The sequence below is a fragment of the Tursiops truncatus genome, chromosome 4 (assembly GCF_011762595.2).
Source record: "Tursiops truncatus isolate mTurTru1 chromosome 4, mTurTru1.mat.Y, whole genome shotgun sequence".
Lineage (NCBI taxonomy): Eukaryota > Metazoa > Chordata > Mammalia > Artiodactyla > Delphinidae > Tursiops > Tursiops truncatus.
In genome coordinates this window covers 88,824,861-89,401,576 of record NC_047037.1, presented here as the reverse complement: position 1 = coordinate 89,401,576, position 576,716 = coordinate 88,824,861, and the positions used below count along the sequence as shown (strand labels likewise).

The 576,716-nt window shown below is 39.9% G+C and overlaps 4 protein-coding genes, 1 long non-coding RNA gene and 1 pseudogene across 16 annotated transcripts; 2 read left to right on the top strand and 4 right to left on the bottom strand.

Moving 5' to 3' along the window:
- Positions 1–24,667: 24,667 nt before the first annotated feature.
- CD47 (CD47 molecule) lies at positions 24,668–79,142 on the bottom strand. 3 transcript variants are annotated; one of them, XM_019922533.3, is made up of 11 exons: positions 78,934–79,142; positions 65,966–66,313; positions 55,560–55,649; positions 38,275–38,382; positions 36,992–37,084; positions 35,862–35,954; positions 34,420–34,512; positions 28,836–28,867; positions 27,442–27,466; positions 26,784–26,816; positions 24,668–24,898 (listed from the first exon to the last, which is right to left on the bottom strand). In XM_019922533.3, exons 1-11 carry the CDS (start codon positions 78,977–78,979, stop codon positions 24,894–24,896), a joined length of 966 nt encoding a protein of 321 aa, XP_019778092.1. In that variant the 5' UTR covers positions 78,980–79,142; the 3' UTR covers positions 24,668–24,893. The 3 variants fall into 3 exon arrangements, with proteins under 3 accessions (XP_019778092.1, XP_033711748.1, XP_073660363.1); XM_033855857.2 differs by lacking the exon at positions 78,934–79,142 and adding an exon at positions 67,241–67,262; XM_073804262.1 differs by lacking the exon at positions 26,784–26,816.
- On the top strand, positions 58,901–61,918 carry LOC109547843 (mitochondrial intermembrane space import and assembly protein 40 pseudogene; annotated as a pseudogene).
- Positions 79,143–122,158: 43,016 nt separating the features above from the next.
- Positions 122,159–142,307, bottom strand: LOC117312172 (uncharacterized). Of its 2 annotated transcripts, none has more exons than XR_004526421.2 (3): positions 142,132–142,307; positions 141,964–142,033; positions 122,159–134,922 (listed from the first exon to the last, which is right to left on the bottom strand). It is a non-coding gene; the product is annotated as an uncharacterized lncRNA (long non-coding RNA). The 2 variants fall into 2 exon arrangements; XR_004526422.2 differs by having other exon boundaries at positions 141,991–142,033.
- An 11,577-nt stretch (positions 142,308–153,884) lies between these two features.
- On the bottom strand, positions 153,885–214,436 carry IFT57 (intraflagellar transport 57). The gene is made up of 11 exons (XM_004320564.4): positions 214,105–214,436; positions 211,392–211,554; positions 210,442–210,560; positions 206,513–206,603; positions 198,476–198,544; positions 180,019–180,141; positions 159,910–159,981; positions 158,989–159,120; positions 157,440–157,502; positions 155,564–155,630; positions 153,885–154,285 (listed from the first exon to the last, which is right to left on the bottom strand). Exons 1-11 carry the CDS (start codon positions 214,308–214,310, stop codon positions 154,107–154,109), a joined length of 1,284 nt encoding a protein of 427 aa, XP_004320612.1. The 5' UTR covers positions 214,311–214,436; the 3' UTR covers positions 153,885–154,106.
- A 172-nt stretch (positions 214,437–214,608) lies between these two features.
- HHLA2 (HHLA2 member of B7 family) lies at positions 214,609–375,090 on the top strand. 9 transcript variants are annotated; one of them, XM_073804260.1, is made up of 10 exons: positions 214,611–214,809; positions 239,341–239,407; positions 355,674–355,831; positions 356,771–356,856; positions 358,454–358,804; positions 359,807–360,073; positions 367,624–367,941; positions 370,497–370,625; positions 373,197–373,255; positions 374,043–375,090. In XM_073804260.1, the coding sequence occupies exons 5-10, from the start codon at positions 358,489–358,491 to the stop codon at positions 374,088–374,090; spliced, it is 1,137 nt and encodes a 378-aa protein (XP_073660361.1). In that variant the 5' UTR covers positions 214,611–214,809; positions 239,341–239,407; positions 355,674–355,831; positions 356,771–356,856; positions 358,454–358,488; the 3' UTR covers positions 374,091–375,090. The 9 variants fall into 9 exon arrangements, 5 of the variants coding, with proteins under 5 accessions (XP_073660358.1, XP_073660361.1, XP_073660359.1 ...); XR_012331534.1 differs by lacking the exons at positions 355,674–355,831; positions 356,771–356,856 and adding an exon at positions 371,226–371,367 and having other exon boundaries at positions 214,610–214,809; positions 372,913–373,255; XM_073804258.1 differs by lacking the exon at positions 355,674–355,831.
- Positions 375,091–379,506: 4,416 nt separating this feature from the next.
- On the bottom strand, positions 379,507–552,015 carry MYH15 (myosin heavy chain 15). The gene is given in 51 exon segments (XM_073804646.1): positions 379,507–379,792; positions 391,338–391,442; positions 393,220–393,302; positions 393,305–393,386; positions 395,824–395,949; positions 399,676–399,702; positions 399,705–399,881; positions 400,114–400,252; positions 400,254–400,292; positions 406,181–406,292; positions 409,119–409,247; positions 411,417–411,521; positions 411,524–411,765; positions 415,289–415,485; positions 417,851–417,969; positions 428,553–428,648; positions 428,651–428,678; positions 442,095–442,399; positions 442,402–442,483; positions 446,263–446,353; positions 457,644–457,789; positions 459,443–459,546; positions 459,549–459,618; positions 461,004–461,156; positions 461,159–461,250; positions 467,636–467,898; positions 471,745–471,881; positions 473,697–473,820; positions 474,725–474,844; positions 478,400–478,430; positions 478,433–478,481; positions 479,315–479,382; positions 482,369–482,501; positions 483,574–483,753; positions 490,781–490,951; positions 491,562–491,609; positions 499,314–499,477; positions 510,141–510,242; positions 525,234–525,372; positions 526,603–526,658; positions 526,661–526,705; positions 536,476–536,571; positions 536,649–536,712; positions 539,773–539,865; positions 541,903–541,982; positions 542,848–542,870; positions 543,261–543,288; positions 543,929–544,076; positions 545,537–545,680; positions 547,870–547,976; positions 551,817–552,015. Coding segments are annotated over 51 exon segments (5,913 nt in total). The 3' UTR covers positions 379,507–379,540.
- Positions 552,016–576,716: the final 24,701 nt, after the last annotated feature.

Below are 576,716 nucleotides of genomic sequence, written 5' to 3'. Positions count from 1 at the left end.
TTTACATAAAGTTACCAAATTGAGATGTCAGAACGAGTTCTTAGAACTTCTGGGAGCTCTCATGGATGGGAAATAGCTTAAAAAAATCAGCAATACTGGAAATTTTAGCCCCACTAAACTGAAGCAAAATTCATATCCAAGAGGCAGAACCCTGAGCACCTGAGCAGTTGTCTTCCTTTGTAAACTAATCTGAGTGCAAACAAAGCACTTCATTTGAAGGTCAAGAGTTTCTTTTGCCCTTTATTTAAAGAAACCACATTCTTGTGAAATGGCACTAAATTATAAGCACCCAATCCATTTAGGAGACTAGTAATTTTCTAGGCTTCAAATTGTCCATTTATGGAAAACACCTTCTGTTAGTCTGTTTGAAAATACTCTCCTTAGAGATTACAACGTTCACACCACCCTTTGACTGCTAGTAGATTTCAATTGCCTAATGTGCATTTCTGCTTAGCTATCTTGTAGGCAACTCAATATCAACAAGTCCCAAATTGAATTATGATCTGGTAACTCCTTTTCCATTCTTAACATCTGTGAGTGACACCTCTGTACTAGAAATCTGAGATGCAGTCTCTTATTCAAATACAAACTCCTGCATTTCTTACCTAAATGTCTCCTGAATTTGCCTCCCAATCCCCTCCCCAACTCTTTCTCCTCCTGCCATCCCTCCCTCCCCTGCTGGCTCAGGTCTTCATCTTTTTCACACCTTCACGGTACTTGAACTGTGGCCTCCTAATTTTTCTCAGGACTTTACTTCTGTCTTTCTGAATCTTACACTCCCATTACACCACAGCCATCCGTCTGCAATTCCGAATTTTGTCACTTCCTTGTCTAAACCCCTTCAGTGGTATCCTACTATCACCAGCAGTTTTGCTCAAGATGGTGGGGCTCTTTTGCAAGTTTGGGAGGGACAAGAAGGTCTTCATTGTGCTGGACTATCCATTCACACCGCAAGACATTAAGCATCCCTGTATGCAGGCTACTAAATGCTAATAGAAAATCTCGTTGTGATGAGGAGTATTATCAAACTCAGGTTCAGTTGCTTGAGTCTTGAAAGCCAGTACTTGAGAGACAAATGCTGGTAGGAATGGAAAGGCGCTTTATTCAGAAGGCCAGCTACCTGGGGGGATGGCGGACTTGCGTCCCAAAAGCAACTCTGAAGATTCTGCTCCTCCACGAGTTTTTAAAGGGAGGATCATTTGGGGAGGTGGTAAGAGTCTTCATTATCTTCCACTGTGTGCAGACTTCCTTCTGATTTGTTGGTGATGAGGTAACAGGGTGGTGTTCCAGGAATCTTGTGCTCAGCCTGGAGTTACCATCCTCCACCTGGGTGGGGGGGGGGTCTTAGTTCCTGCAGAAGAACTCAGAGACATTCTGTTATCTATATATCCCTTGAGGAGGAACCAGGACCCTATCCCAGGGCTGCACTATTGTTTCTTGACTGTTCCTCCTTAGTGTCTGCATTCTCTCCCTTCTCTAATAAGCAAATGTTTGCATCTGCCCTTTGGGACTCAGGGAAGGTCAAGGAGGCTGAATGAAGCCTATTTCTTACATCCAAGAGATGGGGGACACAGAGAGGATCTGTACCCGGGAGGGGCCCACAGAGTCCTGCTCCATTTCAGGGGGAGCAGAATACACCACCACAAAATATGCCATTTTGGCGTATTGATTAATTGAATTAAATTTACTTAGGAAACAGCCAGTGTAGGAAAGACACTCTGACCCTCTTTTGTCCGTCTGGAAGCAGGAAATAAATCTCCCATGTGAAAGATACTCTCCCTGCACCAGGAGGAAGAAAGTTATCTTTATCACCAGAGATAGGAAATATAGGGCAGAGACGGCTATATAAACAAAACTTGTTAATTCTTTACTAATTTACTACCCCAAACTCAAACCCCTTTGTCTGATCAATTCTTCACAAATTTATTGTTTCTTTATATAAAAGATATAAAAGCTGCCTGCTTTGGTCCCTTCGTTGAGTCTCATATTTTTATGAGCTCCTGTATATACACATGCAATTAAATTTGTTTTTCCTCCTGTTAATCTGTCTTACATCAATTTAATTATCTGGCCAGCCAGAGAACCTAGAAGGGAAGAGTTTTCCTCCTCTACAGTGACAACCAAGAAATGTACACACACATTCTCAGACATGCACTGGTACAGTCCCAGCTGCCAATCACCTCTAAGAGAAAAGTCCATACTTCTTACTATGGTCTGCAAAGCCCTCAGAGACCTGACCCCTACCTAGACCTCCAACCTCCTTACTGCACACTTGGTTCTCTGTTAACAGTAACTGCTGTGCTCTGCCACCTGCGTGACAGCTCTTCTAGTTCCTCACTCAGCTAACTCCTCATTCTTCAAGGCTCACTTCAGGGTCTCCTCCTTCCAGAAGGCTTCCTTGAATACCTTCCTTTACCTTGTTTCTGTTTGCCTCTTGCCTCCATCCCCATTCCAGCACTGACCGGACAAGAGCTTCTCCTCTGGGTGCACCCTGCACCCTGGGAATACTCTCCCAACATCTGTCCTATCAAGTTACCTGGACCTGTTAATGCTTGACTGCTCCAACATTTTTGTGGACAGTGCAGAAGAGACAGATGTGCTTCCCAGGTCCTTCTTCAAGGAAGAACTTGTTGTCTGTATTAGCTCCCTAAAGCTACTGAAACAAATTCTCAGGAACTGTTTGGCTTAAAGCAATAGAAATGTATTCTCTCACAGTTCTGCAGGCCAGAAGTCCGAAATCAAGGTTCTCCCTCTGAGGGCTCTAGGGGGCATCTGTCCATGCCTCTTCCAGCTGCTGGTGCTCCAGGCTTTTGTCTACATAACTCAAATCTGTGCTTCTGACTTCACATGGCCTTCTCATCTCTGGCTTGTCTGCTCTTCTGTGCCTTATGTGGACACTTGTTATTGGATTTAGGGCCTACCTGCATAATCTAGAATGATTTCATATCATGATCCTTAACTTAATTACATCTGCAAAGGCCCTTTTTTTCCGAAAAAGGTCATAACCATGGGTTTAGGAGGTGGACATCCTTTCTTTGGGGGACCATTATTCAACCCATTGTACTGTCCAGCTGTGAGGAGTGTGCTCAGCAAATAGTCTCCAGCCGTCAGCTCCTCCAGGGGCTGGAGGGTCAGCTTGTAACCTTGTTAGACCAGGTTACCTGATGGATGAAAGTTAGGATGGGTCACTGGAGTTAGGCCACCTTGTCACATGGCAATGATTGGAAAATACCCACAGCGAAATTCTTTCCCCTGTCCTTTCATCTCCTTATACCCCCCATGACCCACTTTCCCTGGGTTTCTGTCAACACGAGTATTTATTGAGAACCTTTTAAACCCGTCAGGGAGTGAGATGTTGAGGCTGCGACAGAAGAAACCTAATAGATTCCCTTGTCTTCCTGGAGCCAGCCTGCCTGGTCGGGAAGATGGGAAGCAGTGAGAACACAGGCAGGCTGATGACTAAGCACCATGGTGAACTGTAAGGAAAAGTGATGGCTTCAGAAAGGGATCCGGGTCAGGCTCTGTCCGCCTCAATTTCCTGAGCTGCAAAGTGGGGCTGTACTCTGAAGTCCAAGTCCTTTCAACACTCCATCTGCTTCGGTGAGTCTCCTTATGTGGGGTGAAATAATTAAGGGATGTTTTATGAAAGCCTTGGGACTTAAGTTGGGCTGCGAAGAATAGACAGGGTCAAACGGGAGAAAGAGAAGGGGAGACAGTCCAGCCTGAACAGGAGGCAGGAGGGCCCTGGGCATGTAGAGGGAGAGGGGTAGGATTTGCCTGTTCTTTGGGGGAGGAGAAATGGCTTAGGAATAATGAAGAGGGTCACGGATGAGGCATGAAGCAGCAGGAGATAAGGGTGGATAAAACAGGGCAGAGGTGTGAGGCCTCCGAGACCTGTCTGCTGACAGTGTGGAGTCATAGAGCCTTTAGAGGAGTTTCAGAAAAGGGAAGAGTTGAGATTATAAAAGTGGTATTGGGACTTCCCTGGCGGTCCAGTGGTTAAGACTCCAAGCTTCCACTGCAGGGGTCGCAGGTTCGATCCCTGGTCGGGGAACTAAGATCCCGTGTGCCGTGTTGGCGCGTCCAAAAAAAAAGTGGCATTTGTTTTGAAGAAAAGTGTTTGAGACACAGTATGGGTATGAAAAGGTGAGAGACCAGAAACTGCAAGGCAGCTCAAGATGCCTTTGCAGTTGCCCAAGGTGGGGGACACGATGGGACTTGGAACTCAGAGAGCAGTATTATGAGAAACCCACGTAAGTTGTTGCTTTATCAATTGGTGTGAACTTTAATGAGAGAGAAATCTTAACTCCAAAGTTAAGATTCTGGGAAACACCCAGAAATAAGAACACTTGGAAGTCGTGGAGATTAAAAAGACTGCGAGCTTGCTCTGGGACCGTTGAGTTGTGGTAATGTCAGGACATTCAAATAGAAATGTCTGGCTGTTTGTTAGAGACGCCTCATTGCTGCCCTGTCACTGCGGCAGAATTGTCCTGTCACATTCCATCCTAATGGGCTGTCTCTCCACTGCTCCTGGGAAGACAGCCTCCTGTTAGCTCGACAAAGGCATTCTCTGCCTTATCTGGAATGTGACTTTTCCCTTAATTTATAATATCTTCTCTTGAATCTTTTGGTGTGTTAACATCCGTTTCCCACTCTCTCGTGGTTCAAAAAGAGGCGTGAGGGGTCATCAGGACAGCATCCATTTATTTATTTTACAATAAATATTTACTGAGTACCTACTTTGTGCCAGGACCTGTGCTAGGCACTGGGCGTCTAAGAGTGAGTAAAACACCCCTGGTTCCCTTCGTGGTGGGAAAGATGCAGAACAAGGGTGAAGAGTACAAGAAAGGAAAGGGCAGGATTCTTAGAACAAAGAACAGGGAGGTCTGAAGATCCCTGAGGGGTTACAGAAGGCTTTAAAAGAAGCAGCATTTAAGTGAAGCCTTAAAGGATGCTGGGGAGCGACTCAGGGCAGCGCTGCAGGGCTGCCCAGCTCCAAGGGCACCTTGCACGATGTGCTCCGTGTGAATGGAGATGCGCAAGCACGTGGCCGAGAGTGAGGGTCAGGGTATATGGTCGGGGTGGGGGTGGGGATGGAGCAGGGGGCGGTGAGGGACCCCGATCTGGTCAGCGTTTAGATACTGACACATCCTAAAGAAACTCATGAGGCATTAATAAATATAAACCAGCAGAGCTGTTTGCTAATTTTCATGAGAAATTAGAGTATACATTTGTCACGCAGACCAGGGATTGACAGCTTTGAGGTGCTGACTCACGCTAACTAAATTCCCAAGACATTAATATATGCAAGCCCGCACGCCGGTTTGTTCATTTTCTATGAGAAGCAGAGTGAATCTGTCAAGATTGACAGTTCGTCTTCTCCCTGCGTGGAGGCCCCCTGGGAAGCCCAATTACCCCAGGGTTTCATGGCAAGCCTGGAATCAGAGGAGAGAGCAGTTAGTTACACGACCTGAGGGCTTCAGGACCTTGGGCTCTGTGTCTGTTGTGTCCATCTCTTGTCGGGGACAGGCTCAGTGGCTTTGTCAGGGGAAAGAGGAGAGGTGAGTGCTTGGTCCATCCTGACCTCCTTGGCCTCTCTGCTCCAAAGCTTGTTAACCTTCCCAAGTCTCAGTCTTCCTTTAAATGTGTGAACGTTAACTGTAGCTTGGGCTTAACCCACTTACTGCAGCCCTTTATGCAATCAGCCGTGCTGTTGATGTTAGTCATTCACTCCAGGAGCACTCCCAGGGCTCATGTCCTCAGTGTCACTTTTCTGCTGTCCTTAGCCCATGTGTACAAGCTAATTTGGTCCCTTGGGTCATCGTAGTAATAGCTACATGAACGGTGTTAGGGCAACTGAATCAAATCAACCTTTAACCAGGTAACAAGCAAGATCAGCCTTGGGAGATAATTTAAGCTAAGATTAGAACTCACACCTCCTGACTTCTTCTCTACCCTCTCCCTGGTGCCTGGTGCAGGCCTAGCTAAACACTGCCCTGCCCCTGGGGCAGCCTGGGCCTGGCCTCCACCGGCTTTTTCTCAGTCTTCATCCTTCGTGTGAAAGGCAGAATAAGGGCCCCCCAAGGATGCCCACATCCTAATCTCTGGAACCTGTGAACCAAGGGACTGACATGGTTAAGAATCTCGAGATGGGGAGATGGTTGTGGATCATCTGAACCCAATGTAGCCACAAGGGTTCTTACAAGAAAAACAGGGAAGCAGGAAAGTGAGAGAAAGAGCTGCAATGACAGAAGCAAGAGGTCAGAGAAAGAGAGAGATTGGAAGAGGCTACTCTGTTGGCTTAGAAGGGATGAAGTAGACACAAGCCAAGGCATGTGGCAGCCTCTAGAAGCCGGAGAAGGCCAGGCAGTGGCTTGCGCCCTAGTGCATGTAGAAGAAACACAGCCCGGCTGACATCTTGATTTTAGGATTTCTGAAATATAGAACTCTTAGATAATAAGTCTGTGTGCTATCACACCACTAGGTTCGTGGTAATTTGTCATAGCCGCGATAAGAAACTGAAACACTCAGCTTCTCCAGGACCTTCCTGATCACATCCGCCCTCCTGTCTAGAGCCCCATCACTCCGGAGAGCCTGCTGGTGGGAGACAAGTCACCCAGTGCTGGTGCAGGGCAAGGGTTACGCTTCTCAAAGATAGTGCTGCGTTCAAAGCTCCAGCTCTTTGCTGCCCACGCGTAAGTGTTGCTTCCGTGCCCTGGGCCCAAAATACAGTTGCACTGTCACTGTGTGCTGTGACACAGCCCTCCTAGGGCTCTGATGAAGGTGCCGCCTTCCTTTGAAGCTAGTTGTTTAGATCAGCTCTACGGGAGCCCCAAGCAAGATGAGAAACAGGTCCAAGGTTCTCATCATGATGCAAGTTTCGTATCAAAAATTCAGTCAACCGACTGGAACAGGAAATAATTAATCAGGACATTACAGAGCAGTTAAGTACAATTAATTCATACAAAAGAATGTGAGTGTGCAGTTTTAGCTGCCAGAGTGATTTTATTTTCCTGCAAATTTAGTTCAAGATAAACAAACATCAGAGTAATCTTTTCAGGTTTTTCATGACTCATGGGTTATTTCCTCCTTTCAGTTACCAAAAATATTATTAAACCCATACACCAACACCTCTAAGTTGATCATATTCTGAAAAAAACAGCTCCATGCTCCTGGTAAATGGGAAATTAACGCTGACACAGAAATCACTTTCCACACGTGTGCGCGCGCGTGTGCGCGCGCTCACGTTTGCGTGTTAGGAGGTGGTGCTGAATAAAATCTAGAGGGAAGTTTGATTTCTGCCCAAATATCTTAAAATCTAAGCAGAAATGCATAAAACATTTATGTTGTGAAAATACTGTCTAAGAAAGTGACTTCATCTCAAGGGTAAAGTTACTGATACTGTGTGGGTTTTCCTTTCCTCTTATCCTTTTTATCCCCTTAGCACTGGGAGCTCTTATAAGGAAAGAGGTGAAACATGTAAGGCAATATGTGTTGGTTGGAGCAACAAACAGCACTTCTGGTCTTCAGGCCAGTCCTTTTATCATAGCTAGGACATTCAAAAAGACAGGCCTGTAAGCAGGGCTTTATGTAGAGGTGGAAGAATTCATCATGCAGAAAGGTTGGAGGGAATATTTTCTCCCTTTTTGGCTTCAGAGAGCACAGTGAGCCCTGTTGAGCTAGAAAAATAGAGGTGGGTTCACGTGATGGATGATGACTGTTCGGAAGTGCAGATCCGTCACAGCCACAATTAGAGAGGCAGGGCTTCCAGCTGGCTCTCAGGGCGGCTGGACTTTGCTCTTCCTGATAGATTTACTCCCCAGATTAACCTGATCACAAATTACAGCCAAAGGGCTGTCTGGTCACCTAAGGTGGAACTAGTAATGTCCTATTATGTGAAAATATAAACAGGCTCCAATTTCTGACCTCATTCACAGTGTAATGATACTCCTATCTCTGAAGACTCTTAATTCATGCATTTGGAATCTGTCCACCTTCCAAGAACTTTACTCTGATGTCTTTGATTTCCACCTTTACTGTAGAGGATTTTTTTTTTTAATTATTTATTTATTTATTTTTGGCTGCGTTGAGTCTTCATTGCTATGTGTGGACCTTCTCTAGTTGTGGTGAGTGGGGCTGCTTTTTGTTTTGGTGTGCAGGCTTCTCATTGCGGTGGCTTCTCTTGTTGCGAAGCACAGGCTCTAGGTGCGTGGGCTTCAGTAGTTGTGGCATGTGGGCTCAGTAGTTGTGGCTCATGGGCTTAGATGCTCCGTGGCATGTGGGATCTTCCCAGACCAGGGCTTGAACCTGTGTCCCTTGCATTGGCAGGCGGATTCTTAACTACTACACCACCAGTGAAGTCCCAGAGATGGTTTTTTTTTTTTTTTTTTTAGGTATGCGGGCCTCTCACTGTTGTGGCCTCTCCCGTTGTGGAGCACAGGCTCCGGACGCGCAGGCTCAGCGGCCATGGCTCATGGGCCCAGCCGCTCCGCGGCATGTGGGATCTTCCCGGACCGGGGCACGAACCCATGTCCCCTGCATCGGCAGGCGGACTCTCAACCACTGTGCCATCAGGGAAGCCCCATCGTTGTTTTTTAAAAGGATAGTCTTGGTCGTTTACAAATATATACAGACACATTTACTGATGAAATGCCCTGGCATCTGAGATTTGCTTCAAAATGATCTGGGGCGGGGAGGGAGTGGAGGAGGAAACAAGATCGACCTGAGTTGAAAATACTGACACTGGGTGATGAGAGTTCACTGCAATACAGTCTATACTTTGGTATATGTCTGAAATTTTTTCAAAAAAAAAAATCAATGCCTATTTTATTGAGGTATTTGTCCTTTTAACAAACATATTGAAATCATACTGCTCACTACGTTTTGGGGATATAGAAACAAATTAATGTTGTCCGGGCTAGACTTCTTATCATCACTTCACATTTCCTGTTTCTAAGGTGACATTGATTTTAAGACACACAGTTGTTTTCATTGCACCTTTGATGTCTCCTGACTTAAGGTCAAAGCCTACTTGGGGTAGGGGAGGAGAAATGACAGCCATATTAAATTGCACATTGATTTTCAGATGCCCTGATTTCAGACTATCCAAATGACATATCTTAGAATCAAGGAAGGATGGGGATTCTTATTTTCTTTTGGTTCTATAGTCAATATTTGGTTGTACAACCTGAAGGTTTCCCAGGAGAAAATATTATTGTGTTCGGTGTAAATGTGGTTTTGGTCCTTTATATACTTTTTTATCCCCAGTGTGTCAGAATCCAGCCAGCAAGTTGAAATAGGTTAATCTGGTCTTATCAGACGTGTCTCAGTCATCTGGAAGAAGATATTGACACAAGAAGTAACTATGGGTATACTCTTTAGAAACGTGTGTTTGCATCTGGTTTAAAACACTTCCAAGGATTCAAGGTGAATTCAGCAGTCTGAGACCTAAAATGTTTCTGCAGCACCGCCTTCCCGGGCACAGCTGCAGAAAACAGAACCGGGGCTTTGAGCCAGAAGGAACTGGGTTGAATCCTGGTTGTATCAGTTACCAACTGAGTGACCTTGGATGTGTTTCTTACCCTCTCTGAGCCTCACATGCCTCAGGAATAAAATATGTCTGAAGAAACTACTGCTGAGTGTTCTGAGATTTCCACAGAATAACAACATACAGAAAAGCACCTACTGCAGTATTAGAACAGAGAAACTCAAGCTCTTAGCACTGTCCTGGAGCCCAGGTCAGGCTCCTACATACTCTGGATGGAAGATTTTAGCCCAGCCTTCTGACTAGTATCCACAGTTAACTGGTCATCCTGCAAAGCAATCATTTGGTGGATTCACTGCCAAAGAATTGAATTTGGGAGATATTTTAGTCAGCTCGGGCTGCCATAACAAAACACCACACACTGGGTGGCTTACATAACAAACATCTATTTCTCACAGTTCTGGATACCCTGGGAAGTCCAAGGTCAGGGTGCCACCAGATTCCCCAGATTTGATGTCTAGTCACAGCCCGCTTCCTGGCTTGCTGAGGCCCTCACCTTCCTCTTTTTATGAGGGCACTAATCCCATCATGAGGGTCCCACCCTCATTACCTCATCTAACCCTAGTCACCTCCCAAAGGCCCACCTCCAAATGCCATTACAGTGGGATCAAGGTTTCAACATACAAATTTTGGGGAGACGCGTTCAGGACAGAGGCGGTGAATCGGCTCCTTCCACCCTGACTTGACACTTCAGACACAGAAGCTTCAGAACTTTCTCCAGATCTGATCCGTGGTCAGCAGGCAAGCTCCTCTGTGGCTCGTGTGGCCTTACCCAGGGTTGCTGGAGAAACTGTATTGTCTGGGTACCTAGCACAGAGTAGGCGCTCACCCGACGGGGATTGAGCGGGTGATTGTAACTGAAGAGAGGCCACCCGGGAATCCACAGCTGGGGCTGTAATTTTGCCCTGTCAACGCCAATGCTGCCGGGTTGCTCTTTTGCTAGGGTGTTTATATACCCTCCATGCGTCATGACAGTACTGATCTTGCTTCTGGTCTCAGTTCCATTTCAGAGCTGGGAAGAGCGTTTACCCACTTCCCAATGCTCTCCTGGCTGGGATCCAGGCAGCACTGAGCAGCCCTATGTAGAAAACTGAGAGAGCTTGTGGCCCGTCCTTGTCCATGCCTGCAGAAGGCTCCAGCACCTGGCTCTTCGCCATCAGTATCAGGCGGCGGTGGCTGGCAGGGACCATCCCACGGGCAGCAGGTCCACAGCGTGCAGACACCAGCTGGCTCCTCTCCCGGCACCGCCCCATCTGCTAGATGAGGGTGGCACCAGGAGAGGCTGGGAGAAGCTGGCCGGCTCACAACCTTACAATATGTGTGCGCCCATGTTGAATTTGAGCTGGGAGAACAAGGAAGGGTTGTGCTGGAAGGGCACCTCGCCGTCCCCAGGGAAAGAGCAAGGAAAGGTTCCCTTCCCAGCCCCCTTTCTAGACCAGCTGACACTGGGATTCTGTCCTTGGGGTATGTAACTTACCTACCTGAGCCTGAATTTCCTCATCTGGGTCAAAGACAGAGAAAATCATAATAGAAAGCCATGTTGTCAATACCAAGCAAACGAAATAAAAGTTAATTTCCCAAATTCCTACCTGCCCAAAGCCTGATGGATGAGATCTGTTGTTTGCTGCAGATGAGGAATCAAGGGCTAAAGATAATGAGACTCCTGCCAAGGTTAGGTGCCAAGCCCACCCCACCTTGACCTTGCGTACCTCTGGAGGAGGAAGGGCTGCACCAAAGTTGCAGACTATCTGCAGATTCCTATCCCCCAAGTTTTCCAGGGAGAGGACAGGAGGTCAAATGGCTTTGAGAGTCAGGCAGGTATCGTAAATGGATGGAGCATGCTGGGGGTTTGCATAGTAAACATTAACCACAACCCTCACGTCCACAATGATGCTTTCTCTACTTGCTGGTAAAACAAGTGGTCCTCCGGATATGTGTTTTGTTTTCTCATTTTTCGTGGATACATGATCACAGAAAAATTATTTCACAACTCCAAGCACCATACTAAACTACAGGCTCAAGTTGCACCTGCGGAAGGAGCTGTGGAAACTCGGGAAACTGTGCAACAACAGCCCCTCACTGGGGGGTGGGCATGGGGACCAGTATGGCCAGATCTTCTACTGTGTTTATTAACAAATGCTGGAAATCCAGATTTTTAAAAAATGTAGAACCTCCTGGTTTTGCTGTTTTGTTTTTTCTCCTTTTCTTTTAATAGTGCAAATGTGGTTTAAAACTTTGTGTACACCAAATAAAACCTACCTGCCTGTGGCCCATTTGTATCCCACCTTCTGCCTAGTACTTGAATCTTGAAGTGTTCTTGCTAAATTATTCCAAATTTAACATTCCACGTGTCCTTCCAAGAAGCTGGGACGTTGGGAGGCTCTGGAATCCTCAGTGACCAGGGGAGCTATGTCTTTGACCTTGACTTGGGCCTTGTGTCCTTAGGGGATGCCAGGAGGCTGGTGCAGGCTGGATAGTGGTACAATCTCCTTTACTCAGCAGAATTTCTTTCCTGGGGTCTTTCTATCACCCCGAGGTGCTGGCCTCTTCTGTGGGCCACCTCCTGACCTCTCCTGGGGTGATATTAAAGAAGAAACACTGTCCAGCTGTCCTCACTGACTTTCTTGGAGAGATGACAGACCAGTAGCGCTAGGGTGAGCCCTTCGGGCATCGAGGTCAAGCCCCTCACTTTACACATAAAGAAGCAGAGATGCAGAAATCTCCCGCCACCTCCCTGGGGTCCACATCTCATGCATGACAGACAGCCAAGGGATGAGATCCTAGGCCTCCTGTCTCAATGCCCAGCACTGTTTACTGTCGCGCACTGCCCCTGCCCGCACTGGGTACACTCACCCCTCCAGACCTTCTTTGGAGGTTATTGGGCATTGGCGCTGCATAAATGGTGAACTTCAGAGCTGAGGCTGGGAAAAGTGGGGAAGGCCAGAGGGAAACTGAGGAGGGGGAAAATTTGGAGGAGGGGGAAAATTTCTCTCCTGAAAGTGAGCAGAATTCACCTGAGATCCATCCAAAAAAGGATTCTTGCTTATTTTGTCGCCAGGGTCTGTGGGCACCCATGCCCGTGGAGCCTGTTAGGTCCTGAAAGGCAAATTCGACCTGCAGGCAGCCCTGGCAGAGGTGTTTCACCCACTGGTCTCACTAGCTCACAGAGCTGCTCCCCCAGGCCCACAAGGGAGGCGAGCTCGGGCTCTGTGAAGACTCGGGCTCCACACCTCCCAAGGCCTCTCGCTCCATCCCCCCCGCTCAGAGGGCTCCACTTGCTTGCGATTCAAATCCACACACTTCTCACTCAGCCGAAGGATTTGCTTCCCCTGATGGAATGTATCCTGGGAGGGAAAGAGTGACTTGAAGATTGCTGGTCCTGTGATTTCTAACCTGTGATCTGCTATTTCATCCTAAATGATGCATTCTTTTAAAAAAATCAAGAGCTTCAACTTTCTTTCCAACAACAACCTATTAAAAAATTTGTTACGAAATGGGGAAATGTGTGAATTTAGTTTTTTTTTTCCTTTTCCTGCTTATGATGGGGGTGGGGGAAGTAACATTATTAAACTCCTAGTTATATGACACTAGACACTTACATACCTCGTCTCATGTAGTTCTCAAAATATTTCTTGAAGGTGTGATATCTATTTTAAAAACTTTTTTTCCTATGTTACAAATGAGGGGATCAAGGGTCAGAGAAAGTGAGAAACTTTCTAAATATATAGCCCACCCTGGAGGGACTGTCTGTGTAATCCCGGCGACTTTCTTAGGCTTTTGCACAGTGCCTGGCTTGATAAATAGTTGCCGATAATGTTATTTCCCAGGGTGGAAGCCAGTGAGTGATGGCATTCATGAAAGATGAAAAAAGACCTTGTGAGATGAAGAAGAAAAGGAAGAGATTTGCATAATAAATAGTGAAATAAGAAATGACTTTGATTTATACCACAGCATCTTTCTTACAAGGGTTTTGAGGTATTTGACAGTTATCTCACTTGCCTTTTCACCAGTCCTGGCGATATTCCTGTCAAGTGAGGGGACATGAAGCACCGAATGATTTAGAAAGGGTCACACACGCAGCCCGAGGGCCAGACTCGGTTACGTCCTCCTCCGCGCGCACGCCGACAGGCCCCACTGGAATCTTCAGGGCACTCCCTCTTCAGGCACCTCTGGGGAAAGGACCTTCTGCCCCTACCCCAACCCCATCACCTAGGAGCAGACAGTCACTAAACTCAGCAAAGAGGAGTAACTTAAATTCACCTTGGGTTCTTAGCAGGTGGAGAGAAAAAACTTAGAAGAATATGGAGAAGTGTTTAGACAACGCAGATGGGGACAACCTCCCAAATCTGTCTTCTTCCCCAAATCTGATCTTTAATGCTTACTGTGATACCTAGAACATTCCAGGAAATTGAGTTGAATTGAAGCAGAACCTCAAGTAAATACTTTGCTGACCATTTCTGTGTTGCTTTTATTACTAGAAAAAAGAACATACCAATAATTTTAACTATAGTACAGGCTTTGCTTATATTAGTTTGATATAGTATCATTTCATCAGAATCACAAAACGAAGGTTATAGAGGAAGTAGCTTTACAGTCACAATACTTAGGAGATTTCTGTACCCAAACTGGAAATCTAGAGACCTGTAAACTGGAAGCTGAGGGGAGTTCACATGAGACTCCTAAGTACACGCTTGTTACTACCTGTCTCAAAAGCTTGTCTGAGACACAGAAGTCTTAATTAAATGCAGATGAAAAGGTATCCTGAGTTGATTTTCTCATTTAACATTAGACTTTCTTGATTTAAGCAGCTCAGTAAGAAATGAGACATAATTGAGTCTTGCTTTTAATTAAACATATAGATATATTTATTTATTTACTAGTTCCACTAAGATATTGCTTAATTTTCATTAATGCTGTTGATTTTTTCTTTCTTTCCATAGAGCAATACTCTTGATAATCTTGCTTGGATGCAGTTAATTGTTCTGTGTTTATCTTCCTGGTTTCACCATTAATTCCAGTGTAGAACCAATTATTTTTATATTTTTCACTGCTCAGAACATCCTTCCGACTGAACACTCATCAATAATGTCATGACTCACAGTATACTGTAATTCTGGGTGGAAGGAATTGAGGAATTGGTTTGGAAGAAGAAATGAGAGGGAGGTGTCTATAAAAGATTCTTCATTGGGAAGCACGGAATGGAAATGTTCCTAATGAAGGACACAAGTGCCCCCTTTCTGATATAATTATGGTTCTGTGATTGGCTTTCTGCATTCCTTTTTGTTCCCTCAGAGACAGATGACAGACTAAGAAAAGACTCCTGCATAGTTATTGCATCTCTAAACCCCCAACAAACATAAACAGCAACATACCTTAATGGACTGTGACATATTGATTCACTACACACCTCTGGCCAAGAGTCAGGGGTTGAAACATGACATATGAGGATAGTTCAGATTCCCTCTCTGTGGAAAGTATATAATAGTCTAAGCGTCCAAGGCTTAATAGAAAACTAATCCTTCAAATGAATCGGGGGCCTTTAATCAAGCGCTCTCTGAAGCAGGTTCTGCACTCCACTCAAAGGACTTCAGCCAAGCAGCCCCACTTGGCTTCTGATTCCCCCTTGAACTGGGCATCACCCGTGGCCGTATGAGTAGGTGGAGAAGGAATAAATAGAAGCCACTTCCAATTCACAGCACATCTCCAGCTGCCTGTTTTGCTTTCTATAGACACCCAGGAGCACTGGTGGAGCAGAGGCTCTAATCATTTTAGAGAAGAGAGTGAGCTGATTACATATAACCTAAGCCTGATCAAAACTTCCCACTGAAATACTTGCATTGGTGAAAGAATATTTACCAGGACTCAGTATTTTCAACATCAACTTTCACTCCTGTGTACTTGGATTTAGTCTCTGCTAGTTATTAGCCTAAAGGCTCTACATTCTCCATCAAATTCTATCTACAGTGATTAGAGGGCCCGCTCTTAACACGTTTTTAGAGCCTCGAGCATCAGCCCCTGACATGAATGAGTAAATGGGTGACTTGAGTATTGCTGGCAGGAGAAGCGGGTTCCAAAGACTCCATGTGCTATGAGGACAAGCTCCTGTCTTCCATTCCAGGAAAGGGCAAGTCCACTCATCCGTTGCCTTTCTCTAATGTCACCTCCTGCCCTCTTGTTTCACTGAGGGAACCAGAAGGTGTCCTAACAGAACGCTGTGCTTGGAGGAATCAGGTCTGCAGTGTAGCAGCAATTGTATTAGTTTATATACCAATTCAGTTTATGTTTGATTTGCTTTTTTGGTAATAACCCAACATAGGTAAATCCAAATTCCAGCATATGTTATGTTCATCTCTAGACTATCATGCTAAGTTTTTTTTCCTTCTGGGCAAAAGTTTAATAAGAAGAGGAAAAAGAGAAATAGTTGACCGTTCCTGAGTGCTTATCTTGGGCCAGGTACTGTGCTAAATACTTCACACGCATTATCTTTCGTCAGCTTCATTTGTAAAACAAAGACACAGAGGCCCAGAGAAGTTAAGTTACTTGCACAGGGTCACACAGCTGGGGAAGCGCAGGGCGTGGGCCCTCTGACTCTGTGCGTGTTGCCGCTCCTCTAAGTTCCTGCTTGGGGAGCCGGCTGCAAGGTTTACCAGGTCCTCAGAAGAGATGAAATCTAGAAGCATAGGCAGCATTTCTACTCCATAGAAAAAGGAACTATTGTCAGAAAACACTGAAACCTCTGTGGCCTTCTCTCCAGGGTAAGAATAAATTTGCTGAACTATCCTTTAAGGCACTAATGACTAGGCCGCTGAACACCACCAGCTATTATTATTTTCCAGGCTGACACTTGGCCGGTTCTTTCTCTTCTTTACTTTCAGGCTAATAATTAGATCTAAATCCCTGACAGGACTCTAACCGTCACCCCAGGGGGTTCTAGATTTCTTTACTATTGCTTGCAAAGATATCATTAAAAAAAAAAAGCCCTTTGAAACTATAAGTTACACTCAGCCACAGCTTTAAAAAAAAAAATCTATTATCTATTTGAGTCTTTTGAAGAACACATGCTGCTGTCTCTCTCCTCATCTTGAGAGATAAAACCTTATTTTTATCACCAATTTGAAGACTAAAGATCCCCAGGAGGACCAGAGAAGGTAGCCTCGTAAAATGTTGTTCCCATCGGCACCTGTGTCATTGCCAGGTTCACTTGGACAGCATCCAGGCTCTTAGAATGTTATTGACTTGGGTATTTTTGTTTTTGTTTTTAATATAAATTTGTTTTCTACATATAGTGAAAATTATGGTGGTGGCTTTGCTTCTCAGGGGAAAAATATAAAACTGGGCTTTATATGAATAAATTTATCTCTTGGCCTCCGCGTGAAGTCGCTTTGAGCAAGCGGTTTAGAGGCAAGGTGTTGCTGTCTATACCCACTGGTTGCCCTGCTCTCCTCCACTCCCACGCCTATCTGTGACAGGCGCTCAAGTGGTTGTGATCCTGGAAAGCAGCTTTTCTCTGTGTAAGCATACCTGACCCAAATGGGGCACTTCAAATCCTTTGAGGGGCTAGAGGAGTCACATAAATAAGTAACTGGCTCAGGTGGGGATCGCTGGTCTCATTAATGTCTGTTAAAGAAATTGAGTGGCCTCTCAGGGGACCCAGTCGCTCAGGAAAAATCTGTTCCGAGACCTTCCTATCACTTTATATTATGACTCTTTGGAGAATCCCAGTTCCTTTGAGGAGGGAGGCAAAGAGTTGACTGGTCTCTACTAAGTCTAGTCTATTCACACAGTAAAGAAAATGATTCTAGCCAGAAGGCCCCAAAATGATATTTGGTAACTATTCCAGCCAAACATTTTAGCCAAATATTTTCCGGGAGACTGTATCGAATACTTTTTCAGAGATATAAAATTAATACGAGAGCATTTAATTTTACTAAACTTGAGCTTCTGAAAAAGTTGTTTTGTATAATTTCGAGCACAATTATTTTAAGGCAATTACTAAATGCCCCACAATCCGTCCATCAGCTTAAAGCTTAAAGAAAGATTCTATAATTTTCTAACAACTTTCTTTGAATGGGAGTGAGAACTGATACTTGTTGATGCTTTCAAATATATTCCTGCATAGGACCCAGGGAAATATTTTCTGTTCCACTTAGTAATAGTTGTCACCAGAATCACTCCCCGTTTATAGCTAGGCATATAGCTAAAGATATGAGGAGACATGGGTTCTATTGAATTCAGGCTAAAGTTTTAAAAATCCAACGTATATGCCTACCAATTCAACTCTGAGAATTGAACAACTGGTAACATTGCAATAAAGAAAGGTTTCTTGGGGTAACCAAATATATGCATCCTCTGACTTACAAGGAGACTTACAAACATTACATTAAAAAAATATCTGGTTGAGCTGGGGGTGTAAACTCCCCAGAAGGCGAGCAGCATCCCTAGAATAAGCTACCTGGGAGGTGCAGTTGGAGGTGTTCCAGCCCAGGGCTCGCGCCTGAGGCGGTGCGGCAGCTATTCCTACAACTGCTGGGAAAGAGGCGTAGCAGTGGGGAAAGCAAAGGTTCCAGTACTTTCCACTTGCCCTCAACATGAGAGCACGAGAGAAAAATTTCCCCACAGAATCTACACAATGATTGGTATGTACACAAAAGTTCACTTCACCCATAATGCAGCCTAACCACAGTACCCCGCCCCCCCCAACAAACAATGCTTTTAATAAAAATGACTCAGAAAGTCTTTATGGACTGACCTGAAGAATTAATTACCATTTATTTTTAAAATGAATAAGTAGAGCGCTTCCATGGAAGATAAAATCCATGTTTTAAACAAATGTGCTTAAACTTTGCAAACAATCCATTTGTTTAGAATGGAAGTCCACCAGATATTATGTTGTCAGTTTAACCTTGAGGAATTTTTCAGGCAATACAAAGAAAATCAGGAAGCATATGATAGTTGTCTTTTTTGGAAGGCAGGTCTATGATTAAATAAGAGTATTTTTTTTTAAATAAATTTATTTATTTTTGGCTGTGTTGGGTCTTTGTTGCTGCGTGCGGGCTTTCTTTAGTTGCGGTGAGGGGGGCTACGCTTTGTTGCAGTGCGTGGGCTTCTCATTCCGGTGGTTTCTCTTGTTGCGGAGCACGGGCTCTAGGGGGTGTGGGTTTCAGTAGTGGTGGCGCACAGGCTCCGTAGTTGTGGCTCGCGGGCTGTAGAGTGCAGGCTCAGGAGTTGTGGCGCACGGGCTTAGTTGCTCCGCGGCATGTGGGATCTTCCTGGACCAGGGCTCGAACACTTGTCCCCTGCACTGGCAGGAAGATTCTTTTTTCTTTTTTTTTTTTCTTTTTTTTTTGCGGTACGCGGGCCTCTCACTCTTGTGGCCTCTCCCGTTGCGGAGCACAGGCTCCGGACGCGCAGGCTCAGCGGCCATGGCTCACGGGCCCAGCCGCTCCACGGCATGTAGGATCCTCCCGGACTGGGGCACGAACCCGTGTCCCCTGCATCGGCAGGCAGACTCTCAACCACTGCGCCACCAGGGAAGCCCAGGAAGATTCTTAACCACTGCATCACCAGGGAAGTCCCAATAAGAGTATTTTAAGAGGAGGCTCCCAGCACCTGGTACTATGCCATGGTGTTACAACATCGGTAAGAGAACAGCAGCTGCAGGTTTGTAAATCTGCCAAACTCACCTGCTATCTGACCTCCAGATTGACATCAGATGGCGGTTTTCAGAACTATAAATCATTTTCTTTTCAAATTGGACTCTTTACCAAGCATTCCTCATCATCCAAATTGGGAAAAGATACCTGGTCTTCCACAAGTGACTATTAACAGAGCTGAAAAGCTGCCGTCTTACAGCCAAATGACTAAATCAATAAATGACTGCTGAATAAGTGGAGTTCTAGTGATTAAATCCATGATCACTTCTATGCAGTCTGCAGTGCTATCTTCGGCATTAAATAATCAATCCAATTATCCATAACTTAGGGTTAAATACACTTCATTTCCCTCTGATCTGATGGATGGGTACTTGAGCATGAAGCTTAAATACTCAAACTAAACACTGGGGGTATAGTTCTGGCACAGTCTCACTTCTAACCCCAAACACTGTAAATTGTGCTGAAATCTCTGAGCTACTGGTGAAATCGTGTCCTACGTGGATGGTGTTACCATAATCAATTATTTTCTAAAGCTGTCAAACTTGAGCCCTTGAGCTGGAAAGGTTGCTGCGTAAAAATGAAATCCATTTGCATCTGGAAGCCTACACCTCCGTGGGAGCTCGAATCAGGTTGAGTGCAGTTCTGTGCTACACAGAACAGCTTTCCGTGCAGGAGGCAGGATAGTAAATGCTTTCTGAACTTCATTAGTTACTCCTGCTGAGAGTGAAAAAAAGTCCGCATAAATGCATAAAAATTGAATTGCCTACGAGGTAAGGAATGAGGCGGTCCTTTGCCGCCAAATATTATTTTCCGTTCAAATGGTTTACGATCACACATACAATGCAGAATCCGAGTACATACCTGCAAGGAAGGTGCCTAAAACCTAACGCCGTCTCGATCCGGCTACAATCCCGAGTTTGCTTCAGTTAACTCCCACTCTGTCCCCCAACCCCGCCCCAGATGGAACCCACAACTCCATTCCAGGCCAGACAGACATGTGGCTCAGGCTGGCCCAGTCGGGGTGTCAGAGATGCTCAGCCTCAGTGGCTGAGCGAGAGGTGCATGGCCCAGGCAGAGAACCGAGCTGCAATCTGGGGTGGATGGGACTATTCAGAAAGGGGAGGCACTCTTTTTTTCTCCCCTCTACCCTCCCTGAACTCAGGAGAAGGTGGGTCTGGGATTGAGGTCAGTCATTCTGCCATCACACGCAATCTCTGAAGGAAGGCAACAGGGAGGAGAGAGAATAAAGCTGAAAGCTGGAGCGACGCTGATCCTGAGGACGCTGCTTGGAGACCCACTAGCCAGCTGTACGTCTACATTTTCAGTTATATTAGCCAATAAATCCCACTTTTCTTCGATTTAGGTTTACTTTCATTTGTAATCAAAATAGTCCTAACTGGTAACCAATTAAAGTGGAGAACCATTTCAATGTACATTTCAGTCTTGAAGAGGCTTATCTCATTCTACAGATAAGGAGGCACACTGAGAGGCAGGTAAGTGCCTTGCTGAGGTCCTCTGCTAGTCAGTAGTACAGCCGGGACTAGAAAAGTGATGTTTTCACTCTACCAGGGGGAAAATTAATGCATTGGACTTGCTTAGAAGTTTTAATTAAAACTTTGCTCTGATCAAAAGTTTACTTATTGGATATTGTTATACTTCCAAAAAGAATTTATAAATTAATATTTTAAGTCATCCTTTGCATTGTTACCTAGGATATGGACTCGAAAATACATTGATAAACTAAATTTCTCAGTAATGTGCCTGTGGTCTGCTGAAGCAGCGATAGAAAGAAGCCCAACGAAAATAGCTTAAAATGTTTTATTAAGTATATATAATATTACAGGGTAATATTTACAAAGTTATGTTTTTTAAATAAAAAAGTATCTTGGCAAAGATTGCAGATATTCAAAGCTTCAAACAGTGATAAATTGATTTAATACATATAAAAAAAACCTTTAACGGTAACACAGCTGTAAAACAACTTTGGTCTTTAAATCACTGCAAAAAATGGCTGACAAATAGCACACCTTTCATTGCTATGGGAGAAAGCCCCCAAGAGAGGATCTTGCACATAGCAACGCTGGAGTTTTCTTTAGAATGGTTAATGGATATTTCTATGGTGTGGGATCTAATTCTCAGCAATGGCTTTTTGTAAATAATGCTCCGTTTAATAGAAACAAAAATGCTTCCCTCTCTCACCAACGCTGACAACAACACTTTTAAGATTCCACGGATGTTGCCTTACAGAGAAGTTTATTACGAATGCTCTCTTTTTTTTCAAAAGGCTAAATTTATGGAAAAGCTGGTCTTAAATGTTAAGAGCTGTCGAAAGCCAAAGACAGGAAAACTTCCTGTTCGCTGCGCATCTCTTAAAAGTTACCTGGATTCTCCTTATTAGCCACAGAAAATGACTTAACAAAGGACCCCAGTGGGTGATGGCAGTCAGTGATTTTGAAAATATGACACATGTAAAACTAATGTTTTTAAACAAATGCTCCATCAAACGACACACAATAAAAAGATAAAGGGTTGCCCAACAATCATTTCTCTAGTTTCCACCAACGGGTAAATAAAGGGGTATGCCATTCCACGCATACACCACAGATGTCGTTTTTGAATACCCATGTTAGGACAAGAGAAATCTAGGTGATATAGAGCTTAATTCGTATTAATGAGAAGGAGGAATAAACTCACCACTTTTTAAGCTTTATTATAACTCAAACCACAATTTGGTTGGTCACTTACTAAACTGACTACAGCATCTTGAAAAGAGCAATACTCCCAACTATGGGATAGCCCCATTATTTTCATTCTGACATTCTCAGAAATTTTAACAGATTGGACCTGGGGTTTCCAGGTGAAAAAAAGCATCACCTTTGAAGGTTTTCAGAGCATATGAAATTTGTCTAAAAAGAAAACTCGCTAGCTCACCCTCTTACAAACACGGGGAAGTCTAAATACAGCCTGCTCTCAGTCATCAAACTTATGGAATGAGCGTCTAATATATGTAAAACACTGCAGGAAGAGAAAGGAAGGAAAAAAAAAAAGCCTCTTGCTATGTACGGAGGAATTTTTTAATTGAACAAGAGGCAAGACAAAACCCCAACAAAGTTAGGCAGAGACACGTGAAGTACTAGGAAAGGTAAGTAAGAGATGAAAGAGGCAGCTGGGCAGATAGGCACAGATCGCAAAGGAGAGCCAGTCAGGGAGGAAGGGAGGGAGGATGTTTTGAAGGAGAAAGAAATTTGATTTGGCCGAAAAGGTTGGAAAGGTTTGTTGCCAAAATGACAAATGGTGTCACGCTGAGAACATACAGTAAATGAAACTGGATGGAAGAGTCGATGGAAAAATTGGGATCACTAAGTGAAAAAGCAGATTATGGGGGGAACAGATGTATGATGTTCAAAACATTGTTAGCAACTTTAATGTGGTGTGACAGAAAACTTCCTGCCATTATAAGTCTAATTTAAAGAGAATGAACTGGCCCAACGATGCCCAAGTAAGAGGGTTCCTGCTGCTGTGGGTCCCTTTTCCAGAGAAGCTGACGAGGAACAGCAAGGGTGGACTTCATCTGGCGTTTCTCCTGCTACCTCTGTGTGTTGTCTAGGGCAGTGAATGCCTCAAAAGACAGGCAGTGTTAAAGAGAACACGAAGGATGGATAAGTTCCAAGACTGAACCCCAAATCAATGAGAGCTGACTACATATTAAAGGTTCAACTTTGGTTCATAAAAAAGTTTACTATAAAGATTTCAGACCTGACTTTTTCTTAATAGAGAATAGGAATTTGGATCTTTTTCAAGTCCAACTGCTTTTGCCCTCCTTTCATCAAAATTGATTTCTAAAGGAACAAACAATATTAGTGAAATATAAATATTTTCAGAAGGAGAAAGAGCAGAGGGAGCCACCAAATTTGTATAAAGGAATACAGCTCCCTCTACGTATGAGAATATTTTGGACAGGAACACAATTAGGGAAGAACTTTTTTTTTTTCTTTAAGAAGAGCTGTCTTCATAGTGTGTTCACTTTTCTGAGGCATCAGCAGGTTATAAATTTTGGTTTGCCACGGGCAAACCACTTGGTCCCAACGTAAAATATGACAAGGAATTTGGCATAAAAGAGGCACGTGGGAACATTCAGTGGACTAAGAAATAACTATTGATAATGCAAATACAAATATGAATGTCTTATTACACAAACAGGAAGAATAACTAGTATTTTTAGAGGGCATTGGTGAGCAGTCAAAAAGCTTGGCAAATTACCTAGAATTTTTAAAAGTTTTAAGTGATCAAATATTCACATCAAATATAAGTCCACCCAATAAAGATCTTTGTTTTTAAATGTTTTCACTAAAAGCATGAAATTAACATTTGCTCTCCTGTAGGTACCCCACTGTTGTCCATACAGAAGATACATGTGCCTATCTTATACATGAGCGCATACACACACACACCCACAAGGGAAGAAAATCTAATAATCTAAAAGTACTCCAGGCGATCACAACTGTCAGAATGTTAATTTTCTTCTAATGGGGGTAGGAAACGTGGGTTTTGTTTTACTTTTCAATCTTAGAGTAAGGTGAATATGAGGCAGGACTACAGGAGGAAGATGAGGGGTGTTTATCATGCAACACAGATACAACAGTAATAAAATCACCCGTTCAGGGTTGGCCTGTTGGCCTGACGGTGACACACATTATGTTGCCATGCAGAAGACTCATAGTTCAAATCTCAATCTTGGTTTTTCATGCCCCAGATCAGAAAAGAAGCGAAGAAACACTGTAGATTGTGCCTTCAAATCCGAGGAAGGGAATACGTATGTTACAACCATCGCTATTTCTGCTGAAAAGTGTGAACATAGTTCTCTGAGAATAAGTCTGGCTCCTTTCTGCAGTGATGCTACCGTGTCACTGGACCATGTTCAAAGAGGAGAAAAAGTGCTACATCTCATACAGCAGCAGAAGCAAATAACAGAAGGACAAGACAGGATGTAAAGGGTTGTGTGAAGAAAAGAAGAAAACATCCATCAGTAAAATTACCCTCAGTCTGGAAAGGGTCTGGTACACTGTATGTTGAAGGAACAATGTGTGAGTGGCAACCCCCAAGAATGAAGACCATGATCCCCATCAGTATCACATCCCACGGATGTTCCCAACTGAATTCCTGTCTGTGCTTAATGTTATTCCCTTGACCTGGAAGTGGCAGACACATTATTCAGCTAACACCATAATTGCCACAGTGGCTGTGAACCTGAGTTTTCTAAGGCTTGACGGAAGCCACAGTTTTCATAGATAGCTCTGGGTAACCAGGTTAGTGTCAGGAAATTTTCACCTTGAACCAATTTAAACTGGTGACCTACAGTCAAGAGGCCCCAGGATCTGAAAGGCATCATTCTTGTAAGTTGCCCACTCTACTTTGCCCCTAATTGAATAAAAATAACAACAGAAAACTGGATATCAATTGGGCACACAACACAGATCATAATTCTTTTATTAACTAAATTAAAAATGCTTTGAATAAAAACTTAACTGTAACAATCATTGAAAGGTCAATTATTTACTTTTTCCCATAGATGGAAACCAGTTACTTTTCTTGTTTTCTTCTCCAAAACAATGAATCAAGGCCACGGTGCTTAAACACAAGTGTACTTCTTTCACGTCGTACTACTCTCCAAATCAGAGTCCATCACTTTACTTCAATTACTCTGGAAAATTGAAAAATGAACATATAATTGCTATGATGTCTATTTTCTATGCCTTAACAAGTTGCTGTATTTTAAAATTTGAAAATCGTTTCAGATATATGGTATCTAAAAATCTTAGCTTTGCAAAGGTCACAGACATAAACCAGGCAAATCATTAGCCTTTTTAGTTGCAGTAAGTAAAAGGCCAATGTCAAATGGAAATAAAAACCAACAAAATCTGATAATCTCCGTTTGCTGGGTTGGTGGAGAAGCCAAGAGACATTGATTCTTCCAAAGCAAAAGATATTTATCCTAGAACAATATTCTATCACTTTCACTTTAGATCGACACCATTCACTTAAGGTAAGAGAATTAAAAATGTGATTAGGTATAAGTGAGAGAGGAAATGGAACTGTGGTCCCAAGAGGGTACCTGGAACCTCACTCACCAACAAGGCAGTTACACTATGGGCATTGTGCACTGTCAGTAGGAAGAGCCCACCACAGACATTTGGAAAAAACCCACAAATTCTGAACAGCTAAAAATTAACAAAATTAAGGGAATTTCAAAGGTCATTATAGATTTCATGCGCTATGGACACACAAAAACTGCAGTCTAACTTCTGATACAATGGTGCAAAAAAAGTCACATCTTAAAGGAAATTAACAAAGGAAGAGGCACTCAAGGTTCTCCTACTGGTTTTCTGAAAATGAAGACGTGTTTAGTTTTTTCATACAACCACAGAGGAATAACACCACAGTAGAAAAGGAAGAAAAAACAACGAAATTAAAAAATAAAACACCAGAATGCAAACACGGACAAACCATGCCACACTTTCAGGTACCAGTTCTTTCTTAAATGCCATTTAATGTATTCCTGCTAATCATGTTTTTTTTAGGAGGGCAGTGGTTAGCAGAGCATGCATTTTTTGTAATAAAGGCTGTGACACAAAGTTACAAAAGTGGGATCATTCTGTGACTGCTTACTGAACACAGTCTAAGCATTGTTTTAAACTTAGTCCACTAGACACAGTCAGCGTGTTTTTAATCTTACGCAAAAATTAATTACACTCAGGGGAATATAGCCTCTTGAGATAAATGCTGCATTTTGCTGTAGAGGTGAGCAGGCAGGTCACAGACTTTAAACAGTGAAATACCAAGCAGCCTATTCACATGATCAAGGAATGACTGTAAATAGCAAAGGTATGAAGAAAGTTTTGATAAAATGAAAACATAGTTTTTAAAATGTTAACAGAACTAAAGTATCAGAACATGTTAAGGTAAAATCAAAATGAACGCTTACAGCACTCAATATCTCAGACTTACTTATCTTTAAGAACTAATAAATATAGGTCTTTGAAAGTCAATAAAAATTAGAAGTTATTAGCCCAGAGTCCCCCCTCCCAAGAGCTGAAGTGACTAAACACTTCTCTCTCTCTTTTTAAATCCTTTCCCAGAAGGTTAGAACCCAGTTCCTGTTTGGAAAAGCAGAGATATTAAGTCTCCATGGGTTAAATGCGACAAAATCACACAAGCACAAAAGAAACCCTGTCAAGATGATAAAGATTTGTGCCAGATTATCTAGGTGTCGTATAAAAACATTTTAAAGTTACAGTCACCAGACATTGCATCTGAAAAATACCTTTTTAAAAAAAGAAGTAATTCCTCTTTGTTGTGAGCAATGAGACTGGTGAGTCTGATTAGTGACACCCTACAGCTTTTATATTACTAGTTTTGCAACTTTTAACAGAGTAGATTGAAGTTTTAGAAACCAAGAAATGTAGGCCTTTATGATTTGACAGTGTCCCTTTTATTTAAAAAAAGCCATACTTTCAGGAATCAATTTTATTTCTTTTCAATGTCCATATTTTAACCCACCTATAATTGTGGGTGCATTTTATACTTACCATCATTCATCATTCCTTTTGATTCTTTAAATGCTAAGAATTAGTAACAAGCCAAGCAGTTAGTAAGATTCCTCAATTAGAAATCATTTCTAGACAAACAAATATGCAGTAATATCATGCCAACTATTCCACAGCTATAAAGCCAAATTAATTTTAAGGTTATTATTTGATTACAAAAGACTTTCTGTGGATCATACCCACAGGCTCCACAAAGGGACACAAAGTTGGGAATACAGATCTAGATTTAGGGAGAAAGAAAGTGAGATGTTTTGGTCTCACTCCAAGATGACAACCTGTGTCTTCCTGAAATTTATAATTAGAAATTGAAATTAACTGAGATTCTTCTCTACCGGGGGTGTTACATTTCATCTTGGCCAATTAAAAAGGCAACAGTCCCCTCACCCAGATATCACCTGGCTAGCACAAGCAACTACTGGAGAGACACAGAACAGTGCATTTTTCTCAGAGGTGAAAATGTTACGAAAGCAATACTCTTAATTCTTGATGAATAATCAAGAAAAGAGAGGTTAAGGCAATAAAAAAACCTAGATTCTTCCCAAGGCATAGACAGCATTCTAACTACTTTGGGGACCAATTCAAATTATTATGAACTGGTAATGGATCAAGAAGAATTTATAAATTTGTAATAACCACATACCATTAAGGGGTTCCTCTACAGCTTTCTGGAAAATATTTAAAATATATTTACATAAAATAGAATTTATTTCATGTCCTTTTCTACTAAAATTTATATATGCTAACATTTAAACTATAAACAGTGAATATATATAGTCAAAAACCAAAGTAAAGCAATAAAAGTTAGTTAGAAAAGCAAAGCTTGCCAAGTCTAGCTATTAGTTTTATAATAACTGAATTATTCTCTTAATATTCTTTTTTTATGCAGAATTTCCCACCCCACCCTGCCTCTCTCAGTTCAAGAAGTCCTAACGGAGAAGCACAGATACAGATAGCAACATAATAAATAATACAATTAAGCCAGAGATGAGAACAAAACAATCATTTTCAAGTCGCGCAAATTGAACTCGGTAACAGGGAAAGCAAAAGTGTTATGATTTAAGGGTCTAATGGCTGGATTACGTCTAACAGAGGCACTTTTAAAACTTCGGGCTGTTTGTGACCAGTGTAGCTACGGCACCAATGTTTTTAGAGTGAACACCTGGGGTAAGGTGCAACCCCACTTCCCTCGCCTCTCGAGCACGTCTGTTGAGGCTTATCAGCTTTAGGGGTATATGTAATCTCCACTTCCTGCCACAGACAGGAGTCTTGCTTTTGGCGTTCCAGACAGAGCTATTATTAATCCTTTATAGGAAGAGGAGTACAATACAGTCCTTTCAAGATCTTATTTCCATAAAGTAGCTCTTGTGCTTGTCACCAGGATGAGTCTCTATCTACAAAGGTTTTTTTCACCCCCCCCTCATTAATCCCTCTCAGTGTATCTCCTAAATTTGCTCCTTTTCTTGGAATTTTCTCAGGTAGCTTATTAAGGTAGCCAAGATAGAGTAAAAACTACAGTACAGTTTGCAGGAAGAAAAATGCTTATAAAATGGGGGAAGGAGGGAAATGAATCAATTCAGAACAGCTATTTTTCGGCCATATTTCCATTTACTTTATAGATTATCATTTTTAATGAAATCAACTTAATATAAACTTCTCTCCCTCATTTTTAAGCCTGAAATATCATTCTGTATATGCACATCAAATGGATCCAACAGGTGAGGCAATATATTGGAATCGGCTTCCTTCCGCAGATAACGACCATTATTCTTACACATAAACTTTTCAGTTCTGGGTGTGAGAAGACAGCACAATCTTAAGGAATCATTTATTCTATCCCATTGCCAGTAAATGACCAAACAGAAGTTTTAAAATAGATTGGATCTATCCATGCAAAGGTCATGAAATGACTTCAGTGTTCTCTTAGTTTTATGTCACACCAAACAGAGAGCAATGGGGTTCAACATCTCAATCACCATTCCTCAGACTAAACCATCAAGTGACCATACCCAATTCATTGAAGAAATTTTAACTTACCCTAGGAGGTTGTATAGTCTTGTGATTGGAAGCTGATGAAATTAAAAAATAAGAAAATGAATTTAATAAATGAAAGAAATTGAGGCTACATTATGTTTAATTTTAAGATAAAATGTTTACGGCTAAAACTAAAGGTGCCAGAAACTCCACTGAAAGATTTCTGGCTTTGACAGACTATGAAAAAATACAGAACACTCTTAATTATATACGACAGAATAAAATGATGCAAATAGTCCACCCCGATCAAATAATAAACACACACACTCTCTCATTTTGCATGCCATATCTCCCCCCAAATCAGCCACTTGTTACACTTTGTGGTGGAAAAACTTTAGCATTGACTCAGCCCCTCTGTAGGCTCTACACCCCTGCCTACTTGACCCAGCTGGAATGTGGAAAGAATAGGGCAATGACCACTCCATCGCCCACGCTTAGCTCACTGCTCTCGTTCCCTGTAGCCCAGTCTTCTTTTTTTCTTCTTCCATCTTTCCAGTTTTCAAAGCTCCACCTAGCTAACAAACTAAAGAAAATATCAGATCCCTCTGAGTGTAGAGAATTATTCTAGGCAGCCAGTTTTAGCTACAATCAAGCCCTTCTCTGTATCCCTTCTTAGATTTTCAAGTTACCCTTCGCTGCTGCTCAATGGATTGGTTAATGAAGATGAAGGAATACAGGGCATGAAGAAAGTGACAAAAGGGAAAAGAACCGCTCTAGTTGCATAGGGAAGAAAAGAGAACTTCCTTACAAAAACCAAGTGAGAAGGTCCCGGAGCAGCTAAAACCAGTCCTAAATACAGAATCAGAGTCCTACAGATATAAGCATCAAGGGGCAACATCCTGCGAGTGACTCTGTAGGAAGGTGATGCTACTGGATAGTCAGTTCCACTGGTCTATGGATTGGACGATGGCACTGGATTTACTTATGAGCAGACTGAGGCAGGCCCCCAGAACTGCTCTGGTTTTCTGTGCGAATTATGTCCTACCACTCCTCCATGTCCGCTCTACCAAGCTTCTAAAACTGATGGGAAATGCGGGTGACACCTGACCCAAGCCAATTTATAGAGGAGTCAGAAGCAGGTAAGGCTCCCTCCAACGGGGGGAATGGCAACGGACTGGCCTGAAAAGTTTCTCTCTCCCATTGGAACCTGGAGAGGAGACACAGAAAGAAGACTAGAAAGGTGGTGAAGGGAAAGAAAGGTGAAAAGGAGACAGAAAGTAAGCAAAGAGAAGCACAAAGCTTAGAGACAAAGGTAAGAAAATATACCAGTGAGAAGACATGAATAGGATCAAAAAAATAAAAACATTAAGGAGAGGATGAGCTAGCTGGCTAGCAGGTAAAGAACCAAAGAGAGAGGAACTAAGTAACTACACTGGCAGGAGGGCATCCGCTAACTCTTGTTACTGAGAGGGCAAATGATGACTCAGTCTTTAGAGATGGACTGGATTCTTCCAATTCCTAAACTACTTACTGTACTCTGTGAGGCCCAGTTATAGATCTGCTCTCATGAGATTCCCATCTCTGTTAGTGTCATGTGTGGCTTGAAAGTAAATCTCCTTTACTGGAGGCACCTAGGGAGTGGTTTGGTGCTTGCAACCAAACAAGAAGGAAACCTCTTTTCAAAGTACTATGGAGTGAAATGCGTTGGGAATATGGGTAAATCACATATAGCAACCTCCCAAATAAACCAAGCAGAATTACACAACTTTATTAGGGACAATCATGATAGTTACATGTATATACAACTTACTTTAACTAAACCATGTCCTGTGTCTATGTTCTATCAAGGAAAAGAGCTCTGAACAGCTATGTAAATTTCTGATTGGCAATGTGAAGGGTCAGAGGTAAGATTTTAGAGCTATATTTTCGAGCTCATAAATTATTTATCAGAATTAGTATTAAGAACCGCCAAGCAGCTCCTTTAATAACCCTAATAATGTGTAAAGAAGAGTTTCTGAGTTCTGATTCTCAGGTCCAAGGAACATCACATTTGGCTAGCCCATTCTGAAACAAAGATATCTATAAAGAACAGGGATTCAAAGGGCACCAGTCAGCTGTGATCCCTCAAATATTATAAAACCAAACAGTGTAGAAGTGAATTTTGCTTGAGTTAATCCTCTCCAATAGGCATATGACCTATGTGACTAAAGAATGATTGTGATTTATCTGCTGCTACCATGGGCCTAAGGCATTGACAGCCATGTATATATATATATTTAAATCACAAGCCTTAAGCATTCCATATGAGCTCACTTGCAATGCTTCGTCTGGATTTGTTCTTCTCTCCCAGAAACACTTGACTCATGCTATAAATATATTTCCAGGTTTTGAATTTTCAGGGACAACTTTTTCTATTGATTCCAGATTCACCTCTCCTCTACAATGGGGAAGAAATTATCACTGAGTTTTATATACCTATTTCATGTCATTCTAAAATATCTGAGATGTGGTAAATACAGTTTCTGACTGCTAGTATGTTGATTCATATCAAAACATGACTATATTCCCTTATACTTAACTAGATAGCAATGGCTTAGGAAAATTAAAAAGTATTGACCCTTACGAAGAATGGACATAGGCATCCTACATAGGTAACACACCCAACTTCAATGAGTTTAGTTAGTTCTTTGTAATCTTCTATATTTTCTCACATTCTTATTGTTCTCAGCCCTTGATTTGATTTTATGAAATTTAAATGTTTCAGTAAACAAACAAACAAAAAACCCTAACACAGTTTAAAAAGAACAACAGAGAAAATTAAACTTAAAATCCTACTGTTTAAAGTAATAATTAAGGCTACAAATTTAAACTGGGAAATAATGAAAATGATAAAAGTTAAATCTCTCATAGGGACAGAAACTTACTCCAAGATAGCTTGGATTTTTTTTAAAAACACTATCTGAGGATTTTATTACATTTAAATCAAGACACACTCTTTAGACTTTTCCAAAATAGAGCCTTTGCAACAAGTAAAAGTTACATTGGAAGCATTTACAATTTTTACTTCCTGATACAAATGCTCAAATTTGCAACCTTAATGTTATATACACTCAGATTTACACGTTCAGATTATATATGAAAAACACATCAACTTTTCTAGTCTACCACGGTATCTAAAGAGCTACTTTCCTGTACCTTTTCTCTTCTTGCCCTTTAACTGACCGAAGGTATTCCTCTGAACTCTGGTATCAGACAAGTTGATTGGAATAGTTAATTTAGAATAGGCTCAAAATGTAAATAAAACTGGACTAAATTCTTAACTTACATATGGTATATTTATATGTCAAACCATCATAAAGAAAAAATAATCTGGGGAACTTTCCAGGATTTCAGTTTCACTTTGAATTTGATGTGAGAATAATACGGTTGTAATTATATTATACTGGTTTCACAGGCTTCTTAGGGATGTAGCAGTGGAGAAGGGGGGAGAGCAAGGTCAAGGGGGTAACAGCTAGACAATGCCTATTTCCACTGAGTCAGCATCTCCAGACCTGCTGGTCTTCGTGAGACATGGAAGGCATGTGGGAGCATGGGAATAAAAGGGAGCGTGATCCAGATAAGGAGGGAAGAAAAAGAACAAAGAGCTGACCATCAGTCAAAGACACCTCATACTACATCACGCTATATGGACACTGCAGGTCACATACTGTTCTCAAGTATTCATAGGGAGCAACATCAGCAGCAGTGTCATCTTCAAGAACCAGACAAATGGTGATTAGAAGACTCAACGAAAATAGAATCTGTATCAGCATTCATAATGTGATACTCACAATGCCTACAAATGAATGCCATTCTGCTTTAGAAGTCTTAATTGTGCTTTATGGCTTGAACTAAGAAAATTTCATTGAGGAGACAACTCTGATTTATGAACACATAAACTAAAGGTAAGTAAATTTTAGTTAAGTAGTTTACTTGTTTATCTAATAAGCATTAATTAAAGGGGTACAAAAATATACAAAATAATTGAACTCAGTGATTAGTCAGCAAAAGCTGAGGTTCATAAATAAAGGTAAAATTTCTTTGAAAGTACTATACAAGTCATGTGGGGAATTCTTTGACTGTAACAATTCAAAGTTTATGTTAATTTTTAGAAACATATAAGGTTTACCTAAAGCAAAGCAGAAAGACTGACTTTTTACCTCCATTAATTTGTAACTTTTGATTATTTTGACAAATGTTTAAGAGTTTGCTTTACTTCATAAATAAAAACCAGAAATCTTTTATTTAAGGGAGATTAATATAACCAGATTGTAGGAAATATCTTTAGCTTAAGTAAGACATAACACTAGTTTTAGGTACTTAATATTAAAGGCATCTATCTCCATAAACATATTAAAAATAAGAATTTACACAGAGATCTGTTATTTGAAAATTGGAAGACTAAATACAAAGTTTAGAAACAATAAGCTAAGTCCACACTTACAACTGATTTTAAGAGTAGTAAAAGCCTAAAATTTAAAACTCAATGTTCTGATTATACTGGTTTTAACTAAAAATATTTTAAAGTCAAATGTCAGAGGACACTGCTCTTTAATTAACAAAAGTGACAGATTTTGAATTTCAATTCTGTCTACTAGGGGAGTCAAGGTCTGTAAATAGTCTGCAAGAAGAGCAACAAGACAAATAGGTCTCTGTGAAAGGACTCTACATAGAAACAACGGGCGAATTAAAAATCTTTTCTATTAATTAAAATGAACCCTCGGGGCTTCCCTGGTGGCGCAGTGGTTAAGAATCTGCCTGCCAATGCAGGGGACACGGGCTCAAGCCCTGGCCCGGGAAGATCCCACATGTAGCAACTAAGCCCATGCGCTACAACTACAGAGCCTGCACTCTAGACCCCGCAAGCCACAACTACTGAGCCTGCGTGCCACAACTACTGAAGCCTGTGCACCTAAAGCCAGTGTTCGGCAACCAGAGAAGCCACGACAATGAGAAGCCCGAGCACTGCAATGGAGAATAGGCTCTGGGGCTTCCCTGGTGACACAGTGGTTGAGAGTCCACCTGCCGATGCAGGGGACACGGGTTTGTGCCCCGGTCTGGGAAGATCCCACATGCCGTGGAGCAGCTGGGCCCGTGAGCCGTGGCTGCTGAGCCTGCGTGTCCAGAGCCTGTGCTCTGCAACGGGAGAGGCCACAACAGTGAGAGGCCCACGTACCGCAAAAAAAAAAAAAAAAAAAAAAATCGTAGGCCCTGCTCACCGCAACTAGAGAAAGCCCACACACAGCAACAAAGACCCAACACAGCCAAAATAAAAACCAAAACAAAACTAACAAATAAATAAATTAATTAAAAAAAAAGAATCCTCAACAATCTCTCCTTTTATTTAGTATAAAAAAGTTTATACATTCTAAAACATACAGCTGTTTTCTTTTTAACTAGTTAATAATCTAAACTTTTCATTAGTTCATATGATTTCTACCCTCTTTTATCGCCCCCCAAATAATTCCAAATTTATTTTAAAAATACAGCAGCATTCACTGTATTTTCTCATTTTTGGAGTTACCAATGCATTTCTTTGGTCCTAAACAGTAAGAATTAACCAAAAGCATTTTCCTGGCATAGGCTAATAACAATAAGGTTGACTTACCAACACATTTCATATAAACTAATCCAAGTAATTCTGCTAGAGCTAAAATACCCAAACCTGAAATCAGAAGAGGACCATGTACTGGGGTACACTCTGAAAAAACAAATGAAATTCTATATTAGAAATTCACATGAAATAATTGAACTTTTAAAAAAGAACTAGCAATAACAGTAATAATATTCAGTTTTAAGGAGATTCTTTTTCTAATTATCAAGAAACAAAAATTATCTACATATGTTCATCACTATTAAGTCAGTCAGTGAAATGACTCCCAATTACTAAAAGAAAAAAGCCTTTGTCTGTATAATATGTACCTTATCACACCAAGACTAATGGAAAATAGTGTGTAAAGCTAAGGCTCCAACCAACTGGATGGAGCCTGGTTATTTTAAAAGCTCTCCCACAAATACAGGCATAGCAGTTTGACTGCTGGAACAATCAGCCCACAAGCCATATACAGCCAATATTCTTATGGCAATGTGGAAAGCACTGTTCTCAGTGGGGTGAAAACGAGAGTTCTAAAAGAAAGCTCACAGCACCAAATGGCTGGCAAGGATGTGGAGCGACAGGAATTTTCATCCACTGCTGGTGGTAATGCAAAATGGTACAGCCACCTTGGAAGACACTTTGGCAATTTGTTAAAAAACTAAATATATTCTTAACGTACAACCCAGCAAATGCGCTCCTTGGTATTGACCCAAATGGAGTTGACACTTTTGTCCACACAAAAAAATGCACATGGATGTCTAGAGCAACTTATTCTTAATTGCCCCGAACCAGAAGCAACCAAGCTGTCCCTCAATAGGTGAATGGATAAACAAACTGTGGTACATACATACAATGGAATGTTATTCAGTGCTAAAAAGAAAAGAACTATCAAGACACAAAAAGACACGGTTACTAAGTAAAAGAAGCCAATCTGAAAAGGCAAAATATCGTATGATTCCAACTATAAGACATTCTGGAAAACGCAAAACTATGAAGACAGTAAAAAGAACAGTGGTTGCTAGGGGTTTAGGGGGAGGGAGGATGAATAGGCAGAGCACAGAGGATTTTTAGGGCAGTGAAACTTTATTGTATGATATTATATCTATGACTGTGATCCACGCCATTATACATTTATCAAAATCGTAGCATGTACAACACTAAGAATGAACCCTAATGTAAACTATGGATTCTGGGTGGTAATATGTCAATGCTGGTTCAACAACTGTAACACATTTACCACTCTGCTGGGGGATAGCGGAGGAGGCCGTTATGTGGGGTATATGGGAACTCTCTGTACTTTCTACTCAATTTTGCTGTGAGCCTAAAACTGCTCTAAAAAATAAAGTCTATATATTAAAAAAAAAAAAAAAAGAAAGAAAAAGAAACAGAAAGAAGAACTCTAAGAGAAATCCCTGGCAAGACAAAGTGAGACTAGAGAAGGATGAGACTTTTACCTGAGACACAGAGGCTGAATCCAACCACAGAGAGCACGTGGCCCAGTACTTGAAGGATCAATATGGCAATGGTGAAGAAGGACATCCCCACAGCTGGAGAGAGGAAAAGTGGGTTGAGAGTGTTTAAAAAGCAATCACTCCTACTTGTATTCTGTGCAATCGAGAATAATATCCCATGACCAAAGACTGCCTCTGGAGTTCCTCGTCAGATGGTAGATTCTTTTCCAGTGATCTAAACCTTGCCTTTCCATACAAGCGGTCAGCTCCAGATACACACATTCAGCAATCTTTCATTTTCACAGTGAGCTGAGGTGGACTGGCAGTTTTTACCCCGAATCTTAAAACAGTGCTGCTTTTACCACCCTTGTGCATTTTACCACGTGAATGGCTATTATGCCTGCCTTTGCCACATGCACACAGAATTGCGCTGGTGGAGAGAACCGTTACACAAACACGCCACTGTAAGCATCCGAACCTCTATCCGTGTGCCTAGATCTGTGATTTTATAGCAAATCAATACCCCTCCAGTGTACAGCAAGCCAGAGATAGGCTCTAAGGCTGAGAGTTAAACATGTAAACAGAAAAAAATAGACTCTAATGATGTAAAAAATACATTAATGATTTACTCCCAAAATGCAGTGAAAATGACATCAATTATCGTTGGATATCTACATCATTTTTTAAAACTACAATGTAAAGATTTGCCAGTAACAAAAAAAAAAATAAATCTATTATTTGTTATTTATAATCCTGTTTTGTAGAATTTTAAACAGAGAGGCTTAGCAAAAGAAGAGAAAGGGCATGTTTAATATCTACTTATAGCTTCAAAAAACTGAAATAAATATATGAAGATAATCATTAAGAAATTATGTAGCATAATTTTAAAAACCACTGATATCAAGTGTATATGAAAATCATTTTTTACAAGATAACTGAATGCCTTGAAAACCGAAGTTAACCTTAAAATTAATCCATATGGGGAAAATATCGCTAAGAATAGCCTGGGAAATCTTTTAATAAACCAACTTCTATTGAGTTGTTAAAAAAAATCATACAAGAATATTTTAACCAAAACTGCTGCTTTATAAAATGAAAAAGGTGGGCAAAATCATGCTATAACAAATACTCACCTATCATAAACACACAGTACTGAAGTAATATTAATATTGCTGTAGGAATTACAATTAAACCAAGTCCACAAGCATTCTTTGTTGAATATTCACCTGTTAAAAATTAAAAATACTAATTAATATTTTCCTACGTACTTCCTATTCTTATGGGATGTTAAAGTATTTAATTTATTAAATGTATTAATTTCAATACTACTCTTATAAACTACAAAAGGTTTAAAAATATATATTTCCCCAAAAACTTCACATAAAATAAATGACTTTTTTTTGATTATTCAAGACCAAACTTAAGACATTTAAATGTCAGCATATAAGTCTCAACACGTCAAACCTTGAATTGGCTCTACCCGCTTCTTACCTACCTTACATAATTCCAGTGAGAAACTCTGGAATCTCTTACCATTCCCTTCATTTGCTATATTCAACCTGTCCCAAATTCAAAGCAGTTGTTCTTTCAAGTTGTCTTTTGATTCATATCCTTCCTCCCCATGTCTTTACTAACTCCAGTTGCAAACAGAGGTGCCAAATTTATGTTCCTAAACATTACACCTATACTGTATTCTGCTCAAAAAACAACAAAGGCTTTCTACAGTTTACACTTGTGAGTCCCAGCCTGTCTCTGCTGTTCTTTCCATGTGCTGCAGACCCTTATTTCCCACTCACACTGCCATCCTTCACAGGCAACTGCAATTTCAGATAGATCTGCTTCCCACATTTGTTCCCACTTCCAGGTATTGGCCAATGAAGTGTGCCTCTGGAGTGCGTTGAATGGTGGCCCTAAAGATATGTCCACCTTCAAATCCCCCGAATCTGTGACTATTAACTTATATAGTAAAAGATATGATTAAGCTAAGGATCTGAAAGAAGGAGCTTACCCCGGATTATCCAGGTGGGTCCTGAATCCAATGACAGGTATTTTTGTAACAGAGAGACAGAGGGAAATTAAGTGGAGACATGGAGCGGAGGAGGAGACAATGTGACCACGGAGGAAAGCAGAGTTATGCTGCCACAAGCCAAGGAGCTGCACAGATTGCCAGATACACCAGAAGGTAGAAGAGGCAAGGAATGGATTCTCCCCTAGAGTGTCCGAGGGTGTATGGCCCCGATAACATCTTTATTTTCAGATTTATGGCCTCCAGAACTGTGAGAGAATTTCTATTGTTTTAGAATACCCAGTTTGTGATAATTTGTTACAGCAGCCCTAGGAAACTAATATGCACCTCCCCAGAAATGCCCTCAACCTTATCAATCTTGCTTTCCCTCATAATAACTTTACATCTTACCTGGGATGAAAAGAATGGCTCCAACAATGACAACGATAGTGAGCACTAGTCCAGTAACTAATAGAAAAATGGTTTTCTCCTTCGTATAACTGGATTTATATTTAAGCGCTTAAAAAAAAACACAAAGAATTACATGAACTCAATCACAAGAAGTAAAGCCATTTCTGTAACTTACAAGGTGCAAAGATTAAACTGATAACTTACTACAATCGAATAACCTTTGAGGAACAAGTCCTTCACATCATGTCAAGCCATGTCAAATCTTTTTCACAATATGTCAGTGGCTAAATGGTGTCATGGCAGTATAAATATGGATGCTGAATTTATAGGTGACACTTTATTGCCCTAGAATGAAGTTATATATATCAGGCTTTTTTTTTTTTTTTTTTTTTTCGGCACGTGGGCCTCTCAGTGCTGTGGCCTCTCCCATTGTGGAGCACAGGCTCCAGACCCACAGGCTTAGCGGCCATGGCTCACGGGCCCAGCCGCTCCGCGGCATGTGGGATCTTCCCGGACCGGGGCACAAACCCGTGTCCCCTGCATCGGCAGGCGGTCTCTCAACCACTGCGCCACCAGGGAAGCCCTATCAGCCTTTCTTAATCGTGGCATTATTAATATTTTGGGTCAGATAAGTTGTTGTTGTTAGGGACTGCTCTGTGCATTACAGAATGTTTAGTACCATCCCTGGCCTCTGCACACTACATGCCAGTAACAGCCTCCAAGCTGCGTCAATCAAAAATATCTCCCAACATTGTCAAATGTCCCCTGAGAAGCAGACTGCCTCAGGTTTACAACTAATATACACATTGCTGATGAGAAATAACTGGCTAATTAGTAATAGCAGCAAAAACAGAACTTTCTTCCACCTTACATAAAATTAGTAAAGCATCTGGAAATCTAGACATTTTGTTTTGAAAAAGTAGAGTAAACATTGGACAGATCACACCTTCTTGAAATCCTGAGGTGGGGGGAAATGCTTTAATTGTTCAAGTAAAACAATTTCATAAAAATAAACTACAAATAGGCCTTAACATATGTGTTACGCTTTTGTCAAGTATCCAGCTTCCCTAAAAGAATAATGTAATGCATAAGCCTAAAAGTGTTACATTTTTATCCTATATTCACCTTTTGGGTTTTGTTTTGGTTAATATTAACACTAATTTTTCACCAAGAAAGTTGTTAAAAGCAACCTAAAAGCAGACTGAGTAGCAGAGAGAAATAGAGTGCATGATGAAATTCTGCTGTTTCCTCTACACACGGTACTCTCCATGCCATTCATCAATGGGCGATGGTCCTGAGGGGGAAATTTTAAATAATTTTATGTTTAGCATTTAATTTGCATCCACTAAAATGACAAACAGATCAATTATAGTAAAAACAACAAATAAACTCCTAAATGACCATGACAAAATCTATGTTTAAGGTATTATAACCTAGGGTTAGATTATAACCTGTGGTTAAGGTATTTAAAGTATAATACAGGCATTTGAATTTAAAATCTCTACTCATACTTTAGATTGTAACCTCAACTTCTTCCTCTTTAGAGGGAGATGGAGGGCCAATCAGTAATCAGTCCTGAAGGTAAGTGAAATCCACATTAATCAGAAAAGAGTGAGAAACAATACAGCAAGCTCCCCAAACTTTCATTTGATCCATCCAGCCTCGAAATTTATGTGACTATGACTCAGTCATGTCCCTGCCTTCATACAGGGCAAAGATTTGGGGCTTCCCTACTTTCTAGGGTCAAACACTGGCTAGGATGAAATTCAGTGTAGAGGTCACAAAAGGCACAGACACAGAAAAAGAAACTTTCTCTAGACATGTGTCCATTCTAATCCCATGTTTCCATTTTAATCCCATGTATACTATTATTTAAAGAGAGTCTGAAAGTTCTGCAAAAGGGTTATAAAATAGAAACTGTTTCAAATGTACTTCACAATCAAACATTCATAAGAGACTCTTCTAGGTTTAATTCAGTACATAAAAGAGCTACAAAGATCAAGCAACAACAATTCACCTTAGAGTCCAGTATAAATTCACACAAAAAGTGACTTACACCATGCTTAAGAAAAATAAGAGTTTGAACCTCATATAAAATTCAATCTCTTCAGGCTTACAAGAGCCGTAGGAGAAAAATAATATCAACAATACAAACAAAAATAAAATGCCACAAAATGCTATTATTGACAGGGTTGCTATCATAGAATGGTCTTTTCAAAACCTTTTGGAGGTAGCTTTCATTCCTGTTGATTGGTTCAACTACTAATTTTCAAGGCTACCTAACCTCTTCCTCAAAATTAAGCAGCAATTTCTAACAAACATACTAGTGGGGTCTACTTAAGTAACCACAGGCAATGAAAGGTTATCTTCATGTTTTCTTTTGCAAACCTTTAAAAAGGGTTTCTTTTCACTCATTTTCTTTGCTTACAATGGCCACATTTTAGCAGGTCCCATAGCAAGTTTGGAGAAAGTATCTTGTTGCTAGGTTCAGATGTCATGTTTCCAGCTAGCTAAATGGTCAGGAATCTGATATAGATGCCACAGAACCCACTAATCTTAAGGATTTTTTTTGTGTGTGTGATCTGTTCTTGTCCTTTAATAAGTGGATTTGTTCTTATTTATCAAACCTATCAAAACTTTAAATGTAATAATGAAAATAAATTTAAGTAATTCCCCGAACATTTAGCATTAAGATAACTTAATGTGTTCTTAACTGCAGGCTCTTATCAAACTTCCTGGTATGATTTTCTGGCAAAAATCCCCATGCTTTCAACGATAGACCTTAGCTAAAAGTACTGAAATAAATGCACAAAATAAAATAGGGGAAATACAGTATTTACATTTTTTAAAGACTTTTTTTTAAGCGCAGTTTCAGGTTTACAACAAAATTGAGAGGGAGGTACAGAGAATTACCATATACTCCCTTCCCCCACATATGCATAGCCTTCCTAATTATCAACTTCACTCACAAGAATGATACTTTTTTTTTTTTTTTTTTTTTAACTAAGGATGAACCTGCATTGACCCATCATAATCACCCAAAGTCCATAGTTTACATTAGGGTTCACTCTTGGTGCTGTACATTCTATGGGTTTGGACAAATTTATAATGCCATATATCCAATATTGTATATTATACAGAGTATCTTCACTGCCTAAAAATCCTTTGTGCTCTGCCTGTGCATCTCTCCTCCCCACCACCCACTCCTAGCAACCACTGACCTTTTTTTTTTTTTTAACATCTTTATTGGAGTATAATTGCTTTACAATGGTGTGTTAGTTTCTGCTTTATAACAAAGTGAATCAGTTATACATATACATATGTTCCCATATCTCTTCCCTCTCGCGTCTCCCTCCCACCCTCCCTATCCCACCCCTCTAGGTGGTCACAAAGCACCGAGCTGATCTCCCTGGGCTATGCGGCTGCTTCCCACTAGCTATCTATTTTACATTTGGTAGTGTATATATGTCCATGCCACTCTCTCACTTTGTCACAGCTTACCCTTCCCGCTCCCCGTATCCTCAAGTCCATTCTCTAGTAGGTCTGTGTCTTTAATTGTCTGCATAGTTTTGCCTTTTCCATAATGCTTTATAGATGGAATCATATAGCATGTAGCCTTTTCAGATTGGCTTCTTTTACTTAGGAATATGTATTTAAGGTTCCTCCATGTCTTTTCATGATTGACAGCTCATTTGTTTTCAGTGATGAATAATATTCCATTGTCGGGATGTACCACCCAGTGTATCCATTATCCTCTTGAAGAATATCTTGGTTGCTTCCAAGTTCTGGCAATGATGAAGAAAGCAGCTATAAACATCCATGTGTAGGTTTCTGTGTGGACTTAAGTTTTCAACTCCATTTGGGTAAATACCCAAAGGAGCACGATTACTGGATCATATGGAAAGAGTACATTTAGTTTTACATGAAACCACCAAACTGTCTTACAAAGAGGCTGTACCATTTTGCACTCCCGCCAGCAATGTATGAGAGTTCCTGTTGCTCCACATTCTGACCAACATTGGGTATGGTTGGTACTTAAATTTTTAACAGATACTTATAAACTTAGTGCTGCCTGACACGGGAATACCAAATATATGGGGAGACAATGTCAAGTTTTTTCAACAGATTAGGAATTCTAAAAGTTTCCCTTTTATACCGTCTATAAAGTAATTAAATCTAGCCAGCTTCTTCTCAGAGATGAGATAGGTTGTTCATTTGCTTGCTCTATAAAAACTTACTGTGTGCCCACCATGTACTGGGCCCTTTTATTAGCCCAAGTCATATCAACCAAATTGAGGTAGGAGTAGAGGTTACTTTACTCAGTAACAGTTGATCGAGCACCTACTATGTGACAATCACTATTCTAAGTGCTGACAGTGAACAAAGACAAGTGCTTCTGCCTCAGTGCTCCTGACATTCTAATATGGGAATGAGTGTGTGTGTTGGTGGGGAATGTGTCATGGGAAGTGTTACTCCCAGATCTTCTCCTCCAGTTAAATAAAAGGTGTGGGTCTACCCTAGCCTAAGAAAGCCCTATTATGTATTTAATCTTTCAGATTCATGCGAACAGAGAAATGACATGTCCCTCTAGCCACCTGAAGAAACGTGCTAATACTATGAATAGATACTCCATTAAGGTTTTCTTGTCTCCTTGTCACTGACATAAAGCACATACGAGACAGAATGCAGGCTGTGGCAGAAGAAGTCTAGTGAAATTACCAGGCTCAACTTGGAGATCAAATAAAACTATCATCTTAGTTTTAATGACACCCCAAAGATGGTATTCAATAAGCCCACATAGACCCACACAGGCTGAAGTCCACCTAACAAAACCCTAAAATCCATGAACTCAATGCCTGTTATAATGCATGACATTTAAATGATCCCTTACTAAGTGATTAGTGAGTTAGTGGCAAACAGGAAGGTTAAACAGTGAGGTAAAATGTACATCAAATAAGGAAAAAATCGGGGCTTCCCTGGTGGCGCAGTGGTTGAGAGTCCGCCTGCCGATGCAGGGGAGACGGGTTCGTGCCCCGGTCCGGGAGGATCCCACATGCCGCAGAGCGGCTGGGCCGGTGAGCCATGGCCGCTGACCCTGCACGTCTGGAGCCTGTGCTCCGCAACGGAAGAGGCCACAACAGTGAGAGGCCCGCCTACCACAAAAAAAAAAAAAAAAAAAAAAAAAAAAAAAGGAAAAAATCATAAAGGGAGACACGTTTGATTTTATTATTACAGTGCTATCTTCTGATAACTCTCGGAAAGTAATTTTAGAATGTTCCTGGTTTCTGTTGAGCTGCACATCAATATTGTCTCCAATGCAGGATAAAGCACATCTCATAAGTTTTAAAATAAAATTACAATTTCAAATTTTTTATTAAATTAAATTAAAATTACAATTTTAAAAATATTTAACGCACATTAAAAAAACAGTGAAGGCTTTGTGAAACTGGTGCTGGATAAAAATGAATATTAATGCCAATAATAAACTGATTACTTGCCAGAAGGAGAGTAAAATAATTTTATAATGGACTCCATACACTATCCAACTTGTTTCGATGAAATAATTTTGTCAAAATGAAGACTGACTAGATATCACATTCCCAGTCTACAGGACCCGGCAATAAAAGAGCCCAATCTTTATGAAGCCTGGGCTTTGAAGTAATTTGAATATAAAAGATAAAAGAAGATGATGTCTAACACACTAACTTCCTTTCCTTGGTTCCAAACATTCCTGGTCTTGTGGATGGTGCCACACCTTCAGAATATATGCAGGAAATTGGGACGTTTGAATTGGGAAAGGGTCAAAGGAATAGCAACTGTATTTCTACAAAAGAGTATACTGCTAAGCTATAGTTTTGTTCAGTTCCTTCCACAATAAAATCAGTGTATAAAAACACGATTTAATAACAGAATTTGATAATTATGTGGACAGGACCAAGGGAAAGCAATGGGAGTCCAAGATTATTTAATAGAATTCTTTGCAATAATATCTATCATGATGATACTTTACCTTTGTGGACAGAAATTTCCTGGTGCTGTTAGTATACGTCTTTACTTCGGTCGGAATGATTTTTCTAATCTACAAAGAAATTCTGTTCCATTACTTCTTTTAAATGTGTTTTCATGGCCTAATCACGTTCAATATTAAGCTACTCCTCAAGATTGCACTCAAGGACTTAGTAGGATCTCAAGGCTGTTGTGATGGAGAATTTTTTTCCTTGAATTTTCCAACAATGATTTCTATAGAGACCCCTAACCAATTTCTGTAGAGACCCTTGAGCAGTAACCAAAATCCTTGTGGAAGGAATAATCTTGAGCAGGGACTAGAAAGTTAGAAAACGAAATGAAAGATGCCTAGAATGCACAAATTTGAAATAAATTACAGCTGTCCTCTCTTTGCCCGGTTCTGACATGCATGAATTTCAGTTACCATCATTTAGTTAAATAACACAAGTCCCCCCAAAACAGAGTTCACAATATATTAACTGAGTAATTGCATAAAGTGTAAACTTCTCTGATATCTCTTCAATTCACAAATCACTGCATAAATAACAGATATGCATCATGATCAGTGACCACTCATGTTACGCTTTTCAAAGACTGCTGGTGACTGGTCACTGCACATCTGTTATTCAATTCACGCACAGACAGCAAAGCATATGTTGTGTTACCTCCTGTCTCCCAGTCATAAGCCACTGCAACATTTTACAATGGACAATCAAAAGAGGAAACAGGGCAATAAAGGTGAGGGAGCAAAGAAACGAGATGTGATAATGCTGGAAGCGAAATTCGAATAGAAGGTAACTGCGGTTACAGAATAGCTGACTGTGGAATGTCAACACTACTGCCGTTCAAGAGAGTCTAGATACGCAGCCAGAAGAACTTAGTAAAAGTGAACTTATTGGCATACATGAGGACAATGAGGCGGCTGTGACAAAGAATGAAGATGTCCCAGAGGACGTGACTCTGGCAGAAAAACTTCACATGAAAGGAATTCTTTGCGATGGATAGTTCATGACATTGAAAGTGATGGAAGCTGATTCGATCTTAGAAAGAAGTATGACAATTCACCAAGGCATAGACAAGATGCTTGCTCTGTATTCAGTTATATGAGAAGAGGAGGCAAGCATTTTTCAAACTACCCTTGATAAAATTCTTCAATTCTCAATGTTTTTTATGTTTTAATTTATCATGTACTAAATATTAGTTTTACTATTTTCTTCATTTCCTAATACATTTATCACTGACAGTAAGAGAGGTTTTAACGTTTTGACAAAAAGTTTAAAGGTCACGGAACTATAGTAAACTTTGGCATTTATTATTAGATTGTTCTGCAGAGTTTCAGCTTATATGGTCATATTTATAGTCCCGCAGTTCTGTGTAAAGCAGGGATTCACTGAATAATACAACAGTTCTAAAGAAGAAAAAATAAGAATAGATACTCCTATCTCAAAGAATTTCAACATGTTATCCAGTTATTTTTTTTAACATCTTTATTGGAGTATAATTGCTTTACAATGTTGTGTTAGTTTCTGCTTTATAATGAAGTGAATCAGCTATATGTATACATATATCCCCATATCCCCTCCCTCTTGCGTCTCCCTCCCACCCTCCCTATCCCACCCCTCTAGGTGGTCTCAAAGCACCGAGCTGATCTCCCTGTGCTATACAGCTGCTTCCCACTAGCTATCTGTCTTATATTTGGTAGTGTATATATGTCCATGCCACTCTCTCACTTCGTCCCAGCTTCCCCTTCCCCTTCCCCGATGTTATCCAGTTCTTGATATGAAGTTGAACCTTAATCCTATAAAAACTACAGGTCTCGATGGGCAGCAATTGAAATCATTCATCAAACATCTAAATGGTAGAAAATACCTGTTATATTGTCAAAGAGTAAGGAAGGACAACCCTGAAAATCAGCCAGAAACATAATTGTCAGTGCAGTGGAAAACTGAGTTGGTACAGTTTTCAGAACAAAAACAAAATACCTGAAATGCAATACTATTAAGAAAATTGTTACTTTGGTTAAGGCTCAGTGTTTGATTCGAGGATTCTCTGAGCTGTGTGCTAAGCGTAAGATTCTGCTTAAAAGCTTGTAAGTTAAAGCTAAAGGCAAAGGTATTTAGGAACATTTTCCCATGAGAGACCTTTGTCTTCAAAATGTGGTCTAAGGCTCACCACGTTTGGGACCCCTTGGCTTGGCTTCCAGAGTTCAGAAGTCTTCTCAAGGCTTCTTTCTCAGCAGGATCGATGGCATCCTGAGATACAGTTCAAGATACAGTTCTGGTATAAAGAAACTCTTTCTCCTCAAAGTGAAAGCATAATCTGCTGTCATAACTGGATGTTTAGCTGACACAGGGTTTAGGTTTTATCTTGGATCACCAAAAAGAATGACACTCTGAGCTAGAAAAACCAGAGAGAAACCCCCTGAGGTCAAGTACAGAAAAAGTTAAAAGGAACTAGAAACTTAGAAAGTCATGGGTCTGAGTTACTATTAATACTTTAGAGCATGTAAAGACTTGATTCAAATCTTTTTTTTTTCTTTTTGCGGTACGCGGGCCTCTCACTGTTGTGGCCTCTCCCGTTGCGGAGCACAGGCTCTGGACGCGCAGGCTCAGCGGCCATGGCTCACGGGCCCAGCCGCTCCGCGGCATGTGGGATCCGACCGGGTCACGAACCCGTGTCCCCTGCATCGGCAGGCGGACTCTCAACCACTGCGCCACCAGGGAAGCCCCAAGTCTTTTTCTTGATATAAAAAATGCAAAACCAAGCAGCAAGTGGGGAAAAAGGGGGCTTTCCTGTTGGTGGAATCCCCAGGCCATAAACAGGAGGCCTCCTACAAAGCGTACCAAGGGAGAAGTAGATTTAGATTCATATCTATCCTGAAGATGTGACAGAAGGCACAGAGCAGTGCTACAAAGCCAGGGGCAATTTACATTTCACTTCTACATCTCTAGCATACCGCCCAGTGCCTAGTAATCAGTAGGTACCCTGTCAAAAGACATTTATTGAATAAATAAAGTGGGTCCACATTCTACTCTATAAATAACAGTTTCTTTTACTCAGTGTGTATATCCAGATATAGGTTCACCCTTCTTGGGAAAAGAAAACAAAAACACATTCCAAATAATTTCAAGACAGGGAGGCACTATAATGTAGTGGTAAATAGCACTGTTTCAAATCCCAGTACTACCAAGAAACAGTTGGGTGATGGTGGGCAAATTGCCTAACCAATCTGTGCCTCTGTCTCTTGTCTATAAAATGGGAATGATAACAACAGTATCTATCCCCACAGAGTTCCTGAAAGAAGTAAATGTGATTTCAGATGTAGAGTACTTTGCACAGTGCTTATCACACAAAGCAAGAGCTCTACAAATATTTAGGTACTATTATCAAAAACACCTTTAAATGTGAGCGCAGGCTGGGTGAATCAAGTATATAGGTACCTCCTACACACACACACACACACACACACACACACACACACACACACTACATTTACTTGTTCTAAGATGAGCCTAATTAAAAAATTGCCACTATGTGGACATATATACACTACCAAATGTAAAATAGATAGCTAGTGGGAAGCAGCGGCACAGCACAGGGAGATTAGCTCGGTGCTTTGTGACCACCTAGAGGGGTGGGATAGGGAGGGTGGGAGGGAGACGCAAGAGGGAGGGGATAAAGGGATATATGTTTAGGTATAGCTGATTCAGTTTGTTATACAGCAGAAACTATCACACCATTGTAAAGCAATTATACTCCAATAAAGATGTTAAAAAATTATTTACAAAAAAAAATTGCCACTAAAATATTTTTTTAGGTTTATGATCACATTCCTTAAAATATGATCAATAGAAGGGAGTTCCCTGCTGGTCCAGTGTTTAGGACTCCGTGCTTCCACTGCAGGGGGCACGGGTTTGATCCCAGGTCAGGGAACCAAGATCCCACAAGGCATGGCCCCCCCAAAAAATATGACCAATAGAATACATATAAAAAAGAACATTTACCCTAACACAAAAATGAAAATTAAGATGATGTTTTTTAACCATTGAATTACCAAAGATTTTAGAATTATAATGATGTCAAGCTTGTGAGGTAAAAGACAGGTATTCTCACCTGCAGTAGTAATTGATACAATGGTGCTGGAAAACATGTTGGCAACATGTATCATGAGGCTTAAAATACCATCTCTGCCATTTCTAGTGTTACATACCTTTAGTATGTACTAAAGGTATGTAACACTAGATACTTTCATAGTATCAAGAAAATTTGGAAATACCCTTAATATCCATCAAGATGAGAGTTAAGTAAATTATAGTACATCCATAAAAGTAGAGCACAGGCAACTACAAAAAGATTTCTGAAAACACGGGAGGCAAATCAGCATTTACAAGTATGTAAGCTATATGAGTCCATTTATGGTTTTTCCTTTTTCAAGAAAGAAGACAGAAAGGGAAGGAGAAATTCACTAGAATACCTCAATAGTTTATTTCCAGGCTGTGAGACTCCAGATGATTTTTGTTTTTTCTCTAGACTTCCTATGTTGTATAAGGTATCCTAAAGTGATATGTATTACTTTTTTTTAAGTCAGAAAAACAATGGTAAAGCTTATTTTGTAAGAATACGGCTGATAGTGAATACACTCCCGGTTCAGTCCACTAAAAATAATATGTTACTAATGGTAATGTCACGATCAGCACAGTTCAATCAATCCAAATGCAACAAATCACACTTCAGCGAAATGATTTCATGATCTTAGAAAAAGGCTATTGCCTGTTTAAATCATATGACATAGGCCTTAAGGCCTGAGTCTGCCAATAGGCATAAAGGCTTTCCCTAACATCAGTGGACAAGGTCTTCGTGCTATACCAGTCTTTTTCTTGATATAAAAGACTTACTGAAATTCTAAGAAAATTTCCACAAGAATTTTAGACACTGTTTTGAAAGTAAGAGTTGTGAAATATCTTGACAGTTTTCTCCCTTAGCCCTTTCTCCCTCTTTTTTGCCCTTTTATACAAAAGTTGAGAACAGATTTGAAATCACAAAGCATTTCCAGAGTGCCATACATTGAAAAGAATCCTTAGAATACATAATCAGTCATTTCCCTTCCATTTTTATGTATCACTTTAGATACACATGACTTAAACTTCTGAGTAAAATTCATGAAATATATAATAGGTCAATCCACTACAATATTTTACTAGCTTTCATTTTATAAGGGTTGCACTAGTGAATAAAATAAATAAATGAAATCAGCCATTAATTACTCCTTGCCTTATATAAATGTTTACCAGCCTTCAATGACTATTTCAGTGTGCTATAGGGAGATGAGAAATAAATCTTACATTTTAAAAGTTTTGGGACTTCCCTGGTACCATGGTTAAGAATCTGCCTGCCAATGCATGGGACACGGGTTTAAGCCCTGGTCTGGGAAGATCCCACATGCCGTGGAGCAACTAACCCATGCGCCACAACTACTGAGCCTGCGCTTTAGAGCCCGTGAGCCACAACTACTGAGCCCATGTGCCACAACTACTGAAGCCTGTGCACCTAGAGCCCATGCTCCACAACAAGAGAAGCCACCGCAATGAGAAGCCTGCGCACCACAACGAAGAGTAGCCCCCACTCACTGCAACTAGAGAAAGCCCGCACGCAGCAACGAAGACCCAACACAGCCAATAAACAAACAAATAAATAAATAAATAAATGAAGTTTAAAAGTTTAGACTACTAAAAGTAGTCCAGTTTCATGCTTTTCCACATACCTGTCCAGTTTTACCAACACCATTTATTGAAGAGAGACTGTCTTTCCCCCACTGTATAGTCTTGGCTCCTTTATTGTAAATTAGTTGACCATAAGTGTGTGGGTTTCTTTCTGGGCTCTCTATTCTGTTCCATTGATCTTTGTGTCTGTTTTTGTGCCAGTAACATACAGTTTTGATTACTAAAGCTTTGTGGTATAGTTTGAAATCAAAGAGAGTGATAACCTGCAGCTTTGTTTTTCTTTCTTTCTTTTTTTTTTTTTTTGTGTTCTTCTTTCTTAAGATTGTTTATACAGGGTCTTTTGTGTTTCCATGAAAATTTTAAGATTATGTGTTCCAGTTCTTTAAAAAATGCCACTGGTATTTTGATAGGGATTCATTAAATCTGTAGATTGCTTTGGGTAGTATGGACAATTTAACGATATTAATTCTTTCAATCTATGAGCACAGAATATATTTCCATTTGTCTGTGTTGTCTTCAATTTCTTTCATCAGTGTCTTATAGTTTTCAGATTATAGGTCTTTCACCTCCTTGGTTAAATTTATTTTTTTTGATGCAATTGTAAATGGGATTGCTTTCTTAATTTCTCTTTCTGATAGTTCATTCTTAATATATAGATATACAACAGATTTCTGTATATTGATTTTGTATGCTACCACTTACTGAATTCATTTACCAGTTCTAACATTTTTTCCATGGAGTCTTTAGGCTTTTCTATATGTAGCATCATGTTATACATAAATATGACAGTTTTACTTTTGCCTTTCCAATTTGGATGCCTTTTACCTCTTTTCTTGTCTGATTGCTGTGACTAGGACTTCCTATACAATGTTGAATAAAAGTGGTGAGAGTGGGCATCCTGTCTTGTTTCTAACCTTAGAGGAAAAGCTTTCAGTTTTTCTCCATTGAATATGATGTTAGCTGTGGGTTTGTTATACGTGGTTTTATTATCTTGGGTACACCTACTTTCTTGAGTGTTTATCATAAATGGATGTTGGATTTTGTCAACTGCTCTTTCTGCATCAATTGAGGTAATCAAATGATATTTTTCTTTTGTCTTGCTAATGTGACGTATCATGTTAAATTAATTTGTGGATATTGAAACATCCTTGCGTTCCTGGGATAAATCCCACGTGATTGTGGCCTATGATCCTTTTAATGTACTGCTGAATTCATTTTGCTAGTATTTTGTCAAGGATTTTTGCATCTATGTTCATCGGGGATATTGTCCTGTATTTTTTTTTTTTTTTCTAGTGTCTTTGACGGGTTTTAGTATCAGGGTAAATCTGGCCTCACAGAACAAATTTGAGGGTATTCCTTCTTCTATTTTTTTGGAATAGCTTGAGAAGGATAGGTAATAACTCTTCTTTAAATGTTTAGTAGATTCACCTGTGAAACTATCTGCTCCCAGACTTTTGTCTGTTCAGAGTTTTTTGATTACTAATTCAATTTCACTTCCAGTAATTGGACTGCTCAGATTTTCTATCTCTTCCTGATTCAGTCTTGGAAGATTGTGTGTTTTTAAGAATTTATGTATCTCTTCTAGGTTGTCTAATTTGCTGGTGTATAACTGTTAGTAATAATCTCTTATGATCCTTTGTATTTTTGAGGTGTCAATTGTAACTTCTCTTTCATTTCTTATTCCATTTACTTGGGCCCTTTCTCTTTTTTTCTTGATGAGTATGGCTTAAAGGTTCATAAAATTTTATCTTTTCAAAAAGCCAGCTCTTAGTTTCACTGATCTTTTTTTACTGTTTTTTTTTAAAGTCTTTTTTTTCATTTAGTTTTGCTCTGATCCTTACTATTTCCTTCTTTCTACTACTTTCGGGCTTTGTTGGTTCCTCTTTTCTAGTTCCTTTAGGTATAAGGTTCTATTGTTTATTTGAGATTTTTCTTATTTCTTGATGTAGGCCTGTATCACCATAAACTCCCCTCTTAGAACTGCTTTTGCTGCAATGCAAAGATTTTGGATCATTGTGTTTCCATTTTCATTTGTCCCAGGTATTTTTTAATTTCCTCTTTGATTTCTTCAGTGACCCAATGGTTGTTTAGTAGCATGTTGTTTAGCCTCCACTTGTTTGTGTTTTTTCCATTTTTCTTCTTGTAACTGATTTCTAGTTTCATACTGTTGTGATAGGAAAAGATGCTTGATATGATTTCAATCTTTTTAAATTTACTGAGACTGGTTTTGTGGCTTAGCATGTGATCTATCTTGGAGAGTATTTCACGTGCACTTGAAAAGAGTGTGTATTCTGTTGGTTTTGAATGGAATGTTCTATAAATGTCTATTAATTCTATCAAGTCTGATGTGTCATTTAAGGCCAATATTTTCTTATTAATTTTCTGTGTAGATGATCTATCCACTGACGTAAGTGGAGTATCAAAGTCCCCAGCTATTGTATTATTGTCAATTTTCCTATACTACTTGCTTTATATATTTAGGTGCTCCTTTGTTGAGTGCATAAATACTTATGAATGTTATATCCTCTTCTTGGATTGATCCCTTTATCCTTATGTAACACCTTTTTTTTTTTTTTTTGTCTTCTCTTAAAGTCTTTGTTTTAAAGTCTATTTTCCTTGATATGAGAACTGCTACCTCAGCTTTCTTTTTGTTTCCATTTGTAAGGAACATATTTTTCCATCCTTTCACTTTCAGTGCATGTATGTCTTTAGGTTTGAAGTGAATCTTTTGTAGGCAGCATATATAGAAGGGTCTTGTTCTTGTGTCCATTCAGCCATCCCGTGTCTTTTGATTGGAGCATTTAGTCCATTTACATTGAAAGTGGTTATTGATAGGTATGCACTTTTATTGTCATTTTGTTAATTGTTTTCTGGTTGCTTTTGTAGTTCTTGTCTGTTCCTTTCATCTTTTAGTCTCTTCCCTCATGGTCTGATGATTTTCTTTAGCTTTGTGTTTCAGTTCCTTCCCCTTTACTTTTTGTGTAGCTATTATAGGTTTTTGGTTTGTGGTTACCATGAGGTTTATATACATGAACCTATATACACAGCAGATTGCTTTAACCTGATAGTCACTTAAGTTCAAACACATTCTGAAAACTATGTTTTTACTCCCCCCAACCCTGTTGTATGTTTTTGATGTCATACTTACATCTTTCTATTTTGTATACACAAATAACATTTACTGTAGTTATACTTGATTTTACAACTTTTGTCATTTAACATTCACTTTTTAAGTGACAATCCACTGCCTTTACTATATATTTGCCTTAGCAGTGAGAGTTTTCCTTTCATATACTTTCTTATCTCCAGATATGACCTTGTCTTCTCCACTTAAAGAAGACCCTTTAACATTTATTGTAAGGCTGGTTTATGAACCAGCTTGTAAGGTGGTGATGAACTCTTAGTTTTTGCTTGTCTGGGAAATTCTTTCTCTCTCCTTCATTTATGAATGACAATGTTGCCAGGTAGAATATTTTTGGTGGTAAGATTTTTCCTTTCAGCATTTTAAATACAGCATGTCATTCCCTTCTGGCCTGTAAAATTCCTGCTGAAAAATTGGCTGATAACGTTATGGGAATTCCCACGATTGTGACTAGTGTTGCTTTTCTTTTGCTGCCTTTAAAACTCTCTTATCTTTAAGTTATGTCATTTTAATCGTGATATGTCTTGGTGTGGATCTCTTTGAGTTCATCTTTCTTGGGACTCTCTATGCTTCCTGGAACTGAATATCTCTTTCATCCCCCAGATTAGGGAAGTTTTAGCCATTATTTCTTCAAATATATTTTCTGCCCCTTTCTCTCTCTCTCCTGCTTCTGGGACCCCTATAATGTGAATGTTAGTATACTTGATGTTGTCTCAAAAGTCCCTCAAACTATCCTCATTTTAAAAATTCTTTTTTTCTTTTTTTCTGTTCAGTTTGAGTGATTTATAGTACTCTGTATTCTAGATCACTGATCTGTCCTTCTGTATCATCTAATCTACTGTTGATCCCCTCTAATGTATTTTTCACTTCAGTTATTGTATTCTTCAGTTCTGATGGATTCTTTTTTCTATTTTCTAACTCTTTGTTGAAGTTCTCACTGTGTTCATCCACTCTTCTCCAGAGTTCAGTAAGCATCTTTATGATCATTACCTTAAACTCTTTATCAGGTAGATTGCTTATCTCTGTTTCATTTAGCTCTTTTTCTGAGAGTTTTTCTTGTTCTTTCATTTGAAACATATTCCTCTGTCTCTCATACTGCCTAATTCTCTGTTTATTTCTATGTATTAGGTAGGTCCATTACATCTCCCAATCTTAGAAAAGTGGCCTTATGTAGATGTCCTATGGGGCCCAGCAGCAAGCTTCCCTATGGCTACCAGAGCCAGATGCTCCAGGAGTGTCCCCTATGTGGACTCTTTGTGCCCTTTTATTGTGTGTGAGGCCAACTCCTGTGGGCACACTGGTGGGCATGATAGGCTCCCCAGCACTGTTGGCTGTGCAACCTGTCAGCATGCAAATGCTACAAGTTGCATGATTGCTGGTAGGCTGTGCCGGTCCCCAGAGCTAATATGCTAGAGGGAGGATTCCAATATGGTGCCCTCCAGTGAAGGTGTTGGAGTGGTAGAACGAGATCACAAAAATGGCTGCCGCCAGCATCTCACTTCCGGGGGGAATTCCAGCTGCCTCCTGTCTCTCAGTGAGGCTCTCCAAGATAAGCAAGTGGGTCTGACTCAGACACCTGTCAAACTGCTGTCTCTGTGCTGGGACTTGGAGCAAGTAAGTTTCTGTGCACACCTTTAAGAGCAAAGTCTTGGTATCCTACAGCTCTCTGGCTCTCCCAAACATAAGTTCCACAGGTATTCAGTCAGACATTTTGGGCACTTGTATTCATGGTTTAGGACCCCCAGGATGGGGAGGTGGATGTGGAGCTTGACCCCTCAGTCCTCGGGGAGGATTTCCATTGTTGTGATTTTCCTCCTACTTAAGGACCCTTAAGTGTGGGTCCTGACAAGACCACACCTCTGCCCCTCCTACTCATCTTGTTGTGGTTTCTTCTTTATATCTTTAATTGTAGAGTACCTTCTCTGTTAGTCTTTAGGTCGTTCTCAGAGACAGTTACTCTGTAAATAGTTGTAACTTTGGTGTGCCGTGGGAGCAGGTAAGCTCAGGGGCTTCCTACTCCGCCATCTTGATCGCTCCTTCTACGTCATCCTATCTTGTCAACACCAATGTAGGCTGTAACCATCTCTTTACCAAAGAAAATAATGTATGTGTAAATGCTCTATAAATATTAAAACCAGTTGAGTCAAAGGTATTGTTATTATCAGGATTCCCGATGTTCATTCTTAAGAAGCTAAGGAAAAAAAAACCTTCTTAGGAATTAAAAGTGAACTGAAGCAAAGTATGAGGAACAATATAGACTTCAAGGAGAATATTAATATTGACTGTATATTCTTATTTACCATGTTATCATGCTTGCTAATACAATTTGGTTAAATAAAATATTTCACCAGCATTGTCTGCCAGAAATAACAATTTAACCAGTATAACATAAATGAAAAATAGAAGTAAGTACTTACTCACAACACCAAACTGTCCCCAGAATAGAAGTATAGCCAAAATTGGGAAAATAACAGTGAGGATATTTTCATTTGGAGAAAACCATGAAACTGGGAAAAGAGAAAACAAAAATCACAATTAACATTTACTATAATCACTGTAGCTCCTGCCCATGAATAGTAAACAATATATTTTATTGTGGAGATGGAAAATAAAAACAATTAATTGAAACTTTGGTCTTAGGGCTTCCCTGGTGGCGCAGTGGTTCAGAGTCTGCCTGCCGATGCAGGAGACAGGGGTTCGTGCCCCGGTCCGGGAGGATCCCACATGCCGCGGAGCGGCTGGGCCCGTAAGCCATGGCCGCTGAGGCTGCATGTCCGGAGCCTGTGCTCCGCAACGGGAGAGGCCACAACAGTGAGAGGCCCGCGTAACACCAAAAGAAAAAACCAAAAAAAAAAACCAAAAAAGAAAAACCAAAAAAAAACCTTTGGTCTTAAAATAATTAAGTAACAAATTATATATATAATTTAACTTATACAGCAAATTTTACTTATGAAACAAGAAACTAGTTCTTTAAGTGCTTTTCACCACATTTTCCCTAACCTATGACTTCTGGAAGGAGGTAATATGGTACAGGAGCTTAGAACAAGGTTCTGTAGCTATAGCGCCTGGTTTGAAATCCAACCCTAACTTACAATCTATGTGATCTTGGACAAAGTCTTAACACCTCTCTGTTCTTCAGTGTCCTCATTGTTACACTGGGATAACTGGACTGTTGTGATTGTTAACGAAGTTAATACATGAAAAGGGCCTAAAACAAATCTTGGCACTTACCAAGTACTCAGTAAACATTAACTTCAATTATTATTATGTGCTCCTACAGTGAACACCTGTATGTGTAACATGCCAAGAATTTACCTTAAACCAACAATGAAGTCTTTCTGTAAAGACTTACTCAGGGTATCAAAGTGTGGAAGTTGTACAACTGGGTACCTTCACCTTACTCTGACTAAAACCAAGACGGATGTGAGCCCTGGCTTTTCTCAAACTTACTCTGGAATAGAAGACGTATTTATGAATAATTAGGCTTCAAATGATTGTTTAGATATAAAGTAACATGAGGGGCTTTAGGTATTAAGTGGTTTACAAGTTACCTAGAGAATGATAATATGAAATGATTTGTTCTATATAAAGGAAATTGTGATTTTAAGTCTTCAGAAAGATTTGTTGAGAACTTTTGAAAAATTAAGTTTAATTGCATCTTATCAACTCTTAAGACGATAATTTTACCTGTGAAATTTCTTTTCTAACAATAAAGCCAAGTAAATGCACTGAAAGCATTTCAAAGTTTGCCTGTGAAGAGGGAATGCGCTGTGCACATTTTCAAATCTTCCACTGCTCTGCCTCTGTATCAGCATGCAAGAAGACTTGTGGGATTTCATACAGTAATACTAGCCATGCGTTTCTTGTGTTAGCTTATAATGTTAAGCTCTGGTAAATGTTCACAACAATCCACAGAATATAATATTATGAATTCTATCTCACAGATATTGACTTTCCATAATCTAGCATTTTGCACTACACATAGTAGAGACTCAATTGGTTTGTTGCTGAAGGTTCCGATAGTCAAAAAATAGTGAGTGAATGAAAGAGAGTTTTTTGGGGTTGGGGGGTGGATGCTCTCATGGTTGCAGATCTCTACCAAGAGACAGATGTCTTCAGATACTCTGAATTCATATCTTAATTTCCAACTGAATTACTGAGCATCTTCCTATACCAAAGAAAACCCATTTCAATTCAGTCTAAAATCCTACCAGGAAAAACCTTCATGAATCATCTTTAGTTTTTCGTATCTAATGCCCAGAGGATTTGGTAAAAGCTCAATGATCTAACGACTATTCTTAACCTATTTTTCTCTACGTGCTTTATTATTTTTTTTGAGTTGTATACATTAACTCCTCAAATCCTCACAACTATTACATGCCTCCTATCATTGAGGAAACTGAGGCCTAGAGGATTAAGGGTCTTAAGTATCTTAAATCTTCATGTCCCAAACTGACTCCTGAAACTCCTCCCCCTACTCCTTCAGCAAACCTACCCTCTCAGTTTTCCCCATTTCAGTAGTGGTGACCCCATTTCTCCAGTTGCTCAAGCTAAAAACCTTGGGGTCATCCTTGACTCCTTGACTTCTCTCACATCTCACTTCTGGCCTGACACTAAATCCTGTGGTTGCTACCTTCAAGATACAGCCAGAATCTGATCTCATGTTCAACATGGGCTGACAATGAAATGTTCTTTCTTCACTGGCCTCCCTCCTTACACAACAGAACAATCTTCAACAGTCTTAGCATATATTAATAGAAATCTACCAGTGAAAATAAGAACTGTGTTTGACCTGGTCTGACCACTCATTTTTCACTTACTACACAAACATTTATTAAAAGCCCACCGTGGGTAGCGTACTCTTCTAGGTACCTGAGATCTAGCAGTGAATAAGCCAGGTGGGGCTACCGGCTTGAGGAGGGGGAGGGGCTGAAGAACAGACTCTCGTGGGTAGTAAGGCCTCATGGGGAGAGGAACTGGCTCTGAGCCTTGGACTGGAAAGAGCCTGCCATGTGAGGACTGGGGAGAAGATATGCCAAGGAACAGCAAGTTGGAGCAACTGAATGATGGCCAGTGTAACTAGAATTTAATGATACAAGATAAGATGGAACGAGATTGCTGGGATTAAGAACTCTCTAATTACCTGTTACCTCTCTCTAATTTGTTAAGGTGGGGAAAGTCTTCTCAGCTTGTTAAGAAAGTTTGGATTTTATTCTATAAGCAATGAAAAGTGATCGGAAACCTTCAAGTAGGGAAGAAATGTGACCTGATTTATTTAAAATCTTCTTTGGCAGCCTTGAAGGGAATGGATTATAGAGAAGCAGGACCTACCAGAAAGTTAATGCAGCCATCAGGTAGTAGCAGGAAGGTAGGACACGGCCCACAAATGCAGTCCTGAGCTCAGTTTTACTCATCAAATTTAAAGACATAATAGGGAATCGTCCCAAAGGAAAATGACTAGAATAGGGATGCTGAAACCATGAGCAATGGCTGAAGGAACTGGGGATTTTTACCTTAGAGAAGAATAAACTTGGAAGAGAAATACCATACCTCCTAGTGAGTGAGAAATTGCAGGGTTGCAAGTTTTAGCTTGACTTCAGGAAGAACTGGAACTGCCTGATAATAGACTAAAATCCTCTGGGCAGTAAAAGTCTCTTCCTGTCATGCGCTTAGGTAAATATTTGACTGGGAGGGGGCGGGTCCGCGCGGGCCTCCAAGCCGCCCGCCCCTCAGCAGAGAGGCCGCAGCAGAGAGGTCACAGCGAGAGGTCGCAGCGAGAGGCCGCCCCCCAATGCTTCAATCGCCGGGGGTCGGAGTGCCGGGCTGCACCGTGGCCTACTGCTGGCAGGAAGGGAAGGATCGAATCATATTTGTGACCAAAGAAGACCATGAAACTCCAAGCAACGTGGAGCTGGCGTTCGACGACCCCAATGATCCGTACGAGGAGCACGGACTGATCCTGCCCCACGGAGACCTCAGCTGGAACTGCCCGTGCCTTGGGGGCATGGCCAGCGGGGCGTGTGGGGAACAGTTCAAGGCGGCCTTTTCCTGCTTCCACTGCAGCACAGAGGATGTCAAGGGGTCGGACTGTGTAGTCCAGTTCCGGGCCATGCAGGAGTGCATGCAGAAGTACCCGGACCTCTATCCCCAGGAGGAGGAGAAGGAGAAGCCAGCGGATCGATTAGAGTAAATGGCTGCCTCTGAGGCCATCACAACAAAAAAGAGGAGGGGTCCAGCTGATGAAGGCCCCGGGGCGCGCTGGGCTCCAGACTCCTTCAGAGAGGACGAACCTCTCCAAGAAAGTGTCTCTCCCTCTGTTGTTCTGTGCACTGTACTCTACAAAATAACGTACTGTGCTGATCAGGGGTCTTGGCCCCTTGACATATACACTGAAAAATGGGTTGTGAGTATGTGTCTCTCACATAACCTATCAGCGAATGTAGCTGCCACTTGTGAATTCTCTTCTCATATTGTCCTGAATTTTGCCTCTTTGAAATAACGTGCTGAATAATCTCAGCAACCCAAACTCATTATCTGGGAGTGTCTCTTGTGAGTGAGCACATTTATTGTGATTCCTCGTATCCCTTTTAGTAGATTTTATACCTAGTTGGAAAGCGAAAGAGAAACATCTTCCTTTAAAGATGCTGGAGCGGGGCCATTCCTTGTAGAAGAGGCAGGATGATCAGCCCTTGAGTGTTTGACCAAGCGCTATGCTTCATTTCTGATATATTTTGGTTTCCAGTTTGCATTGAGCTCCAGGTTTTCTACATTTGGAAAACAGAGCTTTGTACCCTCTGAGTGACTCCCTTTGTAAGTGAAGAGAAAGGCTGTTTATTTCTGTTCTTGTTATTCCCAAAGTCCTGGTTTGGGGTCTGTGTTCACATTGGCTCTGTCTCGGCCTGTTCAGAGACAATGTTCTTGAGAGGTGGGAACCTAATCATTGCCAAAGTAGCACCCGAGAGACGAAACGGTGTCAATTAAAAGGAAAGCATGATTTTTACCTGAAAGAAAAATTTTTTTGAATGACCGACTACCTGGGGTGTGATAGAAGTAATTCAGGAATTACATGGGCAGATAGACTAGATGACTAATAGCTGACTCTATACCTCTATGCAGAAATAATAATAGCTATTTCAAAGACAGAGGGTGGGATTATAGAACAAAAAATATTATTGTCTAAGTGATTTTTAACTGGAGCTTATCAGAATTACCTGGAGTTTATCCAAATGCCACATACTCTCCCCTTTCAGCTTCTACCCCAATAACTGTGTGTGTGTGTGTGGGGGGGGGCAGGCGTGGGGTGACCCACGAGTCTCTCAATTTAAAATCACTGCTGCATCTCCCTGCTGTAATTTGTCTTCTCTCACTGACATGAACATGTTACCTCTCTCTAATTTGTTACGGTGGGAAAAGTTTGAGGATCACTGAATTGGATCTTTGAGTAGCAAATGAGATGCTAGGGAAAAACCCAATGTTTTATATAAAACTATGTATATGCCCATTAAGCTACTGATTTGTTAGAGTAATTAGTACTGTCAGACGACTAACTCTTTGTCTCCCGAGGGGAGAGGGAGACAAGATACTTCTCTAAGGTCCCTTTCAGTTCTGAGTTTCTATGGCACTAAGAAAATAAATTAAGCTTAAAATGGACTAAGAACAATATTAGATATTTTTCCAGTCCAGGATTAAGAAAGACGATCCAAAGTCAGCCAAACTCTTACTCCACCCAAGCTACGTCTGACAACTATGCCCATTATTCTCCAATTCCTGGTCAGGTAGAGTGGCTCGCAGGAAAATAAACTTACTAGTGGAAAGGCAATGAAATGATACTAAGAGGATGTGGTCTGTGGATAAGTGCTTACATTTTGCTTCCAAGTTTAAACATTATAAAAACCTAGGACCTCATTTCTCTTATCATTGTATACAAAATGGAATGACCTGAAAGAGCCAAGGAATCACTCTCATCCATTAAGCGTACCTCTCCTTCAAATATATACAAGCTATACCTCCATGCACAGAGAACACGTTTCCACAGAGAATGATCACGATAAAATTTCTGACACTAAAATTCAAGCCAAATTTTTACTTGACGCTTCAGGACTGTGATGGGTTTTTTTTTTTTTTTTTTTTTTTTTATGTACTGACTTGGCTAGGGTATAGTCCCCAGTTATTTAATCAAAGCCAGAATTCTAAGGTAGCCCCCAAACACCCTGCCCCCTGAAAGCAGCCTTTTTAAATTCCCTCCCCTGGAGGGAGGGATGGGACTGTGAATATGATGGATTTCATTCCCGTGATTATATTGTTTCATATGGCAAAGAGATTTTGCTAAATGTAATTAAGGCCCCCAATCAGTTGACTTTGAAAGAGTGATTATTCTTGAGGGAGAGGGGGCAGACCAAATAAGAACTTAAAAGGGTTTGGGATTGTTCTAGCAAAAGAAATTCAACATGTTCGAGAGGGATTCCACAAGAGGAGGATTCTCCTTAGCTGGCTTTAAATATGGAAGAGGCTGTGTGGCAAGGAATGGGAGCAACCTCTAGGAGCTAAGAGAAGCCCCCATCAGACATCCAGCAGAGAAACAGGGACCTCAGTCCTACAGTCACATGGAATTGAATTCTGCCAAAACCATGTGTGCTTGGAACAAGACCCAGAGCTCCTGATGAGAACACAGCCTGCTAATATCTTGATTTTAGCCTCGTAAGATTGGAGAACCCAGTCATACCATGACCAGAATTGTGATCTACAAAGTGGTGAGCTAATAAATGGGTGCTGTTTAAAGCTGCTACATTTGTGGTTGTTTGTACATGCACTTGAAAACTAACACGAGGATCTCAAAATGCCTTCATGTCAACATTATGAACATAACGTATCTCATGATGATGGTAATGGAAATGGCAACTTTGCTAAACTTGAACAGACCTTTTAAAACAAAACCCTAATAGCTTACTCAGAAAAAAGTAAAATTTTAAGCCTCCAAGTTTTTGTATCATTAATACTATAAGTATAAATATTAATAACACATTTTATAACTATTATTATTTACATTTAGTAATCTTGTTGTTTACAAGGTGTTTCCACAGAAACTATATACAGGGGTGGTAAACATACTGGTTTTAAAGACAGACAGATCTAGGTTAAAATCCTGGCTATGACTCTGGTCTTGAACAACTACCCTAAATCTCTCATGCTTCCTCATCTGTTAAATGGTAAGACCTATACCTACCTCCTAGAGTTCTTGAGTTCAGGACACAATATACATAAACTGTCTGGCACATATACATAAACTATCTGTACCCTAATAAATGTAAGATTATTTTACTGTTCTTTTGTACTATCACTTCCTTGAAAGTAGGGATTATGTCTTCATCATCAATGAATCCATAGTGCCTAACATAGCACCTGACACATAGTAGGTGCTCAATAAATCTTTGTTAAGTAAGCAAGATATCTTGAACAAGCCTGTGATGGAAATGGTATTCCCATCTTACAGATAAAAAACAGAGGACCAGACAGGTTGAGTTTTTTTATCCAGATTTTCTTAAACTAGAAAGTGGTAATGTATTGAAAAGCTTTCTAAATTCCAGTCCTGTGCTCTGTCCATGGTACTATACTATATGTAGGCACCAGAGGTATATAAAATCTCATCGAGAGGTATACTTATCTCATAGGTAGTATTTCTAAAATACTGTGCTCCAAAAAAAGGGCACAAAGAATGGCCACTCTTAATTCACATTCTACTAAGTGGAATTCTCTATTACACAATTTCTATTCCTCACTTATGCCTACATTTGTGAAAAAGTACCACATTGTAAAAATGGTTTCTATTGCCTAAATCCCCAAAGTCCCCATGATGGGTAAGTCTCATTATCATAATACATTTGTATTCCACTACAAGAGCCCTGCTCCAATTAACTTTTTGTGCAGAGAGGTTTTTTTTTTTTTTTCCCAGTAAAAAATGGGTACAAAATAATGACATGACAACAGGAGATGCTGGCAAGGATGTGAAGAAACTAGATCACTCATATGTTGCTGATGGGAATGTAAAATGGTACAACCACTCTGCAAAACAGTTTGGCAGTTTCCTTCACTTTGTTATACAGCAGACACTAACACACCATTGTAAAGCAATTATACTCCAATGGAGATGTTAAAACAAACAAACAAACAACTAAGCATACACTTGCATACAGCTGAGTAATTGTACTTCTGGGCATTTGTTCAGCGGAATGAAGATTATGTGCACCTAAAAACCACTATATGGTAGTTCACAGCAACTCCATTTATAACAGCCAAAAACTGGAAACACCCAAAATGTCCTACGATAGGTGAACAGTTAAACAAGCTGTGATATACCCATACCATGGGATACTACTCAGCCAAAAAAGAGAGAGAAAGAGAACAAACTATTGATACAGGCACAACTTGGATAGATCTCAAGGGTACTGTGCTGAGTGTAAAAAGCCAATCTCAAAAGATTACATACTATATGATTCCATTTACATTACACTGTTGAAATGACCAAAGTATAGACATGGAGAACAAACTAGTGCTTGTCAGGTTAGCATGAGGGAGAGCTTTGTGCAAATGAAATAGCTTTATATGATTATGGTGGTAGTTACATAAATATACATATCATAAAATGACAAAGAATATACGTACATTGTACCATTGTCAACTTCCAAGTTTTGATTTTCTTTTTTTTTTTTTTTTTGCGGTACGCGGGCCTCTCACTGCTGTGGCCTCTCCCGCCGCGGAGCACAGGCTCTGGACGCACAGGCTCAGCAGCCATGGCTCATGGGCCTAGCCGCTCCGCAGTATGTGGAATCTTCCCGGACCAGGGCACGAACCCGTGTCCCCTCCATCGTCAGGCGGAGTCTTAACCACTGTGCCACCAGGGAAGCCCCAGGTTTTGATATTTTAGTATCATTATATAAGAGGTAACCAACCACTGGGGTAACTGAGTGAAGAGTACCCAGCACCCCTAAGCACCGCTCTGTTCTATCTTTGCAACTTCCTGTGAATCTATAAGTATTTCAAAAATAAAAATGAATGCAAAGCCAAATGTCTGAGACCTCTGGTAGAATTTTCTACGTTCTCTACAGTGAAACAGTACTTCCTCATTTGAATGGTCCCAGAGTAAACACAGTTCATATTTTTATAGGGTACTTTGAAAACAAAGAAAGATGAAACAATCACACACAAAATTATAAACTTTCTCTTCATCTCAGATGTTGGTATTACTTTCTCATCCATCTTCATTCCATCTTCTGGCCTTTCAAGTCTCATATCTTGAGTTTACCGCTCAGCGACCTACACTACACTAAAAAATTACTGGTCCCTATGCCTTGTTTTTTCATTCCAATGAAGCTGTACATTCCTTCAGAAATTTCAACTAGATATTAGGTTATCCAACTCCAGATTAGACTCCTGATGAAAGGTATACTCTAAAATAAAGAAAAAAAGCTCTTCAGCCCAAATTAATATCAAATTAATAAAAGTTACAGTGTAAGAGAGATTTCTGAGCAGAAAAGCTTTCCAGATTCTGCTAGCCTACTCTAAGCCATCTCCTGCCCTCCCTCTCACAACACCCCAGGCCAGCTTCAGCAACCTGATACCTTCCTTCATAAAACAAACACCCCCAAAACACAATTTACATCTGCAAAGCACTTTGGTTCACAAAGCACTTGTACACAAGGGATCTCATCTGGTGCTCATTAGACTGTAGAATACATAAAAGCAAGTATCTATTTTCATCCCCATTTTAGAGATGAGGTAACTTGACTTGGCAAAGTAACTTCTCCATACCATAAAGGTGAACAGTTAAGTTGCAGAATAGGGGATATAACTCAGATCTGTTGATTCCTAATCCTAAGCAATGTCAAAATATTCTATCAACCTAAACTCCCCATTCCCAACGTGGTAACAGATATTTAGTAACAGTAAATGCGAGAAGAACAGAGGCAAACAGTGGATCCAACTGAACTGATCTGATCCCATTGAAAGCAGAGGTTCTTAAAGTATGATCTAATCCTGAGATCGGTAATATGTCTAGTGATTCTAAATACAGCTTTCAAAATAGGAGGTTGAAATGTACTTCTATGTGGTTGAAGAACTCAGCTGGCACAGCAAAGAATAGAAACAAAGGAGACTTTAAATTTACTCCAGGTAACTACTGCTTTATGCAACTCACCAACTCAAGTTTGTGAAGAAAGGGCAGAATAACGGTGCTATAATTTAAATAATTATAAATAAATAAATTAAGTTGGATCCCTAGCTCTCCCACATCTTGGCCAAGGGAAAAAATAACAAAGCAAGGCTAAGCACAGGAAACCTCAAGGAATCATCTATGATAACCTGATTTTTAATATTCTGATTCTCCTCCTAATCTGTTCTTTCCAGAGGAAGCATGGCTGGGACTTGTCAACCATTGATCAAAGTGTAAGGTTAAAAAAAAGGCAAAATAATTGGAAAAAGCCTTGAAAATTAATCACATGAAAGAAAGTACTTTTGATGGCAGCAAACAGAAATGCAGAGGAGATGACCCCCCGGACTGCTCACCGCAATATAACAGTCCTCAGACAAAAAGTTTGAGAACCACACAATGTACAAATTAACCAACAACAAAGGAGATTTACTGTGAAAAGCAGAAGAGCATATAAGATAAAACTCGTGATCTTAAAGCTGCTAAACATTCCATCAACATTTATTATTAATAGTCTGCTTTTTGATTCAAACGAGTTGGTGGCCCCATGTTACCCCCCCCTTTCTAACAGGATCATGTTGCTTCAGGAGAAATAAAGGGGAAACTTTATAGAAGTCTTACCAACACGATATTTTAGTTCTACGATTGTTTCGCCTTCTCTGCTTAATTCTGTTACTTCACAAGTGTAGTTTCCTAAGACGGCTTCACGTTTATCCATCGTCAAAGAGGCAATGCCTTTTAGTAATTCTGATGGTGAGATTTTTGCACTAGTAAAGATATCGCTGGAATTGGACTTTTGCTGAACTCCATCAAAGATGAAAATGTCTTTTCCTTTAAATTTCCAACTGACATACAATTCAGCGATGCTCTTCGCCTCTATGTTATTAACAAAACATGGGATGACAACAGTTTGATTGCAAACGGTGTATTCTACAGATTTGGTTGTATTGAATATTAGCTGAGCTGAACCTGGAAAAGAGAAATAAAATGGTTTCATTTCATTACAGAATTCTATACTATGAGATTTTACGTATGTTACAAATCCTTAAGATAAAGAGAAATACTTCTATTGTTCACTTAAGCAAGCAAGCAGCTATAGAGAAGAGAAGATGGGCAAGGTTAAAAAAAGAAACAAATTATTTTAATATTCACATGCACAGCTGATAGACAATACTGTACACTTCTTGCTTATTCATTCCCAGTAAAACAAAATATACATTCTCACACATCTTGGGAATAAATTCAGCAACTGTGTTAGAACATGCAGGTGTAGTATCTGGCTTTGGAAGCTTTGAAGTAATCATTACTGTCTTCTGATATATGTAGAAAAATACTATCCTTACTATGAGAAAATTTTAAACAGAAAATAAAACCAAATATTATATTCAGTCTTAACTTCTATACATTCCTCCAAATAGAACTTGCTAAACTGATATGAAGTTTATCTCTATCCCTATGTTGCATTTCCGAAAATGGTGTCAGGCTCTACTGTACTTAAATATAAAAAGTAAATCACATGAGTCACATCACATCTTTCCACTAGGATGGAAAGTCTTAGAATGCTAAGGAGAAAAAAAACATTCTCTATGGCTATTTTCCCATTGCAAAATACAGACAGCAACAGACATTTTGTATGCAAGTATTATAAAAGATTATACACAATTGAATGGTATTTTCCCACTCCCACATTTCACTGAAACTAAGGAACAACTTCCAAATGTATATTACAGGTATCCCTTCCTTCTAGAAACCAAAAACCACCCAAAATAAAGCTAAGATGCAAGTTGAAACCAAGAGGAGATACTGCTAATAAGTAGCATATATTCCATCAACTCTTTTCAATAGGATAAACTACTGGTTGTTGCCTTATAAAAGAGGGATTGAGAAATGCATCACCTTTCATCTAGAATGTGTAAAAATGTGGAGAAATTGTAGTTGTCTTCCATATTCTTCAGCCATTTATCAACTCTTTCATCTAAGTAGTTCCTTGGTGTTTCTCTCAAAAAAAGCACTAACAAATATAAATAAAACCTCAAGTTTAATCATTCATCCATAAGATTTTTTCCTTCATCGGGGCATAGGATGGTATTACTCTAGGAACATAATTACTATTCAATAAATGCCCACTGAATTGAATGCTAGGATGCAGAGTGGAATATGAACTGAACAATGTTCAAGAAGCCTGAGAACAAATCCCATCTCTGTCAATTTTCAGTATGCGACCTTAAGCAATTCACTTAACTTCTCTATGCCTTGGTTTACTCTCTGTAAGTAAGAGGATCAAAAAGGGCTTCCCTGGTGGCACAGTAGTTGAGAGTCCGCCTGCCGATGCAGGGGACGCGGGTTCGTGCCCTGGTCCGGGAGGATCCCACATGCCGCGGAGCGGAGCGGCTGGGCCCGTGGGCCATGGCCGCTGAGCCTGCGCGTCCGGAGCCTGTGCTCCACAACAGTGAGAGGCCCGCGTACCGCAAAAACAAACAAACAAACAAACAAAAACGAACACTGGGCTGCTTCACAGAATTGTGGTCAGCAACACAGGAGAAAATATATTGGCAAGTGCTCTCTAAACAATACTGTGCTATAAATATGTAGGATGATACTATAAAAACTAAGCACTATACAGCATTTTAATGTAATGTTCCAGACCTTCTCTGACTGGCAGGTCTAAATTGTTACATTTCTGGGAATCTGCAGTCTGAATCAATCCCGTGGGCCTCCATAGCTCACCTCTCCCTAGTTCTTTATATTTCTAGCCACCCAAATATCAGGAAGCCCCAGGCAAAACCTGGACTTCCAACTGCATTCTTCAAAACCTTGGAGTTGTAAATTATTTCCCCTGAGAAATAAGCATTAGTGGGAGACTACAGTGTACAAGGAGAGAAGAAAAGTGGCTATGATGTTGGAATTAGAAAGGAAAGAAAGTGTCAGAAAATATGGTCAACGATTTTGAAATGGACAAAAAGATTACCGGGAGTCCTTTCAGCGGAGTGCTGGGCACTGTCTGAGAGATGCGAGTGCTGGGCACTGTCTGAGAGATGCTTTTGGAATATCTGATTCTATAGGGGCCTGTGCATTTTGCTAAGACTGGGCTGCTTTTACAACTTTGTAAGTTGTAGAAAACTGATGGTAATGCGAATGATTCAGATCCATAGAGATACAAATAAACTTTGTTCTGCCATTGATTTCCACCTGGTGGAAGAGAGGAATTTAAACAATTACATTTTAGGGGCTTCCCTGGAGGTCTAGTGCTTAAGACTCAGTGCTTCCACTTCAGGGGGCACGGGTTTGATCCCTGGTTGGAGAACTAAGATGCTGCATGCCTTGCAGCGTGGCCAAAAATTTAAAAAAAAATTTTTTTTTAAATTACATTTTACTGTGCTGAGGACACTGACCAATTTTGCATTTGCTCACAAATTCATTTCACCATTCCTAATTTCCCATATGTACATGTGTCTATTCTTCGAATTCTCTTTTAAAACCAAGATGGTTGTACCGTCTTGCTGGTTTGCTTATTAATGTGAAATAAAAACTTTGACACATGTTCATTTTATATTTGTTTGAGTCAAGATTTTACCTTCTAAAAATTATCCTTTAATTAAAGAGGTACAAGTGAAGAGCTAAGTTATCCCAGCGATCTTTTTTAGAAGTGGTAAGACCGCTTCTAAGTAAGTAAGAAGCAGTCAGCAAGCACTCCACGATTTCATAACTTATGTTTAGAAAACGAATTTTCGAAAGAATACAGAAAGCACTGATTACACTGTTATTTGTTGTCATATTAATGCAAATATTTTTATAGCTGAAGCAATTTAAGTAGAATAAATGCTGTCAATAAACTTCAAAGTGAAATTGACCTGGATAAACTATAATTTGAATAATCCTTGCACTAATAATTAATAAATATAGTCCAAAAATGTTGCTCCATCAGCTGTTAACTACAACTTCATCCTCTATAAACATTTGTTAAAAAGCTATTAAGCAGTAAAATTATCTGATTTGGTTTTTCTCTATTTTGCCTACTGCCTTTTGATGAAACAGCAGAGTGAAGAAATGATCTAAAATAGAGCAAATAAAGGATCATATAGATAATTATCATGAATAAGTAAGTTCTGAATAATCAAGAAATGCCTACAGCAGTCTAAATCAGATAGAAATTGATAAGTATAACCATCAGCCATGCTAGAGTTACAGATAAATTAACAAATGAAATGAGAAAATTAACTTATATCAAATGCCAAAAATATTGGACCTTACAACCTCTGTGAATACAGACCACCAACTCAAACCATCTCATAACACAGTCCTCAAAACAGCTGCTATACACTTTCAGAAAAGGCTTAATACATGATACTCACAGTACACAGGTCTAGGTCAGAAATGCTAACATGCAGCAAATGTTTATTGAGAATCACCTGATCTGAAACACTGTGACAGGATGTGGGGATACATTAATGGAAAAAAATGTATGAATTATCTTTAAGAAGCTTAGAATTCTCACTTGGGGGACTGACACATACTTTTTATAACCCAAGGTCATAAGGGCTGTCCTTCCTGAATGAAGTGCTATGGATGGGCAGGAAAGTAATCAGTCTTACGGATTTCAAGGAAAATATTTGTTGGGTCTTCCCTGGTGGCACAGTGGTTAACAATCTGCCTGCCAATGCAGGGGACACGGGTTTGAGCCCTGGTCGGGGAGGATCCCACATGCCGCGGAGCAACTAAGCCCATGTGCCACAACTACAGAATCTGTGCTCTAGGGCCCTTGAGCCACAACTACTGAGCCTGTGTGCCACAGCTACTGAAGCCCATGTGCCTAGAGCCCGTGCTCCACAACAAGAGAAGCCACCACAATGAGAAGCCCGCTCATTGCAACAAAAAGTAGCCCCCGCTCACCACAACTAGAGAAAGCCCACGCACAGCAGCGAAGACCCAACACAGCCAAAAATAAAATAAAATAAATAAATTTATTAAAAAAATAAAAGAAAATGTTTGCTGCTACTAGGGGAACAACAGAAGATTGCCATAGACCCTGACCATTTAGGCCTTCAATCTTTTATCGTTTCACATGTTCCACATAAAAGTTCTCTCCCGTGTAACAACCCTGAAATCACTCTCCTTTTGGAATAGGTTATCTTATACTCTCTGAAGGAGCCCTCTCTTCCTATTTCAAGTTGAGTCCTCCAGATAAGAAACCAGAAGCTTCCAATACTTCCACCTATAAATTTTCCTGCTACCCCAACTATCCACACCTCTCTTCCCCTCATTTCCTCCTCTTCAGAAATGAACCCTGTCACCTGAGAGCTAGTTTACATTTCTGCCCCACGCTCATCAATCTCCTCGAGAACTTTCCCTCGTTGACTATCATCCTCCGACATCCCTCAAGTTCATTTACAGTAGGTTTAAAAAAACTTTTGTAAATGCTTGAATATTAGCCAACTGAAAAACAAAATCCCTTGTACTTGTCTCTGTTTCCTAGCATCCTAGAAAGATAACCTACATGCATTTCTTCACCTCTTATTCACTTCTTAAATCTCTGCCACCTGGCCTCCACCCTGGCCTTTTTCACTACAACAGCTCTTGCCAAAGTCACCAATCATCCCCTGTGAAAACGGAATGCACATGGTTCACTCTCTATCTTGACTTCTCTACAGTTCTTGAGCCAGTGGGCAGCTCCTTTCTTGCTCTTGTCTCTTGGCTTCTACGTCTCTGGATTTCCTCCTAGAGCCTTCACCACCTCGTGGCAGCATTTTTTCTTTATTGAAATCTATTCCTTGACTCACAATAAATATTAGGTTCCTAAGGACTTCCTGTCCAACGCTGCCCCCCACCCCTCCCCGCCCCAGTATTCCCCCTCACTCCAGGTTTTAACTACCCACTCATTTTATTTAACTAGGCCTCACCTTTCTCCTTAACTGTAGACCTTGGAAAGCCAACTGGCTGCTATGTGTTTCCACTTGGATGCACTACAGTTACTTCAGAGTCAACATGTCCAAAAATCTATTTACCCTCTGCCTATCTTCATTCCAAGTCCTCACTTCCCTAAAGTGTTTTCTATTATCCACCAGTCAACCAGACCTGGACCTACGAATCACGCTGGATTCTGGCCTCTCCTTAGCCATGGAGAGTTCTTGTTAGGCTCAGCCTATTTAACAGTTCCTAAATCCAATGTCTGTTGTATGAATTAATTAGACATTCATCATTTCTGCCTTGAACTATTGCCATACCCTCCTAACTAGCTCCCTGCCTTCAGCCTCAATGTTTCCCCATCCCAGCCATGTATTTTCCACAGTTCCCGAAATAACTGTTCCAAATGCAAATATACACTCTTTTGCCTAATATACTTTAAAGCACCCGCCGCCCCCCGACTTTCAGGCTAAATTCTAAGGGTATTAGCATGGAATACAAACTAGGTCCTTCAAGATCCTGTCCAGCTCCACTTCCTGTACTCCCTCATTTCCAAACTAAGCTCCAATCATAATGACCTTGCAATTCCATGGATATGCAAATGCACTCTCTTCTCCATGCCTTTCCCCCCACACACAAGCTGTTCCCCAGCCTAAGGAGGCCTGTACCTTTCACTGGGTGTTCAGGTAAGAGCACAGACTTTGGAGTCAGACCTTGGATGGTGACTTAGCACTTTCTAAGTGTATAACCTTAGGCAAGTTACTTAATTTCTGTATCTCAGTTTCCTCATCTATAAAACGTGAATATTGATAGTGTATACCTCATAGAGATTTTGTTAAGATTTAATCAGATAAAGAACATGGAGTTCTCATTTCAGTGCCTTTCACGTACACAGCAAATGTTCAATAAATGGCAGCTACAGTTCACTAACTTTGGCTCTTCCTGAAAGCACGGTTGAGATGTTCAATCCTGTCCCCTTCGTTGCTACTACTCAACTGTATTCATCCCTTCTTATTGCTCCCACTGCCCCCTCTTCAAGTGCTGTCACTGCATTTACTATCAAATCTTGTAACTACTGTTTTATTTTACTGATCCCTCCTTTAGGATCAAAAGATAGTAATGCAAGAACCATGTCTTCATTTGGTATCCTATGGATCTAACCCAGGGTCCAGCAAGTAGGACTTAATACATTTCTTCTGAATGTAAAAATTTAAAGTATGAATCCCAAGAAAGGAAAATCTAAACATCATATCAGGGAAGATTCACTCTTGTTCCATATTTCAGAAGAATCCTCCACTGTTTCTTACTTCTATAGACCTGATTACAGTATCGTGAAGCTACATATTTTAATGAAAAATCTAAATCAAGTCAGTTGCAGATTGGATGGAACAGTTCCTTTAAAATTACTTGTAGTGTCTAAGAATGCTCTTCCTACCAGGTGGTGTTTAAACTGGGTCTGGAAGGAGAAGTAGGAATGTTATAGAAAAGTAAGAGCTTTCTAGGCAGAGTACACAATGAGTACAGAGGAATGAAGAAAGAGAATAACCACAGGCTGGTGATTATTCAGGTGAGCTCTAGGAAAGGGGGCTGGAAAAGATGGTTAGGAAGTATTGTAAAGGCTTCCTTGAATGTCATGCTGAGGAGTGTGGAGTTGAAAACACAAGCAGTAGCAAACCACTCAGACTTATTTACATTAAAAAACAATAATACAGCAGTATGAAGGGTGAATTGCGGCAGGAAAGGAGATGGGAAAGAAGATACATTAAGAGATCACTGCAGGAATCCAGGCAAATGACAACTGAAAAGAAGGCAAAAAATTACAGTAAAAAAACAAAAAAGGAAAATCGACATAAGTCAGATGTGGGAGGTAAAGGAGAAGAAGAAAGAAGAATTGTAAAGTTGTTAACTAAAAAACAAACAACCGAATACAAAAATGGGCAGAAGACCTAAATAGACATTTCTCCAAAGAAGATATACAGACTGCCAACAAACACATGAAAGGATGCTCAACATCACTAATCATTACAGAAATGCAAACCAATACTACAACGAGGTATCACCTCACACCAGTCAGAATGGCCATCATCAAAAAATCTACAAACAATAAATGCTGGAGAGGGTGTGGAGAAAAGGGAACCCTCTTGCACTGTTGGTGGGAACGTAAATTGATACAGCCACTATGGAGAACTGTATGGAGGTTCCTTAAAAAACTAAAAAAAATACCATATGACCCAGCAATCCCACTACTGGGCATATATCCTGAGAAAACCATAATTCAAAAAGAGTCATGTACCACAGTGTTCATTGCAGCTCTATTTACAATAGCCAGGACATGGAAGCAACCTAAGTGTCCACTGACAGATGAATGGATACAGAAGATGTGGCACATATATACAATGGAATATTACTCAGCCATAAAAAGAAACGAAACTGAGTTATTTGTAGTGAGATGGATGGACCTACAGTCTGTCATACAGAGTGAAGTAAGTCAGAGAGGAAAAAACAAATACTGTAGGCTAACACATATATATGGAATCTAAAAAAAAAAAAATGGTTCTGAAGAACCTAGGGGCAGGACAGGAATAAAGACGCAGACGTAGAGAATGGACTTGAGGACACAGGAAGGGGGACGGGTAAGCTGGGACAAAGTGAGAGAGTGGCATGCACATATATACACTACCAAACGTAAGGTAGATAGTGGGTGGGAAGCAGCCACATAGCACAGGGAGATCAGCTCCGTGCTTTGTGACCACCTAGAGGGGTGTGATAGGGAGGGTGGGAGGGAGACACAAGAGGGAGGGGATATGGGGATTATGTATATGTACAGCTGATTCACTTTGTTATACAGCAGAAACTAACACACCATTGTAAAGCAATTATACTCCAATATAGTTGTTAAAAAAATTAAAAAGTAAAATAAAATAAAAATAAAGTTGCTAGCTAAAATATCAATAGTATGCATAACTAGTTAGATTGTGGATTAACTATAGAGAAAAGAGATTTAGGGGTGAATGTTCTTTCAATATTTAATAGGCTGAGTATTAAAGGTACCTGTGGTGCAATGAAATGGAGATGTCCAGTAGATCCCAGGATATATCAATTTGGATTTAAGAAGAAAAGTCTGAGCTACAAAGACTTGGGAAATACCAAGAATATAGGTGGTAATTGAAACTGTGAGCATAAACAGGATCACCCAGAGAGTCCTTGCAAAGCAAACAGAGCAGGTACCAGAGAATAAAGTGTTGGCGAATACCAATATTTATGGAGCAAATAGTTAAAGAGGAGCAAACCAACGATGTGGGAAAAAGAAGTGATAGAAGTAGGTGAGGCAGCAAAGAATGCCACTGCAGACACCAAGGGTCTTAATATGGACAAAACAGATGTCAAGCAGGATGAGTAAAAACAGCCTCTAGAGAGTTAAAAATTCACCATTAGCTTCTTTACCTGCAGCAATGTCAGCAGACTAGGGACTCGGCAGTATAAGAAAGCAGAGAAAGAAGGCAGTAATGGAAAGAGCGTGGAGCCTGGGACAAGGCCAAGGTTTTTTTGGTTGTTCTTCTTGTTTGTTTTTAATATGGGGTGAAACTTGAGCATGTCTGCTAGCTAAGACAAAGGAATCAATGAAGAAGGAAAGATCTAAGGTTCAAAGCTTAAGGATCAAGGTGATTAGGCAGGTCTCCGAGATGGTGGAAGTGAAAGAGCTGTAGACAGGGGATCCTTTCCTTGGAAAGTGAATAGGAACACTTCTGACACTGGGTGAAGGAGGAGAATGAGACGAACGTTGCCTAAGATATTATGGACAAGTTTAGTAATGGTGGGCGGGAAGTTGAGAGAGTCCACACCACACATCACTATTTTTTGCAGTAGAGTAGGAAGTTAATTATTTGCTTGGAATGGATGTTCAGGATTGGGGTAAGAAGCCCCAGCAGTCACTAAGGTGAATGAAGCAAAGCTTGTTGAGTAAAGACGCCTGCAAGAAATGAATCCTACTAATATTTGCCATCAGGCTTGGTCTCTGGTAGGAAGAACTGGAGTCTCAAACTGAACTGGGTTAGAATTAGAGTCAAAAGGAGGATTTAGTCAGATCTCTCCTCAACAGAAACTAAATAAAGTCTGGGGTAAAATGGAGGTGTCCACACCTGTTTAGTTCTAACTCAAACTAATCTCCCACTCGATTTCAAAGTGGCCTCATAGGAACAGAAATGGTCAACCTAGAATTATAAGGCCCGGGGCAGTTTAAAGTCAGTAACATCCAGAATTACAGCCTGATCAAGCACTTAAAATATATTAAGTATTACTGCAGTATAAAAACAAAAAATCCCTTCTCTTCATAAACTACACTTTAAGTTATTAAGAGGCATACAGTCCGAAATTTGTCTGTATGTCCAAGAGGGCCTTGCAAAATGCTTAGAGCATAACGTGGGCTCACACTTGCTTGAAACAGGAAAAGCAATTTTGATAGACCCTGCACTTGCCAAATCCCTTGCCTTGCTTTTTAACCTATAAGTATGACATGTATTCAAATATGCACTTATTCTCCTAATCTAAATCTTAAACCCTGGGATTGACCAGATTCTGAGTCTTATACAACTGCTCCATGGAGATGGAATAAAATATTCAGAGCAGGGTGTAACTTCTAATTCCTGTTGCAACTCCATGTAACCACAAAGAGGGAAAATTCAGGTTCTACTGTCTTAGTCTAGGTATATCAGAATCAAATTTCCTGGGTGCTCTATATTTTTTTTACTTTATTACTACAATGAGTTTAGCAAAATTGATCCTACACTATCATTCTTGTTCTTTTATCATAGAAGAAATATCGGCACTAGTACATAAAGTGAAAGTTGCTTTATCACAACCCAAGAGTGCACTATATTATGCTGAGGCACAAGATATAAAAATATAGAAATTTTTCTCTTGTATAAAAAGAGAAAAAAATTTTCTCTTGTATAAAAAGGTATGACAGCAAAAACCTAAAAGATGGGTAAAATGGTTATATGAAAATTACATCACGAAAAGAACATAAATGTATAGTAGCTAGAGTTGAATTAACATCAAGGAATGCAAACTTAGTTTTAATAATGCATTTTGGATTTAGAATGTTTATCAATTTTGGGAAAACCACCTATTTTTCCTCTTTAGAACCTGGCCTTTCAAATTTCCATTAACAATTCAGTGGCAAAGATAAAACATCTGCCAAAATACAGATGACAGCATGAGCAAATGTCCTAATGGTAGGCATTTAGTGTAATGCTTTAGCATACTGCCTCTAGACTGCTGGGCGGACCCGGAAATAAGTACTTTTAAATAGGCATTTACTTCCTCAAAATGGCAAATTGTGGTTAAAAGTAATATATTCTTGAGGAGAGAAGAAAACATTTTTGTTTAAGCAAGCCAAATGACTACTAGACTTATGCAATAAAAATGTTTTTTTAATCATGTGTACCTTTGATTTTAAAAACTCACTTTGAACAAAGAAAAATCATTCAACCACTGATAAGACAGTTCACATCACTGTCCTTATGTGAGTAGCGTTTTATTTACCAGTTAGTGAATACCACTGAAACTGCTGATGTGCTTTTAAACAATGTATAATTGGACATATGGGGGAGGGGGGAGGAAAGGAGAATAGTAACTCATTCTACATCTTGTAAACCAATAAAGGAGGTTGTATTTTTCCTGTAATTAGAAGGAATGGGCATTTTAGACAATTTCCTTTACTACAAAGATCAATGGAAACTGTAGTGGTTACCAGGAAGTAGCATTTGATTAACAATCATTTATAAATGAAAATGAAAGTAAATCAAACCTGAGTACAAATAAACATACAAATCCATGACTTCCTTACTCATTTTAGAATCTAATTTCAGTCTCCCAAATACTTTGGTTTATAACTACTTGTGTTCTGAGACTGTTAACATCTCTTCATACATGTTCTTTTAAAACTACATATTAAACACACATGCATAAAAATCCATTGTATCCTATGACAAACACTATCCCTTCCTGTTTTATATTCATCAAATGCATAATGCCTCTGTTTTGTTTTTTTTTCAGGTTATTATTAACTAAGTACAATGAAATACCATAAATTCTGAATTCTAAGACTCTGTAGGGACTTGAGCACACTACTATTGTATGTAAATGAGTGCTAATTATATGTGATCATACCTATTACTAAAAGAGGCCTAACCATTTCTATCCCCAAAAGTACCAATCTAGCGCTTTTTTCTAATCTACTTGAAAATAGGACCCCGTTTTTAAAACAGTACATGATTTACACTTTTTACGCTTCAAACTAGCTTTGAGACCAACGGTCTGAATTAGTAATATTTTATTACAAATTCATAATCGGGTTCAATATAAGGCTTTCTGATCATACAACAGGTTTCTGATAGCAGTATTATTTGAGCTATAATGATAGTAATGGGCAGTAAGCCGTTAAGAATGATAACAGAAAACACTACCTTACCTAATATCAACCCTTCAGGTAACAGAGATTGATTATTAGCAGCTCCAACATTCCAGGCGGCCTCAGAGTGAGGAAAGAGAGCTAAGCCGGGACTTAAGGGCATTTTGGAAATAGCTTGAAGTCACAAGCCTTTATGAATGGCACAGTGAGGCGAATAACCCGTTTAAAATGTAATTAACTTAGCATTCTAGAATAAAATGTAACAACTGCTTGTTACTGTTACTCCAACTCAATTCTGAATTTTACAAAAAGTTCACAAGAGGCTCTATAATGTGAAGTGTGACAGGCACTGTACAGCCACGAAAATTCCCATTCCTTCCTCAGTTGTTATAGACGAAGCACACGTTTTAAAAAAGAGAAATGGATTCCAAAAGCTTGGGGGGCCAAAACGCCTTTGGCGTCGAAAGACACTAAATCTCACTCTGCCGCAAATATGCTTTGACTAGAGGTTACTGTCTTCATACTTCAAGCGAAATCTGGATTACTTTTAAAATGGTTCCCCTAAAAAAAGTAGGAAAACTTGAACGTGCAATTCGGACTGTATTAAAGTGGTTGATGGGGCGTGGGAGTAGCGAGAAAGAGTTTCCATCCAGGAAGCTTATATCTAGGGTATTAAAAAAAAAAAAAAGGCAGCCAGAAGAATCTTCTGATTAAACGCTGGGCTGGAAATGAAACTTAACTGTGTCCTTTACGTCCCCTTAACTCCTATGTTCAGGTGGGAGGACAAACAGGAGAAATCCCTTCTTTCAGACTTCGCCAAAATGCGCACTTGCATCGCATGAGGCTCGGGCCCTCCCACTCTCCCTCCTTCAACCCCAAATGCGTTTAAAGCACTGAGGAGGGTGCGAAAGAGGGGGGACCCTAACAGCTGCCAACCCCTCTCCTCTGATCGCGCCCTTTCTCTCTACAGCTAATTTTTGCGCGAGGTGCACGGTTTGGAGTCTTCCTCAGTGTGTGCATCTGGAGGTGGAGAACAGGGGAAGATAAGCCCCGCTCTCACCCAGGGGAAGAGGAAGAGGAGGCAAAGGAAGCAAAGAAGGGGGAGCAGATTACCCGCGGGGCCCTCCCACGTCCGCACCCCGGGCGTGCAGGGCCCGCGTGCCCCGCGCCCTGGCCACCCTCTCCAGGGAGCCGCCGGGCCAGAGGGGGCGCAGCCCACACACCCGCGGGGGCGGCGAGACACTAGCCGCAGAGCCAAGAGCGAGTGACCACTCACCGCAGCGCGCCGAGCCCAGCAGCAGCAACACCACCAGGGGCCACATCTCCGCCCCCGCCGCGGGGTCGCCGCCGCCGCAGGTGTCTGGAGCAGGCGCCGCCGCCGTTACAGAGAGGACCAACCGCCGCCTCCCGTCACAGTCAGGACCGGGCGCCCAGGCGGCTTGGCCGCGCGCAGGCGCGCTCCCGCCGCCCCACACCCGCTCCCCCTCCCGCGCGGGCCGCGCACGCGCGCTCGGCCTCGCCCCCGCCCCGCCGCGACTGCTGTTAACGCGTCGCCCTCACGACTCGCGGCCTCCAGTTCCCACTCCCGCCAGCTCCCCAGCGGTGGCGCGCGGCGGGCTTCCCGGTCACGCCCTGCCGCCCCAGTCCCCCGCCCTCCTGTCAGTGTCCCCGAGACTGAGCGCGTATTCCCACGGTCACCGGGGCCTCATTACCCCTGTCCCTGTCTGCTGTTCCCTTTTTGCCTCCCGCACCGCCGTGGGCCCCACTGTCCTCCCTCCACTCGTCCTCTCCTGCTTTCACTCCCATCCTCACGCTTCAGGAACTACCGCCCCAGGCGCTGCTCAGCCGGACCGCGGAGTCCCGGCCCCTCTCGAGCCCAGGATCACTCGCCTCTCCCGGGGTCCGACGTTCTCCTGCGCGCTTGGACCTTGACGCCTCCACGCCTCTCACTTCTGCCCGTTTCCCCCGAAGCTCCGCCGCCTGCCGCAGGAGCTCACACCGCGTGGGGGCGTCCCTACGCTTCCCCCAGCGGGCAGCGAGCCGGGGGGCACCGCTCCGAGGGCAGACAGGTGGCGGGCGCCTGTCTGCAGGGAACTTCCCCTCGCCCGTCGTGGGCGCTCCTCGGTTCACCTGCCCCCAGCTGCTTTTGTTTTCCTAGCGGCTCTCGGGTTCTCAGCTCTTTTTCTCGCCTTGTTCTATAGTGTGTTCAACCTTTGAACGGGATTACTCAAACAAGTTCCGCTCGCGGTGGTAAACACTTTGAGATGTGGTTAATTCTGGAACCCTAGGGGCGATCAGGCATGGTCACAAACGTTAGCAGAAGTATCCAAGATGTCCCTTCCTGCACAGTCACTGGGCCTGGTTAGTGATCTCGCCCTGTGCACTCCTCTGCTCAGTTTGGGTTTAGCTTGCTTGAAAAATGGGTTCAAAGTGTGGCTCCAAGCCACAGTATGGACAAGCCCTTTGAATAGCTCACCGAATCACACAGGCCACATCATTCATGCTAAAGCAAAAGCCCTTTTAGAACTACCTTTAACATTTACCCTAAACGATGAAAACTCTTGTCAAAAAGTCATGCTCTGGTGACTACTCTGATGGCGTGCATATCCTGTCCGCTCCCTTGGTTGTTTTTCTCTTACGCCGTGCAAAGCAAAGCAATTCCCCACCGCAATATTCCACTCCTCCAAATCCTCTACCCATGGCACTTCCTCCATTGCATCCCCATAGTAATAACATCCAGGAAATAAAATTACCACTCTGACCCTCTGTAGCAGTGTACTGTATAATATACTGTGTAACTCTTCCCTATGATTATTTTTTGTGTAGACCTTTTCCCCGCAGCGTTATCAATTCTTTAAAATCAGAGAGAGTATTTTAAGTATTCCCTTCTCCATGACTTTCTGTTGAACTGGGAAGACAGAAGGGGTTTTAAACAACTTGTTGATGTGACTTGAGGCAAGTGTTGCTCCAGTGAAATTTGATAGTTTTTTAATGATTAAAGAAAAAAAAGGAAGAGAGAGAGAGAGAGAGAAAGAAGAAAGAAAGAAAGAAAGAAAGAAAGAAAGAAAGAAAGAAAGAAAGAAAGAAAGAAAGAAAGAAAAAAAGAATTGCCTGGCAGATATCTTATTAAAACAATGGTTAATAATTATGGTAGTAATGATTTAAATGGCAGCCTTGACACCCTGAGGCTACCAAAGAGACTGATGGATTCTCCTCCCATTGCTGCTTATGTGGATACAAAAGAATCATCCATCAGACTTTGAGCATTCGGGACATTGTGTATCACAGAGCAGCTGGTTGGCTAAATAAGGTTGTCTGCTGTCCCTGAGATCAACCAACCCCCCTAAAGCTGAAGAGTGACTGGGAAGGACTGTCCCCAGCTTTCAGAGGTACAGATCAGTGATTCTCTATTTTATCCTGGGAGCTGCTGAGGCTATGTGCTTAATGTAGCTTTGTGCAGAAAATGGAATAGGCTTAAGTCAGGTAAAGGAGAGGCCACCTGGGTGACCACCTCTGCTCTTAGGAATCTAGCTGGTATAGGTTTTTTTTTTTTTTTTTTTTTTTTTTGCGGTACGTGGGCCTCTTACTCTTGTGGCCTCTCCCGTTGCGGAGCACAGCCTCCGGACATGCAGGCTTAGCGGCCATGGCTCACGGGCCCAGCTGCTCCGTGGCACGTGGGATCATCCCGGACCAGGGCACGAACCCGTGTCCCCTGCATCAGCAGGCGGACTCTCAACCACTGCGCCACCAGGGAAGCCCTGGGATAGGTTTTGATGGTGGGGCAGGAGGAGGCCTGTTCCAGGAGAGACAATCCAAAGCAACCTACGTGGGTTTGATGATCTTCTCTCTGGGATAACCTTGGGCTCCTTTCTCTAGTATCTAACCACCTCACATTTGTGTTTCCCTTGTAACATTTGCAAGCATTTTTATTTGGATTTTGATCTCATCTTATCTTTATGTGACAGGTTTTCTTGGATGGAAGACAAGGGAGTAGTGCATAGAATGTTTGGAACAGAGGTAATACACATTAGGTATATTACCTAAATTAATCTTCATACCAGCCTTAGAATGGGTATTATGATCTTCACTTTAGTGATGACAAAGGGAAAGAGGGACGATGAGCACATTGCCTATTCTGTGTGACACTTATCTCTCATTTGCATCTAACTCCCTTGCCCTCTTCTTCCTACATTTTCTTTTCACTCTGTAATGTCAAAGATGTTATAGTTTCCCCTTTGTAGATGAATAAACTTACAACCCCCAAATAATTGCTACCCTTTACCATTATCAACACCCTTATAGGTGAGGAAAGTGAAGCTTGCTCACAAGCTCAGGGAGGGGATGGTGGTTGGTCTGACTCCAAGGCCAATGAAAATGTTCACAAGCTTCCCTTCTGAATTCATGGTCATCTTCCGTTTCTTTCACTTTCTATCTTAACAGTACATCTACTTTTATCTTCCTCCCCAAACCTACATGCTACCACATAGCTCATATTGATATGATATTGTCTAAAAATTTATATTGATACAGTTGTATCCTTACTGTAATTTTTCATTCAACTAGACCTTTTTTTGGGCCCCATGTTGGAGTGCCATGCAGTGCCATGCATTGTCCCCGATACTCCTGAGAGCTAGCTCAGGGCTGTACCTGCCTAGCTGTGCAAGGCCTGTGCCTTGTGCAGAGCCAGATGAACCTTTCTACATAAGTGGACCCATGTCAAAGGATCCCACAGTAGACCAAAGCCCAGGATAAGCCCAGTGTAAGTTAAGTCCCCCTTTTCTGTATTTTTAGTCATGTTTGGTGCATATGAGTTACCTTATCATACTGAAAGTACCTGTTTGCGTTGCTGTCTTCAAGTTCAATAGCGACTCCTTCCTAGACTGTAAACCCAATGAGGGGAGAGACCACGTGAGTCCTATTCATTGCTAGTCCCATTGCCTGGCATATCATAGGTAATCAACAAGTGGTTGTTAAAAGGGTGAATGAAAGAATTATAAATAACCTCTCAAGGCCAGGAACTCCATCTTCTATGATTGTCTGGCAAATTATCCATCGTAAGGGGATGTTCCATTCTGAAATTCTGTGAACCGAACTACTGAGCTAACCCTGGTGCTTATCTGGTGTACCAGAGGTTTTTATCACCACTAAGTTCCAATTTTTTGGTTTATCAATCATCAAGCTTGTTGCAGTACATGATGAGTATTATCTCTCTTCTTAGCATCTCTGAATATGATTTTTTCTTTTTGGGTTCATTTTTTGTAATGAAGATTCTTGTATTTTTAACACTTCGGGCCAGTGTGATACTAGCTAACTTCTGTGCCCTGGTCAGGCACTTTACACTCGTAACATTGGACTTTTCCATGCCGAGACCTTTCTACTTTCAGGCTTCTGTGCTTCAGTCATGCTGTTCCCTCTGCTTCACATGTCCTTCCCCACATTTTCTTCTTCTCTCTCCAACCCAAAGAATTCAAGCTCATCCTTCAAGGCCAAGATCAAATTTTACCTCCTGCAAGAAGCCTTTCTCAACCCTACTTTTCCTTTTTCGCATAACTCTCCACCATTTTTCAGGTCTAATGACCTCTTCCATTATATTATACTTTGTTCATGCTGCTAATAAAATGTGTCAATATATATTTCTTTCTACATACCTGTCTCCTCTTCTATCATGTTAGCTAGAAAAAAAGTGAAATGTTTCTGAGTATATTTGTATCTCCAGGGTCTGGCACAGTGCCTGGTTGAGATCTAAGGCTGTGTGTGTGTTAAATCAATCAAGAGAAATCAGTGTGCTATGTAGTATACAGAAACACTTTAGCCTAGGTTTGAGTTACAGCCACGTACTACCAGTTAACCTTGGACAAGTTATGTAACCTTTGTGAGCCCTAGTTTCCTTTCCTCATTTTAAAAGCTAGATGATAGAATGATAAAAATAATAGAAATTAACCCTTCAAATTGCCTTGAGAATTTAGTGTTAATACTTTTACAGTTACACAGAGCTGTGCCTGGTGCACAGTAATCGCACAGTCAATATCAGCTCTTTTTATTACAATCTTCTTACAGTGAGATGGGTCTCCTAGATGGGCAGTGAAGAGTATTTCAGAAAGATCACCAATTACTGATCTGGAGCCCTGCAAAATTACTGTGGGTTGGTGAACTATCTATAATTTTGATTTAAGCTAGAGGCACATGTCTGTGCCCAGTGGGTAGGCCTTAATCCTCTTGCTCTTCTGCACCCCGTGTTCGTGATTGAATGCTGAGGGACCCACATCTCTGTTGCCTGGCTCAGGGCCCAGTGTCCTAGGATGTTATTTCAACTTGACCCAGTTATTAAAGCATAGGAGTCCCAGTCATTAAATAAAGCCGTGTAGCAATGAGGGTCTGTATTCTCCGGGCAAGGACTGGGGTTGGTTGGTTAGGCAGCTGGAAGATATCGACGTATGACTGGGGAGATGGACTTGGCTTAGGGAAATGGAAGGAAGGCTCCAGCAGCAGGAAATGACCTTCTTCCTCGCCCATGTTTCAATCAGGGGCAAATACTCGAAATAGAAACTGCTTCTCAGTAGGAGGATGGTAAGTAGGACTGAAGGTTTCTGGTAAGAGATATCCTACCAGAGAGATGACAACCTGATCTGGTGTGAATTTCCTTGTGGATGTCAGATGTGCACAGGCTTGTTTTGCCCGGGTCCGGGAGAAGCACAGCGTGTCCTGCTCCTGCTGCGGCTGCTGCTAGCCGCTACCCCTGTGGGGGGCCCGTACTCAGGACAGCGGGAAAGCACTAGAGAAAGGCAGCTTCTACTTTAGGTTGTAAAATGGCCAAAGGCTTATTTCTTTAAGAGCACATAACATTTGGGGTCCTGGAAAGGCCCCTTGTATCTTGCCTAACTCTCCTCTCTGAGGGCAGGTAACATACATATAGCAGGTCACACTATGTACCGAGACCTCACCATGCTAGTGTGTCATTTTCTGTGGCCGCCAGAACTAATTATCACAAATTTAGGGACTTAAAATAACACCCATTTATTATCTCACAGTTCTGTAAGTCAGAAGTCCAGTGGGCTCAGCTGGCTTCTCTGCTTCTGGTCTCACAAGGCCAAAATCAAGGTGTTGACTGGGCTCCTTTCCCTTCTGGAGGTTCTAGGGGAGAATTCATTTCCAGGATCATTCAGGTGATTGGCAGAATTCAGTAGCTATAGGACTGAGGTCCACATTTCTCTGCTGGCTGCCATCTAGGGGTGCCCCTTAGCACCTAGAGGCCTCTTTTGGGTCATTGTGTATAGTTGCATGTCATCTCAAAACATGTCAGAGCTAGCAGTGGTACACAAAACCCTTTTTTTGTTGTCATATTTCTTCTGTCTCCCCTTATTCTGCCACATTTCTATGACTGACTCCTCTGCCTTCCTCTTCTACTTTTAAGTGCTCAAGTGATTAGATTGGGTCCCTCAGGTAATCCAGGATAATCTCCCTATTTTAAGGTCTGTAACCTTAATCACATCCACAAAGTCTCTTTTGCCATGTAAAGTAACATTCCCAGACTCCCAGCTATTAGGGCCTTGGAAATCTTTGGGAGGCATTATTCTGCCTACCACAGTTGGGTTCTTTTATATTTATGTCCCTCAATCCTCATCACAGCCCAATAAGGGAAGCCTCATTATACCCATTGTGCATGTGTAGAAACTGAGGTTCAGAGAGGCTTATATCACAGGTAAGAGATAGTGGAGCTGCAGTTTGAATCTTGCTTCAGAGCTCACACTCCTTCCTCCGCTAGAGGGAAGGAATAGTGCAAGCAAAGCAATTGCATGATCGGTTGCTCTCGCTGCGGTTCCCACTATTGTTTCACTAGTGTTGTTTCTCAACTTAGTGCGGTAGTCACCACTGTGTCCACCAAACTTCCAGTTCTCTTCCTAGGTCCCAGGTAAGTGTATCCACTAGGCATCAGCAGAAAACAGGTGGTGCGCTCAAATGAAGTGATTTAGAAGAGATAGATTAAGGTGGTGGTCCCCACCCCACTGGCCGTGGACTGGTATTGGTCCGGCTGGTTAGGAACGGGGCCGCACAACAGGAGGTGAGTGGTGGGCGAGCGAGCGAAGCTTCATCTGCTGCTCCCCATTGCCCCCCATCTCTCGCATTACGGCCTGAACCATCCCCCGCAACCCCATCTGTGGAAAAATTGTCTTCCACAAAACTGATCCCTGGTGCCAAAAAGGTTGGGGACCCCTGGATTAAGGGACTGTTTGCAAGGATGTGGGTGGGGTTAAAGGAAACAGACAAGGGCTGTTAGCTAACAATAGCTATTGCTCCCAGGTCCCTAGGTCTGGAGGTGCAAGAGGAGGAAGTGGTCACCAGAAAGGGAAAGGAGAAACTGAAGGAGGGCTTCCAGGCAAGAGCTGTGGCCTTCAATAGAGGAACACAGCCACCACCAGCCTGCTGGAGAGGAAGGTGTCAAAGTCAGCCTTCACTCCCTCCCACCCTCTGAATTCCTGCTGTGGGCAATTCTCAGCTAGAAGCCAGGGGGGAAAATCTCTGCTTAGGCAGTTCTTGAAGTTCAGCTTTCCAGGCTCAGGAGAGTATGGAAGGGTGGAGAGTTGACCTGAGGGAGAATATCCAGCACACCAGGACTATCCCTCCCTATCCCCTTGAAACTGGGTAAGACTGACTTTGCCCAGTGTATTAGTTTTCTAGGGCTGCCCTGACAAATTACCATAAACGAGGGGGCTTAAAACAAGAAACGTTTATTCTAGAAGTCTTAAGTCAAGGTGTCAGCAGAGCCCTGCTCCCTCTGATGGCTCTAGAGAAGAATCGTTTCTTGCCTCTTCCTAGCTTCTGGTAGATGCAGACAGTCCTTGGAATTCCTTGGTGTGAGCCGCAACACTTCACTCTCTGCCTCCATCCCCACATGGCCTTCTGCTCTTTCCATATGTCCTCTCTTCTTACAAGGGCACCAATCATTAGGTTAGGTGTCCAACCTAAATTTAGTATGATATCATCTCCAGATCCTTAACGATCAATAAATACATCAGCAAAGGCCTTATTTCCAAATAACGTCACATTCTGAGGTACCAGGAGCGGACGTGAATTTGGAGGGGAGACTATTCAACTCACTGTAGCCAGTAAAGTGTGTTAGCTCTGGGCATGGGATTTGCTGCTCTCTCTTCCCTTCCCCAATAACAATTAGCAGTGCTCCAGACAGCGGTTGCTCCCTCAGCCTGGGTCCTGGAGTGAAGATGGAGCAAAGCGGAGCCCTAGCTGATCTACAAGGGAAACGCAACAAGAATAGAAATAAGTGTGTCATCTCTCCTGAAGGGATAGCATCTGAAGTATTTAATGACCACAGTCCAGCCCTTCAGAGATATTTCCAGCAGCTAATGCAGCTCCCCATTTCCTTCCTTACATACAAAAACACCCTTGAATACTGGCGTTAACCAAAACCACTCTGTAGGCTCACTGTTCCTCTTAGCTCCAACTCCACTGGCAACATTTTACTGCTTATCATTCCTCTTTGGGGCCAAGGTGTAGGAAGAAATGGATTTTAAAGACAGCCTTTTATATCCTTAGATGGGCAAGTTTTCTAGAAAAAAAAGAATGAAGGCTAGAGCACATGGGTGTTCTTTGAAATTAGCTGCAGAGAAACTGTGTACATTTCAGGCTGAGAGTCTCGTCTCCAGTTTCAGAAGAATTCCCCACCTGCAGCAGCTGGGAATGTCTGCTAAGGAACCTTTGTTCTCCGCCAAAACCAGGGCTCCCTATGTGTGCTCCTCCCCCCGTCCCCTACTATGGCCACAGCACAAAATTACTCAAGACACTGTGCCTCATGAGGTTTGCTTATTGATGCTACATGAGTTCCCTGGGTACATCTGTCAACTTACTTTTCTCTAATACTGGTCTAATTACTATGGGTGTGGGCCAGAGACTCAAACTATCATCAGATGGGCTTTAAAAGTGAAGTGGATAAACTAGGATCAAACTGCCAGACAAGACAGATGTACATATTTGGAATCATGAGAAGGGTTTCCTGATTCCATGTGCCTTTCACCTCACTTATCTGTCTGTCTTGAATGGCAGCCTGGACTTGAAGTCTCCCACACACCAACTGCCACTGCTGCTGCAGCTGCAACTTCTACTCACTTTCTCCCAATCATAGGTCCCATGAACCCCAATAGTAGGAGGAAAAGAAAAAGTTATTGCAACACTGTGCTTAGAGGGATGGTTCTCTAAACATGGTATCTGGTTCAACAGCATCCGTAGCACCTGGGAACTTGAACCTTACCCCAGAAACTCTGGAGTGGGACCTAGCAATCTGTGTTTTAGGGAGTCTTCCAGGTGATTCTGGTGTATACCAAAGCTTGAGAGCCACCAGCTTAGGGTTTGATCTCAGAAGTCAGGTGGCCTGCCTAGGAGGTCATCCATCTTGGTAAAAATATCATCAGCTCCTCTGTCCCCTTTGATTTGCTGGGAAAGACCCACATGTAGTACAGTGGAGAATCCTTGGAACCCCGGTTATCTCCTGGCCCTCTGGACATTTTGTATTTGCCGTAGGTCACAAGTTCTACCCAGGCTGTGGTGGTGACCTGGAGACAGAATCATGACGGCCACAAGAGAAGCATCTCACATGGGAGCAGGGCTTCTCTGACGTCTCATGGTGAAGGAGTACATATCCCACCTCGTTCTGAGAGAAACAGATGTGTGCTTTAAAGAGGCTTGAGGATCTCTTCAGTTCTATATTTAGTGAGTTTAGCAATAGTTTAAGAGACTGGTTTTATTGTAGTTTACAAACGGCTTTCTTGTGTGTCCATCAAAGTACTTAGGACCTGAAATCTGTGCTAATCTCTTGAGTTTCCACTACGAGATGCCATTTTGATAAAATGTAGAAATCTTCCATATGGTTATGTAATTGTGCTTCTTTGTCTAGAGAATGAAGTAAGTGAAACCGGGGGATCCCCTGGAGAAAGGACAGATCAGTACCCATTTCACCAGATGACAAATTCAGAGGCACCCACAAGGCAGCATGTAAAGTAGGGGAGAAACGAGTCGTACTCTATCATAATTTAAAAGAAAATGATGTGTTCATTTTAAACAGTCACAGGGGCTAGACCACCTGGAGTTGGCTCTGGTAAACTAAGGTAAAGGGCTCGTCTTAACCTGCTCTATCGCTGGGAGGTACGTGGCATACTTGTCAGGGGGAATGCATGAGCGCTCCTTCCTCTGGAGATGAGAGAAGGGCTCCAGATTGACGAATCAGTCAGATTTGCTAATGGATATATTCCTCTCCTTCAGTTGTTCAGATGATTCTCTTAATTTTGTCAGCAGTACTGGATTGCCTAAGAAGGTCCACTGGTTTGCTCGCACGGCACAAAATCTGGTGAACTAGGAATTTTATATTTTGCCCTTTTTTGGCGAAAAGGTTGCATTTCTCAAGCTCTTCCTCTTTTCCACTCTCAGAACCCTCACTGTGTTTTGGAGCATGGTAAATATGGTCCCAGAACCCTCACTGTGTTTTGGAACACGGTAAATACGGTCCCAGAGGCCAACTGAACATGCTTGTGACTTGTGCTCCAATAGTCACCTCCCCTTTCCCTGTCTCCTCTCTTTGGGGGGCTACGTCTATGCCTATCCAGCTTCCTTTCCTTCCCCAAGAAGTGGCTTTGTGCCAGTGGAACTGGAAGCTAGATGAAAAGCTATCAAAGCACTAAGGGAAGGAATCCATGGTAATGTATGTAAGTGTGTGTATATATCACAAGTGACAGGCTCATTTCCATGCAAGTTGAGATATTCTCAGTGCCTCTAATTGATGCCCTGCATATCTGTGCGCACACACACTCTGATGGGGATATACATGGCTGGATTCACCCCGTAGAGGCAAAGTGGACAGCTGCCCACGGGCTGGGATTTGATTTTGCTCTAGGATCCTCTCGGTGACTACCCCCGCTGGCCCAGGCCCTTTGCCTGTTGGGAATTCCCACATCACTGGCCTCTTTGGATTCAGGCACTGAAAGTTGTTTAAATGCAAATTATTTTCTGGGTGGTAGAGACATTATTATTCATTAATATTTGGGTTTTAATGATTTTATCAGCTTAGAAGAGAACGGGCCAGAGTCTTTTGGTAATAGAAACCAGAGAGATATGTTTTAATAACGATAGGTGGAAAAGAAAGAGTGAGATAGGAAATACTATAGAAGCTATAGCCATAGGCTCAAGGAATAGCACAAGGACACTAGTTACACGGTAAGGAGTAAGATGGAAATAGGAAAGTGGGAAATAAGGTGGCTCCTTGAGTCCACAGATCATTTCTGCCAGGAGCTCCTAGAAATTTTTCCTAGGCAGGAGTGGTTGTAGAAACCCTTGCTGAGACAATGCTAAATTTCACATTTGCTTTGGCATCACTATTTCCAAGGATTTATTTAGTTATTTAAAGGTATTTATTGAACACCTAGTACATACCTAGGCACTGTGGGTGTATCAGAACAACAGACCAGACAGAACCCAATCCTCAAGGAGCTTGCCTTTTAGTGTGGGCTGCAGGGGGTGGGCAGAGACAGCAAACACAGTACGTAAGGGAAGTGTGGTAAGTTAAATGTGATAGAGGCTCTGGAGAAGAAGAAACCAATGAGAGGGGCTGGGGAGGGAGTGCCATTTTAAATGAGGTGGTCAGAGAAGGCTCACTAGAAGCTGACATTTGAGTAAAAAGTGAGTAGGGAGTAAGGAAGCCACACAGATGTCCACGAAGAGATCATTTCCAACAGAGGGGAGAGTAAATGCAAGGTCCTGCATCAGGAGTCCGACTGACTTGTTTGAAGAAGAGCAGGGGTGTTGGAGGTAGGGGGATCTGTGGGTAGGGCAGTGGACAGTGTGGTCAGACGAGACTGAGCACAGGGGAGAATAGTTGGGGATAAGGTCAGAAGACCGTGGGGAGTCCAGTTAACTGGACTTAACAGCACCTTATAAGACTTAACTTTTACTCTGAGTGAGAGAGTTTTGGGGGGCAGTGTCATTAGCCAACCTTCAATTTAATAGGCTATTGCTGGGGTCGGCCAGAGTTGGCAAACATTCTTAGTAGGTCACGAGGTCTCTGTTGCCACTCCTTGACCATGCTATCATAGCACAAGGTAGACTAATGGGTGTGGCTGTGTTTCAACAAAACTTTATTAACAAGAACGAGGGGCAAGCCAGATTTGGCCTGTGCTGACCCTAGAGTTGTTGCAGTAACCCACCGGAGAGATGAAGGAGGTTTGGGCCAGGGTTGTAGCAGTGAAGTTGGATCAGATTCTGGCTACATTTTGAAGGTAGAGCCCACAGGACTTGCTGTCAGACCAGACGTGGGGTGTGAGAGAAACCAAGGAAACCGAGGAGAGAAGCCAAGGGTGACTCCAAGGTTTTTGGCTTGAGCAAATGGGGTCACCACTACGGAAATAAATGGAGAAAACCTAGTGGGGAGGTTCAGTGTGGGATTGAGGGAAGGGTATCAGGAGTCAGTTTGGGAAATGAAAATGTAAGACGCATTTAGGATAAAGGAATTGGATCATATGTTCCCTTACTCTCCATCCAGCCCTAATATTCTATCATTCCACAACTGTGAGAGAATGAACATCTACCCTAGTGGCTTCTGCGGTAATTGTGCTCTTCAGGGAGACATTCCACGCTGCATTACTCCATCTTTCCCAAATGCAATTGGTGATTATGCAAGCTAGAGATCAGTTGCTGGAAGGGAGGAACACTGAACGGGAGGCAAATGCCAGCTGAAGCTACCGGGGGGGACTTGGAAGAGTGGCAGGAATGGTGTACGTGCCCGTGCAAATTCCTGTGTATCTTAGTTTCCTGGAGGTTATTCATACTGGAGGGTTGTCAGCCCACCAGGCTAAGAATGTTCAGTTTGTTTTCAGAGAAAAAGCAAAGCATCTTCTTCGACTTCACCTCTGCTCCACTCTCAAAACGGCCGCGCTTCAGACACACTCACCCTCTGCATAGATACCCCAGAGCTGGGCGCAGGTCCTGACGGCCCATGGGGACCCGCGGGACACAGACAGGGTCTTTGCCATCAGTTCTGCAGGCAATTTCCTCCCTCTTCTTTCTCATCTCTCCTCCCTGGGAGATATGTCTTCTGTCTGCCCAAATTCTTTCCACCCCAGGAGTGGCTCAGTGCCAGTGGGGTTGTTTACTGTGTGGGGAGCTGGCAAACCACTTTGGGAGTGAGCTGATAGTAATAGATTTAAAATACGAGCATTTATCAGAGCAGCAGATGGAGGCAGCAGAGTGGAGCTCCTAGAACGGAGGGCAGGGAGTGTTTCATTCAAGTGTAAAGTGCGCGCCATCTAGACTCAGCTGGCACCAGCTCACGAAACCAGTGAAGAGAAGGAGGAAAACAAAAAAGGCCACCTTTGTGCTAGGTTCCGGAGGTCACAGCATTCCCTCACCGCTCGTCCTCGGGGTCGCAAAGACTGCATTCACTGCAGCATGGGAAGGAAAACCCTTCTTGGTTGTTTTCCTTAACATATTTTACTTCCCTAAAATATACTAATTTTAATAAAAATTCCGAAGCTCAGAACAAATGGAAATATAGACCATTTCATTTATGTATGTGTGCGTTAGTTCGTTCGACAAACACTTATTACCTGCCTAGACATGCCAGGAGCTGTGGCATACTCTGGGACAGAGAGCCAGGCAGATGTATACGTTGTTGTTGTAATTCCTAACTATTACAACTGTCAGAAGTATTTTCGTTTTAATTTTTTACCACCATCTCCACAAAACACCCTAAAACTACATACATTCAAGACCTATTCTATTTACTGTTGGAACTAAAGGAGTATATTTTTTAGTGCTACATTTCCTTAGGGCCCAAGTACTATACTCAACAGGTTAGTGGGGAAAAAAACCCCATGATATTAATTTCAAATCACCTGTTTGAGAAGCGTATTATTATTTTTCTTACGTCTTTATTGGAGTATAATTGCTTTACAATGGGGTGTTAGTTTCTGCTTCATAACAAAGTGAATCAGTTATACATATACATATGTTCCCATATCTCTTCCCTCTTGCGTCTCTCTCCCTCCCACTCTCCCTATCCCACCCCTCTAGGTGGTCACAAAGCACTGAGCTGATCTCCCTGTGCTATGCGGCTGCTTCCCACTAGCTATCTATTTTACGTTTGGTAGTGGATGTATGTCCATGCCACTCTCTCGCTTTGTCACAGTTTACCCTTCCCCCTCCCCATATCCTTAAGTCCATTCTCTAGTAGGTCTGTGTCTTTATTCCTGTCTTACCCCTAGGTTCTCCATGACTTTATTTTTTTCTTAAATTCCATATATATGTGTTAGCATACAGCATTTGTCTTTCTCTTTCTGACTTACTTCACTCTGTATGACAGACTCTAGGTCTATCCACCTCATTACAAATAGCTCAATTTCGTTTCTTTTTATGGCTGAGTAATATTCCATTGTATATATGTGCCACATCTTTATCCATTCATCCGATGATGGACACTTAGATTGTTTCCATCTCCTGGCTATTGTAAATAGAGCTGCAATGAACATTTTGGTACATGACTGTTTTTGAATTATGGTTTTCTCAGGGTATATGCCCAGTAGTGGGATTGCTGGGTCATATGGTAGTTCTATTTGTAGTTTTTTAAGGAACCTCCATACAGTTCTCCATAGTGGCTGTACCAATTCACATTCCCACCAGCAGTGCAAGAGTGTTCCCTTTTCTCCACACCCTCTCCAGCATTTACTGTCTCTAGATTTTTTGATGATGGCCATTCTGACTGGTGTGAGATGATATCTCACTGTAGTTTTGACTTGCATTTCTCTAATGATTAATGATGTTGAGCATACTTTCATGTGTTTGTTGGCAGTCTGTATATCTTCTTTGAAGAAATGTCTATTTAGGTCTTCTGTCCTTTTTTGGATTGGGTTGTTTGTTTTTTTGTTATTGAGCTGCATGAGCTGCTTGTAAATTTTGGAGATTAATCCTTTGTCAGTTGCTTCATATGCAAATATTTTCTCCCATTCTGAGAGTTGTCTTTTTGTCTTGTTTATGGTTTCCTTTGCTGTGCAAAGCTTTAAGCTTCATTGGGTCCCATTTGTTTATTTTTGTTTTTATTTCTATTTCTCTAGGAGGTGGGTCAAAAAGGATCTTGCTCTGATTTATGTCATAGAGTGTTCTGCCTATGGTTTCCTCTAAGAGTTTGATAGTTTCTGGCCTTACATTTAGATCTTTAATCCATTTTGAGCTTATTTTTGTGCATGGTGTTAGGGAGTGTTCTAATCTCATACTTTTACATGCACCTGTCCAGTTTTCCCAGCACCACTTATTGAAGAGGCTGTCCTTTCTCCACTGTACATTCCTGCCTCCTTTATCAAAGATAAGGTGACCATATGTGCATGGGTTTATCTCTGGGTTTTCTATTGTGTTCCATTGATCTAGCTTTCTGTTTTTGTGCCAGTACCATACTGTCTTGATTACTGTAGCTTTGTAGTATAGTCTGAAGTCAGGGAGCCTGATTCCTCCAGCTCTGTTTTTCGTTCTTAACATTGCTTTGGCTATTTGGGGTCTTTTGTGTTTCCATACAAATTGTGAAATTTTTTGTTCTAGTTCTGTGAAAAATGCCAGTGGTAGTTTGATAGGGATTGCATTGAATCTGTAGATTGCTTTGGGTAGTAGAGTCATTTTCACAATGTTGATTCTTCCAATCCAAGAACATGGTATAACTCTCCATCTATTTGTATCATCTTTAATTTCTTTCATCAGTGTCTTATAATTTTCTGAATACAGGTCTTTTGTATCCTTAGGTAGATTTAGTCCTAGATATTTCATTCTTTTTGTTGCAATGGTAAATGGGAGTGTTTTCTTAATTTCAATACAATCTTACCTTAAGAAACAGGAAACATCTCAAATAAACAACAGGCCCAGTCGCTCCGCAGCATGTGGGATCCTCCTGGACCAGGGCACAAAACTGTGTCCCCTGCATCGGCAGGCGGACTCTCAACGACTGCGCCGCCAGGGAAGCCCTTGTTGGAAGATTTTTAATCACAGTTTCAATTTCAGTGCTTGTGATTGGTCTGTTCATATTTTCTATTTCTTCCTGATTCAGTCTTGGCAGGTTGTGCATTTCTAAGAATTTGTCCATTTCTTCCAGGTTGTCCATTTTATTGGCATAGAGTTGCTCGTAGTAATCTCTCATGATCTTTTGTATTTCTGCAGTTTCACTTGTTACTTCTCCTTTTTCATTTCTGATTCTATTGATTTGAGTCTTCTCCCTTTTTCCTTGATGAGTCTGGCTAATGGTTTATCAGTTTTGTTTATCTTCTCAAACAACCAGCTTTTAGTTTTATTGATCTTTTCTATCGTTTCCTTCATTTCCTTTTCATTTATTTCTGATCTGATTTTTATGATTTCTTTCCTTCTGCTAACTTTGGGGGTTTTTTTGTTCTTCTTTCTCTAATTGCTTTAGTTGCAAAGTTAGGTTGTTTATTCGAGATGTTTCTTGTTTCTTAAGGTAGGATTGTATTGCTATAAACTTCCCTCTTAGAACTGCTTTTGCTGCATCCCATAGGTTTTGGATCATCGTGTCTCCATTGTCATTTGTTTCTAGGTATTTTCTGATTTCCTCTTTGATTTATTCAGTGATCACTTCGTTATTAAGTAGTGTATTGTTTAGCCTCCATGTGTTTGTATTTTTTACACATCTTTTCCTGTAATTGATATCTAATCTCATAGCATTGTGGTCAGAAAAGATACTTGATACAATTTCAAATCTCATAGCATTGTGGTCGGAAAAGATACTTGATACAATTTCAATTTTCTTAAATTTACCAAGGCTTCATTTGTGGCCCAAGATATGATCTATCCTGGAGAATGTTCCATGAGCACTTGAGAAAAATGTGTATTCTGTTGTTTTTGGATGGAATGTCCTATAAATATCAATTAAGTCCATCTTGTTTAATTTCAAGCTTGTGTTTCCTTATTTATTTTCATTTTGGATGATCTGTCCATTAGTGAAAGTGGGGTGTTAAAGTCCCCTACTATGAATGTGTTACTGTCAATTTCCCCTTATATGGCTGTTAGTATTTGCCTTATATACTGAGGTGCTCCTATGTTGGGTGCATAAATATTTACAATTGTTATATCTTCTTCTTGGATCGATCCCTTCATCATTATGTAGTGTCCTTCTTTGTCTCTTCTAATAGTCTTTATTTTAAAGTCTATTTTGTCTGATATGAGAATTGCTACTCCAGCATTCTTTTGGTTCCATCTGCATGAAATATCTTTTTCCAACCCCTTACTTTCAGTATGTATGTGTCTCTAGGTCTGAAGTGGGTCTCTTGTAGACAGCATATATATGGGTCTTGTTTTTGCACCCATTCAGCCAATCTGTGTCTTTTGGTGGGAGCATTTAGTCCATTCACATTTATGGTAATTATCAATATGTATGTTCCTATTCCCATTTTCTTAATTGTTTTGTGTTCGTTATTGTAGGTCTTTTCTTTCTCTTCTGTTTCTTGCCTAGAGAAGTTCCTTTAGCATTTGTTGTAAAGCTGGTTTGGTGGTGTTGAACTCTCTCAGCTTTTGCTTGTCTGTAAAGGTTTTAATTTCTCCATCAAATCTGAATGAGATCCTTGCTGGGTAGAGTAATCTTGGTTGCAGGTTTTTCTCCTTCATCACTTTAAATATGTCCTGCCAGTCCCTTCTGGCTTGCAGAGTTTCTGCTGAAAGATCAGATGTTAACCTTATGGGGATTCCCTTGTGTGTTATTTGTCCCTTGCTGCTTTTAATATGTTTTCTTTGTGTTTAATTTTTGACAATTTGATTAATATGTGTCTTGGCATGTTTCTCCTTGGATTTATCCTGTATGGGACTCTCTGTGCTTCCTGGACTTGATTAACTATTTCCTTTCTCATATTAGGGAAGTTTTCAACTATAATCTCTTCAAATATTTTCTCAGTCCCTTTCTTTTCCTCTTCTTCTTCTGGAACCCCTATAATTTGAATGTTGCTGTGTTTAATGTTGTCCCAGAGGTCTCTGAGACTGTCCTCATTTCTTTTCATTCTTTTTTCTTTATTCTGCTCTGCAGTAGTTATTTCCACTATTTTATCTTCCAGGTCACTTATCCGTTCTTCTGCCTCAGTTTTTCTGGTATTGATCCCATCTGGAGCATTTTTAATTTCATTTATTGTGTTGTTCATCATTGCTTGTCTCATCTTTAGCTCTTCTAGGTCCTTGTTAAATGTTTCTTGCACTTTGTCTATTCTATTTCCAAGATTTTGGATCATCTTTACTATCATTATTCTGAATTCTTTTTCAGGTAGACTGCCTATTTCCTCTTCATTTGTTAGGTCTCGTGGGTTTTTATCTTGCTCCTTCATCTGCTGTGTGTTTTTCTGTCTTCTCATTTTGCTTATCTTACTGTGTTTGGGGTCTCCTTTTTGCAGGCTGCACGGTCATAGTTTCCATTGTTTTTGGTGTCTGTCCCCAGTGGCTTAAGTTGGTTTAGTGGGTTGTGTAGGCTTCCTGGTGGAGGCGACTAGTGCCTGTGTTCTGGTGGATGAGGCTGGATCTTGTCTTTCTGGTGGGCAGGTTCACATCTGGTGGTGTGTTTTGGGGTGTCTGTGGACTTATCATGATTTTAGGCAGCCTCTCTGCTAATGGGTGGGGTTGTGTTCCTGACTTGCTAGTTGTTTGGCATAGGGTGTCCAGCACTGTAGCTTGCTGGTCGTTGAGTGAAGCTGGGTGCTGGTGTTGAGATGGAGATCTCTGGGAGATTTTCGCCGTTTGATATTATGTGGAGCTGGGAGGTCTGTTGTGGACCAGTGTCCTGAAGTTGGGTCTCCCACCTCAGAGGCACAGCACTGACTCCTGGCTGCAACACTAAGAGCCTTTCATCCACATGGCTCAGAATAAAAGGGAGAAAAATAAGAGAGAAAGAAAGAAAGAAAAAAAGGAAGAAAGGAAGGGGGGAGGGAGGGAGGGAGGAAGGAAGGAAAGAAAGAAAGAAAATAAAATAAACTAATATAAAATAAAATAAAATTATTAAAATAAAAAATAATTATTAAGAAAAAAATGGATGGGTAGAACCCTGGATAAATGGTGGAAGGAAAGCTATACAGACAAAATCTCACACAGAAGCATACACGTACACACTCACAAAAAGAGGAAAAGGGGGAAAAATCATAAATCTTGCTCTCAAAGTCCACCTCCTCAATTTGGGATGATTCGTTGTCTATTCATGTATTCCATAGATGCAGGGCACATCAAGTTGATTGTGGAGCTTTAATGCGCTGCTTCTGAGGCTGTTGGGAGGGATTTCCCTTTCTCTTCTTTGTTCTCACAGCTCCTGGGGCTGAGCTTTGGATTTGGCCCCGCCTCTGCGTGTAGGTCGCTGGAGGGCGTCTGTTCTTCGCTCAGACAGGACGGGGTTAAAGGAGCAGCTGCTTCAGGGACTCTGGCTCACTCAGGCCAGGGGGAGGGAGGGGTACGGAGTGCGGGGCGAGCCTGCGGCGGCAGAGGCCTGCGTGACGTTGCACCAGCCTGAGGCCCGCCGTGCGTTCTCCTGGGGAAGTTGTCCCTGGGTCCCGGGACCCTGGCAGTGGCGGACTGCACAAGCTCCCCGGAAGGGAGTTGTGGATAGTGACCTGTGCTCGCACACAGGCTTCTTGGTGGAAGCAGCAGCAGCCTTAGCGTCTCATGCCCGTCTCTTGGGTCCGCGTTGTTAGCCGCGGCTCGCGCCCATCTCTGGAGCTCCTTTGAGCAGCGCTCTTAATCCCCTCTCCTCGCGCACCAGGAAACAAAGAGGGAAGAAAAAGTCTCTTGCCTCTTCGGCAGGTCCAGACTTTCCTGGACTCCCTCCCGGCTAGTCGTGGTGCACTAACCCCCTGCAGGCTTTGTTCATGCTGCCAACCCCAGTCCTCTCCCTGCGCTCCGACTGAAGCCCGAGCCTCAGTTCCCAGCCCCGCCCGCCCCAGCGGTTGAGCAGACAAGCCTCTTGGGCTGGTGAGTGCCGGTCGGCCCTGGTCCTCTGTGCAGGAATCTCCCCGCTTTGCCCTCCGCACCCCTGTTGCTGTGCTCTCCTCCTGGCTCCGAAGCTTTCCCACTCCACCACCCACTGTCTCCGCCCACGAAAGGGCTTCCTAGTGTGTGGAAACCTTTCCTCCTTCACAGCTCCCTCCCACTGGTGCAGGTACCGTCCCTATCCTTTTGTCTCTGTTTATTCTTTTTTCTTTTGCCCTACCCAGGTACGTGGGGACTTTCTTGCCTTTTGGGAGGTCTGAGGTCTTCTGCCAGCATTCAGTAGGTGTTCTGTAGGAGTTGTTCCACCTGTAGATGTATTTCTGGTTATCTGTGGGGAGGAAGGTGATCTCCACGTCTTACTCTTCCACCATCTTCCCCTCGTCTCCGAGAAGTGTATTATTTTTATCATGTCAGGGTAAAGTCGATAAATTAGAAAACACTCAGTTGTTGTCTAATCTCCAATCTACATTCTCTTAGAGTTGTTCTTTTTATTTATTTATTTATTTTTGTTTGTTTTAAAGTCATTTATTCATCAACCTTTGTTGAACATTTATTCAGTTTCAGATTGTGTGATTTCTTGGGCAGGTATGAAGGTGACTGATAGACATTCCTGCCCTGCACACCTGCCCTCCTGCACTACAAGTGCTTGGACCAGAACTATATTCAGGAGAGCTAAGGACCACAGAAGGAAAGAGCCAGGGAGCACCAGGGTTGGAGAGGGGGACTGTGGTGAGGATGATCGAGGCTTGAAGGAAGGTCTAGACTGGATTAAGCTGACCAGCCGTTCTCAGCAGGACAGGTATTGCTCCTTCCAGCAGTTTGAGAATCTTAGGGGGTGTTACTGGTGGTCACTGATGGGAGGCATTTAGTGGATGAAGGCCAGAGATTCTAGATGTCCTGCTATACATGGTTTGGTCCTATATTGCAAAGAACAATCCTGCAGCCAACGTGATGTTTGAGTGTCCTGCCAGACATTTATCTGGGTGAAAATTTAGTTATAATTATCTGAGCCTAAAATCCAACTCATGTCATATATAAACACAAAGTACACTTTGCACGGTTTTAATAAAAATTGCATTTCCAGGAATATGACTCTCTATGAGTCAAAGATTGCATTCTGTTCTTTTTGGAATTTTGTCAAGAGTCAATCACCATCCTGAAAAGTCACATCACTGACTGTCTCATTGATCATCGTATTTGTTTTGCCGATACAATACACCTGAATTGGTCCATTTGTATCTCTCAATCCCCAGTGGTTCTAGGCAAACATTTGTTATGTCTTTGAGTGTAGTTGTGCCCAAGCATTTACATACAGAAACACATATTTTATTCTGTACTACTTGCATTTTTTTCCTATTATAGTTAAAGTATTATTTTGGATTTTTTAAAATTATGAGTTATATGTTACCCATGACATTTGTTGCAAGATAGTAAAAAGCAGGTTACTTTTAAAAAATATATTAAAAACGGGTTCTAAGGTGAGAACCAGTGAGATGGGCAAAGTAGGTGGAAAAAGCATTCTAGGCAGTACTCTAAAATGTGAATAAGAATTGCCTGGAGATTTTGTTAAAATGTGGATTCTGATTCAGTAATAAGCCCCTGGGTGATGCTGATGCTGCTGGTCCATGGACCACACTCTGAGTAGCAAAGGAGAGGAGATTGCAGGTGTGAAGGTATGAAGTCTTGGAAGAGTTTTACCAGGAACTTGGTATAATCAGAGCACAAAATGCGAAGGGTTGTATGGTGGGAGATAACTTAAAGAAGGAGGCAGGGTCAGAGCAGGGAGGACCATGGCCACCCTATTTTGACTTCCTTTTGTAGACAGTAATGTGCCCTGAAAGGATTTTAAGCAGAAATGTGTAATGTTACATCTCTGCCACCATGTGGGACGGCCCTTCTGGATGTAGGAAGTCCAATGAGAAGGCTTTTGCAATTAAGTCTCGCGAGAACATAGAAATAATAAGGACCTGACCTGAGGAAGCCACAGCAGAAGTGGAAGGAAGAACACAAGCTTGATGATTTGGAGACAGATTTACTAGGACTTGGTGATTGACTGAATGTGGGTGGTAAAGGACAGGAAGGATGAAGAATGACTTGCAATCTTCTAGCATGAGCTCTAGTTGTATGATGATGCTATTATTGACCAGCACTGGGAGCAGGGGAGGGCATACAAGCTTGGGGGCAATGTTTAAGGAAATTGATTTTCAGATAAATGAATTCCCAGCGCCTATATCCTATCAAAAACTAGAAAGATGTCCGGTTGGGCTTTGATGTGAGGACTTTTATTGAGCATATTGTGGAGAAAAAGAACCCTGTACACGGTGGGAATGTAAATTTGTGCAACCACTATGGAAATTAAGGTTTGGAGTTTCCTCAAAAAATTAAAAATAGGGCTTCCCTGGTGGCCCAGTGGTTGAGAGTCCGCCTGCCGATGCAGGGGACATGGGTTCGTGCCCCGGTCCGGGAAGATTCCACATGCCGCGGAGCGGCTGGGCCCGTGAGCCATGGCCACTGAGCCTGCGCGTCCGGCGCCTGTGCTCCGCAACGGGAGAGGCCACGACAGTGAGAGGCCCGCGTACCGCCAAAAAATAAATAAATAAATATATTAAAAATAAAATATTATATGATCCAGCAATCCCACTTCTGGGTATATCCTCAAAGGAATTAAGATCAGGGTCTCAGAGAGATCCTGCACTCCCACGTTCATTGCAGCATTATTCACAATAGCCAAGGGATGGGTACAACTTAAATGTCCATCAACAGATGAAAAGATAAAGAAAATGTGGTATATACACACAATGGAATATTTTTCAGCCTTTAAAAAGAAGAGAATCCTGCCATTTGTGACAATGTGGATGAACCAGGAGGACATTATGCTAAGTGAAATAAGCCAGACACAGAAGGACAAATGATGCATGATACCATTTATATGAGGAATCTAAAAAAGTCAAACTGGTAGAGCAGAGAGTAAAATGGTGGTTGCTGGTGCTGAGGGAAGACAGAAATGGGGAGGTGTCGTCTAAGGGTACAAAGTTTCAGTTATACAAGATAAACAAGTCCTAGAGATCCACTGTACAACAAAATGCTTACAGTTTACAATACTGTATTATATACTTAAAAATTTGCTAACATGGTAGCTGTTACATGTTATTACAAAAAATTAAAAATAATAAGCGAGAGGGCAGGAGGAAACTTTTAGAGGTGATGAATATATCTATGGCATAGATTGTGGTGATGGTTTCATGGATATATACGTATCTCCAACTCATAAAGTGGTATACACAAACTACCTACAGCTTTTTGTATATCAATCAAACCTCAATCAAGGACTTCCCTGGTGGTGCAGTGGTTAAGAATCTGCCTGCTAATGCAGGGGACGGACACAGTTGGAGCCCTGGTCCGGGAAGATCCCACATGCTGCGGAGCGACTAAGCCCGTATGCCACAACTACTGAGCCCGTGTGCCACAAGTACTGAAGCCCGCACGCCTAGAGCCTGTGCTCCGCAACAAGAGAAGCCCCTGCTCGCCGCAACTAGAGAAAGCCAGTGCGCAGCAGAGAAGACCAGCGCAGCCAAAAATAAATAAATTAAATAAAAAGATTATTATAATAATAATTAAAAAAAAACCCTCAATCAAGTGGTTTTTAAAGAAGTGTATTGTATTTCACTCTAATGGGCATCAAACATACGGGTGTTCTTTTGCCATACTCTAGTGGATTTCTGAAGGAGTGGGGGAGGAACATGTACGATTCCTACAAGCTCCATGGTTGTCCAGGACAGGTGTTAGGATGAGAAGAAAAGGGGCAGTACTAACACACTTATTTTATTATGAAAGTGGATGAAGTATAATCATCTGGTAGGTGTCAGAGAGCAGAAGACACAGGTGGAATGAATTCCTGCTTCCCAGGGTCGATCTCTGTCTCTGTCTTCGTGTCTCTCTCTCTCTCTCTCTCTCTGTGTGTGTGTCTCAACACACACGCATGCACACACACACACACACACATGCACACACCAAAGTTCTGTCTTTGTGCTGTCGCCAGTTTACAGACATTGGCATGGCAGGGAATTTGAGGTGGTCCTGTATGGTCATGGGCCTGGTATCCCCCTTCTTGTGTTTAATTGTACCAAACTCCACAAACGCCATGAGCAACTAGTCTTCTTTGAGTGCTCAGGACCAGTCCTTGCCCGTAATCTTAAATTGCCTTATCTCATTTGATTTTCACAATGACTCTAAGAATAAATTTTGTAAACGATGAAACAAGCTCACAGAGGTCAGGTAATTTGCCTAAGGTCACGCAGAGAGAAGAAATTACAAATCTAGCTTTGATCCCATTTCCTTTCTTACTCAAGCTGTGATTCATTTCCTCTAACCTCTCCCAGTTACACTGAAATAATCGCTGTTCCTCTAACACCCCATGTTGCTTTACACCTCTGCACACACTGCGTACTTCTGCTTGGAATCCTCCTCTCTGATATTCAGCTGTCAAAGTCCTACCTAGGGCCCCTCATGTCTGCGGAGATTCTTCTGAGCCTCCTGCCTTGATGCCCTGTACACATTCCCCTCTTGCACGCATCACGCTTCACTGTAATGATGTGTTTACACATCCCTCCCTGTCTCCAGGCTGTGAGCTTCTGGAGGCAGGGCCAGTCTTAGTGTTCTTGCCTCACTGTGTCCGGCAGATATTACTGTCCAGTAAGGGCTTTTGAACTAAACTGGTGTGTACAGTCCCTGGTGGGTTCTCAGTAAATGTCACTGGACATAATAGTGCCTGGGAAGAACAAACCAGTTTCTAGAGAATGTAAACACTAGTAATGGGAAAAAAAAAGTGGCTTGGAAAATCATAATCTTTGAACGCATTATTTATGTATGAAACTTTTAACGATTGTCTTTCTCTCCTGTAATCCTTCACCATTAATATTAGGCTTACTTATTAAGTTTAGTTTATTGGGAGTCAATGTTTAATTTAAAAATGTAATTCTTATTAGGGTTTTAATAAATAACATGTAATAACTGCCAATGATATTTTAGCATATAAAACACTTAATTTTTAACATAATTAATTTTTAAAGAAAAGGTAATAGAAAAATTACTCTGCATGCAACTCTACCCCTTGACCAAGTTTTAGGTCTATCTTATCTTTGATTCTCTTTGTGTTTCTCATTCCACAGCTTTCTCTCCTTTTTTCTTCCTATTATTTCTTCAGTAAGGTTTACGTGAAAGAAGATGGACTTTCTTCAGGGCTACTGTAACGTGGGGAAAACAACACTGACTAAAGAAAGACAACAAAATATAGTTACTTTTAATATATAGGAAGATATAAAAATGTCTACAAATAAACATTTTTGGGTTTAAACTTTAAAATTCCATTTTTCTATAGGCTGTGGTTAATTTTATTATAAATTAACAAGTATTTAAAACATCTGCAGTGCTGCCTGTCCTGGCTTTTGTGATTCAGAAGAGGTTCTGGGGTTTTGGCTCACACACACACACACACACACACACACACACACACATTAATATATCTCTAAAAGCATTTGATTAACAGATACACACAACTATATATAAAATAGATAACCAACAAGGACCTACTTTATAACACAGGGAACTATATTCAATATCTTCTAATAACCTATAATAGAAAACAATCTGAAAAAGAATATATATATGTGTGTGTGTGTGTGTGTGTGTGTCTGTATGTGTGTGTATATATATATATATATATACACACACACACACACACATATATATATATATATATATATATATATAACTGAATCACTTTGCTGTACACCTGAAACCTTGTAAATCAACTATACTTCAATAAAATAAATAAGTAAATAAAACAAAAACCAAACCAAACCAAACCCAGATGCAAACTAATATCCTTAGCAAGACAGCTCAATTAGTAAATTGTAAACTTTCACTGTCAACTCTAAAAAAATAGAAAAATATTCCCTAAAAGCATCTGTTAGAACCTTCAGGGAACAGTCACTCAGATAACCACAAGTAGTGTTAGTTTATCATACAACCATGTTTCTCAAACTGAGGTCACCACACCTCCGAGGATTACATGAGTTATTGGCCAGGAGTTTATGGAAAGCAACTGAAAAAAATTGTGGCACATCTCCTTAAGTTGTTAATTTAAATTAATGGATTAAACATTATTTTTATATAAAAACCAGTACAGATCTCTTGAGGAGAATGCAAATTTCTCATGAAATTTTAAAGATAAAAATAACGAGAGACTGCAAAGAAATGTTGAACTTGTGATAAGCTGCTTGGGCTGTGTCCCAGACTGCTAGTAGTACACAGGATTTTCTTTTCTTTAGTTAAGTGGAAAGGTCAGAGAAGTATTGTATAGGATTTACATAGAAACAAGGACAATAGCAAGAACTGCTCAACAAAATGTTGGAAATTGGAATGTTGTTCAAAGAACAGAGCAAGCTAAAAAAAAAAAAAAAATTCCAGGATGGCTGTAGAAAATGAATTATCTTGACATCACTTCAGCAGGTGAATGCTTCATCCTCTGCCCTTAAGATAACTCCATCTAGGGTCTATATGACTGCTTTGACAGTTCTTACTGCCACCAGCCAACCATGCTCTCCATTCCTTTATATATCTTTTGCTTTCTTCTTTCTTATTGCATTTGCCTTCTAATAATTTTAGTATATCCAGTAGTCTTTCATATCCTTTCCAGCCGACTCTCTTTCTGGGTATCTTTTCTTCTGCTCCATCTTTCAAATGCTCAAACCAATTTGCGTATTACACGTAAAACTCTCCAAAGAGGGAAAGTAATTCCTTTATTTAATCACCATTATCCCTATTTTGACATAGATTTTGTGCCAAGCTGCCTCATAGAGCACCAGCCAGCCTACATGTTGTTTGCCCTTGAGTTCAGTTCCCACTTCTGGGGAGGTTGGCTGTTGTTGTGTCAGAGGAGTACCACAGCTTAAGGATTAAAATCACATCAGTTGAAGGATTCACCTGGGTCAGGTTTCCTCTGCAGGAGACTGTGGAAGTGTGTCATGGACACTCTCACTCTTGCCTTCTCCAAAACAGCCCCTCTAAAAGATGTCAGAAATGGATTCCTTTAGAATGAGGCACAGCTGATATAAGAAGATAAAGATCTAAAGCCCTTTCATTGACACCAGAAATCTGGATAAAATTATATAGAAATTTAAAGAACAAAAACTTTGTTTGAAAGGATCACATAGGTAATGCAGGTATTCTTTCTTATTTATTTTTCTTTCTGTTACTTTTTTTTTTGTATCTCAGTTACAGAACATTGAGTTGACCATACTCAGTTCCCAGCCCACCATCACTATTGGTCCAAGCAAGGCCTCCCTTTGTTGATTGAGTGATTAATTGGAATCCTCTCCACAATGTCTCTGACAGACATTTTAAACTACTTCTGGAACTCACTATCTCTAAAGGGAACGGATAATACCATATATAGAGCCCTCCAACTCTTAGATAATTCTTTCTTACATTATACCAAAAATAACTTTCCTATAAGTTTGCCCCAATGTTCCCAGGTTTTTCCTGTAGAACCATACAAAAAAAATCAATTCTTTCCTCAGCTGATAGCCTTTCAACCCTACAAAGTCAGCTATCATGAAGAAGTAAATTTTCCCTTTTCTATGTGAAACATATTCTGTTTCTTAATTGAGTCTTCATATGATGTGGGTTTAAGACAGTTTACTACCTAGTCACCTTCCCTTGGACAAACTCTAGTTTGACAATGACTTTTTAAAAAATAGGTATTTAAATATTTTGAAATTGATGTGCTCTGCCAGTGCAAAATATGATGAGTGCAACCCTCCCCCCTTCCTTAATTTCAGTTTCTATTAATGTATCCTAAAATTTGTATTCATTTTTTAAAAATAATACCATATTTTTGACTCTCATTGAACTTTAAATCTTTTTCAAGTGAACTGCTGTCAATCCAGAGCTTTTCTACCTTGTATTTAAGTAGTTGATTCTTTGAACTCAGATGCAGAACTTAACATTTAACCCTATTAAATTGTATATCGTTAATTGCATTCCACCTTTCTCCTTTGTCAAGGTCTTTTTCAAGTTTGATTCTTTAAAATGGTTTATCCATTTTTCCTCCCACTTTCAGTCATCTATTAATTTGATAGACAAAATTTATGTTGGAATTCACCTAACTTACTGATTAATATGTTTAGGGTTTTAGGAAAGAGGGCAGAGAACTTTAGAGTGGCTCTCAAATATTAATGTACAAAAGAATTATCTGGGACATTTGTTAAACATGCAGATGACCAAGTCTCATTTATGGAAATTTTGATTCAGTAAGTGTGGGATGGGACTTCACATGTGCATTTCTAACAAGCACCACATGTGATTCTGATGCTTTGGGTCCTAGGCTACACTTTAGAAACATATTTAGAAATTTCTTTAAGCCGGAGTTAACAGTAATGTGTTCATTCATTCTAATAGGGTGGTTGTCTACCACAGTGCTGAACACATGGTTAATACTGAATGAATGAGTGAAGGGATGAAGGAATGAAGAATGGGAAGGAAAGCTTAGCTGATAACCCAGTTTATATTTTTCCATGTTAATCATGATACCAATATGATTGACTTTTTCAAATACTTTGTTGCAATTAAATTGTATCTTTGATATTCCCCACTGGGAAAGGTGTATTTTGCATGACTTATTCTTCATAACATATGTAGTCTCCTAATGGTTGTGTCCTTTCTAAGTGCTCACACATCATGCATTTAATTCCTCTAAAATTTCATTGAGAATTAAAGGGTGTTTTATATTAAAACCCAGAGATCTCCCTCTACTAATTCCTGCTTGACTTATAAGAAATTAGGGTGTTTTTAGTGTTTGACTTATTCGTTCCCCTTCAGGCCATGTTGTTCATCTTTTGTTTTAACATCTTTGCAGATATTGGGTTGGCCAAAAAGTTAGGTGTTACAGAAAAACCCGAACGAACTTTTTGGCCAACTCAACAAATAAGAACCCAAGTGCCAGACACTTCAGCATGGAGCGATTTCTTACTTTTCCCCTGAATTTATAGTTTTGAAAACTATCAAAGTCCACAGAAAGACTCAAAGACTAATACAATGTTCTTTACCTAGATCAACAGTTGCTAGCATTTTGCCACATTGGTTTTTTTGTATCTAGTTATAGCTAGATTTCTTTCCCCTGAACCAACTGGTCACCATGTTTCTTTAGTCTCTTTTAGTCTAGAACAATTCCTCTACCCTGTTTTCTGCATTTTTGGGGAGGACATCTGAATTATCTAAGTATGCTTCTTGTTTGTGTTTGTTTGTTTAGTATTTTAAGTGTTGGCTTTCAAATCACATAGTTTTATGTATTCAAAAAATAAAATTAAAGAGTATTTTTTTTTAAAGCTAACTTTAAAATTTGTTCCTAAAGGGGGATTGGAGTTGCATATCACAGAATTCAACACAAATTTTAAGGAATCAGATCCTGAGTACAGGAGAGAGGGACAGAAAGCTGGGTGGAAGCATCCTAGACCCTGTGAAATTTAAGAAAACTTCAGCAAAGCCATTGGGATTTCTCCAGACTAAATCAGCCATCAGATGAGGAAGAGACCTGCCTTGGCATCCTGATGGATTTCAGATCCCAGCCCTGGGTCTGTGGGAGGAGACCTGAGAGGTGACACAAGGCTGCCACACCAGGGTCATGCCCTCTTCTTGGGGTGGTCCTCATTTGATCGATTGCAGGGCTCTCAAGGCGAACTGCCCTCTCACCCCAACTCAGGACAGATCTGGAGGGTCCCCACCGAGGCTCTGTCAAGATTTCATCACAGTTCAATGTCTCACTCTGCTCAGTCCTGCTTCCTTCCTTTAGCTACACCAGCTGAGGATTTTAAGAGCATTCTCTAATAAACCCCATGCTCGCCCATCTCCAAGCACGGCTCCAAGCTCTTATTAGCTATGAATGTATGTAATCCTCAAACACTATGAGGTAGGTGCTATTAGCATCCCTATTTTATATGTGAGAACACTGAGGCACGGAGAGTGGCTAACTGATCACCCAAAGGTACAAAGGCATGACTCACACACAGGCAACTGACAGCCCTGCCACTCCCTGAGCTCTCCTCTGTGACAAGAGATGGCTGTTGGCACACACAGTATCCTAGTTCTATCATATTTTCGAGATGCTTCCTAAACAAAGATGTAGAAAAACTTCCTGTAGATTTAGCAAGGGAGGGGATTTGTCCTGATCATGTAAGAAAGGCAGGTAAAGGCAGCCTAACCAGACTGCCTTCCAGAGGGCTTTAGCCCTAACTATTGTTCTTCCAGAGGGCTTTAGCCCTAACTGGGAGTACACTTCACCCTCTGAGCTGACTCCCTGGAGCTCAGTTTTCCTCTGGTGACATGATACACCTGCCACTCCCACTCTTGCCAAAGGAAAGAATGTGCACAGCACAAAAAAAATGAAAAGAGAGATAAATAGGCTTCTCTTCCCAGAGACAAGAGGTAGTTAACCTGACCTATTTGGGTAAGCATTCAGAGCTTGTATAATGTAGCTTAACCAGCCTATTTAGCATTTATGCAATCTGCTCTGCTTTCAACAAGCTCTTTAAGATGTGACTTATTTAAAAATCTTCATAAATAATGCAAGGTCAAAATAGCCACTTCTATCTATAGGAAGACTCAAGGAATTATCAAGACTACTTTTGCAGTTCACAGTTGGGAAATCTTTCCACTCCAGTGATTTTTTTTAAGCCAAAAATAGGATGACCAACTGTCCTGCTTTTGCCTGGGCTGAGAGGGTTCCCAGGATGTGATATATTTTCTTTGCTGAAACATGTGAGTTGATCACACTACAATAGACACTTTATGACCCAACACCATTATGCTACAGGAAATGCCTGTTTCTCTATTGCAGATACTTTCTATTATCTCAAAAATATTATATTTTATTATTAAACTAGAAAATTTAGAAACCATGGAAGGAAATAAAAGAGAAACTAAAAACCACACAAGTCCATAATGCAGAGATCACTATTTAAACCTTTTGGCACATTCCATGCATTTTTCTGTGTGTGTGTGTGTGTGTGTGTGTGTGTACGTATATTTTACAAATCTAAATTGTGCAGTACAAATAATTCTGTGTCCTGATTTTCACTTAGCATGAGCATTCTACCATAACAGTAAATATTTTTTGAAAAGATCATTGCTAATTGTTGTATAATTTCCACTGAGGATGTGCTATACTTTATTTAACAATTCTCCTATTGTTCAGCATTTAGGCTAAATTTTTTTCTGTTAAAGGTAATGTTGCATTGAACATCTTTGGTTTTCTAATGATTTCTCTTGCAAAGGTTTCCAGGACCGAACTGGGTGAAAAGTTATGGGCTTAGTTAATGCTACTGAATCCTATCTCCAAAATGCTTCCAGAAAAGGTTGTACATCAGCAGTGTTTACACCTGCCCCACTCAACTCCTGCCAGCACTGAGAATTTTTTCAACCTTCATCAATGTTACAGGTTAAAAAAAAGTTACTCTAAACAATCTACATTTCTTTGTTTGTTAATAAAGCTTAAACCTCTTTCATATCTTTCTCATTTGAACTTTTCTGTAAATTGTTTGTTCATATAGTTTCTCAGATTTTGTATTTCATATCTTGCTTCTCAGTTTATATGAATTCCTTACAGTCTAACTATAATAACTCTTTTTATGTCATATTTGTTTCAAATACTTTTCCTGAGTAAATGTTAGATAGACGTTTTTTAAATACCCTTAAAACTTCCCTGGTGGCACAGTGGTTAAGAATGAGCTTGCCAATGCAGGGGACAGGGGTTTGAGCCCTGGTCTGGGAAGATCCCACATGCCGCGGAGCAACTAAGCCTGTGGGTCACAGCTGCTGAAGCCCGCGTGCCTAGAGCCCGTGCTCCGCAGCAAGAGAAGCCACCGCAATGAGAAGCCCATGCACCGCAACGAAAAGTAGCCCCCCACCTCGTCGCAACTAGAGAAAGCCCAGGCGCAACAATGAAGACCCAGTGCAGCCAAAAATAAATAAATAAATTTATTTTTAAAAATACCCTTAAAACCTTAGATGTTAATGACAGTGTATCAAATTCTGCACACATGCATGGACACACATACAACACTTGGGAGAGGTCTACGCTTTCCTTTAAAAGTCTATTTTTTTTAACTCAGCTCATCAGACTTCAATTATTTTGTAATATTTGAAAAGAATATGTGTAATATATATGTAGTTTTGAAGAAAAATGGTAAAACAAAATCACATGAATTAACCACCCAACCTAAGAACTAAAACATACTAACTACTCAGTGTTCCTCCCTGTGATGGCTAATTTTGTGTGTCAACTTGACTGTGCCCTGGGGTGGCCCAGATTAAACATTATACCCGAGTATGTCTGTGAAGGTGTTTCTAGATGAGATAGCATTTGAATTGGTGGACTTAGTAGATTGCCCTCTTCTGTGTGGGTGGGAATTATCCAATCTGTTTAGGGCCTGAATAAAACAAAAAAGTGGAGGAAGGAAAAATGTGTCCCCTTTGCTTCCTGCCTGCCTGTGGAGCTGGGACATGGGTCTTCTCCTCCCCTTGGACTGGGATTTCCCCCATCGGCTCCCCTGGTTCTCAGGCCTTTGGACTGGAACTACACCACTGACTTTCCTGGGTCTCCAGCTGGCAGATGGCAGATGGCAGATCACAGGACTTCCCAGCTTCCATCATATCATGAGCCAATTCCTTATAATAAATCTCTTCCTATACGTATATGATTGGTTCTGTTTCTCTGGAGAATCCTGACTAATACGCTCCGCAATCTCAGATTCCTGTCTTTCCCAAGATGTAGCTACCACCTGCTTTTGCCTTTATCATCCCCTTGTTTTTTTTTGAAAAAACCGTTTGATCCTGTATATGTTTGTACCTCTAACCATATGTTTAGTTTTCATATTTTTGAGCTTTACAAAAATAGATTCATCTTTTAACTTATCTTCTCAGTCTCGCTTTTTTCCCCCATTAAGTACTATATATAAGATTTATCCATCTTTTATGCGAGTATATGATTCATTCATCTTCACCCCTGGACAATATTTCATTTCATGAATTATATATATTATACATATACCTCTACATACAGATATATACACAGTAATCGAACGGCCGGGCTGAAGTGTATGTTCATATTCAATTTTATAAGCTATTGCTAAATTGTTTTCCTGTGTGGTTGTACTAATTACATTCCCAACTGCAGAGTATAAGATTCTTGTTGCTTGACTTTCTTGCCAATACTTTGATATTTTCAAGTATTGAAATCTGGTAGCCATTTTTTACTCAGGAGATTTGCACTCACTTTTTAGGCTTATTTGTCCAAGTTCTTAAAGTCTGAAAACTAGTTCTCAAAACAAATCCAACCTCTTTGGATTTGGGCTTCTAGTGTCTCCTTGAGGTCAGTCACCTTGGCATGGTGGCTTTACAGGAAAACCCTTAACAAGCTGTTCATAATGTGTCTTGCTGGATCTAATGTTCAACCCTTCGGAAAAGAGGCTACATCAGTTCGGACAAGTGAACAGCAGATGGAGATAGGGATTGGGAAGACTGGCTCTCACTTTGTTCTGCCCCTGCAAGTTTGCAGGGCAGGCATATAAGTCACGTCACCTCTCAGCATCCTATCTGCTCACTAGGCAAAATGCAGCTGACCTTCCTCCCTGCCCTGCAGTGAGGATGAAATCCTGTTGTGGAGCACTTTGAAATCTTTGGATGAAAAGCCCGACAGAAGCGCCAAGTGTGATTGTTACCCGTGCCAGCAACACTAGAAGACCGCATAAAAATAGGAAGCAAAGAAAATTTCATTTTACAAAAGCGTCAGGGAGAAAATTGGCTGGTCAGAATGTCAGTCCCTGTTTTTGGTTCACATAGACATTGGCTTTTATAAAATTAGAAAAAAAAAATTAATGTACACATGTTTGTCTTTGCCAGGCAGAAACCCTTTGATCGTCGCCATCCCTGTGACATCAGGTGAGTCACTGATGCAGAAGGGAGATTAATACATTAGGAGACTCTGTGAAATCACTTCTTCGTAGTTACCCCCCAAATCTCACCTTTCATTACAAGGCACTAAAGCCATAAAGTCTGAGGGGATGTTTTTTATATATATATATATATCCTTCAGCTGAAATGGAGACCTGGCCTCTGCTCAGATGTTCTCAGACGCTCTCAGACCCCTATCCTGCACTTCACATGAGAACATGAGAGATAACAGATTTAAATTCTCATAGGGGACCTTTGTAACAAACTTTGATATATTAGGAACCCCCAAATAAAGTGAATCATGCCAGTTAATGCGCAGGTTCATTCTAAAAATGACTTAGGCATAATTTTAGTAGCTTAGACCCATCTTTGGTATAATGCTGCAAGAGACTTGTGATGAGCTGTAATCACGTTACTTATGAATCGGATGGGCTGTGGAGACAGTTCCCAACCACAGAAACAACAATTTCAGACCCTGATCTTGCCACCTATTATGACACTCAGAGAATTTAGAATAGGAGCTTTTGATTCTTCTGCCACTTCTTTATTACCCAAGGTTTTTATGTTGGAATTTTAAAAAGTCAACCCCCTAAAGGGTGGTTTGGTTGCTGCACCCCACTGAGAAGCTGAGAAGTAAAAGGTCAGAAGGTGTAGCCATGGGTGTAAAGGGGGATGTGAGTGACATGAGTCCACCCACAGCAACTGTTCCATGAAGTTATGAATCATTGTGTTCAGCTCCAAATTTCCACTCAGGAAGGCAAAACTACTGAGCCTATGGAAATGTTTTGTTCAGAATTTCTCAGAGAGAGGGTCCTCACAGTGTTTCGTGGAATAATTTCTATTCTAAATGGCATAATTAAATTATTTCCCTAGAATTGGCAAGATGTGACTTTGGTAGAAACACTTTCAATTAGGAAATACCCCTTACAAAAAAAAATGTTCCCTGTAGCACCCAGTCACCTGGCAATCTCTATTTATTCTATTCAATAACACATTGAGAAGGGTCATTCGCACTGGATTTTCAATTGCTTACCTGAAGAAATTAGTTGAAAAGTGGAAATCCAACCTGCTCATAGTTTCTTTATCTGCCCACACCTAATAATTGGTTTGACTGATTTTTCTTTTTAAATTGACAGATTATTTTTGCCTCTGTGAATTACAATGTTACAAGGGTCTTCCTTTAAAATATTTTTTTTTTGGATGTTAGAACTGTTCATAGTCAGGGTAAAATTCCATTCCCATCTTCATCATTCTTGTTTGTATAATATGAATTTTTAACAATGGCGGACAGTGGATAATTCCACATCCTGGAAGTATCACGCTGATTAAGACAGTGGAGCACCATAGGGAAATGATGGCATGTTAAGGGAAAAAGAATATGAAATTGTATCTGTACCATGATTTCAAATACACACGTTGTGTATATATGAGCATGGACTGAAAAAGGAATATGGACAGAGGAAAAAGGCGGTTGATTAAGATGGTGGGATTATGAAAGTTCCCCCCAGTTGTTTTTAGTTCTCCATTGGCACTCTTACAATATCGCATGTGTAGTAAGTACAGTTATAAAAGCATTCAGTTGGGTGCAGGAGAAGATACAGCAGGAACCTAGTAAAGTGTAAGCTGCAGTTCCCCTCACTTACCTGGGCCCAGTGAGAACCTGAGTTGCTGGGCTCTGAAGAGTGTTCCAGGTGGAGAGAAGAGCCGCGTGACAATCAGAAGAATTTCTATGTCAGCATTTCTGGTAAACTGCCTGAAAAGATCTCAGAAGAAAGGGACTTGATCCTCCAGTGCTCCTGAAATTTGTCATTATCTATTTTCTCATTCAAAGTAAATATTCACTTCCATGCCTAATTTTGTATTTGTAAATCTGCATCATTGTTTTTCCTTAACGAGGGCTCTTGTAATTGTATAAGCTTCATGCTTCACAAACCCTTAAGGTGCCTTTGATTAGCTGGGTCCTCAGAACATTAACTGAGGACTGCCAAGTGTGAAGTCTGCCACCAGAGTCCATCCCTGACTTTTCCTAAGTACTGTTTAGAAAGCGCTGTTGTGTTTGGGTCACCACACTTCTGATTCCACTCTGTCTCCTCCTAAGCTGATTTCGGTTCTTATTAATGGGAAAAGCAGCTTGGAAATACCAGCTTAGAATCTCAGAGTAGGAAGGGCCCTACCTGAGAGTCAACTTCAGCCACTGCTCTGCCGCTCCATTCTCCTCTTCAAGGCATATTCCAGCCTGAGCTTCAACCCCGTGCCAGAGGCAACGCACTGCTAAGGCTTTTTTCTCATCTTGTGTCAAACCTTGTGGCTGCTGGTATGGCTCTGTTCTCATGGGTTCAGTAGAACAAGTCCAGCCTTTCAGATGACAATGGCAGAGAGCAGGGAAAAGGAAATAACTCAGTTCTTCCTCAACTTCCCTACTAGGCTCACTGGGAAGGGTTTTAATACAGTGTTGACTTAATCTTCACAGTAAGTCTCTGAGTTAGGTATTATTATTATTACCTAGCGTTATTAGATTTAGTAAATAAGATAGCGAATGCCAGTTAAATACAAATTTCAGATAAAAGCAAGTAATTTTTCATGTAAGTATGCCCCTTCCCCCAAAATGTGAAGTGAACTTGTCCTTGGAGAACAGCTACCAAAACGCCATACATTTTACTGGCAACCGAATTATTATGCCCCTTTTGTAGTGGAGGAAACTGAAGTTCAGAGTCCGGCAAGAAGCAGAGGTGGAATCCAAGCCCAGGTCTTTGGTTTTAAAGCTGTTTTTTTCCCTTTCATCATATGATACAATTATGCAAAATCTCCCTCTGACCCACTCCAAGCAAAACGTGGAATTAGTTCTAGAGAAGAACTACCAAAGCTATTAAAACAAATAAGCAAACGTGAAACAAAAAAAATAACAAACCAAAAATCAAACATATTTTCAGCTAAGAGAAGACAACCCCCAGGAATCTACTGCTCCATTTATTTAACATCGTGGGCAGAATTCCTGGTGAGAAACCAGCAAGAGCTGTAGCTTGAAGTGAACGCTGGCAGCGTGGAGTGAACAACACTGGGAGGTGTGAGGTGACCCTGAGAAACAGAAGAGAACTGTGGGCTGGAAGCTCCTTCCACACAAAGCTGTTTCCAAGGTCTCTGGAAAGCACCCTCCTTTGTCATGGCAGAGATGGGAAAGGGGAGGTTGGGCCCCTGCTGCACGCCTTTCCACCTGGGTGTCACTGGAAACTGATGTCCTAATCATATTTCCCTGTCACCTCTCAGCACTGATTTACTTTCTCTTCCCATTCTCCATGCAGCAGAACTAATTGGCTGCCTAATTGCCAAAACTAATTGCTGTGACATTCATTGTTCATCTGCTCTCTTCTCTGGCTTGAGCTCAGGCAGGTGGCTTACGCAAAGGCAAGGATGGAATTATTTCTGGGTTGCTTTGGGGACAGGGTGCTTCAGAGCAATGTCCCAGCAATTGCTTCTGTCATGTAGGTGGACCAAGGAACCAGCTTCCTTGCTGCAGAGAGGACGATGTTTGTTGGCAGAGGTTCACCTTCTTCTGGCTTGAGATGGTGTTACTCTGACAGATTTTGAGTCCATTAAATCATACTTCTCAGGGAGTCCTTTTCTCCCATTTAGAGATTAGAATTAGATTTGTTGATTAAAAAATTCAGAGAGATGAGCCTGCTTTTCTCTGGCCACACAGTTAGTTAGAGGCAGAGCTGAATCTGGTGCTGGGACTTCCCAATTCCCACAATGATCTCTACCGCACCTCAACTATTAAAGATGCACTCGGGGTTTCCCTGGCACAGTGGTTGAGAGTCCGCCTGCCGGTGCAGGGGACACGGGTTCATGCCCCGGTCTGGGAGGATCCCACATGCCGCGGAGCGGCTGGGCCAGTGAGCCAGGGCCGCTGGGCCTGCGTGTCCGGAGCCTGTGCTCCACAACAGGAGAGGCCACAACAGTGAGAGGCCCGCGTAACACACACACACACACACACACACAAAAATAAAAATAAATAAATAAATAAAGATGCACTCAATTTTTCTTTTACATTTGTTTATACATTTTTATTAAAACACTGTCAAGTAGTTTCCTCATTGGTAGCTGTTAATATTTATAACTGTTTAATAATAATATTTATTTATAAATATTATTTATAAATAAATATAATATTTATTTATTATTTATAAATAATAATACTTGTAACTGTTAATATTTATTGAGCTGTTATGAATATTAAGCCCTTTCCATGCATTATCTCATTTAATCCTCAAAAACAGCAGCATGAGCAGGTGCTATCAGCATCCTTATCTAACAAATGGGGAAACTGAGGCAGAGGAAGGTTACTAACCTGCTTGGGTTTGATGCCAGAGCCCATCCTCTGGCCAACACAAGGTCATGTGCAGGATCCTGATGACAGCTTCTAGATTCTGATAGATGGAAGAACTTCTGAAGATGGATTGAAGGTTGGAGTTGGAGCAGTTTGAAATTAATCAACAAAATTATGCAAATTAGTATTAAAATTTATTGTTAAGCCAGGAGTCATGACATCCTCTTTCCTCCATATTGTTGAGATAAACACAAATGGACCACAACCTGGTTTGGGATGAACTTGAGGAGATCAGGAGGAATTCCTGAGACTTATCGGACAGTGGAAAAGACAGTGTGTCGAGAATCAGAGGCCTGAGGTTGGGTTCAGTATCTGCCTCTAGCTAGCTGTGTGGTCCTGGGAAGACCTGGTTGCCTCAGTTTCTTCTTTTGTGAAATGAAGGGATTAGACTCCATAGTCTAGGAGACCAAGGCTGCTGCCATTCTACGCATCTCGGATAGCATGTCCAAGATGGAAGCACACAATAGCAGAGGCCTGTAATAACTTTCAAGACAGCTCTCCAGTGGCTGGAAATAAAAGTCTTATTGTTTGGTTCTTGATCTTTTGCCCCCTCGGTGACAGGAAGAATAATAAAAGCAATAACACTATTGTGTGAAATAAGAGTTTTCTCATCCAGAAGTGAACTACAACACATACAATAGCAAACTATTTGGAAGCTGAGAAAATAATTATATAATTGATTGAACAGCGTAGGAAAAACGAATTAGGATAAGGGAAAAGGACTAAGAGTTTAAAAAAGTTTTAGAATTTTGTTTGCTAAAAAGTGTGCATTGTCATGGCCGCTGAGCCTGCGCGTCCGGAGCCTGTGCTCCGCAACAGGAGAGGCCACAGCAGTGAGAGGCCCGCGTACTGCAAAAAAAAAAAAAAGTGTGCATTGTAAGGTGACTAACATATAGAAAGAAAGAACTATTTCAGAGAATTTTTAAAAGGAAAGCCTAAGCACAATTAGAAAAACACGAGGAAGGAAAAAAGAGAAATTTAGTTTTATCTGAGGAAAACAAAAGTTGTGTTCATGAAAAACAAAGATTTTGAAACAAAGACTTCTGTCTTCAGTTGCCTTTTTTAGAATTCTTCTGGGTAATTTTACGAGGCCCTTGTGCTCTTGCAACAGCTAAATGCCTATTTGAGGGAAAGGTAGTAAGGCATGAATTTAAAAATTAATTTTCACGGTATAGATTTTACAGTAGAATGCTCCTTAGCAGGATGTACCATGGAAACCTGGTAGAAAGACCCCTGGAGAACAGGGCAGAATTCAAGTTCCCAATCTGCTTCTTCCTGCTGTGTGACCTTGGGCAAGTCCCATCCTCTCTCAGGGCTTCAGTGCCCTCCTGTCTGCATGAAGTCATTGGATTGAATGCCTCCAAGGCCCTATTCTGCATGTTTGCATTTCTCATCATAGAACATGGTTAAAGAACCATTTTGTAGTCCTTGGTCTATAGGCTACAGACATTAGGATAAAACCCAGAAAGTCTATTTTTAAAATTCGGAGTGTTGGGTCTGGTGAAACATTCATATTTCGGACCAGGAAATTCTGCTGATAGAATGATTCTAGAGCAGTCTGCCTTGTTCGCAGGCCAAAGAGGAAGTGAACACAGGCTCTTCTTTTTCCTGTTTCCTTCTTTCCTCAGGCGAGTGCGCACACTTTTGTGGGGAGCCACAGCAGCAAACCATTCAAGAAAGCACTTGAGCAATTCAGTGTGGCCGTAACTACAGCTCCTCCCAGAGGACCTCGCTGAGCCACTTGGGGTTAGGGACGCCGTGTGCCCTGCATGGCCATGGGGAGCCAAGTTAGAGCTTCAGCTGCAGCCTGGGAGTGACAGGCAAGAGGCTGCCTTGCGGTGGGGTGGGTGGTGGCAGAGCCACCTATCAAATGGAAACACCTGCCACAGAGGGTTCTCTGAAGCCTGAGAAATAAATGTCCAGGGCTGTGGCCTCCACCATTATTCTGGTTAGAATGCACCTATTGGATCACAGTGCCATGAAGGAAACCAAGAAAACCGCTACTGTGAGCACTGGCCTGCAGAGATAATGAGCCATTGAAATAATTCTGAGATGGCAGCCAGAGGGGCTGGGATGGAGGAGAAGTCAGGGAGTGGGAATGGGGAGATAAGGGGGGCCAGACACAGTAGCCTAGGGGCTGGTTTCACTTCAGATACGTGACCTAAGATCTGCGTGTGTGTGTGTGTGTGTGTGTGTGTGTGTGTGTGTGTGTGTGTGTGCATGCGCGGGGGGGTGGGCTGTCACTGGAGGGGGAAGCATGGGGAAAGGGACTGAAAAGAGAGCTGTAAAACCATGACAGGATAATAAGCATCTGAAATATTTAATTACTACAAAGTGTTCTGCGGCTTTATCTACAGCCAAAGTTTCTGTACCGCAGGTTGTACCTTGCAGACGTTTGTGAGATCAATTTGGTCATGCAGGGGTTCTTAACCTGGGTCCACGGACACAGTCCCCTCTCCCCCAGAGGCACAAGCATAAGACTGTATTTCAGTATAATTGATTTCCTTTGTAATCCTGTGAGTTTTGTTTTATGCATTAAAAAACATTAGCCCAAGAAGGGATCCATGAGCTTCACCACACTGAGTAGAAATGGCACAAAAAAAAAAAGGTTAAAATCCCAAGATCAAGACCAGTATTTTAAAAAAGTTATTATGATAGACTAGATTAAAATGAAAAAGAACAATTTGAGCTCTGTATGTGATAAGGGTGAGTATTATTTTGTGAAACTTTTGTTTCAGATACATAAATAGGTGTGTGTACACATACACATATGTATATATATGTGTGCATGTGTGTGTTTATACGTATACATATTTATTTATAACAGTAGAGTATGGTCCAAAAAATTGGTAGCCACCAATCTATTGGCTTCTAGATATTAGGGTAAAAACTTAAAAATCCCATTTAAAAATGATGGCTGCAGAATGTGGTAAAATATTTATATTTTGGATGCAGACATTTGACATTGGACATCCATCCCCTTGGTGGTTGGTCACCAGCTGGCCCTGACCACGGCTTGTAAGGCACGGCTACATCTCTTTCTGCCTTGTTGAGGCCTGAGTTAATCTGAAATGATGAAACCTCTCAGAGACACATGTTGATTCCTGTGGCTACCAGGCACCAAGAAGTGTTAGAAACAGAGGTATTATATTATTTCCTGAGAAGTGTGTCTTCCTGTTATTTCTGCCAGGAAGTTTGTTCTTTCCTGCCAAAACACCAAAGCCATCTGAAGACACAGAGAGAGCGGCTCCCACTGAGGGTGACAGCAAAAAAGGAAATGTGAAAGTGAAGACAGAGAAATAGGGGGCAGAGAGGTGAGCTGTGGCAAATGTTCAGGAGAAGGTGGGGTAGGGTCATCAAGGAGAGAAAGGCAAAGAGAAAAACAGCAAGTGTATAAGGCAAGGAGTGGGCCAGCTGACCCACAGCACAGTAAAAAGCTATCGCTCTAGTCTGTTAGCCCCCTGCAGGATTCACAGCATCAAGGATGGTGAAACTAAAAGAAGGAAAAGGCAGTTCAGCAGGAAAGATCAACAAAGACAAATCCTGGGACTAGACCAAACTGGGATTACACTTGAACCAAGCCAGAGATATGGCCTCCCCTGTTAGTGAGCTAATGCTAACTTACTAGTATTTTAAAAATGAAACTCATATTTACTTGGTTAGCGTAGAAAATGTAAGCTTCAGCAGAGCAGGTGGACTTTGTCTACCTCATTTCCTAGATCAGCACTAGTGTCCTGGTAAAGGCACAATCAATATTTGTAAAGGAATGTTAATTGATCAGCCGGTAGTTGCTATTTAAGATTACTTGGAATAATAATAATAGTAATGACTAAAATGTATGCAGTGCTTAATAGTTTAGAAATCAATTTCATGGATATTATTTCATTCAATCCTCACACAGTCCCATCAGTTATCACCACTAGCAACCTCATTTTAAAGATAAGGACACTAGTTTAATGCCATTCGATGGTAAGTGTCTGGGATTTTAATCCATACTCTCCGATGTCAAAGCCAATACAGCACTTTGCCTCTTTTGGAATGTTGTACACTTGATGTAAAAGCCTTGTAAATGTAAGTAGCTATGCCCGTAGTAGGTATGTGTATAAGTTTGGGTCCTCCAGGAAGCTGACACTCTGATGGAGTGTGGCAGGAGGAAGAGGAAGTACCACATGCGAAAGATAAAGAAGGAGGGAGTGGGATGGGGCAGGGATGCAGATCTTGCATCCCTCCTTGTGAGAGAAGAGGTGGAAGGAAGCAGACTCAAGCTGAGAGTGCCTCAGACCATGTTACAGATCTGATGAAGTCTTAACCAACATGAGGGGCATCCCTGAGCAAAGATTACCTGTAGTGGAGCCCCACGTTAGATAGAAATGGCCAGGCTCTGACCCCTCACCTCGCTCATCAATGTCTGGGTCTGCCCAGGAAGCATGTGTCCTTGGCTTGAAGGTTGAGGTGGATTCTGCAGGCACTGCAGCTGGATGTTATCAGCTAACTGCTCTTCTTATAGCTGAGTGACAAGTTCTTTCTCAAGGGGAGAGGCAAGCGGTGCACCCCCATGGTCAGTACAGCAAATATTGAATGTTAGTTAAGATATGACATTTTCTTTACAAATACAGTTTAGGTACGCTAGCTGGATATTGTTTTACGTAGAATACTTTGACTTTCTAGTTAGTAAACTATGGCCTGCGTAAGGACTAAACGTCTCAGTTTGAAAATACTAAATTCCTGCCTACAGGGTTAAGAGAAGAAAAGGGGTTACACTAGGTTGAGCAATTAAAATCTGATACACTGGGTCAGGTCAACTGTTACAAAAATAGGGTGCTGCCACTCCATTTTTCACATTCATGGGGCCTTGGCCTATTGATCACAACACTCTTCCTCATGAGTTGTGTTGTCTGCCTCAAAATTATCCTCAGCATAGTGATCCAGACAGCCACTGACAATTTATCAATGTTGGCATCTGAGATGAAACCAATTTATCAACCCAGCACTAGGTAATAGGGACAAATATGGGTCTTTGAGCAGGTGTGTGTGCACAAATGTGTGTGTGTGGGTGCTAGGGAGAGCAAAGAGTTGAGGGAGATGTAACGAAAATGAACACTTGAACCTGTTTATTAGTTAGGGACTTAAGTTTCAAATACTTTTTAAAAAACATTTTTATTGAAGTATAATGAATTTACAATGTTGTGTTAGTTTAAAAACACGTTTAAAACTTTTTAAAAAGTCTGAACCCAGAATACTTTGTCCCCCCCAGAAGCAACGTTATAAATAAGAATTATACACAAAAGTAAGCACCTAAATTCCTACTTTCCCATACATAAGTGTTAATAGAGATGCTTTTGGATCCTAACAAAAAACTCAACACTCATTGACCTTATCGAATAGGGGTTTTCTTTTTCTCCCATAGTAAGAAATTTGTACATAGGCAACAGCCAGCATGAGTTCAGGGTTTTCACAATGCATCCCTGTGTTTCTGTTGCTGCTTTCCTCATAGTTACAGAATGGTTGTTTTTGTTCCAGATGTTGCTTTCAATGCCAGAAGAATTTGGAAGTGGGGTTGCCCTGGAAAGAATGAGGAAAGAACGAGCTCTCTATGAAACCTCCCCTAGAAGACTTCCATTTACATCTCATGGGCCAGACAGGATCACTGACTGTCTCTAGCTTCAAGAAAAATGGGGAAAGCACATGTTTTGCTTTTCAGCCTCGATAGTGGGAGGTGGAAAGAGACAAGGGATTGGGAGCAGCTCATAAACAGCTAACCAGCTGTGAATGACACACCTAGAGGATAGTAACAATTGAATTCTACCGGTTAAAGTGACTTTCAGACATTCTTGAGCACAGGTGGAAAAGACTGTTTACTATTCTACTCATTTCCACTTTCCAAATGAAGGCCATGTACAAGTACATTTGTTGGATGAGGGTGGATTCTACATATATGTGCGTTAGCAAAATAAATGCTTATTTTGCTCTTCAAAGAACCTATGGCTTAAAATCAAGTCATTAGGTAATTTTGAGCCCAAATATTATGGATACATCATTATTCACTGTAGGATTAACCCAACAACTCACTGCAAACTAAAACAAGAATTCTAAAATTAAAGTAACAATGAATTGTAATTAAAGGTAACAGTAACTTCAACAGAAGTTGAAGTCTCCCGCCCATCATGATAACAGCACTAAAAATGTAGAGCATATTTACTCAAAATTACAGAAGTTCCAAACTATCTCCATGCCTTTAAGGAGGTCACATGCCAAAGATGACAATCCTTTGGTGCTATTCAATCTTCTTAGTAGAATGTAGAATTAAGTCCTTGGTAAACGCTAATAGTGTGTTATTTTAGATCACAATACCATATTTTAGTAATCCTTAGCAACATACTTTGTTGGTTATTAGAAAGAAACTCTCATTATATGTAAAAAAGAAAATCTAAGGCATTGTATGTCATGTATGTCGTTTACTTCCAAGAACTGGAGGAAGGAAATTTTGGGGATTCGTTTTTGGTCCAGTTTTGGATAATACATTGAACGCTATTTTAAAGAATCATGATGCAGTAGAAGACAGAACTGGTTTGAAGTCAGCTCCAGGATTTGAATTTTCATTCCACCTCTGACTACTTGGGCAATTCTCTTAACCTCTCTAAAGCCCACTTTCCTCATCAGTAGACCAGCTACGAATACAGAAACTCTACCAACAATCAAGTTGCAAGTGAATCCATTTGTCGGAAAGTCCAAAGTGACTAAACTTGCAGTCCCAAGTGCATTTCCAGAAATAGGAGCATGAATCAGTTCTGTAAACTTTTAACTAAGGCCAGCAGTCTTATTCATACATGTGCTATGTCGTGAACGCCTAGATGAGACAATAGAGCTTGGCACACACAAAATATTGAATAAATATTTTTTGAATGATTGAATGATCTATTTTCTCCACATCATCCTTGTTTGTGTCTACTGGAAGTCTATGCAGGCAGATAACTGCTCTCCTTGGGAATCTACCAGGGTCCTGAGCTGTCCCTTAGCAGCTAGTCACCATCTTACCACCTCCCCACTTGGGTGGATGTAAGGCAGATTGGAAGAGACTTTCTCTTTGGCTAGAGACAGGAGTTTCAGGAGTAGGGCCCCATCAGCTAATCCTTAAACTTCTCCAATGCCTAGAATTAACCCAAGGCTCCTACCCACCCCGTGTCTAGCCACACACTCAAATAGTGTTCCACTGTGTCCCTCTTCCCTTCTCTGGACGACATTGTCCATTGCAACAAGCACAGCATCTTTATATGTTACATGATTTGCTCTTTGTCCTTCAGAATCATTTCTACTCTTGAAAAATACATTCTATATTAACATGAAACATTTCTACTTTTCTCACCACTTTAAAAATTTAAAAATCTCTTCTGTTTCCATGGTGATTGTATATCTTGCAAAGACTTTTAACACTCAGTGCTCTTGGACTTACTGGACCCGATGTGGTTAATAATGTTCGGGAAAAGTGTCTTAAACACAAACACAGCAAGATGCACTGATGGTAAGTAATGCAGTTTTAGAGTCCAAAAGGCAGCAGCCCACATTCCAACATCAACTGCTGGTACCATGCAGTGTGTTCTCACAGGAGAGTTCTGTTTTTATCTGTGCACATCCATAGGTTGAAAGTCGGCAAGCAGAAGAGTGACTGTAACTAATCTACTTTCTTCACAGTTTTGTTGTTGGAATAAAGTGAAGTGAAACTGTGAAATGTTATTCGGAGCTTTGTTATCATTTCCATGAAACATGCCCCATTTTTGCACTTCCATGGTGGGACACCAGGGCCAGATCTTTGTCCCACAGCAAAAGTGGGAACTCCAAGCTCAATCCCTCTTTATTTCAAACATATGAGCATGTGTTCAGTCATCTTCAATTCTCTTTTTTATTTTCTTTTTCTTTCTCTTTCTTCTCTGTCTGTCTCTTTTACCTTCTTTTGTCTTTATGATATTTCAAGTTAAAGAACATTGTTGATGCTGTTACAGATCAATATATATGGACGAGTGGACCAATAAAGAAGTTAGTATATAAAGTGGCTAAAACCCAGTAAAAATATCTAGCTTCTACATGTCTATTTCAATCTGAGGGTGGTACATGTTTTATTTACACACACACATACACACACATGCAGTCTCACTTAATTCTCCTAACAGCACAACTCTATAATAATGTTATGCCCAATTTTTGGATGAATAAACAAATTAGATAAGTTGCTTAATACACACACACACACACACCACACACACACACACACACACACACACACCCCACTATCAGGAGAGGTAAGGTTCCGGGTTTGCAGAGTTTTCATCCCCTACAGCAGGAAGGGGAATAGAGACAAAATTCCTATTTGCAGATAACTTGCAAACTCTCTTCATTTTCACAAGGAAAGAGTTCCTATTATTTACTTAATGGAAGAAGGCAAATCATTTGATAAATGTTTTGAATTGGACTAAAAAAGGACACAGATTGAGATTAGGGTGAAGGATTTTTATTACATCCCAGAGCACCAATATAAATTATGTTGCAGTTATGTTTAACTGAAAGTTTTTCTAAATAATAAAGAGGAGACTCACTGGCATTTCTGAAATGCTATAGGAATGAGGAAGTGGAGATGCCAGCTCATGTTCATGTAATGTAATCAAATAATGAACGACCAATTTTTATGTTAAGTTATAGAATCACACAGTTATAAACAATTTACCTAGAAGGAGGGGGTCATAGAGATAACCTATAGGAAAACAAGATGCATTTTTCCAGCCAAACTTGTCTTGGATCACAACTACCTTAGACATATTGTTAGATTTTATAAAGATATTTTTCCTCTCACACTTCACTTTCACTATCTAGAAGCCAAGCTGAGGCATTTTCCTTGATGAGGGGGATTTGTAAGGACTAGCTCAAGAGTGGAGTGGGCTTTAGGCAAAGCTAAATGCAGGGGAAATTATTGCTGTAGCTGCACCTAGTTTCAGTGTCTTGAGCCCAAGCCCTATCCCCTCCCAAGCATCTCGAATTCCTGCAGACACAAAATCCACCACAGAAGCGGCTCCCTGCTCTTTTTACCAGTGCCCTGGGCTTAATTTTTCTTCGCCACCGTCCAAAATTTAACAGTTCAAATATTTATTTCTTCAGGGCCTCAGTTTGTGAACATTAATTGGTACTAATACCCATAGTTCTTATGATGTAAAAGTAGTTTTCTTCCGAGTACATAGTTTGCATTTTAACAAAGGTAAAAACAAATGCCTTAGTTCAAAAGACTGGCATCATAGGGTTGTTAAAATTTAACTTCCTCCAGGAAGTATCCCCTGTCTCCCTCCATCCCCACAGGTTAAAATGTTATAGAAAGGCTCCCAAGCAAAGGGTACTTTTCCTGCCATGGCACTGAGCACCAATTACTGTGATCACTGTTTAACTGGCCCCCTTCTGGACCCACTGTGAGTTCTGTGTACGTTGCAGCCTCATATATATTCATATACGTATACTGCTCTATGAGTTCCCACCACCTAGTTCTGTGATGAAATACTTGGAGGACCTCAATAAATACTTGTGGACTGAAGAATGAATGAAGTGCTGAGGATTTCAGAAGCTATAGAAGAGTGAGGGGAGAGGAGGGCAGCATTTTCGAGGCCAGATGGTTTTTGTTTGTGCTTCCTACTTAGTTATTTTATGAGGCTAGAAGGCCCTGCTGACCAACCTCAGAAAACGGCACTTGAAGATAACAGACACAGATTTCAATATCACTTTATGTGCTTTTCGAAACCCACTCAGCATTGGATGTAAATGGTTAGTTAAGGGGTGCAGTCTTAATCTGTTACAGCCAGAGGTACCGTTCATATACAGAAATTATACAGAAAAAGTCATGGCATCCACGTCTTACTCAATGAGGGAATTCATTGTTCAGCTTGAAACCAACATGAAAATTACTCCCTCCACCAACAGGAGCAGAGAATGAGAAGAAAAACGAAAGTAAAATCTCCCCAGTATGACCTAGAATACAGCAGACCCTCCTTATCTGCTGTTTTGCTTGCTGAAATTTCAATTATCCACAGTCAACCTTGGTCAGAAAAGATTAAATGGAAAATTACAGAAATAAACATTTCATAAGTTTTAAGTTGCACGCTGTTCTGAGTAGCATGATGAAATCTCGCTCTGTCCCTCCCGGGACGTGAATCATCCCTTTGTCCAGTGTATTCCGCCAGGTAGTCACCTAGGTTATCAGATAACTATTGCAGTATCACGTTGCTTATTGTCAAGTAACCCTTATTTTACTTAATAATGGCCCCAAAGTAGTGATGCTGGCAATTCAGATACGCCAAAGAGAAGCCATAAAGTGCTATCCAAATTTAATGTAGAGGTGAAAGTTCTCAACTTAATAAGAAAAAAAAAACATCATGTGCTGTGTTTGCTAAGATCTATGGTAAGAATGAATCTTCTCTTTGTAAAATTGGAAGAGGGAAAAAGAAATTCACATTCACCACATTAAGTGATAAGTGCTTAGTTAAGATGGAAAGGGTATTAAATCTGTAAAATAAGGTATTTTGAGAGAGAGAGACCGTATTCACCTAACTTTTAGTACAGTATATCATTATCATTATTCTATTTTATTATGAGTTGTTGTTAATCTCTTATTGTGTCTAATTTATAAATTAAACTTTATCATAGGTATCTATGTATAGGAAAAAAAACTTAATATACATAGAGTTTGGTACTATCTGTGGTTTCAGGCATCCACTGGGAGGTCGTGAAACATATCTCCTGCAGAAAAGGGCAGGGGGCTCCTCTGGCCGGATAAAAAAGAGAAAAAAGCTTTGAGGGAAACAAAAATAAAAAGAGGAGTATTTCAATGATATCCCAAGTAAATAGTGGCTAGCATTCTGATTCAGTCTCTGGAGAGTATGAGACCTTCCTTAGCAATACAGTGATAAGAGCTCTTCTCAAAGTAAAGCAAACGTGGAGCAAGTGAATGAGAAAATATTGAGAACAGGGGCCAGCTAGACTGCAGCTTCTCAGAGCAGGCGGGGAAGGCTTGGCTGAAAAAGGAGGAAAGGAAAGTTTATCCTAGACCAGAGACTACTCTATTTGTCTTGCCCGTGGGAGTCTTCTTCAGTTCTCAGTGAGGAGGAATTGTGAGTTATATCAGAACTCCACTGTACGGAACATACAGTTTTTTAGTACAGCTATGGCTAAGTCAACTGCATGTAGCTCTCAGTAATATGGCATTTCAGTCATTTTCAATTCTTCTTCTTCTTTTTCCTTTCTCTCTCTCTCTCTGTCTCTTTCACTTCCCTTTGCAGTTACGATATTTCAAGCTAAAGAACCTCTTTGATGCTATGATAGATAAGTATATGTGGACCAGGTGGACCAATAAAGAAGTTAATATAAAAAGCAGCCAAAGCACAGTAAAAGCATCTAACTTCTACATGTTTAACATCTAACAAAACACGTGACATGTTCTGTTTATATACACACACACACAATCTCATTTAATTCCCCCAACAGCACTACTCTATAATAATTTTATGCCTATTTAAAAAAATTTTATTGAAGTATAGTTGATGTACAATATTATACATTACAGGAGTACAGTATAGTGAGTCACAATTTTTAAAAGTTATATTGCATTTATAGTTATAAGATACTGGCTGTATTCCTCATGTTGTACAATATATTCTTATAGCTTATTTTATACCTAATAGCTTGTACCTCTTAATCTCCTACTCCTATGTTGCCCCTCTCCTGTTCCCTCTCCCCACTGGTAACCACTAGTTTGTTCTCTGTATCTGTGGGTCGGCCTCTTTTTATTGTTATATTCACTAGTTGTATTTTTTAGAATCTATTCCATTTGGAATCTAAAAAATGCCTATGTTAAGATGAATAAACAAATCAGGTAAGTTAAGTAGCTAGGTCAATAACTAGAATGTGGAGCATGAATTCAAAGCCAGATTGTCTGGCTCCAAAGCCTTTATTCTTTTCCCTGCCTATCTTGGGAGATAACATGTACAAAGTAGGACCAAATGAGTGTTGCAATTACTGCTTAGCTTAGATAAAGATGTAATATCCTCCTTCATAGGGAATACATTTCCCTAGCCTTGAAGACGAAATTGCTTTAAAGCTACAAGATACAACTGAAGATTCAGAAGCTATCCATGCACAAGTTTTTAAACACAGCATCTTCATGGTTTCCTCCTTCCTTTAGCCTGGGTCAGTGGACAAAATGGCCATGTTCCTGGCGTAGAGATCTCATCCATTGTAGATGTTCCTGAATAGGTGCCTGAGGCTCCAAGGCTTAGGGGAGTCCCTCCAGGGTCCTGCACACCTTCCACAGGGCACCCAGATGAGTGGCATGCCCTGGCACCGGTTCAGGAGCTACCACTTCTACTCCCTATTTAACTTACAGTATGACCTAGTACAGGATCAGAATGTTGATATACTTTAATTTGCTCATATGCCAAATTGCAGTGTTTATATTTGCAACTCTGAAAGTTGATGGGGAGAATAAATAGAATTGGAATTCATAAATATGAACGCCATGAGGTACTTTGAGCTTCACTAAAAGGGGAGATACACAAGACATTACACTGAGAAATTGTTTAGGAGCAGCAAATGGAGAGAAGCAACATTTTGTTTTAAAAAAAAGCCCCACATCACAACCCTTTCATTATGTGCAGCACATAATTTAACAGGTGTGTGATTTATTCATTTATTCACAGACTCATGGACAAACCATTCCATCACAGCACTATTGTCTGTGAAGCAAAACACATTTACAACAAACTGTACCAGCTTCTTCAGAGACACTGAATTAGCTGATCTCCAGAAATCCTTTGCTGCCAGTTGAAAAGAGGGTTAATAATCACCAAAATGGTGAACATGAATAATTAAACTTGACCTCAATAAACTCTTTTCCATCCTGTGATTTCTGGGTCATCAATAACCAGTGCTTGATATGAAAGGAAAAAGTATTTTGGTGTATTATTTCCACTGGAGAAATAATGAAAAATAACAGTTTCTCTACATGCTTCGGAATGGTCAATGACCCTGGTAGGAAATGTTCTATAGCCCTGCCCTTCCCACCTTCCTCAGTTCTTCTCTTGGAGGAAGATGGTCTTCTGATTGGTGAGACTAGGGAAAGTGTCCCACCTACTCGCCACATTTCCTTACTGGGCAAAGTTAAGTGTTGATAGGTCACTGTTCTTTTTCTCCTGGTTTCTTAGACCCAAGTGCTCCTAGGAGCTGCACGTGCCTATCTCAAGTCTCCAAGAGGTTAGCTTGTCACTGATGGGTCCAGCTAAGTGATTTGTTCTTGCTTCTCCACTTGCAGGTGGGTAATAAGTCATGGTCCAGTGGATCCCCAGGTATAGACACTGAACAGAGAACTAGGAGGTCCGGGCTGAACTTCCGCGCAGGTTAACAAAGCGCCCTGTGTTTTCTGGCCCTATCAGAAAACTGATCCTCTGCTTGGACGTCACAGTGTTACCCTATCCGGCTTTACTGCTGGTAAAGCTGATGCTGTGCTCTGGTTCTCCAGTTGCTCCTTTTGCCAAGTTCTTAACTGCGTGGAATTGGAAGGTGAGGATTGGATGAGTGATTTTTACCCTGCCCCCCAAACTCCAATAGAACGGGAGCATCCCTGAAGAGAGGCAGGGCAGCAAGGAGATGGGAGGGGAGGATATCGTGGAGGAATGGGTGTGCCTGTGGGTGTGTGTGGAGAGATAGCTACTTTTCACTTTCTGCCTGCCTTTAATACATTACAGTGTCCTAATATAAAAAACTAAAAAGCTATGTTCAAAACTGATCCCGGGGACTAGGATGCTGCTGGCACAGTGAGGAACATGCAATCGATAAGTAAACAGACCATGTCAGCCTGAAGAACTTTCAGAACAACATTTCTACTCCGGAAAAAATAAATAAATAAATAAAAGTAGATTGAGTCTATTTAAATATTCCCCAAGATCTCTGTTAAATTTCAGGTAATAATGTTTCTTCCTTTGAACCTCATTGCATGTTTGCCTTTGACTGAAAATAGCCTGAGCTAGACACCATTTGATATTCACCCTGTGACTATTTTAGTATTGGGGCTGGACCAAAAGAAATTCATGCTCACTGAAATGATTTTCACTTACTGAAACGAATTCACTTTTTTCTTCCTTCAGCAATTCATCAATCTAATGGGAGAAACAGAAGCTATCATAATAATGAGAATAGACTTCTAGGAGCAGCAGCCAATATCAATACTTTAATAATGCAAATTCGATTGCTATATATTTGGCTTCAATTTTTAATTAAGTTTTTTGCCATTGCAGGATCCTCTCTCTCTCCACACACACACACACACACAAACTTTATATATATATATTTTATAGCACAGGTATCACATTTGACCAGATCCTATTATCTCTGGACAACATTAATAATGACATGGAGGATATCACTATTATCATCATCTTGATAAACATTTTTGGAACGTTTTGAATGTGGCTGTGAACTGCGTTTTGGATAAAGTAAATACCTCCTGTACGATATATCCCAAAACAATAACAGTAATTGAAAATTATAGAGAATGTTTTTTAAAGTAACATATTAACATCATATATAAGTATCAGAATTTCATAATGTGTCATGGCTTAACTTATATAACACAGGACACTCTTAAACTAGAAGGGCTACCAAATTCTATTATTTCATTGTTTATGTATAGAACAATTTTAATTATTTTTAGGGGTAAGTGGTTCTGAGCAGCAGGCATCTATCTACCTAAGAATGGTATGAAATCCTGTGGCTTCTCCCATCTTGTCCCTCTATCTTCAGTAAGATGCTCTGGGCATCCCATAGTTAGCAGGCAGTTCCCAGTCTCTCGCTCCTTCATTTCTGACCTGTTCCTGGGCTATTTCCAGCCTGTTCCTGACTCTGCTTTATTGTCCCCTACTCTCTATCTCCTTTTATTCCTTGAACCAGGCCTTTGATTTTGGGTTCCCTTCAAGGACTCTTGCCTCCCTTTCTATCTGCTTGAAAAGGGATAACCCACCCCAGCAGACTCCAGATACAGCTGCTGACCTAGTTTCTCTGGTGGGTGGATTTGGACAGCACAGATTCAGACTGTAATGCGGTTGTTCTTCATCCTTCTGTATCCAGTCATTAAACATTGGATTTCCACAAGGCTTAGCCCTGGGTGGAAGAAGGAAAGTCTACACTGGTTTATAAAATAGTTACTAGATTCTGAGAACCATGCTAAGAGTTTTAAATTCCTCATGCCGTTTCATATTCCCAACAGTGTTATAAGGTAGGAAATATTATTGTCTCTGTTTTATAGATAGGAAAATTTGGTTTAGAGTATTTGCGCCATTTCCTCACGGGTGCACAGTTAGGAGGAAACCGAGCTGGTTTGCAAATCCAGGCAGTTTTACTCCAGGACCCCTGCCCTCAATCACCACTCTGTATTGCATGGGTTACATGGAATCTCTAAGTGATCTCATCCACACTTACGAGTGCAATTACCATCAAAGCATGATGACTCCTGAACTTCAGGTCCCTCCTCCAGATCTCCATTCGGATGTCTCAGAAACACTTCAAGCTAAGCATATCCAAAAGTTAACATAATTATTTTCCCCTCCAAACCCAGTCCTCTTAAGTGTTCCCTCCATCAGGGAAGGACAGAGTCCTCCATTTAGTGGTACGAGCTAGACACCTAGGCATAATTCCTGACTCATCCCTCTCCTCTCCTTTAATCCTGTATCAAATCCATTATTAAGTCCTGTCACTGATACCTCCGAAATGTGTCTCAAAGCAGTCTTCTTCTCCCCATCTCCACTGCCACCCGCTTTGCCCAAGCCACGGTTATCATTCATCTGACCTGGTTCCATAGACCCCTGAGTGGTGTTCTCACTTCCAACCTTGGCCCTCTTCGTCTGTTCTTGACACTGCAGTATAAGAGGACTTTTTAAAATGCAAACTGACCATATCATCCCCTGCTTCACATGGTTCTCGTTGTTCTTAGATAAAGAACTGTCTGCTTAGCTGGACCAGCAAGACCCTGCAAAGTCTGACCTCTGCCTGTAGCTCCAGCCTCATGAGAATCTCCTTCTCTCTGTTCTCTGTACTCAGGACCACTTGCTTGCTTTCATGTGGACATCTTCAACCCACTGCAGAGGAAAAATGCTGTTTCCTCTGTCTGAAATGCTCTTCCCACCAAGTCTGATTAACTTGCTCATTCTTCAGTTCTTAGACCACATGTCACTTCTGCAGGGACACCTTCTTGCCGCACCACCCCCGACCTTCCCAGACTAGGACAGGTACTCCTGTAATATATCTTTATAATACCCTGAACCTCACTGTCGTTAACACTTAGCTCTGTTTGCAATAATGCTTTTTTTAATGTGATTATTTACTAAACCACTCTCTTCCCTGTGGGAATATAAACTCTCTAAGGGCAGAGACCAAGTCAGTTTTTGCTGAACATTGTATCCCCTGCAGGCATTGATAAATATTCATTGAACGAATCCAAGTCGACTTTTAAAACACAACAGAATTCATTTTAAATACAACAGATTAAATGGCAAGAACTAAATTTCTGTTGAGTGATAGGGAATATATTAAATTTTAAGGTAGTTAAAATTTTTTGACTCAAAACTCTCTTCTGTTGTAAGCCTCTTACCACACTCTGAATTGTATAATCCTTTTAATTTTCTTACTGACATATGACAAAAGGGTATGATCTAATCTTTTCCATCCTTGGGTCTTGAAACTTGGCCTCACTGCAGTGTGTGGCAGCCACAGGGTGCTTTGGGATACTGGCTTGGCTGCCCCCTTTCCACCACACTCACTACACTTCCCTGCATCTTCAACCATTTGGGCTTCCCAGCTACCCTGCCTTCAACTCAGAGCCTGTTGCTGGCCCTTGGTTGGGGTGATTCTTAGGCTCTATTTTTTGCTCCATCCTTGGATTTTGTGTCCCTACAGCTTCAGCAGAAGTGGGGAGTGCAGGGCTGGGGATGGAAGGAAGAGAGGATGGCATTGGGAATACTGATGGTTGGGCTCATTCCAGAGGCATGGCAGGAGGGAAATTTGTGAAGGTCTGACCTAGAATCCAAACAGTCTAGAAGAAAGAACAGGGAGTGTTGAGAATTGCATGAAAAGATGAGATACTAATAGGATTCAATATTTTCAGTGTGCTTTGGGGAAATGATTAAGTGCCAGGTCTTCTAACTCTGAATCTCTGAGACTGGCCCAGAAATCTGCACTTTAATATGCAGCCCAGGTAATTTTGATGCATGTGGTCCCTGTACTGCACTTTCAAACAACAGTGGCATAGAGTCACCTTTTATTCAGAGCACTGTTAACACTTATTCTCAAAAAAAAAAAAAAAAAAAAAGCCCATATTCTTAGCTCTACTGACTTGCTTGGAACAAGATATATATATTCCACCAATGGGCTGATCCTCTGGTCCCTTCTATTAAATATATCAACGGCTATTATTGTGTTTTTATGCTAAGAAGCATAGAGGAGCAGTTACCTGTTTTTCTTTGTGAATCCCAGGAACATCTGTTGCTTAACACCTGGCGTTCTCTGTGACAGGTGTATGCTCGAGATAGCAATGGTAAAAAATCAGATGATGTTGGCTCAGATCACGATTTGCAGCCTGTCACTCCTGCCAAATGGGTCAGTTGAGGTGGAAACCACAATTTGAGCAGATGTGTATTAATAAGTTAGGGAAGTGTGACAATTTAAAGGCAAGAGGACGAGAAGACGGGCTGTCTTGTGAAGTGGGAGAGGCAGTTTTCAACTGTCCAGGAAGATCATTTTCTTTCTTCGTCTTTATAAGTTCTCATTCCCTCCTTACTCGTCCCCCAAAGCTTTAGGTACTTCCAAAGCCTATGAAGGAGATAGAAGTTGGAACATTGTTTGAACAAAAGAAAGCAGTTGTGTCGAGTGGAGACCTCAGCTGGATACTGTTAGATTGTCTGGTTCAAACCTTCCACTACGTAGACAAGGAAATGGAGGCCTGGGGACATTATGCGATTGAGCCCAAGGATGGGCTACTTTATCTTTTATTCTGTCTGGAACCCAAAGCACAGCTAAAGTCCAGGTGTCAGATGTAGTTTATTATTCTTCCCACATTATCACAACATGGTAACTCAAAGAGTTCTAGGCAAGGGAAATGGTCAATGATGTTCTCTCCACTACAGTGGAGATTGTATGACTGCAAGCACCTTGCCTGTCTTGTTCTTCACTGTAACCTCAGCGTTTAAAACAGTGCCAAGCACATTGTGAGTAATTGGTACGTCTCAAGAAGCCCTGTTAGCTTCTACTTCAGTGTTTCTGGGAACCTTGAGCTGCCTATAAGAAGTCTGGCTACTCTGATGGAGATACCAGGTGGATAGACCATGTGCCAAACCAGAACCTGGGAGTGAGACCTTATTTGGAAATAGGGTCGCTGCAAATGGAATCAAGTTAAAATGAGGTCATATGGATTAGAGGGAACCTAAAGCCCGTGGCTGGTATGTTCATAAGAAGGCCATGTAAATACACAGATACACAAGGGGAAAAGGCCATGTGATGACAGAGGCAGAGATTTTAGTGATGCAACTGCAAGTCAAGGAACCTCAAGGACTGACAGCAACTGCCAGAAGCTAGAAATGAAGAAGGAGTCTTCCCCAGAGCCTGCAGAAGGAGCGTGGCCCTGCTGACACCTTGATTTTGGACTTTTAGCCACCAGAACTGTGAGACAATACATGTCTGGTTTTGTTTGTTTCTTTTGTTTTTGTTTTTGTTTTTGCATTACATGGGCCTCTCACTGCTGTGGCCTCTCCCGCTGTGGAGCACAGGCTCCGGACGCGCAGGCTCAGCGGCCATGGCTCACGGGCCCAGCCGCTCCGCGGCATGTGGGATCTTCCCGGACCGGGGCACGAACCCGTGTCCCCTGCATCGGCAGGCGGACTCTCAACCACTGTGCCACCAGGGAAGCCCACATATCTGTTGTTTTAAGCCACCAGTTTGTGGTACTTTTTTTTTTTTACAGCAGCCCTAGGAAACAAATATAAGAGAAGCAGCCTTGGAACTGCATGGAGAGGGAATGAAGACCAGCTATACAGCATTCTGGTTGGTTCTTCAGGTGACTCTAGGCCCAGCTGTCATCTGACCACAACCACACGAGAGACCCCAGGTGTGACAAGCAGAACTGTCAAGGGGCCTCGGACACATGAGGATCCACGGCATGGGGCGTCTTGGACATTCCAGCCCAGATGACTGCAGCCCCAGCTGTCATCACCTGCGATAGAAGAACCACGCACCAGAGACAGTCCACCCACTGAATTGTGAGAGAGAATAAAGCAGTTGTTTTAACCACTACATTTTGGGATGGTTTTACTACACAGCGAGAGATAACCAAAATATTTGGATTCCTCAGAAGCAGCCTCTGAGATAAGGAAGTGATTTATTAGGAGGTACTCCCAGGAATACTAGGAGTGAATGGGGAAGTGGGACAGCAAAGGGAAGACAACCAAGCCAGGATGTGGCATCAAAGTCCCACGGAGGGTAAGTTTGACCTAATCTTGTCAGGAGCACTGGAGACAGTGAAAGTCCTAACTCAGCATTGACCCCATCAGGGTCAAAAACACTGGTGTAGCTAAACTCCTTCACCCTTCAGTCATTGGTTAAGAGCTGGCCCAGGGACAGATAAACTCTCAGACACTTCTCGCTCTTTGGGAGGGGTGGGGAGGAGGTTAGGGGAGGTTAGCAGCCTGAGGGCAGCTCTTCAGCAAGGAGACACAGGTGCCAGGAGTGAAGATGCTCACAGAAGCAGGGGATGTAAATTAGAAAAGGGAGGGTAAGCCGTTCATCCCAGTTTGCCAGGGACTGGATTTAAAATGGAAAGCCCCACATCTTGGGAACCTGCTCAGTTCCAGGCAAGTCAAACAATTAGTTGGTCACCCTAGAAAGGGATCCCAGGGGACATGGGCAGAGCCTGACAGCATCTGCTATAGCGGATGCGTGAATATCTCTAAACTGGAGAGAGTGGGGCTCACAGGACTCGTCAGAGGCACCTCTGTAAGAGTCCAGGGATGTTGGACTTCAACCAGCAGTCAAGGACCCTCTTAATGATAAGAGCCTGTGACCTATGACAGGTATAAATGATTTCAAACTGTTTCAAACACTGCAGAAGGGCCGAGGATGACCAGAGTGGGGAACTGTCTTTTAGTTTGGCAATTAGAGGCATGGGTGAAAGAAGAGGGGCAGACACACAATGGTACAGCATGAAACTCAACAATGGGTAGACAGCGCAGCGTCCTCCATGGACGAGGGTGTAAAGGGAACAAGAAACCTGGGAGTTAGAGGAATGACGGGGGACAGGAAGAGATGAATTCAGTGCTAGGATGTTTTTAAAAATGTCTGTGTTGCATAATGATCATTTTTGGATGTTTTCTCAGGGAAAAGAGCTCATGGATGAAAATGAAGGTAAAAGGTAGTCAGGGGAGGGGTGAGACTGGTGGCTGATGGTTCCAGTAGGGGGAAGAAATGAAGCCCCAGTCACTTCAATTACAAGCCGAGAAGCTGATTTATGTAATGAACAGAATGGAAATAAGGATTTTATTAGCAGGAATGAGAACTCTTCAGTGAGAAAAAGCAAAGAGAATGGGGAGATTTCATTAAGGCTTATAGATTAATGAATGGTCTGAGGACAGTACACATAAATATGTTCATTTAATCTCAGCATATTAGATGAAAGGTGTTTGTTTTTCAACCAAGAAAGAAATGCTTATAGGATAAACAAAAGGAATGCTATTTTATTTAATTCAACAAGGAAATATATGGAAGAATCCCTGCTCACAGGGTGTAATATGTAGGCTAAATTGATAAAGAGGTTCAAGACAGGTTTGGATAAATTACTGAGTGCAAATCCATATCAGATTAATAAAGAAAGATGTTTAAGATTTTCTTGTTTATTTTTTCATATGTATTTCATTTGATTTGAATATTTAGTAAATGTAAAAGGCCATACAGTGAAAACTTGCTCTCTTAACCCCTGTTCTACATCTCCCCAGTCCCTGCCTCTCCCAACAAGTAATCACTATTATGGATTTTCTTTTATCTTTTAAAATACTTTTTAAAGTGCGTATACAGGCAGATAAGAATAAATTCCTTGAAGGCAAAGAGTTTAATCTGTTTTGTTTGCAGTCATATCCTCAGAGTATAGAAGAGTTCCTGGGACATCGAAGATGTTCAATAAATATATATTAAATGATCAAATATATTTACCCCCACAATTGTTAAACGAATAGCAGCATCCTATACATACTTGCTTCTTTGCATATTGCTTTGTGTATTTGAAAATACGTCCTTGAGATATTTCCTTATTTGTACATAAAGGCCTTCATCCTTTATTTTTTTTATTTTATTTTTTTTTGCGGTACACGGGCCTCTCACCGCTGTGGCCTCTCCCGTCGTGGAGCAAAGCCTCCGGACGCGCAGGCTCAGCGGGCATGGCTCACGGGCCCAGCCGCTCCGCGGCATGTGGGATTTTCCCAGACCGGGGCACGAACCCGCGTCCCCTGCATCGGCAGGCGGACTCTCAACCACTGCGCCAACCAGGGAAGCCCCCGTCCTTTTTTTTAGAGCTGAGTTATAGTCCATTGTATGGATGTGCCATAATTTATTCAGCCAATCTCACTAATGACCACCTAGTTAGTTCCCAAGTTCTTGTTTTTACAAATGTCAGTGCAATGAATAATCTTGTGTGATTCTTGTATTTGTAGGATAAGTTTTCAGATGTGCAACACCAGTTTTTAAGAAGTCATGTCTTCCCTTAAATGTCTCAGATAGTGGTGACAGAATTCTTGATCAAATGGACCACTGACCTGCCCTGCATGACATTTCTTATGTGTTTTTCAGTGGTCATTGCTAACGCCAGGTGTCTTTGGCCTACCTAAAAAAAAACCAGAGAGATTTGCAGGATGAGAAATAGTAGAGTATAGGAAGCAGTGAAATTGACACATGGATGTTTAAGATCAGGCTGAAACATCACTGCAGAATCGAATCTAAAATCCCAGCTCTTGTGTGGCCACTGCTTGGATGGCTAAGCTGGCTGTCTTCACTGTGAGAGATAGGTCTTAATTGCCGCTGTATCATAATACACATCTATGTTTTTACTTCTTTTCTAAGGACAATTGAGTACCCAGGGTTCTTTGCTGATCTCGCTTCACCATAGCCTCTTATTTTCATCATAGCCTTGGGGCTTTGATCTTATTATTTTGGTCAGACTGTGACACCAGGGACATCAGGCTGAAATGACAGCATCCCCCTTGGTTTATCTCAGTGTTGTTTCTTACAGGGGAGGGCAGAGCCGAACTGCACGTGGATGATGGTGCTAAAATAGAACAGTCTCTGAATCCTTAACCCAGACACACGTGGCTATGCTTCTGTTCCCTGCCATGTTTCCTTCGGAAACATGAAAATAATAATACATACACTGCACCCATTGAAGGTGTGGTGGTGAATATTAATAAGCTTCAAAATGCAGTTTGAGCTCTTCAGCCCTGAGGTTCTTCATAAAAATTGGGGTATAGAGTTAGTGAGATAAAGAAGCACATTCCAACCATGACCATTTTTCATTGTAGAGTACCTTGACAACTGCTTTAAGCCTCGCACTCCAATACAATACCTAGGAACTTTCAGTACAGCGCATGTGTATTTTTAATATTCAGCTTTATCTTCTTATGTACTAACTGCCGGAGACTGTGGTCGTTTAGTCAATCAGCAGATATGTTTTAGATGTTCACTGGATTCTGTGGAGGCATCAGTCTCAGAAAGAGCCCTGGGCTCCTGCCCAGGAGATTGGCTTTTCTACGACTCCTCCCCAACCACCTGAAAGCCTGTGAGCAGCCGCTTCACCGGAGCCTCAGTTTCCTTTTCAGCAAATCAGGGTAATGACTCCTGCCCTGTGCGTCTCTGTGAGTGAATGGGAAAGCTCAGTGACAATGGATGGACAGGCTGTTTTGTAGGATACGGTCCATTAAAGATTACTATGACTATTAACGTCTATGCAGGGTACTTCCTCACATGGGAAAGAAAACTGAGATGTCAGGAAACAGGGGCCACACACCCCAGGCCAGGGCTTCCCAACCTCAACTGAACTACAGACCGGTAATATATCTAAGTTTTCTACTGTGATATATCAAAATCACATAGGCCTATATATGTATAAAATATGTACACAGGATATATGTAAAATATGCATATATGGATATAAAATATAGGGATACCAATACTTCAGTGATAGCAACAACAAAAAGATCTTCCTTTCAGTCAGATCACACTGAACTGGCCTATGACGCAAGTTGGTTTTCTGCCCCCTGAAGAGACAAGAAATGTCAAAGGGACCAATGCCAAACTCAGAGCCCTGCCAGCCCACGTTCCAGCCCCGGGAACAGGCTCGTGGCCTTTGGATGCCCTTAGGAGCCTGGTACAACTCCATTGCAAGAGCTCTAGGGACTCAGTGAGAAGGGGGGAGAAAAAAACCTGTTGATCCTTTTTTTTTCCCTGAAAGTGGACAGCTAACTGAGGGCTTGGTGATGCTGGTGCCCATGGTGGCGATGAAAGTCTAGGAGAAAGTGAAAATTCACTCGTTTCCACTCAAATGCCTACTGGGCTCATCAGGTAATGTAGAAGAGTGAAACAGCCGACATAAGAATTCTTATCAACCAGTGTCGTTATATTTCGTAATCAGAACTGCAACGGACTGAGGTTCAACAGAGGGTATCGATCCTCTTGATCTGAGGTCACAGGTGGGATGCAGGCTTCGTGTTGTGGCATCCTCCGATTTTTAGTTGAGGTCTAATGAATTCTATGTGACATTATTCTAAGTTTTGGATGTTGGCGTGTGTATACATGTACTTATACATACATGCACAGATCATTATGTGAGGCAAGCTGGGGTGGTCTCCTGGGGATCCCTGGACCCTCAGGGGTGGAGTGGAGATAGTGGTGCCAGGCACAAGGAGCAGACATGATTATAACTCAACAATATCGTGGTCTCTCCTTCTGGAACTCAGCCTAACCTCCAAGGTGTGGGAAGAGAGGCTGCTGGGCCATGACGGAAACGTTCATCAATTTCTTAGGGACTGGCAGCTGAGAAAGACTCCTTTACAACTGTTTTAGATTCCCCGTGTGACTTGTCAAGGATCAGGGGTTCCCCCGGCCGTAAGAGAGTTAACAGGCAGATAATGGAACTATGCTTTGACAGCTGTGTGGGTTTCTAAGCGAAAACACTGTGCATTGTATTACAGGAAATGAGGGTCTGGGAAGTGGTCTTGGTGACTCCTAGAATCATAAACGCTGGCTACTTCTAATAAGGGGAAAAGGTAAACAGGCCAATGATCAACTTCGTTGCACTTGTGAAATAGAAGAGCTGAAATGTAAGAGCTAAGCAACAGGCCTCCTGTAAGGTAATTCTGGGGAACTGCTTTGCTCCAGAACTGGAAGGATAAGTACTTCCAAATGACTCATTGTCTTGTTTCTTTTGACTCCCTGGAATTTCCCAAATGCTAAGCGACAGGCAAGAAAGTGTCTGCCAGGGCACAGACTAGAACTATAAGTCTGGATAGGGTACTTCTATTCAGTTGATTATTTCAATTTTCTCACCCATTAAAGGGTATAGCAAAGAACACCTTTTCATACACCGTGAAAGCTGATTTGGAAACCAAAGGCTTGATTCTTTTCTTTCACTATTAAGCCTGTGTGTAGAAATCAACCACACCTAATATAATCACACCTGTTTCTATTTTGATGATGAGATCAAGGGATTTATAAGCTGAGGCGTATAACCCCAGGGAAGCGGGAGGGTAGGAAGTGGTGCAAATCAACACACGTTGAGCACCCAAAGATGCAGTCATGTCCACGGTCGCATTTAATACTCACAGCTTCCCCAGAGGGAGGTGTCATTACCTTCATTTTCTAATGAAACGAGTTTTCTTTTTGAACGTTTGTTCTAATTGGAAATCAAAGTGAAAAATAAAAGTGATACACAGGAAACAAGGGAAGGAGGGAAAGAAGGGAAACATTAAAAGCTACATTCTCCTCACTTACCTTTAACTGATCTGATTAATCCTTACTTTCCTTCCTCTGGACAGCCCTTGAGGGTAAGCACTTCCAATCCTTGGTCCTTTCCCAGTCTCTGTTTCTGAAAGATCTTACCTACTCCAGGTTTGAGGTACAGCCTCCTGAAAGACGACTCCCATCTCTAGCCCTGATTCTGTCCTAATTCCAGACCTGTGCAGCCTTGCTGGCTCCCAGCTACCTGAGGGCTCCCAACCCTACCTAAATGGGCAGGGCTGAACTGCTCACGGGCAATGGGTGTGTGTGAGGCCAGAGTCACTCCAGCCCCTTCCAGAATCCCGGTGAGAGCAGGACCAAAGAGCATCTGCCTAAGCCAGGAGGTCAGAAATCTGACTGAAGGGGGCACCTTGGATCGGCAGTACCCTCTGGAAATAATGGGGCTGCTGAGTGGTTTCCAAGGGCCTTGTGTTTTCTGGCGTCCTGGGCATTTTGGATCCCCTCCCAGGTGTGTTCACTGCATGGGGACACCCATCCAGTATCCCTACCAAATCCTATTTCCCTACCAGCCCCAGGGCCTGGGAAGACCAGCTCTTATACTCGTTCTCCACAATCTGGCTTTACCTACTTTAGCATTTGGTATCATATCCACTCTGCTCTGACCCATGTCCCTGGATTGAAACCTCAGGATCGCCACTTCCTGACTCCAGACTGGACTAAATCGTGACATCCCTGAGCAGACTCAGTCTTTGCCATATGGACCCCCTCCAAGGAACGGAGGCTTGGTCCATTTTCTCATTTTCCATTTTAGTTTCAAGTCAGGTTCCTCCACCATCTCCCATACCAACTACTGACTGACAGTCCCAGCAGCTGCCTGTTTGAGTGTATCCACATGCATGTTTTGAACATGCTTCAAATCCCACGAGACTCAGATAAAGTAGGGCCACTCTCCTGACCCTGCCTCTGGTTCCTTCTCTCTGTTCAAATGGAAGAAGGGTCAGTGGCAGAAGGCCTAGAATGGTGTAGTTGTCATCCATAGCTACAAAGACTTCCTCACTTATTTTCCACTGATACCTCTCTGGAAAGTCATGACTGGTGTCTTGTCTCCCTCCCTCACTCAGCTCCCTCTGCCCTTTTTGTGTGGCTTTGCCACTAACTGGGTGACTTGGGTCAAAGTTTTTCTTCAAGCTGTTCTGAAAATTTAATACAGGCATACCTTGTTTTATTGCACTTCACGTTACTGTGCTTCACAGATATTGTGTTTTTTACACATTGAAGCTTTGTGGCAACCCTTTGTTGAACAAGTCTATCAGCACTAATCTTCTAACAGCATTTGTTCACTTCATGTCTGTGTCATGCACTGGTAATTCTCACAACATTTTGAACTTTTTCATTATTATAATACTTGTTATGGTGATCTGGGGTCAGTGATCTTTAACGTGACAATTGTAATTGTTTTGGGGCACCACGAACCATGCCCATATAAGATGGCAAACGTAATGGATAGATGGTGCATGTGTCTGACTGCTCCACTGACTGGCTGTTCCCCAGCACTCCCCTCCTTGGCCCTCTCTAATCCCTAAGACACAGTAATATTGAAATTAGGCCAATTAGTAGCCCCATAATGACCTCTAAGTGTTCAAATGAAAGGAAGAGTCGCACGTCTCTCACTTTAATTCAAAACCTAGAAATGATCAAGCTTAGTGAGGAAAACATGTCAAAAGCTGAGACAGGCTGAAAGCTTGGCCTCTTTTGCCAAACAGTTGGCCAAGTTGTGGATGCAAAGGAAAAGTTCTTGAAGGAAATTAAAGTGCTACTCCGGTGAACACACGAGTGATAAGAAAGAGAAACAGCCTTACTGCTGATATGGAGAAAGTTTTAGTGGTCTGGATAGAAGATCAAATCAGCCATAACATTCCCTTAAGGCAAAGCCTAATTCCAAGGAAGGCCCTGACTCTTTTCAATTCTGTGAAGGCTGAGAGAGGTGAGGAAGCTACAGAAGAAACGTTTGAAGCCAGTGGAGGCTGGTTCATGAGTTTTAAGGAAAGAAGCTGCCTCCATAACATCAAAGTCCAAGGTGAAGCAGCAAGTGCTGGTGTAGAAGCTGCAGTAAGTTATCAGAAGATCCAGCTAAGATACTTCATGAAGGTAGCTGGCTACACTAAACAACAGATTTTTCAACATAGATGAAACAGTCTTATATTGGGAGAAGGTGCCAGCTAAAACTTTCATAGTGGCCCAGGAGTCAATGCCTGCCTTCAAAGTTTCAAATGACAGGCTGACTCTCCTGTTAGGGGCTAATGCAGCTGGTGACTTTAAGTTGAAGGCAATGCTCATTTACCTTTCCCAAAGCTCTAGGGCCCTTAAGAATTCTGCTGAATCTATTCTGCCTGCGCTCTCTAAATGGAACAACAAAGCCTAGATGACAACGCATCTTTTTACAACATAGCTTATGGAATACACACCCACAGTTGAGACTTACAGCTCAGAAGAAAAGTTTCCATTTAAAATATTACCACTTATTGACAATGCACCCAGTCACCCAAGATCTCTGATGGAGATGTCCAATTAGATACATGTTGTTTTCATGCCTGCTAACACAACAACCATTCTGCAGCCCACGGATCAAGGAGTCATTTCGACTTTTAAGTCTTAGTATTTAAGAAATACATTTCGTAGGACTATAGCTGCCTTAGATAGTGATTTCTCTTATGGAATCCGGGCAAAGAAAATGAAAACCTTGTGGAAAGCATGCAACATTCTAGATGTCATTAAGAACATTCGAGATTCATGGGAAGAGATCAAAACACTTACATTAACAGGAGTTTGGAAGAAGTTGATTCCAACCCTCATGGATGATTCTGAGGTGTTCAGGACTTCAGTGGAGGATGTAACTGCAGATGTGATGGAAATAGCAAGAGAACTAGAAATAGAAGTGGAGCCTGAAGATGTGGCTGAGTTGCTGCAATCTCAGGATGAAACTTGAACGGATGAGAAGTCGCTTCTTATAGATTAGCAGAGAAAGTGGTTTCTTGAGATGGAATCTACTCCTAGTGAAGACAGTTGAAATGACAACAAAGGATTTAGAATACGATATACACTTAGTTGATACAGCAACGGCCGGGTTTGAGAGAATTGAGAAATCATGATTTCTCTACAGAGAAATCATTCGTGAAAGGAAGTGTCAATCGATGCAACAAACTTTACTGTCGTCTTATTTTAAGAAATTGGCCACAGCCACCCTATCGTTCAGCAACCACCATCCTCATCAGTCAGCAGCATCAATAGCGATGCAAGACCCTCCACCAGCAAAAAGATGACGACCCTTTGAGGGCTCAAATGATGGTTAGCATATTTCAGCAATAAAGTATTTTTAAATTAAGGTATTTACATTTTTTAAACATAATGTTATTACACACTTAATAGACTACAGTATAGTGTAAACATAACTTTTATATGCACTGGGAAATAAAAAATTTGTGTGACTTTATTGCGGTGGTCAGGAACTGAACAACAGTATCTCTACGGTATGCCTGTACGTATATTAAGTTCCTTTCAAAACAGTAGTTGCTCAATAAAGGATTATTATAATTTTAAAAATGTATTACACTATAACCAGCTTGACTTACCGTTGCCCTCCCACGTCATATATCTTTACCTTTCTCAGATTGAAAGTATTATCGCATAAAGGGTTCAAGTCTACTACTGTGGGGCCTTGGGCATGTTACTTAGCTTCTCTGCAGCTCAGTTTCATATCTGTAAAATGGAAATAATACCTCCCTCACTCAGTTGCAAAATGAAATCTGGTAATATAGATAAGACGCTCAGCACAGTGCCTGGCATATAGAGTGACAATCACTATATTTGTGCCTTTGTTCACGTTAGTCTTCTTAGAATACTGCTTCTCCTCTTCTTCATTTTGCAAAATTCCAGAAGAAAGACCTGGTTGAAACTTCATTTCTTCCTCGTGGATTCATGTTTCCTCAATTGTGTTCCACTGCATTCAGGTCTATTATTACAGTTTATTGCATGATACATATTTGATTTACCACTTTCCCTGCTTGACTCCTTATCCTGGTATTGATTTTACCTTTCCTTTCTCCCAATGTTCCTCTAATACTTCCTCTCAACCACCTGATCCCTTACTGTAACACATGACTTTGTGTCTTTCCTTCTGCCAGGAATGGCTTTTCCCCATTTTTCTTTGCTACTGGAATCTTACTCATCCATCAAGGACCAACTCTATGAATCCTTCTCTGTCTCCTCCAAGTTAGAATTACTTTTTTCAACTAGCTTCAGTAACGCTGTTTATTTCTCTGTTAGGAAACTTAGCATTATAACATTTTAATTATATGCACATATCTTTCCCATTAGACTGTGAGCTCTTGGAGGGAAGGATAATGTCTTATTCATATTTGTTTCCCTCAGTACCTAATATTGTGCTCAAAATATAGGAGTAATTCATCAAATTTTTGTTGTATTTGTACTACTTAAATGTACTAAATAGCATCGCCTAAACCAATAGGTCAGACATATGACGGAAGGTGACACTTCTGGATCAGCAGTACCTTCTGTAAAGCTCATGGGCTGCTGAATGGTTTCCAAGAACCAGATGAATAAGTGGTTTAAAATGTATCACAATATCTATCTGAAATAAAATATCCAGTCATGAACATAAGTATAAGCTAACATTTAATGACTAACGAAGTCCAGGAAGCGTAAAAGAAACCAGGTCATATGCAAGGGCAATAGATCAGTGAAACTACGAAAAAAACCTAATAAACTCTGGCTGTGATTTTTAGTCCCTGTGTATTATGAAGAATTCTTACTGAAATTTATGCTTGTGGAAAATTGGCCAGCCTCAGTGTCAGCATGGTTGGGTCAGGGACATTTCCTGTTATCAATAGGAAGCTGCTATACAATTAAATGGATTAATGATGCAGTGAACTGAATTAGTTGTTTTCTTACAGCCAAGTAATTGAACTCGTTGTGCATTCTACATATTTTTAGTTGTACAAGCATGATCTTTGAATCTATCATGTAAGAAGATGCTTGGGCTGCTTTAGCCTACTGATTCGAGAAGCAGTAAAAGGAACTGGGTTTAGTTAGGAAGGCAGTAAAGTAACATCAATAAAATGGTGCAGGGGATGCACATCTGACACACTCAGTAGGTTTATGGAGACAATGATTTTTGAGAACAATTTGCAAATCTGGTCTAATTCAGTTAGTACTATAATAATCTACCTTAAAATATGGTGGAACATTCAGTTGTATACTCACTGCATTTGGTTCTAGTCTATGGAACATTATAATACTTACTATCAGCGGTGTGCTGGTAAACCGGATCTCTGTTCTGTTTTCTTTTTGTTTTTTAAAGCCCTGCTTATTAGTGTTTTCCTATTTCTATGGTGTAAGTACTCCCATTATGGGCTGGTTTTAAGCTACCAAGTTTAACAAATGCCCTCAAAGTTTCTGAATCTCTGACAATCAGCTCTTAGGAGATGGTACACCATTGCAAGTTATCACAAACAGTGGAGGAGAGCCTGTTAAAGTTTTAAAATTATGCAGTCTTAGGACTAGAAGTATCCAAAATATTCTAGTCCTACTGCTAACTTTTCAGAAGAAGAAAATTGACACTAAGGAGAAGTAACATCCTAAAAGTCATGCAGGCCATTACTAGCAAACTTGGGATTGGAATCAAAGTGTCTGGACTCCCCATGCAGTATTCTATGCAAAAGCCTTTATATAGGGAGTAGAGAAAAAAGTAGTCATTGGATATAAATAGAAATATTACTGTATAATCTTGCATTGGGATGTGGATTGGGACAGGATGAGTGACGGGGGCTGTGAACGAGAAGTTCCCTCAGAGCTGTTTCAAGCCGTGTTGAGAATCACTTAGGAAACCGTGAAGTTTTTAATCTTGGTTTGTTAAATGGGCAGGCCACTTAACCTTTGGGGGCTTAGGTTTTATGATTTTTTTAAGTGACAGTTTTTGATATTAGTATGTCTTAAACTCTAGTGTTTGTTACATAATCTAGGGTACTTATTAAAAATCATTCCAGGCAGGGCAAATTTTGAGATTGTATACAGGCCATACTTTAAAAAACAATAATTTAGATCCTCTTTAAAGACCCTTTTCGATCTAAAATGGTTTACCTGTTTACTCGCAGCCAGGAAACATTTCTAGAGTGGTAGCTCCTTAAAGTAGTTCTTCCATTAGCTGCATCAAAGTCACATGAGGAGGGCTTCCCTGGTGGCGCAGTGGTTGAGAGTCTGCCTGCTGATGCAGGGGACACGGGTTCGTGCCCCTGTCCGGGAAGATCCCACATACCACGGAGCAGCTGGGCCCGTGAGCCGTGGCCGTTGAGCCTGCGTGTCCGGAGCCTGTGCTCCACAACAGGAGAGGCCACAGCGGTGAGAGGCCCGCGTACCGCAAAAAAAAAACCAAAAAAAGTCACGTGAGGAGCTTTTTAAAATTTCTGATCACCCAAGGTCCCACCAGAGACCTGTGAAGTAAGAACTGAGGGAGAAGAGGGCTGAAAAATTGGGTATTTTTCTAGAAGTTGCCTGTTTGATTTTGATTCCCAATTAGAGTTAGGAACTTCAGCCGTTTCTAGCCTAGAGACTGCTGTGTAAGGTAAGAAAGCAGTAATTAGTTGTTAACTACTGACCCATACAGTAGGGGCTATGTACAAAGACTTTATCCAATAGCTTCTCAAGTAGGGGATGAGAAGAAGCAGGTGGGCTCTAGGGTACTGTCTGAGGGTCAACTGGAAAATGTCCTTGTAGTACTTAGCAATGCAAGGACAAAGTATGGAGGGGACCAAGGTGGGCCTAAAATAAAGCACTGATGGTAAGTCAGCAAATCACAGGTTTGAACTTTGCATGTCTGTATCAACAGCACCCAATTATGGAAATCCAATGCTTGAGACCTGCTATTTAGAACATATTAAGATGAGCATGGTTCTTGCCCTTCTCTTCCCTGTATTTTTAAAAAGACTTGTCAAACAACAGCAACAACAACAACTAGTGAACCCCAAATTGTTTTTACCCTTTAGAAATGCCATTACACCTCTTCAAATATAAAGTTTTAGGAATTACGACCTGGCTGTTGGGCACACTCAGTTTTAAAAAGGTAATGCTTTGACAATGGTTGCTATTTGATCACAAAGTAGAGGGGTCCTTTCTAACTACTATAATTGCATTGTTATAATGAAGACTAAAGAAAACACAAAAAGCCTTTTGGGCTGGCAGAGAAGAGTTTTAAGAAGAAAAGCACTTGGCCATTTAATCCCATGTTCTCTACAAAGTTTCCCAAATCCTCAGTCTACTGACATTCCGAGAGCATCCATCCCATGCTTGTTAACCATCCACGCAGCAGAGCTTTGAATCAGAATTACATGTTTTCTCATATTCCTACACAGGTCCACCAGTTCTAATAAAAGGTTGGAAAATAATCTCAGATTTGTATACTGATTTTCACATACCCATTTAATTAAATCTGCATTCTTAAAGCATGTTCTGAGTGAACAGTGTCTGTGATTACATATTTGCAAAAAGAAGGAATTACATTTGTTGCTTGCAGATTCACAATGTAGATGAGAAGTCCTGAAGAAAATGAAACTTGTTTAACGTTTCTCAAATTTACTGGTTACAGAGAATTTTGCTTTTGTTTAAACTCATGGGAAATGCTGACCTAGATAAATTAAGAGGGCAGTAGAGAAAAACTTCCTTAGAGGTGTCAAAAAATTGTTCCTACTTGGTCAGTGAGTAAATGATTATATAAGCTTAAGACATGTTCACCAGGCCATATAATTTTATTGGAGAGGTTATATGATTTACACAGTTGATTGTCTATTTGATTCAGAGGGGGACTAAATTCTGTATAAAGCATATCATTTCCAAGAAACATCATTTTTTTTAACCTTTGTATTTTGTAATAATTTCAGATTTATAGAAAAGTTGTAAAAAATGTACAATGGATTTCTATATATTCTTCTCTCAAATTCCCCAAAATGTTAACGGTTCACATTTTAAAAATCATTCTCCCTTTCTCTCTATATGTGTGTGAATATACAAACACACACATATGTATATGTACATTTTTTTCCCTGAACCATTTGAGAGCAAGTTGCTGACATGATGCTCCTTTACCTCCAAAGACTTGTGTGTATTGCTAAAAACAAGGATATCCCTTTATATAACCACAGTACAAATATCAAAAAATTAACATTGATTTAATACTATTATCCAGTCTACAGACCTTACTTGAATTTTACCTGTCTCAATAATGTCCTTTTCTGGGACTTTCCTGGTGGTGCAGAGGTTAAGAATCCGCTTGCCAATTCAGGGGACACAGGTTTGAGCCCGGGTCCGGGAAGATTCCCACATGCCGTGGAGCAACTAAGCCTGTGTGCCACAACTACTGAGGCTGCGCTCTGGAGCCCGCGAGCCACAACTACTGAAGCCCGTGCGCCTAGAGCCCGTGCTCCGCAACAAGAGAAGCCACCACAATGAGTAGCCCGCCCACTGCGATGAGAAGCCTGCGCACTGAAACGAAGAGTAGCCTCTGCTCGCCGCAACTAGAGAAAGACTGCGCGTAGTAACAAAGACCCAATGCAGCCAAAAAAAAAAAAAAAGTCCTTTTCTAACAAACAAAGTTTTGTTTTGTTTTTTCCTGGCCCAGGATCCAGTCTGGAATCACTTGTTGCATTTAATTATGTCTCTTTCACCTCCTTTAATTTAGAGCAGTTCCTCAGTCTTTGAGCTCATGACGCTATCATTTTTGAAGAACACAGGCCATTTTGAACAGTGTCCCTCCATTGGATTGTCTAATGTTTCCTCATGACTAGATTCAAGTCATACATTTTCAAGAATGTGTGCTCTTTTCAGGAGAGACACATGATGGCTATTTGTTCCACTACTAGTAAGGTTAACTTTTGATCACTTAAAGTGATATCTGCCAGGTTTCTCTACCATAAAGTTACAATTTTTCTTTTCATGTAATATCTTATAGGCTTCGAGATTATGTAAATATTCAGTTTTTCATTAAACTTTCACCTACGAGTTTTAGCATCTGTCACCCTAAATAAAGAGGTAAATTGAGGCAAGCTCAAATTACCAGAAATATTGGTGCCATTTTTCCATTTGCTCATTTTATTCTCTGTGTCTGATTTTGGTAATTATTGCAATATTTCACTTTATTATTAATTATTATTATATTATTATATGATTGGTGATCTTTGTTGCTACTACTATGACTATGACTCACTAAACCTCAGATGATGGTTAGCATTTTTTAACAATAAAGTATTTTGTAATTAAAATATGTACATTGTTTTTTAAAGACAATGTTATTGCACAGTTAATAGACTACAGTATATTGTAAACATAACTTTTACATGCATGGGAAACTGAAAAATTCATGTTACTTACTTAATTGTGATATTCACTTTATTGTGGTAGCCTGGAATTGAACCTGCAGTGTCTCTGAGATGTTCCTGCATGGTAGTTTCCAGATGGTGATTTCTAAATGCAGTATTCCTTTTACTTTAACTGTCATTCTATTGTAAGGAAGACCCTTCTCTTCTGCTGTTGATTCATTTATCTCTATCTGTATGGACTTGTGGTTTCTTGTTTCATTCTGTGGGTTATAATTTATTACTATAATTATTTGTTTTGACACTCAATTATCTCAGATTGGCTGGTGGGATACCCCTCAATCTGTGTCCTTTAGTCATATCCCCATCATTCTCTGAGCACGTCCTTACTATCTGGCAGAGCAAGGTATTCCAGGCTTATCTTGTGCTTTCCCTGCCCCAGCCCAGGAATCAGTTGTTTTTCTAAGAAGTCTGGGTGTGTTTGTTGGGTTTTTTTCTCTAAGTAGAAAATTTAGAAACCAGGATGTGTTAGGTATTCTCATTGTTATTGGGCTGTCACTGCTTCTAGACCCTCTTAGAGGACAGAACTAGTAAATACATGTATATGTGTATATGCATATCTGTATCTATAAATATTTATATTTTCTATTCATTTATATGTATGAAAAACCTATGAGTTCATACTGATGCTGCCAATTCCAGTCCTGGACCCATCATTTATAATTACTATCTTGAAACTGTGTCAAATCTCATAGACTTGAAGACATTAAATTCACCTGCTGTAGAATAGCAGCTACAAGATATTCTGGAACTGCGTAATTCCAGTCATCTACCCATTCACTTACTAAGTCACACCCTATGTGCTAGGACTTGGCTAGGAATATGGAAATGAAAAAGACTTTCTCCTTGTCCTCAAGCAGCTCAATCTACTAGAGACAGTTGAGGAAAAAATAATTACAATATAGTACAATAAGTTCTGTATTATTCACAGTGCTCTATGGAAACAGAGAGGAGGGCCCCCCAATCCAACCCGAGTAAACTGGGTTATTTCAAAGGACGTAAAAATAGGTTGCTTACAGTAGTTATTGGAAGAGTTCTTAGATTACTGAATTTGCATGAAATGAAGAGTGCACTTTGCTTCCAAGCAAAAGTACATTTTGTGGAGAGCTCTGATTTATCTAGAAGGGTTCTCTGCATCGATTGAATTCATCACAAAACTACTCAGCCCTGACAATACCTATGCAAATAAGTTCCAGGGGAATCACTGTTAGTTTGTGGGTCCAAAGGTTAGGTTTCACACTTTCTATTCTGCCCCTTCCTCTGACCATACAGGAAGGGAAAAATTTTGGACTTTTTCAAACTGCCTGTTATCCCAAATTAAATAAACTGACTTTGCCATTGTATCGATTGCCACCCTCTTGTGTAATAGTTTACACACACTGATTTTCTTTTATCTAAACTCAGTCTTGAACTAGAGAGAGTATGAAGGAAAGAAAAAGATTTGTGTGTGTGAGGGTATATATCTAGAAAGTAATGGCTAAAAAAAGAAATTGGGGTGGGGATAAAATATTAAGATAAAAATGAGAAAGGGATTTTATTATTTTTGTTGTATATATATGTATTCTTATCAAAATTTATCACTAGGTAAATTTACTTTCCCCCTTCTTTTCAAAAAATAAATGTGGACTATCTTGTGGTTTGAGTGCATCTCACCAGTTTCCTCCAGTTCCAAGTTGGTCACTCTAATATTGCTTATTTCACCAATTTAGAAATCCCAGACTAGAAAGTTGCTCAGTAATACGTGTAAGTAAAGATCACCAGCATCAGCAGGTTGATCTTGACATGACTTGCTGTCTCTCCTTCTGCTACAACATGATTCCTTAGTATAGCTGATACCATAGAAAAAAGTAGAACTGAGAAATGTATATACATTTTCATCACTATAGGAGCAAAGCCAAACACGACTGAAATGTTTATTTTTTATTAGGTGGCCTTAGATCATAGAAGATATAAAATCAGTTTAGTCATGAAATGCCTGTGATAAATAATAAACTTCAAATGTTAATAAAGATACTGAAGATTTTTCTGATACTTTCTTTTTAAAAAATGTAATTTTAGGTAACCATAAAGCTGAGGCAAGGGTAGTTTGGGTTCTTGGAAAGAATCCCCAGCCATCACTGGGTGCTGCCTCTGGGTGCAGAAGTACTTGTGTGTGGATCCAGTGGAAGGGGCCAGGCTTATGTCAAAGGTCCATGTGCTGACAGCAGCGGCAGCACCTGCAGAAAGCATGGGTCCTACACATATGGCATCATGTACCTCTTCCTCAAGTGCACGGAACCATAAGGACAGTGAGCCACCAGGTGGGGGCTTTAACACACGTAATGATTAGTGAAAGCTTCTTTGAAAGTGAGAATTTTTCATTACTTTATTAAATATTATATTCAATTCAAAGGCTTTGACCATCCATAATCATCATTGTATGTATACACACATACAATATGTATGTATATATGTAAAAAATACCCGTTCAACATGCTTTTAAAGGAATAACTGTGTTTTGAAGTCTATGCAACATGAAATATGATTTGATATAAAAAAACTAATCAGAAGCCTGAAAAACGATATGTTTTAATAAGAGCCTATTGCAGATTCTGGAATGATTGTGGCATGCATGTCCCTGGTCATGTTGGACTTCTCCTTCAGTTTTGACTGGAGTAATGTGTGTTCCACAACACCGATTCTAATGTCCATCTGAATAGTTTCTTGCTTCAGCTTCGTTAAGCTCTGTTTAATCTTCACCAAAGGAGCTGCAGAATGAAAATAACATGGAATAAAAATGTTCATTTGGAGTATCAGTGTATTACAGAATGGTATGACATTTTCCTCACTTTGTCTTAAGCCAAAAGTGGGGTTAAAAACACAGCCAACAATTTACTGACATTCACACAGTTTTGCTGTGGCATTTTAAACACCTGAGATTTCTAGGTTGGGAAATGATGCAGCATTTGAGGTACTGAGGCTGAACTTCCTTTCTTTTCTAGAGGAAGAGTTGCTAAAGGTGTGTTTAAGAATGTCTTCTATATATATATATATATATATATATATACACACACTTTTTTTTTTTTTTTTTTGTGCGGTACGCGGGCCTCTCACTGTTATGGCCTCTCCCGTTACGGAGCAACAGGCTCCGGACGCACAGGCTCAGCGTCCATGGCTCACGGGCCTAGCCGCTCTGTGGCATGAGGGATCTTCCCGGACTGGGGCACGAACCCATATCCCCTGCATCGGCAGGCGGACTCTCAACCACTGCGCTACCAGGGAAGCCCAAGAACGTCTTCAATATTTTTTAAGGGGCTAGTATATTTATCTAAAGGAAAAGGGGATACAATGGAAGAAAAAGAGAAGGAAGAACTACCTTTAAGACATAGCTAATGGCTCATTCAAACATTCTACAAACCCCCTATACATCACCTTCTGAAAGATCACTCAGTATATTCTGTTAGAACTCTAGAAAATCTTTCTAGAGCAACGAAGGGCCTTAGGCAATCACCACTGGGCCATGTCAAAGTAACTAGCTCACAACAGAGGATGATTACTGCAGGATTATTAATTCTTCTCTATTTGACCCTTGCCCAGTCTTTGACCTTTCCCCAGGGAAGAGGGGAAAAAAAGGTCATCACATCACCACCTTTGCGCTGTTTGGGCGTACACTTAGTGCTTTTTTTGTACATAAAATGGAATAATGAAGCTCATTTGATGAAAACAGAACAAAATATTATTTTTTTAAACTGGCATAACAAAGTGCATATTTAACTATCTCCTACTCTATTTCTGAATTAATACAGTTTGAATTTTTTTAAAAATCCTAAATGATAGTAAAAAAAATTATGACTCTTCTCAGTTCATTTATAAGGAAAACAGTATACTGATTATCAGACCTCATTTTTGCACCATGTACCTCCCCTTCAAACAAATTCATTTTAAAAAGCAGCCTTCCTATTTATTAATACCTCTTTAAAAAATAGATTTCTTAAAGATATATTCTTCTTTTGCTCATTTTCTTCTTAAAATGAGTGTGTACTTACCACCATCAGTCATACTGCTGCCTTTTTCTTCCATTTCTTGTTTTACCTTTTCTAGCTCTTCTGTAACCTTTCATTGAAAACAAAAGTTTTCATGAGCACTGTATTTTAATAAACTTTCAAAATTTTTGTATGATGTATTAAAAAATTAATTCAGATATAATACATACATAAAGGGATACAAAGATATTAGCAGTATTCTGGACATAATTTGAATAATAAAGTATGCAGACATGAAAAGCTTTTTATCTTCTGAGAGTGCTCCTATTGTTAAACTTCACCAAATTATTCTTTTATTGACTGTCTCAGGTTGTAACATGATAGAATAAAAACGATCTAGTTGTTTTTTTAGGCATCAAGCACTCAAGCTTTGCAGTTATCTCATAGCATCTACCATGCCAGTCTCTAATGATCAGTTATTAACTAAAACAGCACAAACATCCTAAAAAGATTTTAAATTTCTAGAAGTTTACTACATATCTTTAATATTACAGTTTTATAAGAGAATATGCCACCTTTTCCTCTACAGGACACTAAAAATAACGTTTATACCATATGGGTATATATAAAAATATTCTAACTGCTTTACTTTATCTAATCCATGAACTCCAAGAGGCACACTGGGCTGTTATATTGGCTCTAATCTGTACTCTATATCATACTCAAAATTATACTCCTATAGCCTCTATAAATTCCAAACTAGCATAAATGTAGGTAGAAAATATCTTTTAAAAATTGAAAAATTTTGATATGATCTAGAATGAAACCATAATCGTAACTTAGTAGGCTTTATTTTTATCATGCTGGTGAGTAAAAACTTCCTTGGGAATAAAGTGCTCATCCAAGTAAAAGCAAATTAACTTCTTTCAGGCACCTGAAATGTTACAACTGGGGATAACTACATACTCCAAAAGAACTAAATGGTTTCCTGGACTCCCTTCAAGTGTTAATTTACCTAACATAAGTGAGCACTTTACTTCTGTATAATGTTTTATCTGCCTAGAAGCACCACGGGGTTAGAGTCTAAATATTTCTAAAGTTATATTTTTAGTATTTTAAAATAACTATTTACTCTTCAAATAATCTCCATAAAAGAAGCTTAATTCTATTATACAGAAAAATTTGTGACAATTATACTTGATTGTATCCAAAGATAATCTTGGACTTTAGTCCCATATTGGCTACTGACCTTGTTGTAAGGTTTTTTTTCCTCTCAGCTCTTCAGTGAAAAATGGGAGTATATATTATTAATATACATATATAAATATACATGGGTAAGATCTAATATATAATATATATGTATTACTAATATAATTCATGTAGTATGTTATATGTTAGGTCTTACATCTCCTGCAAGATGATGAAAATAAATACACTATATGTAAATATTCCATAAGTTTTTAGAAGGGAAAGGGTTACAAGCCATTCCCAATTTGTGGACAGAGAAATACGCAGGATCACACACAAGTTACTAACAACAAGCACTAAAAACAAATCTTATATCTTAAAGACTAACATTAAAATTTATTATAAGATATTTAAGTCAATGCTTTACCTACTCTTCTATATATTAATTACAATTATGTTTTAAAAAAGATTAAGGAAGATTATAAATGTGCTAATATTATGAGCATGTGTTATGTTACATTTAGTAAAACAACTTCAGGCATTTTTGTGGAAACAAGTAGTATATAAATAGGTAATTGATTCACTGATAAGACAATTTAGGGATTTTCTCCTGAAGGAAAGGATTTAAGAGCCACAGGAGGCAATTACTAGAGGAAACAACCCACGGCAGTAGCAGATTAAACCATTCATGGCTCTGAACCATGGTACCCCGCTGACAGGTGAGAATCTGGCAGGAGCACACAGTATGTACCTCAGACAGGAGTCTGGTCCTTTCAGTTACTCCACCGTTTCCCTGCTGGTAACGCTCCCTTGCCTGAGGGAGAAAACATTTTGTTTAATGGCAAGTTCAAAACAGAAGCCCATGACTTAAATATGACCTCGTTGTGTTTGTAATTTTTGCATATCATTTTATGACAACGCCCCTCCTTGTTTGTGAATACTATTGTGAAAAGTGACATTTTAACGGTAGCTATTTTATGTCCCTCATAGGCACCATGTATTTAACAAGAGCACTATACAACGATGAACTACCTTAACCTTCATATAATAATTGTGTAACTCACAGGGGCATGGTTCACAATAAAAACTGTCCTCAGCCACTCCTAAACAGTTTAGACAACGGCTCTTGGTCGATCTAATCTGCGTGCTATGCAGAGAAAACATGTTCTAAAAAATAAATCATAATACAGCATCAGAGTCAGTAAGTAATAAGGATTAACAAACAGTATGACAATATGGAATATGTCCTTGGGAACGAACTTAATCAATTATTTAATATCAATGTTTGAGAGATACAGGGTGGCTTTAATCAGAGACTTTTTATAGCATTTTAGAAGTAAAAACATTTGCAAATAGACGTGTATATGTGTGAATAACTAATTAAACAAATAATAAAACAGTGAAGGTTACTTTCTGCTTGGTCTTTGAGAACTTCTGAAAGTATGGAAGTATCTCAAGTTTATTTCCATTTTTTTCTCCTTCTAACCTTGTCTGCTGAAAGAAAAAAATATGCCTTCAACTGACATTCGCAGTTGTTGAGGAAGACATTAGTCTTCCTCAACATCAGGGAAGAGGGGGCATAAATCCCAAAGGAAAGCCTTTAGATCCCTACTGTTGGAACAAAGCACTGCTGCTTTCAAAGGCTGAAGGTTTTATTTTATTTTGGTAGAATTTCTGAAACTTTGAAAAGATTAAAAAATTTGCTCATTTAATTAAACTGCTTGCCTTCGAACGTGTCTTGCTTTCATATTCCTTATTATGTGGTTGTAAGCCACAATGGCAAGGATGTCTTTTCTCCCTGACACATGTAAATGCATACTATTCCACTTCCTCCTACTCAGACAGTAAATTAACAGCAGACTTAGAAACAAAACCAGGTGTCCTGACACTCTGTTCCTGTTCTAAGCCATGTTTCTCAGCAATATGACTTCTTTTACTTAAATCAAATGAAGAAATACATTTAAAGACTTCTAGGAGATAATTTCTATCACATGTAAAATGGAGATGACAAGTTGTATTTGCTTCCTAAAGTGGGCAGAGAATCAATGTGCTGCTGTTTGTGAAAAGTATTTCATGATTCTCAAATGAAAGGTCCTGTGTCGGGACTTCCCTGGCGGTCCAGTGATTAAGATTCTGCCTTCCAGTGCAGGAGGCGCAGGTTCAATCCCTGGTCGGGGAAATCAGATCCCACATGCAGTGGGGTGAGGCCAAAAACTTAAAAAAAAAAAAAAAGTGCTGTGTCAAGTTTAGGGATTAGGGTCATTAATTGGAATGAACCCTGGATATCATTCCTCAGTTACCTCACTCAGCTGGGCTTGAGCTGCACGATATTCCTGAACCAAGTGCTCAAGCTGATTGTTGATGTACTTTTCCCGGCTGCCAATCTTCTCCAGAGTCCTGCTAATTTCACTATGAAGTTTGTCCAAAAGTCCCTAGAAATTTTAGTAGACAGAGAATTCACAAATATATTCTTCAAAAGTAGTTTTAAATGGGTTAAATCTCCCTCAATTCATCTCACAAATTCTCAACCACCAATGAAAAAGTAGTTTGAAATTTTCAGCAACAAAAAAGTCTGTAATGAAAATTATTTTAGTCACACTTTGCAGAATGTTAAAATAAAAAAGCACCTGGTAGTGTTAGTCAATTTATTTGTCCTTACGCAAATCTAAAATATATGTGAGTGGAATGTGCTTTATAGAAAGTCCACAATCAAAGTAGGTAAGGGAATAACACAATTTTCTTATAGCACAATTCAAAGATGACTGGAATATTCCAGTTGGAAGTAGATCATTAAACTTATAGCTCTAGGCTGGGACCCATAACTTCTTACTCCAGCTTTGCTTCTTTGTGGTGTTCTCCAAAAGTCCCTATTTCTGGCAGGGCAGCAAGCCTGGGAAGCTGTAGGTTCTAGGCGTTGCTGGGCTGATGCTGTTATCCCCTGAGATTCAGTGGGGAAAGAATGATGAAATGATTCTAATGTGCCTACCTATATATCTAGAGTATGTAATAATATACTAGGTATATATCATATTGCTTTTATACAGTTACCTTTCTTTAGTTGGTTTAAGTGTTAGGGCTGTTGAAACATAATATGGTACATTCAATCAGGAAACTCCTCAAGGGCAAGGATTGGGTCTTTTTTTCCTTTCATGTTCTCTCTTAATAGGTATTACACAGATGAGTAAATGTACTCATGTACTCATCTGAAGTAATTCACATACCTTGGTCTCCTTTAGAGCAGATTCAATTCCACTTTTGTGCTGGTGCATTTGGTCAACATGGATTCTCCAATCCTATAGGCATAAGAGCATACAGGAACAAGTAAAACATACTACATTTCCACTACTTTTTTGAAGTTGTATCCTTTATTTTAATTACTTTGGTTGCTGCCCTATTTCAGGTAGGAGAGTCCTATATATAGCTTGCAATCAGATTGTAAAGAAATGTGTGTAGAGCACTTTACGATAAAAGGTTCTAAATAAATCTAAATTATTTTATGTATTCACAGAGTGATGTCTCACAATTTGAATGTAAATTATCCCTGCACTGCTGGTGGTTAATAGTTATGACTACCCATCAAAATGAAAAAAATTCTAATTGCTAGAAAAAAATACCTGTTTAAACAGTAACAATTATGTTTGCCAGAAGCAACTCTGGAATCAAGTAACATATATCAAATATTAGCTTGTCCCTTGAAATTAAAGTGGGACGCTTCTTTGGACTTTGGAATCTCTTTCTTAAGAAAGGAAGTCTGTAATGATAGTTAGAGTTCATATATTTGAGATGTATTGTACTACTGCTAGACCGATCTGAATTTGTGTGCATATATATATATATAAATATATATATATATATATATATATTTTTTTTTTGCGGTACGCGGGCCTCTCACTGCTGTGGCCCCTCCCGTTGCGGAGCACAGGCTCCGGACGCGCAGGCTCAGTGGCCATGGCTCACGGGCCCAGCCGCTCCGCAGCATGTGGGATCTTCCCTGACCAGGGCACGAACCCGTGTCCCCTGCAACGGCAGGCGGACTCTCAACCACTGCGCCACCAGGGAAGCCCTGTGTGCATATTTGAACTCTCTAATCTAACATTTTAATTTCCTACAAAAGATCCTCAAAATGTTTTGGTTTACATTACTAAAGGTAACAATTTTAAGACTTGAGAAATACTCATCAGAAGAGAAAATATATTAAGGTGAGTTGGAGTAAGTGACGGAGCCAGGATATCCCTCAATCACACACATCTGCTTGCATGCCCTGACGCTCCACTTTGCTATCTACACTATTTAGTGAAGGAAAAACAATTTTGTGAATAATCCCATTCTACTGACTTCTTAACTTTGCAACGTGGGCCAGTGACCATAGGGTAAAAAAATCCTTGGGTACTTCACACATACCAATTATACAATTACATTACAGCTGCAAAGAACCTCAAAGAATATCTAGCCTGACCTTCATCATTGCAGAGATAGGCAAACAGAGGCCCAGCGACAGAAAGGGGCACACCCAAGGCCACAGAGGTGGTGGTACACCTGGATCAGAAGCCAAATGCACTAATTCCCATGCAGTACCTTTTGGCAGTTCAGAGTTAATAAAAGGAGGAATTGGCTGCGTGACACCAGTGAAAGAGCTAGAGCAGAGAACAAACAGCACTTTCCTTTGTCCTTAAGCATTTTTCTGTCTCATGAGCGGAAAGTATCTCAGAATACAGAGCGTGGAAAGGACCTTGAAGATCACCTACTCATCCGTCTAACAGTCATCTAGAGCAATGCCTTCATTTTGCAGTTGAGGGGACTGTTCACCACCTGTGACTACGGCTAGACAGATGCGGCCAGGAAACAGGCCCCTCCAGCTCAGCCAGTGAACACTGAAACAGGAAGGAGAAGCAACTGGCTGGCCTCCTGCGACGAGACCTAATATGGTTAAGCTTCAAAATGGAAACCTGCTTAAGCCCAAGCAAGCATCTTTATGAAAGATAATAAACCTAACAAGTATCATTATGTTAATCTTTTAAAGAAGTACTCATCCTGCCTGATTCCAAAAAGAATTTTAGAAGCTTAATAAACACCAAACTCAAGTATTCCTATCGGTCTCTGTCTCTGTCAATCGATATATATGTGTGTATATATACATATATAAATGTATAAACATACACACATATATATATCTATACATATATTATATAGTTTTAAAATTTATTGTAATTGATGTGTTTAAAATAGTTTGTGTTCTGCTTTTTCTACGCAGCATTATTTTCTATCCAGCAAATGTAAAAAATGTATTTTTTTCATGTTTTGATATTCAAAGTACTTTGAGAGAAGAAAACATGCCTGACTCATCTAAGAAGTATAACTATGATAATTTACGTTGATGGTAAGCTCCACGGAGGAGCTGGCATTTCAGCGGCACCTTGAAGCATGAGTAGCATTTCAACACACTGGAAAGGAGGGGGAGAGTAAGGGTATTTTAGGCTGAGGGAGTAACAAGAACAAAGAAAAACAGGAAAGTATATAGGGAACAGGCAGCCTAGGCTGGCTAGAATATAACACAAAAAGTTCTTGGGGTGGGGTGTGGAAGGTGAATCACAAGGAAACAAAGCTGGAGAGGTAGGTTGAATTAGATCAAGGGCTTTAATTAAGGAGTGTGGATTTTATCCTGTAGATAATGGAGAGCTATCAACGACTTTTGGTTTCAGTTTTAAAGACAAGTCTGTGTTTTGGGAAAGTACAGAGTGAAGGACTGATTAGAAAGGCAAGAGACTGAAGACAGATAGCAGACCAGTTAGGAGGTTGTGTCACGGTCCACATGACAGATTAGCAGGGGTTAATTAGAGCAGCGCTTGTAAGAATGGAAGGGAAAGGATGGATTCGAGGGACATTGCAGACACAGACTAGCAGCACTTGATTATTGACTAAGGGGAAGTGAGGGGTGGCTGAAGTGGAGGTGGGCCAGTAGAGAGAAGATGTTTGTAAGGTTTCTAGTCTGAGGAACTGAGAGGATAGTAATATCACAGTGTGACAAGAACAGAGTAGATTTCAGGGAGTCTGAATTATTGAGGAATTTGGTTTTGCACTTTTAATTTGATAAGCCACTGGAACACTGTGTATTCTTATTGCCTTTCAAAGTGGAAAGCTAGTAATGATTTATAATTATCCATCAGGCAAATCTGAATGTTTGTTTCATTAAAATCTTCTAAGTGGACACACTTCCTGATGTACAGCTATTTTTATATAAGTTTTAAAAGTGTTCTTACCCTTTAACCCAGCAATTTCACCTCTAGAAATTATTTCCAAGGAAATAATTGGGGATACACACAAAGATCAATGTACAAGTTCTGTGTAAAACAGCAGAAGACTCTCTATCTAACAGTAGAGGGACAATTTCAACTAATTTTGTAATGTTCATTTCATCCCTAAAAATAATGGGGTATGATACCGTTTTTATAAAGCTCAAAGTAAAACTCAAGGATACACACTATTTGGAGATACACACATATGTGAAAACACACACACACACACACACAAACACGAAGAAGAAGAGGCAGCAGCAGCTAATGACAGTACACAAACCAGGGGACAGTTGTTACCTAAAGGTGGGAAGGGGCAGTCGCAGAGCAGCACATAGGTAACTTCCAGGATGTTGTAATGGTCTAGTTCTCAAGTTGGGTAGTGGTTTCATAAGTGATCGCTTTATTACTGGATTTTATAATTCTATATGATTGCATATTAAATACATTAGTATTGTATATTGAAATGTTAAATTCATGTTCCCCAAAATATTTCATAGTCAGAAAAAATGCATGTTAACAACATACAGTAATGTGGAAAAACACTGCCAAAGAGTATATTCATTAGCTGTCTAATTTAGTAAAAATTAATATTTGTGTATATCTGTATGTGTGTATTAACACAGGGATTTGAATACTGGTGTTTTTAATTTCTTCCTCATCCTAACAACATTTTCCAAATTTCCTATAAGAGAATTTTGTCACTTTTAATCATCCGGGGAAAAAATGTCAAAAACTTTCTGGGTGCCCAAGACGTTTCCTAAAGGGGTTTAATATAGTTATAACAGAGAACATAAATGACTGTACTTGTAACAGTTTAAAGACATGAATACACAGCTTTTAAAAAACTGCAACTGAGATGGTTAAAAACTTTACAAACATTTGTGGTAAGAATGGAGAATATAGGTTTTAATTATATGTAAGGATTTGATCCTCCAAATAAGTAACAGTAAAAGGAACTGTTAATAATAACTATTCTTAAATAAGAGAGAATCCATTGGGTTACAATGCACTTTTAAACATCTTTCCTTACTTGAGACTCACAAAGATTTGGAGCACTAAGTACATATTCTCATCCCTTCCTTTTCACCACTATCCTTCCCTGTAAGAGGGTTATGTGACTTGCTGGCTGGTTGTGGGAGGACTGCACTTCACTGCTCCAGTGATGCCGGCCTTGGCCATGTGCTTCTCTTCGGCCAGTAGAATGATGATGGACATGGCCTATGCCAGGACTGTGCAGAAGTTGTAAGAGGCATCCACCAGCTCTCTTGCCCTTTCTTTCAGCCATGATAATAGGCATGCCCCACAGAGGGGTTTATCCTTTAGGTCTGGGAATATGAAACATGGAACATAGCTGGAATAGAGCCACAGCTGTGCCACGCTTTGGCAGATGTGTATCTTGAGTGAGAATAAATGTATGCTATTCTTATTGTAAACCACTGTGATTTGGGGGTGGTTTGTTATACCAAAAAACTGAGTATATATACACAATTTAGAGGGACAAAAAAGAATCAGATAGGTTAAATGACCTTTCCAAAGTTTTATGTCTGGAAAGCGGAAAGCACTCCATACCAGTGCTTTTCCCACATATTATATGCTGCTTTTCTTTATGATAAAATGAACTACCAAAGAGTATCTAAGGTAAACCAAGAATTCTTTTTGTTATATATCAAGTGAGACCACATGGGCCACTGGAGGTTACTAGTCACCTATCCCAAAGTGCTCTACGTGTGTGTCTATTAAGCATCATTTCTGATCTCTGTTGAAGTTGAGTTTTTCACCTAATCTAGCACATTTCCTCTCTATGGAAATGAGAAGACTAATAACGATATAGACTATCATTTCTTTAGACTTTCTATTTTTAAAAATCCTTTCATACAAACTCTCATGTGTAATTCTCTCTGTCACCTGTGAGGTAGATGGCAAAGGTATTGTTGAACTATAACTCCCCTCCTGGCTCCAAATTCTTTAGCACCAAATTATATATCTCCCTTTTTCAGAAACTGGAGAATTGTGATGACATCTCTGCAGATGGTGATTCACAGTATACTGTAAAATCACAACGTATGAGATCTTTTCGCAGAAGTTAAGGTGACTGGAAGACTATATGGATCTCTGGGTTTTCCTTCAACAGAACAGCACCTGAACAGTTTCCTTTGCGGACACAGAGACATTTTGTTTCTTTGGCTGGATCTCCAGCTCAGTGCTTAAAGTACCTCTCTGAAACTGCAGGGGAAAGACAGACTGAAACATGAGCTAAGCATGGCAAATGGAACTTCTATCTGTGTATAAGTTACACTAATTTACAACTTGTGAAATGTCAAACTCTCAGGTTTTTTTTCACCCAAGTTTGAGCTTCTTTATGTGTGGAGAGGCAGAGTGCCAAAGGACTCTTGATACAGAAAAGCTGAGGAAGGCACCTTCATGTGTACTGGGATGGTTTTCTCCTGGGCTCACGAAAAGTCCATGCCAGAGCACAGCTGACTCTGGCAGCAGGGGCCCTGCCTCTCTCCCAAGGGCAGGCGCAGGGCCCCAAGGCTCTGACGTGCCTTGAATTGCTGTCCATCACAAAATGCAACTTCTGCCATATACCCCACTTTTCTCCTCTATTCTCTACTGTTCTCCTCTATCCTCTACTGTTCCTCCCTCAATTCTGTTATGAATAATTAGTGATGAAATCTTAATTCATTGTTCTGCTTTTGCAGTTTTATTTTAATGAATATAAAAATATTTACAAGGGCTTTTATGGGCTCCCTCCATTAAAGGTGCCTAACCCATTTTTTTCTTAATCATCTTAGGCCTTTTTTCTTAATCATCTTAGGCCTTAATTTTCTTAGGCCTTTGTTTCAGCTCTGAATTCACTTTCTCTAGGGATTTTCAAGATCACCCTGGGGAGGAAATCCTATGTACTTCACATCCATTTTGATATCTTTTTAAGTCTAATAACAACAACTTCCATGTTAACATTCAAGGAAGGCTTCATAAGTGTCAGGCACTATGCTCAGCACTGTTCGTACATCATCACATACGATTCTCTTAAAAACTTTATGAGGGTATTGAGATGCAGCTACTTTAAAGTAGGCTTCCCAAGCCCACACAGTGGTAGAGCCTAAACCTGCAAAGACCACTATATCATATTATGTCATTCCCCTGATGAAATGCAGTAAAGCCATAACTAAAAATTTTAATGGGGCAATGGTTAAAGGAGACTTTAGTTTTATCTTTAATATTTGAATTTTTATAAGAATGTATTTATATATCAACTGTATAGTGAAAAAATATATTTAAAACATTTTAGGATAAACATATATATATAATTAAAAACTTTCTCACAAAGAAATAGCCACACCTACATGGCTTTATCAGTGAATTTTCTCAAACATTTAAGAAAGAAATAACAGCAACCTTGTATGAATTCTACCAGAGAACAGGAAAAAAAGGGAGAGCAATTGCCAACTTGTTTTACAAGAACTGCATAGTGTTACACTAAAACCTGACAAAGTCACCTAAAAAACAAGAAAATTAAAGATTAATATCTTTTGTAAACAGATATAAAAATCCTCAACAAAATACCAGGAAATAGAATCCAATAATATACAAAAAGGTAATATAACATGATTAAGTTGCATTTATTCCAAAATGCAAGGTTAGTTTAATACTCAAAAATCAACCATTATATACAGTATTGTAAGCCATATTCATACTGCTTTACATTAGATCTCCAGAATGTATTCATCTTGCATAATGGAAACTTTGTATCCTTTAATCATCTCTCTCCATTTCCCCTTATCCCCAACCCCTGGCAACCACCATTCTACTACATGCTTCTATGAATTTGACTATTTCAGATTCCTCTTATAACAGAGATCATACAATGTTTGTCTTTCTGCGTCTGGTTTATTTCACTTAGCATAATGTCTTCTAGCTTCATCCATGTTGTCACAAAAGTCAGGATTTCCTTTATTTTTAAAGCTGAATATTATTTCATGTCTGTATAATATTGCATTGTATGGATATACAATGTTTACTTTATTCATTCATCAATTGATGGACATTGGTGTTATTTCTGCCTTTTGGCTATTATGAGTAATACTGTTATAAACCCACGTATCTGTGGTCAACTGATTTTCAACGAGGGGGCCAAGACCATTCAATGGGAAAAGAACAGTCTTTCCAACAAATAGTCATGAGGCAACTGGATATCCATATTCAGAACAATGAATTTGGACCTGTACTTCACACAAAATGTAAAAATTAACGCAAAATGAATCAAAGACCTAAATATAAGAGCTGAAACTAGAAAACTCTTGGGAGAAAAAATGGGTGTAAGTCTTCATGAGTTTGGATTAGACAAGGCCTTTTAATTATGACATCAAAAGCACAAGCAACAAAAGAAAACACAGATAAGTTGAACTTCACTGGAATTAAAAACTTTGGCTCAAGGGGAACCATCAAAAAAGTGAAAAGGTAACCCACAGAAGGGGAAGCAATGTTTACAAATCATATAATTGATAATGGGATAGTACCCATTATATATAAACAATTCTTATAACGCAAGACGAAAGGCAACCCAATTTAAAAAATGAGTAAAAGTGAGTAAAATGAGTAAACAGACATTTTTTCCAAGGAAGATACACAAATAGTTAACAAGTACTTGAAAAGATACTCAGCATCATTAGTCATCAGGGAAGAGTTTTAAAACCACAATGAAATACCACTTTATATCCACTAGGAAGGTGATTTTTTTAAAAAAAGGAAAAGGAAATTAACAAGTTTTAACAAAGATGTGGAGAAATTGGAATCCTAAATTCTTTGCTGGTAGGAATGTAAAATGGTACAGCCCCTGTGGAAAACACTTGGTATTTCCTCAAAAAGTTGATAAAGTTACCATACAATCTAGCATTTCCACTTGTTGGAATTGCTGCCAAGTACACGAAGACAACTGAAGACATATGTTCATACAAAAACCAGCACCATAAACTTTCACAGCCAGTGACAAACTGTGTCTGCTTTAAGCCTACCTCCTTCTCCTTCCTCAGCTTTTTTCATGCTTCAATTTTCTTTCTCATTTGGGAGTAAAAGTTCTTTTTGTGGAAACACTTTGCTTTTTTATTGAATATATTTAATATATTTTGTTCTAACAAAAATTCATTTATTTGTGTTTTGGTTTTGCCTTGCTATATTGTAAATGATAACATTTATGGCCTGACATACAAACAATACATGTTATTGCATAAAAGTCAACTGCTTGTTAACAAATATATTGATTGTTTAGCAATAAAATGGAGAGAGTAAAAAAAAAAAAAATCAACCATTATAATCCACCATAACAAGAGAGAAAAAAAGAGGAGATAAGTCAAATGGTCATCTCAATAGATGAAGGAAAAAAAAAAACAATCACTTGAAAAAATTTGACATCCATTCATAACAATAACTCAGCAAACTGGGAACCAAAGGAAAGTTCCTTAATCTACCTTATGATATTTGTGAAAGTCATAAAGCTAACATCATCCTGAATGGTAAAACTGAAATACTGAAAGCTTTCCCCCTGCTAATGTCACTTATAACCAACACAGACTAGGTATTTCAAGCAAGATAAAGGAAATAAAAGGGATAAGCTTGTAAAGAAAGAAATGAGATTGATGTTATTTGCAGATGATATAATTGTATACACAGAAAATGCAAAAGAATCTACAGGCTTACGGTTAGAATAAGTGAATTTAGCAAGTTTGCTGAAGATGTATACAAATATACACACACAGAGAAATGTATTTTTGTATAACAGCAACAAATAAACAGAAAAGAAAATCTAAAAGATACCACTGAAACAAATAGCCCGATGTAATAGAACAGAATGTCCAGATACAGACGCTCACAAGCATGTTCTCTTTTTATGACAAAGCAGAGCACTGGTAAAAGGATAACCTTTTCAATAAACTGGGTCAACTGCATATACATATGAAAACCAAATAAATCTTGAGTTCTACCTCACACCCTCATACTGTACACAAGAATAAATGCTAGATGGACTGTAGATCTCACTGCAAAAGGTGAAACAATACAGCATCAAAAGGAAAACAGGAGAATATGTTCATAACACCGGGCGAAGCAAAGATTCTTAAACATAGACTTAAATAAAGAGTAAACGAAGATTCTTTAAACAAAGATTAAAACATAAATATTAGCCATACTCCACTCCCTGCAAAAGAGATCATTTTGAGTATATTAAAATTAAGCCGCCTTTATCATAATACACCAATAAGAGTGAAAAGGAAGCTAAAGAGTAGATATTTGCAATACATATATCTGACAAGGGACTCATATCCAGAGTATATAAAGAACTTCTATAAATCAAAAGAAAAAGCAGATAAGCCAATAGCAAAAGACAAAAGAGAATATCCAATTGCCAGATAAACATATGGAAAGGGGCACAATTTCATCAGTCATCAGGAAAATTCATATTAAAATGACAGTGAGACATCACAACAAACCTACCAGGATGACTAAAATAAAAACGACTGAACCAATACTAAATGTTGATGAAGACGGGGAGCAACTGGAACTTTCAGATACTGCTAGGAGCATAAATTTGTGTAACCACTTTCAAATATGCAGACACTATGACCTAGCAATTTCACTCTCAGCAGAAACTGCAGGAGAAAGGTGTACTTACGTTTCCCAAAAGACACTTCAAGACTTTTCAAATCAGCATTATTTAAGTCACAAACTGTAAACAACTCACATAAGCCAGATGTGGGCTCCCCTGGAAGGGCACAACCTTGAGTTAGGCAGCTCTGCACTGAAGGAGCAGACAGCTGGAGGTTGTCTGCTGACCGCACTCTCTGCGGCTGGGCGGCAAGTCCTTGTTTGGAAGGGGATCTGGACAATTCATCTCTGTTTTAACCACAGGGAGACAGACTTAGTTATTAAAATGATAACTGTAGCTGCAGTGGTAGAGAGGTAGGGCCAAGGGTGAGCTGCAGTCCCAAAGCGATCAGTCTCAAGATTTCACTGTGGAATACTGATGTTCCTGTGACATGTTTAATACTCCATCCACAGTGAATGATAAAATTCTCTGGAAATCTGATGGCAAGAAATCAGGCTAAATGAAAGAGGCAGAGAAGACAGCTTGATAGAAGGAGTTGCATATGTCTAAGCTCACTGTAGCAAATATTTTTGGGACAGGTCAATAATTTATCATTCTCTTTGCAAGGATATGAGCAGCATATTTCCCTCCTCTACCCAGAACACTCCTTTCTCTAATGACAGAACATTATTTGTATTCCCTCCTTTTGCCACTTTGCACAAGCAGTTTTGCCATCTCTTCTTCCTGTTCTAATTGTTAGATTAATTTGCAGCTTCATCACTGCTCACATTTATGTGTGTATTTGTGTGTGTGTACATGTGAGAGAGAAAGAGAGAGACTGTCCATTAAATTAAGTAACTTTTTCATGAGATTACTTTCTTAATGAAAAATGCCCATCAGGTTGCAGGATAGCTGCAGAGTGTGGCTTTCCTAAATTTTTAAATGTGACATTTTTCTTTAATTGTCAGCAGCTTAAAGTCTTCTGTGGTATACACCTTTGTGGTGTGAGAGCATGATTTTTCTTCATAAGTGTTCAAATAACTAGACATACGACCTAGGAAGAGTTCAGTATGTACGTGTGCTGTATGCTGTATGTGTGTGTTTGTTGCAGGGGGTGTGGCAATCAAGCTGGAAACATATGTTTCCTCGGGAAAGTTCTTGCTTTCTAGATATTGTTCTTGTAGACAAAAATAATACGTGTGCATAGAGGGTAAGCAAAGGCTATCATAACAATCACTGGGATTCTCACACCTGCCTGTAATTGAACTGAAACTGGAGATCCATAATCTCTCCATAAAATACCTTGTTAGTAAAATGATTACATTTCTAATGTGTGCTCAGAAATTATCTTTACTACCATCTGCTACTAAGCATTTTCACATGTTGACTCAGACTTATTATTCATGCTTATTCTATCCACACCCCTTTTCTATGGGCCACACAAATCTTCCGAGCGAGGTTTTCCAGACTTTAGAAGGCATTGCAAGCCTTGAGAAGAGATTTGGCAAGGCAGAGATTGGGGGCCTTCTGAGAATGCAGGAACACCCTTAGGCTGACTCAGAATGTCACTGTTTCACAGGATGCTGAGGAACCATGGTGGAGAGCTGGAAGAGATGACCTCGCCGGTCCCTCTCAACTTTGAGAATCTACTAATCAAAACTTTGATCTCATACTGATACTCAAAAAACAAAAACTGAAAAAATGGAGTCATCTCCATATCTGAAGAACTAAGAAACATTAAGTCACTACCTTGGCCTAAAGAAACAATCACATATAATGGTAAAAAGACTATGGGGGTAACAATTTGTCCAAATATTAAGAAATTTGTAATAAAACACTCTGATAGTGAGAACCGCTCTAATACTGTTGATTGGAAAAATGAGTCAAGGCAATTAAAAAGTGCACTTTATAGGGAGGTCCATACGATACATGGTTTCTGCTTCAATTCATATTTTATATTAAGTAAAAGGAAACATGAAATTATACTTTGTAATAATGATGTATTTAGGCTAGAAATTTCAATTATAATCAATGTATATTAACTCAATGCTCTCAATCACAAATGTCTATTTGAGGTATATCGACCGTGAGGCATTAGTAACTTTCCTCCTTAGCATTTACATAACATGCAGTCTTTATTGGTTATTTCCTTAAAAATCGACCACTGTTGATGCTCCTTAGTTAGAGATGATGGTAATCTCTAAAGCAAAAACACTTGTTCTCCTATTTCAACTTGTGATAAATGAAACCTTTACGGATCCAGCTGAAACATTTATCATGCTCAGGGTAAATAGGAAGGAAGGCATCATCAACTAACTTTAAACACAGAACACCCTGAATGTTCAACAAGACTGGGACAGAAGCAGCTGAAAATCATTTCCAGTTGCTTAAGGATGGCTGGGTTTTTCTACACCCCTATGCAGTATTTTCAAATGTATAATTTAAGCATAGTATTCTTTCCCACAACCCTGTCCATGACCTACATGCTACAAAGGAAAAAAAAAAAATGTTGACCTTGAGAATACAACTTAAAGTCCACCAAATAACACCATATTTTAAAAATAACACAAAAATCCAAAACGGTATTCTGTTTTGTGTAAGTCTCCCTTAAAGAAAGCTTGCCTGTAAAAGTCCATCAGTGAATACTTCCCCTCATTCTCTGAGACGACGTGGCAGTTGAGTAATCACACCGGCTGCTCTAAAAATGTATGTGTCTAGTTAATTTAGGCAGTTTATTTTGATAGCATTCACCTCTTTCTGATTACAGCAGGTGTTTCAAGGATAAATTTGCTGAAAATTGTATTTTGTTTAAACAACAGCAGCATGTACATTTATGGCCTTACTATATTAAAAAGCATTTACTGTCTGGCAGCAATGGATACAATTACAAACATTTGTGACAGTAACTGGAGCTATTACTCCTGCATGGAGTCTCATGAAGACCAACTTATTGCCACCTGTATTTACATGTGTTACTGGTAATTGCAAAAGCTGATTTTTAAAAATTTGGTTCCTTATTTTTTAGAAATTGTGTGACTATGTTTCAACAAAAGGTCTGTCTACCAGAACATCTGTAAGAATTATAAACGTGGTTTCTCCGTTATTTAAATAACAGGCAGAATTCCATTTTATGAGGAACATATATGTAAAAGGTATTCCTGTATCCTAGCCCACAGAATATATTATACTTTTTTGCTCATGACTGCAAGAAACCTATCAATATAGCCTATCCGGCAACCAGAGTACAAGTCTTGAGAAATGCTCTTTACTCCAAAACTATAATAATTTATAAATCCCTACAGGTCAGAAATATTTAGAAAGCTAAATTTTATTACTCTGCATCCAAACACAGTGATGGCAGAAGGTCAAAGCAAGGTGACCTTCCACTGCTTCGGAATGAAAGAAAATACCCTCCATTGCTTCCAGATATAGATGTGTCTACAAGAGTGAAAAGAGGAAGCCTACCATTGTCCATTTCTGCATGATTTGGCTTCCAATTTCAAGAGACTTAGATCTAATATGGCAATTCTGTGGTCCTCCCAGGTTCATTTAAATGGAATTCCACCTGCTGATTAATGAAGGCCTCTCTATTCCCTCTTAGGTTTTAGCTCTCACAGTGACTAGAGAGCCCAAGGGCTCAAGACTATTGTCATGATTCCATCCTTAGCAAAAAGACTCCCAAAAGGTTTCCTGCTGTGAATTACCCAAGGCAACACCTGTACGGTTTATTTACATTAAAACGAAATCCAATTGCTTAGAGTTGAAATTTTAAGTTTAAGGTTCTTTTTACAACTGCAACCTTCAGAAAGTTGGACACTGAAGAACAGGTAAGGATGTAAAAAAGCAGTTCAGTGAAGCAAAGGCTTGAAATAATTAGACACACATGCTGTAGTACTTCCTAAGCCTTAAATAAAAAATAATCTCTTTATCTAAATTCCTTGTAATGAACCTGAAGATTTACATAATTACTAAAGACATTTTGGTGGAATGAAGGGGGTACCTAGCTAACTATCTTTTAAAACAACAAAGCAGGAAACATTTAATTATAATTTGGAAAAAAGTCTATTTAAGTCATTAATCAAAATTCTAATTACAATATCCACAGGGCATTAAAGCATGATAGAACATTTGTTCATTGCATTATATACCTAATATTAAATCATTACAATATACAATCTTTTAGGAATAAATACTGCATAATTGAAAAAAAAGGGCCTATGTAAGGTTTCGTTGAAAACTGATTTCACGCTTGCTGCTCTTCTTTAATTCTGGGGAACAGAAATAAATATTATTAATGATTACTTAGTTTCTTTGTAAAAACCCCTGACTTGAAAAGAATCATTCTCCTGATAAAGATTAATAAGAGTGACCATTTTAAGAAGACACTTTCCCTCGGTTCAATGAATGAAGTTGAGAAACTGAACATACAAATGGACAACAGATAACAGCTAGATCATTACCCAAAATATTTAGAATCCTGACCCACAATCTGTGGCACCTAGTGCAGGAAGCCAAATATAACCTCTGTAGCAACTGACCTCTGTAGCAAGGACTTTGTAACTGTCAGCTTCCCCAATTTTTGCTCAAACCGCACTCTCCCGCCCCGCCCCACATTTCCAATGTAGGACCAATTAGACAAAGCCAAATATCCTCCCCTAAACCAATCACATGAGAGGCCCTGCTTCTAGTGAGCCCACCTCCAAATTTCTAGTCACGTATGAACATACTTGAAGCCTTCCCTTTTTTCCACTACACGTCTTTCAAATTCCCCTGCGTGCCTTAAGTTCTCTGCCGACGCAAGTAGTGATGGCTGACTCCCTTGCTATGGCAAGCTCTGAATAGCCTCTGCCTGTTCTCATTTAGGCGGCTTCTGTTTATTTCCACAAAGCCAAATAAAAGCTTGCTGTTTTTAATAGTAAAACAGAAACTAAAAAAGATAGAATAATTTTCCTCAAGAAACGGCATTAAGTATTTATTTAGCAATCAAAATTAATCAAAAATACAGAGTGAAATCTATATGAATATGCATTCACATTTTCTATTCCCCTAGAAATACAGGACATGCAGAATTCTTTCGCAGCTCAGCTTCAACCATTTTATTATTCAACTCAGCAACTGTCAACTGACTCACTTAAAAGTTTAAAAAATTACTATTATGGAATTTAAAATATTTCAATCAAGTAGGAAATATTACCCTTCAATAATTATCATAAAGTACCCTGAGGAAGAGCCCCTCACACGGTTAAAAACAGGTAAAAGCAGCTACAACCTACAGGCTGGTCTGACTTACATTCTTGCAGCAATGAGTAAGTATACAAGATTTCTAAATTTCATTTTCTATTTAATCTTCATTTCTGCTTCTTGCTCTCCATGTTTTCTCTTTCAGCTGGATTTCCAAATTCAACAATCACTTGTTCTCTAAAATGATCCACTGGCCGATCCATTTCTTGCTAGTGGTCTGTGTTCTCAGATCTTCTGGTCCTTAGGCTTGCCCATATCCTAAGCATCAGTTCCTGCAGGACAATGCCCTGTCATTTCTCCACCCAGATCCTAGAGCTCCTGGTTTGACCACAACCTGCTGAGCTTGGCCAAGCCATCTCTCTACCAAGCACTCAGCTGGAGACTGACAGTAACCTTCTAGCACTACAGACAGCCATCTAAAGGTATGGTTTGTAATTTTTAAGGATATGTGGAAAATGCTCATGATGAAATGATATGTTAAAAAAAGAGGTAAAATCTCAGCACCATACATAAAAGCCCACAGAAATAGTGGTCAACATATATTAAGTGATTCTTCTGGCACCATTCTAAGTGCTTTAGATATGTTAATTCATTTAATACTTTTTTTTTTTTTTTTTTTCAGTACGCGGGCCTCCCACTGTTGTGGCCTCTCCCATTGCGGAGCACAGGCTCCGGATGCGCAGGCTCAGTGGCCATGGCTCACAGGTCTAGCCGCTCCACGGCATGTGGGATCTTCCCAGACTGGGGCACAAACCCGTGTCCCCTGCATCAGCAGGCGGACTCTCAACCACTGCGCCACCAGGGAAGCCCCCTTTTTTTTTTTTCATTTAATACTTTTAATAACTTTGTTGAGGTAAGCTTTATAATGAATTCCATTTTACAGATGAGGAAACTGAGGCACAGAGTGGTTGCGTAACCTACCCACAGGTTCCAACCGCTAATAAGTGTTAGACTCAAGATGAGTACTCAAGTGTCCTGAGTTTAGAATTTGTGCTTTTCACCAGTATGCTATATTGTCACTAATTGAATAGGTAAGAGCCTGGGTTGGAGGTTCAAATATCATATCTGTCACTTACTAGGCAGAGGCAAATAACTTCTCTGTGTTTCAGTTTCCTCATCTGTAGTAAAAGGTACCTGCATATCATAGGGCAGTGGAAAGGATTAAATGAGTCAATGTACGTAGTGCTAAGAACAGCACTTGGCACAATGCAAACACTTAGTAAATATCATTTTTTATTATTATTTTCATCATATCATATATACCTTTACTAAGGAAAAAATTAGAAAGATTTACCAAAGTGATACTTATATGAATCCAATTACACCCTAGGTAAAAATATAAGGCTGATTGTTATCAATATTCCCTTAAGTGATGGAAGCATTAGGGCAGGAATTTTGTAAATTCTTCCTGAATACCGATACAGATACAAACCTAAGAGAGCTATCATAGAATACAATAATATTACAAAACAATATTGTAACATAACAATAATTAACATTTATTAGGCAGTAACTATGTGTCAGACACTGTTCTTGTTTCTTTACAACTCCTCCATGAGGTAAGGAATATAATTAGTCCCATTTTACAGATGAGGAAAGGAGGAACAGAGAGCTATAGTAGCTTGCCCTAGATCACACAGCTAGTAAGTGGTAGAAATATGAATTTTGGGTGTCAAGGGAAGGTGTGTGAGATAGGCTCCATCCTCTCTGGGTCTTTATAGCTACCAAAGTTCTACTAAGTTTCTGAAACTCTGGGTCAATAAATCAGGATTTGATGGTGGGACTAAATGTGTAATCCCTAGCTTCTAATTCACAGTACACTACCTGCCTCCTCTCCCCTTGAAATATTACTTCTGTATTATTTTTATAATTAACAACAAAATTGTGTTTTAAAAAGACTCAGAGATTAGGATAATTCTTGACCAGTTACAGATTTAAGTCTAGTGAGTATAATCACAGATGTTTGCTCTTAGTGTTAAATTCCACCAGCGTAGTTATATAACACTTGTGGGCACTACTATGGGGTCTAATAAAGAACAATAAAAAAGAGATAAAAAAAATCAGAAAAGGAAAGAGTTAGAGAAATAAAGAGTAAAAAAAAAAGAAAGGAAAGAACAAAAAGTCCAGGATGTATTATACTCGTAGACGATTTTATTAGGTGGCACCGACATCCACTCCAGTTTAGGTGTCCTCAGACTGCCCTTCTAAGGAATTGATGCCTGAGCCTTACTCACTTGGTCAGAACTGAGGCCTTAACGAGGATTGGCTAATGACCTGGTTAATGACCCAGGATTTTGCTGAATTTATCAACTCTCTTGGCAAAACTTCTGACTGTCTTCAGATACATTATTCCAAATTGAGGCAGATCTGAGATGGGTATATAGCTACTCTAGAAGTAATCACCAGGAGCATTCTCTATACCCAGCTCTAAAAAGGGAACTGCTAATACAGTCCATTCAAGCCAGCATATGACAAAAATCCTTTATCTTCAGTTGTGGAATGTATTATTTGCAGTTTTGGCAACATACTTATTTTCCCAGTTGTAATTTGTTTAAGCTAATATTAAAATTTATTTGCATTCTTTGAGAACTGGTAATAGTAACAAGTAGTGCCAGAAACAAGAATAAGCTAGCCTAGCAATAAAAACCTGATTACATTATGAAGAATATACAAAATAAAATACTGGTGTATGACAGGATGTCATCAAGCATACAGACTATAATATGCAAAAAGAACGGAAAAGAAGATTTACTTTTTTAATATAATACACTGCTGGGAAGCATACAAGGACTAAAATGAACCTGTGAAGAAAAAAAAGCAAAACATTTGATCCAGTGCCAAATAAATATGGGACTTTTTTTACTTCTAACACAAGGTAATTTTAAAGAAATTTATCATTGTTTTAAATAGTGCTGACCCTATATTACTTATCTCCTACATCTCTATGCTATTTAAAAATTAATGTAACACTGATCAGTAAAACACATTGATCTGAAAGTAATTAATTCCTTTTCTTCCCCCTCAAACATGAAGTTGAAATCTTGAAAGGTCCTAAATGCCTGCAGTGAGTAAGAGGTTATTGTTTTGTCCAAAAGTAAAGGAGAGGGTTTGGTTTTGGTAGTTAGGAGTTGAGGAAGAATGGGATCAACCATGATTCTGGTGTCAACACTTCCTGATTAAGGAGGATAATGAGTCCGTGAGAAACCACATGTATAACCAGATTACTTTATTTCCGATACATGAAAAACATTTCTCTATTCATTAGCCCCTTATTTTCTCAAATCAATGTATAATTTTATTTTTCTTAAGTAAGCTGAATAAAGAATTGACCCTAAAGCTGTAATTCCCATTTGCTACAGCTGAAATACTTAGGAGAAAGAAGGGTTTACGAAACACTGGACACAAGGACCAAATTATCTAGAGAAGAATTCTGAAAAAGCAATCAAATTGGACTCTATGTCAGTATTTTTACCACAAAAATCTAAACTCAAAATGACATTCACATATTCGAAAAAATACCAACCCCCCCAAAACTTTATCTAACATTTTCGAATGTTGCCTGTAACATGGACTGTATAATTAATGACACAGTATATCCTCATAAGGTCAAGGCTGGTAATGAATGGCATGAGACTAAGAGTCCAACCCCGAATTAGTTAATTCTTCCCCAAATCAGGAGAACATTGATTCTTTAAGAATCCAGGATTTTGACTACTGCAGTATTGGTTTATAAAACTGTATAGGTTAGCAGTTACATTTATATTCTCTCTTTCTTTATTCAGTTACTTCTACTATGTGGAGATCAATGACAGTTCTTAAAAAAAAACACACACTCGTGTGATCCTATTAGATTTTAAGTGAGATGTTTGATTTCAAGAGTTTACTTATCTTGAAAGTAAACAAATTAAACTTGCTTCCTCACGGGACTAAGATGTACTTGAGAGTTCCCAACTACACAATTATTTTAACATGTTGTTCTAACTACAGTCGCAATAATAGTGATGTTTAATTGTATGAAGAAAATTTGTTCTGACAAAACTAAAGAATCAGAAATTACATTTTCACAAAAAAATTCCATTTTTGAAAATTATGACTTCCAGCAGAGATCAAATCAGGAAAGAAATTCTTATTAATATGTATTTACATATGAGAGATACATAAACAGAGAATTTACCCCCAATGTACTCAAATAATAGCTGTCCTCCATAATGATTGGGTAAATATATTGTAAACAGGCTGTAGGATTTGCCCACTTACTCCAGATAAAGCTTGTTCCACAGCTGTTCACAGTCCAGGAAGACCTCTGTTGTCCTTATCTTATTTTAGGACTGCCCTAGGAATCTAGGCTACTTCTTAGCTTCTTTAGGATACAGTTCTACATGCCCAAATCCAGGCAATTGAAGTATGAATTAGCTTCCAAGGCACTGAAAACAGCAATCTTTGTATAGCTGCTACTTTGGGGAGCAGACATACAACCACATTTGTAGAGTGACAAGTTTCCCTAGAACCTTGTTCCATAATTCTGGGGCTTGTCTCTAGCCTCCAAGGATAAAAATCCTTTAATTTTTTTTACCTAGATGTCTCTCTAGCCCCTTTTATAGAGATTATTATAATACTAATAAGAGTAGTATTGTCTAGTCACCTATTAGCTTGTTCTGAAGTTCTTACTCATAAATTGTAGGAAAAAAGTAAGCAGAAACTTGATTAAATGGGCCAGTTCATCTGGCCTAATTTCCAAATCTTTATTGCATATGATTTCTTGATTATGTTCTTAATATTAAACTTTTAATCATGTGTACTGAGTAGATTATGTAAGGTAGCTTCCAGGATGTCTTCTGTTTTGTCAACCAGCAGAGTTCTAAACCATTTTTTAACTCTACTCAGTTAGTATACAGTCACAGAATTCCAATTTCATTCACTATTCACCTAAACAAAATATGATTGCCAAGAAAATATATCAAAATGTATTGAGAAAATACGCCTTAATCCTAGGGAAATGTGATGTGTTCCAAATCATTTTAAAGATACACTCCTTGCTTTGTGGGCCATATTACATTATTTATTCATTCAACAACAATTTATTAAATCTCTATTAAAATAAAACATTGGAAACTGAATCCCTTCTTAAATCACTTTTGTAACTGGGAGTACCCCTGACCCTGAAATGGCCTTATAAAAATCTATCTGAACAAAATGTGTTCTCTCTTCTATACCTTATTGTCAGTCCTGATCGTGACTTTCAGTTGTGGTAGTACACGTTCCACTTCTAGATTCCATTCCGCAGCATCTGTTGTGGATTCCAAAATATCTTCTTGTTTGGCAGACTCGTTCATATCCTAAGAAAGGAAAGATATCACAGGATTGAGAGTTTATAAAAAGAAATGGTAAAATTTTGAGGCATTTTAGCAGCACTGCACAATTTATATCAAGCATGGTAGTATTAAAATTACAGCGGCAGAAGAAATTTTTTTCTGTCCTCTTATCCATGTTGAAAGAAAATGATGCACCAACCTGGTAGAATAGAAAAGTTACTATTTATAAAAGAAGCAAATATGTGATTTAACTATTTTTACAAAGAATAATTTTTTTGAGATATCAGAGTGAACTCAATAGGAATACTGTCAAATGAATAAGCCATTTAGGTATGTTAATTGGTAATGGTAGAAAAGATGCAAACACTCACATGTTTGGTAACAAAACATTGCCTTAGTTTGAATTCACTGTACTGAAATACAAACCCAAAATCTGAAAGACAAAAAAGATAAGATCCCAGAAGTAAAGGGCACATTGTTTACAAATTTTGTATTTATAAGATGATATTTTGGTTAGGTCAAACCATAATATAGCTTAAAAATGTGATTTAATGCAGACCTATTTGAACTCAAATAGGGTAGAGGTCGACTTTCTTGCATTTGTTTTCTGCTGTTGAGTAATAAGCTCAATTCAGTCCTGTCTTTGAATCAGAAAAGGAAAATTTTTTTTTTCCATTTTCTCAGCCCTCCACATTTCGGCATTAAGTATGTATGGATCTGAAAACATAAAGAACGTAAAAATTAATGATTTAAAGATAAAGTTTAATGCATTAATTTTGGTAGTATTTTTCCTTTTATGCTCCCTTGAAAAATTATTTAAAAAGTAAGAAAAATATAAAAAATTATTAATATAGAAAAAAAGAAACCTGAGAGATACAAACAGCCAAATACAAGGTATAAACCCTACATGGATTCTAACGTAAACAATCTGTAAAAAGATGTTTTTGAGACAATTAGGGAAATTTGAATACGAAGAGTATTAGATGATATTAAGGAATTATTATTAATTTTATAGATATGACAATGGCATGATGGATACGTTAAAAAAAGGCTTTATAAATCAGAGATAAATGTTGAAATATTGACAGGTGAATTTACATAATGTCTGAAATTTACTTTAAAATACTATGGGGCGAAGAGAAAAGGAGGGAGGGGCTTTAGAGGAAACACAATCAACCAAAGGTTAACTGTTAAACAAGGTACTGTTGCATAAGGGTTCATTATCTCATTCTAATTCTGTATATGTTTGCAATTTCCCATAATACAACATTTAAAAATAAAAGACTATATAAACAACCTCATGGTGAAATTACATTCTCATTGTGAATTTATGTCACTAAAAGATACTTCTTGTCCAGTATAACACTAAGTACAAGAATAACTTTATATTGGGATTTAATTTTGGGGGGAGCTTGAGGTCTTCAGGGGCTTTGAACTGACTCCCGACTGAGTCTCTAGGTCACTGCTGATGTGAAAAAACCTCTCTCTCTCTCCTACCTCCCAGCTCATATTAGCAAGTTCTAAACAGACTCAGAGCCTTAAAAGGAGCATATATTGCTTTCTGTTCAGAAATTCAGGGGGCTATACAGTTCTAACCACGCAATTAGAGAATGGGTAACTAATATATGCTTTTTGCATTTCACAATATGTGGTCTGAATTTATTCAGTTAGTATAAAAAATACAAGCATTAATTTAAGAAAAGTAAAATGTGGAAACTCCAAATGAAAAATGTCCAAGATTCTATTTTAAGCATTAAAGTGCTCATTTAAATATAGAAACATTGTATTATTTTGAGCACCTAATATAATGCTATAGACCTATATAAACTGAATCCAAGGTAGCACAATAGCATCATAGCTGGGGACGGGTGGCAGTATTCACAAAGCAGACATGTGTGAAGTTATATAAGAATGTATGTGATGGCATGAGAAGAGATACTGGGTCTCCCAGTGGAAACCTAAAGCCACAGGGAAAATTCTCAGTCGTGAAACTCCACACTGACATTCATTAATGTTCATATACTTGCACACTCACTGGCACATCCCAGTACCCATCCCTGGCTCTAGGAGGCCCAATTCTGACTGGCTCATTTTCTATAAAAAACCGGGTAGACTTATGAGGATGACAGTGGGGGTGGGAGGATGTACACACTACCAGTGGGATGTGAGCGCTGACATTTGGAGCGTGTGTGTGATATATACACAGGCTTGCTCCTTCCAGGGTTATGAGCTCCACATCCCAATCGCACAGAGCCAGACTGAGTCGAAAAGGGGCACGTCCTTTTAAGCAGCAGTTCTGTATGATTCCTAATAGAACGCAGGTGTTCTGGTCACTGATTTAAAAATAAGTTTGACTTACAGAACCACTGTTTGGGTGAATTGAAACTAGTGCTACTGATTAAATCCTTGAGCCACTCTTCCCCAACCCCATCATCCCCTCCATCCCATCCCCCCTTCTTCCCTTCCTTACAGAAGGGTGGAGTCCAAAATCACCAAACAAAGCCAGAGAGGGTACCCATCCACATTCCCACCTTCTTCAGGCCTGAACATCAGATTGTTCAAGCTGTGCATAACATGCTTAAAATTTTCACTCAAGGAAGGGCACATTTTTCTAATTTTCATGAAGGCAAATGGTCAGTATTGGCTCTGTTTGAATCGGACAGTAGAGTACATGGAGATCAAACACCACATCAAGACAGCCCTGTGCATAAGCTATAATACTGTTTGGTTTTATATTGGGCACTTCAGTAAGTTACATTTACCCTTCTTAGCTTATTATTTGGTTCCTTCAGGCAATAATTTGCTAATTCCTACTCCCAATGTCCTGAAATGATTTAATGTAGCAGCTCAAAAATTTTCACTCATTCCTAGGCTATAGTTAATATACTGGGGGAAATGGCCTAGTTACTAAATGAAGAAAGGGCAAAAAAAGAGAACATTAGGCTTGGTAGAACAGCATTAACTTATTCAAACTATACAGTCCCTTTCTACTTCCATCTTTGCACATCTATTTCATAACCTTGTTCCTCACTCAGAATTTCCTAATGCCTAATAAGTGGATACATTAACTGAGCAAGCCCTACATATGAAGTATAAATCATTTTAACCACACCTTGGTTATAATACTTTGAGAAAACCTTTCCTTTCCGATTGTTTCTCTAATAACAAATGGTATTTTATGTGGAGCTATTAGTTAAAGAGAAATAAACTGCTGTTTCCATTTAATCAAAATTTTACATCATCATGACAAAGTTCCTCTCTGAAACAACATTAACGAAGATAAAGCATGGCTCCTGGGAAACTGCATTTTCCAGTTAATGCTGCTGAAGAAACAATTAGAAGCTCAATAAGACACAGGTTATCCCGAAGTCTCATTTATAATTAATTAATTTACCAATAAGCCATTTGTTAAGCTCCTACAACATTCAAGGTAAGAATCCAGGCACTGTGCTTGGTATGGAGAGATAGGATTTAATCCCTGCCTGCAAAGAGTTTACAGCCTATTAGGAAGAGTCTGAGGCTAGTTAGTGGGGGTAATAATTGGTCCTAAGAAAAAGAAACTGATGAGAACTGACCCTAAGACTGCCAAAGGGAGAGCTGAAGATAACAGTCCAAGGCATCCCCTAACGTAACCTTGAGGCATACTACCCAGGGTCAGTTCAAGGATCGAACATGGAAGGTTGGCGCTCCGTACTGCTCCCTCCCCGGGAGCCCCTGCCTCCCTACCTCCCTCCCGGAATGACTAAGGGCAGAGGGGCCCCACCCCCCAACCCCGCCGCCCAGAATGGAGCCCGCGTTTATGAGGAGCTGTAACTCCTGGCTCAGGATCTCTTCCCTCCACTGCTGCTGAGCCGCCCCAGAGCCCAATGGGAGGGTGGAGCGACTGCCAACCCCGCCCCCGCCCACGGCTGCAGCGCCGCCAGCTCTGGAGGGGCCCCTCCGGCCGAAGCCGTGACCTTCCTGGGGACCGCGGGCCAGGAAATCAAATTATCAGTGCCCGAAGGAGACTGACCAGAGGCCCAAGAACACAGGAAATACCAAAAGTCATCACACAAACATCAGCCCCACAGAACCCCTAAAGCCCAGATCCTGAAGAAGCAAAAGGGGAGACAAACTGCCTCAAAAGGGATGTTAGTCATGTATACTCCCTGTAAGAGTACATCAAAGGGCTTGTTTCCACTGAGGATGACAAGAGATGCTACAAAGGCACTTTCAGTTTTCAATATAATGGAAATAAAAACTATTATACTGGCATTGTAATTTATTTTCCCCATACCATCATTGAGGTTGGGTGCCTCTTCATATGTAAAATGATCATTTTTATTTCTTTTTCAGTGAAATTTAATTTCATAGGCTCCAAATATTTTTATTTGGTCACTTCTATTTCTTCTTTTGATTGAGAGGCAATTCAAATATACTTTATATTTGTGGTGTCTTCTCCCACAGCATCCTTCCAAGCTAATTACTGTCCACACGGTCACTAAAAAATTTGTCAAGGAACTTGCTTTCACAGGTCATCCACCACTCAAGACACTTGATGTGAGGGCCATCTGCCTTGCACAGCCTTATATCAAGAGCTCTGTATGGAGCTCTCTGCACTCTACTTTTGGACCAGATAAAGGACAGGATGACGATATCATTATTTCCTCACAACCAGGTCAATGCTCAAACATCATTGCCAAGCTGACAGACAACAGGCCTGGGATCTTCTCCTATGATTTTCCCCAGCTTGCCACCAAGACATTTGATCTGAACCATGTCACCATCACCTCAGTCCTGAGAAGTTTGTTTCTAAAATGAACCTGAGGGACTTCCCTGGTGGCGCAGTGGTTAAGAATCCGCCTGCCAATGCAGGGGACACGGGTTGGAGCCCTGGTCCGGGAAGATCCCACATGCCCTAGAGCAACTAAGCCCGTGTGGCACAACTACTGAGCCTGCGCTCTATAGCCTGCGAGCCACAACTACTGAGCCCGCGTGCCACAACTACTGAAGCCCACACGCCTAGAGCCCGTGCTCCGCAACAAGAGAAGACACCGCAATGAGAAGCCCGCGTACCACAACGAAGAGCAGCCCCTCCTTGCTGCAACTAGAGAAAGCCCTCGCGCAGCAAAGAAGACCCAACGCAGCCAAAAATAAATAAAATTAATTTTTTTAAAAAATAAAATGAACCTGAAATACAACCCCCCCCCCAAAATGCAATGTTACTTGCCTGCTCAGAATCCTGTTCCAGAGAGTAGTCTCCCCTTTTCCCAGGTAATATTAATGGGATAGTTAAGCATCTGAAGAAATACTGTGTTCTCTGTGTGTGTGTGTATTTATACACACACACACACACACACACACACATAAATATACATAGTTGGTTGTGGTTGGTCTTATGAAGATAGGGGTGTAATAAGAGAAGGCCCTGCATTTCAGTAAGGGAGATCATGTGAGGATATATAAAGTCCTTTGCATTGGATAGCGTGCATAGTGCTGCAAAGCTGTTCTGGTCAACTAGGCTAAGTATGACTACAAAACCTGATACATTTTCAAAGTGCAAAACCTCTTACTTAACTCTGGGGGCTACAGGTAGGCCACGGCTACCAGTAGGGGGAGTAATGTATTAACAGAGAGAGACGGACCTATTAAGTATTAATACAGAAAACTGTTACAGGTGATATACAGTGGAAGCACTGGTCATGTTTTTGGTATACCTGTTGAGTTGCCATCTTAAAACAAAGAACTTAAAACTATCTCTTTGGGGAGAAACTATTCCTAATGGGTACTGCACACACATTACTGGAAAACCCGGTAAGAGAACAGGGACTAATCAGGTTACTGGCCAGAGAAATGTTGACTATGACTTCCTGATGTCAGCAAGAGTTAACTCCACTCATTTCAACTCTGCTAGGTCCATAACAACAAAAGCCTGGTACTACAGGATCTTTTTGATCCCAAGGGTCCAAGCCAGATTGGGCAGTTGGCTCTGGTTAAGACATCCCCCCATTGGGAATAAAGAAGAAAGCTGGGAATAGCGTAAGGCAGTATTTCTAAAACTTGACTAATTATGGCCACCCTACATCCCTTGATCACTGACTGAGACCTCGTCTGGTAAAGGGAACATATATGCCTGCATGGGCAGACCCAAGAGTGAAGCTCAAGGCTCAGTCAAGGAAATGAGAAGACATTTCCTTGGGAATGGAGTCCCCATGTCAGACATTACAGAGAGATCACAAGTTCAGGTGGGAGCCTGCTGGGAGGACCTAGATCGTAAGGGCCTGGACAGAAGCTGGATTCACAGACTTCCAGGTGAAAACGGGAGATGAAGGGAGAGTTAGAAGATCCCAACACCGAACTAGTAATGAAATGAGAATAAGTGGAGGTGCTTACGTCTACAATTACCAAGCCAAAATCCCTACCTCTTAGGAAGATCAGACACCACTGTCAGACTGGATTCTGGATACTGGTAAATGCTGACATTTACTGGCTGTAATTTTTTTTTTTTTTTTTGTGGTACGCGGGCCTCTCACTGTTGCGGCCTCTCACATCGCGGAGCACAGGCCCCGGACGCACAGGCCCAGAAGCCATGGCTCACGGGCCCAGCTGCTCCGCGACATGTGGGATCCTCCCGGACCGGGGCATGAACCCGCGTCCCCTGCACTGGCAGGCGGACTCCCAACCACTGCGCCACCAGGGAAGCCCTACTGGCTGTAATTTTTTTTTTTTTTTTTTTTTTTTTTTTTTTTACTTTTTTTATTTTTTTTTTGCGGTACGTGGGCCTCTCACCGCCGCGGCCTCTCCCGTTGCGGAGCACAGGCTCCGGACGCGCAGGCCCAGCGGCCATGGCTCACGGGCCCAGCCGCTCCGCGGCATGTGGGATCTTCCCGGACCGGGGCACGAACCCGTGTCCCCTGCATCAGCAGGCGGACTCTCAACCACTGCGCCACCAGGGAAGCCCTGGCTGTAATTTTTAAAAAATATTTGTTTATTTGGCTGCAGCGGGTCTTAGTTGCGGCATGCAGGATCTTCGTTGCTGTGTGCGGGCTCTTAGTTGCGGCATGCGGGATCTAGTTCCCTGACCAGGGATCAAACCCAGGCCCCTTGCATTGGGAATATGGAGTCTTAACCACTGGACCACCAGGGAAGTCCCTTACATCTTTCTGATGTCTCGTATTGTATGTACTATTCCGTAATACAATGATGCCCTCAGGGCGGAGAAATCTGGATACGACTGATCCCACACTAAATGATCCCAGATAACTAAAGTTGCTCACATTCTGCCTGTATACTGTTCCTGTAGCTTCCTGTTATCAAGATGCCAGTGATCACCTGCGGCTGTCTCCCTGCTTGCCTGTAGTACCCCTTCCTCCTCCTAGGCTGGTGTGGGTTTAGAAACCTAATAACCAAGCTTGTTAGAACGTAGGCAAAGTCAGAATACAGGGGAAAAAAGTGGGCACTCAGGGACAGGGGGCAGTGAGGTTAGGTCTCTTCATAGAATATTTTTAAATGGAAGTGTTTATACTTATTTTGGTTGCTCAGAGGCCTTTTTCGCATTTTTCCTTATCTGCTGTTTTTTCAAGATATGATAGGTGGCCAAAAGGCTAACATAGTATATACGGTCTTACTATGAATTAAACAGGGTTTCTCCTGAGGATATCTAGTGTCCCTGTTTCCTTACAATCTATCAATAAAGCTAGATAGAGGGATAAGTTATTTCAATCAAGAGTGTTCATCAAAATCCAATGATTTTAACAAACTATACTTAAGGCAGAGTTAAAACCTTTCATGTCCCTACAAGCCAATTCTTCTTCATGATTAAAGAAGCACAAATTGTGATTTTGGTTCATTATTTTCTTTCCAAATTAGGTTTTACATAATTTAACACTATATTACTATGAAGAAAAAAATGTTTAATACCATAAAAAAAGTATCTTCAGATTTGTTCTGAATAACCAAATTAAACCCCGGCTAATCTATCAAAAGAAATAGATAGATGGTAGCCTCTGTCTTTAAATATATGAAGTTCATAAAAGGTTTTCTTAAGTTCAATTTTAAGACTATCAAAAGAAATTTTATTCTAAGTTATAATGTGAACCAAGACGAATAAATTATGCTCCAACAAATCAAAAAAGGTAAAAAGAAAGCTCCCCAAATTAACACAAAATAAATTTAATTTTCCAATAGGAAATATGAAATTATTTTTGAATGACAATTTAACCTCCTATATTATTTCTATTTAACACATCAAACTACCTTTGCTACTACTTTAACTACTTTAGCTACATTGGTACACTAAGTGCTAAGATAAAACCATCTCTGACTTTTTATTTTCTCAAAATAAAACCAAAAGAAAGTATCCCTGGAAGTATGTCTGGAGGAACTAATGTAGACATTATACTTGGTGTTGCAGAGTATGCAAAATAAGTCTAACTTTTTATGGCATGAATTTCTAAAAGGCTTCTTTCCTTCGAGATGGCGACCACATAGATATACCAGTGCTCAAATACCATACTTGGTCAATATCAAGAGAAGGGGTCCCCAACCCCCGGGCCGCACACCTGTATTTGTGGCCTGTTAGGAACCAGGCAGCACAGCAGGAGGTGAGCAGCTGGTGAGTGAGTGAAGCTTCATCTGTATTTACAGCCACTCCTCATTGCTCGCATTACCACCTGAGCTCCGCCTCCTGTCAGATCATAGGCAGCACTAGATTCTCATAGGACCATGAACCCTACCGTGAACTGCGCATGTGAGGGATCTAGGTTGCACACTCCTTATGAGAATCTAATGCCTGATGATCTGAGGTGGAGCTGAGGCTGTGATGCTAGCGCTGGGGAGCGGCTACAAATACAGATCATCATTAGCAGAGAGGTTTGACTGCACAGGGACTATAATAAATCAATTGCTTGCAAACTCATATCAAAATCCTACCAGTGAGTGGCAATTGACTTTGTCCGTGCTAGAAGAGGATCAACTGCTTGAGATTGCAAATGACGGTGGCCTTAAAAGTTTGTTTGAGACAACTTCAAATCTCCATACATTCTGGATTAAAGTCAAGGCGGAGTATCCTGAGATTGCCACAAAAGCACTGAAAAGCCTGCTTCCGTTTCCAACACCCTATCTTTGTGAAGCAGGGTTTTCTGCAGTGACAGCAACCAAAACGAGATCACGGAGTAAACTGGACATAAGCAACACACCTCGGGTGTCACTGTCTCCCATCACCCCCAGATGGGACCATCCAGTTGCAGGAAAACAAGCTCAGGGCTCCCACTGATTCTGCATTATGGTGAGTTGTATAAGTATTTCATTACATATTACAATGTGATAATAAGAGAAATAAAGTGCACAATAAATGTAACCCACTTGAATCATCCCGAAGCCATCCCACCCCCGCTCCCAGTCTGTGGAAAAATTGTCTTCCATGAAACCGGTCCCTAGTGCCAAAAAGGCTGGGGACTGCTGTTGTAGAGGGTGAAATAAGTCTAACTTTTTAATGGAACAAATTTCTATAAGGTTTCTTTTGAGATTGTAACCACATGGATATATCAGTGCTCAAATACATCTGAAGAACTCGATTCATATACTTACTGAGAGGAACATGAAAGTCCACTTAACTGTCAAGAGTAAATATTCCCAGGACTCAGGGAAAAGGGAACTAAGTTGTCTTGAGAATCACCACAGCATGATGTAAATGTTAAGTGGATGAAATCAGGAATGCCGTCTCTGGTCAAACCCCCCCTTCATCACTTACTAGCTGTCATTAAACCTCAGGGTTCCCATCTGTAAAATGGGAATAATAATAGTACCCTCTCCTCATTGGAAGGGTTGATATGGTGATTAAATTAAATGATGTATTTGAAAGGCTTTCACAATACTTGGTACGTAGTAAGCCCTCAATATATGTTAGCAGCTATAATTATCATTATTACATGCCACGCTTGGTACTAGATACCTTTACATATGGGTTAAGTGACCAGTAATAACACCATGAATCAAAGGAGACTTATTCCTATTGTTTTCGAATGAGAAAAATGAGGTAGAGAGCAGTTAGGTAATTTTCCCAATGTCACATCATTAGTAAGTGGCAGGGCCCAGGCAATGTTACCCTAGAGCACAAGCTCTGAAACACCTTACTGTACGCCTATCAATCCTTTGTCATATAGGTAACAACTATATCCGCCCAGTTTATTACTTGTTTTTTAACTTTTTGGTGTTCCCCACCCCTCCATATATAAGGTTTTAATTTTTATGCGTTCAGATTTATTAGTATTTTTCCTTTATGGTTTTTAGTTTCCTTGCCATGCTTTATCATGCCTATTTCAACCCATGAATATTACACTTGCCACTCATATTCTTGTGCCTCATCATTTTTTAATTTGTTGATCCATGTGAGGTTTATTTGGGTGTAAGATATGAGGGAGGAGTCCATCTTTTTTCCCCAAATGAATAGCCTGTTATCCTATCACCATTTAATTGAACAGTTTTCCTGATTGATTTGCATTGCTTCATATACTAATATAACTGTATATGTGGATTATTTTATGAACTCTGCACTACTTCATTAATCTATTTTTGTGTCAGTATAATTTTTTTCAGACTTACACAAAAAATTACACAAGTAGCACAAAGAATTCCCATATACCTTTCATCCAGATTCATTAAATGTTAGCATCTTACATGACCTCAGGGCAATTATGCATAAAGGGATATAATGTTTATATCCGGGAGCTGAGATTTGAAGAAATTTTTTCTTTGTACTCTTTTGTGCTTTCATTAAAAAAAAAAAACCAATGAATATACTTCCCTTTTAAAAACAATAAAGTTTTTTTCAATAAAAACAAGTAAAAATATATGTTTGATTAACTTCCAAAAACTAGCTGGTACAGGTGGTAAATGCTTCAGGAGTTGGAATAAGAGAGAGAAGTGCGTTTTAATGGCGATGGTGAGATTTAAGTTTAACTTTACAAGGAAGTTTGGGATGTAAACAGGCAGAAAAGGCAAGCCAAGGGTTTATATAGCCAGGAAGGCATCATAAGCCAAAATATGAAATATTGAATGAACACAGCTTGTGAAGATCACACGAGAAGAGAGACGAGGGGCTTAAAAAGGTGAATACTGGGGAGCAAAAAATATTGAATATATTGTGAAAGACCTTAGAGGACAGGCTGAGGAATGTGAATTTTGTCCTTTAAGCCAGAGGGGAGGCAAAGTAAAGTTACAAACAAGGTAAAATAACTTAGCCCACCAAACTTTATTTAGTACCTACTGTATACCAGGTACTGTGCTACTCCAGGGACAGTGAATAAAATGATAAAAAATCCTCATAAAAGAACATGCTAGTTGTGTTTTATGAAGATTTGTGGGTTGTACATTTGTGGATCATAGGATTAAATGGGGCTGGGTTAGAAGGGAAGGTATCACTAAGAAGGCAGAATTTGAGCTGAACCTTGAACATTGAAGAGTCAGGTAGAGAGATGATGGGAAGGCATTTTGGGTAAGAGACAAAGGAAGAGAGGATAGGATGAGAGCAGATATACTCCTGAGGTGTTTCAAAACCTACGAGAGGTCCTCTTTAACTTAACCTGGAAAAGTTATTCCAGTGAAAGAAAATAAAGTTGGCTATGTGGACAGTTGTCAAATTGCTAAGGGTTTTGAAAGCCAGACCAAAAATGTATTGCTTTATAATCTGTATAAACTGTCCTGAAGGCAACGAAAAGCCATCAAAAATTACTGAATTCAGAATGATCTGACTAAAGTCACGTTTTGGTAAGTAAGACTGAGGAGCGAGATGAAAACTATTTTGGAAAAGGGAGGTGGGGAGATGAAGATGAGAGAGATTTCAAAGGCAGCATCCAGAGGTCTTAGTAACTAACTAGATGTCCTGGATGAAAATGAATCAGTCAGATATTCAAAGCACTAACACTGTTGGGGGGATGGGTGGGGGTGGGTGTATTTAAAGATTGTACGTTTGCAGAGGAGGACTGAAAAAAAGCACACATTCTGGGTATGGATCTAATATACTGAATTACATAATAAATATAGGCTGTTAGTGTTGATTTAGGAAATACAACCTACCCGTTTATAAAAGGACGGCTTTCAAATGATTCCTGGAAAAAAAATCATTGTATTACTTTTCATTAAATTCCCCTTAGTCATTTCCGCAGGGGAGACCCTACGTGACAGCAGATTGAGTCCAGTGGGACTTCAATAATAATTCACGTGACAGATTATGAAAATAAAGCCATGCTATCACCAGAGCTTCCTAATTTACAACAAAATGCAACCTTCTTGATAACTTATATGCTATGTAAGCTTTTTATTCAAAAATACTCATGGTGATCTAGAAATTTATTTGTATTGAGAGACTGGGGCTTTTTCTATTCTCCTACAGCACCTAAGAATGTTTGTAACTAATTCCAGTCTCTAGGAGAGGTAAAAAATTATACAAAATAAGAAATGCATCAAATGTATACTCTAGGCCAGCACCATGCTAGGTGTGGTGCACAAGTTCTATTAATCTCAAAATAACCCTTGGTTGAATTGTGTCCCCATCTTACAGATAAGAAAGCTGAGTTACAGAGAGGATAAATCAGTATGGCCACATGGCTAGTGACATGTGGTCAGGATTTTATCTAAGGCTGCTTTTCCACTGTAGCATTGACCTTGAAGGTATGGACTCAGAGCTAGAAGGGACCTTGAAAAGTCCTTGCTTCCTACTTCTTTCTAGGCTCACAATAACACCATGAATGAAAATAAGGATCTTTCCTATTTCAAGTGTGCGTTCAAAAGCTACACTAAAGATCAAGTAAAAGTCTCTTTTACACCCAGCAAGGACTGCTGTTTGAGCCTCCTCTGAGCAGTGAGGAGTACAGCATTTTTCTCTAACCTACATTTCCTATTCACCTCCAGATGTAAAACTGATGGGGTGGTATGGGCTAGCTACCAGAGAAATAAAAGCATTTACTCAGCAATGTGTTCCATCACACTCGAACATGTGGCGTTTTAATTGTTTCTTCTGTGAAACACCAACGATAGACTTCCCACAGTCAGAGCCCAGATAGGAGAACTCACACCCTAATGTTTCAGGAAAAGAGAAGAAAAAACATTTTCCTCGAGCAGGAATCAGAACCAGGGGCCTCCTATGGGGCACGTTGTGTTGTAGAATGGTATTTTTTTCCTGTATTAAGAAAGGACATTTTGTTGAAGAGTAAAGTGTAAATCATATGTAAAATGAGGAAAATGTAAAGTATTTAAGATATTAATCGAAGTAGATCCATCTTCTCCCCCTTTTGATCACAATATTGCAGCCTTGCCACAATGACATCCTAAACTAAAACTGAAATGATGATTTTTATTCTACGCCCAGATTTTTACTTCCTTACAGCTTCTGCTTTTTAAGCTAAAAATTCTCTCATTCTTGGTACAATGAATTTTTTGCTAAGTAATTAGAAACCAATTGTGTTTAAACCTTTTGAGATAGTTGGTTTTATGCTGTATAACTCAGGATTTGGTTTCTAAAACCTCAAATTTAGCATCTCAAGTAAGAATGGTGTCTATGGCATGTTTGAAAAAAATGTTTTGAAATGAAGTGATGGGCATTTAAAAATAGAATTCAGAGAGCACACAGCTTCCCTCCCATCTTTTTTTTTTCCACTGGGGGAGAAGAATGACACATCTGCATCATGCTGCCAGAACACTACTGCTGTGATTCTACTGAGCTTCAGAATGGAGGGGAGCTACAGAGACCACTCATAATTACAGCACAGTTACCATGAACATACAGGTACTTTCCAATCAGCATACTCAAGTTTGAAACAGAAATGACCCAGAACACCTGCCGAACACCTTGCCACCAGAGCCTTCCTTCCCTGCTCCCACCCCTCACATCTCAGAACATTCTACCGCACCCCTAACCCTCACAGGCTCTGCCCAACTGTCAGAGCTTTAATTCCACACCAGTGTCCCTCCCACCACGGCCACTCTCAGGGACGCTTCCGCTCAATTTCAGATTTCAAGACCATTCAGAAATCAGAGGGACAGAAAGAGTGTAGAACTTTGTGGGCTAGCTTCAAAGACTAATATCCATCCATATTTTTTTCTTTCTAAGAAAAAATTCAAAATTTCAATAACTAACCTGCAAATCAAACTCTGGAAAAATAAAGCAATCCTTCACTAATTGCAGAAGTTATTATCTTGCAAAGTACAGGCATACCTCAGAGATATTGCAGGTTTGGTTCCAGACCACCTCAATAAAGTAAATACCACAATAAAGAAGCAAGTCACGCAATTTTTTTGGTTTCCCAGTGCATATAAAAGATGTATTTACAATACACTGTAGTCTATTAAGTGTGCAATAGCATTATGTCTAAAAACATAAGGTATGTGCTAATTTAAAATATTTTATCATTAAAAATGTTAACCATCATCTGAGCCCTTAGCAAGCTGCAGCAGTAACATTAAAGATCACTGATCACAAATTGCTGTAACAAATATAACGACAATGACAAACATTTTGAAACATTTGAAAACAATTTGAAACATTTCGAGAATTATCAAAATGTGACACAGAGACACAGTGAGCAAATACTGTTGGAAAAATGGCACCAGTAGACTTGCTTGATGCAGGGTTGCCACAAACCTTCAATTTGTAAAAAATGCAGTATCTGCAAAGCACAATAAAGTGAAGCGCCACAAGATGAGGTATGCCTGTATTATTGGTCAAACCACAATGGGGTAACAGAATTGGAGGAAGAAATCACAGCAAAAATGGCTTTAAAATACTTTTAAACCTCAAAGTAAATAACTATTCTGAAAAACACCTGCTTCCCAACAAACCAGTGCCAAACAATCACTATAAGCGTTCGTGATTGATAGGAAGCGCCGTTTTCTTAGAACACCGGTTTCAGTGCTCATGAAATACTGCTGCTGCGTTACAGTCTGATTAGGCAGACATCTTAAAGTTTAGTCAATGGGCACACAGCATCTCTTCACAAATTCTTCAAATTAGCGGTTACAGGCTTCAATTATGCAGTGGGAGTCAGGAAGCTAGACCTCTAGGGTCTCCCTTCAAGGAAGGACTTGCGCTCAGTTGCGGGCAAGGTGGCCAGCAGCCGGCTTCCAGCTGTCAGCTCCCTCGGGCTCTGTCCCACCTGCAGAGCCACCTTACCTGGGGCCGCGTCCTTCCCAGGGCAGACCGCCTCCAGCGACCGGCCCAGCAGGCAACACTTCTCACCCCGGCCTTTCACCATGAACATCTTGCATCCCAAACTCTGTCTCAGTGTCCACTTCCAGAGAACACAATCTGCAACATATGTCTCTTTCATTTACCTTTTCTCATGCTCCATTTACCACAAATCTCAGGAAAATGCTCATGTACACCCAGCTTCTTGAGTCACCATGATACTTAAGGGCACACTTTTCAGGGCCTAGACTTTGCTTTATTTAATGAAAGAAAGGAATATAAGTAGATTTCTCCCTGTATTATCCTACACAGTACATAGAAGAGGACCCAATTATTGCTGAGTTCTTTTCTCTATGAAGATTAAACTATACTTTCTCATAAAGCTATAAATATAAAATAGCATTCATTCACGTGTGTATTCATTCAACATTATTCAGTACTGAGCACTTTCTACACACCAGGCACAGGTACAAAAGCAGTTAAAAAAGCTTCTGCTCTAGATGAGTTTGCATCCTACTGGTTGAGATAGACAATAAACAAATCAGATGAATACAATGCCAAAGTCTGTGAAGAACAATAAAATGGGGAGGATTAGAGAATGACTGGAGAAACATCTATTGTTTCAAAACCACAGGTAGAGGGGGACTGTTGTAAGCTGCACATTGCTAGGCTGGCAGTCACGTATACATTCAGTACATCAATTTCCTAGATAGTATCCATCATTCTTGCTCTAGTGCAGAATTCATCACATCAACTTTAGTAAAATAATATTTCTTCTGCATTGTGAGCCCACATGCTGCATGAAACACAAAATCTTAAATCTGTGTTACTAACCTATAGCGCAATTCTGTCTTGGGGAAAGAGCAGCCTGAGCCATCGCAAGCTGTAGTCAGATACAGCTGTCTCAGGCAGATGGCTTTAGTGGGCAACATCATAAACTTGCCAGATTTTTTTAAATATGAAAGGGTTTTCTGCCTCATTAGTACTTCATGGCTGACCATCCACAAACACCTGGTGTTCAGACTTCTTCCTCTTGTGAAAATGAAACTATACATAGTCTTAGTTCAAAAAGGTATATGTTATATAATCATTGTCCAAAGGATCTAATACCTAGATAATTATAAAGTCATACGTAGGGGGAAAACCCATCCTTACACAGCTTAATTGAAGTGAAAAATTGAAATCAGGACCAATAGGGACTTAGAGTAATGGTAAAGGCAAGTTAAATCACTTTGCTCCTTCCTAATACTCAAACTACTTAGCCCAGAGGGAATTACAGGTGGCCTTTACCGGCCTCTATTTATATCATCAACATACGAATGAAGAGTACAAATATCAGCTTCTTTCTAAGAATAACGGTGTATGCATCTCTACTTATGCTTTTTTCTTCATACTTTAGAACTCTGTCATCACATCTTCAACACATACAGGAACACCAAGCACCACAGTGTCCTTGCTTAAGATAGGAATCTACCCTGTTGAACTCTTGTTTTAAGGTAAAGGAGAAAAAGAAATAGAATTGGGAGTCTGGAGAAACTGAGTTCAAATTAAGCCACTGTAATTTATTAGCTTTTTAAAAGATCAAACTGTCCCAAGGTGATAAATTTCAGTTTTTGTATCTGTAAAATGAAAATAACATCTTCTCAAATGCCTTACAAGGTCACTAAAAAACGTGTTTTAAAGTACTTTGAAAACTACAAAGTGATGTGCAAATGTATTGTTACAACTGGAGTTTATCTGTTTGGATTTAAATGTTAACACATTATTCTGAAATAATTTTCAATTGAGCAACAAAAAATACATTCTTTCATTTAAGAAGCATTTATTCAGAATCTTCTGTGTTATACTATGGAGAATATAAAAAATGATAGTTATCCGTGTTAGCAAGAAGCTTGTACAAGTCAGATTTGAGAGAAGGAATGTGGGGGGAAGGTGTGGTTTTGGTTTTTGCCAACACCTTTTAAGTACTTTCTATGTGCCAAACATCATTATAAATGCTTTAGATGTAGTAACTCTTTTAATCTTTAAAAACTCTACATAAAAGCTAATATTTTTATCCTCATTTTACATTTGAGGAAGATAAGGCACAAGAAGGTTGGAAACCTGCCAAAGGTCAGACAGCTAGTTAAGTACTGGAAGTCTCAAAGTCAACTCACACACTCAGTCAATTTTACAGATGAGGAAGATAAGGCACAAGAAGGTTGGAAACCTGCCAAAGGTCAGACAGCTAGTTAAGTACTGGAAGTCTCAAAGTCAACTCACACACTCAGTCAAATTAGCCACAGCGTTATGTTATATTACATCTCAAGTTGGGCAGAAAACGCACACATATCATTAATAATACTGACTAATGCTGACTAACAATACTAAGGCAGTGAATGATAAGTGAAGAGATTAGCATGGGGTGAGGTGGCCAAGGAAGTCTTCATGACAGGAACCCAAAACTAGATCCAAACTTGTTGGTAGAATTGAGATAAGAATAATTAAATAAAGAACAAATAAGACTGTGTTTCATACGTACTTTTTTGAGCATGCAATAGGTATCACTTTATTGAAATATAACATACATATAGGAAAACAGAAAAATCCCAAATGTACTTTTGAAATATCTCATTGAGTGGGTTCTCTTTTATAGACTGGATTTATTTCCTAATTAAAACAGAGCAAAAACTGACTTGAAGCAACATATGACTACCTATCCATATACCAGTCTTAATATAAACCATTTTATTTCAAAGAACTACCATTTGAGTATTTCCTATAATCAAGACCATTCAATACTGCCCATTATAATGGAAAATAACTTGAATTATATATACATAACATATATATATATATATATGTTTTTCCATAATAAAAAAATAACATATATATATGTTTTTCCATAATAAAAAAATAACATATATATATGTTTTTCCATAATAAAAAAATAACATAAGGCAAATCAATTATTTCTAGTTTACATGAGAAGCCCTGAGTTGATATTCCATGGTATGGACAGAAGGCTTTCCCACTTGCCCCTCTGATTTGTATATTTGCTATAATTATAATATTGTATATATAGAAAAACAGCTTCGAGAGCTACTTTTCAAATGACACACAAAGCAATGGCCAAGAATGATTTCTACTTGTTTCAATTTCTAGCAGAATATATGTACTGACTGCTTGTTGGTCCTGTGTGTATCCCATGTAACTTACCAAGCGATAGGTCTGGGCCTTCAAAAGGCTGAGATCAATAAAGTTTTCTTCATTGTCTGTCTCCTCTTCCTTAGAAAAATAAGAGTTTAAAAGTTAATAATTATAAAAGTTGTAATTAAAAAAGGTATTTTCAGATTTCACATACTTAATATGCTAAGCTCTATAGAAAGACTAATGCAGGAAAGGGTATTTAAAAGCCTAGTAGTGTGCATAAAGTAGGGCATAATGTTATCTGTTTTTTGATGATGCCATTTAAAAATAGGACCTCTTTTAGAGTCACTGAAGAAAAAAAGAGAGAAAGATGCCACTGCTGTGAAACTGGGGATAAATAAACATAAAAACATAACAAGAAACAGTCCCAAGTGGCATATCTGAAATAAAGAGACACTGGAAGGAGTTAATGGAAATTTTGAGTAACATGACTAAAATGGACAAAAATAAGAGGCTGACAGATATAGAATACTCTCACCTACTCCAGGGACCAATCACATTAACGTATATTTTTGACATCTCATCTTTTATATGCTCAAGTTTAAAGATATTAAATATTAAATGTATATAAGGATGTAAAATATATACATGTAAGATACTAAACTTGTATCTTAGATATTAACTATCTAAAAGAAAAGTTCAGGTAGATTCCAAGCTGGTCCTGATTCCTAGCCCAACTGATATGGGGAATGGGGTCAGAAGAGACCCTTTGAGAATCAATTCCCTCTCCAATATACAGTAAATACAGAGTCTGAGCAGGCTCTCTAAGCATATACAACAAAACTTTAGTTCCCCTTTCTCTTCAAATGTCTTTGTGGTGACAAGTGACATAGTGGGTGAAACAAATTTAACAAGAATATCCAAAGCTTAAAGACATGGTAATAAAGCAAATGGAACTTGGCCCTGAAGTCTTGTACAGAAAAACAAAAAAAATAAGTGGGTGTTGTTTGGTGGACACTTATACATGTAGAGTTGTACAAAAGCTGCAGTGGCAGATTTCAAAGATAACCCTTATCTTTAAGCATTTAGAAGTATCAAGCTTCTTTTCTGACCACAACACTATGAGATTAGAAACCAATTACAGGAAAAAAACTGTATAAAACACAAACATATGGAGGCTAAAAAATATGTTACTAAATAATCAATGGATCACTGAAGAAATCAATGAGGAAATCAAAAAATACCTAGAGACAAATGACAATGAAAACACGACAATCCAAAACTTATGGGATGCAGCCAAAGCAATTCTAAGAGGAAAGTTTACAGCAATACAATTCTACCTTAAGAAATAAGAAAAATCTCAAATAACCTCTCATTACATCTAAAGCAACTAGAGAAAGAAGACAAAACAAAACCCAAAGTTAGTAGAAGGAAAGAAATCATAAAGATCAGAGCAGAAATAAATGAAATAGAGACAAAGAAAACAATAGCAAAGATCAATGAAACTAAAAGCTGGTTCTTTGAGAAGGTAAACAAAATTGGTAAACCTTTAGCCAGACTCATCAAGGAAAAGAGGGAGAGGATTCAAATCAACAAAATTAGAAATGAAAAAGGAGAAGTAACAACAGAGATACAAAGGATCATAAGAGACGACTACAAGCAACTATACGCCAATAAAATGGACAACCCAGAAGAAACGGACGAATTCTTAGAAAGCTAAAACCTTCCAAGACTGAACCAGGAAAAAATATGAACAGACCAATCAAAAGTACTGAAATTGAAACTGTGATTAAAAATCTTCCAACAAACAAAAGTCCAGAACCAGATGGCTTCACAGGCGAATTCTATCAAACATTTAGAGAAAAGTTAACACCTACCTTTCTGAAACTCTTCCAAAAAATTACAGAGGGAAGAACACTCTCAAGCTCATTTGACCACCATCACCCTAATACCAAAACCAGACAAAGATACCACAAAAAGAGAAAACTACAGGCCAATATCACTGATGAACATAGACACAAAAATCCCCAACAAAACACTAGCAAACCAAATCCAATAACACATTAAAAGGATCATACACCCTGATCAAGTGGTGTTTATTCCAGGGATGCAAGGATTCTTCAATATATGCAAATCAATCAACATGATACATCACATTAAGAAACTGAAGAATAAAAACCATATGATCATCTCAATAGATGCAGAAAAAGCTTTTGACAAAGTTCAACCCCATTTATGATAAAAACTCTCCACAAAGTGTGCTTAAAGGGAAGCTACCTCAACATAATAAAAGCCATATACAACAAACCCACAGCGAACATCATACTCAATGGTGAAAAAAGCTGAAAGCATTTCCTCTAAGATCAGGAACAAGACAAGGATGCCCACTCTCGCCACTATTATTCAACGTAGTTTTGAAAGTCCTAGCCATGGCAATCAGAGAAGAAATAAAAGGAATCCAAATTGAAAAAGAAGAAGTAAAACTGTCACTGTTTGCAGATGACATGATACTATACATAGAAAATCATAAAGATGCTACCATAAAACTATTAGAGCTCATCGATGAATTGGGTAAAGCTGCAGGATACAAAATTAATACACAGAAATCTCTTGCATTCCTATACACTAACGGTGAAAGATCAGAAAGAGAGATTAAGGAAACAATTCCATTTACCATTGCATCAAAAAGAATACAATACCTAGGAATAAACCTACCTAAGGAGGCAAAAGACCTGTACTCATAAAACTATAAAACACTGATGAAAGAAATCAAAGATGATACATATGGAGAGATATACCATGTTCTTGGATTGGAAGAATCAGTATTGTGAAAATAACTATACTACCCAAAGCAATCTACAGATTCAACGCAGTCCCTTTCAAATTATCAAGGGCATTTTTCACAGAACTAGAACAAAAAAATTTTTACACTTTGTATGGAAACACAAAAGACCCCGAAGAGCAAAAGCAATCTTAGAAAGAAAAAGAGAGCTGGAGGAATCAGGCTCCGTGACTTCAGACAATACTACAAAGCTATAGTAATCAAGACAGTATGGTACTGGCACAAAAAACAGGAATATAGATCAACGGAACAGGATAGAAAGTCTAGAGATAAACCCACACACCTATGGCCACCTAATCTATGACAAAGGAGGCAAGAATATACAGTGGAGAAAAGACAGTCTCTTCAATAAATGGTGCTGGGAAAACTGGACAGCTACATGTAAAAAATGAAATTAGAACACTTCTTAACACCATACACAAAAATAAACTCAAAATGGATTAGAGACCTAAATGTAAGGCTGGATACTGTAAAACTCTAAGAGGAAAATATAGGCAGAACACTCTATGACATAAATCACAGCAAGATCTTTTTTGACCTACCTCCTAGAGTAAGAAAATAAAAACAAAAATAAACAAATGGGACCTAATGAAACGTCAAAGCTTTTGCACAGCAAAGGAAACCATAAACAAAACGAAAAGACAGCCCTCAGAATAGGAGAAAATATTTGCAAATGAAGCAACTGACAAGGGATTAATCTCCAAAATATACAAACAGCTCATGTAGCTCAATATCAAAAAAACAAACAACCCAATCAAAAAATGGGCAGAAGACCTAAATAGACGTTTCTCCAAAGAAGACATACAGATGGCCAAAAAACACATGAAAAGATGCTCAACATCACTAATTATTAGAGAAGTGCAAATCAAAACTACAGTGAGGTATTACCTCACACCAGTCAGAATGGACATCATCAAAAAATCTACAAACAATAAATTCTGGAGAGAGTGTGGAGAGAAGGGAACCCTCCTATAGTGTTGGCTGGAATGTAAATTGGTACAGTTACTATGGAGAACAGTATGGTGGTTCCTTAAAAAGCTAAAACTAGAGCTTCCGTATGACCCAGAATCCCACTCCTAGGCATATATCAGGAGAAAACCTTAATTCGAAAGGGTGCACACACCCCAATGTTCCTTGCAGCATTATTTACAATAGCCAAGACATGGAAGCAACCTAAATGTCAGTCATCAGAGGAATGGATAAAGAAGATGTGGTACATATATACAATGGAACATTACTCAGCCATAAAAAGGAACAAAATTGGGTCATTTGTAGAGGCATGGATGGACCTAGAGAGTGGCAGACAGAGTGAAGTGAGTCAGAAAGAGAAAAACAAATATCATATAATATCGCTTATATGTGGAATCTAGAAAAATGGTAGAGATGAACTTATTTACAAGGCAGAAATAGAGTCACAGACGTAGAGAACAAACGTATGGTTACCAAGGGGGTTAGGAGGGGTGGGATGAATTGGGAGACTGGGACTGACATATATACACTGCTATATATAAAATGGATAACTAATGAGAACCTACTGTATAGCACAGGGAACTCTACTCAGTGCTCTGTGGTGACCTAAATGGGAAGGAAATCTAAAGAAGAGTGGATATATGTATATGTATGACTGATTCACTTTGCTGTACAGCAAGAAACTAACACAACATTGTAAGGCAATTATACTCCAGTAAAAATTAATAAAAGAAATTTAAAAAAAGAAGTATGTAAGACAGTGGTTCTCAAAATGTGGTTCTTAGACAGGCAGCATCAGCATCAGCATCACCTGGGAGCTTGTGAAAATGTAAGGCTCCATCCCAGAGCTACTCAGAAAGTAGAATCTCTGGGAGTAGGGCCACTAAAATAAGATAGGGGAACTCTGCTAATCTTTGGGGAACTGGAAAGATTTTAGTAAAACATGAAACAATATAAATGCAGATTCCATACACTCAACTAACGTTCATATTTTTGGGGATGGGGCAGTGGGGCATAGAGGTGTAGACAAAACTGATCTGTTTACATGGTAAATCTTAAGCATACATGCAGAGCCACACCTTTGAGAAACAGCTCAGTCTATCCTGTGTTTGCACTAGTGATGGTCTAACTTAACCAGAGCAAATGATTGAAACGCCAGTGACTTAGTGCCCATGGGAGAAGAGACAAGTTTATAATGTTTTTATAATAACCTAATCAGTACTATTAATATAGGTGATCAATAAATACTTGTTGAATTGTGGTGGCCTGAACACTCATAGGCAAAAAGCTTTAGGAGTAGGTACTAGAAAAAGGATTTAAGTTACTAAATATTATAAAGAAAGCATTCGAAAGGAACTTGAATATAAACAGACTCAAAAATAGTTTTAAAATAAATTAAGAGGATTTTAATCTCAGTAATTTAGAAGGCACTCAACAATTTCCTGTCATTTCTTTGCCTAATATGTATCCTCTTAATTCTTTTATTGCCAATTACTAAGGATATGATTATATACTGTGAGAACATTCTGTGAGAATATTCTTTGAAAATATTCTGTGTCATGATCCCAATCCTCCCTCCCTTCCTCTCTGCCTCTCTCTCTCCCTCCTCCCCTCTCTCTCCTCACTTTCTTTCTTTCCAATGTGTCCTATCTTTATTTGGCCAGTCTAAAACTGAAGGTTTTGAGTTCCTTGTTGATTATAGACTAACTTTACTCTGTCAGAAATGATCTTTACCATCCTTGAGCTACCCCACAAACTGGCAACAAAATGAAGTACTATCCCACCAGCCAAAGGCTTTTTGGCACTGATCCAGCTCTCCTTAGCAAGAGGAATGGGAGAGGTAAGAGAGGGTTCCTTAGGATAATATAATGACAATAAGGAAGAAAGGAAAGAAAAAAATTCAACAGACATGACAGCCTCAGAGGCAACCCCCTGAGGAAGGCCTTCAGCTTGATCTTATGACAGCAGAAGGTCTCTACTTCACAGTTGGCAAGAAATGTGTGAAGAGGCTGCTTTCTAGTTTGTTTCTCTAATTTACACAAACAATAATGCTGCTTTGAACTTTAAATGGTTCTCAGAAAAAAAAAAAAAGCTATAATTTCTAAAAGTTACAAGCAATATGCTGACAAGTGATTTTTGGTCAAATATTTAATGAACACTTACTAAGGCACCAGGCACTGCATAATAAACTGGAGATACAAAAAATGTGCAAAATTGGTTTCTGCCCTCATAGAGTTTTCCTTCTGATTAGTAGGTTTTCTTCCTTTTTTCCCCCTGACTAGCAGTTTTGAGTTATAGGTCTTTGAAGCTAAATTTTTTTTTTTTTTTTTTTTTTTTTCCCGGTATGCGGGCCTCTCACTGTTGTGGCCTCTCCTGTTGCGGAGCACAGGGTCCGGACGCGCAGGCTCAGCAGCCATGGCTCACGGGCCCAGCCGCTCCGCGGCATGTGGGATCTTCCCGGACCGGGGCACGAACCCGTGTACCCTGCATCGGCAGGTGGACTCTCAACCACTGCACCACCAGGGAAGCCCTGAAGCTAAATATTGATGCACTAGGACCAGGTATCTGTAGGTAAGCTATTAACTAATAACTAATAAACAGTAACTAAGAAGACAAGATGAGGAAGATACCCGAGTAAAATAAGTGAGATGAACAACTGGGACTATGTGAGGACTTAAAATTTTCTGAGCCTGAATGGAAAGATCTATTACACAAAGTATAAAGTCTAAACTTAAAACGCCCAAAATGATCTGGACCTGGTCTATCTTCCCAGTTAATCTTAAGCCACCCTCCCGCTCACTTAGGAGATACGGCGACTGTGGTTTTCTCTCAGTTCCTTGGTCATGCTAAGCTCCTTCCTGCCTCAGAGTTTTTGTACATCCAGCACCATCAGGTTCTTGCCCAGTGCCTGCTACATAACAGATGCTCAATGAACACATGAATGACTACATTTTTACCTTAACTTTAAAAATTTATCACATTAAGAAAGATACCTTTTAAATTGATTTGTTTTATAGTGGTCTTTTTCCTTCTATAAATAGCAGTCATCTTTTTAATACATATGGTTTAAAATATTTCTACTGCTAATAAAATACATGTTAAAAACTTTGAAGATATAAAGATGTATAGAAGAGAAAATAATCATCCATAATCCCTCTACCCATATATAACTAATGTTAATATATTAATATTTTTTCTGCATATTTTATATAGTTGAGTTTATGCATATAGTATAAGTTGTCATCCTCATGTCACTAACATTTCTTTTTTTTTTTTTTTTTTTTTCGGTACGCGGGCCTCTCACTATTGTGGCCTCTTCCGTTGCGGAGCACAGGCTCCGGATGCGCAGGCTCAGCGGCCATGGCTCACGGGCCTAGCCGCTCCACGGCATGTGGGATCCTCCCGGACCAGGGCACGAACCCGTGTCCCCTACATCGGCAGGTGGACTCTCAACCACTGCGCCACCAGGGAAGCCCTTCTTTGTAAACAATTTTTAATGGCTATATGATATTCTACTATCTGATATAGTCTAATTTATTTAATGGTTATTTTCATCATTCACTATAAAATAATGCAGTGATTAATATCTTTGCAGCATATAGTACCTTAATAAATTACTTTAAGCTGAAATATAGAATATACTTTCTGTGGATTCAAAAAAATCACCTGAAAAATTTAATTGGTTTATGACAGTAAAATATACTACAAAGTTTTTTTCCCTGCCATTTTAATTTCAAATCATATGTACACTTCCTAAAACACCAGGGTCAATCCATATCTGGTTCTGAGGAAAAGTTCTTTTTCTCCACCATTTTCCTAGTCTAGTCTGTTGTAGAGACGTGAACATTTAATTTCACACTATGGATAGAATGTTAAGTATGTGGATAGGCCCAGATGCTGCCAAACAATTTAAATAATGTTGGTATGTATAAGTATTTTTTAAGTTCCTGCAGGGTGGTCTTCATCCTAATTTTAGAAGCATAAAGGAGTTCCTGAGAAATGAATGGTGTTCTTATGAAGCGGAATGTATTAATCCTAAATTCTATTGCTCTCTTCTAAATTCTTTATTATTTATGGCCTATTTAAGATCATGAATGGTTGTTAATAAAATGTTAACCCATATAACTAGTGGTCTACTACTTCCTGTCTACATTTGAAGAACCTCTGCTAAAATTCAGACCTCAATCATTACAGAACATGAGTATTAACTTAACTAAAGGTCTAAACAACTGATACTGATTAAGGGAAATGAATCCAATGGTGAAAATGAACAAAAAGTTCCGCAACACACATACCACAAATTCTTCATCCACTTTATTTAATGTTAATTCTGCATCATCTTCTGCAACAGTTTCTTCTTCTAATTCTTCCACTGGGTATGTTGGTCTAAAATAATAAAGCTTAACATGAGATGAGAGTAAAAAACAAAACATTTCAGCAGAGCAAAAAGGCATAATGTGAATATTAAGGATCCCCCCGCTACACCAGTTCTGGTCCTTTTTCACCTGCCCCCTTTTCCAGAATCACTGTTAAATGTTTCACGTATCCTTCCTGAAACCTTCTATGTAAAGAAGCAAAAATGTTTACCTCCAAATTTGAAGAATCAAGTACATAAATGGGATGATACCACGCATACTGTTAGCCAACCTACTTTCTTTACTTACTAATATACCACACTTAAGTATATATACAGTTGACTCCTGAACAACATGGGTTTGAATTGCATGGGTCTATTTACACAGAGATTTTTTTCAATGGTAAATACTACCCTGCTACACGTTTTATGGTAGATTGAATCTGCAGATGCAGAACTGCGGATTTGGAGGGATGACTTATAAGGAAGGCCTACTACAAGTTATATATGGATTTTCCACAGCCTTAAGCTCTGCATCGTTCAAAGGTCAAGTGTACAACTTCTCCTCACCGCCCCCAACATACCTGTACTGTATTCCACTGAACCATAAGTCATATGACTAGCAATCTCTGGCTGAAAATTGACGTTGTTTCTAGTTTCTTTACTAGACAATACTGAAAAGATCATCCTTATACATTTATCGTTTATGTATATCATTTAAAATAAATTTGTACAAGTATAAGGGCTGGGTCGACAACTTTGTACATTTTATTGTTTTGCTCGATATTGCTAAAACCAGCTTCCAAAACGTTACCCTAATTTACACTCGCACAACAGGGACTCTGTTTCCATATATTCACCAATATGGTAAACATCTGCCAATATGGTAAACAAACTTTAATCCTTTCCAATCATCTAAGTGAAAAAACCTCACTCTTGTTTTAACTGCATTTCTTTCACATGAGAGCGGTTGAATACCTCTTCATATTTCAATTGGTTATGTGTGTTTTTCAGTGAAATGCATATTTATGCCCCCTGCCCTTGTGTGTATATTAAGAAAATTAATGCTTTGCTTAACTGTGTTAAGAATATTTTTCCTATTTATTTCTTATACTCTTAGCTATTCAGGACTGTTACAATTCTTATTACATAGACTTAGCAACATTTTCTTGCATGGGTCCTAGCTTTAACATCATATACATAAGGCTTTTCCATCACATGACACATCCCACATCCCTTTGGTCTTTCAGCACTCCTATAGTTTCATTTTTCACATTTACGTCTTTGATCAATCTGAAATTTATTTAAAAAAATTTTAATGTATCTATTTATTCATTTATTTTTGGCTGCATTGGGTCTTCGTTGTTGCGCGCAGGCTTTCTCTAGTTGTGGTGAGCAGGGGTACTCTTTGTTGCAGTGCGCAGACTTCTCATTGCAGTGGTTTCTCTTGTTGCAGAGCACAGGCTCTAGGCGTGTGGGCTTCAGTAGTTGTGGCTTGTGGGCTGTAGAGCGCAGGCTCAGTAGTTGTGGCACACGGGCTTAGTTGTTCCGTGGCATGTGGGATCTTCCTGGACCAGGGCTCAAACCTGTGTCCCCTGCACTGGCAGGTAGATTCTTAACCACTGCGCCACCAGGGAAGTCCTGAAATTTATTTTGATAGAGGTAATAAGAAGGACTCCAGCTTTGTTCTTATTTCCAAAATCTAAACAGTGGTCCTAACACTAAGTATTGAGCACTCTTTTCTCCATCAAGATTAATGACACACATTTCCCATACTGAAAATACTCAAAAGTATTTGGGGACTTCCCTGGTGGTCCAGTGCTAAAGAATCTGCCTTCCAATGCAGGGGATGGGGGTTCTATCCCTGGTCAGGGAACTAAGATCCCAAATGCCACAGGGCAACTAAGCCTGTGTGCCACAACTGCTGAGCTCGCGTGCCTTAACTAGAGCCCGTGGGCTGGAAACTACAGAGCTCACGCGCTCTGGACCCTGTGTGCCACAACTACAGAGCCCACACGCCCTGGAACCTGTGCGCCACAACTAGTGAAGAGAAAAAACCCGCACACCACAACTAAAGAGAAGCCTGCATGCCACAAAGAAAGATCCTGCATGCCTCAATGAAGATCCCGTGTGCTGCAACTAAGATCCAATGAAGCAAAAATAAATAAAATTAAAAAAATAAATAAATCTTTAAAAAAAAAGTATTTGCATTTATTTCTGGAAAGTTATTTTAAAAATCCATACCTCAGGTTAACAAAATACAAAAATCAACATTTAATATTAAGGAAGTAAAGTACTACAAACCAAATCAATCTTCTTAAAGAATAATTTCCTTTTTTTTTTACTAGTTTGTTTTAGCATATTTAGATATATAAAATAAGAATCTATAAACACGTAACTTCTACGTCACTTACATATCACATAGTTGATATATTCTCTAATTCCTATTTTCAATGTTTCCCCCTACTTTCCCCCCATGTATATACGGTCCCTATAAATTATACAAATCACAATCCATGGCCAAGAATAAGATATGCTAAGAAACAAAGGAAGTACCAAATTATCTATTTAATTTGGTACTTTGTTTCTTAGCATATCTTATTCTTGGTCACGCATTGTGATTTGTATAATTTATAGGAACCGTATATACATGGGGGGAAAGATACCAATTGGTTATCTTAGTGGTTAAGATACCAATAATTTCTGGTGAATTTAGAATTCATTAGGCAATAGATTTAATAATTTTTAAAAAATGCCAAATGCAGGATATCTCATAACATTTCATGGAATCTAATAAAGAAGTAATGTAGATTATGTACTCATTCTTCACACTGCACTAAGTGGTACTGTTTGGGTTGGAGCGTATGAAATTACCACTTTTTTTTAGTTCAAAAATAGATGAATATCAGTAATTTCATATGGTTCAACCTGATGATAACCTAAGCCAAGTACGTTTTTAAAAGTATTCACTAATAGAGAGTAGATAACTTTCCTGAGAGAATGTAACTGAATATACATTAAAATATACAAACAATATATACACCTTTCCAAGAAGGTAGTTCTAATCCAAATTCACTGCTTGCTCATGTTTTTAACCTGAATAATGCCTTCCACAGTCTCTAACCCATCAATAATCCCAATCTCCAAAGGACCAAATTTATATATTTTCTAATTATAACCTATACAAATTGATAGTTTCTTAATATTTTATTCCCTTATCCATGTGGTCAACATTTATTGAGCATCTATGATATATCAAATGCTATGTTAACTGCCATAGAGTACATACAAAGATTTCATAATTTCTAGCAAGAAAGCCAGACCTGTAAACAAATGACTTTAATACCATGGTATAGATACAACAATAGAAATATAAACAAATCACAGGTCAGAGAAAGAAGCAATGAACAATGTCTAACAGAGTGTCAGGTGGCTTCTTCAGTATTATTCTTGCCCAGTCACTATAAACAAAGGAGAAAATCCCACTTAAAATACTATATTAATTTCCATTTTTTTCCTTAAATCTGTAGCTATCATTTACCCCCATGTATATACTATCTTTGGTTGTATAAATAAATATATGCAAAGAAACTTTTAAAAAATGTCCTAAATTGACCAGGATATACAGTTACAGTTAAATCCTTAATAATTATATATCTGAACTGGGAAGGGGCACAATATCAAAACTGGTTTTGAAGATACCAGATATTCCAATTTTGTCTATACTAAGTTTTCTAATTAAGTGTGGCATTTTCAGTTTAGAACAGTCAAGAAGAAATACTTCCTATCAGTTCAACTAAACAGCTCTGAACCCTTAGAACAAAAAGCTCCGCACATAAAATTACTGTTGCCAGGTGGGGTAATTTTTACCTTTTCCAAGTGAAACCAATATATTTTAATGCTTCTTCGGCTAAACAGTCAAGAACATAGCATACATGTGCTCCATAACCCGATTTTAATTTTGAAGGAGCAAAATCTGCAGTTCTCCCCTGAAATACAAAAGATAAACAGGGTATAACTTGTTATTTATATTGCAAATGTCAAAATATTTTAAGCAAAGTACTGCTGAATAAATGTATCACTTCTCTATTCTTCAAATATGATTTAAAATAACTAATTACATTGCTTCTTAGAAATCCATCTCTTTAGTCTTTTTTTTTAATCCATTGGTACAGAAATGCTAAAGGAAAATGAATATGCTTTACTGTCAAAAGTATCAAATTAAAAGGCAATAACCTCATGACAGCAGAAAAAATCATCGATCTTGTTAGGGTGAAAATTCAGTATAACCACTAGGTTGGTACCATATCATTAAACAACCATGCGAAGGATGAAGTGATTCACTTGTCAAAAATCAATAACATGTGTGCCAAAAATTCTTACTGCTTGTCCCCAGGAAAAGTCAGAAAAGTACAACTGTTATCATGGTCTATTAAATCAAAGTTCCCTTTCAAAATACAGTGTTCCAGCTTCCCAGTTTTTAGTCATTTTTTAGAAGGAGAACTAAGTATCCATAAATTTATCTCAGAGACATATCAAGATTAAGAAAAATATTATTACTTTGGGCTATAATGTGTGCACACTAAACATGTTTAGAAGTGGCATTAATGTTATAATATCAACCATTCTGAGACGATTTTACCTGAAAAATAAATCTAGATATAATTATATATATACATATATACACATATATATGCATGTGTATATAGTTATTCAAAGAGAATTCTTCTAAAAGGCTAGCATTTATGTGGCTGTATTACCAATATTAAAAATGTCCTAACTTGAGAACATGCAGAAAGAAGAGAGTTGTTTACACTTACGAATGATCGAAGTTCAGATAATATGTTAGAGATTGTTGCATTAGGGTCATCATATTCTTGAGGCTGCTCAAAGGGGTGTCCTGCTTTATTAATCAACCAAGCAGCAAGAGTGAAAAACATGTAGAACTGTTCCCCAGGATTGGTAGGCAGTGCAAAATAGTGTCTGTTTCAAAAGAAGGGGAAAGGGTAGAATATGAAATATTTCAAACAAGTCCATAGTAGCTAAAGGAGCTAAATCCAAAATTGCCAAAGGATTTTTTTTTCCAAATGGCTTTAACAACAAAACACATTGATAATTCACTCTTTGAAGTTTCTAGTAAACCACAACACTCACATTAAAGTTTTTAATCAACAGGATAAGGGCAATTACTACTGGTCACAAAATATTAGATCAAAGACTTTACATCCAGAAAGTGCAGGTCATGTTAAAAAACCGAGCATGTAGAACTTTGGCCAAAATCATTTATGTGTCAGGAATAATTAATAAGAGAGTACTTCCAGAAAATGGTCATTTGGAATTACGAGATGCTCAGAGTTTAAAAAAAGACCTTAATGATTATTCACTATGCATTTTTACATTTTTTACAATGTCACTGTTATCTTTGCTCACTGATTCTAACCTATCCTCTAGGTTAAACAGTTGTTCTCATCTTGGCTGCATATTGAATCACTTGAGGATCTTGTCAAACTATTGCTACCTTACTAAACATTGCTTCTTCCCTCGCAGATTAAATCAGAACTTCTGGGAGTGAAGCTCCAGTATGGGCATGTTTCAAAAGCTTCCTAGGTGGTTCTAAGGTGCAGCCAGGAGTAAGAACCACTGTGTTTTATCACATCCCCAGTCTAACAAACATTTGTTAACTTTAGGTTAAATCCCCAGACTACTAAAAATAGCCCTATGAGGGTCAACATGATTTGTACCTAAACATATCAGGAATAAAACCTGCTAGCAACAGTATTCGTCAGTTTGATCAAAGATCTTATTTTGCTTTTATGTGTAGCCATCACTATTGTGTTTACATTTGGATTTATAGATATTATAACTATTTTTCATAAGAATCAGCAGTCTACTCCTTCCTGTTTCCAAAACTTTTTCCTGCAGGGTAAGTGTAAATGTTCTCAAAGATAACAGAAAGCTGGAAAGAAAAAAAGGCCATGAAGTCCTTCCAGGTAGGTATCAATATATGTTCACCCACTACTAACAACCCATCTTTTCCGTATCAGCTGCTAACAACTCCAAGACAGAGGAATGGATACTGTTAAATACTGTAGACCTAGGACAGTGGCTCTCAAACTTTAGCAGGCATCAGAATCACCTGGAAGGCTTGTTAAAACAGACTTCTGGGCCCCGGCCCCACCCCTAGGATTTCTGATACACTAGACCAGGGAAAGGGCCTGTGGGACTGCACTTCTAATAAGTTCCCAGGTGATACTGATTCTGCTGGTCTGTTGACTGCACTTTGAGAACCATTAAACTAGGATATTTCCATGCAAATCCATGACTCAAAGTACCCTGCTAACCTGCTGAGGAAATAGTATACAGATTATATCTATAGAACCTTAAGGCCTTTCTTTTAGTTTGAAAAATATACTTGGAGAAAAAAAACACATTTTTATTAACATAGAAGATGTTGGTTGTTTATATTATCCTATTCATTTAAGTAAAAACTTCCAATCCTACAATTTCTATCATGAATCAAGCAACAATGATTCTTCCTCTAACTTTTCTCCTATTATGGACTGGCTTAGCAATATGGGCAGTTTACATGAAGCCTACATATCTTCTAATGTGAGTTACTGGAAGAGAGCAAGAAATGAGATTCAAACTGTCAAGGGAAATTATTTGAGACTAGCTGTAGCCTTTAAGAGAAAGTACTACAAATTCTTGATCTAAAATAAACACAAAAAATTAAGTAAGTACTAATGTGAAGGAAAGCTATAAAACTTATTTATGAGGCTATCACTAAGCTACACTGACTGGAAGAGAAAGTGCTGGCTGTCCACTACCCTCAGTAACTAATGCCAGTGGCTTCAGGATGATGGACTTATTCCCCACCAGAACAGGGCAGGCCTTTGGGTTCTATGAGAGAGAGACAATTCCAATAATTGTCATTTCATTTGTCTTTTTCACTTCTCAGTTTCCGAGAATACTGTTACTGCAAAGGCGGAAGTCTTTTAAACCATAGCAATTAGTGAACAAGTTTACTAACTGCATACAAAGTGCTCAGCAAGGTCCAGGTACCCACAGTTACAAGTTGTAGGGACAGGCTCTCAAAGAGAAAAACAAAAACTAGAGATAGATCTAAATTGATAATGGCATTCATCTTTCGGGATGAGATTATGAGTGACTGCAGTACTATTTTTACACATTTTCTTGTGTTTTCTGAGTTTTCTATGAGGTTGTTTTATTACGTTTATAATCCGAAAAAAAAAAAACTGTGTTTTATGGAGCTGCGTGTGTGCTCTAGGCAAGCTGTCTTCCAATCCTATCTGTAGTTCCAAAACTTTACTCTTCCTACAAAAATACGAAGCCTAAGCTCCGTGAGTAGTCCGGCCCTCCGTCGCCAAGTTTGGGGTGAAGTGCCCTTTCCTGCGAAGGAAGACAGAGGCAAGTGTTCGCTAACCCGCGCTTGGCGTTCCCCCGAAGGCCGGAGGAAGGCATCTCCCCAGAGCCCAGCCCGTATCCAGGCGCTCGGGGGACGAGGGCACCCACCTGGACGGGGGCTTCAGGTTGTTTTTCCGGAGGAGATCCTCCTCATAGCGGAGCAACTTCAGCTTCTCCACCAGGTCCTCCATCACCACGAACATGTGGTAGGCCGCGCCGGGGCCCCGTTCCACGACCGCCTCCCCTGCCCCTTCGCCACGGGACCGAGAAACCCCATCCTCCAAACCCGACGGCGTGACCACTGCCGCTGCCATCGCGGAACAGACAGAAAGAGTCCAGCGTCAGCCCCGGCCCACAGACCTCCGCGGCCTGCGCTGGCTCCCCCAAGACCTCCGCGGCCGGTTACCAGGCGACCGCCGGGCAACCCATCACCAGGGAAACTAGACTCCGCCTCCTTCCCACCTTGTCTCTTCTAAATTCCCTCCAACCAGGGAGGGCTCCATGGATGACGTCACGTGTGCCCCCGCCCCTTCCCCGCCTCTAGGGAGACGGTGGCTGTGAGACAGCCCCGCCCCGTGGGGGCGTGGCGTTCTCCTACTCACGTTAGGCCACGCTTCCTCCCGCTGAAATTTAAACACCGAGGAGGGTCTGCGGGCGTTTCCGCTGTGCTCTCTTGGTGGTCCTTAGCAGTCTTTAGGGGACTTGGGCCGTTGGTTGCCAAGGGCCCCTGAGTCGGAGTGTGAGTCAGCTGGTAGCAGTTAAAAAGAGTAAAGGAAGACGTGCTGCAGTACCGAAGGCTACGCTAACCTGCTGGTATCTTTTTTACTTTTCTTTTCAAAACTGAAAGTTTTTCACAGTTGTAAAGATAGTCGATATCATAGGTTTCCCCTTACCTCAGGAGCTTTCCAACGAGAGTTTTCATTAATCTTTCTCTCATTCGGGAATGCTGTGTTTAACAATATATTGTAAGATTTGAAGTATTATAATTCTCCGCTGTTACTCCAGGGCTGGGAAAAGTTGTTGGTTGGGAGGGGGTGGGGAAGAAGAAAGGCTGAGGATAAGCAGAAAGGAGGCATGAGGAACGATTTGTTCTACCTCAGAAATAAGAACTCTAAACTCACATCCTGCTGCTTAATCTGTTGCAAGCCCATTACACGTAGTGTAAAGTTTGGGGGTTCCTTGTTCAACAAAATAAAGGAGATAATCTTGAAAGGAATTTCCCTGCGCTATAACTCTTAAGTGTGGCTAAAGACAGAGTGTTAACTACTGTACTGCGCAGCTGTTGACCTGGAAAATACAAGAAAGGGCATAATTGACCACAGCTTTACAGTTGTCAAAAAGAGTTTGTGTATCAAGCAGATTTCCTACCAGCTACATAAAAAATGAGGTAAGTGGTGGATGCTGGAGGTTTCCTGGGAGAAGAAAATGTATGGCAAGAGGTTGAATGTATGTTTGTATTTATGTGATTTTTGATCTCTGATCTCCTGTATCTGCTACTAGAGAACATAGAAGAGGCCCATTTTTTGACAGAACTAAAGTTTAAAATTTATTTGTAGTATCTTTTTGTTAGAAAAATGGGCAGAAGAACACTTCTTATTTTAATATCAGTCTAGACCTAACTTGCTTTTGATACCAATAAAGGATCAAAATGAAAAACCAGAAAGGCAAATACCTTTTTCTATTTACCAAAGAAAAGGAATATGTAAAATGACTGATTTATGTAGAAAATAACCCAAAGGGGAAGACCACTGAAAATTTTTTTAGATAAATGACATCATTTGCCTACTGCAGGTCATTAACAGCTGCTTTTAATAAAAACGAGTGGAAAATTTGGATTTGATTCTGCACCACTGCCGAACTGTTGTTTTTCTTTGCCTCCGTAGAACAGTGTTTCTCCCCCATACATACCAACAACAACCACCATACCTGTGGGTAAAGGGTACTGTGGTATGTCTATATAACTTTCAGAGAACAAGATAGATGCATAGCTTTTTAGGACTGAAAAAAAAAAAAGTATAAGCTCAGTTATATACTTTGAGGTCCTTGATTAATCCACAAGTAACCTGTGGCTTTTTAGATGACTCTCAGAACAGTGTCAGACTTTACAGGTAAATTGATTATAACCAAGGAGATGTTCACTTGAAATCAGGCTGCCTACATAAGATATTCTGACATTTTCAGAAAGTTATATATAACACTCAGAATGAAATAGTCAAACATTGTTTTTTGGCTGATGAGAAATCCTCCAACAACATATGTATTTTGATTGGGGGGAGAAAAAACCTTTCCCAGAATCTACCCATTTCCTTCCCAGGTACAATACTGATGCAGCCTGGCTTGAAACCAGTATGAATAATTATTTTCCCCTTTAACTGTGTGAAGAAGAAAAGATGAAATTAAAATATAAACTGTCCCCCAGTAACTGGCACAGAAGAAAATGAAAGAAACAAAGGAAAAACCAACTGTTCAACACTGCATATTTTCTCACAGAAAGAAAAGATGGGAAAGAACACTGAAATGTCATTTTATTTTTATAAGACCTAGGGATTATTTTTGCTGAAGTTTTGTTTACCCATAACAGTTTAACACTTCAAGAGGTCTTTTGCCTGATGGAGGTAGTTTCCTTCACATGTGTGAGAGTACACGCTCAAATCCTCTTCCAGCTTCCTCAGCCACCCAGGAGTTTTGGGGTACAGTTGTGTTAGTATTTTGGCAGGACTTGCTCACTGGTTGACTAAGGAGTTAAATAAGAGCTTGAAGAGAATGGAATGTTGAGGCATGTGTATGCTTTCAAGAATCTTAAAGATTTATCCCTGGCTCTATGTGTTGACCACAATTGATAGCTGGGCTTCTAACTGTTTTATCTCTTGCAAACTATCTGTGAAATGATAGGAGGTAGTTTTTAGGGCCCTTAAGATATTTCTGTGAATGGATTAATCTCTGAAAACTAAAGAGCATCCCAATCAAAAGTGATTTAAGCTAAATAGATTTTCCTGGGAGATGCTGAGCAAGGCTAGGGGTGAAAAGGAGGCAGGTTCAAAGATGGAGGAAGGCTTTCCAGCTGCATCTCCTAATATAAGAAGTCCTTCAGGAAGACTGGGCAGACTTAAAGAACAAAGCTGCTTTGTGTTATAAATGGTCTAGTACCACCCATTTGGGATGTTAAAAACTTAGAAAACCACTAACTGAATAAAATTTCCTTAACCTGATAGAAAGTATTAGCCACAAATCTAGAAAGAAAAAAATGTTTAAATGTGAAGCATTAGAGGCAAAGCCTTTTAAAGTCAAAAACAAAGTGAAGACATCCACTCTTCAAAACTGTGTTAGAGATCAGAGCCAGTACAATGAGACAAAAAATTAGTAAGTATTGCAGAAGAAAAAACTGTTGCAGGTAATATTATTAAGTGAAAAATCCAAGAGAATGTACAGACAAGCTATTAAGACAGTTCAGCAAGTTAGCCATATATAAGATCCAAACTAAAGAAAAAATATGTAAAAACCAAAAACCTCAAAAACAAACCATATATAGCACCCAGGAATAAGTCTATCATTATGATTACAGAGAAATTGTTAAAGTCATGGAAAATCCAAGTAGGGATACAATATTCATCAATGAGAAAAGTCAGTTATCTTTACCTAATCCATAAACAATTTCAAGTATAATTCCAAGAGGGCCTACACTGAAATTCATGTAAGAGAAAATTTAAAGAAGCAAGAGAAAGGAATCATATCAGGTAGTAAGTTCCCTAATAAAAGTATAACTTAAAATAATAGCATCACAGGAATAAATAGAGAATAGCCTGGAAACAGCTGAGAGTTTACATGGAAACTCAGTATATGACAAAGTTGGTGTTACCAACTAGTGGAGAAAGATGAACTGTTCAATAAATGCTGTTGATGCTATGGGTTATCCATATGGAAACAAAATTACATCTCTGAATTCCAGCACATAAATTCCATATGGATTGAAGACATAAATGTGAAATACTTGTAGGATGGTTAGAAGGAAGCAAAATAGAGTATCTTTAATCTCAATGTAAGGAAGGATTTCTTGAAGGAAATAAAGAACAAATTTTAAAGAAAAGAGAAACTCATCAAAATTTAAGAAATTAAATACAAATGAGGACTCCATAAACCATGAAGAAAGGAGATACTTGTGACCTATTTAATGTAATGGATTAGTTTCCAGGATACACAAAGATGATAGATCACTGTAAGGCCTCTGTGCCGTGTTGGAGGGTTTTAGATGCATTCTTCTAGGTCAGGATTTCTTGGCCTTAGCACTATTGACATTTTAGGCTAGATAATTCTTTGTTGTTGGGGGCTATGCTGTGCACTGTAGGATTTTAACAGCATCCCTGGCCTCTACCCACTAGATGCCAGTAGCACCCACCCATACTTGTAACAGCCAAAAATGTCTCTAGACTTTGCCAGCTGGCCCCTGGGTGACAATATGCCCTCTGGTTGAGAACCACTGCTCTAGAGACATGGGTTGAAGTAGCTAATGCCTATGTAAAAACCAGGAATGTAAAAGGTAAATGAGTGACTGAGCGATGCGTGTATGTGTTATGGGGAGGGACTGTGGTGACCTAGAAAACTCATGAACCATCTCAAGGAGGGGACATTTTTGTCATGCAGGAATTCAGCTCAATTTTGTGATGTTTTATGATTTTGCAAGGATCTGAGCTTGGATTTATATGTCACTGTGAGATCCTAATGACTTTGAGGGTGACCTTTCTAACCCAGAAAATACTATTTCAGGGGCTACTTTAGTTGTTAAATGTATTTAATTTATTAATGCATTGAAGTTCAAAATGAGAAACCTTATTCTTTTATTTTGATATTCAAATCTTATTCAATTTGTAAATATAGTAAATTTGTTACAGTGGAGTTTAATGAGGGGATTTACAAAAATTCCTATAGAGGTTTTAAACTGTTCATAAGCTTATTATATTGTTTTAATATTATCTGACAAACTATTCTAGATACTATAAAATCTCTTGACTCTAAAAGTAAAAAGTGAGAGAGGAGGGAAATAAGTTCTATGAAATATTCCATTACTGGTTGTAAAGGTAGATTTTAATGTAAAACCAAAAATCTAAATCAGTTACTCAACTGTGTATTATAAATGGGAATCACAAGTCAGTCTGTTTCTCTAACAGGCAAAACTTTCAAACATTAGATACTTAAGTATCTATAGGCACACATTATTCTTTAACATAATTATACTACTGTAGGTTTGACTTTCATCATTAGTTACCCACTTAAGAACTAATCATCATCCCAACCTTAACCTGTGAAATTTCACATCCGATGTTCCAAGAGATTCCTGGGCCAGAGGTCCAGGAGGTTATTGCCCAAAACACCAGTAGGACACACTCAGTCCTAGCTTGCTGTAATAAACTCCCTAACTTAGAAAGGGAAGTGGGTGGTTTTGTAACCCATGGATTTACTTAGTCTTTTAGTTCTTCTCTACTAAATGGAAGTCTTCTAACGCCTCCAAGATTATAGTTAACTGTTTCAGCTAACTTTGGCTCTCAAGGTAGATAAATGCCATCAAGTTGCATTGTGTTATATGTATATCAAGGCTTTTCTTTGCTCCATGGTCTCATTTTCTTGGAGGAGAAACAAAGTGCATGGGTGAACTGAGTTCCATTTAATGCCTCTGTGTAGGTGATGGCGATGGTTATTGAAGGATTTCAAGTAGAGGCACCTGTGTCGTGGGAGGGGCAGTGGAAGGTGATTAAATTTGCATCTTAGAGTGTTCTGACAATATTGTAGAGAAGGGACTATGGAAAGATGAACATTGATTCAGAAGGCAATTCAAATAGTCAGGTGAGAGATGCTCCTGAACTGGGATGAGAAACAATTAGAATGGTGAGAAAATGATAGATATTCGGAAGGAGATTCAACAGAACATAGTAATGGGCACCATGATATGTTCTCTGGGACATGAATGGCACCATAAGGTGCCCCACTGTGGGGCAAAATGGCTGGTCTTTATACCCTTGTCTTCCTGGGTCATTGGCTGTGGGCTGTCCCAGACACCTCTGGGTGAGGTGGCCTCTATTATCAAGGGTAATTTTCTGGAAAAGGATGCAGCTGTGAACACTGAGTCCCCAATATTCATAGCAACTGGGGAATACATATATCAGCCTGGTGAAAAGGGATCTGGGCAGGCACTGGCAACTTTTACTACAACAGTTGACATTAAAATGCAACACTTCTGAATTTCTTATGTGGTTCTGAAGTAGTGAAGACGGTCTTAAGCTTTTGTTTTTAAAGAGTCTGCTAAAGATTGATCAGCTGTAGTATATACTGTCAGATGGCAAAATAGGTAACTCTGCAAATATTGAAACACTCATTCTAGTTTCTTGATAAAGTCCTATTCCATCATATACGTTAGTAACACTTAATTTGACACATGTTGGGTACTAACAAGAAAGATTGATTTTTCAGAGTTTTAAAGGTTAAATAGAAATAGGTTTATTCTTTAAGGTCTAGATTGAGAAGATTCAGTTTATTTATGGGACAGCATTTTTTTCCCTCAAGGAAAAATTAAATTCAAGACGGAGGGTAAATAATAAATGTCCTAAAATCTTTCTTAATGGGGGTCCCTAGAACCTAATAAAAGCAAAATCTGCTAGATGCCACACTTTGCATTGCAATACACAGTACACCAGGCTCTCTGAGGGCCTGTTTTTCAAATGGTTATTGGCACCTTGTCTTGAGGTTTTGGAACCCATTGCTCAAACCATTACGTGGTAATCAAACATTAAATCCAAACACCTTATTTTTATTCCTAGCTATTTAGTGGAGATGATTTCCTACACCATACCTACATATTTTGCTTCATGAGTAGAACAGGTAATCCATTCTGCCTTTGCATCTAGTGAGATTTTGACGAGAGAATTTTTTTCTTTCTTTCTGGAGGTGTGAAGGAGAAAGCCCAGACTAATAGGTCCAGAGATCAGTATTTTGCTTTTGACAGCCACAGAGTATTTTCTAAATTCTTTTTCGCAGTAAATATTTGAGTACATACAATGCGTTAGGCACTATGCTTGGGCATGGTGATACAAAGACTTATGAGCCTCCTCTCTGTGCTCAAATAACTCATACTCTAGCACGGCATACATGTGTAAATTGGCAAGTGCAACCTAGGATATAGAAGAGTAGAGTGTATTCTTTTCTCGTACCCCTCCACAAGACAGTTGGTTGTGCCTCCTCTGTACCCCCATGGCCTGTGATACTTTCTCTCTCGGGAGTCCCATTTTTCTCCTATGCTCTGAAGGGTTGCGAAGTTTTAGGGGAAATTGGTAGGAGAATTCATATGATTGAGGTAGATCTCTTGCTTGGAGAGCTAAACTTCAGAATAAAGGTGATGGGTCCTCTCCTTTGTGTCTAGTATGGGGGACAATGCCCTTTAGCCTTTTGCTTAAGGGTGCAGGGGTGTATGAGCTGACTCTCTACCTAGGAACTTTAGCAAGGGGTCTGCCATTTAGAGTCAGGTATTTCCAGAATCTGGAGAAGAACATGCACCTATGTCCCATTCACTAAGAATTCGAATTGGAAAGTGTTTAAGTGCATTCCAAAGAACTCACCCCAATGTAGTCCTGAATCAAGAGCATAAACTAAAAATGCTTTTGACTTTCTAACAACTTATTTTCAGTATGTCTTTGTGCTTGATCTGCACACCCAATATACATTTCGAAAACTTGTAGTTACCGAGTTCCGAGGAATACTCATAAACTCTGTATAAAACTTTTCTTCCTTCTCTGCAGTACCCCAAGGCAGAGTATGGATTTGTCACAGTAACCTTCTGGGAGAGTAGACAGTTGTTATGGTACATAGCCTGTGTGATTGTCTAAGCCCTCAGGAGGAAGGAGAGACCTTCCCCACAGCTCCCACATAGAGCAGGAGTTGCTGGTTTCCCAGAGAGCTGTGAAGAAAATGGCTAGCCATCTACCAGCCCATTCTTACCCTATTAATGTGAAAGATTTATACTTGGTCCATTTTCAGACTTCAGACTTTGAACAGACTTCTCCTTGCTTATTCTCATGCCTGTGAAGAAAAACTGTTTTTGTTTTTGTGGCTTTAAAATAAGATTTTCCCTCAGGTAGAACAACCCACCTCTAATTCTCTCAGTCTTCTTGACTATGATATATTCTTCTTCTTCCAGATGAACTCTAAAATGTATTCAATGTGAAAATATGTACTCTTAGGATATTTTTTGTAATATTAAGTTTATCATCCAGGGATATAGCATATACTCTATTTGAATCTCTTATTGGGTTAAAAAGGTCTCTGAGAATCTGTTATATTTTCAATTTTTAAACTGACAGGTAATTTTAAAACAAACTGTTGCTGTTACGTTACTTACTTTTGCTAGTAGGTTAACACTGTTGAGTATGGAAACTCCATATTTTACTTTCTGAAGGCAAGGAAAGATTGTTATACTGCAGAAGGTTTGAATCTCCTCAGCTTCTTGGAGGAAGAATAATACTTCTGAAATGGGAAGCCAGAGCTTTTATATGTAAAATTAGAAATGCCCCAGAGGATCTTGCTCTTTCAAAAGGAACATGAAGTCCTTTCACAAAATAAAAAGGAAAAAGGTCTTTATTCTTGCTTGAAATACAATGACAGCTTCCTTCTGTTTTCCCAGCAGACCTAGTCCTCTTTCACACTTTGTCTACATTGTTCCCAGAGTAATCTTTCTAAAATGCAAATATGGACACATCACTGTCCTGCCTGACATCCGTACATGACCCTGCATTTGGGACAATGTCCGCACTTTTTAGCCTGCTATAGAAGCCTCTAGGGGCATATCCTGGCTTTGTGGGGCTTGAAGCTTATGCAATTCGGGGGTGGGGATCCTTCCTAATATAAAATTTTGAATTCAAAATGAGCCTCAGGGTCTTAGAAGGGGTAATACAAGGGGCAATTCTCCTTGAAACATAAATTTTACTAATTTCCTAGGGTATCTGCCTCTACTAAGGGAATTGTTTTATTATCTCAAATGAGTTGCAGTTACCAGGTTAATAAATCATGACTAAGGTAAAGTATCCAATAAGCTAAAGTTGAAAACTTTTTCCTCTGCCCTTCTAGATTCTTTGGCTGAGGCTCTGTGAATTAGACTGAAAAGACAGATTAACGAGAGAAAAATAAACAGTTTATTAACGTGCAGTGAGCTCACATGCAGGAGAGAAACTCAGTGATGAGTAACTCATACGGGTGGTTAGAACTTGGGCTTATGCAGCATTTTAACAAAGAACAGTAAATGGTAGAGAAGAGACAAGACAAAGGAAGAGGGTTTTAAGCTTCCAAGGTAAATATATGGGGGAACCAATGGAAGATGAGGGTTGTTTTGGTAAAGCATGTTATGTAGATTCCTCTTAGCGCTGTCTCTGGGCTGGTAAGAGTCTCCAGTGATTTACGAATCTAAGTTTGTTTCAGGCAAATGGGGAGGGCAGAGCACATTTTTTTTTTTTTTTGGCGTCTGCTATTTCTCAACTGTCTTCAGCTCAAAATAATCCTTATGCTGAAGTGGCATGTTTTTGTGTGTCATATTCTGCTCCCCTACAGACTTGAGATCTGACTAGAACTCAAGACCCAGTGGCTGCATATGGCCAGGATGGTTCTTCCTAAAATGAGACATATTTTGAGCCTTTTTAGAGTCACCACAATAAGGAAAATATTAAGCCCATAGTTTTCATACTAGGTTTATTTCAAATAGGTTCCAGTTCAACCCTTAAATTACTAAATTAAAGTTAGTTAAATTACTTCCCTCTGATTTGAGATTGCAACTCTCTACACAGTAGTAACTAACTTCCTTCGCTAATCCTTAGCTACATGGTTGAAATATCTATTTTAACAGTCTTCTTGTCTGACTGAGCCACCAATCTTAATGATGTTTTAACAATGGCTGATTGGATCCTATATCTCTTCTGCCTTTGTCTGGCTTTGTAGTCAACACCACCAAAGTCGTGCTCTGATTAACTCTTCCTCACACCAGATGATGGTTCTGGTTTCTTTTCAGTTGAGACTGAGGTGGTGGAATGATGAGAACGGCTACACATACTTTCATTGTTTCCTACCCCATGTGACCATCCTCTCTTCACTCAGTAAATTTGGTTCCTCCCTTTTCTTTCCTCTAGAGCCTCTTTTTAAAGATGGCAGTGATTTCTTATTCTTTAGGTGACTTTTCTCTAAAGCACTTGTGTTAGTTTGAGTCTTCCAAGAATCAGAGGCCAAAATGTGATTAGACATGCAATCTCATTTATTAAGCTATATACCTGGGATGGAAAATGGGAAGGGAGCTGGCAAAGGCTGGGTCAACAGTCAGATCTTGGCGCAAGAGAGACCCAAGTGAAGAATAAAGGGAAGAAACTGTGTATGGAAGTGTTCGCTCCTCACTGCCATGCAGTCCAAGGACCTCAGTCAAAGCTGGCAGCCTTTTGTATCACCCTGTATATGGGCAGGGTGAATATTCCTAGGTTTCTGCCAGAAGCTGAAGAGAACTTCCACGTGTATTGCTTCCTTCTTTGTGCAGGGAATTCGAGATACAGTGATTTGTCTTCTACTTTGAAGCATGTCCCAGCATACCTATGATCACTGGATTCTTAAAACTTCACTGAAGGGACTGGCACCTGAAAATTTGAACTCTCACCCTCTAGAGTGCATGCATTTTACCATGGCCTCCAGCCTACCAACCACCTGTTGTTCCTGCTCAGTCAGTATTATATCATGGATATAATGGATAGGTGTGATGTTCTGTGGCATGTCCTGAAGGTCTAGATCTCTTTGGACTATGACAAAGGACAGGAGAGTTAACATAGCCCTGAGGGAAAATTTTAAATGAATATTGTCGTCCATCCACGCAAATGCAAACTTCCTGGTTCTCTTTCCTGACTGGGATTGATTAGAATACATTCACTAGACTAATGGCTGGGTATGTGTACCTGATGCCATATTAATTTGCTCTATCAAGCATACCATGCCTGGTACGATAGCTACAATCTAGGATACATCTTGGTTGACGTTGTGACAGTCTACAGTCATTCTCCAAGAGCTATCTGGCTTTTTGGAGGGGCCAGAGTATCAAATTAAATTGAGATATGATAGAACCCACCATTCCTGCATCCTTCCAATATTTATTTAATGCTGGTACTCATCTTTGCCACACCCCTCTATGGGATATGATAATGCTTTTTTAAAATTATTTTGGGAGGCAGTTTCAGAGGTTTCCATATGACTATCCCCACTATGACAGCTCTCACTCCAGAGGCCAGAGACAATGTGGAGATTACTCCACCCGCCAATTGTATCAACTTGAATCACACGTACAGGCACTCTATTGTCATGGTACATGCTTGCCATGGTGTAACAGAGTCCTTCCTCCTGGATCCCCAGCCCCTTCTTTAGTCAGAGGGTTACAGATGTGAACATCTGGTCTGGGAACTGAGTAAGCGATTGTGACTTTGTTGGTCAGTCACTTTCAGCATCCTGCTCCTCTGTTCTTTATTTGGTTGTAATATTAAGCAACACCCTTGTTAGCTGCCCATATGTTTTGCCTCTAGAGACACCATGCTCTGTTAACCATTTTTACAACTCCCGGCAGGTCAAGCAGCCTTGGCTGCCCTCTGGCCTTGCCAGTCATTATGATAATTACAGCCTCCTGGCTCCTGACAGACAAGTGCTGCCATCTGTCCTCTATTACTTAAAGCCCCTTCATCTCCATGGATGGTAACCAGCCTAGCTATGCAACTGCCTCTAGTATCAACATCCCTGGCTTGTAGAGGAAAGCCATCACAGAATTTCATAGTGGTACTGGTGCCCCTCTAACCAGTGCATTCCTGATGGCGTTGGTAAATGGAGTGCTCTTTGTGCCCTCCTACAGAGCTCGATCTTCTGGTGGGTCTTTTGGCCTTACATATCCATACCACATGCCCTCTTTCCTCAGCTACTTAATTCCTCCACTTGCCTTCTTTTAGGGTAACCTCTTTGAGAATTAGCCGGGCTTTTAGGAACTACCCCAGCTGCTAGTTTACCTACTCTCTGGGGTCCTTGCTAGGGTGTTAAATCCTGGGTCTTGATAAAGTGTCTCTAAGTCCATGAATTCTGGCTTATTCAAATGTACATTCTGTCCCCATTGATCAAGCACTGCAAAATCCACTTCCAGCAATAGTTTCCTGGCTCCTGCTAGTGTATCCCAGGTCATTCATATAATTCTTTAGGTGTATAGTCTCTTTGCTTCCTTATAAGGCCCAGCCCATCTTCAGCTGGGTTAAGCTGAGATTTAACCCTGTTTATTGTCCTGGCAGCCAAGACATATAGTAGGGGTAGCCCGTGTGTATATCACCTACTGCCTTGTCAGGGTGAAATTTTTGCCGTGCTGGGCTTGTTCTTACTGGGGAGGATTATGCTACCTCTGCAGTCCCAGAGGGTCTGGAAGGTTGCAGAATCAACATCCTCAGGACAACCACTCAGATGTCCCTATCCAGTTTCAGGGTTCTGGGTTTTCCCCACCAGGGCCCTGACCTTCACACAACTGACCTGCCTTGGCTGAGAATTAAAATGTTTCTTGAGCTCTGGAACTTTAATAATCAAGTCTTCAGCCTGCTGTTTAACTGTGTCTACCCTCCTAGCAAGAGACAGGCCTCTTAGTAAGCTACCACCAAGGCTTTCTGGCTCTTCTATTTAGTTTCTGAGTGATGTTTACAGCCCTCATCTCTCATTATCCTTCTGTAAAGTGTCAATGCAACTTAGCAGTAACCAGCCAACCCCTCTATCTTTGTAAGCATTGTTCCCCCCAATTTTTTTCAAATGCCAGTATCATCCCTACCTGTCGCAGCATTCACCTCCTGAACATTTTCCAGAGAGCATTTACCAAGGCCATCACGAATGCACTGGTGAGAGGTCACTAAAATCTAGCAATTTAGCCACTATCTTTTGCCAGAAAGTGTGTGATCCACCTACTAAGGAGGATGGTGTCCTCTGTCTGCCTGGTGGTGGGTAAGCCAGTACCAAACCCTCATCTTACTGTGTGTTTTTTCAGACCATTTCTGGTACTACTGGTGTTTGTCTGGGTCCTCTGAAATCAGACACCAAGACTGGGTTAAGTGTAAAAGGATTTTATTAGAGAAAATGCCTATATGAGAAAAAATGACGAGGGAGATGGAAAAGGCTGGAAGAGCAGTCAGACCGTGGGCAAGTCTGAATGTGAATGAGGAAGAGATGGAAGGAAGGTTGAATGGAAGCATGCCATTACAGTCTAAGGAAGGCTCAGCAAGGCCGTCAAGGAAGTCCAGTCAAAATCGCCCATCCAAGGAGGTGCATGTCTCCTACAGAACTCAGTCATTGCCTGCAAGCAGCCCTTGGGTGTGTTGCCTCTGTCCAAACATGTAGTGGTTTTTCAGAGCACAGCTGTTGGAGCCTCTGGTCAATTCTGCTCATTCTCATGACCCCCACAGCTTAATCAGTGTTCTAGTTACCATTTTTGCATCACAACGTACACCAAAATTTTGCAGCTCAAGACACCATTCTATTATATTTATAGTGTTAAAGAAAAAACAAAATGGAGGCCATAGTTTGAATATACCCCTAAATCAAACACTCATATCACATAACCAAAATAAGCTGTGCTGATTTCCCTGAAATGCTGACTCTGACCTTAAACAAATCTTAAGCTTTCTTCATGTCTGTGTGACCTTACAGCTTCCTAGCCAATAAGCTGCAAATTAGTAAACTTATACAATGCTATTACCCTAAAAGGAATGTAAGTTTCTAGTAACCAGTCACAATAGAAAACAATCTACAGTTGACCCTTGAATAACATGGGTTTGAACAGTTTGGGTCCACTTATATGTGTATTTTTTCAATAGTAAATCCTATAGTACTACATGATCTGCAGTTGGTTGAATCCAAGGATGCTGAACTGTGCTGGAGGTTGGTGTTCCTAACCCTAGGGTGGTTCAACGAACTCTTTCATTCATTCGTTGTAAATTGAGGTGTAACTGCTGAGACCTGAGCTTCGTGTTACTTTTGGTTTTGAAGTCTCCCTGTTGCAAAAGGTTTGTCTCTTGCTCAATAAAATATTTATATCAAGTAATGCTCTCTGAATTTTCTTTTGAGAGTAGATTGGTCCAGGAACTCAAACAGAGCATAACAAGCATGTCTTGTCTTTGCTCTGTGATGTTTGAGGCCTCAGCTAGGAAGACTGGAAGGCTAGGGCGACTCCGTGGCTGAGGACTGGGTTCCTCCGAAGGCAAATTCACTCATGACAGGCACCTCGGCTGGGATGGTGTGACGATTAGGATGTCCAATAAGAGTTCCTACACATGGCTTCTCCATGTGGCTTGGCTTTCTTACAACATGATGATCTCAGGGTAGTCAGAGTTAAGAGTTTTCTTTTCTCCCTCATCTGAATTAAATCCAGGTTGATGAAAACCAGGAATTATCCAAATAAACAAACTACAGGGAGCTATTTCAAGATTCTTCCTTTTTCTGAGGTGGTTGATAAACATTTCAACTGTAGTCTGATATTTAATTCCAAAATAATAAAATCCTAACTTGCTTCCTGAAATGGCCTTTCTAAACTGGGAATTAGGGAAGAGTTCTCATCCAAAGGTAATTAAATGGCCTTAATAGGTAACTAATGACTTCTTAAGGACCTTCTCAGTGTATTCAAGTGCAGTGTTTACCACAGTAAGAAAACTATAGAGAACTGGGAAGAATGACAGGACTTTGTCCTGAAGGACATATATCTTATATCTCCCTTTAAAAATATTACCAAAAAGTAAATGACAAATGTTAGATAATAAAATGGATTAAAGTATTTAATCTCTCTCTGCACAGTGGTTAAAATGCAAAGTAACAGAAGAAGCAAGAGGGAAATAAATGAGACCAACCAAAATACATCTTATGGCTGAGTGTCAAATTACCCCTGAGTTTGTTTAATCTCTCTGTGATTTATACATGAAGAGCTAGCTAATTTGTGATATTGTTTGGAGAACTCAGAGGTATCAGAGTGAAGGCAGTTTTTCCAAACTAAAATGAGTTGGGAAGATAAGAAAATCCGCCATTTAAAATAAATTGGCTTAGGGACTAGCAAAACTCAGTACAAAGCTCTATCACTAATGAAATCCTTATTGAAAACTTAGCTTTGACCTATCGCTAAATTTAAAATTCTTATTTTAGTCTTGTGTAGCAATAGATATCATTTATTTATAAATTTGATTTTGCCTGTGACAATTTGCATAGCCTGGTAACTTAAGAAATCTACACAATTTTAAAGAGAAAACAAACATCTACTGAAATTAGAAAAACAGTTTTCCTACCAGTCCATGCTTTTCATTATGTATTTGATAAAGCAATAGGTTTACCTTGAGTTGTACTGAATCTAATTTTTGGACTTGGGCCTGTCTTTCTCGAAGAGTGGTAGGATTACACCTTTATCTTTCTTATATTCCCTTTGTTTTTGTAGTCAGGCTAGCATAGAAAAAAGTGGGTTGCTTTCTCCATGGTCTCTCTGGCTCACTTCTGATCAAAGAGAATATTTATTTAGAAATGGGGGGTAGTTCTTTTCATTTGTTTTAGCATAAACTACTGGGTTTTGAAAGCTTAAAATAATAATGAAAAATACCATGAATCCAGAAAGATCTGTTTGGGTAGTTATATCCTGATTAGAGATCAATTCTAAGTGTCTTGGAGAGAGGGGAAGTAGGGCACCTATGTTTGACGTTAATTAAGGCTACAGAACTAGAGAGGAGATTCTTTTAGTCTGAGAAATTAATTGAACTTATCTGAGTCTTAAGATAATCTTTCAATATACATCAATAAAACATGTATTTTATAATACCAATTTGTCATTGGCAGTTTCTGGCTATAAAGTCAAGGTAATTAAGGATTAACATTTTAGATTACAAAAGTAACATTTGTTGAGAGTCTTCTTAAATATTTAGGGTTGGCGACTCTAATCTGCTAAAAACTAGTTCACTGAGCAGCAGTTATGCTGCTGCTATGCAGATGCCTATCCCCAACCAATAAGGATGTTTTGATTTACTGCATTTGAAGGCGCCTGTACATGTACATGGTTAAAATCTCTACAGTTGAATCTGAAATGCAGCTAGTAGCTATATCATCCTCTTGGGAAAGTAACGTTACTGCTTCTATCTTGCATCATGTTGCTGTGGATTAAAATGCGGAACTCCCTCCCTTTTCATGAAATACCGCTTGTTGGATTAACTACACTACCCTGTGACATTTTGCGATGTGAAGTTTCCTCCCTCAGTTATCACTTTGCTGTATCCATCTTGGGCTTCAACTTTCTATCAATATTGTTCTACCATACAATAAAGATTTTTTCTCCTTTATAAAGAAGAAACACAATCAAAATTAAGCAGTTCTGCCTCTTTTCACTGGATGATTTTTTAATCCTATTCTTCAAGTAGTAGGGTCTATCCTGTCTTTATTGCTTTTTCTTTTGAAAACTTAATTTCAACTTCCTGTTGCAGTCCTTTCTTGTTTTTTGATTATGTGCCTGTTCCCTGAAACTATAATTTGGGTTGTTGAATTTATGTATATGTTTCCCTTTTTTCTTTCCTCTGTCACTTCCTAAATGATTTCAGAGTTTAGTTTGAGCCTCCGTTGCAGGCCTGAACTGTCTTTCACAATAATAGACTGTCTGGCATTTGAATGCTCTAACTGCTTTGAAATAAACCTTCCCAATATCTGGTGTACTTTTCACAATGTACTTGACATTCTTTTCGTTGATTGTAATAGATTCTGAGGTGTTTTCACTTTCTTCCAAAGTTTCTATTACTTCTACTTTAAAAAGCATAATATACGTTGATCAGAGTGAAACTAATTCAAGTGGAACAAATACTTAACTTCCAAAAAAGCATCTTCTTAAGAATCCTGCTTCATTCCTCTCAGAAGGATTTGTCACGCAAATCAAGAATTTTATAGTACAAATTTCCCCCACCACCTGAAAGTAGAGCATTCCTATTAAACTTTTCGTAAGCCGAAATGGTGGAAAGCAAAGAAGCAATTATCTTAGGACACATTTTGCTAACGGATGCACAAAGTAAATCAAGATAAAGCACAGGTGCTCACAGAAACAGTTCAAAGCTATGGCAGCTTGATGCTGAGATTCTGAGTGTAGTTCCTGGGGAAGGAGTTTAGCGGGGCCACTCTCACTGCTTGAGGCACACACTGCCTTTATAACAGCCCCCTGCAAAACAAATGCTGAGTGTAATTTTTGCTTTTCGCCTTTTTTTTGTAAAACCCAAAATCCTCTTTGGATTTCCTTCCATTAGCGAAAACAGGTACTAATGTGGGTAATTTATAAAAATGAAGTGGCGTAAAGCAAACTTTCAAAAAGGGGGGTGGTACCTGTATATTCTTTTTCTTAATATCCCCTCTATAGGAAGCATTCCTTTATCAATAGCCAACTTAGACAAAGTTTTATGTAACTAGAATTTTTCTGTTAGTTTTTACAGTAGAAAAAAATTGGAATCAACTAACGTGTCCGTTGGTACATAGTTAATATTCCATTGTATATATAGGCGCTAATTTAGGCAACATTGAAAAAGATGTTTTAAGATATTGGATGACGTGGAAAAATATGCATGCAATCAAAAAGTAGATTTGAAAATGGTATATAAGCAGCATAATATCAGTGTTCTAAAAATATATGCATATAAAAATAAGGTTAGTCATGTTATTCTGTAACGATGATTGCATTATCTGTGTTTCTTTTTTAATTTTTCCAGTCTCTGTAATCATACACTCTTTAAAAATAAGGAAAATTTACTAGACAGTTTTTTAAAAAATCACATATACACTTCTGTTAACACATGTTTGCTTAGTTGGCATTCTATGTCTCTTTTATATGTTGTTTTATAATCTAATAATCCCTTGTCAAGTTTAATACAGGGACAGGGAAACAGTTGCTTGCTAAACAATTGTTCTGATTCTTTCTCCTTCATGATAGCTAACGTTTGAGTACTTACTGTGTGGTTAGACACAGTGCCAAGGGTTTTAAGTATACAGTGTTTTATGTATCTAATTTAGACACTACCTTGCTTAAGCCTCAAAAGGAATCTAGTGTTTTATAGATTAGGACACTGGAGGTCAGACTGTCTAAGGTCACACAGCTGATATGTGGTAAGCTATATCTCATCCAAGGTCTCTAATGACAAAGCCCATAGTCTTTCCACTACAAAGTGAACATTACCATGCTTTGTCCAGAGTACGTGGGTAATATAGCAGCCTCTAACAGAATTATTTGGATATACAATAAAGCTTCTCCATTGCCCTGATTCTCAGTTAGATTTTTTAATTGAGTTAAACTTTTAAGATAATCGTAGATTCACATGCAGTCATAAGAAATAATCCAGAGAGATCCTTTGTCCCCTTTTCCTAGTATACTCCAATGGCATCGTCTTGCAAAACTATGTGCAATAGCATCAGGATATTGACATTGACATAGTCAAGATACATCACCACAGGGATCTCTCATGTTGAACTTTTGTAGCCATATCCACCTCCCTCGCACCTCACTTAACCACTAGCATCTGCAAAACTGTTCTCTGTTTACGTAATTTGTCATTTAAAGAATGTTACTTAAATAGGATCAAACAATATGTAGCCTTTTGGAGCTGGTTATTTAAACTCAGCATAATTCTCTGGAGATTCATCCTCGTTGTTGTATGGTTCAACAACTATGTATAGTTGGTACTTTTTTTTTTTTTTCTGAGTAGTTTTCTATGGTATAGATGTACCACAGTTTGTTTAACCATTCGCGCATTGAAGGATAGCTGTGTTGTTTCCAATTTTTGACTATTACAAATGGAACTGCTCTGAATATTACAGGTTTTTGTGTGAACATAAGTTTTCATTTCTCTGGGATAAATGCTCAGGGGTGCATTTGTTGAGTTGTATGGTAGTTGCATGTTTAGTTTTTAAAGAAATTGCCATGATGTTTTCTGGACTGACTGTGCCGTTTTGCATTCCCCTCAGCAATGTATGAGTGATGCAGTTTCTCCACATCCTCACTAGTGTTTGGGGTTGTCATTACTTTTAAAACATTTTAATTATCATTTAAAATTTTTTATCATTTTTATTTAATTTTTTAATTAAAATTTTTTGTGATAGTTGTGTAGTGATTATCTCACTGTAGTTTTAATTTGCATTTCCCTAATGTCTAGTGATGCTGAACATCTTTTCATGTGCTTATTTGCTATCTAAATATCTTCTTAGGTACAATGTCTCCTCGTGACTTTTGTCTATTTTCTTTTGGATTCTTTGTTTTTTTACTTTTGAGCTTTGGAAGTGCTTCATATACTTTAGATACTAGTTCTTTACCAGATATGTGGCTTACAAATATTTTCTCTCAATCTATAGTTTTCCTTTTCATTCTCCTAACAAGGTCTTTCACAAAGTAAAAGTTTAAATTTTTGATGATGTCAAGTTTATAAGTATGATTATGGATCATACTTTTAGTGTCAAATCTCAGAAATTTTGCCCAGCTCTGGTTACTAAAGATTTTCTCTTATTTTTTTTTTTTCTAAAAGTTTCACAGTCTTACCTTTTATTCTTAAGTTCAGGCTGATTTTCTGCGTCAGTCCTAGAATCAACTATTCTAGCCTACAAATCAAAGAAGTATGTGTTATGCTAACTCATACACTAAAACTTGCATGTACATATCTAGAAATATTTTTATATGTAACCATCTATATCTATAGTTAAGCTAAACTTGAGTTTATATTGATGTCTCAAACTCTAATCTATTACCATATGGATCACTCTAGCTTCCTTCCCTTGCTTATCTGTAAATTCTCAACAGTGAGAAAACTGACTCCTATCATCTGCCATCTATTTACTTAATTGCTCAGCTCCAATGTACATATATAGTGGTGTCAGAATTGTTAACCTGTACCCCAGTGGGAACAACTTTATCAATGAGAGTACAGTGCTTACGTACAATTTCTTTTGCTTTACTGTTAGAGACTCCACTCATTTCCAGAGTTACTTTGCTCAACACCTTTCCCCCACTTTCCACCTTTTCAGTAAAGTTGTTTCATACATTTGTAGTACAATTAGATTGTTTTGTCACAGTTTGCATTCCATCCTAGAATCCCCTGAGCTCCTGAATGATTTTTTTTAGTTTGCATGTATTAAGGTTTACTCTTTGTGCTATGGAATTCTGTGGGTTTTGAAAAATGCATAATTTAATGTATCTACAATTATGTTATCATACAGAATGTATGCCTTAAAAATATCCCCCGTGATTCACCTATTCAACCTCCCTCTTACCCCTCCTTCTTAGAAAACACTGATCTTTTTACAGTCTCTACAGTTATACTTTTCCAGAATGTCACATAATTGTACAGTATACTGCCTTTTCAGACTGGCTTCTCTCACTTTGTATTATGCATTTAAAATGGTACTGGCACAAAAACAGAAATAGAGATCAATGGAACAGGATAGAAAGCCCAGAGATAAACCCACGCACATATGGTCACCTTATCTTTGATAAAGGAGGCAGGAATGTACAGTGGAGAAAAGACAGCTTCTTCAATAAGTGGTGCTGGGAAAACTGGAAAGGTACATGTAAAAGTATGAGATTAGAACACTCCCTAACACCATACACAAAAATAAGCTCAAAATGGATTAAAGACCTAAATGTAAGGCCAGAAACTATCAAACTCTTAGAGGAAACCATAGGCAGAACATTCTATGACATAAATCACAGCAAGATCCTTTTTGACCCACCTCCTAGAGTAATGGAAATAAAAACAAAAATAAACAAATGGGACCTAATGAAACTTCAAAGCTTTTGCATAGCAAAGGAACCATAAACAAGACCAAAAGACAACCCTCAGAATGGGAGAAAATATTTTCAAATGAAGCAACTGACAAAGGATTAATCTCCTAAATTTACAAGCAGCTTATGCAGCTCAATAACAAAAAAAAACCCAATCCAAAAATGGGCAGAAGACCTAAATAGACATTTCTCCAAAGAAGATATACAGATTGCCAACAAACACATGAAAGAATGCTCAACATCATTAATCATTAGAGAAATGCAAATCAAAACTACAATGAGATATCATCTCACACTGGTCAGAATGGCCATCATCAAAAAATCTAGAAACAGTGAATGCTGGAGAGGGTGTGGAGAAAAGGGAACACTCTTGCACTGCTGGTGGGTATGTAAATTGATACAGCCACTGTGGAAAACAGTATGGCGGTTCCTTAAAAAACTACAAATAGAACTACCATACGACCCAGCAACCCCACTACTGGGCATATACCCTGAGAAAACCATAATTCAAAAAGTGTCATGTACCAAAATGTTCATTGCAGCTCTATTTACAATAGCCAGGAGATGGAAACAACCTAAGTGTCCGTCATCGGATGAATGGATAAAGAAGATGTGGCACATATATGCAATGGAATATTACTCAGCCATAAAAAGAAATGAAATTGAGCTATTTGTAGTGAGGTGGATGGACCTAGAGTCTGTCATACAGAGTGAAGTAAGTCAGAAAGAGAAAGACAAATACTGTATGCTAACACATATATATGGAATCTAAGGGAAAAAAAAAAAGGTCATGAAGAACCTAGGAGTAAGACGGGAATAAAGACACAGACCTACTAGAGAATGGACTTGAGGATATGGAGAGGGGGAAGGGTAAGCTGTGACAAAGTGAGAGAGTGGCATGGACATATATACACTACCAAACGTGAAATAGATAGCTAGTGGGAAGCAGCCGCATGGCACAGGGAGATCAGCTCAGTGTTTTGTGACTGCCTGGAGGGGTGGGATAGGGAGGGTGGGAGGGAGGGAGACACAAGAGGGAAGAGATATGGGAACATATGCATATGTATAACTGATTCACTTTGTTATAAAGCAGAAACTAACATACCATTGTAAAGCAATTATACTCCAATAAAGATGTTAAGAAAAATTAATCCATGTTCTTTCCTGGTTTGATAATTTGCTTCTTTTTTTATAGCTGACTAATATTCCATTTGTACCACAGCTTGTTTATCCATTCACTTATTTAGGAATATCTAGGTTGTTTTTAGTTTTCTGTGATTGTGAATAAATTTGTAATAAACATTCATGTGCAGATTTTTGTGTGAACATACATTTTCATATTAGTTGAGTAAATATCTAGAAGTATACTTGCTGGATTGTATGGTAAGTCTATATTTAGCTTTGTAATGAGCTTTTAAACTGTCTTCTAAAGTGATTGTACCTTTTTGCATTCCCATCAGCAATGAATGAGTGTTCTTGTTGCTCTGCATCCTCACCAGAAATTAGGATTCTCAATTTAAAAAAAAAATTATCCATTATAATAGATGGGTAGTGTAAATTACATTTTTATTCTTAAATATATACTGGAAACAGATTATTTTGCAATGCAGAAGAATTTCTTTTCTGTGTCTTTTTTTCTCTTTAAATTGGAGTATAGTTGATTAACAATGTTGTGTTAGTTTCAGGTGTGCAGCAGAGTGATTCAGTTATATGTATACATGTATCTATTCTTTTTCAAATTCTTTTCCCATTTAGGTTATTACAGAGTATTGAGCAGAGTTCCCTGTGCTATATATTAGGTCCTTGTTTGTTATCTGTTTTAAATATAGCAGTGTGTAGATGTCAATCCCAAACTCCCAATCTATCCCTCCCCCACACCCCTCCCCCCGGTAACCACAAATTCATTTCTAAATCTGGGAGTCTGTTTCTGCTTTGTAAATAAGTTTGTTTGTATCATTTTTTTAGGATTCTGCATATAAGTGATATCATATGATATTTGTCTTTCTCTGTCTGATTTACCTTACTTAGTATGATAATCTCCAGGTCCATTCATGTTGCTGCAAATGGTATTATTTCATTCTTTTTAATGAATGCAGAAGAATTAATTAAAGGAAATGATACTCTTCAAAGACACTGATAACCATAGTCTTTACCTCCTCCTCACAGAATAAGGGTTGGCCTCACTGCTAAGGAATTTTCTTGAAGACCCCGGAGAGCCCATGTTTGTAAACATTCCCTGGAATCCATGATTCTCAGCCCTATCAGACCCAGTGCACCCTTACAACAAATGTTTGTAATGCCTTCTTTTCTATGCCAAAATGAAATGAATCAGTAATATAACCTAACTGCATAGTTTTAAAAAATCAATATAATTGTTAAATACAGGAGAAATTTTAAAAATTAAAAATTAGATATTCAAGCATGTAGATGTTCAGCCATAAATATATTAAAAGACAATGAAGTAGTCAGGTATTAGTACTTTCTTCCCAAATAAGTGAGAAGATCAGAAGTCACTCCATGCAAGACACAGAGGGAAATTGAAGCATTGGTATGAGTGGACACTAGAATAAAATCTAGTATTACTCTTGTGCATAATTGAAAGAGAACTTATTTATATGTAATGAGGAGGAACAACCCCAGTTGAAGTAGGACTAATATGCCAAGATAAATTACAGACTGTTTTTTTTTTTAATTTTTAAAAATTACAGACTGTTGAAGTGAAAGCAATGGTGAGATATTCTTGCAAATGAACTCAGTATTACAAGTATGGTGTTAAAATTTCATATATTGTGACATAAAGTGTTAGTGACAAAGTACACGTCTCCTGCCATTTTGAAATCCCATTACATGTTGGAACATACGTTCAGTCTCAGCTAAAACAGCCTGGGAGGCTATATTCTTCCATAAGCAATAGGGACTATAGAATAGATTGGAAAGAAACTATAAATAAGAGGCTACATGTACCCCAATATTCACTGCAGCACTATTTACAATAGCCAGGACATGGAAACAACATAAATGTCCAATGATAGATGAATGGATAAAGAAGATGTGGTACATATATACTATGGAATATTACTCAGCCATAAAAAGGAACAAAGTATACCAGAAAGAGAAAAACAAATATCGTATATTAACACATATATGTGGAATCTAGAAAAATGGTACAGATAAACCTATTTGCAGGGCAAGAATAGAGATGTAGACATAGAGAATGGACATGTGGACACAGGGAGGGAAGGAGAGGGTGGGACGAATTGAGAGATTAGGTTTGATATAAATACACTACCATGTGTAAAATAGATAGCTATTGGGAACCTGCTGTATAGCACAGGGAGCTCAGCTCGGTGCACTGTGACGACCTAGATGGGTGGGATGGGGGGGGAGGTGGGAGGAAGTTCCAAGAGGGAGGGGATATAGGTATACACATAGCTGATTCACTTCACTGTACAGCAGAAACTAACACAACATTGTAAATCAATTCTACTCCAATAAAAAATAAAGGCTGTAGAGAAATCATGTGATGAACCATAAGGGACAATATTGTAGTAAGAGCTGAAAACAGGCAACCCCAAAATAATGCCAATGCTAGTTTTCCAATATAAGTGTTTGTCCCTGTTCTACAAAGAAATAATGGAAGATGATAAGAATGTGAAATTTTAAAAATATTTTTATAATGAAATGTAGTGTTCTGCTAGTTTTATAATATTTGGCATGAAGTCGCAAAAGGAGTCCCAAAGCTATCATATATTTGCAATCTGCCTTGTCGTTTTTGCAATAATTGCATTTCTACACTGAAACCCTTTTTAACTAATATGCATTTTAAAATGCTGTATAACATTGAGTAGATAGAAAGTAGAGAGATAGTAAACTATTCAATAGTTTTAAAAGTCTCTATCCCATTTAAGCTTTTCTCTCTATAACATCCTTCTCTTAAATTATGTTGACTTCTTGCATAAATATATGAAAAATCTTTTTAGTATCTCATCTACTGAAGTATCATTAGTTTGTACTTATAGTGGGTTTGGCACTCTGGGATATTAAAACTGTGTTCAGGAAGATACTCCATGTGTGGGATTGTTCTTTCTGTTTAGAATATCTAACATTCTTTGCCCCTAACCACTAAATGCCTGAGCCTCCGTGTCTCTGTCCCCAGTCGTCAGAAAAGCAAAAATGCTCCCACATTTCCAAGATGTACCCTAGCCTACAGTACCTCCCTTGTTGAGAACCTCAACTAAATCTACGGTTCCTAACCTTTCATGAGGAATATTGTAAGTTTCAGCTGCTTGAGCGTAGTGAGTGAAATCTGGATAAGTAGATTCTGTAACAATTTCGTGGTGACTGGAGAGGCCATCATGTGTTTGATGAAATGGGAGTTTCAGAACAGAGTTCAAATGATAAATGTCAGATTTTGCAAAGGTACGTGCAAAAAATGTCCTTGAGGAGGAAACAGGGTATTAGAGAAGAAGAAAGCTAGGTCAGAAACTAATGTTGCTCATTTTTTGTTGTTTTTTTAGTCCACAAAACTGGGTGAGGACATGGGAAGAAAGACGAAAAGGAAACTGACATGCCAGCGTGTACCAGGTACCAAGAGCTGTACTGACACTTCCAAATCTAATCTCCATAAAACTCTGAGGAGGCTACACTGTTCTCAATTAATTCTCAGGTTATGGTAGAGGAGACTGGGATTCTAAGAAACTGTGTAACTTTTCCTACCTTGTTTGAAGAACAGAGTCTGCCAAACAAGAGGAACAAGAAGAAAACTGGATGTTGGAAATGGAACAGATTGGCATACTCATGCTGTTGAATGGGAAAGCAGGCTTGTTAGGTGACAGATCAATGTTTTGGGAGAAGTAGAAAGCCTTTGTGAGATGGTAGGTCCAGACACTCTGTATTCCTAACCTGAGCTAAGGTCTTTTGTCCAAGTGGTAAGAACATACCACTGTTGTACTTTGTTCCCTGTAGGTAGGAACAAAATACACCACCCAAGCTTTAGAGTTTTTGATTCAGGTCTAGCTGTGGCTAGACCCCATTAAATATTGTGGCCTGTGATTTTACAATAATTAAACATTTCAAATTGAAAAATGGAAGAAGTTCCCATTAGGTCATGTTAAAGATTGAATGTGGGTGAAATGTGTTGCTTTCTACAAGTTTATGGACAGAAAACCTCTAAGTGTTTATGTGCCATTCTTGGTAAGATCTACATTTAAATCAGTAGGTCTTGTGCTTTAATTCTGGAGTCTCAAAGGTAGTGCTTAAAACATGCTCCTACCAGCTTGTGAGGACCAATTGTTAAATTTTCAGGAGTTTTGCCATCTGTTTATTAAATCCTTGATAGTTTGAAATCAACTGTGATGGCAATATTTACATCTCAAAATTAGAAAACCCTACAAATCCAGCCCCTACTCCCTGCTTCTGAACTAATTGTTAAACATTGTATAGGTATACTAGTCTAAAGGTTATAAAATGATTCACCTGTGGTCATTGGCATTTACTTGTACTCAAGGGTATCTTTCTATGGCTTACAATCACTGGCCATATGACAACTACTGAAAAAATTATTTGCTCCTTTTACATAACACACTTTTGGTTGGGATGAGGTAAGTACAAAGTTACTTATTTAGGGGGAGATCTCTAGTGCGGATAGTGGTGGTAATCAGGTTGTGCCTCATTATCATTAAAGCTTTTATTATTTCCCTTCATCCTCATTCTTTTTTCCCAAAGCCCTCTGCTGTCATTGGTAAACATTCTAATCGATTTACTGTCTATATTTTTGAATGTGTTCTTATAAAATGTGTACTGTTCTGCATACATATATTAATTTATAGAAATGGTTCATCTCAATCTGTCTTACACTGTTCCATACCTTTTACACCCAGAACTAGTATTAATGATTTTTAATTTGACTATGTTGTAACCAATTGTCCTCTGGAAAGACTTCACTAGTCACTTTCCCATCATCCATTCTTGAGGATCCCCATATTCTCACATTCTTGCCAATGCTTGACAATTTTCCAATTTTCTATTTCCAGGCTAATAGGTGTAAATAATATCTTTTCTTAATTTACATTCCTTTGATTACTAATGAGTCTGAGCACCTTGTTATACAGTTGCTAGCATTTGAATTTTCTGTAAATAGCTTGTGGGTATATACTTTGCACAACTTTTTTTCTTTGGTGTTCCTGTCTCTTTATTGTACATTCTAGATATTAATTTGTTGTCAATTTCACATCCTGCAAACTTCTTTGGAAAAACAAATTTAAGTTCCTTTACTTAAATTAGGAACCCACAATCTCATATTTTTTGGTGAAAGTGTACTGAGAAGAAAATTGTGGCGATTGGTTCTTTCACCAGTCAAGATAGATTAGATCATGTTTCAGTATCAAACATTTTCCATATCTTTATGGTTTAAACAGGCAGCATACCTGAGAGAGAAATAAATATGTCAACTGTGGATCAGCAGAGGGGCTCCGCTTTTTACAGTAACGCAGGGACTGTCAGATCAGCCACCACCTCAGCATTGCTGGTTGCTAAGACAAAGGGAAAGAGGGAATTCTGAAGCATTTAGCACCAGCAAATAAATGCTTGGCCAGGAGTTGGTCATGCGGCCTTACCCATTTCCAAGAGGTCCAGGAAGTACAATCCTGCCATTTTATGAGAAATAAGCAAGATGCAAATAGTCAGCAAAAATCACTATTATCTGCCTTTCTGGCTATCAGATATGCAGGTTACCACCTTCTTTCCTGCCACCAAAACCCATTCCATCTTTCTTGAGAGATACAATCCAAAAGTCACTTAAAGTCAGTGCATCAGACTCAAAGCCCAGCATCTCTAAGTAATAAATAGCATTCTTTACATCAGATCCAGGTGTGGTCCTTCATTATCTGGAAACCTGTGAATTAAAATGACAAGTTATTAGTTTCTCACACACCCAGTATACATTGGTGGAATAAAGGAATGGTAACTGAAACAAATAGTCCTATTCAGATTGGGAAAGAATGGGAAGTCAATTTTAAGATCACCCTGGGAATGTGTTGTCAGGATCCTTTATGCTATGGGTGGAAGAGATATATATATATATATATATATATATATATATATACATTTTTTTTTTAAGATTTATTATTTATTTTGGCTGCGTCGGGTCTTAGTTGTGGCACGCGGGATATTCGCTGAGACATTCAGGATCTTCCGTTGTGGCGCATTGGCTTCTCCCTAGTTGTGGTGGGTTTTCTCTTCTCTAGTTGTGGTGTGCAGGCTCCAGGGCACATGAGCTCCGTAGTTGTGGCACGTGGGCTCCAGAGCTCGTGGGCTCTGTAGTTTGCAGTATGCAGGTTCTCTAGTTGAGATGCGTGAGCTCAGTAGTTGTGGCACCCGGGCTTAGCTGCCCCGCATGTGGGATCTTAGTTCCCTGAACAGGGATCGAACCCACGTCCCCTGCTTTGGAAGGTGGATTCTTTACCACTGGACCACCAGGGAAGTCCCAGATATATCTAATGAGGACTCAATTCCAAGTTCACTGTTTTCCAAGTTCACTGTTTTCCAAGGTCCTTGGCTTAGGCCTTGGGAAGTTTCTCCTTTCTCCATTATCTTCTATGGCTATAGTTCAGGAGAGAGTTGGAGAATATATCTGCCTTAGAGATTAAGAAACTTTCTCAGCTTGTGCTTTCAGGCCAAGAATCATTTTAAGTTTCAAATAATCATCAAATTTTGGTCTAGTCTTGTGGTTTCTTTGGACTAAAACAACATATTTAATTAGGTTCTCATCCGTTTGATTTCATTCATCAGCATGTGCCAGTAGACATCCACAATAGTTTTCAAGACTGGGCTAAGTTCAATTAAGTGCACAGCTTGAACCTATGAGGATTTGGTGGGAGAATCATAGCCTTTGTCTGTTTTCACTGAGTCATTTTGTCCTCTTTAAATGACATAGTGGATGCCATAACCTTAACTAGATCTATGCTTTCTGATAACAGAAACCATTCAGAAGTTTTCAGTTTTAGTCATGCCTTTGATTTGGTTCTTGCTGTAAGGCTAACTTTTAATAAGCCTCTTTTTTTGTATGAAAAGTCTTCTTATCTTTTACCAGTTGAGGTTAAGAAGTATTTCCCTTCCCAACCCTGCAAGTCCTAGACTTCCTGGATCCTCTCTGTTCCCTTTCATTCTTTCTTGTAAACCAGCCAACTCTTTCCCCAAGTTAAATGAGTTAATCTATTTCTTGTTTGTTGACAAATATAACCAATGGTAATTAAAATTCTCTCTTCCAAGCTTTTCCCTCAGAAATGCAAGTTTATCAAGAAAATACATTACATACTTTCCAAGTGTCACAGATGACAACTTAACCAAATGTTTCACCACTGTATAACATGGATTCTTATTCTTTCAGCCTCCAAAGTTTATTTTCTTGCTGCCTAGCCCCTAGGCCAATGCCAAAAAAATTGATATTTTTGTTAGGTGATACCTCCTTTTCTAAATACTTACTTGTATAATGATCCAGGCATTCTTCTAAGATGGGTGACGAATGTAGCAGGTAACTGTGAGGTTCTGCTGCTTACTGGACTATCTTCCTCTTGTTACTGAATTAGAAGGAGGGGACAATTAATTGGCTCATTGTCTCTTAAGTTCTAATATTTCTAAGTCAGTTACCAAATATAATGTTCAAGTAACACTAAATAAATATAAATATATAAATCATCAGTATCTAAAACTAATATATTGAATATCTCTTTTCCCCCTTGTTACAATTGTAGCAAGCCTGAGGATATGTCTCATATGATTTGCCTTCTTGCCTGATTCTTTCACACAGGTACAAAGAATAAATGGGTAACTTGGTATTACCTGTCTTTGCATAATCAGAAATTTTTGAGGAATTGTGTTGAGGATACTCAGTCTCCAGCTTTGTGGGTTTGTCCTTTCAAGGGATTCTTGAGTAATTTTAGACACTACTGTGTTGAAGTACTGATGTGGGGGAGATAGAGAAATGAATGATGCTCCTCTACTCTGGGGGGATGGGCAACAGACTCTTCCATAAGACTTGAGAGAGCTGACACCAGCTTCATGTTTAGAGTTTGTTGAGCAACAGATCTTAGACCCATCCAGAACTGCCAGGGCATAAGAGGTGGATGAAGAGGGTAAAGAAGTCTTGATAGGCTAGAGAGGGTCAAATATGACCCTGAATTAATCACACCACTGAGCTTGACATCAAGAAGACTCAAATTCCCAATGAACCCAGGTGGTTAATACCTGATTATTGGGTACCAGAGTATCAACTCTGGAAGATGGGCAGATGGAAGAAAGTGACTGCGTCAAAGAGAAATGTAGGCCAACTCATGAAATCTGTATGTAGAGAAAGGGTTGAAAACTTCCTCTAAAGAGCCAGATAGTAAGTATTTTAGGCTTTGCAGGCCATATGTGATCTCTGTCACATATTCTTTTTCCCCTCCTTCTCTGCTAACCCCTCCTCCTTTTCCACCACCACCTCCTTTTCCTTCTTTTACTTCTCCTCTTCCTCTTTCTTCTGCTATAACTCTTTAAAAATGAAAAAAACATTCTTAGTTCTTGGATCATACAAAATCATGCCTGCAGACTATATTTGGCCTAAGGGCTGTCATTTGTCAGTCCCTGGTATAGAGAAATTTGTCCAGATATCTATAGGACCATGGATACTGGGATGCTACAAGGGAGGTTAGGGGACATCTGCAGGAAAAACTCATGTCATATAATGGAGTCAATATTGGTCAATGACTGTGCTAAAACACCAAATCCCTAGGCACCAGCAGTTGTGCATAGAAAGATGTGGATATGCCCTTTCTCCCTACAGCTGCATTGACATAATTACTGAACAAGGATGAGGAAGAAGCCTGAAGAAGGATCTTTAAATAGGAATGCAATTAAATGATTTTGAACTTAGCTGGAAATAATTATTGAATTGGACCACCTTTTCTACTGCTAAGCATACGTAGGGCTACAGAGCTAAGATGAAATTGGTTATAGAGATGGATTTTCAATTATGTCCTTAACAATTTGACTTTCTAATCTATACCTGGTTTATGAAGATGTTTGAACAACCACCAGTGAATTTGTACAATGTGGTTAAAAATAATTGGGGATTCCAAGATAAATAACTTTATCTCTTATCAGAGGTTTGGATAGGCATAGAGGGAAAGGAGTACAAAAGCTATATTCACAGACTAAACGAGGTCTTGAATGTGCAAAAGATGTAAGATGTAATTTTTAAACAGTTTATTTGAGAAATTTTGTAGAATTTGAAAACTGGGTACTTTTCAAACCAGTTCTGACAACACCAAATTTACATATACTATCAAAGTTTACTTGATTAGAAAAAAAATTAGCACTATCTAGGCTATAAGAAAAAAATGGGAAAATTCTGAATATTGGAGACATTTAGGTTTTAAAAGCATACCAAAAGTTCAATTATAAAAAGAAATTTTAAAATGGCCCCTACGCTCATTCTTTGTGATTCCTGATGGGAAGATCTGTAGGACAAACAAAAAAGTCCTCAAATCTTGAGCTGATATCTAGAAAGGGTTATTTAGTTCTTTTAATGCTCTGTATGTTTTGGCCTAAGGAATTGCAGGTATCATGCCCACCTTTGGAGCAGTTAAACTCTTTTAACCACAGCTCTTGCGCAATAATCCTGGGAAAAGACCTCTTATGATCTTGAGAAAATCTAGAGCATGTGCCTTTGGTCTTTACATCTCTCCTTTTGAAGGTCTTACTGAGGTTTTGCATGGAACATGGCAGGTGTTTTGCATGGTACCTGACAGGCGTGTGCCAGGGCAGAGTTGTATAGGGTCTGAGTCAGGCTGGTACATGGTAGTTATACCAGGTCAGGCATCATAGAATCCCCAGGGCCAAAACAAAAAGGAACCCCAAGGCTGGTGTATGACTGTCGAGAACGTGTGTTTGCATCAACTTCTTGATGGCTTTTGCTGTCTTTAACTCCAAGGCAGCCCAAGTCCCCTTGCCCAGTTCTATACTGCTTTTGTAGTACCTTAAATATTGGACATAAGGAGACTTCAAATTGTATTGCATTTTATCTCTTGGTCTAACATCCAGCAAGACTATATTCCTGGAATGACCTGGGAGTCTTCAGAAAGTCTTGAGCCAGCCATTTCTCAGAGGTGGGTTATTGTCTTGGCCTAGTCTCTGTCCATGGGATAGGCAGGAACTCTGTTAAGAGGTCTATAGTAGGTACTAATGGGGACAGTTCTGTCCTGATAAGTCCCCAGTCTATCCAGTTGTCCTTTGTTTGCCCAGTCCTTGGGCAGTGGAGAGTATGGCAATTAATGGTTCTGGATATCTTGTTCGGATGATTTGGGGGCAGAAATAGCTACTTCATTCAGTTGTCTGCTTCCTCTGAGGATCTTGAATCAGCAGTTGACTTACAGTTGAATGTCATTTTAAGGTCTCTAATAGTTGTAACTTTCTAATTATGTTAAGAATATTTCTACTTTTACAGCGAATTGGGGATTAATAAGGACAGTAAAGTTTCTGAATTAAGGACAAAGCCTTTCATAAACCATGAAAAATTGCTCTCCACCAAAATGTCTTTCCCTGTCAATGGATAGGGATAAATGTTAGGTTGACCTAGGTAGAAATCATGAAGTCTTACAGTCTCTCTTTTTCAATTCTGCTCACTGCAATTGCTGTGTCTTCAACCATCCAGAAAATAAATGTTCTATTACTACTACATATTCACCTATGGAGTAAACAATTTGAGAAAAGTTATTTGGAGATGCTCAACCAATCCTGTCATTCATAGTTTCAGTCTGTATTAACTTTACAGTTTTTTTCAGCATTATGTAAATTACAGATTGAGGCATAAACTGAGCATATCCTCTCTTATCCTAGAAAAGTTTCCCATTAATATTTAATGTCAGAAGCAATTTGTCTCAATTATAATTAATTGTATCATGGAGGATTTTAGCAAGGTTCTTTGGAAGTTATCTGGTGACACCAGGCATCCTTCCTCGATTCCATAGATCTTACTTTCATGAATTTTAAAACTTGATGATTTCCATTTTTGCCCTGATTTGAGGGTCTAATATTATGCTTCTGTTGTGGACTCCTTGAACTTCTGCATACTTTTTTTCCTTTCTATTCTGTAAGAGAGTGTATTTGTATTAGAACTTCAGTCAACGCAATCTATTAAGAATGGTGGTCTGCTATGGCTATCTCTTTTACTGTAGACCTCTATCTTGATGATAACAGCTTTCTTGGGTAGAGAATCTTTGTGTTTCTATAACATTTCAAATTCATGAACTACTGAACTACTAATGAGCTATTCCAAAATCAAATCAGTGATGTGTGTGTGTGTGTGTGTGTGTGTGTGTGTGTGTGTGTGTATCATTTACTAGCAATTTAACATGTCCTTTGTATGACCACAAGTTCAAGCATTTGAGCTGATTTGTCTTCTGTTAAGGGATTGGGTTCTACAAGAGAGTCTAGAGTAGTAATTGCATATCCACTTTGGTATTATTACCTTTCACTTTTAAGATAAAACCTATCAATAACAAAAAAGTCTGAATCTGGTATGGGCATGTCCAGAAGATCTGTTCTAGGATAGACACTTTTCAAAATATAGAAAAAGAACCACGAGGTTGTCTTTCATTAGGTAAGGTTAATCATGTTGCTGGGTTAAGAATGTTAATCAGTAGATAAGAATATGAAGGGAAGAAAATAACAATATTTCATAATTAGTTCAGCATCAGCAGAAAATGCTAGATGTTTTCAGTTAGCAGTAGGGACTGTGCTGCATGTGATATCATCAGATTTATAGATGACTGTGTTAGTTCAGAACTTCTGGGAAAACAGATGTCAAAAAGAAGTTAGGGGCTTCCTTCGTGGTGCAGTAGTTAAGAATCTGCCTGCCCATGCAGGGGACATGGATTCGAGCCCTGGTCTGGGAAGATCCCACATGCCGCGGAGCAACTAAGCCCGTGCGCCACAACTACTGAGCCTGCGTTCTAGAGCCTGCAAACCGCAACTACTGAGACCACATGCCACAACTACTGAAGCTTGAGCACCTAGAGCCCATGCTCTGCAACAACAGAAGCCACCGCAATGAGAAGCCTGTGCACTACAGTGAAGAGTAGCCCCCACTTGCCGCAACTAGAGAAAGCCCACGTGCAGCAACGAAGATGAAACACAGACAAAAATAAAAATAAAATAAATAAATAAGAAGAAGTTAGAAGTGCAAGAGCTTCATTGGAAGAAATGAACTTGTGAAGTATAAAAGTAAGAGGGACAGAGGAGTAATCAAGTACAGTCTTTAGACTGTGATGCAGGTCTGATACTTGTGAAGGAAGAGAAAGAAGGAGAATTAAGAACAAAGCACCTCAAACTAGATAAATCTCAGAGAAAGTCATTTGGTTAACCCAACAGGGACCTCTAGAGCAAAGATTGCCCTTTAAGGAAGTCCCGTGTTAGGAAAAATGGCCAGGACCTTATACCAGAGTGACTGAGCACAACCTGCCTGGGGAGATTGTGTTCTCAATTTGAATGCTGTGGCAGATCTCCAAAGCACAGCTGTTGGAAGTTGTCAGCTAACTGTACTCCTTGTGGCAGGTTTTCTCTTTATAGGAGGTCCTAATGGAACATTACATTGCTGCCCTAGTCCATACTTGCACTACACAGATCCAGTGAACACAAGTTCAGGAAGCAGCTTCTCCAGAGTTCCCATGGGCCTCTACTCCTGAGTGGGGACTTGGAGGGAGTAACCATAACTTTACCACTGCAGTTGATCTTGTGGCTGTAACTGATGAGATGAATCCTAGATGACAGTCCAGATCTCTTGGACTGTATTAAGACAGAGAGCCTTATTAAGTGAGGACATTGTTAACTGTCTTTTAGGCAAAATTGTAAAGGAATTTTGTCTGTTTCACATGAATGCAGGTGTTCTGATTCTCATTCCTGATTGGATCAGAAAAAAAAATTGTTAAATCTCTGGTTGCATACCATGTACCTGAGGCCTTACTAATCTGCTCTAGCAATGATACCACATTCAGCACAGTGGCTGTGACAGGGGCTACTAGTTGGTGAGCTTGCAGTGGACTACAGACACTCTCCAAGGTGCACTCGACTTCTCTAGGATCGGAGTGACAAATTAAATGGAAATATAATAGGGACCACCACTCTTGTATCCTTTTTGGAATGTGATGTTGTTTTTTTCTTACTCTTGTATCTGGTGTGAGAGTATTTCAGAGACTTCCACTTGACCCTCCTGATTCTGATAGCTCCTACCAATAAGGCAGGGACCCATTATGAGGGTTATGTCAACTGACAAATATGTCAATCCTAACTATATGTTTGAAGACTAAGAGACTGATGATGTGTAGCTCTACAAACCAAATAGATTCACTCTAAGGCAGTGGAATCCATTTATTACCTGGTCTCTGCATGCCCCCCTCTAACAGGGGAGCCTTAATTCTGTTCTGTGGGTATCAGTGTCAGTGAAGACCCTATGTCCCAAAGGCCATAATTTTCATCGGAAAAGAACTAGAGGAATCATTACAGTACATACCTACCATGTTTTTTCTTTTTTCTTTTGTTTTATATCTTTATTGGAGTATAATTGCGTTACAATGTTGTGTTAGTTTCTGCTGTACAACAAAGTGAATCAGCTATATATATATATATATATCCGCATATCCCCTCCCTCTTGCATCTCCCTCCCACCCTCCCTATCCCACCCCTCTATGTCATCACAAAGCATCAAGCTGATCTCCCTGTGCTATGGTTTTGAAAAGTCCTTCATCATGAGGACTCAGCCACCTCTCTAGTCAATGAGTTCCAGGTCTTAGAACAGATCAAGTCCAGGAACTACACAAAATAATGTGACTTTTAAATGAGATGACCACATTCAGCTTCCTGCTCTTCCAATCTTACCTTCTTTTGTTCGTATGAACTAGCAGCATCCTCACTAGCTGCTGGTCCATTTTGTCTCTGGAAATACTACAACTCCATGTGGACTAAGCCCCTTGGCTGCCCTTCTAAACTTGCTGGTTGTTAAGGGAATTCGGGGACCCTGCCTTATGGTATTTAAGCACCACCACCTCTCCCCTATTATTTCCCACTAACCCCATTGCTATGAATAAGCCAACCCTAAGACCACCTTTCCTACTCTTAGCCCTGGCCTGAAGAAGAAAGCAAACACTGACCCTTTTTAGAGATGCTGGCATCATACTCTCCAGCACATTCCTAGCAGCCTTGTTGAATGGCACATTTTCTAGGCCCTTGTGTGGAACATAATCCTGTGGTGGGTATTCTTTCTGGCCTCATATAATATATCCATTCCAGCAAGCCCACGCTCCTGAGCCCTTTCTCTACTGTCTGTCTCAGCAACTCAGGCATTTTTACTCTGCACGGTGTGGACCAGCACTGGGTTTCTAAGGCCTCTCTAGCAGCATGTTCACTCCAACCCCAGGGTCCTTGCCATATAATAACCATACGTGCCCCCAAGTCAATAAACTCTCATTTATCCAGTCTGGTGCCCTTCTTGCGCAAACACCCTCAAAATCCTTTACAGTGGATTTTGTTCCTGTAAGTACAGGCCGACTAATTTTTGCAATTCCTTTAGGATCTAAACCCCAGCTGTCTTATGCTGGGATTTAACCCTAGTTATCAGCCTTAAAGCTAGGAAACAAAATGGGGGCATTTCTTAGGGTGGACATGTGATGCCTTATGAGGAAGAGCCCTTCAAAGTGTCTTCCTGTATGAGGTCAATATTAGTCTTTAATAGGGAGTGTTGGGCCACCTTTCTAGGCTCTGGTTCAGGGTGTCCACAGAGCCACAGTCCTCAGGGACACTCATCCAGACACCCTCCTGCCATGTTTCCCCAAACAGTACCCTCTGTTTTGGATGAGCTTTCATTAGTCTTTGAATTTTCCCAACCTTACCTGTCAGATTTGGAGTTTGTTCTTCATTTGTACCTGCTCTCCTTCTGAAGAATATAAGAGCCTCTTTGTAAGTTACTAAACAGGCCCCTCTGGTTCCCATACTTAGTTCTGATCTTTTTAGCTGCCCTACAGTGTCTTGTTTCCCCTCTGTCATTCATCAACAAAACTTAGCCCTCTCCCCTTTTTTTTTGATAAGTCTGGCTAAAGGTTTATCAATTTTGGTTATCTTTTCAAAGAACCAGCTTTTAGTTTCATTGATATTTCCTGTTGTTTTTTTGTTTGTTTAGTCTCTATTTCATTTATTTCTGCTCTGATCTTTATGATTTCTTTTCTTCTACTATGGGTTTTGTTTGTTCTTCTTTCTCTAGTTGCTTTAGGCATAAGATTAGGTTGTTATTTGAGATTTTTCTTGTTTCCTGAGGTAAAGTTGTGTTACTATAAACTTCCCTCTTAGAACTGATTTTGCTGCATCCCATACGTTTTGGATCATCGTGTTTTCACTTTCATTTGTCTCTAGATATTTTTGATTTCCTCTTTGATTTCTTCAGTAGTCCATTAGTTGTTTAGGAGCATATAGTTTAGCCTCCACATGTTTGTGTTTTTTGCAGTTTTTTTCTTATAGTTGATTTCTAGCCTCATAGTGTTGTGATTGGAAAAGATGCTTGATATGAGTTCAGTTTTCTTAAATTTACCAAGGCTTTCTTTGTGGCCTAGCTTTTGCACAGCAAAGGAATCCATAAACAAAACGGTTTTTTTTGTCTTGTTTTCTCCCACTCCGTAAACAAAAAGTTTAGGGACTGGGAGAAAATATTTGCAAACGATGCTACCAACAGGGATTAATTTCCAAAATATACAAATAGCTCATACAGATTAATATCAAAAAAACAAACAACCCAATAAAAACATGGGCAGAAGACTTAAATAGACATTTCTCCAAAGAAGATATATAGATGGCCAAAGGACACATGTAAAGATGCTCAACATCACTAATTATTAGAAATACAAATCAAAGCTACCATGAGGTATCACCTCACACCAGTCACAATGGCCATCATTAAAAAGCCTACAAATAACAAATGCTACAGAGGGTGTGGAGAAGAAGGAACCCTCCTACACTGTTGGTGAGAATGTAAATTGGTGCAGCCACTATGAAGAGCAGTATGGAGGCTCCTTAAAAAACTATAAATAGAGTTACCCTATGATCCAGCAGTCCCACTCCTGAGCATATATCTGGAGAAAACTCTAAATCGAAAAGATACATGCATCCCAATGTTCATAGCAGCACTATTTATTTATTTATTAGTTTTAATATTTTTATTGAAGTATAATTGATTTATGTTATGTTAATTTCTGCTGTACAGCAAATTGATTCAGTTATACATATATACATTCTTTTAAAATATTCTTTTCCATTATGGTTTATCATAGGATATTGAATATAGTTCTCTGTGCTATACAGTATGACCTTGTTGTTTATCCATTCTATACATAAAAGCTTACATCTGCTAACTCTAACCTCCCCCTTCCCCCAGCTCCCTCCCCCTTGGCAACCACCAGTCTGTTCTCTATGTCCATGATTCTGTTTTTGTTTCATAGATAGGTTCATTTCATAGATAGTTTGCACCTATGTTGCTGCAAATGGCAGTATTTTGTTCTACCTGAATGTCCATCGACGGATGAATGGATAAAGAAGATGTGGTATATATATATATATATATATATATATATATATGTGTGTGTGTGTGTGTGTGTGTGTATATATATATATACATACAATGGAATATTACTCAGCCATAAAAAGAATGAGATAATGTCATTTGCAGCAATATGGATAGACCTAGAGATTATCATATTAAGTGAAATAAGTCAGAGAGAGAAAGACAAATATCATATGATATCACATGTGGAATCTAAAAATATGATACAAATGAATTTATTTACAAAACAGAAATAGATTCACAGATATCGAAAAGAAACTTATGGTTGCAGGGGTTGGGGGAGAGATAAATTAGGAGTTTGGGATTAACATATACACACTACTATATATAAAATAGGTTAACAAGGACCTACTGTATAGCACAGGGAACTATACTCAACATCTTGTAATAACATTTCATGGAAAAGAATCTGAAAAAGAATATATATATATATGTGTATATATATATATGTATGTGTATATATATATGTATGTATATATGTATATCTGAAAAAAAAGCAAAATTTAGCAATAATCAGCCAATTCTACTTTCCTTATATGTATTGTTACTCTTATTATATTTAAATGCCTGAATAGTCCCACTGGCAAGATTATCCCTCCATTGAGATGTTTTTGTTGTCCTAACCAGTGACATTTTTTGGCAATTGGGCCTCCACATTGTGCCAGGGAGTAGCCTTGCCTCACATGCCACTCAAGATGGAGTCCTTCTTGCCACCCAGCTAGTGACTGAATCAGCCCCCAGACCCCATTTACCACCTACTCTCTTGGACCACTCAAGGCACCAATTGTGTTAGGTTGTATCTTTTAGGAAGCAGTCACCAAGACAGAGAAATGCGTGAGTTTTTGTTTGTTTGTTGTTTTGCTGGTAATGCCTGGACACATAAAGAGGAAAGTAAGCAGGAATAGGGAAAGCTTTCTGACTATGATGAAAGTCTGACATTTATGAAATAAGGCAGTGAAGGAAGGACAGTTTGGTTAGGAAGAGCATGAGCCTGAGATGTAGCTTTGAGAGTCTTTTCTAAAAAATTTTTATTGGCGTATAGTTGCTTTACAGTGTTGTGTTAGTTTCTATTGTACAGCAAAGTGAATCAGCTATACGTATACGTATATCCCCTCTTCTTTGGGTTTCCTTCCCATTTAGGTCACCGCAGAGTACTGAGTAGAGCTCCCTGTGCTTTACAGTAAGTTCTCATTAGTTATCTATTTTATGCATAGTATCAATAGTGTATATATGTCAATCCCCATCTCCCAATTCATCCCACCCCCTGCTTCCCCCTTGGTATCCATACATTTGTTCTCTATGTCTGTGTCTGTATTTCTGTTTTGCAAATAAGATCATCTATACCATTTTTTTAGATTCCACATATATGCATCAAAATATGATATTTGTTTTTCTCTTTCTGACTTGATGGACCTGACAAAGAGCTCCAGAGTAAAGACAGCATATCACAAGATGGTTGCATTGGCCAGAAATGATGACATTCCAGTATCACTGTTTGTCTAAGTCACTGGCTGGGAGCTGTTTGGGGAGGATTGTCTTTGGCTCAAATACAACAATAGATTCTGAAGATGCTACAGCTGGAGGTTGTCAGTGGCTTGCACTCCTTGTTATAGTTTCTCCCTTAAAGGGAGATCTGAGCAATGTGCTTTTATACTTTTATGCTGCCGGATTAGATATGGGTTAGAGGTTAGACGTTACTTTCTACATTTCAGACCCTTTATCTGAGATCATTTCCCTTCTCTTTGAATCGCATTCATTAGAATTTACTTAGTGAATTTATTGTGGTTGTAAAAACCAGAATAATTTAATGTCTTTTTCTTCAGAATGTCTTTAGGTATAGAATGATGTTATCTTATCTTACATATATCATTTCTCTGTCTTCTGCCTTCCATGATACTCTTTTAAGTGTTCAACCATCATTCTAATTGACTTTATTTTATAGGCTATCTTTTACTTCTCTCTGACTGCTTTTACAGTCTGTCTTTCTTTAATATTTATGATGTGTCAATGTATGGTTTTATTTTTTACTGCTTCAGACTTCTAGGAAATCTTCGCTTTTTAATAATTATAAAAAATTATCAGCCACTATCTCTTCCTCAGGCTCTCAAGTCCTTCTGGACCTCCAATTAGACATGTGTTAGACTTTTCATTTGATTCTCTGTGTTTCTTGCCATCTCTCTTATATTTATATATCAATCCTTCTAAGATGCATTTTGGATTTCTTTTTCAAATTATACCTCCAGTGTACACAGAGCAAATATAAAATTAGTCAGCTTTTTCATTCATACTCTGAATTTTATGCACTGTATTCTTCTGTTCTACATATTCTATTTGGTTGTGTTTTAAATCTCTTCGTTTTTGTTCTTTAAAATCTCTTGTTCCTAGCTCAGTCTCAAACATCTCATTTCTTTAAACATATATGCTTTTTATTCTTATTGGTAATTCAGATATTTGAAATGTTTGTGGGTCTATTTCTGCCAGTTCTTACTCATAATATGTTGTCATTATTATTTTGTGATTTGTCTTTTGGTATGTGTATGGAGGTGCTCAGTTTTCTTGGAGTTTTATCTGTGGTAATTCTTAGAGTTCTGGGTTATTGTTAGGTTCCTAAAGAGGATTGATATTTTCTTTTCTTAGTATCCTGGAGGTTCAACTAATCCAGGATAACTGCAAATTAAATTCTGTGCTTGGGGTTTCCTTGGACCACACAGGTAACTTGAATGTAGGCAATAAGCTTGAGGACTAGTTTATGTTTATGTGTTCTCTGGGAAACATTTATTTTCTTTTCCCTTTCCCTAGCACCAAGTTTGAAAAGGCATGTTTTCTTGATGTGATCTTTTGGGGGCAATGTTCTTTTTTTCCCTTATTTTCTGAAGGAGTCAAAATTTTATGTGGGGATTTTCTATAAGATTCCCTAACTAGATGGGCCATAGGATTTAGTTTTTCCTCATATTAGCTCACAAAGAAGATGCTTGAGAATCTCTAGGGTTCCGCAGAAACTGACAGGTCAAGAAACTGATTTGGTGCCTATTTGTCCAGCATTCCTGGCTTTAAATAATTTGAGGGATTTTTTTCATATTCCTTAATCTTGTCTATTGATATTTTATAGAAGATTTAAAAAATATTTATATTTATTCTCTTAGATTCAGTTGGGAAGTGTTGTTTATAATATGTAATCCACCATACTTCTCAAACTATAAATAATGATAGCTCTTTATCTATTATGTGTTTTATTTAATCCCAGTTTTTCCCCAGATGTTCCTTATTCAAAAGAAAGTTTGCATATTTTAGTAACTGGATAATTTAAATAAAACCAACTTTCAATAAAAATCTAACTTACCCAAAAATACTCCTGGGAGAAAACCTCCCTGTTGATGAGAAGGGAAAAAGTTTAACTGTAGTCCAGGAAGAAAAACCTATTTGTCTCCAAAACATTTTCTTTTTAAAAGCCAACTTGCTGCTTTCCTTTGCTATCTAATACAATCTTTATGTTAACAAAACTTTTATCCCTTTCTGGTTTATCCATAATCTATGCTACTTCTAGGGCCTTCATGTTTCTTTCTACTGATCTTCTCTCTTCGTCTCCTTTCCATCCCCACAGGATATTTTGAATGCTCTTATGGTAGGGCAGCATTCAATCCATTGGAACGTAGCAATATGCATTCCCAAGATTCCCATTTACATTATTTTTCCTGTGAAAGACACTGAAGGACTAAAAATTTTTCACTGACCCCTGAAAGACCTTAGCCTCAACTGTTCCTCTTCACCTCTTTCTAAACCAAATTGTCCCCTCATTGGCTGCTAAACCATGGCCCCAATTTTGACGTCCCTGCATTTTGTCCTGTGATTAACACAACCTCAGTTTTCTCATACCTTTCAATAACTTATACAATGAAATTTGACCTTCCTTAATATAGCCTATAAAATCTTTAAGTGTCTTTTCCCCCCTAGAACGCTCAACTTGAGCACTCATCACACTGTAACTTTTAAAATAAATGCTTCAGTTAACTCCTTTTGTTTTTCTTCTCCTTTCACACCCCTTTGTTTAATAAATGCTTATTAGTTTCCAAGCAATGTGGACCTTAGTTGCTATGGTGACAAAGTGAATAAATATGATACCTGTCCTCAAGCCTTTTTAAAAATTATATAGATAAGTAAATAGGTTCCATGTGATTTGAAACTTCTTCACATCCACTGGTAACTGAAGAAATACAATCTAAGTCTGGGTAAACTTGGCCTCTACAGATGAATAAGAGAAAAACTATGAGGGAATATCTGATTCATATGGAGATGGTAAATCTATGTTTCTGGGGATGGGAGTTCCTTGTATAACATGCAGGGAGAAAATACATTTCCACAGAGGAAGACATCTGATCTTCATATAAAATAGGCTCCTCTTAAGGAATTTATCCTTCAACTCTTCCAGAGTGGGGTAGGAGATCCTGGCAAATTTACATCTTCCAGAAAAATTTTGAAAAATGGGTATGTAAAAGTCAGATGGATTCATTTACTGTTTTTTAAGGAAATGTAAATATTTTAAACAGACCACTGGGGTGGCAACCAAATTGACGTATCTGAGGTTTCTCAAAACACATTAGAGAATCTTCACCTTCAGATTACTTTGATTGTTAGAACCTGGACGCTGAACCAATTAACCTCAGGGTTATTGTCTCCAGCTCTAAATAACTATTTAATAACTTAAAGAAATTCTCATTGTGTACTCCATTGTTTTAGAATTCTAAAATTATTTTAAAATTAATGTTCTTCACCCAATAAATTATATGCTTTCGGAATGTTATAGTTTAAATTTGATTATGCATAGCTCTCATCCAAGAATTTAATATGGGAGAAATAAGACTCTATTTATTACACTAGCTATGTCCTTATATTGCTGTTCTATAATGAAGGAAAGCCTGGTTTGTGACTGCTAGAAGAGAGGCCTGAGTTTTCCCTTGTGGTGGCTGTATGTAACTTCCTTACACGATAGTCCTTGACTCTGCTGGCAACTGTCTCCACTTCTGTTTTGCTGACCTCACTATAATCTTACTTCACCCTGCTGTGGAACAATGGGGCAACTGGGAATAAAGATAGGGCAAGACTGGTGATAATGGCAGGATTTTATTGCATTATTGCAGTAGTGTGCCTTTTTTTTGTAAAAGGTGAGGATATCGTGCAGAAGAGAGGGTTGCCTTGTCTAACCACTCTGTTCCTATGAGGTAGATATCTGGTGTCATCCCCATTCTGTTACTGGGGAAATGGCCCTGTTGCGAGAGAACTGTCCCAAAGGCACTCTTAAAAATCACAATAATACAGGAGGAGCTTGCATTTGAGTAGTCGTTTGAGTGTCTACTATGAACAAGGGGCTTTGTTAAGGAAATCACATTCCTGTACAGAGCAAAATCGCCAACTCCTAGGGGGAAAGTCAGGAATAGTCTTATCGGTATTGAGAGGATATAAGGGTCTGGCAGATACGGAGCCTGTCTGGAACTAGAAGATTCAGAGGAAGTCTTGTAAAATGCACTTGAAAGATCAGCAGACTGGTAGCATAGTTTCATTTCAAAGAGGAGCAATTCAATATTTCAGTGTCTACGGTGAGTCAAGCACCTTACAAATTCTCTTGTTTAATCTTCTGCACCACCCTGTGAGGTGGATGTTTCCCAGGTCTCACAGATGAGGTAACTGCAGTGTAAAGGTCAAATAGCCAAAGAGACAGTGAAGGACTTCTGCTTTCAGGAAGACCAAGTGGAAGTACTTGTCTCTTTTTCTCCCACTAACTATCAATACAGTGAAAACACTGAACACTGTATGTAGAACAAATATAAGGCTCTGAAAGGTAGAAAGAGGAAGGACAACAGGCTAGGAAACCCAGGACCCAAGGAGCTACAGTTTGGAGAATTCCCTGAGTTTTCTCTCAGCCTCTTGTATCCTAGACTTAGCACTGAAGAGACTGGCAACCAGAAATGCCAACAGGCACAGAGCAAAGGGCCCAAATAAAAGCCTGATCTCTCTACGAAACAGACCAGAAAGGGAAAACCTAGCAAGACAGAAAGCTTTTAGACAGTAACCTCTCCAGTCATACCAAACATCACAGAAAAATGGTGGTGGAAAGCCAAGACTTGCACCTTCTGGAGGCTGTAAGGAAGTGCCACGCCCTCCCTCAGGGGTGGTGGCAGAGAAGGCTGAGTAGGAAGCTGGGACTTTCCTCCTTTCTAGGCAGTAAGGAGAACTTTGCCCACCCCCGCCGTAATGAAGTGACGTCCCTGCCTTTCCCCATTGAAGCTGTAGCAGAAAAAGCCAATTAAAATGTAAAAGTAAGATCTAGAGTCTCATAAATTAAAAACATTTGCTCTGCACAAGTCTCTGTTAAGAGGATGAAAAGACAAGTTACAGACAGAGAGAAAATATTTGTAAACCATGTATCTGACAATGGACTAGTATCTAGAATATATAAAGTATGCTTAAAACTTAACAGTAAAAAGACAAATCATTAGAAAATGGGAAAAAACATGAACAAACGTTTCACTTGAGTATATAAATAAATAAGCACATGAAAAGATATTCAACATTGTTAGACGTCAGGGAAATGCAAATTAAAACCACAATGAGATGTCACTACCTACCTATCAGAATAGCTAAATAGTGATAGCACCAAATGCTGGTTAAAAAAATAGTGTCACCAAATGCTGGTGAAGATTTAGAGAAATTGGATCATTCGTATTGCTACTGAATCACTCATACTGCTGGAGGGAATATAAATGGTACAGCTATTCTGGGAAACAGGCAGTTTCTTAAAAAACAAAATATCCCAGCAATTGCACTCCTGGGTATTTATCCCCCCAAAGTGAACAACTATGTTCACTCAGAAACCTGTTCATAGATACTTATGGCAGATTTATTCATAACAGCCAAAAACTGAAGTCAGCCCTGATGTCCTTCAACTAGTGAATGGTTAAACTAGAGTACCCACACTATAGAATATTACTTAGTAATGAAAAGGGATGAATTACTGTTACATGCAACAACCTGGATGAATCTCCAGAGAATTATGCTGAGTTTATAAAGCCATTCCCAAAAGGTAATATACTCTCTGATACCATTTGTAAGACATTCTCAAAATGACAAAATTAAAGAGATGGAGAACAGATTAATAAATGCCAGGGGTTAAGTAGGGTGAGAGGAGGGAGGTAAATGTGGCTTAAAAGGTCAATATGAGGTGGTGATGGACATGTTCTGTATATTGACTCTATGAATATTAATACCCTAGTTGTTACAGACTGAATTTTATCTCCCTCAGCAAAGTTCATATATTGAAATCCTAATCACCAGTACCTCAGAATGCAATCATATTTGGAGATTGGGTCTTTAAAGAGGTACTTAAGTTAAAATGAGGTCATTAGGGTGGGCCCTAATCCAATATGACTGTTTTCCTTATAAGAAGCGGAAATTTGGACACAGACATATACAGAGGGAAGACATAAGGACACAGGGAGGAGACGGCCATCTACATGCTGAGAAAACAACCCTGACATCACCTTGAGGTGTTCAGCTCACCTGAACTTTAGCTTCTGAGGCCAAGAGGCCTCAGAAGGAACCAATCCTGCTGACAACTTGTTCTCAGACTTCTAGACTCCAGAACTATGAAGAAATAAATTAATGTGGTTTAAGCCACCCAACCTGTGGTACTTTGTTATGGCAGCCCTAGCAAACTAATACATTAGTTATGATACTATACTACAGTTTCGCAAGATGCCACCTTTCAGGGAAACTGGGTAAAGGGTACATAGGATCTCTTTGTATTATTTCTTACAACTTTACATTAATCTATAATTATCTCAAAAAGGGAAAAATGAAAAACAAAAGTGGTTCTGAGGTTCAAATGCAGGTCTTTCTGTTGCTAAAGTTATGCTAAAAAACTGACACAAACTTTTGATACAGTTCTGTGTCAAAGGGCCATCAGTTCTGAGGCTGAGTCAAAAATCCAAACTATGAATTCAGACTTAGGTGATTGAAGTGGGTGCTGACCTAGAGTCTTAGTGGTGACAGGTCAAAGGTAGCATTTTGCACTGAGGTTTTCCGATTTTCTTTATTGTGGATCAATACTTACTGACTACTTTCTTCCATATAGAAAGGACTCTATTTCATAGTCCCATATCTGAGAGTGGGGAGTGACCTCAAGCTCTGTTGCTTTCATATATAAGTGAATCTACATCACCAGATCTTAAAGGTATTTGACACCACACAGTGTTCTGTGACTTTCCAAAAGTCATACTGCATAGTTCTAAGTGCAACTATTTCATAACGATTAGGAATATATCGCTTGTTACAGACATTTTTGGTACCACATAGACCTGAAATGCATGTCAGCTACATTGGGTCTTTGACTGAAAATAGTAATCTGAACTAAAGAAATAGTAGTCTGTTTCCATGCTTAAAAAATAAAAATCTAAAAGGCAAAATCTCTCTGTTGAACTCGGGATGCTTCTGTCTGTTTATTATGCAGTTAAGGGATTTTTGTAAGGATTTTCAGAGGTAATTTTGACTTTGCGAGTGTTTTGCTTTATCTGCTGACTTTAGAAATTAACCTCCTCATAAAATCCAATCCTACTTTGCTATTTTGACACTTCTTTTGTCTGAAAGTATTCATTAGCATTTCACGTAATTGCCCCGTTTCAAGAGCAAGTATATAATTTCCTACAGAGTGAAGACTTCATAATGCATACCCAATAAAGTCCATCCCGTCTGCCAGTAGTTGATGCCTTCGTCTTACTATGGGCTTCAAAGAGATTTTTCTGCCGTGGATCCTGTTGAATCTTGTTAAAAGGTTACCACCGTTAGTGGCTGTTTATAATATCTATTATTCCCCAGTCATTGTTCTCCTGTGAACTTCTGGCTCTTTTCTATATACTGCTAGTGATTGTTGCCAAGTCAACATATAAGATTTTAAGCAAAATTGATCAGAGTACTTTCAAAGCTTTGTTTTTACCAAGATAGCCATGTAAATATGAATCTAATTTTGATAATAAAATTGAAGAATAGGGAAAGCCATGATAATGTACCTATGAGAACCTATTTTTTAGTGGAATATGAAGTCAAGGATGGGCTCATTGAAACAAAGATATTTTACTTTCTGACTAAGGAGTAAATTATATAGAACTTCAAGAAGAATTTTTTTTAATCAGGTATACATTTTTTTTTCTCAAATTAAAAGCAATCATGGAAACAGATTTTACTTTATTATTTTTTCCACTGACATGACCTATTATTATTTTTATGTTCAAACAAACTACACTTTAAATGCTTTTTAAAAGTTGTAGTATTATTAATCATATGGATAATTCTGGTGTTCATAGACTAGTAACTGATACGTTTTTATAGGTTTCTCTATTTAAGACTTTGAGAGAAATAGATTCCTTGGCCCCTCTATATAGACTCTATGTGTTCTTTAGGAAAACCCTGGAAAAAATTCAGTCAGTTTTTCCACATTGATGAATGTTTCAGCCAGTATATCTAAGATCCAGAAGCTGGGTCTTCATTTCTTTTTTTCATGTTTATAATGTAACACACTGCATCTCAATCTTTAGTGACAAACAGTCACAGTAATGTTTACATACAGGCTGCTTGATTTCTGGTATCTGTCAAATATTATAAAATGAGCTTTGTTGGCTCTTAAATCAGAAGCACTGTGGCTAACTGATCTGATAGTCTGCATAAGCTGCATCGAATTGTGCCTTTTGTATTACTATTTATACTTAGATTTGTCCTTTCCGAATCAAAAATAGTTTCACATTCGGCAGTTGTTTTTTCTTAATCCTGTGCTGGTATGTGAAGCTGATAGCAATACGGTACTTCGTCCAAGAGATTTCATTAATTTTTTGTACCAGAAACAAATAAATATGAATGACCATGTTCCATCTTTATAAAATTAATGAAAGCAAATCCCCATTAATACATATATGTATATATAATTACAATGGGTAAATGTTGATATTATTGCTATTATAAACCTCAAAGCTATAAGGACATCATTGTATTTTCTCCATTCTGTGAGACTGTTTAAATAAGCCATCAATATATATAAAATCAGAAGCCATAAGAATAAAAATTTTACTTTTTAAAATTTATTTATTTATTTTTGGATGCGTTGGGTCTTCACTGCCGTGTGTGGACTTTCTCTATCTACAGCAAGTGAGGGCTGCCGTTCGTTGTGGTGCATGGGCTTCTCATTGCAGTGGCTTCTCTTGTTGTGGCTCACAAGCTCTAGGTGCACGGGCTTCAGTAGTTGCGGCACACAGGCTCTAGACGGCATGTGGGATCTTCCCAGACCAGGGCTCGAACCCAAGTCCCCTGCATTGGCAGGTGGATTCTTAACCACTGCACCACCAGAAGTCCTAAAAATTTTACTTTTTATTAGAAAACATAGGATGAAAAGAAAACAGCCAGGAAGGTTTATAGACATGGAACTCTATAACTGTTCTAGGAACTGATCCTATAAATGTCATCGGGTACAGATAGCTACTTCCAGCTCTTTTAAATCATCTGCAGAAGGGCAATTTATGTATTTCTCTTCATATTTACATATACATCATTCTTCTTAAATAATCACTACCTTAAAAGTAACCACAATTTTCCATTATTAAGCACCTAATGTGTTCAAGGCTCTATAGAGCTTATAGAAGTTATACTTGATATTCATATATTAAATCTTACAGCTGTTTGTGATTGAAGTGGAAAAAAAAATGAGTATTGAGTTTTAGGTCTGGTGATTAATAGGGTGATAAGAGGAATGAACCAGAAATTGAAAGAATGTGTTTATAGCCTCTTGTAACTTGGGTTCCTCCCAGAAGCAGAGCCTGAGATAAGTCTTTCATGCAAGTAGTTGATTTGGGAAAGGGACCCAAATAACAGAGGGGCACTGAGAAGAGTGAAAGAAAGAAGGAGGGAGGGCTAACCCAAGGGTGTGTTCTTGAGTTAGCTATTCCTGTGGGCAACTGGGGCTTAGTCTTGGTGGGGATGTTTTAAGGAACCATGTAGATGACCCTTCAGAATTATCAACCAGAGACACTGAAGAAAGGAGCAACTTGGCCCCTACAGGCTAAAATTAACAGTGGAGGGTGTTAATTTTTTTCTCCTTTGGGATTCTCTCTAGGAAGCAGAGAATCCCTGGGACAAGCAAGACAGACACACAGACTAGCTGAGATGAGGCACCGTCAAGAACACCTATGCACAGCTAGTGGTTGATTCAACAGTGGCCAGAGCCAAAAGGTGGGCTGATGGGATGCGAGAGGGGAATGTGATGCCCATCTCTGACATTTATTCACTAAGTGCATTACTTGTTCACTCTTAGCACCTGTTTCCTCATCCTTAAAGAGTCAGGGGGTAACCTACCCTGCCCCTTTCCCAGGGTTAAGGATTTGTAAAAGCACATGGAAGCAATTTAAATGATAATGCACTGTAAAACTGAAAATAGTTGAGGCTGTTCTAGACATGAGACGTGTAAAAATACAGGGAAAACAGAGAACAAAGTGGAGGTCACAGAAAGAATCTAGAAGGACACGAGAAGCCCCTGCATATGATGTGACAGTTGTGTAGCAACCATGGACCAGGACCGGGAGACACGCACAAATGATGACAAACGTCACATTTAGTATCTCGGAAAATAAGTGTGTGAATTTAACAGATCAAATTTTCTACTAGCTAGTATTAGGAGATTGTTTCTTGCTAGAAATAAATATTGATTGAATTGATTTAGCAAATGCCTAATACATAATGCTTAGTCTGCCTCTCAGACCAATTTAAGATCATCTACATTTTATTCATGTCTGTCTACCCCTCAGCTTGAGAGCTCAAATTCACTTTATTCTGCAGTGCTTTGACAATTAAAAGACTCTAGCTGGATTATTAATTTCAGTCCTGTTTGATCTCTGAGGATTCAGCCAGTAGCTACTCTCCCATCCTCAAGTTACATGACAGTTACACTTTATTTCTTCAGAACTTTTGCAAATGTAATAAGTGTTAAATGCCAGTGTTACTTTAAATTCTCTTCTGAGCCTTAGTGTAGGTGCACGATAGATATAATCAGTGTTAACCATGTCCCATGTGCCGTTTCTCCTCCCATCAACTGGAAGGCACTGTGGAGGAACCAGGCAGAGGAGAGCCTAAACTGGTGCATACTTGAATGGCTAACAGATCTCAGAGCCTAACAGCTGAATCTCTTCAAGCAGAGTCCCTATGGGCTTCCCTAATCTAGGTTCCTAATGGCTCGTCCTACTTCCTTTCAGGTACCCTGTCCTGGAGAGGTGGTGACAAATACATCCCAAGGGAAAGGTACATAACCTAAAGCTGTTAATCTAGTCTTCAGTCGTGGTGTAAATGTTGAGGTAACTTCATCTGTGACGTCGACCTCAGAGCAAACCTCATCTCTCATCTACTGATATTCTTAAAAAGCTTAATTCTATTTTTACTTCAGCTTGAACAGTCTCTGCATAATAAATATCTATATGGTATTTCATCTTAAAACTTCAAAAATGTTCAAAGAATATCTAGTTCTTCTATTTTGAGATTCTGTGAAAGTCTGTTCTCCCCATGTGTGGGCTTTAGGACCTTAGCTAATTCCTTAAACTAATATTAGAGTGGCTGTGATGTACTGGGAACTATGTGGCCCTGGGGATTCAGAGGTGAAAGCTGGGATTGGCTGCATCTTTAAAGGCAGTCCCAGTTTGATCTTATTTCATAATGGATCTTATTAAATAGTGATAAAAGGTGGCACGAGTGACTTTGGGGATCCTGGGAGGGGAGCAATGACCAATTCAGCTTCCAGGGGGTAGTAAAAGGCTCACTACTGATGAGTACTGAGTAGAAGGAGGAGGAAAAGAAAGAGAGGAAGGAGTTTTCCTCAATGTACCTGCCTTCTCCTCCAAGTGTCTCCACTGGCAGGAGGCTAAAGTGGATATGGGCAGTAATGCACGAAGGCTGGAAAGCTAGGCAGGGCCATAGGATCAAGGGCCTTTTTTTTTTTCCTGGAGCATAATTGCTTTACAATGTTGTGTTAGTTTCTGCTGTACAACAGAGTGAATCAGTTATATGTTTGTATTCCTTTTGATCCAGACAAAAGAGTCCTGTTGAAGTCCTGTTGAAGAGTCCAACGTTCTCGTGAAGTAACAAGCAAATACTGACCACCTACTATGCACTAGTGTGTAGTAGGCACAATGCTAGTTGTTGGGATACAGGGGTGAGTAAAGCATGGTCCCTAGTATCTACCACACATGTGAGTGTGTGTGTGTGAAAGAGAGGGAGAAGGAAACGCCCAATAATTATAATAACGATATGTGATGTGATGTGATAGAATAAAGCAGAGGCACTGCTAAGCTCTCCCCGATGGAGTCCAGGGAAGTCTTTACAAAGAAGCTATCCTCTGAAGCTGAGTTTGTTAATCTTGGGTATTCTAGCAACCAGAAGTGCAATGAGAATAGTAGGTGCGGATAAGCTATGACTCTGTGTACGGTTATGGCTCTTTTTCATGGAACCGTCAGCATCCACTGCAATCAGCAGCAGAATTATGTTTATGACTGTGTAGCAAATTAGAGAGGCATGCTCTGGACCTGGAGGTCAGAGAGCAGTCTGACCCAGGGGATCTGCCTGAATCATACTGATGTTCAAGGCTGGCGTGCAGAGCATGGAAACCGGAGTGCACTAGCTACTCCATTATATTATCTGTAACTAGGCATTCTGATTTATGGACCTTAAACATCTGTACTGACCCTGACCTGGGTGGGGTCAGGAGTCCTGTGTAACATCATTAGTTTCCTTGATCTATTAGAGGTGAGTAACAAATATGCCTTCGACTTTACTTTCTGACTCAGATTGCATTCATCATCACAACCTCTCACACCTGAATTCAACCTGTATTCTTATGGACTGCTTAGCGTTTGGCTGGAAGGCATAAATTTCTAAGTAAGGTAAGAAATTTTTTCTAAGCTGCTTATATCTAAAACTTAAAATAGGGCATGAATGAATAAAAAAGTGTATGGTTTTACTTAATGCCTTATTTTTCTGTTAGAAAAAAACTGTGACTGGTTACGTAAATTGATTTAGTGCAAATATCTACAGTCCATACATGCAAAATACTAAAAGGTTGTCTTGCTGAAATATTTCAAATAAGTTACCAAAAATGATAAAATGCAAAGGATGGAAGTCATAGTGTTCTGATAAAATTGTGAAGGAGGGAGGAGAAATGTTTGTTTTGAAAAGTATTCTGGGAAATTTATGTCTGAGGGTGTATTCTTACTTCTAATTGTTCATCTAGTTACACTACAGAGGCTTGTTAGCTGACCCAGGAATACAGTTTTCCCCATATGGGGGGGGAAAAAAGGACTGTGGTTTTCCAGCAGAATCAAGTGACCTTTGAATTCTACTATAAGAAGCTGAAGTCGGGTAGAAATTTACACTGTCTCAAGCAACAGTCATTAAGTAAATCTCATTTTTAATGCCTAAGAAAGGATTCAAAAAATTAAGATTTAATTCTCATTAGATTTATGTTATTTGGGACTTGGGACAATAGAAAAAATACTAAAAGGTAATTTAAGTTTTCTGTGTTATTTGTAACCTGACAAAGAAATCTAGAGTTTCCACATTTCCCCAAAACTTAGAGGAAATGATTTCTGTTAAAACAGTAAGCTGGTGTCATCTCCCACATTTATAAGCATGTTTTAATTAAAAGATGTAATAAGTTGTAGTGGTCAGGATCATAGTCTCTGGGGTCAAATAATCCTTGGTGTGAATACCAGCTCCACCATTAAGCAATTGTGTATTTTTCTCTGAGCCTTAGTTTCCTAATTGGTAAAATGAGGTAGACAGGACCTGCGAGGTTTGCTGTGAAGAAATAAAATGTATTAAAGCATTTAGCAACATGCCTGGTATGTAGAACATGTTCAATAAATATTGATTATTATTATTTCAGAATATAGATATAAATGACAAGTAATTTCCTAATCATAGCGTTAGTGGGATATTATGATATACTATCATAATACTGAGTCTCCTAAAAGTTTGGTGGTTCTTAAATAAGAGTCCTTGGGGGAAGGCTCTGCTCAGTTTCAGTGTGCGGCCCCCCAGCATGCTCTAGCAGTGGTCTGTGCTGGGGAAGCTACCAATTCCTGGATTTAGTTTTCCTCCAGACACTTAGGCAAGACCAAAGCTGTATGAATATTTTGATCAATAGCTGGGGATCCTGGGCGGCCCCTCCCAGCTGTGGTCAGTAACCAGGTGTACATTGTATAGTAAGGAAATTATAGATATCTTACCTCCTGAAACTGGCCGATCAACTAGAAATTCCCAGACACTTGCCTAGGAGGGGAAACTGTTCTAAACTGTTACATTACAGCATCCTCTTTGAGGCTTTGAATGAACCTCTGTGACTGACTTCCAACTCCAGACATGCAAAGATTTCCCCAGCAGCAGCTCAGGGGCTACCAAAGTGCCCAGTTACTTCTTGACTTATTTTAAGCCCTGGGAAAACCAAATTGCCTACTCAGTAAAACTCCAGTCTTTCTCAGACTTCTCCCAGGTGAGACTGGCCCTTGGGTATGCACTCCCTAGGGCTCTAACCTGATTTGCCTAGAAAAGAAAACTAGGGTCCAAGTTCATTCCACTTACTTGGAGCTATAAACATATGTCATCCTAAAAATCCTGCTATTCTTGTTTTCTTTAACTTTAGGTCCTCCTAACACCATACCCTCTTTCTCACATGTGTACACCTTTCATTGGTAATCAGTTGTTGTGTTAATGCATTCAAAATCCCTCAAATTTAGCCCAAAGCGAAGTTCCCAGTAAACATTTTATGGTCTCTTTTATGATTTTAAAAAGTATATGTATTTCTTTCTTTTGTGATAGACTTTACCCTTGGAGGCTTGCTTTTCTCTGGATTTCATTTCTAGCGGGTCTCTGTGATAATGCCCTTTATTGCACCCCTTTCTGTTGAGGAATAAGATGTGGCTAGCAAGGGCAGCTTTTTATCATCTCTTCAATTTCAGAATTTTTCTCTGTAAAGACCGCTAAATGTCCCTTCAGAGGTTTACTTTTAAATTCTGAGTAATGGGGTGGGTTGGGGGTTGCTCTTCCTTTGCTCTTGATCTTGGAACTTTGTAGTTTATAAATAGTACATCACTCCTTATCAGCCGTTTAGAGTTCAGACCACTAATCCCCAACCTACCAGATATTAAGATACAAACCAGAGGTATGTAAAAGTACATTTCCAGCTTTATTAATGTAATACTTTCTGTTTCACATGTGTCTTTGCCATGGCCACCCAGATTCTGTCCTACGTACCATCTTTGAATAATGGGGTCCTTTTTATCTAATTTAATGTAGATTAGAGGCAATGTGGAGACCACTTTCTAAAGAGAAAAGCCTTCTCTTTCTGACGCATCTTCTATCTGCCTTAGCTGAAATCACTGGAATGTCCTGTCAATTATAAAAGTTCAGTGTTACTAAGACTGACTTCGGTAATATTTGTATCTATTGGATGATAAAGTTTGACATCATTTCAAATTAGGGAAGTAAGTATTTCTTCTCTTGGAAAATATCCCTGTCTTATACAAGTACTTCATTAAACATTCCATTCCCAGTAATATGTTTAAAATTTTATTCATTATTTTGGGACTACCTTAGCCATATTTTTTCTTTTAAACCTATTGTGGTTTAACTGGGCCTTCCTCATCATGATGTCCCAATTCACCCAATCCCTACCTCGGTCTGCACTGAGTATTTTATTTTAATTAATTAATTAATTAATTATTTTCGTTGTGTTGGGTCTTTGTTGCTGAGCATGGCTTTCTCTAGTTGCGGCGAGCGGGGCTACTCTTCGTTGCGGAGTACGGGCTTCTCATTGCGGTGGCTTGGCTTGTTGTGGCACATGGGCTCTAGGCGTGCTGGCTTCGGTAGTTGTGGCACGTGGGCTCCGTAGTTGTGGCTCATGGGCTCTAGAGCATAGGCTCAGTAGTTGTGGCCCACGGGCTTAGTTGCTCCACGACATGTAGGATCTTCCCGGACCAGGGTTCGAGCCTGTGTCCCCTGCATTGGTAGGCGGATTCTTAACCACTGCACCACCAGGGAAGTCCCCGCATTGAGTATTTTTTATTTTTATTTTTTATTAATTAATTAATTTATTTTTGGCTGTGTTGGGTCTTTTCTGTGCGAGGGCTTTCTCTAGGTGTGGCAAGCGGGGGCCACTCTTCATCGTGGTGCGCGGGCCTCTCACTATCGCGGCCTCTCTTTTTGCGGAGGACAGGCTCCAGGCGCGCAGGCTCAGTAGTTGTGGCTCACGGGCCTCGTTGCTCCGCGGCATGTGGGATCTTCCCAGACCAGGGCTTGAACCCGTGTCCCCTGCATTAGCAGGCAGATTCTCAACCACTGCGCCACCAGGGAAGCCCCGCACTGAGTATTTTTAAGAAGATTTTTCCATATTTAAAATGACTTTCTTAATTTATATATTCTTTGAATCATTTCATCTAATCATCTGATCTCTAGAGAATTTATTATACCTCTTTTAAAGCTGTGCTATATTTTTTAAAACCCTAAACATTTAATGATCATTTACCTATAATTATGTAAGCAATTTTTTTTTTTTTTTTTTTTTTTTTTTTTTGTGATACGCGGGCCTCTCACTGCTGTGGCCTCTCCCGTTGCGGAGCACAGACTGGACGTGCAGGCTCAGCGGCCATGGCTCACGGGCCCAGGCGCTCCGCGGCATGTGGGATCCTCCCAGACCGGGGCACGAACCCACGTCCCCTGCATCGGCAGGCGGACTCTCAACCACTGCACCACCAGGGAAGCCGCCCTGTAAGCAATTTTTACAATAACTTTTGATATAGTTGCCCAAATCCCCTCAAGCTATGTTTCTAAGAAACACAGGCATCAAGCTAAAATATTTAGCAAAGATGTCTCATTTGTTTAAAGCATTATAAATACAAATCAACACAAAACCAAGATGCCCCTTTTTATTAGCAAAGTATTTAAAATACCTAATGCTGGTGGTCTTGGGGTATGACAAACACAAACATAGCTAGGGTATATTACAAAAGCCTGTTTGAAAGCAATATCTTAATAAATATAGAGCATGCAGAATCCTAGAGTCAATTTCAAATTCGTAAAATGCTAACACATTGTAAAAACCACCCTATACCTAGTCAGTTACTGGGAAGATCATCTCCTGGTGGGTATATTGGAATAGAGTCCTAAGAGCTAAGATGCTACTGGTTATTAACTTTTTTCCTCTGAGATACATTTATTTGCCTGTGGGACCTGTAGAGAATAAAAATATGTGTATTTTTTATTCCCAGTACTTTTATCCTTTTTGATTATAAGGCAAAAAGCCTTTGGCATCTTCTAAACTCCATTTGGTAATTGTGGGTAAGGGGGTCTCATTTCTGAGTTCCAAGACTTTTATAATAGTTAAAACTTTTTGTTTATGTACTATATGCTAAGCATTGTTCTAAGTACTTTTTTTTTTTTTAACATCTTCATTGGGGTACAATTGCTCCACAATGGTGTGTCAGTTTCTGCTCCACAACAAAGTGAATCAGTCGTACATAAACATATGTTCCCATATGTCTTCCCCCCTGCGTCTCCCTCCCTCCCACCCTCCCCATCCCACCCCTCCAGGCTGTCACAAAGCACCGAGCCAATATCCCTGTGCCACGCGGCTGCTTCCCACCAGCCATCTACCTTACTACGTTTGTTAGTGCGTACATGCCCATGACTCTCCCCCGCCCTGTCACAGCTCACCCCTCCCCCTCCCCATAACCTCAAGTCCGTTCTCTAGGAGGTCTGCGTCTTTATTCCTGCTTTACCCCTAGGTTCTTCATGACATTTTTTTTCTTAAATTCCATATATATGTGTTAGCATACGGTATTTGTCTTTTTCTTTCTGACTTACTTCACTCTGTATGACAGACTCTAGGTCTATCCACCTCATTACAAATAGCTCAATTTCGTTTCTTTTTATGGCTGAGTAATATTCCATTGTATATATGTACCACATCTTCTTTATCCATTCATCCGATGATGGGCACTTAGGTTGTTTCCATCTCCTAAGTACTTTTATACACATTCATGTTTAATCTTCCAAACCACCTAAGAGGTTTTCCCCATTTCTATCCAATGCCACAGAGCCAAGTATAAGATCCAGGATCTGTGTCACAAGTCTTATTCCTTATTGGTCTTTCTCAGTAAGATCAATTACGTTATGCTTATATCCCTTCTGCTCAGCTATTATCAGACACAGATACCTAGTCATAATGTGACAAACTGTGGTCTATCCTATAATCAGTTGCCATAATTATGTCTAGAGGGTTAAGTGCTAGGTTCCGTTTTCATCTATACAGTATGTATTTAATATTTACCCATGAGCAAGGGTATATTCAAAAAATTTATTAACCCTTAAGGCAGGGGCACTAGGTAGTCAGTGGGGACACCACCCAGTCAGAATACACACAGCATTAAACAACCAGTAGGGTCATATAAATGTAAAGTGAATAGGTATCAATCTACTCCATAACCAATTCATCCAGGGATGTCTGTGTACCTCAAGAAAATGAGCAGCTAAGTTTACACTGACAATGTACATTATGTTTAAAGATACCATGTGGGATCAACCTTTGGAATTTGATAAGGACTCCATAATTACAACTGCAAGGCAAGCTCTTTCTACATCTTGTGTTGTTTCATCTGGGCCTAGGAATTGGAGATCCTCATTCTACTTGGGCCTTCCGTTCACCTTTAGACATTCTTTGTTTTATTACTTTTAGTTTAAAGAACCATCTTTAAGAGGAATATACCAGGAAAATAAGAATTCTACTATCTCTTAATTGTTAAACACATGCTAAACAGTAGAGCCCATCCTTCCTCCAGTATAAGCTCCAAATGTGGCTGTACAAAGTTTTGTTCTTTCTCATACTTAACTCTTCTCATTAGCTTCACCTCAAACTGGAATTTATCTTTTCTGATATTTTATTTTATTTTGAATTTTATTTTATTTATTTTTTTATACAGCAGGTTCTTGTTAGTTATCCATTTTATACACATGAGTGTATACATGTCAATCCCAATCGCCCAATTCAGCACACCACCATCCCCATCCTGCACCGCGGTTTTCCCCCCTTGGTGTCCATACGTTTGTTCTCTACATCTGTGTCTCAATTTCTGCCCTGTAAACCAGTTCATCTGTACCACTTTTCTAGGTTCCACATATATGCGTTAATATATGATATTTGTTTTTCTCTTTCTGACTTGCTTCACTCTGTATGACAGTCTCCAGATCGATCCACATCTCTACAAATGATCCAATTTTGTTCCTTTTTATGGCTGAATAATATTCCATTGTATGTATATACCACATCTTCTTTATCCATTCATCTGTCGATGGGCATTTAGGTTGCTTCCATGTCCTGGATATTGTAAATAATGCTGCAGTGAACATTGGGGTGCATGTGTCTTTTTGAATTATGGTTTTCTCTGGGTATATGCCAGTAGTGAGATTGTTGGGTCATATGGTAATTCTATTTTTAGTTTTTTAAGGAACCTCCATACTGTTCTCCATAGTGGCTGTATCAATTTACATTCCCACCAACAGTGCAAGAGGGTTCCCTTTTCTCCACACCCTCTCCAGCATTTGTTGTTTGTAGATTTTCTGATGATGCCCATTCTAACTGGTGTGAGGTGATACCTCATTGTAGTTTTGATTTGAATTTCTCTAATAATTAGGGATATTGAGCAGCTTTTCATCAGCTTCTTGGCAATCTGTATATCTTCTTTGGAGAAATGTCTACTTAGGTCTTCTGCCCATTTTTGGATTGGGTTGTTTGTTTTCTTAATATTGAGCTTCATGACCTGCTTATATATTTTGGAGATTAATCCTTTGTCCGTTGATTCGTTTGCAAATATTTTCTCCCATTCTGAGGGTTGTCTTTTCATCTTGTTTGTAGTTTCCTTTGCTGTGCAAAAACTTTTAAGTTTCATTAGGTCCCATTTGTTTATTTTTGTTTTTATTTCCATTACTCTAGGAGGTGGATCAAAAAAGATCTTGCTGTGATTTATGTCAAAGAGTGTTCTTCCTATGTTTTCCTCTAAGAGTTTTATAGTGTCCGGTCTTACATTCAGGTCTCGAATCCATTTTGAGTTTATTTTTGTGTATGGTGTTAGGGAGTGTTCTAATTTCATTCTTTTACATGTAGCTGTCCAGTTCTCCCACCACCACTTATTGAAGAGGCTGTCTTTTCTCCATTGTATATCCTTGCCTACTTTGTCATAGATTAGTTGAGCATAGGTGCATGGGTTTATCTCTGGGCTTTCTATTTTGTTCCATTGATCAATATTTCTGTTTTTGTGCCAGTACCATATTGTCTTGATTACTGTAGCTTTGTAGTGTAGTCTAAAGTCAGGGAGTCTGGTTCCTCCAGCTCCGTTTTTTCCCCTCAAAATTGCATTGGCTATTTGGAATCTTTCCTGTCTCCATACAGAATTTAAGATTTTTTTGTTCCAGTTCTGTAAAAAATGCCCTTGGTAATTTGATAGGGATTGCACTAAATCTGTAGATTGCTTTGGGTAGTAGAGTCATTTTCACAGTACTGATTCTTCCAATCTAAGAACATGGTATATCTCTCCATCTGTTTTTATCATCTTTCGTTTCTTTCATCACTGTCTTATAGTTTTCTACATACAGGTCTTTTGTTTCCTTAGGTAGGTTTATTCCTTGGTATTTGATTCTTTTTGTTGCAGTAGTAAATGGAAGTATTTCCTTAATTTCTCTTTCAGATTTTTCATCATTAGTGTATGGGAATGCAAGAGATTTCTGTGCATTAATTTTGTATCCTACAACTTTACCAAATTCATTGATTAGCTCTAGTAGTTTTCTGGTGGCATCTTTAGGATTCTCTATGCATAGTATCATGTCGTCTGCAAACAGTGACAGTTTTACTTCTTCTTTTCCAATTTGTATTCCTTTTATTTCTTTCTCTTCTCTGATTGCCGTGGCTAGGACTTCCAAAAGTATGTTGAATAATAGTGGTGAGAGTGGACATCCTTGTTTTGTTCCTGATCTTAGAGGAAATGCTTTCAGTTTTTAAACATTGAGTATGATGTTAGCTGTGGGTGTGTCATATATGGCCTTTATTATGTTGAGGTACATTCCCCCATGCCCACTTTGTGGAGAGTTTTTATCATAAATGGGTGTTGAGTTTTGTCAAGAGCTTTTTCTGCATCTATTGAGATGACAGTATGGTTTTTATTCCTCAGTTGGTTAATATGGTGTATTGCATTGATTGATTTGCCTATACTGAAGAACCTTGCATCCCTGGGATAATTCCCACTTGATCATGTGTATGATCCTTTTAATGTGTTGTTGGATTCTGTTTGCTAGTATTTTGTTAAGGGTTTTTGCATCTATATTCATCAGTGATATTGGTCTGTAAGTTTCTTTTTTTGTGGTATCTTTGTCTGGTTTTGGTATCAGGGTGATGGTGGCCTCATAGAATGAGTTTGGGAGTGTTCCTTCCTTCCTCTGCAAATTTTTGGAAGAGTTTGAGAAGGATGGGTGTTAGCTCTTCTCTAAATGTTTGATAGAATTCAGCTGTGAAGCCATCTGTCCTGGACTTTTTTTTTTTGGAAGATTTTTAATCACAGTTTCAATTTCATTACTTGTGATTCATCTGTCCATATTTTCTACTTCTTCCTGGTTCAGTCTTGGAAGCTTATACCTTTCTAAGAGTTTGTCCATTTCTTCCAGCTTGTCCATTTTATTGGCATTGAGTTGCTTGTAGTAGTCTCTTAAGATACTTTGTATTTCTGCGGTGTCTGTTGTAACTTCTCCTTTTTCATTTCTAATTTTAATGATTTGAGTCCTCTCCCTCATTTTCTTGATCAGTCTGGCTAATGGTTTATCAATTTTGTTTATCTTCTCAAAGAACCAGCTTTTAGTTTTATTGATCTTTGCTATTGCTTTCATTTATTTCTGCTCTGATCTTTATGATTTCTTTCCTTCTTCTAACTTTGGGTTTTGTTTATTCTTCTTTCTCTAGTTCTTTCATGTGTAAGGTTAGATTGTTTATTTGATCTTTGTTCTTTCTTGAGGTAGGATTGTATTGCTATAAACTTCCCTCTTAGAACTGCTTTTGTTGCATCCCAAAGGTTTTGGATTGTCATGTTTTCATTGTCATTTGTTTCTAGGTATTTTTTGATTTTCTCTTTGATTTGTTCAGTGATCTTTTGTTTATTTAGTAACATATTGTTTAGCCTCCATGTGTTTGTGTTTTTTACGTTTTTTTCCCTGTAATTTATTTCTAATCTCATAGCATTGTGGTCAGAAAAGATGCTTGATATGATTTCAATTTTCTTAAATTTACTGAGGCTTGATTTGTGACCCAAGATGTAATCAGTCCTGGAGACTGTTCTGTGTGCACTTGAGAAGAAAGTGTAATCTGCTGTTTTTGGATGGAATGTCCTATAAATATAAATTAAATCTATCCGGTCTGTTGTGTCATTTAAAGCTTGTGTTTCCTTATTAATTTTCTGTATGGATGATCTGTCCATTGATGTAAGTGAGGTGTTAAAGTCCCCCACTATTATTGTTTTACTTTCGATTTCCTCTTTTATAGCTGTTAGCAGTTGTCTTATGTATTGAGGTGCTCCTATGTTGGGTGCATATATATTTATAATTGTTTTATCTCCTTCTTGGATTGATCCCTTGATCATTATGTAGTGTCCTTCCTTGTCTCTTGTAACATTCTTTATTATAAAGTCTATTTTATCTAATATGAGTATTGCTACTCCAGCTTTCTTTTGATTTCCATTTGCATGGAATATCTTTTTCCATCCCCTCACTTTTAGTCTGTATGTGTCCCTAGGTCTGAAGTGGGTCTCTTGTGGACAGCATATATATGGGTCTTGTTTTTGTATCCATTCAGTGAGCTTGTGTCTTTTGGTTTGAATATTTAATCCATTCACGTTTAAGGTAATTATCGATATGTATGTTCCTATTACCATTTTCTTAATTGTTTTGGGTTTCTTTTTGTAGGTCCTTTTCTTCTCTTGTGTTTCCCACTTAGAGAAGCTCCTTTAGCATTTGTTGTAGAGCTGGTTTGGTGGTTCTGAATTCTCTTAACTTTTGCTTGTCTGTAAAGCTTTTGATTTCTCCATCGAATCTGAATGAGATCCTTGCTGGGTAGAGTAATCTTGGCTGTAGGTTCTTCCCTTTCATCACTTTAAATATATCATGCCACTCCCTTCTGGCTTGTAGAGTTTCTGCTGAGAAACCAGTTGTTAACCTTATGGGAGTTCCCTTGTATGTTATTTGTCATTTTTCCCTTGCTGCTTTCAATAATTTTTCTTTCTCTTTCATTTTTACCAATTTGATTACTATGTGTCTTGGCATGTTTCTCCTTGGGTTTATCCTGTATGGGACTCTCTGCACTTCCTGGACTTGGGTGGCTCTTTCCTTTCCCATGTTAAGGAAGTTTTTGACTCTAATCTCTTCAAATATTTTCTTGTGTCCTATCTCTCTCTCTTCTCCTTCTGGGACCCTTATAATGTGAATGTTGTTTCATTTAATGTTTTCCCAGAGGTCTCTTAGACTCTGTTCATTTCTTTTCATTCTTTTGTCTTTATTCTGTTCCACAGCAGTGAATTCCACCAATCTTTCTTCCAGGTCACTTATCCGTTCTTCTGCCTCAGTTATTCTGCTATTGATTCCTTCTAGTGTATTTTTCATTTTGGTTATTATATTGTTCATCTCTGTTTGTTTGTTCTTTAATTCTTCTAGGTCTTTGTTAAACATTTCTTGCATCTTCTCAATCTTTGCCTCCATTCTTTTTCTGAGACCCTGGATCATCTTCACTATCATTATTCTGAATTCTTTTTCTGGAAGGTTGCCTATCTCCATTTCATTTACCTGTTTTGCTGGGGTTTCATCTGGTACATAGCCCTCTCCCTTTTCATCTTGTCTATCTTTCTGTGAATGCGGTTTTTGTTCCACAGGCGGCAGGATTGTTGTTCTTCTTGCTTCTGCGGTCTTCCCTCTGGGGGATTAAGCTATCTAAGAGGGTTGTGCAAGTTTCCTGATGGGAGGGACTCATGGTGGGTAGAGCTGGCTGTTGCTCCAGTTGGCAGAGCTCAGTAAAACTTTAATCCGCTTGTCTGCTGATGGGTGGTACTGCGTTCCCTCCTTGTTGGTGGTTTGGCCTAAGGCGACCCAACACTGGAGCCTACCTGGGCTCTTTGGTGGGGCTAATGGCAGACTCTGGGAGGGCTCATGCCAAGGAGTACTTCCCAGAACTTCTGCTGCCAGTGTCCTTGTCCTCACGGTGGGACACACCCACCCCCTGCCTCTGCAGGAGACCCTCCAACACTAGCAGGTAGGTCTGGTTCAGTCTCCTATGGGGTCACTGCTCGTTCCCCTGTGTCATCATGAGCACACTACTTTGTGTGTACCCTCCAAGAGTGGGGTCTCTGTTTCCCCCAGTCCTGTCGAGGTCCTGTAATGAAATCTGCTAGCCTTCAAAGTCTGATTCTCTAGGAATTCCTCCTCTCATTGCCAGACTCCCAGGTCTGGAAGCCTGACGTGGGGATCAGAACCTTCACTCCAGTGGATGGACTTCTGTGGTATAATTGTTCTCCAATTTGTGAGTCACCCACCCAGCAGTTACAGGATTTGATTTTATTCTGATTGCGCCCCTCGTACCATCTCATTGTGGCTTCTCCTTTGTCTTTGGATGTGGGGTATCTTTTTTGGCGAGTTCCAGTGTCTTCCTGTTGATGATTTTTCGGCAGTTAGTTGTGATTCTGGTGCTCTCACAAGAGGGAGTGAGAGCACATCCTTCTACTCTGCCATCTTGAACAGATCTCCTTTTTCTGAAATTTTAATTCTAGCCTGTGACTATCCTAATTTTGAATTTATCCTTGATAATACCTTTCTAACTTTGGTTATTCTCTTTTTAAAATCTGAGTTTAGAGAAATCTTTTCAGTCCCAAAGTTTTCTTTGGCTTTTCTGTGTCTCTTTGTGGGCGGGGCGGGGGGGGGGGTGGGCAGGGGGAGGAAAGATGATTTGTGATACTATTATTTGTACTGAATTTGAGAGACTCATCCATTGTGTCATTTTTCATTTTAGGGACTTTTACCACGGAATCATAGCTAAATCCTTAGAAATGTTTAGAAGTTAGTCTTTTCTAAAGTCTATAGCAAATGTCTATCTGTACTGGATGCATATTTTGTGTGTGTGTAAATAGCACGATTACCTTATTATGAGTCTCTCCAATAAACAACCCATTTTGTTCTTCCTCTTTTCAGGAGAGTGGAGTTATGTTGTGCTTGATTTAAAGATAGGTGACGTGTGTGCTGTGTGAGGTAGTAGTTTGAATGTTAGCCTCAGATCTTGTCAAGCAAGGATTCTAGTATCTGAGCCTATAGAGCTTTTGCAGAGCAGAGGCTTTCAATGTTTGCAACCACATCTTCTGCCCCATTTTTCATGAATAGTGTTTGATAGTGGAAGTTCAGAAATGAATTTTCTAGAACTCCCCTCTGTTTATACCTTCCCAGCAAAAAAGATAGCTCCATCATTTTGAACTATAAACCAATATTTTCATAACTTTTTCATTATAGCTTTGACATGAGTAAAGTTCTGTACTTCTTTGAGTATAAAAATCTTTTTCATTACAGCTGTGTATCCTATAATATAATTCAGAGACACTGCGTACTTACCGTATTAGTTATCTATTGCTGTGCAGCAAATTAACCCAAAATGTAGTACCTTAAAACAACAAGCACTTAGCTCACAGTTTCTATATGTCAGGAATCTGAGTGCCTCAGGCCCAAGGCCTCTCGAGAGGTTGCAGTCAGTGTATCAACAAGGGCTGCAGTTTCATCTGAAGGCTTGGTAAGAGCAGGATCTACTTTGAAGCTCATTCTCATGGTTGTGAGAAAGATTCAGTTCCTTGTGGGTTGTTGGACTTGAGGGTCTTAGTTCCATGCTGGCTATGGGTATGAGGCCTCTCAGAATTCCATGCCATGTGGACTTCTCCACAGGATAGCTTACAGCATAGAGTGGCTCACTCAGAACAAGAGAGCAAGAAAGGGCCCAAGAGCAGAAAGGGCCCAAGAAAGGGCCCAAGAGAGCAAGTAAGGGCCCAGTCTTTTTGTAACCTAATCATGGAAGTGATATCTCATCACTTCTGCTGTATTCTATTGGTCAGAAGTGAGTCCCAAATCCAGCTAAGATTCAAGGGGGAGGGAATTACATAAGGGTGTGAATTCTAGGAGGCAGATCACTGAGGCTCTCTTAGAGGTTCCCTATCATACTTACCAGGGGTGTCATGTGTGTGCACATATGAGTATGTGTTTGTGTGTGTGTGTGTGTGTGTGTGTGTGTGTGTGTGTGTGTGTAAAGAAAAAATGAGTCTCAGTAAGCCATGGGCTTAATCTAATAACTTATAAGAGGCCAAGCATGTTAAATGCTACAATGGAAGTGATGACATTGCTATGAAGTGTAAAGGAGAGTAATTTGGATGAGGATCCCAGGAAGCTTCATGGAAGACATGGGGTTTATACATGACTTTGAAAGATGGAAGGGGCTTTGACAAGCGGGTGTTGTCATAAAGGGAATCCCAGTTTGGGACAACTTGGATTGAGCACAGGGCACAGTCAAGAGACTGGTAAGTGACTATGACCAGAATCCTGGGGTGTATGAAGACTAGGGATAAAGGGGGAAATTTCAGAAAGATAGCCAGGGACTAGATTATGGTATCTTAAATTTTAGTTTGAGGAGTTTGTGTTGTAGGCAACATGATTCTTTTGGCTATTTGAGGAGAATAGACTAGTCAAATCATATATCTGGGCCATCTTTTCTGTCCTCCATGACATGTGGTATGAGGTTAATAGCAAGTGTTTTATATTTAGGCCTTGACGTTTGTTATGAATTTGTAATAAATTATTCAATTCCTTGCCCCACAATGTACGCATCTATAAAATGGTCATATTAGTATGTATTTTATAGAGTTATTGCTAGGATCAAGTAAAGGAATGTTTATAACATATTTAGCAAATTTCCTGTCACATCACCAACACTTACTGAGTGACTTCTATTAATTACAAAGCGAACCACAGAAGATCTTCTCATGTAACTGGGGGAAAGAGATCTTTCTTATTGCTTAATCCATCTTCCTGGCCAGCAAAGAAATAAGAGAGCTCTGTAAGATCAATTTTTTTCTAGTTGACTTTATTTACTTTATATATGTGAGTCTGAGTGCCCACCTGGAAGGCAAGAGCATCTTGAAACCACATCTCCCCAAAGATGTGTAGCTGAAATGGTCACATCTGGACACGCCACAAAGCTAATCAACTTCTCAGCCTCTTGATGATGCACACAGCACAGAGCAGAAGGAGGATGGCTTTGGAATAGGACTCGGGTCCACTGCTTGAATATCTTTGTGACTTTGAGCAGTTTACTTACTCTCTGAACCTCCACATTCTCATTTTAAATGGAGAGCAAATAGGGACTTAAATGGGGACTACTATAGCTCATAACTAATTATCCAGCCCTTTAACATCTTTTCAAAGATTTATCTCCATCGAGAAGGCTCCCTTAACTCCTCATCTTTTTAAGGCTCTATATAGATGTTCTAATTGAAATTTTTTTCTTTTCTATAGTTTATCCTCCATTACCCTGCCATCTAGAGAAGAGAAAGGGGTTTCTAAGAAGGGGAAGTCTCCCTTACTCGACTGTAGATTTTCTTGAAAAGAGAAAATGATTTGTAATTGATGAGTTTATTATAATCATATTTTCCAATTCTGCCTACTTAGAATCTTATTTCTCCTTTTACTATTTTACTCTTTGGTCAATATCATAAAATATCTCAACCTCCATCTTCCTCCCCAATCCGAGCTGACAATATCGTTTTAGATTCAGAATTACTTGTTCCTTTGAACTTGCTTTAATCTAACTTTTTTTAAACCTAATCTCTTCAGATTAGAGGACAGCTATCAAAAACATACTTCTACTCCCTAGCCAACTTAAAATCAGTCTCTGTGGAGGACAGCTATGACCTGGCATGTGGTACATGTAGAGCATGTACAATATTACCTACTTTACTAGACTGGGGGGCCTGGTGAAAAAGAAAAATGGAAGTTCAGCTGGAGGCGTAGATAAGAATTATGACTCTGAAACCTGTGCCTCTGAAGATGCCCAGTGTATAGTACACAGGGACATCATCTCTTCACCGTGTGCCTTCTGACCAGGGCTTGTGGTGCTGTTGAAGGGAGGAGACACATCAACGGCTCCTACAGAATCACTTAAAAGGAGTTGTCAAGAGCTTCCTCTCTTTCAGGGAGTTCTGACAATTCTTATTTCTTTTCTTATGAACACAGGAATCTTTCTGAGGAATTGCTTCAGGATTAACCAGAAGGAACCCTGGTCTCACTCAATAGTTTCCTTCAGCCTTCCTCAGGTTCCCTAGAAATGGTGGGTCCACCCTCAGTATGAAGATCTTTGGGGCCCTAGAAAATCAGCATGACTTTTTACTAGTTTTCCAGCCTCAGAGGAGTACTTCCACTTTAACAACTAAATGATAGTGGCTCCTCAAACTGTTTTTTAAGCCAGGGACATGTGTGTTTGGAGAATGCTAATTCTGGAAATGAGACCAACCTTCTCTCTTTGGCCTCAGGATTGTGTAGCCCATTAAAACAAAAACATCCTAGCATTTCTTGGAGGAAGAACTGTCCAGATGATATCCACAGGAACCAAATTGCTTCAGTGGCTCAAGTGTTGTTCAAATGCCAGTGGTAACTGGATTAGTCTCCAATTCTAAATGTACATGGGAGAGAGTAGGTAAAGATATGGAAGGGGTGTGGAGAGCTTCCCTTCTTCCACTTCTTTAAGAGGCTATGCACTTAATGTTCTCAACTGAAAAGGATTTCTTTTTAATCTTCTCATAGAATTTAAAATAATAAATACTAAAGTTAATTGTAGGATAAATTCTTTAGGGATGTTGGTTTACCACTCCTTTCATCTTTGGTTATATTAAGTGATAATTACCAATAGGGGGCCTTTCTACCACATTTTTATCTTTAAGGGGGAAGAGAAAACCCAAAGCCTTTTTGAAATCTAGGAGTGTTGTACCTAGTGTTTTTCCTGTTCACATGACTAGTCTCATTGTGAGAATCTAAGTGTCTTCTAAAGTAACCACATCAATTGTTAAATATCACTCTGCTACAGATGAACCAGTTTGCAGGGCAGAAATAGACACACAGATGCAGAGAGCAAACATATGGACACCAAGGGGGGAAAGTGGCGGGGGGCAGATGGTGTTGTGATGAATTGGGAGATTGGGATTGACAAATATACACTAATATGTATAAAGTGAATAACTAATAAGAACCTGCTGTATAAAAAAAATAAATAAAATTCTAAAATTAAAAAAATAAAAATAAAATGAAGTGGTTTTTTGTGTGTTTTGTTTTTCAGCAATCTGGATGGAAGGACCTCCCTCCCCAGATTGAGAATCATTGCCATAGTGAGCCATTGTTATTGATTGGTGTGTGTTGTATCTTTTAGATTGCCTAAAACAGAAGAGTGGTAAAAAACAAAAAACTGACAAATTATATTTGTAATCTAATTACATGTAAACTAAACTATCAGCTTTATAGTTATCAAGATCAACTTGGCAACAAGGAAAAGAAACCTGTTTACTCTTTTCGAAAAAGCTCAAAATGTTAAATCGTTTTTGTAAAAAGATCCAGGACGTATAGAATAGCCTAAGTGAAAATGGGAGCAACTGATGGAGTCAGGGCTTGGAAATCTTAAGATTGTTGGTAGTGGAGGGGAGAAAGGAAGTATCAGCATGATAGGGCTTTGTGTCAGGGTAGGATGCTCTGAGTTTGAGATTTCATGGGTGGAACAGTTCTGGGTGATGAGGGCAGGAATCCATCTATGGAAATGGCAGGGTGAGTGGAGAAGTGATTAGTTTTGGAGTTCCTGACATTTTCCTCATGGAGTTTCGGATTTGTTATTACATGGGCATCAAAATTACCCACAATGGAGTCTAAAAAAAAGGCTACAAATGAACTTACCTACAAAACCGAAATAGAGTTACAGATGTAGAAAATAAACTTATGGTTACCAGGGGGTAAGAGGGAGGAGGGATAAATTGGAAGATTGGGATTGACACATACACACTACTATATATAAAACAGATAACTAATAAGGACCTACTGTATAGCACAGGGAACTCTACTCAATGGCCTATATGGGAAAAGAATCTAAAAAAAGAGTGGATATATGTATTTTTGTGTAACAGATTCACTTTGCTGTACACTTGAAACTAACACAGCATTGTAAATCAATTATACTCTAATAAAATTTTTTTAAAAATTACCCACAATGGATAATTTTGGAGAGGGGGACTGAGTTTTGGTGCTAGTTTTCAAAATCTGTGGGAACTGATCAGGATTTAGTAGATAACACATGAGGGACGGGCATAGGAAAGCCAAGATGGATAACCCAAGTCACAAGGTATTTGTTAAAAAAACACTTTATACCTATGAAAGATACAAGGAATACTATACCCAACCATATATGCCCCATCCAGCTTAATACAGTTAACACTCCCTAGGGGCCCTCCTGTGTAGGAACAAGGGTCACTTCAGAGGAAATTTTGATTCTCCCAGTGAAATCCAGAGGCACTAAAGGTACAGAAATGATGGTTTGGAAAGACCTCCTTGTACAAGGAGGATGCCAGCTTCATCTGCAGATTCCAGTGTGAGAGAAGGTAGAAAAATGATACATCGTTTCTTAAGGCAAAAGAAAAGAAAGAGAAATGGCACCTTTGGGAATGAATCAGGTTTCAACTGAGGCTGGAAAACAGCAGAAATCTAAACAGGTTATAGGTTAAGGGCAGTTTACTGTGAAATGATGTTTTCAGAGGGCACAAGGGAGAGATTTGAGAGGGGCGGGAGAAGTAGGAGGCTGGGTCAGAGGAGGAACAGCACAGAACCTGGGAAAGGGAGAATGTGAGAAGATGAGTGTCTTGTTCACAGAGTGAAATGCCAGCTTTTGCAGAGACGTGTAGATGAAAAAGAACAACTCAGGGTTTTCAAGGATAACCTGCCAGGGGTTTCAGTGCATTCATTTGTGTCTTAGGGAAGATTCTACTACAAGCAGCACCTTAGCTAAAGATTTAGGTGCAAATGATTTATTAAAATAGTGCCCCCAGGAGAAACCAGTTAGGGTGGCCAGCCTGATAGGTGGGATGAGAATGTAACCCAGGTGAGCCAATGACATGCAAAAAGTTGTTGGCTCAGGCTTCTCGGAAACTTCTCAACAAGAAGTGCTGGCTGAAAATCCTTTTATTTTCATTGGGAATTGGAGATGTGTGGATGTCAGGCCCGGGACATGATACTCCTGCATGATACTCCTGCATGATATTATTACCTGTATTATTACCATGAGGAAAGCCGGATTTGCATGTGGAGAAACCCAGAGAAAGCAAAGGAGAGACACAGGACCTGGTAACATGATTCCTGGATCAAACTGGTCTGAGGCTCCCAAAATTTTCAGTTCTGTTTTTCAGAAAATTTCTTTTCTTTTCTAAGCCAGTTTGTTCCAGCATTTTGTTGTTGTTTTTGATATTGCTTGCAACAGAATTATAAGTTCTCAAACACTTCAAGAAACCTATCATGTTTATCTAAATGTACTTTAATCATGGGACTGAGAGTAATCAAAAATGACTAATGATATCAAATATTTAGGCTTCTAACAGCACTGAAATATTTCATAGCATTAAATGAAAAACATTTTCTTGCCCATTGAAAAGGAAAGAGGAGGTTATACATCCACGGATATCTCTTCTAATTTATGCCTTCTGGTCTTGGAATTTGCCTTTTTACCATTTGAGAGCGAAGAGACCGAGGTCCTCCAAACCAATTTTCCCCATTGAATTTAGCTTTTTATTTTACGTTCAAAACAACTTTATATCCTAAGTCTGCTCCATAAATTACATTTCTAATTTTTGTACATTCCTGTGTTTTTAGTGTTGCATCTACTTACATAGTTCTGCAAGTTATCTTTGAAGGGTTTTTTACCATTCGTTTGTCTGGCCTGTGGATCCCAAAGATGTGACAGCAGAAATAAATGACTGAATTCCAAGGATACCCTTGCTCTATTTTCCCACTTTTATTTTATTTTCAAACACATCTGTTGTTTTCGGGGGCATTTTGCTTTCTTCTACAGCTATCTTCTTCCAGTCCTTTCTCTTGATGTACCTCCTATTCAACTCAAAATTCTCTCCCCGTATTTTTCTCCCACCATCTGAAGTTGCTGTATTTCTTTCTCCTGCCCCCAATTATTTCAGTGTCCTTGTCTCTTACATTCTTATTTTCTTCCTTAGGCTAATTTGAGAGACTGTGTTGCTCCTCTTTCCCTTTGGATATTTTAAGAGTGGCCCACAGTAGTTTTCATCTGTTTGACAAATTCTTGTAATCTCTCCTTGTAAGAATTCTACCTCTGTCTTCAGCCTTAAGGTCGTCTTGCCTCCTGTCTTCTTGGAACCAAGCAGCATATTTTACTTCCCACTTCTGTCTGCCTGCTACCTTAACCTTGCTCTCATCATTTCTCTTGTGCTTCCAAGTTGGTTTAATCTGAGTGACATATTTGCTGAGCACTGCGCAGGAGCTCAGCAGTCTGGGTGTTGCTTGCACATTATAAAAGGGAAAGCAAAATGAATCCACTTAACTGAGCCAAGGTGTTTGGATGGTATTCTCATTTTAGAAGAAAATTGAGATATGTTATGGGTTTAGGAAATAAGGTTAGTAAGGATCTGAGATTTGATTTCTGTGTTAACACTTTATATTCACCATCTAATTCATACAAGAACGTATACTTACTAGTTACATAGATCTGCTTTTTCCAGTTGGGAAATGGATTTTAATATGAAGATTTAACAATCTGACCTGCTTATGGTATAGAAATTGGGTTCAAAGAGAGAATACCTCATTTTATTTTCTGTTTCACTATATAATAGGTCTGAAATAGTAAGCACTGGATTAAACAAAACCTGTAAGTATTTTACGGGGCAGGTGTCCACCTGTCTCCCTTTATTTTGCTCACAGTTCGTTGACACAGACATTATTTTATTGACAACATCTCCCCCAACTTTTCTGCCCTGCTAATTTACCTTGATTTGTTCAGGTTACAGCTGAGGACTTTTTGGCTCAGACAGTTTAAGACATTCAGTTCTGTTCAAGGCAAGTAATAGAGTTTTTTGAATTCGCTTTTCAGTTCTTTTCTTTTCCCCAATTCAGTTGTGGCCACTTCCTTAGTGTTTCCTTTCTGCAAGGGATTTTCTCAGGCAGAAAGTGGCTGCTCCTTGAGGAAAGTGCCTTTACCTAGTTCTGCTCCTGGGGGCCTAACTCAGAAGAGATTATGCAGTAGTGCCTTCCTGCAGTTGAAGGGAGAGGAGGTAGGAAGAGGAGAGAAGGTGTTCCTTTCCTTTGCTTTTCCTTCTGATGCTCCATTTCCTTCCAGACTGGCAGGAAAACAGCACCAACTAATAGGAAATAAAACATCATGGGGCTTCCCTGGTGGCGCAGTGGTTGAGAGTCCGCCTGCCGATGCAGGGGACACGGGTTCGTGCCCCGGTCCGGGAAGATCCCACATGCCGCGGAGCGCCTGGGCCCGTGAGCCATGGCCGCTGAGCCTGCGCGTCCGGAGCCTATGCTCCGCAATGGGAGAGGCCACAGCAGTGAGAGGCCCGTGTACCACAAAAAATAACAAACAAAAAAAAACCCATCATGGAATCCATATTTTCTGTTGTCTTCTGTAGAGAACTCAGAGTCCTCCTTTTTTCCTTTTCTCTACCCCTACCTCTTTGTTGCTTGATTGATTTAGGCAAAAAAGCAAGTGTTTCTCTCCCCTCCACTTTTATTTGACATGCAGCAACTTAATTAGGATGTCTTGGTCCTGAGTGTTCTGTATCAACTTTTCCTGGAACACTGGATTATCTTTTAATCAACAATTCAATTTTGTCTTCATTTCAGAGAAATTTTTCTTGTTTTTTCATCTGATTTATCAGGATATATCAAATCTTTCTGTACTATGGTGTGAAATAATAGGAATATATATATATATATATATATATATATATATATATATATTGGACTCTGACCCCAGTTCCTGGCACAGAGCTCCTAAAATCCTTGTAATTTCCTTGTAAGTAATAGGAATACCTGGAGTATCTCTTATTCTTTCTTTTCTTTTCTTTTTTTGGAGTATAATTGCTTTACAATGTTGTGTTACTTCTCCATAGCAGCAGTATCAATTTACATACCCACCAACAATACAAGAGAGTTTCGTTTTCTCCACACCCTCTCCAGCATTTATTGTTTGTAGATTTTTTGATGATGGCCATTCTGACTGGTGTGAGGTGATATCTCATTGTAGTTTTGGTTTTCATTTCTCTAATGATTAGTGATGTTGAATATCTTTTCATGTGTTTGTTGGCCATCTGTATGTCTTCTTTGGAGAAATGTCTATTTAGGCCTTCTGCCCATTTTTTGACTGGGTTGTTTGTTTTTTTGATATTGAGCTGCATGAGCTCTTTGTATATTTTGGAGATTAATCCCTTGTCAGCTGCTTTGTTTGCAAATATTTTCTCCCATTCTGAGGGTTGTCTTTTTGTCTTGTTTATGGTTTCCTTTGCTGTGCAGAAGCTTTTAAGTTTTATTAGGTCCCATTTGTTTATTTGATTGATTTATTTAAAAAATTTATTTAAAAAATTTAGCTTCCACTTATTTTTTAAATTTTATTTATTTATTTTTATTTTTGGCTGTGTTGGGTCTTCGTTGCTATGTGTGGGCTTTCTCTAGTTGTGGCGAGCGGGGGCTACTCTTCGATGCAGTGCGTGGGCTTCTCATTGCGGTGGCTTCTATTGTTGCACAGCATGGGCTCTAGGTGTGCGGTCTTCAGTAGTTGTGGCATGTGGGCTCAGTAGTTGTGGCTCACGGGCTCTAGAATGCAGGCTTAGTAATTGTGGCACACGGCCTTAGTTGCTCCATGGCATGTGGGATCTTCCCACACCAGGACTTGAACCCATGTCCCCTGAATTGGCAGGTGGATTCTTAACCACTGCGCCACCAGGGAAGTCCCCCATTTGTTTATTTTTGTTTTCATTACTCTAGAAGGTGGGTCAAAAAAGATATTGCTGTGATTTATGTCAAAGAGTGTTCTTCCTATGTTTTCCTCTAATAGCTTTATAGTGTACGGCCTTACATTTAGGTCTTTAATCCATTTTGAGTATTTTTTTGTGTATGGTGTTAGGGAGTGTTCTAATTTCATTCTCTTACATGCAGCCATCCAGTTTTCCTAGCACCATTTATTGAAGAGATTGTCTTTTCTCCACTGTATATTCGTGCTTCCTTTGTCAAAGATTAGGTGACCATAGGTGTGTGGTTTTACCTCTGGGCTTTCTATCCTGTTCCATTGATCTATATTTCTGTTTTTGTGCCAGTACCATACTGTCTTGATTACTATAGCTTTGTAGTATAGTCTGAAGTCAAGGAGCCTGATTCCTCCAACTCTGTTTTTCTTTCTCAACATTGCTTTGGCTATTCGGGGTCTTTTGTGTTTCCATACAAATTGTACAATTTTTTGTTCTAATTCTGTGAAAAATGCCCTTGGTAATTTGATAGGGTTTGCATTGAATCTGTAGATTGCTTTGGGTAGAATAGTCATTTTCACAATATTGATTCTTCCAAGCCAAAAACATGGTATATTTCTCCATCTGTTTGTGTCATCTTTGATTTCTTTCATCAGAGTTTTATAGTTTTCTGAGTGCAGGTCTTTTGCCTCTAGGTAGGTTTATCCCTAGGTATTTTATTCTTTTTGTTGCAGTGGTAAATGGGATTATTTCCTTAATCTCTCTTTCTGATCTGTTGTTGTTCGTGTATAGGAATGCAAGAAATTTCTCTGTATTAATTTTGTATCCTGCAACTTTACCCAATTCATTGATGAGGTCTAGTAGTGTTCTGGTGACATCTTTAGAATTTTCTATGTATAGTATCATGCCATGTGCAAACAGTGACAGTTTTACTTCTTTTCCAATTTGGATTTCTTTTTCTTCTCTGATTGCCACGGCTAGGACTTCCAAAACTATGTTGAATAATAGTGGTGAGAGTGGGCATCCTTGTCTTGTTCCTGATCTAAGAGGAAATGCTTTCAGTTTTTCACCATTGAGAATGATGTTTGATATGGGTTTATTGTATATGGCCTTTATTATGTTGAGGTAAGTTCCCTTTGTGTCCATGTTTTGGAGAATTTTTATCATAAATTGGTATTGAAGTTTGTCAAAAGCTTTTTCTGCGTCTCTTGAGATGATCATATGGTTTTTCTTCTTCAATTTGTTAATGTGGTGTATCACATTGATTGATTTGCATATATTGAAGAATCCTTATGTCCCTGGGATAAATCCCACTTTATCATGGTGTATGATCCTTTTAATGTGTTTTTGGATTCTGTTTGATAGTGTTTTTTTGAGGATTTTTGCATCTATGTTCATCAATGATATTGGTCTGTAATTTTCTTTTTTTGTGATATCTTTATCTGGTTTTGGTATCATGGTGATAGTGGCCTCGTAGAATGAGCTTGGGAGTATTCCTCCCTCTGTTATTTTTTGGAAGAGTTTGTGAAGGATAGGTGTTAGGTCTTCTCTAAATGTTTGTTAGAATTCACCTGTGAAGCCATCTGTCCTGGACTTTTGTTTGTTGGAAGATTCTTAGTCACAGTTTCAATTTCATTACTTGTGATTGGTCTGTTCATATTTTCTACTTCTTCCTGGTTCAGTCTTGGAATGTTATACCTTTCTAAGAATTTGTGCATTTCTTCCAGGTTGTCCATTTTATTGGCCTATAGTTGCTTGTAGTAGTCTCCTATGCTCCTTTGTATTTCTGCAGTGTCAGTTGTTACTTCTCCTTTTGCACATCTGATTTTATTGTTTTGAGTCCTCTCCCTTTTTTTCTTGATGAGTCTAGGTAAATGTTTATCAGTTTCATTTATCTTCTCATAGAACCAGCTTTCAGTTTCATTGATCTTTGATATTGTTTTCTTCATTTTTATTTCACTTACTTCTGCTCTGATCTTTATGATTTCTATGTTTCTACTAACTTTGGGCTTTGTTTGACCTTCTTTCTCTAGTTGCTTTATGTGTAAGATTAGGTTGTTTATTTGAGATTTTTCTTGTTTCTTGAGGTAGCATTGTATTGCTATACACTTCCCTCTTAGAACTCCTTTTAGTTTCTCTTGTTCTAATAGTTGTTTTGACCTCTTTTCTGACACAGAGCTTCTGAAACCCCTGCAAATTCCTAATTGATAAGAGTACTAGGAACATCTTTTGTTCTAATAAGGTGACTCTGTGTGGACTCTTAGATGACTTCTGGGTGGGGACTGGTCACCAGAAAGACGGTCATGACTAGAAGCTTGGAATTTTCAGCCCTGACCCCAATTCACTAAAAGAGGAGACAAAGGCTGAAAATGGAGTTAATCATTGATCATGATTAACTACTTTAGGCTACGTGATGAAGCCTTCATAAAAATCCCAATAATAGGGGGTTCAGAGAGCTTCCATATGGGTGACCACATCCACATACCAGTAGGGTGATGCATCCAAACTCTATGGGGACAGAGCTCCTGCACTTGGGGCCCTCCCAGACCTCTCCCTGTGTATCTCTTCATCTGGCTATTCACCTGTATTCTTGATCATATCCTTTAATGAACTGTTAAACATAAGTTTTTCCATGAGTTCTGTTTGCGACTCCAGCAAATAATCGAATCCAAGGGGGAGGGGTTATGGGAACCTCCAATTTATAGGCAAATCAGACAGAAGTTGTGGACTTAGGGACCTACTATCGTAGATTGGCCTCTGAAGTAGGGGCAGTCTCATGGGACTGAGTGAATCCTTAACCTGTGGGATCTGACACTATCACCAGATGCATAGTGTCAGAATTTAGATTACAGGATACCCAGCTTGTGTCACAGAATTGCTTTGGTGAGGGGAAAAAACCCCACACATTTGGTAACCAGAAGTGTCAGAAGTGAATTTTCCTGTGTGAATCATAAAGGAGGCACACAGGAGGAAAGCTGTAGGTTTTTTTAAAAAAAAATGATAATTGGCTTTCAGTAGTATCTCTTTTGTGTTTAGCTAGTTCTATATTGTTATTCTCTCTAGGAATTTTCATGCATATTTTGCTTCCTTATACCTGCAACCCCATATTCATCTTATTCTTTCATTTATCTTATTTTTGTGTACTTAATTCTTTGTGTACATGTTTTGGGTATTACTTTCTATAGATATGGACCTAAGATAAGTGAAGGCTTTCTTTTCTTTGAACGGTTTTATTCTAGGTTGGACTTTAGTTTCTTAGTCATTTGTATGCTATTCCTGAACCCCCACTCCTTCTTGGACTATGGTATGTATATTTACTGTATCAATTCTTTATTTTTCTCAGTGATTAAATAGTCAAATTGACATAGTATATGTGTGATGGATTCTCAATTTTTGTCTATTGAATCTGAGACCTATGACCATTATCACAACCACCAATGCCACCACCTTGCATCAAGGAACTCTTTGAGGACTGGGTATTTTGTATTCGATCCTCATTTTCTTAGTGTGAGTTATTGGCCAGGGGTAGACATTAAGCATTGTGCAATTCTTATTAGATAACTGGGTCAAAGTCTTTAACTATCCCAGTGTTTACGTCAGTTAGTGAGGTGTGTGTGTGTGTGTGTGTGTGTGTGTGTCTAGTTTTCTAAGGGAAAATGTGACAAGGGGCTTGGATGATTTCACCCAGTTAAAGATACAGTTGTATAAGCTATAATTTCACTGTAGAGTCAACTCCATTGTTTATGTTTGCATTTCTTTCCTACTACTCCCCAGTCAATAAAAAAGGGGGAAAAATGGTTTCTCTCTAAATTTGGTATATGTTGGTTTCCTAGGGCTCCTGTAACAAATTACCACAAACATCGTAGCTTACAACAACAAAAACTTATTCTCTCACAGTTCTGAAGGCTAGAAGTCTGAAGTTAAGGTGTCTGTAAGACCATACTCCTTCAAAATCTCTAGGGGAGAATCCTTCCTTGCCTCTTCCAGCTTCTGGTGACTGCTGGCATTCCTTGGCTTGTGAGTATAACTCCAGTCTCTGCCTCTATCTTCTCATGGACTTCTTCCCTGTGTCTGTGTGTCCTGTCCTGTATCTGAATTTATGGCATAACTTAATCCAGTATGATCTTGTTGTGATCCTTACTTTAATTACATCTGCAGAGACCCTATTTCCAAATAAAGACAAATTCTGAGGTTCTAGGTAGACATGAACTTTGGGATGACACTGGTCAACCCACTATCGGTATACTAGAAAGAACTTCAAAGATTTTGCCAACACACCCACAAATCTACTGGGTCACTGAGGATTGGCTGTATCCCCTCTATTAAAGGCCATTGCTCATGACTTACAGACCACAATCTCTAGATCTGGTAAATTGCTCCTTCAGCCCTAGGTAATAAGTATGTTCTTCTCTGTTGCTAGCCTTGGGGGTGCAGCAACATCCTTGTTAGTTTCCCTTAACCCTCACCACAGCTTTGTAAATAACCACATTAGTAAACTATTACCGACTACCCCAATATATTGTCACATTTGCTGCTCAGTCCCTGCCTGATTCTGCCTCCATGCCTTATAACAGATTTTAAAGGTAGTGTTTCTAGTTCCTCAATGAGAACTATATTTATTGTAGGTTTTTCAGATGTATACTTTATCATGTTAAAAAAAAACTTTTACTCATTTAATGAGGTTTTTAGATTATTTTGTACACTATCAGTTTTTTCTTCATGTGCTCAGATGATTGGATTTTCAAGTTTAATCTGTTTAACGTGTTGTACTGACCTGGGTTCTCTAGGAAACAGAACCTGAGGCAAGGATTAAAATGTTAATACTTTATTTGGGAGGTGCCTTGCGAACCCAGGGTAGTGAGAGAGAAGGAAACTGGAAATGAAGCAAGGAAAGATGGGAAGCTCATGAAGGGATGGAGTACCATGCCGACCACTTCATGATTAGCCAGAAAAGAAACCCAGCTGTTCTCTTGGTAGTTGCATTCATTCAGCATCAGGAACTTCCGGAATGGGCTAAATAGAGAACTGTGTCTCCAAGCAGTAAACGGGAGGACGAAGCACATATCCAAGTTCCATCATCTGGTCCCTTTGATGGCAGTTCAGAATGCCAGGTCCCATGACCTGCAGTATGGCGTTTCATTCACACCTAGAATCACATGTCAAGAATCCAGGTATGTGACTGGTTGGCTCAGTTCTGCAGTGATAGCCAAAAGGGAGGGCCTGGTACTAATTAGGGAAAATGTCTAATCAGGTCCTAATGGTGATGGAAAGGTCTGTGCAGCATTTGAGCCGAGGCACAGATCTGAAGAGACACGCAAGATTTGGGTCTAACACGAGGTGGGGGCCACGTTTATAGATCTTTCTAATACTAAACATTTGGATTCCTGGAGAAAACCCAACGTGGTCACTGTGGCAGCCATGAACACGTAGGGCTCAGATCTATTGTGCAGAGTATAATTGATTGACAGCCCCAGTTGCTGCCCTCTGGATGAAGCACCACCTTTGTGTTATGGCCATGTTAACCACAGGCCATGGTTGATCTTATTGGATGCTCAGCCATTATTTGCTCAGCTGATGATTGAGCCCAGTGGCAATACCAATACAGGCTCATTCCTGAGGGACATGGGAGTCCTCTGATGGGTGACTGACTTATGGACTCCTCAATGGCCTTGTCAGTACTTCCTGAGAACAGCACTGCAGTCTGAGGTTCTTTTTACTCCATTTCCTTTCTGCCCTCCTTTCACGCCAGTCTGAAAGTTCTGCTGACTTGTGTTTCCTAAGCTTCACCCTTCACAGGAATTTCCCTCAATAAATCTCGCATTCATATTATCCCATGTCTGCTTCTTGGCGGACATGTATTAGCACAGTCATGTTCTATTACCTGTTTAAACATTGTTAGATTTGGTGTACTAACATTTTGTCTAAATTTCCCTATGTATTTTCATGAGGGAAATAGGTTGATTATTTTTTCTCCTCATGCTGTCTTTGCCTGGTTTTAATACCAAGGTGATACTGTCCTTGAAGTTTGGTAGAATTCATCTGGAAAACCATCTGGGCCTGCTGAGTGAGTGTGCGTGCGTGCGTGTCTGTATGCATGAGTGTGTGTGTGTGTGTGTGTGTATGTAGGAAGGGTTTAAACTATTGTCTCCTTTCTTTAATGACTGTTGGATTCTTAAAGCTTTCTATTTGTGTGTGTGTGTGTGTGTGTGTGTGTGTGTTTGTGTGTGTGTGGCAGTTGTGTAAAGATTCCTAGAAAACTCTTTTCAAATCCATTTGCAGAAAACGTTGCTATTACTATCTTTTCAAATCTTGGCTGTATTTGTATTTAGCCTACCTTTTTCATAGTTATACTTTTTCTCACCTAATGTTGCGAGAAGTTTGTCTGTTATTCATGTTTAGTCTTGTCAATCAATTTTTGACTTTATCCTTTTCAATTGTATATATTCTATTTTATTTATTTCCACTATTTTCCTGCTATTTTCTTTTGCTGTTTTTCCAACTTCTTAGATTTTATGGTTATTTCATAAATTTTCAACATATATCCAGTTTTAATGTGTTTATGACTATAAATTTCCCTTCAAGGACTGCTTTTACTGCATTCCACATATTTGTATATGTTGTATTTTTTGTTTGCTTGTTTGTAATTAAAATTTTAGTTTGGAGTAATTTTAGAGTTACAGAAAAATTGCAAGAATATTAGAATTCCTGTTTCCTTTGATAAGGAAAAATGTTATTTATCCAAACATTTTTTATCAGTACGGACACATGGAATTTTAAAAAAATTTTGGGGGTTATAATCCAATATTATAATTTAATTTGCTGCTTAAAATTTCCAGCTTTGGCCATTAGGGGCTCTTTGAGGTCCTTTGATATGCCCCCATTTTTTAAAATTAGCACTTTCTTTCCCCTCTCTATCACCCCCAAATTTGTATTCCTAGACCCCTCGTATTTACCTAGAATAGAGCAAATATATTTTTCTAGAGAAAAATTCTAGACTAAATTAATAAAGCTTATTATGGTATCTCCAGTTTTGATATTTATTTATAAGAAAAATCAATTCTTACATGGATAAAAAGTAGTTATATATCTTTGAACTTGCTTTCAGGCAAAAAAATTAAGACTGCAAAATTTGTCAAAAGTGTCAGTTAATAACGTGTTATTTTCATTAATCATATTCTGTTGGAGTTAATAGCATATTGTTCCCCTCTTGTTTGAAAAAATCAGCTGGCTTAATTGTTAATTTTTTTGAAATTTCTTGTCAAGTCAAAGTAATTCATTTGGATTATCAAGAGAAATTTTATAGTATAATGGTCTGAATTCTGATTCTCAAAAGTTGTTAATCACTAGAAATTAATTGCATCCCACATCCATATTGGCAGTGAGGATGAATTTGCTTGTGTGTTATGATTATAGATTTGATTTCTCATCTGAGCAGATATAGAACTGGATGCCCCTCTGGTGCATCTCAAGATTGATTTGAAACTTTGAGAGTCCACTTAAAATATGGATTTGAGGAAGATGTGAGTACTTGCTGTATTATATTATATATATTTGGCTCTATGTCATTTGCCCCAGTATATACGTATTATATACTTTTTTAATGCAACATTTAACAGACATATTCAGTCTTTTTTTTTTTAACAAATGGAGTTTTGGCAACTGTGTACTAATATGCCCACATACAAATACTATTTCTTGTGTAAGATTTTACCATTCACCAAAATGCACTGTGGATTTAGTAGAGGGTTATAGCTTACAGATCTTCCAGGTTGTTTTAAAGAAATAGAGAGTTGAGAACACTTAGGAAATTCAATTATTTATTTTCCTCAGTTTACTACATGGAAACAGGTGTGTATTATTGGAAAATTGTTCCACTCCTGGCAAACTTGTGTTTTTTTTCTCCAGGTATTTGATTTGCAAGTGGTTGAGAACAACACCTGGGAGGCTTGTCTTTCTGTGTTTTCTAATAAGCCTATAATCACTGTTAAGCCCCTAGGGGCAGCCTTTGCCTAAACTGTCTCTTGAGTGGTCCCAAGTACTGACACAAATTGACAAATAATTAGACACATGTAAATATGCCCACTAAATTTGGACCTTGGGTTAATGTTTAATTATGTTATTTAGCGCATGGTAAAACACTTCAGATGATGACTAACATTTTGAAAATATCAAGTAATATCCAATATTAAGTATGATTTATCCAGGTGTGTAAAGGGGAAAATGGAAATTCAATCAAAGGGAAGGTCCTGCCAAGTCAACCTATGCCAAAATTATTAATAAAATGGAACTCAATTCTTTTTTTTTTTTTTTTTTTTTTTTTTTTTTTTTTTTTGTGGTACGCGGGCCTCTCACTGTTGTGGCCTCTCCCTCCCGTTGCGGAGCACAGGCTCCGGACGCACAGGCTCAGCGGCCATGGCTCACGGGCCCAGCCGCTCCGCGGCATGTGGGATCTTCCCAGACAGGGGCACGAACCCGTGTCCCCTGCATCGGCAGGCGGACTCCCAACCACTGCCCCACCAGGGAAGCCCCTGGAACTCAATTCTTAATGTTACCTTCAAAATCCTCCAACTTTTCCCTATCCCTTTGCCTAGATTTTATTTGGGGCTGGGAATGGACATTGGGGGGCCATCAAATTTGGTCTCTTCCAAAAAGGAACTGAGCTAGAAGAAACAACACATGGTGTACATCTGATTTCATCAACTAAGACCTGACATGAATTTTATTACTTCTAGATTAATCCAAAGAGATGTCTGTGTCGCCAAACTGGTTTATTCTATAAAATAGCAGAGAAAACGGATGACACACAGTTGTTTTGGTAACCTTATAGCTCACTTGGTAGAAACAGAAGTATGCAGGTGTACTGTAGTGGCTGTGTCAGTTACCTGCCTGTTGGCTCCTGTTCTCTTTCTGTCCTTCCCGTACTCTGCTGTGCATCACAAGGAGCTACATTTCTCTGGCCCTCTTTCTCTCTGGCTTCTGGTAGGTTTGCTACTAGGAAGTACAGGAAAAAAACTTGATTGCTGGAGGGGGAAGCCGGACTAATGCCCCCATCCTTACTTCCTGGGGTGCCTCCTCTGCATCCTTCAGGGATTCTACCCCTACACCCCTGACTGTTAACACCACCTTCCATTGTCCCTCCAGCCCTAGGGGTTGTAACACCTTTTTGTTACTGCTAATCACTGGACTGCCTCACTCATCTCTGTTGCTTGCCACCTCTCCCATCACTCATACGGCCAATTTCCTGTAATTAATTTCTTCTTTGTGAAAGACCTATGGTTCTTGCTGTTTCCTGCGTGGACCTTGTAGACTGCTAGCTATGTCAGTGGACAGGTGTCAGTATGAGCGGTAGCCCCTGTTGATGTCCTGCTTGGATCCTGTTTGCCAGACAGGTGCACCCCACCTCCAGCTGTTATGAGTGTTGGCTACTATTAGCTCATAGACGTACTCTTCTCCAGAGAATTGCCCTTGCCCACAGATGCCTGGGAGGCTATGCCATCCCACCTGTGATGGCCCGTGACCAACGACTGACTGATTGAGGATACAAAATGTTGATACCTTGACTCAAGGATGAGCAAGACCATGGTGCCATTCATGCTCCAGTGCTTCCCATGCCATTCGTCAGAGACCAGACTTAGCCAAACCCATCTTCACTTGGCTTCTTTCCCTTCTCTATCCTGCTTCCCTTACTTCCTTACAGCTTTTCCTTTTTCTTTTTTCATTTCACACTGTATTCTTTTTTTTTTAATTAACAACCTTATTGGAGTATAATTGCTTTACAACAGTGTGTTAGTTTCTGTATTATAACGAAGTGAATCAGCTATACATATACATATATCCCCATGTCTCCACCCTCTTTGGTCTCCCTCCCATCCTCCCTATCCCACCCCTCTAGGTAGTCACAAAGCACCCAGCTGATCTCCCTGTGCTATGTGGCTGCTTCCCACTAGCTATCTCTTTTACATTTAGTAGTGTATATATGTCTATGCCACTCTCTCACTTCATCCCAGCTTAACCTTCCCCCTCCCCATGTCCTCAAATCCATCCTCGACGTCTGCATCTTTATTCCTGTCCTGCCCCTCAGTTCTTCAGAACCATTTCTTTTGTTTTTTTAGATTCCCTATATATAAGTTATCATACAGTATTTGTTTTTCTATTTCTGACTTACTTCACTCTGTATGACAGACTCTAGGTCCATCCACCTCACTACAAATAACTCAATTTCGTTTATTTTTATGACTGAGTAATATTCCATTGTATATATTGCCACATCTTCTTTATCCATTTATCTGTTGAGGGAGACTTAGGTGGCTTCCATGTCCTAGCTACTGTAAATAGAGCTGCAATGAACATTGTGGTACATGACTCTTTTTGAATTATGATTTTCTCAGGGAATATGCCCAGTACTGGGATTGCTGGGTCGTATGGTAGTTCTATTTTTAGTTTTTTAAAGGAACCTCCATACTGTTCTCCATAGTGGCTGTATCAATTAACATTCCCACCGACAGTGCGAGAGGGTTCCCTTTCCTGCACACCCTCTCCAGCATTTATTGTTTGTAGATTTTTAGATAATGGCCATTCTGGCTGGTGTGATGTGATACCTAATTGTAGTTTTGATTTGCATTTTTCTAATGATTAATGATGTTGAGTATTCTTTCATGTGTTTGTTGGCAATCTGTATATCTTCTTTGGAGAAATGTCTATTTAGATCTTCTGCCCATTTTTAGATTGCATTGTTTGTTTTTTGATATTGAGCTGCATAAGCTGCTTGTAAATTTTGGTGATTAATCCTTTGTCAGTTGCTTCATTGGCAAATATTTTCTCCCATTCTGAGGGTTGTCTTTTTGTCTTGTTTATGGTTTCCTTTGCTGTGCAAAAGGTGTTGAGTTTCATTAGGTCCCTCCCATTTGTTTATTTTTGTTTATATTTCCATTTCTCTATGAGGTGGGTCAAAAAGGATCTTGCTGTGATTTATGTCATAGAGTGTTCTGCCTATGTTTTCCTCTAAGAGCTTTCTAGTATCTGGCCTTACACTTAGGTCTTTAATCCATTTTGAGTTTATTTTTGTGTATGGTGTGAGGGAGTGTTCTAATTCTTTTACATGTAGCTGTCCAGTTTTCCAAGCACTGCTTACCGAAGAGGCTGTTTTTTCTCCATTGTATATTCTTGCCTCATTTATCAAAGATAAGGTGACCATATGTGCATGGGTTTATCTCTGGGCTTTCTACCCTGTTCCAATGATGTATATTTCTGTTTTTGTGCCAGTACCATACTGTCTTGATTACTGTAGCTTTGTAGTATAGTCTGAAGTCCAGAAGCCCAATTCCTCCAGCTCCATTTTCCTTTCTCAAGATTGATTTAGCTTTTTGGGCTCTTTTGTGTTCCCATACAAATAGTGAAATTTTTTGTTCTAGTTCTGTGAAAAATGCTAGTGGTAGTTTGATAGGGATTGCATTGAATCTGTAGATTGCTTTGGGTAGTAGACTCATTTTCACAATGTTGATTCTTCCAGTCCAGGAACCTGGTATATCTCTCCATCTGTTAATTTCTTTCATCACTGTCTTATAGTTTTCTACATACAGGTCTTTTGTCTCCTTAGGTAGGTTTATTCCTAGGTATTTTATTCTTTTTTTGCAGTGGTAAATGGGAGTGTTTCCTTAATTTCTCTTTCAGATTTTTCATCATTAATGTATGGGAATGCAAGAGATTTCTGTGCATTAATTTTGTATCCTGCTACTTTACCAAATTCATTGATTAGCTCTAGTAGTTTTCTGGTAGCATCTTTAGGATTCTCCATGTATAGTATCAAGTCATCTGCAAACAGTGACAGCTTTACTTCTTCTTTTCTGATTTGGATTCCTTTTATTTCTTTTTCTTCTCTCATTGCTGTGGCTAAAACTTCCAAAACTATATTGAATAAAAGTGGTGAGAGTGGACAACCTTGTCTTATTCCTGATCTTAGAGGAAGTGGTTTCAGTTTTTCACCATTGAGAACGATGTTGCCTGTGGGTTGGTCATATATGGCCTTTATTATGTTGAGGTAAGTTCCCTCTATGCCTACTTTCTGCAGGGTTTTTATCATAAATCAGTGTTGAATTTTCTCAAAAGCTTTTCCTGCATCTGTTGAGATGATCATATGGTTTTTCTCCTTCAGTTTGTTAATATGGTGTATCACATTGATTGATTTGCGTATATTGAAGAATCCTTGCATTCCTGGAATAAACCCCACTTGATCATGGTGTATGATCCTTTTAATGTGCTGTTGGATTCTGTTTGCTAGTATTTTGTTGAGGATTTTTGCATCTATGTTCATCAGTGATATTGGCCTGTAGTTTTCTTTCTTTGTGACATCTTTGTCTGGTTTTCATATCAGGGTGATGGTGGCCTTGTACAATGAGTTTGGGAGTGTTCCTCCCTCTGCTATATTTTGGAAGAGTTTGAGAAGGATAGGTGTTAGCTCTTCACTAAATGTTTGATGGAATTCACCTGTGAAGCCATCTGGTCCTGAGCTTTTGTTTGTTGGAAGATTTTTAATCACAGTCTCAATTTCAGTGCTTGTGATTGGTCTGTTTATATTTTCTATTTCTTCCTAATTCAGTCTCGGAAGATTGTGCTTTCCTAAGAATTTGTCCATTTCTTCCAGGTTATCCATTTTGTTGGCATAGAGTTGCTTGTAGTAATGTTTCATGATCCTTTGTATTTCTGCAGTGTCAGTTGTTATTCTCCTTTTTCATTTCTAATTCTATTGATTTGAGTCTTCTCCCTTTTTTCTTGATGAGTCTGGCTGATGGTTTATCAATTTTGTTTATCGCCTCAAAGAACCAGCTTTTAGTTTTATTGATCTTTGCTATTGTTTTTACAGCTTTTTCTTGAAAGTACACTCTTAGAAAATCAATTGCATAAGAATCCCTATCTCTGTTTGTGCTTCTAGGGAACCTGACCTAAGAAAATATATTTCACAGAGGAAATGGAGAAAATCAGTTAATCTTCTGAAATGGTTAAATGGAAGTTGTGAACAGAGTTTCAACTACAGTGCCTAATAGGGTAGTGATGATGAGAATGAAAAACCCATAGCTGGAGGATCCTTGGAGGAATCTGCAGTTGTTGGAGAACTCAGAGTTTAAATATATAGGAAAATAGTGCCTTATAGAATTAAGAAGATGTAGAAAGGCTATGGCAAAAAGATGATACTGTGTTTTTGACTAAGTGTAGAGTGTAGAGCCCCAAGAGTATTCAAGGGTTAAATACTGGGGGGTGATTAGAAAAGCAAGTATGATCTAAGACTAGGTATACAAACTCTCTGAGACAATTATATAAAGGCCACTTTTCTCAGATTTGAATAACACGTAATTATCCTTTGGAGGAAAAATTCTCTTGTATCCCCCATTATGACTTAAATTATTTTTAGTACAAAATTATTGCTTTTTTGAGGTACTGGTGACCCTTCCATGTGGCATGTTATTTGGTCTTCAGTTGATGAAAACATGGCTGCCCTGTCCTTATTAACATGGGAGAAAATGGTCCAGCTTGATGCCAAGCAAAGGCAACATTAACACTGAAATTGTGTAGCAGCATTTTAAAGTGGTCACCTAGGAGACTGAGAATAGGGGTCAGTTTATCACATAAATAAAAATAAATTTCCTCAGTGACGTTTAGATCAGGAAGAATACATCATTGGACCATTTGAGGGGAAGGTGGAGGGATGAAATCTCAAGAGTGACTGTCTCAAACTCTACTTTGAGGGCAACACAAGCTACACCAAAGACTGTCATACCCCCTTCAGGGTTACAATGACTTCATGAGAGCCCTCCTTTTCTCCTCAGGCCCCAACTAAATTCTCCCTAATTTACAAGGCACAGTTCAGATAATATATTTGAGGGACCATGGATGGCTTCACAGCGGAGATGTCACTTTCTCTTCTGAGCATACATCATTCCCAGTAGACGTCTAGCGCGTCCCATGTTTAGTGTAGTTGTATATCCCTTTCCACCGGACTGGACTGTGTGGAACACATTTATTTTTGTCTTTGTGCCCAGAACACCAGCAAGTTGGCAGTCAAACTGTTGTACTAACAAGTACTATTAGTATAAACTGTTGTACTAACAGAGAAAAAGATATTGAGAGGGAAAGTAGAGGAGGTTAGGGAGCAGCCATTGAACCACACTCCATATCTTTGTGAGCACCTACTCTTTTGTCACCATGAGCAAAGCAAATCCTGTAGTGTCTCTTGGAAAAAAGCTGTCTCCACTCCCACATCCTTAGACTTGCCTTTAGCCGTTTTGTGGATTCCTTCTTCTGTTGAATCTGTTCTTGAAAGTCATTGCTTCTCAATTTTAAAATACGACAGGAATACTGTTGGGGGTGAGGGAAGTTGGCAGGAGAAGGTGAGGAGCTTGCCTTGGCCCCAGATTTCTTAAGCCCTGGCCTGGCTATTCCCACAGCTCTTTTCTCCATGTCTTTTTTTTTTTTTTTTTTTTTCCCCCAGTATGCGGGCCTCTCACGCTGTGGCCTCTCCCGTTGCGGAGCACAGGCTCCGGACTTGCAGGCTCAGCGGCCATGGCTCACGGGCCCAGCCGCTCCGCGGCATGTGGGATCTTCCCGGACCGGGGCACGAACCCGTGTCCCCTGCATCGGCAGGCAGACCCTCAACCACTGCGCCACCAGGGAAGCCCTTCTCCATGTATTTTGCAACTTCCTCCTGTCATAAGACAAGCTGAAAAGACAACAGAAAGTAAGGAGAGGATGATAGAATGTGAAAAAATATTTGTGTACCTACCCTGTAGAGCTAGACATTTTATTTCATCAAGTTGTTGTGGGGATTAAAAACCCTATTTGTATCCACTGCTACACCCAACCCCCATTTTACAGGTGAAGGAAGAGCTTAAAGACTATTGTATGATCAAAGTCCTATAATTAGTAAGTTTTGAAGCTGGAAGTAAAAAACCAGGCCTAACTCCAGAACTCATGCTCTCACCTGCCTCCTGCTAAGACACCTCCTGGTATTGACAACAAGGCTCAGGTTCCCCACTATGGAAGGATCCCACCACTCTGAGTTGGGACTTGACCCCCTACTCATCTGAATACAAATGTTGCTGTGCCTACCGAGAAAGATGCCAGGCTCTGTACCCAAACTTCTTTTCAGCTCTTCAGAAGAACAAATGCCCTTATTTTCCCAGATGGGTTGAAAATGGTGCTTTTTGTACTCATGTTAAGTCTTTCTTCAGAGTCTCTCACCCTGTGAAATTAACTTTAAGGTGGCTCAGCGAGCATGTGCCAGGGTACATTCTTCTGTCTCCCCCCCGCCCCCTCGGAAGAGCTTTGAGATCAGAACTGAGCCCTGGGTATTTCATACAAGTGCCATGCACACTGACTGAGTGTATTCTGTGGCTCTGGAGACAAGGACGTTGGCAGCTGGAGAATCCTCAGATATGACAGTGAGAACGTGGCCTCTCACTATGTGGAATGGGAGTAACAGTCTCCTGGAGCTTAAGCGTGTGCTCAGGGTACATGTCTGTGTGCTGCCTCAGAGCTGTGAGCCTCTCCTTTGCCACTTGACTCTTCAGTTCATCCTGCCGGCCAGTCAGTATCTCCCGCAGCGGCTGCAGGTGCAGAGGAAGCACTTGGTCCTCACCGCTGCTCACCCTCTGAGTAGTCTTAGGCAAGTCTGTTAACTTCTGCTTACATCTGTCATGTAAGAGGACAAGACTGGCTAGCATTCCAAGAAGCTTTTGACTTTGAGGATTCTAATCTGTTTGAGTAGGCAAGCTATTAGATAAACTGAGATGACTTATCTTATGGTGGGAACTTTCTCTTCTGGAAACTCAGGGGGCTTTTCTCTGAGATAATAAAGCTCTGTCAGACACTACAGGTGATGGATGCCTTAGCTGAGTAATGAAGCCAGTCGGGGATTATTAGCCTACGTATATTTTGGGTTAAATCCTTTTTATTAGAAAACAATGCAGAATTAGAAGATTAATTGAGATTTGGCCCAGTTTTAAGTACTATTTACCAAACTAGAGATGGCTAGTCTGATCATTTTGAATGTTAAAAGCAGACCTACAGAAGCCTTGTTTTCATGGGAGAAAAGAGTCTTGATGCTTCTTCAAGTTCTTTGGAAACTACGTCAGCTGGCAGCTGGCTTTTCTTGATGTTTTAAAAGGCACATAATAATCATAAATAGAAATATATGTGGTGATTTTCTTAAGGTTGATTGTTTGTTTTTAAACTGGAATGCCATACCTTGCATATTCTTTTCTCTTGATTTTCAAATACCTATTGCTCCCTTAAAACTACCTCCATTCACAAGCCTGATCTATTTGTGTGGTTTGTACATGGCTGATGTTTATTTGGGTAATCTGAGGTAGCAGAAGAGGAATATATTTAATCATCTAACCTTTACAGTAAGGAACATTTGAAATGTCAGCATTTTATTTCAGGAACAGGTGAGCTATTGCACTAGAAGTCCTTTATTTATTTATTTACACCCTGTGTCTTTCTGAAAAGGAATCTGAAACAGCTTAAAGCAGTTTATAATAAAGGGTAAAATAATATGAAAAAAATAGGAAAGAGGAAACAGAGTAAATATTCCAACCACAGGAGTCAACATAGTTGCTGTGATGAGATATGAACCTGTGTCTAAGATTCTTGGAAACTAGGCAAGGTGAGAAACAAATTATATAATCTTTAATATTCAAAAGAAGGGAACAAGTTCTTCTGGTTCAAAACTCAGATCTCTAAGAGAGCACATTATATAAGGGATGTTGGTTTAATCCATTCAACAAATACTTAAGCACCTATTATGTATTCAGATATGTGTCAGGTGCTGGAGGCAAAGCTATGTAGATTTGAGTGCTCTTTTCATGAAGCTCACAGTCTACAGGTGTGATAAATATTAAACGTACTGATCTATAACCAATTATACTTTTCTTTTGTATCAATTAGTGAAATAATAATAATTCTTATATTCGCTTAAATGTCTTGCCTTAGTATTCGTCCCTGATTTTCCAATCTGAGACCTGAAAGATGAGTAGACATCACCCAGGTTAAGAGAACGGAAAGAGAAGGCTGGGTGGGCTGCAGAACCTGAAGAGAGTGGTACAAAGGAGCCTGCAAAGGCAGGTGGTGGCGAGCATGTCAGCAGTTCCCCAACACACTGATTCAGCCTTACTTTATCAAAGTAAAAATGTGGGTCTAAGTAGATAGCTTTTATTTCTTGAGAAATATTGGCCTTTTATTTTAAAATTACTATGCTGAGTAAATTACATACTTTAAGTCTTATTTCTTTCAAATAAGACTTGGCAACCCTATGTCAGTTCCCAAAATAACTTTAAAGAAAATTGGTCCCTGAAATCCGAAAAGCTGGGAAACATTGGTCTGCATAGGATCCTCAACAAATATGGCTAGAGAGATGTCTATCAGGATAATAGAGGTTTAGAGCTGAAGCATGATTAAGTAACAGGATTTCCTCAGGGAACTAAGGTAATGTCTTCTAAGCACATAAGCCATGGCTGCCCTGGACATGTATTCAAATTACACAGTGTACTAGGGCATCCGGCTCTGGGATGAGTGGAGATTGAAATTTTGTCCTCATTCCTGTCCCCAGATCATGTACCCTGGTTTAGGGCAGGGTCTGCCTGGAAGAAAGGGAGCCGCCTTTTTTTTTTCTTTTTGCGGTACGTGGGCCTCTCACTGTTGTGGCCTCTCCCGTTGCAGAGCACAGGCTCCGGACACGCAGGCTCAGCGACCATGGCTCACGGGCCCAGCTGCTCTGCGGCATGTGAGATCTTCCCAGACTAGGGAACAAACCCGCGGCCCCTGCATCGGCAGGCGGACTCTCAACCACTGCGCCACCAGGGAAACCCGCCTTCTTCCTTCCTTCCTTCCTTCCTTCCTCCCTCCCTCCCTCCTTCCTTCCTTCCTTCCTTCCTTCCTTCCTTCCTTCCTTCCCTTTCTTCCTTTCCTTTCCTTTCTTTCTTTCCTTTCTCTTTCTTTCTTTCTCTCTTTCTTTCTCTCTTTTTCTTTCTTTCTTTTTCTTTCTTTCTTTCTTTCTTGACACTGTGGCCAGTGGCAACACACATCATCTTCCAGTAACCTAGTCTGATTCAAGGATAGAACTTAACAAGCCTATAGGAGTGTATATGGAATGCAGTTAGGATCTCTGAGACAATTCTTTCAGCCAGGTATATTTTTTAACATACACAACTATTCTTCAATACCCATCAGCTAGCTGCTGATGATTAAAAATGGATCTAGATATTTTAGAAATTAAGCTGACAAGTGGAATTGTAAGTAACAGTAAGGAAAGAAGGGGATAGCTTCATGTCCCAGTCATTGATATAGGTACCCTATTAACGTAAATAGTACATAAGTTTACCAAAAGAATCCTGATGAGTCATATCCTAGAGAGGGTAAGGTAGCCTGTAATACAGGGAGTTTGCTTCTTGAGAAAAGTATTAGCTTTAACTACAGTCAATTTGGAATTTAGTCCTTATTGGAGAAGTATTTTTCTTAAGCCCTCGTTAAAAAGTAGAGATGGTTCTCTTTCAAAGCTTTTTAGAGAGGGTATAGCTAGTTATCATCAATAGCCATGGGAAAATAGATCTTAACTAAAAGGTCTACTTTCACAAATATGGTCTGCTAAATATGCCTCACAGGATGAATTAGCTGCAAAACGCATCCATAGGTTACAGGGTTAATTGACCTGTTCTATGGAGTTCCTTTATAATTGACCAATTATGTTGATGACTGTGCTGAAAACAATGACTTGACTTTGGTAATGTTCAGTCTAATTGCTGGAAATAAGTAATTACTCAAATTATTTTTTCCCAGCATCTTTTTCTTCATATTATACCAATTCATGTTCATTGTAGAAAAATTAGAAAATACAGATAAGAAAAAAAATCATTCATAACCCTATCCCATAAAGAAATAATACTAGCATTTTATTCATGCTGTCAAATATTTTCTACTTACATATATTTTGTGTCCATGTATATTTTTAACTAAGATGTCAATTGTGCTGACCCTGCCTCTTTCGATCTACCTCAGATCAGCTTGTAATACCACTGCACCCCCCCAGTCATATGGGAAGTTCAGTGAATGTCCTAAGATTCCTAGAATTACTCAGGGACTTTGTTAGCCTTGGTTATCATTTCTTTCTTCATCTTGTAGATGTTTCCCTATCTCCACTTGGCATACAGCTCCTTTTCCTCATTCTCCAAAACACATACAGTGTCACTCACAAGGCAGCATAAAGTCCTTTGGCCTCTGAATGCCTTATTATTTTGCTCTTTCTCTGTTTCTTTGCTCTTTTCTTCTTCACATCTCCCACACCACAAATTCACAGTGTGTCTATTTCTTATTCACAGTGCCTTAGGAAAAGGCCTTGATAAGATCACTGCATGTGGCATTTAGGACCTAGTGACCTGGATGGGAAGATGTCAATGTCCCTAAAGGAATTCTAGTGATAGTGAGTAAAATGCTTTAAAAAATCCCATCATATAATGTTATTGACTTTAAAATAAAGAATGGGCCCATGCTATGTTTACATTGAAACCACACACATACATCTAACTATGTTGTTAACAGATTTCAGCGAATTTGGCCTTTTTACAACCGTCAGATTGCACTCACAATCTCTCTTCTCTAGATGGTTTGTCTCCATCTGAATTCTGCCGCACATACTATGGCAGCCATGAAAATACTCAGGTCTCCTGCTGGGGGGAGTATAATTGACTGGCAGTGCCAGCTGCTGCAACTCTGGATCCACCACCTCATGTGTACTAATGTCATGCTTCCCATGGCCAATCCCAATCACTGAGCACAGTTGGAGGTATTAATGCAGGCCCTTTGCTGCAACACGAGTGACTTCTCAGATGGATGACTGACATAAAAATTCCCCATCAGACTGGTTAAGGCTTTCTTGGAACCCCACCGTAATCTAAAACTTTTGCCACTCAATCTTCCTCCCCTGTCTTCTTTACAAGTGTCAGAACTTCTTCATCATCTGAAGGCCTTCTCTGCCTTCTCCAGCTCCCTTCTGTTTTCCTTCATGGGTGTGCCCCCCAATAAATCTCCTGTAATAATCCTCTCGACATCTGCTTCTCAGAAGTACCCAAACTAATACAGACATTTAGCAAGTGACCATAAAGCGTCACAAAACCTGTTTCTGCAAGTCTGGTGAAGTACCGAAACTCTTGTCCTATAGGTACTCAAAGTTCCTTGCCTGACAGGTTTATAAGAGGCAGACACTGCTCTTATAAACTAATTCTAGTGCTAACAGCTCTCATAGTCATAGGCTTCTATTACACTCCTGTTTATGCAAGAGCAGATATGCTTGTACCTTTCACCAATGAATAAATATTTTTAGCATCTCTCATGTTAGTTGGCAGGTCCTTCAGTGCTGATGGAGTTAGTTATCACTGAAGCACTGACAGTAGCTGCTTCTGAAGCACGTGCTCCCGAGTGTACACACTGAACAGTGTTCCTCAAATATTAACTAACTACCCCTGGGGAGTAAATTAAAACCAGTGCACACACCTATTATATGGTCTACGCTTAATTATTTTAAACTAATCACAGTGGAATGTGAACTTTACACATGTCAGTGTGTCAGTAAATGCGTCATATCTAATGACTGCATAGAGGTCAATTGCATGAATATCCCACTTATTTTAATCAATTCTGCAAGAGTTGGGGTTTGGGATTCCTGATTTTTAACTGTCAGTCTCTGATTTAGCAAAGCCTTTGTGTATACTTAAGAACATTTCCAAATTTTTATAGAATATATTTTAGAAGTAGAATTATTTGGTCAAAAAGCATGCACAGCTTTAAGATTGTTTTTTTTTTTTTTTTTGCGGTAGGCGGGCCTCTCACTGTTGTGGCCTCTCCCATTGCGGAGCACAGGCTCTGGACGAGCAGGCTCAGCGGCCATGGCTCACAGGCCGAGCCGCTCCGCAGCATGTGGGATCCTCCTGGACTGGGGCACGAACCCACGTCCCCTGCATCGGCAGGCGGACTCTCAACCACTGTGCCACCAGGGAAGCCCAGCTTTAAGGTTTTTGATATTCATTGCCAAAGAGTCATCCAGGAAGTTTGTTCCAATTTACAGTCCAACTATTACTGTATGAGTAGGCTTATTTCTTTATCCTTTATTTTCTGCATGTGAAATTACGTGTAAAATGTAAATGTTTAATCGAAACAACAACAAAAACCTTTGAATCCTCCACCCAGGTTACAAATTAGAATTTAAAATCCTTCCGTGTTTGTTGCTTCGAAACATGCCTTACCAGGCCTCCCCTCCTACAGCGGGGCAAATACAAAGCTAGCTGTGCGAGGGAAAAAAGGCAAGACAAACTCAATAATCTCTGGCTCTTGGGCTTCTGCTTCCAGGGAGTTTACAAGAGCACCTTCTGGGATATTCAGTGGGAGAAGGCCATTCATGAGTTCTGGGAAATCTGAGGCTCACCACAGTCTATGAATTTGGAAGGGTTGTAGTGTAAAACAGGTACTAAACATCTGATATGCCAGAGTGAAGTGAACTGCCCTAGGTTTCTTGCTTCCAAACTCACCATGGCCTTCTTTCAGCTCTCAGAACTAAATAGAGGCAGGAAAGTTCAGTGGGATGAGATAAATGCCCACAGGCAATATAGGCATCAAGACCTGAAGGAAAGAGCAACACACTTATCAGCAAATTGTCAAGAAGACCACATTTTTACCTGGGTCAGACTCTCCAGGGCATTTATCCAGGTGTTTATTTTAAAAAAGACTACACCAAGGCAGTAGGGATCATGGCCATACATCCTGCAGCATGTCTATGTGGACTCTTGATGCCCCAATCTGGTCTAGTTTCCATCTAGCATCTTGGGATGTCTGTTCCCTGTCCTCCTAGGAATTCCTTCATCCCTCTTCTATCTGGAACTCTTTTTGTTTCTCCTGTACCATGTCTTCCTTTTTCTTTGTTTATACTTTCATTTTGGTGGAACACATTTTCAGTAGCTTCTTGAGAAAGCTTATGGGTAGTAAATTCATTTTTTTGAGGCCATCATTCAACCCTCACAAAGTTTGAGAGTTTGACTATAACTTTATGTTACAAGTTATTTTCCTTCAGGAGTCTGGACATAACACCATTTTCTTTCTGCTTGCAATGATCCTATTGCAAAGTCTAAACTCATTATGATTCCTCATCCTTTCTGATCTGCTTTTTCTTCCTGGAAGTTGATAGAATCTTCTTTTCCTCTAGTGTTTTTAAGTTTGAGACATCTTTGTGTAGATATTTTCATCTACTACTTCCATTCAGTAAGATTTTTTCAGTAATAACAGTTTACTTTCTATTCTGAGAAATTTTCTTTTTTATTGAAGTATAGTTGATTTACAATATGTTATCACTTATATGTGGAATCTAAAAAATAAAATAAATGAATGAATATAACAAAACAGACTCACAGACGCAGAGAACAAACTAGTGGTTACCAATGAGGAGAGAGAAGGTGAGCAGGGAAAGATAGGGGTAGGGGATTAAGAGGTACAAACTACTGGGAAATTTTTTTGAATAATGTTTTTTGTTTTCTGTTCTGTTTCCTCTTTTCTTTCTTTTTTTTCTCATCAGTTTTCTGGGGTTGTCATCCAATTTTCTTTTTTTTTTCTCCCATTTTCTGCTTCTTTGTCTTTTTTGCTATACTTTCTAGGAGACTTCCCCTACTTGTTCTTCTAACCTTCTAGTGACTTCATTTCTGTTATGTTTTCATTTCTAAGCTCTTGTCTGTTCTCCTAAATTTTTATGGCATCCTGTTCCTCTTTTATAGATGTAGCATTTTCTTATTTCTCTGAGGATGATGATAATTTTATTTCATTTGGTTTTGTTGATTCCTCCCCCTCCTGCATTATTTATTTACTTCAAGATGCCTTTTTATGAGGGAGATCAGTTTTTTTGGTTTCTTGGTTTTTGTTTTTTGTTTTTTGTTTTTGCGGTACGTGGGCCTCTCACTGTAGTGGCCTCTCCCGTTGCGGAGCACAGGCTCCGGACGTGCAGGCTCAGCGGCCATGGCTCACGGGCCCAGCTGCTCCGTGGCATGTGGGATCTTCCTGGACCGGGGCACGAACCCACATCCCCTGCATCGGCAGGCGGACTCTCAACCACTGTGCCACCAGGGAAGCCCGGGTTTTTGTTTTTAATTACTGTCTTCCATGATAGGAGCTTTCCTCAGATATCTGGTAATATCTAAATGTCTGCTTAATATAAAGAATGAGGGGATCTAAAAAGCTCCTCTGTGGCTCTGAGAGCTTGAACTATGGGCCAAGCTTATTAACTGAGTTCACTGTAGAGTGATCTACAGTGAGGGTGGGGGAGGATCTCTGTATTCAGCATTAGGTGTAGGTTGGACGCTTTATCCTAACCTTTACTCTAACTCTAATCTGTGCCAGGATCATCACTCCAGACATCTTGCTTTTAGTTTCTCCAGAGAACAAGCTTCCAGATTTCTCTTGGGAAGGGCTATTACTCAGCAAAGTAGAATAGAGGAGGGAATCTGGAAAGTTTAACTTCTTTTTTTTTTACATCTTTATTGGAATATAATTGCTTTACAATGATGTGTTAGTTTCTGCTTTATAACAAAGTGAATCAGTTATACATATACATATGTTCCCATATCTCTTCCCTCTTGCGTCTCCGTCCCTCCCACCCTCCCTATCCCACCCCTCCAAGCAGTCACAAAGCACCGAGCTGATCTCCCTGTGCTATGTGGCTGCTTCCCACTAGCTATCTGCCTTACGTTTGGTAGTGTATATATGTCCATGCCTCCCTCTCGCTTTGTCACATCTTACCCTTCCCGCTCCCCATATCCTCAAGTCCATTCTCTAGTAGGTCTGTGTCTTTATTCCTGTCTTATCCCTAGGTTCTTCATGACATTTTTTTTCTTAAATTCCATATATATGTGTTAGCATACAGTATTTGTCATTCTCTTTCTGACTTACTTCACTCTGTATGACAGACTCTAGGTCTATCCACCTCATTACAAATAGCTCAATTTCGTTTCTTTTTATGGCTGAGTAATATTCCATTGTGTATATGTGCCACATCTTCTTTATCCATTCATCCAATGATGGACACTTAGGTTGTTTCCATCTCTGGGCTATTGTAAATAGAGCTGCAATGAACATTTTGGTACATGACTCTTTTTGAATTATGGTTTTCTCAGGGTATATGCCCAGTAGTGGGATTGCTGGGTCATATGGTAGTTCTATTTGTAGTTTTTTAAGGAACCTCCATACTGTTCTCCATAGTGGCTGTACCAATTCACATTCCCACCAGCAGTGCAAGAGTGTTCCCTTTTCTCAACACTCTCTCCAGCATTTATTGTTTCTAGATTTTTTGATGATGGCCATTCTAACTTATTAAATAGTATAATAGGGTCTGACTGCATATTTTGTAAATCTCTGATTGCTAAGAGATTTCAAGCTCTAGTTTATTCCTGCCTCTTCTGCCCCCTATTTGGGCAAGCTGATAAAAAAAGCCAGGGCACTCCTTCCTTTGGCACCAGAGGGAAGTTCAAACCACTCCAGGAGTGAATTCTTCCATAGTCCCACCCCTTAACCATGATAAACACCAGGGCCACTCGCTCTCACTCTCAAGACACTCAAGCCAATTCCAGACCAGCTTGAGTGCTGTCCTGCTCTGCCCAGAAAGTTTCATGATGTGAGTAATACAGTTTGTTCTTACCTCTTAATGTATGCATGGTGTCATCAATCTAGACGTCCCACCTGTTAATAGGGAGGGCATCTTAGTGTGCTTGGGCTGCTATAATAAATTACTATAGACTAGGTGGTTTAAACAGCAAACATTTATTTCTCATAGTTCTGGAAGCTGGAAAGTCCAAGATCAAGGTGCTTGCAGATCCAGTGTCTGGTGAGGGCCCAGACATCTGGTTTGTAGATGACTGTCTTCTCACTATATCCTCACATGGTGGAGAGCAGAGAGAGAAGAAAGTTCTCTTCTTATAAGGACACTAATCCCATCTGAAGGGCCCCATCTCCCAATACCATTTCATTGGGTTATTATAGGTTTCAACATATGAATTTTGGGGGGATACAAGCATGAAGTACATAACAGAGAGGGTCCATGTCACCTGCATTGGATGGCTACAAGAAATAGCTTTCATGGAAGATTTTCTTAGTTTTTCTTTTCCTGCCAGTCCTATGCCTTTAAGCACATTGTGGTATAAATTGACTGGCTCCCACACCTTCCCAGTAGTAGTAACTAGAGATTAGATTTATTGGGTCTACTAAGTCAATTACTACTTGCCCACCTATCTCTAGCTTCCAAAATTTTGCTTACTTTTTTCCCTTTTCTGTTTTTCTGGTTTGTATCTCTCTCTCTCTCTCTCTCTTTTTAATTTATTTTTTATTTAAAAAAATTTTTGGCCAAGCCACACCATTTTCGAGATCTTAGTTCCCAGACCAGGGATCGAACCTGGGCCTACTGCAGTGAAAGTGCTGAGTCCTAACCACTGGACCACCAGGGAATTCCCTGTATCTTTCTCTTTAAAAAAAAAAAAAAATTCCTTCCCTAAATTTTTATTGACTTAAGAAGGTAAAAAATAAAATTAGAAACATGCATTCAACTGCTGTTTTAACCTGGAAATCCTGGGCAGCTCATTTCTTCAGAACTTGTAGACAATAGGTGCTATCTTTTCATTTATTGCTAAATTCCTGAAATGTATACTGCATTTAGTTCTAATTGCTCTGACAATTCAGATTATTGATATTATTGGATTCTGATCTGGTCCTCTGTTCATATGACTAAAAACCTAAAGTACGATTTCATGAGTCATGGCAGATTCTTAAATTCAGCCATTCAGTTTTCCCTAACTTTGCTTCCTAATTTTAGTGGCACTCCATTGTAACGCAGATGGAAGCCTTCTATCAACGTTCTAGAAACAAGTTGAAATGAAAATGAATTATCTATATCTATCTCTATTCCATTTGTGTGAGAGATGGAAAGATAATCAATTCATGGGTGTCTGTTTAAAATGAAAGCCACTCTTCTTCCCTTCCTGGTTATGAAAATTTGACCCATCTTTTGAACAAATTTAGCAATGATTTAAAATTCTTGGTTATACGTTCCAGATTTAAATTATGATTTCAAAATGCAGTTGTTAAGTTGAAAATAATGATCTTATCAAATGGTAAGCCTGTTTTGGCTTCACATTTGATTTATAGGTTGGTAAAAAAATTTTATTATTAATTCAGAAGTTATGTTTACAGTAAAAGCATATAGATGAAAATTAGTCCCTTTCTTCCATAAACTTTATCAGAGTCCTAGTTTTCTTTCTTACAAGCAGCAGGCCATATTAAATTTATGTCTTGAAAAATGATCTGTGTGAAGATAAGCAGGTATATAAGTATGTGGGCTTTTTTATGCTGACAAGATCATACGATGTATGCTGTTCTATACCTTATTTTATTTAACTGTATATTTCTGAAGATTATACCATATCATCACAGTTAGATCTCTCTTATATTTTTATTATGGAAATAGAATTTTTTGTGGAAATAAAACAAATACAGGAAAGTACACAAAATACATATGTTAAATGAATCAGCACAAAGCAAAAGCCCATCAGTTAAACACCACCTGGCCAGCCAAGCAATAGGATGTTCCTAACCCTTTATGTCCCCTCCAAGTTTTTACCATCTCTCCCTCAAAGGAAACCTCTTCCAAACTTTTATGATATCATTTTCTTTCCTTTAGTTTTACTACCTACATATAAATCCTTAAATCTTATAGCTTAGTTTTGCCTGTTTAGAATTTTTTGCCTGGGTTAGGATTTCTGGCAATTTAAATCCTGCAAATTTAGCAATGATTTAAAATTCTTGATTATACATGAATTGTTTCATGTCTGGCTTACTTAGTGCTTTCTATTTGTCCCATTTATTTTATGTTTTTTTTTCCTTCAAGAGTTTCTTCTTTCTGGCCCTTACCAAAAATTTATTACTCTACTTTTCTCTTTACTACCTTGAAAGTTACACATTATTTTGCAGTTCTTTTACTGGCTAACCACGAAATTATGACATACATTTTTGGTTTTGAAATCCTTATATTAATTGGTATTTACCCTGTTCATGGGCAATGCAAGAACCTGAGACTCCTTTTAGATATCTTAACTCTTTTATCCCTTTTATCCCCTCCGTTTAACCCCTCTAAACTTTTAAGCCAGTATTGTTATGTCCTTTAGTTCTGTCTATGTTTGGAACACTATCATCATTTTCATCTCATCATCATCATCATTGTCCGTTTACTTATTTAAATTCACCTTTTCATTTCTCTTCATTCCTTCCTAAATCTGGGACTTTTGGTATCATTTTCCTTCTTCCTGAAAAAACATGCCTTTAATATCCCTTTTAGTGCTGATCTACTGGTTACAAATTTTGATTTGTGTGTCTTAAAATTATTTCACTCTATTATTGAAATATATATTTTGCTAAACTTATAATTCTAGGTTGGTAGTTATTTTCTTTTAGTATTTTGAAGATATTATTTTGTATCTTCTGGTTTCCATTAACTCTACTAAAAGTCAGCTATCTGCCTAATTGTTGCTCTTTTGAAGGGCAGTCTGTCTTTGTTTACTTCCAACTGCTTTAAGATTTTCTTTTTCTTTGGTTTTTAACATTTCACTATTAGGTGCCTGGTTGTTTGCTCATTATGTATTCTGTTTAGAGTTGTTTTGCCTTCTTAAATCTGTAAATTAATGTCTTTCATTTTTGGAAAATTCTTACCCATTATTCCTTCAAATAATTCTTCTTGCCTATTCTCTCTTTTTCCCCCTCCCTAGAATTCTACTTATATTGCACTTTCTCACTGTATCTTCAGTTTCTTACCTTCCTTTTTAATCTTTCCATTCTTTTGTTTCTCTTTGCTTCATTCTGGATAGTTCTTTCTGACTGATCAATATCCAGACTACTAATTTCCTTTGACTCTCTAAACAGCTGTTAAATCAGTCTATTAAATTGTTGTTAATTTTAGTTATTATTTTCCAGTTCTTGTAATTTCTGTTTATGGTTTTCAGTCTTCCGCCAAAATTCTCTATCTTGTCCTGATTCCTTGAACAAAGTAAGTATGGTTATTTAAAAGTCTATGTCTAAAAACTCTGCCTCTGAAGTACTTGTGAGTTTTATTTTCAGTTATTTCTGTCTGTTTATTATCTTGTCTCTGAGTGCCCGGTTACTTTTTATTGTGTGCCAGATGCTATATTTACAAAAATGTTTTAGAAATAATTTTCAGCTTGGAATAATATCTTCTTGTAAAGAGGATTTGCGTTCTGCTTTTTTTAAGTCATATGGAGTACCAGTATTCTGAAATAACCTTAATCTAATTTCATCCACACAGCATGTAGAAGAGTACAAATGCTACACAAGATGTGATGGTGATGCCTCTTTTGAATGATGCTAAAGTATCTTCTATGGTAAATTGGGAGATACACAATCAGATTTCAGTATAATCTGTACTGGCTACTTGTCTAACCATCAACTGTGTACCAGGTAGTAGTTTAAGTGCTTTCAAATATCATTAATATAGTTCTTATAACAATGATTCCAAGATGGATATTACTATTATCCCTATGTTACGGATGTAAAATTGGACAGAGAGGAGTTGGGTTACTTAGCCAATGGTACATGGCTTTAAATGGAAAAGCTGAGCTTTGAATCCAAGTAACCTGGGTCCAGAGTCTCTGATCCTAACCAATGAAATAGAGTGAGAATTTTCTTTAGGGGAAAAAAATTGTAGGTTATTGTTTATGCCAATTTCTCTGAGCTTCCTTAGCTCAGTTCCTGGATGCTGAATGTACTGAACCAAAGGGCAAACACCATTAATAGAATCATTTCACTTAAGTTCTTTCTAGGGGCAAGTTTTGTGAATGGTCACTAGGCTAACTTAAAGAAATTGGTTTGCTAAGAAATAATACTGTTGAGGTGAATTTAGACTCTGAGTACTATATTATTCTGGGAAATGGCAAAATTTGGAATTATGTGGGGAAGGGCAGCTAGGAGTGGGGCTCTTGACTTTGTTTAATGATTACAAATTTAAATTAAAAATGCATTATCTGTTATTTTGGCAGTAGTGTTGAGTGTTTAGGAGAAAATCACAAAAGGATTATTATGTGGGTGTGGGGATCGCATTTTGTGTAAACTCACTGCTGTGGTTCAGAATTGGGAGGAAGCAGAATGAATAGTGGGTTAAGTGTGTGGCCTCTATAGACTCCTTTGCACTGAGAGTAGATGGAGAAACTGCATCTTAAAACTCAGAATCTTTGCTTGATTCATGTGTGGGATTTGTTTATTGTGTTTCTTTTCACAGTGACTGCTCAGGCTGTTTCAGAACAGTTGGCTGAATACCCAGAGAGTGTTTGATTAGCTAAGTTAGGAAGCAAGATGCCATCCAACATAGAGGAAATTTATCCTGGATAAATGTAGATCATTTAGTCAAATTGCTAGACTCTCAGCATGCTATGGCTTCCCTGGGAGAAAATACCATAGGCGCTTTCTTAGAAACACAAGTAAACAGAACTTATTTTTGAGGAACCTGAAGAGCATGACTTAACATATGATTCAGGGCCAGCCAATATGACCTTAGAGGGAAAGATTCAATAAGAAAAGAAAATGATCAGAGTAAGGCATGAAACTAATCCTACAGAGGGCTTTTTGAGTCAGAACTCCTCTTAGTTGCAAGTGACAGAAACCAGATTTCAGCTTAATCACAGCCATCAAGAGATGGGGAAGAGGACCAAATTATGGTCTTTGGGCTTACTACACTGCATTTCAGTATAAATTTATGCTCATTTTGTTGGATGGACAGAGGACCAAAATAGTTTCAACAGGACTAAATGTACTTTGGAAGGCTCTGAACTTAAAGGGGGCGGGGGAGAGAAAGAATGCATTGGCTCATAATACTGGGAATAACAGGCATGGCACTAAATTACACTTGACTGGATCCAGAGGCTGAAAAGATACCACTGTTGCCCTTGCACCATCCAACTTACCCTTGCTCTCTGTTCCTCTCTTTGTGGGCTTATTAACTCCTACTGCATATGTGCTTCTCCTATGTTATTAGAGAAGAGGGACACAGGTATATTTCACTCTTTCTAGATTAGTCAGGCCTGAGGCAAGTGTTGTATTGGTTACCTACTGATGCATAACAAATAATCCCCAAACTCAGCAGTTTAAAACAACAAACGTTGATCATCTCACACAGTTTCTGAGAGTCAGAAATCTGGAAGCAGCTTAGGTGGATGGTTCTGGGTCTCCCATAGGATTGCAGTTAAGATGTTGGCCAGGGCTGCAGTCATCTAAAGAAGCTGGAGAAACTGCTTCCAAGCTTATTCCTGTAGTTGTTGGTTGGGAGATTCAATTACTTGCCACATGGATCTCTCCACTAGGGCTACTCATACAGCATGACAGCTGGCTTCCCCCAGAGTGAGCAATCAGAGAGCAAGAGAAACCAAAATGGAGGCCACAGTTCTTTTATAACCTAATCGCAGAAGTAACATATCATTTCTGCAGTAGTCTGTTGGTTACACTGTACCAGAGTTGGTCTGTCTAGGATACAGGGGTCTGAATGCCAGGAAATGGAGTGATCATTGAGGGCCATTTAGAGGTCGGCTCCCACAGGGGCTGTAATAGGCAGAACTCTCAGATGGCCCCAGGATTCTTGCTTCCTGGCGTACACACTCTGTATGATTCCCTTTGAGTGTGGGCTGGGCCTGTGAATATGACTGGGTAGTCACAGCCTTGATTAGAATACACTCTGTGACAGAGGTGAAGGGATTTTGCAGATGTCATTAAGGTCCCATAACAAATGATTTTGAGGTAACCAAAAGAGACATGATTCTGAGTGGGTCTGACCTGAGCAGTGAGTCCTTTAACAGAGGGTCCGAAACTTGAAGCAGTGAAGACACTCTCCTGTTGGCCTTGAAGCAGCAAACAGCCAGGTTGTGGAGAGGGCCTTGTGCCAGGGAATGGTGGGTGGCCTCTGGTTGCTGAGGGTTTCAGCGCTACAGCTGCAAGGAACCAGATGCCACTGATAGTTAGCAATCTTGGAAGACAACTCCAGGCCGCAGGTGAGATAGCAGCCCCGGCTGACACCTTGATTGCCGCCTGGTGAAACTCTGAGCACGAGATGTAGTCAAGCTGTGCCTGACACCTGACCTACACAGATTGTGAGATAATAAATGTGTGTTTTTCTCAGCTATTAAATGTGTGGTATTTGTTTTGCAGCATAGGAACTAACATAGGTGTCTACCTGTGAAAAGAGATAGGTGGATGGCACCTCTGTTGATTTCTCCTCATATTGTGAATTGGGAGGAAAATCCCCAAGGAAGGAAAGATGCTGTTAGAGAAATGAGGGAATGGCAAGGCTGCTGGCAAAACAAACTTAGCTCTCAGAGTTTATTATAACATTTCAAACCTGGAGACCCTAGCTATTTCAAGGATGTGAATCATCAAGCAAACAACATCCTCCACTAATGTCTAAAACATTGTTCTCAAAATGTGATCTCTATACGACCTGTAATGGAACTCTCTGGAGTGTTTGTTAAAATATAGGCCTCACTCCAGATATAGTGACTCAATCTCTGTGGGGGATATAGCTTAGAGCCATGCATTATTTTTATTTATCATTTCACAGAGTTTTTTTCATTTGGAAGATTTTTGAAATCAGAAAAAAGTTGAAGTACAGCGAACACTTGTTTGCCTCTAACCAAGATTCAGTTGATGAATATTTTATCCAATTTTCTTTATTTCTTGTATACATGTATGTGTACACTATTCTATTGCTGAACCATCTGCAAGTAAGTTACAAGCATTATGACACTTTACCCCTAAACACTTTAATATAGATCTCCTACAAATGAAGTAATCTCATATAATCACAGACCCATACCACACTGAAGAAATGAAACATTGATGTATTATCTAATATATAGTAAATTTTTTCCAGTAGTCCTCAAAACTGCCCTTTAGATTATTGCTTCTTAAAGTTTGATTCATAAACCAGCAGCTTAGGCATCACAGTATTTTAACAAGAATCCAGTGGTTTCACATGCGCATCAGTTGGAGAAGCCCCGTAGCAATTTTTTGATTGAGGACCTAATCAAGGATCACGTTGCATTTTGATTATCAAAGTTTTCTTTACCCTCTAACATCTTTAAACTAGAATAGTCCAAGGTTTTCCTATTTTCTTTCTGTTCTCTCCTTCTGCTCCCTTTTTGTTTACCTCTCTTCCCTTCATCTACACTGGCAAAAACAATGTGAAATTTAAAAACTCCTCTATGCTTTTGAAACCACAGAAAATTGTGTAAGGGTTTTTTTTTTTTTGTAATAAAGTATTTTTACATTAAAGTATGTACATTGTTTTTCTAGACTTAGTGCTATTGCACATCTAACAGGCTACAGTATAGTGTAAACATAACTTTAAAAAAATTTTATTGGAGTATAGTTGATTTACAGTGTTGTGTTAGTTTCAGGTGTACAGCAAAGTGATTCAGTTATACATATACATATATTCATTCTTTTTCAGATTCTTTTCCCATATAGGTTATTGCATAATATTGAACAGAGTTCCTTGTGCTATACTGTAGGTCCTTGTTGGTTATCTATTTTTTCAAAGTATTTTTTAAATTTTTCTTTTATTTCTTTCTTTATTTATTTATTTATGGCTGTGTTGGGTCTTCGTTGCTATGCATGGGCTCTCTCTAGTTGTGGTGAGTGGGGGCTACTCTTTGGTTGCAGTGCACGGGTTTCTCGTTGTGGTGGCTTCTCTTGTTGAGGAGCATGGGATCTAGGTACATAGGCTTAAGTAGTTGCAGCATGTGGGCTCAGTAGTTGTAGCTCATGGGCTCTAGAGCTCAGGCTCATTAGTTGTGGTGCCCGGGCTTAGTTGCTCCATGGCACGTGGGATCTTCCCAGACCAGGGCTCAAACCTGTGTCCCCTGCATTGGCAGACGGATTCTTAACCACTGCTCCACCAGGGAAGTCCTGGTTATCTATTTTATATATAGTAGTGTGTGTATGTTAATCCCAAGCTCCTGATTTATTCCTCCCACCATGTTTTCCCTTTGGTAACTGTAAGTTTGTTTTCAATATCTGTGAGTCTGTTTCTGTTTTGTAAATAAGTTCACCTGTATCATTTTTTAGTTAGATTCCACATATGAGTGATATCATATGATATTTGTCATTCTCTGTCTGACTTCACTTAGTATGATAATCTCTAGGTCCATTAGACCTAGAGATTATTCAAATGGCATTATTTCATTCTTTTTTATGGCTGAGTAATATTCCATTGTATATAAGTACCACATCTTCTTATCCATTCCTCTGTCGATGGACATTTAGGCTGCTTCCATGTCTTGGCTATTGTAAATAGTGCTGCTATGAACATTGGAGTGCATGTATCTTTTCAAATTATGGTTTTCTCCAGATATATGCCCAGGAGTGGGATTGCTGGATCATATGGTAGTTCTATTTTTAGTTTTTTAAAGAACCTCCATACCATTCTCCATAGTGGCTGTACCAATTTATGTTCCTACGAACTGTGTAGGAGGGTTCCCTTTTCTCCACATGCTCTCCAGCATTTATTTTTTGTAGACTTTTTTTTTTTTTTTTGCAGTACGCGGGCCTCTCACTGTTGTGGCCTCTCCCGTTGCAGAGCACAGGCTCCGGACGCGCAGGCTCAGCGGCCATGGCTCACGGGCCCAGCCGCTCCGCGGCATGTGGGATCTTCCCGGACCGGGGCACGAACCCGTGTCCCCTGCATCGGCAGGCGGCCCCTCAACCCCTGTGCCACCAGGGAAGCCCAACTTTTTGATGATAGCCATTCTGACTGGTGTGAGGTGATACCTCACTGTACTTTTGATTTGCACTTTTCTAATAATTAGTGATGTTGAGCATCTTTTCATGTGCTTCTTGGCCATCTGTGTGTCTTCTTTGGAGAAATGTCTATTTAGATCTCTGCCCATTTTTTTACTGGGTCGTTTGTTTTTTTGATATAGAGTTGCATGAGCTGTTTGTATATTTTGGAGATTAATCCCTTGTCAGTCACTTTGTTTGAAAATATTTTCTCTCATTCTGTAGGTTGTCTTTTCACTTTATTTATGGTTTCTTTTTCAGATTATTTTCCCATATAGGTTATTACAAAATACTAAGTATAGTTTCCTGTGCTATATAGTATGGAAACTATTGACTGTTAATAGTAAAATGGTCTCTGGGTGGTGAGACTAGTGAGTTTTAATTTTTTAGTGTATTTCCTGCCAGTTTTTTGCAGAAAGGAATAATTGTAAAATCCTGACTTGCATTGTAAATTTCATAGGAGAACTTCCCATAACATTAAATATCAATCTAACATTTAAAATCACCTCATAAATAATGTACGTTTATATACCATATTATTATTTTAATCTTCCTTTTATTGGACATTTAAATTGCTTCCAATTCTTCACTGTAACAGAAAGCTTTGTCCATACATCTATTACATCTCTGATTATCATTATAGAATCCTAATGGGGTTGCTGGTGCAAAGCTTACAGTAGACTCTAACTGGGGTGTGTGCCCAGCTCATGTTGACTCCTTCAGAGGCTCTGGCTGTGTCATCATTCTCAGTCCTTGTACCTCATCATTCTGATCCAGGAACAGAGCACTTGAATTCAACCTAGTCCCCCTAAAAGATTTGGAAACCTGACAGAGGTAGAAAAGATGGGGTCATCTCAAGTAGGGACGTGGTGCAATGACCTCAGGCTTCTGCAGCTGGGTTTTGACGCTGCAGTACTCCTACTCCTGTCCTTCCTAAAGCTAGTTTGTGCAGCCCTTGTTTGAATCATTTGAGCACTTTAACTCCTTCCTTTCAAATCCATGTCTTACTTGTTATTCTGGGTTCCTTTCTGTTGCTACCACAAACGAAACCTCTAACTGATCCTGATGGTGGTTTGCATACAGCAGGCACATAGAGAAAGGTAGTACTGATATTTGGAATTAGCCATTGGACCTTGCTGAGGTAAAAGGCAGTGAGGCTCCCTTCTATGATCTGGGATAGAAATGTGAAAGCTTGTGGTAAGGGGTTGCCAAATATCTCACCAATCTCTCACTCTCAGGCAACTGGGCATCTCCTTGGGGGTATAGCTGAGTGTCTGGATAGCTGTTTCCAAAATTAAGAGAATGGAGGCTGATGAGTCACCCTGGCCCTGCCTATTATACTGCTGGTTCTGGTCCAAGATCACAAAGTCTTTAAGTGTATGTGATAGGATTCAAATTTAGGCAATCTCACTGTTTAGCCTTAGTTCTTAACCACTTCTTCATAGGCTCTGCTAAATGCAGCTAAGTCATCTTTTATGAAAAGATGCTAATGCCAACTGCCCCCACTGCAGAGTTGCCAGAGTTAACAAACCAAAAAACAAGACTATCCATTAAATCTGAATTCCAGATAACCAATAAGTGATTTGTTTTCGTGTGCATATGTCCCAAATATTGCCTAGGACATACTTGTACTAAAATATTATTAACTGTTTATCTGAATTCAAATTTCACTGGAGGTCTTATGTTTTATCTGGCAATTCTACATGGCCCAACTCTTTATGTCTCTTTTCATTATTGTTCTCTAAGTAACACAAAGTAATATAAATTCAGCACACACATGCCTTAGAGGAGACAGTGAAGAAAACATTTTCAGAGGAAATTTCAGAAATTCAGATTTGCTAAAATCATGGCACTAGTGCTCACCAGGTAGCCTGTATTCAGTGAGCTAGCCTAGGCCGCCAGCTTTAATTTCAAGTGTGATGGCCTGATAAGTGCAAACCATTGCTTACTACTGTCCTACACTAGGTGACATTGAATTTCTTCTCCTCTATCATTCTGGGGTTTTCCTTGCTCTCAAAGTCTGCAAAAACTAAAAAAAAAAAAAACCATTAGTTTGGATATATCTGTATGTGTCTGGCCCATCTACCTCTCATTTTGTTCTGCTATTGGAGGTCAGAAAAATCTTCTTTCCTACAAGAGACAGATTGCTGAGCCAGGCTGAAGAGTCCTGTAAAAATGCACATTGCCAACTCTTTTCGTAGGCCAGGACTACAGAGAAGATGCAGTGAAAATGGGATCCCTAAACTCAGCAGAGTTAAGAATCACAGTGAAGGCAAGTGATTGCAGCCCAGGTGGATGTGGTCAGAGATCCAAAGCCAGTGTAGTAATCAGGGCTCAGGAAATAGACAACCAGAAATCTTTGGCTCAAATCAAACATGGAATTTTTAGGAATTAAATTGATGATCCAGCCTTTATAGTCTAGTTTTTGTTTGCTTGTTTGTTTTTACTTTTTTGATATATTTAAAAAAAAATCTTCAATTGCCATCAATGTTTTCAATAGCTAAACCAGGGCACTGGATGTGAATAAGGTATGACTATCCATATGTACATCTTTCAAGACTTTGAAAATATCCTAGGATGTGGTGTTGCTTTTGATCAACTGTTTTGAAGGTACGGGGCATGCGAATAGTTACCATTTGGCTTTCCTACTCTAGGTAGCCTTCATAAAAGAGGTCAAAGAGCTGATGTAGGGATTCCAGAAGTTGTCAAGGATAGACATTTCTAGTATATACTCAGAGAAAAATGTGTTAATTATAGTCCCTCGGGGACTAGTGTGAGTAAACCTAGCTGACCCACAGATAGTCCTTCTGGGAAAATAGCATCCACTTCAAGTATTTACAACAGAGAGAATTTGATGCAGGAAACCAGGTGATAGAGAAGTAGGGAAATCAAATAGAAGAGACTGAGGAACTCAGGAAACAGTAGGAAGTTACTTCTATGATGGAAGGAATTGATGCTATGGGATGCCAAGAATGAGGTCACCCTGTGGAATCTGGAACCCTGGCAGGTCTGCCTGACAGAAGTGTGAACCATGGAAAAGATGGAGCTCGTGCCAGAAATGCTGCCCAGCACATTATTCTTTACTCAGGTGATGATTCTCATTGTTACTGCTGTCCATATGTTGTTTCCTGGTAGGTCAGCCTCTGCTCAGTTCTGTTTGTTTCTATAGCTAGAAATTCTCCTACAGGGGTTCCTGGGTTCAATAAAGACACTGGAAAATTCAGGCAGAGAGAGGGAGATACCAACCAATGCTACTAGGAAGATTTTTTAAAGTGAGGTGTCTTTGCCCGTGTCCCCATCTGTTCAGGCAGTGAGATCCAGGCCCAGCATGATTCACTGTGGAATGATGATTCTGCTTCTCCTTGCATTGGATTCTGGTCCTTACTCTCCAAAGATTAGCTATCACCTTTGAGAAATATAAATTCTCTCATCTACTCACCTCTTTATCAAACCTATTTTCTGGTAATTCCTCCTTGTCTCACTTCTGTCCCCTCTTTCTTTAGACCCTAGCCCTTCTATGGATCTACCACCACCCTTGCCCTCCCTCTCTCCCCATGCCTACGGACACACTGAGTAACATTCCTTGGCCGCATTGCTCTCTCTAATTATGATCCTAATTCCCAACTACCTTACCTTAACCTTCTGAGTTGTATCGGGGACCATATCTATTGCCGTTCCTTCTCACTACATACTAACTAAAGTTCTGTGAACCAGACTTTTTTCCCTACACAGCTGCTGCATCCAGGAGTAATAATAGACTTGACAAAGCCAATGCTCATTAAAATCAGTGCTTCTCAGTTATCTGTAGTTAAATGAACAGGAAAGTTTTGTTTCTAATCTGTCATGGACAAATTCATCGGGAAGATGTAATAAAAATGGATTGCCAGAAAAATGAAATTCAAAAGAACATAAAATGCAAGCCTTGATTTTTTAATTATTACATACAGTAAGCATAGAGACTTTGATACCAATTTGACAGAGTAACTTTAAATGCTTATTCTCTATTCCTATAGTTACATTATGAACCAGTAATAAACAGTTCGCTGACTGGCACCACCCTGCAGATCCCCCACTTTGAGTAGCTCTGCTTTAGATAATATTCCCCCTCAAATTCTGCTTCTGTCTGTGGTCCAAAAGAAATACTTCACCACCACCAAAACACTCTCATACAATATAGATATAAAAGAAGGCACTTTATTCTAAGACATGGCACAGACTATAGTCATTCTTTCTGCCACTTACCCCTAAGCCAGAGCTGACATTTATGCCTTCCTTTTCCTATTACCCATTCTGTGATCTTACCTTGGGCCCATCCCTCAGCTATTTCCCCAGCAGGGTAACCTGAACCTTGATTCTTGAGCTGTTTTAGTTCTTGGTGCTCTTGCCTATAAAACAGAAATGGTCTCCCATTAACTTCTTCCACAGAACATCAAAACCAAAAAACAAAATGGAAGGGATCCACTAAGTTCCTATCATATTCCTCCTAGCTGTACAGCAGTAATTGCAAGTTCCCTTATTAGTCGTGGTCAATCGCCCCAGGCAAGACAGTTTCCCACTTTTCTGCCATTTTCCCCTGGCATGAAGAACCCAAATGACCAGTTTTAGCTTCCAGTTCAGAAGAACCATGCTGTGTCCCATGATAAAAGCATTCTTCCCTTAAGTACTAAAAGAAAGGATGAATGGACACTAAAGGGACAGTGAATAACAGTCATGAGAGCGGGTTAATCAGTTATACTTGTTAGACACACCAGTCCCTCTTCACTCCGTGGTTCTTAGATCCACATCTTGTAACCAAGGGGAGGCAGTGCCTTATTTAGCACACGGTTCGGAACCTAACCAGTAGTCTGCCAAGTAGTTATGTCATGTAGCCTCCAAGGTGGAAGAAGATGCCCTGTAAGATAGCAGAGCTAAGTTCTTATAGGCATTCCACTATGTTAGAAGGCTAACAGCTTCATTGATAGGGAACATAAAATAGTGAATTACATTTGAATTAGTCCCTGGCCTTCTTTCTTTGTTTTTGACCAAGGAACTCCCTTCACAGCCAATTTGAGTGGGATAATACGATGGTATATGGAGTGTTCAGTAAGTCTGCAGTTGGTAGTTCTGACTGAGGCATGGCCAGGAGGAAGTGGAAAAGGGAAATACTGTCCCCTTCTCTAATGAAAGTGATTAAATATTATCCAACAAGAAGCAGACTTGTCTTTGTTAGGTATGATGCCACATCAGAGATGTGAGCTGATCCCTAAGGCTGACAAGTTGAGCACTCAGCTGTGGCATAGCCTAGTCCACTTTGGTGCAGGAAAGGATTAGAGGGAAAGAATCTCTCTCCCTGCTGCCATGGCTGCCTTATTCAGGTTCCATGTGAATGCTTGCCAGAAAGGTTTCACCACCGAAGAGGCTCTCAATCACATGAATAGGTAATGATGGAGTCAGGTCAGCTGGGCCTCCTTTTCCTGCTTGCTCAATGGACTCCTGAACAATCTCATGCTCTGGATTCATTCGGAATGTTCTATACTAATACCCCTTTTCTCAATCTTCTAATCAGCCTTCTTCTGTAGCGTTGCCCAAAAATGTCCAAAAAAGTGGTACAGAGCCTGACTTAAGGCCTCTTCTTCATTTAGCCAAAACTACATTACCCTCTACTCAACGTCCTACTGGACTGGAAGTTTCCCCTACTCCCTTGTCCTTCAGGGTTACCCACCAGGGGCTCTAGTCCTACAGAGCCTATTTACAGGTGGTGGCAGCTATTACTCTGCAGAACCGTCCTTGGTGCTCAACAGCTTGTTAGAGGAACCCCCTTTGAGGCCGTAAGTTCTGGTTGAAGATGAAACAGCAGCATGGTAGGCTCCATGGGCATGTAAGCAATCTGCGTGTGGAATTTATTTGTTCTTTCAGAGCTTGATGGAATGCTGGAAGGTGCGCTCAACTTTGTTTTTACTTTTGTTGTAGATATTGGATCTCTGATCTGTAGAATCTAAAACTCGAGTATCTTCTTCATAAACTCTGTTATCTGATCCTCCTAGACACAATTTCTGGAAGAAATATCCCTTGCTAAAGGGAGTAAAGCCTTTCTTCAAAACTAGGAGCTTTTATTGCAATTCTCTTATTAGGAATTGTCACAGGCATCGTTCAACATCTGGACCTGCCTCAGTCATTGTATTATCTGGTCAGCTTGGTCTGTGAGGAGACCAATATATTCATGCGCACAGATGTGTCAAACACATATACCCTGTGTTTGAAAGGTCAGAAGACCAACTTAAAGCTTTTATATTGTCCCTTCTTTAGTCTTAACTCTACAGACTCAACACTAAACTTACAGTGTTGAAGTACACATGATTATGTCATGACATGTCCAATTTATTCTTTCTACAAATGTTCATATCCTAATTGTATACTAAGTTACCTTACTGCTATATAACCTTATTTTTAAAGGCTCCTTGAAACAATTATTTACTCTTTTTTTCTTTGAAAGAAAGAAGGAGAAGCAGGAACCCTAGAGAGTAAAATAGCTAGGCAAACTCTTTTCTAGTTGTATAATAGAAAACTTCCATTATTTGCAAGGTAAAGCTTCAACTGAGAATCAGTATTTTCCTTTTAATGCTTACACTAGAAAGAAATAGGAATTTTAAGGTTAGTGTGGTTTTGTTGTTAGAAATCTCTTCCTATAAAAAACATAAGGCACATTACAAACTTCCGTTGACTCGTAACTAATGTTTATTTTAGCTTCAAGATTAAAAGCAGTTTTTCACCATTAGCAAGAAAATACATGTCTCTAACTTTACTCTGAATGCATGTCTCTAACTTTACTCTGGTACAACGTGATACAACTTCCTTCAGTATTTTGTTGTAGTGGGAAAAGAGATTATTTTTTTCTTTTATTTATGTAGACAGAAATGGAGCCTACTTCCTGTGTCAGCAGCTCTTCCTCAGGTAAAAGACTTATTTTTATTTTGTGTCACTTTGGAATGTTTGGAGACATTTGAAGACCCAACTAACAGCAATTTAAACTTAACAGGAAGTCTAAAGATATAAAATCCATAACAGGCAGATATAGGGACTCAAAATATTATTAAAAGCCCAGATTCTTTCCATCTTTCTGCTCTGTTATTCTTATTTTGTTGACTTTGTAATCCTCATACTTGTTTCCTCACATCTGTAGGATGGCTGCTACAGCTCCAGGCATCAAAACAGTGCTCAGAAAGTAGAGGGAAGGGGTTTGCCATTAAGTTCTGCTCTTGCATCTATCCCTGTTACAAGGATTCCATAGAAATCCTCCCAACAGACCTCTGTTTATTTTTCATTGTCCAAAATAATATCAAAATGTTTGTTTTTTCTGTTTGATTTTAGTAGTTAATTTTGGATACAAAGCAGTACAAGAGGCTGGCCACACTTTCCTACTTCTTTAGTCTCAGAGTTAGGAGGAGGAAAAGGTGGACATACAGACATATAATTGGTTCAGTACTCAAGAGTGGGATAAATATGGTTAGCTACCAGACTCTCAGTTTGCAAGAAAGTTGGGAAGTTCTGACTGGTTTGCGCCCCTGATGCAGGCCCAGCTCTTCACAGTGTTCAGCACCCTAGTTTCTCCTTTCCCAAATGAAGAGGACTTCTATCCCACATGAGTCATGGTCATCTCATTTACATTTTCTGAACCCCACCTCAGTTCTCCTTTTAGCTAGAGGTGGTCATACCCTGCACAAGGCTGGGTGGAGGGCGAAGGAGTTTGGTTAGCAAGAAAGGAAGGAAATGGTACCAGTGGCTATCACAGTGTCCTTTTCACTTTATCTATTTCACACTGTTAAGTTTGCTTTTAAATGGTTTTCTGTCACATCTATGTATTGATGCTTACAAGCTGGCTCCTTCTATTCATTTTCTGAAAAACAAATCTGACTTCATCATTAGCTTTCCATTTCCTTAGTATCGATTACAGAAATGGTCATGATTGAACCCTTGCACACCTTTCCAGCATTTTCTCTTCCAAGTTGCCTGCTTGTTTTTTTATGTTCTCTCTTTTAGCTGCATCTTTGTTCTATTGTCTGCCTAGACTATCTTCCCTCATCCACTTCCCTCTTCTCTTCCTTACAGGTCAGTTTCTCCTTATCTTTCGAAACCGATGCTTCAGGAAGCTTTCTTTAACACCCCGTGCCCTCTTAAGCTCCAGTATTTTTCCTCTGTGCTTCCAGAGCACCTGGTGGGAGTCCTTGGTGCTGCCTGTATCTCTGCATTCTGATTTATTTGTTTATATAATCCATCTATCTTTTGGTACCACACTGAGCTTTTTGAGATTAGGGACTATCTGACTTACAGTCCCGTGATCTGTAGGAGATGTTCAAATTGTGTGGGGTTTTTTTGTTGTTGTTTGCTTGTTTGTTTGTTTTTAAAATAAATTTATTTATTTTATTTATATTTTTTTGGCTGAGTTGGGTCTTCGTTGCTGCGTGCAGTCTTTCTCTAGTTGTGGTGAACCGGGGATACTCTTTGTTGTGGTGCGCAGGCTTCTCATCGTGGTGGCTTCTCTTGTTGTGGAGCGTGGGCTCTAGGCGCACAGGCTCAATAATTGTGGCTTGTGGGCTCAAGAGCGCAGGCTCAGTAATTGTGGCGCACGGGCTTCGTTGCTCCGCGGCATGTGGGATCTTCCTGAACCAGGGATCAAACCCGTGTCCCCTGCACTGGCAGGTGGATTCTCAACCACTGCACCACCAAGGAAGCCCCAAGTTGCTGTTTTTAATGACAGAAAAGATGGTAGACTTGATGGATGACTGGGGTTCCATACAAAAAAAGATCTAGTCCTTTATCCTAGAAGGTCAGGATTAATTTGAGGTATTTCACTTTCTCTTGTTTCTCAGAACTTTAATGTTTTCTGACTTTAATTTAGAAATGAGTTGTGAGTAAAAGATAGGGCTGAAGCAATAGAGCTTTACAAACAAAAGTTGTTTGGCAGGATTGACTCTGAGCTGTACAGAAAGCTCGTTGGTACAAAGCCAACCTGATAACCACTGTACTTTGGCAATGACCTACTGAGCTGTGCACACAGAGCTAGGCCAGCAGTCTTTCTTTTCTTCTGGTTTATTCTTTGGGTTAGCTACAGCTTTAAATTCTAAGAACTGAAAGCCCCTAATTCAGGTCTACATAGGCACATGTACCCGCCAGAAAGCAGTCCATTGTAAATCATCACTTAATGAACCCTCTAAGTGTTGCCGAATGAGGTCGTATAGACCCCTGCTTGGGCCCTAGGCTGGCCGAGGGCCCCTGCCTCAGTGGGGAAGGTTCTTTTTCTGCTCAGGTTCATGCAGCCAAAAAACAAAACTGAATCAGAGGTTGAAGCAGCACAAGCTTTATTCAATGGCCAGAGAACGGAGAAGCAGGAACTTAGTTCACAAATAACTGCTCACCTGGGGGACAATTAAGGCAAGATTTTAAGGGCAAGGCTAATGAAGAGAAGGCATGTGCACTGGTTTTCTGGGAATAGGCTGGATTCTTCCTGGAACTGGGGTGCCATCTCTTTTCTGCCCTTGTATGGTCCTCTAGCATCTGGGTAGGAAGCAGGTCGAACCATCTTGGTGCAGACAGGCAGAGATCTTACTATAACAGTGAGATGGTAATGAGCTGCAGGGGGACCTTCGTCCCACTTTTGAAGCTCAACCAGCTTGCACCAGTTTTCTTGTAGTTAGACTCTCTTATTCCTGTGCTGTGAACACAGCTAGAGAGTATGGTTAGTTGTGGTCTTCTGTAGGTTTACCTGGAGGGAGGAGCAGGGGTAGGTTCTGGGGCAACAGCACTGGTAACATAGCAGCTAAGAATAAGTCTTGTCAAGATTGCATTTTGCCTGTTCTTCACACTAAATCCTTGATTCTGATATTTTGCTATAGGTCACTCAACCCTAAAACACCCTGATGTGTAGATACAAAGAGGAGTTATTTACTTCTGTATTTGAAAGGATGATACAGGGATTGAGTTAGGATGGTTAATCTCATTCTGAGGAATACTGAATATATCACTTACCCTACAAGGTATTTAAATGCAACAACTGTGACCATCACAGGATGGGACTCTGATATCAGAATTAGGTGATAAACCTAAATCAACGTTAGGAAGGAAGCCTTCTATTGCAGTCTAGCCCAGATTCTTTGACCTCCAGGTACTGTTGCTGGCCCTCCGTAGTACAGAAACATTGTCTCACACTATCTGTGGTGAGAATGCAGAGTACCGTTTTAGAGCTTTCATTATTTAGCTGAAATCCTTCCGTTGGACACAATCAACCCTAGTAGTTGGTCTGGTTAAAAAGAAGTGAGGTTTCCAAATTATTTTTTTTTTTTTTTTTTTTTTTTTTTTTTTTCTGTACGCGGGCCTCTCACTGTTGTGGCCTCTCCCGTTGCGGAGCATAGGCTCTGGACGCGCAGGCTCAGCGGCCATGGCTCACGGGCCTAGCCGCTCCGCGACATGTGGGATCTTCCCAGACCGGGGTACGAACCCATGTACCCTGCGCTGGCAGGCGGACTCTCAACCACTGCGCCACCAGGGAAGCCCCAAATTATGTATTTTAAACATTTTTAAACTTAAAAATACACAGCTGTCTATTCATTTTCTAATTTTTTGAGTGGAGAGCACCAAGGCCTTGTTCTGAGTATAGGGCCACTGTATGATTTTCTATATTATCTTTCTTACACAGACTAAATCAATAACTCACCATCCAGTATTTCCAGTTTTTGTTTCTTAAAAGTGTCCAGGGAGCTTGGCATTTAGATTGTTAAAAAGAATTCAATTCCTTCTAGAGCTTTACAATTTGCTTTCAGTCTTTTACTATTGTTTCTCCCACACCTAATATAAATAGCTGAATTTTCTTCCCTCCTTTTTTGTGCTTTTATTTAGCTTCTCCAAAGCATTCATCTTATTTAACTGAGTTGTTGGAGAAACACCAAGTTTGTCTTGTCCTCCCGTTTAATCAATTAACATAATATATAGTTGAATTATTTAATGATGATAACACACGTTCTGAACAGAAGGGAGTAGAAGTAGACAGGCACAGCCAACAGGCTTCCTGGAGGCATTGGATGTGCCATGGGCATTTTTCAGTGTCTGTTAAAGAGGGAGAGGTGACTGTTTCCAGGAAGTCCTTGGACTTACATCTGCACATGTTCCAAACTCACCTCACTTAATGCAGTCTTGTTCAATTACTTACTACCTTTATGTGATTGGCAGAACACCTGCTGTCTGCCTTGTTAACCCTGGCATTTTTTTTTTTTTTTGTCTGTCACATTGGCTTTGCAGCCTTCTTGCTAAAACAAAACAAAAAACAAAACAGAAAAAACCCCTCCACTCTGTCCAGCTATATTCTTTCTCATATAGAGCACTGTTGAGGAGGATTATGTAATCTATGCTTTTGGCAAGAAGAAATATTTCATGATAGAAGTCTGAACTGGAAAATGGTCCTTGAAGGCTAGTAAGTGCCCTGGTTCCTTCTGTGTAATGTAGTTTCCTTTACGTGTGCTTTGTCTAGGGCTCCACTTCTAGGAGACCAACCCCTTTGGAGATGGGGGTTTATGGACAATAATGAAGCTTGTCCCATAAGGAAGAAAACCGTAAGGAAGTGTGGGAAGCAGGATGGGGCAGAGATAGAAGCTAAGCAAGGATGGGGCTTTAGGTGAAGTCTCAACCTCATTTCCATGGTGGGGCTCTGGACCACAGAATGTCTCTTGACTTGAAGCCACCACTGGGGCGCAGAGTAGGGAAGGAGTGTAACTGCCAGAACCATAGCTTCCATCACCTAAGGACAAGCCTCTGAACAAGGCTACAGTGATGTGAGCAGGTAGCACTAACTGAGCAATGTGTGCTTGAGAATGAATGGATAAAAGTGATTGCAGGGGATCTGAACAGGTGATTAATGGTCTGCTAACATACAAAATATCAAATGTTAAATATGTGGCATTTTTGAAATAGCTACTATTATTCAGCCCAATTTATGACCTCCCAAGATTTTCTTGGCCTCACCTGTTTCCTGGGCTTTTAACTGGTTGGACAAAGACAGCTCCTTCCCCAATGCCACTGCCACATTTCCAAACCTCAGCAGCTGACCCTGCCTCCCCTGGGGAGGCCAATTTCAGCATGTCCTCCATTGTACCCTGCACAGTGGAAGCTGCAACAGCTACAGGATCCAGACATGACCCAAGGAGACTCCCAGAGGCTGCAGTTTCCCTTGCCCCATATTTCCAGATTCAAAGTGTCATCCTGGGAGACATGACGTCTGGCTTCCTTAGCGGCTGTCCTGAGGGGCCAGGTGCACAACCAGAAAGAGCATGAGAGTTCAAGCCCCATGGGGTAAACTTTGACCAGTGGAGAAAACCTATAGATAAGTTCCTTTTGTTCTCCTCCTCCGATGGATTGTTCTGAGGTGCTGTGTTTCTGCAGAGGATGCCTGGAGAGCGTCCCCTGTGACTGAGCAAGAGGCTCTGCGTTCTAAAGCTATGGCCCGCAGGGCAACCGCTACCTAGTATCTGCTTTTCCTCCTTTCTTGTTTCACTCCCCTTCTCCTTCACTCTTGCTGCTCTGTAGCTGCACCTTTTCACCTCCCCCAAAATGTGTTAGCACATGCTTTTAACCTGGGTTCCAAACAAACCAAGAGCTACTCCCTACACCCGCACCCCACCCCCAAAACGAACTTGAAGCGAAGACGGTACCTCTAGAGATTCAAAATTTCAACCCAATATATGAATCCTCAAGTGGAGGATTTTCATCATAAAACAACGGGAGATTTTTTTGAGTAAGGAGAAGGTAATCCTAAAATTGTTCTTTTTTCTATCTAAACAAAGTCAATCCTATTAAGATCTAAGTGGATGCTGAGGAGAAATCCCTAGGATGCTACAGAGTTTTCCTTTGTTATGACTTCTTTCACAGATTGCCTCAGTGCCCTGAGCACTGTGGAGAGGCACTGAATTTAAAAACAATGCAGAGGAGAAAGGAGCACCCCAGAAGCCACTTTTCCTGAAGGAATTCATAACGTGAACCGGCATGATTCAAGTGATGTGAAACATTCTTGTTTATTGAACAAGAAAATTGACCTTCTATGTGCAGCTGGTCATATCTAGGCCAGCAGTTATGAGGCCAGGACTAGTCTTGACTGTTACTAATGGGCAGACTAGAGAATCTGACCTGAACACAAGTGAAGTTTGTCATTGTCCCAATTAGTGCTGATGGCCTCAGTCAGTGTGATCTGTAGCTATTAAGATGAGTATTATAGGAGTAGCTGTTCTGTTCTCTTTATTTTATGTTGTAGAATGGCCTCAATTTTTTCTTCTGTCTGGTTAGTCTCAGCATCTGGATTTCTTTTTGCCTTGTTTCATTACAGAGGCTGCTTCTCTTTGCCTTTCTCCCCCACATCTGGAATCCAGCCAAAATGTACCAGAACAAGATGCTTTCTAACATTTGAGCCCTTTTGTGAAGGGTGCTGATTGCAACTTGGGTAGTTTCAGTTTAATCCAAGGTGGAAGATTTCTGCTGCTTTTAGGGAAGAAAATAAGTGTCTAAAAATAAAACTTAGGCATGAAAATAGGGCCAAATACTCATTAACTGCCTCACTTAGCTGAATGCTGAAATTATTTCAAAAGCGTTAAATCAAGCATTTGTGTAGAAGAGGTTGAGTCTGTTTTTTTATTCACAGTACTTTATCTTAGATGATAAATGGGTTACTGTAATTTCTCATTTTATCCAAAAGACATGAATTAACTAGTTTTCAGGGGCCTAATTTTCAGCTCATGCTGACCCTTGAATGGGAGCCCTTGTGTTCACAAGCCTTTTGGAATGTATGCTGTGGGCGAGTCAGGGTATCCATCCAAAGCTTGATAGGCTAGGGTTAAGAATTCGATCCGAGTGTGGCTGGAAGTCTCTGAAGGGATTTAAATAGGAGGCTGTTGTAGACTCATTTATATTTTTAAGGTGCGACCTCGGATGCTGTGTTGACAGTGGATTATAAGGAGGCAAAGGTAGAACAGTGGTATCCATCCAGATAACTATTTTCGATATCCAGGTAAGAGATGTTAGTGGCTTTGGAGTAGAATGGTAATGGTAGAGTTGGAGAGAAGTGCACAAATAATGGAGTTTTGTTGATCCATTAACAAGAGACTGGTTAATGGATTAGATATGGGACATGAGGGAAAGGAAGAATCAAGGTTGATTTCTAAGTTTCTGGACTAAACAGCATGGAGGATATTGAGATAAAGACTGGAGGAGAAATAGGGTAATTTTTATGGTCTTGTTCAGGGTGGAGAACAATGGTAAAGGGAATGAGGTATAAATCAAGGGATCCTGTTTGTTGTGTGATGCCTTTAAGGCATCTAAATGAACAGGTCAAATGGGCAATTGAATATATGACGTTGACTCAGCAGATAAATTTAAGAATCCTTGGTGTACAGATGTCATTCAGAGCCATGGAATACAGGGATTTGTAAGCAGCTTTTTGCAGGAAACCACACTTAGCAGGAAACACCTTTGTCTTGTCACTTTAGCAGAGCTATATTGTAACTAATCTTAAACCAGACACCCCCATGCTCTACTCATCTCCAACCCAAGCACACCTATCAAGTCTTTGGATCACACAATACCTTGCCTAACCTGTTGGTTCTTTCCGTAGATCAAAGAAGTAGAAATGAAGGATAAGTAATTAACAGATGACCATATCTCTTCCCTAGCTTCCCCTTCAGTAATCTTGTGAACAAACTCTGTTAACAAGACAGCATCTAAAGAAAGATTACAAGAAGTCGAAAAGCCTGCACACAAGCCTGTACACAGTCGGGGCTGGTGACGACTCTGACCCCCTATCTCAATGATTCACTGAAATTACTTCCCTTTAAAAATTTTCACAGCCAAGCAGAATCTTCGGAGTTGGTTTTGTGGGGACATGAGACTGCCTTCTCACCAGATTTCTGGCTTTCTGATTAAAAGCAGCTTTCCTTTCTATCAACACTTGTGTTTCTCTCAGGTATTGATTTTCAAGCAGCAAGCAGCCGGACCTGAGTTCAGTAACAGGCTTATCTAGGGAGAGAGTACCATGAAAGTATAAGTCCTGAGAACTTTCTATACTTTCACATAAATAGGGCAAGCAAAGGAGGAGATCCAGTAAAGGACTAAGGAGGAGCAGCAATGAGGAAGGAAAAACTAGGAGAATGTGGTGGCCCAGAAACAAAGAGAAGAATCCTCCATAAAAAGGATAAGAGCCAATTGTGTTGAATGCTGCTGTGAGATTGAATAAGATAGGGACAAATTGTATCCACCATTTTTGGCAACATAGAACTTCTTGGTGTTACTGACAAAGGGTAGTTTATGACATGTCATGTAAGCAGGGGCCTGGAGTGGATTGGGGGGAAATTGTAAGGGGGAAATGGGGGTGGCTATTTAGACAATTATTTCACGAAGTTAATAGAGCTGAGAAATAGGTATATAGTTAATCCAGAGTCAGAGGAGAACGCTGTTTTTTCTCATGTTCTTTTTTTAAAAATATTTATTTATTTAGTTGGCTGTATTGGGTCTTAGTTGCAGCACGTGGGATCTTTGTTGCGACATGTGGGATCTTTCGTTGCGGCTCGTGGGCTCCTCTCTAGTTGTGGCACACAACTAGAGGTTGCCAGAGGTGCCAGAGCGCGCAGGCTTAGCAGTTGTGACGCGTGGGCTTAGTTGCCCCATAGCATGTGGAATCTTAGTTCCCTGACCAGGGATCGAACCCGTGTCCCCTGCATTGGAAGGCAGATTCTTAACCACTGGACCACCAGAGAAGTTCCTCTCATGTTCTTAAGATGGGACAGGGCTTCCCTGGTGGCACAGTGGTTGAGAGTCCACCTGCCGATGCAGGGGACACAGGTTCATGCCCTGGTCCGGGAAGATCCCACATGCCGCAGAGCGGCTGGGCCCGTGAGCCATGGCCACTGAGCCTGCGTGTCCGGAGCCTGTGCTCCTCAACAGGAGAGGCCACAACAGTGAAGGCCCGCGTACAGAAAAAAAAAAAAAAAAAAAAGATGGGACAAATTGAAATATTTTGCTCATGGGATGGATCTAGTAGAGAGAAAGAACCTAATCATAGAGTAGAGAAGGGATGTAATTACAGGGACAGATTTCTTGAATATAAAAAATGATGTGCGATGCAGAGCAAAAGTGAAGGATTTGGATTTGGGTAAGAGGAGAAGGGGAGGCAGAAAGAGTGGACAGGTGTTAATGGGTTGGTTAAATTGGTGGTAGGGGGATGAGGGAGCATCCCTAGTTAATTTTAATGAATTAATGAATCAAGAACATTAGCTAAAAGGAGGATGGGAAAAGGGGATATTGGAAATTTCAAGAAAAGGTAGAAAATATTGCAGTCATCATGGAGAATGGGAAGTTGAACCTGTAGTACAAAAGTGGAAATGGAATGCTCCAGAGTTACATTAAACAAGGTGGAGTTAGTTTTTGCTTGAAAGAGATTGATTAAATCTTAAATTGTTTTTTAATAGCCTATAAAGGTAAAATGTATTATTACATATTTACATATATTCATAGTAGAAAATGAATTTAATGATTACTTTTAATCTTACTATTCAAGAGATAAGCCTTGTGATATATATCTTTTCATATATTATACAAGCAAATACAACTATAAGAAAAAATATAAAGGTCTTATTTTCATAACTACTACTCTTTTACAAGTTTTTACTTTGCCAAGCACTTTATTTTATTTTTGTTTTATGTTACATTATTTTAATACTATGTTGGTTCCTATTACACGAGAGTGATTTAATATTTCTATATATTTCAAAATAACCACCATGGGAAGTCTAGTTATGATCTGCCACATTACAAAGATATTACATAATTATGTACTCTATTTCCCCCACACTGTACATTTCATACCATGACTCAATTATTTTGCAATAGGAAGTGTGTGCCTTTTAATCTCCCTCATGCATGTCTTTTCTTCCCCCTACTCCCTTCACCTGTGGCAACAACCTGTTTGTTCTCTGTGTCTATAACTCATGCTATTTTGTTATGTTCATTTGTCTTGATTTTTAGATTCCACATATGAGGGAAATCATACAGTATCTATATTTCTCTGTCAGACTTATTTCCATTAGCAAAATACCCTCTAGTTCCATCCACGTTGCCACAAATGGCAAGATTTCATCCTTTTTATGGCTGAATAATATTCCACTGTATATGTGTATCAAAACTTCTTTATCCATTCATCTATTGATGGGCACTTATGTTGTTTGCCTATTGGCTATTATAAATAATGTTGCAATAAACATAGGGGTCCATATATCTTTTCTAAGTGGTGTTTTCATTTTCCTTTTATTTAGTTATTTAGTTAGTTGCACCAGGTTGTAGTTGCAGAAGGCGGGCTCCTTAGTTGCAGCTCGTGGGCTCCTTAGTTGTGGCATGCGAACTCTTAGTTGCAGCATGCATGTGGGATCTAGTTCCCTGACCAGGGATCGAACCTGGACCCCCTGCATTGGGAGCACGGAGTCTCATCCACTGCACCACCAGGGAAGTCTCTGGTGTTTTCATTTTCTTCAGATAAATACCTAGGAGTGGAATTTCTGGATCATATGATAGTTGTACTCTTAATTTTTTGAGGAATCTTCATACTGTTTTTCACAGTGGTTACATCAGTTTCCATTCCCACCAACAGTGCACAAGGGTTCCCTTTTCTCCACATCTTTGCCAACACTTGTTATTTGTTGTCTTTTTAAATTCTTTTTTAAATTGAGGTATAGTTGATGTACAATATTATATAACTTTCAGGTGATTCACAATTTTTAAAGGTTCTGCTCCATTTATAGTTGTTATAAAATACTAGCTCTATTCACTCTGTTGTACAATATATCCTTGTAACTTATTTATTTTATACATAGTAGTTTGTTCCTCTTAATCCCAAGCTCTATCTTGCCCCTCACCCCTTCCCTCTCTCCACTGGTAACCACTAGTTTGTTCTCTATATCTGTGAGTATGTTTCTTTTTTGTTATATTCAGTAGTTTGCTTTATTTTTAAGATTCCACCTAAAGTGAAATCACACAGTATTTATCTCTCTTTGTCTGACTTATTTCACTTAGCATTATACCCTCCAGGTCGAACCATGTTGTTAAAAATGGCAAAATTTCATTCTTTTTATGGCTGAGTGGTATTTCATTGCATATATATACCACATCTTCTTTATCCATTCATCTGTTGATGGACACTTAGGTTGCTCCCATATCTTGGCAACTGTAAATAATACTGCTATGAACACTGGGGTACATGCATCTTTTCAAATTAATATTTTTGGTTTTTTCGGATATATACCCAGGAGTGGAATCGACGGGTCATATGGTAGTTTTATTTTTAGTTTTTTGAGAAATCTCCACACTGTTTTCACAGAGGCTGTACCAATCTACATTCCTACCAACAGTGTAGGAGGGTTCCCTTTTCTCCACATCCCCACCTACATTTGTTATTTGTGTTCTTTTTGATGATAGCCATTCTGACAGATGTGAGGTGATAGCTCATTGTGGCTTTGATTTGCATGTCCCTGATGATTAGCAATGATGAGCATCTTTTCATATGCCTTTTGGCCATCTGCATTTCCTCTTTGGAAAAGTGTCTATTCAGTTCTTCTTCCCATTTGTTAATTGGGTTGTTTGTTTTTTTGATGTTGAGTTTTATGTGCTGTTTATATATTTTGGATATTATCCACTTATCTGTCATATCACTTGCAAATACTTTCTCCCATTTGGTAGGTTGTCTTTTCATTTTGTTGATGGTTTCCTTTGCTGTGCAAAAATTTTTAAGTTTAATTAGGTCCCATATGTTTATTTTTGCATTTATTTCCTTTGCTTTAGGAGACAGATCCAAAAACATATTGCTATGATTTATGTCAGAGTGTTCTACCTATTTTTTCTTCTATAAGTTTTATGATTTCTGGCCTTACATTTAAGTCTTTAATCCATTTTGAGTTTATTTTTGTTTATGGCATTAGAGAATATTCTAATTTCATTCCTTTACATGTAGCTGTCTAGCTTTCCCAATTTTATTAAAGATTCTGTCTTTTCTCCATTGTTTATTCTTTCCTCCTTTGTCATAGATTAATTGACCATAAGTGTGTAGGTTTGTTTCTGTGCTTTCTATCTGTTCCATTGATCTATGTGTCTGATTTTGTGCCAGTACCATACTGTTTTTGATAACTGAAGCTTTGTAGTATGGTCTGAAGTCAGGGAGCATGATGTCTCCAGCTCTGTTCTTCCTCAAGATTGTCTTGGCTAGTCAGAGTCTTTTGTGTTTCCATACAAATTTTAAAATTATGTGTTCTAGTTCTGTGAAAAATGTCCTCGGTATTTTGACAGGGATTGCATTGAATCTGTGGATTGCCTTGGGTGGTATGGTCATTTTAACAATATTCTTCCAATCCATGAACACAGTATATCCTTCTCTCTGTTTATGTCATCTTCAATTTCTTTCATCAGTGTCTTATAGTTTTCCAAGTACAGGTCTTTTACCTCCCTGTGTAGGTTTGTTCCTGAGTATTTTATTCTTTAATGCAATGGTAAATGGGATTGTTTCCTTAATTTATCTTTCTGATAGTTCATTGTTAGTGTATACAAATTCAACAGATTTCTGAATATTAATTTTGTATCCAGAAACTTTGCCAAATTCATAGATGAGCTTTAGTAGTTTTCTGGTTGCATCTTTAGGATTTCTATGTATAGTATCAGGTCATCAGCAAACAGTGACAGTTTTACTTCTTCCTTTACAATTTGGATTTCTTTGTCTTGGCTGATTGATGTGGCTATAATTTCCAATACTATGTTGAATAAAAGTGGTGAGAGTGGGCATTCTGATCTTAAAGGAAATGCTTTCAGCTTTTCACTGTTGAGTATGATATTAACTGTGGGCTTGTCATATATGACCTTTATTATGTTGAGGTATGTTCCCTTTATGCTCACTTTCTGGAGAGTTTTTATCATAAATGGATTTTGAATTTTGTCAAAAGCTTTTTCTGCATCTATTGAGATGATCATATAGTTTTTATTCTTCAAATTATTAATATGGTATACCACATTGATTTGTGGATATTGAAAAATCCTTGCATCCCTGGGATAAATCCCATTTGATCATGGTGCATGATCCTTTTAGTGTATTGTTAGATTGGTTTGCTAATATTTTGTTGAGGATTTTTGCAAGTATGTTCACCAGTGATATTGGCCTGTAATCTCCTTTATTGTGATATCTGTGACTGGTTTTGGTATCAGGGTGATGCTGGCCTCATAGAATAAGTTTAGAAGCATTTGTTCCTCTGCAGTTTTTTGGAATAATTTGAGAAGGATAGGTGTTAACTCTCCTCTAAATGTTTGGTTGAATTCACCTGTGAAGCCATCTGATCCTGGACTTTTATTTTTGGGGAGTTTTAAAATTACTGATTAAATTTTATTACTGGCAATAGGTATGTTCATATTTTCTTTCTTCTTGGTTCAGTCTTGGAAGATTGTACATTTCTAGGCATTTGTTCATTTATTCTAGGTTGTCCATTTTATTGACATTTAGTTGTCCACAGTAGTCTTTTATGATCCTTTGTGTCTCTGTGGTATTGGTTACATCTTCTCCTCTTTCATATCTGTTTTTAATGATTTGGGCCCTCTCTTTTTTTTTCTTGATAAGTCTGGCTAAAGGTTTATCAATTTTGTTTATCTTTTCAAAGAACCAGCTCTTGGTTTCACTGATCTTTTCCATAGTTTTTTTAGTCTATTTCATTTATTTTTATTCCAATCTTTATGATTTCTTTCCTTCTACTAAATTTGAATTTTATTCTTTCTCTAGTTGCTTTAGGAGTAAGGTTAGATTGATTATTTGAGATTTTTCTTGTTTCCTGATGTAGGCTCGTATCACTATAAACTTACTCTTTTAACTGCTTTTGCTGTGTCCAATAGATTTTGGATCTCTGGTTTTTCATTTTCATTTGTCTCCAGGTATTTTTTTAATTTCCTCCCTGATTTCTTCAGTGATCCATTGGTTGTTTAGCAGCATATTGTTTAGCCTCCACATGTTTGCTTTTTCAGTTTTTTTTTTTTTTCTTGTAGTTGATTTCTAGTCTCATAGCATTGTGGTAAGAAAAGATGCTTGATATGATTTCAATTTTTCAAAATTTACTGAATCTTGTTTTATGTCCTAGCATGTGATCTATCCTGGATAATGTTCCATTTGAACTTGAAAAATCTGTATAATCTGCTGCTTTTGGACGGAATGTTCTATATATATCTCTTAAGTTCATTTGGTCTAATATGTTTTCTTATTGATTTTCTGTCTGGATGATCTATGCATTGAAGTAAGTGGGGTGTTAAAATCTCCTACAGTTATATTACTGTCAGTATTTCTCTTTATGTCTGTTAATATTTCCTTTATCTGTTTAGTTGTTCCTGTGTTGGTACGTATATATTTACAGTTGTTATATCTTCTTTGATTGATCTCTTGATCACTATGTAATATCCTTCTTTGTCTCTTGTAACAATCTTTATTTTAAAGTCTATTTTGCCTGATAGAAGTATTGCTACCCTGCTTTATTTGATTTTCATTTGCATGGAATACTTTTTCCACCCCCTCACTTTTGGTCTGTGTGTGTCTTTAGATCTGAAGTGATTCTCTTGTAGGCAGCAAATATACAGGTCTTATTTTTGTATCCATTCAGCTACTCTATGTCTTTCGACTGGAGCATTTAGTCCATTTACATTTAAAGTAATTGTTGATATGTATGTTCTTATTGCCATTTTGTAATTGTTTTGGTGTTGTTTTTGGTTCCTTTCTTCTTTTGCTGTTGTCCTTTGTTATTTGATGAATATCTTTAGTATTATGTTTGGATTCATTTCCCTTTTGTGTGTGTTTATACATTATAGATTTTTGGTTTGTGGTTAACATGAGGTTTATATATAACAGCTTATATATGTATCCATGATTATTTAAAGTTGCTGATCTCTTAAGTTTGAACACTTTTTTTAAAATATAAATTTATTTATTTGTTTTTGGCTGCATTGGGTCTCCATACAAATTAAAAAATTTTTTTTCTTTTTTTAAATTAATTAATTTCTTGGCTGCATTGGGTCTTTGTTGCTGCACGTGGGCTTTCTCTAGTCACAGCGAGCAGGGGCTACTCTTTGTGGTGGTGCGCAGGCTTCTCATTGCAGTGGCTTCTCTTGTTGTGGAACACAGCCTCTAGGCACGCAGGCTTCAGTAGTTGAGGCACGCAGGCTTCAGTAGTTGCAGCACGCAGGCTCAGTAGTTGTGGCGCATGGGCTTAGTTGCTCCACGGCATGTGGGATCTTCCCGGACCAGAGCTCGAGCCCATGTCCCCTGCATTGGCAGGTGGATTCTTAACCACTGCACCACCAGGGAAGCCCTGAACACATTTTAACAACTGTAACAACCTTGCATTTTTATGCCCTCCTCCATGTTTACTGTTTTAGCATAATATTTTACATATTTTGTGTATCCCTTAACTATTCATTGTGGATATAATTTTACTACTTTTGTCTTTTAGTCTTCCTCCTAGCTTTATATGTGGTTGATTTACTACCTTTACTGTTTACTTGCCTTTTTGAGGTTTTTCCTTTTGTAATCTTCATACATGACCTTTTCTTTGTGCTTGGTGAAGTCCCTTTAACATTTCTTATAAAGTTGGTTTTGTGCAGCTGAGCAATTTTGCTTTTGCTTGTCTGTAAAACTTTTGCTCTCTGCTTCAGATCTGAATGATAGCCTTCCCTGGTTGAGTATTCTTAGTTGTAGATTTTTCCCTTTCATCACTTTAAATATATCACGCCACTCCCTTCTGGCCTGCAGAGTTTCTGCTGAAAAGTCAACTGATAGCCTTATGGGAGCTCCTTTGTACATCACTTGTTGCTTTTCACTCACTGCTTTTAATATTCTTTATCTTTGAATTTTACCACTTTTTTTTTTTTTTTTTTTTTTTTTTTTGGTGGTACGTGGGCCTCTCACCGCTGTGGCCTCTCCCATTGTGGAGCACAGGCTCCAGACGTGCAGGCTCAGCGGCCATGGCTCACAGGTCTAGCCACTCCATGGCATGTGGGATCTTCCTGGACTGGGGCACGAACCCGTGTCCCTTGCATCGGCAGGCGGACTCTCAACCATTGCGCCACCAGCGAAGCCCTAAATTTTACCACTTTAATTGCAGTGTGTCTAGGTGTGTTCTTCTTTGCATTGATCCTGTTTGGGACTCTGTGCTTCCTGGACCTGGATGTCTGTTTGCTTTCCCAGGTTAGGGAAGTTTTCAGCTATTATGTCTTCAGATATGTTCTCTGTCCCTTTCTCTCTCTCTTCACTTTTTGGTACCCCTATAATGTGAATATTAGTGCATGTGATATCCTGGATGTCTCTTAAACTGTCCTCATTTCTTTTTATTCTGTTTTTTCTATTCAGCTTCAGTGATTTCCACTACCGTTTTCCAGTTCACTGACCTGTTTCTCTGTATCATCTAATCTATTGATTCCTTCTAGTGTACTTTTCATTTCCATTATTGTATTCTTCGTCTCTATTTGGTTCCTCTTTATATCTTCTAACTCTTTGTCAAAAACTTCTGACTTTTCACTCTCTTCATCCATTCTTCTCCCAAGTTCTTTGAGCATCTTTATAATCATTCCCTTGAATTCTTTATTGGGTGGATTGCTTACCTCCACTTCACTTAGTTTTCTTCTGGGGTTTTATCTTGTTCCTTTGTTCAGAACATACTCATTTGCTGCCTTAATTTGCCATTTTTATTTCTATGTACTTGGTAGGTTATATTTCCTGACTTTGGAGATGTGGCCTCTTATGGGAGGCATCCTGTGTGTCCCATCAGTGCTGTCCCCTCTGGTCACCAGAGCTGTATGCTCTAGTGGTTCTCCCTTGTGGGCTGCATGTGCCCTTCTATTGTGGTGGGCTGACTACTGTGGGTGGTCTGGTAGGTGTGGCTGGCCCCTGGTCCTGCTGGTTGCCAGGCCTTGTGTTGTGTAGGGGCTGCCAGCCACTGGTGGGTGGGCCCACATCATGTGGTGGCTGGCTGCAGAGCCCCAGGGGGCCCTGGGGCTAGTTGTAGCCCATTGGTGAGCAGAGCTGGGTTCTGGGTGGGTGGTTGCTCAGCCAGGGGTCCCAGATATAGTGTCAGCCTACTGGTGGGCAGGACCAGTTTTCTGACACTGCTGGATATGGGCTCTAAGTTGTCCCAAAGCTGGTATTGGCCTACTGCTGAGTGCAGCTGGATCCTGGGGAGGCTGACTGAGGGGTCCAAGGTGTCTTGTAGCTGGTGTTGGCCAGCTGGTCGGCATGGCTAGGGTTCAGGGGTGTCCAGAGCAGGTGTCTTCCTGCTGGTGGGTGGGGCCTGGGGCCAGGGTGTCCTGGGAATAGAGCCTGTCAACTGGTGGGTAGAGTCATTTCCTGGGGTTTCTGGCTACATGGCCCGAAGTGTCCCAGAGCTGGTATTGGCCTGCTGGTAGGTGGGGCAGGAGCCCCAGGGGTTCCAGAGATGATGCCATCCTGCTGGTTTGTGGGCTGAATCCTGATACAGAAGGCTGTGGGACTGCAGTGGTCTTGGGGCTGGTGTCCGCCTGCTGGTGGGTTGGTCCATGACCTAGGGGATCCAGGGCTAATGCTGGCTCAGTGCTGGGCCAAATTGTGTCTTGCAGTCTCTGGCTGCCAGGCTAGGGATCCTGGAGATGATGCTCGTTCTCTGGTGGGCTGTGCAGGGTTTAATTCTGGATCATTGGTGGACCAAGCCAAGACCCAGGTTCTCTGGCTACAGGGCCTGGGTGTCCTAGAGCTGTTATTGATCATCTGGTGGGCAGGGTGGGAGCCCAGGGGTCCCAGGGCTAATACTGGTCCACGGAGAGTACAGCTGTGTCCTGGGGCCCCTGGTTACAGGGACCTGAAGGTCTCAGAGTTGGTGTTTGGCCTGCTGGTGGGTGGGGCGGGGTCCCAATGGCTAGCTTTGGAGCCCCAGGACTCCCAGGCCTACTGCTGGTGTATATTGGGTGGGGTTGTGTCCTGGGTCCTCTCCTGGACAGGGCTGGGTCCTGGGGCTGTTGAGGCCTCAGGAGGTCTTGAGGTAGCAGGCTTGCTGGTGGGCAGGGCTGAGTTGTCCCCACACTGGTGCTGACAGGCTGGTGGGCGAGGGCAGGTCCCGTCACTAATAAACTAGAGGGAGGATTCCAGAATGGCACTTGCCAGCACCAGTGTCCTCACCATAGAACGACCTCCCCAGAATGGCTGCCACCAGTGTCTGTGTCCCAAGGGTGTGTTCCAATTGCCTCCTGCCTCTCTGGGAAGCTCCTAAAGACCAGCAGGTGAATCTGACCTAGGCTCCTTTCAAATTACTGCTTCTGCCCTGGGTCCCAGAGTATGTGACATTTTGTGTGAGCCCTTTAACAGTGGAGTCTCTATTTCCCACAGCCATCTGGCTCTCCCAAATGTAAGCCCTACTGGCCTTCAAAGTCAAGCATTTTGGGGGTTCATCTTCCCAGTGCAGGAAACTTGGCTGGTGAGGTTGATGTGGGGCTCAGATGCTTCACTCCTTGGAGAGAAGCTCTGCAATTGTAATTATGCTCCTGTTTGTGGATCACCCACCCAAGGGTGTGGGTCATGACCATACCACATCTCTGTCCCTCCTACCCCCCTCTTTGTGGTTTCTTCCTTATATCTTTAGTTGCAGAAGATCTTTTCTGGTAGTCTTCAGGTCTTTATCATCAACAGTTGCTCCGTTAATGTAATTTTGATGGGCCTATGGGAGGAGATAAGCCTAGGGTCTTCCTACACTGCATTTGGCCACTTGCCAAACATTTTAGCTATTGCTCTGAGAAAGATGGAAACTATTAGAGTGATAATTTTGACATATGGCAACTGTTTTCCCTATTTATTTGTATTTTAATATGTTTTTCTTGCTTTTCCAGTTTTTTAAAGTTTTTTTGTTTTGTTTTGTTTTTGGCTGCTCCACTCGGCTTGCAGGATCCTAGTTCCCCAACCAGGGATCAAACCTGTGCCTTGGCAGTGAAAGCACGGAGTCCCAACCACTAGACTGCCAGGGAATTCCCTGCTTTTCCCATTTTTATGTAGACATATCTGATATAGAAAAGTATAGCCATGTTAAAAAGGCCCTTTTCCAAGGCTGTATATTCATTTATTTTATTTTAGTATATAAAATATAAAAATGAAACTATAAATTATTAATTTACCAGGTTTCATTTTGATAGGATATTATGAAGGAATCTAACTTTATTTTTTAGAATAGTTTTAATCACTCTTGCATCTCATATCCTACAACAGATTGAGTACAACTTTGTAATAGTAGAGCTCCCAAATGATTTCTTCAAAATTTTCTTTTAGAGGTTTTAAAAATTATCTATAATCCCATCACTAGAGAAAATAAGTTCTATTTACTTACTTGAATTTATACCATGTGTGTATGCATTTTGCCATCTATATTTTCTCACTTTTTTTAGTTTTCAAAGTACTGTTTGTAAACCATGATTTTAATGGCTGCTTCATAATTTGCACAATTATTGGACTTAAGAATATGCTTTCAGGTTTTGTTTTTTTAATGTGTGATTATAAATAACACCATAGTTAACACCATTGGCATTTAATTTTTTTTTTACATCTTTAATGGAGTATAATTGCTTTACAGTGGTGTGTTAGTTTCTGCTTCATAACAAAGTGAATCAGTTATACATATACATATGTTCCCATATCTCTTCCCTCTTGTGTCTCCCTGCCTCCCACCCTCCCTAACCCACCCCTCCAGGCAGTGACAAAGCACCGAGCTGATCTCCCTGTGCTATGCGGCTGCTTCCCACTAGCTATCTACCTTACGTTTGGTAGTCTATACATGTCCACGCCTCTCTCTCGCTTTGTCACAACTCACCCTTCCCCCTCCCCATATCCTCAAGTCCATTCTCTAGTAGGTCTGTGTCTTTATTCCTGTCTTACTCCTAGGTTCTTCATGACATTTTTTTTTCTTCAATTCCATATATATGTGTTAGCATACGGTATTTGTCTTTCTCTTTCTGACTTACTTCACTCTGTATGACAGACTCTGGGTCTATCCACCTCATTACAAATAGCTCAATTTCGTTTCTTTTTATGGCTGAGTAATATTCCATTGTATATTGTGCCACATCTTCTTTGTCCATTCATCCGATAATGGGCACTTAGATTGTTTCCATCTCCGGGCCACTGTAAATAGAGCTGCAATGAACATTTTGGTACATGACTGTTTTTGAATTATGGTTGTCTCAGGATATATGCCCAGTAGTGGGATTGCTGGGTCGTATGGTAGTTCTATTTGTAGTTTTTTAAGGAACCTCCATACTGTTCTCCACAGTGGCTGTATCAATTTACATTCCCACCAACAGTGCAACAGGGTTCCCTTTTCTCCACACCCTCTCTAGCATTTACTGTTTCTAGATTTTTTGATGATGGCCATTCTGACCGGTGTGAGATGATATATCATTGTAGTTTTGATTTGCATTTCTCTAATGATTAATGAAATTGAGCATTCTTTCATGTGTTTGTTGGCCATCTGTATATCTTCTTTGGAGAAATGTCTATTTAGGTCTTCTGCCCATTTTTGGATTGGGTTGTTTTTTTTTTCTTATTGAGTTGCATGAGCTGCTTATAAATTTTGGAGATTAATCCTTTGTCAGTTGCTTCATTTGCAAATATTTTCTCCCATTCTGAGGGTTGTCTTTTGGTCTTGTTTATGGTTTCCTTGGCTGGGCAAAAGCTTTGAAGTTTCATTAGGTCCCATTTGTTTGTTTTTGATTGTATTTCCATTTCTTGAGGAGGTGGGTCAAAAAGGATCTTGCTGTGATTTATGTCATAGAGTGTCCTGCCTATGTTTTCCTCTAAGAGTTTGATAGTTTCTGGCCTTACATTTAGGTCTTTAATCCACTTTGAGCTTATTTTTGTGTATGGTGTTAGGGAGTGACCTAATATAATTTTACATATACCTGTCCAGTTTTCCCAGCACCGCTTATTGAAGAGGCTGTCCTTTCTCCACTGTACATTCCTGCCTCCTTTATCAAAGATAAAGTGCCCATATGTGTGTGGGTTTATCTCTGGACTTTCTATCCTGTTCCATTGATCTATCTTTCTGTTTTTGTGCCTGTACCATACTGTCTTGCTTACTGTACCTTTGTAGTATAGTCTGAAGTCAGGGAGCCTGATTCCTCCAGCTCCGTTTTTCGTGCTCAAGATTGCTTTGGCTATTCGGGGTCTTTTGTGTTTACATACAAATTGTGGAATTTTTTGTTCTACTTCTGTGAAAAATACCCGTGGTAGTTTGATGGGGATTGCATTGAATCTGTAGATTGCTTTGGGTAGTAGTCATTTTCACAATGTTGATTCTTCCAATCCAAGAACATGGTATATCTCTCCATCTATTTGTATCATCTTTAATTCCTTTCATCATTGTCTTATAATTTTCTGCATACAGGTCTTATGTCTCCTTAGGTAGGTTTATTCCTAGATATTTTATTCTTTATGTTGCAGTGGTAAATGGGAGTGTTTTCTTGATTTCACTTTCAGATTTTTTATCATTAGTGTATAGGAATGCCAGAGATTTCTGTGCATTAATTTTGTATCCTGCTACTTTACCAAATTCATTGATTAGCTCTAGTAGTTTTCTGGTAGCATCTTTGGGATTCTCTATGTATAGTATCATGTCATCTGAAAACAGTGACAGCTTTACTTCTTCTTTTCTGATTTGGATTCCTTTTATTTCCTTTCTTCTCTGATTGCTGTGGCTACAACTTCCAAAACTATGTTGAATAAGAGTGGTGATAGTGGGCAACTTTTTCTTGTTCCCAATCTTAGTGGGAAGGCTTTCAGTTTTTCACCACTGAGGACAATGTTGCCTGTGGGTTGGTCATATATGGCCTTTATTATGTTGAGTAAAGTTTCCTTTATACCTACTTTCTGCAGGGTTTTTATCATAAACGGGTGTTGAATTTTTTCGAAAGCTTTCTCTGCATCTATTGAGATGATCATATGGTTTTTCTCCTTCAATTTGTTAATATGGTTTATCACATTGATTGTTTTGTGTATATTGAAGAATCTTTGCATTCCTGGAATAAACCCCACTTGATCATGGTGTATGATCCTTTTAATGTGCTGTTGGATTCTGTTTGCTAGTATTTTGTTGAGGATTTTTGCATCCATGTTCATCAGTGATATTGGCTTGTAGTTCTCTTTCTTTGTGACATCCTTGTCTGGTTTTGGTATCAAGGTGATGGTGCCCTCGTAGAATGAGTTTGGGAGTGTTCCTCCCTCTGCTATATTTTGGAAGAGTTTGAGAAGGATAGGTGTTAGCTCTTCTCTAAATGTTTGATAGACTTCTCCTGTAAAGCCATCTGGTCCTGGGCTTTCGTTTGTTGGAAGATTTTAAATCACAGTTTCAATTTCAGTGCTTGTGAATAGTCTGTTCATATTTTCTATTTCTTCCTGATTCAGTCCTGGCAGGTTGTGCATTTCTAAGAATTTGTCCATTTCTTCCAGGTTGTCCATTTTATTGGCATATAGATGCTTGTAGTAATCTCTCATGATCTTTTGTATTGCTGCAGTGTCAGTTGTTACTTCTCCTTTTTCATTTCTAATTCTATTGATTTGAGTCTTCTCCCTATTTTGCTTGATGAGTTTGGCTAATGGTCTATCAATTTTGTTTATCTTCTCACAGAACCAGCTTTTAGTTTTATTGATCTTTGCTATCATTTCCTTCATTTCTTTTTCATTTATTTCTGATATGATATTTATGATTTCTTTCCTTCTGCTAACTTTCGTTTTTTTTTTGTTCTTCTTTCTCTAATTGCTTTAGGTGCAAGGTTAGGTTGTTTATTCGAGATGTTTCCTTATTTCCTCTTTGATTTATTCAGTGATCACTTTGTTATTAAGTAGTGTATTGTTTAGCCTCCATGTGTTTGTATTTTTAACAGATCTTTTCCTGTAATTGATATCTAGTCTCATGGCACTGTGGTCGGAAAAGATACTTGAAACAATTTCAGTTTTCTTAAATTTACCAAGGCTTGACTTGTGACCCAAGATATGGTCCATCCTGGAGAATGTTCCATGAGCACTTGAGAAAAATGTGTATTCTGTTGTTTTTGGATGGAATGTCCTATAAATATCAATTAAGTCTTGTTTAACGTATCATTTCAAGCTTGTGTTTCCTTATTTATTTTCATTTTGAATGATCTGTCCATTAGTGAAAGTGGGGTGTTAAAGTCCCCTACTATGAATGTGTTACTGTCGATTTCCCCTTTAACGGCTGTTAGTATTTGCCTTATGTATTGAGGTGCTCCTATGTTGGGTGCATAAATATTTACAATTGTTATATCTTCTTCTTGGATCGATCGCTTGATCATTATGTAGTGTCCTTCTTTATCTCTTCTAATAGTCTTTATTTTAAAGTCTATTTTGTCTGATATGAGAATTGCTACTCCAGCTTTCTTTTGGTTTCCATTTGCATGAAATATCTTTTTCCATCCCCTTACTTTCAGTCTGTATGTGTCTCTAGGTCTGAAGTGGGTCTCTTGTAGACAGCAAATATATCGGTCTTGTTTTTGTATCCATTGAGCCAATCTGTGTCTTTTGGTGGGAGCATCTAGTCCATTTACATTTAAGGTAATTATCGATATGTATATTCCTATTCCCATTTTCTTAATTGTTTGGGGTTTGTTATTGTAGGTCTTTTCCTTCTCTTGTGTTTCTTGCCTAGAGAAGTTCCTTTAGCATTTGTTGTAAAGCTGGTTTGGTGGTGCTGAACTCTCTCAGCTTTTGCTTGTCTGTAAAGGTTTTAATTTCTCCATTAAATCTGAATGAGATCCTTGCTGGGTAATCTTGGTTGCAGGTTTTTCTCCTTCATCACTTTAAATATGTCCTGCCAGTCCCTTCTGGCTTGCAGAGTTTCTGCTGAAAGATCAGCTGTTAACCTTATGGGGATTCCCTTGTGTGTTATTTGTTGTTTTTCCCTTGCTGCTTTTAATATGTTTTCTTTGTATTTAATTTTTGACAGTTTGATTAATATATGTCTTGGCGTGTTTCTCCTTGGATTTATCCTGTATGGGACTCTCTGTGCTTCCTGGACTTGATTGAGTATTTCCTTTCCCATATTAGGGAAGTTTTCAACTATAATCTCTTCAAATATTTTCTCAGTCCCTTTCTTTTTCTCTTCTTCTTCTGGAACCCCTATAATTTGTATGTTGTTGTGTTTAATGTTGTCCCAGAGGTCTCTGAGACTGTCCTCATTTCTTTTCATTCTTTTTTCTTTATTCTGCTCTGCAGTAGTTATTTCCACTATTTTATCTTCCAGGTCACTTCTCCGTTCTTCTGCCTCAGTTTTTCTGCTATTGATCCCATCTAGAGTATTTTTAATTTCATTTATTGTGTTGTTCATCGTTGTTTGTTTCATCTTTAGTTCTTCTAGGTCCTTGTTGAATGTTTCTTGCATTTTGTCCATTGTATTTCCAAGATTTTGGATCATCTTTACTATCATTATTCTGAATTCTTTTTCAGGTAGACTGCCTATTTCCTCTTCATTTGTTAGGTCTGGTGGGTTTTTATCTTGCTCCTTCATGTGTGGTGTGTTTTTCTGTCTTCTAATTTTGCTTATCTTACTGTGTTTGGGGTCTCCTTTTTGCAGGCTGCAGGTTCGTAGTTCCCATTGTTTTTGGTGTCTGCCCCCAGTGGCTAAAGTTGGTTCAGTGGGTTGTGTAGGCTTCCTGTTGGAGGCAACTAGTGCCTGTGTTCTGGTGGATGAGGCTGGATCTTGTCTTTCTTGTGGGCAGGTCCACGTCTGGTGGTGTGTTTTGGGGTGTCTGTGGCCTTACTATGATTTTATGCAGCCTCTCTGCTAATGGGTGGGGTTGTGTTCCTGTCTTGCTAGTTGTTTGGCATAGGATGTTCAGCACTGTAGCTTGCTGGTCGTTGAGTGAAGCTGGGTGCTGGTGTTGAGATGGAGATCTCTGGGAGATTTTCGCTGTTTGATATTATGTGGAGCTGGGAGGTCTCTTGTGGACCAGTGTCCTGAAGTTGGCTCTTCCACCTCAGAGGCACAGCACTGACTCCTGGCTGCAGCACCAAGAGCCTTTCATCCACATGGCTCAGAATAAAAGGGAGAAATAGTAGAAAGAAAGAATTAGTAGAAGAAGGAAGGAAGGAAGGAAGGAAGAAAGAAAGAAAGGAAAGAGGGCGGGAGGGTGGGAGGGAGGGAGGGAGGAAGGAAGGAGGGAAGGAGGGAAGGAAGGAAAAAAGAAAGAAGGAAAGAAGATAAAGTAAAATAAAGTATGATAAAATATAATAAAGTTATTAAAATAAAATAATATTAAGAAAAAACATTTTTAAAGATAAAAGAAAAAAAAAGGACGGATAGAACCCTAGGGCAAATGGTGGAAGCAACGCCATACAGACAAAATCTCACACAGAAGCCTACACATACACACTCACAAAGAGGGAAAGGGGAAAAAATCATAAATCTTGCTCTCAAAGTCCACCTCCTCAATTTCGGATGATTCGTTGTCTATTCATGTATTCCACAGATGCAGCGTACATCAAGTTGATTGTGGAGCTTTAATCCGCTGCTTCTGAGGCTGCTGGGAGAGATTTCCCTTTCTCTTCTTTGTTCTCACAGCTCCCGGGGGCTCAGCTTTGGATTGGGCCCCGCCTCTGCGTGTAGGCCGCAGGAGGGCGTCTGTTCTTCGCTCAGACAGGACGGGGTTAAAGGAGCAGCTGATTCGAGGGCTCTGGCTCACTCAGGCCCGGGGAGGGAGGGGCACGGAGTGCGGGGCGGGCCTGCGGCGGCAGAGGCCGGCGTGACGTTGCACCAGCCTGAGGCGTGCCGTGCGTTCTCCCGGGGGAGTTGTCCCTGGGTCCCGGGACCCTGGCAGTGGCGGGCTGCACAGGTTCCCCGAAAGGGAGGTGTGGATAGCGACCTGTGCTCGCACACAGGCTTCTTGGTGGCGGCAGCAGCAGCCTTAGCTTCTCATTCCCGTCTCTGGGGTCTGAGCTTTTAGCTCCGGCTCGCTCCCGTCTCTGGAGCTCCTTTAAGCAGCGCTCTTAATCCCCTCTCCTCGCGCACCAGGAAACAAAGAGGGAAGAAAAAGTTTCTTGCCTCTTCGGCAGGTCCAGACTTTTCCCCGGACTCCCTCCCGGCCAGCTGTGGTGCGCTAGCCTCCTTCAGGCTGTCTTCACGCTGCCAATCCGGCGTTCTGACCGAAGCCCGAGACTCAGCTCCCAGCCCCGCCCGCCCCGGCGAGTGAGCAGACAAGCCTCTCGGCCTGGTGAGTGCCGGTCAGCACTGATCCTCTGTGCGGGAATCTCACCCCGCTTTGCCCTTCCTCACCCCTGTTGCTGTGCTCTTCTCCGCGGCTCCGAAGCTTTCCCCCTCCGCCACCTGCAGTCTCCGCCCGCGAAGGGGCTTCCTAGTGTGTGGAAACCTTTCCTCCTTTACAGCTCTCTCCCACAGGTGCAGGTCCTGTCCCTATCCTTTTGTCTCTGTTTATTCTTTTTTCTTTTGCCCTACCCATGTACGTGGGGGTTTTCTTGGCTTTTGGGAGGTCTGAGGTCTTCTGCCAGCGTTCAGTAGGTGTTCTGTAGGAGTTGTTTCACGTGTAGATGTATTTCTGGTGTATCTGTGGGGAGGAAGGTGATCTCCGCGTCTTTCTCTTCCGCCATCTTTCCGGAAGCCTCGGCATTTAATATTTAATTGAATTTATTTTTAGTATATTTCCTAGAAAAGCAATACATGTCCACTGTAGAAAGCTTTAAAAATAACCGACAAAAACTATTATCCAGAGAACCGCTATTTAACGTATACCAAATCTTTATTCATTCAACAGCCATTTTTCAATACCTATTATGTAACAGGTACTGCTTTAGATGTGAAACCTGTTCTTCAGAGTTAACATCCTTCTGTAAATTTAGTGATATGTCATGTCAGCCTCCTATGTGCAGAAATGTGTGTGCTTTTAAAAAGGGACCATGCTTCTTAAAAGTAGCATTGTAATCTGATTTTTCTCCTGTAACATTAAGAGCTTCTTTTGATGCCATTGACCCATATTTTACAGTATTATCTTTAATGGTTGCAGAAGAATTATTTGTGTGAATGTACCGTAGTTAATTTAATGAATCTCCTATAGGCAGACACTTTAATTCTTTCTTTTCCAATTCCTGTTTGTACTTAAAATCTGTAACTTGTATATTTTGCTTCTCTTTGATAGTATAACTAATACAACCTCCACATGACATGAAGGCACAGGCAGCTCTTTCTTCTTCATTCTTATACCATCTCTATGTGGATCTCAAGGTAAGCATCTTTATAATACACCCAAGTGTCAGTTGTTTGTATCATTAGATAGGAACATGAGCCACAAGGCAAGGGAGCTGTTTCCTCTGTAGCCATAGCTTGTCAACTTTTCTAACTTTTCTTCTATCTACTCTAAGGTTCTTTCTAATCTGTTATCTGCTACCAAATATAAAATCACTAGAAAGGCAAGTTTGATTGATTGGTTGATTTGGTTTTTTCTTTTTAAGTGTAAGCTTGGTACTTACTTGACACTTGACAAAAGGCGTTATCAGCTTTGCTAGGCCCTGTGGCAGGCATTTTAAATTATCCAATGAAATATTAGAGGTTTTTAGTAGAGCAATTAGGGAGGTCGACAAAAACACTCCTTTTCTTTCCCACCTTTCCATGTCTTTCTTCTCAGCTTGATGCCACATTCCTCTAGCACTTGGTACAGAGATAGACTAAATCTCTCTAAGGCAAAGTGGGACATAGAGTGGAAAGAGCCTCAGAGGAGGGGGCAGAGGAAAAAGACTTTGTGACAAGGCCATATGAACACCCGATTATCCCATCTAGGGTAGCTTTGAGCAAGGTCAAAGGAGTTTAGTCCATTGTCCGTAAGATAAGGTCCTTTCCAGTGCAAATATCACAGAATTCATAGATAGGGCATATGATCTACTAAAATGTTTTATGAATTGGTTAAAAAATCTGGATACTGCCTTCAGTGATTATGAAATGGGTAAGTAGATTTTCTTTGCAAAAACCTGATTGTGATGAGTCCATTTGCTTTTTAAAATCACCTTCTGAAGTTGACAGTAAATATATATATATATATATATATATATATATACACATATATATATACATATATATGTATATATATATACACACACACACACATATACAAACATATATATTAGGAGGATTGGACCTCTACATTTATATCCAGAATAATATTCCTTAACTATATTTTGATGGACTCATAGTATATCCTGAGAGTTGTCTTAAAGCCAAAATAAATGAATCACTTCATTTCCCCTTTTGGACTCCTCCTCTTATGTGCACCCTTTCTTGAAACTAATGTCTACATATTCCCAACAGACCCCTTAATGCAGCATTGTCTTCTACATGCTCCAAATATTTCCTAACCCAGCCAAGTTAAGTTTATTCTATTCTTTTAGGGCCTGCTAGCTCCAGCTAGCTGGATAAACTAATTTGTTATTGTTATAGTAGGTGTTAAAAATGAATGTGTTCAGGAAATAAAAATCAACAGGAATCTTTAATTTATATAACATACATAATTTCCAGCAACTGTAGCAGGCCAGGATCAGAGGAGAGATGAGACTATTGATCAAGCATGGAACAAAGTTCCTATGCTTTATGCTGTTGTCAATTCTCATGGTTACATTGAATACAACAGATACTCGATTGAAATTTCAGACACTCAAACATAGAGCTTCATGGCTTGTTTCTAGTAATTAGACTAGCAAGTGTTCTTGATAGATGATGTGGTCTGTTAATGATCAGGCTGCTGACCTAGGATAGTTCTTCTAGGTAGTCCTGGTATAACGCTTGATAAGCACCCATCACTAATTCTCTTCATAACTGCTCTTGTTTTTAGATACGTTCTTTTTAGCTTCCATAGGTCATATTCCTATGAGTGAGCAAATAGTCATTGGAAGACTTGATGAAGATGTAATTCTCCCTTGCTCATTTGAGAGTGGGCCCGATGTTGTAGTTCACTGGAAGAATCAAGATAACTATGTTTACTCATACTACAAAAACAGTGACCAGTTGAAAAAGCAAGATCCCAGATATGTAAATAGGACATCCCTCTTCCTTGATGAAATTCACAATGGGAATGCCTCCCTATCTTTCAAAAGATTAAAGCTTCAGGATGAAGGAACTTACATATGCTACGTGGGAACATCACTTGGAAAAATCATAAACAAAGTGGTCCTAAAAGTGGGAGGTAAGTGTACATATACCATTTTACAAAACATGACAATGATACCATTCCATGTTTTCTGTAATGCCTTCTTCTTAATTTAATATGCTATGGGCTTCCTTCCAAGATAATACATACAAACTACCTCATTATTTTTAATGCATAGTGTCTCATAGTTTAGACATGCTATAATTGATGCACCCGTTCCTCCATTAGTAAGTATTTAGGTATTTCTAGTGTTTTACGTTACAAAAAATGTTGTGATGAACATCCTTATATTTAATACTGGGAAATGGTCTGAAACAAAAGTATCAGAAGTAAAATTTTAATATGGCATATATACCAGCAGCATAAGAGTATACATTTTCCCCTTAAGTCTTATCAACACCTAATATTACCCATCTTAAGACATTCTGCCAATATGATAGCTTAAAAATATTGAATTGATTTAAATTACATTTTTCTGTTTTCTAAATGAAGTTAATTGTAATACTATATGCTTTCCTCCTGTTTGTATTAACTTCATTTATCTAATCATTTATTTATTGGGAGGGGCATTTTCTAATGGGTTGTTTTATCTAGCTCATGTTCTTTCTCCCTCTGTTCCATTTATCTGCTTCAGACCTTGACTCAGAAATCTAAGAATTATGGGTAAACAAAGAATCAAAAAGGCTCTGAGTCAGTACCTGAAGAGTACAAACTGCTGCGTGAGCTCTAGTTTATCAGCTTTGACACCCACATTTTGACTGCTCAGTGAGGCCATTAGATTTTTTTCTAGAATTCTTTCTAGAGAATTGAGCTTGCTAGTTGCTATGTATCCATACATGCTCTTTTTTCCTTGTAGATCACCAGACTATATCTTAAGGTTCTACAGAGTTTTTGCTGTTTTTCCTTTCAGAAACTGCCAAGTTTTGCTCGCAAAGCTTAGCTTTTCATTTCATGGGTATTAAAATAATGTGTTCTGCGCAGATGGGCTAAAAAGAAGCTAATGACAGTTCCTCACGTGCCCTTCTTTCTCCCACATAGCTTTTGTCACACCTGTGATGAAGTATGAAAAGAACACCACAAACAGCTTCTTAATATGCAATGTGTTAAGTGTTTATCCTTATCCAATTATCACATGGGAAGTGGATAATACACCAATCTCTGAAAACAATAAGGAAGAAATCGGATCTTTGGGTCCTTTTTATATTAACAGTAGAGTAAATATTACAGGATCAAATTCATCTTATCAATGTGCTATTGAAAACACATTGCTGAAGCAAACATGGACAGGGAGATGGACAATGAAAGGTAGGCTCCACAAGGCTTTCTGTGTACCTGTGCTGTCAGAGATTGGGAGGGAATGGGGTTTGATTTACAGGTTAAGAGAAGAACACAAAGGAAGGAAATGCATTTGCAGCAGTTAGAAGACCAGGACTGGAGTCCCAGATCTAATATTACTGGCTCTGTTACCTCACACAGTCATTTTTACTTCTGAGCGCTGGTTCCTGGTTGGTAAAATGGAAGTAACTCTTACCTTGCAAGGTGTTTATGAGTTGAAGGAAAACAATTGTGAAATGGAAAGCAGAAAATACATCCATGAACATTACTGTATTTCTCTATGGTTCTTCTACATAGAATTTTCTACCTGCATTGGACTTTAGAAGATCAGAGGAGAAGGAAAGGATACTTGTTTCCGAGCAGGTCACAACCTCTGATTCTTGCCAGTTTTTCAACCAACAGAAATTAGTCTTGCTTCTGTTTAGTCTCTTTCTGTTTAGTCTTCTTAAGTAGTATTAGCCCATTAATCTTTATCAGCACCTCTACTCCTTCCTCTCATTTATTTGAACAAACCCAAACTCTCACCAGTCTCTATATCTATAAGCTACTGTTTAAGAGGAGTTTAAGGAGAAGAAAAATTAATTTGGCACCATTTATCTAATTCTGAGGAAAATTATCAATATTCTTTTATACTTCACTAGAAGCAAAGCAAATTTTTTCTGTAAATCTCTATTATATGGTGAAAGTGGAGGTTAGCTTTCCTTTTTGGCCTTTTCTTCCCCTGAGTTTCTTTTTTTTAATATTTAAATTTATTGAAGTATAGTTGACTTACAATATTATATTAGTTTGGGGTATAAAACATAGTGATATTTTTATAGATTACACACCATACAAAGTTATTATAAAATATTGACTATATTCCTTGTGCTGGACATTACATCTTTGTGACTTATTTATTTTGTAACTGAAAATTTGTATCTCTTAATCATCTTTAACTATTTCGCTTCTCTTCCCATCCCTCTCCCTTCTGGTAACCGCTAGTTTGTTCTCTGTATCTGTGAGTCTGTTTCTGTTTTATTATGTTTGTTTTTTAGATTCCACATATAAGTGAAAACATACAGCATTCGTCTTTATTTCTCTACTTATTTTACTAATTATAATACCCTCCAGGTCCATCCATGTTGTCACAATAGCAAGATTTTATTCTTTATTTATGGCTTGGTAATATTCTACTTTGTGTGTCTGTGTAACTCAAATCTTCTTTATCCATTCAGCTGTCAATGGGCACTTGGTTGCCTACATATCTTGGCTATTGTAAATAATTGTTTTATGAGCTATGAACATTGGGGTGCATATATCTTTTTGAATTAGTGTGTTTGTTTTCTTCAGATAAATACACAGGAGTCAAATTCCTGGATCATATGGTAGTTCTGTTTTTAATTTTTGAGGAACCTCCATCATGTTTTCCATAGTGACTGCACCAATTTAAATTCCCACCAACAGTGCACAAGGATTCCCTTTTCTCCACATCCTCACCGACACTTGTTATTTGTTGTCTTTTTGATAACAGTGATTCTGACAGGTGTGAGGTGATATCTCACTGCAGTTGCATTGATTTGCATTTCCCTGATGATTAGTGATGTTGAACATCTTTTCATGTGCCTGTTGGTCATCTGTATGTCTTATTTGGGAAAATGTCTACTCAGGCCTCTGCCCATTTTTAAAAATCAGATCTTTTTTTGTTTGTTTGTTTCATATTGAGTTGTATGAGTTCTTTATATGTTTTGGATATTAAACCCTTACCAGGTATTATATCATTTACAAATATCTTCTACCTTTCAGTAGGTCACCTTTCAGTTTTACTGATGGGTTCCATCCCTGTGTAAAAGTTTTAAAATTTGATTAGGTCTCATTTGTTTATTTTTGCTTTTGTTGCCCTTGCCTGAGGAGACAGATCAAAAAAGTATTGTTAAGACTTATATCAAAGAGCATACTACCTATATTTTCTTCCAGGAATTTTATGATTTCAGTTCCTACATTTAAGTCTTTAACTTGTTGTGAGTTTATTTTTGTATATGGTATGAGAAAATATTCTAGTTTTATTCTTTTACATATAGCTGTCTAGTTTTCACAACACCACTTATTAAGGAGACTGTCTTTTTTCCACTGTATATTTTTGCCTCCTTTGTTGTAGATTAATTGACCATAAGTGCATGGGTTTATTTCTGGGTGCTCTATTCGGTTCCAGTGATCTATGTGTCTGAGCTTTGTGCCAGTACCATACTATTTTGATTACTATAGCTTTGTAGTGTAGTTTGAAGTCAGGGAGCATGATAACTCTAGCTTTCTTCTTTCTGAAGATTTTTTTGGCTATTTGGCCAAAAAAAATCACTAATCATCAATAATTTGTGTTTCCACACAAACTTTAGAATTATTTGTTCTAGTTCTGTGAAAAATGTCATGGGTATTTTGATAGAGGTTGCATTGGATCTGTAGATTGCTTTGGGTAGTATGGACGTTTTAACAATGTTAACTTTTTCCAATCCATGTACACAGAATAGCTTTCCATTTATTTGTATTGTTTTCAATTTCTTTTATCAGTGTCTTACAGTTTTCAAAGTACAGGTCTTTCATGTCCTTGGTTAGATTTATTCCTACATATTTCATTCTTTTTTATTTAATTATAAATAAGACTTTTCTTAATTTCTCTTTCTGATATTTTTTATTAATGTACAGAAACCCAACTGATTTTTTGTACATTGACTCTGTATCCTGCAAATTTATTGAATTTGTTTATTCTAATAGCTTTTTGGTGGAGATTTTGTGGGTTTTTTATGTATGGTATCATGTCATCTGCAAATAGCAACAATTTGGATTCTTTTCTTCTAATTTGGGTTGCCTTTTATTTTTTTTTTTTTCTTGTCTGATTGCTGTAGCTAGGATTTCCAATACTATGTTAAATAGAAGTGGCAAGAGTGGCATCCTTGTCTTGTTCCTGATCTTAGAGGAAAAGCTTTCAGCTTTTCACCCTTGAGTATGACGTTACCTGTGGGTTTGTTATATATGGCCTTTTTATGTGAATGTATGTTCTCTCCAAACCAACTTTGTTGAGAGTTTTTATCATAAGTGGTTGTTGAATTTTGTCAAATGCTTTTTCTGCATCTTTTGAGATGATCATGTGATTTTTATCCTTTGCTTTATTAATGTGGTATATCAGATTGATTGATTGATGGATATTAAACCATTCTTGCATCCCTGGGAAAAATTATTCTTGATCATAACATATGATCCTTTTAATGTGTTGTTGAATTAATTTGGCTTACAATATTTTGTTGATGATTTTTGAATCTAATTTTTTGGGGGATATTGGCCAGTAATTTTCATTTCTTGTAGTGTCTTTGATTGGTTTGGTATCAGGGTAATGTGGCATTGTAGAATGTGTTTGGAAGTGTTCTCTCCTCTTCAATTTTTTGGAATAGTTTGAGAAGGATAGATATTAACTCTTCTTTAAATATTTGGTAGAATTCTCCTGTGAAGCCATTTCATCCTGGACTTTTGTTTGTTGGAATTTTTTTAGTACTGATTCAGTTTCATTACTAGAAATCAGTCTGTTCAGCTTTTCTATTTCCTCCTAAATTAGTCCTGGAAGAGTATAAGTTTCTAGGAGCTTATCCATTTCTTCCAGGTTGTCCTATTTGTTGATGTATAACTGTTTATAGTATTCTCTGATGATTGTATTTCTGTGATATTGGTTGTAACTTCTCCTCTTTCTAATTTTATTTATTTAGCACATCTTTTTTTCTTGATGAGTCTGGCTAAAGGTTTTTCCAATTTTGTTTATCTTTTCAAAGAAACAGCTCTTAGTTTCATTGATCTTTTCTATTGTTTTTTGGTCTCTACTTCGTTTATTTTCACTCTGACCTTTGGTATTTCATTTCTATACTAGCTTTGGTCTTTATTCATTTTTCTTTTTCTATATCCTTTAGAAAAGATATGTCATTTGAGATTTTTCTTGTTTCTTGAGGTGGGCCAGTATCGTGATATACTTCCCTCTTAGAATTGCTTGTGATGCATCCCATAGATTTTGGAACATTGTGTTTCTATTTTCATTTGTCTCAAGGTGTTTTTTGATTTCCTCTTTTATTTCTTCATCAACACTTTGTTTTTTAGTAGCATATTGTTTAGTCTCCATGTTTGTGCTATTTCCAGTTTTCCATAATTGATTTCTAGCTTTATACTATTGTAGTCAGAAAAGATGCTTGATATGATTTCAGTCTTCTTAAATTTATTGAGACTTGTTTTATAACCTAGCATTGTGACCTATCCTGGAGAATGTTCCATGTGAAGTTGAAAAGAATGTATATTCTGATGTTTTTTTGTATGGAATGGTTTCTAGTTATCTATTAAGTCCATTTAGTCTAATGTGTCATTTAAGACCATTTGCTTATCTGGGAAACTATTTTTTCTTCAATTCTGAATGATAACCTTCCTTGGTAGAGTAACCTAGGTTGTAGGGTTTTTCCCCTTTCAGAATTTTAAATCTATCATATCACTCCCTTCTAGACTGCAAAGTTTCTGCTGAAAAATTAGCTGATGGTCTTATAAGAGTTCCCTTTTATGTGACTCTTTGTTTTTCTCTTGCTGCCTTGAAAATTTTTTTGTCTTTAACTTTTGCCATTTCGATTATGATATGTTGGTGTAGATCTCTTTGGGTTCATCTTGTTTGGGACTCTTTGAGATTCCTGGACCTGAATATCTTTTTCCTTCTTCAGATTAGGGGAATTTTTAGCCATTATTTCATCAAATATGTTTTCTACCCCTTTCTCTTTTCTCCTTCTGGAACACCTATAATATGAATGTTAGTATGCTTGATGTTGTCCCAGAGGTCCCCTTAAACTATCCTCATTTTAAAAATGTATTTTTTCTTTTTTGCTGTTCTGATTGGGTGGTTTCCACTATTCTATCTTCCAGGTCACTTATGCATTCTTCTGTATTACCTAATCTGCTCTTGATTCCAATTTTCATTTCAGTTATTGTATTCTTCAGCTCTTTTTTATATTTTCTAATTCTTTGTTGAAGTTCTTACTGTGTTCCTCTGTTCTTTTATTGAGTTTGGTGAGCATTTTTTGTTGTGTTTTTTTTTTTTTTGCCGTACTCGGGCCTCTCACTGTTGCTGCCTCTCCCTTTGCGGAGCACAGGCTCCGGACGCACAGGCCCAGCGGCCATGGCTCACGAGCCCAGCCGCTCCGCGGCACGTGGGATCCTCCCGAACCGGGGCACAAACCCGCATCCCCTGCATCGGCAGGTGGACTCTCAACCACTGCGCCACCAGGGAAGCCCCTGGTGAGCATTTTAATGACCATTGCTTTGAACTCTTTATCAGGTAAACTACTTATCTCCATTTCATTAGGGTAGTTCTTTCATTTGGGACATATTTCTCTGTCTTTTCAATTTGTTCAACTCTCTGTTTGTGTTTATAAAACTAGGCAAGACAATTACCTATCTCAATCTTGAAGGTATGTCCTTTTGTGAGAGTCTCCCTATGCAGTCTCCGTGTGCCCAGTGGCTTTGGTGGGAGAGCTGGATATGAAGCAAGCATGGAGAGAGGCCTTTTCTGGGGCATACCAGGGCTATCACTGGCACGGGCTGGAGCTGGGGGGTGGGGTGGGCTAGAGTTGGAGCCTGGTATGGACTGGGGCTTCTCCTGAGGTGTGTTGGGGGCTGCTGCCTTGGTGAGGGGTGGGGACTAGAGCTGAGCCAATCACAGGCCAGGGCTTCTTCTGGGGCATGCTGGGGGTGCAGCCTTGGTAGGTGCAGGCTGGAGCCAGGGGGGCTAGAGCTGGAGTCTGGCACAGGCCAGGGCTTTTCCTGGGGCATATGAGGACTACTGCCTTGACAGGGGTGGAGCTGGAGCAGTGCAGGGTCTCCCTCATGGGTGTGGGTCCTGACTAGATCACTTCTCTTCCCCTCCTATTCACCTTGGTGTATTTTTTTCTTTATATCCTTAGTTATAGATGAGCCATTCTGCTGGTCTTCAGGTCATTCTCAGAGAGAGTTGTTCTATATGTAGTTGTAGTTTTAGTGTGTCTGTGGGAGGAGGTGAGCTTAGGGTCCTCCTACTCTGCCATCTTGGCCCTGCCTCTACCCCTGAGTTTCAAATTCTCAAAATATTCACCAAGAAGACACTAAAAATATGAACTATTCACTACCTTTATATGATGTCAATAGTGTGAGCAGCCAGTGTTCTCTGTTCATCAGCCAGGCAGCAATGGAATCATGGGAAAGGGTTGAAAATATTAAATTGCAAATATTTTCTAAGGAAAATCATAATTTCTCATGTTTATTCAGAAATGAGTATCCTGGAGTTCCAACAGTTCCTTAGGCTCAGCGTTATTTTGTCTTGTTGAGGATCTATTATGTACCAAGCTTTGTCACTCTCAGACTGTGAACTTAAGAACCGGATGTGTACTAGATGCTGTGGACTCTTACTTCTGGATCCACAGCATCTAGTACAAACATGTAAAAATAAAACTAAACCAGGAATGCAGCATACAAAGAGAGTGAGTAATTCTGTTCACCATGGTTGGGTGTGGGTCAGGTTTTTACAGAACATATGCTTAAGGAAGTTGCATAAGGGCAGAATTTTAAAAGAGCAGTAGGAAATTCCAGGAGAACATAGGCATTCCAGGCAAAAAACATACTAGACACAAAAGCACAGAGGAGTAAATATTGCTTGAATTTGTGGAAATATAAATGGTTGAGGGTTAAACTGAAGTATCAAAAGATAAGCCTAGAGGAGAAGGCAAAAACCAGATCAAATGGCTTCATCTTGCTGAAGAGCTTGAGCCAGCCCTGGAGGTAGTATGGAGCCAAAGAAGGATATGAAATATTGGAGCGACTGGAAGTGGCATTTTAGATGGCTTGCTTTGGCATCACTCTCGCACAGGTGGACTGCAAAGTAGGTATGTCTAGAACCAGGGAGAACAATTCATGGTAGTCCATAGAGGCCAGCTGACAGAACTAGAGAATAGGAAGGACAAGATGGAGTTAGCTCTGGAGGGACAAGCTAAGAATACCCAGCAGAGTCCCTGTTCTAAGAGCTCGGTCCAGTGAGGAATTACCTGCACAGTTAGAAATATACTTCTTACGTGCAAGAAAAGAGACTCTGTCTTGAAAGAGAGATTAAGAAGTGGTTGAGACCATGAAATTAGCAGAGACTGCCACGGTGTAGATAGTGACAAGGACGTAACTCCAGCACTCAGGGTCAGCAGAGGAAGATCACTGAGTTTAAAAGGCTGATAACCATAGCAACATTCTTGAGTGATCACCGCCAGGCTGTAGGAGTTAAAAACCAGGTGTGTCACCTCCCTAGCTGGCCCAGGCTTAGGTCTCCTGAAGCCTAAGCTTAACCTTGGTGGGAGACTTTGAAATAGTAGTAGTAAAGCTTTTAATAAACTCCACAGTACAAATATTTCATTGCTTTCCAAAAGGTATTTTCAAAGATATTTCTAGGTGTAACTTAGAAAATTCATTTGAAAATTTTGTTTTCATTAATCTTTACTTTTCTATTCTGTTTTTAGATGGCCTTCGTAAAAATGAAAGGGAAAATGTTTCACTCTCGTGTAAACCTGAAAACAGTTTTTTCCTACCAAATGAAGATTTCAGGGTCACTTGGTCCAGGGTGGACAGTGGGAATTCTTTGGTCCTGGCTCACTTTCTGAACTCCTCACAAGAAACAATCATCAATGAACCCCTACTTTCACGGAACAAAATTCTGATAAACCTGCATGACTTCTCTTTGACTTTGAAGGATCTTCGTCTTTCAGACAGTGGAGAATACCTGTGCAACATTTCTTCAAGCAAATACACTTTACTCACCATCCAAACACTGTATGTAGGTAAGTTACAAGTAGGGTTGCATAATGGGTTTCGGGTACAGCATTAGAGATTGTGAACATCAAACAGGAAAATTAGGTTGCCATTTCAAGAATACCTTTGAATAGAATTTCTGAAAATACTGTTTACAGGGATACTTCCAGTCAAGACAATCTCCTTCCTTCAACCACAGGCAAGTCTTGCATTGAAAAAAAAGAAATTACTCCCAGAAGATTTCCTTTTTAGGGTTTCAGGGCTTCAGAAATGAAGAGGGAACCTATATGTTTTGTTACTCTGTGGGCTGAGCATCTTCAGTTCCTGTTACCACTGTGCCTCAGGGTCTGGGTTTGGGGAGTTGAAGCTGTGTAGGTACAGGAGGAAGTTAGAATTTGGACTCTGCTGGATGCTGGGGAAGCATGGTCTGTGAATCTGGTGAAAACAGTTACCAAAGGGCATTTGAAACATTACGTGTATGCCTGATTCGGCTCATTTTTTTCTTACCTCTATTGGTAGCTAACTGGTAAAACTCATTAATTAAAATATTTCTAGTCCAGTATCCATAGAGTCATAGACTGTGTACTCATGAAGTTGACTTTCAAGGTGGGCTGATCACCCTTACCCTTAAGTGATCAACTTGACATCATGGGAGACCACGGCACTCCTCTTTCTATTCTTTATTAAAATATGTCAGTGGAACGTATGTTTTAGAAATATTTTTATCATTATAGTTATGAAAATTAGGAGAAATAACAGATTTGAAGGTTTGGAGATTCTATGTAGTGCGTTTTGGAGATAAGAATACAGAGTTGTCCTTGGGTCAAGGACAACTTCAAATAGATAGAAACTTCAAGACACTGAGTGATAACACTCCCTTTGTAGAGTTGCTACTTTGAGGGTACTGAAAACTGAGATGCAGATGAAGCTCCTATTTTTCCCCAAAATAGGACTGTCACTTTTACATAAAATACAGTTAAGCTTTAATTCTATTTTCTTAACTGTTGGATTCATTTTGGAGTTTAGAAAAATAATCAGGAAGAAACAGTCTGAAGACCACATCTGGCCCATCTTTCTAATTAGAGGTCTAATTTTCAGTTTACACAAAGTGAAGCATCATGACCATTCCACCTCTGTCAAAGAAAAGCTTTTCAGAACCTCTCATTCTGAAGTAAAATACTGGTCAGTTGAGACTGCAAGAGGGTTTGCCCATACTTCCCCCCAGAAAGAGGTCTATAGCAGGAACTACCCCATCGGGGCAGGGAACAGGAGAAACACTCTTTCAAGGAAACTTGCTGTTCTGTACTGAACTGCAATTTTCTGCTTGCTGCCTTGCCCAGGAAATACTGCAGTATTTGAAAAGGAGGCCCAGATAGTGGGGCTTATGATTCCTAGAGTCTGGATCTTCTCTAGAAAGGTTGCACTGAATTGAATGAAATTAAATAATTCTTGCTAAATTTTGCTGCTGAATCAATATGTGATCTTGGACAAATCCCTTTACAGATGGGGGAACTGAGGGTCATGGATAAAGTAAGAAGCTATACATTGCAGAATTTTCTTCAGGAGGAAAAATATGCCTATGAAAACACTTTAGGAAGTCAACATTCCTACTTAATTACTCCTTCTCTACGTGGGTATAGAATTTCAGGATGACAAATGTGTGGAGAGATAAATGTTTTATTGGTTGTAAAACATTAAGTAAAAGTATATTCATAAAAACTGACATCCATTATATAGAGCTGTTCATTTTAAAGAAAAGCCATAATTATCTTCCCCCCTGAATTTGACCTCTGTTCTCTAATGCTTGCTCCTTACTCTTTGGTAGAACGTGGATTATAAGATTAGCTGGTTCTGACTTTGGTTACTCAAGGTCTCCAAGTTTCTGGCTTCTGAGTTCCCCACTTCCTTTAATACCAATTATAACAATGCTAGTTCCAACCAAGATGCTGAAAAGAGTTCTGGCTCCTCCAGTTATTCCTGAGGAGCTCCAAGCACTATCGGTTATCCTGGTGGTCACCTGTCACCTTTTACTCAAGATCATGGCTCCTACTCAACTCTTCTCATCCCCTCTGCACTGCTCATCTGTATTCCTCTAGGATCCTGCCTTGTCCAAGCCAAGGGTACACTGCAACCTCCCTTCATCTCCCAAGGAATACACTAGGCTGAGGCTAGTTTGTAGTCATAATTATTCCTTTGTAAAAGTGTGTTGATTATCTTATTACAGTAAAAAACAATAGAGACTTAAAATACATAGAAGACTCATTGTCTCTCAAGTTTTCAGACTTTTTCTCTCCTGACTCTCATCCCCACTAGGCCCCAAATTGGTTAATGTCACAGCTTTGGCAGGTTTCCCACAATAGACACATTGAGGTTGGGAGTTATTATTTATGCTCATGAACAACTCTGGTCCAGACAGGGCTGTTGTTCATATCTTTAATGGGTCTTTTCACTAGGAAGAGTTTTTTCACTAATATGAAATCTGTCTCCCATCCAGAACGCAGAAATAGCTAGTTATAAAATTAGTAAATATACTCTACTCACCGTCTATACATTTTCTTTTATTTTCTGGTAACTTTTCTTCCAGCTTATAGACTTTTTGTTGAAGCAAGTCAAGGAACAGTTGTCGGAATAATTTCAACATTGGTGGCAGTCATGGTGGCAATTTTGTTAACTCTAGCTGTTAAATCAAGAAGATGCATGTCTTCCGACACAGGTAATATCTCATGGAGGATTTGGTCTTGTGCCTGGGTGTTCAGGTAGAGGTGTATCAAACATACACCTGCAGCTGCACACCTACACTGCTGCTAGGCATGTAAATAGATCTGAATTTTCTGCAGAGCTGTTTTTAAACTTTTTCAAAAATTCTTTAAAAGGTGCCCACATTTCCACCTAACTATTTACTTCTAGGAAATTATCCTGAGTTAAATGGTCAGAGACACAGCAAGCTATATACAAGCACATCCATTGAATCACACTGCCAGTTTTTCATTGAATTTTTTTTTTTTTTTTTTTTTTTTTTTTTTTTTTTGGCGGCACGCGGGCCTCTCACTGTTGTGGCCCTCCCGCCGCGGAGCACAGGCTCCGGACGTGCAGGCTCAGCGGCCAAGGCCCACGGGCCCAGCCGCTCCGCGGCATGTGGGATCCTCCCGGACCGGGGCACGAACCCGCGTCCCCTGCATTGGCAGGCGGACCCCCAACCGCTGCGCCACCAGGGAAGCCCCATTGAATATTTTAATAATAACAGGAAATTGATTAAATGAATTGAAAGTCACGTGTTATTTAAGTTGTTTTATTTCTCTTTTTTCTACTAAAGAGAGAAAATTTAGATATGGCAGTAAAATAATACACAGGATGATCTGAATTATCTTGCATTGAAAAATAGCTGAAAAGAAGCCAAAACGTTCTTTGCCTTTGTAGAGAGGTACTACACATCTCTCCACCACACATCTGCCCAGGTACTTCTATTATGTCTGGACTTCCTTAAGTCCCTGGGCTCTGTTTTCGCTTTCTTTGAGTTTCGCCTACAGTTGCTACTGCTCAAAACAGCATTGTCCTTGATTGGCTATTTTATTTTAATCCTTGTTAAGTTTTTAAAAAAACTTTTTTCTAAGTTTTCTGCTAGAAAACTGTGTTACTTATAGCAGTTTAATTACTTGTAGTAATTTAACATGATACATTAAGATTCCATGGTCACAGGACTTCTAAAAAGACTTTGCTTTTATCAACAGAATTAGATCTATGAAAAGCTTGAATTTACTTATTTCCACATTTTACAGATCAGAAAACTAGAATCCAGAAAGTTAACACAAATTCTAAGTAGGTATGTGAAACAGACTTTTATAAGCACCACCTAAGATGACCCAGCTAACCAGTGGCAGAGGTAGATCTAGGGCCCAAGAAGCTCTCCCTCCTTTCATAATCTCTCCAAGAAAGCTCTGAGTGTCCTGGGAGGTTTAAATAGATCCCATGTCCCTTATTTTGATTGATATTTGCCTATTGCCCCCGCTGAAGTTAGGGTTATTTGATATAGCAGACACCATTATTGAAGGTAGGATTTTAAGGGTGATAGTGAGTGAGAATTTCACCAGTTGTAGCCCTGTGATTGTTTATACTAATAGGTCAGTCCCCTTACTTGTTGCTCCTCTTAGCTGCCAGAAGTAGAAAAAGATGGGAGGTTGCAGGTAGTCTAGTTTGTCCCCCACATGTAAACCCTAATATGATGATACTTGTGATTAGATAGGTTCCAATTATAGGAGAGGGGCCACTACATACTGCTCAAGAAGGATGGTTTAGTTTCTATATTGGAAATGTGCACAAGTCCAACACAAAGTACCTGGCACACTCAAAACTGGACAAAGGGGAGCACAGAAGATAGTGCATTCCCCCAGAACTTTGCTAGAAAACCTGAACTTGAAGGGACAAGAAGAAAGAGCAGTGCCCAAAACCTGCAAGGAGAGTCATGGAACAAGCTGTGTTGTGAGGGCGACCTTCACTCAGAGGACACAGATAGACTATAGGGAAGGAGCTAGAATAAGTACCTGATTTTGCCCTTCCCTCCCTTTGATCTCCACCCCAACTGGAAACCAGAGGGCAGAGAAGCCCTGCAGGTAGAACCCATCCAGGTCAGCTTCCCGTGGCAGAGAGCAGGATGGATCCTGATTCTGGAGGAGCAGTCAGGAGATATCAGAAAAAACCATGTTAGGGTATTGACCACTTAAAATAAAAAGAAGTTCCACAGTTCTGTAGTTAGGTGGGCTGAAAATATATTTCAAGCTGTTAAACTAAAAGTCACAAAACCTCCAGTTCCCAGGCTGTTGTTTCATATGTATGTTTTCTTTTTAAAGTCCCTTTTCTATTACTCTGTTTTAAAATGCCCTTAGTATAAATTATCCTAGATTTTAGCAAGACCCAGAAGGAAGGCCTTCCTTGAGAAATGACATTATGTCTCTTTTTCCTATCCATCACCACCTTGGCTATTTTCCATTGTTTATATCTGGTAGGAATCAGGCCAACAATCTTAAAGAGCCAGGAATTGCTGGCCTGGTTGAATTGCCTTTATCCCTGCTTTGGAGGACCCTGAAACAGCCATAAGAATTTACTGCTGTCTGTTTCTGATGAGGTATTTGTACATTAAATTCATTTTTAATGCTGTTTGTTGGAAAAAAGATTTGAAGAGGGGAGTAACTAACGTGCTTCTAATAATATAATTATACTGAGGAGGGAATAAGGGAGAATTTGGGTGTTTGCAAAGCCACGTTTTTTTAAGTTCTGTTTTTTCTTGTAGAGGAGCGTCCATCTACTGATCAGAGACCTAGACATGACGGTAATGAAGAAGAAAACGTGGTAAGGCATTTCCTTTATCAAACTATTTATAGTATAAGGATGCTACTGTAAAAGGTAATTGAAGTTTTGACTGATTCACACATCATCATGCAGGACTTTTACACAGAAAAAAAGGCAGGAGGGATTGCAGGATAATAGAATGGGGAAAAAAATACACTTAGGCTTTTCCCACTGTAATTAAACATGCTCTACTTGCTTAAATAAGTGTGTGCTCTTATCATCTCCAACTGTTATTTGTAAAGATGATTTCAAATGGCACTATGTACCAATATACTTATTATTCTGGTGGAAACATGGGATTGCATAGGAGTGGAAGGCAATACAGACAGATAAAGAAGAGAAAAGCAGACTATAATTTCTGCCCGGACTCAGACTGCTGACCTTCTACACTTTTCCAGTCACTTCTAGGTTCCTTCAGAACTTATAATTCACTTACGAATTATAGCGTGATTGCATACTTCCTTTTTGCTGCAAACCTTTTATTATTTATGAGTTCCATTAATCAGAGTAAATAACAGTAAAGAGTGGGGTAAACTTCTTTTTCTACTTGTTAAAATCTCAGGAACATCTAGCAGGAAAATTAAAATTAACTGATAAGACCCAGACTTCATAACTACTTATTTTATAACTGTCTCATGGATCTTGGATTACAGATGCAAACAGTAGCTTAAAGCTCCCTCCTTCCAAAAAACAAAACAAAACACTACCAGCATTTAAATACTTAAGATAAAAATGGTTATTCTGACATGAACAACGGTGATTTTGAGTCCATTTTTCTTGGTTCTAGGCTCTTTCAGAATATTCATTCAGTAAAGGAAGTGAAGACAGGAATTGACAACACAGCACAAACATCCTTAATATCCAGTGATCTCACCTCCCCTTTCTTCACTGCGATTCCAGCAATGGCTTGTCATGACCCAACAATTCTGCCATTGCAAAGACTTGTGATAGTGGAAAGAGAATAATTACCTTCTTTCTCACGCCCTAAGAATCATTCATTGACCCCCCTACATGCATCAAGATTATAAATGCCTGGATGCCAAGGGTTCCAGTTCAGCTTGGAAAAGAACTATCCCATTCATTTACATTCCTGCTGCAATCAGCCCAGGAGGCTACAGTGAGGTTTCCTCCAAGAACTCAGAAGAAATGAATCACTAAGAGATGATTCAAAATCTGATTAACTAATGATGGGTGAGTGGTAGAAGCAGAAGTCACTATAGTGAAAAGGTGAAAAACCAGAGCCTAGAAAACAGGCAATGGATTTGCTAAAGTATTGTACTCTAGTTTTATATGAATGGTTAATATCAGTTTAATCAACTAGATTTAGTATGGTGAGTCTTAGGAGCCCCAAAGAGTAAGAATGTCAGTATCTCTAAGACTACCCAGGGTGCAAAGGGCCCTATCAACTCAAGAATTGACATCTCTGGGGTTGGGTTGTACCCTTCAACACCAGGGTTTGCATAGCCGAGTGACCCTAGTTATGAAGATAATTTGATTTACTCTTTTGGCTCAGTTGTCATATTGTTAATCAGATTTCTAATAAATTTAGATTTTCATAAATTTTATGCAAGGAAAGAATGGATAATTCAGCTGACTAGATGATCTGTTCTCAATTTCATCATCAATATAAAAGAAAGAAAGCCAAACCAAGACTTTTGTTAACTTATTCAAGTTTTTAACCGTATAGCTTACAGGAGAAAACCAATCCTCAATTGTGTATTAATACTATCTGATCGAGAGAGAGGCATGGACATATATACACTACCAAATATAAAATAGATAGCTAGTGGGAAGCAGCCGCACAGCACAGGGGCTCGGGGCTTTGTGACCGCCTGGAGGGGTGGGATAGGGAGGGTGGGAGGGAGGGAGATGCAAGAGGGAAGAGATATGGGAACATATGTATAACTGATTCACTTTGTTATAAAGCAGAAACTAACACACGATTGTAAAGCAATCATACCCCAATAAAGATGTTAACAACAAAAAATACTACCTGATCCAATTTTCTTTATCAGCTGGACTTCTTTCACAATCTCCTACTTTGCACATAGCTCTGTTGACTTCAGGTATTTGCTACAATGTTGTGACCAGTGTTCATCACAAACGGTAAAGTATTAAGGACGCTTAAAGAAAAACTTTAGAAAAAAGCACATAAGACACTTGGTGAGGAGAAAGTGCTCAGAATTGCTCTAGTCTACTTACTTACGGTGATGAGGGTGATAAATTTAAAGACCAAAGCCAACACATTGAGGATGGTGGACAAGAAGGACTCTGTGTCCTTCAACGCCGCTGAGTCCCTGAATTAATCTTAGAGCCACCTGTGTGAAGCAGGTTGGATCAGAGAGGCAGACTGCTGAGAACGACAGAATAAGGATTTATTATAGAGATTCAACATTATAGAACTGTGGACACTGGTGAAGAAGTCTGCACCAGGCTGTCCCCTCTGCATCCGGTGCTGGGCCTGAGGTCGCTGTCGGTCAGTTGTGCCAGCGGTCAGGAAGGACAGCTGGACACGGACTGAGGATGGACTGGAATTTATAAGAACAAACTGGACCCCATGCAGTCTCTCAGGGCCTCCAAAGTCAACACTGTGAGTGACCTGTAAGATGATAAGCTGGCGCCCATTGCCATGGAGCTGCATACCTGCCGGGCGAGGATTCTGACAGGAGCTGAGAGAGCTGTGGGTCCACAGAGCTGTGGCCCATCCCAGCTAACTCACCTTTTTAGCCTGGAGTAATAGTTGCCAGCTATCACTGTGCCTGGGGCCATACAATGACCTTATGAGCACAGAAAGAACCCAGCTGTTCCTTCACTTCTTCCTCTCAAATCTGGTGCATATTTCTCTTGTGACCAACTTTAATCCAGAACCACACAGGAAACGTACCTCCAGCTTAGCCAAACTGGTACAATACAAAGACAGCATACCAGCTATCACTGATCTGAACATCTTGAGTGGGTGTTGTTTCAGTATTGCACAAGTATGTAGCCTACATGGTTGTCCAGCAGGAGGGTTTTACCTACAAGTGCAAAATGACCAACTATGACTATATGTAAATCACTATAGAATGCTAAGAAAAGCCTGTTGTCTCCCACCATTAGTGGCTAAAAATATAGACTCACGGATGTAGAAATAAGGCCAGCAGAGTTCACTAACTTCAGTAATAACCATTTACCAATATGCCTTAGTCCCCGTGGACCATAACATAGCTCATGTCTTCTGTGAATATTACTCATTAAGAAGCAATATGGACAAAGTATTTTTTTAACATCAGAATTTAAAAGATTCTTGCATCTATTTAATTTTTCATGGGAAATGTTTACTTGCCTCTGAGGAAAGTTAAAAAAAAAATCAAAAAAATCCCCACTACACTTGGAAGCAACAATATTCCCTTTTATTATTTCATTTTCTGATCACCTTGTTTAAACTACTTTTGACACAGCATAAACATGTTTTTTAAAATGTCTGTTTCACAAATGAGTGGATATATCAAAACAGAGACTTATAGATACAGAGAACAAACTAGTGGTCACCAGTAGCGGGAGGAGTAGAGGGAGGGGAAGGGGATTAAGAGGTACAAACTACTAGGTATAAAATAAATGAGGCACAAGGATGCAATGTACAGCACAAGGAATATAACCAACATTTTATAATAACTTTAAATGGAGTATAATTTACAAATGTCGACTCACTGTGTTGTACACCTGAAACTAATATAACGTTGTATATCAACTATACTTCAGTAAAAAAATTAAGTGTATGTTTCAAATGCAACTTAAGTTTCTGGCCATAAAACAGTACCTCCTTGTACTTCTCCAGCCTCTGTCCTTTATAAACAAGGACTGGTCATTCTTCATGAACCTGAAAAACAGAATATCAGCGTGTTCTGTGAGATTCCTGTGACTTTCATTAGTGCAACGCATACCAAGAACCAAACCCAGTGCTTTCCAGACATAAGCAGGACTTAGCCAACTCTTCATTAGCTTCAAAGGGAGGCAGGGAATTGAGGCAATTGTCTGCATCAGAGAAAGCAGACACCGGTAATTCACCGCAAGGGTGTGCTCGGTCACTCAATTTTTTGCTCGCCTTGCATTGCCAGCGAAGGCAGCACCCTCTATAGAAGACCCCATGAGGGAGACACTAGCCACATCACCGATTTGCTCCACAGACCTGATGCACAGTTCTATGAGAAAACCTTTTCCTTTGGTTTATGACAGTTGAAGGAATTTCAGGCTCTCCTCCTGTGAATGGAAAACAGTTAGTCATTGCACTGCCAAGGACGATTTTCCTATTCATCTCTGGCCTCTCAGAAGCAATTTCTGCTTCACTCATTTTATTCTTTGTTGGAAATAATCGTGACAAAGTCGAATGCATTACATCTGTTTCCGAGGCCCTTCGACCTCCTGCAGCTGAGTGCAATTGCCGCACGTGTGAAGTATTTCCCTAAACAAATCCATTACGTGGGGTTGCTGGGCAGGTTCTGCACAGAAGACCCCAATCTGAGGCCATAACACTTCTCAAACTGAGGCCAGAGTTCAAACCACTTAACTGGATCTCTCCATATAGGCCTTATCCCTGAGACAACTACTTGCTCATCGATAGGAAATTTCTGGAGTCTGCAAATGTCTCATATTTCTCATATTTGGAGCCAAATATATTCAATATAACCAACCAGTCTCTTCTTCAAAAGAGATCCTTCGCCCTCCCATAAGGTAGTATTTATTATTGGCTGCCCTATCTACTTATCTTGAACGGTTATTAGTAATTCATTTATAATAAATAAGAAAGACCAAGCATGTACCATGTTTTTAAAACTGAAATGATGGTGCCTGTGCTAAGTACTCTGTAGGCATTCTGTGGAGGGTATCCAACCCCCTTTAATTCTCTCCTTCTAAAGCCAGATCACACTTTAAAACTGTGTTTCTGGGAACAATCTCAATGAGGAAGCTTAGGCTACTCTAACTGCCACAATATGAAGTTTGTGTCCCCGCCCACAAAATTCATAGGTTGAAATCCTAACCCCCATGGTGATGGTAGTAGGAGATGGGGCCTTTGGGAAGTGATTAGGTCATGAGGGTTGAGTCCTTGTGACTGGGATTAATGCCCTTATGCAAAAAAGACCCCAGAGAGCTTCTTCCTTCTCTTTCTACCATGGGAGGTTACAGTGGGAAGAGGGCCGTCTACAGGGAAGTGGCCCTCACCAGATACCAAATCTGCCAGCACCATGACCTTGGACTTCCCAGCCTCCAGAACCATGAGAAATATTTGTAGTTTGTAAGCCATTCAGTCTCTGGTATTCTGTTATGGCAGCCTGAACAGACTAAGATAATGATGCTGCCAAGCCTACAGTTTAGTGCTGTCACTCTATCACTTTACCAGGAAAATTAGGGCACTGGCCCCTACTATTGGATCAGAACTAAAGTTTGGTGGACCAGAGATGTAGACAGTCCCTTTCTCTGTTTTAGGGAAGATAGCTAAAAAGCAGGACTCTTGCATTTGTTCTCATTCATGGCCTCAATTTTTTTTTTTTTTTTTTTTTTTTTTTTGCTGTACGCGGGCCTCTCACTGTTGTGGCCTCTCCCGTTGCGGAGCACAGGCTCCGGACGCACAGGCTCAGCGGCCATGGCTCATGGGCCCAGCCACTCTGTGGCATGTGGGATCCTCCCGGGCCAGGGCACGAACCCGTGTCCCCTGAATCGGCAGGAGGACTCTCAACCACTGCGCCACTGGGGAAGCCCCATGGCCTCAATTTTAAACGTGTCCCCCTGGGGTCTCCATATCAATATGATACAAAGTCACATACTTGCCCACAATAGAAGGAGTTCACTTAGAATTTCAAGCAGATCCATCTGTGCTTCTTTAATCATCTTTGCTCCCTGGACTTCTGACGGTTCTACCCACATGAATCTAGGCCCTGGAGCTCAGAGCCTGCACATTAACCTAGAATTAAGCATTTGAGAATCGTAAATACAGTGTGCATCCCACTCAAATGCTTAGTGCTTCATACTCCCTGGACAAGTAGAATTAATAAATATAGGAAAATTTTGTCAGAACCAGTTGTTTTTTTGTTTTTTTGTTTTTTTTTGCGGTACGCGGGCCTCTCACTGCTGTGGCCTCTCCTGTTGCGGAGCACAGGCTCCAGACGCGCAGGCTCAGTGGCCATGGCTCACGGGCCCAGCCACTCCGTGGCATGTGGGATCTTCCCGGACCGGGGCACGAACCCACGTCCCCTGCATCGGCAGGCAGACTCTCAACCACTGCGCCACCAGGGAAGCCCCAGAACCTGTTTATTGATGTAGTTTTTTAAAAGCCTTTAAGAGAGAAACAAGAAATTTCCATGTGATGACATGAACCTGAAACACAAATGCTTTAAAAGTTAGAGCAGAGCTGAATATCTGACGTACCTTTTCCCCAAACTCTTTTGCTTTAATCTTGAGCTTATTAACTTGAGATTCGGCTATCCCTGCCCTTTACTTAGCTTCATTCTACTCATGTTGCTGCTTCTTATACTTGGAAAGTTATGGACTAGCTTCTGCTTCCTGTAAAAATAAAAAATGAAAAAAAAAAGGAATCCCTGAGCCTACTAGTCATATTTTTGTTCTTCTCTGACGTTAGAAAGTTGAAAAATGTGTGAAAGGAATCTAAACTTCTGAGTATTGAATGGAATATCATATATTGGTATGATATATATGGATTCAGATTCCTAGCAGGCACCAGATCCATTTTATAACTGTTGTTCCCTGGAAATTTAGAACATGGTCAGCACTTTCCACAAACTGGATGTAGTCCAGCTTTCACAGATTTGGTATGTGATAGATTAACCACAGTTATTTGTTTTGTAATCAGTTTAACATCCTATTCTGGGTAGAGGGAGCTTGTCTTTACAATTATAAGGGTCAACAGGTAATTATTAGACATAGCAGTATTTTAGCCCAAAGCATTTAAATAATCAATTCAAAACCCTTCAAGATATATTATTATTAGGCATAAGCCAATATATATGGTGCTTATCAATTACATTCCATGGAGCTACGGCTACTAGCCAGGGTTGACAAGTACATTTCAAGAGATGGTAGTTTTGGCCACAGTTATGTCCAGGCGCATCAGATAAAAGGACTGTGGGCTGCATTTATGCTCAAGCAAGGTTTTAGAGTAAGGAAAGCCCTAGGGTGAGGAAGGTCTCAGGGTGATTACGCAACCAAAAATTTTCCATCTTTACATGATACCGTGCTGTTATTTGGCTCATTTTTTTGCAATGCACATGTTTGGGCATAACCACAAGGTCAAGGGAGAGAGCTCTGTCTCCCTGAAGGGAAAAGTTGCACAAATTTTAACGATAGGTAATAATTCTAGTATGAGAAAAAACAGAATGAGTGGACTAAGCTGAGCTGGTCCTCTCTGACAAGCTGCTCATCTAGCTTAGGGCCACATATCTCTATTAATCAAAAGTAAATGGGGGGGAGGGGAAGATGACGGAAGAGTACGACACGGAGATCACCTTCCTCCCCACAGATACATCAGAAATACATCTAAAGGTGGAACAACTCCTACAGAACACCTACTGAATGCTGGCAGAAGACCTCAGACCTCCCAAAAGGCAAGAAACTCCCCACGTACCTGGGTAGGGCAAAAGAAAAAACAAAGACAAAAGAATAGGGATGGGATCTGCACCAGTGGGAGGGAGCTGTGAAGGAGGAAAGGTTTCCACACACTAGGAAGCCCCTTCGCGGGCGGAGACTGCGGGTGGCGGAGGCGGGAAGCTTTGGAGCCGCAGAGGAGAGCGCAGCAACAGGGGTGCAGAGGGCAAAGCGGGGAGATTCCCGCACAGAGTATCGGGGCCGACCGGCACTCACCAGCCCGAGAGGCTTGTCTGGTCACCCACCGGGGCGGGCGGGGCTGCGAGCTGAGGCTCGGGCTTTGGTCGGAGCGCAGGGAGAGGACTGGGGTTGGCTGCGTGAACACAGCCTGAAGGGGTTAGTGCACCACGGCTAGCTGGGAGGGAGTCCAGGAAAAGGTCTGGAGCTGGCGAAGAGGCAAGAGACTTTCTCTTCCCTCTTTGTTTCCTGGTGCGCGAGGAGAGGGGATTAAGAGCGCTGCTTAAAGGAGATCCAGAGACGGGCGCAAGCCGCGGCTGACAGAGCGGACCCCAGAGACGGGCATGAGACGCTAAGGCTGCTGCTGCCGCCACCAAGAAGCCTGTGTGCGAGCACAGGTCACTATCCACACCTCCCTTCTGGGGAGGCTGTGCAGCCCGCCACTGCCAGGGTCCCGGGATACAGGGACAACTTCCCGGGGAGAACGCACGACGTGCCTCAGGCTGGTGCAACGTCACGCTGGCCTCTGCCGCCACAGGCCCGCCCCGCACTCCGTGCCCCTCCCTCCCCCCGGCCTGAGTGAGCCAGAGCCCCCGAAACAGCGGCTACTTTAACCCCGTCCTGTCTGAGCGGAAAAACAGACGCCCTCCAGGGACCTACATGCGGAGGTGGGGCCAAATACAAAGCTGAGCCCCTGCGAGCTGTGAGAACAAAGAAGAGAAAGGGAAATCTCTCCCAGCAGCCTCAGAAGCAGTGGATTAAAGCTCCACAATCAACTTGATGTACCCTGCATCTGTGGAATACATGAATAGACAACGAATCATCCCAAATTGAGGAGGAGGTCTTTGAGAGCAAGATTTATGATTTTTTCCCCTTTTCCTCTTTTTGTGAGTGTGTATGTGTGTACTTCTTTGTGAGATTTTCTCTGCATAGCATTCCTTCCACCATCTGTCCTAGGGTTCTATCCGTCAGTTTTTTCTTTTTAATTTTTTTCTTAATAATTAATTTTAATAACTTTATTTTACCCTTCCTTCCTTCCTTCCTTCCTTCCTTCCTTCCTTCCTTCCCTCACTCCCTCCCTCCCTCCTTTAGATAACGAATCATCCCAAATTGAGGAGGTGGACTTTGAGAGCAAGATTTATGATTTTTTCCACTTTTCCTCTTTTTGTGAGTGTGTATGTGTAGGCTCATATATGAGATTTTGTCTGTATAGCTTTGCTTCCACCATTTGTCCTAAGGTTCTATCCGTCCATTTTTTTTCTTAATAATTATTTTTTAATTTAATAACTTTATTATATTTTATTTTACTTTACCTTCTTTCTTTCTTTCCTTTGTCCTTCCCTCCTTCCTTCCTTCCTTCCTCCCTCCCTCCCTCCTTTCTTTCTTTATTCTTTCCTTCCTTCCTTCTTTCTTTCTTCCTTCCTTCCTCCCTTTCTTTCTTTTTTCTTCCTACTTTACTAATTCTTTCTCTCTACTTTTTATCCTGAGCCGTGTGGATGAAAGGCTCTTGGTGCTGCAGCCAGGAGTCAGTACTGTCCCTCTGAGGTGGGAGAGCCAACTTCAGGACACTGGTCAACAAGAGACCTCCCTGCTCCACATAATATCAAATGGCGAAAATCTCCCAGAGACCTCCATCTCAATGCCAGCACCCAGCTTCACTCAATGACCAGCAAGCTACAGTGCTGGATATCCTATGCCAAACAACTAGCAAAACAGGAACACAACCCCACCCATTAGCAGAGAGGCTGCATAAAATCATAATAATTCCACAGAAACCCCAAAACACACCACCAGACGTGGACCTGCCCACCAGAAAGACAAGATCCAGCCTCATCCACCAGAACACAGGTACTAGTTGCCTCCACCAGGAAGCCTACACAACCCACTAAACCAACTTTAGCCACTGGGGACAGACACCAAAAACAATGGGAGCTACGAACCTGCAGCCTGCAAAAAGGAGACCCCAAACACAGTAAGATAAGCAAAATTAGAAGACAGAAAAACACACCACAGATGAAGGAGCAAGATAAAAACCCACCAGACCTAACAAATGAAGAGAAAATAGACAGTCTACCTGAAAAAGAATTCAGAATAATGGTAGTAAAGATGATCCAAAATCTTGGAAATAGAATAGACAAAATGCAAGAAACATTCAACAAGGACCTAGAAGAACTAAAGATGAAACAAACAACGATGAACAACACAATAAATGAAATTAAAAATACTCTAGATGGGATCAATAGCAGAATAACTGAGGCAGAAGAATGGATAAGTGACCTGGAAGATAAAATAGTTGAAATAACTACTGCAGAGCAGAATAAAGAAAAAAGAATGAAAAGACTGAGGACAGTCTCAGAGACCTCTGGGACAACATTAAACGCACCAACATTCGAATTATAGGGGTTCCAGAGGAAGAAGAGACAAAGAAAGGGACTGAGAAAATATTTGAAGAGATTATAGTTGAAAGCTTCACTAATATGGGAAAGGAAATAGTTAATCAAGTCCAGGAAGCACAGAGAGTCCCATACAGGATAAATCCAAGGAGAAATATGCCAAGACACATATTAACCAAACTGTCAAAAATTAAACACAAAGAAAGCATATTAAAAGCAGCAAGGGAAAAACAACAAATAACACACAAGGGAATCCCCATAAGGTTAACAGCTGATCTTTCAGCAGAAACTCTACAAGCCAGAAGGGAGTGGCATGACATATTTAAAGTGATGAAGGAGAAAAACCTGCAACCAAGATTACTCTACCCAGCAAAGATCTCATTCAGATTTGATGGAGAAATTAAAACTTTACAGACAAGCAAAAGCTGAGAGAGTTCAGCACCACCAAACCAGCTTTACAACAAATGCTAAAGGAACTTCTCTAGGCAAGAAACACAAGAGAAGGAAAACACCTACAATAACGAACCCAAAACTATTTAGAAAATGGGAATAGGAACATACATATTGATAATTACCTTAAATGTAAATGGACTAAATGCTCCCATTAAAAGACACAGATTGGCTGAATGGGTAAAAAAACAAGACCCATATATATGCTGTCTACAAGAGACCCACTTCAGACCTAGAGATACATACAGACTGAAAGTAAGGGGATGGAAAAAGATATTTCATGCAAATGGAAACCAAAAGAAAGCTGGTGTAGCAATTCTCATATCAGACAAAATAGACTTTAAAATAAAGACTATTAGAAGAGACAAAGAAGGACACTACATAATGATCAAGGGATTGATCCAAGAAGAAGATATAACAATTGTAAATATTTATGCACCCAACATAGTAGCACCTCAATACATAAGGCAAATACTAACAACCATAAAAGGGGAAAGCGACAGTAACACATTCATAGTAGGGGACTTTAACACCCCACTTTCACCAATGGACAGATCATCCAAAATGAAAATAAATAAGGAAACACAAGCTTGAAATGATGCATTAAACAAGATGGACTTAATTGATATTTATAGGACACTCCATCCAAGAACAACAGAATATGCATTTTTCTCAAGTGCTCATGGAACATTCTCCAGGACAGATCATATCTTGGGCCACAAGTCAAGCCTTGGTAAATTTAAGAAAATTGAAATTGTATCAAGTATCTTTTCCGACCACAGCGCTAAGAGACTAGATATCAATTACAGGAAAAGATCTGTAAAAAATACAAACACATGGAGACTAAACAATACACTACTTAATAACGAAGTGATCACTGAAGAAATCAAAGAGGAAATTAAAAAATACCTAGAAACAAATGACAATGGAGACAAGACAACCCAAAACATGTGGGATGCAGCAAAAGCAGTTCTAAGAGGGAAGTTTATAGCAATACAAGCCCACCTTAAGAAACAGGAAATATCTTGAATAAACAACCTAACCTTGCACCTAAAGCAATTAGAGAAAGAAGAACAAAAAAACCCCAAAGTTAGCAGAAGGAAAGAAATCATAAAAATCAGATCAGAAATAAATGAAAAAGAAATGAAGGAAACGATAGCAAAGATTAATAAAACTAACAGCTGGTTCTTTGAGAAGATAAACAAAATTGATAAACCATTAGCCAGACTCATCAAGAAAAAAAGGGAGAAGGCTCAAATCAATAGAATTAGAAATGAAAAAGGAGAAGTAACAACTGACACTGCAGAAATACAAAAGGTTATGAGATATTACTACAAGCAACTCTATGCCAATAAAATGGACAACCTGGAAGAAATGGACAAATTCTTAGAAATGCACAACATGCCATGACTAAATCAGGAAGAAAGAGAAAATATGAACAGACCAATCACAAGCACTGAAATTGAAACTGTGATTTAAAATCTTCCAACAAACAAAAGCCCAGGACCAGATGGCTTCACAGGCGAATTCTATCAAACATTTAGAGAAGAGCTAAGACCCATCTTAGCTTAACTCTATCTTAACTCTTCCAAAATATAGCAGAGGGAGGAACACTCCCAAATTCATTCTACAAGGCCACCATCACCTTGATACCAAAGCCAGACAAGGATGTCACAAAGAAAGAAAACTACAGGCCAATATCACTGATGAACATACATGCAAAAATCCTCAACAAAATACTAACAAACACAATCCAACAGCACATTAAAAGGATCATACACCATGATCAAGTGGGGTTTATTCCAGGAATGCAAGGATTCTTTAATATACACAAATCAATCAATGTGATAAACCACATTAACAAATTGAAGGATAAAAACCATATGATCATCTCAATAGATGCTGAGAAAGCTTTTGACAAAATTCAACACCCATTTATGATAAAAACCCTCCAGAAAGTAGGCATAGAGGGAACTTTACTCAACATAATAAAGGCCATATATGACAAACCCACAGCCAACATCGTCCTCAATGGTGAAAAACTGAAAGCATTTCCACTAAGATCAGGAACAAGACAGGGATGTCCATTCTTGCCGCTTTTATTCAACGTAGTACTGGAAGTCCCAGTCAGAGCAATTGGGCAAGAAAAAGAGATAAAAGGCATCCACATTGGAAAGGAAGAAGTAAAAGTCTCTCTATTTACAGATGACATGATATTTTATATAGAAAACCCTAAAGACTTCAATAAAACTGTTAGAACTAATAAAAGGATTCAGTAAATTTGCAGGATACAAAATCATTATACAAAAACCAGTTATGTTTCTGTACACTAATATGAACTATCACAAAGAGAAATTAAGAAAACAATACCATTTATAATTGCAACAAAAAGAATAAAATACTTAGGAATAAATTTAACCAAGAGGAGTGAAAGATTTGCACACTGAAAACTATAAGACATTAATGAAAGAAAGTGAAGAAGACACAAATAAGTGGAAAGATATTCTGTGCTCATGGATTGGAAGAATTAGTGTTAAAATATCCATACTACCCAAAGCAATCTACAAAGTCAATGCAATCACTACCATAATTACAATGGCACCTTTCACAGAAATAGAATGGAACCACAAAAGACCCCGAATAGCCAAAGCAACCTTGGGAAAGAAGGACAAAGCTGCAGGCATCATGCTCCCCGATTTCAATTTCAAACATATTACGAAGGTATAGTAATTGAAACAGTATGGTATTGGAATAAAAACAGACATGTAGATCAACTGAACAGAATAGAGAGCCCAGAAATATTCATATATAAATGGCCAATTTATGACAAATGAGTCAGGAATATATAATGGAGAAAAGACAGCCACCTCTTCAATAAACGGTGTTGGGAAAATTGGACAGCCATATGCAAAAGTATGAAATTTGACTGTTATCTTACACCATACATAAAAATGAACTCAAAATGGATACAAATTTGAATCTAAGACCTGGAATCATAAGACTCAGACAACAGAAGACAACACAGAGTGTAAGCTCCATGACATTGGTCTTGACAAGGATTTTTTTTCTTATTTGATGCCAAAAGCAAAAGCAATAGAAGCAAAAATAAACAAGTGAGACTACATCAAACTTTAAAACTTCTATACAGCAAAGGAAACTATCAACAAAATGAAAAGGCAACCTGTGGAATGGGAGAAAATATTTTCACATCATTTATCTGAGAAGAGGTTAATATCTAAAAAAATAAAGAAAGTATACAACTGAATGTCAAAAAAATTAAAAACCTGATTAAAAATGGATAGATGATCTGAATAGACAATTTTCCAAAAAAAACATACAAATGGCCAACAGGTACATCAAAAGGTACTCAACATCACTAATCATCAGGGAAATGCAAATCAAGACCACAATGAGGTATCATCTCACACTAGTTAGAATGGCTATCACCAAAAAAATAAGAAATAACAAGTGTTGGTGAGAATGTGAAGAAAAGGAGTCCTTGTACACTCTTGGTAGGAATGCAAATTGGTGTAGCCACTATGAAAAGTAGTATGGAGTTTCCTCAAAAAAGTAAAAATAGAACTACCATATGATCCAGCAATTCCTCTTGTAGGTATTTATCTGCAGGAAATGAAATCACTATCTCAAAAAAGATATCTTCACCCCCATGTTCATGGCAACAGTATTTACAGTAGCCAAAATATGGAAGCAATCTAAGTATCCATCAACAGCTGAACAGAAAAAGAAGATGTGGTGTGTGTGTGTACACACACACACACAGGAATATTACTTAGCCATAAAAAAGACGGAAATCCTGCCATTTGTGACAACATGGATGGATCTTGAGGGCATTATAATAGGTGAAATAAATCAGTCAGAGAAAGACAATATATTATCTCATCTATATGTGGAATCTAAAAAAACTGAACTCACATAAATATGAGAATGGATTAGAGGCTGCCAGAGGGGGGTGATTGGGGGTGGGGTAAATGGGTGATTGTGGTCAAAAGGTACAAACTTCTAGTCATAGGATGAATAAGTCCTGGGAATGTAATATAGAGCATGGTGACTATAGTTAACAATGCTGTATTGTATATTTGAAAGTTGCTAAGAGAATAGATCTTAAGAGTTCTCATCACAAGAAAAAAAATTTGCAACTATGTGGGGTGATGTGTGTTAACTAAACTTGTTGTAATAATCATATTGCAATGTAAACATATATCAAATCATTAAGTTGTACACCCCAAAGTGATACAATGTTATCTGTTTTATATATATATATATATATATATATATAAAGGAAGGGAGGGAGGAAGGAGAGTTTGGTTTAACCAACTCTTTGTGTTGCCTAGAGCACTCCTCCCCCACTTCCACCTTAAAGTACAATCTGATAGTAGATAATTAATTACTAATTTTAAACTTCCTAAGGCAGGGGCCAATATATAAGAAATAACCAGACTGGGGAAATGAGATATCTACTTTAAAAATAAAATCCCTCTTTGTTTTAATCCGCCTAGCTCTCTACCTCTCAGGTTTAAGAAACTTGAAGACTCACAGAATTATGTGGTCATAGGGAATTCCAAACCCAATAGAGGTTTAACTGCTTAAAACCAATTTACTCAGCTGAGTAAATTTACTGTGTGGTAAAGGAGGCCACACAGAAGAAAACTGAAAAAGGCTAGGTGGCTGCTGCTATTAATGTTCCCCCCACGTGGGGAGGCAAAGCCTCTGTTAGGTTTACGTTCATATCTCAGCTCCCTCCAAGGCATTAAGTAACTGTGGTTGCCATAGTTGTGCAGGGCTCAGATTTCCCTTCAAGAAAACAACCTGCCACTCAGCTGTGAGGCGTGCAGGTACCTGAAACCCCCCAACTGCAGTGCCTTTGGGATCTGCTGTAGCATTTATACTGAGATCACACACTCCGCAAGCAGCCCCCAGCCGATAGTGGGGCACAGCCAAGTTACCAGGAGCTGGCATTTTTGCCCAGCATCGGACTTCTTACAGCAATCTATGTGCTGGAGACTTGCCCAGAGCTGCACTGCAACCGGAGGCTCCTTTTATCCCATCCTCCTTCCTTCACCCTTTCCTTTCACAGGTGTCAGACTTGCAAGGTGCTCTGGAAGCTTCCTCTGCCTCAGCCTGCTTGCTCTCCCCTTTAACTTTCCCAGGTGTTACCTCCAATAAATCTCTTGTACTTTAACCCCATCCTGGCATCCAGTTCCTGGAGAACACACTCAAGACTAAATTTTGTTTTCTTATCCCTAGAAATGAAGATACTATATCCATATTTAGATTGGTAAGGATTAAATAACATCTACACACAGATCCCTGAATATAGGAAGCAGACAAAGGTAACATGGAGCAGGTGGATGGAAAGGAGGGAGGAGGGGAGGAAAACTGTCTTTACCTTCTATAACGAGTACAGGTTCCTAATCCTATGTCCTGCTTTATAGCATACCTTTTTAGACACTGGGGAGAGGAAAATAGGATGAATTTCCAGATGCTAGAGGGACATATTGGGGAAGATAAATGCTCAGTGGGGACTGGCCATAGAACTGTTGTGGATGGGGTGACACTTGATTCCCTTTTCCAATACAGTATGATCTTCCTGGAGGATTTTTCCTAGGAAAGGAAAACCGTATTTATGTCCCTTTCAAAATGACATTTCACAATGGCATCTACAATGTACTGTCACTAAACACCCTGCCTCATAGTCCTTATGGTTATTTTGATGTTAAAGGAGAACAGATTGAGTTGACTCGACATCTACCTTGAACATTTCAAAACCAGGCATTGATATCAAAGAACGTGGAGAGCTCTCTAATGTCTCTTGAAACTGACAGGGTCTAGCCTGTTATCTTACATAAAAAGGTACTCAATAGGTATTATCTGACTTGATGGCAGAAAATCACTGCATAATTGAATAGATATACTCTAAACATTGGGCAGACACTTGGAAGAAATCAAGAAGTACACCACCATACTAGTACAAGGGAAACACTAAAATTATTGCTACCAAGAAACAAAGATAAAAATACAATAGAATAAGATTGTATTCCTTGGGACAACAGAAACCAAAGAAAGTATAGCTTTGGTGCATTGTTTATGATGAACCTGTTTACAGAAGAAAACGGTAAGAATAATCCATAGGAAAATAGAAAGAAAAAGCCAGACATGATTAACAAGCAGCATTTTGCTTCCTCGTGTTTTATCCTTGCTCAAGAAAAGAGTAGAATAGCACACCTTTCACGTTCCCCAGGTGTTTACTTCCTCAGCCACACATTCCATGGGCGCATTCCCCAGTGTCAGACTGACCCGCCTTAGAAAAGAACCACTTATTCAGCAAAGAAGAACTGTGCAAATAGCTCATTTCATTTCATCTTAATTAGCCCAAGATGATGCTTCTGAAGCGTTCTGCTTTCTTATCAACACTATCCTTCCTACTGCAAGGAAGGAAGACTTTGATGTCTTTGACACCAACTCAACCTCAGGGACCAGCATCAGGACCAGCAGATCTTGCGTGAGTGCTGTCCAAGTTGCTGTAAAGCGGGCACCTAGGATGGGTTTGCCTTTTCATTGGAACAAGCTGTACTGTGCAGCGGAGAGGGCTAGAAAGTGACCTTTGGCATCTGTGTTTAACAACTGAAATACGTGCACTTACTCTGTGCTAGGAAGGTGCTGGGCCCAGAGTGATGAGCACTGTGCCTCTGCTACCATGGAATCTCTGGTCTTCTCCATTTGAAGGAAAGGGAAGAAAGGCTAGAAAATGAAAACACAAGTGAAGGAGTACGTTGCTTGTTTGGCAATACATTAGTTACTGGTAAGAAGTCTGCCCACCTCTTTTCAGTTATTTGCTTAGACCAAGGCTAGTCCACAGGGAAACAGTCAGAAAGCTGCAGTGACCTCTCAGCATTTGCTGTGTTTCCACCTGGCACCAGCACCAGATAGAGTCCTCGGTGGCCTGGAGTGTTCATGCGGCCAGAAAACAAGAGTGGAAATGTCCCCTGCTCCAATTAAGCTAGCGTCCCATGCAACCTGATGGCTGAGTCACACACACCCCCCTTCCCCCGTCTCTGCCAGTCACTTCATTTACACATTGTTCTCACTCAGCCTCTCACAGGAAGACGTCTTTCTGAAAGTGCTTGCAGACATTATGTGTGAAAAAAACAAGGAGAGTATAAATAGCTTTTCCCTTCTAATTGCAACTTGCTGCTCACATTTTGCTTCCTGAGAGCTCTGAAACGGGACTACCCCAAACTAATAACAGCACAGGAGCCCTGGAAGGGCAGGTTGACGTCTCCCGCTGAAGGAGACCAAAGATGGAGAGCGAACTACAGGAGACCTAGGGGGTCGTTTCAGACTTGAGGGAGCACACCCGCCCAGGGTGGAGCACAGCCAGGGGAACAGGGAGTGGCTTTCTGGAGTACCTGGTGGGTCAGCTCTTTGATGCATCGCTCAAACCTGCGGGCTCCCCACTGGGACTCCGCGATGCGTCGGACTTCGCTTTCCAGTTCACCATCCAGTTCACAGACCTGCAAGCAAACCACGGTCTCAGATGACAGGCGGGCAGCCAGCAAGCCAGGCGGGCATTGCATTTGCCTGTCGGCACGATCATTTGAAATAGTGACACCATCAGGGAAGACGGGTGCACTCTCATTCTGGCCGTGGTGAAACAGGGCAAACTCTCTGGGAAAACTGCCTTGCCAAAAGTGAGCTGGCTGAACTATGTGAGCTCATAAAAGGGCTGTTTAGACTCAAGGATGTGAAAGGCTAATCCATGCAGAGGTGATAAACTTCCCCTCTTGGATTACAAAATTACACACATGTGTATGATGAGTGTACGTAGTGTATAGAGAGAGAATAAGCTATATATAGCACTCTTTAAGAATTCAGCCAATGTACTGCCTCATCTTAAGCTACTTTCTCCGTGTTAAGCTCTGACTCTCTAAAGAAATCAGACTCTGAGTTTTTGTCACACATATGTCACCCACAGCCCCATAGCCCTGCTTTGTGGGAGGGCTGTAGTGCAGATGAACAGCTGGCCTGCAGCCTTACAGAGTTATACAACCAAGGTTAACATAATATTCATTCAACAAATATTTGTTGCCTACTATGCACCAGACACCAGGGCCAGGGATACAGCAGGGAACAAAACAGACAAAAATCTCTCCCCTCTATAAGCATCCATTCTAAGGAAGGGAAACACACAAACGAAACAAAGTAAAATACAGACTATGTTAGATGGTGGTAAGTGGTATGGAGAGAAATAAAGCAGCTCACGGGGTAGGGGGTTGAAGGGGGGGGTGTGTTTCATATGATTTTGCAATCACACCAACTACACAAGTTGCATCCAGAAGGTCTAGCTTTTATCTCTGCGTTCTCTTCCTATGAGTAATTGTTTTTATTAGTCCTTGTTTTATTCTGTCACCAATTCTTTTTGAAAATACAAGCAAATGTGTACATGTCTTCATATTTCCCCTCTTTCTTGCACAGAAGTTTGTATACCCTCAACATCGCCTGTACCTTTTATCATTATTATACCACTAGCCATGATCTCCAGGACATTACAGAGCTCTTCCTCGCTCCTTTCTAATCAGTGTGATTATATGGAGGTACCATAAATGTGCATTGGTATTCCATTATACGGATATACCATAAATGTGCAAACACAGTACTATATTTTTCAGGGGCCCTTCTGAACCATGAAATCCCAGTCAAATATTCTTTCCATCCTTATAGCATTTGTCACATGACCTATACGGTGTCACTGAAATTGATTCGATAATTTTAAAAATCCTATTTTCAAGCTAGGTCTTGCTATTTATTTTTGAGCTCCCTAAAGGCAGGTACTACATCATTTCTGTCAGGCCTTACTATATTTTCACTAAGTCTTTTTTGATCCTTGATTTAGTTATTTCCCTCCCCTTTCTCTGGCTGTTAGGAAACGGGCATTCTCCACAGAGGAAATAACAGGAGCAAAGGCACAGAAGCAAGACTGCGAGGGTGTGTTTGGAAACAGTTGGTCTCCCTGGCTGTGGGGAGCCCTAGAGCTGGCGCAGGTGAGCGGGAGGTACCGCATTGTTACTTAGCAGGATGGCGGATTGCACCCAGTCCAAGAAAAGTCCTATTTAGTGGCCCAAAGTCAAGAAGAATGAAAGAATATACTGAGCTCTGACACTGTCAAAGATCGGAGCATGTTACAAGCAAAAGTGAGGAGGGAGGCAGGGACTATCTGGTGTGATATTACGGGACAATAAGCTTCGAACTGGGAGTTGTCAAGACCCCATGATTATGCAGGCGAACTCCTACCCTGGATTCGAGTTTCTGGCTTTGCTTTCTATTCCCTATCACGACAGTCTGCTCAGTGTCATCCAGCCTTTCCTGTAAGTCTCTGTCCGCTCCATGTTCTCTCTCATCCTCTCCAAGCGGGCATTGGTATCTTGCTCCTTCTTCAGTTCTTCTGACATGTTTGCTACCTAGAAAAGAAGGAAAGGGACTGAGACAGTCCAGCAGCCAATCAAGCTTGACATTTCTACCCACAGTCTTCTGTTCCTGATGTGACTAGGTGCAATGCCTTGCCTCTGTGTACTTAATCCCTTCCCACCACGCTCTCCCTGACCTCTGTGGCCCTCGAGTTTGTTAACCAGAAGGCAATCACGATAGCAGCAGCTACTGGAGATTAGGGTGAGGGGTGGTGGAAACAGACCAGAGATGAAACACCATGTGAGTATTATTATACAACACCTGTATTGAAAGAAAGATGACCAACTGAAGGTACAGCTTTTAACTGAGTAAAGCACCAGGACGCGTCCTGTTAACATCATTCACCAGGAAACGTGTGGAGTGCCTATGAGAACCTTTTTCACGTCTCACTTCTATAATTCTGTGATTCGCAACTGCAAACAAATTTAGGCTCCAGGAATTTGGTAGCAGCTGAGGCTCTCAGTGCCAACAATCTGGCACAAGGAGGGTTAATTCTTGTGAAGCCCACTCTTGGCTATGTACACTAAGGGCTTGGCGTCTTGCTGCAATTGTTAAGAACTGTTTCATGACTCTCTCAGTGCCTTTAATGTAAGAACACTGCCCTCCCAGACAAAGTTTCTCTGTCTATCAGGTTACCAACCATCTGTATAATTTAAGTGTGAGACGTCTGTGTAGATGGTGGGGGCAAAGAATGAACGACGGAGGTAACTGGGTTCTGCTATGTGGGGTTGGAACTCACAGCCGAACTATTGGAGGATTAAAGCGAGGAAAGAGGTAGTGAGTTCATTTCTCAACACTGCCAAGGAAATCTTATAAAGGTGAGGTTATGCAGATAGAGTCTTCCTAACGTGTGACTGCATAGACCTACCAAGCAGGAGTAAAAGCTCTTTTTATTCCTTTCTATCCATGTGGATTTTCGTGAATGTTAAGCATATTATTTTTTCCTTGGCCAAACGCTTTTAAGCTTTCACACACCTCTTTTCCATCAGAAAGCATCTGCTTTGATACAAAATGGCTGAGTGCTAGGCACGCTTCCCCATTCGTCTGGATTCTACAGTGATCTGGTAGCTAGGATTTGGTGCAAAAGTTTTGTTTAGCTCCCCAAATGCTAAATAACTCAGTAAGCTTTTCCCTCCTCTTGAATTTTAAAACGACTAATGTAAAATCGAATTGAATATCTTGTCTCCTCGATTCCCATATACTTTTTAGCGAGAGCATCAGTTTTCACTCACAGGGCAAGGTCAGGGCTGCTGCATGTGTTTGTGTGTCTGATGGACTACACAGACCACCTGATGGGGATGGAGTGGGTGGAGGCTGAAATCAAGCCCAAGCTCTGCTCAGCAAGCACTGGCACTTGCAAGGCTGGGTTCTTCACACACAGACTTCTCCTCACCTCCCTCCTCCATGACTTTTTTTTTTTTTTCTGAGTATTGCCTTCTGCTTGCCATGCCTTTTGAGAGAAGTCTGCATCTACCCACGGTGGGGGTCCAGCAGGTGTCTTTTTCCAGTTCCCACAAAGGTACAGTCAAGGCAGCCAAACCTAAGCTTAGTCTCATTCAGGAAAAGCACCACTATCAACAATTTTAAACTTGCAGATAACGAAGGTACACCAATCCTGAAGCCCTTCTTCACCAACCTGACTCTGTTACTGAAGCAATAGTATGGGCTGTAAAAAATAAGTGTAATAGGGACTTCCCGGGTGGCGCAGTGGTTAAGAATCCACCTGCCAATGCAGGGGACATGGGTTCAAGCCCTGGTCCGGGAAGATCCCACATGCCGTGGAGCAACTAAGCCCATGTGCCACAACAACCGAGCCTGCACTCTGCAGCCCATGAGCCACAACTACTGAAGCTCGCATGCCTAGAACCCGTGCTCTGCAACAAGAGAAGCCACTGCGATGAGAAGCCCGCACACCGCAATGAAGAGCAGCCCCCGCTCGCTGCAACTAGAGAAAGCCTGTGCACAGCGATGAAGACTCAACGCAGCCAAAAATAAATAAGTAAATAAATAAATAAAAATTTTAAAAAAATAAGTGCAATAAGCATTCTTTGCAGATCATCATAAAGCTATTACAGACCCCAGGAAAAATAGCTATGGGTAAGGAAACACAAGAGGAATTGTTTCTAGACACTAGATATATTGATTTGCAAGTGGAAAGTGGATTAACTTTTTAAAAAATCTCTTGCTTTCATAAGATTTTGCCTATGGCAATTCAGCTGCTCCTTTTCACTGTGTGGACAGGGTGGAAGGGAGGAGCCAGTTGGCCTAATTTTTCAAAATGGGGACAGAGGCAGAGGGGTCAGCTAACCTCCCGCTAGCTATATGGAGAATCAATGGAATCCTTTTTGTCTGCAGCTTTGCCCTTGCCCCTTGGCTACCGCTCCCATCAGCTCTGAAAGACAGGAGTAAGCAGACAGTCAATGGACCCACCTCTGTAGGTGGCTTCTTGGCCTTCTCTTCTGCACTTTGACACCCTCGCATCACCTCTTCAGCTTCCTTCTGGATCCTGGCAACATCAACCTCCAGTTTCTTCTTCTGGCTGAGGAGACTCGCGTACTAAGGAAAAGCAACATCCTCATTAGGCGAGTTGAGATCATTGGTGCAAAGGCAAGCTGGTCTGTTCAGAACATGTGATGGGAGGGGCTCTGACCAGGAGGGTGTTTTCCTCTCCTCAGCCACACTCATGAAGCCATATTTCCAGGCCTAGGAGACCACATTAGACTTGAATGCAAGAGATTTCATCCATCAGAGGTTTAGTACTGGAGAGATGACAGCTTGAGTCAGAAAGGAGAAATGGACCCAGACAACCTACAAGCCCCAAACATGTGTTTGGTTTTCAGCTGGCTGAGGAATACGTTTTTCTGCCTTTTGCTCTTTGATGGGGAAGGAGCAAGTATCCCAGAGCAGAAGTCAGGGTCAAAAGCAGACATGTGGAGAGCAGGGGTTTAGGGAATAAAACTCAGTTTCCTGCATGCTGCTCCAGGGGAAGAACATCTTCCTCACTATCTACCTCTGCTTCTATTAATTTTGCAGTGAGGGGGTGGGCAAAGCAATTTAGATGAGCCTCATCCCCAAGGCCTGAGAAACCTCCATTACACTGGAGGATTATTTGTGTTCTTTGGCTGACGCTGCCCTAATCCTTTCCTTCCTGGGTTGTGACATTAGAGGCTGAAACTCCTTTTTGGTCTGTGTTTGTAGCACAGTTTTTCTGAGGGTGTGAAATCTTAGCATAGAGAATGTATTTAAAAGGCATAGCCTTCCTATTTTTAATTTCTCTTCTGTTCATTCACTTTTCCTCTAGCTAGTACCTCTCTCAGTGGCAAGATTAAGCCTTTGGAAATAGGAAGAGAGATACTCCAGCCTCACAGGTTCTACCCTACCTCCTTGATGGCATGAAGCATCTTCATCAAGGTTGCTTCTTCTGTCCTTATGGAGAGCCAGGCTCTGTGTGCCTCAAGCCTCCCACTGCCATGGGTGTGGCCTGGAGGGATGAGGGTATTTCCTGGAGTATGCTGGGATGCTCACTGCACATAACTCCGTAGGAACTCTTTCTTTGTAAAGAAGGGTACAATATAAATGGTGATTCGTTTATACATACAATCATTTAAAACCTGCTAGGGAGTTGATGGTTAAAATCTTTTCAAACTGAATGATTGGTTCGGTTTGGGAAGCAGCGGGTGAGGGAGTACTGTGCAGAAAAGCAATCTAGATTGTCACAGCTCAGGTTTGAAAAAGGACACATGTAATTAGACAAGGATAAGTTTGGCCTCATATGTTTGTTCCAGGCTAGAAATCTGGGGATGCAGAAGGTTCTAGAAAATACTCATTGTATGTCAATCAGAAGATTGACGGTGTTCCAGTAATTGCAAGGGGGCCACCAATGGCTAAGGTGGGGGAGAAGTCCTTCGTGAGCAACACGTCACCTAGGCCAGAGCTGCTCAAAGGGTAGTTTCTGCACTGGCAGCATCACCTGAAAACTCGTTTGATTCCTCCTACTGCAGAGATTCTGATTCAGTGGGTCTGGGATGAGACCTGAGACTGTGCATTTTTGTGTTAGTTTCTCTTGTACGCGTAAAGTTTCAGAAACTCTGCTCTGGAGATCAGGGCTATTACCTAATTTTCTTTCTTCTTTTTCACATCTATCTCCTTCTCTCCATGTCTGCTTTTGCTCTGGTTGATGTCCTTATCTCTCTCTAGGCTAGTGGTTTTTCATCATACTGGGACCCACTGGTATATCATCAGTTATAACATGAATGGCAAATAATTTGTTACCAACAGATATTAAGTACTACAGACAGTGAATGATTTACTTTTTAAAACTTCAATATTCTACTTTATAAGATTCCCACTCATTGTATTTAGTTAAGTTTTCTTGAGAGATAAAGAAAATATTGAAGTAAGTTAGCCTGTTGGGAATTATGCATAACGTATAGCCTATTTGTTTTATACCACATGGTATCCTAATAGGATCGTGTCATGCACATGGGCACAAACTGTAGGCACAAACTAAATGCACTGCCTTCCAGCAGGTACATCTTTGGTTTATATCAATACTTCCTTTTATCCAGTGTTTCTCAGTGGGGTCACAGTTGGCATTCTGGGAGGAGCAATTCTTTGGGATGTTGAGTTATCCTGTATCTTGCGGGAGCATTAGTATCTTTGGACCTTGCCCACTAAATGTCAGTGGTACTTCCCAGTCTCTATGGCAACCAAAATGATCCCACAGATGTTTCTAAATATCCCAGAGAATGGCACATCTGCCCCTAGTTGCATTAATCCATCCTTCACAACAATCACCAGAGTAAACTTCCTAAAATGCAAATTTAATAACTTGCCTCCCAGTTACTCACAATTCTTCAGCAGACCCCCATTAGCCGCATGATAGAATTCAAACTCCATCAGTCTCAAAATCAAGATCCCTGGTGACCTGGTTCTACCTGCCTCTCCCTTAGCATCAATTCTGCTGATCTCTCCTACCCCCTACCGTATGCTATAGTAAGTATATCAATTTTCCTTAACATCCTAAATTCCCTCTTTTCCCCATGCCTCTGACCTTGACTTTTCTCTCTACTTGGCTGACTTCTTCCATGTCCTTCATGACTCAGATTAAGCATACTGTGCATCTACCTAAGTCTAGGATCATCAGGGAAGGCTTTCTGTAGGGTTGTGCTTGCTTTATCACTACAATCCCAGCAGTGCACTGCAGTGTGTTAACTTAGATCTCCACCTTTTTAGGACGATGGAGATATTTTGCATCTGTCTATACCATGCATACCTGTTCAGCTTACGGTGGGTGCCCTAAAAATGTTTATCGAGCTTTTGTCCTAGCCACTATGGCTTCTCCTGATTCCATGAGAATGGCAACGATTTAAGAATTCTTGCTTTGTGTCACTTACATAACCTTCCATGAGAAGCCAGTCCTGACAGTTCATCATATCTGTCAGCAGCCACTCAGAATTGTTTGAAATCTCCTGGCTCTGAAGCAGGAGCATTTATTTCGAATCCTGGGATGCTCGGGGAATACATGGCTTAGCAGGAAAAGGAGAAGCAGGCAAATGATTCTGGAACCCTAGCGAATGTTCCTCTCTCTCTCCCCAGCACCCTAGCTGTGAGTACCCTGACAGTACATTCTTCTGGCAGGGCTTAGTGTTTTGGTTCAAATTGTGTCCCTCCCCCAAAAAACATATGTTGAAGTCCTAACCCCCAATCCTCAGAATGTGAACTTACTTGGAAATAGGGTCTTTAGAGAGGTAGTCAAGTTAAAATGAGGTCATTAGAGTGGGTCCAAATCTAATATGACTGATGTTCTCATAAAAATTTGGAAATTTGGACAATGACAGATACAGAAGGAAGATGATGTTAAGATGCAGAGAAAATGCCATGTGAAGGAGGTGAATTGGAGTGACGTATCTATAAGCTACGGAACACCAATGATTGCCAACAAACCACCAGAAGCTGGGAAAATGCAAGGAAGGACTCCCTGCAAGATTCAGAGGGTGCACGACCCTGCCAATGCCGTGATTTCAGACTTCTAGCCTTTAGAACTGTGAGAGATTACATTTCTGTAATCAGTTTGGGAACTTGGCTGCTGCAGCCCTAGGGAACCAATGCATCTGGGATGAATGAAGGGCGAGACCGCCACTCTGCTGCCAAAGGCTCTCCCTGCCTCACCGGCCACCTGCAAGGCTCCACGTGGCAACCGTGTACCGTCCTAGGCCAACCAGTGTGGATCCATTGCCTCCCACCAGCTGACATGGCTAATGGTGAGTTTACAGGCCCCACCTGGGTGTGGAAAAGATTGATTTTTTTCCTGTGGCTTTCAGGAGCTCTTCCTCTGCCAGCCTGCGCCCGCATTCTGTCTGCTCATGCGAGGCCCTCAGCTCCTCGAGTTCAGCCTGGAGAAGAGCGTTACGCAGCTCGGCCACCGCCAACTGCTGCTTCAGCTCACTGTTCAGGCGTGTGCTGTCCTCCAGCTGCGACCGAAGGTCCTGCGAGAGAAAACACGCGCGGGGGACGTGGATCCCTGGCAGTTCAGCGGGACCTGCGCTTACGCATGCGTGCTCTGAACAAGCCCCAGCAATTCAACGTAAGCATCTTCCTGCTCTCCCGAAGGATTAGATTTGCTGTCCTCACATTTATTGCTCAACACAACCTGCTGCTTGGTTTGCTCCCATAAGCAGAGACATCCCTGCCTCACCTCTGCATTACAATTGAAAATACCTTGATCTGGAGCTGAAGCTGGCCCAGGGATTTGGTTGCCTCTGACACCTGGCGGTTGACACGGCTGAGCTGGAGTTCCATCTCAGTGAGGTCCCCTTCCATGCTCCTCTTCAGCCCAGTGGCCTCAATTCTGCTCCGAACTCGACTGCAGGGAGTCAATAGCACACTGCTGCTTCCTCCTAATTTTAGAATAACATTCAGGGGAAAAATCATACACCCAAATTAAGAAAGGTTACCTGCTTTGTACACACAACTGTTTAGGAATCAGAAAAAATTAAAATTCAAGAAAAATTCTGTGTAATTAACAAAATGAGTCTAAAGGGTCTTCATTTGGAAACCATGGAGATGGAAGGGTTAGGTCAGTGAGCATTTGTCCATCATAACAGACTCATGTCCATCATTCCCAGACCAACTTCCCAGAAAAATCAAGAAAAGCACCAGAATCTTTTTGAGGTTCCTGTGGGGCAGTCTTCGCCTTATCTAAGACCCCCTCCAGGACGGTCTAGATTCCCTAGAGTGGCTAAGGGTGAAGGAAGGATGCACTTTCAGACCGGCATAATATTTAAATACTTTCAACGGTGAAACATGTCTGAACATGGCAAGAAAGAGCCACCCAGGTTGGAATAAGTCCTGATCGCCAGCAATCCTGCTCTAACAGCCTGGGACACCAAATTCCCCTAGAATAGCATGGTTATCTTTCTCCAGGCGTTTGGGAGTACAACCAAGGATAGGCTGAGAAAACCAACTGCTGTGTGATATTGAATTACTTCAATATGCCTTTATAACAATGAAAGGTCCATGCTGAAATCATTTTTGCAAAGTGACAGAAGCTTACACAATAGATGTGTGTTCAGAGAGACAATGAAAAACTGTGGGGAACCCATGGCAATCATTTCCTAGGACTCTTGCAGGAAGTCTGGGACCATGTGACTGAATGCTGACCAATGGACTACGGGCAGAAGTGTTTCCAAGGCTCACACATACAGCCTTTTACTTGTGTGATCCTGTGCTCTCTCTTCCCCATCTATAGCAAACTTGGTGGCCACACATGGATGATCTGGCATCAGAAGATGGAAGGAACCTGGGTTCTTGAGAGACTTGGGATAGTGACCCACTCTCCATCCTACCCCACATTGGACTCTAACACAAAGCAAAAATAAACTTTGATGGTTTTAAGCCATCAAGATTTTGTGGTTGTGAGTCAGGACAGTGTAACTCTTATAACACAGGCCCTGTTAAGCTCACCCTATGAAACAGGGCCTAGAACTGGGCAGATAAGACAAGACATGCTCATAGAGCCCATCAGCACACAAATAGCAGACACATATTCATCTTGATTCAGAATTAGGTTCCACACTGAGCTGTCTTTGAGCCTGTATTCCGATCTCTGAGGCCAGCAGCGAGTCACACAGCCTACAGAGGAGTAAGAGTGCGGTCAGAGTTTCCCGTTGGGTGACAGGTGGAGGGGCCAATTTTTGTGATCACCCTCACCCCATGGATGGGGCGGAGGTTTCAGAAGTAGTTATGCAAATGTACAGGAAAGAACTCTTTCTGGTTCCAGAGTCAGCACCTCTCCTTTGCCAGCGCCATGTCCTGGCTCCCACATGCTGCGGCCAGCCTCTCCTGCCTATCCTTAGGTCCTGGGCTTTTGTTCTGCTCCCAGATCAGAATCCTACAGGAATGCCAGCATGTAATATTACTAGAGACTGTTATGGCTGAATTTTGTCCCTCCTCTCTTCCCCCCAGCCAAATTCATATGTTGAAGCCCCTAACCCCCAGTACCTCAGAATGCAAGTAAATTTGGAGACAGGGTCTTTAAAGAGGTGATTAAGTTAAACGAGGCCCTTAGGGTAGGCCCTAATCCAATCTGACTGATGTCCTTATAAGAAGAGGAAATATGGACACACAAAGAGACACAGGGATGGGTGTGCACAGAGAAAAGAAAATGTGAGGACCCAGCAAGTTGGCCACCTGTGAGCCCAGGAGAGAGGTCTTAGGCCCAGACTCGCCAGCAACTTGATCGTGGACCTCCAGCCTTCAGAAATGTGGGAAAAGAAATTTCTGTTGTTTAAGCCACGCAGTCTATTTGGTTATGGCAGCCCTAGCCCGTAATACTACAGTGACACACACTCAGCATCACTGAAAGCTTTAAGACACTGCTCTGTCTTACATGAGGAAACTCATTTTTGCCACAGTTGACTCTCCTTTTGCAGGAACACTAAGGCGTCTCTAAGCTGGTGTCAAAATCCTCTGCACAGAGATATATTCTACTTAGGCAGACAAAATGAATGTTTCAAATTGTACTTTTTCCACCGTTGTTTATGAAACTTCATGAGTGCCTACAGACAAGTAGAAAGTGCTACGGTTTAAGAGGCTTCTGTATAACACAGGCCTAGAGAATGGCCACTAAACAATCAGTGCATTCCATGCAGTCAAGAAATCTTTAAAATGAAAGCTCCTTGAGTACGTTTCTTAAGAAAAATGAAGCAGTCAGGACCAGGGCAATATGGTAAGAAGTTCCTTTTCTTTCTTTCCTCTTTTTTTTCTGAACTGTGAAACACAATTTGAGGAAAGAAACCAAATGCAAACAAGAACAAAACCGTTCTTTTTTAAAACTTGAAAAAGTTAAGGATTTAAATTGACAGTCAATTCAATCAGTAATATTTTTCTCTTGCCATGTTGCTCGTCTATATCAGGGAAATGAAAGATTTTCCTTAATTCTAATACACGCGATTCAGCTTTAAAGTGATTAACAAGATATTTTGCTAACTAAATGCCATGTCTGAGTTTGAGCTGCTACTTCTTGAAGTCGCACTAAAATATTTTACTTAGAAATGAGAAGAGATTTAAACATATTCTTCTGGCAGAGACTCAAACAATAAAAGAAATTAAGTTGGATAGTACATGTAAATTGAGACCATGTGGCAAAGTTCGCTATTACTGAACTCAGAGGAGTGAACAATATGGAAGGAAAAGATGACGGAATGTTACCAGGTACCTGAGGCCATAGGCTGGGGGTGGGCAAACTATGGGCTATGGGCCCAGCCATGACCATTTACTTTCTTATGGTCTATGGCTGCTTTCAAGCTACAATTGCAGAGTTGAGTAGCTAAAACAGAGACTCTATGTCCTGCAAAGCCAAAAATATCTACCATGTGACCCCATACATCTAACCCTTCCACAGATGATCAAACCAAAGCAAACAAGCACACTTCGATAGAGTAAGGCATTTCGATACCTCATTCCCAAAAGCTCCTTCCACAGCACCTCGCTGGGTGTGTCCAGGGAGAGCAGAATGCAGGCCAGGGGCACCCTCGTTCTGGGTCACTGAGAAGACTGCCACACATTTCAGCATTTCCTTGAATACCCTGAGTTGGGAGGGGGATGTATATAGTCAGTGGCCCCAGAAGATTCAGGATGCAACTGACCAACTTGTTCTCGACCCAGTCTGGGGCCTTGCAGCAGGGCCTGACTTAAACTGCAGTCATGGCCGCCAGCCGGCCTTCAAGGAGTCATGATGTCACTCTTCCTTTCCTGTGTGGATGAGGGCAAGGATCAAAGCCGGCCATCAAAGCTCCTCCCCTCCTTCCAGCAGTGACTGCACTGTCACCTGCCTACCTCTAGCTCTGCTAATTATAACATTTGTAGGGAAACAAAAAAGCCCTAACACTCCATAAAAGTTTGGGAAGCCCCGTCTAGAAGAGCAGGCACAGTGTCTTGCCAACATGAAGCGCTCAGATATCTGTTGAGCAAGTGAAACATACAACTCGTGTACCAGCTGCTCATTCTTTCACCACCAACAGGCTTCCAGCCCGGCTCATACAGGATCAGTCCTCACCGAATGGAAGAGCAGCGGGCTGGGTGGCAGAGAATGAGTGAATGAGTTGCCCAGTTTGCAGCTCTACCAAGGTTTTGCCTTTGCCTCTGAGTCTCTCTCCTGTCCTCCTGGTCCCTTCAGCTTCTCGGGTCCTGCTTCACAGACCTGCTTCGGTTTCTATGGAGCTTCCCAAGGATTATGTGAAAGAGGACCTTGAACCTCATCTTTCCCTCAGGCAATATTTCCCTTGAGTTCTGGATTTTACCTGGTTTACACTTGATTGCTCAAAATCATCTGCTTTGCTAGTATTTCCCCCTGGCATTCTCTTCAGTTTCCTTAAGATCCCATCCTCTCCTAGCCCTGAAGTCAGATTAAACCCTTGGATTTGACCGAGGCATTGTGATCCAATCTCCACTGGCACAGGGCACTCACACCGAAAGGGTCTGCATGGTATTTGTGGTATTTTGTTAAGATATGCTCATCTTTCCTTTCTGGATGTACCTGTGACAGTTATTATGAATCATTAACTAAAACTCATGAATAGCTTATTCCTCCCTTCAGCCCGCCCTTCTTTTTTCAGCCCCTTTGCAGCTCCTGCCTCGTCGTCAGTTCTTTCTTCTCCCAGCCCTAGCTGTTTGGATCTCCAGCTTCCTTTGCACTGAAATTATTATAATTGGGGAACAGCTCTACAACATTCAGATGTATCTGACAAGATGCAGACTCTCAGGGTTCAGTTGTACTTAGCTGGGTTTATTAATAGGCACAGGTTTGACGTTACCTGAAACGAGGGGGGTTTTTTTGTTGTTTTTTTTTAACGGCGCAAGGAGACATTCGTTTTTGTTCCTCATGGAAGGAAGTAGGGCAAATATCAAGGCCCAATGTTTTTGCCCTCCATCAAAAACAAAAAATTCTTTTACACAAGGACTCAGAGCCTCTTAAGTAGACCAGAATTCACCCCTACAGTCAGTCCTACAGAGGAAAGTGCCAGTGAGTGAGAGCAAAGATAACTCAAAGCACACAGAGGACCAAATTTGGCTTGACATCCTCATTAAAAAAATGACCCCCATGGGAGTTTTGTCTGAAGATGGGCTCTGGGTAAGAGGCCAGTTCAACTGAACATGGTAACTTTTTCTTTTAATTGTTTAACAAACACGTTAAAAGCAAGTTGCCAGTTGAACCTCAGACTCAAAAATGCTTTTCCATGCTGACATACGGCATTGACTTAAGGGAATAGATCAGATGCATAATACAATCATAGTTAATTCCATGTGTTTATAATTGTGCCTTTGATCTAGAGTGTGAAGTGCTTTGCCAACATCAGCTTACTGATCTTCCTCACCACCTTCTGTGACACGGAGGGGGCTGCTTTCATCCCCTCACTTCACTGAGAAGCTAAGAAGCAAAATTTCTAAAATCATCAGCTTGTTATGATGAAGCTAAGAAGAGATCCTGCAACCCAGGACTCCTGTTTAATTCAGTTTCCTGACTATTAAGACTCAGCTGCTTCAACAGGGATTCATAAGCAGCTTAGCTCTTGGCTTCGGCCCCTCTCCAAACAAATGGCTACAGGTACAGGCAGGGGGGATGTGGAAACTTCACTCTGATCTGACATTAATTTTAATGCCCAGCATCACATCTTTTAGTTCTTTTCCTCCACTGTTTAGCATTACCAGTCAGTGTCTTGAACGCTCAAGAAAGCAGCTTGTTGTAGGGAAACCCAGACAGTATACACAGTCCTTGTCCACATACTTATTCTTTTTTGGTGTGTTATCTTGAGTCTTGTATGCAAGTAGAAGCTGCTCAAAAAGAATTTTATAAGGGCTTCCCTGGTGGCGTAGTGGTTGAGAGTCCGCCTGCCGATGCAGGGCACGCGGGTTTGTGCCCCGGTCTGGGAAGATCCCACATGCCGTGGAGCAGCTGGGCCCGTGAGCCATGGCCGCTGAGCCTGCGCGTCCGGAGCCTGTGCTCCGCGACGGGAGAGGCCACAGCAGTGAGAGGCCCGCGTACCACAAAAAAAAAAAAAAAAAGAATTTTATAAGAAATCATACAAAACTGATAGTAATCGTGTAGAGGTATTCCTTTATATTAACAGTGCTGAGCTTACTAGAAAGATTCTAGTGTTGGATTAGACTGGCTGTTTCTTTGGTAATAGTCCGACAAGGGTCATAAAAGCAGCCAAACACAGTGGGTTCTGTTCAGTTAAGGATTCTAAAATATGCAACTGTTGCTCATCAAAATAATTGTAAATACCTACATTTTTCTATCTCTTCATCTTTCTCTGAAAGCTTTCTTTCAATTTCCGCTTTAGTTTCTGAGAGTTCAAGCTGCAGACGAAGAATCTTGCTTTCGTTGTGTTCCAGAGCTTCCTGAAATATACAAATAAAAAGCACTTAATTCAGCCCACTTTTGGACAAAACTTTTTTTTCTCTAAACGTATATCATTAATGGAGCTCTCTTTAGAATTGCTAGGAATAATCTAAGGTCAAATCACATCCCTGAAGATTGGAACAGGATGAGAGACAAGTGATTACTTTTGTTTGTCACATCACCTATAGATCTGATGTTCTGAGGGCCTTCAGCTGTAGCTCAAGAACTGGAATCTAAAGCATTTTTAAAATAGACATTTTCAATCTTGTCTGTGACTATATTTCAATTTTTTAATTTATTACCCTTGACTTTTTCTAATGTTTCCATCGTTGGGATGAATCAATAAAAGCATCAAAACTAAAACAAGGAAGGTGATAACTCCTACCTGGAAACTTTTATTTATTTCTGGACATCACAGGGGGATAGAAAATAAGTTGAAAGCATTCAGAGAGCAAGAAACAGGACAGCACTCAAATAAAGGAATTTATGATGTACCTGACACATAATGCTTGGTGTGAGCCATTATCACCATAATTACTACTATTATTTCAAATGGATTGCTTTGACAGACAGGGAGATTTCCTGCCCCCTTGAGTATTTAAATATAGGCAAGGCACATACTGCCAGGGATGTTATAAAGGTGTTTCAAGTTTGAAAGCGTAGGTTTGATTAAATCTTTAAAGGCTGTTCCAAAGATAAAATTCTATAGAAGAAACAAACAGAACACTGGGGGTGGATGTTTATAAAGGGCACAAGGGGTGACCACCATCTATTGGTCAGTTAACCATTGGCAGACAGTCCTGAGGGCAGACGCAATTTTTCTAGCCCCTTCTGAGGAGTGCTTAGCACATACCATCAAAAGTAAAAGGTAAAACTGAATAGCAATTTCAAAATAAAAATAAGAAAGATGTTGGGACTTTAATATGGCTTACAGCCTTGCTGCTGTTCTCTCAATACTAACTTCAATATAATAGAAAATAAATAAAAAACAAATGCTGGTATAGCAATTTCCTCCGAGGGAATGATGCCCTTCCTTCAGGGGGAAACTGTCACCTCTAACCCTTTTGAATGCACTGAGAAAGTGAAGCTTTGAAGGTGACCTGGGATAATTTGAGTTTTGTGACTTCAAAAATAATCTGATAACGTTTTTCATAAAGGCTCACTCAGGAAAAGAAATAACCCAGTTTTACAAATACATGTCCAAGCTGATGAAGTATTTATGGATGCAGCTGAAGACAAAACTTGAGAAAATGCGAATAGAATATAATGCCATCTAGTGCTACTGAACGGTATGAGCGCTGGGGCCTTAGTCGTCTCACCTTCAACGGGCAGCTCAATTTAACGTACAAAGATGTTAGTCTACACGTTATATAGGACTAAAGTTGCCCCGCCCAATCACAGCTCTCATTGGCTTCTCATGTTGCTTGAAAGTTCCACCATAAAAGTTACTTCTTTGGGTTAAGGTGGTGGCTTTAGAAAGTCCCTAGCCAGGGTGGCCAGAGAACCGACCGGGAACAAAAGGAACAAGTGAATGAGACAAAGTTCACCCACTTTATGAGGACCGGCCTTGTTAGGGGACACCACACTGCCAACTGAAAGGATTCTACATAAAATGTAGAGGCCTCAGAAAACAATTTGCATAAAAAGACAAGAGCTGTGTCAAGAGCGGTCCACTTGACACATCTTCTGTCTGGTAGATTTCTTACAGAAATGTGGTGGTGAGGTAAATTGATCGGACATTGCTTGACTCAGAGCAATCCTCTGGGGTCTAATTTTTTCATTATCACACCTTTCAAAAGGCCCATGCCTGAAATGGACTTGCTATGCCTTTTAAAAATTATTGTCTCTGTTGGAGGGTGAGTGGGTGAGGGATGCATTTTTAATGTGACTGGGTGTTTAGTCAAAGGGTAGGTCAAGAAAATGAAATTCAGCTGTGAGAAAAGAGGCTTTGTAGGCCTTGTTGACTACTTAATGACCGTGACAGGATAACTACCTTCTGAGTTCACCCTCTTTGGCAAAAAGATTTTCTCAGGGGTCCTTTCAATCACTAGCACACACCTAGGGATCAAGTCAGAGATTTTTCCGGAACTTTTAATCCATAACACTGAAAACACTCCTGTCAAACAACCCACACAAAGATAAGCTTTCAGCAACAAATGTTTGAGAACATTGCTTTGAATTCATTTTTCAAACTACCTAAAGTTTTTTTTGCAAAAAAAAAAAAAGTGTTTCGACTGATTTTATTTAAAGAGAGGGGCAGGTATGAGGATATTTAGCTATTCAACATTCAACAAATATTTATTGAACCGCTACTGTATGCCAGGCAATGTTCTAGTCCAGTGCTTCTCAAATGTTAGGGTAAATATGAACCACCCAGGGATCTTGTTAAAATTCAAATTCTGATCCAACAGAGCTGGAGAGAGGCTGAGAGTCTGAATTTCTAACAAGCTCCCCGGTGATGCCCATGCAACCAGTCCACAGGCCACGTTTAGAGTAATGAGGGTCTAGGTACTGAGGATAAATTAGCGAACAAGATAGACATGGTTCTTGTTTTCTTTATAATCAAGAGAGTTGCATCCACGATTGTTTATCCTGTCCCCCTAGCCTCGATTTCCTCATTTGTACAATGAGGACAATAGTTTGCTAGGGTGATTACATAAAATAGTGCATACAAAGAGCCAGGCATAGTGCCTAGCACGCAGTTAACCCCTGAATAAGGGTCAAGGGTTATAAGCGTGTTCTTGCTGTTGCTGTGACTAGAATGCAGGTCTTCTGCACTGTCACAGTGATGGAAGCCTGCTTTGCTCCCTGGAGGTAATACCTCAGCCTCTTCCGAGGTATGCCATTTGGACTTCAGTCTTTTCTTGTTCAATCTACTTCTTGATCTTTTCCATTTCACTTAAGTTCTTCTTTCCTTCTTTCATCTGATTTTTCAGATTAGAAATCTCTTCTGGAGAGGGATGAAAAACAAAGTTAGTGAAAAGAACCAGTCTCAGATCCATGATGTCAGCCAAAAGAGACTGTTCCCAGAGGCCCACTGGGACCCTGGTCATGCCATCCTTGGTAACTTGATGGCAAGGCCACCGCTGGCACGTATGGGACGTTTGTTTGAATTAGAAAAAAGAATCCCCTCTTCAAAGTATTCTTTTGGCATCTGCCACAAAGTTGCCTACAACAGCTGGTGAGGATGGTGTTTCTTAGAGTATTGTGCATTGAACAACCTGTGTGACTGTACATGGCGGTCCTGCTTGTCAGAGCCATGCCAGATATTGCCCGGTGGGGCTCTAGGACCCAGACCTGGAATCCTATCCAGTGGAAGAGCTTAGCTATCAACACGGGTGGCGGCCACTGTGTCAGCTGTCGCTCAACACCAGAATGGGAACTTACAGCATAAGCTGGGTCACTGTCTGCCAGAAGCCAATGCGTGAACCCTCTGATGAACACACGTCTCTGAAAGAGCAAGGCATCCAGAAGTAACAAAACCTCCAGCACCTGACACTGTTACTGACACTGACTGACACAACACCTGACCCTGTTGTTGACACAGTAACCTGTTGTTACTGACACAACACCTGACACTGTTCATGAAGGAAGCCTCTGCAGCCTAAGGTGTGGAGCAGGGCCAAGTGCTCTGGGAATTACCCACAGTCCAGAGGCAGTGGAAGGAATTCAGGGGCTTGACCGCTCCTCTGGCTCTGAGATCCCCAGCTAGGATAGGCTGTGACAAGAATTTTTTAGTTACAAAAACAAACCCATGAGATGGCAAGTCTCATGTGAATAATAAATCCTTCTCTGATAAAACTTCTCCAGAAGAGGGGCTCCCAGGAGAAAACTCAAGGCAGTGGTTCTCTACTCTGGCCATACCGTAGAATCACTCAGAGAGCTTTTGAAAAAGACTTCTTCCCAGGCTCCAGCCCAGAGCAAGTATGGTCCCCACACGAACAGCCAGCTTCGCTTGGGGACTTCTTAGACATACAAACTCTTAGACCCCCTCCTAGACTTACTGGATCAGAAACTCTTGACGGTGGGACCCAGCCAACCGCGTTTTAACAAGCCCTCCAGGTGGTTCAGATGCCATGAAAGTTTTCTAACTGTTCCAGCACCCCTCACAGGCCCAGTCAGTGACCTGCTCATGGACTAGGTAGGTCAACAGAGAAAGCAAGTTTCATTTATGCCTCCAATAGTAATGAACTTACTCCCAGGGCATCTCAGGGTTGTAATGCACATCACTGTTGGTGCTGGTATAAGTTGGCAGCCTCTTTGAAGGGCTGCTGGGCAATATCTCAGAATTTGAAAATTCACTCCTTTAATCCTGCAATTTCATTTCTAGGAATCTACCCTACTGAAATATTTGTACACGTCCCCATTGTACACGGATGTACAATATAGGATTATTTATAACTGTGAAAAATTTTATCGAAAATTAATAAGGTCTAGTTAAACGTGTTAGTCAGCCTTATCATAAAACACTGTATCGCTAATAACAGTCACTTGGTAGGGCTCCAGCTACAGGCACATGGGAGGTGGCAGAGCCCATAGTTAAGTGTGTATATGCCGGAATCAAGCTGGCTGGGCTCAAACCTCAGATCTGCTACTCATCAAATGTGAATTTGGCCAAGTTCTTAACCTTAAATGACTCAATCTAATCTGCATTTTACAGATAAACTAACACATAAGGCTGTTCTGAGACTTAAACAATGAATAGTTATATATAGAACAGTGCCTGGCACGTAGTATGGGCTATAGAGATATTTGTTAAATTAGAAAATAAGTTAATAAATGGAAAAAATAAAAAGTATAGAATAACGTGTAATTTAAGTAAAAACTACCTGTATGCATATTATGCAGGTTATGAATATAAAGAAATTCTTAATAGGCTTCCTTTACGGACAGGAACTGGGGCTAAAGTTAGGAAAGTACTCTTATGTTTAGAACTCCTTTAATGAAAATAGTATCTGTAGTATAAAAAAAAAGACAAAATCCAAAGCTAGTATTCAAAATGGAGAAGTTAAGACCCAAGCGAGGCCAGGACGATGCTAAGGTTTCTGCGCATCGAGGCAGCCTTGCCCTTGGCGCAGGGCCCTCCCGGGACCCTGCTCCGGTTCCCAGGGCAACGTACCCTTCAGGTTCTTGTTCTCCCTCCGGAGGGTCCGCTGGCTCGCGGCGCTCTCCTCGTAGGTGTGCCTGAGATCGAGGAGCCGGGCGCTGAGGGCCCGGGCCTCCTCTGCGGGGCGTCGGGCATCGCCTGAGGCTACTCGTGCTCCCGCCTCCAGCCGTGCAGGCACTGGTTGAAGTGCTGCTGCCACCGGTCCAGCGCAGCAGCCGCGCGGTGCACCTTCCCACGATGCGACAGGGTGTCCCCGAGCTCGAGCTACGGTCGGGGCCTGGCCCTCTCCAGGGAGGCCCTTCTGGCATGGGCCACCCCCATGGATTCGGCAGCCTCCTGCGACCGAATTGCCAGCTTCTTCCTGAGAAGGGGAGGTCCAAAGGGCGAGTGAAGCCACAACCCTCAGAGAGCTCGTGCAGTGTGTCCTTATTAAACACAGCACTCGGGTACAAATGGGGGGTGGGGGGGCTCCTGAGGGTGGCTTCATAGTCTAAAGGGGAAGCAGCTTGTGCCTGACAATGACCTCCTTGTGCCTGTGGAAGCCAGATGTCTGCTGACCACCACACTCTGGCTTCTATGTCCACATGTCCTTTATTCCCTCCCCACCCTTTGCCAACCTGGACTTGACACTCAGAACCTCTGAATCCCTGTAAGTATCTGCTTCCCCTGAACCTTAAGTAAGCAATACAGACTTTATCGAAGACTTCATAAGAAATGGGAGAAAGAGAAAGATGGTACTGAACACCCAACAGTAAGCAACTGTTAAAAGTCTTGGGGCACGTCTAGTCTCTAAAGAGCTCCTTGGCTTTATTGCTTCCAAGCAGCATTCTTTGGCTCTCTCCTGCTCAGTCTCCCCCTCTCATCATGGGACTCCTAAACATGCCCGAGTACCTTTTCTCTGAATTTCTTCTCCATCTCAGCTCCTCTTCCCAAATTTATATACCCACATCCCTCCCAGAGTTATGCTCACTTATCAGGTCCTACTGCTGTCGGGGGTACTTTAGCCCCTGTCTGTCCTCCCTCCAGAATCCTCTGAGATGCAGTGGCTTATTAAAATGCTTCCTCTACCGTCCTTACAATGCTCATACGCTTCCTTATGGATGCAAAGTGTTCTCTTGTTCCCATCTCCTGCAGGGACACTGGCAGTCCCATTCTTACTCATTCATCACACCTCTTAGATGAAAGGTACTGTATGTACCAAAGCTTTTTCCAATCTCCAGTTATTAAACAGAAAAAGATCCTCAGGAATTAACATGTTCCACACAGCAGCCCAACAGAGCAGTGTGCTCATAAAGCCCCCTTTTGGTGGAATCCTGCAAAAACCAGTCTGTGCTCAGTGTCTAAGAAAGACCTGGGCTCTAACAACTACTCCTTGCTCACTGGCTTTCTAACCATAGTCACTTCATGTCTTTGCTTCATTTTTCTTAACTGGTAAGAAGAGATTCTTCTGTACCACATGGTGACTATCATTAATATTACTGTATTGTGGGCTTCCCTGGTGGCACAGTGGTTAAAGAATCCGCCTGCCAATGCAGGGCACACAGGTTCAAGCCCTGGTCCGGGAAGATCCCACATGCCAAGGATCAACTAAGCCCGTGCGCCACAACTACTGAGTCTGTGCTCTGCAGCCCATGAGCCCCAACTGCTGAGCCTGTTCTCTGCAACAAGAGAAGCCACTGCGATGAGAAGCCCGTGCACCGCAATGAAGAGTAGCCCCCGCTCGCCACAACTAGAGAAAGGCCGCGCACAGCAACGAAGACCCAACGCAGCCAAAAATAAATAAATTTATAAAAAAATAATAATACTGTATCTTATATGTGAGAGTTGCTATGAGAATAGAGCTTTAGTGTTCTCACCATAACAACAACAATAAAATGATAATTTAGTGGGGTAAAGGAAGTGTTAACTAATCATGCTGTGGTAAAGATTTCTCAACATGTGCATATAACGAATTATCACATTCTACACCTTACTTGTACACCCTACACAATGGTATATGTCAATTATATCTCAATAAGGGAGAAAAAAAAGGAGATTCTGATGCTTTATCCCACCTAAAACAGGAGTCTTGTAAAACAATTACACATATTTTAACTACTTTAGAAATGCTCAGTTGGAACCAGAAAATAGGAATTTTACTTTGGGTGACCAACTGCTGGGGGACTGAGGGGTTGTACCAGGACACGGGGCTATCAGTGCTCAAACTGGGCAAGTCCAGGGCAAACTGGACAATTGATCACCTTCATTTGATTGATAACGTTGCTCTACATTTACTACCAGCTACAATTTTGCTGCTCAACTTGCCAACCATAAGCACCTATGTAGTTTCCTAGAATACGCAAGAAGGTATAGGAGATGAAGAAATCAGATTCCTATCCTTGGGGAACTCAGAAGCGGTAAATGGGGTCTCAGGGGAGCTTGATTCCACTAAACTAACTCATCATGTGAACCCCAGCCTGGAAATCTAAGTAGACAGATCCTCAGCTTTCCAATTAAAAAAAATGGTATCCTAGATTTTTTTTGCAGTTCCACGTCCCTTAGGGGTTTTAGTGGGAAATCATAATACAGACAATGCTTTATTTATTTGATGTTCAACTAAGTTTAAAGCAAAAAAAAAAAAAGTCTTTGGATATTATCTCATTTGCCCATCATTTCTCTTCAGTTGTCACGTACTACTGGACCACAATTTGTTAGTTCCAACAAATCCATGTGGTCATAAGTAACCTATATACTTTCCCTCTTTTCTGTCCCTCCCTAGGAAACCTTCAAACAGAATGACTGGTAGACACTTTCACCAGAATTCTTCAATTATTAGGAAAAAAAAAAAATCTTACTTTAGAAGCAAATGCCATATTTTGGATATGAGGCGCCATTTCAGTTCAAAGCCCCACTTTTCTGCAGTCCAGAGTTTTGAACACATTTACTGCAGGTATTTTTAGTATCTGTCATCCCAAAGCCCTTTTTAAGTTACTGTGGCTACAGAGACAGATTGCTTGGTACCCCTTCAGGGACAGAACACAGCAGCTGTTCAGCACGTGCACAGCAATGCCTTTCAAAGATTTAGGTGAAGAACTGAAAAAATAATATTTTTGGTTGATGCTAAAGAGAAATGTATTGATCTGCCCTGAATTTCTGCCAAGCTCCAAGCCAGGGATACACTCTTTTGAGTCAACCTTTAATGATTATAAGCCGGGGATGGTTTGACACTTTCTCTCAAAGACACACAGTCCTTTGACCTCTGAGCAAAATGCTTTAGAACTACATCCTGGTACTAAGTCTTGATTCATGTGGGCCCCAAACTTCTGTAGTTCCTGAGAAGAACTTCTAAAGCCTTTATAGCCTAGTGTTGGCTATAAAACCGATATCCTAACCTTAGAGGTGACCCCAAAGTGTTTTCTTTTCAAAGAAACATTTGTCCCATAGGCAGGATGACAAATCCTAATACGTTTCCAGCTGCCCCTGTCCACCTTCACAGACCACTTTGTAGCGTACAAGTTGTAGACCAGAGACATGATGACTTTAAGGTACGGAGACATGTACACACATGGATTCCATTATTTTGGCGTTCCAAATGAAACACAGGATTTTCGTGCTAGCCTACTTTCAAACCCTAGTTCAAAGTCACATCTATGAAGACTTCCCTCGTACCCCTAGACATAACCTCTTTTTTTCCCCCAGGACTTCTCTCTAGTCTTTGTCACTCTGTATTATAATTTTCATTTTTGAACCCCTCTAGAGCATGTGCTTCTTGCCAGTGGTGGCTGTTTCAGCTTTGGTCTTGGGTTAGTTCACACACTTGGTGAGGATTAGCTTAGTGTACACATGTGGCCTCGAAGACACAGTCACTGTTCTCAGAGTCCTCTGTGCAGCCCTGCCCCACTCACTTGGCATCCTCCAAGTCCTCAGTGTTCCGGATGGTGTCGTCTTCATACTTGGTTCTCCACTTAACAATTTCAGCATTGTCTTTGAACAGGGCCCAGAGCAGCTCAGCCTTGGCCTCTTGCTCTTCCTGGTACTGCTCTCATAGCAGGTCACAGTCACGCTTGGCCGACTTCACGGCCTGGGCCAGGGCACTCTGTGACTGCAGGGGACACAACACATGTTACAAAAAGGCACCACGGCCATTAACAAACAATGAAAGGCTTGGAGGTGACATCATCTTTTTTAGATAAGGTTAATAACCACCTGTCACAAATGCAAGCCGAACCTGAACCTCGTAAGATGATACCAGGGAGAGAATTTGGGACAAGAAGAGAAAGGAGAGAGTATCTAACTGCTGCCGTTACAACAGGGAAGAGGGTTCTATTTAGGGAAATGCCAGCCTGACTATGTGGGCTTCAACAATAGACAGGCCTGGAGTTCTAGAAATAGTGCAGAATGCAACGGTAGCAAGAGGAACACTCACCATCATTTAGGTAATCAGATTTATATTTAGCAATATACAAGAGTTAGATCTTGTTTGGACTAGAAAGGACCAATGAGTTTTGCCTAGCCTTTTCATTCTATTCATAAGGAGAACAGAACCTTTTATTTCACATGTAAATCCCTAAAAACTTTAAAACTTTAAAGCAGTACTAGCCAATAGAACTTTCCATAGTGATGAAAATATTCTATATGTGCACTGCCAATGTGGTAACCACTAGCCACGTGGCTGTTAAACACTCAAAATGTGCCCCAAACAAGGTCAAATTCAGTCAAAACTGAATTTAAAATTTATTTGATTTTAATTAATGTCAATTTAAATTCAGGTCGCCACCTGTAGTGTAGGAGTGGCTGCTGTATTTACTGGACAGTAGAGCTCAGTTTAATGACTACTGCTGGCACTTAAGGGGTGGTCTGGTTAACCTAGCAACATCATTCCCAAGAGATAACCTAGTCTAGTGTGAAGAACCAGGGTCGCTGCCAGTCCTCATGGGCCCTTAATGTAAATTAGGAAACAGCATCTTCTTAGGTAGATGCAGCTCTGAAAGCACAAGGCTTGGTTAATGGCAGCCTCAGGCAGACACCTTTGGGCAGTGAATGAGGAGCCCTAAGAAGGACACAGGCTTTGGAATCTGGGAAACTTGGCTTCAAATTGCTACCCTTCCTCTTATTTAATATATATGTATTGAGCGCCTGTTCTAAGCAATAGTGTTAACTGAAGTAAAAGAGATGGAGACAAAGCCTTTGTCCAACGGAGCCAAAAGGAGTAAGAGGATATGTAAAACAAACATGTACAAAAATTACTAAATAAAATTGCTGACTGCACTGAGAACGTAAAACAGATTGACATGATGAGGAATGTTTGGTTCTCTCTCATCATCCCCCAAAGGCCTTGGGGAAGGGCCTTCAAACAGTGGGAATAGCAGCTACAAACGTCCTAAGGCCTGAATGATGACAGCTTGTATAAGGGGCAGCAAGGAGGCCAGGGTGACTGGAGGGGAGTAAATGACAGAGGCAGCTGTGGAAGGTAAGGTCACAAAAGGAGGCCGGAGCCAAGAAAGGGGGCCTTGTATGCCAGTTGGAAGCCACTGGGAAGTCAGCCAGAGAGATCTTCTAAGCTATAAATCTAGTCATTTCACAACCTGCTCAACTTCCTTCACAGTATACTACCAGCTGTATGACCTTGGATGAGTTGTCTTCTCAAAGCCTTGGTTACTTCATGTAAAAAAATATAATTCTACCAGTTTCATATGACTTATATATGAAGGTTTATATGGCATGAGAGAAGCGTCTAGCATGATGTCTGATGCACAAATCATGACAGTAATTTGAAAATGTACATGTGATATAGAAAATAAGGAGAGTGGAAGGAATAAAATAAAACATTTAAAAACTGAAGTCTGAAGAGTTGCAGTGAGATTATATGCAAGTGAAGTCTTTTGGGGTCTTAGTAAGAAAGAGGCCTTGAATATGAACTAAGAACAGACTTGAATACCAGGGCTCAAAAATCCATCTCTCATCTTAGTCACTATGCTTTAACATTAAAGAACCACTTTCACTGTGGTCACCTGCGAGCAACATTATATATTCTCTTGGGAAGAAATGACTAATAATGACTAATATTTATAATATATTGACAATTTGAAATAATATTGAGCTAATCCAGCCCCATTCATTTTATCCTGCTCTTTTATTTAATTCCACTTCTTTGTGCAATTCAGAATCAAAGACCCATAAAGAACTTTGCCGACTTTCTGTTCTAGCAATAATGCAAAATGAAAATGCATACTTTGTTTGCTCTAAATCTGACAAACTAGAGAAGTGATCTAAATTACTGAGGATGTTCCTTCAGTGATCAGAGTCCTCCCTGGCACGTATAAGATCCAACACATCTTTTTCCATAACTTCTAGGGCACTTTCCCCCCTTCTTTTACATGAGAAGATATTCAGGCTGACCTAGCAAGCACTATTTTTTTTTTTAAACATACAGTCAAGCTCCTGGTGAGAAACAATAGATGCATGACTTTGGTCTCTTCTGCCAATTGCCATTTCAGGTCTTGAATCTGCAGAGTGAAGGTAATATTTTCCCTGGAAAGTTGGTTTATCAGAGCTTCCTTTTCTTCTAGCCTTTTTAGGAACTCACCTACAAAAAGATTTCACAAAATAAGTTAATCATGGTCTTCTTATCTACTGCCTCTCCTACTTAACTTGTTGGCTTAAGAGCAACTAATATGATCCACAAATTTTTGATATTTATAAAGAGTCAAGGGTCCAGTTATCAGCAAACCATGGCAATGATCCTTTCCAGAACTCTCGAGAGTGAGTTACCATTTATTGAGAATCTTCCATAGAGCAAGTACTTTATATATATTACCTAGTTTAATTCTCATAGCTACTTGATAACATAGGTATTATGTTACCCATTTTTCAGAAGGGAAAATATGGTAACTGACCTAAACGTGATTGAGACACAAACCTGGTTACCAGCTATGCAATGGACATAGATTCAAGTTAAGCTCTTAATCCTGAGGAACGCATTCTTTCTTCTGTGCCATGCTCCCTTGTGTACTATATGTGGCTCTACACATTTCTGATCATATGATCTTTAGATAATTACAACTTCTTTGCCTCATTTGTAAATTGAGGATAGCGATAAAATATTGTTAATGAAAATTAAATGAGTGTGAATGTACTTTGTAGACTGACTTGCTAAATAACTATTAGAAAGCGTCATTAAATGGTACAGAATGTGACCAAGAGAAGGGTAAATTTTATTTCACTCTAGTCTACTCTCCCAGCTTAGCTTACTTCATTAATGATAGGTGAGAAATGCCTTGGTTATTAGAAATGGTATTAAAGCAGAGCCAATCCTGATCAAAGGCAGTTACTTCTATTATGCAATTAGTGCAATAATAAAAGCGTCAAATATTTATGATTCCCACCCCTCTTGCTACAAACAAGTTCTAAAACTCTCAACATTATAAGAGTGTTTGGGTTAAAACAGCAATTCCCAAACTTTTGGGTCTCAGGAACACTTTATACGCTTAAAAAATTTTGAGGACCCCACAGAGATTTTGTTTACATGAGTTTTATATTAACAGTGTATTCGAAATTAAAAGAGGAATTTAAGGTATGTATTTACTCATTTTAACATAATAAAAATCTTAATGATAACAGAAGCAACGATTTTTAGAGGGAAAACTATGTTCCAAAACAAACAAAAAATTAGTGAGAAAAATAAGCTTATTTTATATTTTTTTAAATCTCTGGCTTAATAAAAGTCAGCTGGTTGAAGAATCCAACTGTTCTGGTTGAAGCATATGAAGAAATCCAGCCTCTCACAGATAAGTAGTTAGAAAAGGGAGATGTGTTTTCATAGTCTTTTCAGATAATTGTGACTATTGTTTGATACTGTACCAAAACTCAACAAATAGAAGTTTCTTAAGGGTTAATGGTATAATCCCTATAAATGAATTTTTTATTCTGTTACATTAAAATTCATGCATCTGTCTTAAACTTTGAATGGATCTTTTACCTACACATGATTTTGCAACATCAAGCAGTGGTGATTTGAAAAGTATACGTTTACTGAATTATGCAGATTTTCCAAATGTTAACACATTTCATCACAGAATATTAAAAAAAAATCATATCTGTTAACATCACCACTTATCTCATAAGAAAAGCCTTTAAGGTTCAGCTCAAGATGGGGGAGTTAGAAGATCCTGAGTTCATCTCCTCCCATGGACACACCAAAACTACAACTACGTATAGAAAAACTATCTCTGAGAACAGTCTAAAGACTAGCAGAGCAGATTTTCTACAACTAAGGCTATAAAGAAAAGGCCATGTGGGGAATGGGTAAGAGGGCAGAGACGTGGTCTAATCAGAGCCCACACCCCCGATAAGGAAACTAATAAGTGGGAGGGATATCACAACTGTGGAGGTCCCCACTGGGGAGTGAGGGGTCCAAGCCCCACATCATGCTCCCCAGCCCAGGGTTCTTGCACCGGGAAGACAAGCCTCCGTAATGTCTGGCTTTGAAAACCAGTGGAGCTTAGGGCCGGGAGGGCCAGAGGACTGCGGAAAACTGCAGACAATGCTTGTGTACAAACTCACTTGCTCCTGGTCCAATAGAGAGGCAACAGCTTGAAAAACACCTGAGTCGTACAAGAAGGAAATTCATTGACTAATATTAGGACATATTTTGGAGGGGCAGGGATCTGGCAGAACTTTCTCCAGTGGCAGAAGCACTTGTGCACACCTTTTTATTTTTATTTTTTTAACTCTTCTGCCACCTAGCTGGCTGGCCCAGGACTGGTGGGCACCATTTCTGTTACTTTCAGTCAACCTAGCTAACACAGTGTACCCTGCCCCAACATTCCCTTGAGGACCCACCTTGGAAGGCCCCTCAAAAGCCACTCTATGTCCACTCCATCGGGCAGGTGGCACGAGCTGGCACTGGTGCCCCTCCAAAGTGGCTCTTACCCCGTCCAACCTGGTGAGCCACCTTGGCCAGCATCAGCACCCCCTCCAAGAAGCTCCCACTTGGGGGTCACACCAAGTGACCCACAGCACACCTACAGCAGTCACAACCAAGCTATGCAGCCAGCTAGGCCTGGGGCCAGCCCCCTCAACCAGTGTGCCCACAGCAATTGTGGCCCAACCACAATAAGAGGGTGCATGAAGCCCAAACAGGGGAACCCCGGGAAAAACTGGCTCTGGTGACCATGGGGAATTGTGCCACACATAAGGCCACTCTCTCAAGACTAGGATATGGAGCTGATCTACCTAATACACAGAAACAAACACAAAGAGTTAGGCAAAGCGAGGAGACAAAGGAATACTTTCCAAATGAAAGAACAAGACAAAACTCCAGAAAAAGAACTAAACAAAATGGAGATAAGCAATTTATCAGAAAAGAATTCAAAGTAATACTCACAAAGATGCTTACCAAACTTAGGAGAAGAAGGGGTGAACTCAGTGAGAACTTCAACAAAAATATAGACAATATAAAAAAGAACCAATCAGAACTGAAGATTATAATGACTGAAATGAGAACACATTAAGGGAATCAACAGCAGATTAAAAGATCCCAAAGAACAGATCAGCAATCTGGAAGATGAGGTATTGGAAATCACCCGATCATAACAGCAAAAAAGAAATCTCTCTTTTTAAGAGAGATTAGTTTAAGGGACCTCTGGGACAACATCAGGCATACTAACATTTGTGCTATAGAGGTCCCATAAGGAGGGGAGAGAGAGAGAGAGAGAGAGACATAGAGAGAGACAGAGAACATATAGAGGGAAAATACCTCAACATAATAAAGACCATCTATGACAAAAGCACAGCGAACATAATACTCAATGGTGAAAACTCAATGGTGAAGATGGCTCAAAGATCAGGAACAAAACAAGGATATTCGTTTTTGCCACTTTTATTCTACACAGTACTGGAAGTCCTAGAAATAGCAATCAGAAAAGAAAAAGAGATAAAGACATCTAAATTGGAAAGGAAGAAATAAAACTGTCACTATTTGCAGATGATATGATACTATACATAGAAAACCCTAAAGACTCCATCAAAAAACTATTAGAACTAAAAAACGAATTCAATAAATTTGCAGGATACAAAATCAATATACAGAATCAGTTACATTTCTGTACACTAATAACAAACTATCAGAAAGAGAAATGAAGAAAACAATTCCATTTACAATTGCATCAAAATGAATAAAATACTTAGGATTAAATTTTTTTGTTTGTTTGTTTTGTGGTACTCAGGCCTCTCACTGTTGTGGCCTCTCCTGTTGCGGAGCACAGGCTCCAGACGTGCAGGCTCAGTGACCATGGCTCACAGGCCTAGCCACTCCATGGCATGTGGGATCTTCCCGGACCAGGGCACGAACCCGTGTCCCCTGCATCGGCAGGTGGACTCTCAACCACTGCACCACCAGGGAAGCCCCCTAGGATTAAATTTAACCAAGGAGGTGAAAGACCTGTACTTAGAAAACTATAAGACACTGATGAAAGAAACTGAAGATACAAGTAAATGGAAAGATATTCTATATTCATAGATTGGAAGAATTAGTATTGCTAAAATATTCCTACCCAAAGCAATCTACAGATTCAATGCAACCCCTATCCAAATACATTTTTAGCATTTTTCACAAAACTAGAACAAATAACCCTAAAATTTGTATAGAACCGCAGAAGACCCAGAATAGCCAAAGTAATCATGAGAAAGAACAAAGCTGGAGGTATCATACTCCTTGATTTCAAACTATGCTACAAAGCTACAATAATCAAAACTTTATGATACTAGTACAAAACTAGACACATAGTTCGATGGAACAGAATAGAGAGCCCAGAAATAAACCCACACTTACATGGGCAGTTAATTTACAACTAAGGAGCCAAGAACATACAGTGGGGAAAAGACAGTCTTCAATAAATGGTGCTGGGAAAACTGGAAGTTAAATGAAAGGAATCAAAATGGACTATTTTCTCACACCATGCACAAAAATAAATTCAAAATGACTTAAAGACTTAAATGTAAGACTTGAAACTATAAAACTCCTAGAAGAAAACATAGACTATATACTTTTTGACACTGGTCTCAGCAATATGCTTTTGGATCTCTTTCCTCAGGCAAGGGAAACAAAAGTAAAAATAAACTAATGGGACCTAATCAAACTAAAAAGCTTTGGCACAGCAAAGGAAACCATCACAAAATGAAAAGACAACCTACTGAATGGGAGAAGATATTTGCAAATGATATATACAATAAAGGGTTAATATCTAGAATGTACAAAGAATTCACACAACTCAATATCAACAAAACAAAAAATCTGATTTAAAAATGGGCAGAGGACCTGAATAAACATTTTCCCCCCCCAGGGAAGACATTCAAATGGCCAACAGACACATGAGAAGATGCTCAACATCACTAATCATCAGGAAAATGCAAATCAAAAGCACAATGAGATATCACTTCACACCTGTCAGAATGGATACATCAAAAAGACAACAAATAACAAGTGTTGGTGAGAATGTGGAGAAAAGGGAGCCCTCATGCACTGTTGATGGGGCTGTAAATTGGAGCAACCACTATGGAAACAGTACGGTGGTTCCTCAAAAACTTTAAAAAATTTTAAAACCTTATACAGTCTATCAGTTCCACTTCTGGATACTTACTGGAAGAAAATAAAAACACTAATTTGAAAAGATATGTGCACCCCTATATCCATAGCATCATTATTTATAATAGCCAAGATATGGAAGCAACCTAAGTTGTCTTTCAATAGATAAATAATGAAGATGCAGTGTGTGTGTGTGTATGTGTGTGTGTATGCAATAGAATATTACTCAGCCATAAAAAATAGTGAAATTATGTCATTTGCAATAACATGGATGAGCCTAGAGGGTATTATGCTAAATAAAATAAGTCAGACAAACAAAGACAAATACCTTATTATTTCACTAATACGTGGAATCTAAAAAAAAAAGGAACAAACACAACAATACAGAAACAGACTCATAGATACAGAGAACAAAGTGGTGGTTGCCAGAGGGGAAGGTGGTGGGAGGGTTAAGTGAAACAGGTGAAGGGGCTTAAGAGGTACAAACTTCTTATTTTAGTTATAAAATAGGTAAGTCATGGGGACATGATGTACAGTATAAGGAATACAGTCAACGGTACTGAAATAACTTTGTATGATGACAGATGGTTACTAGACTTATTGTGGTGAGCAATTTGAAATATAAATAAATGTTGAACCACTATGTTATATATCTGAAACTAATATCATATTTCACGTCAACTATATTTCAATAAAAAAGGAAGAAAAAAGAAAAGTAATCAAGAATTGATAGCCATCAAGCTTATGATGGTACCTAACTGTTTTCTGAAATCTAATTTTACCTAAAAGCTCCACTTTTATTATTGGCAACAAATATTGTCAGCTGTTTTCCTTGTAGTGACAGGCTCACTTTGTTCATTTTTGAGAAAATATCTGCAATATCTAAGTCTGAATAAGCATAGTTTGTCAAATGTTCTTTCAAGTAAATATGATTCTTCCTGAAAAGATTGCTAGTTCAACTCAGAACTTGCACCATCACACATCCTACTTCAGTATGAAATGGAAGTGCTTTATGCATACTTTTTGTTTTGTCACACAGAATATTAAAAAGATATATACTCGGGGTTGAGATGTAGTATAATTAATTTTTACTTTTTCATTAAAGACATTCTTAAGTAAAACTGACTTTTTTTATTTTAAACTGTTGAGTATGGACCAGCGAATACAATGATTATAACTACAGTGTGGTGCTACTGCCTCAGCTTGTGATAAAGCACCAGCAGTTTTAATCGTCATTGCTTTTGCACCATCAATAACAGCAGCAAAAGAATTTAAAAAGCAAACAGAATCTTAGTATTAGAATGAAATAGTTCTAACCTCTTACTTAGTTCCCCTAAAAGAGTCTTGACAATTGCTGGGGTTGCATAGACCAAAACTGAGAAGCTCTGGGTGATACATCATATTTAAAAGTTTTCTGGGGAAATGCCAATCCATTAGGGCAGCAGTCCCCAACCTTTTTTGCACCAGGGACTGGTTTTGTGGAAGACGATTTTTCCACAGACGGGGTCGTGGGGGATGGTTCAGGTGATAATGCAAGCAATGGGAAGCGATGGGGAGCGGCAGATGAAGCTTCGCTCTCTCGCCCACCACTCACCTCCTGCTGTGCGACCTGGTTCCTAATAGGCTGTGGACCGCAGCCCAGGGATTAGGGACCCCTGCATTAGGGGGTTAAGACAAACATATCACATATTTTATAGAACTAGGACCCACTTAACATGGCTTAATTGTTCACATTTACTATTGGTCTCCTTTGAAAGCAGAGTATAATCAGTGGACAGGACAGGCCATGAGAAAGAAACTTTGGTGATAGTAGCAAAAAAAGCAGCAAAAAATCTGGAGCATAGACCTAGTGAGAGGAGGGGAGGTTTGGATAGGTATATACCTAAAATTTAATTTGTACAAAAGCCAAAAGGTAAAGCTAAGAATAAAGGAGGAAATAAAACGTCCTGCATCCTAAGCAGAATTATCATCTCAGATCCACTTTCATTTCACTCACCCACCAATTTCCTCATCAAAAAAGTGAGTAGAAAATTAATGCCAATAGGTAGAGCGGTAGGCAATGCCTATGAAAAAACTTGTATACAATACTACCTTCAGAGCTGGACAAAAAGGTATACTCCAGCTTAGTCTCTGAACTGAACAGTCCCCACGCAGACTACATCCTAAATGGCACAGAAGATCAAACTGGGGGTTTTGTAATGAGGCCAAGTGTGATACACCCTGTCACCAGCATAAGAGTCCTACTTAGTGTCCCTGCTAGAATCCAAAACTCTTTCCTCTTCTAGATTTCCAGGTTTGTTATTTTGCCAGTTCATTTTAATTTAGCTTTGACTCTAGATTAACATCTAGAAACAGAGGTGTCCATAGGCAGAAGGATAAACGGTTTTCACTCTCGTTTTAAAGTGAGTGCCTCTGGGCATCAAGAACACATTGTTTATTTTCATTGACCTAGGAATTCTATCTTTGGGAATATATTACTAAAAATAATTCTAATTACAGACAAACAGCTAGTCACATGCTGTTCATAGCAGACAAGCAAGTTACAGGACAAGATGAAGTAACCATTGTCCATCTACTTGATGGATTCGAAGCACTCTTATAAGTGACTGAGTATGCAAGATACAAAATGAAAATGAAAAACCTCAAATAGATTGCCACCATGTAAAATATGGGAAAAAGATCTAACTAACAATAGTGGTTGACAGTTAAGAATAAGTCAACGGAACATTGTTCTACTTTCAATTGATCAAATGTTTGTGGATCTCCAATAAGTGGCAGACATTGTTGTAGATGACTGACAAAAATCAGTGATCAAAACAAAGACCCCTGCCCTTGTGTAGGGTACATTCTGGCAGGTGGAGACATGACAAACTTATTTATTATGTCAAGCATGTAGCTTCTTTGAAGGTATTAAATGCTATGAAAATAGAAGCACATGGAGAAAACTGGTTGAGAGCACTCAAATGTCACCTTCCCAACAAGGCCAATCCTGACTCCTCCCAGATCTATTTGATTAACCCTCATCTTTAAGTCTTTGCTGAAATAGTCAGGACAAGGGGAAATAGTCAGGGCAAGACTCTAGGGTGGGAGTGTGCATGGTTATGTTTCAAACACAGCAAAGAGGTCAAAGTGACCAAGGCAAAATGAGAGAAGAGAAAGTAGAAGAGGTCAGAGAGATAATGGGGCCCAAGCATCTGACCCTTGTAGGCCATTGTACAGACTATGGCTTTTTTTTTTGCAGTACGTGGGCCTCTCACTGTTGTGGCCTCTCCCGTTGTGGAGCACAGGCTCTGGACGCGCAGGCTCAGTGGCCATGGCTTACGGGCCTAGCCACTCTGCGGCATGTGGGATCTTCCCAGACTGGGGCACGAACCCGTGTCCCCTACATTGGCAGGTGGACTCTCAACCACTGCGTCACCAGGGAAGCCCCAGACTATGGCTTTTACTGAGTAAAAAAGGGGTGTGGGTTCATACTACCCGAGGCAATCTACAGATTCAATGTGATCCCTATCAAATTACCAGTGGCATTTTTCACAGAACTAGAACAAAAAAATTTTTAATTTGTATGGAAACACAAAAGACCCTGAATAGCCAAAACAATCTTGAGAAAGAAGGACACGGCTGTAGGAATCATGCTCCTTAACTTCAGACTATACTACAAAGCTACAGTAATCAAAACAGTATGGTACTGGCACAAAAACAGACATATGGATCAATGAAACAGGATAGAAAGCCCAGAAAAAAACCCACACAATACGGTCAATTAATCTATGACAAAGAAAGCAAGAATATACAGTGGAGAAAAGACAGTCTCTTCAAGAAGTGGTGCTGGGAAAACTGGGCAGCTACATGTAAAAGAATGAAATTAGAACATTCTCTAACACCATACACAAAAATAAACTCAAAATCGATTAAACACTTAAATGTAATACTGGATACTATAAAACTCCTAGAGGAAAACATAGGCAGAACACACTGTGACATAAATCACAGAAGTATCTTTTTGCATCTGTCTCCTAGGGTAAAGGAAATAAAAACAAAAATAAATTAATGGGACTTAATTAAACTTAAAAGCTTTTGCACAGCAAAGGAATCCAGAAACAGAGGAAAAAGACAACTCTCAGAATGGGAGAAAATATTTGCAAACAATGCAGCCCACAAGGTATTAATTTCCAAAATATACAAACAGCTCATACAGCTTAATATCAGGAAAACCAACAACCCAATCAAAAAGTGGGCAGAAGACCTAAATAGACATTTCTCCAAAGAAGACATACAGATGGCCAACAGGCACATGAAAAGATGCTCAGCTTCACAAATTATTAGAGAAATGCAAATCAAAACTACAATGAGGTATCACCTCACACCAGTCAGAACTGTCATCATCAAAAAGTCGACAAACAATTAATGCTGGAGAGGATATGCAGAAAAGGGAACCCTCCTACACTGTTGGTGGAAATGTTAACTGGTGCAGCCACTATGGAGAACAGTATGGAGGTGTCTAAAAAACTAAAAAAAGAATTACCATATGATCCGCAATCCCACTCCTGGCCATATATCTAGAGGAAACCAATGTTCATAGCAGCACTATTTACAATAGCCAAGACATGGAAACAACCTAAATGTCAATCCACAACTGAATGGGTAAAGAAGCTGTGATGTGTATGTGTATATATATATGTGTGTGTATACATATATACACATACACACACACAATGGAATATTACTCGGCCATAAAAAAGAATGAAATGATGTCATTTGAAGCAACATGGATGGACCTAGAGATTATCATATTAAGTGAAGTAAGTCAGAAAGAGAAAGACAAATATCATATGATATCACTTATATGTGGAATTTTAAAAAATGATACAAATGAACTTATTTACAAAACAAATAGTAGACTCACAGACATAGAAAACAAACTTATGGTTACCAAAGGGGATAGCAGGGATGGGGGAGGGACATAAATTAGGAGTTTGGGATTAACATACACACACTACTATATATAAAATAGGTAAACAAGGACCTACTGTATAGCACAGGGAACTATACTCAGTATTTTGTAATACCCTCCCATGCAAAAGAATCTGAAAAAGAATACATATATATGTATAACTGAATCACTTTGCTGTACACTTGAAAGCAACACAACATTGTAAATTACCTATACTTCAATTTAAAAAATAAATTTAGATAAATTTAGATATAAAAAAGAGGTGTGGGTTCATTACTGAAAATTAGGAAAAATACCTATTTCAATGAGGTAGATGTGATGAAGAGGCATGTTTGTAGACTGTGTGGACAGCCCCTACCATCCTTTGATCTTGAAAGCTGCTCCAGTCAACTGCATGTTGCATTTTCCCTTCAAGGAGGAGACCTGGGCGGGGACTCCCAAGGTGGTACAGAGGTGATCTTTCCCAGACAAGAGCGTGTCTGTGGACAAGGTAACATCAAGGGCCTCATTTGTCCCCTAGAATTTTTAAGTGCCCACTCAGGCTCAATAACTGTTTCACTATTTCAGTGGTCTCTCTACCATTCTATGGGATTGAGACTCATAAGTGAAGCATCACTGAAAGTTTACTTACCATTTTCACTCCGTAGCGTTGTTTTCTGTGCTGTCAGATCATTTGCCAACTGAGTCACTTCATCTAGTTTTGCATTTTCTTCATTCAAGTGCTCTCATACGGACTACAGAGCTTCTCAGCATTACCCTATGAGTCGAGAAGGAAAGATTGGACATGGTTTATAGAGACCATGCTGAATTAGCTGCATAAGGAAGGAGGGGAGGGGTGGTTCCTGGGACCCTTTTGCTCTCCTCTGCCCTGAAAGCCACAGCCAGCATTGGGAAACCATGTCTTCTAATTTAGGAAAGCACAATACACTCAGGGTCTGGGCCCCTCAGAGGCCCAAACTTTTCAGATTATAGGTATTAATGGAGAAATGACTCTTTGGGTATCGGGGACCCTCTCTAGAATTCATTGCTTTTCTGAAGAAGAAAAAGTGTCAGTGATGAAGTACATATTCACTTCCTGACATTGTATTATATATTTAACCATCTTTCTTTCCTGCTAGAATATGTTTCATGAGGGTAGAGATTTCATCTAATCACAGATTATGCCCCCAGTGCCTTGAATCGTGTCTAGCACGTATTAGGAGCTCAGTTAACAAGGGGGTAGGCTCAGAGGTAAGGGAGAGGAAAGATGGGAAGAGATGGAGGAGGAAGGAAGGAAATCCAAAGGGCTGACCAAGAAGGATAGGAGAAAGCAGATGGATCTGAGCTGCAGGAGCACAATCACAGAAATTTAAACTGTCAAAACAACTGGACCCTCCCGATCACTAAGGCTGCAGGCTCCTGATTACCCTGTTGAGTTAACATTTCAATCCTAAACTCTAACTCTCAGAATTGTTCATGTTTGAAGAAACGGATATGCCATGTGGCCTTTGCACTTCTACCTGGTTAAGTAACCAGTCTAATCATCAGACTCTTGCCACACTCTGGAAACTAATGCCAATACCATGAAACCCAATATTTTCAGGACGAAGAGCTGCCAAATGTAAGATGGTGCTATCCTCTTTACCTAGCTATAATTTCCATTCTCATTATTACTATGGTCAGAAGTCATAAAATGACACTGGTGGTACTCTAGAACCACAGTTCCATAGATTTCACATAGCTGTGTTTGTGTTTTGCTCTTTACATGTATTAAATCACAATTCATAAAACAGCCCTATGAGACTTTCGTCTCTACAAAGAAATAGTACTATGGAAAAAGTAGGAAGAGGAGGGACAACTACAACAAAGAAAGGATCACACCAATGGCATTCCAAGAAAATAGTGAAAACTGTGAAATCTGGTAGTGAGTCTAATAGTTTCCATGTTAAACTAATTTTTATGATATAGCAATGGCCAAGGACCAAAGACATTTCAAAGATGACACCAGGTTTGGTCCTCTGGGAAACTTCTGAATCAGCAAATATTGGAGCTCTTCTGCTGGAGCCTATGCTCTGTTGAAGACTGTTCTCTTTAAGCTTACCCTAATGACTATTTTAAACTCTTTATGAAAGACTCCTAGATTACATCTTATATTCCCAAGGCCAAATGTAGTGCTTGACACAAAATAGGCACTTAATAAATGTCTAGGACACTCAAATTACTGCAGACTTTTGTGAGAGGTTGGCCAACATACCCACCACAGTTTACTTAGAAGTCACCTTCAAGTTTTCCTTATAAACCCCAACCCCCAGACTTGTTTTGTTTTGTTTTTTTAACTGACTTGGGATATTATCCACTGATTAGCAAACAAGGGAAGAGGCACATCAGGTGCCTGCCCATTTGGAGGCTGACAAGGAATAGTTCTATTCTCAGATGTTCCATAGCACACCCACGCTTAGTGGTGGTTATGAAACCAGACCTGGCAAAGATTCAATGATCAGCTCCCTCTACAATGCCATCAGCATCACGTAGTTTAGAGCACTGATGGCAAATGCCAGCCACACTCAATTATCCACATTCTCCACTTGCTACTAGAAGCTATAGTAGTGACACAGGTAACAGTTTTTAGATAGTCTGTACCTTCTAATACTTCAAATGTTGAATATGTTTGCTCCCACTTCTGAAAGTAATTTGATAGTCAAAGTTGGCACACTTGCTGTTTTCCTCACAATATTCCTCAAGAACTCAGATTGCCTCTGTTTTATAAATGAGAAAACAGAGTTAGAGAGGCTAAATACCTTGCCCAAATTCACACAGTTAGTATGCACTGGGTTTAGGATTTGAACTGATAATTGCCTGTGCAGATGCAAAAAAAAAAAAAAAAAAAGTCAGGCACTAGATATCTAAGCATCCATTGTATGATATAACAACAAAGGAAATGTTAAGGATGAATTGACTTGACTTAACGTCCTAGTTGGCTCAAATTGTCATGAATCCTGGGTCCCAGAAGAAACTGGATAAAAATATGATGACTCTGTGAACCATCTTTATTTTATGTTCTCTCCAATAATAAATGACCCATGAACTGGGGCCAAGAGGAACACAGCCAGATGGGAGAAATGCCAATTCTGCTTGTGGTCATGAGTGTGCTCTGCTACACGCCTGTTTGCTGAGGGTAAAAGAATACAGATCTCTATAAGACAACTTAGTCAGTTTTGTGGATATGGCAAGCAAAGGAGCCAGAGAATACCCAGCTTTCAAGAGAAGCTGGCTGTGCACATCTGCAGAGTAGGCAGCCACTGGGCACACAGGAAAGACACTTGCCCTTAGGCACCGCTTCAGATGGTAGTTATCCATGGGCATTGTTTACACTGGTATAGTATTTTCAATTGAAAAAGTATTTTCATAAGCAGGGTCTGCAAAAGACAATGAGGTTGTTCATCTAAAGGTGGCCTGTACAGAGGTATAACATTCAAAGGGGTGGTACCTTCAAAAGAATTTCAAGTTTAAGTCTAAAGATAGACACTAAATTTTGATACCAAGAAGGAAAAGGTTAATGAAATAATGCACACTCATCCTAAAGCTGGCTCTTAAAATGATGCATAAAAATGCTGCCTCCTAGAAATTCAGGAACCAATGGGAATTCAAAATGATCAAGATAATTGTGAGATTGCCTATAACTTCTAAATTTCCCTGGGCCTCTCTGTCAGCCGAATATACTTTCAAAAATGCTTCAGTTTCCACCGTACCACGGAGTATTGGCGTTTCTGGCATTATAAGTCAAGAAAAGATGAAGTAAACAATACAAGATAAAGTTCAGCATAATGGATATGCCTATGAGGGTGAACAGAATCACTTTATCCCACCAACAAATATGTAAGGCAGAATGAAGTCACCCACAGATATACACAGGATTTGGAGCTGAGGCCCAGCTCTGCCATATAATTTTTGTGACCCTGGACAAATTGTTAAACCCATGAGCCACAGAATTCCCAAGAGACATATGTAACAGATTAATGCTAGTAACTGAGTGTACAGATTATGGAAAGCATGTAGTAAACATGAGTAAAATAAGACCTAGCTTCTGCCTTAGAGATGTCTTCTATTGAAGCAAAGTGAAAAGATCATACAATGCAGCAGTAAAGGGGGACACCAAAAGTGCTACAAGAATTAAGAAACAGGTAAAATTTTAATAAGAAAAGTTGAACTTGAGCATTCCGGGGGGACAGTTTAGTTGGAAAAGGCATATTGGTGGGAAAGTGGATATTTGGCTGAAATAGAGGGTCCAGGAAACAAAGTACCAGAATCTAAAATATTCAGAGAAAGTGGAGTCAGATCACAGCCATAGGGTACCTTGAAGGGCACAAGTTTGGAGTTCACTTTGAAGCAGGGACATGATTCAATAAAGCCATCTCTCAAAATATTCATACAGATACTATTTAAAATAGAGGGGAAAAAAAAGACTAAAAGCAAAAAAACATAATTTAGAAAACCAATGCAATAGTCCAGTTAAAAGATAATGAAAGTCATACACGTGAGTGGGAATGGAATAAAAAATTGCAAGACAGTGCAAAATTGACCTGCTGTAATAATTGACTGGAAAGCCAAGAACAGAGAGGAAACAATAATCAATTCTAGGCTTAGAGTCTGGGTGACGGAAGAAACAGGGTGCTGCTGGTAACAAAAATGTCCACAGGAAATGTGTCAGCTTCAGGAGAAGGGGATAAGTTTGGTTTTAGACATGCTAATTTGAGGAAAGGGAGACATTACTGAATTTTGAAAGAACCAATTAAGAAAATTCTTTTAAGAGAGACCTTCAAGATGGTGGAGGAGTACGACGTGGAGATCACCTTCCTCCCCACAAATACATCACAAATACATCTACATGTGGAACAACCCCTACAGAACACCTACTGAACGCTGGCAGAAAACCTCAGACCTCCCAAAAGGCAAGAAACTCCCCACGTACCTGGGTAGGGCAAAAGAAAAAAGAAAAAACAGAGACAAAAGAATAGGGACGGGACCTGCACCAGTGGAGGGAGCTGTGAAGGAGGAAAGTTTCCCCACACTATGAAGCCCCTTCACGGGCGGAGGCTGCAGGTGGCGGAGGCGGGAAGCTTCGGGGCCGCGGAGGAGAGCACAGCAACAGGGGTGCGGAGGGCAAAGCGGGGGGATTCCCGCACAGAGGATCGGTGCCGACCAGCACTCACCAGCCCTAGAGGCTTGTCTGCTCACCCGCCGGGGCGGGCGGGGCTGGGAGCTGAGGCTCGGGCTTCGGTCGGAGCGACGGGAGAGGACTGGGGTTGGCGGCGTGAACACAGCCTGAAGGGGGATAGTGCGCCACGGCTAGCCGGGAGTGTGTCCGGGAAAAAGTCTGGAGGTGCCGAAGAGGCAAGAGACTTTTTCTTGCCTCTTTGTTTCCTGGTGCGCGAGGAGAGGGGATTAGGAGCTCCGCTTAAAGGAGCTCCAGAGATGGGCGCGAGCCGCGGCTATCAGCGCGGAGCCCAGATACGGGCAAGAAAATGCTAAGGCTGCTGCTGCTGCGACCAAGAAGCCTGTGTGCGAGCACAGGTCACTATCCACACCTCCCCTCCCAGGATCCTAGGCAGCCTACCACTACCAGGGTCCCGTGATCCAGGGACAACTTCCCTGGGAGAACACACAGCGCCTCAGGCTGGTGCAACGTCACGCTGGCCTCTGCCGCCGCAGGCTCGCCCCGCACTCCGTGCCTCTCCCTCCCCCCCGGCCTGAGTGAGCCAGAGCCCCCGAATCAGCAGCTCCGTTAACCCCGTCCTGTCTGAGCGAAGAAAACACGCCCTCAGGCGACCTACATGCAGAGGCCGGGCCAATCCAAAGCTGAACCCCAGGAGCTGTAACAAAGAAGAGAAAGGGAAATCTCTCCCAGCAGCCTCAGGAGCAGCGGATTAAATCTCCACAATCAACTCGTGCCCTGCATTTGTGGAATACCTGAATAGACAACGAATCATCCCAAAATTGAGGCAGTGGACTTTGGGAGCAACTGTAGACGTGGGGTTTGCTGTATGCAACTGACTGGTTTCTTGTTTTATGTTTATCTTAGTTTAGTATTTAGAGTTTATTATCATTGGTAAATTTGTTTATTGATTTGGTTGCTCTCTTCCTTTTTTAAAAAATATATAGATATATATATTTTTTTCCTTTTTCTCTTTTTGTGAGTGTCTATGTGTATGCTTCCTTGTGTGATTTTGTCTGTATAGCTTTGCTTTTAACATTTGTCCTAGGGTTCTACCTGTCCTTTTTTTTTTTTTAATAAAGTTTTTAGCACTTGTTATCATTGGTGGATTTGTTTTTTGGTTTTCTTGCTCTCTTCCATCTTTCTTGTTTTAAAAAAAAACTTTAATTTTTTATTTTTAATACTTTTTTTTAGGTTTTATTTTAATAACTGTAATTCTTTTTATTTATATTTTTTCTTTCTTTCTTTCTCTCTTTTTTCCCTTTTCTTCTGAGCCATGTGGCTGACAGGATCCTGGTGCTCTGGCCTAGTGCCAGGCCTGTGCCTCTGACGTGGTAGAGCTGAGTTCAGGACATTGGTCCACCAGAGACCTCCTGGCTCCACATAATATCAAATGGCAAAAGCTCTCCCAGAGACCTCCACCTCAACACTAAGACCCAGCTCCACTCAACAACCAGCAAGCTACGGTGCTGGACACCCTATGCCAAACAACTAGCAAGACAGGAATACAACCCAACCCATTAGCAGAGAGGCTCCCTGAAATCATAATAAGGTCACAGAAACTCCAAAACACACCACCGGACGTAGTCCTGCACAACAGAAAGACAAGACCCAGCCTCATCCACCAGAACACAGGCACCAGTCCCCTCCACCAGGAAGCCTACACAACCCACTGAATCAAACTTACCCACAGGGGGCAGACACCAAAAACAATGGGAACTACGAACCTGCAGTCTGTGAAAAGCAGACACCAAACACAGTAAGTTAAGCAAAATGAGAAGACAGAGAAACACAGAGCAGATGAAGGAGCAAGGTAAAAACCCACCAGACCAAACAAATGAAGAGGAAATAGCAGTCTACCTGAAAAAGAATTCAGAGTAGTCATAGTAAAGATGATCTAAAATCTTGGATATAGAATGGACAGATAGAATGAAACGTTTAACAAGGACCTAGAAGATGATGAACAACAATGATGAACAACACAATAAAGGAAATTAAAAATTCTCTAGAAGGAATCAATAGCAGAAAAACTGAGGCAGAAGAATGGATAAGTGACCTGGAAGATAAAATAGTGGAAATAACTACTGCAGAGCAGAATAAAGAAAAAAGAATGAAAAGAATTCAGAACAGTCTTAGAGACCTCTGGGACATTAAATGCACCAACATTCGAATTATAGGGGTCCCAGAAGAAGAGAAAAAGAAAGGGACTGAGAAAATATTTAAAGAGGTTAGAGTTGAAAACTTCCCTAATATGGTAAAGGAAATACTCAATCAAGTCCAGGAAGCACAGAGAGTCCCATACAGGATAAATCCAAGGAGAAACATGCCAAGACACATAGTAATCAAACTATCAAAAATTAAATACAAAGAAAAAATATTAAAAGCAGCAAGGGAAAAGCAACAAATAACATACAAGGGAATCCCCAAAAGGCTAAGAGCTGATCTTTCAGCATAAACTCTGCAAGCCAGAAGGGAGGGGCAGGACATATTTAAAGTGATGAAAGGGAAAAACTACAACAAAGATTACTCTACCCAGCAAGGATCTCATTCAGATTTAACAGAGAAATTAAAACCTTTACAGAAAAGGAAAGTTAAGAGAATTCAGCACCACCAAACCAGCTTTAAAACAAATGCTAAGGGAACTTATCTAGGTGGGGAAACATAAGAGAAGAAAAAGACCTACAAACCCAAAATAAATAAGAAAGTGGTAATAGGAAAATACATATCAATAATTACCTTAAATGTAAATGGATTGAATGCCCCAACCAAAAGACACAGACTAGCAGAATGGAAACAAAAATGAGGCCTATATATATGCTCTCTACAAGAGACACACTTCAGACCTATGGACACATACAGACTAAAACTCAGGGGATGGAAAAAGATATTCCATGCAAATGGAAATCAAAATAAAGCTGGAGTAGCAATTCTCATATCAGACAAAATAGACTTTAAAACAAAGACTATTACAAGAGACAAAGAAGGACACTACATAATAATCAATGGAACAATCCAAGAAGAAGATAAACAATTGTAAATATTTATTCACCCAACACAGGAGCATCTCAATACATAAGGCAAATGCTAACAGCCGTAAAAGGGGAAAACGACAGTAACACAATCATAGTAGGGGACTTTAACACCCCACTTTCACCAATGGACAGATCATCCAAAATGAAAATAAATAAGGAAACACAAGCTTGAAATGATGCATTAAACAAGATGGACATAATTGATAGTTAAAGGACATTCCATCCAAAACCACAGAAGGCACTTTCTTCTCAAGTGCTCATGGAACATTCTCCAGGATAGATCATATCTTGTGTCACAAATCAAGCATTGGTAAATTTAAGAAAATTGAAATCGTATCAAGTATCTTTTCTGACCAGAATGCTATGAGACTAGATATCAATTACATGAAAAAATATGTAAAAATTACAAACACATGGAGGCTAAACAATACACTACTTAATAACCAAGAGATCACTGAAGAAATCAAGAGGAAATCAAAAAATACTTAGAAACAAATGACAATGAAAACATGATGACCCAAAACCTATGGGATGCAGCAAAAGCAGTTGTAAGAGAGAAGTTTATAGCAGTACAATCCTACCTCAAGAAACAAGAAACATCTCAAATAAACAACCTAACCTTACACCTAAAGCAATTAGAGAAACAGGAACCAAGAAATCCCGAAGTTGGCAGAAGGAAGGAAATCATAAAGTTCAGGTCAGAAATAAATGAAAAAGAAATGAAGGAAATGATAGCAAAGATCAATAAAACTAAAGCTGGCTCTTTGAGAAGATAAACAAAATTGGTAAACCATTAGCCAGACTCATCAAGAAAAAAAGGGAGAAGACTCAAATCAACAGAATTAGAAATGAAACAGGAGAAGTAACAACTGACACTGCAGAAAAACAAAGAATTATGAGAGATTACTACAAGCATCTATATGCCAACAAAATGGATAACCTGGAAGAAATGGACAAATTCTTAGGAAAGCACAATCTTCCGACACTGAATTAGGAAGAAATAGAAAATATAAACAGACCAATCACAAGGACTGAAATTGAGACTGTGATTAAAAATCTTCCAACAAACAGAAGTCCAGGACCAGATGGCTTCACAGGCAAATTCTATCAAACATTTAGAGAAGAGCTAAAACCTATCCTTCTCAAACTCTTCCAAAATATAGCAGAGGGAGGAACACCCCGAAACTCATTCTACAAGGCCACCATAACCTGATACCAAACCAGACAAAGATGTCACAAAGAAAGAAAACTACAGGCCAATATCACTGATGAACACAGATGCAAAAATCCTCAACAAAATACTAGCAAACAGAATCCAACAGAGCATTAAAAGGATCATACACTATGATCAAGTGGGGTTTATCCTAGGGATGCAAGGATTCTTCAATATACGCAAATCAATCAACGTGGTAAACCATATTAACAAACTGAAGGATAAAAACCATATGATAATCTCAATAGATGCAGAGAAAGCTTTCAACAAAATTCAACACCCATTTATGATAAAAACCCTCCAGAAAGTAGGCATAGAGGGAACTTACTTCAACATAATAAAGGCCATATATGACAAACCCACAGCAAACATCGTTCTCAATGGTGAAAAACTGAAAACATTTCGTCTAAGATCAGGAACAAGACAAGGTTGTCCATTCTCACCACTATTATTCAAAATAGTTCTGAAAGCTTTAGCCACAGCAATCACAGAAGAAAAAGAAATAAAAGGAATCCAAATCGGAAAAGAAGAAGTAAAGCTGTCACTAGTTGCAGAAGAAATACTATACATGGAGAATCCTAAAGATACTATGAGAAAACCACTAGAGCTAATCAATGAATTTGGTAAAGTAGCAGAATACAAAATTAATGCACAGAAATTCTTGCATTCCTATACACTAATGATGAAAAATCTGAAAGAGAAATTAAGGAATCACTCCTATTTACCACTGCAACAAAAAGAATAAAATACCTAGGAATAAACGTACCTAAGGAGACAAAAGACCTGTATGCAGAAAACTATAAGACCCTAATGAAAGAAATTAAAGATGATACAAACAGATGGAGAGATATACCATGTTCTTGGATTGGAAGAATCAACATTGTAAAAATGATATACTACCCAAAGCAATCTACAGATTCAATGCAATCCCTGTCAAAGTACCAATGAAATTTTTCACAGAAGTAGAACAAAAAATTTCACAGCTTGCATGGAAACACAAAAGACCCCGAATAGCCAAAGCAATATTGAGAAAGAAAACCAGAGCTGGAGTAATAGACTCCCTGACTTCAGACTTTACTACAAAGCTACAGTGATCAAGACCATACGGCACTGGCACAGAAACAGAAATATAGATCAATGGAACAGGATGGAAAGCCCAGAGATAAACCCATGCACATATGGTCACCTTATTTTTGATAAAGGAGGCAAGAATATACAATGGAGAAAAGACAGCCTCTTCAATAAGTGGTGCTGGGAAAACTGGACAGCTACATGTAAAAGAATGAAATTAGAACACTCCCTAACACCATACACAAAAATAAACTCAAAATGCATTAAAGACCTAAATGTAAGGCCAGACACTATAAAAACTCTTAGAGGAAAACAGAGGCAGAACACTCTATGACATAAATCAAAGCAAGGTCCTTTTTGACCCATCTCCTAGAGAAATAGAAATAAAAATAAACAAATGGGACCTAATGAAACTTAAAAGCTTTTGCACAGCAAAGGAAACCATAAACAAGACAAAAAGACCAGCCTCAGAATGGGAGAAAATATTTTCAAATGAAGCAACTGACAAAGGATTAATGTCCAAAATATACAAGCAGCTCATGCAACTCAATATCAAAAAAACAAACAACTTAATCCAAAAATGGGCAGAAAAACTAAATAGACATTTCTCCAAAAAGATATACAGATGGCCAACAAACACATGAAAGCATGCTCAACATCACTAATCATTAAAGAATGCAAATCAAAACCACAATAAGGTATCACCTCACTCTGGTCTGAATGGCCATCAATAAAAATCTAGAAACAATAAATGCTGGAGAGGATGAGGAGAAAAGGGAACCCTGTTGCACTGTTGGTGGGAATGTAAATTGATACAGCCACTATGGAGAACAGTGTGGAGGTTCCTTATAAAACTAAAAATAGAACTACCATATGACCCAGCAATCCCACTACTGGGCATATACCCTGAGAAAACCATAATTCAAAGAGTCATGTACCACAATGTTCATTGCAGCTCTATTTACAATAGCCAGGACATGGAAGCAAACTAAGTGTCCATCGACAGATGAGTTGAGAAAAGATATGTGGCACATATATACGATGGAATATTACTCAGCCATAAAAAGAAACGAAATTGAGTTATTTGTAGTGAGGTGGAAGGACTTAGAGACTGTCATACAGAGTGAAGTAAGTGAGAAAGAGAAAAATAAATACCGTATGCTAACACACATATATATGGAATCTAAATAAATAAATAAATGGTTCTGAAGACCCTAGGGGCAGGACAGGAATAAAGACGCAGATGTAGAGAATGGACTTGAGGACATGGGGAGGGGGAAGGGTAAGCTGGGACGAAGTGAGAGAGTGGCATAGATTTATATGTACTACCAAATGTAAAACAGATAGCTAGTGGGAAGCAGCCGCATAGCACAGGGATATCAGCTCGGTGCTTTGTGACCACCTAGAGGGGTGGGATAGGGAGGGTGGAAGGGAGACGCAAGAGGGAGGAGATATGGGGATATATGTATATGTATAATTGATTCACTTTGTTATAAAGCAGAAACTAACACACCATTGTAAAGCAATTATACTCCAATAAAGATGTTAAAAAAAAAGAAAATACTTTAAATATAATCAGAGGAAATAAAAGAAATTGCACGGGTTAAAGGAGTAGGATGTAGTGAGGTATACACCTACTTGTGGGAACTAGTCTCCAAAGATGGCCCCCCAGGGAGCCACAGTCTCTAGTATTTGCAGCCATGTATAGACCTTACCCCTGTGACTCATCACTGTTGGGAGTCACACAGAATCACTCCACTGTATTGTAAGCCTTCCTCACAAGAGTTTTTGCACCTTTGGTCTCTTGGAATATTTGCTTTTAGTGCCCTGAATTGCCATGTAAGAAGTCCAACTCCCCTATGCCTGCCATGCTATGAAGAAACCCAAGTTAGCTACATGGAGAGGTCACACAAAAAGAGAGATTTCCAACCAGCCCCCAACTGTCTAGCCATCCCAGCCCAGGAGCCAGACACACAAATGAGTAAACCTTCGGATGATTCCAGTCTCAACCGCCATCTGCGATAAGCCTGTCAACCTCCAGAACCAAGAGAGAGAATAATAAATTATTGTTTTAACTCTAAGTGATTTGTTACATATCAGTAGATAAATAGAACATTACTTTTTGGTCAAGGAGTCAGATTAAGACAGATATGGACAGACTTTGCTTTTTTCTCAAAATACCATTCTTAGTGTGGAAAAGCCTTTTGTTTTTGGCAGTGGGTGAATAATGTCCATGTGGAAGAATATTTTATTCTTTGGAACAAGAAGGAAATAAATGGATGAGTGAATAGCTTATAAGGTGAAGAGAAAAGTTATAATTAATGGTCTTAATCTTATCAGTAAGATGTTAACATTTATTAAAAGGAAGGATTCAGAAAGGCAGCATTTATTAAAAGGAAGGATTTAGAAAGGCAGGGTTAGAAGTCTGTTTCTCTTCTAAAATAAAACAAAGTGAGTTAGAAGAACAAAGAACTTCTGAGCAGCAATGAAATTCTATAGGAAGTTGGAAAGTATAAAATTCACACCTAATTAGTATGGATTTATGGTGAACCTATCAACAGTTTTATGATTTTATGACTTCCTACTAAAATGTACAGAAACAGAAGAGTTCCTGAGGATGAATGAGAGGCAAAGAGTATGAAGAGAGTGAGGTCTTCCAGGGCTCACTTGGGCTGACAAAAGAAGATGAAGCCTACAAGGGCAAGGAGTGAGAATATTTTCATTGTTGAGGACAGAATCGATACAAAATGCAGAATACAGAAGAGACAGAGGAAGAGAGGTCCTAAGTCCTCACTAGATTTATATTTTAAGATAATTGGAGGTGGGTTGGCAGGGACAGTGGAAAGAAAGAGAAGGAAAAGCAGGGTAGTTGTGTTTCTACTCAACGTGGTCTTTAAAGGAAATTAATGCTAAACGTTTCAGGAGTCACTCAGTATCTGAAGAAATTCTACATTTTTCTGACCACCGTCCATAAAGATCAAGCTTTATTGTTGGTTCGTCTTTCCCGGGTGACTATAAATTCTGCTCACAAGGACAATTTGGCACCAGCTACTTGCTCTGTGTGACCTCAAGCAAGGCTCCTCTCAACTGCCAGGAGGTAAGGCAGCTCTTACCTGTGATCTGATACTAGTCATTCAAGATGAGAGCTGGCAGTGTAGAGATTAATGGGCTCAGTGAAGAAAGAACATGTGATAAAGTTTCTCCTAGTGTTGGCTCGTTAGAGATGCCAGAGGACATGAAGGAGAAAAAGTTCTCTCCTCCCCGCAAAGCTATTTGTGCCGCCATTTGTTCAGAAGGACTCAAAGTACCTGAGCCCCACCGTGGAGTGCTCCCAACTCAAAGCCATCCTTCAAGAGAGAAGCACCACTCATGAGCTAGTGGTTTCACTTGTCCAGTCTACTTACTACATCATCACTAGAGAGACCCACAAGGAACATGGACTGGAATTCCAATGAAACCAGAAGCCACTGTCAGGCTACCTTCGGGGGATGGTCATGTGACTTTAACAATCACTGAGATTAGACCTGATCTAGCCAATCTGAAGATCTCTAGCCTCCACTAGCAAATACTCTGAGTCACCAATTTGCTTTAACTTTCTTTTCCTTCCCCTCCTCTGCCTACTTCCATGTCCTAAATCCTCAAGGAGGGCTTGGCAATGTTCCTTACCTTAGCTCTGGTCATCTGCTCAACATGGGTCAGGACATCATTCACTTTGAGCTGCAGGTCACTCTTGTCTTTTTCCAGTGTCTGCTCGACCCGTTGTAGATTTTCTACCTGGCTCTCCAGCTCAGCCAGGCTGTCTCCATGCCTCTTCTTCAAAGAGGCAGAGGTTGCCTCAAAGTGCAGTGTGGACTCTTCCATGTCTCAGCGGAGCTTCTGGAATTTTGTTTCTTGTTTCTTATTTATTTCCAGTTGAGCCAACCTGGCCCCTGCTGTCTCCTCCAGCCCCTCATTCAGGTCTTCCAGCTCTCGGTGAGGTCAGTTCTCTCCCTTTCTACCTTGGCTCAAGTGGTCCTTTAAGCTTCCAGTTCGTCTTTCAAAACCTGTATCTGAGCCTGTAGCAATAAATAATTTTGATTTTACTAAGCACTTGTAGCATATTTTATATTCAAGAGCTCTACTGTATTTTTTTTTTATTTCTCACAACTAACACTTTTGGTTCTCATTTTATAGTTAAAGAAGATAGAATACAGAGAAATTAAATGATTTGATCCAAACCAATACCAAGAGCAGGATTAAAATTTGTAATTCCTCTCAATTTCCCAGGCTTTGGTGATAAGCAACCTCATTATACTATATACATGAAGAGGAAATTTTAATAAAGAGCACTTTCCAAAGGAATAGAAAATATTTTTCATATAACAAGGAATCATTTTAAAGAGAGCTTATTAAAAAAATAACATGATGAATGTTATATACAATACCTCATTTATCTAGAATTTGCTTACCTGACAACCTCAACTATTGGAAACTTGGGCAAAAATCTGATTAATAGACTAAATATTTTGAGTTCAAGCAGCTAACTCACAAGCATCAATTTAATTTTACACACAATTCTGACAAACCTGGTTACTTGGTTTCTTAGTCTGTAGGTGATTTAAGGTAGCAGGAAAATTGAAATAAAAAATAATTTTAATTTGGTGGAGGAATGAGACTACTAAATTGGATAGTAATCTGATATCATTAGAAGCAGAATTATAAGACAAAGAAAAGAAGTGATAAGAACTCTCAGAGCCCAAAAGTCTTTCAGTGTAACGGCAAAGAGCTCAACAAATCTTGATAGCATCGTTGTGGGACAGTACAGTAAAACCAAGGATGGTGGGCTTCCCTGGTGGTGCAGTGGTTGAGAATTTGCCTGCCAATGAAGGGGACATGGGTTCGAGCCCTGGTCTGGGAAGATCCCACATACCGCAGAGCAACTAGGCCCGTGAACCACAACTACTGAGCCTGCGCGTCTGGAGCTTGTGCTCCGCAACAAGAGAGGCCACGACAGTGAGAGGCCTGCGCACCATGATGAAGAGTGGCCCCTGCTCGCCGCAACTGAAGAAAGCCCTCACACAGAAACGAAGACCCAACACAGCCAAAAATAAATAAATTAATTAATTAATAAAATAAAATTTTTAAAAAAAAACAAGGATGGTCATTAACATCACCTTAAATAATTAGGCATAGGTTAGAGTATAGGGAAAAAAGGATAACTTCTATTTTAGAATATTAAAAATTTCATTAAATAAGAGTATGATTGCTGAGAGGAAGCTAATTTCTAGACCAGCCCATTAAGTAAGGCTATCTAATCTGTAGATGAGTTATGACAGAGAAGGTGCCAAAAAATGTATGATTTCCATATCCAGGTAATCGTGATCCCCTTCCAATTAGTTATCTTGGGATCCAATACCTTTATTTATAACAATACTGTCACTGAACCAAACATTTCTGAAACATTTCTTTAGAAATAACTTTAGTGCTACAGTAATCAAGACAATATGGTACTGGCACAAAAACAGAAACATAGAGCAATAGAACAAGATAGAAAGCCCAGAGATAAACCCACGCACCTATGGTCAACTAATCTATGAAAAAGGAGGCAAAGATATACAATGGAGAAAAGACAGTCTCTCAATAAGTGGTGCTGGGAAAACTGGACAGCTACATGTAAAAGAATGAAATTAGAACACTCCCTAACACCATACACAAAAATAAACTCAGAATGGATTCGAGATCTAAATGTAAGACTGGACACTATAAAACTCTTGGAGGAAAACATAGGCAGAACACTCTTTGACATAAATCACAGCAAGATCTTTTTTGATCCACCTCCTAGAGTACTGGACATAAACACAAAAATAAACAGGTGGGACCTAATGACACTTAAAAGCTTTTACACAGCAAAGGAAACCATAAACAAGATGAAAAGACAACCCTCAGAATGGGAGAAAATATTTGCAAATGAATCATCAGACAGAGGATTAATCTTCAAAATGTATAAACAGCTCATGCAGCTCAATATTAAAAAAACAAACAACCCAATCCAAAAATGGGCAGAAGACCTAAATAGACATTTCTCCAAAGAAGACATACAGATGGCCAAGAAGCACATGAAAAGCTGCTCAACATCACTAATTATTAGAGAAATGCAAATCAAAACTACAATGAGATATCACCTCATACCACTTAGAATGGGCATCAACAGAAAATCTACAAACAACAAATGCTGGAGAGGGTGTGGAGAAAAGGGAACCCTCTTGCACTGTTGGTGGGAATGTAAATTGATACAGCCACTATGGAGAACAGTATGGAGTTTCCTTAAAAAACTAAAAATAGAATTACCATATGATCCAGCAATCCCACTGCTGGGCATATACCCAGAGAAAACCATAATTCAAAAAGACACATGCACCCCAATGTTCATTGCAGCACTATTTACAATAGCCAGGTCATGGAAGCAACCTAAGTGCCCATCGACAGACAAATGGATAAAGAAGATGTGGTACATATATACAAAGGAATATTACTCAGCCATAAAAAGGAATGAAATTGAGTTGAATGAAAGTTGTTGAGACGTGGATGGATCTAAAGACTGTCATACAGAGTGAAGTAAGTCAGAAAGAGAAAAACAAATATCGTATATTAATGCATGTATGTGGAACCTAGAAAAATGGTACAGATAAACCAGTTTGCAGGGCAGAAGTTGAGACACAGGTGTAGAGAACAAACGTACGTATGGACACCAAGGGGGGAAAGCCGCGGGGGGGTGGGGATGGTGGTGTGATGAATTGGGCGATTGGGATTGACATGTATACACTGATGTGTATAAAACTGATGACTAATAAGAACCTACAGTATAAAAAAACAAAAAAACAACTAATACTAAACTTTCTTTGGGTTATTTGTATGGAAATATGTTAATATAAATGTTTCAGACATTAAAAATAAAAAGAAATAACCTTTAGATTGTATTTTTTAAATCATCAGGGTAAGAAAATTTGTATTTTGGATAAATTGAACATTTTTTGGATAAAGTATCATTTGAAGAGAAGTCTGGTGAATATGATAGGCAGTCACTTGGAGATTAATATTATCTGAAAGCTTGCCCATAAAGCAGTGAGACTGGTCTAATTTGGCTCAGAATATCTCAGAAGGTAATAATCAGAAAAAAGTTCCAAAATTATTTTGAATAATAATTACATTAGTGAGATAACTACTTACCTTCAAAGGAAAAAAATCCATCTGCATGTATACATGAGGAGTTAAACGTATCCATGCTTTAAATTGCTTTATAACGTGGTCATATAGTATAAAACAGTTGCCTGGTCTAAAACTTATAAATAGCTGCCCATTATCAAATAATGTTTTGAGGCTACAAGTAGCTACAAGACAGATTTTCAGCATAATTGCCTTCTAATCGCAAGAACTAATCATCATAAAAAATTAAATTGGTAGCATTGAATGCTTACCATGGGTCAGGCACTGAGCTTACCACTTAAATGTACTGTTGCATTTAATTTTAGCTCAAAGGTTGTCAGGAGGATTAATGAGTAAAAATGTAGATGTCCAGGGTTTTAGCACAATACCTAGTTTATGTCAAACGTTCAACAAATTAGCTACTTGTTTTTTTATTACCTTCGTGATTAGGAAATCTAAGCTTAAACAGTAATGTTCTCCAGAGTCACATATCTACAGAATGCCAGGTTACCTTCTCAACCACTGCTCTTTTCTGCCTCATCTATAGTTGGCTAGAGCTATGGGTACCTTGGCAGAGCATTTGTCACTGAAGTGTCAATCATCACCCATGGATCTAACTACAGGTGCACACAGGTATTTGATAAATGATTACCTGGAGCTCTTTAACCATCTTCTGAAGCTGAGCCACCAGGCCTTTCTCATTCTCCACCTTTGAGCTCATCTGATTCATTTCTAATTCTTTCCTGTTAGGGAAAAGAGGTATCAAGTGGAATTGCTCAGAGTAATAACATTTTGTTTAAATATTCTTTAAATTATAGTAATAACACATGAAGTCATTCACTGTAAAAAATTCAACTATTACATCTATAGCTGAAGTCTTCTTGGCTATTATACCCAATCTCTCTTCCTTGCCTAGAGGTAACCACCATAATCAGTTCGGTGTGAATCCTCCAGACATTTTTCTGAGTATTGACATATGTTTGTGCTTATATATCAGTAGAAATAGTTTCATTTTCTTTACTGTGAAAGGCATAATACTGTATACATTTGAATTTATAATTCTACAACATTTTTAACCCAATAATACATGGAGATTTTTCCATGTTGGCCTACACATAGATTACTTCACTTAAAAATTAGCTGTGACATACTAGTTTATGATTTAGATATCATGTGGTTATTTATCCATTTCCCTATTAATAAACATTGAGAGCAATGTGGGAAGATGGCGGAAGAGTAAGACGCGGAGATCACCTTCCTCTCCACAGATACACCAGAAATACATCTACACGTGGAACAACTCCTGCAGAACACCTACTGAAGGCTGGCAGAAGACCTCAGACCTCCCAAAAGGCAAGAAACTCCCCACGTACCTGGGTAGGGCAAAAGGAAAAAAGAATAAACAGAGACAAAAGAATAGGGACGGCACCTGCACCAGTGCGAGGGAGCTGTGAAGGAGGAAAAGTTTCCACACACTAGGAAGCCCCTTCGCGGGCGGAGACTGCGGGAGGCGGAGGGGGGAGCTTCGAAGCCGCGGAGGAGTGCACAGCAACGGGTGCGGAGGGCAAAGCGGGGAGATTCCCGCACAGAGGATCGGTGCCGACCGGCACTCACCAGCCCGAGAGGCTTGTCTGCTCACCCGCCGGGAAGGGCGGGGCTGCGAGCTGAGGCTCTGAGGCTAGGGTTTCGGTTTCGGACGGAGCGCAGGGAGAGGACTGGGGTTGGCGGCTTGAACATAGCCTGAAGGGGTTAGTGCACCACAGCTAGCCGGGAGGGAGTCCGGGGAAAAGCCTGCACCTGCCGAAGAGGCAAGAGACTTTTTCTTCCCTCTTTGTTTCCTGGTGCGTGAGGAGAGGGGTTTAAGAACGCTGCTTAAAGGAACTCCAGAGACGGGCGCGAGCCGCGGCTAAAAGCGCGAACCCCAGAGACGGGCGCGAGCCGCGGCTGAAAGCGCGGACCCCAGAGACGGGCGCGAGCCGCGGCTGAAAGCGCGGACCCCAGAGACGGGCGCGAGCCGCGGCTGAAAGCGCGGACCCCAGAGACGGGCGCGAGCCGCGGCTGAGGGCGCGGACCCCAGAGACGGGCGCGAGCCGCGGCTGAGGGCGCTGACTCCAGAGACGGGCGCAAGCCGCGGCTGGAGGCGCGGACCCCAAGGCGGGCGGGAGACGTTGGGGCTGCTGCTGCCGCCACCAAGGGGCCTGTGTGCGAGCGCAGGTCGCTCTCCACTCCCCTCTTCCGCGGAGCCTGTGCAGCCCGCCACTGCCGGGTTCCCGGGATCCGGGGACGACTTCCCCGGGAGAGCGCACGGCGGGCCTCGGGCTGGTGGCCGGACTTTGCCGCCGCAGGCCCGCCCCGCATTCCGTGCCCCTCCCTCCCCACCGCCGGCCTCCGTACGCCAGAACCCCCGAATCAGCGGCTCCTTTAACCCCGTCCTGTCTGAGCAAAAAACAGACGCCCTCCAGCGACCTACACGCAGAGGCAGGGCCAAATCCAAAGCTGAGCCCCTGTGAGCTGTGAGAACAAAGAAGAGAAAGGGAAATCTCTTCCAGCAGCCTCAGAAGCAGCGGATTAAAGCTCCACAATCAACTTGATGTACCCTGCATCTGTGGAATACATGAATAGACAGCCAATCATCCCAAATTAAGGAGGTGGACTTTGGGAGCAAGATCTATGATTTTTCTCCCTATTCCTCTTTTTGTGAATGTGTATGTGTATGCTTCTGTGTGAGATCTTGTCTGTATAGTCTTGCTTCCACCATTTGTCCTAGGTTCTATCCGTCCATGGTTTTTTCTTAAAATTTTTTTTCTTAATAATCAATTTTAATTTTAAGAACGTTATTATACTTTACCTTCGTCCTTTCTTTCTTTCTTTCTTTCCTTCCTTCCTTCCCTCCTTTAGACAACGAATCATCCCAAATTGAGGAGGTGGTCTCTGACAGCAAGATTTATGATTTTTCCCCCTTTACCTCTTTTTGTGAGGGTGTATGTGTACGCTTCTGTGTAAGACTTTGTCTGTATAGCTTTGCTTCCAACATTTGTCCTAAGGTTCTATCCGTCCCCTTTTTTTTTTCTTCTAATTAAGAATTTTTTTAATTCAATAACTTTATTATACTCTATTTTATTTTTACTGTATCTTCTTTCTGTTTTCCCTTCTTCCCCTCCTTCCTTCCTTCCTCCCTCCCTCCTTTCGTTCCTTCTTGCCTTCTTTCCTTCCTTGCTTCTTTCTTTCTTCCTTCCTTCCTTCCCTCCTTCCTTCCCTCCTTTAGACAACGAATCATCCCAAATTGAGGAGGTGGTCTCTGACAGCAAGATTTATGATTTTTCCCCCTTTACCTCTCTTTGTGAGGGAGTATGTGTACGCTTCTGTGTAAGACTTTGTCTGTACAGCTTTGCTTCCAACATTTGTCCTAAGGTTCTATCCGTCCTTTTTTTTTTCTAATTAAGAATTTTTTAATTCAATAACTTTATTATACTTTATTTTATTTTTACTGTATCTTTTTTCTTTTTGTTTTTCCTTCTTTCCCTCCTTCCTTCCTCCCTCCCTCCCTCCCTCCTTTCGTTCCTTCTTGCCTTTTTTCCTTCTTTGCTTCTTTCTTTCTTTCTTCCTTCCTTCCTTCCTTCCTTCCCTCCTTCCTTCCCTCCTTTCCTTCTTTCTTTCCTCATACGTCTACTAATTCCCTCTACTTTTTCTCCCTTTTATTCTGAGCCGTGTGGATGAAAGGCTCTTGGTGCTCCAGCCAGGAGGCAGGGCTCTGCCTCTGAGGTAGGAGAGCCAACTTCAAGACACTGGTTCACAAGAGACCTCCCAGCTCCAGATAATATCAAACGGCGAAAATCTCCCAGAGACCTCCATCTTAACACCAGCACCCAGCTTCACTCAACGACCAGCAAGCCACAGTGCTGGACAACCTGTGCCAAACAACTAGCAAAACAGGAACACAACCCCACCCATTAGCAGAGAGGCTGCCTAAAATCATAATAAGGCCACAGACACCCCAAAACACACCACCAGACGTGAACCTGCCCACTAGAGAGACAAGATCCAGCCTCTTCCACCACAACACAGGCACTAGTCCCCTCCACCAGGAAGCCTACACAACCCACTGAACCAACCTTAGCCACTGGAGACAGACATCAAAAACAGGAGGAACTACGAACCTGCAGCCTGCAAAAAGGAGACCCCAAACACAGTAAGATAAGCAAAATGAGAAAACAGAAAAACACACAGCAGATGAAGGAGCAAGATAAAAATGCACCAGACCTAACAAATGAAGAGGAAATAGGCAGTCTACCTGAAAAAGAATTCAGAATAATGATAGTAAGGTTGATCCGAAATCTTGGAGATAGAATGGACAATAGAATGGAGAAAATGCAAGAATCAGTTAACAAGGACCTAGAAGAACTAAAGATGAAACAAGCAATGATGAAAAACACAATAAATGAAATTAAAAATACTCTAGATGGGATCAATAGCAGAATAACTGAGGCAGAAGAACGGATAAGTGACCTGGAAGATAAAATAGTGGAAATAACTACTGCAGAGCAGAATAAAGAAAAAAGAATGAAAAGAACTGAGGACAGTCTCAGAGACCTCTGGGACAACATTAAACGCACCAACATTCGAATTATAGGGGTTCCAGAAGAAGAAGAGAAAAAGAAAGGGACTGAGAAAATATTTGAAGAGATTATAGTTGAAAACTTCCCTAATATGGGAAAGGAAATAGTTAATCAAGTCCAGGAAGCACAGAGAGTCCCATACAGGATAAATACAAGGAGAAATACGCCAAGACACATATTAATCAAACTGTCAAAAATTAAATACAAAGAAAGCATATTAAAAGCAGCAAGGGAAAAACAACAAATAACACATAAGGGAATCCCCATAAGGTTAACAGCTGATCTTTCAGCAGAAACCCTACAAGCCAGAAGGGAGTGGCAGGACATACTGAAAGTGATGAAGGAGAAAAACCTGCAACCAAGACTACTCTACCCAGCAAGGATCTCATTCAGATTTGATGGAGAAATTAAAACCTTTACAGACAAGCAAAAGCTGAGAGAGTTCAGCACCACCAAACCAGCTTTACAACAAATGCTAAAGGATCTTCTCTAGGCAAGAAACACAAGAGAAGGAAAAGACCTATAATAACGAACCCAAAACAATATAGAAAATGGGAATAGGAACATACATATCGATAATTACCTTAAATGTAAATGGACTAAATGCTCCCACCAAAAGACACAGACTAGCTGAATGGATACAAAAACAAGGCCCTTACATATGCTGTCTACAAGAGACCCACTTCAGACCTAGAGACACATACAGACTAAAAGTAAGGGGATGGAAAAAGATATTCCATGCAAATGGAAACCAAAAGAAAGCTGGAGTAGCAATTCTCATATCAGACAAAATAGACTTTAAAATAAGGACTATTAAAAGAGACAAAGAAGGACACTACATAATGATCAAGGGATCGATCCAAGAAGAAGATATAACAATTGTAAATATTTATGCACCCAACATAGGAGCACCTCAATACATAAGGCAAATACTAACAGCCATAAAAGGGGAAATTGACAGTAACACATTCATAGTAGGGGACTTAAACACCCCACTTTCACCCATGGACAGATCATCCAAAATGAAAATAAATAAGGAAACACAAGCTTGAAATGATACATTAAACAAGATGGACTTAATTGATATTTATAGGACACTCTATCCAAAAACAACAGAATACACATTTTTCTCAAGTGCTCACGGAACATTCTCCAGGATAGATCATATCTTGGGTCACAAATCAAGCCTTGGCAAATTTAAGAAAATTGAAATTGTATCAAGTATCTTTTCTGACCACAACGCCATGAGACTAGATATCAATTACAGGAAAAGATCTGTAAAAAATACAAACACATGGAGGCTAAACAATACACTACTTAATAATGAAGTGATCACTGAAGAAATCAAAGAGGAAATCAAAAAATACCTAGAAACAAATGACAATGGAGACACAACGACCCAAAACCTGTGGGATGCAGCAAAAGCAGTTCTAAGGGGGAAGTTTATAGCAATACAAGCCCACCTTAAGAAGCAGGAAACATCCAGAATAAACAACCTAACCTTGCACCTCAAGCAATTAGAGAAAGAAGAACAAAAAAACCCCAAAGCTAGCAGAAGGAAAGAAATCATAAAAATCAGATCAGAAATAAATGAAAAAGAAATGAAGGAAACAATAGCAAAGATCAATGAAACTAAAAGCTGGTTCTTTGAGAAGATAAACAAAATAGATAAACCACTAGCCAGACTTATCAAGAAAAAAAGGGAGAAGACTCAAATCAATAGAATTAGAAATGAAAAAGGAGAGGTAACAACTGACACTGCAGAAATAAAAGAGATCATGAGAGATTACTACAAGCAACTCTATGCCAATAAAATGGACAATCTGGAAGAAATGGACAAATTCTTAGAAATGCACAACCTGCCAAGACTGAATCAGGAAGAAATAGAAAATATGAACAGACCAATCACAAGCACTGAAATTGAAACTGTGATTAAAAATCTTCCAACAAAGAAAAGCCCAGGACCAGATGGCTTCACAGGCGAATTCTATCAAACATTTAGAGAAGAGCTAACACCTATCCTTCTCAAACTCTTCCAAAATATAGCAGAGGGAGGAACACTCCCAAACTCATTCTACGAGGCCACCATCACCTTGATACCAAAACCAGGCAAGGATGTCACAAAGAAAGAAAACTACAGACCAATATCACTGATGAACATAGATGCAAAAATCCTCAACAAAATACTAGCAAACAGAATCCAACAGCACATTAAAAGGATCATACACCATGATCAGGTGGGGTTTGTTCCAGGAATGCAAGGATTCTTCAATATACGCAAATCTATCAATGTGATAAACCATATTAACAAACTGAAGGAGAAAAACCATATGATCATCTCAATAGATGCAGAGAAAGCTTTTGACAAAATTCAACACCCATTTATGATAAAAACCCTGCAGAAAGTAGGCATAGAGGGAACTTTCCTCAACATAATAAAGGCCATATACGACAAGCCCACAGCAAACATCATCCTCAATGGTGAAAAACTGAAAGCATTTCCACTAAGATCAGGAACAAGACAAGGGTGCCCACTCTCACCACTCTTATTCAACATAGTTTTGGAAGTTTTAGCCACAGCAATCAGAGAAGAGAAGGAAATAAAAGGAATCCAAATCGGAAAAGAAGAAGTAAAGCTGTCACTGTTTGCAGATGACATGATCCTATACATAGAGAATCCTAAAGATGCTACCAGAAAACTACTAGAGCTAATCAATGAATTTGGTAAAGTAGCAGGATACAAAATTAATGCACAGAAATCTCTGGCATTCCTATATACTAATGATGAAAAATCTGAAAGTGAAATCAAGAAAACACTCCCATTTACCATTGCAACAAAAAGAATAAAATATCTAGGAATAAACCTACCTAAGGAGACAAAAGACCTGTATGCAGAAAACTATAAGACACTGATGAAAGAAATTAAAGATGATACAAATAGATGGAGACATATACCATGTTCTTGGATTGGAAGAATCAACATTGTGAAAATGACTCTACTACCCAAAGCAATCTATAGATTCAATGCAATCCCTATCAAACTACCATTGGCATTTTTCACAGAACTAGAACAAAAAATTTCGCAATTTGTATGGAAACACAAAAGACCCCGAATAGCCAAAGCAATCTTGAGAACAAAAAAAGGAACTGGAGGAATCAGGCTCCCTGACTTCAGACTATACTACAAAGCTACAGTTATCAAGACAGTATGGTACTGGCACAAAAACAGAAAGATAGATCAATGGAACAGGATAGAAAGCCCAGAGATAAACCCATGCACATATGGACACCTTATCTTTGATAAAGGTGGCAGGAATGTACAGTGGAAAAAGGACAGCCTCTTCAATAAATGGTGCTGGGAAAACTGGACAGGTACATGTAAAAGAATGAAATTAGAACACTCCCTAACACCATACACAAAAATAAGCTCAAAACGGATTAAAGACCTAAATATAAGGCCAGAAACTATCAAACTATTAGAGGAAAACATAGGCAGAACACTCTATGACATAAATCACAGCAAGATTCTTTCTGACCCACCCCCTAGAGTAATGGAAATAAAAACAAAAATAAACAAATGGGACCTAATGAAACTTCAAAGCTTTTGCACAGCAAAGGAAACCATAAACAAGACCAAAAGACAACCCTCAGAATGGGAGAAAATATTTGCAAATGAAGCAACTGACAAAGGATTAATCTCCAAAATTTACAAGCAGCTCATGCAGCTCAACAACAAAAAAACAAACAACCCAATCCAAAAATGGGCAGAAGACCTAAATAGACATTTCTCCAAAGAAGATATACAGACTGCCAACAAACACATGAAAGAATGCTCAACATCATTAATCATTAGAGAAATGCAAATCAAAACTACAATGAGATATCATCTCCCACCAGTCAGAATGGCCATCATCAATAAATCTAGAAACAATAAATGCTGGAGAGGGTGTGGAGAAAAGGGAACCCTCTTGCACTGCTGGTGGGAATGTGAATTGGTTCAGCCACTATGGAGAACAGTATGGAGGTTCCTTAAAAAACTACAAATAGAACTACCATATGACCCAGCAATCCCACTACTGGGCATATACCCTGAGAAAACCGAAATTCAAAAAGAGTCATGTACCAAAATGTTCATCGCAGCTCTATTTACAATAGCCCGGAGATGGAAACAACCTAAGTGCCCATCATCTGATGAATGGATAAAGAAGATGTGGCACATATATACAATGGAATATTACTCAGCCATAAAAAGAAACGAAATTGAGCTATTTGTAATGAGGTGGATAGACCTAGAGTCTGTCATACACAGTGAAGTAAGTCAGAAAGAAAAAGACAAATACAGTATGCTAACACATATATATGGAATTTAAGAAAAAAAAATGTCATGAAGAACCTAGGGGTAAGGCAGGAATAAAGACGCAGACCTCCTAGAGAACGGATTTGAGGTTATGGGGAGGGGGAAGGGTGAGCTGTGACGGGGCGAGAGAGAGTCATGGACATATACACACTAACAAACGTAGTAAGGTAGATAGCTAGTGGGAAGCAGAGGCATGGCACAGGGATATTGGCTCGGTGCTCTGTGACAGTCTGGAGGGGTGGGATAGGGAGGGTGGGAGGGAGGGAGACGCAAGAGGGAAGAGATATGGGAACATATGTATATGTATAACTGATTCACTTTGTTATAAAGCAGAAACTAACACACCATTGTAAAGTAATTATACCCCAATAAAGATGTTAAAAAAATAAAAAATAAAAAAATAAACATTGAGGTTTTCCCCCAAATTTTACTTTTACAAATAATGCTGTTCACATACATGCACCCTTGTGTACATGTGAGTGTCTCTACAGAGTGGATATTGAGCAGGGAATTGGTGCGTCGGGTATAGGTATGTGTTTAAAAACTTATAACCTTGCCCTTTGGCCTCCAATAGCAGTGTGAGGTTATTTCTCTACATTTACACTTAACATGAGCACACTTCTAAATTTTTCCTAATCTAACAGATGAGTATGTCATTGTTTTATAATGAATGTCCTTGTTTACTAGTGAGGACAGCATGTTATCAACTATGAGGATTTTAAAATGGGCAATAAAACAAATGAACTGTGTCCGTTGCCCATTTTTCTGTTAGGTTGTTCATCTAATTATTGAATTACAGATTTTCCTTTAATACTCTTGATATTTATTTTTTGATATCTGCTGCAGATATTTCTCCCACTTTCTAATTTGCCCCAGTTTTATGTCGACTTTTGCCACATAAATGTCTAAAATGTCGAGGTATCAACATCAAATTTATCAATATATTCCTTTTATGCCTTTGGATTTTTGTGACTCGTTCAGTCTGACCTGCCAGTTTCCTAAGACTTACCACCTATATTGTCTTTTAATGGCTTTGTTTTTTAATGGTTTTTGTTGTTTTTTTTAAATTGAAGAACATTTAACAGGAGATCTACCCTCTCAACAAATATTTAAGTGTACAATTTTATTAACTATAGGCACAACATTGTATGTCACTCTAGAACTTAATCATCTCTAGAACTTAATCATCTTGCACGATGGAAGCTTTATGCCCATTGAAGAGCAACTCCACATTTCCCCCTGCCTCCAAGCCCCTGGACGCCACCATTCTACTTTGTTTCTATGAGTTTGGGATGCCTCATATAAGTGGAATCATGCACTATTTGTCCTTCTGTGACCGACTTATTGCATTTAGCATAATGTCCTCCAGGTTCATCCATGTTGTTGCATACGGCAGGATTTCCTTTAAAAAGAGGCTGAATGATGTTCCATTAAATGTATACACCACATTTTCTTTACCCATCCATCCATCAGTGGGCATTTAGGTTGTTTCCATATCTTGGCTATGGTGAATAATGCTGCATTTTCTAAAGATTTTAAAGCTTGATTTTTGCATTTAATTCTTTAATGAAACTGGATTTTGTGTTTGTGTGAATAGCGTGAGGAAGAAATTTAACTTTTATCTCAGAAGATGAAGAGCTTATAATCTGTGTTATTTATTAAGTATTCTATCCTGTCATCACCATTTTAAAATGCCACATTTTCATGTATTGTCTCCATATATACATAGGTCCATTTAGAGAAAATGCTGTATAATAAATTTATCATTTCCTGAAAACATGGGTTTCTGAAATGCCAGAGCTCTTTGACCTGTGGCCTACAAGGACATAGAGTATCATTTTCACTTTGCTGAGCTGAAACACAATCTTCAAAATTGAATGCTTAGGGAACTCTATCATCATTTTGCCTTTCACTGTTCCGTTACATTCATAGGGTTACTTATTTCATCTTTTCCTACCTATCAGGTCGGAAACACCTATCAAGTTCAGTAACTTATTGGCAGGCTATTAATCAAGTCTGACCATAAGCATGTGTAATGGAAACTCATGTACACAGACAGGAAAACCAGAAGCTCATAGTTGCTCACTTGACTTTCTTCTTCACTGTGGGCTCCAATAACCAGTGGGCTCTCAGCTTTAACCTGGCCTTATCTCACTCTTAGATCTCACTGTTTCCCTCTCTTATTTGATCTATTCCAAATAACTGGAAAATCCCTAATCGTTAGAAGAAAGTCTAGCTGGGGACTCCCCTGGCAGTCCAGTGGTTAAGACTACGGGTTCCCACTTCAGGGGGCATAAGTTCAATCCCTGGTCAGAAAACTGAGATACTGCATGCTGCATAGCTCAGCCAAAATTTTTTTTAAATATGGAGAAGAAGAAGAAAGTCTAGCTGAACAGAGGAAGACAAAAGGGACAAGGTGAGAAAATCCATTTCACTGAATGATGAAACTAAACTGAGAGGGCCGTCTTGCCCTGAGCTCCTTGGGAATCCATGTGAACTGAAGGTCTACTGATTTTGATCATGTTATGTTTTGCTTTCAATTTTAAGGTTTAATACTTATACAGTAAATTATTTGACCAAAAAAAGTTAGATAAATGTTAATGAGGTTATATCTGGCAAATAAGTTTTGTTTTGTTTTTTTTTAAATGATCAGATGTTATATGGGACTTCACATTAGGATTTCTTTTCTTTTTTTTTTTTTTTTTTTACTTTAGACCATTGGTCTCATCATGAGTAAAAGAAGTGAGCGATTTTTATTTTGACTTGTAACTTCAAATTCCAATAATTCGCATCTCCTGTGCCTTACACCTTTCATTCGCATCTACTGGTCAGCCTCCTCAGTTACTTTCTTGTAGGTTATTACATAATTATAAAAAGAAAGTTCACATAAAGTCTAGCAAAAGAAAAAAAAATCATTTCCTAGGCTTGTTATCCTTCTTATCCTCCCCTTCAGGTCTTAAGACATCTGGCCCTAGGGTCATGAGGATAAATGACATGAGAGAGCTGTTTCCTCCAATAAAAGGTCTCCCAGAATCTCGAGTCAACAGAAAGGTGACTCACCTCCTCAGCTTTCCTGCTAGCTGCAGCTGCCTGCTCTCCAGGTCCTCCATGCTTTCCCGGTTCAGCTTTACCTCGCCCTCCAGTTTGCACTTTTCCTTTTCCCAGTTCACTCTCGCTTTGCTCTCCTGTTCAAGGGCACCCTCAAGCTGACAGAAGGAGACATTATTAAGCCCAATAAATAAGTAAAGTTTATACTTTACTAGATGTGTTCATTAACCACTTACCTTCTGGAAAAAGAAAGAAAAATACAAGCAGAGTCTGTAAATGATGCCCAGTTATGTAGATATTTTAAAATAAATATTGTACACATCAATAGGACAACAAAAGAATCTAGAAATCACGGTGATGAAGGAAAACTTTAAAGATTAAGGAATACGTGTTCTAGCCTACAGAAGAAGCCAATAATAGATGCCTAGTGAGCCCTTGTTTGATTGCTTTCCAGTGATGGGAAGCTCACTTCTTCACATGGCAGCTCATTTCATGGGTAGATAAGTCCATTTACTCAGGAGCACTTCTTCATAAGAAGCCAAAGTAGTCTCTGTAAGTTCATCCCACCGGCCTAAGCTCTGCTCCCTGGAGCAGCACCAAGCAAATCTGTCTCCACATGATCATTCACGAATATTAGGCAGCTGTCCTGAGTCTTCCAACTCAGTATCACTGACCCTTTCAAACGCATCTCACATGGCATGATTTCCACACCCTCCTTTACCACCTTGGTACCCTCTATGGTCCATAACATTGTGTCATATTCTGGTACCTCCAACAAGGTGATCAGAACATTCAAGTTCTGTCTGTAGTGTTGCCAACCATGATGTTGAGGTTAGCTTAGCGGGAGGCTAAATAACAGTTACAACATGGCTAGTTTTCAGTGATATATTTACTTTGCCACAAAAGAAGCTATTTCCTGTGGCTAGCAAAAGATATAAAATTCGAATAGGGGAGAAGGGAGAATTTCTGGAGGGCATATGCAAAAACCTGAAAATAAATGAACTCTGCGAGAGAACAAGTGTGTGTGTTGTTTGCACACAACCAATAAATCCCCATATTGAGGCTTTGTGAGATATGTATCAGTGGAAATAGGAAGAGAAGTGAGACGACTAATAGGTAATAGAGGAAACTGATAGAAAGGCATGAGGAAAAAAGAAGCAGATAATAAAAAAAAAACACCCTAACCACCCTTGTCAGCAATTTAATAAAGGCTAAGCTTTGGGGACTAATAAAACAGTGAATGCACACACTGTCAGCTGGGAGGAAACAGGAAGAGTGATGAACCTAACCACTGAGGCTCGTCTGAAGCATCTTTATTTCACAGGGTATTTGGAGGCAGAACAGGGGCACCATCTCCAGAATCTTACAAGTGTTTTCCAATAGTGTTGGTAGAACACAGCTTGTGACTTACATATCTTTTTACTTTAATAAACCTCAGTGCGTGGCGGGAGACACAACAGGGCCTTAAAGCAATCCTTCAGTACTAGTGTCAGATAAAGCGCCAACATATCTGCGGGGCAAAATACCAGGTTCTGTGGGGAACAGTCAGTCAGATTGATACCCCTTCACGATTCATCTCAGTGTTCTCCCACTGCCCAGGGTTGTGTGAAAGTTACATATAAAAACAGATAGATTACATGCTGGGGCCTTTCTTCTACTGTAGTGGCTCACCTCTTATTTCTAAATAATGAGGGAAACTAACCATGCTACTAAGTTTTCCTGAAAATGTCAAGATAAATGAACTAAGTAAAAAGTGGAGGTTTGTACAGATGTAGACACACAGCTAACTAGCAAGACATATCACTACTGACCTCGTTCGCTGGCTGCTCTAGTGTCAGCTTGGTTTTGCTCAGGGTGAGGGTTTTCTCCTCTTCCGCGTGCAGGTCCTCCAGGGTCTGCTGGCAGGCCTCCCACGCACCCTGGCTGCTCGCTGAAGTTTGCTGACGTCCTCACTGAGAGACTCCACCTCCTCAGTCAGATTCTTAACCTGTGGGGAGAAGACGACAACAGTTCCATGAGAGCCACTTATGGAAGGTGGGGTATAAACACTAAGGGCCATCTCCTCTCTTTTCTAGGACCAAAAATCTCATGCGGTATCCACTGTCATAAAGAGCTAAATTTAGCCAAATTCCTGATGGACTTTTTAAAACTCTAAATTCACTTTTTCTTTTACACACAGACACAAATGATCTGTTAGCTCTCCTGGTCAGGGAATGGGGTATTCTGGTTAATAAAATATTATCAGCATAGTGGCTTCCCTGGTGGTGCAGTGGTTGAGAATCCGCCTGCCAATGCAGGGGACAAGGTTTCAAGCCCTGGCCTGGGAAGATCCCACATGCCGCGGAGCAACTAGGCCCGTGAGCCACAACTACTGAGCCTGCGCGTCTGGAGCCCGTGCTCTGCAACAAGAGAGGCCCACGCACCGCGATGAAGACTGGCCCCCACTCGCCGCAACTAGAGAAAGCCCTCGCACAGAAACAAAGACCCAACACAGCCAAAAACTAATTAATTTATATATATATATATATATATATATATATATATATATATAAAATCAGCATAGGTCAGTGGATGGCCAGTATTCAGAGTGCCGTATTATTTGTATAACAAGAACACCACTAAAGGTAATTTAGCTTTCTTTAGAGTATTCGGGGCAATATTAATCTTGTGCCTCAAACCCTAAGAAAGTGGCAGTTAAAGAGAGTTCCAGCTGATAAAATAGGCAAAGGTGTAAGCCATTTATATCAGGTCCAAGTGCTTTTTATGAAAGGGAACTGATGTACAAGAGTTGCTATTTAATCATATGCCAAAATTACGATATTATTCTGGAGGCTTTTTTTTTTTTTATCAAAGGTTTGATACAGACCCCTCAGCTGACTTCAGTCTATACACAGATGCACAAGATAAAAACCTCAGTTAAAATGAACAAAACATTAAGGTCCTTAGCTGGAATTAAAATGACATCTCAAGGTCAAGCTCCAAATCAACGACAGAGGTGGGAATTCAGACGTGTCCCAAATCACCTTTCAATAAACTGCATCCTGTTCCCTCTCCTTCCAAAAAAGGATACTTAGAGAGGCCCAATGAAACCATCTTGCTCTTTCTATCAGATTTCACATGCAATTAGATTGGAACAAATGAAAACGTTTCATTTGGGAGATTAAGTGGGGTTCCATAAATTCAAGTTGGAACTTTGAATTAGGATGGCACAGTTCACCAGATCCTTCATTTGATGCCAGTTCTGACTCCCAGTGCTGTAAAGTTGCGGACCACTGTGTTAATTAATATAAACAGAGCAAGTCTGGTCCTGGAGCCCGATTGAGAGTGTGGAATTCAGGCATCTAGGCCTTCCTGACATTATAGAAAAAGTACCTTGTACTCTGAAGCACGCTTCTCCTTCTGTGACTTTGCCAATAGTGTCTCCAGGTCATCGATTTCTTTCTTCTTCGACGCGGAACATTCATCTCCGAGTCTCCGCCCTCCGGCAGTCAGCTGGGAATTTACCTCCTCTTCTTCCTCCCCCCAACCTCCAACGCAGGCAGCGCCTGGACGCTGGCCTCCAGCTGGATCTTGGATTTAATCAGCGACTCGCGCTGCTCTTCAGCATTTGCCAGGGTCTCTCGTTCCCGCCATGATGAGGAGAAAATTGTTGCCAACAGCTGGAAGTAATTTAACAGCCAGGCGAAATGCTGCTTAACACACAGCAGAGAGATAATTGCCTGTCCTCTGCCCGGCACTTTCACCTACCTTTCCTAAGCAGTTGAAATAATATTCCCAGTTCCCTGACCCTATGGTTGAGAAGTGGAGGAGTTGCTTGTGTTTGGAGGTGCTTTTGATCTTTCAGGCCGTTCAGTAGATTAGATTACCTCTTCTAAAGCACTTAATAGAATCCTGGTGGGCTAAAGGAGCTAACGTGCCTCCAAAAATCAGTGGTGTGCTGATTAAATCACAGCTACTGGAAGCATCCCTGCAGGCATATAGTTTGAGGGCGGTACCTGCTCAGAATATGGTCTTTTAAGAAAGTGGTGTTCCCTCAGACAATAGAATATTTATAATATTATTATAAGGACCCTGATGCACTTATTTAATATATAAGCATCTTCTAATAAATAGAGCTGGGCTGTATATTTTTTTATTCATAAGATGAATTTACAATTCATGAGGTTCCTTGAATATCACTAACTAGACTTTACTATTATTTCCAACTAAAATATTTTTCTCGAAGGTTCTGCCAGCAGTAAATTCCCCAAGTTATAACCATAGAGTGTGCAGTCCTCCTTCCTCTTATTTTTTCAAACATACTGCTGCCAGCTCTCACTGTGTGGCCCACTCTTTCTGTGTTATGGTCCAAGTCAAAAAAGAAGGGGCCGATTGCTTTTTGCTACAAAAGCACCTGTGTAACTTTGAACTCCTTTCACTTGTCTCCATTTAGAGGCTAAATAAAACCTCTTTTCTGTGAGCAAGTTCTTAATTACTAGAGGTCTCGTTGTGACATAACTTCACACGTATCTGCATATTTCATCTTTAGACCTCATCCATCCTCTGCAATTTGGGCAATCAATTACCTAACTATTTGCTTGGCTTACGTTGTTTCATCTACTTAGATCAAGAGCAGAGAAGGGCAAAAATCCAGGCTATTGGATCCTGGCTAACTCTCAGCCTGTCTGCCCAACAAATGGGGCTCAAAGAGGCACAGATGGGGGAGGTATAAAATAGTGAATCCCCAACATCATTGAAGACCCAAGAGAAGGGCTAAACTAAAAACAAACAAAAATGTTAAGGATCCATGCATATCAGAGAAGCTTCCAATGCTTGAGCAATAATGGGGATATTTGATCTTAGCTCATCCCAGGTTGACAGGCAGAATAGCTCTTTGCTCTCTTCCATTCAGCACTTGTACAGGACCTGTCACCATCACCAAATGAAGCCAACAATCCAATCGACCATCATCGATCCTCTCATTTAACATGATGGCAGGTTTGGGGCCAGCTGAGCAGTGGTGTGACAGCTTAACAGTAGGGACATCCTTTCCCCAGTGGCAGTTATTTTCTCATGTACTCACAGTGTTAATTGAAATGGGTTCACGCAGTGCTTCTGGTATTTTGAGTTAGTGAATAATTTGAAAAGAATCCTTGTTTCCTTGATTCCTACTGTATGGAGGTGTGTTTCTTAAAAATCAATGAGATAAAAAAAAATCAATGAGATAAAATATTTCATAGCCAGGTCAGCTTTTTAAATCAGTTACAATTTGAACTCATCTCAGCCTTCCAGGACTTGCCCTGCAATTGGCTTCATGTGTCTCCTATGCTCCCCACAATGATCTTTATTCATGTATCCCAGACTTTTACCCACCTTTCCCTTCACAAGTTGGGTGTATTTCTATCCCCACATCAGCCCAGGTAGTACTGGCCACTCTTTTTGTTGAGAGGAAGAATGATGAAAACTAGGAGGCCAGGTCTCATCCTAGGCTCCCTGTGTCCTAAGCCAGACAAAATATGATATTACAAACTGTGATTCTCACAATATGGATCTTAATGTAGGTTTGGAGCGGGGCCTAGGAATCTGTATTTCTAACAAGCATCCCAGGTGAGGCTGATACACACTAAAGTTCTTGAACCACTGCTATATTAAATATGTATCAGAAATGTGGGTCTGAATGTAAACTCTCGTAAAATATGGCCTATTGGAACACTGATGGGTAGCAGAGTCCCAAAAGAAACGAATAACTTGGGTCAGCCTAAAACTACTAAATTTTCTGTTTTCCGTAAGTCCAAAAAGCAGGAAAAATACAATATATTTATATAATGTATTTGAACCCAGTATTATTTAACTTAGCACTGTGCTAAGTGCAGTGGAGAGTACAATAAAGGTGGATAAAATTTCATACCTGCCTTTGGGATGTAACAGTAGTCCTGGTAGCTAGAGAAGAGGAATAAAAAAGGGAGTGAATAAGGGCACATCGGCATCAGATTAGAGATGGAGGCTCAGATGCCTGGGCCAAGGGTTTGGATCCTATAATGCACATATTGCAGGATGTGAAGCTTGTTCATCAGGGAAGCAACATATTTGTTCAAGACAATGGTTCTCAATCCTGGCTGGATATCAGAATCACCCATACAGATGACTTGGACCCACGCAAGACCCACTTAGTCAAAGTATCTGAGAGTGGAGTCTAGGCACCTTTCTTTATATTTGTTAATGCTTCACAAATAACTTTGATGCAAAGTCAAGGTTGAAAACTGCTGTTTTAAGAACTCACCTGACTGTGATATTAACTTGGACTGGGAAAGGGCAAGTAGGGAGATCTAAATCAGGAAAACCAGTTAGGGGCATACTGCAATAATCCTGAAGATCTCAGTAAAGCTTTTCTCAGGACCTATTAAGATCCTATCTTTTTTTTTTTTTAACATCTTTATTGGAGTATAATTGCTTTACAATGGTGTGTTAGTTTCTGCTTTATAACAAAGTGAATCAGTTATGCATATACATATGTTCCCATATCTCTTCCCTCTTGTGTCTCTCTCCCTCCCACCCCTCTAGGTGGTCACAAAGCACCGAGCTGATATCCCTGTGCTATGCGGCTGCTTCTCACTAGCTATCTGTTTTACATTTGGTAGTGGATATATGTCCATGGCACTCTCTCACTTTGTCACAGCTTACCCTTCCCCCTCTCCATATCCTCAAGTCCATTCTCTAGTAGGTCTGTGTCTTTATTCCCCTCTTACCCCTAAGTTCTTCAGGACCTTTTTTTTTCCCCTTAGATTCCATATATATGTGTTAGCATACGGTATTTGTTTTTCTCTTTCTGACTTACTTCACTCTGTATGACAGACTCTAGGTCCATCCACCTCACTACAAATAACTCAATTTTGTTTCTTTTTATAGCTGAGTTATATTCCATTGTATATATGTGCCACATCTTCTTCATTAATCCGATGATGGGCACTTAGGTTGTTTCTATCTCTGGGCTATTGTAAATAGAGCTGCAATGAACATTGTGGTACATGACTGTTTTTGAATTATGGTTTTCTCAGGGTATATGCCCAGTAGTGGGATTGCTGGGTCGTATGGTAGATCTATTTGTAGATTTTTAAGGAACCTCCATACTGTTCTCCACAGTGGCTTTATCAATTTACATTCCCACCAGCAGTGCAAGAGGGTTCCCTTTTCTCCACACCCTCTCCAGCATTTATTGTTCCTAGATTTTTTGATGATGGCCATTCTGACAGGTGTGAGATGATACCTCATTGTAGTTTTGATTTGCATTTCTCTAATGATTAATGATGTTGAGCATTCTTTCATGTGTTTGTTGGCAATCTGTATATCTTCTTTGGAGAAATGTCTATTTAGGTCTTCTGCCCATTTTTGGATTGGGTTGTTTTTTTGTTATTGAGCTGCATGAGCTGCTTGTAAATTTTGGAGATTAATCCTTTGTCAGTTGCTTCATTTGCAAATATTTTCTCCCATTCTGAGGGTTGTCTTTTGGCTTGTTTATGGTTTCCTTTGCTGTGTAAAAGCTTTTAAGTTTCATTAGGTCCCATTTGTTTATTTTTGTTTTTATTTCCATTTCTCTAGGAGGTGGGTCAAAAAGGACCTTGCTGTGATTTATGTCATAGAGTGTTCTACCTATGTTTTCCTCTAAGAGTTTGATAGTTTCTGGCCTTACATTTAGATCTTTAATCCACTTTGAGCTTATTTTTGTGTATGGTGTTAGGGAGTGATCTAATCTCATACTTTACAGGTACCTGTTGAATTTTCCCAGCATCACTTATTGAAGAGGCTGTCTTTTCTCCACTGTGTATTCTTGCCTCCTTTATCAAAGATAAGGTGACCATATGTGCATGGGTTTATCTCTGGGCTTTCTATCCTGTTCCATTGATCTATCTTTCTGTTTTTGTGCCAGTACCATACTGTCTTGATTACTGTAGCTTTGTAGTATAGTCTGAAGTCAGGAAGCCCTATTCCTCCAGCTCCATTTTTCATTCTCAAGATTGCTTTGTCTATTCAGGGTCTTTTGTGTATCCATACAAATTGTGAAATCTTTTGTTAGAGTTCTGTGAAAAATACCAGTGGTAGTTTGATAGGGATTGCATTGAGTCTGTAGATTGCTTTGGGTAGTAGGGTCATTTTCACAATGTTGATTCTTCCAATCCAAGAACATGGTATAACTCTCCATCTATTTGTATCATCTTTAATTTCTTTCATCAGTGTCTTATAATTTTCTGAATACAGGTCTTTTGTCTCCTTAGGTAGATTTAGTCCTAGATATTTTATTCTTTTTGTTGCAATGGTAAATGGGAGTGTTTTCTTAATTTCAATACAATCTTACCTTAAGAAACAGGAAACATCTCAAATAAACAACCTAACCTTGCAGCTAAAGCAATTAGAGAAAGAAGAACAAAAAAACCCAAAGTTAGCAGAAGGAAAGAAAGCATAAAGATCAGATCAGAAATAAATGAAAAAGAAATGAAGGAAACAATAGCAAAGATCAATAAAACTAAAAGCTGGTTCTTTGAGAAGATAAACAAAATTGATAAACCATTAGCCAAACTCATCAAGAAAAAAAGGGAGAAGACTCAAATCAATAGAATTAGAAATGAAAAAGGAGAAGTAACAACTGACACTGCAGAAATACAAAAGCTCATGAGAGAGTACTACAAGCAACTCTATGCCAATAAAATGGACAACCTGGAAGAAATGGACAAATTCTTAGAAATGCACAACCTGCCAAGACTGAACCAGAAAGAAATAGAAAATATGAACAGACCAATCACAAGCACTGATGTTGAGACTGTGATTTAAAATCTTCCAAAAAACAAAAGCCCAGGACCAGATGGTTTCACAGGCAAGTTCTATCAAACATTTAGAGAAGAGCTAACACCCATCCTTCTCAAACTCTTCCAAAACATAGCAGAGGGAGGAACACTCCCACACTCATCCTACGAGGCCACCATCACCCTGATACCAAAACCACACAAAGATGTCACAAAGAAAGAAAACTACAGGCCAATATCACTGATGAACATAGATGCAAAAATTCTCAACAAAATACTAGCAAACAGAATCCAACAGCACATTAAAAGGATCATACACGATGATCAAGTGGGGTTTATTCCAGGAATGCAAGGATTCTTCAATACATGCAAATCAATCAACGTGATACACCATATTAACAAATTGAAGGATAAAAACCATATGATCATTTCAATAGATGCAGAGAAAGCTTTCGACAAAATTCAACACCCATTTATGATAAAAACCCTGCAGAAAGTAGGCATAGAGGGAACTTACCTCAACATAATAAATGCCATATATGACAAACCCACAGCAAACATCATCCTCAATGGTGAAAAACTGAAACCATTTCCACTAAGATCAGGAACAAGACAAGGTTGCCCACTCTCACCACTCTTATCCAACATAGTTTTGGAAGTTTTAGCCACAGCAATCAGAGAAGAAAAAGAAATAAAAGGAATCCAAATCAGAAAAGAAGAATTAAAGCTGTCACTGTTTGCAGATGACATGATACTATACATAGAGAATCCCAAAGATGTTACCAGAAAACTACTAGAGCTAAGCAATGAATTTGGTAAAGTAGCAGGATACAAAATTAATGCACAGAAATCTCTGGCATTCCTATACACTAATGATGAAAAATCTGAAAATGAAATTAAGAAAGATCCTGTCTTTTGATTTGCTAATGGGTTACGTGCTAACTACAGAATTTGAATTAAGATCCAGAGCTTCCTGACTCCCATGACAGATTTCCATCTGTTTATATAGTTAAAACCCATCTAAAAGTTTGTCCCTTTTTCAAAGACATACTGTCAATGCAATCACTTCACTGTAAAACAGGGTGTCTCTCTAAGTGTTTCCACTGTCTGTGTTGGATGAAATTCTACAGTATTTGCATAGCACGTGCCTCTATTTTTTTTCAAGTCAATACTGCCTGCAAAACAAGGGAATCTAATTAGAAACTTGATTTGAAGAAGAAACGGTGGGGCTAGTCACAGCCTGCAGCTGAAGAAGCAAGTCATTCTTTTCCTGGTGTAGGGAGATTTGCTTGGCTTTCAGCTCCTCCCTCGGAGATTCTGATTTCGCCAACGCTTTTTGCAGCTGCACACACTCTTCCTTCAGTCCAGCTACCTCCTTTCCCATTCCTGCAGATCTAACAAAAGGCTTGATCTTGAAGAAGAGCCTCATCCACGGCCAGCCCTTCACAGCCATGAAAGCTCTTACGTTCCACTGGATCAAAAGAAGTGCATCCCTAAGTCGAGGGGGAAAAAAAGAAAAAGAAAAGAAAGTTAACCTAGACTATTTAAAAGAGTTATTTTCCGGATTTCCCTGGTGTTGGGTGGTTAAGAATCTGCCTGCCAATTCAGGGGACACAGATTCGATCCCTGGTCCAGGAAGATCCCACATGCTGCGGAGCAACTAAGCCCGTGCACCACAACTACTGAGCCTCCGAGCCACGTGCTGCAACTACCGAACCCGTGTGCTGCAACTACTGAAGCCCACATTCATAGAGCTCGTGCTCTGCAACAAGACAAGCCATTGCAATGAGAAGCCCGTGCACTGTAATGAAGCCTAGCCCCCACTTGCTGCAACTAGAGAAAGCCCACACGCAGCAATGAAGACCCAACGTAGCCAAAAATAAATAAAATTTTAAAAAATAAAAATTAAAAAATTTAAAAGTAAAGGAGTTATTTTCCAAATTAAGATCCCTAATAAGCACATCTTTTTAGGAGTCATTATAAATCCTCATTAGTCTTCAAAGCACTTCTACATCCAAGCTCTCATCTGATTCTTTCAAAAACCCTTTGAGGGACTTCTGGGGCTAACAATGTTGTGGACTATTTGTCCTGAAAATGTTTCCACTACAAACATCCTTTAAATGAGAGCTGACCCTTAAAGAGGGTAAGAAGTATAGAGGGAGCTAAAAAAAAACAGCGAAGAGTGAATGCTTGTACAGTCTGACCATCCTTATGGAAGGAGGAAGCCAGGCTTGGTATTGTAGGGTTTGTATTTTTATATCCTTGTGGATAAAGAGACAGGCTGTGATTTTCAAAGAATTTCCCCTTATTGAAAAGGGGGATTTAAAAATTCACCCACTGGCACAGAGAGAAGTCAAAGAGAAGCACATCTGATTTGGTCTGGGCTCAGGGTGAAGAAAAAAGATCTTACGCTAAGAATTTTTTTTATATACTATGAACCAGCACCACCAGCGTGTTTGAGATTTAAATTATACTACCGGATTAGTGCAGAAATACACAAGAAATTAGCATAATCATTTTTTTACACTGGTAATAAATACCCTTTGGGCCCTTGGGGGAAAAATACAAAAGTGCACTGAAGAAAATACCCTAAAATCAAGCACTAGAGATTTTCTTAAAGTCCCCTTGAAGATGAGCTTACAGTTCAAAATTACAAAACACATATAGAGGGGCTTCCCTGGTGGCGCAGTGGTTGAGAGTCCGCCTGCCGATGCAAGGGACACGGGTTCGTGCCCCGGTCCGGGAGGATCCCACATGCCGCGGAGCGGCTGGGCCCATGAGCCATGGCCGTTGAGCCTGTGCATCCAGAGCCTGTGCTCTGCAATGGGACAGGCCACAACAGTGAGAGGCCCGCGTACTGAAAAAAAAAAAAAAAAGAAAGGAATTAATCTAAACTGATTCAAGAAGAAAAAAATCTCAATAGGCTTGTATCTATTAAATAAATTAAATCAAAATTGTAAAATCTGTCATGAAAGAAACACCAGATCTAGATGGTTTTATAGGCAAATTTTACCAAGCACTCAAAGACAGATAATCAAAATAAATTGTTTCATGTTTTGAAAAGAGAAAATATTGCCTAACTCTTTTATGAGGTTAAGGTAACCTTGATTCAAAGTCAGATAACAGCAGAAGAAACAATTACAGGCCAAACTTATTCATGAACATTGAGGCAAAAATACTATAATACTATAACCCATCCCACAATGTATGAAAAATATCATATTTTATAAACAAAGTGGGTTTAACTTTTTTTAATCTATTAATTTAATTCAACACATTTATGGGTTAGATGCAAAAGAAGAATTTAACCCTTTCTTGGTAAACGTGCTTAACAAAATAAGATGGAACGAATGTCCTGTATACAATAAATCATATCTACCAAAAAAAAATCTACAGAAAACATGATATTAAGAGGAAAATGATATCTTTCCCCAAAGTCAGAAATATGACTAAGTCTGGCAAAAGTTTTTGAAGTTGAAATACCACAAGTTGGTGAGAATATAGAGCCATGGGACTTTCATATACTTCTGGTAAAGAGCAAAACAGAAAGCATTTTGGCAACATCTCATAAAGTTGGAGTTGTGTATAGCCTAAAACCTAATAATTCATACCTTAGAGAAATGCCACTCAAAGTGTGGGCCTCGGTCAGCTGCTACCTAGGTACTATCAGCCAATGGACCAGCATTTTGAGTAACATTGCCCTCAAGAAACTCTTGCATATATGCAGGGGAAGACATTTACAAAAACGTCACTGCAGAACTGTTTGTAATAGCAAAAACTTTTAAATAACTTAAGTTTACTTGAGCTGGGAAATGGATAAATAAATTGTGGTATATTCATATGATGGAATACTATATACCAGTTAAGATCAATAATCTAACCTTAGATTTATCAACATTAATAAATTTAAAAGTTAGTACTGAATGTAAAGAACAAATTTTAAGATAATACACAGAGCATATTTATGTGAAGACTAAAAACATGCAAAATCATGTAACTTTTTAAGGACACCTGCATATCTCCACAGAACTTGGATCAAGGGAGAAATATGCAAGGGGCTTCAACTGAGTCTGTTAGTTTATTTTTTAAATATATTGTGAGTAACTACAGAAGAATGTTAAACTTTATATATGAAATATGAATGAAACAGAGGGATAAAAACAAATTCAGGATCTCAGGAGCTAGGAACAGGATCTGGATCAAGGGAGAAATACACAAAGGGTTTCAACTTTTTTAATTATTTATTTTTAAGTTGTGAGATATTACAGAGAAAATGTTAGGAACTGATGTACTTTGATGATAGTTCCATGAGTATGCATTATAATATTTTCTGTATTTTTTGTATTTTAAATATTACATAATAATTCCTTTAAAGTCATTCTATGATTTAGAGAGAATGGATAGTAAAGACCTCATTTTAGAGATGAAGGAAGTGAACTTGAGAAATTAAGAGTCTTATCCAAGTTTACAAAACTGGTCATAGAAGGCATGTCTCCTGAACCCCAAACTCTCATAAACTCCCACACCACATTGGGCACTGTATGGAGGTCACAGAAGACTCTTAGTAAATGTCTCTCTAATATCCTTGACATCACCATGTAATAATATTTTTCTTCTTCAGGGAAACAGAGGGAATTAACAGACTGTCAAGTAAGCAAATTATACCAAGACCTGTGGACCTCTCTCCAGAAGGTAAACTGTGCTATGGTAAAAAGTAAATACGACAACCACAGAATCCCTTACTCATAGTCCCTCTGTTTGGAGATTTTGTTAGCTTGCTTTCCATGATTCTATTAAAGGTTTTCTTCTATTAAACAAAATCTATGCCTCAGTGTCCAGAGGTGATGATAAATGTCCCTAGTGAACCTGCCTGAAATGAAGTAACAGAGTTATGGTTACATGTCACCAAGAGTAAGTTTCTGACCCAGGGGAGGCTGTAAAGTGATCAGAACACCTACCTACTTTGCAGCAAACTTCCCCACAGAGCTGGCTGTGAGATGCATGCAAACACTTCTAGGTCTGCTTCTGTTTTGAATTATGAGTCACACTGCTCTCAGAGATCCAGACTTGGCCAATTATAAAGAATCCCTCCAAAGGGAAGACTGGAAGCAGTGCAAGAAATATCTGAATTATGCTTATTCTTAGTTAGATAGGGTAATAGAAGCCCTTTGTGCTCTGTTTGGTGTTCCATAATTTTAAAAATTTCAAGTTAAGTCCCAGACTAAGCAGAGGTGGCAGATCTCTTTACCCTGACCTATTGTAAGGCAATGAGCTAAAGTCACATTGACTGAGGCACACCATTACTCTAGCAGTGGGGACGCAGGGTGGGGATATCATACCTCTCTCCCAGAATCCTCTGGAATTTGATTTGCATCAATTTTCCCCGTACCCTGGCTCGGAACAATGTAAAGACTTTAGATGGTCTCTCATCTCTCATTGCTTTCAGTTGGCCCAGAAAGCCGGCTTTTAAAAATACCTAAAAGAAATGTCAGATGTTACTTCTACTCATAGTGGGCATTCAGTAAATGCCTGTTGAATGGCCCTGTGAGCGATTGATGTATTTGTTTATCAGTTCTACTACTTGTTAATATTTCTTAATGTGTAAAATGTAAATTCTAGAAAGTTTGGTTTTATAAACCTAAAGTTTGCCACACACACACACAAAAACAACTTTATTTAATCCTGTGGTTATATTGGTTCCTTAAGAACTTAGACTATCCTCCTCCTGATCTATTAGTAATGTCTAGGTTGTCTAGGGAACTTGGTTTACGTTTTAAGATAGGCCCAGGCAGGGGTCTGCACAGTTTTTCTGTAAAGGGCCAGATAGTAAATACTTTTAGGCTTTACAGGCCACACACAGTCTCTGTAGAACCTCCACTCCCACCCCCATCGCCCTCCTTCTCCACCTCCTCTCTTTCTTCTATTTCTTCTTCTTCCTCCTCTTTAAAAATAACCCTTAGAAAATGTCAAACTATATTCATCTAGGGGGGCCATATAAAAAATAGGCCATGGATATGACCCTTAGGCCATAACTTGCTGACCTCTGCTCTAGAGGAAGTCACTTTTGTCTTAGACAATAAAAAATACACATAAATATTTTTTCAAGAATCATTAGTAATGGCCAAGATGAGGTGAGTGAGGTACCTAAAGCACAAATTTTAAGGAAGCACTCACTTTCAGGGTTGTACAAGTCAGTACTTATACAACCTGAAGAGTGAGTGCTGCCTTAAATTTTGTGCCTTAGGAGGCTGTCTCAATTCATGCTAGTCCTGCCCTAGATGAGTAGTATACAGCAAAAATAACTAAACATACAAGGAAGCAAGGCACCAGGAGTGAAAATCAGCAGAAACAGACTCTCAGGTATTCAAAATGTGGGAGTTGAGTAATATTTTATAATCATGTCCAACAGAGTTCTTTTTCTTAAGCTCTTCATCCCAGACCCTCCAATTCTCCTTCAAATAATTTGGCCTTTATATGGATGTCATTAGAAACCACCTGATATTGACTAATGGATAAAACCAAATCTGTTAGTCAGAAGTTTCCCAAAATATGTGGATCATGTTAAGATCTTCAAGATGAAGCAGAATTTAGTGAATCACATTTAAGGAAATTAATTTTGGATTCATTTTTTGGATGGTAGGGTTGACCTTAACATTTTTTTTTTTTTCCTGCGGTACGCAGGCCTCTCACTGCTGTGGCCTCTCCCGTTGCGGAGCACAGGCTCCGGACGTGCAGGGTCAGTGGCCATGGCTCACGGGCCCAGGCGCTCCGCGGCATGTGGGATCCTCCCGGACCGGGGCACAAACCCGCGTCCCCTGCATCGGCAGGCGGACTCTCAACCACTGCGCCACCAGGGAAGCCCGACCTTAACATTTTTAGACAGTCTTTCAGAATTAATTTCCTGAAAGTGTACTTGTGGATGAATCAGTTCACATGCAGACAAGCAGTTATCTCCAGTAAGTTGGTTCAATTTTGTCTAGCTCTGATGTGTATACACATTTTCTAGCACACTAAAGTTGATTCAGTATTTTATATCTTGGCACAAACTTGCTTAGATGAATAATTATAAAAATGTAAATGTAGTCAAGACTGAGGTTCAAAAAACATTGAATTTTGAATTCGCTCTCTCAAATAGTGCTGAAGTTTTCAGTTTCACCGGAGCTCTGTTTGTATTAGTTGTGGTCACAAGAGCTGTAGAATGCCTTATAATTGCACTTTCATGGGTATTTTAAGATACACAGACTTTCCTCCCACTCTTCTCCAAAAGCATTCTTTGTAGTTCTCTGGTTACCTTAGTGATTCCAAAGTGGTACTGTGTATGGTCTATCTCCAAGGAGCCAAGTAATTCTTCAGCTGCTTTTCTGCTGCTCACAAACTTGCTCTTTGGAAAGGCCCTTTGTTTCAGAATGTAGTACCTAATTTAAAATAAGCAAAGAATAAATCCTGAGGTTGAGGTGCAAATAAAGAAAAATCTGGACAAGTGAGACAAAAGGAGGTATATATAGACTTCCACCCCTCCTACCAATATGTTCAATTTTCACAAAACTCTTGGCAGTAATAATGAGAATACGAGCAATAATTCCTTACTTTGGAATAATAGTTTGTACTTTTCATAGTGCTGTAGAGACCACCTCACTTGATTCTCGGCTCAATTAGGGAGGGAGGGAGGGAGAGATTAGGAGAAAGAGAAGGAAAGAGGCAGGCTTAAGTACATCTCTATCGTGCAGATAAGGAAACTGAAAAGCAGAGACGTTAAAGGTCTTTTCCAAGATTCCCTCACCCTAATGGTGAATTGGTGGAAAGCTAGAAATATACTTCTTAATTCTGACACAGGTACTCTTTCTACTCTACTCTACTTTGCTCACATTTGCTTGATCACCTACAATTTACACATTTAGAATTTGGGAAATAGAAAGCAAAGGTGCCTCTTCTGCCTTCTGCTGCACTCCCTGCTGGCTTCCTTCCTCTCACAGGATTGCTAGTAAAGCAACAGCCTGCTTGGATGGCAGCTACGATTAAGTACATACAACATTTCAGAGACTCAATTCAGCTTCCATATCGTTCTTCTCTATATATTTCTTCTATATGTGGGTCTATTATCCAGTAATAGAGATTTAAGGATATTACATCTACATAGATGTTGGATTTAAGGGGAAATAATAATGGAACTCTGTCATCATATATCTCACCGCCACCAAAACACATCGATCTGTAGTCTGGAGGATATCAACCAAACAAACAATGCATGCCTAAACACTCCAAGAGAAGAAAACGAAATGGACTGCCCCAGGCTTCTTGGATCCTGGGGTGTATGTTTACCTTTGTTTAAAATCAGCATACAGCGGTCGGTTTGGAAAACCTTCACTGCATATCCTGATTCCTTCCAAGACACCATTACAGCGCAGCTGCTGTAGAACCAAATAAGCACATCCATTACATCTGAAGAAAAACGGTCACAATGAGTCCATGTCTAAAAGAATGCTTACCCTAGATTTTGTCCTAATTGCTGCATCTGAGGTTAAAAGAGTTTGAATCTAGTGTTCTCTACATCATAGATAAGAGGATTCACTCACTCCCAGCCTCATGGCACTCAAAGTACCCATCCTATTATGTAGGAGTCTCCGAATAGGATTTACCTGGAATGAAACCTTTAGTTCACAGTTAGTCAAGATTTTATAAGCAAATACTCCTAGAAGATGAAAAAAATACATTTTTGCTAGAAGGTAAATGACTGGCATTATACTCATTTGCCAGCCAAAAACCAGCTAAAGAGGGAATAAAACACAAAAGAGAACTGGCATCTCCAAGTAAGAAGGGGAGGGATTACAAGAAGGGGGAATACAATGAAAGGGGAAGGTGAGAACAGCCACAACATTGTGTTTACTGTTCTGTATTAGGAAAGAATGGGCCACATCCCGGCCTACTTCTCTCCTGATTATCTTGAGAAAGCCTAAGTTCTATTCGATAGTATAAGCATTCTCCTAGTACCCCTTTGTTCCTGAGATGGAGCCCACTAGAACTGCAGCTGCAATCTCTGATAGGAGCCTTAGAAAAGCCAACCAATGAGCCACTGTATCTGGCTCTCAGCAAGGCTTCTGGAAGAAGCCAAGCAGCACTCTCCTAACAAAGACCTGCTAGAGTGTTATAAGGAGAATGGAATGAGATGATTCTCTGCTTATGCCCGGGGTCACAGAAATAAACTCTAAGCCATATATTCATAGTCCTGCACTCCCATCCCTTTCATAGACAGAAACAGATCATCTGTAAGAAGGAGCAGAAGTGGAGTTCTATGACACAATAGGGTCAAGCATGCTCATTCCCTTTAAGGACATATGAAGAACTGTTTTGATTAGATCATGAAGCTTTTCTTATGACTTTCTCTTAAGACTTAGGAAAAAAAAAAAAAAAACCTGCTGAAATCAGAGCTGATTCGATGGGAGTCAACTCTAATAGGTAACAGAATTGCTCCAAAATAGAGGTAGCTAATTAGATTCCTTGCTAGATGGAAGCAGTGTCCCTAGATGCATTAAGAAACCCAGCTGATAAGAAACAATGAGGCAAAAACATACAGCGTGAATGCACATGAAGGGTTTGCATTGCAAAAACTCAAACTGCAGCATCATTGTTTAGCATCACACTTTCCCAGAATAGGTCACAGGCTGTCAAGATGGGAGTCTTAATTACAGGAGGTTAATAAAAATGCAAGGTACTACAGAACCTCAGAAATCAGAATCAACAACATCTGGCTACATATTCCAAGGGTGATTAGTGCTCTGAAGACATAAGTGCTTGTCACATATACAACTTTGAGGCTGACAGCCTCCAACCAAGCTCCACAGAAGCCTGTAATTCCAAACAGAAGCCTGGGAATCTTCAAATCCAAGATGTAAGGAAAGTGATCCATGTAATTAATATCTGTAAAAACTTTGTTTTGTTAATTAAAAACATAAATAATTCACAACCACCTATCTATCTCATCACCGCCCTAGCACCATCCATTCATCAAAAAGTATTCACTACAAAAGCCAAGAAATGGAAACATTCTAAGTGTCCACTGATGGATGAATGGATAAAAAAGTTGTGGTATATGTGTATAATGGAATATTATTCAGCCATATAAAAGGAGGAAATCCTGCCATGTGTGATAACACAGAAGGACCTCGAGGGCATTATGCTAAGGGAAATAAGCCAGACAGAGAAAGACAAATACCATACAATCTCATTTATGGTTCTAGATATTTTCACCATTAGCTTCTTTGTCAAAAGTATTTTTGCTACAAATGTTTTCACTGCATAACTAATTGGCCATGCAGCAATTTTGCCATAAAAGATAGAATAACTGGTTGACAGTTTGGTTTCAACTGGTTGACAATTTGGTTTCATTTCTCCATTGACACAATACTCCCATTTTCTATACATGAATCTGAAAGAGGCTGAGGGCCTCAGAGGTGCAGAGTTGAACCCACATTTTCCATAGAACTTGGAACATCTACCAACAGACATGTGACAATATGCCAAGAACAAACAACAGTGTGGAAGGCTTTCATAACACAACACAAAGCTGTTACAAACATGTATCCTAGTATTTGGAAACCGATACCTCTCTCAATGAGGGAAGAAATTTTAGCAAAAAAGAAAATGTGTGATGCAGAACAAGGAGATGAATCAACAAGCCAAAAAATGTATAATGAACTATGAACAAAGACTTGGAAGATAAATGCTTAGGTTCAACCCACAAAGTAAAATCAGATATTTGTACCATATTGTCGTGAATCTACACACATTTTAAATTTATTCAAATATTTTATATTTCACAATAGTCTTTTTAATTTTGTTATTCATTTTTCACGTTTCATTATGTCCTTTTTAATGTCCCTCTTTTATTTTTTGTTATTTTATCTTTTATGACAAAATTGCCTTATGGCCAATTAGTTATGTGGGGAAAACGTTTGCAGCAAAAATGCTTGGGGCAAAGATGTTAATAGCAAAGAAGCTTATGGTGAAAATGCCAGACACACTCACTTAAATGTGGAATCTTCAAAAACCAAACAAACTCATAGAAAAAGAGATTCGATTTGTGGTTACCAGAGGTGGGGTGGAGGAGTGGAACTTGGGTGAAGGTGGTCAGAAGGTACAAACCTCCATTTTTAAGATAAACAAGTACAAGGGATGTAATGTGCAACATGATGACTATAGTTAACACTGCAGTATGGTATGTTGAAAGTTATTAAGAGAGTAAATACTAAGAGTTCTCATCACAAGGAAACATTTTTTTTCTCTTTCTTTTTTTTGTATCTATAAGAGGCGATGGATGTCAACTAAACTTATAATCATTTCATGATGTATGTAAGGCAAACCATTATGCTGTATACCTTAAACGTATAGAGTGCTGCGTGCCAATTATATCTCAATAAAATTGGAAGAAAAATAAAATACTTCTTAAAAAGTATCTACTGCCCAGAAGTACATAACTAAAGAGACAGGTAGTTTTAAGGAGAGGGAAGATATTACTATTATGAAGGAAGACTAGAGGGAGTTCTCAACAATTAGAAATGGATTTAGAAACTCTCTTTATGGTCAATTTAGATAATTTAGATCAAATGATTTCCTTTATGCTTAAATATCTACTTTAATCCCCAAATTGATTATTCAATCCCTTCTTATTATACTTTGCCCTTGTAGACAATGGCACAGAAGCTCATCCACATTTTAGCGTGAAATTCAAGGAGGAATTTAAATGATAATGTCAAGCATTCTAATGTTATCCAATTGAGTCTGCTTTGTGAAATCCTTCTGTATGTCCACTTGAATCTCAATTCAAAGGCAATCTTGAGAGGGTTTAAAAAACTCACTTTTAACTTATTTTAGCTTTTCTATCTGAAAATCTACCCTTATATAAAACAAACTGGTAAATATTTCATTAAAAGACATTCAACATAGCTTAAATCAAATGAATTTCCTAGTGTGGATTACAAAGAAATCTATTTACCTGACATTTTGTTCACATTGGGATTTATGCACCTCAAAAATGAGGTGCTGTTGATTTCAGGTTAGTCATCAACTTATTTAGGTTTTCCTAAAACAGAGACCATAACCAACACAAAATCACTTTGCAAATCATTAAAAACACCAATCTATGTCACAAAGGTCTCCATGTTGACCAACTTAGTCTTAAAGCCAGATGCATAGCAACAATAAAATAATGAATTCAACATTCTTCCCTGCTTACCAAAATACATTATTTCCTTCCCTTGACAAGTCAATATTTATCTGACTGACATAGTTCTGTTGTGTATCATATCTACCTGTTTTAAATTTGGTAGCAATACTTTATGAATGGACAATAAAATGGCTTGAAGAAAGAAACTGTTTCTCAAGTTTCCTGCCTGGAAAATTTTTATCTTAGCTCAGTTTCTCTGGAAGCAGAATCTGAGATGGAGATTCTCGTTCAAGAGATTTATTTGGAGAAGGAGGGAAGTACAGTAGGGCAGGGGGAGAAAAAAGCAGTGGTATGGACTCAGTTTAGTCTGAGTCCTGCAGAATCTCTGAGCACAAATGCACCAATTATACTACAGTTGGTACCTCCTTGAGACAAGGGAGGGGCCAGAATCTGAAGAGGAGAGTAAGGAGACAGATTAGCTTCCCATTCGACCAAGGGCAATTCTGGCAACTGTGAATTATTATAAGCTAATATTTTCATAAGTGGTAAGATGGGCTGATAAAGGGGATCTAAGTAGGACACTGACAGTGTCCACGAAAGTCCATTAATATCAAGATAATCTTTAACTTTTCCAACTTGGTTAACTTCAGATACTTTATCCTTATTTGAAGATGTAAAATTTCAAATAAGTAATAACATATGCAGATTGTGAGGTAGTTAATATATGAATAGATGCAATTAAAAATTACTTTATGCAGAGATGCAACCATTTGGAATGAAGCTCCTTTCTTGCCTTTCTTCTCCCCAAACTGTAGAGCTAAAAAAAGAAGAAGAAAAGCACTAAAAAGGCCCTTTTCTGTCACATTACCAAACCCTGCTGATGAAAGCATAAATGTGTCAAAGTTCTAGAAGCAATATGGCTATGTCTACCAAAAGCTTTAAAAATATTCATGTCTCAACACAAAAGTCTATTTCTGGTGCTTTTCCTTAAGGAAATAGGCAACTGTGCACAGATACTCACTGCAGCATTGTTTAGTCATTAAAAAAAAAAAAGCAAAAAATGTAAATGGTAACAAACGTCTACCAACAGGAGATTGGTTACTTAAATTATGAAAGAGTATGCGTACAATGAAACACTGTAATCTTTTAAAATGATGATGCAGATCCATAGAACTGGCATGGGAAGATTGCTTGGATTTATTTTGAGAGAAAAATTAGGCTACAAAATAGTTTGTATATTATGATACTGAGTGTGTATACATGTTTTTAAGTGTGATTGTATTATGGGTGACTATATACATAAAAAATGTTGGGTAGAGTATACACTAAAATATTAGCAATTGTGATCTCTCTATGTGAGATCAAAGGTAACTTTTATGTTCCTCTTTTTAGTTTTTCTATATTGTCTGTGTTTGGGGCAACACTCATGCATTACTTCTGCAATTTATAAAAACAATCTATTCCCACTTTCTTGAAGCAAAGGAATCTATGCTAAGCCAAACTGTTTTACAAACATTTGTGTAGCGCTAACTCATGAAGGTACAAAAGCATAACAACAAAACCCATAGGCAATCTGGAAAAAAAGGGCCAGCTGTCAATATGAAAAACTGACAAAATACTCTCTAGCTTGAGTAGCAACTGTGCTGAGGCAGATGTCATGAAGTTTAATCACTGATGTCCTATTGACATGCCCCAAGCCTTCCAAGTGAATCACTTGACTTCTTTGTACTTCCCCATGGAAAGGGGATATTACTACCTTCCTTTAATTTTTTAAAAGAATTGTAACTGGTTTACAGTACTTGGATTCTCCAGAAGAAAGTATGGTTATTATGAGTAATTTAATTGGGATGAGTCAGAAACTTGGAGGCAAGTCCTTTTTCAGGGGGTCCTTAAAAAATAATGAAAAAGGACATTCTGGACAATTCTCTTCTAGTTCAAAAGAACACAGCACACCCGGAAGAGTCAGAAGATAATTTCCTCTCTCATTCTCTGCCCAAACCACTCTCTGATTTCTTATGACCAGAGAATTACTCATCTGGGAGCCATACACTTATGTGGCCACTGTTTATCAGACTTCTCAGAGGTACTTTAGAAGCTATTAGAATCAAGCAAACGCACTACCTGCAGATTTTCAGGGTCCATACACAATAGATTCCATTTCTCAAGCTCCTCTTGAGGCGGGCCAACAGGATTTCAGGCATGCTTCTGAATTATGTCATCATGTGCTAATGCGGCTGGGAAGTGCTAAATTCTCTCCATTCCCTGGCCATGCCATCAGGAGTCCCAAAGCAGGCAACAGGGGACAGGAGTGAGCTTGAAGCTGGGTGTAAGACAAGAGGGTGAGAATGTCAGAAAGTAAGAGGACACATCCCATTTAAAGAACAGCTAGTACAGTTTGCCCCATTGCTACAAAGGCATCTGAAACCAGACTGGCCAGATTTTCTATTTTCCCATAATTTCCATTTTTCAAAAGAAAAAGGAAACCCAAATGTGTACGTGAGAACTTCCAATTTTTTTTTTTTTAATCAGTGTGGACCAAACGTGTTTGAAGACCAGTTCTGCTCAGGAGATGCCAATCTGGCAGCTATGAACTGTGACAACTGTGTCCCTCTGCTGCTGGCAGTAGTCCAGACGTGAGGGTAATGGCAGCAACCTGGCCTCTGTGTCCTCCAAGGCTTTGTATCACGGTGCAGAAGTCTGAATTGGATCCTGAATCCAGGTAGCCTGTCCATCTCTCTGTTTTGTTTGTTTCCAGAAGACAGTGAGAGTGGAATAGGCACGAGGCTAGTAAGCACAAGTCCTGTTTCCTACCTTGCCTTTGCCATTTAGTAGTGTTAAATTAATGAAGCAAGGAGGCCATCAGACTGAGGTGGCTCTAATGCTGTGTGGCAGCCTATGTAAGCAAACAAAATCTAAGTCTGTTAATGCCCCAAGGTTACCAAATCAAAATGCTAAGGACAACCAATCGCAAACAGCCAACTGGGCTTTAGATACAGCTAATCAATAATTTCTTCACTTTGCTTCTACCTTTTTTCTATAAAAGTCTCTCCCTGAGCTCCTGTGGGTGGAATGCTGTTAACCACTTCTGATTTGGTGCTGCCCAATTTCAATTGCTTTTTCCTCAAATAAACTCTTAAAAATTGTAATATGCCTGAGTTTATCTTTCAACAGTAGATTTGTGAAACTTTAATTCTGTACTTGCTCCTATAAGATAGGGAGAGATTTCCCTTTACATGAATCTAAAAGGGCTAGGACAAGGATTGAGTAAGATAATGTATCTAAAAGGGCTTTGTAAATTACAGACTACTAAACAAGATTGGTTGTTAGTTGGTCAGCAAGTATTTATGGAGTGCCTGCTAAACAGGCATCTGCTACATGCTTGAGGATACACTTGAACAAGTGAGACATAATCTCTGCTCTCATGAAGCTTACAAAAACCCCATTACTATAATATAAAAGCACTGTGAAAGAGAATTCCAAGATATTTGGGGGATATGTATTAAAGGAGCTTGTTATCTCTCCCAAATCACTTATCAAAACATGGTTTTCTGCTGTCTCTTCAGCTTGGTTAAGTAGAAGATAAAAGCAGGCTGGAGCAGTCTCCTTGAAATCTCTCTACCTTAGAGCACCATTTCCCCGAAAAACCACCAGCCAGAGGACGGAAAGGCTAATAAGAGGGGATGACGTAGACCACAGGGATCAAACACAGATATCACAGGAAAGAAGCCAGGATTTTATAAGTGCTGAGGCAGACATGGGTTCCATTTGGAGGCTGAAAAATTGAGGAAGATTTTTCAACTCACCAGTGTTGGTACTGATGTAATTTTCGAAGAGTTTTGCCAGGAGTCTGTTGGACGACTTCTGAAATACAGCCACCACTGTTTCATTAAGAAAGGCTTTGTTCTTTTCAAGCCAGCCACTGATGTTATAAGGCACCTTTGGAAAGGCATGCAGTTCAGGTAACAAAAGAGGTGAATGCATATGTTACTTAGAAAATTGTGTATTCCTTTTAAAAAAATCGTAAATTGTGTGGGTCCTTTAATTTTAAATCAGTTTGATGTAACAGTACTGAATAAATACTCCAGAAATCTATGTGCAACCCAAAGAGATGCTCAGGCTTTACCATTTACATTGTGGAAAGAAAGGACGAGAAGGGGAGGGAGGGAGAGGGAGAAAGAATCAGGGAGGGAAAGAAACACCAAGGAGAGGTAGGAAGAAATAGATGGCGTTTCCAGGAGAAACAATTCACATCAGCCCTCCTTCATAGGCAAGAACAGATGCAATAAAACAACTGTCTCTGACACACAGTGAGCATTCCAAAAACATTATCAATGATATTTTACTATAAATATCATTATAATTAATATTCAAGGATATCAAAGAAGAGATTTACAAGCATATCTAGGTACAACCGGCAGGTCATTTTTAGGTCAAAGTATTATTTTATCCTTCGTCAGTTCTCTTTTTGTGCCATTCAGAATTACTGACCAGAAGCATAAAAGCAGAAAGAAGGGGCATGCGCACGCACACATACACACACACACACACTCCAGTGGGGAAATGAGGAGAGGGAGTGAGGGTTATTAGGAATCTTTGTTGGTCATAGTTTGGAGACCATTACTTCACAGTACTCTTTATGAGAGAAGGGAAAAAAAATCTTCAATAAAAAGATCAATTGAAATCACTCGTTCACACAATGTTAAGTTGAAAGGAAGGACAAGTAAGGAAAAGCCCATGTCTTTGATGGTCTCCATAACTTTCTGAAGCTGTCTTACTTTGAGTTGGGGTGACAGAGTCGATTTTGAGATTTTTGACCTCTGTTTTTATAGTATGGGTGTTTCATATCCTAAGTGCTAAAAGGCTATACCAACTTTTTTGGGGGACCTAAGATTTATTTTGTTCATCTCTTTAATCTAAACTTTACTTATGTATTATCTAAGGATTTGGGCTGAGTACATTTGAAACAGAGGCAGGAAAATTCAGGGCTGAGGGTCTAGAGGTAACTTACCACTCCTGCACAATGGACAAGGTCAAAGTGAGCTTCATCTTTCTTCTTATTGTCAGGCTTGGGCTTCTGGAAATGAACTGGCTTTCCAAAATGGTTGTCAGAAAGTTTGGTCTTGAAAGTCACATCTGCAGCCTGATGAAACATACATTCCTCTTCAAGGATGGAAAAGATGCCCATTGGCTGTTGGAGATACAGATGAACAGCAGCTGAAAAAAACACCAGTAAGCAGTATTTTCAGTAGAGGGTCAATGTAAATTCTTTCCTGTGAACCTAATTAGTTGACAAAGAGAAAGGAGCTTCACTACATATAATTAGCCAATCATCCATTCAACAAATATTTATTAAATACCTACTAGGTACCAGGCACCAGCAGGAGCTGGGGATGAAGCCATGAGCCACATTCACAAAGTGTCTGTCCTCAGGGTACTTACATTCTAGTGGAGCAGACAGACAATAAACAAGTAAACACTAAATAAATAACTTAGTTTCGCATAAAGGCTCTGAAGAAATCATGCAAAGTAAAGAGAGAGAATGACTGGGGCTATGTGAGAGCTATTTTAGTAGGAGAGTCCAGTAAAACCCTCTGACCTGAATGAGAAGAGCAAATCCTGAGAAGACCTGTGCACAACTGTACTGGGCAGAAAAATGAAGAGTGCAAGGGCCCTGAGGCAGGAGCACCCTTGGCAAATTTCAGGTCCTACCAGGGGCAAGTGTGGACAGAGCAGAGCTAGTCGGAGAGAGTGCGTGGAAGGAGAGATGCAGTACTGGATCCCAAAGGCTTTATAGGCCATGGTAAGACATTTGGATTTTACTTTAAGCGTAATGGGAGGCCTTTGGAGATTTTTTAAGTGATGTGATTTAATTAATACTTGAAAAGGATTATTTGTTTAGGAAGGGGTTGGCAAAGTAAAGCCTATGGGCTAATCCTGCCTATGGTCTGTATTGGAAAGCCGGTGAGCTAATAATGGTTTTTACATGTTTAAAGGGTTGTTTAAAAAAGCAACCAAGAAAGGATATGTGATAGAAAACTGATGACAGCATCAGAAAGCTTTTTCTCTAAAGGGCCATATAGTAAAGCTCTTAGACTTTGTGGGCCACAGAGTCTCTGCTGCTCCTTTGCCATCAACTCAGTCATTTCAGTCCTGAAAGCACTAATTGATGATATGTAAATAAAACAGTTGATTGATAGTGTTGGAGACTGTGAGAGGTCACTGAAACGTGATGCTGGTGGAGAGTAGAGCTGAGTCATAGCTTGCTGATGGATAGAACGTGGGGTGTAGTAGAAAGAGGAAGGATGACCAGGTTTTGGTTTGAGCAAATGGGTAGTGGATGCTGCCATTAACCAATATAGGGTATATACAGATGGGGAAAAACAGGTATGGGTGGGGGGGAAAGATGAAGGATTCCTACATTTGCGAATCTATTTGTGGATTTGTATGTTCATTTATCTACTCCACAAACATTTTTGAAATGCCTTCTATGAACAAATCACTGTGCCAAACACTTTGGGCTCTGGCTGCAGAGCATCTAACTGAGAAGACAACACATGCACATAATATGTAGACTACAAAGCAAACAGAAAATATCATGAGAGTTCCAAGATAGAACCATGACCCCTTGGTCCAACAACATAGATTTCATGATTCTCTACCAATCCTTTGTACCTAAGAACCACAAATGCTCAGGTTTGGGAGAGACATAGGTCTGGCCCAACCCACCGAAAAGCTCCTTGAATTCCATTTACAATTTCTCTCTAAAAAGTAGGTTAGCCTATGCTTGAATATTTTCATGGAGAAGGAACACACCAACTCCGAGTCAAGGCTCTGGCTGGGTGATATATGAAAAGAAAATTTTTTTGTGGTTTAGAATCCTTTGTTCAAAATTATGCCACTGGAGCATACGAATGGGTCTAATTTGGATTATTACATTCTTGAAGAACATGTTTTTTATCCACCTGAGTCTATCATTCTAATATACGGACTATGGTTTTCTACCTCTTTTGTCTAGTCTCATAGACTTAGAATCTGCACTTTATAGAAAATGTATTGAATGACATTCCATCAATAACTCTTGTACTGAAGGGCTCTGGCACATCTTCTTTCTTCCCAAGCATCCAGGTGGGGGATGATGCAGTGAGTAAATATGCAAAGTCTTGCTCCTGGCGGCACTGACCTTGCAAGTTCTTGGCAAAGTGAGAAATGTGGAGGAGAACAAGCAGGAGGAAGGAGAACCTGATAAAACTAAACAATTGAGTCACCGGTACAGGGTCTTAGAGGTGTGGACTCCATCTTGTATTGCATTATTTTCCTACCACAGAAATAGTCAACCTTCAGTGAACACTAGAATGAATCATTTAAAAATGTAAGCATCTCCTGGGATGGTGCCTGTTAACAAGAGGGATGTGGCAAAGCCTCACAGGGAGCAGCAGCCCCCATCTCCAGCAGAGCCACCTTCCATACATGAGGACCATCGTGTCCCTGGGACACCAATGAAGCCATCTTCTGTTTGGAGATGAATGGATGTTTTATGCAAAGCAAGTAGATGTCACAGCTCAAAACATAACAATTAAACCACTGAGGAGGGAAAAAACGCTATTTCTTCAGGGTCTTCTCTATTTCTCCAATGCTTAGGAAGTATAAAACCCCTAATAAATTTGAGGGCTTCTAGCAAATTAATTTCCAAATAGGTCAGGAAAAAAAGTAATTGTGTTCTGTCCCGTAGCATCAATTGTCTTCTAGCACACAGTATATGGTCTAAGTCAGTTGCCCTGACTCTGAACATTAATGCTGTAACCTCTCCTTCTTCAAATCTTATCAATTCTGCCTTCCTCTCCTTTTACATCTGTTACTTTCTTATTATTTCCATGTCTGCTGTCCTGATTCAGGGCCTCTATTCCTCACCTGCTGTAATAGATTCTTAATTGCCCTAACTCTAGCTTTCCTCCCATCCCAGACCCCATACATAAACCCACCAGATTAAACCCAAGCATCTCTGACTGCCCCATTGCCCGATGTGGAAACTTCTCTGGCTCCCCATTGCCTAAAAAACTGTCAAAATTCATTAAGATCCCTTCACAGCCTGACCCTCCTTTTTTACTTCTAGATATTTCGGTCTGTATACTCTGAGCTCTAAGCAGATTTTGAAATGTGTCCATTGCTTTCCTGTCTCTAAGGCTTTGCTCTTGCCTGTCCCTTCACATGCTCACTATCTTCCTCTTTTCACCTGCTGAAATTATATCCATTTCTTCAGACCCAGCTGAAAATTTACCCCCCTTCCCAGCAGGCCTTCCTAGATTCCTGCAGGCAGAGGTGACCTCTGCTCTTCTGAGCTCTGTGGGCCTTTGTCTGTGCCTTTACTGCATTTATCCTGACACATATTTCTACATTTATTAGACTTACAAATATCCTATTTGACTGCATACATCCTAAGGGCAAGGGCTGTTTTTAACAAATGCTTAAGTTTTCCACAGCATTTCATTCAAAGTTTTATAAATAGTAATGTAGTATTAGGCCTAAAATTAAGGTCCAATATTTTGTGGGCTTTGACATCAGGGGAACACCAGGAAAGCCTCAAATGACCTGATCAGGGGTTCCCTTCCCCATGTTCTACAGTGGGTTAGGTCCTCCAGCCATGCAACATTCTTTATCATGGGAACAGGCACAGAGCCTGCTTCTTCTTTTTTTTTTAAATTTTATTTATTTATTTATTTTTGGCTGCATTGGATCTTTGTTGCTGCACACGGGCTTTCTCTAGTTGCAGCGAGCGGGGGCTACTCTTCGCTGTGGTGCACCAGCTTCTCATTGCAGTGGCTTCTCTTGTTGCGGAGCACGGGCTCTAGGCGTGCAGACTTCAGTAGTTGTGGCACACGGGCTCAGTAGTTGTGTCTCATGGGCTCTAGAGCGCAGGCTCAGTAGTTGTGGTGAACGGGCTTAGTTGCTCTGCGGGCATGTGGGATCTTCCCGGACCAGGGCTCCAACCCGTGTCCCCTGCATTGGCAGGTGGATTCTTAACCACTGCGCCAACAGGGAAGTCCCGAGCCTGCTTATTCTTGAGCAAGGGATTTCAGTTACCCACAAGCCCATATTCAAACAAGACAATCACATCCTCCAGTGGGAATCAGTGTCACCTCACCCTATTATTACTACAAAGCCCGGCTCCCACAGCTCTCGCTTTTTCATTCTGCTCCCAAGTGTAACTTCCATGTGACCTCACATGGCAGGCAGTGTCCTCCTCCTCCAGGCTGTGAGTATATGTGACTTACAAGCTGCTGTCAATCTCATCTGTCCAGTGTCAGGGGTCATATGTTCAGCCATTCCCATAACCCTAGGATAGGAATCCCTCTCTCAGCAGTGGAGTGAGGAGGAAGTGATCAAAACAAGTAGTTGCTAAATACATTTACTTGTTAAACTTTGGAAACTAGTAAAATTTTGGTCTTAAGACATCTTTGCAATTATATCCTCAGTACCTTGAGTGCCAGGATGATGTCTCTGGTTTGTGTTTCTCACAACCTTTAGCATAGTAGGCCCTGAGGTGACTAAAATCTAGGTCCTCAGCAAATTTCTGTTAAGGAATTGATTGATAGGCGAACACTAAGACATACAGGTTCAAGCTGTGGGACCTGGGCTGCTTTGCTGTGGGCAATAGTTAGGCAGAAAGTAAGAGTTGTGAGCCAAAAAACACAATGTTATATGTTTAAAGAAAATATTTATGTGCATACAAGGGATAACTAACTAGATATTAATGTGGTTCATTTTATAATAAAAACACCAGAATTAGCATATCCAAAGAACTCTACTTGGGAGACAACAACAGTCATTGCCAGGATGCTACCAGGATTTAAATATTTTAGAAACTTCTATGGGATATCTGACACCTTTGACTATTGGCATGTGGAAACATCCTGTTGTCTGACCATGGATCATTGCATAGAAACAATCACAAGTTATTTGGGTCAAGTCAGACAAATAAGGTGAAAAATGTGACAAAGTTGGTAATAAAGTTTGGACTCGAAAACAGTTAAGATGATCAGTATTAAAGTTAATTTTCTCTCAAAGATAGTAACAATCTAACAATTTATCCCAATCCCTGTCCCATGAGGGACTTTTTCCAAAAGGGCTGAATTGTTGGAAGAAGGACGTAGCCTCTCAAGGTGACTCATTGAAGGGGCAACAGTTTTTAAATATATAATTTTGGATGTATTTGTTTTAAAAAATAATAAAAATAATCTCTTTACCAATACCTAATGTAAAACCATAAATGTAATCAATGTTAATACTTTGATATGTAAATTATTGATGCTCAAGTTCTAAACAAACTAGAACATTTCAAGTAATCAGATAAGTGTGAGCTAATCCTGTAATAGATCTGTTCACTGCATATGTATAGAAGATTACTGTATGTTTGAAGACCAAATTAACAAAGTTGGTATGAAAATACTTTTTTTTAGTTTGATATAAACTTTTCTGTACATGTAAAAACACAAAACTTACATGTATGAAAATCTCTCTTTTCCTGATATACACACACACAGATGCATTCTATAAGACATATTACATGTACTGATGTATTTTAGCTCCTTTGAAAACTTCCCATGATGCATTCTGTTTCAAGGAGTGAGTTTGATCATTAATATTTCCTACAAATTTCCTTCACGTACCTGAGCAAACACAATGATCTTTTCAAAATATAGAATCGTTTCAAGAAACATTTTGGTATTCTGCATTTGCCTGACCTGAACACCTTTGAAATCATTCACAGGAAAACAAAGACTTATCTTTTCCTTCTATCATCTGCTCAGTTTTGTTTCTTTTTTCTCATTTTATCATATCAGTAGAAAGTACAACAGGAAATTACATCTAGGTTGCTAGTGTCTTATTTAGAATAACCTTGTCATAAATAAGATAACAGGCTTCAGATCAACTACAAATCAGTAGCATTCACAGGGCTATTAGGATCTGAATAATGTCTGCATCCCACCTTCCTGCCTGAACACAGTATCTTGTCATAATCAGAGTAAGTAGACATTATAGGTGACAATTGACCAAAGTTAAATCTGCCCCTAGAAGGGGCTCCAGTTCTATTGTTTCATTTCTAATTAGGAAACTATAGCTTTAATAATGCCACCAAATATTTACCAGATCATGGTTAGGTCATTATTATCATTATTTTTAATCAGCTCACAAGCTGGTTCATTATCATTATTTTTTTAATCAGCCTGTCCTCCCCTCAGGAAGTTCACTGGTTATAAAACAAGAAAAATCAATGTGATGTCCACTCCTGTTAGGAATAATGGCTACTATCAAGGAAGATTTAGTTTCATCTAAGTCTAACATAAAATGGGTGGGACAGTGATTGATACAATCTGGACCCCACAAAGGACAGTGAAAGGTCAGTCACCCTTGCCGCTTCCTGACAGGGTTGCTGAGAATCAGATATGACAGCATAGCATAGCTTCCTAGACCTGTGTCCAGAATTCACTGCAATCCATGGCTATAGCAAGACACAAGGGCATGTAGCTGTTCACACCCCACCATGGTTGCTCCCTTGGACAAAGCCACAGGAAAAACCATACTGAATTTCCCCAGAAAATCTGGTTTATCTTTTCCAGAACACATGGAAATAGTTCAAAGTAGAGGAACATCATCGAATTCAGAAACCATACACTGCAGCTAATTTACTAATAAGCCATGAAGTATTGTCATAAATTACTTAAACTAACTGGTACTTGTCCAATTAAATGAACAAACTACATCCTTCAAGGTAGAGGCCTTGAGGATTTATGGCAATGGTTTGTTTGCATGCTAATTTGCCAAATTTCGTTAAGCTGCTCTGGGTCTACTCACGCACCTTATGTTAATCAGCCAGGCCCTACAGGGTTCATCTTTTCAGCTCTGTGTTTTTCCAGTCAAGAACAGGACCCTTTTTCATCTCAACAAGCTTCCTCACCTATTAACAGTGGAGGTCATGCGTAAGCAGCAAATGTGTAGCGACAGTGTGAGTTAGAGATGATGGAGTAGGTAACTGACGTGAGAGTTTAGTTACGATGCCACGTTGCTGCACAAAAAAGAACATTAAGAGAACATGTGCAGAGCTCTCCTGCCCTATTTCCCATCCCCTTCACAGAGCCTGGGTCCTGACATGGATCAACATGGCAGGCAGGGACAAGTCTCCTTAAACGAAGATGGATGAGGAGAAAAACACGCATCACCTTCTCAATGAGATCTTTGCAGGCTTGCAAGTCCAGGACAAACTCAATGGACACCCAGTCAATGCCTTCTCTCCTCTTTTCCTCTTGCTTCAAAACCAGCATGTGCTGACTGAAGAACTGTTGTAAATTTTCAATGGTAAAATTAATGCAAATTTCTTCAAGGCTGTTATACTTCAAGGCTGTGATTAGGTAGGAAGAAGAGATAAAAATAAAATTGAGAAAATGGTTATTATTGAAGGTGATGGTTAATTAACTTAATTGTGGTGATTATTTCACAGTGTATATGTGCACCAAATCATTAAGTTGCGCTACTTAAATATATACATTTTTTAGTTGTCAAATATAACTCAATAAAAAAATGAAATAAAATTGAGGTCCACTTGCAAAAATGTAAAGAGAAAACCATAACCACTATCATATGTTGGCAAGTAGACCCAATAAGTAAAAATAGCACAATTAAATTCTTACCTCCTTCATCTATACCTGCAAACTAAAGATTATGACAGTCAAATAACACTTAATGATACTACAATTCAAAATCATAAAAGATGTCTTTATTTACCTCTATTTAAGGCTGAATTAATTTCTTAGCACTATTAATTATAATAATAGTTATTGTTATTTGCTACTATTAATAATAGCTTTTTCCAACCAAAGTAACTCTTCAGGTTTGCACAGAATGAATCTCACCATGCTTTGACTAAATTTTCTGAAATTCAATTCACATAGTCTAATCTCCTTGTAAATATACATTGACTTCATTCTTACTAAATATACTTACATTAAGCATCTCAAAACCAACGATGTCAAGAATGCCAATGAAGATTAGCTTCAAGATGGCGAACAAGTAAGACATGGAGATCACCTTCCTCCCCACAAATACATCAGAAATACATCTACACGTGGAACAACTCCTACAGAACACCTACTGAACGCTGGCAGAAGACCTCAGACCTCCCAAAAGGTAAGAAACTCCCCACGTACCTGGGTAGGGCAAAAGAAAAAAGGGAAAACAGAGACAAAAGAATAGGGACGGGACCTGCACCAGTGGGAGGGAACTGTGAAGGAGGAAAGGTTTCCACACACTAGGAAGCCCCTTCACTGGTGGGGACATGAGGTGGCAGGGGTGAAGCTTCAGAGCCACGGAGGAGAGCGCAGCAACAGGGGTGCAGAGGGCAAAGCGGAGAGATTCCCGCACAGAGGATCGGTGCCAACCAGCACTCACCAGCTCGAGAGGCTTGTCTGCTCACCCACCGGGGCGGGCAGGGGCTGCGAGTTGAGGCTCGGGCTTCGGTCGGAGCGCAGGGAGAGGACTGGGGTTGGCTGCGTGAACAAAGCCTAAAGGGGGCTAGTGTGCCACAGCTAGCTGGGAGGGAGTCCGGGAAAGTCTGGAGGTGCCGAAGAGGCAAGAGACTTTTTCTTCCCTCTTTGTTTCCTGGTGTGCGAAGAGAGGGTATTCAGAGCACCGCCTAAATGAGCTCCAGAGACGGGTGCGAGCCGCGGCTATCAGCACGGACCCCAGAGACGGGAGCCTGTGCAGCCTGTCACTGCCAGGGTCCCGTAATCCAGGGACAACTTCCCCGGGAGAACGTACGGGGAACCTCAGGCTTGTGCAACGTCACGCTGGCCTCTGCCACCGCAGGCTCGCCCCGCACTCCGTGCCCCTCCCTTCCCCTGCCCTGAATGAGCCAGAGCCCCCGCATCAGCGGCTCCTTTAACCCCGTCCTGTCTGAGCGAACAACAGACGCCTTCGGTGACCTACCACAGAGGTGGGTCCAAATCCAAAGCTGAACCCCGGGAGCTGTGCGAACAAAGAAAAGAGAGGGAAATTTCTCCCAGCAGCCTCAGGAGCAGCGGATTAAATCTCCACAATCAACTTGATGCACCCTGCATCTGTGGAATACCCTAATAGACAACGAATCAACCCAAATTGAGGAGGTGGAGTTTGGGAGCAATGATATATATTTTTTTTTTCCCTTTTTCTCTTTTTGTGAGTGTGTATGTGTATGCTTCTGTGTGTGATTTTGTCTGTATAGCTTTGCTTTTACCATGTGTCCTAGGGTTCTGTCCATCAAATTTTTCTTTCTTTTTTTTTAGTATAGTTTTTAGCGCTTGTAATTGGTGGATTTGTTTTTTGCTTTGGTTGCTCTCTTCTTTCTTTCTTATTTTTTATTACTTTTTAAATTTTTTTATATTTAATAATTATTTTTTATTTTAATAACTTTGTTTTATTTTTCTCATTCTTTCCTTCTGTTTTCTCCCTTTTATTCTGAGCTGTGTGGATGACAGCATCTTGGTGCTCTGGCTAGGTGTCAGATTTGTGCCTCTGAGGTGGGAGAGCCAAGTTCAGGACATTCGTCCACCAGAGACCTCCCAGCTCCACGTAATATCAAAGGGTGAAAATCTCCCACAGATCTCATTTTCAACATCAAGACCCAGCTCCACTCAATGAACAGCAAGCTACAGTGCTGGACATCCTATGAAAAACAACTAGCAAGACAGGAACACAAGCCACCCATTAGCAGAGAGCCTCCCTAAAATAATATTAAGGTCACAGACACCACAAAACACACCACCAGATGCAGACCTGCCAACCAGAAAGACAAGATCCAGTCTCATCTATCAGAACAAAGGCACTAGACCCCTCCACCAGGAAGCCTACATAATCTACTGAACCAACCTTAGCCACTGGGGGCAGACACCAAAAACAACAGGAACTACAAACCTTCAGCCTGCGAAAAGTAGACCCCAAACACAGTAAGTGAAGCAAAATGTGAATACAAAGAAACACAAAGCAGATGAAGGAGCTAGGTAAAAACCCACCAGACCGAACAAATGAAGAGGAAATAGGCAGTCTACCTGAAAAAGAATTCAGAGTAATGATAGTGGAGATAATCCAAAATCTTGGAAATAGAATGGAGAATATACAAGAAACTTTTAACAAGGACCTAGAAGAACGAAAGAGCAAACAATGATGAACAACACAATAAATGAACTTAAAACTTCTCTAGAAGGAATCAGTAGCAGAAAAACTGAGGCAGAAGAATGGATAAGTGACCTGGAAGACAAAATAGTGGAAATAACTGCTGCAGAGCAGAATGAAGAAAAAAGAATGAAGATAATAGAGGACAGTCTCACAGACCTCTGGGACAACATAAAACGCACCAGTATTTGAATTATAGGGGTCCCAGAAGAAGAAGAGAAAAAGAAAGGGACTGAGAAAATATTTGAAGAGATTATAGTTGAAAGCTTCCCTAACATGGGAAAGGAAGTAATTAGTCAAGTCCAGGAAGTGCAGAGAGTCCCATACAGGATAAAACCAAGGAGAAACACGCCAAGACACATATTAATCAAACTACTGAAAATTAAATACAAAGAAAAAATATTAAAAGCAGCAAGGGACAAACAACAAATACCATACAAGAAATCCCCATAAGGTTAACAGCTGATCTTAGAGCAGAAACTCTGCAGGCCAGAAGGCAGGGGCAGGACATATTTAAAATGATGAAAGGGAAAAAACTACAACCAAGATTACTCTACCCAGCAAGGATCTCATTCAGATTTGACAGAGAAATTAAAACCTTTACAGACAAGCAAAAGCTAAGAGAATTCAGCACCACCAAAGAAGCTTTACAACAAATTCTAAAAGAACTTCTCTAGGCAGGAAACACAAGAGAAGGAAAAGACCTACAATAACAAACTCAAAACAATTAAGAAAATGGTAATAGGAACATACATATCGATAATTACCTTAAATGTAAATGGATTAAATGCTCCTACCAAAAGACATAGACTGGCTGAATGGATACAAAAACAAGGCCCATACATAGGCTGTCTATACGAGACCCATGTCAGACCTAGGGACACATACAAACTAAAAGTGAGGGGATGGAAAAAGATATTCCATGCAAATGGAAATCAAAAGAAAGCTGGAGTAGCAATCATATCAGACAAAATAGACTTTAACACAAAGACTATTACAAGAGACAAAGAAGGACACTAAATAATGATCAAGGGACCAATTGGAGAAGAAGATATAACAATTGTAAATATTTATGAACCCAACAAAGGAGCACCACAATATATAAGGCAAATGCTAACAGCCAAAAAAGGGGAAAATGACAGTAACACAATCATAGTAGGGGACTTTAACACCCCACTTTCACCAATGGACAGATCAACCAAAAAGAAAATAAATAAGCAAACACAAGCTTTAAATGATACATTAAACAAGATGGACTTAATTGATATTTATAGGACATTCCATCTAAAAACAACAGAATACACTTTCTTCTCAAGTGCTCATGGAACATTCTCCAGGATAGACCATATCTTGGGTCACAAATCAAGCCTTGGTAAACTTAAGAAAATTGAAATCATATCAAGTATCTTTTCTGACCACAACACTATGAAACCAGATATCAATTACAGGAAAAAATCGGTAAAATCGGTAAAAAATACAAACACATGGAGGGTAAACAATACACTACTTAATAACCAAGAGATCACTGAAGAAATCAAAGAGGAAATAAAAAAATACTTATAAACAAATGACAATGAAACCACAACAATCCAAAACCTGTGGGATGCAGCAAAGGCAGTTCTAAGATGGAAGTTTATGGCAATAGAGTCCTACCTTAAGAAACAGGAGGAATCTCAAATAAACAACCTAAACTTACACCTAAAGCAATTAGAGAAAGAGGAACCAAAAAACCCTGAAGTTGGCAGAAGGAAGGAAGTCATAAAGATCAGATCAGAAATAACTGAAAGAGAAACAAGGGAAACAATGGCAAAGATCAGTAAAACTAAAAGCTGGTTCTTTGTGAAGATAAAATTGATAAACCATTGGTCAGATTCCTCAAGAAACAAAGGAAGAAGGCTCAAATCACCAGAATTAGAAATAAAAAAGGAGAAGTAACAACTGACACTGCAGAAATACAAAGGATCATGAGACATTACTACAAGCAACTCTATGCCAAAAAAATGGATGACCTAAAAGACATGGACAAATTCTTAGAAAAGCACAACCATCTGAGACTGAACAAGGAAGAAATAGAAACTATAAACACACCAATCACAAGGACTGAAATTGAGACTGTGATTAAAAATCTTCCAACAGATAAAAACCCAGGACCAGATGGCTTCACAGGCAAATTCTACCAAACATTTAGAGAAGAGCTAACACCTATCCTTCTCAAACTCTTCCAAAATATACCAGAGGGAGGAACAAACCCCAAACTCATTCTACAAGGCCACCATCACCCTGATAACAAAACCAGACAAAGATGTCACAAACAAGAAAACTACAGGCCAATATCACTGATGAACATAGAAGCAAAAATCCTCAACAAAATACTAGCAAACAGAATCCAACAGCACATTAAAAGGATCATACACCATGATCAAGTGCAGTTTATCCCAGGAATGCAAGGAGTCTTCAACATATGCAAATCAATCAGTGTGATAAACCACATTAAAAATTGAAGAATAAAAACCATATGATCATCTCAATAGATGCAGAAAAAGCCTTCAACAAACTTCAACACCCATTTATGATAAAAATCCTCCAGAAAGTAGGCAAAGAGGGAACTTGACTTACCTCAACATAATAAATGCCATATATGACAAATCCACAGCCAACATTATTCTCAATGGTGAAAAACTGAAACCATTTCCTCTAAGATCAGCAACAAGACAAGGTTGTCCATTCTCACCACTATTATTCAACATTGTTTTGGAAGTTTTAGCCACAGCAATCAGAGAAGAAAAAGAAACAAAAGGAATCCAAATCAGAAAAGAAGAAGTAAAGCTGTCACTGTTTGCAGATGACATGACACTATAAATACAGAATCCTAAAGATGCTACCACTAAACTACTAGAGCTAATAAATGAATTTGGTAAAGTAGCAGGATATAAAATTAATGCACAAAAATCTCTTGCATTCCTATATATTAATGATGAAAAATCTGAAAGAGAAATTAAGGAAACACTCCCATTTACCACTGCAACAAAAAGAATAAAGTACCTAGGAATAAACCTGCCTAAGGAGACAATGCCTCCTTAGGCATTACAATAGGCATGACATGGAAGCAACCTAAGTGTCTATCAACAGATGAATAGATAAAGAAGATGTGAACATATATACAATGGAATATTACTCAGCCATAAAAAGAAATGAAATTGAGTTATTTGTAGTGAAGTGGATGGACCTAGAGTCTGTCATACAGAGTGAATTAAGTCAGAAAGAGAAAAATGTATATATATATATATTCCATATATATACGGAATCTATAAAAAAAAAATGATCATGAAGAACCTAGGGGCAGGATGGAAATAAAGATGCAGACCTACTAGAGAATGGAATATCTTTTTCCATCCCCTCACTTTTGGTCTGCATGTGTCCCTAGGTCTGAATTGGGTCTCGTGTAGACAGCCTATGTACGGATCTTGTTTTTGTATCCATTCAGCTAGTCTATGTCTTTTGGTGGGAGCATTTAATCTATTTACATTTAAGGTAATCATCGATATGTATGTTCCTATTACCATTTTCTTAATTGTTTTGAGTTTGTTATTGTAGGTCTTTTCCTTCTCTTGTGTTTCCTGCCTAGAGAAGTTCTTTTAGAATTTGTTGTAAAGCTTCTTTGGTGGTGCTGAATTCTCTTAGCCTTTGCTTGTCTATAAAGGTTTTAATTTCTCTGTCAAATCTGAATGAGATCCTTGCTGGGTAGAGTAATCTTGGTTATAAGTTTTTCCCTTTCACCACTTTAAATATGTCTTGCCACTCCCTTTTGGTTTGCAGAGTTTCTGCTCTAAGATCAGCTGTTAACCTTATGGGGATTCCCTTGTATATTATTTGTTGTTTTCCCTTGCTGCTTTTAATATTTTTTCTTTGTATTTAATTTTCAGTAGTTTGATTAATATGTGTCTTGACATGTTTCTCCTTGGATTTCTCCTGTATGGGACTCTCTGCACTTCCTGGAATTGATTGACTATTTCCTTTCCCATATTAGGGAAGTTTTCAACTATAATATCTTCAAACATTTTCTCAGTATATTTCTTTTTCCCTTCTTCTTCTGGGACCCCTATAATTCGAATGTTGGTGTGTTTAATGTTGTCGCAGTGGTGTCCAAGACTGTCCTCAATTCTTTTCATTCCCTTTTCTTTATTCTGCTCTACAGTAATTATTTCCACTATTTTATCTTCCTGGTCACTTATCCATTCTTCTGCCTCGGTTATTCTGCTATTGATTCTTTGTAGAGAATTTTTAACTTCATTTATTCAATAATGTTCATCATTGTTTGTTTGCTCTTTAGTTCTTCTAAGTCCTTGTTAAACGTTTCTCGTTTTTTCTCCATTCTATTTCCAAGATTTTGGATCATCTTTACTATCACTACTCTGAATTCTTTTTCAGGTAGACTGCCTATTTCCTCTTCATTTGTTTGGTCTGGTGGGTTTTTACCTTGCTCCTTTATCTCCTGTGTGTTTCTCTGTCTTCTCATTTTGCTTAACTTACTGTGTTTGCAGTCTCCTTTTCACAGGCTGCAGTTTCATAGTTCTAGTTGTTTTTGGTGTCTGCCCCCAGTGGCTAAGGTTTGTTCAGTGGGTTGTGTAGGCTCCCTGGTCAAGGGGACTAGTGCCTGTCTTCTGGTGGATGAGGCTAGATTTTGTCTTTCTGGTGGGCAGCACCACGTCTGGCTGTGTGTTTCAGGGTGGCTGTGACCTTATGATTTTAGGCAGCCTCTCTCCTAAGGGGTGGGGTTGTGTTCCTGTCTTTCTCATTGTTTTGCATAGGGTGTCCAGCACTGTAGCTTGCCGGTTGTTGAGTGGAGCTAGGTCTTAGTGTTGAGATGGAGATCTCTGGGAGAGCTTTCGCCATTTGATATTACATGGAGCTGAGAGGTCTCTGGTGGACCAATGTCCTGAACTCAGCTCTCCCACCTCAGAGGCACGGGCCTGACACCCAGCTGGGGAACCAAGACCCTGTCAGCCACATGGCTTTTGGAAAGTCTGATGTCTTCTGCCAGCGTTCATTAGGTGTTCTGTAGGAGTTGTTCCACATGTAGATGTATTTCTGATGTAATTTTGGAGAGGAAGGTGATCTCCACGTCTTAATCCTCCACCATCTTGAGGGTCTCCCCCCATCCCAGACCTATAAACCAGAATTTTTACTCTAACACAATCCCCTCTGACTCCTACACACCATAAAGTTTGAAAAATACTGGTAGAGTATGTTAGGAATCTCGAATCCCCAGCCCTCGTCCTTCTGCTGCTGTTGCTAATAAATTGTATAACCTTTGGCAAGTGACCTAACCTCCCTGGGCTGCAGTCTCTTCACCTGAATTATGCTCTTAAAGATTCTTTCCAGCCTCAGCTTCCACCTTCTTTATTATATTAATTCCCAGGGCCGTTCTCAACTCTGTGCAGGGAGAATGGCAATTTAGTGCATCATTCTGACTCAGATTCTCCTACTATAAAACTCAGGCTGCATTTCCCCTCCCTGGAGGTGTGTGGCAAAAGCTCTCTCATAACCTACTAGGGAGAGCTCCAACCTCTGTGCCTGCTGCTGCTGTACAGATGCAGATCCTGTTGCCGTGATGCAAAGGCACTGCTGTAGTAGCAGGTTTCTGATAGACTCCAAGTAGGAGTGACTTTCAGCTGGACAGTCTCCAAGCCTGGAAGCAGAATGTGCTCCAACGACTTAACATTTAAAATAGGCCTATTGCATCCATCCTTTAGCTGCCCAGGAGAGTGAACACAGCAGGAGCCAGTTTGTGTCTGGTAGTGATTTAGTTATGAGTCACTCACTCCCTGATCAGTTATCTTGAGTCATTTCCACAGTAATCCATAAGCCGATGGCATCACAGTTTTTTATTATTGGCGTCAAGAGCACACCCGCACAAATAAAGCACCAGGAATGATTTTTATCCTCCGGAGCACCGAGGAATCACTCTCTGTCTATAGCAGTCACTTTGAAAGTTAAAAAGAACATGACTAACTTGCTCACTCCCTTTTAATTCCCTAAATACTTGAGAAGTAGGAGTGGGAGAGAAACTGGCCATGGGTGGGGAGTAGCAAAAAACAGGAAGAAAGCCTGAAGTTGTAGCAGAGGAAGAAATGGATGGTATGATATGTGCTGAATCAATTAATAAAACTGATAATCCAATATACTGCTCACCAATTAATCATTTTCATCACTTTCTGTCCAATGAAGGACGACAGAGGCAGGAAAATCTACATGCCCACTTTTCAGGGACTAAATGGACCTATGTCTGAGCGCTTTTCAAAATAACCTCACAGAAGACTTTGATTACTTGGGGTTCGAGAGTATATGACAGAAAAAAACAAAACTGAAAAGAAGTGGAGTCAAATAGCCATATTTTTAACCACCTTGATCCCTCACTTTCTCATCTGTAAAATAACAATATTAAAATATTCTTGTCTCATGGTTGTTGGGAGAGGTTCAATGAGACAGTGGATGTAAATATACATAGCACAACATTTGACACTTAGCATCCAATAAATATTAGTTCCCCCTTTCCCATCCCTTTTCCACTTTTATCACTTCCTCACCTCAATCCAGTATTTATTACCCATGTTGCCTTGAGCAGTTAATCGTTCTAAGGTTCACTGTCTTTAACTATAAAATGGAAATGTAAATAAGATCAATTTTGCAGGCTTGTTGTTAGATTAAATAAGCTATCCATACAAAGCACATAGCATAGCACCCATAGTGAACATTCAATGCCTCTTATTATTATTATTGTTTGATCATTATTAATCTTTTTAAAGTAAAATAACTTATTTCTGATCAGCACAGTCAGAACTCTCCTGGAGTCATAAAATACTAGGCCTGAAGAACCTTACTTCCTGATAATCACGTATAGTGTCTCTCAACTCGGGATGGTGCCTCCCCCTAAGGGTGGGGGGCATTTGGAAACAGGGTGGGCATTTTTCCATTGTTATAGTGACTGAGAGTATTACTGGTATTTAGCACCTTGGAGCAGGAATGCAAAGCCTCCTACAATGTGTGGACATGCTCATACACAAAGAATTATCCCCTTTAGATGCCAATCACCCCACCACTAAGACACACAGAAGAATTTAACTTCTTCATGGGTGCTCAGAGAGATGGAGTATTTGACCAAAGTCCAAGAGTTAGTTAGCATTAGAGCTAGAACTAAATTTTGTATAGCGTGTTAACACTGCAAGAATTTTTGCCATCTTTTGCAATTGTCATCAACAGCATATACATCTCTATTCTTAGCCATGACAATTGTCTCTATAAAGTCAGTACAATTCCTAAGAAAAGAAAAGCCTTACAGTGTGCTTTCTTGCTTTGTCTCCAGGAGATGGAAGAAGAGAGAGAGAGAAATAGAGAGAGTGCATGAGCAAGAGGGAGAGTCGGGGAGGGAGGGAGAGGATGGAGGATGAGGGTTTCTTTTCTTTTACTGTTGAATAATAATATATTAGCTTGCTTCACTGATTCCATTATAGTAGAGGCTGGGGTAGTAACTCAGTCCCTGAGAACACAATATTAAAGAGACGAAGGTTTGATTTCAGTCCTCCTATGGGTTCATTAGTTTTACACAGAGCAAGTCCTCTTCTATAATCATAGCACGTCATGCAGGCATGTGGTGGCGAATGTCTTAAAAGGCAAGAAGCTGCCAAACACCTATAACCTCACTACCAAGAAATAGCTTAGCTACTTGTCCTGCTGAGTATGGTTCAACATCAGCTCAATATTTTATTTTAACATTTATGGCTGTGATTAGATGGCCACTGTCTTGAAAGAGTGTGGGTGAGGGGCTGGTGAGCACAGGGAGCTTCCAGGGGCTGAGTGAAGAGGTGTCTCTGATGTCCGTGAAGAACAGTCAGGGATCAGTGTCTTTCAAGGATGTAACTGTAGACTTTGGCAGGGAGGAGTGCCAACTGTTGAACCTTGCTCAGAAAAGTCTGTACAGGGATGTAATGCTGGAAAATGATTTCAATTTGATCTCAATGGTGTGTCAACTTCCCAAACCAGAAGTCATTTTCAGCTTGGTGAAATATCAAGCCAGAGCTGTCTAGAATACATAGGAAGTACAGAATGGCTAACATACACCTCTGCAAAAAAGAAACATAGGCAGACCTTGAAGACAGCAGAGGAATAAGACGTGGAGATCACCTTCCTCCCCACAAATACATCAAAAATACATCTACATGTGGAACAACTCCTACAGAACACCTACTGAATGCTGGCAGAAGACCTCAGACTTCCCAAAAGGCAAGAAAATCCCCACATATCTGGGTAGGGCAAAAGAAAAAAGAAAACACAGAGATAAAAGAATAGGAACAGGACCTGAACCTCTGGGAGGGAGCTGTGAAGGAGGAAAAGCTTCCACACACTAGGAAGTCCCTTCACTGGTGTGGATGGGGGTGGGAAGCTTTGGAGCCACAGAAGACAACATAGCAACAGGGGTGCAGAGGGCAAAGCAGAGAGATTCCCACACAGAGGATCAGTGCCAACCAGCACTCACCAGATTGAGACGGTTGTCTGCTCACCCACTGGGGCAGGTGAGAGCTGGGAGCTGAGGCTTGAGCTTCAGAGGTCAGACCCTAGGGAGTGGACTGGGGTTGGCTGCATGAAGACAGCCTGAAGGGGGCTAGTGCACTACAGCTAGCCAGGAGGGAGTCCGAGAAAAAGTCTGGACCTGATGGAGAGTCAAGAGACCATTGTTTTGGGGGGTGTGAGGAGAGAGGCTTCCTGCTCCATGTGCCCACAGATGGCAGAGCACCGCCTAAGTGAGCTCCAGAGACAGGCATGACCAATGGCTAACATCTTGGACCCCAGAGGCAGGCAAAGACCTCTATTACTGCCGCCACTGCCACCAAGAATCCTGTGTGCAAGCACAGGTCACTACCCACACCCCTCCAGAAGGCTGTGCAGCCCGCCACTGCCAGGGTCCCATGATCTAGGGCCACCTTCCCTGGAAGAACACATGGTGCACCTCAGGCTGTTGCAACATCATGCCAGTCTCTGCCACTGCAGGCATGCCCCGCATTCCAATTATGACTACCATACTCCTCCCTCTAACTAGACTGAGGGAGTAAGAGAGCCCTAATCAGCCACAGCTTTAACACCCTCCTCTCTGGGTGGGGAAGAGATGCCTGAGAGCGGCCTACACGCAGAGGTGGGGCCAAAACCAAAGCTGAACCCCAGGAGCTGTGCAAACAAAGTAGAGAAAGGGAAGTTTCTCTGTGCAGCCTCAAGAGCAGCAGATTAAATCCCCGCAATCAGCTTGATAAACCCTACATCTGTGGAGTACCTGAATAGACAACAAATGTCCCAAAATTGAGGCGATGGAATTTGGGAGCAACTGTAGCCTTGGGGTTTTCTTACTGCGTTTGATTCGTTTTTGGTTTTATGTTTATCTTAGCTTAGTTTTTAGTGCTTGTTTTCATTGGTGGGTTTGTTTACTGGTTTGGTTTCTCTCTTCCTTTTTTTTTTTCTCTTTTTGTGAGTGTGTGTGTGTGTATGTTTTTTTGTGTGATTTTGTCAATTTAGTTTTGCTTTTACCATTTGTTTTGGGGTTCTGTCTGTTCACTTTTTTTTTCTTCATTTTATTCCATGCCATGCAGTTGGCAGGGTTATGGTGCTCCAGCCGGGTGTTGGGCCTGAGCCTCCAAGTTGGGAGAGCTGATTCCAGGACACTGGGCTGCCAGAGACCTTCAGAGTCCTTCCAGCTCCACATAATATAAATTGGTGAGAGCTCTCTCAGAGATCTCCATCTCAACATTAAGACTGAGCTCCACCCAATGGCCAACAAGCTCCAGTGCTGGAAAACCCACGCCAAACAACTAGTAAGAGAGGAACACAGCTCCATTCATTAGCACACAGGCTGCCTAAAGTCATATTAAGTTCAAAGACACCCCAAAACACACCAGATGCGGCCCTGCCCACAAAAGAGACAAGATCCAGCCCCACCCAAAAGAAGACAGGAACCAGTCCCCCCCACCAGGAAACCTACACAACCCACTGAAACAACTTCACCCACTGGGGGCAGACAAGAGAAATAAGAGGAACTACGAACCTGCAGCCTGCAAAAAGGAGACTGCAAACACAGTGAGTTAAACAAAATGAAAAGACAGAGAAATATGCACCAGATGCAGAAGCAAGGTAAAAACCCACCAGACCAAACAAATGAGGAAGAAATAGACAGTCTACCTGAAAAAGGATTCAGAGTAGTGATAGTAAAGATGATCCAAAATCTTGGAAATAGAATGGAGAAAATAGAATAAATGTTTAACAAGGACCTAGAAGAACTAAAGAGCACACAAACAATGATGAACAACACAATAAATGAAGTTAAAAATACTCTAGAAGGAATCAATAGCAGAATTACTGAGGCAGAAGAATGGACAATGACCTGGAAGATAGAATACTGGAAATAACGGCTGCAGAGCAGATAAAGAGAAAAGAATAAAAAGAACTGACAACAGTCTCAGAGATTTCTGGGACAATATTAAATGTAACAACTTTTGAATTATAGGGGACCTAGAAGAAGAAGAGAAAAATAAAGAGTCTGAGAAAATATTTGAAGAGATTATACTTGAAAACTTCCCTAACATGGGAAAGGAAATAGTCAATCAAGTCCAGGAAGCACAGAGAGTCCATACAGGATAAATCCGAGGAGAAACATGCCAAAACACATATTAATCAAACTATTAAAAATTAAATACAAAGAAAAAATATTTAAAGCAGGAAGGGAAAAGCAACAAATAACATACAAGGGAATCCCTATTAGGTTAAGAGCTGAACTTTAAGCAGAAACTCTGCAAGCCAGAAAGGAGTGGCAAGACATATTTAAAGTGATGAAAGGGAAAACTCTACAACCAAGATTACTCTACATAGCAAGGATCTCATTCAGATTTGACGGAGAAATTAAAACCTTTACAGACAAGCAAAAGCTAAGAGAACTCAGCACCACCAAACCAGCTTTACAACAAATGCTAAAGGAACTTCTATAGGTGGGGGAAAACAAGAGAAGAAAAAGACCTACAAAAACAAACCAGAAACAATTAAGAAAATGGTAATAGGAACATACATATCAATAATTACTTTAAATTAAATGGATTAAATGCTCCAATGAAAAGAAACAGACTGGCTGAAAGGATACAAAAACAAGGCCCATATATATGCTGTCTACAAGAGACCCACTTCAGACCTAGGGACACACACAGACTGAAAGTGAGGGGATGGAAAAAGATATTGTATGCAAATGGAAATCAAAAGAAAGCTGGAGTAGCAGTTCTCATATCAGACAAAATAGACGTTAAAATAAAGTCTATAACAAGAGACAAAGAAGAAAACCACATAATTATCAAGGGATCAATCCAAGAAGAAGATAAAACAATTGTAAATATTTATGAACCCAACAAAGGAGCACCTCAATATAAAAGGCAAATGCTAACAGCCATAAAAGGGGAAACTGACAGTAACACAATAATAATAGGGGACTTTACACCCCACTTTCACCAATGGACAGATCATCCAAAATGAAAAAAAATAAGGAAACACAAGCTTTAAATGACACATTAGACTACATGGACTTAACTGATATTTATAGGACATTCCATCCAAAAACAACAGAATACACTTTCTTCTCAAGTGCACATGGAACATTCTCCAGGATAGATCATATCTTGGGTCACAAATCAAGCCTTGGTAAAGTTAAGAAAATTGAAATCACATCAAGTACATTTTCTGACCACAATGCTATAAGACTAGATATCATTTACAGGAAAAAATCTGTAAAAAATACAAACACATGGAGGCTAAACAACATGCTACTAAAGAACCAAGAGGTGACTGAAGAAATCAAAGAGGAAATCAAAAAATACCTAGAAACAAATGACAACGAAAACACGATGACCCAAAACCAATGGGATGCAGCAAAAGCAATTCTAAAGGGAAGTTTATAGCAATACAATCCCACCTCAAGAAACAAGAAACATCTCAAATAAACAACTTAACCTTACACCGAAAGCAATTAGACAAAGCAAAACAAAAAAACCCCAAAGTTAGCAGAAGGAAATAAATCATAAAGACCAGATCAGAACCTCCTAGAGAAATGGAAATAAAAACAAAAATTAAAAAATGGGACCTATTGAAACTTCAAAGCTTTTGCACAGCAAAGGAAACCATAAACAAGACCAAAAGACAACCCTCAGAATGAGAGAAAATATTTGCAAATGAAGCAACTGACAAAGGATTAATCTCCAAAATTTATAAGCAGCTCATGCAGCTCAATAACAAAAAAAACAAACAACCCAATCCAAAAATGGGCAGAAGACCTAAATAGACATTTCACCAAAGAAGATATACAGACTGCCAACAAACACATGAAAGAATGCTCAACATCATTAATCATTAGAGAAATGCAAATCAAAACTACAATGAGATATCAACTCACACCAGTCAGAATGGCCATCATCAAAAAATCTAGAAACAATAAATGCTGGAGAGGGTGTGGAGAAAAGGGAACACTCTTGCACTGCTGGTGGGAATGTGAATTGGTTTAGCCACTATGGAGAACAGTATGGAGGTTCCTTAAAAAAACTACAAATAGAACTACCATATGACCCAGCAATCCCACTACCGGGCATATACCCTGAGAAAACCAAAATACAAAAAGAGTCATGTACCAAAATGTTCATTGCAGCTCTGTTTACAATAGCCCGGAGATGAAAACAACCTAAGTGCCCATCATCGGATGAATGGATAAAGAAGATGTGGGACATATATGCAATGGAATATTACTCAGCCATAAAAAGAAATGAAATTGAGCTATTTGTAATGAGGTGGATAGACCTAGAGTCTGTCATACAGAGTGAAGTAAGTCAGAAAGAAAAAGACAAATACCATATGCTAACACATATATATGGAATTTAAGGGGAAAAAAATGTCATGAAGAACCTAGGGGTAAGACAGGAATAAAGACACAGACCTACTGGAGAACAGACTTGAGGATATGGGGAGGGGGAAGGGTGAGCTGTGACAGGGCGAGAGAGAGGCATGGACATGTATTCACTAACAATCGTAAGGTAGATAGCTAGTGGGAAGCAGCCGCATGGCACAGGGATATTGGCTTGGTGCTTTGTGACCGCCTGGAGGGGTGGGATAGGGAGGGTGGGAGGGAGGGAGATGCAAGAGGGAAGAGATATGGGAACATATGTATATGTATAACTGATTCACTTTGTTATAAAGCAGAAACTAACACACCATTGTAAAGCAATTATACCCCAATAAAGATGTTAAAAATAAATAAATAAATAAATAACAATATAAAATAACCCAAAAAAAAAGAAAAGAAAAAAAATGATGAAGAAGAAAAAAACTATCCTCTATAGTTCACCCCAACAGAAAAAAAGTATTAAATATAATATTACTTAAAATTCACAGGAGGAGAAACAAGTGAAGGTGAAAGTATTGCTAAAATTAATATAAAATTTTCCTCAAAACAAGAGCTATTAGTACTGAAAAGTTCCATTTAAACAGTTTTTAAAAATCAAGTTTATCTCTTAGGGGAAAACATACACAGAACACTCTATGACATAAATCACAGCAAGATCGTTTTTGACCCACTCCTAGAGAAATGGAAATAAAAACAAAAATAAAAAAATGGTACCTAATGAAACTCAAAAGCTTTTGCACAGCAAAGGAAACCATAAACAAGACGAAAAGACAACCCTCAGAATGGCAGATAATATTTGCAAATGAAGCAACTGACAAAGGATTAATCTCCAAAATTTACAAGCAGCTCATGCAGCTCAATATCAAAAAAACAAACAATCCAAAAATGGGCAGAAGACCTAAATAGACATTTCTTCAAAGAAGATATCCATATGGCCAGCAAACACATGAAAGGATGTTCAACATCACTAATCATTAGAGAAATGCAAATCAAAACTACAATGAGGTATCATCTCACACCCGTCTGAATGGCCATCGTCAAAAAATCTACAAACAATAAATGCTGGATGGGGTGTGGAGAAAAGAGAACCTTCTTGCACTGTTGGTGGGAATGTAAATTGATACAACCACCATGGAGAACAGTGTGGAGGTTCCTTAAAAAACTAAAAATAGAATTACCATACGACCCAGCAATCCCACTACTGGGCATGTACCCTGAGTAAACCATAATTCAAAAAGAGACATGTACCCCCATGTTCATTGCAGCACTATTTACAATAGCCAGGACATGGAAGCAACCTAAGTGTCCATCGACAGATGAATGAATAAAGAAGATGTGGTACATATATACAATGGAATATTACTCAGCCATAAAAAGAAACAAAATTGCATTATTTGTAGTGAGGTGGATGGATCTAGAATCTGTCATACATAGTGAAGTAAGTCAGAAAGAGAAAAACAAATACTGTATGCTAACACATATATATGGAATCTAAAAAAAATAAATGGTTCTGATGAACCTAGGAGCAGGACATGAATAAATACACAGACACAGAGAATGGACTTGAGGACATAGGGGTTGGGAGGGGAAGCTGGGACGAAGTGATAGGGTAGCATTGACATATATACACTACCAAATGTAAAATAGATAGCTAGTGGGAAGCAGCTGCATAGCACAGGAAGATCAGCTCAGTGTTTTGTGACCACCTAGAAGGGTGGGATAGAGAGGGTGTGAGAGAGGTGTAAGAGGGAGGGGATATGGAGATATATGTATACATATAGCTGATTCACTTTGTTATACAGCAGAAACTAACACAACATTGTAAAGCAATTATACTCCAATAAAGATGCAAAAAAAAAGAAACCCAACCATTTATGGAGCACCTACTGCTTGCAGGGCACTGTGCTAGATGCTGAGGTATTAAGATGAATTAGACACAGTCCATGGCCTCAAGAAACTCTGATTACCACAGAGGACAAAAATGTAAGCAAATTATTCCCATAGAATTGGTATTACGGTAGAGGAAGAATTATTGATTTATAGAGTAAGCTGAACTAGGAAATTGATTTTGATTAGTTGTTGAACTGTTTTAAATAACATAGTCACACCAGATGCCTTAATAAACCAAAAGAAAGAGAGTTTATTGTAGTCAAAATAACTGTCTTCTATCACAAATTTCCACATTTGTCTATCTCATTTTCAGATTTAAGATGTATACAGAGTAAGACAGTCTAAGCGTCACCTGAATACTAGCTGTATGTTCTTTCGAATGTTATTTATGTTCCCTAAGCCTTGGTTTCTTCAACTGGAAAAAACATAAGTTAAGTATCCCTGCCCTACTTAACTCTGAGTATTGTTGTAGGAATGGAAGGAGATAATATGAATGCTTTATATATATTATATGTGATCAAACCACTTCTTCTTTCCAGAAAGACTACATTTCTGAGCCCCTTGTAGCTAAGGAGAGAATTCGACTAATTCTCACCAATAGAATATTAGTAAAGGTGATATCACTTCTAGCCCTAAGCATTTAAAGTGGGTGTATTTTCTTCACAAATCTTTTCCCCTGTGCAGCAACATGGGAGGCCTTGCATTCCAGATTGCCTAAGTACAAAATTGAAGAAGGTGGTCCAATCTGTATTGGACTTGGTATGAGTAAGAAATAAATGCCTACTTTATTGTCACTGAGATTTTACTGTGTGTGTATTACTGCAGCATGGCCTACCTCATACTGACTAACACATAACAGATGTAAATTATTATTTTGAAATGCACTAGCATACTTAGATGGTCTCATTACCTGGCAGCTCTGGGACTGTTTATTGCAAAGCCTCAGGATCAGCAGTCCTCAGAGCACTTGTTATTCTATAGTTAAAACATTCTCCTGAATACTGAATAAAACCTATATGACCTTCCATCTCTCACTTCTGGTCTCATTTTTCCCCTCTCTTCAAATCAAATGCTAACTTCAGCATATGTTCTGAAACTCTTAATGAATGTGTCTGATTGCCTAAAAAGTCAATATTCCAAATAGGTGATAGATGTCAATTTGCCAATTTTATTCATGTCAGAAACCAATAGCTTTAAAAACTTCTTAGCTGGACAACAAAGATGTTGATCACAACAAGTAAAGGACTTGTCTGCATCTGCAAAGAGACTTGTTACCTAAGGGAAAGCTGTCAAAATGGTATATTTCAGACTAGAAAGACTCAACACAAGAGCATTTACTGTGGTGTACATCACAGATGAAAACATTTGGAATACTTACCAAAGTCACTTTTTTATAGAAGTTCTTGTTGCAGACATCATCAGAAGTTGAAAAATACACAAATACGAAATGTGTACAATTACTACAAGATCATAGAATCGTAATGCTCTGGAAATACCTTACCTGTTCTAAATTTGGCCTCTAGTAACATATTCATTACCAACTTTGATTCTAGGATGGATCAAGCCCTTCACCAGCTCAGAGGAGTTAACGCCCATGAGGAAAGCAGCTTTGTCAGCATCTGGTCAGAAGAAAGGAAGGAAAAGAAGGGAAGGAGGGAGGGAGAGAGAAAAAGAGAAGGAGGAAAGTGGGGAGGGGGAGAGAGCAAGGAAAACACTATTAAAATTCATTCCACTGTAGCCCAGTAGACTATCCAAAAGATGGAAGGATGGTTTGTTTAGAATGATATAGCAAGGTAGATTGTAGTTTGGGAATAAATGCATGAATCCTAAATGTTTAAAAGCCTCTATTTCTTAGAAATGCAAATCAAAACCACAATGAACTGCCACTTCACACCCACTAGAATAGCTATAATCAAAAAGACAGACAATAACGAGTTTTGGTGAAAAAGTGGAGAAATTGGAACCTTCGTATGCTACTAGAATATGAAATGGTACAGCTGCTATAGAAAACCATTTGGCAGCTCCTCAAGAGTTAAACATAGTTACTATAGGACCCAGAAATTCCACTCTTAGGTACACACCCAAGAGAAATAAAAAGTATGTTCATACAAAATCGTTGTACACAAACGTTCCCAGTAGCATTATTCATTATGGCCAAAACATGAAAAAAACACAAATGTCCATCAGCTGATGACTGGATAAACAAAATGTGGTATATTAATACAATGGAACTTTTTTAGTCATAAAATGGAATGAAGTATTGATGCATGCTACAACATGGATGAGGCTTGAAAACTTTATAGTAAGGGAAAGAATCCTGACACAAAGGCCATATATTGTACGATCTTATTTATATGAACTGTCCAGAATAGGCAAGTCCATAGAGACAGAAAGTAGATTTGTAGTTGCCAAGGGCTAGGAGAGAAAGGAATGGAGAGTAGCTACTTTAGGGTACAGGATTTCTTTTTGGAGTAATGAAATGTTCTGGAATTAAGTAGGCATGATGGTCACACAACATTGTGAATATGCTTAAACTCACTAAACTGTGCATCTTAAAAGGATAAATTTTATAATACGGGAATTATAACTCAATTTTTAAAAAGAATCTTTTTCTTGATACTGGCCCTCTTCTGAAAAGAACTATTTATCTGAAGGACATGAAAAATCTCATTTTCGTTATTTGCCTATTTTCCCCTTCTACATATACATTTGTAGATCTTTTCAATGAAACCGGAACTTGGACCATGTCATTGGATAATTCAAGACAGCTGCCAATCAACAGAAGCCAGAACACTTGCCCAGTATCTTTCAGAAACCTTTCCTTTTCCTGTGAAATCTCTGCCCCATAGTGCCCTCTGCTGCCTAACAAGAATACTTACAACCCATACAATTGTACTTTTATAAAACAGCACTTCTATCTTCTAAGGAAAGAAGTGAAGAATAAGTGTTATCAGAAGGAAAAGTAAATAGACATGTATCACACCAGGTGTTAAAAAATGGCAATAACACAAAAGAATGGCACAGGCAAAAAGTTATAAACACATTTCAAATTGCAGATTTTTTCAGTTATCAGACAAAAGAAATATTTTACTCAATTGAACCTCTCTGCTGTCTTCCATTTTTTTTTTTTTTTTTTTTTTTTTTAGCGGTACGCGGGCCTCTCACTGTTGTGGCCTCTCCCATCGCGGAGCACAGGACGCGCAGGCTCAGCGGCCATGGCTCACAGGCCCAGCCGTTCCGCAGCATGTGGGATCTTCCTGGACCGGGGCACGAACCCGTGTCCCCTGCATCGGCAGGCGGACTCTCAACCACTGCACCACCAGGGAAGCCCTGTCTTCCATTTTAAATGAATCCTGAGATATGCTAGTATATCTGATGTAGTAACTCCATAAAATTAATGTCTTAATATAGAAGAAAATCCAGTCTTTCCTTACTTCACTAAGAAGTACAAAATTTCCTGAGCAGTAACCACAAATAGAGAACAAAGTAAAAACAAAACACATTTAGAGAGCTGTATGTCATTTGTACTAACAATATCCATTTCCTTTCTGTCAGCCTTTAAAATTTTCAAAGGCTTGAAAAGCTTGAAATGTTTGATTTGCTTGTTAAATAAAATCAAGGTATACTATACATACATTTCTAGAAGCTCTACACCTACTCCATATCAATGATAATGGTCTAGGTACTCAGTTGCTATGAAACCTTTCAAAATGCAAAGCCTTTTGGGAAAATAAATGGAAAAATCAAAAGTAAAGCAGATATGCTCATCCTATGCTGAGTTATTCCTGCTAGGAGTGCCATGTTTGGAGACAAAAGCCTGATTATTTCAAGTTGAGAAGCCAATGGGTCAGAATCATAGACTTTTTGAACCAGAAGAGACTTTAAAGAGCATCTAACCCAAAATGAAAATATTTCAAAGGAAGGGAGAAATGCAGCGTGCCTGATGAATCTGAGCAGAGATGAATAGTAACCAACAATGTGAAAAACGAACAATTCCACAATATCTGTCCAGAAAAAAAAAGACAGGAGTCCGATTTTCTATGCATTGGAAGCATTCAGATGGACAATATAGGTAACAATAGTCTCAATCTCATACAACCTTTTCCCAGTGTTAAGGACAGTCCTTTGAGTCTATTTTTATCCATGAACAAAGGAAACCAAAATTCTCTGTACAGTATCCCAACTTAAGCTCTAACAGAAATAGCCTTCAACATTACAGAATTATTTCTCATCTACTCCAGAGACACTCAAGGATATGCAGATAGAGGAGTAGTGGATTTATCCCACAGCTGTACATTAGACATCTCATGTTCTCCTTTTTTTTTTTTACAGAAAATAATAGTTGTCATCATATTCCAAAAAAAAAAAAACTTCATTTGCATTAAAAGTTAAATCTATGAATAAATGTCCTGACATTTAGGAGATGCCATCATGAAGACAGCATCATCTGTAAACATATTTTCAACATGTAAGCTGATGTGTTCCCCAAAGAGGCTTTATGAAATTCCTATCAATAAACATCATTTTCTAGGACGTTGTGAATAAAACCATGAATTTTAACTTAGGTTTTATGATATTACCTGGGAGAGGTTTAGCTAGAGGGGTTTCTCAAATGGTGGTGTGGATTAGAATAGCCTGGGGAGCTCATAAAGGAACAAAGGACTAGCTCACTGAAGAAGGTTAGGGTCTGGGCCCATTTTTTAGCATGTTTGCCGGGTGATTCTGATACACATGAGGGTCTGAGAACAGTCCTTCTCAGAGGGCCCTCAACCTTGTCTGTACATTGGGGTCACCTGGCAAGTTATAAAAACAAATCCTTATGCTTGCATCCTCCCTCAGAGATTGGTTTCCTTTGGTCTGGGTGAGGCCTGAGCTTCAGGAATTAAAAAGCTCCCCAGGTGCTTTCTGATGTGCAACCAAGTTTGAGAACTACTCTCTAGAGAAGGGTAGACAGGTTTGGTAAATACATTTAGAAGATGGAGAGAACAAAGTCTGACTGCAACTGAAAACAGGTAAGGAGGTAGAGAAAAACAAGAGGCAATCCTTTCCAGTGTGACAATTCTATCCCAGTTCTATCTGATCTGTAAATAACCAGATACAAAGAAACAAAATCCAGTTTTGTCAAACCACAATCTGGCTAATGTGGAAAAGGGTTTTGAAAATGATCTTCAATTAGTCTTTTATGTAGGGTTATAATACGGTTTCTGAGCTGTTCAAACTTCCTTAATTTATTGAACTGAGTTTCTGAGCACTTGCTATGTGCAAGGCCTGGTGCTAGATGCTATAGTAAGAAGATAGATAAACAAGACAAAAATCCTTGCTGTCAAGGGGTTTATAATCCATGAGAGTAAATAAAACACAGGCAAAAATAGCAAGTCAATAAAACAACTGCCTATAAGAGACAAATCATGAGTATCATGAAAGTTTGAAAGAGAAAGAGATCCCTTCTGGACTGCATGACCAGAGAAGACTTCAAGAAAGAAACAGCATTTCATCTGAGCCTTGGAGGATGAGAAGGGTTTTGATGGGCAAGTATGGGAGAACAAGCATTTCTGAGATAGGGAACAGCATGACTTAAAGGCCCAGAGGCAGGCAGTGCAGCGATGGTCAAAGACGGTGGATAGTACCAACAAGTTAGGAAGTGAGATAAACAGAAATGTGGGTGATTTGTGGTCTCAGGAGACATCTGATGCCACTGTAGGTATTAATTAAATAATGGGGATATGTTAAAGGGCTGTTAGCAGAGAAATGGCATAATAAGAGTCAGGCTTCAGAACGATTAATGTTGTGGAAGCATGCAAGATAGACGAGAGTGAGATTACAGAGAAAGCGAACCCACTGTGGGACACTGGAGTGCAAAATTGCTGAAAGTCTAAACTAAGAACGGGAAAGGGAAAAAGAGAGACTGAGAAACATGACCAAGAGGTTTCTAACCCAAGAAGCAGAGAGAAGAGCAGTACTGTGAATATGAATAGAAAAGTCAACAGGAAGACATCACTTGGGGGACGCTATGATACACTGAGTTTTAGCCACGCAGGGTTTAGGGTAGCAGTAGAATATGCAGTAGAAAGTTAGAAATATGAGGTTGGGACTCAAGAAGGAGGTAAAGGCAAGGATGTCCCCTTAGGTTTGGGTCCCTTCCCCCTTTCCATCCTCTTCTCCATCTGTCCAGCTCCTTCAATTCCTTCTTAAATGACTGGGAGGAAACGTACAAGTGCTTAATATATTAATATTAAGAGCCCTTAGATATCAATAAGAAAAATCCCGTACCTCAATTTTAAAAATGGGCTAACAATGGAAATAAAAATTCAAAAAAGAAACAATACAAATAGGTAATAGCCCACAAAAATGTTAACTTTATTAATACTTAAATGTAAAATAAAATCTGGCTAACTGGCAGGAGGAAAATTGTAACTGCTAATATTGGTGAGCATATTGAGAAAGTCACTCAACTAGAAAAAGACAAAGGATATGTCCTATGTCCCTGAGTGGGTAGGATTCATTTAACAAATAATTATTTACTACTACAGTAAGGGCTACTATGATACAGTGCCAGGCACTGTATTAAAACCTAGAAATACAGCAGTGCATAACAAATTAGGCCCCTGCTCCTAGGGAGCTTACATCTGATGGAGACTGGGGAGTAAGACACCCAATAAAAAACAGCTGTATGAATGACACAAACAAAAATATTCAGGGTAAGGAGATAGAGGATGATGAGAAGGAGGTGGGGGCAGTCATGGAAGAGTTTTCTGATAACATAACATCCAAGAAGGCACCTTGACAAAGTGAGGGAGTCAGCCATGAAGATACCTAGGAAGAGCCCCAGATAGAAGGAGGAGTTAGTGAAAACGTCCTGCAACAGGAGAGCTCGAATGATCCCAAAAGAGCCAAGAGACCTGTGGGCTGAGTGAGAGGAGTGAGTGAATGGGGAAAGGGTAGGTAGGTGGGGGTTCTGCACCTGATTCCACTGAGGTGCGTGGGTCCATGCTAGGCAGTTCTGTGGCACCAGCTGGATGTCTCAACTCTTACACCAACTACCTGGAGATAGCATCAGATTCCACACGTTAAGAGTTCAGTCCTACAAGACTGCTTCCCCCAATTCAGATGCCAATTGTGAGTCCAGGTTGTCACTTAGGCTACTGACCGACCAGCTACAGATTGGAGGTTCCAACAACACCCTCCTTGGGTTCAGTTAATTTGCTAGAGGCTCACAGAACTCAGAAAGACACTTTACTTATTAGATCAATGATTTATTGTAAAAGAATATAATTCGGGAATAGCCAAATGGGGAAGATGTATAGGACAAGGTATGCGTAAAGGGTACAGAGCTTCCACGCCTTCTCCAAGGATGCCAGTTTCCCCAAATCTCCACGTGCTCAGCAACCAAGAAGATACCTGAACACTGTCCTTTTAAGATTTCATTTTTTAGGCTTCATTACATGGGCATGGTCGATTGAATTATTGGCCATTGGTGATTGAACTCAATCTCTAGCCCTGCTCCTCTGCCCTGACAGGGGTGGGATTGAAAGTTCCAACTCTCTAATCATAGGGTTAGTTCTTGTGGTGACAAGACCCTATCCATAGGTACAGTCCAAAAGTCACCTTGTTAACATAAAAGGCATCTTTATGGCTCTCATCACTCAAGAAATTCCAAATTAAGAGCTCTGTGCCAGATATTGGGACAAAGACCAAATATAAGTTTCATATTATCAAGCATAATATGGAGATGGGATTATAGAGAGATTTAGAGAGGTAACAGAAGGAGGCTATGATGAGGATTGAGGGTTTATTTTGAGTAAGATGGAAGCCACGCATGAACCTAGCACCAAGGAGGGAACATGGGCTAGTTTACTCTATGAAAGGATCACTGCTGGCTGCAATATGTAGAACTACAGTGATGGGATGAGGGAGGAGACAGGGAGATCAGTAAGGAGGTTATCACAACAGTCTGGTGAGAAATGGTGGCTCAGGCTAAGCGGTGGCAGTGAACATGTGATTGTGGGTAGTTGTGAGTTTTACATATATTTAAAGGTAGAGACAACAAGAAAGAGAGAAGTTCAGGATGACTCTAAGATTTGAGTCAGGAGAATCCAGTTGACATTTATTAAGAAGACTGAGAAATGAAGGGGCAGGAAGAGATGAAGAGTTCAGTTCTATACATGTTGAGTTTGAGTTGATCAGCTAAGAAATGAGCAGAGAAAAGTTTCAAGAGTTGAGCTCAGCAGACTTATAGCAGTTAGAAGTAAGGAAGATGAGGACGCTCCAGTAAAAAACCTGAGAAGGAACCACCATGGAGACTGTATGAGATGTGTTGCTTCATTTGCTTATCTGTATTTTCTAATTAATAACTATGCCTTGTTTTTGTAATAAAAATAATTTTAAAAACTTTGTTTCAAAGCGTTGGAAAAGCAAAAAAAAGAACAAGGACAAAAACAGCAAAATAAGGCAGCAAGATGCCATGAAAGCATATATTAATATATTAATATAGAAGATGTTTACACAATATTCAGGGCACATTTCCTTACTGTATTTTCCTCTGAGCTCAAGTGTCCTCTTCTCTGAGGGGACTTTCTGACCACCCTATCAACGATAACCCCCTAACTCCTATTATTTTTTATTCTTTTACTCTGCTTTAATTTTTTCATTCTGACTTCACGCATATTTGTCCATTTATGTATATATTGTCTATCTCCCACACTAGACAATCAAGATGGGGATTATATCTTGTTCATAGGTATATCTCTAGCACCAGGAATAGTCCCCCACACAGACTGCCCCCCCCAAAATATTTGTTAAACAATAAAAAAACAAACAATGCAACCAAAAAATGGGCAAAGGAATTGAATAGATATTTCTGCAAAGAAGATATACAAATGTCCAATAAATACATGAAGATACTCAACATCACTAATCATCAAGGAAATGCAATTCAAAACCACAATGAGCATGTCTCCCCACAACTAGAGTACCTGCTGGCTGCTGGTGAGGGACCCTGGTGCCCAAGGAGATGGGAGGAACCCCCAAGTGAACTGGTAGGATGTGGGGGTACTGAGGGAGGAGGAGAAGTGGAGACCAGACAGATCAGTGACCCTGAGGCTGGGGAGATCAGGAGAGGCAGGTGGGAGAGGCCCTCTAGGAGGAGCAGGAGAGGAGGCAATTGCCCCAGCCACTCAGGCCTGGGGAGCCTGCCGGGCTCCCAGGCTGGTCCCCTGCCCTCCAGGGCGCACCCCCTCCCCCTGGCTACATTGGTCCTGGGGACATAGGAGGGAGGTCAGGAGATCAGGAGAGGCAGGTGGGAGGGGCCCTCCAGGAGGAGGGGGAAAGGAGAGGGCATTTGTCTCGCCCACTTGAAACCAGGAAGCCTGCTGGGCTCCCAGGTGAGGTCCCTGCCCTCTGACATGGGGGCGGGAGGCACGCCTGGGCCCCTTCTGTTCTGTTGAGCCTAAGCTCCGACACCCCGACAGCCCCCAGGGCATTTTCCAGCCCTGTGGGTCCTAAGGATACACCCCACCCACCGCCCAAACCTTGCCCTTGCTTAGGCCCCACCTTCTACAGCTAAGGCCCTCACCACCCCCCCTTTTTTTTCTTTTCTTTTTCTTTTCCCTCCTCCTCTTTTTTTTACTATTGTGGTACGTTGTACCTTCCAGTTGTTGATTCATCTATATTTTAATTTTTTTATTCTTTCTAATATATCTGTTAGTTTTCTAGTCTAATTTTGTTTTTTACTTTGTTATTGTACTCTCTCTCTCTTTTTTTTTTTTTTTTTTGCAACCCCATGTGGCTTGCGAGCTCTTGGTTTGTGAGCATGGGTTTGGACTGAAGCTCCTACAGTGGGAGCTCCAAGTCTGAACCACTGAACTAACAGAGAACCTGAGACTCCAGGGAATATTCATCAGAATGAGGTCTCACAGAGGTCCTCATTTCAGCACCAGGACCCAGCTCTACCCAACAGCCTACAAACTCCAGTGTTGGAAGCCTACGGCCAAACAGAAAGTAAGACAGGAATACAATCCCACTCATAAAAAAAAAAAAAGAGAGAGAGAGATGGCAAAAAATACATCACAGATGAAGGAGCAAGGTAAAAACCTACAATACCAAATAAATGAACAGGAAATAGGCAATCTACCTGAAAAAGAATTCAGAGTAATGATAATAAAGATGATCCAGAATCTCAGAAATAGAATGGAGGCACAGAATGAGAAAATACAAGAAATTCTTAACAAAGATCTAGAAGAACTAAAGAACAAACAAACAGAGATGAACAACACAATAACTGAAATGAAAAATACATTAGAAGGAATCAATAACAGAATAATGGAGGCTGAAGAAAGAATAAGTGAGCTGGAGACAAAATGCTGGAAATAACTGCCAAGGAGCAGAATAAAGAGAAAAGAATGAAAAGAATTGAAGACAATCTCAGAGACCTCTGGGACAACACTAAATGCACCAATATTCGAATTATAGGGGTCCCAGAAGAAGAAAAGAAAAAGAAACGGTCTAAGAAGATATGTGAAGAGATTACAGTCCAAAACTTCCCTAACATGGGAAAGGAAAGAGTCATCTAAGTTGAGGAAGCACAGAGAGTCCCATATAGGATAAACCTTAGGAGGAACACACAAAGGTACATATTAATCAAATTAACAAAAATTAAATTCAAAGAAAAAGTATTAAAAGCAGGAAGGGAAAAACAAAAAATAACATACAAAGGAATCCCCATAAGGTTATCAGTTGATTTTTCAGCAGAAACTCTGCAGGCCAGAAGGGAGTAGCAAGGTATACTTAAAGTGTTAAAGAGAAAAACCTACAAACAAGATTATTCTACCCAGCAAGGATTTCATTCAGATTTGATGGAGAAATCAAAAGCTTTTCAGACAAGCAAAAGCTAAGAGAATTCAGCACCATCAAACCAGCTTTACAACAAATGCTAAAGAAACTTCTCTAGGTGGGAAACACATGAGTAGAAAAAGACTCACAAAAACAAGCCCAAAACAATTAAGAAAATGGTAATAGGAACATACACATCGATAATAACCTTGAACATAAATGGATTAAGTGTGCCAACCAAGAGACACAGACTGGCTGAATGGATAGAAAAACAAGGCCCATATATATGCTGTCTACAAGAGACCCACTTCAGATGTAGGGACACATACAGACTCAAAGTGAAGGGATGGAAAAAGATATTCCATGCAAATGGAAATCAAAAGAAAGCTGGAGTAGCAATACTCATATCAGATAAAATAGACTTTAAAATAAAGACTGTTACAAGAGCTAAGGAAGGACACTACATATGATCAAGGGATCAATCCAAGAAGAAGATATAAAAATTATAAATGTTTATGCACCCAACATAGGAGCACCTCAATTCATAAGGCAAATGCTAACAACCATGAAAGGCAAAATCGACAGTAACACAATAATAATAGGAGACTTTAACACCCCACTTTCACCAATGGACAGATCATCCAAAATGAAAATAAATAAGGAAACACAAGCTTTAAATGACACAATAAGCCAGATAGATTTAACTGGTATTTATAGAACATTCCACCCAAAAGTGGCAGGATACACTTTCTTCTCAAGTGCACACAGAACATTCTCCAGGATAGATCACATCATGGGTCACAAATCAAGCCTCAGAATATTTAATAAAATTGAAATCATATGAAGCATCTTTTCTGACAACAATGCTATAAGATTGGAAATCAATTACAGGAAAAAAACTGTAAAAAACACAAATACATGGAGGCTAAACAGTGCACTACTAAATAACGAAGAGATCACTGAAGAAATCAAAGAAGAAAAAAAAATACAAAGGAACAAATGACAGTGAAAAGATGATCCAAAACCTATGGGGCACAGCTAAAGCAGTTCTAAGAGGGAAGTTTATAGCAATTCAATCTCACCTCAAGAAACAAGAAAAATCTCAAATAAACAATCTAACCGTACACTTAAAACAATGAGAGAAAGAAGAACAAAGAAAACCCAAAATCAGTAGAAGGAAAGAAATCATAAAGATCAGAGCAGAAATAAATGAAATAGAAACGAAGAAAACAACAGCAAAGATCAATAAAACTAAAATCTGGTCCTTTGAGAAGACAAACAAAATTGATAAACCCTTAGCCAGACTCATCAAGAAAAAAAGGGAGAGGATGCAAATCAATAAAATTAGAAATGAAAAAGGAGAAACACAACTGACACCGCAGAAATACAAAGTATTATAAGAGACTACTACAAACAACTATATGCCAATAAAATGGACAACCATGAAGAAATGGACAAATTCTTCGAAAGGTACAATTTTCCAAGACAGAACCAGGAAGAATTAGAAAATATAAACAGAAATATCACAAGTAATGAAATTGAAACCATAATTAAAACTCTTTCAACAAACAAAAGTCCAGGACCAGACAGATAGAATTCACTTCACAGGCGAATTCTATCAAACATTTAGAGAAGAGCTAACACCCGTCCTTCTCAAACTCTTCCAAAAAGTTGTAGAAGGAGAAACACTCCCAAATTCATTCTATGAAGCCACCATTACCCTGATACCAAAACCAGAAAAAGATATCACAAAATAAGAAAATTATAGACCAATATCACTGATGAACATAGATGCAAAAATCCTGAACAGAGTACTAGCAAACAGAATCCAACAACACATTAAAAACATCATACACCATGATCAAGTGGGATTTATCCCAGGGATACAAGGATTCTTCAATATATGCAAATCAATCAATGTGATACACCACATTAACAAATTAAGGAATAAAAACCATATGATCATCTCAACAGATGGAGGAAAAGCTTTTGACAAAATTCAACACCCATTTATGATAAAAACTCTCCAGAAAGTGGGCATAGAGGGAACCTACCTCAACATAATAAAGGCCATATATGTCAAACCCACAGCAAGCATCATACTAAATGGTGAAAAACGGAAAGCATTTCCACTAAGATCAGGAACAAGACAAGGATGTCCACTCTCGCCACTCTTATTCAACATAGTTTTAGAAGTCCTAGCCACGGCATTCAGAGAAGAAAAAGAAATAAAAAGAATACAAATTGGAAAAGAAGTAAAACTGTCACTTTTTGCAGATGACATAATACTATACATAGAAAATCCTGAAGATGCCACCAGAAAACTACTAGAACTAATCAGTGAATTTGGTAAGGTTGCAGGATACAAATTAATGCACAGAAATCTCTGGCATTCCTATACATCAACAATGAAAAATCAGGAAGAGAAATTAAGGAAATAATCCCATTTACCATCGCAGTAAAAAGAATAAAATACCTAGGAATAAACCTGCCTAAGGAAGCAAAAGACTAGTACTCAGAAAACTATAAAACACTGATAAAAGAAATCAAAGATGACATAAACAGATGGAGAAATATGCCACGTTCTTGGATTGGAAGAATCAACATTGTGAAAATGACTATACTACCCAAAGCAATCTACAGATTCAATGCAATTCTTATCAAACTACCAATGGCATTCTTCACAGAATTAGAACAAAAATTTTTACAATTTGTATGGAAACACAAAAGTCCCCGACTAGCCGAAGCAATCTTGAGGAAGAAAAAGGTAGTTGGAAGAATCAGGCTCCCTGACTTCAAACTATACCACAAAGCTACAGTAATCAAGACAGTATGGCACTGGCACAAAAACAGAAATATAGATCAATGGTACAGGATAGAAAGTCCAGAGATAAACCCAAACACATATGATCACCTAATTTACAACAAAGAAGGCAAGAACATACAATGGAGAAAAGACAGTCTCTTCAATGAGTGGTGCTGGGAAAACTGGACAGCTACATGTAAAAAAATGAAATTAGAACACTACATAACACCACACACAAAAATAAACTCCAAATGAATTAAAGACCTAGATGTAAGACCAGGCACTATAAAACTCTTAAAGGAAAATATAGGGAAAACACTCTTTGATATAAACTACAGCAAGATCGTTTTTGACCCACCTCCTAGAGTAACGGAAATAAAAGCAAAAATAAACAAATGGGAGTTAATTAAACTTAAAAGCTTTTGCACATCAAAGGAAACCATAAACAAGACAAAAAGACAACCCTCAGAACAGGAGAAAATATTTGCAAATGAAACAACAGGCAAAGGATTCATCTCAAAAATATACAAACAGCTCATGGAGCTCAATATCAAAAAACCCCCAAATAATCCAATTAAAAAATGGGTGGAAGACCTAAATAGACATTTCACTAAGGAAGACATACAAATAGCCAAGAGGCACATGAAAAGATGCTCAACATCACTAATTATTAGAGAAATGCAAATCAAAAATCAAAACAATGAGATATCACCTCATACCAGTCAGAATGGCCATTATCAAAAAATCTAGAAATAATAAATGCTGGAAAGCGTATGATGAAAAGGGAACCCTCCTGCACTATTGGTGGGAATGTAAATTGATACAGCCACTATGGAGAACAGTGTGGAGGTTCTTTAAGAAACTAAAAATAACTACCATATGACCAAGCAATACCACTACTGGACATATACCTGAGAAAACCATAATTCAAAAAGAGACATGTACCACAATGTTCATTGCAGCACTATTTACAATAGCCAGGACATGGAAGCAACCTAAATGTCCATCAACAGATGAATGGCTAAAGAAGATGTGGCACATATATACAATGGAATATTACTCAGCCATAAAAAGGAAACAAAATTGAGTTATTTGTAGTGAGGTGGATGGACCTAGAGTCTGTCATACAGAGTGAAGTAAGTCAGAAAGAAAAAAACAAATACCGTATGCTAACACATATATATGGAATCTTAAAAAAAAAAGTACTGATGAACCTAGTTGCAGGGCAGGAATAAAGATGTAGACATAGAGAATGGCCTTGAGGACACAGGTAGGAGGGGGAATCTGGGGTGAACTGAGAGTAGCATTGACATATATACACTACTGAATGTAAAATAGTTAGTTAGTGGGAAGCAGCAGCATAGCACAGGGAGATCAGCTTGGTGCTTTACGATGACCTAAAGGGGTGGGATAGGGATGATGGGAGGGAGGCTCAAGAGGGAGGGGACATGGGGACATATGTATGCATATGTCTGATTCACCTTGGTGTACAACAGAAACTAACACAGTATTGTGAAGCAATTATATTCCTATAAAGATCTATTTAAAAAAAAAACACACAATGAGACACCACCACCTTATACCCATTAAGATGGCTCTTATCAAAAAAAAACAAAAAACAAAACAAAAAAAAACACGGAAAACAACAAGTGTTGGTGAGGATGTAGAAAAATTTGAACCCTTGTGCATCGCTGGTGAGAATGGAAAATGGTGCAGCCACCATGGAAAATATGGTGGTTCCTTAAAAAATTAAACATAGAATTTCCATTTAATCCAGCAATTCCACTTCTATGTATATACACAAAAGAAGTGAAAGCACAGACTCAAACAGATATTTGAACACTAATGTTCACAGCAGCATTATTCACACTAGTGAAAAGTGGAAGTAACTCAAGTGTTTATAAAGAGATGAATGGATAAACAAAAAGTAGAATATACATACGATGGAATGTTATGCAGCCTTAGAAAGGAATGAAATTCTGACACTTAGCACAACATGTCTTGAAGACATCATGCTAAGTGAAATAGACCAGACACAAAAGGACAATATATATTGTATGAATGCACTTATATGAGGTACCCAGAGTAGTCAAATTCATAGAGACAGAAAGACTAAAATTTTCCAGGGGTTAGGGGTAGGCGGTAATAGGAAATTATTGTTTTATGGGTATAAAGTTTCAGTTTGGGATGATGAGACAGTTCTGGAGATGAATAATGGTGATGGTTGCACAACAATGTGAAAGTACTTAATGCCACTAATATGTACAGTTAAAATGGGTAAAATTTTATGCTGTGTATATTTTACCACAATTAAAAATATAAAATTTTTAAAATTATTTGTTGAAAGATTTGAATGAATGCTTTTTCCTTTTTGTTTCAATTGCCAGGAATTTTAATATTAAATGAAATAATTATGACTATGATTCCTTCTTTTCATAATTGTGATTTTCTATTTTGATGATCATTCTAGACAGATAACTCATTATAGATCTTTTTGGTAAGCAGGCATGACTATAGATTTTTAGAATATGAATAACAAACAAAGGGAAAAGAAGCCATTTTGTTTTCAACCCAGTGGAAAACTCCTGCTTTGGAATTCTACAGGTCTTTGTTCACACCTTCATTATGTCACTTCATGCATCTCATGGTAATTTGTTCCTTTTTCTGTTTTTCTCAATAGTCTATATGCTGAAGGCAGGCTACGTCTTAGTCAATCCTATGTCACCCAAGTTTAGCAAATTTACTGGCATCATCAATAATTAATTAAGGAATGTGTCTTATCCTGAGATACAAGGATTCTAATTCAGAATGTTGGCTGAGAGAATAATTTGGTGGCACAGCAATTGAGGGAGATTGCTGATTAATTTCAACATTTTCCAAAAACTAAGAGGTGAGTTTAACTGCAAGGAAAAGGGGAGCAGACCTGGGGTCAGGGATTTGAAGAGCATACATGCCATGTCTTTAAAGTAATCCTTACTTTCTGTGCCATCTGCTTCTACTTGCTCTTCTCTGGGCTTCTGTTTAAATTTCATGTTTCTGAAGTGCAGGATGGCTCCAGTGAGTTTGTAGGATCCGTACTTCTCATCAGGAAGAAAGCCCAAAATGTCCATGGCTTGCTGTAAAAAGAGAAGCAGATGGCCAAGTCTTCAGTTGCCTAATGGCTGCAGTAAGCACCTCACCCCCGCTGTGTGTCACACCTCCCTCCACTCAGTGGGCTGTGGGCTGCCAGGAGACAGATCACCACAGCCCCGAAGTGAAGTGTGACAGCTCTGCTCAAAGCAATGCAAATTGGCCCTGTTGGTGCTTGGTCACCCACAGTCTGCTTATCCCTTTAAAAGAGAATTAGGAAGTCTTATGACTTGACTTGTTTAATTTCCAGTAGTTTTAGAACTTTCCTCGGCTGCCCTGACCCCCTCCTCTCCTTTCCAATAATCTATCATTAACTGGCTATATGAGCTAAATTATTTTGCCTTTCATGGTTATGGAAGAAAGTAGCACCATATCTGATAGGTTGCTTATTTCTGGGATCCCATATGTTCTCCCAGCTTTATTCCAGATGCATTTTAAAGACTGGCAAAAGGAAGTATTTAAGAAAAGAAAAACCATGTCACCAAAGAACAGCATCCTAGGAAGCCACCGCACATGGTAAGAAGTGTGTTCTCACACACTCCAGGAGGATAGAAATCGGTACAATCTTTCTAGTGTTTAATTTAGAATATGTATCAAGAGACTATAAAAAATTCATAATCCTACCTAGTAATTTCACTTTTAGGAATCTAGCATACGGTGACTCTGATATATAGAAAAAGCACTCACCTACGAAGACATTCACCACAGTAGGAAAAAAAAAAAAACCACAACCTTGAGTCTAACAGTAGGAGAATGATTAAATAAACTATAGAATTAATGTCTGATAAAATATTAAGTATCCATTTAAGTGTTTATTAAGTTTGTAATAACATTAACAATGCTTAAGAATAATCAAAAAAGCAAAGTATATATCACATAACATATGCAGTATGATTATAATCTTTGATTTAAAAAAAACCACCAAAACAACTATGTAACAACAATCCCAAAATAGAAAAAAATAAAGACTAAATACAGTGGTTGTCACTGAGTTGAAGCATCTTCCTACTTTTCCATATGTACCGAAGTCACTATATTTACAAAATAAATAAGTATAAAACTTTGGACAGAAGCCGTCCTGGAGGGGCTCCTTCCACTCTCCACCCCCAGGGGAAGGAAGGTCACTTCTCCAGGACCCTTTGGAAGAGAGGAGATCTATGATGCTTTCTTTCATTTCTCATTGTCATTACCATACTTTGATAACTAACAAGCCTTACATCTGTGGCCAGCAATTCTTCAGCATCATCTGAGCTCTCCAGAGCAACGGCTCCATGGAGCAAAAGTGAAAGTCAGAGGGATTTTCAGACACAAGGAGCATATCTGCAGTGGGAAAACCATCAGTTAAACAGCTTAAAGAAATCCACAAGGCTTTAGAAAATAAGTGACCAATATTCACAGTTTACTCTTATGGCTTACAGCATACTTGTAAACAAGCCAAAATAAAATCCATAGTCTACACCCAAACCTCTGCAATCAATTTCTGCCCTCTATTAACTTGTCAGTCATGTGTTAATGCCTCCCAAGAGAAGACTAGGCAGGCCAAATCTGAAAGCAGATTCAATTGCAGCAGCTTGAATTGGTGTGCAAAAAAAACAGATACTGCATGTTGGCAAAACTTTGAAAACAGGAATTTGGCCTAGATACATGGTTGAGGGTCAGAGGACGAAAAGTGTTTTGTAAATTATAACAGGCCTGAGCTTCAAAAGCTAGCAAGCAGGCCGACCCTGGGGTCAGCACCCAGGGAACATCATCCTGTCACATCACCCAGGGAACAGCACCCAGGGAACATCATCCTGTCACAGCACCCAGGGAACATCATCCTGTCATCCTGTCACATCACGTCCTCCCTATTAGGAGGCTGAGTCTGTCTTTCAAGGGATCCGTAAATCAGCTACTGTGTTCAGTGCTGCACCTCTGATATGTCTAAGACTCCTCACATGATTCACTTAGTCAGGAAGCATAATGCAAGCTGAAGCCAAGGCAAGCTGTCAGCAGCACATCTGCCACCGACGTGGCCAAATCACATTAACCTCTTAAAGCCTGACACTCGCTCCCAGTGAAGTTTTTTGAGCCAATCTGAGTTTTGTTTAGCACTCAATGAAGTGAGGCTCTATTATCCTGAACCCCAAATCTCAGAAACAAAGAAATTGGGCTACGTGAATGTTCATAGCAGCTCTATTTGGAAACAACCCAGATGTCCATCAGTAATTAACAGAACATTGTCTAGCCACACAATGGATTATTATTACTTAGCAAACAAACGAATGAACTATGAATATGTGCTACAACATGGAAGGATCTCAAAATAATTATGCTGAGTGAAATAAGCCAGAAAAAGAAGAGTATATACTGCGTGATTCCATCTTACAAAATTCTAGAAATGCAATCTAATCTATAGATTGCAGAGACCATATTAGTGACAGAAAACATATTAGTGGTTGTCTAGAGACTGGGTTAGAAGAGGAGGGCTTGAGGGTGTGAGGATGGGCAGGAGGGAGGGATTACAAGAGATAACGAGAAAACTTTTGAATGGATACCTACATTATTTTGATTGTGGTGATGGTTTCACTTCATAGATACACATGTCAATACTTACACTTAGGTCAATAATACTTTGATAAAGCTATTTGATAAAAGTAATTGGGCTAGCCCAAAAGAAATCAGGCTGAATGCAAGGACAATATATAACTTAAATAGAAATATAATTCATAATAATTTTTTTAAGTATTTACTTCAATGGTGATTCAAATGTCCCTGAAATGTTACTACTTCTCAGGAATCTCCTTATATTCTTCCTTATACTTCACTTCATATTAACAAATATTTGTTTGAGATCCAATAATATGCCAGGCATTATTGTAAGTTTTAGGGATACATCAGTGAAAAAAAATCCCATTCCTGCCCTCATAAAGCTTATATTCCAACAGGAGGAGACAGAAGTAAAAAAATAATAATAATGAGTAAAATATATGACATGTAAGATAGTAATTGCTATGGAGATAAATAAAAGCAGGGAAAGGGAGTAAAATGTGTTGGAGATGCAGAGTTGCAGTTTTTAATAGGGTGATCAGGGAAGGCCTCCACAAGTCAAGTTTGAGTTATGGGAGAGAATCATGGATAAGTAGGGAAAGAATGTTCCAGAAAGAAAAAAGCCAATGCAAAGGCCCTGGGGTGGAAGGTTGCCTGGGATTTTGAGTTGCTACAGTTGGTCAAAGAAGGGGTAGATCATGAGGCCAGAGAGGCATCAAGAGTGCCTCACAGGCTATGTTGAGGATTTGGGCATTTCTGCTCTATGTGAGATATGAAGCCATTACAGGTTTTTGAGCAGAGGAGTGACATGATCTGATTTTTTTTTTTTAATTTACTATGGCTGCTGGTTAAAGACAGAGGGACAGGGTGGGAGCAGGGATACCAGGAAAGGGTTAATTCAGGAGGGAGATGGTGGTACTTGACTGGGAGAATAACAACAGACATGGTGAGAAGTAGCCAGAGCTTGGGTTTTGAAAGTAGAGTCAATAGGATTTGCTGATGGAACAAATGAGAATAATGTGGGAGAAAGGCTGATCAAGGATAACTCCAAAGGTTTGTGCCCAGGCAGGTGGAAGGATGGAGATGACTTCAGCCTACCTGGGAAACACTGTGGTAGGAGCAGGTCTTGCGGGGTGGAGTTTAGGAACTAGGCTGTAGGGATATGAAGTTTGAGATGCCTATTCAACATCCAAGTGGAGACATAAAAGAGTCAGTTAGCTATCAGTCTGAAATACTAAAGAAATGTCTGGACTCATGATCCAACTTTGCAAGTCATCAGATAGAAATGATCTTTAAAGCGGTCAGCCTAGATGATCTATCACCACAAGATAGAGCCAAGGACTGAGCCCCAGGGTACTCTGAAGTCATGAACTGGATGAAAGAGAGAAACCTGCAAAGCTATGCCCAGAGATTTAGGAGAGAAACAAGGGAGGGTGGTCTACTAGAAGCCAAGGTGGGGAGATTTTCAAGGAAGAGGGAGTCAGCAGGGGTATCAAATACTGTCCCGACTGTATACTGTCAATAATCTCTCTATATATTCTTTTGCAAGGTTCATTCATGACTTTACTGATGACTCTCAAATCTACATTTATTTTCTGAGCTCCAGACCTAGTCTCCAACTTCCCATTGGACATTTCAATGTGGATGGCCATAGGTAGCTTAAACCCAACATTACCACAACCAGATGGATGATGTTTTCCTTATCTTCCCTGAAGGTATTCCTCTTCTGTGGTTCCTTATGCCAGTGAATGTCACCACCACACCCAGGCCAGATATCTGGGTGTGACAATGTCCTGTCCCTTCACCTCCTTCACAGCTCAGATACAGACATCATCTCCATTTCTTTCAAATCAAACCATTTGTTTAATCTTTTTTCTCTACCATAGGTATATGCTATGGGAGGATGTAAGGATACAAAACTAAAATAGTCCTTTCCCTCGAGGAGGCTGGAGGAACCACACACCTAAACAGGAAACACTGCCGTGTGTCTTTAGGGGGTGGGGCATGTTTCAGTGGCTGACTCGTTAAAAAAAAAAATTTACTTTCCAAGATTGCTTTGCCATGAATTACCTGTTAGATCATTCTAGATCAACCTTTCATAGAATTTTCATTTTACTCTCATGCTTATTATGTCATTTTTGATCATTTTCATCCTGGTCATGATGATCAAATGTGCTATATCTGACATTATTTTCTGCATGTTAAATATAGGAAAATGGAAGGCTAGAAAGGCTCACTACTTGCCCAGGGCCAAATTAATGATAAAACGGACATTATTTTCTGCATGTTAAATATAGGAAAATGGAAGGCTAGAAAGGCTCACTACTTGCCCAGGGCCAAATTAATGATAAAACCGACATTATTTTCTGCATGTTAAATATAGGAAAATGGAAGGCTAGAAAGGCTCACTACTTGCCCAGGGTCAAATTAATGATAAAACGAACTTAGAACACAATCTCTAGTGTTTCTGTTAGACTACGCCACTCACAACTGAAACCTGTATGAGTAAACATGACGGGATTCCATTTCCTCCTTTGTCATAGACAGAAGCAGGGTCTTACTTCTGTGCAAGCTCAACATCTGACAAACACAGAGGGAGACAGAGCAGGGGGCAAGAACGCCACATGCCCAAGGACTAGAGGACCAGGTGGAGGGAAAGAGCCAAGATTCAGGAGGGGGCTGGTAAGAAGACAGAATGGTGAGCCCAAGTGCTATATATGCATTTCTCCCTCAGCCCCTCCCCGCTTCCAGATGCCTCATTTCTGGACGTCCCTCAGCACACGCGATAGACTTTCCTGCCATCCCCTTACAACCAGAAACATGGCTGCCGCAATGGTAACCATTCACTGGAGCAGCTGCCCTCAGCATGAAGTGGGGGCTTCAGAGAATGCTGAGGCCAGAAGCATGACTGTTTGAGGAACTCTGAAAGGCCTTTAGATCAAACATCTCCCCTGCCCTGGGTCTTATCAAAACTTATTTTCAAGGAACAGTAAATTTTAATTGGTTTGAGGCTTGAGGTTATCTCAGAGGAGTATCATGTAAACGGGGATTCCTTTATTTAGTTAATTTCTTTCTACCGCGGGAAATGGCCTTAAGAGAATAAGAAAAAGAACTAAATGCATTTTTATGAGACACTATTAGAGTCAGAGAGACTGTCTAGGCCAGTAAGGGCCCACACGGAAGATTGTTGACCAGGCTGGGGCACCTGGAGGATGGGAGGAGGCAGGGGGGGACAGGGAGTGTGTCATGAAGGATGGGGGTAGGGCAGAAAGAGAAGGGGTGAGGGGATGCTAAAGGTAAAAGTCAACTGCTTCACAATTCCAAAAAGTGCAGGTGTCAACCGTTATATAGGTTCATTTCTAGGGCCCACTCTCCAGTAGGAGATGCAGAGAACCCATTAAGGGTGAGTGTTTTATCATTCAAGGCTTTGTTTCAGACACAGACCTACTAGAGAATGGACTTAGGGATATGGGGAGGGGGAAGGGTGAGCTGTGACAGAGCGAGGGAGAGGCATGGACATATATACATAACCAGGCGTGGGGTAGGTAGCTAGTGGGAAATAGCTGCATAGCACAGGGAGATCAGCTCAGTGCTTTGTGACAGCCTGGAGGGGTGGGTTGGGGAGGGTGGGAGGGAGGGAGACGTGGGAGGAAAGAGATATGGGAACGTATGTATATGTATGGCTGATTCACTTTGTTATAAAGCAGAAACTAACACACAGTTGTAAAGCAATTATACTCCAATAAAGATGTTAAAAAAAAAAAAAGGCTTTGTTTCATGTCATCCTGACTTAAATTTTACTTTCTGAATGGCTGAATGTTCTCCAGGACTGTGCTCACTATGAAAAGGAGTGAAGCTGACACTGAGCCAAAAATAAACAGTTTAGGATCTCACAAATGAAGTTCTGTAGCTAGTGCCTCTATGCCACATTACCCGTCATTACCTGTTCCTCAGTGGTGCCGTGTACAGCTGAAGAGGTTGTGCACTGCCCAACTCCAGAGAGAATCATTCACATAGTCTATGGTTTGAATTGCATTCTCTCGAGTTGGGAAGCACACAGTCTGCACAACCATACACACATCTTATGCCGCTTAATAACCAGTGGGGAGAAAGTGAGTAAAGATATGAGACTAATTCAAGAGAGACCTAATGGGTAAAGAGGATAAACTGAATATGCTCCAGAATAGGAGGTCCAGATGCTGACCACTTCCTTCCCCAGAGGCATTCAGGGCACCAGTAGACATTCTCAGGCACACCTCTTGGCAACCACCACTGTGTATTACTGTCACTTTATGGAGTGAGTTCTCAGGGCATTAGGCAAAGTGTCAAGGATTCTAAGAGTCAAGGACTTGTTTCCTGACCTCCTCTCCTGAAGTTTACACACCACTTGAATAGCAAGAGTGAGCACGATAAATAAACATAAAGAAAAAAATCAAATAAAAGAAGAGAAAAAGGAAGATATATGCCAGACCAAGATATACAGATGATGTTGAGAACTAAAGGATTTCAAGGAGCCTTATCTGAAGGGACTGGGGAAGTGGGTTCTAGCTGTACCTGGAACAAGACTCAGCCTTAACTGAAAGGAAAGGGGAGATGAGATCTTCCAGGCCAGGTAGAGGCTAAATGAGGACTGGCTCTGGGGTGACACATCACTCCATTTCCTTGGCTCCTTGAGTGGGTGGCCAGCCTCTGCTGTCATTTTTCACACCCGATTCGTTTGTCATGCACAAATACTCCTATTTTTGGAAATTTGGACACAGTCCTCATACTGCTTAGCTGTGCCCTCTTGTGTCACTCCTCAGGACACTCTAAAGCTCTTCTTTGGCAGCCATGAATAGAGTTTAAAATTTTTAAATACCCCAAGAATGACAATTGGTGTCATAAACAAATGAACTGACAATACCCAATTTTCACCACCAGATGTCAGCCTTTATACACTAATCAATTTCAGCAGCCCACAGACGGAACAAAGTACATGAATTCATGATAAGCATGAATTTTCCATAGCAGCCCAGAGTCTTCAGATGGTTCTGAGTAAACAGAGATGCTCCAAAATATCTTGCAGTCGCTGCTGGCACTCACATTGGACCCTATGTGTCAGATACCCTGCACAGCATAGAAATGAGTGTCAAGAATGTTAGATTTGGCAGGGCTAGTCAAAGGAAGACCAAAACAAAAAAGAAAACAAAAACAACCTGTTCCAGAGCTATGTAGAGAGAAGGTGGGAAAGAGAGTACATGCTGCTTTCGTATCACCAACTGCACCCGTGGCAAAAATAACTGTCCAGTTTGTAGAGCTTTCTCCTTTTGGAGAGAAGAGTTTGGAGTTGAAGACCATGTAGTCAAAACGCTGCTGGATTTATACCATACGTCATCTAAGCATAATGGGCTGTGGGGGATTCTTCCCCATCAATTTGCTCACCTGGATCTCCAATCTCATCCCACAGTCACTCCTGTGGGAGTACTGTTGTCCTCAGTGACAGATGCAATACCTTTGAAATCCAATCAGCTTGTCAATCTCCCCTTCCAATGACTTTCCATAGCACTTGAGATGTAAACTCTCATCATAACCTGCAAGGTGCTGCTTGGTCTGACCCAGCCTATCTGCCCGTACATTACCCCCTCCACCCCTCCATTCTGCCCCTGACGATGGCCATTGTTCTATTCCAAGAATAAACCAAACACATTCCTGCGTCAGGGCCTTTGCACTCACTGTTACTTCCTCCTGGAAATTTCTTCCTAGAAATCTTTGCCTACTTGTCCCTTACTCATTTAGGTATCTGGAAAAACCTTGCCTTCTTCTTCCCCCCCACCCCCCTCGCCAAGAAGCTTTCAGGATCTTAGTTCCTTAGTTCCCTGACCAGGGATCAAACCCCGGGCCCCTGCAGTAGGAACATCAAGTCCTAACCACTGGACAGCCAGGGGATTCCCAAAACATTGCCTTCTTAGAGAGGTCTTATCTGACTCTTCCATCTAAAATATAACCTCCTGGGGAGTTCCCTGGTGGCCTAGTGGCTAGGATTCCAGGCTTTCACTGCCGTGTCGCCTGGGTTCAATCCCTGGCCAGGGAACCGAGATCCTACAAGCTGTGTGGTGCAGCCAAAAAAATAAAAATAAAATAAAATAAAATAGCAAAGGAAACATAAACAAGACGAAAAGACAACCCTCAGAATGGGAGAAGATATTTGCAAATGAAGCAACTGACAAAGGATTAATCTCCAAAATTTACAAGCAGCTCATGCAGCTCAATATCAAAAAAACAAACAACCCAATATAAAAATGGGCAGAAGACCTAAATAGATATTTCTCCAAAGAAGACATACAGATTGCCAGCAAACATATGAAAGAATGGTCAACATCACTAATCATTAGAGAAATGCAAATCAAAACCACAATGAGGTATCACCTCACACCAGTCAGAATGGCCATCATCAAAACATCTACAAACAGTAAATGCTGGAGAGGGTGTGGAGAAAAGGGAATCCTCTTGCACTGTTGGTGGGAATGTAAATTGATACAGCCACTATGGAGAACAGTGTGGAGGTTCCTTATAAAACTAAAAATAGAACTACCATATGACCCAGCAATCCCACTACTGGGCATATACTCTGAGAAATCCATAATTCAAAAAGAGTCATGTACGACAATGTTCACTGCATCTCTATTTACAATAGCCAGGATATGGAAGCAACCTAAGTGTCTATTGACAGATGAATGGATAAAGAAGATGTGGCACATATATGCAATGGAATATTACTCAGCCATAAAAAGAAATGAAATTGAGTTATTTGTAGTGAGGTGGGTGGACTTAGAGTCTGTTATACAGAGTGAAGTAAGTCAGAAAGAGAAAAACAAATACCGTATGCTAACACATATATATGAAATCTAAAAAAAAATTTTAAATGGTTCTAAAGAACCTAGGGGCAGGACAGGAATAAAGATTCAGACATAGAGAATGGACTTGAGGATACGGGGAAGGGGAAGGGGAAGCTGGGACGAAGTGAGACAGTGGCATGAACATATATATACTACCAAATGTAAAATAGATAGCTAGTCGGAAGCAGCCGCATAGCACAGGGAGATCAGCTCGGTGCTTTGTGACCACCTAGTGGGGTGGGAGGGAGGGAGACGCAAGAGGGAAGAGATATGGGAACATATGTATATGTATAGCTGATTCACTTTGTTATAAAGCAGAAACTAACACACCATTGTAAAGCAATTATACTCCAATAAAGATGTTAAAAAAATAAAATAAAATAACATCATCCAAACCCCATTTCACTGCATCTCCTCACCCACTTTATTTTTCTCTATAGACCTACCATTCTCTGGAATTATATGTTTCTTTGTTTACTTGTTTGTTACCGTCTTCCATACTAGAATGTAAGCTCACGGGGGCAGGGACCTGTGGGTCTTGTTTACTTCTCTATCCTCCATGCTTAAAAAGCAGTGTATACACAGCAGCCCCACAATAAATATTTGTTGAGTGAATACAGGAAATTCGTTCTCTTACCCTACAAGTTGCTTTTCCATTTCTGTTCATGGCACTTCTTTTATCCCAGTCAAATTACCAAACCTGGGAGTATTTTTGACTCAACACTTTCCCTCATTTCTACATTTTATCATTGCCTAGACTTTTCTATTCTTCCATGAGTCCATCCCCTTGCCCTCTATTCCCACAGACAGTGCCTTAGACAACTGTCTTGTCATCTTATCCTGGGACTATTGCAATCACTTCCCTCAGTATTTCTGCCTCCAGTCTATCCTGCCCATCACACCAGCCTAACTGCCACTGCCCTCAACAAATCACGACCTCCTATTACCCCATCCCGCCCCACAAAACACAGGAACACATACACATACACACACTCACACACACACATGCACACAACACCCTCCCAACTTCCTGAGTTCAGACCCCATCAGAATAAAATCTCTACTATTCCTCTATGAAAATCCTTTCCTCCAGTTCATCTGGTCTCTCTGTTCCCTGATCTTGCCTTACCTTTTCCTGACATTGTGTACACTGTTCCTCTTACCGGAAATACCCTCCACACATTACTCTGGTTACATCCCCTTCCCATTCTCCATATCCCAACCCAAGTCCTCCTTTCTTTACAAAACTCCCATTAACCACTAAACACTATGGTGATGTCTCCCACCTCTGGCCTCTTGTCTATAGCACCCACTTAAATGATTAGTGGTTTTAATCATTTAAGTCTTTAAAATTTTCTAGTGCTTTTTACACACACCCACACCCACACACACACACGCACAAGCATGTGTGCAGACATGCATACACACACATTCATTTACCTCTGCTGGGCATCCTACCCACCTCCAAATACTACCAAATTGAAACAAAGTGTTACCATTTACTCTCTACCCATGTAAAATTACAGAACACTGGTTCTATAACTGGTTCAATTTCTTAAGTTTTAGGATGAACAAACTGAGTCCTAAAGAGGCTAGGAGACATTAAACAGCACTTTTCCAGTTCCAGTAATCTGACTATTGTCTCTTGTTTTAGAATGAACTTCAGCTCCAGAATAATACACTTACCATGAAGTTCTTTTTTCCCAGACAGAATTTGATAGAATATATGGTAGTTCCTCTCTCCAGGCTGCTGGAAAACAACCCGGGATTTTTCAAGCAAATCTGCATGATGAGACATGAGTAAAGATTCAAACGTAGGTGTAGAAGAAAAGTAATTAGACAGTGCTATGGCTACTTACAGATGTCGATGTCTGCAGATGACAGCTTGCCTCTGGCACAAAAGTGCATCCCGATGAACTGGCCCTGGGTGGACACAGAACACAGTCTCCTATTGAAACATTCCAAGCAGTTGCAATGGCTTCATTACACACATCACTCCCAAAGTGACTACTTGCCCCAAAGTTAAAAAAATGCAACACGGGTCTGTGATGGCACCAATTAATGTCGAGAGGCAGCTGGAGTGTCATCAGGACGAGCAGTGGTCCTGGAGTCTAGCCTCAGACCTGCTCATTGCTGGCTGTGTCTTCTGTTTCTCTTCTTCTTATTATTTTTTTTATTGAAGTGCAGTTGATTTAAAATGTACTAGTTCAGGTATACAGCAAAGTGATTCAGTTATACATACATATGTGTGTGTGTGTGTGTGTGTGTGTGTGTGTGTGTGTATTCTTTTTCAGATTCTTTTCCATTACAGCTCACTACAAGACACTGAGTATAGTCCCCTGTGCTATACAGTAGGTCCCCATTCATTATCTATTTTATATATAGTTATGCGTATATATCAACCCCAAACTCCTAATTTATCCCCTCCTCCTTGGCTGTTCATTCTTGCGTGCATTATAGAATCTCTCTGGGCCTCAGTGTTCTTATCTAAAAGTGAGAAAAATAATATCTGCTTGGCGTATTATTCCATTTATTAAACAGACATTCGTTGAGCATCTGCTATGATCCAGAAAACCTGCTAGGCACTGGAGATACCACATTAGAAAAGTAGGTGTGTTCATGGCTCTTCTAGATTCTAGGTGTACGCAGCTAATGTAACAGCTCTAATGTAGGAACATTTGGTGTGTTTTGAAATCAAAAGAAAAGGCAGTTGTGCAGGAGTGTAGCAAGTAAGAGAAAAGGGGGCAGAAAATGGAGTCTGAGGCAGGCCTGTCAATGAAAAGCCATAAGATAGGATCTAGTGGGGCAGAGAGTCTGCCCAGAAGTGACAGAGCCCAGGTGCATCAAGACGCAGCCAAGGAGGCAGTCCAGGGGGTTAGAGCCCGCAGGACGAGGATGTTAGTACAGAGGGGAAGGCAGACTGGTAGACGTATACCCATGCAAGGAAGGAATCAGACCAGGACTGCAGCCAGGCAAGAGAAGGAGAGTGGCCAATACAAGGTGATTAAGCCATTAAGTTAAAAAATGCAGGGCTTCCCTGGTGGCGCAGTGGTTGAGAGTCCGCCTGCCGATGCAGGGGACACGGGTTCGTGCCCCGGTCCGGGAGGATCCCACATGCCGCGGAGCGGCTGGGCCCGTGAGCCATGGCAGCTGAGCCTGCGCGTCTGGAGCCTGTGCTCCACAACGGGAGAGGCCATAGCAGTGAGAGGCCCGCGTACCGAAAAAAAAAAAAAAAATGCAGGCTACTGGGAGTCACACACACAAACATACACATGTATATATATACACATATACATACACATATGTGTACCTTTATGCATATGTACATTTACATATAAATATGTGTATTGTCAACTGAAAAAAATGCACAACCTAAAAGTTGAGAATTATGTTTATTCGGTGGACGTTCTGAGGACTTAAGCCCAGAAGACAGCCTCTCAGGTAGCTCTGAGGGACTGCTCCACAGAGGTAAGGGAGGTCCCTGGATATATAGGAGTTTTTGCAACAGAAACCAGGTAGTCAGAACATCAAAAGATTACTGCTAATTAAAGAAAATCAGACATCTCAAGTTAATGAATTTAGTGCTTTTCGATGTATGGGAAGATGCAAGAGTCTGTTTCATTGAAATTGCCCCTTTGATATGCACCTTAACTATCTAGGGCCAATATCTTGCTTTTCTCCAACCTGAATCCCCTCAGGGTGCACAGTGGTGGGGTAGGGGGTGACTACAGTGGCTGATGGCTTGATGGCTGCAACATCCTTTTTTACTGATATGACAGGTGACATTCTTTGTGCATAGTATACATACAGAGTATTAATCGAAAGAATTTAACCTGCATTTCTTGATTTTCTGAACCTTCTTTCCTTCTCCCTTCTTTCCTTCCTTCTTTCCATTCATCCATTTTGTTTACTTTGCTTTTCTACTTCTTTATTCCCTTCTATCCTTCCAACTTTTTTCTTGTTCTTTTTCAGTTGCTTTCTTTCCTTATTTACGTTTCTTTCTACTTATTGTTCTTTTCTTTCTTCCTTTTCTTTTACCCTCTTCCCTTTCCTTTATCTTCCTTTTTTCCCTCCCTCTCTTCCATCTTTCCTTTTGCACTCTCGGTTTTTTTCTTTTCAGCTTTCTTTCTTTCATATTTAAGCGGAAACTCCCTCCACATTCTAACAAATCCCCAATCTAGCAGTTGTTTTATTGCCCAGTATTAGTACCCACTATGCAGCCGGACATAGCAAGCAGATGTAAGTGTAGTCAGGGCAGCTCTAAGGCTTTGGAGGGAAACCAGCCAAATCAGCAGGAGGCTGTTATGTAATTACGCCTAGAGTCAAACAGGAAGCCTTCTGCAAATGTCCTTGTAAATTATATCGTGGCTCCCTGCCACTCATTCTTGGCATAAAACGGATTAGTGAAGCTTGAGTTTGAAATCCAAATCTTTCTTCTATCAAGGGACTGCTAGTTATCAAAAGCTACTTTAAAAAGTGCTTTCTCCCCGTGCCCCTCCAAAAAATCCTCAGTGAAAAATATGCAGGGGCAAGGGGGCCATAGGCAAGAGTAGAAACAATAATTGTAGTAAGTGAATTTGGAGGTACTTCCTAAAATGACTTATTACAAGGAGTAAGGAAATTATGAAGGAGAAAATATTTACAGATCTGTAAAATGTACTAAAATATAAAACATTATTAGAATTTGCTGAATGAGCTTCCCTACTGGGAGTATAAAGGAATTTGACACTATTAAGATAAATATTTTCTTCCTGAAATTGACCAAACCGCAGAAGCTTCTCAAGCACATATTTCTATGTATTTTTAATTGTCTTAATGATGAAGCTGGCGGACTTCCTTGAGGAATCTAACAATTTTATGAACATTAATCAATAACCTTCTTTGATGTTTTAAAAATTTTTTTGGATCTGTGTGCTCAGGCATGAGTTTTACCGTTTGCTAAAAACTAAAGACTCTGATATATTGCTCAATCATGTTACTTACAAAGCGAGAGGAGTTGTCATTTCTCAGGGTTTTGGCATTTCCAAATGCTTCCAAGACAGGATTCACTCATTTGATTTGATTTTGTAGAGTCCCCTGGGATACAGGTAAGAGAAATACAGCTGATGAAACTTTTCCCAGAATTCTGTAATATGGCAAGTCCTCCATACCCAGGTCAAACCTCATTCTTGTTTTGGTAACCAATAGACAAAAACTACTTCCAAATTTGGTGATGAAAGGTTATTTTGGAATGGTAACTCAAAAATAGATGGATGAGGGCTTCCCTGGTGGCACAGTGGTTGAGAGTCCGCCTACCGATGCAGGGGACACGGGTTCGTGCCCCGGTCCGGGAAGATCCCACATGCCGCGGAGCGGCTGGACCCATGAGCCATGGCCGCTGAGCCTGCGCGTCCGGAGCCTGTGCTCCACAACGGGAGAGGCCATAGCAGTGAGAGGCCCGCGTACCACAAAAAAAAGAAAAAAAAAAAAAGGATGGATGAAAGATTGACAATATATGATGCCCCATGACTATATGTGGGAGTTCATTTACTTGCAATGCTTCTCTTTTGGTTGGCATTGACCTGAGTAGGAAAAGAAAACTGGTATTTTACCAAAGTAAACAACAACAACAAATACCATAGCCTATTTCCAAACTTCATTCCATATATTCCCCCTCATTGCTAATCTGCCTCTCTTCCCATTCAATCCTCACACCTGGAAATTTATCCAAAAATAATACAGCAGATGCGGCATTATTAAATTACATTTTTGCTTGCTATTATTCCTAAGTAACCTAGAGGTTCATACCAAGCAGTGACTTGAAATGGTATTATTGGTCTTGAATTTGAATCATATTGGCTCAGGCTGATGGGCCAAAGCAGGTCACCTACACTGAGAAAGTCCTAATGACCACTTAGCACCTAAACTGCAACATAGCTTTGTTTTTTTCCAGTCAGCCTCAAAGATACATTTTATGGGGGGCATTTTATAGTATGTGGTATTTAAGAATTTATAGATTTACAAATACTATATTCCTTCTATGTATTATGGGTCTACTGTCCTTTAAAGAAATAAAAGGGCTATATAAGCAAACTTTTTCACAGAACTTTTATGTATTACGTATTGTGTTATGTATTATCACAGGGCTCAATGGTTAGACCAAACAAACAAATGCACACAAAACAACCTAAAATGTACACACAAATGAAGTAATATCTAGTGAATAATAGAATCCAGTGATACCTAGAGAAATCGATCAAATTCAGGAATGTGGCGGTTGGAAAAGAAACTTTCCATGGTGTGGAAATTGGACTAGATTACTATTTTGATACACTTCTTATCTTGCAAATACAGCAGGAAACATCTAGGATCATACGGAAAAAGCAAAGCAGCAATGCCAGACATAGATGAGAGGCTCCAACAGCTCAGTAACTCATTGATTTTGAGTTTTGCTCAGCATTATCTAATCTTATTTTACATACCAACTCTCATGGTCTAGGTATCCTCAGATTATTACCATCAACCTGTTAATGGAGCTAAACAAAGTAAGCTAAAGCAAAAATTACCAAGGATTAAAATAATTAGAGGAAGAGAGAAGGTAAAGTTTTCAGAACGTAGAATGTGATTGCAGTTGAGTGTACATCCATTAGGCATTTGGGATTTGGTCCAGAAGCTAGGGGTAAAGGAAGCAGAGTTCTTTCTATTGGTACATATTTGAGGGATTCTGACAGCTCACAGCAGCTAAAGAAATACCACAAAGAAGATATTTCAATATTAAGAAATATCAAGAGTGGCCATTCAAGGCATTGGTAACCCTAGTTTTGGGGGAAGGTGGTTTGGATCTTAAGTAGCTAATTCTCAGAGGGTCCAAACAACAAAGATCAGGCCAGTAAATGCCCCTTGAAGCAGATCTGAAACAAATTCTGTAATTTAATGTTTTCGGATTATTGGTTCAGAGTACTTGATGATCCTCCCAAGAGGCAAAGGAAAAATGGGGAAAATGACTTTTCTATAATTTTTTAATTGTTCTGTGGTGCGGTTTCCTCCTTTCTCCCCATAAGTGATCGGGGCAGAGCCTCCATGATTAGCAGATAGGGCCACCCACCTTTTCTGCCAAGATTTATAAACACTTACTGGCTTTTCTTCGGATTCACCCGTGGTTGCTATGGTGGCAAAGTACTGGATAATATGACACAGTTCAATGACACAGCTAACTGGTTGAGATTATAAATGCAATGAAAGATAAATAATTTGAACCATATAAACTAAGGCAAGAGGGAAAGTTTTATAGAAAAGTGGAACTTAAGAGGGAACTTGAAGGAGATGCAGACATTTAGTTGTTTGGGAGAAGGAAAAGGACATCTCAGGCTGGAAAAACATCATGAGCAAAAATCTGGAGTAGGGAAAGATCAAAGACTTTATAAAAATAAGAAGACTGTTCCTCATGGTCCTGTTAACAAAAAGCTGTAGAGTATCTTTGCTAATTAGAGATAGGTCTCCTCACCACCAACTGTTCAAGAGATTGTCACATATGAAGGCTACCATCATATGGCCAGGTCCCTCGGAAGAGAACCTACCAAACATTCTACCAGGAAGTTGAGCTTTAGATTTCCCTTTTACCTTTGATAATCAGCTAACTTTGTAATGTGGAGAGAACACAATGGTGAATTTACAGCCTCTCACCCAAAGCATCATAGGATCAAGGCCTGCCTTTATCTGCCTGAAACTCCAGAAAATAGTCTATCCTCTGCAAAGGGCTGAATTTTAACTACCCTTCTAGCTCTAAGATTCTGAGACCTATTATTTTTCTGGGGATGGCTGAAGCCAATGGACAGCCCAACACACGTGACAGCATCCTCACTGCATAGAAAGAGCAAGAATTTGAGCATTTGACTGCTTCTAGAGTCCCAGCCTCTCCCCTCAACCACCAGGCTGACAGTTCACCTGGCCAGCCAATGCTCTGCCTATCAAAATTAACATACAATATGGTATCAGTGAATCCTTTCCATCTTTCTTCTTCACTCCCTTTTCTTGTCCCTCTAAGCTTCACCATCTTTTAGTTCCCACTACTTAATGTACCTTGACCTGCCCCATTCTGGTTGCTCACAACAGCAAGTTATCTATTCTGTGGTCATACCCACTGGACTTTCAGTCTTTCCGCCCAGTTAGCCAGACCAGAGAACTTTGAAAATGATTATTTGGACAGGGAGCTCTCTTCATCAAGAAAATGATTAAGACCAGCATGTGTACCGCAGGTTCCAAAGGATCTTCTAAAATGTGAGGCAGCCTAGCTGGCACCATATTTGGCTAATCACTGACTAAAGTGTTATGACAATTTCCTATCTTACTCTTGCCTAGAATGTATTCGGTACCTAAAGAACAACAATTCAAAGGCAGTGAATTTATGTTTCATAGCCAGTGAAATGTAGGTGTCTGCTTCGATTGAAACACTCACTGCTGGCCAAAAAGAAAAAGCAAGGCAAACACTTCACGTGAAGAGTACAGACTGATTCTTTCGATCTACAAAAGAAAGGAAAATGTCAGATCATTCTTCTATCAGAGCTGCCATGTATTGGCACGAACTTATTCAAAATTTCCTTGGTTGCAGTTTGAAGTCAGACACAAGAAGGATTTGCTCTGTATACAGTTAGAAAAAATACCATTTCAATGGTACAAAGTAAAATAGATTTTCTCTTGACTCTATGTAGGCCAGTCATAAGATCATACAAATTCTATCACTCTCTCCTTGCTCCAAATACAAACGGTAAATGACGAATGGTTGACATATCGCTATTTTAAGCCTTTTATTAAGCCTGGTGTAATAATAGCGACAGAATAACCTCTTTGTGCCAGACATTCTAGCAGGTACTTTTTGTAATAAAAGCTGACATCTACAGGGGGCTCACTCTGGGCCAGACACTGGGCTGAGCACTTTCAAGGCATTATCTCACTTAATTTGATATGCAAGCTAATCGTCCCCATAACCCTAGGAGGTAGGCCCTATTTTGCTCACGTTTTATCCAGAAGGAAGCGGAGGCTTCAAGTGATTAGGCAACTATAAAGGCCATGCTCCGCTCCCAATGCCTACCTGCCTCTTAGTGACACGGAGAAAAAGGAGATCAGATATTTTTACCCTTCATTTTGTAGGGCAGCCACTTACTGTGAAGCATATCTTGAAAGGTATTATTGGCCACAGCGAAGATGTGAGGGGGAGCCTCTGATCACCTCTTCCCTTTGTAGATGGCTGCCACTGCTCTGTGTTACTGGAAGCCACTTTTGAGGCTCACACAGGAGAGACCCGAATATATCTGACAGAAGATCAGAAAAGATTTCCAAAAACAGGTTAGGAATACTTCCAGATTTGTCAGCTCTTTCAATGTCAGGTAACATTTGCTCGAATATTTACTTATAAAGGAACTGAAAGAAAGAGAGCTTTTGGATTCTTGCACAGTAGGGACTTCTGATAGGAAGAGACAGAACCAGGTTAGAGTAACAAGGGGGCCTGTGATTACCTCTCCCCTGGGAGATCTGTCAACCACTAACTTGTCTGACACACACACACACACGCACACGCACACACACACACAACTTTTGAAGACAAGGAGGAGGCTGACAGAAGCCTTGTTGATTTTGGTAACCCGCTCTCAGGCATTTGAGGCCCAAAGGGAACCTGTGCCTCAGCAAGATTAGGAACCTGATGCTTAAGGCACTGGGGTAATAGCTCATGTGGGTCACTCAAACCGTGGTGGCTGGACTGTGGCTCCCCAAAAGATATGTACACGTCTTAATCTCCAGAACCTGTGAACGGGATCTTATTTGGAAAAAGGATCTTTGCACGTGTAATTAAGGTAAGGACCTCAGGATGATATCTGGATGGGCCTTAAATCCAACAGCTAATCACCGTATAAGAGACACACAGAGGAGAAGGTGATGTGGAGATGGAGGCAAAGATTGGAGTGACGCGGCCACAGGGAATATGCCAAAAGCTACTGGAAACCGGCACAGGTAAGGAATGATTTTCCCTAGAGGTTCCAGAGGGAGTGTGACTGCTGAGTTTATTTGATCTTGGACTCCGGCCTCTAGAACTGTGACAGAATAAGTTTCTATTGTTTTAAGCCACCCTGTTTGCGGTAATTTTGTTATAGCATCTTAGGGAAACAAAGACAGTCACACCGTAAAACAGAGTGCCCAGGAGCAAGCTGGCTGCATGGCAAGGCTGCTAGAGCAATGGGTCCCAAATGCCATCATCTTTGCCTCATCTGCTCAGTGCAGCTCCTGCTGAATAGATTCTGAGTGAATTAAAGAAGCTGAGCAACCAATCATCACCTACTTAATGATGATGAAAAAAAATTATTCCATTTATTGAGCACTAACTAGGTAACAGGCACTGAACTACATGCTTTACATTCTTTTATTTATCCTCCAAGCTACCATGGAGAGACAGACATTATTATCCCACTTTACAGATAAGGTGACTTCGAGAAGAAAACTACTAGTGAGAAACAGAGGTGGCATTTGGACACGGGTCTATCATGCTCCAAGCCTCATGCCTTTACTTTAGGATGAAAACCTGTGGGAAGGGATATGAATACTGAGCAAATAAAATTGGGGAAACGCTAAGATAATGTCCCTTCCTGGTGGGCATTTCTCAAGGATTATTCTCATATGAGTATGCTTAAATTCAATATCTTTTTCACCCAAAAGAGGGCTGGGACATCGCCAATGTGATGCCAGCATTCTGTTTCAGTAGTGAAGCGTATACACGTACATAGATCATCCAATGGTTATAGCGCCTCTTCAGGGCATGCAGCACAGATGTTTCATTGAGGTGAGTCAGCATTGCCATGTCTTCAATCATTTCAAACTCTGGGGGATTCATCTGCTGGATTTCGTCCTCCTTGACACTCAGACTCTGCAGAGAGGAGAAAAATATAAGATATATTCCCCTATTTCTTCTATGCTCATTCATTTTTGCCATGCATTGGGAAGAATTTTCAAGGAGTTAAGAAAAAGGTGCCTCATTAGAGGATGGAGCCAGAGGAAGTTAAACCAACCTGTTTTTCCCAAGAATTCCTCCGACTCATGTTCTCTCCTTGCCCGAAGATAAAGTTTTTTAAAAGTGGTTTTGTTGAACCAAAATTTTCTAAATTGCAGTGCCCTGATCCTGTGGCTCCTCAGACTGAGATTGCCCCTGAGAGAACACACATTATATTGCTCATGATCTAGCCTGATCTAACCTCCCCTCGGCTCTGATTCTATTTTTCTCTCCTTTCGTTACCAACTTTAAGTATTACTCTCCACCCACTGGCTTTATTGCCTTTGTTAATGTTACAAAGACCAAAGGTGATTGGAAGTGTAGTCACTTCTAACAGCAGGAGGAGGAAGCCTGGAGCCAGGGAGACGCTGGCCCCAGAGTGGGGCTGGGGGGAATGGGACCTCCATTAGATGGTGAAAGGTCAAGCAGAACAAAGCCACCCACCTTTAGACTCCTCTTTCTATATCATTAACTTGTTGCTTTCATGTTCTTCTTCCTATGATTTCTTTCATAGTTGTAACCACATTATATTCACAGATCATCATAAATACTGTTAAAAAGACAGCAGTTTTAGAAAATGTGCTCAGAAGAACAAACTTCTCATCTGGAGGCCTAATAAAATTGAAATGGACACAATCAAGACAGTGAAAAGACAACACACAGACTGGGAGAAAATAATTGAATCCCTTAGTTTCCTTATTTAAGACATTCTGAATTTTTCCCTTGCCTAAATATGTATATTCCTATTGATAAGGACCAAGTTCTTCCCTTAATTCCATTAATTAGTTATATAAAAATCTACCTAACTTGTGATTTTTTAAATGTACAGACACCATCAGAAGGCATATTAAGACATCATAAGTGGTAGTTTTTGAGTGGCCTCCAGAATTTTACAATTCAGATGGCAATGCTTTAGATCATAAATTGTCTAAATACAAAGATAAGGGCATGAAAAAGACAAACTTTCTTGATAATGATCGTACCTGTTTGTTTTAGGATGTGGCTTGTTATGGAGTCGGGAATGGCAGAATTGGAAGGAGATTGGTGAATTGCATATGGGCAGGAAATGATCTGTAAAATCTATAATGGAGTGTTCATCCAAGTCAGGGCAGAAATAGGGCCCAATTCTCTGCCATGGAGCTGGCAGGCACGTGAGGTCAGTGATGCAAGGCAAAGGTTCTGAGAGTAGGCTGTCTGTACAATATTGCCCTGTTGCTCTGAATACCTTGGTGACAGGCAGAAGGGGTTGGGGACTGTTACAGTCTCACTACACATTCTCTCTATGACCGCTCACAGTATAACTTATGCCCCAACACTTGACCTAAGCTTCTCTTTCAAAGGTCATAGGTGACCTCCTAATTCTGAAGTTCAAGGCGCTCTCCAAGCCCTAAATCTCTTTCTCTAGCGTTTGACATTACTGACCATTCTCCCATTTCTTGGTTCCTCTGACACTGTTCTATTTTTATTCAGATTATCCCACTCCTTCCTGATCCTACAAACATAGCTTGCTTCACAGTTCCTAAGGTCATTATTTACTCCAAGATGCACCTTTAAAAAAGAACTTGAGGGCTTCCCTGGTGGCGCAGTAGTTGACAGTCGGCCTGCCGATGCAGGGCACACGGGTTCCTGCCCCAGTCCGGGAAGATCCCACATGCCGCGGAGCGGCTGGGCCCGTGAACCATGGCCGCTGAGCCTGCGCGTCCGGAGCCTGTGCTCCGCAACGGGAGAGGCCACAACAGTGAGAGGCCCGCATACCGCAAAAAAAAAAAAAAAGAAAAAAAAAAAAAGAACTTGAAATACGATAGAAGAAGTGGAAAAAGTTGTGCATTCTAGAGTCAATGAGCTTTACCACTGGCAGCCGGTTTACTCTGATTCTTCAATGTTCGTCATTACATCTTTGATAGTTAAGTGGAGGAGCTTCTTAAAGATTAATGAGTTTTCTAAAGTGTATCAGTGGCATCTCCTACCCCAGGTTTTTAACAAAACAATTGGAGAAAGGACACACCTAATTATTAAATTAAATAGAGAACTTAGTCACCAATGGGCTGAAATAAAGATTTCTTTACCTTTCCATCTGTTTTCTCAACAATTATTCTGTCATCATCTCCACCCCCTTTAATCTCAGCCTCAACATAAGCATTCTTCACATCATGAATCCAGCATTTCTTCTTCCCTACAGAGGGGAAAAAAATGGATATTTAACTACAGTCCCTGTAGGAAACGTACATTGGACACTTTCATACTGATGGACATGGTCTCATTTCTGCTAAGTCTGCTTGTTGACCTGGCATCACCAATATAGGAAGTTGCAAAGTTAGATAAGATCATGAACGCTCACCCTGAAGATAAACCTACATAAGGACTGTTTAGGAGCAAGAAGCGTTTCAGCAAGTGGAGATTGGGAACATTTTGCTACCAGACGGTTACCTGCAAAGCCTTACCCACCTCTCCCAATCCCCACACTTACCTCCCACTCACAGCCCCAGGTGCTTGGTGGTTGGCCTGGTGCTCTCACCCTTCCCAGCTCCCTCCAAAAAACTTCCCTCAGAAAGGTCTGGTTACAGCTAAGTGAAAATTTAGGTTAGTGGCCATGTCTGTCCGTCAGGGTTTCTTTAGACCTTATTTTTAATTTTGGAATGAAAGCCTGCTAAGAGAATTATACGGTAGACTTGGAGGGGGGAGAATTGAGGAGAGAGAATATGGATGATTGCTGTCATAGAGCATAACTGAGTCATATTATTTTTCCCCATATATTGTTTTTCTCTCCCCCTGCCTCCTCAACCCCATGTCTCACGCCTTAGCAAAGCAGCCCTCTACAAAGCAATGAACCAATAAGAGGCTTTGGGTGACACGAGCCAGAATTCTTCTGAACGTCTGAGGCAGCTTCTCTTGGCCTCCTGGGATGCTTCTCAACTCCTCTCCCACCTGAGGCAGATCTCTAGGGAAGATGAATAAGAAAGAGTCTCTTAAAGGAAAGTGAGTCTTACCAGAATCTCACAGAAATCCCCGTTCACAGCTCCTCAGGTAGATGGGGGGAGGGGGCAAGGAGAGCATTTGGCTGGAAGAGGGAAAACCTGTGCCTAGGGCTGTGGGATGCACAGGGGAGACCCTACTGCAGCCACAGCACTGGTAGGTAGTGCCAACTCCATCCCACCTCCCCAACACATGAATCACAAAAGCTAGCAAGCCTCACTGCTGCAGGATGGGCAGCCTCGCCAGACGCTCTCCCCAGAGGTGGACGATAGGACTTGAGGACTGAGTGTGGAAGAAGGAGGTGAAGCAGGGCAGCACGCACCCCTCTTCCATCACACTTGTCTCTGAAAAGAATTTCACTGCTCACTACTTTCCTGCCATCACCACCTACACTGTGCTCTCTTTCCCTTTCCCTGGTTACAACCAATTCACCACTCAAACTGCTGGGCAAGAGGATTTTTGTATTCCTATCTGATTGATTTTGCATTTGCTTCTACTTGTTGTTTGCATTTTAAATACTGGTTTTAATTGTATTGATCATTTTGGGGTTTTTTTGCAAAAGCTAATTTGGCTTTGTGTTATGTCTATGAAAATAAGCTTGTTTTTGAAAAGCGCCCATTTGCATACATTGTGTGTGCTTAAGGTACTGCATTTTAAACCAAGTGTTATTACTTGAAAGAAACATGGGTACCACCTGGCACAGATTTCCCTTCTGTCATTTTTATTTTTTTTAGAAAAAGAACCTGGGAAGAGAGATTAACAGACTTGTCCACAGTCACATAGCTAATTAGTGACAGTCATTAGAATAATGACACTAGAAATTAGATCATTTACCTCCTAAATCAGAGCTTTTCCACTAAAGCATTCTTCCTCTATATTATATGCTGAGCTTTTTTTCCCTCCAGTTTTTCTCTCAGAAATTATGTTCATCACCTGCCTCATGATTAGCTCTTTCTTTTATCACCTCTGGAAGCAGTGGGAGAGAAGAATTTTTGGAAGCACTTACCTACTTGAGACCGAGTCCCAGAGAAGGATCGTTCTGAAGATGAAGTAAATAAACTCAGTCAACTTTTAATTCCTTGAATTCTCATGAATAATTGCAAGGATGGAAACATAGACAGCAATGGCTTTGATTCAGGCCACCTGGATTTTAGGCCTGGCTTTGCTAGTAACAAGATACAAGGCAATGCCTCAACTCTTTGGGCCTTAGTTTTCTCATCTGCAAGCTCAGGAGGTTCATCTCTATGATTTCATAGTTTTAGATGACTAAATATATTTTCCAAAATAAAGGTAACATGTGTTTATTGCAAAAAAGCTTTACAAGTAGAGAAATGTATGAAGAAAAACATTTTAAAATAATCTCCCATAATGGAACAACTCAGAGATAACCACTGTTATCTATCTGAAGCATTTTTTCAAGTCTTTTTTTCTATGATATTAATCAAAATTGAAGGAATATTGTATCCAGTTTTGTAGTTATTTTAACTAGATGGTTTACTTGTTCTATAAAAATCACTTACATTTGCCTTGAAATGGTGTTTTGTTTCTATTTCTGAAAGCACACTTCCTCCCTGACACCCAGCAATTCTAGTTTTCTAGGTAGCATAGTAATGCATTGTGTTTATTTTTCACATTTATTGTCTTCTTTGATCCTCATGAAGGAAGGTAGGCAGAGAAAGCATATGTTCCCATTTGAAAGATAAGGAAACTGAGGCTCAGTAAGGTAAAGTGATGTGCTCTAATTAGCCAGAAAGCATCAAGAACAGGGAATTTGAACCCAAAACTACTTGCCAAATACTCTTATCACACAGCTTCCATTTGGCCTGAGTTCCAAAAAGCAGACTCCATTGTCTACTAGCCCAGGGGGATGAAAAACTTCTGCTGACTCTCCTCTTTGTGCTGTCAGTGCATTTCTATGAGGAAGGATTGTTTGACCAAAAAAAAAAAAAAAAAAAAAATTAGAAATTGTGTGGATTGTTATAGTTTAAGGAATTGTTTACAGTGCTGACTCTACTAAATGTATCATCCAATTATCTCGAATGCTTTGGCATTTTGATTTTCTCTCTGGTACCACTAGGATCTTGTCCCTCATTATCTAACTATTTGCGATAAGCTTCTGCATGACCAGTTCTGACCTCAGGGATAGTTCTGTTATTGTATTTGATTTGACGGATTATAATTAGCTACTCTAAAATCCAATCACAGTAATGACATCCAATGACTGGAAACTGGGAACTGATCCAGGACTGGTCTATGATGGAAATAGAATGTGCTACCTAACTGGCTTGAATTATAATTGGTCATATTAAAGTCTAATGTTGACTAATTCGGAGTACTGGAACAACTCTCAGTCGGGGTTTATGCTGTGCTGTTGAATACTTTTTGGAATTGAGATATATAGGTGGCTTGATGCTGGATCACACTGTGAAACTGACTGTAAGTCTCCAATTAACCAAAATTCAGAAGATGGCCATGCAGCCCAGACAAGTAAAGAAAGAGGAGGGAAATGTAACATTTATTTAGAGATTTTAATGTAGTACTCAGCCTTTATCTTACGGGAAAATCCTCATTAACCTTTGTCCTTGCCTATAACTGCTAAGAAATTACTCAGCAGGGTGAGAAAATCCCCCAATTATCTTCTGTTTAGTGTTGGCTGAGTGACCCTCCTGACCTAGGAGACAGCCAGGGGGCAAAGTTCCAGCATCAGCAAATCCTGAAGAGGGCCCAGGACAACTTCTGTTTCTCCCACCTTCCTGGAGCCTTTTCCTTCATTCTTCCTACCAGTGCACCAACCCCCCTGCAGTCTCAGCCCCCTCGCTCTCCTCTGCTATTTACCCACATGAAGAGGCTTCTGAGAAAGACTTTATCTGGGGCCATACCGGGGTGCTCCTTGAAAAGAAAACCTCTTGTAGGGCCCAGTAAGCAGGGCTTGGGCCTGGGTTGCCTCCCAGGCCTCCTGATCTTCCTTGCAAACTTCCATCTTTACCCTCCACACCCTGAGCTCCTCAGCTGCTCAGTGGTTCATGGAGACAGATTGCACCCCAAGCAAATAAGTTAGGCTCCAGAACTGATGGCTTCTCTCCACTGTTCAGACAGTTGCCGCCTGGAAGCAGTAAAATAAAGTGAAGCCAGCAGGCGCCACAAGTCTGGCCATCGAAGGCCGTGGCCTGGAGCAGAAGCAGCTCAGCCTCACTTCTTCTGAGATAGGCCGTGGCCTCGCCAAGCTCTGACAGGTCCATCCTCCTTAAAGGGATCCACCACATCAGGCTGAGGCCTAAACGTGAGCCGAAAGGATTCACTCTGCAGAAGACGTGTAGGAAGGAACCAGGGGAAAGGAGACATCAGGCACTGAAGTGAGAAACTAGTCACCACAGATGGACCAACGAGGGTTAAGTCTTCTTTTTCACTACCTCTCTGCTGTGTCTCAAGTATATGACAAAACTGTACACAAGGAATCTTACTCTAGCAGGATCAACTTATCCACTAGTCACAGAAGGCCCAGTGCCTAGAGTCCATGATGCTTTTAAGGGCCCACAAAACTATTTTAATTTCTTTTAAAAGCAGAAGAAAAATATGAATATAATCTTAATGATATACAATAATGAAACCAGCCTGGATTCTGTTAATTGGTCTTTATACCAACACCGTTGTAAAATGCAATTTTTAATACTTTTTGTGAAGGAAGGGGCCCAGAAAGACAAAAGTGCCTACAGCCCATGAAAGTCATAATGCAACCTTAAAGAACAGAGCTCTGACCTGGGTGGGTGGTGGAATGGGGCAGACTGAGAAATGTCGAGCTGTGGACACCAGGGCCCTTGTAGGAGTGGAGGAAGGGCTTGCAGGTATCTAGGTGCATCCAGGTGGATGGAACATCGTAGGCAGATCATGGTGGCAAAGAGGGGAATGTTCAGCATTAGAAAGTAAAGGAATAAAAAGGTGAGTACTGCAGCAGAGATGAGTGTCTAGAGCAGATGGTATATGAAACTGCTGGCAGACAGATCTTTAGGAAGCTGTCCTGGGGCAGCACGTGCTGAAGGAGGGAAGCAGGCTGTGTGGTGAACGGAGTGAGTGGGTGTAAGGAGTTCATCAGCTCAAGCAAGGCAAGTTCCAGTCTTGGAGGGACTGAGTTCCTGGGCAAATTATCAGGGCTAAATTCATTGAGCATTCAGTCTGTACCAAACACTTTACTTATTTTATCTTTAATCTGCACACTTTACATTTGAAAATGAGAAGAAGAAATGAAATCTGGGCTATCACGATCCCAAATGAGAGGTCATTCTCTCCAATTGGACAGAAAAGGTCTTAGGCTTTTTCCTCTCCACTCAAGCTTGCACAGCAAGTCTTCTTAGCCCCATTTTATAGATGAGAAGGTAGAGAAGGACTTTCCAAGGTGGCTTAGCTCTGGGACCTCATGACTGAACAGCCCATTGTCTACCCTGTCCGGAATGAACTGCAATCGCTTTGTATTTCATACGTGGGTGGAAATTAACAAGCCTAATCATGTATTTTACTGCACTTAATCTATTCTTTGCTTCGCGGTGACTTGGGTGCATCCATGACAGCACCTCTGGGATCTAAGGAGTGCGGTTTAAAGCAAAGACTGATGGTCCAGGACAAGAGCTAATTTTATCTCTGCCAGAAAATAAGCACGTGACTTGTAGGAAATCAGTTAATCTCTCTAGGTTCAGTTTCCCTCCCTACACAATGCAAGTCCCTGTAATCTATAGGGACATTTTTCAAGATAGAGAGAAGAAAAGTACTCATGAGAAGCACGTGAGCCAAAGCCCAGAGATGGGAAACGGAGTGACATTGCCCAGGAGAAAAAGATAAAATTGACCTTTCTGCAGGTGAGCAGTCAGATTTAGGATTTGTAATAATAATACTTCATAAGTATTTGAATAGTTAACATGGAGCTCGATGAAGAAAAGCTCTGAAAGTTAGGCAGAGAAACTTTGGAACAGACTATAGGAAACATCATAGACTCTGGGCAAGGACACGAGGGGAAGCAGTATTTTAGGAAAATGGCTCTGGCAGCATATTCAGGGTGAATTGGAACGGGGAGAAACCATAGTCAGGGAGACAAGTTGTGAGTCTGTATTTGTGAGAGAATTAAACCTTCTCCTCCTCTCACTACGTGTGACTTCCTGGTGACTTGTTCAATAGACAGTAGAGCTCAGGAAGTGTACTTTGATATGGAAGATATCCATAAGTTTGTGTGTGGGTGTGTGTGTGCGTGTGTACACATTTCCTGGAAAGATACCTAAGAAACGGGTATGTCTCTGGGGAACAGGATATGGGTGGGAGAAGGAGACAGTTATCCTACACTCTGTACAATTCTGGTCTGTTTCAATTTGTGGCATGTGCATGTACTTTCATATATAACAGATTTTTTAAAGTAGTTCTTATTATAACATCCAAGGATAAAGAGCTCACATCAAAATACAGAGCACACAGCTGTGTAAATCTCTTTCCTAGTCTGCACCACTTAGCATAATTAAAGGTGTAGAAAGCAGCCCTGGATAGGAGGAAACTGCATTGCCAGGAGTATAACTGTTTGGAGGTAGGTAACTGAGGCCAAGAGGATGACCTACATTAGTACCTTTGAAGTAACTACAAAGTGCAGATTACATGTATCCATTATTCACAGGGTACTTAGGCAACATTGCTCTCAGAAAGTTAGCCTCAGACAGAGGCCTTAGATACTTATGCATGTTCGTGGTACAGCCAAACAACTATTACAGTTCTGTTCTAGCACTAACTTTTTCACTTTCTCAGGGACTGAGTAAATAAGTATATAAACCACCATGCTTCCATTTACATTGACATGATAACAATTTCCAGAGTTAAATGTGTCTTGGTTACCTAGTAAAGACAAGGAGTGGGAAAGCCTTATGTGAAAGGGAGAGTTGACATGTGAACTTTTCACCTTGGCCTGGAAAGGCTCATACTGGTCAGAACCTAGCTGCCCTTGATAGGCGATAAGTTAACTGTCATGTGAGAAGTGACGCCAGTGTGGGCGACTGGCCATTCCAGGTGTCTGGGGACTGAAGCATTTCCCAGGACTTGGGACTTTCAGTGCTCAAATCAGGAAAGTCCCACACAAGCTGGAACAATTTGGTTACCCTCCTTTTAAGTCTAGAGCATTTAGTTATTTTTAAGAATAAAATCTCTAGTTTGGAAATTAGCTATTTTTATGCTGGTTGTATTTTCTGTGGTTCTCTCTCTCTCTCTCCAGGTATTTCGTCAATAGCTTTTTGAAAATGTCCATTTATTCTCTCATCCAACATGTACAAATTGCCCACCTACAACTGCCCACACTAGGCTTGGGGGCTACAGTAATGGGCAGGATAAATATGCTCTTTTCTCTCTTAGAGTAATAGACTGGGACTGGGTTGGACAGGGTCGGGAGAGGGAGTTCCTTCTGTCATGAATTACAGCTACACTTTAGGCAAATTTGAAGAGAAAAATCTTCATGCCCCCCCCCCCCACCCGGGGAGGAATGGTGCTGGTCATGCAGCAGAGGTCAGAATGAGGGAGCCCAGGGGACGGTGGAAGCCAGGGGAAGAGGTGAGTTTGTACAGCTGTGACGCCCAGCTCACCACTCAGCTGAAACCTTAGGAGGGGTGATGATTTTCTTGACACGAGAGGCCTTTTCCTCACACTGTTCTTTCACAGGCTCCTTCTCTCCCCCAGCATCCTCTGCCTGCCTCTTCAATGGAAGGGTTCCCATCTTTGGAAATGAACGCTGCGAGTCATTTCCAATTTCTCCTTTTCTCTCATGCCCACATTCAATTGATCACCAAGTTCTCTTGATTCTGTAATTCTCAGGTTCTTAGCCACCTTTAGCAGACACGGTTTGGAGTGTCCACTGAGCCCACACACTTCTCTGAGAAGTGCCTGCCTTCATACACAGAAAAGGAACCACAAACTGTCATGTCTGTAAGGTGACACTGGTCACTGGCCCAGCTGATTACACCAAGTCTGAGTACCCAATCCAATCAGGGACAATCACGGTGTCTTTTCCTGGAAGACAGATTTGAGACTTAGATGCCACTCTCATTCTGGGTCTTTTGCTTGAACTGAGTGGTGCAGGCTTGGGGGTTGAGGTGGGCATTGTGGTGTGGTCACGTGGTGCCACATGCATGGTAATCAGCAGAAGCATCAACAGAGAGGGAATCATAAGAATGAGGAGAAGCAGCCATAAAGAGATGAGGAAAGAGAGAGAAAAAGAGATTGCTTGCCTGTGTTCCAAATAGCTTTCCCGGTTACAGACCTCTTGAGACCTAGATTCAATTCCTGCCTTTGGCTTTCAAAAAATCTTTCAATAACCTTCCAATAAATCCCTATTCCTTTCCCCTAAACTCAGCTTTAAATGGTCTTAAGTGAGTTTCTGGTTTTGCCATCAACATATCCTTAACGAAGACGTTATGTCCCAGTCTCTGTACTAATACAGGTTCTTATTTTATCTCCTAAGATGTTGTGAAGATTATATATAAATAAAAGTCAGCACAGTGTCTGGTGCATTGTAAAACTTCAATCAATGTTAACTACTCTTATTACTATTCACAAGCATTTGTTCAGGCTTTGAATGCTAACTTGATTAGTGAATCTGAAATGTGTAAAACTGTAATAGAGGACAATACCTTGGGGAAGTAGGGAGGGGAGATGGAAATTCACAAAGTGAGTTGTAGTTGGGTGGATGCAGGTGAAACAACGGGATCATTTACTTGGGCAGTGCTCTATCCTGGGAGGTCACGTTGACTCTAGTCCTCTCACTGATGACCACACTGAATCCATCACAGGGCAATCTTACCTTTTTCAATCAGGGCCAGACAATACATTTCTGGAGGGAGGAGACACAGAGAGTGTCTCCTTTGAAATCCTCACCACCTTGGCATTTTAGTGCTTTTACTGTAAGCAGAAATTCAATCGAAGCCTATTAAGTAAATTGTTAAGAGAGTTAAAGTCTTTTCACGTTAGCAACCTCAACAGTTTTCAAGTTGGTTTCCTCATAATTGATTAGATTCAATTGAGTTCTTCATCAAGTTAGGTTATTATGCATGTTTACTTTCAAGGGCTTCCACTGCTCGGAAACCGTGATGCAAGTAATAAGAAGAAATAGTAATATTCCTCTGAGTAAACAAACACTAAGAATCTCTTGACAAAGCCTCTTCCATTATTAAAATTGGAGACAAAGTGCCTGAAAACGAGAATGGATTTATCCAGATGTCAACAGAGGAAGGGGAGAATTATCAAGCACTTAAATGATTCCCTAAAAGCTGGAACGTGTGTCTCAAGGCAGAAGTGAAATACTTTTACTTACAAGGCCCAGTGAATGCCACAAACCTGGGGAAATGCTGCAAGATGCTCTTAATTAGTGGCATGACTGGGGAGACAAGCGATGCCGAGATCTAATATTCATGCTGCTGGGATAATCTGTTACGTGCTTCAACTCAGCAAGCTTTACTCAGTAGAAAATTGTTAATTGCTTCATCTTTTTGCATAAATCCACCCCCCCTTAACCAGCTATAATACCTACATTTTATTTATTTATATGCTGATTAGCTTTCTAAAAAAATCAGGGACTTTAAGCAAGTTTATCTCCTTAGGAGAGAAATGTTAAAATATCGAGTTGAATTGAATTACAAAACAAGCAGATCGCAGAAATCATTGATTCTTTGGAGGACTCGTTTCAAAGGGTGATGATGATTATGACCCCACGTCTCCAGGCAATCCAGTGCACACTCGCCACCCTGCCCCCCTCCTCCTGGTCTCTCCCCAGCCCACCACCTCCATCACGCCACAGAAACTCTTCTTTCTAATGATCTAAAGACAAATCCTAATGGTGCTTTTTGGTCTCTAATCCTACTCCCTGGTTCTGGGATACCTTCCTCTTTCTGTTCTCTTCCCCTGTGTCCATTGACTAATCAAAGACCCATCCCCAACCAACATAGTGCTTATCAGTGACATTCCCCTTGAGATCCCTCCTTCCACTGGTGCCCCTCTCCCAGCTTCTGGGGCCCCTTCTATCCTGTCCAACACCACGTTGCCACCTTGTCCTACTCCTTCCTGTCTCCCCACCTTGGATCAAAACTCTGATTCTCTGTACTCAGCTATTTGCTATTTACCCAAAGAAAAAATTCTGATTAAATTCTGTCATGCATTCATTTTTGAGTACGCCCTCTTAGGCTCTGTGGGTTAAAGGAGCAATAAGACCTCAAGAAGTTCCCATCCTATCTGGGGCTGGGCTACAGAGATGTGTATCAGCTCTTAGAAGCTCAAATGAGAACTGCTAGGATAGAGCTGTACACAGGGTGATACAGGTCATGGAGGCATGACTCTCTCACTTATAATTGTATTTTAAAAATAAAAGTTTGCACTCAAAGGAAAGAATCTCATATGCCCCTGAAATGATACCTGTGGATTCAGTAGCAACGCTATTTTATAAGTGCAAATAGTAGTTACCATTTCTGAGGATTTATTGTACACCAGGCACTGGGTTACGTGCTTTACATATATTAACTCTTTTAAATCTCACAGCAGTTCTATGAGGGACATATAAATAACCCACATTTTATAAAGATGCACACTTGGAGAGGTAGCAAGTGATGTCTCTGGTTTGGAAACGGGATACATGAGAATCATCCTTGATTCCTATTTCTCCCTTCACCTTCATATCCAATCATTTGCCAAGCTCTGCTGACTCATTATCTAAATATTGATCAGAACCATCTGTATTTTTCTATTTCCCCTCCAGCACCTTGATCAAGGCCATTATCATTTCTCTCTTGGCTTATGACTTTACTCTCTGAATTGGTCTCTTGACAGTAGCCAATCCAGAGTGAAGCTGCATATACAGAAACACAATCATATTACTATCTTATTTAAAACCTTTCCATGTTTGTTGCTAGAGATAAAGTCCAAAATGTTAACAGGGCCTGCAGAGCCCTCCACCCGCTGGCCCGCCCATCGTCCCCATCCTGTCTCCCTTACTCTCATTGCAGACTTGACCTGGCTGGTGCATTCCTGGTGAGCACCAAGAGTGTCTCTGACCTCTGGGCATTCACACATGAGGTGAATTCTGGCTGGAACCTTCAGTCTTGCCCCTCTCCCTCTGGCTAGTTCCTCTTTACCCTTTGGGTCTCCATTAAGCAACCTTTCTACAGGAACATGTTCTCTAGGCTGTGTCCCTCTTAGATATGTTCTTAGATCCCTTTACTACGTGTATCATGGTAATCTTCATTCTATATTGTTACTATTATTTAATTGTCTAGCTTCTTAACTAAATGTAAGCTATCTTAGGGCAGGGACTAGGTCTGCTCCATTCAGAGCAGACTCCAGTCATTTGCACGGAGTAGGGCCTTAATAAACGCTTAGGGAATGAACCAACAAGCAAATTAGACCCACCAGTCTGACTCCTCAGTTCACGCTCCTAAGTGTGATGCTGTACAGCATCCTGGCTGAACTCCAGCTTAAGGAGGGATCATGTTAGTGGTTAGAAAAGCATCACTATCCCATTCTCTACTTTGGATGAGAAATGAAAATCTAGGTCTATGGTTAAAAGGAGTATGATGAAGATAAAAGTCAACTGGTTGATTATATCAAGAAAACTGAACTTGCAGGGAAAGGTTTAAATAAGTAGCTTATTTTTTAAAGAAAAGTATTTGTTAAGAAATCTGTATTCTATTATTCCAAAATTTTTGAATCCATGGACTTCTAGAACTAAAAGTTTTTTATTATTAGCTATCTTAATGCTCCATAATTTATAGGTGAGCATAAAAGGTACCAGCAAAGGGCTTCCCTGGTGGTGCAGTGGTTGAGAGTCCGCCTGCCGATGCAGGGGACACGGGTTCGTGTCCCGGTCTGGGAAGATCCCACATGCTGCGGAGCGGCTGGGCCCATGAGCCATGGCCACTGAGCCTGCGCGTCCGGAGCCTGTGCTCCGCAACGGGAGAGGCCACAACAGTGAGAGGCCCACGTACCACAAAAAAAAAAAAAAAAAAGAAAAGGTACCAGCAAATAAACAATTGTCCCAAGTTTAACAGGCAATGACAGTGGAGCCAGGCTGAAAGTATGGACAGTTTTGAGCAGAGTTTAGAAAAAACTACTCATGATAGATCTATGAAGAGGAGCTGAAAAAAACTAAGATTAGGGGCTGTATCTTTGTGCTTCAGAGTTGAAGGCAAATATATTCTCCCATAATACACTAGTTATAACCACACTCAGAGAGTAAATATTAGATAGAATAGAACATTGTCACGATCTAGTAAAATATTCCTTATGGTCAGTGACCCATAATCGGCATTAACAGCTTAACACCGAGTTTAGAATTGCTGGTGCTATTATTCAGCCCAAATGATATGCATTAAATATTTTAGTAATTCTAAAAGGTGATGTATAATATAAATCAAAGGTATTATTTGTATTATTCTCATTGATTTTGTATTTTTCTAAATGATATGTTCTTAACCCAGGATAATTAGATGAGTTTCGACTAAGTACAGTTATAATCAACATCTTCACATGATTGATATTCAAAGATATACTCCTCTAAAATAAAACTGGAGTATTATGTATTCTAGTTCAATTAAATTAAACAAATACTTTTTGAACACCCAATAAGTGCCAAAAATTGGCAAAATACTAGGGATACCTGAATAATTAATACATGGCTTCTGCTCTCAAGCTTTAAATCTAGTAGGAGATAAGACTTGTCAACAAATTGTTTCCAGCGTAAGTGCAATAAGGGACATACATTTGCTAAGAGATTATAATGAAAATAAAACAAATTGTTAAAATTCTTACCTCAGAAGGATTCCATTCAATAAACACATTGAGTTTTTTGTTTTTTCCTTAAAATATTTCATTTCATGTAATGAATAACCCCCAAGGTAAAAATATCAGTAAAAATAGCAAATTGTCTTTCGTGCCTGTCCTTCAATGTACTGGTGGAAAACAGAGAGATAAAAACCTACCTTGAAGAGAGCAAAGGAAATGAGTAGACCAGTGCTGAATCAAGACTTTATACACTTTTGTAAAGGTCAATAGTGACAACTTCAGACAATTTTGCCACTGTTTCCAAATTTGTCTACTGGTTTTTGAGAAGTTGACCCCATGGATCCGGATTTGGCACCCAAAATGTCTCTGAAGCAAGGGTGTAGGATGCCAGAAAACTACTCCATTTCTATAACCAAAATCCGCAGACTAATTTAACTCATTCTTTAAATGCTTGCTGCATAGTAGGATTAGACAATATTAATAAGAGAAGCAGCAACACCCCTCTGGTGACATCAATTTTGGAGTCTTGGGGTCTAATGCTACCTCTCCCAGTGATTTTGAACAATCAAGTTAAGGGTCTCAACATTTTCCACGTTGGCAAGTTAACAGTTAACAATAGTTGTCTACTATTTATTTAGACCATTCTACCAATACTAAGAAAGAACACATATTAATGATTTACTATGTTCCAAGCACTGTTCTAAGTATTTTGCATATATGAATGCATATAACAACACTAAAAAGTAGGACTTTTATTATTCCCACTTTACAAATGAGAAAATAGAGGCAGAGGTGATAAGTTAGTAATTTTTGGAGACAAGATTTGAGCCTAGAATTTGGGGCTTCAAAATCTATTCTTGTAACCATTATGATATACAAATATTCACTCATAATTCTGACAATGTTCTTTAATATCTTCCCCCAAAAATGTAATTCTAGAAAGTGTCCTTTCTATCCAAGGAAATATATTGCTATCTTCTTCCAATTGCCAGAACATTTTCTTTTGCTGCGGTTGCTAGGTAAAGCAAACAGCTGATTGCTATAAAGCTAAAAACAGCTAGACAAAGCCTTGGCTTTGAATCACTTTTCCAGGACTTGAAAGCCTTTTGCGAAACCTGAAAATGTCTCCCCGGAGCAAAGGAGTTTCTGAACTATGTTTAAAATAACTTGGGAAGTGATATAAAAATGTGGAATTCTCTGAGGTTATAGGAAACAGCTCATGCAATCAGTTCTCAGCACTGTTGGTCCAGTTCTGCATAACTTTTCACCCAAACCAATTAATTCACCACTTTCCGTTGAGGAAAAAAGAAGAGAGTCGAGAGATACCTATGCTGAAGCCTATGACAGCAGTGTTACGGGCAGAAATGGGCTAGTAATAAATGCTGAAGCAAGTACTGCATAATTATAGCTAATCAGTTATGCTAAAGTGAGCCAATATGGCAGCCTAATTGAGATGATCCTTGTTGCTTCTTACAGGAATGCAATTTAATTAGAATGAGTACACTGACATCAGTAACCTCACAGAATCCCAGGCAATATGAGATAAGCAAGAGAAGTATCACCCTGGCTGGCTTTCAGTCTGTAGGAAATGGACATTGAAGCTGTCTACTTGGCCTATGGGATACTGGAAGTCATTTTTTCTGTGTGTTTAGGGCTTGAGAAAACGGGTGTGTTATTGTGTTTGGACATTTAAAGAAGAATCAATCCAGATAAAGCAGACAAAAGAGTTTAACGTGCATTTCAAGGAGCTCTTAGTTTTCAAAATTCCAAAAGCAGAAGAAACTAACCAGATTGGATTTTCAGAGGGGTCTAATTTGGAATAAATAAGAGGCAGCTATTAAGAGTCATAAACCTGTTTCCATTGTGAATAGTCAGGAGGAGAGACGGGTTCCTGTGGACTCTGAGGGCAGGTGGTGGGGAGGAAGAGGAGGGGTACATGCTGAGCGACAGGGAGTGTTTTGGTTCAGTCTATTGAAAAAAAAAATCTCAAGAAAAGGCAGGATCAAGGAGTAGCTGATGTGGCCTAGCTGGCATTTGGTAGCTGACCAACCTACAGGGTAGATAGGCAAGATAGCTCTGGATATTAAAATGTGGCCTCTGATATCTTCTGATAATTCCAGGAGAGTGAGGCAGGGTTACTCATTCTCTGGCTTAAATAGAGAATGGGGATCAAAACAAAAGCCTTCTTGTAAAGTTGTGTCTTAAAAAAATAAAACAGGTGAGAGCTAAATTTTGTCAACAGCTGCTATATTCAAATAATCAAATCCCGCACATAATTGACTGGACAATAATATTAAAGTCATTATGTATTCCTAACAGAGAAGCACCTTTGAAGATTTGCTGTATATTGATGACCAGAAGTCATTCTAGTTAAAATGTAGTTGATCAAGCACTCTAATACACAGACCCAAAAGCCAAATCTCAAATCTTAGTATAATAATTGTGAAGACAAAATGTTTTGCAACATTGACTGCACAGATGTTACTACCATTTGAGAGCCAAATAATTCACATGATGTTGCTTTGAATCACAATTTATTACAAGTAATTCTTTCTGTTTTTAACTTAGATGGAAGGGTCAATATCATAAAAGATGTTACAGTATGTTAGTGAATGGAGGAAGGGAGAGAGGAGTTTGCTGCCGATTTAAAAGAAGAAAAAAAACAGCACTATCAAATCCTCTCCCTTCCAGGGTGCCCATCTTTTTCCCCTCCCAACTCTATCGGTGCGATTTGAGGATGAGCACATTTGTCAAAGGACTTGATGTGTGGATGTAAAGTGATGCTTTCATGTTTGTTAGAAAATAAGATCATAGGTTTATGAGGAGGATAATTGTTAAAGAAGTGTGTGGTATTTAAATGAGAATGAGTTACAAAAGTATCATAGTGTATTTAAAAATTACTTGATGTGGGCTTCTCTGGCGGTGCAGTGGTTGAGAGTCCGCCTGCGGATGCAGGGGACGCCAGTTCGTGACCCAGTCCGGGAGGATCCCACATGCCGTGGAGCGGCTGGGCCCGTAAGCCATGGCCTCTGAGCCTGCGCGTCCGGAGCCTGTGCTCCGCAATGGGAGAGGCCACAACAGTGAGAGGCCCGCGGGAATAGTGGCTATCTCTGTGTAGTCGGATTATGGATTCTTTAAAAAATTATTTTGCAGCTCCATATTTTCTTTTTTTAAAAATTTATTTATTTAATTTATTTATTTTTGGCTGCATTGGGTCTTCATTGTGGTGCGCTGGCTTCTCGTTGCGGTGGCTTCTTTGGTTGCAGAGCCCTGGCTCTAGGTACCCAGGCTTCAGGAGTTGTGGCCTGCGGGCTCTGGAGTGCAGGCTCCATAGTTGTGGCACATGGGCTTAGTTGCTCCGTGGCATGTGGGATCTTCCCGGACCAGGGCTCAAACCCGTGTCCCCTGCATTGGCAGGTGGATTCTTAACCACTGTGCCACCAGGGAAGCCCTATATTTTCTAATCTATAATAAACATGCATTTTTTAATATCGTTATTGGAGTATAATTGCTTTACAATGGTGTGTTAGTTTCTGTTGTACAACAAAGTGAATCAGCTATAAGTATATACATATATCCCCATATCCCCTCCCTCTTGAGACTCCCTCCCATCTTCCCTATCCCACCCCTCTAGGTCGTCACAAAGCATCGAGTTGATCTCCCTGTGCTATGTAGCTACTTCCCACTAGCCGTCCATTTTACATTTGGTAGTGTATATATGTCAATGCCACTCTGTCACTTCGTCCCAGCTTCCCCTCCCCCACCCGTGTCCTCAAGTCCGTTCTCTACGTCTGCATCTTTATTCCTGCCCTGCCACTAGGTTCATCAGTATAAACATGCATTTTTGTGTAATAAAAATTTATCTTAGGGCTTCCCTGGTGGCACAGTGGTTGAGGGTCCGCCTGCCGATGCAGGGGACACGGGTTTGTGCCCCGGTCTGGGAGGATCCCACATGCCGCGGAGCGGCTGGGCCCGTGAGCCATGGCCGCTGGGCCTGTGCGTCCGGAGCCTGTGCTCCGCGACGGGAGAGGCCACAGCGGTGAGAGGCCCGCGTACCACCAAAAAAAAAAAAAAAAAAAATTTATCTTAAAATAAGATGCTGGTCAGTATTTCTGGATGTAAATTAGGGTCATAATTGAGTGTATGTCTTTATATATTCACATATATAATATATACTATATGCTTATACATATATAATTAACATATAAATAAGTCAAACATATTATACACCTTTTTTTTTTTTTGGTTTGCCTTTGGCCTCTTGCCGTAATCTGTATCAGAGTTTACAGTTTCTTATACTTCCACTCACATCTTCCTTGCTTTCCCCCCACCCCACACATGACCCAGGTTAACAATTTAGAATTCATCCTTTGATACTTTCCTCCATGCTGAAATGCTCACATAGGTATGCAAACACATCACACATTGCTCTTGGTTGTTTAACAAAATGAGATCAATTATATATAGGTCTCTAGGTCTTACTTTCCTCACTCAATAATGTCATTGAAAACCTGTCAAACCAACCACAGGAACTCTAATTCATTTTAATGGCTGTATGATATTCCATGGTGTAGATGTACCATAATTTATTCAGCAGTTCCCCTATTGAAGTTTCTAGATTTTTTTTGCCACCATGAAAAATATTGTGATTGGCATCTTTGTATGTGTGTCATTACTCAAAGTTTTATTACTTTGGGAAAGTGTCTCAGGAGTGGGAATATTAAGTTAGAGAAAATGCATTTAAAATTTTAATAGATATTGTCAGATTGCTTTCCAAAAAGGCAGTAACACTTAACAATTTCACCTGCCATGTAAGAAAGTACACTTTTTCCTGCATTACTGACAGTAATTGCATTCTCATTCTTTTTAATTTTTGACAATCCAATAAGTGTAAAGTAATATCTCATCTTAACTTTAATTTCATTTCCCAGTCTATTAAAGAAATTGAGCATCTTTTCAAAAGCTTATCAGTCATTTGAATTGATTTTTGTCTGAGTTGTTTATTCTGCCTATTTATTTTGCCTATTTTCCTATGGGGGTGTTTCATTTTTCTTTTCAATTTGCAGCTGTTCTTTGTACATTTTGTATGCCAGTCCTTTGCCATCTGTATTATCTGTTTAATTTACCAAATAATTTGTCTCCTGAATTTATTTGTGGTAAGAGTTGTATTATATTTTGATACAGTTAAATATACCTATCTTTTCTTTTTATAACTAAGAATATTTATTTGTCTAGCTTTGGAGGATTATAAATGGTTATATTTAGCCAGTATTTCTTGGTAGTCCCAGTATTAGGTGCCAAGGCGAACGACAACAATAACAAAATTGCCTTTTGCAAATGGACAATTTGGGAACAGAAAACTCGAAAATAACAACTTAAATAAGACAGAAGTTTATTTCTGTCATAAAGTGAAGTTAAGAAGGACTTAATCCAGAGCTTGGATGTATACTCCACTGTAAGGGATCAAGTTTCTTCTTTCTTGATGATCTATTGTGCATGGCTTCTATTCCCCATGTCAGCTCATGACTCAAAATTCTGTTGGCGATCCAGCCATTTCATCCATTTCCAGTCCAGAAGAAAGAAGAAGGAAAAAAGCGCCAAGCCCTTTAAAGATTTTTCTCAGAAATTGTCCACCATTTCCATTTACACCACATTAACATCACATTAAGAACTTAATGACACTTAATTGCAAAGGATGCTTACATTTCCCTGGTCACTAGTGAAGACAGACTACGAAACAGTCTTTACTTCAGGTGGCTTCTTGCTCAGCTAAAAACCGGGGGTTTCAATATTTTGGAAGATGACTAAAGCTTACCACAAGAGACCTTCAAAACAATAATTAGTCAAGAGACTTTGAGACTAATGATTTTGGGGAAAATATATCTTTTTTTTTTTTTTTTTTTTAACATCTTTATTGGAGTATAATTGCTTTACAATGGTATGTTAGTTTCAGCTTCACAACAAAATGAATCAGTTATATATATACATATATTCCCATATCTCTTCCCGCTTGCGTCTCCCTCCCTCCCACCCTCCCTATCCCACCCCTCCAGGCGGTCACAAAGCACCGAGCTGATCTCCCTGTGCCATGCGGCTGCTTCCCACTAGCTATCTACCTTACGTTTGGTAGTGTATATATGTCCATGCCTCTTTATCGCTTTGTCACCATTTACACTTCCCCCTCCCCATAGCCTCAAGTCCATTCTCTAGTAAGTCTGTGTCTTTATTCCTGTTTCACCCCTAGGTTTTTCATGACATTTTTTTTTTTTTTAAATTCCATATATATGTGTTAGCATACGGTATTTGTCTCTCTCTTTCTGACTTACTTCACTCTGTATGACAGACTCTAGGTCTATCCACCTCATTACAAATAGCTCAATTTCGTCTCTTTTTATGGCTGAGAAATATTCCATTGTATATATGTGCCACATCTTCTTTATCCATTCATCCAATGATGGACACTTAGGTTGTTTCCATCTCTGGGCTATTGTAAATAGAGCTGCAATGAACATTTTGGTACATGACTCTTTTTGAATTATGGTTTTCTCAGGGTATATGCCCAGTAGTGGGATTGCTGGGTCATATGGTAGTTCTATTTGTAGCTTTTTAAGGAACCTCCATACTGTTCTCCACAGTGGCTGTATCAATTTACATTCCCACCAACAGTGTAAGAGGGTTCCCTTTTCTCCACACCCTCTCCAGCATTTATTGTTTCTAGATTTTTTGATGATGGCCATTCTGACTGGTGTGAGATGATATCTCATTGTAGTTTTGATTTGCATTTCTCTCATGATTAGTGATGTTGAGCATTCTTTCATGTGTTTGTTGGCACTCTGTATATCTTCTTTGGAGAAATGTCTATTTAGGTCTTCTGCCCATTTTTGGATTGGGTTGTTTGTTTTTTTGTTATTAAGCTGCATGAGCTGCTTATAAATTTTGGAGATCAATCCTTTGTCAGTTGCTTCATTTGCAAATATTTTCTCCCATTCTGAGGGTTGTCTTTTGGTCTTCTTTATGGTTTCCTTTGCTGCGCAAAAGCTTTTAAGTTTCATTAGGTCCCATTTGTTTACTCTTGTTTTTATTTCCATTACTCTAGGAGGTGGGTCAGAAAGAATCTTGCTGTGATTTATGTCATAGAGTGTTCTGCCTATGTTTTCCTCTAAGAGTTTGATAGTTTCTGGCCTTACATTTAGGTCTTTAATCCATTTTGAGCTTATTTTTGTGTATGGTGTTAGGGAGTGATCTAACTTCATACTTTTACATGTAGCTGTCCAGTTTTCCCAGCACCACTTATTGAATAGGCTGTCCTTTCTCCACGGTACATTTCTGCCTCCTTTGTCAAAGATAAGTTGACCATATGTGCGTGGGTTTATCTCTGGGCTTTCTATCCTGTTCCAATGATCTATCTTTCTGTTTTTGTGCCAGTACCATACCGTTTTGATAACTGTAGCTTTGTAGTATAGTCTGAAGTCTGGGAGCCTGATTCCTCCAGTTCCTTCTTTCGTTCTCAAGATTGCTTTGGCTATTCGGGGTCTTTTGTGTTTCCATACAAATTGCAAAATTTTTTGTTCTAGTTCTGTGAAAAATGCCAGTGGTAGTTTGATAGGGATTGCATTGAATCTATAGATTGCTTTCGGTAGTAGAGTCATTTTCACAATGTTGATTCTTCCAATCCAAGAACATGGTATATGTCTCCATCTATTTGTATCATCTTTAATTTCTTTCATCAGTGTCTTATAATTTTCTGCATACAGATCTTTTGTCTCCTTAGGTAGGTTTATTCCTAGATATTTTATTCTTTTTGTTGCAATGGTAAATGGGAGTGTTTTCTTGATTTCACTTTCAGATTTTTCGTCATTAGTATATAGGAATGCCAGAGATTTCTGTGCATTAATTTTGTATCCTGCCACTTTACCAAATTCATTGATTAGCTCTAGTAGTTTTCTGGTAGCATCTTTAGGGTTCTCTATGTATAGGATCATGTCATCTGCAAACAGTGACAGCTTTACTTCTTCTTTTCCGATTTGGATTCCTTTTATTTCCTTTTCTTCTCTGATTGCTGTGGCTAAAACTTCCAAAACTATGTTGAATAAGAGTGGTGAGAGTGGGCAACCTTGTCTTGTTCCTGATCTTAGTGGAAATGCTTTCAGTTTTTCACCATTGAGGATGATGTTTGCTGTGGGCTTGTCATATATGGCCTTTATTATGTTGAGGAAAGTTCCCTCTATGCCTACTTTCTGCAGGGTTTTTATCATAAATGGGTGTTGAATTTTGTCAAAAGCTTTCTCTGCATCTATTGAGATGATCATATGGTTTTTCTCCTTCAGTTTGTTAATATGGTTTATCACATTGATAGATTTGCGTATATTGAAGAATCCTTGCATTCCTGGAATAAACCCCACTTGATCATGGTGTATGATCCTTTTAATGTGCTGTTGGATTCTGTTTGCTAGTATTTTGTTGAGGATTTTTGCATCTATGTTCATCAGTGATATTGGCCTGTAGTTTTCTTTCTTTGTGACATCCTTGTCTGGTTTTGGTATCAAGGTGATGGTGGCCTCGTAGAAGGAGTTTGGGAGTGTTCCTCCCTCTGCTATATTTTGGAAGAGTTTGAGAAGGATAGGTGTTAGCTCTTCTCTAAATGTTTGATAGAATTCGCCTGTGAAGCCATCTGGTCCTGGGCTTTTCTTTGTTGGAAGATTTTTAATCACAGTTTCAATTTCAGTGCTTGTGATTGGTCTGTTCATATTTTCTATTTCTTCCTGATTCAGTCTTGGCAGGTTGTGCATTTCTAAGAATTTGTCCATTTCTTCCAGATTGTCCATTTTATTGGCATAGAGTTGCTTGTAGTAATCTCTCATGATCTCTTTTATTTCTGCAGTGTCAGTTGTTACCTCTCCTTTTTCATTTCTAATTCTATTGATTTGAGTCTTCTCCCTTTTTTTCTTAATGAGTCTGGCTAGTGGTTTATCTATTTTGTTTATCTTCTCAAAGAACCAGCTTTTAGTTTTATTGATCTTTGCTATTGTTTCCTTCATTTCTTTTTCATTTATTTCTGATCTGATTTTTATGATTTCTTTCCTTCTGCTAGCTTTGGGGTTTTTTTGTTCTTCTTTCTCTAATTGCTTGAGGTGCAAGGTTAGGTTGTTTATTCGAGATGTTTCCTGCTTCTTAAGGTGGGCTTGTATTGCTATAAACTTCCCCCTTAGAACTGCTTTTGCTGCATCCCACAGGTTTTGGGTCGTTGTGTCTCCATTGTCATTTGTTTCTAGGTATTTTTTGATTTCCTCTTTGATTTCTTCAGTGATCACTTCATTATTAAGTAGTGTATTGTTTAGCCTCCATGTGTTTGTATTTTTTACAGATCTTTTCCTGTAATTGATATCTAGTCTCATGGCGTTGTGGTCAGAAAAGATACTTGATACAATTTCAATTTTCTTAAATTTACCAAGGCTTGATTTGTGACCCAAGATATGATCTATCCTGGAGAATGTTCCATGAGCACTTGAGAAAAATGTGTATTCTGTTGTTTTTGGATGGAATGTCCTATAAATATCAATTAACTCCATCTCGTTTAATGTATCATTTAAAGCTTGTGTTTCCTTATTTATTTTCATTTTGGATGATCTGTCCATTGGTGAAAGTGGGGTGTTAAAGTCCCCTACTATGAATGTGTTACTGTCGATTTCCCCTTTTATGGTTGTCAGTATTTGCCTTATGTATTGAGGTGCACCTATGTTGGGTGCATAAATATTTACAATTGTTATACCTTCCTCTTGGATCGATCCCTTGATCATTATGTAGTGTCCTTCTTTGTCTCTTCTAATAGTCTTTGTTTTAAAGTCTATTTTGTCTGATATGAGAATTGCTACTCCAGCTTTCTTTTGGTTTCCATTTGCATGAAATACCTTTTTCCATCCCCTTACTTTCAGTCTGTATGTGTCTCTAGGTCTGAAGTGGGTCTCTTGTAGACAGCAAATATATGGGTCTTGTTTTTGTATCCATTCAGCCAATCTGTGTCTTTTGGTGGGAGCATTTAGTCCATTTACATTTAAGGTAATTATTGATATGTGTGTTCCTATTCCCATTTTCTTAATTGTTTTGGGTTCGTTATTGTAGGTCCTTTCCTTCTTTTGTGTTTCTTGCCTAGAGAAGTTCCTTTAGCAGTTGTTGTAGAGCTGGTTTGGTGGTGCTGAACTCTCTCAGCTTTTGCTTGTCTGTAAAGGTTTTAATTTCTCCATCAAATCTGAATGAGATCCTTGCTGGGTAGAGTAATCTTGGTTGCAGGTTTTTCTCCTTCAACACTTTCAATATGTCCTGCCACTCCCTTCTGGCTTGCAGAGTTTCTGCTGAAAGATCAGCTGTTAACCTTATGGGGATTCCCTTGTGTGTTATTTGTTGTTTTTCCCTTGCTGCTTTTAATATGTTTTCTTTGTATTTAATTTTTGACAATTTGATTAATATGTGTCTTGGCGTATTTCTCCTTGGATTTATCCTGTATGGGACTCTCTGTGCTTCCTGGACTTGATTAACGATTTCTTTTCCCATATTAGGGAAGTTTTCAACTATAATCTCTTCAAATATTTTCTCAGTCCCTTTCTTTTTCTCTTCTTCTTCTGGAACCCCTATAATTCGAATGTTGGTGCGTTTAATGTTGTCCCAGAGGTCTCTGAGGCTGTCCTCAGTTCTTTTCATTCTTTTTTCTTTATTCTGCTCTGCAGTAGTTATTTCCACTATTTTATCTTCCAGGTCACTTATCCGTTCTTCTGCCTCAGTTATTCTGCTATTGATCCCATCTAGAGTACTTTTAATTTCATTTATTGTGTTGTTCATCATTGCTTGCTTCATCTTTAGTTCTTCTAGGTCCTTGTTAACTGATTCTTGCAATTTGTCCATTCTATTGTCCATTCTATCTCCAAGATTTCGGATCAACCTTACTATCATTATTCTGAATTCTTTTTCAGGTAGACTGCCTATTTCCTCTTCATTTGTTAGGTCTGGTGGGTTTTTATCTTGCTCCTTCATCTGCTGTGTGTTTTTCTGTCTTTTCATTTTGCTTATCTTACTGTGTTTGGGGTCTCCTTTTTTGCAGGCTGAAGGTTCGTAGTTCCTGTTGTTTTTGGTGTCTGTCCCCAGTGGCTAAGGTTGGTTCAGTGGGTTGTGTCGGCTTCCTGGTGGAGGGTACTAGTGCCTGTGTTCTGGTGGATGAGGCTGGATCTTGTCTTTCTGGTGGGCAGGTCCACGTCTGGTGGTGTGTTTTGGGGTGTCTGTAGACTTACTATGATTTTGGGCAGCCTCTCTGCTAATGGGTGGGGTTGTGTTCCTGTCTTGCTAGTTGTTTGGCATAGGATGTCCAGCACTGTAGCTTGCTGGTCGTTGAGTGAAGCTGGGTGCTGGCGTTGAGATGGAGATCTCTCGGAGATTTTTGCTGTTTGATATTATGTGCAGCTGGGAGGCCTCTTGTGGACCAGTGTCCTGAAGTTGGCTCTCCCACCTCAGAGGCACAGCACTGAGTCCTGGCTGCAGCACCAAGAGCCTTTCATCCACAGGGCTCCTTAATTTGGGATGATTCGTTGTCTATTCAGGTATTCCACAGATGCAGGGTATATCAAGTTGATTGTGGAGCTTTAATCCGCTGCTTCTGAGGCTGCTGGGAGAGATTTCCCTTTCTCTTCTTTGTTCTGACAGTTCCCAGGGGCTCAGCTTTGGATTTGGACCCGCCTGTGCGTGTAGGTCGCCGGAGGGCGTCTGTTATTTGCTCAGACAGGACGAGGTTAAAGGAGCCGCTGATTCGGAGGCTCTGGCTCACCCAGGCCGGGGGGTAGGGAGGGTCACGGAGTGCGGGGCGGGCCTGCAGCGGCAGAGGCCGGCGTGACGCTGCAGCCTGAGGCGCGCCGTGCGCTCTCCCGGGGAGCCGTCCCTGGATCCCGGGACCCTGGCAGTGGCGGGCTGCACAGGCTCCCCGGAAGGGCGTGTGGCCAGTGACCCGTGTTCGCACACAGGCCTCCTGGCGGCGGCAGCAGCGGCCTTAGCGTCCCATGTCCGTCTCTGGGCTCTGCACTCTTAGCCGCGGCTCGCGCCCGTCCCTGGAGCTCTCTCAAGCAGCGTTCTTAATCCCCTCTCCTCGTGCACCAGGAAACAAAGAGGGACGTAAAAGTCTCTTGCCTCTTCGGCAGGTCCAGACCCCTCCCCGGACTCTCTCCCGGCCAGCCGCGGCGCACCAACGCCCTGCAGGCTGTGTTCACGCCGCCAACCTCAGTCCTCTCCCGGCGCTCCGACAAAAGCCGGAGCCTCAGCTCCCAGTCCCGCCCGCCCCGGCGGGCGAGCAGACAAGCCTCTCGGCTGGTGAGTGCCGGTCGGCCCGATCCTCTGCGCTGGAATCTGTCCGCTTTGCCCTCCGCACCCCTGTTGCTGTGCTCTCCTCCGCGGCTCCCAAGCTCCCCCACTCCGCCTCCCGAAGTCTCCACCCGCGAAGGGGCTTCCTAGTGTGTGGGCACTTTTCCTCCTTCACAGCTCTCTCCCGCTGGTGCAGGACCCGTCCCTATCCTTTTGTCTCTGTTTAGTTTTTTCTTTTGCCCTAACCAGGTACGTGGGGGGTTCCTTGCCTTTTGGGAGGTCTGAGGTCTTCTGCCAGCGTTCAGTAGGTGTTTTGTAGGAGTTGCTCCACGCGTAGATGTATTTCTGGTGTATCTGTGGAGAGGAAGGTGATCTCCGCGTCTTACTCTTCTGCCATCTTCCCGGAAGTCTCGAAAATATATCTTTTATGAAGGCTTTATACTACTCTAAATAGATAAATAAATGATGAGTAAATACATTAATGAATTCACTTCTAATATTTTTCCAGAGCTCACTTACTTTCCCTAACCTCTCTCTTCCAACACAACCACTCTCCAGTCATCTTCTTCTCTAGCCAAGTGGCAACAGACATTTTATAGCAGATGATGCCCACTTATTTGGAAAATTGTTATCAACCAAAAGTGACCGGACACCACTGAATAAAAAAGTGACTTTTTTTTTTCCCTATCCATTGCTCTGGTTCATCAATTGCCTGATGCTCTCAAGAATCTGGAAACTTCCTTCATGAGGCTGGTAAAAAGGATCGAAGAAAGAATTCACTGGAGAAAAAACATTTTCCAGTTAGAAGGTTAATGCTGCTGGGTGTTTTTTAATGAGTGGCTAGTGGCTAGACTCAAAAGAGTAACTGCTGTTTAGATGCTCTCATGTCTAGCTTATTTTTTAATAAGATTGCACATTGCAAAAGAATGTAATAAATTTTATCTTTAAGAAGTAAAGATAGAGGCAATGCAGATGCCATAGTTTATAATGTGGGTCTGTTATCTGGCTGCCTTTTGAACCCAAGAGATAAATTTCAAATTATATTTCCCCACCGTTTGCCATGTATTGAAAATAATGCAAACTTTTTAAGCAAATCAGGTCTCTAATTTTGAAATAAGATATCTGAATTATTAAAGAAATGGTCAGGAATTACAATTAGGGCCACATGACAGGCAGACATATGTCTTTTTATTTTATTCTTTGATCATGTCTAATAGAAATAAAAGAAAAAAAGAAGAAATAAATATCCGGTGCTGAGCTGCTCATTTACAATTCCACTATCTCTGAAAACTCCTGGATCTGTCATTCAGCAGGATGACTTTTTCCCTCATGATTGAAACTGAATACAAATACATGAAATGGGCCAATAAAGTTAGACTCTTAAGGCAGTGATGCTTCAATAAACAAACTTTCCATGCAGCACTTTATTAATCAATTCATGCCACCAACAAGCATGTTAAAATTATAAGTCATGCAAATCAGAGCTACCTGATTTTGCAGCTGTGAGGCATATACTTCTTTAGTCCTCACAGTAAACTGAAGATGGCAAAGTCGTCAAGTCTGAAATTTATTTTCCCTGTTCTGCTTCCTTTTCCTATCTCTGTTCTCTCACTTGTGAGGTTAATGTTCTCTGATTTTTTTACGCACTTCCAGTCAGTTCAGCTCATGATCTGATTATTGGGCAGCTGCGCATGGGGCTGTGTGCCAGTCATGAGGTGAACACTGGTAAATAGGCAGATCCCTGCCCTCCAGGTGCCCAGGCCCTAGAGCAGAACTGCACAGCCCTATGGTGAGACCCATTACAAATTATTTTAAACGGAATAGTACTTGTAATACTTACGTTTTCCAGTGATTTTTTTTGATCAATTGTATATTTCTTTTTTTTTTTTAGAGAATATAATATTTATTTATTCATTTTTGGCTGTGTTGGGTCTTCGTTGCTGCGCGCAGGTTTTCTCTAGTTGCAGTGAGCAAGGGCTACTCTTCTTTGCAGTGTACGGGATTCTCATTATGATGGCTTCTCTTGTTGCGGAGCACGGGCTCTTGGTGCCCGGGCTTCAGTAGTTGCAGCACGTAGGCTCAGTAGTTGTGGCTTGCGGGCTCTAGAGCACAGGTTTAGTAGTTGTGGCGCAAGGGCTTAGTTGCTCCGCGGCATGTGGGATCTTCCCGGACCAGGGCTTGAACCCGTGTCCCCTGCATTGGCAGGTGGATTCTTAACCACTGTGCCACCAGGGAAGCCCCTCCAGTGATTTTTATTTAAAAAATATAAATTAGAATATGCAGAGAATCAGTGATATATATAATAAGTGTTTGATATGACATTAAAAAATATATAAATTAGAACAGATTTGAAAATATCCATACATTAATACATATTACTTGCAATCACTCACACATGTTTTCTCCAATGGAAGCATCTAGCTGACACCTGGTCATAAACTCCAGCCCATCTGGTCTACATCACAAACCCTAAGCCTTGATTTTATGAAAACTTGTCATGTATGTGACTGAGGAAAGAGATGAGGACTAGACTTATCTGATGCACTTGTCTCAGAAAAAAAAGAATTTGAAAACAGATCACATGCAGTGGGTTAAAATTCATTTACATTATCTGTAACTAATTCATCTTGAAGAGCTCTCAACTATGTTCTCACACCTTAATACTTAATATTAAGTATTAATATAATACTAGAATATATTACTATGCTATACTATAATAAATTAATATATAAAGTATTAATATAATACTTAATATTTCTAATTGGGGAGTCCAAAAGGTATCCTGCTAGAAGTGGCTCTTAAAATTTAGCGTCTAGGGCTTCCCTGGTGGCGCAGTGGTTGAGAGGCCGCCTGCCGATGCAGGGGACACGGGTTTGTGCGCCGGTCCGGGAAGATCCCACATGCCGCGGAGCGCCTGGGCCCGTGAGCCGTGGCCAGTGAGCCTGCGCGTCCGGAGCCTGTGCTCCGCAACGGGAGAGGCCACAGCAGTGAGAGGCCCGCGTAACGCAAAAAAAAAAAAAAAAAAAAAGACCAGGCTCACTTAACCCTGCTCTGGTGACTTAGACACTGGCACACATAGTACGCCTCCAGACTCCAAGAGAGGAAAGTCTTCCCCCCAGGGCTCCCCGTCCCAGCACAGATCTACATGGAAATATCCTTTACTACCTCCCACTGCAAAGGACTCTCAGCTGTAGAGGCTATGTTTTACGAGACAATTTATGTTATTCTAGGTAGCTTCTCATTTTTAAAAAAATCATCACCCGTCCCACCCCCAAGTAATGTCTAGAATGAATTTCCACCATTCCTATTTTGTGTTGACCATGTCTCAGAACTTCTCAGTATCTACACTAGTCAGGCCAATTTGGGGTTTGACAAATATGTCACCATAGACAAAATCTTGTTTTGGTTTATCAGAAGAGCCTAGAGGTTAAGCAGTAGGCTCTGAAGTCAGGCTGCCTGAGTGTGAATTCCAACTCCACTCTTACCTAACAAGGTGACACTGAGCAAGTTCCTGAGTTTTCTCATCCATATTATGCCTACATCTTAAGGTTTTTATTTTAAATAAAATTATATCTATAAAGTCCTCAGAACAGTACATGGAAGAGAGAAGGTATTCAGTGGGTGGCAATAATTATTATAAAAGAACTGTAACTACATTGGGGCACATAGGAGTAGAATTTATTCAGTTTCTCACTAATTAAGAATGGCCATATCCTGGCAAGACTAATAGGCAGGTATATAATGAATTTCTTTGGATCTTCAACTTCTTGCAATAGTCTTCGTGGTGAAACAGGTTGAGCTCACAGACACATTAAAACCAGGGATA

What these genes read in the sequence shown, in the direction of transcription:
- CD47 (XM_019922533.3), bottom strand. Translation starts at nt 78,979, where the DNA reads ATGTGGCCCCTGGTGGTGTTGCTGCTGCTGGGCTCGGCGCGCTGCG. An exon ending in AGCCATTCTTTTCATCCCAG is followed by an intron (nt 37,085 to 38,274) that starts GTAAGATGTAAA and finishes AATTTTTAACAG; the next exon opens with GTGAATATTCAACAAAGAAT. An exon ending in AGACTATACAACCTCCTAGG is followed by an intron (nt 27,467 to 28,835) that starts GTAAGTTAAAAT and finishes AATATTTTCCAG; the next exon opens with AAAGCTGTAGAGGAACCCCT.
- IFT57 (XM_004320564.4), bottom strand. Translation starts at nt 214,310, where the DNA reads ATGGCAGCGGCAGTGGTCACGCCGTCGGGTTTGGAGGATGGGGTTTCT. An exon ending in CGATCAGGACTGACAATAAG is followed by an intron (nt 159,982 to 180,018) that starts GTATAGAAGAGA and finishes TTATGCCTATAG; the next exon opens with GATTGGAGAATCCATGTTGA. An exon ending in CTGCTCTAAAGGAGACCAAG is followed by an intron (nt 159,121 to 159,909) that starts GTATGTGAATTA and finishes TAAAATTTCTAG; the next exon opens with GGACTTTTGGACAAACTTCA.
- HHLA2 (XM_073804256.1), top strand. Translation starts at nt 239,362, where the DNA reads ATGGGAAGAAAGACGAAAAGGAAACTGACATGCCAGCGTGTACCAG. An exon ending in AGGGAGATGGACAATGAAAG is followed by an intron (nt 360,074 to 367,623) that starts GTAGGCTCCACA and finishes TTCTGTTTTTAG; the next exon opens with ATGGCCTTCGTAAAAATGAA. An exon ending in CATCCAAACACTGTATGTAG is followed by an intron (nt 367,942 to 370,496) that starts GTAAGTTACAAG and finishes CTTTTCTTCCAG; the next exon opens with CTTATAGACTTTTTGTTGAA.